We start from the raw sequence: 571,040 nt of genomic DNA on the forward strand, positions 1-571,040 counted from the left end.
GTTATCCGCGCAAGCTCTCGCCTTCGTTCTAACTGCGCCTCGGTAAGGCCAAATCAATAAGTGCCAAGCACCATAACGCGCTCGCTTGCCAGCGTGCGGCGTGACGTGTTCACTGACGCACGCAGTAGCCGCACCTTTAGTCAACCAGAGCTGTGGAGCCTGTTAATGTCGAAGTCAGCAATAAAAAAAGAAAACCTCTCTGGGGTCGGCGCAACTTAATCGTCTCGCACCCTGGATGCCCTAGTTCGATTCCCAGCAAGGTCATTTTTTTTTAACGGCATTCATTTACATTGTGCACAGTAACCTTTCTGAGAAATGTGACGTCTATCTGAGCATCTTTTGCCTTGTTTTTACCCATTGCTACGTCAGCCATTTTTCTTATCATCTTCGGGTCAGCGCGACGCATTTTTGCGTAACTGAGCATATAAAAGTTTCGGATATATAATCAAATTCTGGAGGTTTGCGTCTGAAAATTATGATTTGATTGCGAAGCACGTTGCTTTGATTATGGGACAGGCTTCACCTTAACACGCAAATGGCAATGTTGTCTCTTTTAGTCGCAATCTTGTCAACAGGACACATTCCATTGGCACGCAGACAGGCTAGTGTATATACTATCTTGAAACTGGGTAAGTATACCTTCTCTGTGGCCGATAATTGCCGATCAATTGTGCATAATTGCCTTTCCTTGAATAAAACAAATGTATTGACCTATAATAACCTGAACCTACAAAAGGCCGATTCCTTTGAGGTGCGTTACAAAAAGGGGAGTCTCAACGGTAACGCCGATGGCTTAAGTTGAGGCCCCTAACGTAGGAATCAGCCTCAAAGTTATTTGTTACTGATGTTTTTCTTCCTGAGGCAGGATTTTTGACATATTGCTTTTGTTTAGTGTTTCAAAGTCATGGCGTGCTTTCTAGCACAATTTTCCAATTTGTGGACGCGTTCTGAGTGCTGCTAGACTACTGTAAGGAACTAGGCAGTAGTATAACAGGGGAAAGAGCCTGGCAGGGCTTTGTGAGGGTTGTGTCGTGCTTGCTGACTGAGCGGTTGAGTTTTGGCGTAGTTCTAACGTCTGCTGGGAACGAGAACAAAATTGGCAACTCTCTCAAACTGACTTTGCAGTGTCCTGAGTGAACCTGAACGTCAGAACGAGGCCTTCTCGGTGCGCTGCGCTCAAGAAATGCTGAGGGACGACCAACTTCGATTATGAGCATCATCGAGCGACATCTCTCCGGACAGCGGATGCAGTCCCCTGACCATCGGGATCTCCTTCTCCCGGCGGGGCGGTCTGTTACGTTTCGCCTACGACGCGCGCTATAGCCGCGTGGACGCAACGGACGCCGGGGCTTCGCTCAAAGCGGCGGACATTTTGGCCCGTTCAGCGCAGCCGCAACGCGTCCCCGCCAAGCGCGTCCAGGCATGTTTCAATGCCGCGTGTCTTCGTGTGTGTGTGTGTGCATGTTGGTGCCCACGCTTGTGAAAGCGCGGCAGCCGGGGAGAGGAGCTCCCCAATTGTGAAGCGAGGAGGTCTGAGCGGCGCTGGCCCGTCGGATGCGCCACTACTCGTCTCAACGTGTCCGGGCGGCGCCGTCACGTGACCCCCATCTCGAGGCGTTCCTTCTTGCCCTCGACTCCGAGAGTATTAGCCCCGAGAACGAACTACAGGGGAGCTGCGAGCGCCGCTTGCGTGACGTCAGTGCAAGGACTCGCGCCTCTCGTCTGCTACAGTTCGGGCGTTGTCCGGGCGCTTTCTGCGGTGTTTTCGTTTATTCGCCCTCGTTCTCTCTGCTTGTATACTTAAGGTGGTCGTCTCAAATATATTTTTACGACGTCTTCCTTTGCGAACATTTATTCAAAGAGCTAATTTCTTAGACAGCAATGCAGTTCTCAAAGGCAATGCTACAGTGCCAGCCAAAGGAGCGCAAACCAGCCCATTGCGGATTTTTCGAGCGCGGATGGACAATTGCAAAAACATAGCATACAGAAATCCAGTTATGATACCATACCTGCCGCGGTGCAATAAGTATGTCCCAAACGCTGGGTATATATGACTTCTACAACAGCTACGTTGATTTTAATCCGCTAAAAGAGGTTTGCTCACGACGAGTATAGTTCACGGTATAATATCGAATTTTTGCATTTCTTTACAGAAACGCTCGGCAGTAACACGAGGACTTAACTAATACTGGAGTTTAGATTCTACAAGCACCACTTGCTTCTTTAACAGCTTGTCAATATTAGGCGGTTCTTCACATGTTTATTTTAAACGGCAGAAATTTGAAGTAAAGTTAATGAAGGCTCACAGCTATTTACAGAATACAAATAGGAATATGTACCAAGATATATTTCCTTTTCCGTGATACACGTTAAACTTACTTGAGAAATTTACTGGTGCTTGTTGCTTTAGGAATATACATGACGAATCTGTTTGGCGAACTGACACAGGCTGCTCGGCCCAATTTCTTTAGTGAAGTATGCCTTACTGCATGGCTGCAGCCAGAAAGAAGTCGAAGCGTCAATCATTAGTAGTATTGGACATATTGAAGATATCGAAATTCTCCGGTGGAGGGTCAGAAATAAAGTGAAAGTATATGCAAGGCTTGTGGTGCTTTCTTTATGAATGTTTGCGATTGGATTGGAGCAAACTTTATTTAGCCTGCAGTTGGGCAAGGTTCTCTTTTATGTACCGACGAAGCGAATAGTTATCCGTTTGTATAATTAAAGAACGCTGGATCGAGACATGGTGAGACAGAAGGCGCCTTAATTTTCCTTTTCTAGGTAATCTAAGCTGCGCTGTAGTAGCTCGAGAATACTTCAGCCATTCCAGTTGGCGCTGTAAAAGAATGCTTTATGCTTTCGACTTGAAGTTGTAGTGAACTGATGGGTTTCGCAAGCATAGCATGCCTCGCCATACCGACAGTCGATTGCTACCGTTACTTGATCAGGGGTGTGCAATATTGTCGATGAAGGCTACTGTGGGCATCTATGAAACATTTCATCACTTTCAATTGATTGGCTCTCGATCTTAACAACGAAACTTTTCTCTAAGGTGATTGCTACTATGGTGTTTGTGAAATAACTATGTAAATACTCTACATGACGCGCCGTCGTGTTAGCAGCCATGAGCAAGTCGTATATTGGAGGCCTGTTTCAGAGGGGGATGAAAGTAGCAGCAAAGTTTTTCATATGAAATGCGCGCCTATTTTTTCACGCATTATTGAATGGCCATATTTGTATAGAACAACACACCAGAGTAATCAGAATCATGATAACAGCTTCGCTGGGCAGTGTATTTGTAACATCGGATAACATGCTGACACCAATTACCAAGGTTTTTCTTCCATGTAAAATGCAATATCTCTCATAGCTAAATACTAAGGGAATGTTAATTGTTTAGCGAGGCATCATACACAACTTCGCGTGTTGAATTTTCAGACATTCTTTTTACGCAAAATTTACGGATAGACACGGCGCATATGTGCATTGCAAAACCAGTAGACCCCTTTAACGCTACATAGCTTGCGATATCCAAGCCGCAAAGTTTCTCGACTGACGCGGTTTTGAAGAAGAAACTGTGGTTAAGGCATGGCAGCTGAAAGAAGCCGACGTATCCTTCAATACGTATGGCTCGAGCCACCCATACCCCAAGCATACACGAAGGGAACGAGCGCGCGCGGCAACCGAGCGAGCCGGAGCGAGCGGCGTCCTGGCCGTGACGTCACTCACGAGAGGGCGCCACTCCTAATTCTCGCCGCTAATAAAAGCAGCTGACCCCCCGGACGTCAAGAGAGGCTCCGATTTCTTCGGTCGAGTAACGTGCTCTCCCGTCTCTCCACCTCGGTCGACCTGACCGGCCGCTCTTTTGCGATGCTAGAATAAACAAGTTGTTCTGTTAGCAGTCGACGCATCCTTTGCCAGCACCTACGGATGCTTCCAGTTCTGCCCCAGGCCGCCAGGCTAAGGCTACCCTTGGGGCTTGCGACCCTGATGCAACACCAGTGTTACAAGTCCGGATGAACTGACTAGAACTTCAGGCAAATTAGTCGTGCTTAAATTTTTATACTGACGCATCAGCGACGCATGACGGCGTCTCTAGTGGAGTGGTGGTGCCTTCGTTTCGAAATCCGATGTTGTGCACACGGTAACAAGTGTTTTTATAGCGTATGTCTATTCACTATAATCGTCTTTAACATACATCAGTAATATTAAGCTACAGACGAGAATTACTTATACAGATTCCTTAAGCTTCCGTAAAGCTCTAAAGTCACTACAAGAACATAAATATCTTATCGTTAACGAGTTTTAGTCGACGCTGGACGATATAGTTACGCGTCTAAACAAGATGTTGTATTATACTCGGTTACTGGGCAAACAGGCATGCAAATTGATGTTCTTGGCGAGAAGATCACCACATATATAGGAACGAAAGAGAGCAACCCTCATACAGCTACCGTTTTATAGATCTGCAACCGTTCCTGCGCAAAAATGGATAAGTTAATGAGTCCGCTATTGGGAGGCCTAAAGAGCTAGCAAGTGCAACCTGATTTAGCCGAATTTTAGAAATTGCCTACCAAGGAAAAAAATAGCGTGAACTCGATTTCTGTAGACTCAGAATAGGCCATCGCGTGACACACAGTTTTACTTCTTGAGTGGTGGTGAACCTCTCTGCACTAAGCGCAGTCAGACGCTGACCGTGACCCATCTATTGTTGCGGCGTGGGGAAATAGAAGGTCAAACGAAAAAGAAAACAATTTGCTCCGGCTTACCCGCAACCTATCCCTCTCCATCCGACGTTTCTTGGCACAGACCCACTATTTCCCTTTAAATGAATTTTAAACTGTTTACATGACCTTGATTTATTGAAAGTTATCGGCCCAAGATATGCGTATTATATCCTCTCAAGAGAAGTTTCTGCCCTAATACGATGAGCAAAATTAGAACAAGGTGAAAGCATGAGCCAACTTTTCGGCAAGTGGGCTTGTTTTTTTCAAGGCGATGTACTATCTATTAACTATATAATAACCATCTCCCGCATCTCCGTATTTACTATGGATCCCTGCTGCAACAGCAACGTTTTGTACAGCACGTGTATCCAGCTCCTTTCGCTCAAGGGTCTTGGTGAGGCAATCGTGCTTGCGTAACTTGCACGTTATAGTACATCATCCTTTCAAAGCATATTATTTATGTTAACAGCATACCTCACGAGTCATTTTCATAACATTTTACATACATGTTTGGCGTATGCACGTATGGCGTATACATGTTTGGCTACAGCGAGCGTTTTTATGCCTCCACAACATTAATTCGTCCTCGGCAATATATCGACACGCATAGGCACGACGCTCTTTGGTCACATCTGGCCCTTGTTCCACAGAAGACTAATACTTCATTACCAAAACCAAGCGGCAAGGCGTTACTGTAGCGTTGCCCTTTCTGCAGGCAAAATTGCGATGCTCGTTCGAGGGCGGGGACTGCAGAGCCTTAAGTTCACATTAAAATTACGGTGTTTTACGTGCCAAAACCACTTGCTGATTATGAGGCACGCCGTAGTGCAGGACTCCGGAAATTTCGACCACCTGGGGTTCTTTAACGTGCACCTAAATCTAAGTACACGGGTGTTTTCGCATTTCGCCCACATTGAAATGCGGCCGCCGTGTCCGGGATTCGATCCCGCGACCTCGTGCTCAGCAGCCTAACACCATAGGCACTGAGCAACCACGGCGGGTATCAAGTTCGCATTCCGGGAGGATGCTCTCTAGTCAAGCTTTTCGCTTACAAGCAAGTACCGCAACTGTTTTTGCCCGAACCTCGGCTTATACGTATTTGCCAACCTTGCTACAGCGCCCTCGAATGCACACACAACCTACAGCGTGACCGCTGGCTTTACTTTATTCAAATTCAGGCCCCCAGCAGAAAAGCTTTCGTCGGCCGTGGTCAGTTTGTTCGCCGATAGGTTGTGCACTGCCAATTTGGTGTTGGACCATTGCTGTTTAATGTGTACGCGTTCTATGACTGACTCTCCTGGAACTATGTGCGTTCGTCCATACATATATATATATATATATATATATATATATATATATATATATATATATATATATATATATATACATATATATATATATATATATCGGCTTCTGGCTCAAAGGTTTGACAGATCCCGTATCCATGCGATGGTGTATGCGAGGTGGACACAATGGTGGCCCTTCTTGCTGCGATAAGTCAAGCAGTCGGGCAAGTTTTAGCAGAATATTCGCCACTTCGTGACGCTGCTTAGTGCTGAGTGACTTGTTCACCATAGTTAGAATGAAAGAGTGCGCAGCAGCGCCCGAATTAACGAAATGACCTTCATCAGCAGAATCGGAGGCCTCTGAATGAATGGCGCGTGACAGCATTGGATCCTCATGGTAGGCAGGCAAGTTTCAGACCCTGTAGCATAGGTGCAGGTTCACTGGAACAGTTTACAGTCCATAGGTTATAGTGTCCCTGAACACCCCGACAGCGCGTAACACAGTATCAGCACCTTCCTCTTAATGCAACTCAGATAAACGGGCGCCACGGTAGTGTCAAACGTTCCGTAGGTGGTGGGGAAACAGGCGACTGAAACACATGTTGCAGATAACAAAGGCACAACTGTATCCCCGGATACACAAAGCACACTTTCATGACACGGCAGACGGACATGACATGAACGACGGGGGGCACGATCGGAAGGCGCTGCCTCAGTACGTCGAAACGTCGGAAGAGTGCACGCGCCTGACAAGGCAGAGACCCCGACAGAGTAGCCAGATTGGGCTACTAATAGCCAAATTTGGCAACTTTTTATGCGGGTTGGCGTCCAAAATTCATAGTTGGCTACATGGCATTATTTGAGCTTTTTATGTCTTATCGACTTCCTAGACCCGAGGACCACGTGAACACTGTCGAAATTCGGGAATGCTAGTTTATGAAAACCCGAAGCTCACTGCTCCTACAAAGGTATGTAGGCAATCGCGAAAGTTGTGTGCTTAGGCAATGTTGGCGCTGGGAGGATGGTGCTAAGTCATGGCTGCCATGTTTATGCGTCGTTTCAGCGCTCTCTTCTATTTGTTCTGGTTTCAGCGCTATCTGTGGCCGGTTCACACGTGTTTCAGCAAGGAAAGCGGTCGGGCTGAGAGCTCTCCGTTACGTGTTCTTTGCCGGCTGCTATAAAGCAAACTATTCTGTGAACTTACACAACAGTTCAAATATTCGCACGCATATCATGGCGCGTCAGTTTCGCCCGTGATCATTCAATGCTTATCAAGGGCTCCTCGATGCGTGTTGCTTCGTTTTCCCGCAAATCACTTCGTTATTTATTTACTCAGAAAATTTACAAAAGAATCCGGAAATCGTCTTAAACGAGAAATGCTATGGTTCGAGTCTTTATTTTAGTTCTGAGTTTTTTACGAGGGAAAACGAAGATTTTAGTATGAGGCACGCAGTAGCAGGGCACTGCTGATTAATATTTTGACCAACAGAGGATCTTTAACGCGGCCCATATTGAATGGCACACGTGCGTCCTTTCATTTCGCCCCCATTGAAATGCGGTCGCCACGGCCGGGATTTGATCCTAGGACCTCGCGCTGAACTACCCAGCGCCATAACCGCTAAGCCACCGCTGCAGGTGCCTCAAGGTGCAGGTGCCCTCGGGAAAGGAAGTGCAGTATTCTCGACTGTCGATCAAAATGATATATTTCGCTCTAGTTCTGATCTGCATGTTCGCGAGAACACTGCATGAACATAGCCTTCGAGTGAGATCATTGACAAGTTTTGATGGGTAAAGCTTCTTTCAGAAGAGAGCAGTGCGCTTTGTAAAGTAGTGTAGCGCGTTGGAAGCATGGTTTTTCCCTACGTGATGGCGCTAACAGTCAATCAATAGGGCGCTTGTCTTTTCCGAGATTTTGTTTGAAGCAAACGTAGGGCATCCTGGTGATACGTATAGCCTTATATGAGTTGGATGACGCGCAAATCTTCTAGCTGCCGCAGTCGGCTGGCTGAGAAATCTGTGCAAAACAATCTCGCCTACTCAAAACTCAGCTTCGGCAAGTGGGCGAAGTAGAGCCCTGCATAAAACAAGGAATGGGAGTAGGACCCCTCTTTTAAATGTGAATTTTTGTTGTGCCCATCTTTGGTTAAAATCGAGCGTGTTTCTTTCTTGAGATCACTATCATCTTTGGTTTTAAAAGTGTCTGGTGCTGCGTCGTTTCGCTATCGAGTAAGAAACTCGGCACTCCATTCTACGATTTTTCGAATTCATACTGTAGTCGAAGGCAACTATTGCATCGGCAAAGCATAACGCCGTTCAATATATGAAATATTGCACTTGAGAATGAGGATTGCTTAAGGTAGAATCACGGTCGTGCGTGAGGTTCCCACATAATCAGGAACTTCGGCGTAGGCAAGAGCGCGCTCTGTCGCACTTTGCACTTGAGATGGTCGCACTTCGCACTCGCTCGACGGCTGCCGTTAGCTCAAGGTCGGTAGTCTCGGCACGGTGCACGTGGGGGACCGCTGCCACTCCATCCCGTCTTGCCCTTCTAGGCATTGATAACGGACAGATATTGCCGGCCCAGCGACATTATTAAAGGAAAGACTATCTAATGCGCTAAATCATGATTGTTGTGTTTCATTTTTGCAGAAGCAAGGACGCGCGTGCGCCATGTTCTGTTAACGAGACGTAGTGACGGTTGTGGAGGGCGCGCTAGGCCGCTCTAGGCGAGTGTGTGCGCGAGTAACAGGTTATCAGAGTGCGCGGGCTCATTTACTGTTCTTTGCACCGGCTGGCTGACAACCCGTATAACAGGCGTGTTTTTGGAACGTGAGAATACTTTCAGCAGGTTTAAGAATAGTGGTTGTCTATGACAAACTAACGAGTAACTCAGCAAGCAGTATTCCTTTTTTGTTTAGAGACGACGCCTACCTTTTGAAACATATCTTTACCAAGCACAGTAAATGCGTTATAAATAAGGGATAACGACTTCTACATTATGCAAATTCGCAAGGCTTATCCATCATGTATGCAAGCATATTAATTCTGTCTTGCAAAATATGCACTACACTAAAGCTTAAGATACTAGCGTAACTTGATGTGGTGCACGTACGATATATTTATGTATTACAGCCCCCTCTTCTTTTTTGCCGTGGATTGAACATATGAGGTATAGTTGGTTACTTATGAATTATTAGTATTAAGCAGTGTCTTGAAGCCTGTTCTTCCATTCATTTTCTGCGCTCGCAGATTGGCTTTCAACCACTACATCTGGTAAAGCGGCTTAGTGGCGTTCTTTCAAGGTGGAATTACGACCCCACATACAAGACCTGAAGCTTCACTCGACAAGAGCTAAGCATAACATGGCTGTCCTGGTTCTACCCTCTATGCACCAGTGGAATCAAGAATGCTCAGGCAGGAAAGTGATGTATATTTGGTCGAGCTGCGTCTTGCCGCTCACATAGCAGCTCATGGAGGCTAAACGACAGAAAACCACCTGACGTCATTCGTCAGTGGATGCTTCAAGGACTCAGAAATCGCATCGGTGATCACTTTAGGCTGGACAAAATGCACTGCACTTGCAACGAAAGTGCTGGGACCAACATTTTGGGAGGAACTTCTGAAGGACTTGGCAGGCCTGCGGTACTCCTCGATCATTGACGAAAGTACCAACGTGTCATGCACAAAATAGCTGACAGTGGTGGTGCAATTTTTTTCGCGTAATAGTAATGACATAGCTGCAGCGTTCCTTGCTTTGGCTCCTGTGCACAATGCCTCAGCAGATGGTCTTATCGCACTGCTAAAAGCAGCGCTTAAATACTGCAATCTTAAGATTACTGACTGTGTAGGTGTTGGCACAGACGGAGCGAGTGTGATCTGTGGGCAGAACAATAGCGTGTACACTCTTAAAAAAAGTTACACCCTTTGGGGCTTATCTCGTCCCACAACGATAATCGTCATATGTCTTGCGGGTTTCCGCAGAACTACTACGTCAAACACTTGCCTTTGCTTCGTGTTGTCGACAAATTCGACTTTGCCCTGCCACCTGCTAGCCGCCTGGTTAGCTCAGATGGTAGAGCAGCTGCCCCGGAAAGGCGGTGGTCCCGGGTTCGAGTCCCGGGCCAGGACAAATTTTTCTTCAACCATGAGCCTTTCTTTCGAGGAACCCGTATGGGTTTCCTTTGTAGCAATTGCTACGAACGGGTGGATATCTGATTTTCCCTTTATTCATTACTTCTCTCCACCTTCCGGGTGTCCGCAGAACTACTACGTCAAATATTGAGGGAATTTGGCGATATCTTGTGTGGACCATCTGGCAACCCTGATCACTGAAGCGGTTGCTCCCGTGTACAGTAAGGCCATTAATGAAACTCCTATATTTATTCAGACACCCTATTCCTAAACATACAAATGGGTGGAGGTATCTCTCTCGACATCGAATCTTGTGTAGCGAGCTCACCTCCAGCGGTCGCGCTAACCAGTTTTCCGGAGGCGGCGACGGGTAGCGACGCTCCGTAGAAGGCGACTGGCCTACGGGAGGAGCGCGTGTCAAGCTGCGATTAGACGCTGGAGAACGGTTCCGCAGTAGCTACGGGTGCTGGTGAGGTATGTTTGCTGAATATGTGCGAAGGCGAATACGTTTCGCGAAGTGGAGCGTGGTACCACCGTCGATCACTAGAACCTCGGTGATTGGTGGCGATTGCAGTACCTGGCAATGTGACCCAAGTCGCCACAGCTATAACGCGCAGGTGAACAATCGATGAAGTGCTCCTCGAAGCGCTCAGGCATGGGGGGGTCGTGTAGCAGAGTGAAGTGGCTGTGCCTGCGGCGCAGGAGCAATGGTCGGTCTGTGTGCAAACTTGCCGGGGCGAGGGTGTTCTGCAAGTCTGTTTTCGGGCGTAAATGTGCCCTCACGTGGCCATGGAGCTCCACTGTGGTTAAGGCCTGTGACATACACCTACGCTTGCCATGGCGCTCCCTTAGGATTGGCATCTGTGACACATACCACCGGTTTGCACGAAGCGCAGGGTTCTGCAGGCGCCATGTGTTGCGGGTAATATACATCGGGTTATTGCATGACGCTGCGCGCAATTCCTGGTGTCACAGCAGTTCCTCACGCACGATCCCACGTATAGTAGACGAAAGATCGGTGGAAGGACTCTCATCGACGCTGGCAACGCTTGTCACATTCGCCATTCCTCCGAATATTGCCGCAATGCGACGTGTCGTCGACGTCGCAAACCCACGGCAGTGACGTACGACATCTGAGACGGAATCAACGCGTTCCTTGCTTATAAAGAAATTGTAGACATATTCTGCCATTCCTTTGAGAACATGTCCGACTGGGCCTTTCTCAGACATCTGTGAAGAGACTATTTTGCACAGCTTGAGGCATTCTTCTATGTATATAGTGCACGTTTCTGCAGGAGTTTAAGCTCTTTGACCCAGTGTTCTCTCCGCGCGTTGCTGTTTGGCGTAGGGGTCGCCAAAACACTTCTTAATTTCTTCAACAAAGCACTCCCACGTTGTTAGGCAATGTTCGTCTTTTTCATAACACATCAGTGCGGTCTCACTCAGAAAAAGTACTACATATTCAAGCTGAGCGCTACAATCCCAATCGTTTTAGCGGCTCACCCTTGCGTAGTGCGTGAGCCGCCGGTCGACGTCATCGCCTGCTTTTCCCGCGAGCGAGCGTGGTTCCATTTAGCGCTGCAAAGGTCGAAGTGGCACTGACCTTTGAGCAGGTAAAACTAGATTTGGCGTTTGTTCACCTCGTTCCTGAGCAATGGGAAGGTCGTTGGTGAGAGACCGGTAAGACGACGGCGTGCGACTGTACGCCACGACCGAGTGGCAAGAATGCTTACGCGCTATCTCACAAGTCCCACTAGGGAATTTCTTCAATAATTGTGTCCTCGTTCCGTCGACGACGAAATGACAGGCCGACATCAGGAAGGCGATAATGCAGCAGCCTTTATTCCATGCTGGAGTATATAGCCCAGGCCAGCCAGACTGGCGAGAGGAAGAAGAAAAAGGCATGCCTTGTGCCGAGTGCTAAGCGTAACGCAGCATATGCCAGCGCATGAGTTATCGCAGCGCGATAGATCTTTTTCCTTGTGGAAAAAAAAACGGAAAAAGATAAAAAAACAATTTGCTGATTCAAGTGATTTGATTAAAGTTGTTGTATTTCAGGCGCTGGGGAGGTCCGATCTGCCTGCTGGATCGTCTCGGGGAAAGAATGGTAGCTTGTGTTGTAGCAGAAAGAGAGGCACTCGGAGTGTCAGGAACTGATGTAAACGGAGTGGTCTGGTGATTAGCCTCGTCGGTGACATCGTTTCCAAATACCTCCGGGTTGAAAGACTCGTCTGTGGGTAGTATATGTTTGCGGTTGCGCCGAAGAACCTTGTTTCCTTCGGTTAGGATCTTGTATGACCTCCTGGAGTGTCCTGGCAATCACTTTCCCTTTCTGTGGCCAAGCTTTTTCTTCAGCCTGACAATTTGACTTTCTTCAAGTGGTGAAAGTGTACATCTTGAACGATCCGTCTGAATATGTTTGTATGCTTGCGGCTTTGCTCCATCGTTTAAATCTGGCAAGGTTGACCTCAGCTGTCTTCCCCTTAATAATTATCCCCGTGACTGTCCGTCTCCAAGAGGAGTCGACCTGTAACTAAGAAGACCCAGCGAAAAATCTTGACCCGCTTCCTTCGTTTTATTCATGATCGGCTTCATTATTTGCACTTCCTTCTCTGCTAAGCCGTTGGAACGAGGGAACTCCGGACTCGATGTCACATGTCCGAAGTCGTACTTGCTTGCGAAACGGCGAAAGTCTCGACTTCCCAATTGGGGTCCATTATCGGTGCACACATCTACCGGGATATATCTTGCAAATATGGCGCCCAGCTTTGCGACGACTGTTGCCCATGAAATGTCGTTCAGCTCCTCGATTTCTGGAAAATTTGAGAGAGCCTCATATGCAGACAGATACGATTTTCCCTCGTACTGGAATAAGCCGATGCCGACTCTGTACCACGGGTAGTCTGGTGCCGGTTTCATAAGTAGTGGTTCTACAGGTTGCATACCCCGCATTTTCGAGTCATAGCAGCGATTTCTGCATTCATGCCCGGCTAAAATTCAAACCTTCGTGCTCTCACTTTACATTTGCTTACACCCATGTGGTCTTTATGAATGCGTTCTAGCATCTCTGCGCATGACCGCAGGCACTATTATTTGGCGCCTTTTAGGACGACACCATGCGCTACAGAAAGTTCGCTGGCCAAAGATTTAAGCTCTCCCTGTATCCTTGTTCCGGCATTGATATCTTCCTTTACTGCACATAGATCTGGGTCTTTAGCAGCTGCGTCCGCAAGCCTTTTTAACGTTCCGTCGCTTACAAAAGCGGCCAATGTACTGACAGCATGAAGGTCGACGTCATCTTCACCTGCTGCGTCAACTTCTGGAGTGATGGTTGCGGCTCGTGAAAGCAAATCAGCCAGAAGGAGCCGTTTGTCTGGAACATAATGTATAGTGAAATCATATTTTAGCAACCGCAAAAAGATCCTTTGAAGTCTGGGTGGCATGTCCCCTATTGCTTTTTGAGCGATTGCAATCAATGGTCAGTGGTCGGTCCCCAAAGTTATCTTTCGGCCATAGATGAAGTAGTGAAATTTCTGACAGCCGAACGTCACTGCCAAGGCTTCTTTTTCAATTTGCGAATAACGTTGCTCCGCGGAAGTGAGCGTCCGTGACGCGTATGCCACGGGACGCCAGTTATCGCCATGAAACTGTAGTACGGCGGAACCCAAGCCATTTCATGACGCGTCTGACGTTACCTTTGTTTCTTTGAGAGGATCGAGAGGATCGAGTAGTGGCTCTTCGCTCTAGCGTTTGCAGATTTCTAGCCACTCTTTTGTGTGGTTGGGAGTCCGTTCAAAGACCACGTCACGCTTCTTCAAACTGCACAGTTACGATGTCTTTACTGTCAGGAAGCAATATACTTCTAAAAATAATTTGCTACGCCGAGCATACGTTGCACTCTACGCTTGTCAGATGGCACAGGAATATCCGTTATGGATTTGACGAGTGCTTGGCTAGGCGTTATACTTTTTGCCGAGATTATATCACCCAAGAATTCAATCTGTTCGACTGCAACCTTCCACTTCTCCGCATTGAGTGCTACACCGGCCCGCGGCCTTGCGGCTTCAAATATGGATTTTCGGGTCTGATCGTGCTGCTCTCTCGACGTTCCCCATACCAAAATGACGTCGACATATACATGAAAGCCAGGCAAAGACTCGGATATTTCGCCGAGTATCTTTTGAAGGACATCAGACGCAGATGAGATGCCAGACGGCAGCCTCAAGAACCGGTACCTTCTAAAGGGGGTAGCGAAATTACAAATCCGTAAAGTCTTATCGTCAAGCGGGATCTGGTGAAAAGCAGCTTTTGCATTAAGACGGCTGAATACTTTCACTCCTGGTAATTCTGCTTGTATGCCCTCCCTCCGCGGTATTTCGTAATGCTCTCTCTTTTTCCATGCATTATTACTTCTCGGATCCATGCAGATTCTTAGTTTTCCGTCTTTCTTTTTAACGATCACTAAAGGGCTCACCCAGTCCGTCGGTTTGTTGACCTTGGCTATGACGCAAGCGCCTTCCATTTGCTTAAGCTCGTCGCGCAGTGGCTTCCACAGTGCCACGGGTGCACGCCGAGTGGCTTGAACTACTGGAACCGACCCTTCGCGGAGCACCATCTTGTACGGGCGTTCAACGCAGCCGGTACATTGAAAAATGTCGCTGTATTCTTGAAGCAGTTTTCGGAAGTGTTCGTTATCACTGAATCCACCTTCCGGGAAACGAACCTGAGTAGTTCCGTCGCCTGAAGACCAAGTAGCGCCTGGCCTCCTTTCTTGAACACGAAAAACTTCAAGTTGCAACATCGACTGCCGATGGCTACTCACTGGTTGATAACGCCGAAGTACTTGATTGAGCACCCGCTGCAGAATCGTAGGGTAAAAATGCTGTTTTTGAGCGGCGGCGTAGGCTTGATGCTCTTGTATACAGAGTAGGGCAGGAGGTTCGTTTGGGATCCCGTGTCAACTTTCAACAAAACAGCCGTATTGCCAGCATTTGCCCTGACCACCCAGTCCCGTTGACTTCCTACGCTCTCCACGCAGACATCTAAGATATCGAAGTCATCATCGTCATCCCTCAGTTCACTGACTTGCACCGTTTTCCTGCAACATGCTGCGAAGTGATTCTTCTGCTGGCAGGCTCTACAAGTCTTCCCATAGGCAGGACAGTTGCGTGGTATGTGTTCTCTGCCACACCTGGAGCACTTAATTTTGCTTTGCTGTCGTATCGCTCCTTGAGTCATCTTTACAGGATCGATTTGTTTCTCCTTCCGCCCCCAAGCTTCATTCTGAAGAGCTGCTGCCTCGGATGCTTTGCACATCATTTGTTCCGCTTTGGCCAAAGGAAGCTGGTCATTCTGGAGAAGTTTCGTACTGAGGTTGTCGTCGTTGATACCAATTACTATCTGGTCGCGGACCATGGAGTCTGTTAGGCCTTCAAAATTACAATGCCTTGCCTGTTTCCTCACGTCACGTGAAAATTGCTAGAAGGTTTCTCCGGACTCCTGCACTCTCGTCCGAAACAAGTATAGTTCGTATACCTCGTTCGTCCGGGCGGTCCTGTAGCTGTAACTTCTTCACAACGGTCTTATAGTCTGCTTTGCTTTCGTCTTCATTGAAAGTTAAATTATTAAAGACATCGATAACGTCTTCACCGGCCCAGGTCAACAGCACTGCAGTCTCTGCCGCATCACTCAAAGGCTTGTCACGTGGCTTCACAGTGGTGAAATAGAGCTCTAGTTTCTGCTAAAATAGCTGCCAGTTTTTAGAAACGTCATCTCTGATGTGAAGTGGGTCTGGCGGCTTCAGAAGATCCACTGCAGCAAAACCTGGCTTCAAAGCCGTTTTTCTGTTCAGGGCGTTGTCGAAATGGGACCCCACTCCTGACACCATCTAGCATCGTTCCGTGGACGACGAAATGACAGTCCGACATCAGGAAGGCGATAATGCAGCAGCCTTTATTCCGTGCTCGATAATATAGCCCAGGCCAGCCAGACTGGCGACGGAAAGAAGAGAAAGCGCACGCCTTCTGCCGAGAGCCAAACGTAACGCGGCTTATGCCAGCGCATGTCTTATCGCATCGCGATACAGTAATGTTCCCTTTATTTTCGAGCAAGGCAGTCAGCTTTCTTTTGGATGACATCTCTTGTACAACTTTCGTTCGCTTTTCTTGATGGCAGTGAATTGAACTTCAAGCACAATATTCCGGTTAATAAATTCCACTTGACGCCTAGCAACGAAGATTGCAATTTGTAGACATTTTAGCTGGGGCTCGCATTCTTCCTTGCGAGCATGCAGGAGTTGCGGCACAGCTCATTCGAATAGTTGGCGACCGAACGAAGACTTTCCCGAGTGATTTAGGCGCCATGGATTTGGATTGAGCAACTTCAACTTGCTCCTCAGTTGAATTTCGGGTCAGGTGCGTACCGCAGGGCGCCAGTCGAGAAAGCGCACTGACATTGTTGAGCCTTCGTAATGGGCAGGTTGTATAACTATGTGAATTTCATATGCGGGTGCAATCAAAAATCCGAGGAAAAGCCATCTGGTTAGCTAAAAGACCAAGAGTACAACAGCTCGCTAAAAGATATAAATAATTCTGTGGAACTCTTCTTACGATTACTGTCGATCATAATGCCTTAGCATTGAATTAATATATCGCTGCAATACACTGGCCTTTTCGAAAGAAATTACGTATGAGGCGTGTTCTGCAGCGGGAACAAGCCTGTGCGTGTCCTTCGTAATGCATGCTGCGCCGGTGCCTGCCAACGCTGAGAAATGCGGCAACTGGGCTCCTCTCTGTGTTTCTTGCTGGACAAGCTGTGTCATCTAAGGAGAAGTCTAATGACAAGCCCCCGTGTGGCCTCCGAGACGACAAGCGCGGCGCGCCGATGCCCGAAGAAGCTGTGAATTATTCGAAAGGACGGACTGGTGGGCTAGTTGGAGCCCAGAAGCACACGGATGGCATAAGAAACGGACGGGACGCAGCGCTAGTTGCTTTGTTTTCGAGAAGGCGGACGTTCTCCACCTCGTAGATGGAACTTCGGCTGCCAGTGGACTTCGGGGCACAGTCCAAAGCAATGTGTCCTGCCTGTTTCTTTCGCAGTCCGTTTGCTTCTGCGCTAGTAAATAACTAATGTCATACCGACTAGCCCACCGGTCTATCCTTTGGACAATGAACAGTGTCCTTTTGAAGAGGGACACAAGTTGACAAAAGGTTGACTGAAGAGCGGCACAAGCCCAGTGCCTTCATGACGGAGCTCGCTAAAGCATCCGTATGGAATAAGATCATTGAATCATTTTTCAAATCAAATCAATCAGTCATTCAGTTGAAATCGAAATCAATCGAAATTTCAGTTCATTTTTGATATCAGCATATCTTTGACCTGCACCTCATCACCGTCTCCCTTGGATGGTGGTTCGGGGTACGCAAACTGCTCAACGGCGGTTGTTTCAGACGTCTGTTAGGAATGGCGGAAAATGGGCCACCTGCATCATCTTCCACCACGTCGCGAATCATGCTTCTCGATCCTGGCATGTTCGGCGATTCGGGTAAACTGGTCATTGATGACTGCGTGGCAGAGTACGAACGCGTCAGTACTAACACCCGATGTGGCCCTACTCTGGCGCTAGCCGATATATTTTGCCTCAAACGAACTGCCATAGTATCACGCGATAACGCCGACGATGAGCTCGGTAATTTGTGATATATGGAAACAATAAAGATAATTTTTGCGAAGTGCGTGCGACGGAAGGTTGCCGCAAAAAGATTGATCACGTCTTCTGCGCAGACATCGAGAAATTCTTACGTCCCACACATAGAAGGCGTGCTGGCGCTTCACCACAAGACCTATATCGAGATACAGTACAAGGTTGGGCATATCTTTTAAGGTATCGCAGACCGACACGTTGATGCTGTTATTTTGTAAGGCTTATGCTATGTTCAGACTACGCTCGTAAGGCGCCGATTTTTCGTAACATGCGTAAGCGGAAGCGCAACAAGCGTATGCGTCTAGTTCAGACTGCGAGCGTAAAGGTACCAACGTCTGCAATTCACGCGAAAATCGTGGGTGAGAGTGTTAAAGGGTCGGCAACATTTACGACTGTAATATTACGACCGTTGCGACACAGCCAATGATCGATAAGCTTTCGGTTTTCAACAACCGGTGACGACACTTCCATCCTCCCGTCTGCAGACAGCTCCGGGCGCGGGAAGTGCCATTCCGCCATTCCGTGCGCACGATTAGTTTGGCTGTGCTCGTAAAAATTTGTGCAGTGCGCCTTGCGAGACTGTTTTCAGTTCATCTGGTTTATCCGCCGAGGGAATCGATGGCCGCAGATGCGTGCTCCGAAATTCGATGAGTGGTCTTACTAGGTTTTCTAGGAAGCAGAGCTGCTGGGGCGACATGCGCATGATGTTATGAAACATCACAGCGTCGCCAACTCGGAGCTTGGCGATAAGGTTGCAAAAATCGCCGTCCACGGTCGCGTCGAGAAATACTTGCCGTTCCCGAAAACCATTTTGCGTCACCTTCGTCGTCTTTGTGCGATTGAATACATAACTATAAGTTTGCTTTGAGCGTGAATTTCTTCGATCTCGGCGAGCGCTCGCATGTTGAAAGGAGCCATATTGGACCGCTGGTGACGTCGATTCTGCAGCTACAAATTTGATTGGCCTGTTGTAGAAGCCGTAATTTAATCAGCAGTAAATGTGAACAAAGATGCCGGCTTAACTGCCGTAACGTTTTTTACAGCCGTTACGTTCGATACGCCGAAAGAGCTGTTACGCGCGTTAAGACCATAGTGTGAACATAACTTTACTCTGCAGTCGATGACATTACAAAGGAGTACCGGCGCTTTAAGCAGGCTAAATTCCGTTGCATAGTCACGGGCTTCCCCGGCTTCCAAACAAAAGAGGGAATGTCCTGTTGCGAATAATGCACTGCTACACAGCCGTCGGTTTTGTCAGATCAGCTTACTCGGATTGTACGCCATGAATTTGATGCCATGACTACTGCCACAGTTCACACGGCTGACTGGAGCTTGATTACCGCTCATATAGTCCAAGCCGTTGTGCAACAGGAACTCGCCAACCCTGAGATTTACTCTGTGCGTCCGTGGTCAGCCCAACACGAACTCTGTGGCGGCCGCTCTCACCTTATCAAGAGCAAAGATTCGCTGCATGACATCGTGACCTCGCTGCGTGCAGAACCACTGATGATCGACCGATTCTCTTTCATTGTCACCGTACGGGCCATGATGTCAGTTGTTTTGTCATCATCTGGTATTCGCCGCTTCGAACACCGTCGGCCCTTTACCGCTGTCCGGACTGCAACTGATTTCTACATTCAGTCCAGTCGGCTTTCCGCAAGGCGAATGCTCCCAAAAGGGTGAACAGTCGCTCCCGATTGTTGCGTGGCCACCGCTCGCGGCCAAGACCGTAGCCTGTCGTCTTGCAAGCCTGTGACTCGCCGTTTGTCGTCCCCCTTCAGCCTTGCACGAGCCGTTCACGAAAAGTGAACACTGCGACAGACATAAGTGGCTCTGCATTGACAACTGCCACAACAAATCCTCTTTCGACGCTGCCAGTGAGACAAAGCATGCCCGACCTTTATGTTGACGACGTCAGTATTTACGTTCCGCCATTTTGCGTTGATTGCTTCTACGACTGGTGTTATTAGGTTTAACTGCTCCACCTACGTATATTCCAGCAGGCCTAACACCATGCTTATGCTCTCTCCATCACGTCAAATTGCCCCCTATAGCTTCCTCGTTCATGACTGACGTCTTTGCGCAACTTTCCCTATGACAACTGCACTTTGTCTTCAATTGGCGAGGTTCTGTTAGTTCCAATGTCGCCTATGCCTACACTATTGTTCGCAATGGTGACAAAACAGCAGTTGGTGCCCTTTTCAGCGTCAGCCCGGTTAGTAAGGTTACTCCCGAAGGCATGTTACTGGCCACTATTTCTACGCTTGAACACTGCGTGATTTCCGCTTTGGATAATGATGTTTCGCTGCCTTCTTTGTGCCACCAACTTGACTCCTTCGCCTTTCGACGGCACTAACAAGCCTATCGCTCCCGGTCTTCCGGTGGCACAATTTGTCGATTTCTACGGCGTGCTGGCGTACGTTTCGGACTTTGGCGAACATCCGTACTAACTTACCCAATCTACACTAGTGACGTCAAACCTACATACCGACGTTCATATCGTGTGTATCAACAAGATTGTCATGTCATTCAGAACACTGTCGACAAAGGTATTACAAAATACGCCAATAAACCTTCGTCTAACGGCTCGACGCCCCTCTCGTTCTCGTGAAAAAGAAGAATGGTAGCTTGCGTTTCTAGTTTTATTATAGGAATTTCAACAAAGTACCTCCTAAAAACGTATACACGTTGCCTCGTATCGATGTCGCCCTCTACTACCTTCATGCAGCCCACTGTGTTCTGTACATCGAGCTTCGGTATGACTATTGGCAAATTTCAGTCGTCCTATAGACTACGAAGAAACTGCCTTCATTACCTGTGGTGACCTGTACCTATTTAAGGTCAGGCTATTTGGTCTGTGTAATGCCCCAGCAACTTTCGAACATATGATGGACCGTCTGCTGCGGGGATGTGAGTGGTACGTCTGTCTATGTTATTCAGACAATGTCATCATCTTCTCACCTGCGTTTCACAGCCACGTAAGCCGTGTATCGACTTGCATTTTCCCGTGGAGCCGCTGTTCATTTAAACTCTTGCAAATGCCGTTTCCGGTGAGCCCACATAACATGCCACCTTGTGTGAGCTGTCTGTGCTCAGCCAGACTACTACAAGTTCAAGCAGTGCAAAAATTTCCATTGCTTCACTCAAGCAATGACGTCCGGAGTTTTGTGGGATATTGGTCTTACTTTCGACGCTTTGTCTGGAAATTCGCAGACATCGCCTGACTTCCTGCTGAACTATTGAAATAGGATGTTATCTTCGCATGGGGCCCGGAAGAAGCAGCTGTGTCAAAGCCTATTTTTCTTTGCCCCTTTCTTGGCCTTTGCTGCTGCTTCAGGAGCAGCCCCGCCAATCTTGTCGCAAATGCTTGAAGAATATGTGGGCCATACTGAAAGTAATGTCGTTATCATGCTGTCGGCGTCATAGCATCATCATCCCCGTTGGCTCCTGGCTGCAGCTTTGACGATTGGCCGGTACAGGACATGGTGCCAACAAGCACCGTATATAGCGCGAGTTGAGGAGGGCTCTTGCCTAAAGCGTCAGCCATACTGAGAGCAATTTCCTCAGCTGTTACGTTGAGCTATACTGAAAGAAACTTCGTCATTAGGACTTTGTCATTATGCCATTGTCATTGCAGCTGGCTACTGGCTACAGTGTTCTAAGATTGGCCCGTACCGGATATATTGTGCGCACAGTATATAGTGCCAATTAGGACGGCATGATTGGCTGGTGCCAGTCATAATACAAACACCGGAGGATCGCGTGAATCATAGTTGCTGACGGTGGCAAGAAATGCGCGTAAGGGCGCCCGAGCGTTCCTTGACCAGCATGACGTCGTTGTCTGCCGTCCAAGTAATTTCACTGCGTTCATGCCATGGGGTAATTCTTTCGCTGTCGTGTCATCTCCATCTGTATGCTGTTCTATAGTTTGTCACTGCTACTGCGTTAGCATATCATGGTCGTCATGCCACCATCTTCGAGCCATCGCAGACACTCCACTTTTGTCATTACATCGCAATGATGCAATTGTCGTCATCGCGGACTGGTGGTCATGCGGTCGTCCTATATTCGTCAGTTTCTCGTAGCGATTCCGCGTTTCTTAACTGTTTGTCGCCATGCGGTTCTCGTACTTCTCGCTCTGTTATTTCCTTCGTCACACCATCGTCGTAACGCCAGCGTCATCATCCCATGGACGCCACGCCATCCTCGTCACCCCATCGTCGTCGTAAATCATCGCCACTCCCGCGTCGTTATTCCATTGTCGTTATGCAGTCGTCACACTATCGCCACACCTGAATCGTAATCTCATGGTTGGCGCGCCGTCGTTGTCATACATTGTCACTCTAATGTCATCCCATAGTCGCCCTCCAGTCGTCGTCGCACCATCATCGTCACTACAGTGGCATCATACCAAAATCACTATGCACTTTACGTTATTCTGTTGTGGTCGTTCCATCGTGGCAATTTTGTCTGAGTGATTTTAGCACTGTTATGACTTTCTCGTCATGCGTTCTTCGTCACCTCATCGTCGTTGTTGCTTAGCCATCATACCGCAATCTGCATGCTTTCGCGGTGGTTCCGTCGTTGTGATTGCGTCATTTTCATGTGAATGATCGAGCGCAACGTGGCGATGCTGAGAAAGACGGCTTCCAGTGGTTAGGAGGATACGAGGGTTGATGCAGAAATAAGGTTCCCAAGTAGGTCCAGCCACATGGGAAGGTGCGAGGCCAAATCCGGCAACACTGCTGCGCGCCGCTATTCCCCACTCTCGATTCCCCCCGGCTGCGCTTCGCTGCGCCGCTCATTCTTGGCTCAGCAGCCATCCGATATGGAGGTTGCCATTGTTGATCCCAGCAAGTGCGAGATTCGTTTCGTAATTCCCTTTTTGCACGCTAAAGGGACTCCACCAGTGGATATTCATCGTCAGCTGACCGAGGTGCGTGGTGGCAAGTGAATGTCCTTTCAACACGTCAGAAAGTGGTGCAGGGAGTTTAGGGCCGGTAGGAAGGAAGTCCACGATGAAGAACGAAGTGGAAGACAGTCAGCTTCGGAGGCGGTTATTGAGATAGTTCAACGCGAAGTGCTTCAAAACAGGACCATCACCGTCCGTGAACTTGTTGCTCAGATTCCTGGGAGTTCCTATGGTACAGTGGAAAGAGCTTTGACTGAAAAATCGGGGTATCACAAGTGTCGTCCTCGATGGGTACCGATGACATCAGGCCACAAGGATAAACACCTTGACTGTGCTCGCCAGTTTCTTCAAGAGTGTTGGGAACATAATGAAGGATTGTTGGACTACATTTTTAAGGTGAAACGAAACGTGGGTGTTTCATTTCACTCCCGAAACAAAACAAAAATCCAAGCAGTGGCGTCACCCAGAGTCACCAGTCGCAAAGAAGTTCAAACAAACTCCTTTTGCTGGCAAAGTCATGGCCAGTGTTTTTTGGAGCGTAAGGGGATACTTCTGATCAATTTCATGGGACGTGGACCAACAATCAACTCAGACAGTCATTGTGCAACAATAAGAAAACTCAGGCGAGCTATCCAGAAACGCCGGGGAGGATGACTGTCAGCCGGTGTAACGCAGCTTCACGACAACGCCCGACTCCAAGTCTCCCGTCAAACCCAGGAACTTTGGACAAAACTTTGGGTGGACTGTCATGCGCCACCCACCGTACAGTCCAGACCTCGCGCCTAGTCAATACGACTTCTTCCCCACGTTAAAGGAACATATGAGTGCCCAACACTTCCGGAGCGACGATGAAGTCAAAGAGGCGTGAAACGCTTCCTCAACGGGTTGTCGACGGAGCACTATGACATTTGGATACAGAAATCGGAGCACCCTCTACAAACATGCGTAGAAAAAGATGGTGATTATGTAGAAAAAAATAGAGCAATGTTTCATCTTTCCTGTGATAGAATTTGTATAAGATTAAACAATGTAGCCTATTTCTAAAATTCATTGGAACCTCATTTCTTGGTCAACCCTCGTAGATAAGACAAATTTTTGACCAGAAATTATGCGGTTGGCTGCCCTAAACTGGGGGAAAGAAAAACGGGAATAAGAATAAGGCTTAGAAGAGAGAGTAAGCAATATGATGAATGCGCACGTGCGTGTACAGCTTTAAACAGTCAAAGGCGCATGCTTCTCAGAACAAGCGGGTGTTTCTCCGCAAGCTCTCAGTAAGCCTTCATTGGCTTCTGGGCTGATCATCAGTGATCATCAATAGTCTAAGCAACAATACCTTTCTTCACAAACAGCAATTGAAGCTTCGCTTAAACTGATTCCCACAGCACGTGGAAATCATAGTTTTCTTCTTGCCCCCACTTGTTGGCCGCATTTCGACTGCTCATCGCCTACATAACTTCGCATGGATGCCAGTGCTCATGGGATTGGGAAGGTCATTGGTCAGAAATAACACGCCAAGCAACGAGCAATCGTCTACTCGAGCCACCTTGCTATGCCATCGAAAGTGAACTTTTCCATCACTGAGCGCGAGTGTCTTTCGTGAGGGCTGTCAGATTCGGGCCTCACTTATTTGGCGCACAAACTGGATAAGCTTATGTTCAAGGTAAAGCACATTTCTGTTGTTTCTGACAAATAAGCACTGCGTAAATTTGCCAAGCGTACCATTGATGCGCGGCGTGCAGACGTAAAACCACATAAAGGAACCGAAGCTTCTAGGCGACATTACGGAAGCGGCGGCCAGTCAAATCAACACTCGTATGATAGCTGCGGTAAATGTACGGCTATGGCATTGCTCGAAGTCACGCGTTTGATTCTGACCGCGGTTGCCGCATTTAGATAAGACCGAAATACAAAAATGCTAGGCTACTTAGATATTAGTGTACGTTTTACCCCCTGCGGTTAATGAACCGCAGAGGGTCAATATTAATCTGGTGTTCAGCACTACTGCGTGCCTCATAATCCGACAGTGGTTTTGTCACGCACAGCCCCATAATTCAAATAAAGTGCAACACTTTATGATGGTGATGAACAATGGCAGGTGATGAACAATGGCTCACTACACCACCTCATGCACACTTGTCTCGCTGCGCGTTCTGTGTAATGTGGAGAAAGAACAGCAGTGGTGCACGCAAGGTAACGTTTAACATCGACTCACCATTCTCGTGTTGGAATAAACGCTGAAGAAATGGAACATTCGCCGTCAACATCACCACTAAGTATCATTAATGTTTAGCATCGACTCACCATTCTCGTATTGGACTAAACGCTGAAGAAATGAAACAATCGCCGTCAACATCACCACTAAGTATCATCAATGAAAGCAAACATCACAGAAAAATGAGCTTACATGGATTCCTAGTCTTCTCGCGGCCAGCATAACTTTTGTAGATCGACATGCATCATTTTGTGCTCCTCTACATCACTGCTTGTAAACGCTACCAACGCCGCAAGCGCTCTTCAACGTTGCCTGACCACCAGCTTCGTCCTAATAATCACCCTGTAGAACCATTCCTTCACGTTGGCCTCGACTTACCAGGCTAGTTCTCTATTCTACCACGCGACATAAATAGATTGTGGCCCCAAAGGGCTGCGCCCCATGCTTCGCCATCCCCAGAGCATTTTATATTATAACACCTTTCGTCAACCACTAGGCGATCGTGGGAGATGCTACTTCTCAATTGAGGCAGATGACATCCCTCATGTCTCACCCACTGAAGGCAAGCTCACCACCACCTATCATCCAAAGACGAACGGATTGACTGAGTGCCAGCACCGAAGGCTGAGAAGCTGTCTATGTATGTTTTGCTTGTTCAACGTGACTGGGAAAGCGCGTTACTGTTTGTTACTGTTGCTTACGTTTATTAACGAAATGAAACCACTGCATGTAAACCTTTTATTTACTGTTTAACGGACGTCCTGTACTGCCAGCCGAGACTCGCCTTCCTAGTGATGCTCATTAGTCTACCGAATACGCCTTGTGGCGCCATTGCTCGAGGCCATGCAGCTCATTAACCTTCGCATGACAGACTGTGCGTCGCAAGTATCCCAGAGAGCCTGTTTCTACAGACGTCACAAAAGTGTGTACATCTCGCCGGGATCTTTACCTACCCCCCCCCTTCCCCCTATAGTCGCCGTGCATGTCGCGGCGGGCCTACTAGAGAAGCTTCTCTCCCATTTAATCGGGTCTTACAAGGTAGGACGTCAACTCGACGTCGGTAATTACCGTATCCCACCTCTGGGCCCTGCTTTTTCGACCTCCGCTTTGCCAGTTGATGTTGCTGCTTTCTCCCAACTCGCAAACCCCAGGACGGCGATTCGGCCACCAGAGGGTAAGGTCATCAATTTAACGCAGCACCAACTTCTCTGCCGCCCTCGTCTACGCTCCGCTTTTCTTGGCAGGAATTCTGCCACTTTCATTGAGCATCGCCCGCTTTAATAGAGCATCGGTTAGGGACCCTGCGCATAGTCTGACATGCTCTACACAATTTATTCCTCTTATACGGAACAGCATTAGCTACCTACTCATTGCTTTCAAATACGCAGCGCTATCTTCCTGTCTGCTCACGTTATGCCCGTTGTTTCTCGTTCCATTGCTTATTTCGCGGTCCTTGGCATCTGTTCAAGCTTCATTGTTAACCACCAAGTTTATAGGAAGTTAGTGTAGAATATTAAAGCAAAGCTTTCTTTGCCCCTTCGACTTTTCCACTGCTGATGCTGCTGTAGCTGTGTGGCACACCGCGTTAGTGCTGGTTGACAGAGCGTATATGCATGGCCGTAGAGCCAAAAAAGTTAAGGGGACGTCAGAAACTAGTTTGGGGTTTACTAGACATTTGCAACGCGTCGCCACAATACCCTCCGGACTGCTGTAATATGCGTGAGCCCACCACGCAAGCACTGCAAAAACACTGCGCAAAAGCCAGAAGGGAGATAAAAACAATGGAAGAGAAAAGGTATGGATAGGATGCCGAGAATGGGTGGAGCCGACGCAGTCGCAAAAGAAGTGAACAACAACTTTTGCTGTCCTTTGCTCGTAAGAGCTCACGTACGTGGGGGGGAGCATAAAAGATACGAAAGGTTAAGTTTGGAGTCCCTTCACTGAAGCAAGCGCTACCACTAGACACTCCAATAGTTGTGGACAAACTCGAGAAATGTAAATTAGAGATAGGGTAGGATGGAGTGTGCTTTGTTTCTGCTATTCTGAAAAATAAACACCATGCAAATTTGTTTAGCGGGAAGGGAGACGCTGCGCGTGCACTCGCAAAAGCGCATTAAAGCACCGCAGTGTATCGACGACACTGCGCAAGCCGGTCGCCTCAGAAATCAACACTCCTGTGGCGGTCGTGGTAGCTTAATGTCTTTGTGTTGCTCGAGGTCATGGGTTTGATCTTTTGATCTTTGATCGTTTGGGGTGAAATGCAAGTACTCTCATTTACTGATAGTTAACCGTACGTTAAACATCATCGGGCAGTCAAAATTAATTTAGAGACCCCCGCTACGGTGTTCCTCATAATCCTATTGTAGATTTGTTACATGAAGCCCCATAATTAGGGTTCAACACTTCTGCCACAGTGCAGTATGCCGTGCGAGGCAATGGCAATGCTAACCTTCTGGGAAGCTGTGAACAATAGCGCACAACAACTTCTCAAGCACACACGTACTGCTATGTGTTCTGTGTACTACGCAGGCAAAGAGCAGTGGTCCACGCAACCTAACGATTAACATCAACTCGCCCAGTGTCGTATTGCATCAAATGCTCAAGAACGTAAACATGCGCCATAAACACTAAAGTCAATTGCTAACATTCAACGCAAGCAGCGAAGAAAGCTTCACATACACCCATTCGCATAGTGTGCGGTATCCGCATAATTTATTGCTGTTAGCGAAATCTTCACTTGTGCCACGTATCATATTTTGAATACAACTAGTTCGCCCGACCGAGTTCGGATGCCGGGTGAAGTCATTTGTTTTTAATTCTAACCCAGAGTTCGCTTCAAGAGACGCGAATGTGTATGTCCAAAATAACCCTAAATCAAGCTTCTGCTTTATTCGGATAATAGATATGGAGTGAACTTTCTCCATGTGCATGAGTGGAAAAGGCACCCGTATGCGCAGAGAATGTAAGCGGATTATGGGGAACCGAGGAGATCCCGGCTGTAACTAATTAAGATTAGTGGAAAAGAATGTGAAAAACTCCGTCCCAGCGGAAGATCGTCTTAAGGAAACAGCCTGAATTTAAGGCTTCTCTTTACGTCCTCCGTATGTTGCACGAAAAAGAAGTGCTGAGTGGTTACTACAGCCGAAAAAAAAAGAATACTCATGCGAGAAATGAAAAACAAGATAAGCGAAAAAAATCAACGCGTAGAAGCTGTGTTGTTGGTGCTCTGCCAAAAGCCTGCGAACTTGAGTCTGTGTTTTCTAAGAACAAATGCAGACTCGTGAGCGGCTTTTAGATAAACTAAATTTACAGCGAAGGCCTTCTATCCCCTCTCAGGAACCTAACTAAATATCAGCGAATCTTATAACCTAGCCCCTTCTTCATTTCGGCAGTAACCGTCTCCCTGAGAACGTCTTCTTTCTTACTTCCTGTAACTGGTTGTTTTATCGATCTGTGAGACATAAATAGGTATAGTTACTTATTGATATTGTTTGACGCTGTTAAACAATACCCGGACTATCAAAACGTTCATATTGGTTGGCTAAAAATTATGTGCACAACATTGCAGTCTTCATAACCCTAAACGCAAATAGACAAGTACCCCAGGGTTTATGTATCTAATTGTCATGGAAACAGAAGCGAACTCGTGTCCAGCTACGAAACGCAACGTGCATTGCGTCCTCGAGGCGCGTTTATTATTGAGATAGCAAATATAGGGACACTCGTGGCCCGTTCGTGCTGTAGACGTCACCCTAGCTGTGCTGCCAAGCTATCAACGGCAGATTCGTTGAACCCGAACGTGAAGTGCTAGATGTCAGGTCACGGAGGAGACGCGGGATCCCACACCTCTCACGACCTACCAAGAAATCACACAACACTCCAAGCTCAGTGGAAGAACACTCTCCGCACGGCACCCAAACATGACGTAGATCCAGCAGACAACACTCTGATTATTGCAGACTAACACACATCCGCATCAAATAACAATGCACCTGCCGTCAAACGTCCATTACATATTTTGCAATCAGCCAGCCACTCTAAGAAACATATTATCATAGTGTGACAATAATCTGGACCTACCACCACCGGCCCCTTTCCCTAAGCTGTGGAAGATGCCGCTGTCTAGCTCCCTGCCTAAAGATCAACTTCTGGCTGTGCACTCCGGGTGCATGTTCACCATATATCCAGAGTTTCTGATCACCATCTCGCTCGCTTGCCTTAGAAACGACCCAAGGCAGCGTTTTGGAGATCAGTTGCGGCTAACGAGCACTGTTCGTCATTGAGATACTTGCAAGAACAGCGTCTCCTCTGGTGCCTAAAAAACCCCCATGTGTACTTTGTTGTTCCAGGAATTGCGAAGAAGGCTAGCCTGACGCCTATTGCTCTCAAGCAGATCCAATTGTATCTTTTGCATAGTTCGTACGCTGACCGAACCATGTTAATACGGACGGTTCTCTCTCAGAAAGTTCGAATGGCACCATCTCGATCGGTCCCCATCAAGTGTAATACTTCACACGTCACGACATTTGCACGTTCCGAACTCGCCGCTCTGGGGGCTGCTGTGTAATATATTGAAAATACAGCTAGCAAATTGCAATATTTTGTGACCCTAAAGCAGTGCTCCAAAGCGTGCGAAGGTTATTACGACGTGGAAATTACGACCAACAGGTTTCCCAAATCATCAAAATTTGCTATTGCGTTTTTGAACAAGGACATCATATAATCTTTCAGTGCTTGCCGAGAGATTGCGTCTTAGTTGGCAATAACCTCGCCGATGACGCTTCCCACCTGCCCAGGCAGGAGCACAGCCACCCCTTGCACCTTTATCGAGAGTAGACGCTGCATTAGAGCCTCTTAATCTCGGGCACTTCGAGTTAGTGACATACTCCGCAGAACTCTAACCATCCTTTACACAGCCTCTCGGGCTCTACCCATCACTAAAACAGTAATTATCGACGAACCATTCGCTACGTGATGCAACACTGCTGTGCCAGCTGTCGCGACTACCTCATTAGAATGGCACATTCTGTCATGTGCGCTAAGCGGAGGTGTGATGAGACTATCGATCATCTTTGTCACTGTTCTCGCTTCGATAAACAACGCCAGACTCTCCAGTGTACCTGGAATAGGGTGGAGGATAGGCTATTCACAGAAGCAAAGCCATTCTAGCGCTTCTACAGTACTTGAAGGCGACAGAGTTGTGTGCAACTTTAGATATACTCCACCTGGATTAATGCATTTGAGACTTGAGATGCTGAAGATTTTCGATCATCTAAAGTTCCACTTAGGACCGACGCCTGCTGGTGCTGCTGACGATGATAGTATCTGTTAGAAACCCTTCGAAACATAGCGTCGGCAAATAGTGACCTATACCTATAGAACCGTAGTGTAGGCTACATGAACCACTCATTACTCTATACGTACATACCAGTTGAAACATTTCCCTAAATATTTTTGATAGTTGTTCTCTGTTTGCTAATACGTATTTATCTATCTATCTATCTATCTATCTATCTATCTATCTATCTATCTATCTATCTATCTATCTATCTATCTATCTATCTATCTATCTATCTATCTATCTATCTATCTATCTATCTATCTATCTATCTATCTATCTATCTATCTATCTATCTATCTATCTATCTATCTATCTATCTATGTAACGACTCCGGCTTTTTCACTCTCTTCGCTGCATTTTTTGAAGAGAAGCTTTCTTGCCGAGTTCGAGGCACTTTTTCGTACTGAGCTGGTCTGGAGCGAAGAAGTAAGTAGATTACGATTTTACCGTTTCAAGCGCAGTATTTCGTACCATAATTGCTAGAGCGAATTGTCGCGTTAATGTCTACGGGAGCTGCGAGCAAGAGGTTGGGCCCGCATTGGATTGATAGTTAAATACATGCATTTGTCTAAAATTTGTCCCTTTGGCTTCAAAATATATTTGCGACCAATTAGTACGACGTTACAAATAACTAAATAAACAGTACTAATGTCGTTCGATGGCCGTAGTCGACCACAGCACCTGTAGCGCACAATTCTGATGTTGAAAACATTACGCCACCCTGGCATGCGTCAACAAGTGGCACAGAGCACTTTTTCTCGGGGGCAAGGCAGTGCGTTGATACGTTTGGCGCGTTTCGATGTGACCACTTCGACAGGTGTTACCGCTGTAATTAGTAGCGATTATGTGCCTTCACAGTGTCATATTGTTCTCTGCGTGGAGAAAAGTATAGATGGCTTAGAAATTTAGGCCAATTAGTGCAGAGAAAGGGTAATAAACAAAGACGCTTCTCTGCAATACTAATATTAATACCTCGAGAACACACTTCATATATATACACACACATGGTTCTTGAGCTAATCACACCAAGATTGTTTCATTTCAGGTAGATGTCAAATGGTGTTTCTTCCCACCAATTTTCTAAACGTCTCTTATTATTCTCGATTGACGAGCAGTTAACGCTTCCATCACCTTGGAATCCCAGCGCTTCGCAAGGTTGGGCGTTTCCTGCTGGTCCTTCTTGAATTAATATCTTCGCGTTTTATGATGATGTGCTGAGTCGGTTTCGGAACTTTGCTGCAGCAGACGCATGCCTCATCCCCTGGCGAATACTTGCTGCGAAGATAGCGGTGGCGCCACCCGTCACGCTAGCATTCTGATACGCCTGATGGCTCACAGGGCGCTGTTTCTGCAGCTTCGCAGATGTCGCCTTGCGCGCTTCAGTGCGAAGCTGAATGTTTCTATCGCTTTTCATGCTTTGCCCTTCAGGTGGAACCGCCCACTATGTATCTTATTTAACAACACAACCGATAAAACGCTTTTCTCATTTTATTCCCTCAACACTATTAATATTGTACTACCTTAACGCTACGTTTCCAATTATTGACGCAAACACACGCACATGTTTTGCTTTTAGTGGTGTGCACTATCGGCGCTAAAGAAACCGCATACTCAATGTTCGCAATTTAGCTAGAAGCTTTCAGTTTTCTTTTGTGAAGAGTGTGAAACGCGAAAGAATACACAAACAGGTTTTCAACATAAAAGCTTTATTTCGCGGGATCTGGAATAAAGAAACAAGCGGCTTCCGTTTCGGTGTAATCAAACAGACTCGCTGTTATGCGTGGCCCTGGGTAAGCCGATTATGGAGAAGCAGAGCCGCCCTGCGGGTGCGGCAGTACCAAATTGGGGCTACCGAAAGAAGAGTGCAACCAATTAGGCCTCAGATTTGATCCTCTTAAAAGCAGGTCCTTAAGTTTCTTAATTCCCTTGGCAGTTCGTGCGTTATGGTACACGCACTACAAGCATTCTCGCTGGAGATGGCGAAATGCGAGAAAGATAAAAAACGTCTGACAGCACGGTCGAGTGGGCCTCTCTCGGAAGTTTGTGGGCAGAACGGGGCGCCGCAAGCGAAAGCGGCGTGTTTGAGTGAGTTGCTCTAGAAAAAGCAATGGACAGGCGAGGATTTCTTTCGCCTGGAGGGGCTGACGCATCCGTGGCTCGATTGCTCTGGCCTCTGTGACGCCCTGGTCGTCCAGCCCGGGTTTATTGTTTTCGTGTCGCAACAAAGCCCGCGATCAAATGGAAGCGAAATGTTATAACCTTTTCTTCGAAACATGGGGCCAACGCGAGACGCTGGGAATATTTCCGGGGCTGCAGCATGTAAAAAAGCTCACCGTGGTACGTTGTTATATATAGCCGGAAAAACTTTATTGCGATCGCCGTTTTCAGGAGCCGTCCTTGGCAACTTCCACAGGAGAAAAAGGAAATGCGTCGTACTTTTTGTAGAAGCCAGTCGTGTCGCTTTCCATTTATGTCTCACGCTGCAAGCAGAGGCAAATTTGGTGATAGTGCTATTGCGTCTACTTCATGGCGGACATGAGCGGCAGTAACAACAGTAATAATATCGTCCTCATTAGATTATACTATCACAATAAGTTTTTAATAAATTAAAATAGAAATAATGAAAATTTAAGTAAGCTTCCGATACAATTATTGATGATGTTCATTTCTCTAAACTTGCTCTTTACGGTATGAAGCAGTTCACGTAAACCTTTCGCAAATTTAGTTACCTGATTGTGAGCAACTAACATCGCTGCTCAGCAAGGCTTAATTCAAGGTCCCTTGATATTACTACAATATATTTAGTATCTACCAAAATTACTAACCGGAACAACGGGATGCATCCTATACACAGGCGATACCACTCCTACATATTCGGGTACTTGTCTAAGCAAGGTTATAACGACCCTGTATGGTGATGTCGTAAAGGCCGTAAAGATCGGAAAGATCCACATGGTGTGCTAAAAATAAACGTATCAATGATGCTTTCGACACTAAACTCGTAATTCAAGATATATAAAATTACACATGGGTTATGTCACATGGTTATAATACGCTTGTTATTTGTCCCTCCAAGCATTCTTCTTTCGAGGTCGAGCTTGACTTACGCTAAAATTTGCCTTTCATATGCAAGCACTACAAAGAAAAACATTCAACGGAACTAGCGTGCTACTCAAGACTAGCCCTTATTTTAAAGATTGTGCCAATAGTGAATTTTAAAACCGCGTTCAATATAAATCGGACTGTGGTGACGACGAATCGAATACGAATCGACTAGTTTTCTAATAGTAAGGCAAACCTTTTTAGTGCAGCCCTAGAATTTCCAATCTTACTTGAACCAAATATTCACTAACTTTAGTAAAGAAACATTATGACTAGGTTGAAACGACACAAATACCACAATTATGCAAATTGAAGTAAGCTTATATACACCAGCAACTAGAACATTCCAGATATTTTGTAAAAAGAGAGAGAGAGAGATGCAAATGAGAGAAAGGCAGTGAAGTTAACCAGAGTTGAAGCCTCCGGTTTGCTACCCTGCACTAGGGGAAACAAAAGGGGAAGTAAAGGCGCGACGAAGAGCTTGACAAAAATAAAAGCCCGAAAGAAAATGGAAAGGGGCTGAATGGGATCATTATAGTCTTTCTAATAGGCCACCGCCACGTAAAAAGGTGAACAATGCCTTGACCGACTTTCGGCGTGACCACAGTTCATGTCAGTATTCCAAGACTGACTGTTCTGAAATTGGCCTGTCGTCAACGCCTGCAAACGCGGTCGCTAGTGACAGCCGGTGCGTGCTGTATCGAGCACAGTGACATAGTACATGTTCTATGGTCTCCTCGCCGCCGCAGTGGCTTCAAACCGCGCTCTCGTCGATACCGACTCGCAAGGCGAAAGATCTTGTTTAAGCGACACCAAGCCCCAGTCGGCAAAGTAAAATGCATGTTTTTTGCCGCAATTGAACACACACACAAAGAAGACACATAATAACAACACAGGCAGCACTTCCAACTGATTTCATTTGGGCTGTGACCACTGAATATATAGGCACATACACGCATGCGCTGGCTGTTCACAGATCTACGTTACCCAGCGGTCAAACAATCTAGTTTCCGACTTATAGAGCACGATAGATGTATCGGTAATGCAATCTGTACCACTTCTTTTTTATATAGTAAGCTTCCATTAGCTGACGTGCTGTTTGAAATCTACTTCTGCCAAGAATCTTTATCTCAGGAAAACGTCGTTTGCGCATGCAGGCCTTGCAGTGCGCAGGCTAATGTGCCCACACCATCTTTCATTAGATTTAGTTCAGGTTCCCTGGCTCGTTCATTTATGCAGCGTGCAGTCTGTTCTATATAGGACTTGCCGCACTCAAGGGGAATTTCATACACATGAGCACATGTGGCATGTGGCATGAGGCATGAGTACATGAGGTGTTGACATGTTCGGGCATTCCTGTTTGTGTGTCTTGACTAAAATCATCTGACCTCCTTGAAACATCGCTCACCAGTGTCGGTCCATGCCACGGCTGCTCTGCCTGCTGTAATATGTCAGCTGAGTCCTCTCGTCAGTATGTCTACCGTATTTTACTTGCCTTAGCAGAAGCGCCAAGAAGAAGAATTCGTTATCTTGTGGATTTCGGCCACCCGGTTTCTGACGAAAGTCGTCCATGTCGTGTGTTCTTTTCAAATGCAGCAGATCATAATTTGGGATCTGGACCAAATTTCTGCATTATTAAAGGTTATGTCGCAATTTCTTGTAATATAATGGTATTTGCATGCTGCTAGCAAAGCTGACATTAGCTCAAGCAGAGCCAGTGGTATTGTTGTGATAGGCGCAACTCTTCTCTTTGCAAAGAGCATAGTACTAACAGTGCTGCCCGTAGAATCAAACATGAATGCGTAAGCAAGTTCTCTTGATGCTAATTCACGTGCGTCGGGAAAGATGTGTCGATTCGTTTAGCAGATCGGACTTTCCATACCGGCGCTCATATTCTGCGGATATTAAAACCTTGAAGATGAGCTTCTTGTTGACTCCATTTTACCCATTCGTCCGCTAGATGGTATGGTAAAGGTACATCCCACTCGATATTCGCTCGCCAAAGGTCTTCCAAAAATATCCTTGCTCTCACAAGGAAGACATGAGACGTAACATGTCATAAAATCTTGCCACAGCCTGCAGGGCGAAACGCCTGGTCATTTCATGCTGTGAAATAAAGTGCGACATGCTCATAGGATGGTAAATGAAAGTTACGTTGCGAGCATTACAGGAGAATTCAACAAGTTTGAGCTTCCTTGACGGCGCAAAAAGTGTGTGTTGCTCCTGAGACGTGATTGAATAATAAAAATTGGCACACAGTGCAGGGTCATTGCTTTTCCACTCCACAGATTTTCTATAGAAGCACCTCTGAACATGTTCTTGCTTCATGCATCTTAATGACATCTTCCGTTCCGTCAGCTCCTTGGTCGTCCACGTACATGCATTTCTGAAGAAATAGAGCTATCGTTTTATAGTTATCCTCAGCAGACTGAAAATGATGTTGCAACGTGGCCATCAAAAGGAATGGCTTGAAGTGGCTCCAACCTTGTCGTCCTCGAGATTTCCTGTACCCGTAACGGTTAGTTCCTGCAAGGAAATGTTATAAAACAGAAGAATCGTAGTAAATATCGGTGCTCCTCATGCAGGCCAATGAAAAGAAGGCCTCTTCGACATCTGTTGTCATAGCGACCTCGTATCGCCGGAAAAACACAAGTAGTGCGGCTACGTGTTGGTTTAGATTGGGTCCGGACTCCAAATTTTCTTTCAATGTCTTCGCTTCACGTTCACGCGAAGATGCGTTCAAGGCAATGCGTTTCTTTATTGTATTCTGGTCTCCCTTGATCAGTGCTCGGTGTGGCTGGTGTTTAAGTGAAGATTTGCTCATGAAACTTAAAGGTACGCTAAAGCGAAACAATGAATGAGTTTAGACTAATAAAGCATTGTTTGAGAACCCTGTAGGCAGTCATTTCAAAATAATAGATTCACTATTTGAAGAAAAAAGGAAGGTCGGAGTATCAGTATTTGAATTTCGCGTCGAAACCCCAACTCCGGTATCTCAGTGTGACGTGAGGGACTCCAAAGTATGTTCTCGCATTTGGGCCGCGTTGGCTTGGTAAAGGTTCCCGAAACTTGCTATGTTGAATATTTGGCACTTTTAGAACACAATGTAGTCAATGTGTACTGCTGTAAAAGTAAGTAGGCCCTAGAAGATGCCATCAAAATCCATGACGTCACAGCGACCAGGTGCGGAAACTTCAAGGTGGCTTCGCCACCCGTATTTCGTTTTTACGCTTTTTCTGTCTTACCAAGCGTCTTATTGGTGTAAGACTGGTGTTTTTAGTGGCGTGGAAAGATCATTTAGTAGTGCAGAAAAAAATAATTTTTCTCTTTAGTGTTCCTTTACAACGAAACTCGCTCAGCTGATTATTCAAGATAAACAGAAATAGTTCGGCCGTATATTTGCAAGAGGTTCTGGCCCTTGTCGAGCTTGCGCATCAAAATTCCAGAGAATTTTGTGGCAACACAGAAATTGTCGGCCAGGTCCATCGTTTTTTTCCGACGAATTCTAACTTGATCACCACCGTCCTTTTTATGTATATTTTTATTGACCCCTTGTTGCGTAAATTCGCCATCTATCATGGTTTCATCAGCTCTGACGTCTAGACTTTTCAGGTCCTAAAATCGAGCGAGAGCCTCCTAGACAGCGTTCTCCTCTGCGCTTATCGGAGCACAATGGCACTGGAACACTGAACTGGATTGCTTGGGAAAGGAAGTGGGCCTTGCATATTCCATGCTAATTTATTGGGCACAAGTATTTCGTTTTTTTCTAATTCTTCCACACTGTTTTCTCGTCGCCAGTCACAAGTTGTCAGTAATAGTCTGAACCTATAAGTATCGCTGCGGAATTTCCGTGGTCTCCATGTAACGGACGGAATCGTGTATCCAATCCAGTTTCTATATTCTTCGCTATAACTTTTTCAGATGGAATAGGAGTGTGCTCGCTACAGATGTACTTCATTTCTAGAGCTTGTATTTCAATATGTTCATCCGCCTTTTCTGGGAAGACGATAACGTTTACTCTTCTCATCGTTTTCTGAGTCTTTTGTTCTCCCAAAATGCAGCAATTACCGTTTCTCATTCAAGAAACTGACAGCTGACTATAGCGTCATGCTTCTGTGGTAATCGAGCTAAGCTGACTTCCACCGTGGAAATGTGTTCAGTGATGCTTTGAAGATGCCGTTCCTGTCACTCTCGTCGTCAAGGACTACAAAAATATAACGGGGCTCGCTTGTCTAGAAAGAAAGTCAACTACTGTCGCAGAAGCCTCATTCCCTGTATTCTTGAAGTCAGGGTTACGCGCAGCAGTGACATGACGTCGAGAACATCAATCGCATCTTCGGCTTCCTCTAATGTCCCTTCCTCTGCGACCTTGCTTGATACATTGAAAACATCACCCGGCGTTGGTGAGAATCAGTTTTTTGTATGTGAGACTCACTTCTTTGTTATCGTAGACATCAGCACTATGCTTAGATGATTAGAAAAACATTCACAGGTCAGGCTTGTCCAACAAACTTTGTAAAGCCGCTACTCATGGCAGGTCGCGATACTGAACAGATCGCAATGTTTCTCGATTCTTCAGCAGGACTTCTGGCGTTTACCAAAAGCATATGCTGTCACAGCCTGTCGCAAATAAAGTTGATGATCGAAGCGCTCCACATGATTATGTAACTTTTTCTCTGATTTCGTCCTCCGGTGTTCTAAAGAAATTTCCACTTGAATAGTTGATACCGCTGTGGACGCTTTCGTCGTCTTGTAAAGTTCATGAAAGACAAGCACTAAGTCCGATGGTTAAACTCACACTAAAATCTCCCGTATCATGCAACAGTAAGTATCAAGAGCTTGGGGACCTTTTGGATGCACCTGTACTTCGTCATAGAAATCTCGAAGTTGCGTGATCATTGAAGACGACGAGACCGGTCTCAGATCTAAAAGGATTTGAATGTTTAGTTGAAGGATTGAACTTTCACCTCCAACTTTTTCTTTAAATTTTAGAAATTTTTTTAGAAGATCTGTGGCGTCCTAATACCATTCCTCAGTTGCCTGGAGTCCAGATATGGCCGAAGCGTCTGCTTCACTGAATATAGTGATCAAGGAATGATGCTTTTCAGCTGTACTGAGATCTTGCTTATTGTGCACTGCCGTCGAAAACTGTCGAAAAACGGTGCCATTGATATCGTTTACGATCGCAGTTGACTGTTTCCAACTGTGGAATTCTAGACATGACGTTGACCGAATCTTGCCTTTTCGTCTGGCGCGAAGAATAGGACGTGCGGCTCTTTTGAAACTCGAAACTAAGTTTTGATGTCATTCTGACAACCTTTTCCCCATATTTGTTCGTGTCTACGTCTCACTGTCAATTAGATCATCAGGCGACTCGTTCATAATGTTCAATGTTTTCAGTATCTGCAGGTAGAGTTTGTCAATGCAGTCATTTGAAACGCTAACCTTGCCACGGCAGCCGCATTTCGCTGGGAGCGAAATGCGAAGACACCAGTGTACTTCGATTTAGGCGCACGTAAAGAACCTCAGGTGGTCGAAATTTCTGGAGTCCTCCACTACGGTGTGCCCCATGATCAGAAAGTGCTTCCGGCACGTAAAACCCCATAATTAAATAAAAAACAGTACGCTAAACAGGCACTGTTATGCTTTTATCGCAGGCCTTCATCGCGGTAAGCCAACAGACACTAATTGCGTAGTTCACGCCCGTAAACAAATACCCACCCGAGCAAGCTTGCTGGGCACGAAGTTTTTTCTATTTACGGCGGCTATATTATAGCGCCCTTTCGGAGACATGGACGGCACAGTATGACTTGCACGAACAACTTTTGTACATCCCGCTCAGAATATGAGATAAAAACACGTACAAGGCACTCATCTCAGCAGATGGGGCAAAAGAGCAGGTGTAAAAACACAACATACGAAGAAGTGGAGCGAGTTTTCCCCGTCTACCGCAGCCCTTACCAAAAGGCCTGGTGTTGACAGTAGTGGAAAATGCAGGGAAGACAGTGATACGACCGGGTTCGTCGCAGGCATAGATAGCGGCACAATCTAGTTAGGGAAGTTTTGAGGAAGAAAAAAATATCCAGGACATTTATACAAAAGTGCAAGAATAAAGTACATGTATAGTGTATCTAAATAAATCAAGCTGGCGAGGCGACTATTTGTCACCACCCCGTCTCAAAGAATATGCCAATAAATCACCATCGTCATTATCTGTAGCAATGCGACGGAGTCGCTCTACAAGGCTATGATGAATCGGGTCTGTATAGACACTGACAGATACTCACTGATCCAAGTTGCTCCTACAGTAGGTTTAGAACTCTGTTCCCTCAGTAAAGCAGTCTGATGTGCTACCCATTCAACCTCGAACTACCCATTGACTCGAGTAGCCGCGATAACGGTTAGATACAACCATACACTAATAGAAACACGTTTAGATAGCTCAATAGATAGCACAGATATAGCGAGATAGATACTTGGCTCCCAAAAGTGCGTGAAGTACTCCAGGAATGCCACCGCATTAACAATTCATCACTCATCTGTCCCAGATTGCTGTAGTGGCGTATTTTCTGCAACCGAAGTGCAGTGCTAAACACTCGGCACGGCGCTGCGCCTTCAATGATCCTCAGAGAACCCGACAGCAGTGACTCAAGTTGTCTATTTGGGCACATACGCAGTGGCTAATGCAGCGTAACCTGTGTTTTTGTATACTAGGCAAGACAGGAGCCACCATCACACGCAAAATGGAGGCTTGAGTGGAGGGAAGGAAGCGTCATTTTACATGAGCTTCAAGAGAAAATGCGGCAGAAAAGTATACTGCATATATAAGAACAATAGTTAAGAATGGCATGAAGAAACATTGACGGTCTAACTTGCCGCAGCGAATGGGCCTTGCTCCTGCTTGCACTGTTTTTTTTCTGATTGTTTCTCTGTTTCATTATTGGGATAACTACAGTCTTTATTACCGCCACCGTACGCAGACAGCGATGATTAAGTCCTGGAGCGCTATTTCACCCATCGAAAAGGAACTTCCGCTATATGTAAGTATCGCTGCAATGCATTATCACCGTTGTCGTTCTGGCTGTATCGTGTATAGCATTATAAGCCTTCATATCAGCAGGCAGAATAAGCTCTCGCTGATAAGCGCACTACCACTTTTTATAAATATTCTTGGCAGTAACGCGAGAATTGTATCTTTTGATTTGCCTCGCTTTCCACCCCAAAGACCAGAACACGTCAACGAGAGGAACGCCAACGGCAGCTTAGACAATCTTTGCAGATTGTAACGTCACAGGCAGCAGCGATGGTATCAGGAGATTGGTTGCAGTCGGGGCCTGTCATGGGGTTGAAAAATGTACTTCACACTCTGGAAAAGGGATGGGTAGTTTCAATGAGCGAACGGTGCGGGATCGAACGAAGCATGCACGATGGAAGAGCTGGGCCATATGCACAATGCTTCTGGATCATAGTTGCCATTTATCAGTTGTCTTTGCCAATAAATCTCAAGCAACAGGATTATCTTCTATTTACCCTTACGAACAATGATAGCGTATGTACATGCCTTTTGTGAATACCGGCCATACACCTTAACGATGTTCGCGAACGCATGCAATATTGCTGCGTCCGCATTGTGTTCCTCTCCGCCGGCGATCGTTTTTCACCGGATCAAAGCTGTCATCTACGCCGAAAAAAGAGTTGCACATTTAAACAACGTTTACAAAAATTTTCTATGCTTTGAAAAAATTCTGTGAATGCTCGATGACAGAATCCTGTTAAAGAAATGAATTTCCGGTTCTTGTACTGCAGCCTATAAATCAAAGCTACAATATAATCGTTATAGATTAACGTAACTGAACCAAAGGCTATACAAACACTTCAAACTTTTCTTTTCATGCATGGCGTTTTCTTTTTTTTTGCACTCATCACGCACGACGCGCTGTCTGCAGTACTGTTTTGATGCCCTGCGCCTTATTCAAGATGGCTACCCTTCAAGTCAACGCATGTCTACACTGGCCCGCTTCTTCTTTCGATAATCTTAAGAGGTGAGTGGTTTCTTTTTAAGCACACTACAATAAATTGAACACATATGCTTTTTCCCGACACACTTCGCGTGTTCATGACAGAACAAACAAAATTCAGTTGTACAGTCTCAAAAGTTCACAAGTACGTGTTCCGACATTTCAGCGGACGTTGTGCTTTGTGATACTGCGTGTGATATGTGTGTTAAGTATAGCTTTAGTTTTTTGTTATAGCACACGTAAGCGCTAGCTAGTGTGCTTAACGAATTTATTATTGTAGATTCTCGTCTTTTTGAAATGTATTTGTTTTTTGCTGTCGCTGCGAGAAAAAAGCTCACACAACGCCTCTGTTGTTTTTCCGGTCAGTCGCAGCATGGCACCCTGAGAGTGCTCCGCTCCAATATCTGGTTCTTTGGTTTATAAAAAAACGAAATCGTTAAAATCAAATTAGATAAATCAATTTTCAGCCGAGAACAGTGTTATTTTTCCAGTCAAGGACGGCACCTAAGCTAATTTCTGACTTTTTAGGTCAAGTTTCTTGTACACCAAAATGCATTCGATTGTGTTTGCATGTTGAAAAGACACACATTTCTTAAGTGTGCACTTCACAATATCTGGGCACTGTAACCTAAAACTGCACACCTAGCATGGTACCCCATGCACGCTGCGCACCCAGCTTGATGCCATTGTTCATAGAAAATTTGCGCATGAATACCTGCGGTCACTAATTCGAAAGAAATCGCTCACAAATTGGCGAGAGCTCAGTAAAGTGTCTATGATTGCCTATTATACACAAAAGCTCTGCGTCATATTTTACTTCACTTACTTACCTGCTTTCAAATGTCACGTAGTTTTTTGTGTTCCTTATTCACGTATGCGTGCGGTCTGTGGAAATCGGACGCTTATGCACATCCCGGGAATTATTTACTTTTACCCTCTTATAACAACTGAAGGGAAACTGATTATGCTTCTTTCCTGAACCTAGTGCGTATGAGCGGTTGTAATACTTTTTCGGTGTTCACATTTACCTGTTACAGGAAATTTCGATGTAAAATAAAGCAAGAATTCATTGTCTTTGCAATGTCTAAAGGTAAATATTCTTTGTTACAGCCACTTAGAAAAAAAAAACTGGCTACCATATTTAGCAGCAGCGCAATAAAACTGAGTATACTGGAATAGAAAGCAAAAACTGCGGCATGAAGACGAGTGCTGCGTGTGAACTTTGTCCTTTTGCTCTACAGCTAAATATTTTCAGCTTTTTCGACACAGCCTAATTTTCCTTTTGAGACCAACTGCATATTTACAGCATATTTGTTTTTTCGGAATGATTCTCTAGCCATTATATAAAATTCAAGCAGGACCAAAGTTCATAGAAGATGGAGGCTAGAAGTAATGAACAGTGCTCGAACAAGCAATATCGGCTGCAGCCAAGGTTGCGACAAGAGAATTTCTCGTTTTAAAATGTTGCCTTCAGCGACATTCCTGACTCACCCACTATTCATCACTATAGAAAATTGTCTACACACATCTAATTTATGCACAGCGGAACAGAGAGAAACAGTGTGAAATAACAGTAATATAAACAGAAAACAGGATGTTTGCTGTTTCTTCGAATGAATAATTGAATCGCACGCACGTTTTCTCTCCGATAAAACGATAAACATAAGACATATTATTAAAATAAGAGGAACATGTAAAACAGAAAACGGAACATTTTCTGTAATACAAAGCAGATAACTGTCATTAAACACAATCATTCTATTAATATTAAACAGAACAAAACTTGTTATAGAACGGAAAATTCAAAGATAGAAAACAGAGCTTTACAGAATTTTTTTGCCAGTGCGGCTGTCTGGAAATTTGTAGTATTTTTAAGGAAATATTTTTTTGCAGTACAGTCATCGCTTGGTGCGAGATGCGCCTGTATTTGGACCTGCATCCAAACTTTCTTAACTATGGCCGATTATTGTACAACCGGTGAGTATCGTCTGATCGAGTTCCGCAAGCGATGCGAAGAGTGATGTATTCTTTGTGTATTGTAGACGAGCACAAGCGATTACTCTCGAGTTACTGGCAATGCATTCCTAGATTGCGGAAGGATGGTAACCGTCAAATTAGATTCGCTCACCGACAACTCGGATCGGTGTTCTTGTTGCGATGTTAGGCTTGCTTGTCTTTCTCGGCAGAAGTTCCCGCGCGCAGGAGTTCAATTTTCTTTTACTCGCACTTTCGGCAACTTGCTGTTTCGCCCTCACTAACACGTGACGTTATCTCGCCTTTTGAAATCGACGCCGAGCATGACTCATCATGCCTCACCCGCATTCGTGGGAAATTGCGCGCATTGCGCATCAATGACGCTTCATTTTGTTGCCAGTATTCCAGACGACGTGATGTTACACCACTGGACACATAAATGTTTGAGTAGAAAACAAGTGCTAATTATTGTTCGTTCAATGACCACGACGAGGCGACCGTTTCAGAGTTAGTCAGAGTAAACCGCAGATCCAGAGTCCCCTGGTGCTTGGTTCTCGCTTCTTAAACATGGAAACTATAAGATGCACGCAAATGCATGAGATGATGCAGGCCTTGAAAGAGACGACTCCGCCTGTCGAAACGTTGGCTCCTGCTTTCACCTTGTTCTCGTTTTGCTCATCGTCTTGAATTTCCATCTCCCGCCTTCCCCGTGCTTTCCCAAGATGCAGGCAAATGTGATAGCGCACTTACGCAGGAACCTACGCACCTTACGCGGTGCCCCTCAAAACATCCAATTGCTTTTACCACTGACTGTTGCGCAGTTGTACTTCTGGCCCTTTATTTGCTTCACGGAGAGAGGACCCGTCAGCAAGGTAAACAGCGTCGTCGTGTTTGCAAAACCAACCTCAAGCTTGGCAAAACACACTTTGTATAAGCACATCTGCGTGGTAATATGCGCATACTTTACATGTTCATGAACGCTCTGGTTATTAAAATACCCGAAGCTCTCTGTTTATTCACCAGCGGAACGCATGTTTTTATGCGCTGCATTCGGGGAACAGTTTCCACTTAGAGAAGCTGCCCGCGTTAACGCGCATGGAATGTGTGGTTCACACGTTGCGGTTTTTGTGTATATTTTATGCACTAATATGCGCCCTGGAACGGCGACAGCTTTGACGCAAGTATAGCAACCACTGTGGAAGTGGTTGACGCAAGCACAGTGTGACGTAGTTTGAAGTATACAAATATATATATATATATATATATATATATATATATATATATATATATATATATATATATATATATATATATCGAGCACGAAGTCCTCTGCCAGCTATCCGACTTCTCCTGCCTTGCGCCAGCTGACCCAATCTTATGCCTCTAGATTATCTAATTTCACCACACTACCAAATTTTTTTCCATTATCGACTGCGTTTTCCTGCACTTGGTACTCATTCTTTACCTCTAATAGGCCGCGGGTTATCCGCTCTCCGCATTTCCTGACCTGCGCTGCTCCATAACGCTCCTATTAGTTAGATGCGTTATGGGTTCAGAACATGAAGCTGAAGCCTTATCCCTATCGTTTCATATTTTGCATTGTATTATTGTTTTGCCTCATTATGTATTTTCTTTTTATATGAATTTCCGTACTTTTCTAATTCGCTGCCTTTTTGCTGTAAAGTGGTATTAGTGTATTGTGAACTTTATAAAAGGTCCCCCTACAGTGTTTACACTATGGGACCTTTTTCTGTACTAAATATCACTATTTTGTATCTGCATTAAGTATTCATTATTCAATAAAAACTATAATAAAATATTTGCTACGGGAACATGAGTTCTTAACGTATCGCTAATGGTTGGCGAAATCGGCCGGCTAATACTACAATGGTACACGAATACCTATTTTGTCAATCCGTACGGTTCGCAAAGGCGATTTCGAGAGAACATTTTTTTAAAGATACGCCAACAAAAAGACCAAAATGTGAGGAGTGAAGAAAAATATTATTAGATATATTATTAGGAGCATTCTGCACCAGTGTGATATCGCTTCTTATTGATGAGTTCCAGAGATGTATGCTGTTGATACGAGTTTTCGATGCGAAAGCGTCAAAGGGCTCATTGAGCGAAAAAATTTGGCGTCTGTAGTAGCCAAACGGCACCCAAATTGCCGTTTGCCGCGACGCCACGGAACGAGCGCGCCTGGACGGAGCAGACCGGGCGAGAGGGCACACTTGCTGCCGCAGTATCGTGAGAGGTGCTGAAAGTGATCTAAAGAAAGGAAGGACGCTTGATTCTGCAACCCGTGAGGGAGAGGTGTTGTGTGAGGGAAGAAGGCATCTACGCGACGCTAAATTACCTTCGCTCTCTATCTCGGAAGCCAGCGTTGTCCGCGCGTTCCTCGTCCGCGCAGGCGTATGCCGGCATCAAAATGCGCCAACCGTCTCGTCACGCTAGCTTGCCCGCGAGGAGTTCATGACTCGAAGGACCGCTCAAGGACGTTCAAGAGGACATTAATTCTTTCGCACTGACAGCTCATAAGAATTGCATAGGTGTCCTCAAATTTTTACAGCGAATGCTGCTTGCCTCTGCCGTCCAGGGCAATTGTCATTTCCTAAGCAAAAAGCTACTCATAAGTGGGCCGATCCCGCAGATAGTGCAATGCCGGCCTCACCGGCAACGGAGGTGAAGCGGCCGTTAAGCACTCCCCATGCGTGAGCCGATCCCGAAGATAGTGCAATGCCGGGCCAACCCGTGGCGGAGGTGAAGCAGGCGTGAAGCACTCCTCTACGTGGGCCGATCCCGAGGATAGTGAAATGCCGGGCCGACCCGCGGTTGGAGTTGCAGTTCGCCTTAAGGGGCCTACATAAACAGCATCGCTGTTCATCCTGCTTCACAAAGTGGCAGGACATTGATATTTTCTTTTCCTTTTTATAATTTTGTATTTTGGTGAGCATTTGAAGAAACACTGGCGGCCTGAAATAAGAACTCGCTTCATAAAATCGCTAGAGTTGTACAATTTCCTTCAGGTTCAACAAGCGTCATTATTAAAATTGGTGCCGAGGTTGCCAACAGAAGGAACTTCATCGTTATCGCGTATTTTATAGTAGCTCCAAACCTAAAGGTAGCCCTCAACAGCTTGTTACAGTCGCTGCGAATTAGTTGGATGCCGCAGAATCCGTTAAGCTCGATTATTTTGATTACAGCTACCATAATTTCCTGAACGTCTGGGCACGGGCGTAGACAGGGGGTGCGGGGCGCTTATGGGGCTTCAGTCCCCCCACCCCCGAAATTTTTACTTGCCGTCATGCACCGCCAACAAAAACAGCCCCGGTGCGAGAAATAATTCTGGATTTTATCTAGAATGTCTTTTTCACACTCCAAAAGCCATTTCGGCACCAACATCATGAACTCGGGCTGGCTTTTGTGGCGACTCCCATGCACCTGAAGTCACACAACGCAAGGATTCCCATCCGAGCACAAAACTTCTGGGGCATTTTTCTGAGACGTTATGGACGTTAAGTTCTCATAACCTTTTCACTCAAATGGTGCATTGACATTTAAAAAAGTCGGGCTTTAGGTTTCTGATTCCGGAGCTTTGTGGGTTTAACGTTCTTATAAACATTAGACGCCAAAGGTGCATTGACTTTTCTAAAGTCGTTCATCGGACCATTCAACTAGTCAAGCCAAATTAACTATCAGACAAGTTGACAAAGCGCTCAGCGAAGTCCGATGAGACGAAGCGTTGTGGTGGTTCAATTGCGCTGTCATGTCACAGAAAAGAATATCAACATTCTTTTTAACGTGCGCCAACCCACCTATGTCGAGACATTGCCAGCGAAGGTAACTACGTTTGTTTTTATTTTTCTGCATGGACATTTATTCGCAAAGACAGGTTTAGCCTCTAATTTTCTTGTTCTCACTACTGCGGGCGGCCAGAGGCAGCCAGAGCACATTTGTTTTTCTTGTGTTGCCCCGACCACCCGGCGGCGCACTTCGGTGCGCGTGATTTTTCTCTGGCCGAGTTCATTTTGACCTGGCAGAGTTATGGACGCTGTCTGGCTAGCAGAGGAGAAGAACAAACAATGGTCGCTCGCCGTCATCACTGTGGGGACTCCACGGATTGCAGCTCGTTTGCTTGAGGGCATCACCTTCACTCTGATGTTATCATAACCCCTCCGGAAAGTCTTTTGTATCGCCGGTGTAGCATACAGAGCAGTATGCGTATGATTATGTGTGGACCAAGCGTCTCACGTTTTCTTCGGTATTCTTTCGGTAGCCACACAAGGGGTCCATAGTAAGCATTGGATTGTGTCCAACAAGCTTTCCTTTGCATTCTTTTTATTTTGGTGCCCCCGCCCCACGTAGCAAAAAAAGATACAATGTTGCGGCGCAGCGAATAGTCGCTTGGTGAAAGCCTGATTCTGTTACTTCTTTTTTGCAAAGTAATCGGCCACGGGACTCTTCAGCTGCCGGATACCCTTACGATATTATTGCAATACAATATGGACACTCCAGCCGCATTCCTGCGGTCGCCGTTGCCGTCATGTTCTGTATAAAGTCCTAGGGCGATAACATCGTCACCGCGCGACATATGCGGTATGTGCGAGTGAAAGCGTGGGGGGGGGGTGGGGGCAGCTGACGATGTCGGCTTAGTCTTGTGTGCGCAGGAAGAAAAGCGAGGATGAAGAGCGCCGGCTTCACTCGGGCGCGATGCATCGGAGGGAGTTATTTCATTTCATTTATTGAACCCTCAAGGCCAAAGGCATTAAAGAGGGGAGTGGTTACAAAACAAAAAATATAAATAAATACAATGCATATTACAGAACAAGTATTATCATCTTCCTGTTATACAATGTTAGCTAGTGCAGAACGAAAATGCTGGTTATCAGTTATGTCGACGATATCTGCGGGAAGGCGGTTCCATTCGCGTGATGTGCGAGGCAAGAAAGACTGAAATACAGTTTTAGTGTTACATATTTCAATGCCAACTTTGTGACGATGGTCAATGCGATTTGACACGTATCTCGGGAATGAAATGAGGGAATCGCGTAGCATGGGGTGATGGTATAGTTTATGAAAAAGGCTCAAAGGAATTGTCTGCGGGCGGGATGCTAGAATAGGTAAAGAAAGATTAGCTTTCATGCTTGTTACACTTGCGGTACGGTTAAAGTTGGACAGGATAAAACGAGCAGCGTTATTTTGAACCAGCTCAAGTAAAGTTATCAGTTTTTCATGGTGCGGATCCCATATCGCGGCGGCATATTCCAAATTAGAGCGTATTAGTGTTTTATAAAGCAGTAATTTCAAAGAAGATGGAGTTTTGGAAAAGTTACGGCGCACGTAGCCCAACATGTGGTTAGCTTTGTTAGTAATGTATTCAATATGGCGCGTCCAGTTAAGGTCAGTAGAAATATGGATACCCAGGTATTTATATGAAGTAACCGCTTCTAACGCAACGTTATTTAGGTAGTATACCGGCGGAGAGTTGGCACTTCTTGATATTCGCATAATTTTGCACTTATTAGTATTAAGTTCCATAAGCCATTCATTACTCCAAAGAGAAATGTTAGAGAGGTCACGCTTAAGAATGTTATCGTCGGGGGATTTTATTTCGCGGAAAACAACGCAGTCATCAGCAAACAAAAGAATGTTAGATGATACAATGGAAGGGAGATCATTGATGTAAATAAGAAATAAAAGGGGTCCAAGCACTGACCCTTGTGGCACGCCCGAGTAAACTTCGCTGAAAGTGGAGTTAAAATTATTAGCGTAAACGAACTGCGATCGGTTAAGAAGAAAGTATTCAATCCATTTCACAACTTTGTAGTCGATATTCAGTTGGGTTAGCTTTAAAAATAATAAGCGGTGACATACCTTGTCGAATGCTTTCGAGTAATCTAGGAAAATGCAGTCAGCTTCTGATGCGCGATCTAAAATATGGTGAAGTTTGATAGTGAAACTGGCAAGTTGTGTTTCGCAAGGAAATGACTTACGGAAACCATGCTGTGCGGGTGTAAAAAATGAATTAGACTCGAGAAAGTTCACAAGGTTAGTGAAGATTACATGTTCTAATAGTTTGCAACAAGTACTAGTGAGCGAGATGGGTCGATAATTTATAGGGGATGTTCTACTTCCTGACTTGAATAATGGAACCACCTTCCCGACTTTCCATTGTGTTGGCAGAGTGGAACTATCGAGAGTCTGCTGAAATAACTTTGTTAGTATTAAGGAACTGTAGAGAATTGTATTTTCTTTAAATTTAGCATGTATGCAGTCAAAACCGGGCGATGAATGAAATTTAAGGGCATCAATAAGTTTAGCAACACCAGATCAACTACCTCCAAGGCTCCAAGGCAACACCAGATGAATCGATGAAAATTTGAGGCATAGTTGGGAAATTATACCGGAGTGGAACGGGATGTTTGGTGTTTGATGTGCGCGAGAAGTTGAGAACAAAAGTTTCGTTAAGTTCTGATGCGCATAAATGAGCCGGAATGGGGTCACCCGACGCGTCAGTTAAGTTAATAGATTCTTCGGTATGCGGGTTGATGACGCGCCAAAATTTTTTAATGTTGGTAGATAGCATCGATGGTAAAGTGTTAGAGAGGAACTTATCTTTTGCTTGCTTAAGCGCAGTTACATACGAATCAGCGGCAGTCTTGTATGCATCCCAGTGTGCGTTACATTGTGATAGCCTGGCTGTACGATAACGGCGCTTTTTTTCTGTTAGATAGGCGTCTTATATGGGCGGTATACCATGGGGCTTGAGGATTAGAAGTGATGGTGCGTCTTGGAACATATTTTTGAGTTAGTTCGTGAACTTTGGCCGTGAACATATCCCACTTAGTTTGCACAGAGCGGTCGTTAAAGTTTCTGAAGAAGTTCTGAGTGAAAACTGATAATTCATTGTTAATGGCATCGAAGTCTGCTCTAACATAATCTAGTATGGTCTTTTTCTTTCTTGCAGGTTTAGGACAGGCAGTGTTAATTTTGAAAATGAGCAAAGAGTGATCACTTATGTTAGGTAAATAGGTGATGGCTGAAGCAAAGTCGGCTCGATTGGTTAGGATCAAATCTAAAGTGTTGGCTGTGTTGTCAGAGATTCTGGTAGCGTTAGTGACTAATTGGGTAAGTGAAAAAACAGAGCATAAATCAAGAAAATCGCTGGCATCGGATGAAAATGGAGATAGGGTGGGAGGCTGGGTAACCCCAGAAATACTCGGAAAGTTAAAATCACCTAGTAAAAACAAGAAAGCCGATGGAAATCTGGTGTGTATTATGTTAAGTTCGTCATGAAGGTCGTTAATAAACGAGCATGGAGAAGAAGGAGGACGATAGCATACGCCGAATATTATTTTCTGATGGTCAAGAGTAAATGATGCCCAGACAGTTTCCAAGACGCTATTAGTGTAGATGCATGATGACGGCATGTCCTTCGAAATAGCAAGGAGTACGCCGCCTCCCCGTTGATTAGTTCGATCATTGCGATATACTGCGAAGTGGTGTGCGTTGTGAAAGAGCTCATTATCGTGAATTTGAGATGATAGCCAAGTTTCAGTAAGTGCGATGATATGCGCAGAACAGGTGTCGATTGCCGATGAAAGAAAAGAGAAGTTTTCTTATTCAAGATACTTCTGATGTTAGTATACAGAATCGTAACATCAGATGGCGATGATGAATGACCACTGCCCCTCTCGCACCCCTAGGACGCCCCATGTGACGAAGCGCTTGATCCTTGGGGCGCGTGTTCGGATGGCTGCTCGATTTCATCGATTGTGTCGTTAGAAGGATTGTACATGAAGCATTTGCCGCGTATGTATAGCTTATTGTAGCGAAGGCGAAATTTGGGTGATCCCGGATGGCCAATTCCAAATTCCGTAAGTTTCCGTCTCGCAGTTCGAGTGGCGGGGGAAAAATCTTCGCTTATTGAAATTTTGTGTTCCTTGAAATCATTGCGATGTGATAGGATTAGTTCTTTTATTTTGTAGCTGGTAAACTTCGCAATGATGGGTCTGCATTTATTAGCGGAAAATATCCCTAAACGATGAACACGCTGAAATGGGTCGTTTGGTAGCGAGATGAGAACCTTTGTTAGTGCATTGGTCAGTGTGCTTTCAGTTTGCTGCCAAGTTTCAGATGAATCTGTTAGTCCATGGAAAATGGAATTATCGCGGCGTGACCTGTCCTCCATATCGTCTAGACGCTTTCGTAAAAATTTATTTTGTACAGTTAGGCTTTCAATACATTCTTGCATGCCTGCAAACTTATGGCTGAAGGTATCAAGAACTTTCCCTTTCTCTTCCAGTTGATCCAGACGCTTCTGAACGTTAGTTAGTTTTGTTTCGATGCTTTTCTGCCCAGCCTTAATGGATTTAATGTCTGTGGTCAGCTCATGTTGCGCCTTCGAACTTTGTAATGAGCGGAAGTGAACATCTTTGAGCAGTTGAAAAATTACGGTCATCTGTTCTGCAGGGTCTTCAGGGAGTGATTCAATTTCTAATAAGGATTCGGATCGAGTGGTGGGGCCATGGTTCGTTTCTATCTCGCCGGAGCACAAGAGTAGGAAAGCCATAGAAAAGCAATCATGCACAGTTTCACACAGCACCCCTGGGCACGGGAACAGCAATAAGCAGATGTCATTGTTTTTTTAGCGTACAAGGAAAACGTACACACCTGCATCGGAGCAAAGCGAAAATCAGGATCCATGCTTCTTGCAATGTTCCCGTGCCCACTGAATCCGAGGACGGAGTGGCCACAGCTTAAATTCCTTGCGGGCGATGATGCAGTCGTCGATGGGGTTGAACGGCCGAAGGCGAGCGATTCCATCGGGTGCGCAGGGATGAAATATTTGTTGAAGTGGCCACAGTCGGGCAGTGGTGGTGGTAGCATCTGAGCTGATGGGCATGAGGGAGATAGCGATTCCGGTATCAGCCAGGTGAAGAAGAGCGTCAGCGTAACCTGCATCAGAGCAAAGCAAAAATCAGGAGCCATGCTTCTTGCAATGTTCCCGTGCCCACTGAATCCGAGGACGGAGTGGCCACAGCTTAAATTCCTTGCGGGCGATGATGCAGTCGTCGATAAGGTTGAACGGCCGAAGGCGAGCGATTCCATCGGGTGCGCAGGGATGAAATATTTGCTGAAGTGGCCACAGTCGGGCAGTGGCGGTGGTAGCATCTGAGCTGATGGGCATGAGGGAGATAGCGATTCCGGTATCAGCCAGGTGAAGAAGAGCGTCAGCGTAACCTGCATCGGAGCAAAGCGAAAATCAGGAGCCATGCTTCTTGCAATGTTCCCGTGCCCACTCATGGAAGGGGTTGGGGCGCTTAGGATTCTGTGAATCTTTCATTGCGCAACATCTTTCTTTGCCTTGTTTGACGCATTATATACAGTGACTTTAGCTTAGATACGTAGATTTATTGGATACTTATACGTATATTTTAATATCTTGTCGCGTTGTCTCGTGCATACATGATGTGAACTTTGTTTCCAGTGACACGTATTTGCCCTTTATGAAGCTGCATTTCGCATTTGTATATTCCACTGTATCTTCGTATTTCGAGTGTACATTCTGCAGAACTTCAGCTATTTATGTGTACTCTCTGTCGCGACCTTAATTTCGGGGCAATAACTCACAATACACGACCGGCGACAGCTGCTCTTGCACAGTGCATTGGAACGAAGGACAGCGTCGTTGAGACCTTTCCCTGGCCGTTGCATATGTACGAAAATCTAAACAAGGTTCTTGAATGACAAAGTTTCATTGAAATGTTTGTCCTCCACCAGTTCATTTCATGGACTTTAGGTTTTTCATATAAGCAGTATGCATTGCTTTGCTGGTTTGGAACTAATTTAGTTCTAAAGATCGTCAGATATTACTCTTCTTTACTTATTAAATAGACAGAGAACATGAAAGCATTGATACCAGTTATTTTTGGTGCAATTTATGGACATACGAATATATGCTTCTATAAAAAAATACATATTTCACTTGTCTTGCCAATGCGTAGTGTTCAAGAATTTGTTTGCAGCATCTTTCGCAATGGCAATGCAGTTTTTATTCGTGTATTTGATACATCGACAGATTCTGTAAGGAGAAGGGCGAGCTGCAACGTGAGCTCCCCCTCCCCCTCACCCCGAACAAAATTTCTGCCTACGCCACTGAGTGTGGGCATGATCTTTGTTTTTAATAGCTTGCATTGCTTATTTTGTATCCGCGAGTAGGGTTAGAAATCTGGAGCTTCTACTGCGGCTTCAGATTGTAGAATTTATTGTCCTAATTTAACCCTTGACGTTACCCTTATTCTTGCAGAAATCAGTACACTTCACGATAAATTTTCGACCTGGAGAAAAGCGAACCCCGAGACTGAACTTTCTAATCTCGGCTTAAATTCAATTGCAAGCCTTTTTCGACTTGGTGCCGCAGGTAAACACGGTTCTCTGTGTTACTGCGAAAGCGCCCGCGCATCGCATCACGCTCAAGTTTGGCCTCTGTACGGTATCTGTGAAGCATGCTGCCAAAGATATATCGCTTGCCTTGGGTGGCACAGAAATTGTATTCGTGTATTTTGTGACCATATATATTAAAGCAATTGTGATTGTGAAATGCCCGGCGTGGTACAGTGCAGTGGTTGTGTAGTTGCGCTGCAGCGCTGGAGCCCGTGGTTTCTATCCAGATCTCAACAGCCCGATCCAAATTGGGGCGAAATGCAAATACGCTCTCGCGTATTCAGATTAAGGCGCGCGGTGAAGAACCCCAGATGTTCAAAAGTGATTCGCAGTCCACCATTACGACGTGCTTCGTTCCGAGGTCGCGTATTCGGCCCCTAGAACCCAGAAATTTAGTTAAATACTCTCTGTGTCCGGGAAGATTGCAGAACAATGCGCTGCCTGCCTGGCTTGATTTGCTGGCAGATAATGATAAATGGGTTTAATTGTTCCGAAATATCGCACTCAAACCTTTTTTTTTTACTTTTGCCCGTCTTTTATCAGTACGTCGCGCTAAATGGAAATTTCCCGCATCACTGGTTTTAATCGGCAGGCTTCGCAATGCCGATCAAGAATATTTATATGTTAAAGGGAAGATGAAAGCTTTTCCAGAAAAAAATGAGTGAAGAGCAGTACGCCGTGGTTTTCAACCCTCTGAATTCGAATATCGCATCGAAATTAAGCGAAAGAAAGCGCAAACATATTTTATTTCGACGAAAAGTGCAGCAGCAGACACGCCCAGCTCGTGCGCCTCGTTTCCGCCTGTGATTGGTCGGGCGCCTTGTGACGTCAACAATAGTGGTCATCCGGACCGACTGCTGCCGCTAGACAAGAAGCACGGTGCAAAGTAGTTTGGTGGTGTTTTGCTGAGACGGTCATGGAAATTTTCGAGAGCTTGCGTTTCTCTGAAGAGTTCGACGTTAAGTTCAAACTCTACTAGAGCGATTTTGCGCGCGACGGTGACGGCTTCGAGCGACAAAACGGGCCGTCGCTTGAACAGATCGGTCGGTGTTGTCGCTCGATCGCTCGTTTCTAGAAATCTAGAACGCGTCGCTCGTCGCCCGGAAATGCTATGAGCGACTAGCCAATTGTGCGAAGCCGAAACTGAATGTATATACATAACTCAAATGCTGCTGTTTGTCGCACGGAACGAGCAAACTATTGAATTTTACACGTGCAAGAATAAGAACCTAGTGCAAGACCTGCAGAAATATTTTGTGCTCCTTCTTCAGTAAAATACATCAACTTAAATTGATAAAGCATGCGTCACGCTAGTTTCGGCGCGTAGATTGCTGCCCTCATAACGGGAAGTCGTCGCTCAAAGCCGTCGCTCGCGTGGAGTTCGCCTTGCAGACGACGAGTGAACGCGACAGCCATCGCCTCGCTTGTAGCGCTGTCACTGTCGCGCGCAAGATCACTTGTAAGGGGTTTATACTTGTACATACTACACTCACGTACATACTTGTACATACTACATGTACGAGCCGATTGCGATGAGCCGGCCTCTCCAAGACGCAAAAAATGCTGGTGCCAGCACTGCTTTCCACGCGAACGAAGGCGAAGTGTTAGCATCTCCTTGTGTTGGAGATGTTCTTTGGCGAGTATTTTTTTTGCTAAGCTGCATTCAACGTTCCAGTGAGCACGTTTCTGGGCAAACAACTGTAGTGTTATGTTCCTGCATGCCTCCTCGTAGAACGTAAGTGGTGATGCGATATTAAGCATTTGTGCGCTGCCCCAAAGCTGCCGGCAATCTACACAGACGGTTTAAACGTGGGAAAAGCTTACCGGCTCTTGTAGCACGTGTAGTATACAACCTTCTTCAGCGCGCCATCCGCACGCTACTCGTAACCGGCGAATTCCGTCGGCTACGTGAGATGGTTGGGTTCTTATGTGTGCGAGAGAAGGGGGGGCGCAGCGTCTTGGCGTGAGCAGGCTTTCCAACACATGCAAACTTTACGCTTGCACTGCGTTATGGTAGCTGCATGCAGGCTGTTTCACAACACACGTGCGAATAGAAAATTCGCGGCGCTTTGCAATGAAACCTGCGTCGAGGGCGGGCGATAAACATGCGCCTTCCGTTCAGTGTGCTAACAATTTTTTTTTTTGAGAACCCAAAGCACGCATTATTGATAAACTCCGGTAGTAATCGTGACGGAAGTGGTTAGAGCACAACACTTGTTCTTGAGCGTTTGAAGTTGTTTCGCTTCACAGCAGCCTCCCACTTAGCTGAAAGCTTCTTGTCTTGCAGGAACTAATGGAACATCGGAACATCGTCGCGCCCGCTGGTGTTCGTGCAAGCGTAGGCTGCACAGAACGCCGGCATGATCGGCCTACAAGTTTAATTAATGCTGCGCACGTCAACTACCACTCCTATATACACACAAACAAAGGAATGTAGGGTCGAGCGAAGCAGGTTAGGATGGCACGCACGCAGAAATAAGCCCGGCCAGGCACGGTCCCGGAGACTGCGAAGGAGCGGAACACCAGTGTTGACGTCACTAAGCCGCGGTTTCCGGTCTCCCCTCGCATCGTCAGCGCCAGCAGCAGCGCGCGGCGCTCGACGGGGGGCGGAGCTACAGCGCAAATTTAACCGGCAATTGCGTCGCTGCAAAGTGAAATATCCCCCCCAAGATTTTACCTTCATGTTTTATAAGGTTCCCGCATCCGTATATGAGCGTCTTATTGCATTCGACAGACTCTTCACCTTCCCTTTATTCCACGTACGGAGGACACCATGTCAATCTTTTTATCTCGTGTTCTGCTGTATTCAAATCGCGCGAACATTTTAGTAGCGCTTTTCCGAGTGACAGCTGTCTTTTCAGAAAGATGCTCAGATACGCGTAGCACAATAATCTAACATTACATGCTTTTTTAAATTTAAACTGTGTGTCCTTGTCACGATGCCACTAAGCTATTCCAGCGTCGCATTCTCCTGGGAACCGTGTGTAAGAGGTCAACACGATGCTCAAGCTAAGAGGGAAAAACCATTCGAAAAGGCCTGCCGGAACACTTAGTCTGGCCAGGGAAACGGCAGTAAAAGCGCAGTTATTGCTTAGAGGGCCAAGTAGGCAGAAGATGGAAGAGACATGTCGGTCGTTCATCAAGACGGCTGGTACGCGGAGGCGGAGCTTCAGCCTGGACGGCTGCCTGTCCGGTCTTCAACCCGGCCACGCTGGTGCTTCCCAGCGTTTCGCCATCGCAAGCAGACGTGGTCTTTGTAAATATTCTTCAGCAAGACACAAATAGGTCGGACGCAGACAAACTATAATGTTATAGAGATGCAGAGGGCTGTTTCCACATGGCGTACAACGAACGCCTGCATTTAATTGGATAGGCTATGAAATGCACGGGAAGAGGGGAATCGCAAATATCAATAAGAGTTAAAAAAGTTAGAAGAAGATGAGGCGCAAGGGATGGAAATACCACCGTAATCACCCGCCTATCTTATGTCCACTGCAGGACGAAGGCCTCTTCCTGCGAACTCCAATTACCCTTGTCCTGCGTAACAGATTCCAGCATGCGCCTGCGGATTTCCTAAATTCATCAATCACCCCACCTAGTTTGCTACCGGCCCCGACTGCGCTTTTCTTCCCATGGAACCAACTCTGCAACTGTAATTGTGCACCGGTTACCAATCCTACACGTTATATGGCCTACTCAGCTCTATCTTTTGGTCATTATCTCAATTAAAATATCGGCTATCCCCGTTTTCACTCTGATCCACACCGCTCTCTTCCTGTCTGCTAACGTTATGCCTAACATTATTCGTTCCGTCGCTCTTTGCGCGGTACTCGTTCTCGTGCTTCTTGTCAACCTCCAAGTTTCTGCCCCATATGAAACTATGGATGTAAATATAGTGGCGATAAAAAGTGGATGTCTGCTGCTTACTTAACTGAAATGGGGAAAGCGTGGCAATAAAAATAACAAGACAGACTTTTGCACTGCATGAGGACTATCTGACAGAAATTAAAGCGTTGTATTTATATAGCTCAGCAAATGAAAACAGCCAAAAAACGAGAATGGCACGGCTTCACAAGGTATTTTTTGCCCAAGTTTCTGTGTGATTAGCCTGCTTAACTTTGTTGGCTTCAAGGTGAAAAATGCAAGAATGCTTTAAACAGACCAATATTTTCTGCAGCCTTTGTTCATATAACACATTTAGCCATGCGAAGGTGAACTAAGAAGAACACTGTGCACTAATATGTCTACTACTTTTGTGCAGCCGGCTTTATGGCGCAAGCATACAGCGCGACACCGAACTTAAGAAGCTTCAGTTTTCAACAAAACAAGTTATATACATTTAAAATGCCCTTTCAGTATTTAATTTCTCATACATTCGCAGGTGTGCAAAGGCCTGCTGCAATCATAAAGAAGGCACAGTACTCGTCCTACTCAAACCAACAACCACTTGGAGTGATATAGTATGTTCATCAAGCAGCGAACATGGTCTTTGTGACAACAATTGCATTGACTTGCTTTAATTTCTAGATGTGAAACAACCAACCTCGCACTCAAGTTATCAGATATGCACATTGCGTAGTGTCACATACAGCGCTGTTCTTTGAACATTAAGAACGCACGCACATGCTAAATGTGTGTAATCTTTTTCGCGGAACATGCAAAGCCACAAAGTAGGTCACATAAATGCAAGTGCAGCAATAACTCGTAGTGGGCAAAAAGTATCGATACAGGTCATGATAGTACAAGTAAAGGACGGGACCTGTGAACTGTGATTGAGGGAATGAAGGTGGGCGTTTCTAACACCACCGAATTTCAGTGGTCGAACGTTTGTTCACACACATGCGTGGTGAAGTTGCTTACCGCTTCAGCTCTCGAAAGTGCGCCGTCAACCCAGTGGAAGGCGTCTTCGAAATATCCAACAACTCCGTCCGCAGGGTCGTTCGCATGGACACCGTAGTGGCTTCACAATAATTTAAATATTGCCACACTTTTCGTCAGTAGCAGCATTATGCCCTTATGCATTATGCCCTTATGCATTATTCCGGCATTATGTCAGCCATGCGCGGCCTGTGGCTCGCATGGAGTAGTTCATAAGACGAATCATGTGTAGGGAGTCTCCGCGTAATTGAAGAGCCACGTACAGAACTGCGTGTTCGGCAGCTATGGTGCACGTAGTAGCACTATCGACGTGAAGATATTGCGGAATCGAAGTGCGCATGCGCCGAACGTAGGCTGTCCCTTCGCGTCTCGCGTACGTGCGTGAAAACTGTTGACTGGCGTTGCGCGGCCCCCGTAAGTGACGAACTCTGCGAGCTGCTCGTGCGAGATGTCGAAGCAGCCGAGAGCAGTTCCAAGATGGCATGCGACCGTACCGACGTAGCGTTTCGTGCTGCGCGTTTTCGCTTTTCGAAATCGGACGACCTCGAGCAACCACGACTTCGCGAACTGCGAGACTCAAATCCGATTTACATGTCTGTAGGGAGAGGGCGCCAGTAGACATGCGGAAGGCGTGATCTATACGTCCGTGACGCCTCCAGCCATAGGCTGTCGCATACACGAAATTAATATAGGGTAAGTGAATTAGAACTTCGAACTCTCAGAGGAGTCGTAGAACTGATAGTCGCGTAGAACTCTCATAGCGCACGCAAAACCCTCACGTTTGCGTGCGCAAAGCTCGCGTACGTGAAAGTAGAGTTCGTAAGCGGAACTAAAATTATAGACAGTGTTAGTTTCACGCACGCAGAAGCTTTTCACGCGCAGACATGACAGTTTCACGCACGCTATGAGAGTTCCATGTCCACCATGGCCGTGCACAAGGCCGGGAGTATGCATTATTCACCGGAGGCGGTTGAGTGGCAAGAGCGAAGGACTCGAACGCTGGGGCCGTTGAAGCCGAGCACCACGCCGACCTGCATCAGTTAAAGGCTGCTATCAAGTCCCCGTTTGACTGACTCAGCCCATCCTTTCTGGAACGCGCCATCGCTGGGGTCCTTGACGTAGAAGTAATAGCAGAAGTTACACGTGAAGCGAAGCTTTCGAGAAACCGTTAATGAATTGCTATAAGTTTACTCGTTTCGTACTTGTGTATTTGGCCTAAAGGAAACAGGCGCGCATGTGTAATTTCGCATGCCCGTGCTACATAAAAGTACAAATATTTTATTGCGTTTTGTTTCTCAATTTCTTCTCATATTGAAGGTACCCACCTCCACTTATGCAGTGGCAGGTATCCACCACGGCGATTGGCCAAGACCGAGGGAGATACATGGAGGGAGGGGGGTCAAAAGTTTCCAGCCCACAGCTTACGCGAACACGTTCACTTCGAAGAACTTTCTGTCGGCCTAGTTGCTGCATAACTGACAAATATTTTTGAAAGCGCACACAAGGAACACGGCACAAAAGGTAGGTCTTTCACAGGGCAGGCGCCTGTCTTGTGGCAAACCTTTTTGCGTCGTGTTCCTTGTTTGCGCTTTGCAAAAATGTTTGTCGACCTTGACCTCATGCGCATGTGGCGTGTCGGGTGTCGGATCATCTGAGCCCTAGGTTTTTTGTGAAGAGGGCAAAGGGCACTGTTACTCACCACCAACAGCTTTCGAGTGCCAAAATCACTTCAGGAGGTCCACAACTTGCTTGAGGGTGAAAGTTGTCGAACCCGCTCTGGCCTCGGAATTTTTGACCACCCCTCTATATATCGTGCTAACGCCCACTAGCTCTTTGGGGTGATCACCGAGCGTTAACAACAGTTATGATTTCCATAATAATGCACATACCTATAATCGCAGATCGACCAAGAATATTGCCCACTTGTTGATTATAATAATGATGATGATGACAGCACTGCTGCAGACTTTTCAAAACGATATTGTATTAGCGCTTGAGAGCTAGGATGATGCTTATGTCTTGACCATTTCAAGTATAAGTTGTGCCTGTAGTTCAGCATTTTTTAATGCTCTTCCATTAAAAGTGTGCCCAGAAAATTTCCACTAAGATGTTGTGGCAGAGTGATAAGAGACGATAGAAAAGTATTGGCAAGTGCATTAAGAGACTACTCATGACAAAATAAAAAGAAATATGTGAAAGGTTCCTTTTGGGGTTGCAACATTTTGCTGTGATATGTACAGAATAGTTGGCAGTCACTTTAGCATACGCTGAAGAGGATGAAGGCGAAAGCCTGCGCACTCTTGAGATATTCGTTAAATTACTTGACATTTTCATTCGAATACGTTGTCACTTAATATATTCTTCTCTCCCACAAAACGTGTAGGGTTAGACTGCCTTAATTAGCTCTAGCTCAATCAACAGTGCTGTAACTAACTTCGACTTAGTTAACACCAAAGGTCGTGGGTTCGAATCTCTAAGCACGAAGTTGCGGTATCAATTGCCGGCCACGGCAGCAGCATTCAGATGCGAGCAAAATGCAAGAACACCCGCGAACTTATATTTAGGTGCACGTTAAAAAACCCCAGATGGTCCAACTTTCCGGAGTCCCCATACGGCGTGCCTCGCAATGAGATCTTGGATTTGAGACACAAAACCCCATAATATAATATACAGCGTTTCTCTGCGAACATTTTCAATTTTTCACAGACTGCCTGTGGCAGATAATACAATTCTCGTTCATGAGCTGGTCTACTCAAAGAGGCGGACATCACTTGCAGAAAAAAATCGAAATGCATAATTGTCTAATTACCGAAAATCAGTCATTATTTTTAAACAAATTATATTATGGCACGTATAACAATTAACAAATTCTAGCCATGGAGTTCGCAAGGCGGATCCACTCGGAACTAATTCTCATGATGACACCAGTTTCGATATATTAATTCCCCAACTTTGCGGAGAAATGCTTTCGCTTCCCAGATACTTTTGTGATTCAATGCATAAAACGACGTTTTGTTAAGAAATTATTTGAAATTCTTGTTAGGAATCACCCATATGACCCACAGAACAGCACACGTTTCAACAAAGAACAAGCTCAAAACAAGCATCCCCTCCATCAATAAAGTACCGCATACCCCCCTCGGAAGTGCGGTACATCCGAGGATGCTCGACAAGCGAGAAACGAAGTGCGACGTGTGAAGTGGTGGGAGCAAGGCGCTCGACCGCAAGTGCTGCTTTCGTCTGATCAGAGGACGCAGCGTAAAGTGGAAGATAAACGTCGTTGGCGCCGGTCGGAGCCCGCTATATGAACGTGCCAAGCCGCAGCTAAGGGTTGAAAACGAGTCGAAGAAGCCGAACTGCGAAAACAGCAAAGAGGAGGCCGAAGCTCTTAGACAAAGGCTTGTCACATGTGTACTTCACACTGCGGCTCGTTATGTCTTGCGAGAAGTCTGACCTCTCTGATCCTGTAACTTAATGAACTACCAAGTGCACTGCAGCAGGCTTTCGCCTTCACGTGTTACAAGGGTGTAACATGCTCTCGAACTTCCTTTTTTTGTTTTTCTTCCTTTCGCTGACTGTGTGTCTTCCCTTGTTTCAGGTGTACATGATCAACTGCTTTCGGTGCACTTGAAACGTTGCTCAGTGCGTCGTTTTCCCTGTTGAAAAAAACCCCGTATTCCCCTATAACTCCTGTGCCGAATAACATCATATGATATATAGAAAAAACAGGTTTTTGTGTGTGCTCCTATATTTTTCATAGCGAATTATTGCATATGGCAATTATGGGACATATGAATTTTTCAGCAGGCTTAAATTAGGTGTAATGTATCACAGATCTTTATTCTTTGACTTTATTTCCCACTCCCGTTGATGGCCCTGCAGGCCTAGCGGCACTTCATAAATAAATAAAGTGACGATCTTTTGTACATTCATCAATTCATCACGCATGATATGCTCCCTATTCCCTCAGAATGCAAATTTTGAGGCATGTTGTGTCATATTTATTTTCCTCAGGGTAGTGGAAAATTTCCTGCGAGGCTGGTAAAACACGGATGTAAAGCTTTTCATACACGTCACCCATACAAGGCCCCCGTTATTTGCAAAATAGAATTGCTACCACCTTTGCGTATTTCTGGGCGGCGGGTAAACTTTGCAAGTGTGTTAATAACGCCCTGAAATAGCCAAAAAAAATAGGGAAGTTTCAATAATAGCTATCTAGTCTATAATTCACCAACACACTTCAAAGCTTTTGTTTGTATTACCATCTATACTCCATATACATAAATTATTCCCTCTATAGTTATTCGGAACCGTGTTTATATAAATAAGCAAGGAGCAAAGAAGAAATGAAGCGCAGGAAAATTTAGAACCTTTTTTGGTGTCCTCAATTCTGCTGTCCATTTTTTTTTTACGTGCTGTCGTATAACTAAGTCATTAACAACCAAGTTGCTTATCAGGGCGTCTTAAACTCTAAACAAAATTCCGGGAAACATTTAGTTCTCCCAATACACCCTTAAAACAAGCATAAACGTTTTCGAGCGCTTCTAGTCGCACTAGCTCCTTCGCTGTAAAGTTTGTTGAGCAATGTTCGAGGAAATGTGAACACTTAGCAACATATTTATTTTCTAGGTAGAAGCTGTCTCTATACAGTGAGGTATCAAGGTAAGGTTGCTGAATTCATATTTAATGCACGTTTCCCTCGATTATCAGGATTCGTATGAATTAGGCGAAAATATTTCATAAAAAGTGGAGCCCACCGGCACAAACAATAACGTAACCAGCTTTTATTCGACTAAATTGAAAGTTAGGAACAAGTTACTAGAAGCTTCAGATGGGGCAATTACAAATTGGAGCTTAGTCTCTGCCCCTGCCCCCGGGAGAACTTCAGAGGGGGCTGGGGCCCCGGAAGCTGCCGTAGTTGGCGCAAGCCCAGCGCATAAGCACTCCTGGCTTCTGCCTCTCTCCTTGTACCGTTGAATAAATCCAGTTTGCAGCTGATCTAACCCTGGCTTTAGTGTCTTTCTTGCACGTTCATATAAGGTAAGTCGCAATTCAGTGTACAGTTGCTTTCTTTCCTTTGTTTTCAACGCGAACATTGTTCTAGGTCGAAGTGAGCGTACGTAGTGCACCGATGCACAAGAACTACTATACGAGGCGCCAGGCTATCGAAGCTTTAGCAGTGGTGTACTCTTATTTCAAACTTACGGATATTCTTCTTTTATTCCGAGCGGCCAAATGAAGCCATCAAACGACGAATGTCGACGTTAATGGAATCAGCGTTGAAAATGTAGCACCACAATGAATGGCCGACCCCAGAACCTGTATGCAACCGGGCTCCTCCTTCACATTTCGTGCTACACACGCTGCGTCGCGCAGTGGCGCCGCCATAAAATCCGCGCGTGGCACGGCTTCGGTCCCGCGCATTATTGAAACAATTTAAGCGATTATTAGGGCGAAAACCTTGATTGGCTCGTGGGTCGAAAAGTTGACTGTACGGCGCTACGGCACCCAAATTCCGTGGTGCCAAAGTTGGGGTCGCACCATCTACCTTCGTTTGGAGTAGAAGCCACGACCCTCCGTCTTAATTAAGGTAAAGGAAAATCAGGCACAAATAATTACCATATCGTTATTTAGGCCCCAAAACCCTTGACCTTTGGTCGGAGTTGAGCCCACAACCTATGGTGTTAATTGAGGCAAACGTAGTTACTACACAAATAACACATAGTTGAAGGGAGACTAAAGGCAAATACTAAGTGGACGTAGACTGTTTAAATACTTTTCCAGAAACCTCGCAACGCTTGTTTCGGGCCAAGAAAATACTTAGTTCACGAGAAAATTTTATCTGAAGGGTCCGAATACCTTTTTCGAAATTCAAGTCTCCGGCTACCCAGCCGGGGGAGGCGTGACGTTGCATATGCCATCACTGCCTTTTGCTGCTGTCGGTGAGTAAAACGGCACCCGACAGAAGGCGGCACTGAGCTTAGACAGACCGGCGGATTCGCTGCTGCAGCTGCTTTTTGGTCAAGTAGCGTAGACCGTTCGAGCATGCCGCGACATCACATGGAAGTTGAATTCCCTGCTTCTTTCAGTTTGAGCGAGATTCGCAAGCCAGCAAAACCAGCGCAGCACCACGCGATCATGAAAGTGCTGAAACGCGAAAGCATGGGCGGGCGCAGAGCTTAGTAAAACGTAACCTTTCGACTCCCGCGTAGTTGTCAACGGTAATTTCAATTGGTTCTTTTTGTAAACATGAAATACAGCTGGACAAGTAGTGTTTTATTTAATCTTATCATACAATACCAGGATGTTTTTGCAACGAGTAGTTGAGTACTAGTCACAGAATTTAACAGAGGAATGCTTTCGTCATCGGGCAAGTGCTCGAATGTTCCGGGCAAGTCTCTAATCTCGGCCTGCATTTAGCTCGATTTCTCGGTTATTAAGGCTCTGTTCGCGATAATATTGACGCCTTATAGATTCTGGAGCACTAATCAATCAATTTAGCTTAACTTAGTACTTGTCTTCAGCGTCGCTTTAATTAAGGCACGCGAACGCACGACATTCGGTGCGAGTCAAACCGTCAACCTTTGGTGGCAGTCGACCCCATGAGCTTTGGTGTTATTTAGGGTGAAGTCATTTAAACCACAGTTAATTAACTAGAGTCAACTAAGGCATCCAAATCGACGACTTTTGGTGGTAATAAGGGTGAAGTAAGTAAGACATCGTTAATTAAGATAGAGTTAATTAAGGCACCCGAACACACAGTTGTTGGAGGGGGAAACAAGTAATGGGAAGCAAAAACGCATTCGAAAGAGAATGTCAATTAATTTAGCGAATGTCACGTAAGCGTGCCGGCTTTGGCCTTCAATCTCTTTAGGGTATGCTAAAGTGACTGCAACCTGTTTTTGTCACTACACCGCGGCACATACCCAGTAACACATACCTAGTTACCAAAGTTAGCGCGAAATAGTTTCATTAAACAGCGTCACAATCAAAGAGGTTCATTGAAGTGCAGCACAGACCGCATTGCACCTACTCAGTGCTCCGAGGAAGCGCCAAGGAGGTTTACTGAATAGTGGTACATACCGAGTGCCACATCCGAGACGCTCATCCCCAGTGACTCATGTCGGCATCACACTCGGCTGCTTTCGTTGCCGACTTCCTCACTTCTTGCTAAGTGATAAGTATTTGCCTCTGGGCACCTACCCAGAGGCAAATACTTATTCTGGCTGGAGGAATGGTCAAGAATGACCATATACGCAATGCAACATGCCCAGTTGCGCATACCCAGTGGCACATGTTGCTGTATACTCAGCATAACAGCAGCCGCCATCCCCCGCAAAGTGAGCTTTACCAAGAAGAACTTCAATATTTCCTTTCTTAATCCGGTAATGGTAACTGTGGCAAGATGCGCGAGTAGTGGACCAGGGTACGATGGTGCATTTGTGGCGTGTCGGTCAATGCGGGGGACAGCTGACGCATATTTTGTAAGGCAAATTGAGATTCTTGTTTGCGAAAATGAAATTCGCAATATGCATTATATTAATTGGCAAGTAAGATCGATGAACAAGTCCCGTTGTTTCGTTTTTTTTTCGAAAATGTTCAACGTCAGCAGCTGACAAGACACCAAATTACGTCCATGTCGTCGACTGCAGTGCCATTCGTAGGTTTCAACGATTCTTGTAGACGCCCCTTAAGGCTCATCTCAGGTCCGTCAGGTAAAGTGCTGTGAATCGGTTTATCAGTCTACCAGAAGGACCTTGCCTCTGTCTACACATTTAGAGGAGCTGCATACCAATTCTGTATTCTCCACGGTCGCGCAGAGAAACGCAGATGCCACCTGAAAGAAAGCGCGTGATACGTGTCAGCTGCTCCTTTTTCGGTCGTCAAAAAGCGACAGCTTGTGCGCTCATTATCAGTTTTAATAATAAAATAAGCTTCAACTATTTTCTTTTCTGCCTTAGGTTCACTTTCTCAAAAAAGTCGAGTTGAAAAACTTAGGTGTACTGCATGGACACTTTTTGCAGGCGATGCAGAAAGCGAAACAGTTCGAGCATGCTACATATCGATAGCAGGAGATAACTCCGTCAGCTGTCTGTCTTTGGTGCTGCATGGAAAAAAAAATTGCGTGTTTGAACGCGCTTAAACCAAGTTTGTCGAGCAATAGCATGGTTTTGCTTGCTCTGGGAAGCGACACAGACGCTGCTCGGTGCGGCAGCAGCAGCAAGCAAATTGACGTTCATGGAGCGCTTCGCTTGAACGCGAATTAATCGTCGAAATCACAGTGCATACGAAGCTACGAGAACTTGGCGCACTTTGCACACATCGCAGATCGCTTTGAAGACGAGTCGCAAGCGCTAGCGCACATTGTTCACATCGCAGATCGCTTTCAGCATATGCCCATGCGGCGTACACAGAAGCCGCCGGTAGTGGCAGGCTAAGTTTTAATTTGAGCTTGGCTTAACTTGAAGGTCAAATTTGCGAACCAGGCGTTTTCTAGGTTTGTACGAGGAGTAATAGAGCAATCGCTCTAAAAAAAGTTCAAATTTGGTGTTTTACGTGCCAAAACCACGATCTGATTATGAGGCACGCCGTAGTGGGGCACTCCCGAAATTAGGACTACCTGGGGTTCTTTAACGTGCACCTAAAATCTAAGTTCACGGGTGTTTTCGCATTTCGCCCCCCTCGAAATGCGGTTGCCGTGGCCGGCATTCGATCTCGCGACCTCGTGCTCAATAGCCCAACACCATAGCCACTGAGCAACCACCGCGGGTCTAAATAAAAAAGAAAAAAAGTTGCGATTTCTTACGAGGCATCTGTAGGCACGTCAGGAAATTAAGTCGGGCCAAGTTTTTTGGTGAGGATTTGTGGCTTGCGTACGTGATTCTCACTTTGTATGTTCCAACAAGTTGTCAGAAATGAAATTTAAATTCTGGCGTTTTACATACCAGAACCAGCGATCTAATTAAGAGGTCACCAAACCAATTTCGACCACATTAGTTTCTTTACTGCTTATCGAATGCACGAAACGCAAGTTATTTTTTATTTTTTTTTGCATTTCGTTTAGATTAAAATGCCGCAGCCACGGCCTCGAATAGAAATCGTGACCTCGTGCTTACCTGCGCAATGCTACCGCCACTAGGCCACCTTGACGGGTATTGTTAACACAAACGCTAGGTGGAAGGTCAGTGTCCGTCCGGTCGTATCTGATCTTGGTGGTCTTCGTTATCTGCGGTTTCGTGAATGTAGTGATCAAGTTGAACGAACTCGCCCACGTCAAGGTATGGTGGAAACCACAGCCTTTCCTCTCGTTTTATTTGCCATCGTCGTATGCTCACGCTGTTAATCTCCTACTTCATTTCCCTAATCAACCCGCTTCGCATCCTGTGATGCTAACGAGCCCGTACTGCCAGCCGGTCTAAGCCGCTCGAATAGCCAGACCGACACAGAAACGGTTGGCATAGAAACCTTCGTGGACGGAGCTCAATCTGGCCGCTCCGGTATATTCGCGGTCGCGCTGGTCAGTGAGAAGGGCGAGCTCCTACCTGTGGCCTCGATAGGCGCTGTCACAGCCGACGTGGCAGAGCAGGTGGCGGTTCTAAAGAGTCTAAAAGGCCGCATACCTACACTGACTCCCGCGCGGCCGTCAGGGCTCTCGCCTCGGGAATTGTTGCGAGACAGGCGCCGGCGCTTCTGAAAAGCAAGTCCAAAATCAATTCTGGCCTCGTGCCTTGTTACGTCGTACATTACCCTCGGCCTCGTACATTACCTTGTTATCTGCTCACAATGGCGACGACATGCTGCCTGGACGCCCAAACCCCAATGAGGTTGCTCACCACTGTGTGCGAGAACTCATGCGCAGCGACGGCGATGGCCTTCATTGGATCCGGAGGAGATTGCCCACAGCGAGCCATTATTAACCTTCCATAAGATCGTCTCGCTCTATAAAGAGGAACGTATGCGCTTCCCGCCTCCACAACCATAGCTATGCAGATATCAAGTGATCACGCTTAGGATTCTTCAGACGAGATCATATGCCTCTCGAGGTTTCCTAAGCAGGATTAAAACAGACATTGATCCACAGTGACCGGATTGTGCGGAGGAGTTTCGCATTCTATCTCATATGCTCTGGCAGTGTCCTGCATTACGACATACGACACTCACCAGCCGACAGGACTTGGACGAGGCCATCAAAAGTACCGAACTTAACATCCAGTCCACGGCCGTCCAGACAACCCGTGAAAGAGCGGAGTGGCTTGGCTTCCCGATTCCGACATGGAAGCAGCCTGCGGCGATCCGGGGACCCCAACAGGTCTCTGCCGGCTAGTCGCTCAGGACCAGTGACGTAGCTAGGTCATCTGGTACCCGCGGCCCATAGGTCTTCTGTCAACCCCCCCCCCCCCCCCTGCTCCGGGTGTAGTCGAGGAAGGCGAGGATATCAACAAGTTCCGGGTGTCTTCAAACGTACATGACACCCTCCCACTGGCACCTTGCACCCTCCCTACACCCCCCCCCCCCCCCTCGTTGCTCTGCCACTGCTCAGGACCTCAATAAAGTTTTTGTCTGTCTGTCACGGGACCTCTTCAGTGTACATGGCAACAAAAACCTCCGTTGCCCTCCGTTAAAGCGACTAGACTGTACGAATGGCTATGGCGGTGAGCGAATATTCCTGTGCGAGTTTGTTCACACCGACTGGCTTTCTTTCCCCCTTCAATTCTCCTATCCTTCCCTATCCACATCTATATAGTAGACCTGGGACGGCATTTTAGCCTGCCGGCCTTCCCTTCTTCGTGTCTCCCTTTTTAACCTGCCGATGCATTCGTCAATGCCTCTACTTGAACTGATTTCGTAATAATTGACTTCAAGCAATATACATTTAATATATCGTAGTGCCTTTGGGGTTTCAAATAGCGGAGCCATTGTTGGTAGACCTAATTGTTATTCGACGGAGAGAAATTGAGTGCGTGACGCCTCTGCTATCGCAAGCATTGTAGACATTAAGTAAACGTACACATCTTCTCAATTATTTTCTTGCTATGAGAACTGTGTAAATTTCTACTTTCTTCGTTGGTAGCAAATATAACACAGATGTCGCAACTAACAATTGATCAGGTGCCTTTCTGTGACCGAAATACGTTTGGACAGTGTTTATGTTTATTTGTGATTGTATTAGAAACGGTGGCAAGAATTATGCCACCAGCGGTTTCACCGCACCGTTGAATTGTTTTGCGTGTGAAGATACTCTGTGATGCCGTAATATTGCGTGTTATGCGACGACATAGGGGGCGGCCATGATTGATCTATCTCGAAGCATGCTCATTGTTTCCGAAACTTTTATTGAGGCACTGCATGATTCATGCCTTCAATTACGGCCCAGGTGAAACCCATTTTTCCATCAATAGTAGATAACGTTTCATTTATTACAAGATATTTATAGGATGGAGGGAAAATGAAGGCTCCTGAATCTAACGTGCGCAACGCACCTGTTTTGAAAACTTTGCGCCAGCTAGACAGTGCATTGAAAGGTAAGTAAATCCGGGAAAGCCTCTTATCAGCGTATTTGATAGAAAACGTGCTCGAGATTTCTTTCTGAAGAAATGTGTTTACGACAAGGAAGACCCACGCTGCTTGGGAGAACGGCAGGTGCAACTGATCCACCTACCTCAGTGGAGATATTTGTGGCCCGCTGTTTTTTGCAACATGCTTCAGGTGTTCTGTGCATCAGAGTACGCTTTTATATTCTTACAGTGGCCTACATTTTCTTCTTGCCACAGCGTGGAGACGCTGCAGCTGGTTGCAGTTGGAAGCAATAATGTACCCGAAGCCGTTTGCAGAAGAATATAAGTACCGGGTCCATGGCTTCTTAAGAAACAACGGTAGTAGCCATCACAGGCGACGCCCTCATTTCGACTCAACTTCTAGCATGCTTAGTTTCTTTGTATACCAACGCGCACTTGCGACTACGCGGGCAACGCGCAGCTCACACGTACATGATATATATGACAGCGATTTTCTTGTGAACGCAGCTACCCAATATATTTTATAAGAAACGCATTCAATGAGCTCGTTCTGAGGTGCCATGAGATAACGCGCAATAAAAATAAGTTAGATAAATAGGAAAATTGAGGCAGTGTTCATGTCAGATGAATATACAAGTATTAGAACAGCCAACACGCTTCACGTACGATTAGCGTCGCCGTAAAGTGCGCGCGCACACATTGGCGCATATAGTGACCCAATATAGTATCAAAGAAGTTAACTGAATAGCGGCCATACCAGGTGCTACATACGCACACCAAGGGTGCCCACTTTCAAGCTGCACAACATTCTGGTTCAGCCCACATTTTTCGGTGGATTACCTGGATAGCCGGAAAGAAAACTGGTGTGACAATGCCAAGTATGCTATTCGCAATGATAATTTTAAAAGGAAGAGATTGGACTCTTTGAACATCGTATGATTTCTGGCGTACGAAGTTTCAGTCAATGAGGGAGTTAGCTTGGAAGTTATCAAAAAGCTTGAGAGCAAGGCAAGAAGAACCCTGCATTGAGCGATACCAATGAAGAACCACAAACGCAACGGGAAGAGACCGCAAGACAGAGGCAGTATTGAGCTCAGACTGCAGCCCATGTCTTTTCTGAGTAAAAAGATAAGAAAGAAAAACAATATGTGTAAAAACATTTGTACCCAGCAGATAATTGGTTTACACGAATACAACTGAAACTTCAGAAATCACTTAGACACCGTGTTGCGTAAGGCACGAAAACATTTAAAAAATAGCTTCCGAAGTGATAAGAAATACATTTAGAAAACAAGAAATCAAGTCGCTAACGAGCCTATATCATCTAATTATATCAGAGGTTTTAGATTGGGACTTTTAGCTTTAAAGGCAACCGAACAAGCTGTTTGTTTTAACGAACACTTCATTAATCTCCCTAACTCGCGCTACAGTAAAGTGGCAACCGACGTCTCTGCAGGCACTTGACCCCTGTTTCCCCGAATCTACCCACCCGTCCGTAGTTCTTGCTATACTGATGTCTTTGGGCAATACCTCCAAGGTTAACCCCTCCTCCCCCTCCCCCCCCAACCGTCTGCCCATTTGGACGGTCTCTCAATACATCCAACCGAATTTGTGCTGACGCTCTGACACCTTCACTTATGGTGGATATTTAGTTTATCAATAACCTTCTGCGTCTTTCCAGGTAGTCTAAAGCTAGCCTAACTAATTGATATCCATCAATCGGGGACGACGCAAGACTAGGACAACCACCATGCAATATATATTTCATACATTTTTCTAATGGAAGATGCTTAGCTTGGGAGGTTGGAAATTTTGTTCGCTGAAAATCACCTGTTCACAGATTCGCAATTTTGTTTTACACATGACATATCTTCGGAATATGCGTTATTCGAACATAAAAACCAATATTGTGACACAATATTACATATGGACATTCCAGGCGCATATCGGCCGTCGCCGTGAGGTAGCGTATAAAGGTTAAGGGCGATAAAATCATTGCCGCGCGCCGCATTGTGTACGTGCGACTGAGCGTGCGAAGGTCAGCCGGCGATCGCGCCGCAATCTCGTTCACGCAAGGGAGGAAAACAGGCGCGAAGCGCGCCGTCTTTCTCTGCGCGCAAGTTTTCGGGGGGGGGGGGGGGGGGGGGGCTATACTTCGGGCGGCCGCACGCGCCCGCCCGGGTCGCTCTACTTCAAAGACATCTGCGACGGGGACAGAGCCCGCCGTGCGCTGTTTCTGCGGCTTAGTTCACGTTGATGCGAGACGAAGCACGAAGTTTATAGCCTCGCTACTGCTGCCGCGCTTCCTCACTTCAGCATTTTGACAGGTAGTTTCCGCGGCCATGCGCGAGTCTCACCATGCTTGTTAATATAGTTAGTGTGCCGAAGCTTACAAGTTTATACGACCAATAAAACTACTATCTTGACTTCGTATAGCGGCCCCGAAATTTGCAATTTAATCGTTGTTTCGCCTTCGGGGCGAAACTGCATCTTTTTTTTTTTTCGCGGAACAATGACAACTAGTTTCTAACATTGGGCATTCTTGCTGATTTGAGAAAATATTTAGACTGTGTGACGAAGAGGATCGGCAGAATGAAAAGCCCCGTTGCCATCGTGTGGCTCGTACCCAGCACATCCACCAATTGTAAAGGGGATTTATTCGGGTCGTAGAGCTCGTGCGCTGCGACATATAGTGCTCTCAAACACCCTACCAAAGAATGATCGATGCAACTGCAATAATCACAATATTAGACAAACTTTACACTAACGGCATCTGACTAAATGCGCTTAAGCTCATCACGTCGTACCTTAGAAACCGCAGCAATAAATCCGTGTCGATGGTTCTAGCTCCTATTTTGAATCGCTGATATGTGCACTGCCACAGGACATCATCTTGCGTCTCTCTTTTCGACGTGTATATAAATGATCTTCTGTAAGTTATAAGAGAACATAATTATATTTAAGAGAATATCGGCTACAAAGCAACACCTGCATTATGTGCATATGACAATAGCCAATTTTTATCTTCGAACTCATCCAATTAACTCCTCCAATAATGTCATAAACGGCCGCAAATGGTCAGATGTACATAGTGTTATGATAAAACAAAGACAGTTATTTTCCTTTGCATTAATCGCGATGTCAGGCTATCGATTCTACTACCCATTGGAGCCTATGCTGGAGACTACCGAAATCGACCCCATCATCGGTGCCAGAAACCCACTGGGATGTTGTTACTGCCTCTTGAAAAGTGCGCCACTGTTCCCGTCGTTTCTTTTTCCTTTTTTTTCTCCTCGCTGTGCGCGACACCACCTAGGGACGACGCAGAGAAACTAATAATAATAAATTGTAGTAGTCACACGTACTACTATTTGAAAACGTGTTTAAGCTTGCGAAGAAAAAAATACACATTTTAGATAAAGATTTCTTTCATTGGAAGGCGAGAAACATTTCGTTCTGTAGTATACTGTCTGCAAGCAGACGACAAACGAGTGAAGTAAACTTCCGGGGAGTTCACCGCTTGCCGATTGCCTGCGCTCTCCGCGCAATTCTCAGAAATTTCGCATACTGCCATTTTGTGACGTTGCAGCATCCGAACCGAACGCGCATCGAACAAGATCTCTGATCGTGCCCCAGTTGCCAACTACACAGAAGCTGCGTTTTCTTCGTAGGAAATATGGCTCCCGAGTGTGGCGTTTTTTGGTTCTTAAAACGTCTAACGTGAACAAATGGAACGCAGAGACTGGGAACCTGAACAAAACAAAACCATTTTGCAGCTATGTTTTAGGTCAGCACATGAAGAAGTACTTTCAAAAATCTTTTCTCAGGTGCAACGCTATGCGCCTGCAACCTCTCATTGCCCGATTTAAAACATGCGAACTTTACATCTCATGCTGGCCTATTTAATATGCTGCTTAACTTGAAAACGAAGAGTTCCTGTGGTCCCGACAAAATTCCTGAGATGTTTTTCAACGATATGCTGAACTTCTTGACATATTTTTTGTGATTTTATTCTCTGTCTCACTCATGACAGCACAATTGTCAAATCACTGGAAGACTTCTTGGGTTGTCCCTGTGTTTATGAAAGGTGACGGGTTACTAATACAGAGTTATCGTCCAGTATCACTAACTTCCCAATGCTGCAAACTCGTAAAACATATTGCGAACTGGATGACCAATTTTTTTGAGAATAATGGTGAATTAACAAAGTAAGAACACATCTTTCGAAAAGAATATTCAACAGTAACCCAACAACTTGCGATAGTCCACTCGTTCACTTTATCGCTTGATCATAACGGCGAAATACACGAAATATTCTTGATTTGAGTAAATCTTGTGGCGATGTCCTGGATGACAAAATAAGTTTAAAGCCTCGAATCCTTGGCATACCTGTGGTCTTTGCCAACTGGATTTTCGCACACCTCACTAAAAGGAAGCAACACAGTGACTTTGGAGGACAACTTCCGGACCCTCTCCCAGTCCAGTCAGGGGTGCCACAGGGTAGTGTCCTGGGCCCCCTGCTTTTCATGGCTTACATTAACGATACCGTAAGTATAATAACTTCTCATGTGCAAATCTGACTGTTTGCAGATGACTGCGTTTTATTCAAATATATTTCTTGTTCCATGACCAATTTGAGCTAAATATTAACCTGAATAACATAATGGAGTGGTGCAACGAAGGAGGTTGGTTGTTAACACCGACAAAACTGTATTCCTCCCGATCAAACGTAAAAAAAAAACTCTGTCCTTTACTTACCGACTTGGTCCATAGTCTGTAAAAAATTGGACATGTAGAAATACTTAGGTGATAAATTAACAACTAACTTATCCTGCACTATGGTTGTTGATAATATTTGCTCATTTGCATTTTTAAAGCTCTGCCTTATAAAATAAAAACTACAAACTTCGCCAAGCTATAATAAATTACTATAATATTCCTTAATGTGACCCAAATTAGAATACATCAGTGCAGTATGGGACACGTATACTCCACTAAACATTAAGTGCCTTGAAAGAATACAGAGGAAAGCTATCCGGTTTATTTGCAACAAATTCTCACGAACTGGCTCTCCGTCGGAAGTAATTATAGCTAATAAAATTCTCCTTCCTAAAATGCGTCAAAAAATGTTCAGAACTGACTTTTGATCACTGCTTCTCAAAAATGAACTTGCGATAGATGTATCACTGTATATATCACCGTTACTTACCGGGACCCACAAGGCACCATCAGGCTAACGCTATCACACCTTATTTTGCTAGAACTGACATTTATAATTATTCCTATTTTCCACGCATGGTATTAGATTGGAACAGATTTATCCAAGCATCTTCTCGGTGTCTCCTACCACACCAAAGTAGCCCGGTTGCACCACTTCACATCTCTGTTATTGTAGCCCTAACCTAGAAAGAGATTACCTTCTTGTTTTGTATTCATTTCCAGTGTATCTTATACACTAAGCTTGAAACAAATTGCATTGTTGTTTTTTGTGTATTTTATTATCTATGTTATTACACGAATATCGAAAACAGTCTCTATTGTCGTATTTTGTATTTGGTTGCAAGTTTAAACCTGTCCAGCTGCTTGTAGCCAAGGGTCTCAAGATGTAATAAATAAATAAATAAATAAATAAATAAATTTTTGCTAAGATTCAACGTGAGCCAATTTTTTCCATGTGTGATATCCCTTTTTCTGTCAAGTAGGTAGATTGCACTTTGTTTTGCTCAATTTGCACACGTACACATGTTTGTCTGACAATCTGGTATTTAGCTTTGAATTCAATCGCTGCGTGTGTGCAGTGTATGATGAACGTGAAAACTATTTGTACTTCTTGACTCTCTACTGCTATTTTGTATATGAACCCCGGGCCACATGAAGCTGCTTGAAGGTATCTTTTTGTGTCGGTATTTTTTTGCCTGTGAATATAGAATCTTGAAGAGAAAAAAAATTTATCAGCCCTCCCATACTGTGATGGACCAGCAGCGAAGCTGTGGTGCGTTTTACCTCAATTGCCGCATCTATCTATGTATAGGTATTATTATGATTGTCACATTAATAATATTATTTTTATTATTGGGCACCTACAAAGGATGCATTATTTGAATGTAGAGTGATTGATTCTTACTGATTTATGCAGTAGTAACGTGTGCAAGCACCGCCGCAGGGCAGACGCGATTCCGCAAAGTTTAAAACTTCACTTTGAACTACGCAATGATGAAAAGTATATGAAACTTGGCGTACTATTAGATTCGTTTTAGTGACTAATTGTCATATCATTTCTGTTGTGACAGATTCAAGAAAACAACAGTTGCAGCCATTTCCTTTAACCATACTCCCTGTGTTGACGGCCATGTACAGACAGCAGACGGGAATTTTGTAACGTTTACAACATGACAGTGAACTAATAATTTCAAGTAAATGAAACTCGGCGTAATGATAGAGGTGTCTTAGCGACTAAGTACAGTGTGATTTTCTTCAAGATACTTACATTAGATTGAGAGCTACCGAGCATTCACGAAAAACAGGAGACAGACACACAAACAGACATCCAGACAGACAGACAAGAAACTTTATTTGGTCCTAAGGGACTACGTTGTCGTAGTCGCGGGCCGCACCCGCGCCGGGGGCGAGAGACCGTGATATAAAGCCCTGTCGTAGGCCCTTTGGACAGCCCGAAGCTGGACTTGAAGGTCGTCGCTCTTGACGGGTTCTTCTCAGTCTTCGTGCCTGTTGAAAGACTTTATTCTTACTGCAGGGCAGGGAGAATGAACAAATGAAGAAGCAACGGGTTCTGCTCTTCTATACAGGACTCGTCGAAGGTTACAATGTAATCTCTATTGACGCATTGCTTGCAGAAAATACTACACAATTCGCGTCGCGCATACAATGAAAAAACAAAGTAATCGCAAACCATGACAATTGAAGCAAGCGCGAACGAGACCCAACCAAGCAACCCAAACAAGCGCGAGCGAGAGCTCACGTGGCAGGCGATATTACGAAACGAGCTGTTTGGCTGAGAACAGATAGGAGTGTGCATCGAGCGGTCGGGCGGATCCGCATGACACCACCCGCTCGCACGTCACTGAAGCGGCAGCTCTCATTGGTTCCCCCCGCCGTTCGCGTCTCACGTCTTTCAACTCGCGCTCCGCGTTCGCTTTTTCATCCTTCGCTGTGCTCGTTCGCTCGGCTACGCCACCGATGCCGACGCTCGCTGCAGGAATAGGTCCCTAAGAGCTCCGCTCTAAAATGTTGTTGGTGCCGAGATCGCTTGACCTTTTTCCCAACTGCACATTTTTGGCCTTGCGGAACAGGTTTAATTTGCAGCATTGCTGCCCGACTAGTCACGTTTCTTTTTGTTTAGTTTTTTTTTCACGCTTCTAGGTTCCGTGATTCTTTATCCCGGTACCCATCCCGCTAGCCAAGTCGATATGCATTCCGCTTGGGAGATGAAGGTGGTGTGTTCAATCTATGCCACCGCAGCCCCTTTTCCCCGGGGAAAGAATGCTAGAACGCTCATTGACCGTGCAGTGCGCGCATGTCAAGGAGCAGTAGATTATGAAAATCAATCGGGAGTCGCCCCCTACAATGTACCTTACACCACAACATATATTCTTCAGCACAGACACCAGCAACCGCACACGAAATACACCACTAATGGCCTCGTGACAGCGGCCGTGGTACAACGTGACAAAAAAAAAAAACCTGAGCCAGCACCATAATGGCGTCAAGGGTTCCGCAATGAGTGAAAGCAGGGGCGTAGCCGAGGGATGAAAGGAGGAGCATTTCGGGACAACTTTCCGGCTACTCAAGGCATGCCGACATGGAGAACGAACCAAGGCGTTGAAGAGCAATCACTTCCTGCGTATTTATCCACGCTCTGTGCCTCGCGAAAGAGAAGAAAACGAATGAATGACAACGCAGGCGCCGGTGTGGTCGCAACAATAAAGAATATACTACCTAAATATTGACAGAATGTGCCTGGAAGATGGACACGATCCCTCCTTGGATGCTCGGTTCCCTTTTGCTCACTACTTCTCTTCCTGACACTCGTACCGGGGATCGCGAACCCCGGCAATGAAACATTCATTGAATTATCACCGTGATACGTCGTCGTTGCATCAAGAAAGGGAAACAGAACGCGTGACAGGCGCCATCCTGCACATTAATCTATGACGTCACAGGACCGTCGACCCTCGCATTCACTCACTGTCAATACACAGATACAGCGCCGCTGTGAAAAATGCTTACTGGGTTCGAAATTCGCCCTCTCAACGACGTATGCGTTTGGGACAGGTTTCTGCTGCGACCCTCCAGTCGCGATTGCGAAACCTTAGCAGCGTAAAGAAAAAAATAACTTAAGTAGGGACGGCATGAGCGCTGCCTTTCGATTGAACGTTTCCTGGAAACATGCGAAGGTTAAGCACACAGGGCTCGGTATATGAAACAGCATATTTCTCAGCATTAAAGCTGGCTTCCCGACGCGATGCTGGCGATGTGCCACGCCACTCGTAGCGCCTGCGCAAAAGGTTAAGTTTAGCCCTTTTTCTTTCTTTTCATGCTTCGTTCATGCGCCAGTTTACAGTTTGCTTACGGTACATGCGTGTATAATTTGTGTGCTCTCACAGATGATTAATCGCAGACCGGGGGAGCTGCAAAGGAAAATTTATGTCTCCACAGAAATAACTTTCGGCGTCGCGTTGGCAGCCGCGAGCAGAAGAAATTACCTGCTGAAAGGTACGGGGGTTGAACCTCCTAAGATATTAGTAAGGCATAAACTTTAGCCGACACTGTGGGCGTTCTCAATAAGCGAGCACGCTAGCGCTACCACCGCGTACGAGCGCCCCCTGCCTGTTTTCCCGAAGCTAAAGATATTGAGAAACCAAACTAAGCGAAATAAAAACGGACCGCAAACTCGCAGAACTGGGACAAAATAATTTGAAACACGGTAGGCGCAACGGCAACAGAATTTTCCCGCTTGTTCGGATCTGTGCGACGAGGAAAGTCTAATACCGGTAAACAAGGGTAGGCGTGGGAGCAAGCGGACAGCGATCTGTCATTTTTGATCTGGGAGAAGTGGCTTTGCATCGCTGTTCAAAGAGCGAAACGCGAAAGAGACAATCCCCACATTTCATTATTATTTTTTGAAAGAGCAGTTTGTTATTGAATTCGCTGATTACGTTAATAGTATGTTCGCTAACACTATTGGCTGTTACATGTTAATACTCCGGGATTTATCGTTACTGCGCAGTGTTTTCTACTACGCTGAACCTCACTTAATACCGTAGTGAAGATATCCGGAAAAACTTTAATTACCTGGGCTTCTATAGAGTGGTCGCATGCACGTGCTAAACGAGCGTCATGAAAGCATGTCGTTCTTTCTCTCTTCTACCACATATTTATATTTATAGATTCCTAAATATATTTCCTTCTGCTTTGCAGCGCTGCAACTTGCTTCTTAGTAAACGCATCTAGTAACAGCCATAACAAAATGCTGCCACGCCGCGACACTCTACAAGCTGCAAAGAAACATTTGTTCCGTTTTGAGGACCTCCGCAACTCCCTGCGACTGCCCTTCCAAGCTCTAAATATTCGTTTTATTTGCATCACGCTAGAATTTCCTAATAGAATCAGGGCAACACTTCAATCAACGAAAAGAACAGGCTGACTTCAGGATGGAATATTGTACAATGAATCATATCCATGTCATCAATTAGGCAAACAAGATATCTGCGTAGTACAATAGATATCTCTATATGACTTTCATAGATCATGGAAAGGCATATAATTCACTAGAATGAATGAATAAATCATTTTTTGAAAAAAAGTATATGTTATATTGGTAGCTATTGCTGGAGATGACCGGGCGGGTGTCTATTCCGGGACTCAGTTGGACTGGGATGCCACTCGCGCCCTCTCCACTAGGTTCCCTGGTCCTCGAGCCTCTAAGTTTGTAACCGAACCAATCAGTGTGTATCGCAGTAAACACGGACCAATCATCACTACCATTAGCAAATGATGAAAAGAAATACAAGATTATTTGTATGACCCTGTGTGACGTTCTAAAGCTTCGTTTGTCATCCACCTTCACAGAGTGTAATGGCTGCTCAATTTTTTTTCACGCTTCCAACGGTTTCATAGGGCAGTATTAGCCGCAGTAGCTGATGCCAAAAGTCGTTGTGGTTCTAAGCTCACGGTAGCGCTTTCAATCTTTGCCGTGGCGGCCGACTTTCCATAGGGACGAAATGCATGAACACCCGCCCGTGTGCCGTGCATTGAGTGAATATTAAGGAACTGCAGGTGAGCAAAATTAACACGGAGTCCCCCAGTACGCTGTGCCTCATAATCATATCGTGGCTCTGGAAAGTAAAACTCAACATTTTATTACAATAATAATTGATGGACTATTATTAAGTAACGATCAAGTGATGAAGAAATTGCAAAGCCGCAAAGGCGAAATATTAAACGTCGGACCCTCTGGACTTAGAGGCACGACCCTAGTTCCGATTAAAAGCACGAGCCGACCATGCAGGCTCGGATTATGCTCGTTCACAATGGGTGTCCTACCCTTTAAAGCAAGCACGTCGGTATGCGACACACACCAAAAATTAGGACATTGTAAGTAACAGTGCCCTAACTAAAGGAAGCTACGATGTCCTACGTGTGGCATCAAACAGCACCCAAAAGACTCACCATGCCCTAATAATAATTTGAACTGTCGGAACTGGGACTGCAAGCATCTAGCCACAGCGGGAGACTGCCCAAAAATAGTAAAACCCGAGACCCGCCTAAAGGGACACTGCTTTTCCAAACCTAGAACGGAGCTATCATCACTGCATCAGCGCCAATAACCGGTACAGAAGGCATCTAGTGCGCACTCATCGCCGCCACAGAAGCGATCATAAGCACCTAAGACAAAGGCCCGTCACTGACCTTTCTATACAGGTCCGTGGCCAACTGATATGGACACACCAAGACACGGCGCCAAATTGACGCAAGCCTACATTGTGTACAACATCAACACGCAAAGGGCACAGGAGCAACTGATGGACAATCACCTAAATAGCACTCGTGCGGCCTCACTCCAGTGCTCCTCACCACCAGCTGCACCACCGCAGTGTATGGAGCAGTCATCACTGCCTATGAGCATCAGCAGAACGTCAGTAATCAACAGATAATATGCACCGGCGTTTCGCGCAAATGGAATAAGCCATTTTCCTTAAAACCCTCTCATGCATAGATACGGGATGTGAGGACAGCTCAATAAAACATAAGTCGTGTAGGATTGCGATTTTCGCCTTCATTACCGCATGGCGTCATAAGTGAGGACAGAAGCAGCATTAAGAAGTATCTCATAGGTGGCACTAAGTGTATATCTTATGATTTTATTTGAATTACCCCGCAAAATGTCATTCCTGATAGGGAAAAATTCCTCACCGGCAAAGACTCTTTTGCCCGATATATATTACTTGTGTTCAGAGAGTTTAATGTTTCTTTGAATTAGCAAACATGTTTCAGCCGTTTTTACGGAATGCGGTGGCAGATAAACGCAGAAGTAGATCTGTCCTCATTTTAGGACACCATGCAGTAGTCGTTATGCTGTGCCATGACACCAGCTCTTTAATAATATTTGATCGATGGCGCTATGTGTGCATGCAACGTTTTCTTGCTTTTTGGTGCCCACAGTTTTGGCACGAAGTGAATTCCGACTGATTGAATGAACGTTCATGTATAAGGCTTATTGCAAGGAAATAGGCAAACATTTTCAGCACGAGCGTAGCACGAAGGAGGCTTTCAAAAGAAGAAATCGATGCGGTATTGGAGTTCTCATCTGACTCTGACGGTGGATGGACTCCTTCGTATGACTTCGATGATCTGCTCATCGAGTCGGGCGCATCAAACAGCTCGGAAGAGGAGAGCCTAGGGAACGCTTCGCTACTCGCTGATCCTTCGGGAGTTGCTAAGACGAGGCCAAGTGGCTCTACTACGCGGCCCACCCCGGTCTTTTCAAACCGAGGCGGGCCGCGTCCACGTAGGCACTGTCAGGCCGAGCCTTATACACGACACGAAATATTATTTCCGGAGAAACACGCCTCTAACTCTGTCGGCCCAAGGCGAAATAAATAAATGTGCAAGCACGCTTCAAACCTTCCAGAAGTTTAGGGAAAGTTGTGACATTTAAGGGCTACACGCACGCACCACACACACACACACAAACACACAAACACACACACACACACACGCACGCGCACACACACACACACACACACACACACACACACACACACACACACACACACACACACACGCATACACACACGCGCACGTACACACACACAAAGAAGGCTGCGAGGGCACAAGACATATCAACACGCTGTGACACGCTCTTATTGTCGTATTTGTCTTATTTGTTGTGTGTGCGTTAGCTGAGGGCTCGCTCATACAAGTGAAACCATGTTTCTGAATGTAGAAAGCTTCTACAGCCTCCCTAGTTGTCCTATCTCGGTGCCGAAAAAGGACTCACGTGCCTTGGACAAAGGGTTCACATCCGCCGGAGCTACTCGGCCCGCATTCTGGCAACATGTGGGGGCATGTTTCCACGATTCCAGCAATGAGCTTCTTCCCTGCACAAACCCCGTATCGACAGGTACTACCATGGTTACTGCGTGTGGGAAAACGAGGGCATAAGCCAGCAGGCTCCGCATAGGCTGCGTTACGATTCGCTTCGATAAGCAAGGCCGTGTGCCATAAGGTCTTAAAGGTAGAGATTCATGTCTGTGCCAGTCTGCGCGATTGAACACGAACACGTCTAGACATTTTTCGCAAATCTGGCGTTTAAATTCTCACACAAAGGAAGCATGCATAGCTAATGTAAGTAATGCTATTCAGCAAAAAAAAGAAATCGTATTAGAAAAAAAAATCTGGGTTTCCGTGTGTAGTTATCGAAGACTGCGAGAAATCGCATAATGCGAAACGCTCCGCGAAACGAAAGCGGCACCGGAATCCACCGCCTGCCATAACTTGAAACGCATTTCTCACCTCCAACCGCTCTGCTTCCAGCTGAAGCTTCGCCAAGGCAACAAGCGAAGTCCCCATTGCAAGCGCCAGTTTCTCGAATCATATTATGGGTTGGATGCGAACGTGTCATTTCGTAGCCGCAGCCGCTGTTTGGATCCAATCAAATCCACCGGACGTGCGATGTGAAGCCGGTCTCGTAGAGAGCGCGCGATCGCTCGAACGGAACACCCAAGGGAACACCTATCGTCGCGTTCTGCTCCTAGAAGACGACGTGCCCCGTTTGAAAATGATTTACAAGCGCGTGTCGTCATTTTGACGTCACCAAAAACGTGGCTGCGCCCCACGGCTGACGACGTCGGCGCGGCCTTGGCCAATCGGCGTGAGGCGAAACTAAATGCGCGTTCAGAACAACGACATCCAATCGCGCCCCAGGTAAATTTTCGGCCTCAAACCTACTGTCACATGATACTTCGCTTGTGTCAGACGTTTGTGTATTAAATTCGATAATTCGGTCGCCAACAACACAATTGGAAATTACAGCTATTATAGGTTCTCGCAGGAATACCTGTGCTCCTGGGGATGATGACCCTTCAGCATTCCCAATTAAGCTTTCTATTTGACGTTGTAAAGGGCCGCTCACTCACACATTTAATTAAATGTTGGTTATTGGCGCGTTCCCGGATAGATAAAAGGTAACTCGTGTTATTGATATCTTTAAAGGCGGAAAGAAGCCAGACCTCGGCAATTACTAGCTAATTTCAGTCTCACCAATTTTTTCCAACGTTGCTGAAAAAATAATTTACATGAGCTTCTTTGGTTTTCTTTGCTCCAAGACTTATCTGTAACCACCAATATGGTTTCCAACGAGGCAAATGGACTGAAACCGCTTTAGTTCACGTAAGAAATGATTTAATTAAGGACAATGAAATAAAACTTTTTGCCATCGATCTCTTCCTTGACTTCAGCAAGTATTTGATTCGGTTCAACATGATATTCTGCTAACAAAATTACAAATATATGGAATTCGTGGCGCCGCTGATTTAATGGAAAGCTACCTGACTGGCCGAGGACAGTGCACAATGCTACATAATAATGCTCGCTCTGACCTTGGAGAAATGAAATATGGTGTAGATCTGGGATCTACACTAGCAGCTATCCTATTTCCTGTGTGTATAAATGACATTCTAAACGTTCCTTAAGCTTATTCCTTACCCTGACGATACTAAAGTATCTTTGTCTGGTTCTAACCTAAAGAAACTTGAGCAGCCAGCGAATGTGTGGCTTGGCAATTTGCACGTTTTGTTGACAATAAATCAAGTCAAATTACATGTTAAGAAAACAAACTTATTACTTTTACATGCGAAAAAGGAAGTAATAGGGCACCACATAAAACTATATTTTTGTGACTCAGAAATCACGCGTGATATTAGTTGCAAGCTTCTGGGCGTACACTTCTGCAGCGACATTAGCTGGACCAATCGCGTCAGTCATCTTGCCATGAAAGTGACTCGATTCGTAGGCATTATTAATCGCATTGGCGACCTTCTTACATATTGTGTTGCAAAGCAGCTGTACTTTTCTCTTGTTCACACGCAGCTCACCTACTGCAACTAAGCGTGGGGCACGCATAATAATACTCATACAAAAAAATTGATAATCATGCAAGAGAAAGCATTGAAGCTATTAACGAGAACATGTAGCCACATAAACATTGTCTGTTTTTCATGTGATTCGTTTTCCTGAGCGTTACAAGTTCAAGTTAGAAATCCTTATCGATCACCTTATTAAGCTAAATTTATTCGCTAGTATGTATCTGAATCGTGACGTTCACTATGACTTACGCACGGCTTCACTGGTCTGGATTCGACCAAGGGAAAATATTGGAACGCAGTCGCTGGGACATCAAACAGTAGAAATATGGAATACATATGCTTTTTGGCAGGTATTTCACAGTTCAGCAGATTCGTTCATCATTTTAGAAAGAAAGAAAGCTTTTCGGCCCAGGCGTAAAATGTGATTTACGGTTTCTATAGATGTCCTTGTAATCGATTGCTTGAAATGTTCTCGTTTATATTCACTTGTGTGTGTTTTACTAGATGACAGTTATAAACATAGGCACAACCTTAGTTTCAGTAACATAGGGCAGCAGCGCGCTTCTGTTTTTTTTTTCATTTCTTTGACGAATTCTTTAGTACATGGTGTATTTGCATTACACTGTTTACTGACTGTCTCGTCGAGCCCACTGTTGCCTCGTATTCATGATCCGGGTTGTAGTAATCGTTAGGAAAAACGCTTTGCCTGTTTCCTTTTGCATCACCTCGTTGACGTGACACATTTTTGTATATGTATACATATCTGAATAAACCGAACTTCAAACTTCGACCCAAGAGCATTCTTCTTTACTGCCGATGTAAAATTGCGGCAGCAGCAGCGTAATCGCGAACACGTCGTCTTTGTAAATATTAATTCTTTTTACGCCTGGTTGTAGCAACATTAGCTCTGTGTTTGGATGGTTGAGTGTTCCCAACCAAGTGGCGGCGCCGTGCAGGCCGCTCACGTTTACGCCTCCGCCCATCCGTCAAAACGCCCAGCTCCCCTGCGTTTAACGGAATCACAGAACACTTGCAATGCACGTTGCCTGGATATAGCTCGCTGGGGATGGATGGCCAGCACGCTAGCGGAGTGGTTGGAGAGGCTTCACATTCTGGCTCCAAGACGCTGGACGCAGTCGACAAGACGTCACATGCTCATGCAGAACCAGTGAAGGCGGAGCTCAGCCCCGCTCGGACGGCGAACGTGTTGAGGAAGTGAAGCATGGCTAGGAAGAAGGGTAACTTGTAACCTTACGTAGCTTTTTAACATGAGACGCTTCATTTAAATTGCGGCGCGAATGTCTTAGTGCAGAAGCAGGCTATGCGTTTGCAAAATTTGTCTGAATCATTTCAGACACCCTTTAAGCAACGCAGAAAAATCAGACAGTGGTCTTGGCTTCCACTTCTGCTGAAATATATTATTATCTGTTGTATTTATCAAGCAAATCGAGCCATGCTGTAAACGCTAAATAGCGCATGGCAATTCTTGGAGCTCTGTCAGCGTTTTTTGTTGCTCATAGGCACTGCAATGTGCGACGACGTTTCGACTTTGGTGAATGGCGATTCTTGGGGGCCATCGCCTGTAGTTTCTTTTTTTTTGGGGGGGGGGGGGGTGTTCCTATTTAAAAGTTCAGTCAGCTTGCAGTATTGCCTGTTCGTTGGTAGCATGTCTGAGCAGAATAACGTCGCTTCGGGCAAGTTCATAATCACGCGGGAATTATTTTTTTGTAACTTTGGAGCTCTCCTTGCAGCCTGGAGAAGAAAGTACCTTGCCGAAAAAAAAATAATTTATATATTTCCCATTTGCTTCTACATTGTTCCTCAAGGTATTCCTCATTATCATTTACAGCGTCTACATTGAAGATCCTGCGTCTAAAGTAGTATTTTATTAGCTAATAATTTATTATTGTTAATGTATTGTTAAGTTTATTGTAAAGATAATTTAATGTTGCCAAAGTAAACACTGAACAATACCAAGTTGGTTGCTTTGTTTTCGTAGGACACTGGTGGATCTTTAAGGCTTCGCCTTGAGGATTCAACACTGAATTATGCGAGAGGAAAGTCAAAGCGACACGAATTGCCCACAGTTTAGCGGTAGCGACCACTGCTATAACCAAAGAGATGATTATGGCAGGTAATATTTTGCACCCAGGAGCTTCTTCGTGCTTCAGTGGACTATGATGTCAAACAACACGATCATGAGCTGCAGCTTTCGCATCTAGTGCACGTAACTTTATAACTCCTCTCCTTACTCGAATCCCGCTATGCTGAGTATATGAAATTAAACGTGGGCTTACAAGCCTCTGCCACCTTTCGGATATTTTGCACATCACGACATTCTTTAAAGGCAGCAGCGGTCGCTCTTTTTACGCCAATTGATGTCACGCGTGTGTGCCATCCTTTGTCGGCAACTCTGTCCCGTCAAGTGCTGTCTCCAAGGTGACTCCAACTATTATGTTTAAGTTTATGTAAATGTCACGCTTGACATCTAAGCATGACATATCTTTAGCAATGCTTACTGTTCAGGTTTAGGGTGCACGCTTGCTGAAGCGCGTGAAGCAGTTACTACAACAAAGAGAAGGGCAAGAAGTAGGGTTTCGCCCGCGCAAAAGTTGTAAGTCTTGGCGAGAACACGCTTTCATAATTACCGGGTTCACGTGTGGTAACCGCTGGAGCTGTGTGCAAAGTTAAGAGGTTAGGCGCCTACTCGGCCCCGCCGACGCTGATGACGGCGATGGTGCAGCCAGTGCGCACGTCACAGTGCTGCGGTTAGATGAAACGCCGTTTTGCTGAATGCTTTTGTGAGTGAATCCTACGCAAGCGCGTCAAATTGAATGTTGGCCAGAGAGAGCCGAACCCGAAAGTATTTACACGAATTTACGTTTTGGAAACCAACCTGTCAGCGTTGTCATACATTGATGCAAAAAAAAAAGAAGAAAACGGAGCGCGACAGCACCATGCAGGGTCCTTCGCTGTAGGTGGCGAACGGGGAACAAGCACCGGCCTTATTAGTGCACACGTTGCAAGCGATTCGACCTTAGTTAGCCGTATCTCCCGTATGGGGAGCCTGTCCCATCCGGCCACGGCTCTTGCTCACAGCAACCATCGAGCACTTAGATTTGTGCGACAGCCAAATGAGCCCTGCAACCCTATGCCCGAGCACATTTTGTAAATTTCGTAGGAATAAACGCATCGAGGGCCTGTGGGTGTGTTTGCCTAAGAATAGTGCCGACAATGCTTGTTATCGAAAGTTACTCGAGAGTCTTGTGACATCCGCTCCGCCACATACGCCTGTAAAGAGATATAATGTAAACATAAAATGACATCTCTAAAATCTAATTTCCATGCCATAAGTAGATATTTTTTTCGCGTACTCTTAGCTAGCGCGAAGATTTGCGTCGCTAGCGTTATAACGCTCTTATGGCCTCGTTTGAAAGAACCATTGGAGCGTTCCGGAGGCATCAAGGTTTGCAGTAAAAGCTGAGTGGCTGATTCGCCGAACCACTCTGCTTCCAGCGCCGTTGTCCTCTTCGTGCGAGCAAAAACCAAGAGAAGACAAAATACCCCCGCTGTTTACGTTGCAAGATGAAACGCAAACAGCCAAAATGTTACTTTTTTTTATTGACAAACCATAAAAAAGGCACAATGACAATTTTTTTTCCTGTTTATTTATTCGATGGAGCGGAACAGCGCCTTCGCTGTCACGTTTTTTTAATGCAGTAGCGACCCTTTGCGCAACGTTGCAGTATTCCTAGAAGAGTCTCCCAGCTGTTTGTGAGCGATAATACTTTGCTACAGGATACGCAGGCAGAAATAAATCCGGAAGACAAGAAGCAGACTTTGCCGACGCATGTCACGACGGCGAGTGGCAGAAGCGAACAAAAGGAAAGAGCAGGCAAGCAAAATGCCATTTCTCCCCCGGCACTCATCCCCGCGCTATGACGTCAAAGGATGGCGCATGCGCTGTCGAGGCGAAGGGAAAGGCGCGGGAAGAGAGGAAGCGGCAGTCGATGGTGTCGGGGGACCGGGCACCGGCCGAGTGGAGCCCGGGCGGTCGACCGCCGTGGTTGAACGCCGCGTCTGGGGAGAGCCGGTGACCTCCCGCTCCCTGCTAGTGCTCCACGTGGTGACCGACCTGCGCCGTGGGACAGCGACCGTCGCGCTGTGCCGGCTTGCAAGTGAGGTTTATTGCAACTCCGTACCAGTTGGTCTGCGATTGCTGTACGAGCTGGAAGGACTTTGATCTCATGACAGACGTCTTGTCTCTCGTTTTCGCATTAGTGCATCGCGATGTTCGCGAACAGTTTTCATCTTACGCGTTTGCCTAAATACTGTCCTTTGAACTGCATAAGTACGGCACGGCGCGGGAAAGATTCCCACAAGGCTCATCCTAACACTTGGCATTAGAAGGCATTTTGAGAAGATTAGCGGCCACTTGCATTTTTGATTTTGCTTCGTGAACAACAACTGGTATCGGCAAAAAAAAAGAGCAGATTGGAAGCTCGTGTCTCCGCACAAGCACCATCAAGGACGCCCTCTTTATGCATGCAGTGGAGGACTGCGATTTTGATCACGGTTCTGTGTGCAATTCATAACGAAAGGACACATAAACTGGGCGTCTCCTCATCGCTGGCGTTGGGACAGTTTGATACGCGCTCCTGAAGCAGGGAATACAAGTGCACGAGTTTTGGAATACCACCACGAGAGAGCCTAGTGGTCGCATTAAAGGTAAGCATCCTCATCTCAGCTTGAAAAAATTTTACAACACATTTCGCATAGCAGCGACCGCGATTCCCTCTTTTTTTTTTAGCAAAGCTGTGCTAACCAAATTATTGAGAAAGGTGATAATTGGCACAGTGAGAAGAGCCTGACAGACACGGTCTTATTTATATTCTGATATGATTTTATTCCCATAAAACATTTATATGTGGTCATCAGGTTGTATTAGATCGCGCGCCTGCCATCGAGGCGACATCCATAAATGGTCCACGTTAAAACATGGTGCCCAGGCTAGATTATGCTGGCAACGAGCATTTCTTTTCGGTAATATTGATCGCAGCCAAAGATCCTCAGAGGTCTTGAGGCCACAGTTCGTTTGGCAGAAGCAGCTGACAATCCGTGTTGTAGTGCCATTGTAGTTTGCGTTGCAGGGCGCAGTGTTGCCATCTTAGGGCACGCATTTTTGCCTTGCTTAGCACGGATTTCGCGTGTTTCAGCCTGATAGTTTTAGCTCCATTTCTTATAATTCGGAGAATTTCAGCGCTCTTTGAGTGTTTGAACTCTTAGCCAATAATTTGCAATGGCGAGCTTTGTAGTGGAATTCCTTGATTAATGGGGGGAGGGGGGGTGGGTATAAGGGAGTTATACGTTGCCTTCAGTATAAGCCAGCTCCTTAAATTTGTATGCTAATGTTCACTCTCTACACTGTCGCTAGGTACGGAGTTTACTCATACTTGCAAACTTTCAAAAATAGCGCGCTCCCTTAGTTCTCGTTCAGTTCCTTGCCATAGGATTTTTAGCAGGTAAACTTACAGTTTGAAAGAGTTTGATTTTGTTTTCGCAGAATATTTGAAAAGGTAAATGCCAGCGCTCCGAAATGCCTGCAGGAAAGTTCTATATTCGGGTGAAGGGAAAATGTAGTGTGCAACTAACGTGTATCGCAATGTTGGGCAAGGGCGCCCACTCGGACGAGCAGGCGGGCCGCGACAAGGTGCCGTCCACTAGCGCGAGCTTGGGCGTCAAGGCACAATGTTACACCGCTAGTTAAAAAAAAAGAAAACGAAATCGGGAATCGAGGGAAAGCACCAAAACACGTAAACGCACGAGGGGTTTTCTATCAGCCAGCACGGCTGCGCTGCGTTCGTCGTCTGCTACGTCGCTTGCACGCCTGCTCTCAAGTTGTAGCGCGCAGCTAATTGAGTGGGTGCTTCGCATAGATGTAATGCTGCTGTTGCAACGGCAACAATTCTTTCGGCTATCTAGGCCGGTAACTAAAGGCATAAAATAACTCTGAGCAGAAATTGAGCGGCACTCGCTTGAGATGGTGCGGCAACTGCTGCTACCACCGGCGCTCGAACGTACCTAGCTCGAGCAAAGTCAGGAACCGCTGAGTTGTTCCCAAGATCCAGCGCGCGATGGGCTCCGTTCCCGTGATTCCCCTTGGGAGCGGAGAGACAGAAGGACGTCGGAGGAGGTTGCCTAGCGAAGGCTGGATGCCTCCTGGTCCCACTCCCTCATAGTTCTTGCTTTCTTTCATCCACGGTGATCCAGAGCATATGGCGTGACCGAGGTTACCCCTCCTTTTTTTTTCCTTGTTGTTCCTTGCAGTAACGTCATCGTTGCTCTCGCTGTAAAACAGCAAATTAGGAACAGCAAAAAACATATTTCTGTGTGCGTGTAGCCAAATGTGCGCTTAGAGGACGCAGTAATTGGATCGGCAGACTGTCACGCGATGACCTTTCGAAACCAACATCGAGTAAGCTTTCTAAATGTGATTGTACCTTTCTGTGCATATGAAACAAAATGTTGCTTCTGAGGTACCCAATGGAGGAGCCTCCGGAATCATTTGTTTTCTCACTATTAGAAGAATTAGTGCTGCTTAAAACAGTTATTTATAATGACTGAATGGTCACAATGTCAATGCATACCATGTCGGCGTATCACCAGGCTGGCTCAATTGTTCCCTCCCTTGCCTCGACCCACCGCAAGAAAAAAAGAACAAGAAGCCGTCTAGCGCGCAAGTTTCGGTCCACAGAGTCTGAGGAAAGTATGTGAAGTAATCAATACTAATTAATATGTGCGGAAGACCAAAGCTGCTGCAATTTTTTTCAGGAGGCTGCGGAAGCAGAAAGCTAATTCCATGCGTGAGCCCCCCGCCCCATGAGGCATCACTGTACGAGAAACTCGCTTCTTTTTAGTGGGAACATATTTAAAAATTCACCTGCACAAGTGGCGTGAAAACTTTTTTGATGGCGCGTCTGCAATAAAGCGGAATTTCAGACCTCATTTAGGTCACAGTGAGGTGCAACACGATGTTGGTTACGTAGGGCAGTACAGGTAGAAAAAATTGGAGGACGCTTAAGCTTCGCCTTCAAGAGTGAAACGCGACAGCGTTCCCGTCGACCAGCCAAGGGGTGTAAGACAACGCGCTACGGCGCAGCGATCACTTACGAGGCGCCCCGCATCGGACTTTCCACCCACCAATCACGCGGTGAGCGTCGAGTAACGCAGCGTTCAGCGCGGCAACGAAACGTGCGCCTGAGCAAGCGGAATGAACCAAAGAACTCGGTGTCTCGGAGGAGGAAACGATCTACGCCAGCCAAGCGTCGTGATCGGCACGGGCAGAGAGATATATAGATAGTGATCTAAAGAAAGGAAAGACGCTTTATTCTGCAATCCGTGATAGAGCACGGCGAAGCGTCCTCAGGGGAGAGGGAGTCGGGGCCGCGACTCGCTTCGCACCGGTCCCCGCACAGCCCCAATGCGCACGTGGCACGCCACCTGTCGGGGCAGCACCGTAGATTGAGAGCAGGGGGTCTTCTGTGTTTGCCGCAAGATGGCTCTGCGTGTGTGAAAAGCGCAGAAGAAATGTAGCGGAAACGTACTTCGCTACTCGTGTAACTGCAACTTCTGTAAGTTACATGCTCATAATTACCGATATACACCGCAGTATAACGTTCTACGACACGTTTCTAAGACAACACCGCTTTCACTGGAGGCGCTTTTGTACCGCTTTGAAGCGTCGAACTCGTGGCTGAGTGGTAGCGTCTCCGCCTCACACTCCGGAGACCCTAGTTCGATTCCCACGCAGCCGATGTTGCAAGTTGTTTTCATTTATGACTTGCCTGCCGGGGTTTTTCGCTCACGGCAAACGCCGCGGACACCGACACCAGCTTTTCTGCGACACGAGCTCCTTAACGCTGTCGCGTTAAAATAAAAGCTAGTTGCAGGGCAGAAAGTATTCCCATTTTTCTTTTCTGCGATAGCGCTAAATGGCCCTTTGAGCGAGATACCGGGCGGCGTCTGCCGCAGCAGCGAAGCGGCACCCAACTTCCCATTGGTGCTGCTGCGCCCCCGTGGCGCTGGCTCGCGCTTGCTGGCTCCGGCCTCGACGGAACAGAGCAGGCGAGAGAGAACACCCGGCGCCGCGGTATTGCGTAAGGGGTCGGGGCATCGTCGCGACGCCACGTGACCCTGGCTCCGGAAGTTTGCGTTATGCGCGCGTTGCTTGATCGCGCAAGCTCTCGCCTGTATCCTAACTTGGACTCGGTAATCGCTATCAAGAAATCAGTAAATGGGGAAGGAATAGCGAGTTTCGAACCGATGACCCCGCGCTCAGAAACCGAGTATCTTACCCTCTGGGCTAGGAGGCAGTTTTCCTTATCACATGGTGTTTATTTCGTCACGTATATGCGAGAAACGTGCAAGCACAAGCCAGTACATCTGGTATTCGTGGCCTAGAAAGGACCTACAAATCAGGCCGGCACACCATTCACGACACAAAAATTACAAGTAGTGTTGAAATTTACAAAGTGGCAATGACAAGCAATGTATCAAGAGGTAGCACCAGTCAGTTTGAAGCTCTGTTAAGTCATACATGTTCTTGAAGTGACCAATTATCTGAGCACACTGAAATATAGACGAAACAATTGGGCTACTAGGCGTTAGCCAAGTGTCTCAAATATAAGGACGCTGGTGTCAACGCGCTCACTCGCCCACTCGAAAGGATGGGCGGCTCAGCGGCATTCCGTTGGATATTAATGCCTTCGCGTTCAAAACTCATAAGTGCTTAGGTGTCGTCGGATTTCTTTTTGTTATTGATCAATTTCCTTTCTTTATTTTCTATTGCGTAACCAGTGACATTGCTGGAACCGCAATTTATTTTCAGCAGTCGAATACTCTTTACGTCGTTCAATCGGTTGTGCTACAGAGCATGAGGTAGCGGGTTCTTTTCCACGCCGATGGCGATTGAATGCAGAAAGGCTCACGCACCATCTGCTTAACTGGAGAAGTACCGGACCATTGTTACTCCATGAATAGCCGTAAAGTACAATAGAAGTGCCTCTCATTACCTGACTATGAAGATCAAGTGTCATAATTAAAGCACTGGAAGAACACAAAAAGAGAATATATGTGGAGCTGCCCAACACGAAAATGGCTTCTTATGCAAGATGCATCTACATGGACGAAAATAGTGTGATAAAAGAAATGGGAATTTAAGGTATAATAATTTTAATAAATAATGCTGCACAGATGTTCGGGCGATTGGTGCTTTTTGCCATGTAGGGTGCGCAGCGGCGAGAAGCGGTTTCCGCAGCTGACGTTGTATTTCTTGTGCCTGTACTTATTCTTGAGTTCCAGGCGGATTGTAATAATAAAGCTAGCAGTTAACAAGAACCAAGAGCGGACACGAAAGTCAATTATTTCTGTAACGGGATGCGACCCCGAGCGTCCGTTCATAAATAACTGGCTGGCCAGCGGGCACGGAAACACGACGCCTGACATGGTGCGTGTGTGTGTGTGTGTGTGTGCTTGCGCGCGTGTGTGTGCGTGTGTGTGCTTTCACGCGTGTGTGTGCGTGCATGTGTGCGCATGTGTGTAAGTGCGTGCGTGCATGTGTGTGCGTGCGTGCATGTGTGTGCGTGTGTGTGTGTTCCTTAATCAGACCGATCTTTGTCGCAGCGCTAAGAATTCAGCCACTACATTAAATTCCCTGATGGTTTGATAAGACAAAATTTTTTCAGTGGAGCTACAATATACAAATATACCATCGTGAATCTCGAACAGGGGAAACCTTTCTCGAAGATACAGTGTACGCCAAGCCATACAATCTCATATTTCGTAGCCGAGAACGTTGCTAGGGGAAAGCAAATGCCTACTGAACTAGATTTTCTATATGGCACGGAAATTGGAAGGGTGATTTAACTAAAACGTTATTATTAGCGTAGCATCTCGCGGGCAGCCCACGCCGCGGCGTTGAATAATGATACATATCTATTGACGGTGGTTTATATAGTAAGGCAAACATTGCAACAAGGACACATTGCGTGCGTTTATATCGAGTGGCTAGGGTTTCAAGATTAGCTCATCTGGACGTAATATATTAAGTAAGCACGCTGTGCCAGGAAAGATGTCACGCTGCAGTGTGCATCGCTGCCTTTGCTGTTTGGTTTTGTATGTTTAGGGCAAGACGGCAGGGGGTGCCGGAAAACGGGGATGAAAGATACAATAATTTTAAGCTAACAGCAGGACCAGTTTTAAGGGACACATTCTTGACATTACCAGCACTTGTGTAGAAAATTAACACTTGTGCGGAGACAAAAAAAACGAACAGGGCAATGGGTGCGCTGCCTGTCCTGGTGCTCCTGTCCAAGTGCTTCTTTGTTTTGAACAAGCGCAAGAAAGGTCGCGAATGAAAGAGAAAAACGAAAGAGAAAAGGCAGCGATGTTAATCAGAAATGCGTTCAGTTGGCTACCCTCTGTTGCTATATAGAACAAGATGGGTATAAAACTTGAGCTAGAGAGAGAGACAGATGAAGAAAAGACGTTGTGAATGCGTCACGCAGTGTTGCCAGATTCGGCCATCTATAGTCCAAATGGGCTACTAAACGGGGCGTGCAGTACGAGTTATACATACGCTCATGGCGCCTTGGCGCCGCCGCCATAGTGCGGTCTGGGAATCGAGGGCGCATGCACAGTGTCGCTTGCGAATGGTTAGAAGGGCCTTATGAGACACGCTGTGTGTGACTGCGAAAAAGACGAAGCCCGGTGTGCGCACCGTTACACGGTTACGCTGCCCTGGCTCCGGCTTTTACGGAGCCAGGGCAGTGAAACCTTTCTGGTGGCGCTTACAAAGGCCGATGCTTTTCCATCGCTCTCATCCCGTGCGTCATTGAGGTGGGACGATGGCAAGCTCTGGTGGCGGCCCATTCCAACATCAACCATCAACATCATGGAGCCAGCGCTCTCAGCCGCCATCACCTCAAGGCTAAGCTTTGCCATCGCTTTCCATGCTTCGGCTTGGCCTGAAACTGTTTTCGCTTCCGTTTCTTTCTTCTTCTTTTGCTGTGTTTTAGGTTGATTTATCGTTGTGTCTATTTTTTCTGGCTGAAAATTTTGAACACATTGTGAATCTGAAAATAAAATAAAGAACAGACGTGTTGTAACAGTGGTTCTGCCTTCGGGTGGTGATTGGCGCTTCTTTTATATTACGATAGCTATTCTTTGGACACTTCAGGCGAATTTTCGACGTTGGTGCCGGCGTCACTTTGTTCTTTTCCTCCACTGTGAATAAATTTTATTTCTGTACGATGCGGCGGAGGAGAGAGCCATCTGAAGGCATTGCATGGAATACGCGTGCTTCGCTTTATGGCCTTTGAGATTCGCATGCGCCGGAGCGTGCAAATTTCGGAGGCCATGGCCGTTCTATGACTAGTAGAAACGCTGGAAAAAGGGTTTGCGTTTTGAGTTTCCGCGTAACAGAGCTACGCTTTCTCGTATATGCAAATTACAATGCGACGCTATCATGTCTATAGGCTTTGTGTAAGTAGTAGTTTACTGTTTTCCTGACGTATATAACATTGAGAAATTCACTAAATTCAGTAACTTACTTTCGCTGCATGGAGGGCCTGCGTGATTGGAAATGATTTTTGCCGAAACGACGATCGGCGCGGAACGCCAGATTTTCTGCGACACGCGGCCCTAAAAGCTATCGCGCTAGAACGGCTGCATCTTTGTTGCAACTGTTATGAGCCTGACAGGATAACTGACTCCATTATGGCTGTAATATTCCTGTATTTTTGTTTACGTTGCTATGGAGCCATGTGGACATACGACATGCTAACGCGCGAGCGGTGCTAGACACTCCAAGGTCTTTTCAAAAACAAATCATTTTCAAAAAATTATGCGTGGCTCTGCTATCGCAAACACCAGTGACCAGCGGAGCTAGGGAAAGGCCACTAAAGTAGTGCCAGAGTGCACACTTTACTGGCTTTAACTGCTGCGCTGGTCTTTGGTGTTTGCAATAGCAGAGCCACGCATAGTTTTCTCTCCGCGTTTCTTGTCCGCGCAAGCTCTCGCCGGCGTTCTGACTGCGCCCCGGCAAGGCGAAATCAAAACGCGCCAAGCATCTCAACTTGCTCGTTTGCCCGCGAGGAGTCCATAAATCGAAGGAACACTCTGCGGCATTCAATTAGACATTTATTTTTCTACTGCGCGAAAGATGTCCACCGAAGGGAGCGCACGCGTTTTTGATCGGAGCGCAATGACTGCCCACCGCCTGTGTTCCCGCCCCACCGCTCCTTCTCACCCGCTGGGCTTCACCCACCCTGACCGCTTCGCGATGCTGCGCGATGATCATTTTATTCTCTGCTTTCACTCTCTCGCAGCTCTCTCTCTCCCAGCTCAGCGCAACTGCGGACGTCAAGAGAAACCCAGCTAGGCTCTAACAACTCCACTGTAAAGGTACAAAAGCATCTTCAGGGCGTGTTCAGATAAGGACACTCAGAGTGGCGGAGGGCGCCAACCATTTTTCGATTTCAACAAAATTTTGCTATCACGAAAATAGATTTCCTCACATCTGAACCAAGGTTCTTTTTTGAAGCATTCGCCTTTGTTTTAAACTGAGGCCAGATGGAAAGTGAGGCTTACACAGTTGCATGATGTTCTGAATATGAGTGAACCTGAAAAAAAATATTTTTCATACTTTTGATACCTACTTCCAACAACCGTCTTAGCGAAAATAAGATAAACACAATGGGCTGCACAAGCGGACAATCCAAGCAAAAAAATAGGTATCGTGGCTTTTGAAGAATACGTTGAAAAGAGGGAACTTTGGAATATTTTCATGGGTTTTGATACTGCACGCTTCGAGATAATTATTTTTGTTTACTGCATGCTTCCCTAGTTGCCAAACACAGTAAAATAATGCTTACTCTATGTAGCGTGCTGTTATTTTTCATTTTAATAGCAATGTCTGAAAAATTGTCAAACGTAGAATGTGTGATAGTATTGGCGCCCAAATGAGAAGATAGAACATTATTCTCTTATTTCAGTCACCACAGAAATCAACAGTATACACACAATACAATATTTTTTTAGCGTTATATAAGGTATTGAAGTGACTAACACGGATTTCATATGTCTCAAGTGAGCCGTTCTTCCAGGCGTCGGGGGCATACTTTCGCGAATAGTAGTCACATCTATACGTTTAAATATTCTTCCACGTGTTTCTTTATATTCTTTAGTCCACCGCATTTCTTTCTGTCTTGCGCTGTTGTAAGTTGCTTCTCAGTGGATGCTTCAAGTAGCAACCATCACAAAACATGGCACTGCCCTGCCACGACACTGTCCACGAGATGCCACAGAGGCTTGTTGCATTTGAAGACTCCCATTTCAAGTGATAAGTTTTATGTTAGTTGCTGTACACGAAGTATACAGGATGCATCGGTATACACGCCGTCTTCAGAACACACGAACACACAAGAAGAATCGTCTGATTTCTTTAGTACTTGCGGGTAATTGTTTAGTTGATAGAAATTCTTTTTCACCGTAAAGCAGCAGCAACGCTAAGAAACGCTGCGATAGAAGGCATTAGATTACATTATACCACCTTTACTATTTTACGCTTGTCTGAATTAAATGACTGGGTTGTCTTTGCGTTCCCTTCCGTCGGAAGACGGCCACCGTGGCCGTGAGACGAACCGCGACATGTGTTCATCGGGAGAACGCCAAGCTTATTGGACGTCGTAATTAGAGCTTATCGTGCAATTGTATTTTTATGAAAAGCGCCTCTGAGTAGCAATTGAGGTGCCTTAATTATTCTCGGCAAACTGCGGAAGCCGTCACATCAAACTTGACTCATGCGAAGTGCGACACTCCACCATTCACGCTGTCGGGCACTGGACACTGCTGCTTTTGTATCGCTAATCATTGATTTCTTTTGCACTAAGAACAAAAATATTGCTACGCGTTTCAGCGCATAACAGATAAGTGAGGAAAATATATAATTGCGGGAAAATTCGATGAACTTCAGAGATAAGTGTTCTACGTTTTTTTTTTTAATTCACGTGCGGAAGCAAAATCTCGTTGTCTTGAGATTGTGGAAAAAATAGATAACTGCGGGAAAACTTGATGAACTCCAGAGATAAGTGTTATACGTTTTTTTGTTTTTTTTTTAATTCACGTGCGGAAGCAAAATCTCGTTGTCTTGAGATCGTGGAAATAACACCACCAAGGTTAATAAACGAGTACCTACGAAATACTAAATACAGATTGTTTTATGTTTCGCCTACATTGCGAATCTCGAAAGGTACTGACGGTAATAACAAAGAAAAATTGTCAAATGAGACCCATTTCTCAGCTTGATCAAAATTCACCTTTGTCATCTTGTTTGTAATGTGTACTTGCGTAGGCAGTCGAATTTATTTTATTTTCATTACAACGTTTTTTTAACAGATGTGCAAGAACTGTGAAAGCATAAAAAATTTAATTTCCTCTGCTTTGTCAGAGTCGTAACGTCGTGCAGCTGCGTAATCCGCATTTGGCGCCCTGTCTTTCTTACGGTTTCCTTAGTGCTGAAACAAAAACGCGCGCTGAAAAAAATGAGCTCGGTGCCCGTTTGTCGACTCAAAGTAATGTCAAGTCAAAGTTCCCCCCCTCCCCGTCTTACCTTTCACTGACCTTATCTGAACCCACCCTTCGTTGCCTTGTGGGCTTACCATAGACGGGGACGACGTTCGGCTAACGACTGCACGAACATCGACCGATTGTGCAGTCGTCGGGGTGTATTGGACAGCGATCTTTGTAATTGAAATCGACGACACTAGAACAATACGTGGTCAATGTTTTGTTCGCAGCGCTGCACATAGTGTGGGACACCGTCGGCTATTTTAATTAGTGTAGTATAAGCCTCGGTCAAGGCAGCTGCCAACCACAGCCGACGCCGAAGCACCGCTTCACGTCGGTGAAGTCCCTCCGGTCCGAGGTCGAAGTTGCAGCGGACAGTGTTCGTGTAGCATGGCGCGGCTCATGTTTGCGCCGTTCCGTTCTGCTGACGAGAGTGCGTCTGCACCGGTGGCGAAGTTGTGTCGCAGCCTTTGCCTGAATGGTGGGTGAATTCGTCGCTGCTGAATGGTCAATTACCGTCGGACACTTCGATCGGGTGTCGTGTGTTGCTCTATGCCCGGCGCGGACTGCTGACCCTTTCCGTGCCCGAAAACAAAACAAAAAAAAAACGCGCAGCGGCCGATCTTGCGTTCTGCCTTGCGTTCTGCGCGGTACAGCCATCTCCACAATGATCCACATTGTAGGACGCAGACGGTAACCTTTAACCAGGTGGATAGATCTAAGCCGTACCAGCATCCGTTAGTTCTTGATGTGTTTGACGATTACAAGAAACTTTGTTTACAGATGAAAAGTAGTAGGATGTAGGATACGTTGACAGTGAGATCTCGCGAAAGCGTATCTTCTGAAATTTGACTGCTTATTTTCAAATTACGTTCACAAATTTAAAACAAAGAAAGAAGAATGAGAATGACTTTCCACAAGAACCCCCGGCAAAACACTCATTGACAAGTCAATATATTTATACAATGTATTCATTGCTTTCGTTAACCAGTATGCGCGTTTGGTTTCCATATATATCTACAAATTTTCTGAACAGGTCACTTTGCTGAAACGCCTATACGGGCATTCATTCTTCTCTTCAACTGCGCAAATAAATGCTCCTTGTTTTTGATGGGGGAAAAAGCGGCCAGAAAGCGAGTCCGTATGCACAGCGTGGTGGGCGGCCCGACGAAGAATAGTCGAAATAAGGGAGCGCGCGCGTCAAAGCGACCGAATTGTTTACCGCGAGCAAAAGGTCAGCAAGACGTTCGCCCCAGGCGTCGTTTTGTGTCACCAGCATCGGCAGCATGGGAAAATGAGGAAAGTCTGGACAACTTGCAAGCGGAATGGAAAGGTGGTGACGTGGCTGTCATTGTTTGTTTGTTTGTTTCTGGCGGATACTGCAAACCAGCTGCACACGTTCTATATATACTCCACCGGTCCTTTTCCATATTTGAACGCAGACGTGTCCGAAAGGATGTAGAAAAAGGCTACGCGCTTGCTAATTTATGAGTTTGTTTTTACCGGCTCTTCCGGAAGCGACATTTAACAAAAGGAAGAGACGGCGCCCGAAGCCTTACCGCACAGCGGAAGAGCTTGCGGACGGGAAAGAAGTATGCGTTAAAAAAAATGTGAATGAAACGATAGCAACCGTTTCAAGTTTAAAAGCAAGCGAAACAAAACCACCGGAACAGGAGACAGTTCCGGTGGCCTGTCGGGTGCCTGTACTTGTATCTTTCTTTGAGGTATTTATACATCCGTTTAAAGGGTGTTTTCATCAAACTGCACAAGCTGCTTTGATGGTTTCCAAAAGAACCAAGAAAAAAAGGAAAGAAGCAACAAAAAAAAGAAGCAAATGAGTTGACCCTAATCTTCGACTTAGGTTTCTCTTAGTGGCACTCGCACTTCGGCGTTGCTGTTCTTTAGATTAACTTTAGGCGAACGCAACGCACGGACCGAATTCGGGGGCAGCTGTTTTCAAGCGAAGCTTTCTTTGCCTCTTCCTTCGACTTTCCCCACTACCGCTGTGGCTGTTTCTGTCCGGCCCACCGCGTCCAGCGGTGGTTCAGAGCGTGTGTATACATGACAGGAGCGAGGCAGAGACGAAGGGTGACGCGAGAAACTCGTTTTCACTGTCCGCGTCGAATGTGCGCAATACCCTCTGGAGCTCCCTGGGAGTCACCACATTAGCCTATTGACAGCTGTAATTATCCGTGACCCTCCCCAGAAGCATTGCAGAAATGCAGCGCTTCATTTTCTACTAACCTGCGAGTCCAGAGGGCACGAAGATAGAACTGTATTACTTACTTATTTATTTATTTATTTATTTATTTATTTATTTATTTATTTATCTAATACCCACAGCGCCACAAAGGCCTTACATCGGGTGGGGGGGTCCAAACCACTAAATGAAGATAAAGATACAGCAGGTTTCATTTTACTACAACAGAAGACAATCGCACAACTGGAATCCGAAGAAGAAAAAGATTACAGCACTTTCTATTTACAAGCCAATACTAGTGAATCGTAGATCGCATGAACGCCACATTTCCTTGCGCAGTTTCCGCAGCACACCGCAACATGAAAGCCTACTTCGACTCGCGCATGCAAAGGTCAACAAAAGAACACAAATTAATAGCACAAATTAGACTGCCGCCGCACACAAGAAAACGTGTCACATGCCACCTTGTGTGTGACGTTATTAGTGGCGTCTTTACTTTCGCATTTTACATTCGGGTTTCCAGGAATTTTGCCAAACACGTGCTAAAGGGGCGGATCTCTAAAGTTTACGATTGTGCGCTTTGGTGTACGTTAATCAGTGATTTCTAATTATTTCTAATTATTACAGACACTTCTGTAACTGAACTTGCAGCTAAACTTATCCTCTGATATTATATCTATATAGAAAGTCATGAATTTTGAACTGTACTATTCTTTCTATTTTTTCTGATTTATTTTGCATTTTGGCCACGGTCGTCTCAGTGATTTCTAATTAATTTTAATTATTCAAAACGCTTCAGTAACTGAAGCTGTACCTAAACATATCTGCTCTGATATCATATTCGTAATAAAACCCATGATTTTTCTACTGTACTATTTTTCCTGTATTTTTCTGCTTTATATTGAATTTCGTCGCCAGTCATCTCTGAATTCTACTTAATTCGAATTATTCCAAACCCTTCAGTAACTCAACTTGCAACTAAACACATGCTCTGATATCATATCCATAATGAAACTCATGTATGTTGCGCTGTACAATTTTTTTCTCTTTTTTTCTGATTCATTTTGAATTTCCTCCCTGGTCGCCTCAGGAGGTGAACTGGAAGTGCGGCGCAACAAACAAGTGTGCCACTCGATGCTGGTGCCACTAAAGATATGTGAACCCCACGCACGATGGGAATTGATGTATGCAAAGGAGTGTATACTGTTTAGTTTGAGGATAGTTAGCGGTGATGTTCATGCCGAATGTATAATTTCTTCATCGTTTAGGCCAATACGAGAGTGGTGAGTTGATGCTAAAACGTTACCTGTGATGCACCACGGCTGCTTCACTGCGTTGTACAAAGAACACACAGTGAGACATACGAGCTTTAACCATTGTTGTGCTTCATTGTTCGTAATCTATGGGAGGGTTGAGCGTTGTCATTGACTCGTAGGGCATATTACGCCGTGGCAGAAGTGTTAAGCTGGAACTATGCGGCTGTAGGACCCCAAAACAACGATCGGATTAAGAGACGCGCCATAGGGGAGGACTCCGGATGAATATTGACATCCTGGTGTTGTTAAATGTAGAACTAATCATAGGTGTGCTAGGATTTTTTTTATTTCGCTCTCGTTGAAATTCGGCCGCCATGCGTAAGGTTGAAACTGCAACATTGAGCAATGCCGCATGTTTCCAAGCTACCGGAGCGTGCACAGAAGTGTTGATTTGACGTGGGACTGCGTCCGTAGTGCTGCCTAGACCGTATAGTGTGTTAATGCGGCTTTGCGTCCCTGCGCCCGGTGTCAGTTGTCCGCTTAAGAAATTTGCACGGTATTTATTTCTAAGAAACAGCAGAAACGCGCCTTACCGTGCGTTCACTTTTCCCGCAACTGCTGTTTCCGAGCCTTCTCACGTCATTTTTTTTCCATTTCCCGCTCTCTTCCCTGTATGGAAACGGAGAAAGCGGCAAGGCTGCCATTCACTCATTTCGGGACTGCGTCAGTTCAACCCATTCTCAGCACGTCCCTCCCCCTCCTCGGTACAATTATTATTGCGTCCCCTCTGGAGTTGCGCTCTAGTAGAAAGATAAGCCCTGCAGGTTCTACAATGCTTTGGAAGGGGGTCACGGATGATTACAGCAATCAAGAGGCTAACGTGGCGACACCCACAGAGCTCCAGAGGGCACTGTGCACATGCCACGCGATGGAAAGGTCCAAGCGAGTTTCTCGTGTCCACTTCCCCTCTCGCTGCAACGTTCCTGTCATGTATATAGACGCTCTTGACTAACCCCGACGCAGCGTGCAAGACAACAGCAGCAGCAGCACGTAATAGAGTAAGAAAACGACAAAGAAAGTTTCGCTTTAAAGTGTGGCGCACAGACAGGTATCAGTGCCCTGCGGCAGAAAACTGATCACATTTGCGCATAGCATTTCGCATCATTTCGAGGCATTCTGCCCCATATTTTATGCTTTTCGCTTGTTTAAAGAATGCGTTCCAGGGTGGAAATGGCCGTGAGCTCCAGGAGCTAGAGATGAGCGACGACCGACATGCTGCAGTGAAGCCGACAGCGGGAAGGCCAAGTCGTTTGTGCGGTTACTGTAAGAGGAAAGGCAATTCTGGAAAGTAGTTTTGCGGAGGTAACTAAATAAATGATAGTGCCTGCGGCGGGTGTCGGCCGTTGCGGCTGCGTGCTACGTGCTTTCCTGAGAGCGCGTGGAGCCGTTTATTGTTCTCGCGGAGCTTCTAGGGGCACTCCTGTTTCCACTGTGGTTTTTCTGACGTATTGCTATATTCTTTACAAAATATTGAGGGGTTCATTAGGAGCTACCAGGATTAGGGAGTTCCTAACTGCCGCTCGCTGTCATTTAGTGAAGAAAATATGTGACTACGGCAGGTTGTAAATCTACGAAATTCACGCTTGAGGATGGGTACTGAGACGAATAGATTTATGGTGGAACTTACACGAAGCTCTGTGTTTGTACAAGTTCGACACCTGTTCTCATCACTTGCGACCACGCCATGCATAGTCCTGTGACTACGCCATGTGAGGTGCCGCTGCGTCCATAGATGCTACCAGAAAAGTCAGCCACTCTTAAGCTTCTATGGTTTCTAGTTCGTGCCCTGTGCGGCACCTATATGAAACATCTGCAACAACCTTCTCTATGCGATGAGCGGGGCTAGTGAGTGCACATTCTTGATGCGCATTCTCATGGCGCTGAGCTTTTACACTGAAAAAATGAATATCTAAATTCAAAACAAGCTCACTTCGTTTTAGATGCAGCAACTACGGTATGATTATGACGCACGTCATAGTGGGGGACTCCGGATTATGAGAAACTAGGAAATGGAAGGATCAGCCGTCTTTGTCGTAGTCGTTAATTTTTTTCTCGGTGTAACCACTGAGCACAACAAAATGCCGATCTTATCTTGTTTTAATATTCTAGTCGTGTGTTTAGCAGCATACACTCAGTCGTGCTCTTAATGCGAACGTCCAAACCAACACCAAAACTAAACTACCATGGCAGTGACATTGTTGCAAGGCCGCCACTGTCGTTTATTATGCAGACTGTACCTACCCCCCTCCCCCCCTCCCCCCCTTCCCCGCATGCTTTCGCGCTTCGTTTAAATTTCATATGGTTTTTTTGCGTGAAAGTGTGCATGCACATAGGTAAAAAAATAATAAAATTGGGCCAATATCTGAAGCTAGTGCAGGCGCCCGTGTTCGTGTACATTATGCAGCATCAAAAGCGAACAAAATCATTGAAGGTCATTAAAACTATAACCTGAAATGAATATCTATGCAAGCGACAAGAATTTCCAAAAGGCGTGAATCAAAGGCAATACTTTTGTCAGACGAAGCCATCATAACGCAAGTACGAGTTAAAAAGGAACACTAGGCCTAAGTACGGTACCACAAAAAGACAAAATGGTCAATAATGTCCTGCTATTGGCTTGTGCAACGCTAGCGTACTGAGTTTATGAGAAGTGAAATCTTCTCATAGTGCAAAGGAAAGTTTTTCGCCATATTTATTTCTAATGACACCAAATTCAATATTCTTGCTCGATGGTATTGCTACAAGCGTTGGTCTTTGATGCTCTGAGACATTGCGAGCCTTTTCGGTGCTCCTGCTTGGAAAAATTAACATGTTTATCGCAAACGAACGAGACCAACTCCACTAACTTTATAACTGCATGGTTTCCCTGTGTATTTACGGTTAAAAAAAGGTACGGGGTTTTACGTGCCACAAGTGTATTTACGGTTGCAGAGCACTTTTGCGTTAACGCAAACATGCCATTGCAATATTTTTTAATCAAGGCTCGGTCTAAGCTTTTCTAGTGGCGTCTGAGATTTACCTCGCGATTTCTTTATGACACAGATATATGTTTCGGGGGTTATCGCGACAAGTTCAACTTTTGAAGTTTTGGGGCTGATCGCGAAAGCCGCGATGCGGCTGCGTGATGGCGGTGTAGCGAAATATGGACGCGAATATGCAGAACTATTCAGACTGTGTCGGTTTTGTACGGATAAGGGTGATGACGTGTCCGTCAAACTCATCTCATGAACGGCTTCGTGAGAACACATGAATACCTTGCGGTACAGGTCTGACTTATTTTTGGGGTATTCGTATGAGTATCTGCAGACATGAGCGCGGAGCACTTGACTGAATGAAACTGGCAAGAATGGCGGATAGTATTTTTCGCCGTTATCATGTGCCCAGTATACGCGCTGAAATCCAGAAGGCCTAAGGTTATGCACGATGACCCTAGTCAGAACGTTCATTCAAGAATATTCCGAAACTATCGAGAAACACTAAGCCTAAATACTCATTTGCAGGTGGTTTAGAAAGACAACGGTGCTAGAAGGATGCCCATATATCCCCGTATATATGGACCTCTTAAAGAAACGCCTTTTAAACAAAACTGCTAGTAAAAGAAAGTCGTCACAATATTGTTGCGTGTCACAAGTGCCAGAAATGAGCGAATAAATAAGCGCCGAGGTCCACTTATACATCTTAAACGGCGCAAACCCTTCTGGTGCACAGTCTAAAGGAACCCTAACAACAGAAGCTACTAAATCTTCACTGCTTCTTTAATGACTGCTCGTGGGAGAAACGACCATGGTGCGGGTCCACACAAACATTAATACCTCGACGGAATTTTCATTTCTGTTGGTGTTCAGTTCACCCGAAAGAAGAGCAATATGATTGAGGTTTGGCTGAATTTTTCGCCAAAATACACAGGTGTGTCGTGCACAAAGGGCATTGTTTTTCTCCTTTAGCGAGCTCTTCATTACATATTTCAAGTCCAGATGAATATGCCTGATGGACAAACATACGGTTAACTACCCGGTCCCAACGAGCAGCGGTGGGGCAAGAATATTATAGTGACGAATTTGATATCGAGTCTCACGATCGTCACTGCTTCTGCATTGCAGAAGCAGTGCGCCTTGAACCAAACCCATTGTTAGGGCGAACTCATTACCCGCTGCGTAAGCACGATGCGGGTTTTCGAAAAAAAAATTTTAACTCTGTTCCCTTTTGTTTCCCGCCCCTTGGAGCAGATAGCCAACGTGGCGGAATCTGCTGGTGGCGGGTAGAGGTATTGCGCCTCTGACATTTAATCAACCAGCCGTGAGCACGCCAAGCGCTGTTGTTTCAACTTCGGTACCTGAAGGCACGGTGGCTTCAGCGCTGGCGTCATTGTTAGATGCGTTCCCAACTTGTGCAAACGAAATCCCTCGCTCCTCGGGCTCCCAGTTACAAAGGCGCGTGCAAGTGAACGCAAATGCCGATAGACGAAATTCGTAAACTTCCTTTTTTGCACATGGTCGAGTAGAGCTTATTTTTCGTTCCAACGAAATTTATGTAAATCAGGTGCGCGTGTATCATAGCGGAAGTAATCCGACGCTCGCACTACGCCAATAGTACCTGTTCTTCAGGTGCGTTACCTGGGTAATTATCTTATTTTTTGTTATATACCGGGTGCGTGGATGGAAGCGTGTGCTGGATTGGCGCAGCGGATGGCACTCAGTCCGAATAAAAAGGCGCTGAACATTCCGTTCCTCCCTTTTGGAGCCTCTTAGGCTTATTCGTGATGGGGCGATCTTGAATTGCACCAGCGTACACACACACACAAAAAAAAGGAAGAGAACGGGAAAAGCAGACAACGACAGCGGTTAGTACACAGGCAAATACTACTTCTATATATTGACGCAAACGGACTCCTCATCGTATAAAATAATCGTGGCTTGATGCGCGCTCCTGCTTCGCCCCCCTCCCCCCTTTTGATTGATATGGTGTTGGAGGAACAGAAGGCCCACAAAAAATTCCATTTACTAAACGGATGACTGCGTTGATGTCGCGGCTACCATCGTCAAGCCTATATGCCTGATGGCACCAGTCCAGTCTCTTCTTCCACCGCGGGGTTCTTTGAGTACTGCCCACTACATGGCTTCCCCCTATTGATGAATGCAGTGCCGTTGAGCGGTGTAAGTAGTGGAAATGGCACTGCCAGAATCTAGATGAACTGGCTTCAAGCGTTCGTTGGAAACTGTCTCTTCGCGTCCTTTGACGAGAAGTGTGAGGAACTTGGCGTCATGCTCGAGGACTTTGAAGGGACCGCACTAAAGATCTTGTAAAGGAGCGTGAGTAGCGTGGTAACAGATAAATACGTGACTGCTATGAAGTAAAGATGGGCTCATGCAACTATTTCTGGGGTCGTTACGAAACGGCGAAAGTACACAATTGGCCACTGTAATGCGAAGGTGCTCGGCGTAGGATTGTGGGTCAGTAGATGACGGTTACGAAGCTAAGAACCCACCGGGTACGCGAAGTGTCATGCCGAAAACAAATTTTCCTGAGGAACACTCTGGATCTGCTTTCAGAGCTGTGCGAAGACCTAGTAGAACCAAAGGCAGGCGCTCTGTCTATGGAATCATGAGGTCACGGGCACAAAGGGCTGCTTTTAGTTGACGATAGAAGCGTTCCAACATGCCATCGGATGTTGGGGCATAAGCTGTCGTTCGTACGTGGGTTACACCCAGAATACGGGAGAGAGCTTGAAACAGGGACGAGTCAAATTGTCTTCCTCTGTCCATCGTCATGGTGTGTGGTACGCCGTAACGAGAAATCCAGGTATTTAAAATGGCCTGGGCTACGGACTGTGTAGTAATGTGAGAGTGGCATTGCTTCAGGCCAGCGTGTGAAGCTGTCGATGCAAGTGAGTATGTATAGTTTGTTCGAGGGAGGTGGTAGCGGACCAACGATATGGATGTGAACGTGGCCTAAACGGACATCTGGTGACGGAATATGACCATGCGTGCTCATAGTGTGTCGATTGACCTTGGCGCTCATGCACTGTATGTATGCCCGAGCACAGAAACAGACGTCAGCGTTCATGCGCGGCAACAGATAGCGGGAAGTGACCAGACGTTGTGAGGAACGTACTCCAGGCCACAATAAGGAGTGTAGTGCGTAAAAACTTCCTGCCGAAATTGTTGTAGAACGTATGGTCGAGGATGGCCCGTAGACACGTCGCATGTCTACGCATATGACGTTGCAGCCAGGCAACCAGATATCTTCGAAGCGCTGGGAATCGTTGCCACTTTGGAGTGTTTGAAGTTCACGGTCTGTGCGTTGAGCGGCTGCGAGGCGGACGAAGTCAATGCCGGAACTATTTGCTTGGCTTGCGTCTATATGAATCCATGACAGATCGTCAGCGACCGCATTATCGGCGCCACTGATATGCCGGATATTAGTAGGGAATTCGGAGATATATGCAAGCTGGCGAATTTGGCGGGGAGTGTGCGAGGAACTGTTGGAGGTGATGATATAAATGAGGGGTTTGTGGTCGGTGAAAATAAAGAACTGAAGCCCTTCGAGATTGTGACGGAAGTGGCGGACTGCGAGGTAGAGGACTAGCAATTCGTGACCGAAAGTGGCGTAGCGCGTTTCTTGCAGTGTCAGCTTCCTTGAATAGAAATATATAGGTTGCCATGTCTTGGCCAACCAGTTGGTGAAACGCGGCGCCAACAACTGTCAGAGGCGTTTACCATAACGGCCATTGGAGCGTCTGGTCGCGGGTGTGTCAATAGAGTAGTGGTAGCAAGGGCGTTCTTGGCAGAGATAAAAGCAGATTCAGCAGTATTAGTCCATGATATAAGCATGCTAGCTTGTGGTGTGCCAGAGAGTAGAAATTGCAGAGGCTGTAAAACTGAATCACAACGAGGAATGAAACGTCAATAACCCAGAAATGCACGTAATTACTTGGTGGAAGGTGGACGTGGGAAATCTTTAATGGCTTGGACACGGGATGGAATGCGTTGGCTGCCATGCTCGTCTACCGATTGGCTCAAAAAATCGAGAGAAGCAACGCCAAACTCTCTCGTCGGGATGTTTGCAACCACACTATATTGGCGGAGGCGTTCAAACACCTTACGTAGGTCATATTCGTTTTCCACAGCAGAGTGACTGTATACAAGAATGACGTCTGAATATACGAAGCAACAAGTCAGGCCATGGAGTGCTTGATCAACAAACCGCTGAAATGTTTGAGCGGCATTACGGAGGCCGAATGGCAGGCGCACGTATTCAAACATGCCAAAAAGGTAATGAATGCGGTTTTAGGAATGTCAGAAGGCTCGACAGGGATCTGATGGTAGGCTTTTACTTGATCGACCTTGCTAAATATGCAGCACCCATGAAGCGATGTGGGGAAATTGTGGATGTGAGGATTAGGGTGCTTATTGGGAATCGTCACATTATTTAAGGCGCAGTAATCGCCACATGGTCGCCAATGACCCGTCTCCTCAGGCACCATGTGTAAAGCAGATGACCAAGGGCTTGCGGAAGGACGAACGAAGCCCAACTTGAGCATGTGTTCGAATTCTCGCTATGCAATTTTCAGATCGTCTGGTGCTAAGCGGTGAGGTCGGGCGTATACTGGTGGTCCATTAGTCACAATGTGGTGCATGACGTTGTGCATTGTTGGACGATCTGGCGAGGGTTGTTCGAATAGCTCTGGAAATTCCAGCGGAATGGTGGAAGCACGTTTCGGTACCTGCGTGTGTGCTTGTACGAGGCGCAAGTGCAGTGCAGACGTGTGACCTCGTACGGACAGGCTTGTTGAGGAGTCAAGAAGGCGGCTGTTGCGAAGGTCGACGAGGAGGTTAAACGTCCACAAAAAATCAGCGTCGATGATCGGCCTGCGGAAGTCAGCGACGGTGAATAGCCATCGAAAAGGGCGTCGCAGACCATGGTCACGAGTGACAGATTTCTCACCGTGCATTTTAATGTTGGAACCGTCGACGGCAGTGAGAAAAGACGTGTCATGGCGATGTCTTATGCTGTCTTGAAAAGCAGCGGGAATGACACAAAGTTCCGCGCCAGTGTCTACAACATAGCGAATTTTTGTGACGCGGTCGGTGACGTAGAAGAGGGCTGGATGTCAGTGGCACTAGCCGTCATCTGTGACTGGCCCGGCCGCTTCGCAGAAAGTTGCAAGGCGGATGGCACTGTCATGCGCGAGTGCCATATCTGGCGTGATACAAACAAAGAAAGGCAGGGCGCGACACGTTTTGGTCAAGCGAGCAATGCCGCTGCTGATGGTTCTTCGCCCGAAAGCGTAAGGCAGCCAACTGGTTGGTTAGCTCCTCTACTTGCATAGCAAGGTGCGTGCTTGAACTGTCAGATTTGTCAAAGTGCTGCTGTAACTGGGGTTGTGTCGCAACGGGTGCATTACAACGGTAAACAGTGGATATCACCGGATGGAAAAAATCCATAATCTGGTCTGCCATCGTCACTAAGGCCTCTACAGAGGTCGTAGTAGGTGAGGCACATAAAATTATGCGTACTTTGTCCAGTACACGCTGCAAGAACTCCAGAAAGATTTTCGAGTCTGCTGATGATAGAGCGGTTCCCAGAACTTGTGTCATGCGGCGAAGCCGCTCAGTTGGTTTTTTGTCACCAAGTTCCTCCGACGAGAGGAGCTGTTGAATCCGTCGCGACTCAGAGTCGGTGGTGCGTCATAGTAACTCCTGCTTACGGATATCGTACTGATCATCGGCTGGAGGAGCTAGCAAAATGTCGCGGACCAAAACTGCAGTGGTGGGGTTAAGCGCATTCATGACGTTGTCGTACTTGGCTGCCTGAGATGTGATGCGGTGACGGCGAAACTGCGCCTCGATGTCGATGAACCAGAGTTCATAGTCCAAAGGCCAGAAATCTGGAAGCTTCAGTGAGTGACGGAGGACGTTCCTTTTTCTTCGAGACGTCGTTGTTCGGCGGCCGGTTCAATGGCGTCGAGAAGAAACTTGATAGACGTATACAGTTGTGATGTCGTATCACGTCAGGGTCACTAAATTGTAGGAACAGAAGACCCACGAAGAAATGCCATTTATTAGACAGATGACTGCGTTATTGTCGCGGTTACCATAGTCGAGCCTCACGAGTTGAGTGATCTCAATATCTGAAACTGGTCTAGGTATATTTGAAAGCAAGGAAGCCACAGTATCTTCTGCAATGTTCTAAAAAATGCGATGATCATCGGGTTGCGCATTTGCGAGAACATGTGTTTTAATAATCCATTGCATCTAATAAAGAGTTTCAATTGTGAGTGAGCCGCTGTCATGTCTGATTCTTAAGCGCGACGTTTCTGCGGGTGCGGGTCCTCCTCTGCAAGATCTAATATGTAGCGTGACTGACAATCTTACTCGCCGCGTTGGCTTAGTGGCTATGGTGTTGCGCTGCTAAGAACGAGGTCACGGAATTAAATCCCGGCCGCGGCGTTCGCATTTTGATAAAAGCAAAATGAAAAAAAAAGAAAATGTGCTGCCGTGTTTCATGCATTGAGGGCACATTAAAGATCCCCTGGCTGTGAAATTAATCCGGATCCCTCCGTATGGCATGCCCCCGAAACAAATTGTGGCTTTGGCCCGTAAGACTCCCGAATTCAATTCAAATATGATCTTAATTTGTTTTCTTACACATGTGTCTGGATTTCTGCCGCATTCGCTTAGTGACCGGTTCGAACACCAGGGCTATTTAGAGGTTTGTTTAGTAATTGCACTAAGAACGTCACCCTTCCCTGTGTTTTCACTGTTCCTGGATGGGTTTCATAATTACCATTTCATCACTCAGCTTTAATATCAACTGGTTGTTCAAGATTCCAGCGTTCTCTTTCTCTCTCTCCTTCATATTATATATATATATATATATATATATATATATATATATATATATATATAGGGGTTTTCTTCAAAGTTCAGCACGCAGGACCCGACGTAGCATACGCAGGAAAGAGACGACTAACTTTTTGGAAGACTTCTTTTACTTAACGTTTTCGGCTGCTGGACCAGCCTTCGTCAGAGTACAGCAGAGTACAGAGTACAGTACGTGATCGACAGCAAATCCCGTCTGATACGCTGTCATATATATATATATATATATATATATATATATATATATATATATATATATATATATATATATATATATATTTATATGACAGCGTATCAGAAAGGATTTGCTCTTATGTTTTGTTACCCATAATAAGGTACATAGCGGCAATTACTGATATACATGCTATTCTACGTACCTTACACTATTTTTCGGCACGCCCCGCACCACTCCAAGCAATTGTCCGAATGCGACACTAATTTTGAGATACCGCTGTGGCAGAATTCGTCTGGCCGACTGTGGAACCACCGTGGGACTGCTGTTTTGGCTTCATCGTTGCACGCGAATCGCTGTCCTGCCAAGAATTTCATCAGTGGATCGAAAGTGTGGAACTCACTAGGGGCAGAGTCCGGACCCTCCCAGTGAAATGGCCGGAGATTGTCGGCGGTCCGGATTGCCACGTGTGGCCTCGCATTGTCGTGTACATAACCGCGTTGTGGACACCGAGAATGCTTCGGTGTTTTCGCCTGATGACAGCCAGCAGACGTAACGGCGTGGAGAAATAACTGTGGGCATTGGTGGTTGCAGTTTGTGGCATGGAACCAAGCAGGAGTAGTCCTCGGTGATCCCACAAGACCGTTAACATCACTTTCCCAATGGATGGCACTGAACGGAATTTTTTCGCCATAGGCGAACCCGGTTGTTTCCACACCATGCTCTGCTGCTTCGATTCCCCCGTGCACTGCAGTGTCCCCGTTTCATCGCCAGTATCAATGCGGCCCAGCAAACTTTCACCCCCCTCGGCATACCGTTGCAGATGATTCAGTGAAGCGATCATTCGATTGCCTTTCGTCATGACATCCAAGTGCTTAGGTATCCACCGACATGAAACGTCCCGGTGCGCTGGGGACCCGTGAATGATGTCGTAAACACTGCCATACGAAATGCCAAGTTCACGGGAGAAAGCCAGAGAGAGAGAGAGAGAGAGAAGAAAAAATCTTATTTTCGCTCAGCGGATTACTGAGCAGGTCGCCTGGAAATGTCCTTGAGGTGCACACGCCGATGCGCTTTCAACATTGCATCCACGCGGGAAGTGTCGCGAGTCAGCGACGCACGCGGTCTCCCCGATAGCTCATCGTCATGCAGGTCTTCACGGCCCTTTTGCGTACTCACAACACCACCACTTCACACTTTCCAAAGGGAGACAGCTTTGCCCGTACGTGGGCTGCATTTCACTGGAAATTTCGATGGGCGTTCGTCCATTCTTCCATAGAATACGATTCACACTTCGTTGGTCGTACGCCGTGGACGTGTGACGCACAACCGCCATCTTCAACAGGTGACAGCGGCGCCGTGCCGCATAGCTACCGAAAGGTCCACCACTGGGAATCGACCGTAATTTGGGTCAAAAGATAGGGGCAATCGCTTGCTTGACGCATTTCGATGGGGCAAAATGCGAAAAACACCGTGTACTTGGATTTAGGTGTACGTTAAACAACCCCAGGTGGTCGACATTTCCAGAGTCCTCCACTACGGCGTGCCTCATATTCATAAAGCGGTTATGCCACGTAAAACCTCATAATTTACTTTTATTTAACTGATGTTAACGAATTGTACAGCTGAGCTTGCAAGCGGTATCCACTTGAAATACTTTTCCCAGATGACGTCAGTGTCGAGATGATATTTCCCAGTGTGCGGGACGATATACATGGCCGTTCCAGCTAATTTTGTGCTTCAATATTCAATAGCGCGTTTTTAAAAAGAAACTAGGTGGACCGACAATACATTCTTACGGCGAGATTGATGGAGGATAACTCCAAACCGGGGTCATTCGTGAAGTTCATTCCAAGCGGATGCGCCTTGCAAACTGGCTAGAATTATATAATTGCTATATGTCCGTAAAGTAGTTAACTAGAAAAGTAATTGCTGAATCTTTGTTAATTATGTGAATGTGTGTTTCAATTTCTCGTGCAAATAATATCACTTTCCTAATATACGAGCTCAAGGACTATACGGACGTTATGTGCGCGTGCGATTGTGCGATTTTAAAAAGTCCATAAAACTTAGACGACGACTCCATTCAAACATATATATATATATATATATATATATATATATATATACATATATACAGAACGACAACAAAGGCGGTTAACCAAGGCGCCCGATTTTTATTACTCATATCTTAAGAAACCCGCAAACACCGACACCAAGGACAACATAGGGGAATTTACTTGTACTTAACAAATGAAATAAAGAAACGATAAAGTAATGGAAATTAAAGTCGATGAAAAAACAACTTGCCGCAGGTGGGAACGGAACCTACAACCTTCGCATTTCGCGTGCGATGCTCTACCAATTGAGCTACCGCTGCGCCGTTTCCCCATCCGCTTTCTCGGCTATTTATGTCTCCTAGTAGAACGCTGGGAGTGTTAGTCAGCGCCACAACTCACAGACCTTGGCGGCGGACGTGGAACGTGCTTTTTGCCGCAGGCGTCACCAGAACGTAATCTTTTTGGGTGAAGGCAACTGGTCAATAAACCCACACATGCTACCTGAAGGCACCAATGTTTCCGGATTCGAGAGCCTCGTTCTGGTATATATATATATATATATATATATATATATATATATATATATATATATATGTATATACAGAGAGAGAGAGAATACGCGCTTTCTACCCTGCTATATATATATAGTATATATATATACATATACCCTTCTATATATATATATATATATATATATATATATATATATATACAGAGAGAGAGAGAATACGCGCTTTCTACCCTGCCTGCTTGAGGAGATAGAAATATGTCACAGTAAATTTAGAAAACACTACAGCTTCGAGTCCATGTCGATGAAAGACTAAGCCTTCCTGAGCTAGTGGCAGGCTACAATTGCGTCTTTGAACCATATGCTTCTCTTTTTTTTTGTCAGAGCCATGATGCGGCGAAAGCGTCTGATCGCCATGAAAAAGACGTTAAATTACCTCCAAACTGGTTGTTCTTCGTTTTTATCTTAATAATCATTAGCTATGATAACCATCATCAGCAGAGTGATCACATAGCCAATGGTGCCGGGGTCACATACACCCAGCGGTACATACCCAGTAACCGCACTGCCTTGTACCTTGTGGCACATATCGAGTGTCCGATGCCGAGTAGAACATTTTCTTTAACTGCAGCTGCACTTCTATTTAAATTACACTCTTACCAAAACCGGCGTACGAAAGGGAAGCACGTACCCCATTACCCCATACAGAAAAGTGGGCTAACTTTTCTATATTTTTTTTTTTGGGGGGGGGGGGGCGGGCTTTGCACTTGTAACTCTGCCTAGTTGCAGAGGTGATGTGGGTTCCTTAATAAATAAATAAATAAATAATGAAGCAATTTGACTTTAAAATGTACGCCTATGCATCGCCACAAAGATGGTGTCTGTTGCGAGAACAGATCGGCAGCCTAACTAGCCAGCCGTTACCCATTATTTCTACGTAAACGATATCAAGTAGAAAGGTATAATGGTGTTTTTCTGTGTCGCCTAACAAAGGTTGCTCATTTCTTTTGTACGTTCCGGCGTCTGCGATAAACTCAATTTCCCGAAGTTAGGTACAATCGCGTCCAATGCAGTGGCGATATTGTGACCTCATGCTCAAGCTTATTGTATTTGCTGTGGAAGAGAATCGTTGTTTCTTGCCTGAGGAAAGTTGTTTATATTCAAGAAATCTAGCTTGCTAAATCTCTCCATCACAGTACTTCAATTCTTCAATTCTCAGAACTTCAATCTTCTGCTTCAATTCTTCAATACTCGCGCTTTCTTTAAGCATGGAAAGTACAGTGGAGAGCTATTACAACATTGATAATTTCGAACATTGCAAGGCGTGATGTAATAACAAACAACTCTGCCTGTTTCACTTAAATGCGCAAAGTTAAGTGCATAAGAGTGATATCATCTCATGGATTCACAAGAACACCGGTCTGACGTACTTTGATGTACAACTTCACTTTCGCATCTTGAGAAAATATGAAAGGAGGCGCTATTGCGATTTACGTCAGACACAATGTACATTTCAACTTCATGTCAGAACACTGTTTGATAAATGATCATTACGAATCCCTCATGATTCGGTGTGGCAGTCGTGATTGGTGTGCTATAACAGTCGTGTACCGGCCTCCACCCGGTTAAATTAGCGCCTTTATTGAATACCTAGAAAATGTGTTACAATACTATAGGCTACTAGACATGCCGGTTGTTCTCTGTCGTGACCTCAATATTGATGTGGTGCCTTGGGGCCTCAGCAAACAAAAGCTTCTTGACTTTTCTCTTCCATACGGCTACTAAAACGTAAAACACATACCGACAAAGATCACAGCAACATGTAAATCGTTGCTTGAACCCTGCTTTATAAGTACTGCTATTAAGAAATTAGGAGCGGGTGTCTTGGTGTCCTCTATTAGTGACCATTTGCCCATATTTATTATTTTTGAAAGAAGCAAGTTGGAACCCAGGTCATCGACATGTACTACAACTATTACATAGTAGAAAATTGATAACGCTAGCATTTAAGTATTTCAGAGTTTAATGTCTGTAATTAACTGGAACGACGTAGTCCTGACAAAAAACTCCACGACTGCATACAGCTTATTCATTAAAAAGTAAAGATAATTGTCTGGCCGTATTTTCCATCACTGCATTTATTTCTCAACTTGCATTTTTGTTTCCAAACTCAGCTTCTTTCTTATATTACCATCCTTGAGCAATTGTTTTTCTTTTTTCTTCCATTTTTCAATAACTGTTCTGCCTTAATGCGTATTCATATACATGTCTACTGTATCGCCCAACTGCCACGCTCTCAAATGAGAGTAGCAATATTGTAAATAAATAAATAAAAAAATAAAAGGGCAAAAAAGTAAGAAAGCGCGGGAACCTTGAATTGACAGCACATACTTAAGGAGAATACGACACCGGGCAAAGTTCTTCCCATATTCACCGATGCTAGGCGTACAGAATATACAGAACAAGTTAAAAAGAACAGGAACAAACTAGGATTACCAGATAAGCGGCCACGCACCACATATTATGCACAAACATTTTCTGATATAAATGACACCAAAAGAACTGTGGCAAACATTTATTGATCTGACATCAAAGAATGATATATATTCAATTCTTGAACTCACAATAAATGGTACGCCATGCGCAGGAATTGAATTTGCTAACAAGTTTAACTAGCACTTTTTAAACGCTTGGCACTCTGATGCTTTTTGTACAAATTACTGCGGCACAACTTGCAATCTGTTAAAAACATTAAATATACCATATTTCTAGTTCCCACTACGGAAATGGAAGTGTACAGCCTGCTACACAAATAAAAAAATGAAAGTACATGCGGTGACGATGAGATAAAGGCTCAACCGAATAAAGCGATCGCGCATCTCATTTGTGAACCTCTGTCTCATATTAGCAACCTAGTGCTGTCTGCAGGTGTGTTTTCTGATCAATTAAAGATTCCGAGAGTGTCAGTAATCTATTAAAAAGGTGATCTAAAACCGTAAATTATAATAGGCCCATGTCAATGCTGCCGTTATCTTCTAAAATTTTTGAAGAAATTATCAACACAGGTTAACAATCTACTGTAATTCAAAGCTGATTATTGTTGATGAACAGAACGGTTCTCAAAAGAAAAAAAATCGTCAGAGCAGGCACTGTATTCCATTAAGGATAAAATTTATAATAATTGTTATTAAGTAGAAATTACCTACACTCTCGTTATTTCTATATTTTAAAAAAGCATTTTATTCCATAAAATACGATATCTTATTGGAAATGGGGTTAACCGAGGCGCCCGACTTTTATTAGTCACATCATAAGAAGCCAACAAACACTGACACAAACGACAGCATAGGGGAAATTACTTGCGCTTAATAAATGAAATAAAGAAACGATTAATTAATGGAAATGAAAGTGCATCAAAAAACAACTTGCCGAAGGTGGGGAACGATCCCACAGCCTTCGTTTGTGAGAGGCGGCACCGGCTAACACTCCCAGGGTTCTACTAGGAAACATAAACACCCGAGAAAGTGCATGCGGAAATGGCACCGCGGTAGCTAAATTGGTAGAGCATTGCACGCGTAATGCGAAAGTCGTGGGATCGTTCCCTGGAAAGGGTCTCGCTCATATAGATGGAGAGAAACGTAAACCTTAAATCGACCAATCAAATTCGCCTGAGCACAAGCGCCGCAAATAACCTTTAGGCGCACGACTGTTTGCCGCGCTTACACTAACAACACTCATTCTCTGCGCAGTACGCACTACAAGTTAGCAGCCCAGCCATGGACGGAGCAGTTTCGGGAGACTTGGCTTCAGCGTCGTTTTTGTTTTCTCTTCTGGAAGCGACAATGGATGTAACGAGTCAGCAGCAGATGCGCTACGCAGCGCCACTGCGTTCCTAATTTACGGAGCTTTCTCGGCCTTCCGCGACATTGGAAGTAACGGCATTGCCAACAGCGGGGGAGGCACAATGCAAAGCTGCCCCCAGGGTGTTTGCAAGGACACGTGTTCACTATTACTACTGCAGAGAGTGCAGTGGCCCGCAATGGCTAAAGGTTCACGCTTTACTGCTTCTGGGATCGCTGCCCTGTGTTTGATGGCTGCAGGCGTGGGGAGGCAATTTGTCTCGGATTTCGAAAAATTGTCGTATAGCGGATTCTCGTGCACGCTATCCGAAGCTCCAAGTGGTGTTTTTTTTAATCTTATTTTTTTTCTTCAGGCATCTCCGTTCACCTCAACTAAAAATCATTACCTCTATATCTGCTCTTCGAGCCTGCGGTGACAAAGGCGTAATATTCACATGCGAATTACCGGCAACTATCTGTACTCCCTGCGGATGTTCGACGCTTTTTGATGTGGATTTTCGTGAAGTGCACACTTTCTTCACGCTCAAAAGTTAAATTGAGAGTGCGGCTAATTGTTCCCAGCGATGCAGGGCATGCGGCCGGCTTTGAACAAATGAGTGCCCGCACCGAGCTGCCCGTGCCGTTGGTACCGTAGTTTCCTTACATAGAAAGCTCCCACGTGTTATGCTGAACAGTTTTGGAATTCGCCCAGTAAACTACGAAGACGATGTTTCCCCGCCACGTTAGCTAGAGGAAAGTGGCGATGGCGTTGCGCTGAGGCCGAGATGGCGGGTTCGGCGATGTTGGTTTTAGCACTCAAATAATCCGCAGTCACCGCATCAATGACTTTTTCGAATAAAAAACAACCATTACAATTTACATATTTTAATGAAGCGCACAAGCTTGCAAGCGTCCACACGTTTAAATACCTTGGTGTTACTTTCTCCCCTGATCTAAAATGGCATGCTCACATTAACTGTATAACCAACAAGGCGTTGAGAAAACTGGGTTTTCTTAAAAGAACCTTACGAGATGCAACTAAAGAATGTAAATTAACGTCATACAGATCACTAATAAGGCCTCTACTTGAATACGCGTCGGTAGTGTGGTCGCCACATCATTCCAAAGACATAGACATGCTTGAGCCTATTCAGAAAAAGGCCATAAGGTTTATATATAATCGTTATGACCGCCATTTCTCACCGACATCACATGCGAGCGAGCTACTACTAAAGCCACTGGCCCATAGACGTACTTGTGACCGTGTTGTTCTGCTACATAAAATTGCTCATGGGAAAACTTATGTCAATGCACCTATTGTTTTCACTAACCCTTCTTCTCGGCCCACCAGAAGAAGTCATCATCTTAACATTGTTCCTTTGAATGCAACGATTGATTGTTTTAGGTTTTCCTTTTTTCCGCATACAATTGTGATTTGGAATGGCCTTGAGGCGTCCTTGCCCGAGTTACCAAGTGATGTATTTGCCAACCTATTACCTAATCATGTTCATTAATCAACTAGCTATTCCTGATATTGTTTTTTTCTATTGTTTGTTTTCTTTTTGTCACTCAAATGTATTCTTCAACTGATTGACATACGTATGCGCTCACTCCGGCAATATCTTGCTATGCAAGATGGCAGCATATGTAAATAATAATAATAAATAATAATAATAATATGTACGCCTCACAATCATAGAATGGTTGTCAAGGGTGAAAGCCAAGGATTTAGTTGTTGAACTCATTTTATATCATGTTTGAATAATGCATTGTCACATAACTCTCATGTACAATAGCCCGTTGCAACTGCGCGTCAATTTGTGCATCTGTTTGATTACAAATGAGAGAACCAATGCAACGTCCCAAGTGACGAAGAAGGAGGCTGAGAACTTGAAGCTGGGGTTTAAGTTGTATTTACGAATGATTGAAGCTCTCAGGTATGTTTTTTTTTTGTCAGAGAACGTTTTTTTTTAATGTTTCTTCTCTTTTCAAAGGTAGCCGCAACCTAGCGTTATGCAAGTTGACCGAACGAACTCCATAGCAGGAATAACAAATAATGAAGCAGAGATGAACGACATGGAGCCGACGTTCGAGAGCAACAGCGCAAAAACCCTGTGCAAGACCGGAACATGGGTGATGCTACTAGCGCGACATCAGAAGAAGAAAGAATCCATCGCAACGTCGAACACGCAGGAGTTCCCATACGAACACAGCAAGGGGCAAAACACGAATGGCGGAAAACGGCAGCAAGCTCTTTAAAAGTGATAGGGCCACAACAACGCAAACAAGCCACGTCCTCGCTGGCCAACGACTCCACCGCTACCAGAAAGCCATTACAAGATCGTTTACAGACCTAAAGTCGGTGTGAAAGTATCAAACTGGAAAGACGGAGTGATAGCAAGAAGATTAGCCCAAGCATGCGGAGTCACACCCCAGCAGCTCTACGCCAAATTGATCGTACAGACACAGTGGCAACAAAACCTAATAGTTGCAAGTACCGAAGAAGAGGACGGTGCACTTAAAATAGCAGAAATAGCAAGCATCGAACTGGGACACGCAACACACGAAGTCACACCGTACTTCAAGCGAATTCCGGGCACTGTACGTGGCGTTGATCACGGAATAGAGAAAAGCACCACCGACGAGCAGCTAGTAGATCTACAAGCAGCGACAACGACCAACAAGTGCAAATTCCTGTGCGCTAGAATGCTGGGAAGATCGACGTTGGCAGTGAACACGTTCGAGGGCACGCACGTGCCGCTCTAGGTTAAAGTTCGATGTACGCTCACCGCTGCAGACCCTACAGAAAGTCAGTCCAGTACTGCAGACCTTGCGGGAAGATAGGCCACAGACAAGATGTCTGTCCTAATGCAAACAACTAACTATGCGAAAACTGCGGGGAAGACAACGCTGATCCAAGCAACCACCAATGCGAGCCGAAATATAAACTCTGCAGAATGCCTGATGAAAAGGCGAGTAGAGACTGTTGAAGGAAGCTGAAACCGGCTCCACCACCGTTCAGAGTCAGGGAGCGGTCAAGATGAGACAGAGAAGCTTCTGGTACCAGGCCAGCGTAGTAACGACAACGACAACGAGCACATGATGACCATGACACCAACGCCATAGACACCGAATGAGACCGAGCAGACAAAAATATCGAGAGGCAAGTCGGGGTCGAGATCGAGGGAGAGAACAGAGCGTCCCTTGGATAACGGCCACGGGCGTGGAACACCACAACACCCAGCGCAAGGTAAGCTGCGCCAACGTCATCGCAGGGCACAATCATACGTCGAAGGAAAATAACGGTGTTCAAAACACAAGACACTCGAGGTACGAAGACACGATAATTATTCTCCGCAGACAGAACGATCAATTTATGCGAGAGCCAGAACAGCAAAAGAAGTAGACACGAGAGAAGGAAGCTAGCACCTCGTGCGAGAAATACTACAACTACGGAGAGAACAGAGCCAGAAATCACGAACACCACTACCGCGGCCTTCATACCGACCACCACCATCATTACCAACACGACCGGAGCCGGCAACACTTTCGAACCAATTGGTGATAACCCAGAACGACGTCAAGACACTGGGAGACCACATGAACGCCAGTCATGATGGAAACCACAATTTCCACGGTAACGCAGGTTGTGCAAACCACGGTACCACAGATGATACAGACTCGGTTCCAATCTATCAAGAGCGAAATGAAGAACCAGATTCAGGCACTACAGACAAAAATGACACAATCGGGAGAAAGTTTCAGTTAACGCATCCACATGGCAGAAGGAGATAACACTCGCAAGCAGCCTAATTACCCTGCGAGAGAAGCAAAGATCATGCAGACTCCAAGGGAACAAGATCGCGAGGCGAACTAAAAAGAAAGATAACTACAAGCAACACCCACGGCTCAAAATTTGGCAATGGAACTGTCATTCTATCCGAAATAAGAGATCCAACCTTGTACAATTTTGCACGCAGTTTGACCCATATATTATAGCCATACAACAAACCGAAGCTGAAGACTTAAAGGTCACTGGTTACCTCACTCAAGTCACCGACGGTAAGACTAGGACAGCAATCCTGACCAAGAAGGCCATCGACGCTAAACGACACGACATCCAACACCACATCGAACACACCCTCGTTCAAATCGTACCCGAGAAAAAACAGCCGCAAAGCCTCATTTGTGTTAAACGTGTACAGTCGGCCAAAGGACCACCTAACGGATCCAAACAGGCTAATGCGAGAAGTGAAGAAGCTGAGCAAGGGTAACGGGCTGATAGTTGTCGGCGATTTTAATGTTCCCCGTGTGGCCTGGGGATATGCAGCCTTAAAGAAAAAAGGAGATGTGCAAAACGAAGCCCACCAACACCTCCTCACGCTACTCAACGACCCGTAGACACCCACGAGCACCGGCAACAGTGTATGTAGAAACACCAGTCCCGACTTCACATTCGTACACGGACTCAAACAGTACGAGTGGAGCTGAATGGACGAGAATCTGGGTAGCGACCATTATACAGTGCAAACGTTCATCCCGCACAAGAAAGCGACGATAAAGATCGGAAAAGCCAAGATTATGGACTGCCAGGCCTTTTGCAAAGACGAGAGTGCCATAAATGCGGCAATAGGCGACATAGAAATATGGATAAGAAGAGTCGTGGAAAGAGCCGGGAGGCATGCGAGGACAATCCAACTGTCACAAGACACCCCCATGGTCGACCCTTTACTCCACGTGTATGAGGCGCGGAATGGACTTGCGAAATTCTCGCAGCGGAACAAGTGCAACCGGAAACTCAATTTGTGTCTCCAAGCTGATCTAGGAAACGCAAGAGTACTCTGAATAACTCGAAAGAAAGAACTGGTACGAAACACGTAACAAGCTTCAAGGGATCTGAAGCAGCAAGGGCACTTGAGCGATACTCAAGAGCCTCCTATCAAAGGAGGAGAACAAGAATGCCGCAAAACAAACTGCACAGACTCATACACAACCACCCGGGGAAAGAGGAAGACATTATCAAAGAAGTGAAGGAGAAGTTCCTCGGTACGGCGCAGAGCATAACTGTCGATTCGCACTTTGACGACTATCGGGACAACCTAAATATAGAACTGGATCGGCCCTTCACAGAAGCAGAAATAGAGAGGGCCTTGAGCAAGCTCAACCGCAGCACAGCGCCCGTGTACGACAGAATAAACAACAAGGCACTCCGGAACCCTTGACAGACCCTCTGGAGACGTACTCTTAAAATAGATCCACGAGTGCTGGGAACACGGTAAAGTACTACAAGAATGGAAAAATGCGGAGGCAACAATTGTACTCAAACCCAACAAGCCAACCAACGTGCAGAACCTTCGACCTATAACCCTCCCCTCGTGTGCTAGAAACCTCTACGAGCACATGGTGCAGAACCGCATGATCGAACATCTCGAAGACAACGGACACGTCCCAACCACCATGTTCGGATTTAGAGCGCACCTGTTCACGGGAGACGAGTTACTGCAGATCAAGGAAAGAGTCATCGACAAACTTGACATGCACAGCAAGAGAGCCATCCTCGCACTTGACGTGAAAGCGGCTTTGGACAACTTGTCACACGAAGCCATACTGCAACACCTCAACGTATATAACTGCGGGGAAAATATGTCATTACATGAATGATTTTCTGGACGAACGAACAGCCACAGTGGGGATAGGCAATTTACGCTCTGAGAAATTTGACATACCGCGAAAGAGAACGCCACAAGGCTCCGTCATTTCGCCGGTGCAATGTGGCGATGAGCTCGCTACCCAAACAACTGAAGCAAATAGAAAGAATTGGTCACGCAGTATATGCTGACGACCTCAGCATATGGACTATGGGAGGGCCGACAGGTAAACAGCATTATGCTCTGCAAAAAGCGGTTGAAAGAACGGAAAAGTACCTGGAAGCATGTGGACTGACGTGCGCACCAGAAAAGTCGGAGCTATTGGTGCTAAGAAAGCGCAGAAGAGGTCAACCACAGCAGATACCAGAACTGGTAGTAAAGGGGGGAGGCATCATGATTCCGCAGGTTATGACGATCCGCATCCTCTGACTCCTGATTCAAAAGGACGGGGCTGGGGGGCTGAGTTGGAAAACATTCAGAGAACGCTGCACCAAATAACCCTCCTTATCAAAAGAGTGACGAGCAAAATTCACGGACTCAAGGAAGAAGACTGCACGAGAATGATAGAAGCGCTGCTCACGAGCATTGTCACGTACGGGACCCCATACGTTGACATGAAGAGCAGACAACGAGACAAAGTAAACGCCGTTATCAGAAAATCCTACAAAATTGCGTTGGGCCTGTCCGCATCCACGTCCACAGCGAAACTACTCAAAATGGTCAGTCCACAACACGTGGGAAGAGGTAATGGAAGCGCACAACGTCAACCAACTGCAGAAACTAAAGCTGACAAAGACGGGAAGAGCCCTGCTCCAAGATCTGGGCTACGAAGTCGAGGATGAGAGGTACCCACCTCAGCGTATGACCTCACGAGGTCAGAGACAAGCTGCACATAAGTACCATTCCCAGAAGCATGCACCCCGAGAACGACAAGGAAAAGAGACAGGTGAGAATACAAGCGCTCCAGCACAAAATCGAACACACCAACAGCAAAGAAGAAAATGTGAGATACACGGACGCAGCTGCGTACAGAACAAGCGACCGATTTGCAATAAGCGTGGTCGACGAGAAGGGCGAACAAGTTACAGCCGCATCCATACGTGCCAAAGACGCGAGCACATCGAAAATCTGGACATAGCCCTGGCAATCGCAACGTGCAAGAAGAGCCTGGTTACCGTGGTGACAGACTCGCAAGGAGCATGCAGATGGTATGTGGCCGGAACGATTGGAAAGGTCTTCAGGTCTTCAGCAACACCGAGATAGAAGCAGCACAAATGCTCTGGACGCCGGGACACGAGTCTCTCGCGGGGAACCAGGCGGCGCACGCCGCGGCTCGAGATAATGCACGCCGAGCCATCTCCGACACGCAGAGAACACGGACAAAGGACTGTGATGAGAAGGAAGAACGGATATCCAAGAAGTACTCGTATATCCTGGCGCACTACAGGAAGCAGAGGCGTCGCTACCTGCCCGCACATACGACGATGAGTAGGGAGCAAGCGGTAACCTGGAGAAGGCTCCAGGCTGAATTTTTGAGTTAAGAGTTCCTAGCGTTTGAGCTCCTTGGCGTCATCTTTTGCGCGTTCTGCAGGTGCAAGCGATACACTCCCGTCTTATCACTCTCGGCAATTGCTCGTCGCGTTTTCGACAAGCATGAGTAAAGAAAGAAGGCTGAAATTGTTGCGGGGCCATAAAAATTGTCACACATTTGTCGCAGTAACATTCGGTACGCGCCATACTAACTTTGTGACCACGGCCGAGCTGCTTTTCGCTGCGTCATTACAGGCGCGACGAGCGTGCCTCATAAGTAAGAAAAAAAAGTACCGAAAATAATTTTCAACAATGTTGGGCGTCAGAGAAAGCGCCATGAACTTGTCGGTGCATTAAAGCGCGAACCTTAACTGCGCACCACGGCCGAGCTAATTTTCGCTAACCGCGTCACAGCACCAGGCGCGCCCTATGCGCTTGAAAAGTACTCCAAAAAGTAACGAAATTAGTTACAATAATGTGGGGGGTCAGAGAATGCGCCAAACTTGTCGCGGTAGCATTCATTGCATGCGAAAATGCGTCACAGCACCCTGTGGCCGCAACGTGTTGAAGAACTACCGAAATAAGTCAAAATATTGGTGATGATAGAAGGTGTCGCAAACATCTCCCAGTACGAGTCATTCAAATTAACTGTGCCACCACGACCACGCTGTTTTTCGTTAACTGCGTCATAGGTCTAGCCTAGGTGCCGTGCCGTAAGCCTAATTGCTCGAAATGCTTCGCAAACTGTCGAACAAAATTTCTCACCTTGCCGTAGTCAAATAGTGCAGTGGTACCATGTGAAAGCTCAGGAGAAACGTAAGCATTCGCCTTGAGCCCACCAAATCAGGGTAAATCCAAAAATAGAAAAATAGGCAGACGGGTGTCTCAACAGGCCAACGCTCAGATGCGGGGCCAGTCTCGCTCGCGCACTGTGTCAGACGAATGACGCAAGCACCCGGCTCGTCATTCGCAGATTCGCCTGTCGTTAGGCAACGGAAGTAAGCCTTAAAGTTTAATTCATGTGCAGATATTTTTGCTTTTGCCAGGAAAAAAATAAAAAGAATGAAACAACTTCTGTTAAGCTCACTTGACATTATCTTGTTTTTTTCGATGCTCGCGGCAGCAAACGGTCGGCGTTAATACTAGCGTGACGTATTTCCTGTTGCCACTATTCGCGGAGTGTCCCCTCTGTTATATTTGTTTCTCTATGGTGTATTGGTGGCTCGTAGCTTTGTGCGTGCTTTTGTGTTTTCTGCACTCAGTTTGCATTGAAGGGCTAGACAACACGAAGGTCACTTCACTCACTGCTGCAGCCGCGTTTCCTCACACGAGCGTTTTGACAGCCACTGTCCGCGCTCATCGATTGTGATGTGTTCATGTTAGCTGTGCGCGCTGACACTATGCTTCTCAATTTAGTTAGCAAGGGAATGTTTACAAGTTAATACGGTCGATAAAAGTATCATCGTTACTTCGTATAACTACCTGCTAATTCGCTATCGCAAGCGATGCTTCGCCGTTCGGATGAAACTGCGACTTTTTCTTTTTTTTTTACTGTGACAGCGATTATACGGATATTCGAGCCATGTTTGCGCCGTCATCGTTACGGTGCTGGCGCGGTACCGATGGGGCAGGTGCCACAATTGCGCAGAGGTTTACAAGGTCTCCAAAAGCGCGAGTGGCCTGCGCTACGTTTTTTGCCTGCAAATACGACACAGCGAAGCGGACCTTTTATTCCGGTCCGCTCAATTGGCTCTGCAGGACAGACAGGGCAGCGTGTTGGCTTCCGCTGCTGGTATGGGCGTTGTGGGCACTAACATCAGCGTTCCTGCTTATAAGTGGTGGGCATACCACACCATGGTGCACGCGCTGCTATGATCGGATGTAACAGCGAACATCAAGGTAAGCTAACCTTGATGAATAATGTACGCGACCGGGCTATTGGTGCTCACCCACGATGTTTTGCGCGAGCGTAGACAAAGGACGGGCCAAAGAGACACCTCTTTGTTTGTTTGTGCAGGCAATGCTGTTGAGTTCGTCCGTTGGTTGCTGACACACACCGACGGTTTTCCGTCGGCGTCGTCTTGAGCATTGCCAAACTGCTGCGTCGGCGGCGCTCCTCATCATGTCAGCATTGTGAGGTGCCGGTTAGCTGCAATGGTACGGTCTCTTCTACGCAGCAGCTAGCTGCTTCGTGCCAGCATGTGGCCCCCGCGTGTTATTAGACCGTGCCAGGAGCTCGAGCACAGTAGTAGAACTTACTATCGCTTTCTGTGCTTCGCCATTCCCAGCGAAACTGTCAATCCTTTTTTTTCGCACAAATTTTGCTCTTTGCTCACACCACGAGAGCAGCAAAAGACAAGAAAGCTGATGTATCCCAGAAGAATCGCTGGAAAAGAAGAAAGAACAAGGCAAGGCATTCGAAGCAGGCTGTGCGCTTACTTGTCGCCTTTACCTGTTTGTACTTTTTCGCCTGCATTTTCTCTCTAGCGCCGAGCTAAGATTGATTAGCAGTGTTTGAGTACTACAGTGCTGAAATGTCACCGTGTCGGCCAAATGAGGATTGATCGAAGCGGCTGTCCGGGAACAGGAAGCGGAAGTCCGTGACTAAGGTGGATGGCTATTCCCAGAGCACCAGTGGCGGTGTTCTGTCCTACCAACTCACGGGTCAGTAGACGACGTGTTTTCATGCTGATCATGCTTGGTTTTTAGCACTGGCATTGGGAAAGTGAGCTCTATCAGTCCTGGAACTATGTGCGACAGCTTAGTATACGGATACACATCGCTGACCACCAGTGCATTCCTGTGGCTGCACAGTTACAAGTTGCCTAATGCTTATCTGAAGCCACTTCCGCGGCTGAACGGTGGTCTTCGTAGCATGCATGCCACGCTGCGTAATTCGGCACTCTACAGGTCAGAGCTCCTTTAGCGCATCCGCTATAGCCATGATGCCTGTACACGTGGCTGCGCGGGGCTGCGCGTCACTGCGATGCTGCTAGTTTACACTTTTCGTTGACGATGCAGACAACTACTCTGTCAATTCCTGGGTACTACGATTGGAGTCGACTGGACGCCAAGTTGGCACATTTCGGTTTACTTGTCTGCGATGCAGTTCCTCTTGAGCGTGCTTTACCGAGGCCGAGTTCCCCATTGCCGGTACACCCATCTCTCTAAATTGTCAATAAGTTCATTCCTTCAGGCGAAGGTGGTGCTATTATTGTGGTGGGACCATTATTCATGCAAATCCCGTGCAAGTATCCCCGAAGCAATGTATCTTGCTTTCTTAACATGTCGTAGCATCCATATATAGGCAAACGAGAACGTATTTACCCTGGCTGTCTTTTTCCGCTTGTCTCTGACTTTCATTTTTGATAGTTCGTAGTAGTTTTTGTTTGTACAGTCATTTGCGCGCACATGCCAGTTTTTAGAGGCCTCGTAAAATGGTTGTCTGATAGGGTACATGTAATTTTAGGGGCATCCGGTCAGGCAGATTGGGAGTAGAAACGTGATATGGCCATCGTGCATGGACAAAATCGTTCTTTGTTGTGTTAAAATTACCTTGTAAGTCAGCTCGTCCCGTGCACTGTGTGTTCTTTGTCCCTGGAATTTCGCCCCGCGTCCTTTGCAGTCTTTTGCTTTGGCAGATCACACCCTAGATGCAAATCATTGCCTTCTTAGGACGCTTTCCAATTGCATCACCTTGAAGTCTTTCGCATCCGCTTGTGCTCTTTGCCTTTGAGGGCAGAGTTCGATGTAGAAATGCTGATCAGGAAAGTACTTGTCCCAATAAAGACGAGTCTATTCATCGAAACGCGGTTGAGGCTTCGTAATGGCAATTGATGACAAAGATAATGGGGCTTCACTGACGGAATATAAGTGAATTTGTGGAGGACGTTGATGTCGTGAAAGAAGAAAGAAAAAGAGAAGAAACGACATAGAGCTTAACCTGCCCAAATAGCGACTGGCTGCCGTCTGATGGAGCAAGCGGTAATTGGAACGGAAAGTGCTTGTAGAAGACAAGAGACAAAGAAAACTAGGCAAACGCTCAGAGGATGATTGTGAATGCAAGTAAATAAGCCTGTGCCTCTAGCTTTATGAAAATCATGATGCGCTGGATGCTGTGCGTTTGTGGCAGCGAGGATCTTTCGGTAGCGTTTGCTCTTTTGTTGTACGATTCGGCAGAGAGTAGAGCAGTTAATCAGCAGCGTTCGAATTCACAAAGCTTTTCTCTCGTGAGCGGCTTTGTCATCGACTGGCCGCCTTCAGTGGCAGTAGTTCCTGCGTCCAGGATCGCACGAATTTTTTTCTTTTTTTTACGAGAAAGCTTAACGTAAAGGGTACTTTCTTTTTTTGTGTGTGGGCCCACATCTCTCGTCGTAGTACAGGTGGGCAACAAGTGCGTCTCAAAGAGGTGTAAACATCGGCGCTCGGAGATCCGGGTTGCGTGAGAACACAAACACCTCGTGTTATCGCCTGTCTACCGGTCGTGAAAGTTGGACCGTAATGAACCACCATGAAAACGTGCAAAAAGGCCAAGGAAAGCGCTTTGCTTTAATAAGAATGCGCATTTGATAACCATAGGCACCCCATTTCTTTTTCTTTTTTTTGCAATTCAGTTTCTCCCCTGTGGAGAGCCCATCTCTGCTTATTTCCCGCTTTATTAGAAAATTTACCCCACCGTCTGCTTACATATGACAGCACTATCTCGATATAATCTTGTGCCAACTCTAATTACGAAATCTTGCAGCTGCCTCGGCAACCGTGTAAAAAAAAATAAAAAGTCAAAAAAGCTACTTGTATTTCTTTTCGCGCGCATCATTGTACAAACACTAATCGTGTTGACAAAAATAGCCTCTCTATCACGACTGAGATTGCAAGCGCCATCAGCCGCCATTCAGCGTCTAGCGAGCAGTCTGCTGGCCCTACCAACAGCTGTCACAGCACGGCGCGCCGTTATGAAGTTTTTGTCGCTCACTCGAATGCACATTTATTACGTAGAACAAAGCAGCGTCCTGTAAACACATTTATTTTGTGCTCCGAGACAAGGATTTTAAGTCTACTGAACGCGCCCGCACGAGGCTTCGGACTTACGCGGACCGCATGCATCTAACGCGTGTGTGACCGGAATCTTGGTATGCGCCAAACGGGGCGTGCACCACACAAAGACGTGCGCAGGACGGTGAGCCACATCGCAGCAAGCGTTTACAGCTTTTTTTGTTTCTTCTCAGCTGGAAGTACTGCAGGCGTTACTAAATAATTACCGGAAGCTTGCTGCTCCCGTTGAAAAGAAAAAAAGAAAAGCGCACAGTCATTGCATTCTAGCGGTACTAAAATACAGGGGTTAACAAAGAATCTTGAGAAGAAAATACGGAACGCGTAACAAACGTTGGAACGCAGCGTGTTAGGTGTAACATTAAGGGATAATAAAAGCAAAATTAGGGACACCTGGGCAAGGTGATGTATTAGAATGACACGCAGATTCACACAATGGACCGAATTTCACGGAGGAACATGATATGGGGGGATGAAATTTGGTAAGTTTGCAGCCACAACTTCGAATAAGCTGGCGCAAGGCAGGGGCAACTGGATATCGCTGGCAGAAGCCTTCGTCCTGCAGTAGACATAAAAATAGGATGATGATGATCATGGTGACGATAATGGTGATGATTCCATTCACATAGGGACCTAAATTTCCTTTAAATTGTTGCGGTAAATGGTGTGTACAGTTTTTTCTACTGTACTTGATCACAGCCTCATACTAGGAAAGGTAACTGCCCGCGTCACGGTATTTTTTTTTTCCTGTCATGTTGACTTGCGGGAATAAATGGACGCGTGGAAATAACGCTCTATGGATCTATGGCTGTCGGCAAGTCCTTCTTCATCGAACCAGTGCGCCCTCAGAGTAGCGTCCCACAAACACGCGTCAATCGATAAAAGGACGCCGGGGGTGGGAGCAGCGGCGGATAACTAATGTTCAGTGTTTTGGAACGAAAACGTAAAACCAGCAAAGAAATCATTCAAGGTTTGTTTGGAAATTTGCTTGAACCGACATATATTAGTAACCAATGGCATCGTGTCTCGTTCTAAACAAAACCGTGGGGGCAAGAAAATCACCTGAACTTCGAAAACTTGGGACTCCTTTGAAATGGAAACGTAGTCACTATTTCTATAATGGCTTGATAGGGAATCATGACTAGAGCAGGAAAACATTGCTAGAACTCATTAAACTCGGAAGTTAATTGTCGCGGAGGGAAAATTTGGCAATTCAGCAATTTTTCTCACGATAGCGTGATGGACAGTGAAATTTGTACTTGGTGTGTGTGCTATATTTAAGGACATTGTATAACTATAACATATGCATGATATCTCCCTCTAAACAAACCAATACTTTTTAGTGGATAAAAACTCATTCTTTGTCAGGTAGCGCAATTATGCCAGTTCAGCTACACTTGCGAAGAGGCAAACATTAATTGCTCGACAAATGCCTTTTTGATGCAGGCCATTTATCAGTTTCACTCAGTATTCATTTCTCATTACACTCCTTAGCGAACGTGTCCCTATTCTGGATATAAACCCAATTATTAATGAAGCCACAATCATTAGAAAAAAATTCTGCACTTAGCACTTGTTTTGAGAAATACTGTGAATTGGGCAGAAGGCCTAATGAAACAGAAATTATTGAGTCAGAAGTTTCCTGAGGACATATAAATAAATATGAAAAATTGGGCAGTGATAAAGGTGCACAAATGTTAGATTGAGGAACCATAAAATACCAGCATGCAGGAACAACTTTGTATTAATTTGCATTACAATACATACGTGTGCGCCGCTTTGTTTGGCCACATACCCGCCGTGGTTGCTCAGTGGCTATGGTGTTGGGCTGCTGACCACGAGGTCGGGGGGATTGAATTCCGGCTACGGCGGCCGCATTTCGATGGAGGCGAAATGGGAAAACACCCGTGTACTTAGATTTAGGTGCACATTAAAGAACCCCAGGTGGTCGAAATTTCCGGAGTGCTCCACTACGGCGTGCCTCATAATCAGAAAGTGGTTTTCGCACGTCAAGCCCCATGCTTTAATTTTAATTTTTGTTTGGCCACATCGCCATATTTTCTAAACACGGCAAAGCTAAGCGAGAAATAACTGTGGCGTTTCGAGGAAATAATTCGAACAAAGCACTTGGGTCACTTAGACATAGACAGCACTGCACAGCAAAATATTTCAAGTTTTGTAAAGTAGGAATTTCTTGTTAGTTCTTTCGTTTCTTCTACAGCCTGTGTACCGTATTACGTACATGTGCGTACATTCACACGTTTGGCACAACTGAAATTAGTTGCAAGCCAGCGCCTTCGCTCTTCTCTTGCGCCTTCGCCAGTGCCTCCGCTCTTTTTGTGTTTTCTAGCGCTAAATATTTTCTGATACGCAGGAGAGCGCTGGAATTATTTTCCCTTCAGGCTGCGGCTTCGGCGCATAAATGATATCAATGTGGCAACTAATCCAGATTCCATGTCGGAAGATTGCAATAATTTGGGAAGACCGATTAAAAATGTCGTTTTAATGTAGCCGGAGATTTAATCGTCGGAGCGGTTTGAAAGTAACGAATCCCTTTTAAATTCCCTGCACTTCTGCTGCGAACACCACCATGAGTTCCATAGTCGCGCTTTGACGTATTTGCTGCCGTGAGAATAAGGCCGATACTGTCAGAAAGAAAAAGAGAAAGAGAAGTAGATCCAGCACGGTGTAAAATACGGAAAGGCTGTAAAACTGTTGTGACAAGCTGGCGTGAGTCGGGTCAAGCAAGCTTTGAAAAAACTCATAAACCGTCCCTGACCGCTTATAGCACGATCACGATTCTGCAGAATTGTAAATTTAGAGCAATGCAACATAGCGGAGCAATGACTTAGCGTGGAGTAGTTAGTCATTCGTCATCGTCATTACCATAATTTGCATCATCATCATCATCATCATCATCCTATTTATGTCCGCGAAAAAACGAAGCCCTGCACCAGCGATCCGCCTTTACCCCAGTGTCGCGCCAGATGACCTCATTTTATGCGTGTGAATTTCGTAATCGCACTACACAAATTTATGCCGACCTTTACTGCGCTTCCCATACATTGGTACCAATTCTGCAACTCTAGCAGACCACTGGTCATCTACCCTACGCATTTCATGCACAGTCCAAATTGTCTATTCCAAAGTCAGTTATCCACACCGCGTCTTCCTCTCTGTTAACTTTACGCCTGTCTTTCTTTTTCTTTCTATCGCTCGTTGCGCGGTCCTCATATTATTGCCAAACTTCTTCGTTTACCTCAATGTTGTTGCCCAAGTTCAATATTCACTCTGAATCTAATGGCATATTATGGGCGCTGGAAATTTACGCTTCTTGCAGTAGGTCATATCTTTGTAACAGCCGAGGCGGCAAGAGCGAAGAACTTCTGGATAAAACTGCGCACTCTTTCCTTCTCACTTCTTTTATGATGCTTAGGCGAGAGGAACTGTTTCAGGACAGCATTCGACCGCCCTGCTCCAGGAACTAATATAACCGGAAGACATGAACTGGATATCCTGCCCGTGTGAAACGTAATGGCGCCAATAAATGCGTGCAGCAGATACAGCATGGGTTACGCTAGCGGCTGGGCAAGAACTACTCAAAACAATTCGAAATGTTCGCCCCAAAATCTTCGGCAAGGACGTTGCTATCTTGGGAAGCAGGCTCGAAGAAAACTGAGCGTGAATAATGGGGCCATATTTCATCAAGAGCAGACGTCAGCGCGTGGTAGGCGCGTGTCGCTGTTATTGCTTGCGCTGGCAGCGGTCCAGAGGCGATTGTTCGCGACGCTACGACGCACTGTCCGCGGTCTCCGCGTTTATTTGTTTGCGCCGAAAATATCCCCGGACACTATTTGGGGGAAGCTCTGCGAGACAGTTAAGTTTAGTAGATCGCGGTTGTCATTGCTGATTTTCTGGTTGATCAAATAAAGGAGCCTAGCCGTCTTGTACTTTAGAATCCACACGAAGACAAGCACTGCCGTCTGCTACCCAATAAGACGCCAGTATTATTTCTTTTTTTCATGTGCACCACCAATTGCCCCTTTCGTCCAATTGCGACTGACTCGCCCGATTTACGGTTCTGGTTAAGGCGGCTGCTCGTTTTGTCGCTCTCTCGCTGCTGTGCCGGTATGGCGTTAAACGTTCACTGTGAACCTTGTTTCTACGCCTATGCCATGCCGCCTTCTTCCGTTCACGCCTGCCGTATTTGGTGGTCGCGTTTTGTCACGGGTTTTCGAAACACCCGCGAGCTGCGCTCTTTGGTTCACGTGACAGGCTCAACAAACGAGTTATGCTTTTAGAATTGACGGGGAGCAAGGTTCGCAGGTCGCATTATAGTGTTCGTCAGCACTAGATATCACCTACAAAAGTTAGATAAGTCTAAACCGATAAAGGGTTGGCACAAATGCTTTCAACTAAACAAAAAGAACGTAAGTGATTTGGCGTGTAAGTAATAGTAATGCTCGTAATCTGCTCAGCCTCTATATGTGTGATCTTTCTGTTCACGCAAACTCTCCTAGTGCATAATATTTTGTCCTAGTATGAGTAGCGCTCTTGCTATGGCGGCCAGAGGCAGCCGGTAGTATCGGACAAATAAACTAAGAAATAAATTTAGAGTACCCGCATTATTAACTTGGCTGGCGAGAGAACAAGCGTACGTCCTTCGCTGTGTGCTTTTTAATCAGACAGCGTCTGCTTACCTAGTCGACGTTTTCACCAGGGCGGTTTTTGAAAAAGAAAGCTCACGAGAAATAAAAATTGCTTGGAGTGATCCGGGTTCTGGGCTGGGGACGGGAGAGATAATTCTCTAGGTACGTTAGCTTAGTACTACTTTTGCCAAAAAATAATATTAATAGTCGTAACGACATGAATAATATATTACCATCAACACGTCAAGCATGACGCCGTAGAGTCTGTTTGCGTTACGATTCATTGTAAATACCGCACTGCAAAAGACGAACAAGTAAACAAGACAGACGCTGCTTCCAGGTCGTGTTTTGCGCTGCAGTATTCGTAATAAATAATTGCCGACCAGCCTGGTTCTCCACTCTGTTGCATCAAGATAGACACGAAATCAGCTGTATGCGCGTTACTATTTTGTCCCACCGGCCAACTATATCTCCCCATGAACTCCGAAAATAAAGAAAACGAGGTAGCTGCAATACGGCTTATTGTCCCGTCCCCCTTCTTTCTAGACCGTTTCTTTTTTCTTTTTGAATCCATGATGGCCACGAACCACATGTGAGGAACACCACTCATATGAGTTGCGCTGATGAGCGACTGGTTGCGGGTTCGGTGCTCGGACGCGGCGGCCACATCTTCATCGAGGCAGAATGCGCGAACACGCTCCTACCGTCTTTTCTCCAGGCGTGAAAGTTAACCCGGCACTCCGCCTCTGCGGCGTCCCCTTGACACACATTGGGTTGTTTCGTGACATTTCAGCGAAATACTTAAACAGGGCCATGGTACCATATTGTGTACCGTCAGTTATGCATTGCACGTTGAACCGTGGGCGTTTCAGAGAAATGTGACAAAATTTCAGTGAATTTTAAGCCGTGATTCTTAAATCGCCGTCGAACCATAGGGCAGACTGCGAACACAGGCTGGCAACGAAATGAAGTCGCACGCCCAGCAACACTTCCCTCGGAGCAAATGAACTTGGTCTGGAAGGTTATCGTGTACTGCAAGCGCTGGAAGCGACTGAATGAGTCATGGTCATGGTGCGTTTCCTTTTATTTTTTAAGGTTTTTTTCATGCGCCCCTGGACTGCTCAGCAAGAGACAATTCTTGCAGGTTTCCTCTTGTTTAGTGGTGCTTCTATCAAGAGAGTGTAAGAATTGCGTGCAACATTCAAGGCGACGCCCTTGCTGCGCTTTGGGATGCCAGAGCGCGAGAATCAAATGTTCGATGTGGTCTCGGGCTGTTTCGGAACGGTCGTCACAGCGGTGGCCCCGCGTTTCCTGACGTCGCTCAATTGATGCAAAAATATGCGGTCGCTATCTGTAGGAGGGAGGCAGAGGCACCGATATTGAATTGGAATTTCGAGTTACAGCGTGCGGTCAGAGCACACTTATAGTTTGTTGTTTCCTTGTTTGTTCATTGTTTGCTTGTTTGTATAACCGTATATTTCCATCTACTCTGAGTTAGAGTGACAAATTGAGTTTGTTGGACTACCATGGTCATGACCTCGATTAAAGAACGCTCAAGTAGGCAATAAAGCTTGCCGATATATTTCTTTCAATGCCAATTTCTTTCAGTGGAGAAAGAGCATGTTCACTTTATGATGCCTCGAATGTGGCCAAACGATTTATCACTGTCAGCGCGGTACCACAAAGAGGACGGTACACTGCAGCGTATCGCTAGTTTTCGTAAAACGATATTGGGGTGTTGTTCCTTACGATTGCCTACTATTTTGCTGAACGCAGTATTCTGGATATCCCTTCGGTACCATTAGTAGCCAATAGGGGCGGGATACATTTTAACGTAACACTGTAAGGAAACTGAAGTAGCTACTGTGCCGAAGAACCAATAATTTTGAGAAGCTAAGACTAACTTACATACTTTGGGACTTCGAATCTGCGAAGACCTGCAGCCGCCGTAAAACTTTTGCGGACTTCAATATTTAAAGGCCCAACGACACTGAGTGGAATAAAAAAGGAGATTGCGGTTTGGACAAGTAGCGAAATAAAATATAATTTACGAGGGCGGCGCGTTCTGTGGACATTTTTGTCGTCACATGCAGTTTTGCAAAACTACAGTCGGTGCTTGCGTAATAATAAACGTGGAGTTCAATGTGAAGTATACTGTGCTCCGCAAATAGCTTGGATTGCCTTGTCTTGTAGTATAACACAATTTTGTGGGAAAATCAGTTTTGCGGGAGCCTACAATGCGGAGGAAGGTTTGCGACAGGGAGACATTGTTGCCTGCCAGAATGTAGCACGAATTTAGCAAAGGAGCCCGTACGGGTTTCTAAGACCGTACGGCTTCTTAAAAAAGAAAGAGTCGCAGTTAAGGAAAAATGGGCCCAGAGACACCGTACCCGCTTCCTTTGTAGAGATATACAGAGAAGTCACAAGGGAATCGCAAGGAGGTTAACTAGGCAATGACTCGTAGTCTACCTAGCATTGGAGATGAGGGAAAGTCGACTGAAAAATGAGAAGGTGGAAGGATGTTCGCACTTAGGGCGACTGCAACACACCAAGAAGCGTTCAATGTTCATTTCATCACAGGCGGCTATAGACACTGGTGAATCTCAAGAATAGCGGCTACGCTGTTCTGGCTTTATGCACCGCAGGCTGTCGAGTTCACGGTACCGATCTTCTCTTTTGTGGAGGCTCTGTCGTCTACGTGGCCTGAAGCTGCCCGATGGGCAATGGTCTCATTTTCGTATGTTGGGTATATTCACACAGGTGATGCTTAGCGGCTTCCTGCACACCACATACGTTGCAATTACTTTTGTCCGGCCTTCTAATTAGCAATGATTAGGCGTTCGTAACCGAAATCACTAGTCGTAGGCGACGTATTAACGTTTCTTCTGGTCGATTAAAACCAAGTAAACTTTGTAATATAATATCTGGGTCCATAGAATATAGGCACTGGTTTGTCAACTCAGGTACAATGCATTTTCTTGGTGGGATGATACGGGCAAGGCCGCTGAGTTGCCGTGCTGCATCCGTTCGCGATGATGCAATCAAGATGCTTTCCCAACCTCCATATGTCTCGCGGGTAGCATAAGTGGCACTTTCATTTTCAGCGATGTTCGAGTGCCCCGCTAGCCACTGAGATGCTGCGTCGTGGCCTCTGTCCACCGCTTAATGGCAGTGCAACTGTATTTCTTCTACCATTAATTCATACGGGCCAGGACACAGAGCTGATAGGAGAAATCGCAGAAATGCGTTTGAAACACAGAATGTCTATAGTCTAGTGATTCGCCGAGTGTTGGTGAATATAAAACAACACGCTATGGAGGGTGCCATGTTTTGATCTGGTCGATGCTGTGACGCTGCCCATCTTGAACTTTTCTTCTTCTTTTTTTTTGCTGATTGACGTCGAGGGATTTTATATGTGAGAGTAGCTTCGCGCTAAATTCTGCGTTCGAGTGGATGAAAGTTTTTTCTTTCATATCCCATTCATGTCTTAGAAAAAAGAAATACAATGAAAAACTAAACATATATACATTCGCTTCTATACAACCAGAATATACGTTCAAGCTGCTCGATGCCAAGTGATGAATGTCGGACGCTTTACCATGGCGTCCCGTCTTACGCACCTTTTATTCGCGTTTCCTTTGAATGGAGCCCCTGTCCCCATTCAGCGGTACAGCTGCTTCGTCTAGTTGTCTCCATTTCTATATGATGCAGTGTCGCAGTGGAGACGGCGCACTTGCACCATCCTTCAGTAGAGAGAGCGAAGGCTGGAAGATGCGAGGAGACGGGAAAGTGTGTTGCTCTTTTGAGTGCGTATTTGTTGTAGCACGACTGCGAACTTCGCCATCTTCAACATGATTTATGCCTCCGTCCCGCGCACATGAGCATACCGCGACCTTGACCTCGGCGACAGCGAAGAAACACAACGGCTGCGGTTGGAACTCGGGCTTGGCAAACTGCCTCGCCTACAGTTGTGGGTACTGGAGATTTCAGAAGAGTGTTATTATGGAACGTTAAAAATGTGGATCGCGCACGTATGAAAAAAAAAAAGTTGCGTGAAATGTGGTATTCGAGAAAGTTAAATTATGTATTAGCGTACAAAACGAAACCTAAACAGACAAAAGTGAGACATCAATACACTAAAAAAAAACAGAAATAATGCAGAAGCATCCCATGTCATGCAAACGATGTGAAGTGAAGCTCTGGTGAAGCTGCTGGTTAAATATTTTGCAACTAGCAACGATGCGTACAATTCACCCTGTGCGGCATATAATCTCAGGCTATCTTTATGTTTATCCACTACGACAGCTTTAACTTAATGCCATTGTTAGATTAATGAGCTACACCGTTCAAAAGCTATGGCGAAAATGGGAACTCCAAATCAGAAGGATGCACATCGTGAGACGTCCACACAGCGATGCCACGACTACGAATGCGATGTATGATGATTATTGAGGATGTAATTGTGATTACAGTTGTAGCCATAGAGATAGTACTACGAATATGCAGCCACGCCTAAGGATCCTGCACGTCTTGTGTCAACGTAGCACGTACCCATTCTAGGGGATCGGCCAAGAGTGCGGGCACAGGCAGTGGCAGATACACAAAGTCTAAATGAAAGAAAATTACCGAAATGAAAGCATATTTAAAGTATCTTATTTCTATTTTATTTTTATTTATTTACAGAATACTGCAGAGCGGATCGGTCCAAGCAGGAGAGGGTACATACATTTGTTAGTAAGCACTATGCCTTAGGATCAGCAACAATGGTGAAGTCAAAATTTACATCCAGAAAATATAATAACAAACCTAAACAAGGTTGCCAAGCAAATACACTTTGTGAGAGCACATGGCCCAAACACAGGTACATAGACAAAGAAGCACACTATGCACAGTTAATAACTAATCATCATTTCTAATCAAACATATACATAATTATATACAGGCTCTCAAAAAGCTGAACAATGTAGAGGTGAGTCATGAGGCAGGGGAATTCCAATCGGATATTGTTTGAGGAAAAACATGTTTGAAGAAATTCGTCCGAGCAAATATTGGCATGATGCTATGGCTATCTTTATGTCGCGAGGGTCTGGTTGTGTCCTTCCGAAGTCGTCTTGTGGCTGAATGCCTACAAGGAGTGAAAAAAGCGCAGCCGGGCAGCCTTTCTTCTTTTAGCCAATGGCTCAAGGGCTGCCTGATGTAACATGGCGGACAGAGAGTCCCTTCGCTTATACCGGTTATACATAAACCTTACTGCTAATCTCTGGATTTTTTTCTAAATTATGTATGTTGATTGTGGTATGCGGATCCCATACTATGCTGGCGTATTCAAGAGTAGGTCTAACAATTTATTTGTGCGATTGAAGTCTAAATACGCTTGAAGAACTGCCTAATTTGTGTTTTAAGAAACCTAACTTTCTCCTTGCAGAGGAGCAGATGTTGGAGATATGGGATGACCACTTAAGATCAGATCTTAAAGTCACGCCCAGGTATCTGTATTCTTCCACTTGACTAATTAGGTTATCCCCAAAGCCATACGTAAATCTCATTTTGTTGATCTTACTCCTAACACATGAATAAACGGTTTTGTCATAATTAATCGTCATATCCCGCTTGATGCACCAGTCTGCAATGAGCTGCAAATATTGTGCTGTTATGTTACGAGCAAAGTTCACTTAGGAGGTACCTAATAACTGGCCCTATATGTTCGAGCTATATATCTCTAGAATTATTTTATTATTCTCAAAAGACGAACGCGAAGACGAACTACTGTGTCAGTTTTAATACAGGGAAGAGGCAGAAAGAGAGGCATATATATATATATATATATATATATATATATATATATATATATATATATATATATATACTAGCATATATTACGTTTATTAACCGTTGCACCTGAAGAACCTTCCTGTGCCCTCGAGGAATCATTCACCGAAGTCATGCATTATATGTATATACACGTAAGTGCTCCCCGTATTTTCATAACACGCAACTGCTCAGACGGTTCGCCAAACACATAGACAGGGAAACATTTGGGGCATTTCGAAAATCTGCTGATGAATCTCTATGCGCTCCGTGACTGGCACTCACCGATAAAGGACCTTCAGAAGAACCTTGTGAAGGCTTTGTATTGGCTTGCTGTGGGCGCTTATCGGCTTCGTTGCGCACTTAGTTGTCTCCTACATGCCACATGCTTTTATGCGTATGTATGCGCATTTATTTGAGCACACGGAGGTTTCTTGGATGTTTTTTCTGAGTGAAGCTTGTCAGTTGAGGCCTAGCGATCTACCCTGTCCCCACTTGTCCAAGCTATGTCACAGCAACTGCATCAACACCAGCCAGTCCAACTTTCTGCAATAATTCATCTGCCTTATGCTAGCGTTTACAATAATTCGTAGTAGAGGACAGTTGAAATTCACAACCCGGGTCCCCTCGCAACACCAAGGGACTGGCGACTTTCGGATGAGCCAGGCCGCAAGCGGATTCTGTTAAACATGTTACGGAGGTATGTACATTTTGTTCGTATTAATTCGCACAAACACGCATTAATGAAGAAAGCCATCTAACACCTCGTGAAAGTTTTAATACACAAAGATACAATGAAGCCGTTTTCTGATGAATGGTCAGTTTAGAAGATAAGACGTAACGTATATAAAAATGACACAATACATAACAATTTCTGAACACTGCTTATGGCTAGCATTATTGTCATAAAGCAATATTACTCTATAAAACAATAGTTTAATTACTTGTCAAGGCAAGTCTAGTGGAGACGTGCGAAAGTACGCTGTGCGCGAGAGCTCGCTTTTGAGCGCGATCGAAATCAGCGCACCGAACGAGATTGCTTCGAAGTTTTACTTCTTTGATAATATCGGCTTTAGAGTTGGCGCTGCGGCGCTTACACGGATTTATACGGTGAAAACGTTGAGAATATTCCTTAGCGCAAATTGTCTTATACTTCGCTATAACTAATACCCCTCCGCCTTTCCGGCGCAACTACAGTCTCTTCTTTTTTTATTAACATTCTTACGCGCAAGCACAAATGCCTCGTCTGTGAAATCGGCGATATTATGTTTGTTCCCGATAACTAGAGAGAAGGGAGCGACGAAGGATGAAGGTGCCTGGAGGCGCAGAAGAGAATCGCGCACCGGGGTACCATCGCACCGTCGAGATCAATGTAACGTTCACGCCCTTACTGTTTGTGCTACGACGCCGCGGTGATTGTTGTGCATGTTCACGGCGCCTCTTTGCATGTGTAGCAATATGTACTCTGGGGTACCTCAATGCCCTCCTCGCCCACCGCTGCGAGCGGCCGGCGAGGAGGAAAGCTGTAAAACTATTTCCAAGTGCGAACGAAGCGAGTGCAAGAAGCCACTATAGCTTGCAAAGTGTTAACTGATATGTATGGAATGGAGTATAGTATTATGCTAGAGTGTGCCAACAGACGCCAGTACTTTTGATTATCAAACACTTTGAGAGCGACGTGTAGTGCGTGGCAATTCACGGAAACCACATTGTAGATAAATGCTGTAGCCTATTGCTGCTACTTGGCAGTAATTTTGCAATTTATGGGCCCTACAATGTACACGAGAAGAAAACTGGACCGCAAGCTTAGTATGTACGCCCTGCACACTAAATACAATAAAGAAGGCACGAACAGGCTTCTTATTCTGAAGTACTGATGAGCGACGTTTGCATAACCAGAAATGCTGCTTACATACACTGCTATGTTAATTAGGTAACAGAGTAAAAAGTAACTGGTTTATTGCACATGACAGTTTGTGGGCACCGCGGAAGAAAGAAGAAAGGCATTGAATGTTATTGCACCAATATTTGTGAAATCCAAGCTGGAGCATGGCAGGGGGCTTGAGCTGTGGGGATGATAATGAACACAGAGCTTAAGTGCGGGAGCGCAAAAATGTTTGTGCCGTGGCCGCTGTCACTACCCCACAATTCACTTCAATTGTAACACAAATAGATATATGCTTCAGGTAGAAAAAATATACGAAAATTTCCCAGTCAGCTTTTAAGAAGTGATGCTCTAGGTTTAACACGCTTTTGTGACCCAGTGTTTTTTCCGTCGATCTTGTGCCATTACGTGGTTTGATACCAGGGGGTTCTTTGGAAGAAGTTAAACCAAATAGAAAAAAATATTTGACATCAAAGTTCTTAAACTTGTGATATCGGCTGAAATGCGGCAAAATTTCCGCTCACGCATAGCAAGTCCGATGAAAGAGAACAGCTTACGTGAACCACACCAAGTCCTATCGGTAAAAGACAAAGCTGTTGCGGTAAAGCATACGCTGAACTCTTTTTATGTAAACGTTATCACGCTGAACACTTGGTTAAGGTACTGTGAGGGTCCCTGTTTACTCGCTATTGATTCAGTGAAGTTGGGATTTCTGATGAAACGAACAGGATTAGAAGTTCCCCTTCAGATGCATGGTTATCAAAGCATAAATTGGTGTCTAGACATAAGCGCGATATCGTTATTGAATAAACTACACCGTACATGTTCAAAGCCACGCAAATGCAATCTTGAACTTCGTTTCAGTGAGTGCGAAATACGTGACACGTTTATGCAGCTTAAGCCACAGCGTCGCGAGTGCAGGTAGCACGAATGCCGTACGCTTTTGTAAACTACTCTCGTTACCAAACTGACGAGGATATCCCACAAGTATGTCGGCCTGAAACACACAAGCTGTCCTGTTGTGACGTGAAAAGGAATGCGAGAATTCGCGGATGCACGGTGCAAGCTACCGAAAGCGACAAAGAGATAAAACGACAGTAAGCGCACGTGCTGGTGTGTTTAACACAAACTAAAAAAATACGTTATGCAAAACACTTGCACTACTCAACGCGAAGAGTCAGCAGCATAGCATGGCAGGGAAATAATGCTTCCTTTCCCGTCAAATATCTCCTCGAGGCGCGTAGCAACAGGGACCGGTTAGGCGAACACGGCTGTTGTACGATGAATGCAAAGTGCAACGCGACGCAATCCAATACAATCAATGCAATTCGGGCTGCTTGTTGGTTATTCATGACTCTAGCCACAGCGCAAAACAGACAGGACGCAGACAAGAAGACGCTAACTCTTAACAATTTGCAGTGTGAAAAAATACGCACAGAATATATATACGCGACCAGCAGAACTTCATACAAGAAGTCAGATCTGCAGATAATTTCTACGTAAGAAGCTTACCTCTTTAGATGATAACGCAATCGACGCGGTGCTCAAACAGGTGTCGCTAAGCGGTGCGATTTTCTCAGCTTTACGTACTACGCGTGTTAGGTGATACCTGTGCTTGCTCAAAACAGTCCGCACATTAAACACGGGAGACTACTTGCAAGGTGTTCCGTTGATGGCTAACTATACTTCGAGTACGCGTTTGGCATTGTTAACATGCTCGCTTATTATGTAGTTAGCCCGAAGGCCTATCTCGCCGACATCAAACTTTCCACACTTGAGAGGAATCTTATACCCAGCATATGTAGGTGCTATGTTAGAACGAATGTTTGGAAAACTAATGCAGATATACATGTGCGTTAGCAAACTCCGACTGCTCTTTCCTTGACCATAAAGAAAATTAAAAAAGGGCAGAAAAAAAGGAACTGTTCCTTCACGCTCGACTGATTTCACATTCAGCCATCCGAATTAGAATCTGCCTGCTCAAGCACCACATGGCGCACCAATTTCTCCCGCAATGACGCAAGCAGTGACGCATGTAGCCGCATGCGAGGAGCCGCTGAGTTATAACGCAGCAGAAAAAAAAAATATTACGCCATCTGCTGGAAGAGAACGAGCTTGCTGGTCCTCGAAACCACTTATCCACCGTCGGAACAAGTGTTTGCTTTTTTTTAACGCGGAAGCACCTTCAATTTGCGAATACTGCGAAGCTCAATTTTGCGAATACTGCAATATGAAAAACAGCAGTCTTGAAACGGAATTTTGTTCGTTTCGAAACGCCTTGTTTCAACAAGCTTAGAAATTGCGAAGCCGCTAGCGTGTGAAAATTCATCGACTGGTATCACCGCTGCTTGTTTCTCTTTTTTTCTTTTTGTTCAAACGCGCTTGCTAATTTGTGCAATTTACACAGGCTTGTACATCGCAATTCGTATACACTTTGGGACAAACCTTGCTTACTAGTTCACTGGCTACCTCGCGCGGTGATTTCGGGTTCGAAGCCGCAGAGCTCAAATAGCTCTTCGCTCAGACATTGCAGTCCACATTATGGTCGCACTGCCACTTGCATCCCGTATTTGTCTCCTCGCGTATATACAACACATAGTATTCATTCGAAAGTTGCAATGCGTTGGTCTATCACGTTCTTTTTGTCTCTACACCAGTTTTTTTAGTTCCCTTAAACTGCAGGCGAGAGGGAAATGCATTAGCTGAAAGATTTCCTACCTAAATTACTGCGCAATATGAATGCATCTACGACACAAAAATTTATTAAGAGAGACAACATTAACAAGAAGAAAGATGCCCTAATGCCCATAAAATGTTTTTTTTTATCGTTATGTCAAAGGGAAAATGCGAAACGGTGAAGCAATAGCCTTCGGAATAGCGTTATTGGATCTGGTCCACAAGAACAAAAAGATTAAGCAGTTCACACTAGATATCTAGTATCGCACTTTGTAATTGTGGAGGGACACAAATGCCTATGCCGCGCATTTCGTCGCTTTAAAACAACCGCCATGTTTCCTTAGGGGCTGTGGTGCTGGGCTGCTAAGCGCGAGGTGGCGGGATCGAATCCCGGCCACTGCATCCGCATTTTGATGGGGGCGAAATGCGAGAACACCCGTATACTTAGATTTAGGTGCACGTTAAAGAACTCCAGATGGTCGAAATTTCTTGAGTCCCGCACTACGGCGTGCCTCATAATCAGAAAGTGGTTTTTGCACGTAAAACCCCATAATTTCTTTCACTTTCAAATTTCGAACCTTTTTGGATATTGCAATGTAACCTCCTTAAAATGAATGTTGAGAGTTGCGCAATACAGCTGAAGCTGGTTGGCACGCGTGGCAGAAAGTAAACGCAACGAATAATTCAAAGCGAGGACATGAACTCTCGCCAGTTAATGATGTCTGGGGTGGCATTTACGTTTTTTTTTTGTTGCAGTCTACCGTAGTCAGCGTTGTCATAGCGTAATGAGTGATTCGCAGCTGCCCAGCGAGTCATCGTTGTGCGAGTTGGAAATGCCTGGTTTCGTCACACGCAAATGTTGAAGGAAAAATGCTCAGACGAAATGTCCATCCGATGGCGCATTTCTTTCGAAATACGCCCTCGACTCAATTGGGGCAAAGCGAGTGCTATAGCACATTTCAAAAGAGTGAAGCTGAGATACCGAAATGAAATCCGGAGAGGGCGCACAATTAAGACGTGCGGGCTTTCTGGTCGCGGTTCTTCTACAATCATATTCCCGATGTGCACTTAACTAAGGGCGCTTGAGGCAATTCATCAAGCCGCAGGATATTCCTCGAAGGCGATTTTTTCCATCACACTCGTCTTCTGAAACTCTAGCGATTGCTGCCATACATGTCGGCCGCACATGTCACAATAGCTGAACGAGCATTGTAGTACGCACCAACGTGATATGGCAATGCTTAGGTTATCTCATTGACTCACGGTGTACGCATTTATGGAAGTGATTGTTTTTGATAGGTATTGAAAAGGAAAACATGCACGAAGATTGAGATCTCGTTCAATTCTGCCCGCTGCATACGAAATGTCGCCCTGTTTCATTTTTTTATGCTAAGATTCACACGGCCATTTTGATCGAGCCACTACCATATTGGGTGGAATGCTGACTTGCTGCCTTCCATTTGTAGCGACGAAATAACAGTTCTTCCTTCCCCGAAGTGTATGCAGCCAATGATTAACTTATGCATGGGCCGCCAATTAATTATTTTACATGATGGTGGTGCTCCTGTAGCAGCAGGCAGTAGTGGCCTGGAATTCTTGACCGGCCATTGTAACGCCCGGTCAAGTCATGTGTTGTTAACAAGTGTGCGCGCAACAAAAATTGATGTCAGTGTCTCGAAGGAACGCAAGGGACAATAGTCGTAGAAAATTTGTTACTGGTCACGCAGCGCGTCTGGCAGCACCATACAACGATATTTATTATTCTGTAGTTATGAAAGATCAGAAAAAATTGCAAAAGGCACCGTCCTGCCGCGTTGGCCCATTACCATGTGGAGTCTGCAGCGTCTTATAGTAAAGTAACGTAACTTTGACTCATCTGTCGATATAAAGTCTAAATAAAACCCTCACCTCAAAAATATACAAGACACGCCGTATTACATCGTTATTGGTCTGCCTTACAATGAAGACAAAGGGTTAGAAAGATGGTAGAAATTCGAAGTAATTACCCAGGGCCGAACAAGAGAAGCCTCGCCCTGGTATTCTAGAACGTGTCTCTATTGCAGCCTGCTAGAGTACACTATATCTCTGCTCAACGCATCGCCTCTACTCAAAAGAGTGAAATGTCAGCGTCGCCACTCGACAGAAGTGTTCACTATGCTTCATTGGCAGTCCACGGCAGTTCTCGAGAAAAGTAACTTCGTACTCAATTGAGGGACGGTTCTGCACTCGAACACGGCGAAATGGGGGAAGAGGGTCAATTCGATGTTCCTTTGAGAATACGGAGATCAGGACGGTGCCATCATTTCCACAGTAGGGAGGGTGGACGTGACGGCACGCACTTAGATGCCTCTTCAAAATGACACCTTGAACTTGACCTTACAAGATTATTCTGAGCGGCAGTCTTCAAAAAGCGTCTAGAGTTCTTTGCTTGATACGCATGTGCTGGTTCAAGGAAGAAATAAAAGTGCGGAGAACAGCTGAGCAAGAACATTGCAAATAAATTGCGGTATATTAGATTATGAGCAGCTGCATGAGCGAAGGCGAGCGTACCGACGATAACCAATGAGCCCGGTCTTGTGACCCTTCGCTGCAGCCTACACTACATCACACCACCTGATTATCCGCTTCCTGGACCAATTATGCTGCTATAGAAAACCGAATGTTATCTACTGTGCAAATTATATTTCATACGCAACGTGTTAATCAGAACCAAAATATCAGTTAGACGCGTTTGGATCCATACTCGCAAGGGTGTTTTGCTTTCTCTTAGCAGTAAGGCTGTGTTTTTCTGGCGCCATTGTTTGTTTCACGGTCTTTAACTTCTTTGTTAATCTACGAACTTCACTCCCGTCATTAAAGGGCAACCCCAGCAATATTTCTAGGTCACTGGATCGCAATGAAATTTGATGAGTGCGTTCTTCTGCACACTTCTGTCATTTCTTGAACATATCAGACATGACAGTTACGCAGATTTCTCACACATGAATTTCATTAATTCCCTCAAATAACCAGCCTTGCCTCATCTTCTGATACTGGTCGGATTTGCGCTATGACGTAAAACGGTGCATACGCAGATCATGCTGGGGATTAATAGCAGACGACAGGGCCGAGGAGTGAGCCAGAGTTCTGGCGTGATAATTAAGTTTCTGTCACAAAAAAGTTACTTCCTGTGTTCACTGACAAGAGATGGGTCGCTAGTGGTGTTGCGTCGTTGGGTTTCCAAACTTCCACCTTCATCGTCCGCACACACAGTTTGAGCCGATGTCGACCACGTTCAGTCGAGATTAAGTCAATCAGAGTCGCCTTCCAGCGGCTGAGCTGAAGCTAATTAAGCCATCAGAAAATTCCTCTTGGCAGTTCCCTTTTCACCATACAGGTATGAAATGCTCACAATAAACAGCGGCACGTTACCGTTCTCGAAGGCTGCCACTCGCACTCGCCTGTACTTCCCTAAGTTAAATGGGACTACGTACCTGGGTGTCTATATATCTAGGTTTTGTTATGCTCACTCATTGTTTGGCTTCCAAGATACACTGCTTGCCTCCTATTCTAAATGCACAGCAAGCGGAGACCTTTCTCATACAGCAGCGTAAATAACTGCCTCGTTCAGTTGCCAACGGTGTCAATAATGGCCTCGCGTTCCCGCGAGAAAACTGTGCGTTTTGTACTAGAAGGACTATATTTAGCGTAAATTCTTAATCTATGGATGCTTCATGGAACACATTAAGTATGTGCTTGAAGAGAGTAAAGAATGATAAATAGGCAACATAACAACGCTCCCGTACTAGGGCCTCCTGCACGCTGTTTCGGAAGGTGTGCGATCGATCATATCAGCGTGGCTCAGAGTGATGCAGCTGCGCGCACATGCACAGTATCTGCATGTTTTGCTATGATCTGACATTATTTGATGTTACTGATGTACGGGGACAACCGGTCTCTGCAGAGCTGCAGATGTAGACGAATGCACAGGTGGGTGCTTTACACTGTGACTGACGTCCTTCAGGATACCAATGTGAAAGCGGCGCTCCACAACGTAGTATATTGAGTGTGCAAAACGGTTCCCTGGAAAGCGGTAAAACACTTCATATAGTAGCAGCACGTATAAAACCAATGGCAAGGGATACTTTGGTCTTCATGTTGCGTCCCGATATGTTGAGCATGGGCGCTGGCTTTCGTGGTGGTGGTCTAATGCGAACGGTGAATCGAGGCTATTGAATACTGGGGAATGCTAGCTGTCACTCTTTGACAGATACGAAGGTCTGATGCAACTGACATCGTCCCCTGAAGGTCCAGCGTGGTCACGAATCAGCTGAGCGTCAGCTCGTCAACCCTTTCATTCTCCTCGCGGGCGAGACCGGCAGGCTTTCAGCACCTTCCCAGATGGTGTCCCACTCATATAACGTCACACGAAGAGGCTCGTTCGGCTGCGCGATCAGGTTTCAGTTTGGGTAGCGTGGTTTCTCGCCCATATAAAATTATTTTGGATTTCTGGATTTCTATTGTCAAGTGCGTGACATGGCGTCTCAGGAACCTAAAAATTCCTTGTCCTTGACATGGTGAAAAATCGCGTGATGGTCCGTGAAACATGTATAGTTCACTCAACATATTTAATTGAATAATTTACCTCAATTATTTTTCAGGATATAAGGAATTAAGCTGCGGCTCCACTTAGAATTGCGTTTCAGCACATTTCATATGGTCATCGAATTTGGTTCTCATGATTCCTCCTAATGAAAGCATGACTAATTGTCACTGGTAAACGTCTTGTTGCGTACTTTCAAGTTGCCAACTACAAGTTAGCCAGCGTTGGTTTCTTGCCAAGCTGTTGTTATTATTTCGAAATGGGAAACATACATAGGCGCTTGAAAGCCTCAGCCACTTCTTAACGTCATCTTGCTGACCACGAACTCACTTAAAAGCTGCAGATTGCTCGGCTATTTCCAATGTACACTGACATTTAGTATTTGTACAACTATCTAATATTTCGAAGAATCCTCATTATTCATGAAGTAAATAAGACTGCATAGATTGTCTCCTTGCTTTACACACTTCTTAGTGCGCATGGCTCAGGTTTTCTTGACACTAGTTATGATTCCAGGGTAATGTCTCAGTTATTTCATCAGATATTCACTTATGCTTCCGATATTCCTTGACTACGCGGCGCCATCATGATAGTACTGATTTGAACCATATTTAGGAATTCACAAAGGCCATTAGAAAGGTATTTTATATTGCGAAGACTTCTCGTTTGGTTTACTGTTGACGATTATTTTATTTATTTATTTATTTATTTATTTATTCGTTTATTTATTTAGGAAGCTGCATCGCGCAATCGAGCATTATTGTAGGGGGTTGGAAAGATAATGAAGAAAAGTGACTCGCCATCACGGCCATGCGAAAGGGGACGTCCAACGATGCTGTTGCAAAGCCATCACTACGATTGCTGAGGGGGGTATGCAATGCTTTACTGATGGTTCAGATGCTTGTTTTGAGCTCGTTCTTTATTAAAACGTATGCTGTCCTGTCTGTTACGTCGGTAATTTCAATGAATGCATGCGTTGATGTGTGCTGGTAGCATCTGCATTACGAGGGGGATGAGTCATGGCCCTTTCGCTTGCTTAGGGGGTATGGGCCATTGCTGATGATGTTTGTTCACGGACGGACACGATAAATGCCGACCGTGAGTGTAACACCTTCGCTGTAATAAAGACATGGGAATGACAGGCACTTTCGCCATTTGTGCACTCGACTAAAACGTACAGCCGGCTAGATTGAGCAATACGTATTTGCGGAAACATCCGCAACACTCGCATTATACTGCCTCCACTGACGAGTCCCAAATGAAAGAAATGAGTGCAGAAATGTATCAGTACCACATCTTGTTTCTCAACCTCCTTCAGCATGATCATTTCTGTGTGATTTGTAGTATAATTTTATTAATACCAGTTTCACCAATAACAAGGAAATATAAATTTTTTTTGTCGCAGAAGTTTCATTCTTTCCTGAAGCGCTTATAACACCAGTCCACTGTAGACAGTTAGGATGCTTTCAAGCTTCTGTATTAGCGTTTGGCTATGAGGATCCAACATTGTACAAGCGTATGGAAATATTGCTCGCACATTGGTGACATTATAAGCTTACCTGAGGCCTTCTGGGGCAGATTTAGAATTACATGTAATCAACTTTAGCTCACTGCTGACTTTACCTGTTTTACGATGTGCTTCTGCGAAGACGTTGAGCAACTAAAGAAAAAAGAAAGTTCCCGTGGCACATAGCAGAATTGTATTCTTTGAGGTGATCCACTCAAAGAGGCGGATAGTAGTTGCACGAAAAATTAATATGCCTGATCAGCTAGGTACAAAGATCAACTGATCAGGTTGTGACTAAGTACTTTTCTGAACACATTCCGATTTAGAAATTGAAGCAGATGAGAGAGCAAGGCATATTAACTTCAAAGAAATTGTGTAGATTTTGGAGAAATCCGTCATTAGACTTGCTCTAAAAGTTCGCTGCCCTCCAATTTACTTCCTTAAGAAAACGCCGCTTTATCAGCTTAAGCAAAAAAATAAGTGGACCGCCAATTTCAGTAATTAATGTCTCAAAACATGTGTCATTCTGAGAATTTGTTCTAAGTGGATACGCCGTGTGATTTTCCCGCCTACATTAGTGAAATGTACTATGTGCCGTAAGATAATCAGTTGAAAAAGTCTATAGGGAATTTTTATTATTCAATCCAATATATATTTGACTTTTTGTCCAAATAATGTTCGCCTGTTTGAATAACGATTAGGATTTGCTATTTTCTTCTATATACGACTTTTAAAATTTGTCAAACTCTTCATAGAAATACCTGGCATAACTTATGGATCTATTTCGACTAAGGTCAAAAGTGAAATAGATGCAAATAAAATTTAACTGTTATACATGACCGAGCGGGGTACAAGACAAACTAGAACAAGCATGGAAGGGTTTGGATTTGCTGGCAAAACTAATAAAAGAACGAGCATTTACATTCAAACACATATTCATGTTTTCGCCCCATGAAATGAAAATGAAGTTGTGAGACATTAGTATATTCTGTGAAATGTATATATCTTTCAATGACCCAATCGTGGGCATGTAACCTGATATTTGAAGTTAACAGCTCGAGCACATCATCAATATAAACTAAGGAAAGTTCTCTTCCTGACACAGACACATCTGGCGCCCCGGCATTTACCACAATAAACAAAGAACCGTTTACTAAAACATTCTGTTTTGTACAAGAACAGTAGTAGGCTGACTTCAAATAACAATTTATCTAATAAAAGGGCATATGGAACAGTACTAAATGCCTTCTGTATATCTAAGAATACGGAGTCACCTTAAAGCCCCCCTCGCAAGATATCATAAGAAAATTCACAGAATCCTGTAGCACACAGTACTCTTGACGTAAACCATGGTGAACTGAATAAAGGAAGTGCTTGTTTTTCAATTTTTTTCTAATTCTAAATACTTCTGTAGATTAGATGCTCAAAGGTTTTCCAGCAGATGCTTCTCAAAGAAATTTGTTGGCAATTAGTGATGCTATTTTTATAACCGAATTCAAGTATTGCGCCACATTAGCAAAATTCTAATCAGGCGGGTGTTCCTGATTTCCTAGAGACTTAGAAAACAACACATCATGAAAGTGTACCAAGGCTCATGCACGTCAATCCAATGCGTGGTTGAAAATAATCTAAAACCCCGGTGCTGAATGGAAGAATGGAATGGAAGAAGAAGAAGTCGCAGAGTAGTGCGGAAGTGCCCACATCGGCTCCCTTTTTCCAAGGTTTTCGGCTGTTTTGCGAAGCCGACCCACGGAAACTATACCTTTTATGAAGCGGCAAGTTCCGAGGATTCCGCAGACAGTGGACTCTTATCGGTGGGTGGACTTTTCACCATTTTGTGACTCCTCGAATCTCTGACCACGCCGCGAGAGCGCCAAGCCTAACGGGCTACGCCTACTTAGGCGCGGCAGCGCGAGAAGGCGTAGGCCTAACCCCCCGCCGGCGCGGGCGACCGGCGTTCCAAGCGAACTACTGACCAACAGAAACCATGCCCGGGGCCATACTCGTCGAGGGGATGGAAATCGCCCCGGAGGAGCTCGATGAAGCGGGATGGACGACCGCCCTCGGCAGCAAACGAAAACAACCAACGAGTACGCCGTCATATGGCGGGCAACGTGTCACCAAGAATATGCCGGCTGGCAGCCGCACGGCCAACTCGCCGGCCAAAAGGTTCATGAAGCAGGTAACGGCAGCCTCGAGGCTACCGAAATTACCCAAGGACCAAATCAAGATCATCGTGCGCCCCAAAGGAGGCCTTGACGTTTCCAAAACGGATATCATACTCCTCGCCCAAGCCCTGGCCATGGCGGCGGCCTTGACGGAACAGCAGACTGCCGAGGACACCGTGTGCCCAAACAAGATGCAGAACATTTTGGTTATCTCTACCCCTCACGATCAAAACGCGAAGGCGTATGCTAGAATCAGCAAGATACATACCAAGCTCGGCGCCTTTGAGGTGTCAGCCTACATTTCTGCCCCTGATGACACGTGCAAAGGTGTAATAGGAAACATCGACCCTTCATTTGATGAAGGAGCCCTTAGGAGGATGATTCTGAACCCAAGAAACCCTACGGCGTTGGAAGTCAGAAGAATTAAGAACACACAAGTAGTTGTTGTACTGTTCGACGGCATGCGAGTGCCCAACACGGTCATGTGTGGAGCCGCCCTCGTTCCATGCTTTCTGTACAAACGGCAGATGGATGTATGCTACGCGTGTGGCCACGTGGGTCACCGAGCCGACGTGTGCCCCAGTAGCGAGGAGGAAAAGAAGAAGTGCCACGGCTGTGGGAAAATGAAGTCATCAGAGTCACAAGAGGAGGAACACCAATGCACACCCAAATGTGAAGCATGCGGCGGCCCCCATATCACCGGGGATAGAACATGCAAACAACGCTACCAGATCCCATACATCGTTAGGCGTCGGCGTCGAAGGCGACGACAAATGTTGCGAAAAGCACAGATGGCCAGCGGCGATGACATCAGCATCTCCTACGCAAAGAACTCGGCGACACCTGCGGCAGCATATGGTGGCTCCAACCTGCAATCCCGCTCACAATCGAGGGGGCGCTCTCGCTCCAGGAGGCGAACCGGCTCAGGGAAAGGCGGGAATTCCAGCGCATCAAGGTCGAGATCCCGGTCCCGGTCTCGCTCCCAGCCCGCGAAACGGGCCACGTGGGCCGACAAGGTCAAGGGCTCCGGCACAGCACCGTCGATGGGAAAGAAGACTACGACGGCCAAAAGAGCAAGCGGTGAGGCACAGTCAGAGCAAGTGAATGATCCGCGAATCCAATCACTTGAGGCGGAAAATCAACAGCTCAGGCGCGAACTTGCAGAGCTTAAAGAAGCCCTAAATAGCATTAGAGGGCAAATCTCGAACCACGATGAGGATAAAATTAAAGATCTAGGCCCACTTGCTGGTAAATCCAAGCGTAAAGCTCCCAACCCAGACCCGGTCAGCGAGTCAGAAGAGGAGGATGAGATGGCTGAGCCGAGCGAAGCCATAGCTACCGCCGCCGATCCTCCTGCCAAAATAGACAGCAGAGGCAAGCTAGCTGCCATAGAAAAGACCCTAGGACGCATGATGGAAATGCTCTCCGGGATGGAGACGAGATTAACTCAACTAGAGAGACCCAAGGTCCAAGCCAAAGGCAGGCTTACGGTGTCGACAGTGCAGAATCAGGCAAACCCGAATCCCGAAAGTGGGGCTAAAGGGCTAATTCATCATACTCAGTAGGCAAAATGGCGAACGCAAACAGCACGAATCTGAAAATCTGGCAGTGGAACTGCGCAAGTTTCCAGAGGCGCAAGGTCCCACTAGGACAGTTTATCAGGTCTATTGCGGACAAGCCGCAAGTTATATTGTTACAGGAAACGCTATGTACAGCTGAAATTTCCCTCTCGGGGTACCGCACGGTAGCATACAGGAGAGAAAAGGGCAGAGGTATCGCTACCCTAATCAGAAAAAACATCTCGTTCGTTGAGCACGAGGTCCGCGCGTACAAAGCGGGCCTCGAGGCCCAGTTAATAGAGATCGTACCCAACAGAACAATCAATTCTAAAATTTTCATCCTCAACGTGTACAGCGCACCATCGGATAGGAAAAGAGACTTTAAAGCATTACTAGGCACCACGTCTAGGGCGGCGAGAAACGCGCCTCTCGTTGTCGCGGGTGACTTTAACGCACCCAATACGGAATGGGGGTACAGTTACAAAAGTGTAAAAGGGACAAACTTGGCCTTCAACGCTGCAGAGCTCGGCTTAATACTCGTCACAGACCCGAGGCTCCCCACCAGATCCGGTAATTCGGTCAGTCGAGATACGACTCCCGATCTCACCTTCCTCCGAGGTATCGAGGGCACGTGGGACAACCTCCAGGAGGGGCTAGGCAGTGACCATTACATACTTGAAATTATGTTGCGTGTCAAACCCAGACCACCCGCGAGATATGAGTATGTGGACTGGGACCTGTTTCGAAAAATCCGAAATGAAACAGTCCCGCCAGACGAAACTTATGCAGATCTGCTAGATAATCTGAACAAGGCGGTTAAAGGAGCAACCAAAGAAATCATTACGGATGTTGAAGTTCCTAAAATGGACTCGAGACTTGCTCACCTTCTGGAGGCTAAACACGCCCTCTCAGCCAGGTGGAAGACCCAAAAGCTTAATCGTAGACTCAGATCGAAAATCGCGCTTCTTAACAAGGAGATTGAAACCTATTCGGCCCAGCTCGCCCGGCAGCAATGGGATGAGACGTGTACCGAAACGGACGGGCGTATGCGAAGAGGTAGCAAATGGAGCTTACTTAAAAGTCTCCTCAACGATAAACAATCTAAGGACACTCTTAGCCTTGCAACGGATAGGCTCATTAAAAAGCAAACCGCAATCGGTCTCACCGACAGGGAATTAGCCAACAACTTAGCACGTACTTATCTCCCCCTCGCCGAAGACGCGGATCGCCCAGTAGAGTGTTTGAACTACATGGGATTGTCGGCACCTGATCTAGACGAACCTTTCACCGTGTCAGAGATCAGACACGTTCTCTTCAATCTAAATGGCAGATCAGCCCCGGGACCAGATGGAATCACGAACAAACTCCTTAGGAACCTAGACGATAGGGCAATCGAGATAGTCACGGCCAAAATAAATGAGGTATGGAAAAGTGGACAGGTCCCGATAGACTGGCGTACCGCAAAAGTGGTACTCATACCCAAACCAGGAAAACCTCCACATATAAATAATCTGCGGCCTATTTCCCTTACATCATGCATCGCCAAGGTTGCGGAGCACGCGATACATAACAGGATCACTGAACATATTGAAAACAAGGAGCTATTTAGACACAATCTAATCGGCTTTAGACAGGCGTTGTCCACGCAGGACGCTATGCTTTTGCTTAAGAAAGCAATCTTTAATAACCCTACTCGCGACGTGAGAGGGATCCTCGCACTGGACCTCTCCAAGGCTTTCGACAGGGTCGCGCATAAACACATCCTGGCAGAGATTTCGTCTCTCAACCTGGGCCAGCGGTTTCATGATTACACCAGATCCTTCCTCGCTGATCGCAAGGCACACCTTCGACTAGGCATGCTCACGGGAGGACCCTACGAACTAGGCACCTGCGGCACCCCGCAGGGCTCAGTCCTCTCCCCACTCTTATTTAGTATAGCCATGCACAAACTCTCCACTCGCCTCGCTGCAATTCCGAACGTGGGTCACGCCATTTATGCGGACGATATTACGATCTGGGCGCCGGGCGGATCGCTAGCCATGCTCGAACAGTCGTTACAAAGCGCGTTGGAGGCTACCGAAGATTTTCTTTCAAACACAGGCCTTGAACTCTCCCCCGCTAAATCAGAGCTACTGTTATACCGCCAGTCCAGACAGGAGGTGAGAAATCTTGCGCCTCTGGAAACTCTGCCGGTAGATATTCGAGCTAAAAATGGGCATCCCATACCGAGGAAGGACTCGGTCAAGATACTAGGTCTCCTCATCGATGCCAAGGGCTGTAACTCGACGGCCCTCAACAGGCTCACTGGACAGGCTAGTAATGTCCTAAGACTTGTAGCCCGTGTCTCAAATCGAAGAGGCGGTCTTAAAGAGGATAATTTGCTCAGAGCTTATCAGGCATTCTTCCTGAGTCATGTCACCTACATCGCGCCATACCTTAATTGGGGTAAAGCGGAAAAGGCCAAGCTCGACTCCCTAATCAGAACCGGCCTCAAGCGCGTGCTCGGCCTTCCGCAGTCCACAAGCACTGAGAAGCTGCTGGAGCTAGGACTCCATAACACCATCGATGAGCTAATAGAAGCTCACACAGCGGCTCAGATAATGAGACTTTCATCCACTAAGCCAGGGATTAAGATTTTAGAAGAAGCAGGAATCCAACCCAGACATGAACCGGCGACCAAAGTTAGCTTGACCCGGGAAACCAGAGCTCACATCATGGTTGACCCCGTCCCGCGAAACATCCACCCAGTGCATAACCAAGGCAGAAGATTCGCGAGAGCCAAGTCCATCCTTAAAAGGATCAATCAGCAGAAGCTAGATGCCCTCTTTGTCGATGCTGCCAGATATGACAGTGGGGATAAGTTCGCTGTCACGGTGGTAGACGTGGGGGGCAACCTGGTCAATGCAGCCTCTGTTTATACTAAGTTTGCCCATGTGGCGGAGGAAGCGGCGATCGCTCTGGCTTTTCACAGCTCAAAAGTTCCCGCTATCATCTTCTTGGACTCGCGCACCGCGGTTAGATCGTTCTCGTCCGCCCTCATATCTGAACAGGCGTACAGTATTGTGATCAAAGCACTACGAAGGACTAGGGAGAGTACCGAAGGAGGATACCAAATCTCGTGGTTCCCAGCCCATCTAGACAGCTCAATTAACCCGCTTGGATGTAATCCTAACGAGCAGGCCCACCGGAGAGCGCGCGATTTCACGCACCGCGCTGTCGCGGGTAGCCAGGCTTGGAACGAGGTCAACATCCACAAAGATCCATTAAGTACATTCCACGAAATTGTTTCTCATTATCGACTAGGCAGGAGGACATTTCCACCCCCTCACCCCAAATTGCATAAACCTCAGGCTACCACACTAAGACTCCTGCAAACCCGTACATATCCCACTCCTCGGTCTCTTCACAGGATAGATCCTGAACACTCACAGTCGTGCCCCAAATGTGGTCATGACTCATGCTCCTTTGACCACATGCTCTGGCTGTGCCCAGCCCTTAACGCCTCTCCACCCATCACGAAAGAACAATGGCAGGACTCTCTCAAGAGCAGCAATCTCAACATTCAACTCCAGGCTGTCCAGAGGGCCCACTACATTGCCGCGGGACTTGATCTCCCGGTTCCATCGTGGGCGGAGCCACCGACTTGATCTTCGGGAGCCTTCGGTTTGGCTCCCCGAGGTCTCAGTCCCTCAGGACTCAAATAAAGTTCTTGTCATGTCATGTCCGGTGCTGAATTTGAATTCAGGCATTCAAATGAGTGCTTGTATACCATTCGTGGAGACAATGTCCCCCACAGGTTCAAAAATTTCGTGAATCACAGACGCCACTTTCCCCGCAGGGGCGTCTGCGTCAGCAGGCGTTTGGTGTGTTGCGCCACCACGTACCCGAGCACACGAAGGTCGGACCCTCCCGCGCGTAGCCGTGCGCGGCTTAGCCGTGTCCGGGGAAAAGGGGATCCTGGGGGTTGAGCCAATGCCGGGTGTTTGGACCTTTACGGCCCCTCGGCGGCGGCAACACACCCCTTTGGCCTCGGCTTCACGTAGACGGCACCCCCGGACTGACCCACCCGGGGGAAATCGGCAGTCGCCTTTTCCTGTCCTCCTCTCCAATCTTCGTCTTTCTCTCTCGCCTTTTTCATCTTTCCTGTCTTCTCATCACTTCCCCTCACTTCCTAGTTTCCCGGCGGCAAGGGTTAACCTTGTGTAGCTAGCCAGCCTTGGTTATGATGTATTTGGTTATAGCAGCGATGTACGGCTGGCGTTGGCAGGGTTTCTCTAGAAGGAACTCCTGTCACGTCCCCCTGTTGGGCTCCGTGGTGGGTGGTCGGCATCGCGGCCGAAAACCCAACATTACTTATGGAACATGCTTTTCCTAAACTACCTGATCGCCCTCAGAAACGAGGGCGCACCGAAGAAGTTTTTCAGTTTTTCGGACGTCAAGTCCACAATTTCCCCCGTTTTCATGTGATCCACGCAGAAAAACCAGCTAAGCAAGTGCGAACAATCTCCCCGTTCCTTGTATCTAAGTCTCTTACCGAAGTTTTTGACCCAGGATATAAGGTGTCAAGGATGGCTAGCGTTGACCTCCTCTTGGAGCTCCGCGACCTAAAACAATTTGAGAAACTTCCTAAACTAGTATCATTTGGGGAGACCCAAGTAGTAGTAACCCAGCATCGCACGATGAATACCTCCCGCGGCGTTGTCTCCGACGATGATTTGCTAGAGCTCACTGAGGCTGAGCTCTTGGAGGGCTTCAGCGAACAGAATGTCATAAACGTCAAAAGAATCAAGATGAGGCGAGACGGAAAAGAACTTGCGACCAAACACCTAATACTCACCTTCAATTCAAGTGTCCTGCCCGAGTCAATAGAGGCCGGGTACATCCAAGCTTCGTGTAAAACCATACGTGCCAAATCCCTTGAGATGTTACAAATGCCAGCGTTTCGGCCACAGCTCGCAGAGCTGCCGAGGCCGCCAAACATGTGCGAAATGTAGTGCCCTTGAACACGCCACTGAAGCATGTAATAACTCTCTCCACTGTGTAAATTGTGACGGGGATCACGCCGCGTACTCGCGGTCGTGCCCCTCCTGGAAGAAGGAAAAGTAAATAGTAACTATAAAAGTAAAAGAGAATATATCATTCAAGGAGTCACGCAGGCGGGTTGCATACCTGCCAAAGAAAAGCTTTGCCGAAGTGGCGCGTCAGGGGGCAGCGTCACAACGGTCTCCGGCGACTGTCCGGCCCTCACGCAGTGAGTCGGCAGTTACGCCATCTGCCCCCACGGTGGTTGCAGCTAGCTCTGCTCCGCCAACCGAGGAAAAGGGGCCATCGACCCCGAAGGTGGGTGCAGCCGAGGCTGCCTCAACCTCCCAGGCCCCTTCCAGTGCTGGCAATGGCCGGCGCAGCCAAATCCCCCAGGGAACCCCATCGACCTCCGGGCTGGTGGGCGCAGGGGTTTTGCCCTCCAAGGCGGGACCTTCCCTGGTAACTTCTCGCTCACAAGAGCATGTGTCCGGCGCCTCACAAGAGGCAATGGACACTACACCTACCCCCACGGCGCCCCAGGCGCCTAAGGAGCGGCGAGGTTCCCTCGAACGCTTCAAAAAGAGCAAAACCCCGGTTACAGGGCCTCGAAAGGGCTCTGTAATCTAAGACATCCCTTCCGTTTCCGTAAACACAGCACCAATTAAATTTAAAATATGGATACACAAATCATTCAATGGAATGTCAGAGGTCTACTTAGGAATCTTGATGATGTTCAAGAACTTATCCATAAACACAATCCAAAAGTGCTGTGTTTACAGGAGACACACTTAAAATCTACACACACAAACTTTCTCCGAAAGCACGTTACGTTTCGCAAAGACTGCGATGATGCTGTCGCAGCATCTGGCGGTGTAGCTATTATTGCTGACAAAAGTGTAGCGTGTCAGCATCTAAAGCTCCAAACGTCCCTTGAGGCCGTGGCCGTTCGAGCCGTACTTTTAAATAAACTCATTACAATCTGTTCTCTGTATATACCACCACATCATCACCTTCACAGACGCGACTTAGAATCATTAATAGATGAGCTCCCGGACCCCTATTTTATTCTTGGCGATTTTAATGCACACAGTACTTTGTGGGGCGATTCACGCTGTGATGCGCGAGGTCGCGTCATTGAACAGGTGCTTTTTTCCTCCGGAACATGTCTCTTGAACACGAAGGAGCCCACATATTTTAACCTGTCCAACAAGTCATACTCTGCCATAGATCTTAGCATTTTATCGCCGACGCTTTTACCCTATTTTAAATGGAATGTGCTTAACAACCCGTATGGGAGTGACCACTTGCCAATAATCCTAACTACGCCGAAACAAGATCAACTTCCCCGTTGGTCCCTCGGTGGAAGATTGACTCAGCTGATTGGGAACGGTACCGAACTCTTACTTACATGACGTGGACTGAGATGTCTGGTATAACCATACATGATGCTGTTGCATATCTTACAGCTTTTATACTGGATGCCGCCTGTAAATGCATTCCACAAACGAGCGGCATGGGTTCCAAGCGGCGTGTTCCCTGGTGGAACGATGCATGCATGCAAGCACGGAGGAACCAGAACAAAGCGTGGGCGATATTTCGCGATTCTCCTACAGCTGAAAACCTGGAAAACTTTAAACATGTCAAATCCCAGGCAAGGAGAACGCGCCGGCAAGCAAGACGAGAGAGTTGGGCGAAGTTTATATCAAGCATCAACTCGTACACAGATGAGACAAAAGTGTGGAATAGAGTGAAAAAGGTTAATGGACAACAAACGTATTCCCTGCCTTTAGTAAATAGTCACGGAGAAAGCCTGGAAGATCAAGCCAACTTTCTTGGAGCACATTTTGAACACATATCCAGCTCCTCACACTACACCGAAACATTCCTAAAGTACAGAACACGAATAGAGAACCAAAAGCTAGAAAGGAAATGTGCAAAAAGTGCGCCGTACAATGAACCATTCTGCATAGCGGAACTGCAGGCAGCACTGAACTGCTGTTATACATCCGCCCCAGGTTCAGACCGCATAATATATGAGATGTTAAAACAACTACCATCCGAAACACAGAAAACCCTCCTTTCCCTTTACAACGTTATATGGTCTTCCGGCGAGATCCCCTCTGCTTGGAAGGAGGCTATTATAATTCCAATACTGAAGCACGGAAAGGACCCTTCCTCTGTATCAAGTTATAGACCTATAGCATTAACAAGTTGCCTCTGCAAAGTATTCGAAAAAATGATTAACTGTCGCCTACTACACTTCCTAGAATCAAACAAATTGCTAGACCCATACCAGTGCGGGTTTCGGGAGGGTCGATCCACCACTGACCATCTCATACGTATCGAGGCACGTATCCGTGAAGCTTTTGTCCATAAGCAGTTTTTCTTATCAGTATTCTTAAATATGGAGAAAGCCTATGATACAACGTGGCGGTTTGGGATATTGAAAGACCTCTCACAGTTAAGTATACACGGAAATATGTTCAATGTTATAGAAAGTTATCTGTCCAATCGGACATTCCGTGTTCGAGTAGGCAGTGCTCTGTCACAGAAGTTTGTACAGGAAACTGGAGTGCCGCAGGGCGGGGTGCTCAGCTGCACACTCTTTATAGTTAAAATGAATTCTCTTCGTCTACACATACCACATACCATCTTCTATTCAACGTATGTTGACGATGTGCAGATAGGTTTTCAATCAAGTTCTCTTGCTATCTGTGAGCGACAGATCCAGCTTTGTCTTAACAGGGTCTCCAAATGGGCTGATGAGAACGGGTTCAGATTGAACCCACAAAAAAGCACCTGTGTCATTTTCTCCAGAAAAAGAGGCCTGCACCCTGATCCTGAAATTGTGTTGCATGGTGAGCGTCTGCCCGTAAACAGGGAACATAAATTCTTAGGCATAATTTTAGACGCGAAGCTAACCTTTGTGCAGCAGATAAAATATCTTAAAGACAAGTGCATGAAAACAATGAATATCTTAAAGGTGCTCTCACGCACAACCTGGGGCAGTGATAGAAAATGTCTCATGAACTTGTATAAAAGCCTCATACGCACACGACTAGACTATGGAGCCATAGTTTACCAGTCGGCTACTCCAACTGCTCTGAAGATGCTAGACCCTGTCCACCACTTAGGCATTCGCTTGTCCACAGGCGCCTTTAGAACAAGCCCAGTGGAAAGCCTTTACGTTGAATCGAATGAGTGGTCACTTAATCTGCAGAGAACGTACTCCTCTTTCATGTATTTTCTGAGAGTGAACGCAAACAGTGAGCAACCCGCGTTCTCCACCATAAACGATTTGTCCAGTTGTCAACTTTTTCGCAACCGGTCCACAGTGGCAAAGCCTTTCTCACTGTGTGTCAGAGACATGGCTGAAGAAACAAGGGTTCCACTGCTTGAATACCACCCTATGTCCCCTGCTATACGGCCCCCGCCGTGGCAGTGGCAACCAATAGACTGTGATATATCTTTCGTAACTGTTACAAAGCACGCCCCTGTCGCGCATATACGAACGCATTTCCTCGAATTACAGCACAAATACTCCTCTCCTGAATTCTTTAGAGACGCATCGAAGTGTAATTCTGGCGTATCCTACGCAGCGGTCGGTCCATCCTTTTCGGATGCTGGTGTTCTGCACCCTAACACAAGTATTTTCACAGCAGAAACCTACGCGATATTGGCTGCTGTTAAACACATTAAAGAATTTAATATCCCAAAGGCAGTTATATACACAGACTCCTTGAGCGTCGTAAATGCTTTGAAAACTGTCAAGAAATATAAAAACCCTGTAATTATTTCTCTCTAATCAGCATTGCTAAAAAACTATGCGTCTAAGCAGCATATCGTCCTATGCTGGGTGCCGGGGCACCGAGAGATAGAGGGAAACGTGTTAGCGGACCAGCTAGCCACATCCGTGAACGCGAACGCTGCAGACACTTCCACAACTATCCCTGTAATGGACCTCAAGCCCTCAATAAGAAAAAACCTAAGAGATTTCTGGCAGCGCTTGTGGGATAAAGAAACAGCAAATAAATTACATGTTATCAAGCCTTATCTTGGCAACTGGCCGCCGGTATCAAAGAACCGTCACACAGAAGTAACACTTTGCAGACTCAGGATAGGACACACATACAGCACACACGCATACCTCTTGTCCGGTGGCGATCCGCCCATGTGTGATAAATGTGGTGAGCCACTTACCGTGCTTCACATCCTGCTGCAATGCACTCAATTAGACGCTAATAGGAAAAAGCATTTTCCATTACCACATCGGCAGCTAATTCCACTCCATCCTCAAATGATTATAGGTATAGAACCTTTCTTCAAACATGAATCCCTGTTTAGATTTTTAAAAGATGTAGATAGTTTTCATATTATAGCCCCAGGAAATCCGTAGCACAGCCTCTAACAGAGGTTTCTGCTGCGGTAGGTGCAATAAAAGAAAGCGCCTGCCTCTCAGCCTTTGGGCTCAAAGGCCCCCCGGAGGCATTAGTGCTATTTACATATTCTCGCATTTTAGCTCCATGATCACTTATCACGCGTGCTATATCCACAGACCACTACATGTATCACTGTCATAATTTTATGCTATATACTATTTTACGTTTCCATGACACTGATTGATTTTAGGCCACTTTACAGCCATGTTACATCCCACTATCGCCACTCACAAATCAGCGCTTAACACAACATTATCAGTCATGACGCTCTTTGGCCATACCTGGCCCTTGCGCCACTAAACAACACACATCCATCCAGACGCCAATTTGCCTTGAAACGATTCATAAAATACACATGGAAAACACCTGTTAAAGCAGAGTGCCTTGTACGCGTCTTCCGTTAAGGTTAAGTGGCCATGGATAATGTTGGGGATACTAAGTCCATCTTATTAGATTTCCCATACATATATCTTGCGGATTAGTAATACTTTTTCTCTCTGTGAAAGCATAAAAGCTATGTTTAGCCTCTATTACTATTTCTAGTGCACTGTGCTTAGTTCAACAAGTCTATCATGAAGATCACTCTTTCTTCGTTAAGCAGAAGCGCTTGAATACGAGGTTATTTTTGCTAGATTCGTTGGGTTTCCTGTATCACAGGGTTTATCAGCCCTGTGCAAATGACAACTGACGACTCTTGCGAGTTGGGACTTAAGAACGGATTATCAGATTAATTTGGGTTTATTCCTCTTCTTTATTTTTTTTCTGAACGAAGTCACTTCGTTAGTTTATACCAACTCTCTTTCGATGTCACCACCATATCGGCCAAAATTTGGCGTTCTGCATATTATCCAACGTTGCTTTAAGCGCAAAAAAAGGCATACAACGACATCGTTAGTTGCACTCTATCTGCGCGCTATAGTCAAGAAATATAGAGGTAACTTCTATAGAATACAGGAACCTTCGTATGCCAGCGAATTAATCACATGCAAGGAACGTCCCTCGAAACTGCCTCGAAATCTTCTGGCGTACTTCCTGTAACGCCATAACGTGAGCCACAATGCGGGAGAAGATAGCGATGAATTCCAGCGAATATAAAGCTCACGGAAGTACGTAACAAGAAACGTTTTTATGCTTTTTGAGCAAACAGAGGGCCAAAGGATGCGACAGCGGTGGGATATCTGCGACAACGAGCTGGCGAGCTCCACACTTGTGGTGTGTGTGTTGAGAGTGGAGTGCAAATATCGCTTCAATTTCTTTTTCGCTTAAAGCTATGCGTTCTCTCGAAATATCGGTCGACAGAGCTCTAAAGGAGCGATCTACAATGCTTATATGATGTTTCTAATCCACTTCGCGAGTGAACAGATTTATCATAATTGACCTCCTGTGTATGCAGGAAAAACTGTTTGTTGCCAGAAAGCTTTGGACATTCAAAGGTAGAATTGCCTTTAATCCGCCGTGATTTAGAGCGTGAAACATTCTTCAAGAGTTCTGCAACGCGGTTCTGCTTGAGATGGTATTGGCATAGCGCCTTAAGAGTAGGTTTTCCTGGGAATCTCTGGACACCTATGTTAATACATAGGAAGGGATACATTATTTTCCCCGGCATCCAATGCTCCGTAGTAGCAACTCTTCCTGTTGTGTGCGTTCTTAGCTGCGTTCGTCTTCTTCGAGGTTGCTTCAAGCTTTACTCAACGCTCCGGTTTCGTCCAACTTTTTTTTAGCAATAAAGAGAAACAGTCGCAGCGTATCGAGTGATGGAATGAAGGCCTGTAATCACAAAAGACGTTCTTACGCTAAGATGTGTTCGTGCCAGCCAATTGTGATGTGGGACATATTATTAGTGCAGGCTATCAGCCAATAATAAACAGCACTTACAAATGAAAACGTTTGGTAATACGGGCCCGGATTCCTTATTCATGACGCCTACTTCTTTACAAAAATGCTTGAATATAGGAAATCGGCAAACAACAGAACCATCAAGTTTCTATATGTAACTCAGGAGCAAACAGGGGTATTATAATCCTGCAAGCCACGCAAATGCAGAAATATAAAGCGAGCAAAATTAATTTATTTCGCCTGATTCGTGTAATATACGTTGGGTTTCACTGTGCAAGCTTGTGAGTAAGCCCTGTAGAAAACGCGCGTAAACACTGTATCATCATCGGATGAGCTGTAAACTCATGTATTAAATTTGTACGTTTAGATTCGCTAACCGATGCAGTTTGCAGAAGTTCGATATCCAATTTCAGTGATCAGTGACCGACATATAAGCTTCCCACTTGAATTTTTCATCTACCATTTTTACACATTTTCTTTCATATACGAGACCATAAGCCAAAATTCAGCGGTCGGTAGTTGGATGAATTTGATTCTTACAGTTTGCGCTGCCTTGGATGTCAGTGTGGAAAACGATTGGGAATTTCAGGCGGCAGAAGCTAGAAGATGGAGACCGGTGCTGTATTAAACTGTACCAACATAGCAGAGTGTGGGTGCAGGCCAGTTGCTGATTCATGATTTTCCGAAGTTACCGAAAGCAAAACACAAGACTTCAAGAAAGGGACCACACGAAGCGGTACACACAACTGATTATTTAATGAAACGAACGCCAAGCTTACGACGATCAAACACACGTGTGTACCCGGAAAGCAACGTAAAAACATACGAAAACGCAGAGCAACCTTATACAGGGGCGCGATGCAGATATTGACATAAACGCTGACAGACAACTCAGGCACCGAGCACGTGTGTATCACATGGAAAGAAACAAAAGTGCTTTGAGAAACCGCAGCTGACAGCGAGCTAACGCAATCGCCATCCTCAAAGCGTCGCATTTCCGCTGCGTCTACAATCTCTCTACGGCAACGAGTAGCCAAGTATGACCCTCGAGCAGCCCCCAGGGAACGTTCATGCTCACGCAGCCGAATGTTAATGCGCCTGCTGGTTCGTCCAATCTAGTATCTGCCACACTTTAGTGGAATAATATATATGACACGTGTCGTGCGAGGCACATGCAAATTTGTATGCTTCATTTCACAGGAGGCCGAGCCCGTGGTTTTCCTTGCACATGATGCTGCAAAGCTTCGAATCCTTGCAAGGTGCTGAAAGGACAACATCAACCCAATCTTCACCAGAAATCTATTTAAGATTATGGGAAACGTTATGTATGGAGGAAAGTCATGCAGTTTTCTTCCTAGTAGCCTGTTCATTAGAAATTGATCGTTCTTTTTCATTTCTCCGAAGCTTCATAAGCAATGATTCGGTAGCTGAAAGCAAAAGAAAGCGCCGAAAACGAGCGTTTTTCAGACGCCGCATTTTAAGTTGAAAACTAAAAAGCTGTTTGTTGTGACGTGATTTTAAGTGCGCTGATATAAAACATGATGAGGCTAAACTCCGCTTTATATGCTTTGAATGGGATGAATGAAAAGGTAGCGACGCTTTTTTGGACCGGTCCTCGACGACCCAGCAAGCATGGTCAGCGGACGAAAAATCGAAGTTTAAAGCTAAAAATTGAATTTACCCAATATGTAGAAGCTCGTCAGTGAAGCTCAACTGCGTCGAGCAACTGGAAAACTCCGACAAATCTCAAGAGCCACTTGTTTGAGGTCGTCGTCTAGTGAAAGCTTTAGTATTATTAAAAATCTTCTACGTCTCTAAAAATCCACAAAATCGAAGGCTGAGTCAACTTGAGCTTCAGCGCACGGTCAAAAGCATCAAGGAAGATTTCACAATACTTTGGCGCGACATTGGGCCGAATGCATATGCCTTTCTTCTGGATATACACTTTATCATCAAAGCACACAAATGTCGAATTGAGGTAAAAAGTCAGCAGCTCTACAAAAGTATCTGAGAACACAGCATAGGAGTTCTGGAAATTGACAGTACCTGCAAGGTCAGTGAGTTGCCTAGCAGCACCAATAAGTTCATCGTGCGGCACCGAATACAACAGATCTTCCATATCAATGGACAAAGCGCTCTTGGCTCTTGGAATGCTAGCCTTTAGCTCTTCAGCCAGAAAATCTGAGTCACTAATCTTGTACCGATCAACTGGCATCAGTGGCCTCAGTTGTGTCCAAAGAAACTTGCTGACACATTCTTGCCATGTTCCTCTTTGCGTCGGAGTAGTTCGGAATGGACAAGGCTCCTTCTGGGTCTTGGCCATAAAAAAAGATGCGTAGTGTGTTCAACTTACTGCTCGACACCAGTTTTCCCATTTATCCAGGCTCGATTCCTTCAGCAGAGCAATGGCCCTCATTTTGACTTTGGAATCATCCTAGCTTGAAAGCTTGAAGTTCCCACGTAGAGCAGCCTTTCCTTTTTCTCTGAACGAAATTCCATAGAGCACCGTAAACCTGCTGTCTTTTTCAGCCAGGACAAGAGCTAGGTCGTGCTCTCAGAAATGCCGGGCAACTCCCTTTGATACAATACTAGAGTTGGCCTTCTTGGTGAAGTTAGGCCGGAGACTACCGACACCTTCAAGAATGCAAGGCTCTTATTCTACTGCCGTTGTCTTGTTAGCTATTCGGTGCACAGCCGCGAGCAAATCAATATCTTGCACCGAAGAGGCCATGCTGTATTTTGGACTGTGCTGCAGCACTGCTTCTACTTCAGCAGGAACTGTTGCGTTGTCTAAATAGGTGAACGGAACACCACGACTTCCCCTTTTGCCTTCTTGGGAAGTCGTCCTTGCACTCGGTTACAGAGGAAGCTGCGCTGTACGTTTGAAGGGTCGCCGACGCTTCCAGCCAAACGAACCGTCCCCCACCTGTTGAAAGGTCATGGTGCGAGGCCATTCCTTAAAGATTCCGACTTGTCTCCAGCGCTCTGCTTTCGGGGTTTTTGAAACCTTCTTCCAATGGCAATCAGATCGCTCTAGAATGGCAAACATCGAATACACATCGTGAGGGCACGCATTCATTCACAGGCAATAAGCATAAGCCCTAACTCTGCCCGCCGAGGAAGCTATGATGGCGGAACGCAGTGCGCATTGATCACCAAGCCAGAAGGAACATATAAAGGTGCCTACTTTTGAAGTAAGGTAATATAGCGGAGTGTTGGTGTAGGCCAGTTCCTGATTCATGAATTTGGGAAGTTACCGCAAGCAAAATGCGACACTTAAAGAAGGAGGCTACACGAAGAGGTACTGACAATTGATGATTTAATGAAACGGACGCCAAGCTTATCCAGATCAGACACAAGTGTGCACCCGAAAAGCAACGTAAAAGCATTAAAAGACAAAGTGACCACAAGCAGCGGTGCGATACAAATACTAAGACAAGTGCTGACATACTACCGAGGCACCGAACACGTGTGTAACACATCGAAAGAAATAAAAGTTCTTTCTGGGAAACCGCAATTGAATGCGAGCTAACGGAATCACCATGCTTAAAGCTTCGCATGGACACTGCCTCTGGACTCTCTCTTTTCACCTGGCCATTCTTCTTGCCGATAATCCCAGTCTTTGAAAACAAAGATTCGGGTGAAATTTCTAATTTGAAGAGCGCATTTACTTTGCCCCTTCAAAGGCAATATTGTCCCCGCGAACCATCCTATCTTCAGTCAGCGGCAAGAGTCACACCTTTGTTGTGAATTCGAACCGGCACATAACGATGCTGAACAGCATCGTTAGGTGCCGGTTGCTGAACGTGTGTGTGAAACATTGGAGATGACAGCCCCTCGAGTGGTTTCAGTTATGTCTCCAGCAGATACCATGTCCGCCTTTTTTTTTCTTCGCCTCATTTCTTCTACTAATGGACAGGGTCACGGAGCACTTTAAGTGAACTATGGCTGTTGTATGTATCTATCGACGATCTAATTACACGTTACTGCAACGTTACTGCAACGTTCGATGACCACCGAAGACACCTTAGAGCAGCCCTGTATTCTCTCTCAGCAGCAGTACTTCGCAGCAGTACTTCCGAAGAAGTCATCTGTCTTTTTGGGGTGGGGGCAACAACGAGGTCGCCTACTTGGGGAAGGCTGTGACCCAACACGGTTCAGCCAGGCGATGAAAAAAACTACGCTCTCAAGCGGATTACAAAGCAGCCTGCACAGCGAAGGGATTGAAAATCGTAATCAGATTTGCCTCATAATTCCGGCGCTTTATCAAAGATTTTGGTAAAGAAAGTATACCACTGACAGCCCTACTCAAGATAAATGCGGTTTGGGACTCGGGACCAAGCCAAGATGCCGCGTTTGCTGATACAGAAAGGACATTGCTGCGACCATCAACCATAGCTCATTTTGATGAAAACGCATACATTGTTCTCCACAAAGATGTCAACACCACAGAATCACTGTTTCTTTATTGCAGCAGGCTCTACTGGGCAAGAACTCGTTCTTGTGTATGCCAGTCACCAATTGTCGAATTTCGAGCGGCGCCGTCACTCCTCCGAACTGAAGTGTCTTGCTGTTTTACAGGCAGTCAAAAAAATTCGACGTTACGCCTACAGCTGTCACTTTAAACTCACGACAGCGCTTTGGTATGGCTTCAGTGGCCGAAGCCCTGGACTGCGATATTGGGGTGCTTGTCCATTAACTTACAAGAATATGACTTCGAAGACGCTTACACTAGTGCCTCGGTCCATGCTGAGTCCGATTTCGTCTCGCAATTTGCTGTTCAGGTTGTAGTCATTGAGATTTGCGAAATGCGCAAGCACGATATCCGTACCTTGCGTCTATCGTCCGTGTTCTCGTTGACAGATCTAACCAACTGCTGTCGCTGTTCAGGAAGCTAATTCTGTACTACGGAATTGAGGACGGCCTCTTGTTGCACATTCGTCGATATCGTTGTGAGAATCAGAATCAGAATATATTGTTAGAATTTAGGTCAAATTACATGTATTTAGTATGCAGGAGGGGGTCCCATAGTCAAAGACTGTGTCGGGACCTCCTGTACAAGAATAGTTATGATAATTGACATCTCAAAGCAACAGTAGCATATAATAAGGTATTATACAAGCAACAGGAAATGAACGTTAACAGAGCAAAATACCGAATTCATTACAAATAATAACAAGGTTTAGCTTATCTCACAGTAACATAAAGAATTGCATGTGAAAAATATACCAGTAGTTTATTTACAACAACAAAAACAAACAAAAAAGGCAAAAAAGCAAGAAAGAACGAAAAAAAACGGTTACAGTAAATTTTCTCATTAGTTTGTCATTAATAAATGCATTTTGAGTTCCCTTTTGAATTGGTGTGAGGATCTTGTATTTTTCATAATGAGAGGAAGGGTGTTCCATACTGATATGGAAGTGAATTCCACGGTTTGTTTACCGTAGTTAGTGCGGATTCGTGGTAAAAGAAAATCCGTCCTCGTCTTTGGTTGCCTGTCGTCCCTGAACAATGGCAATCCTGTGTACTCATGCATGTACGCGACCCGCCCACTTCTGTTCATCTTGGCCGTGCACGGTATTACGCCAGAGTCACGGACAACTTTCGCTGGCGAAACGTGCATCCTGACCTACAATCCCAAGTGACATTGTGTTAAATCTGCCACTTTCGCAAGGCCGCCATCATACTGACACCTCCTACCAAACATCCAAACCCCTTCATTTCCTCTTGGAAAACATTGGATTGCATCACCTAGGTCTATTTCCAAAACTGAAGATGGCAAGAGGTACTTCATAGTTGCAATCGAGCACTTCACAAAATGGGCCTAGGCCAAGACAGTTCCTGATACATCATGCACAGCACGTCGTCACGTTTCTAGAACGACAGCTTCTGCTGCGTTCATAACACTACACTACTCATAACACTACTCGTTGTGTGCTTACTGATCGTGCCGCCTGCTTCATGCCTCAAGTGGAGCGCGCTTTTAGCCAGAGCGGGAATAAATTATCCGGCTACTCCAGCCAACCAACCACTGCGCGACAGCCTTGTAGATCACGTGAATCGCACTATTGCTGACATCCTAGCCTCTTTCGTAAACTCGTCCCGGATGAGCTAAGGTCTCATCACTGAGGCCGTTTTTGCCATCAAAACAGCCAAGCGGACAACGTCACATGCAGCCTCGTTCTTTTTAGTCTTTGGACGAACGCCATCATTTTGGCTCGATAAGGAGTCTCATATTTTGCGACATGAGTCAGTGGACTCGCCAGAGCTGCTTGGCCAGCGCTGTCAGCAAGCTCGCGACCTTGTGCTTAGTGCCAGCGCTCGTAATCAGACAGCCGTCGAAAGCAACGCCCTGCGGGCGCCCTCCTATCAGCCCGCAGACCTCATGTGTAGAAGCATCGGCTGGAATGCAACAAAATGAAATAACAAGAATGCCTCAATACTATATGTGGAAGGTATACATTAAAAGCATTTCATGCTTTATGAGAGCAACGGCCTGTGAAGAAATATTATCGAAGAGACAGTGCAAATAGTATGACCCTAGGTTATTTTATTGTACTTGCTGAAATGCAGCCATTCCTTAACTTGTGTAAGTAAAAAAGTCGCAGCTCCACTTGACAGGCGAAGCATTCTTGCGAACCACAGTAGTAGGCAGGTACGTGAAGTAAGTATGGAAGTTTTATCGGTCATGTAAACTTGTAAACATTCGCTTACCAACTACATTACCAAGTACGACGTCACAAGCGCGCAGGTAAAAATGAACACATCTGATTCCATGACCGCGCATGCTCGCTGTCAGAACGCTGGATTGTGCAAGCGCGGCAACAGCAGTGGCCGAATTGACCTTCGGGCTGCCTCTCTCTGCAACACGGACTAAGCGTCGTAAGCACAGCACATACGAAGCCACCAGCACTCGGCGTACTTTGTCCACATTCCAGATCGCTTGTCCACATGCCAGATCGAAGTCACGGTGTTCGCGTGGCGTTGCCACGCGCAACAGCCGCTGGATGTTATTTTTATTATAATTTTTATTTGTATTATTTATCAACGTATTATGTACTGAAACTTTCGCCATTTGCATCACAAAATGTTACACGGCGGCAGTATTTTATTTATTTCATTAATTTATTTCATACTGCAGATCTAAAACAGGTCCAAGCAGGGTGGTTAAACACAGCAGTAATACAATGAGTCAATCAATTGAAACAATGCTCAACCAGAGTCCTTATGTTAATGATACTTATGCATAATTTACTAACTTTAAAATTTATTTAGCAATTGGTAGGATTTAGCTCAAGACATCACGAGGGAGGAAAAAAAAACGCGATTACGCTAGAGTGCGTCGTGGCAGAACCGCAACAAACCATTCGACAACTTCTTTTCTCACACATAGATCCTACTTTTCCGGTACATCCTACATCATTCGGACTTTTCTGAGCGTGTTTAGCTTAAATGGCTTGAGGACTGAGGAACTGCCAAAGGAAGTGCCGGGAATCTTTCGTAGCTACAGGAGCCGGCAACTCGAGACGTGTGACTATATGGTATGCATTCACTCCCAGGACAGTGCTGATGGATCGTGTCTGGGTCACCTGAGCCGAGAGACTCGGAAGAGATACTTTCCCTTCCCGAATCAGGTTACGCGGAAAGTAGCGGTCACAAAGGAGAATAAAGTAGGCTGTCTTCCGGTGGAGGTTGGTCTTTTGTGTTTAATGGATAGCAAGAGAATCGGAAGGAAAAAAGAATCTGGTGTCACTGACGAGGAAGGAGATTCAAGTGTTTGGTCTACAGAGTCCTTCGAGCCAACTTGTCCTTCTACCCACTGTACTTTGGTATTCAGCTACCCTGTACAAAGTTAACTGTTCTGTGCCATGAATGCACATCACCGGGTGACCCACAAAATTTTGTTTGCAAAATTGCGCCCTTGTCATTAGCATTAACCACGAGAGTAAGAAAATTTTCTTGTTGATTGCCAGTGCCGCGAAGAACAGCGGAGACGACACCTCAAGGACGCAGAAAAATTCGCAAACGTTTAATCGCGATCGGCACTAACAATCAAGCTCAGAAATAGATTTACCGCGTAGCGCCGCTGCATCAAGGACGTTGAAATAAATTAATTCAATTTGAGAATGGCGAAACATTCGCGCCAACAAAGAATTTCGTTCATTGCTTTTCGCTACTATACGGGCCTCGTTTGTTCAAACAAACATATCTCAGGTGTTTTGCGTGCCAGAAGAACGCTCTCGTTTTGAGACAAGACGCAACTTTGACCGCCTAGGGTACTTTCATGCGCACCTAAGTACAAGTACATGATTATAATTTTTTCGCTACTTCGCCCCCATCGGAATGCCGCCGCCACGGCCGGGACTGAACCAGCGTACTCGAGCTGAGAAGCACCACGCCATAACACCGACGCGACTGCGCCGTGTGGCTTTGCCTGCTTTCCAAGTCTACATATTCCTAAGATGATAAGAATGTGCACTACTTGTAATACACAATGCTCGGGCTATCCCAAAATCAGGTGAGAGCGTAGTTAGCCCTACCTAAGCTAACTTAACGGCGAATGAGAATTTTAATTGCCGACCCTATTCCGGTCTTGCAGCGCCCGGTACTTTGTGTTCTCAGCGCAGGTTCACTACCCGACCTAGTGTAGTGGAATAGTGTAGACTCGCCATTATGTCGAGCTTGAAGACATCGTGAAAATCCCTGCGCCCAATCAGGAGTTCAATGATATCCAGGGTGTTTTAGCGAACACTTTGACCATGTTTTAAAGGTTGCCTGTGGCGGATAGCTCAATTCTAGTTGGTGAGCCGGTCTACTGGAAGCGGCGGGCACTACTTGCACAAAAAATTCAAACGCAAAATCGACTAATCAAGAATTCAATAATTCAATTTCTGGCTAATTATCTTGTGGCCCATATTGCAATTTAGAAATTTTAGCAGTGGATATTGCAAGGGGGATCCACTTCGAACGAATTCTCAGGACGGCACCAGTATCGAGACATAAATTCCTGAACTCTGCGGAAAAATGCATTGGCGTTCATATGCATAAGCTTATAAAATGCATAAGCTAAGTTCGATATGTACGGCATCTGCGCGATACATTCGATATTCACGACATACGACAATCAGCGAAAGAGCACCCAAACCACAAGGCATATGCAAAACGAATAGCATTTTTGGACTTGCATATAGTAAATTGTTGTTTTATGCTTTCCTAATTAAGCAGTTCAGTAACTGTTGCTTGCTCTCCGCTACAATCACTCAGTGGCTATAACGTTAATCCAGTTTACGTGCTGAACACGCGCTCACGGCTCTGATTCTCGGCGGTCTAGGCTTTTACGATCGGGGCGAAATGCAAAAACGCTCGTGTGCCACCATTCACGCGTACGTTAAGCTCGCAGGGCACAAGTACGCACATTTCTGTAAAAATAATAATTTTTTATGCGGCGGTGCCCTGGATTGTGCTACTCCAAAATTTCGAGTCCTAGTTCATAGACGTGCTGTGTTTTATTTATTTTTTGTTCTCCTTGTCAGTATTCAGGAAAGCGTTATCAGAGAGGCGTCCTGGCTTTCAGTCACGTGGCGTCTTTGCGTTGCGCTACCAGAGACCAGCTCTCGCATCTCTCAAGTGGAGTCGCTGGGCGGTCGCCGTGACGCATCTGTTGTTGCATTTCGAGACGATCCCACCGCTGTCAACCAATTGTAAGATCTGGAGGACAATCCCATTTGCTATCCCCCAGATATTGGACCTTGCTGTTGGCTGCGGCAGTTGGCCGAGGTTGAGGAGGACTTTGGGATGAAAACTGGAGGTTTATTTACATTATTTACAGGGAGAGTACAAAGAAATTAACAGTCATAAAGTCATTGCAGGCCGGCAGCAACTCGGACGCTGCGGCCTGTGGCAAGAAGCTCGAAAGAGATGAATGAAGGAATGCTCTCTTGCTGCTCCCGGTCTGTGGCTTTTAAGCCCTTCGGTGTCTCGAAGTCACGTCACGTTCGGCTAATCGGCGAGCCCGCTCAGGTGACGCCATTTTCAGCCAATCAGCGAGCCCGCTCAGGTGTCGTCATTTTCGGCCAATGGTAGGCGTCCGTGCGTTTGTGTCACACCCGGCGCATAGGGTCGCTCCTTGGGCTCCAATTGTCCGAGGGCTTATTTCTCTCTGCGCTATTGCCTTGCTGGCTTGCGCCGTCACAAAACGCGGAAGGGGGCGAGGTTTCAGTGCTGAAAAGCTGCTTTGATCGGGACCTGCCTTACCTGGAACCGTGCCAGGCTTCCGTTACACTTTCGGGAAGAGTCAAGCAGTGAATAGCTCCACCTGCGGCGCACGAGGTGGGGGACGCCAACTCGTTTGCACGTGCCGCGCCTCGGGAACGGGGTAGATGTGCTCCTGCGCGCCTTAATTAGGTGTGGCGCGATTCGATGTGGTCTGGTGAACTCGAAGGAAGGTCAGGAAAAGGTCCCGTATCTAACACCGTGTACGCACGTGTCATGCATCTGCTGGCGTTCTGCTCGCTGGCGTTCTGCTTGCTAGTGTCCCTGCACAAGCACCTGGCACTGCTGTGTTCGTCGTCTGTTCTTTCTGTTATGGCCCAGCTCGCCTAATAAAAATTTGGACGACGCTTAAGCTTCGCCTTTAAGAGTGGAACTAGATAGCACCACGGCACGAACACCACGAGGGAGCGATGGGAGGCACTGCTGTCTAACTTGGCCCTCGACGACCAGCTCAAGCTGATCCAGAGAGCTGAGCAGATGGCAAGAGCCAGTGGAGCCCTGGAATAGGGGCCCCGACCATTAGCAATTACTCTGATTTACCCTTTTATTAAAGCTTATCTATTCTAGCACAGATCCTTGCAGAGTGCACTAAGCTCAAGAACACCCACCATCCCTACCCCCCACGCTCCACAGCCGCAACCCCCCCGAGCGATGGGAGACCTTGTTGTCCAGCCCCGACCTACCGACCCAGCTCGCGCTGGCGCCTAGGGGCCAGGAACTGCTGGACGCATATGGGACCTGAGAAGAAGGTTCCACCCCATCTGGTGCCAGCGCAGCACCAACCATCACTAACGGCTCAGTACAAAATTTGACGAGCCGTATGTAAAAATACTGAAAGATATCTATAGCGTCTCCACAGCCACCGTAGTCCTCCATAAAGAAATCAACAAAATCCCAATAAAGGCGTCAGACAGGGAGATACGATCTCTCCAATGCTATTTTAAGCGTGTTTACAGGAGGTATTCAGAGACCTGGATTGGGAAGAATTGGGGATAAAAGTTAATGGAGAATACCTTAGTAACTTGCGATTCGCTGATGATATTGCCTTGCTTAGTAACTCAGGGGACCAATTGCAAAGCATGCTCACTGACCTGGAGAGGCAAAGCAGAAGAGTGGGTTTAAAAATTAATCTGCAGAAAACTAAAGTAATGTTTAACAGTCTCGGAAGAGAACAGCAATTTACAATAGGCAGCGAGGCACTGGAAGTAGTAAGGGAATACATCTACTTAGGGCAGGTAGTGACGGCACATCCGGATCATGAGACAGAAATAATCAGAAGAATAAGAATGGGCTGGGGTGCGTTTGGCAGGCATTCTGAGGTCATGAACAGCAGGTTGCCATTATCCCTCAAGAGGAAAGTGTATAATAGCTGCGTCTTACCCGTACTCACCTGCGGGGCAGAAACCTGGAGGCTTACGAAAGGGTTCTACTCAAATTGAGGACGACGCAACGAGCTATGGAAAGAAGAATGCTACGTGTAACTTTAAGGGATAAGAAAAGAGCAGATTGGGTGAGGGAACAAACGCGAGTTAATGACATCTTAGTTGAAATCAAGAAAAAGAAATGGGCATGGGCAGGACATGTAATGAGGAGGGGGGGTAACCAATGGTTTTTAAGGGTTACGGACTGGATCCCAAGGGAAGGGAAGCGTAGCAGGGGGCGGCAGAAAGTTAGGTGGGCGGATGAGATTAAGACGTTTGCAGGGACGGCATGGCCACAATTAGTATATGACCGGGGTTGTTGGAGAAGCATGGGAGAGGCCTTTGCCCTGCAGTGGGCGTAACCAGGCCGAGCTCTCTCTCTCTCTCTCTCTCTCTCTTTCTATGTGTATATATATATATATATATATATATATATATATATATATATATATATATATATATATATATATATATATATATATATATATATTTATGGGCTGCCGTTCTCAAAATTCCGCAGGATAACTTTGGAAAGAATGAATTACGAGGTATGAGTAACTTTGGTGATAGAGAAGTGGTTGGGCATGCGTGGTTTGGAATTTGTCTCGAAACTATTTTGCCGAAGTTTCAACGCGAAAGCGTTAAGCGCCATGTGTCGCAAGAAGTCCGGCGTCGGCGTCGGGCATCCGAGGTCGCTTCCGCAAAACGAATTTCCAACCAAATTCCGAACCACGCATACCCAACCACTATACTACCAATAAAGTTACCCTACCCTTATATTTCATTCTTTACAAAGATATTCCACGGAATGTTGAAAACGCTGCCCACAAACAAATTTAATAATAAGAACTGGCAGCGCGTATATATTATATGAGGTCTTCTCAGCCTGAAATATTGAAAGGGCGATAGAATAATAGGAGATCGATCCACGCAAGAGGCCGTTTAAATTTCTGCCAAAAAGCTTGCCTTCGTGCATAGCGTTCGCCGCCGGCGTTACCCGGTAAACGTTACGGTTACATAAGCTGCAGTTGCCGGGATGCACGAAAAGCCGTCGGGGGTCTTTGATTGCTATGGTGTTCAGCTCTTAAACGCGGAGCTTAAGCGTCCTCCAAATTTTTTTCCGTTGCTCTGACTTTGGCATGGGCCGCCACGGGCACAATAAAAAGGGTGCAGGGTGAGACTTGTATTGAAGACCGCAGGGGTCAGCATAAACGACCGACACGCTATAACGACCCCGTTGGCCCTTCTTTTTCAAAAGAAACGAATATACTGCACGCATGCGGGGCACGGATTGCCCGAGAGCGATGCGTTCGAATATTCAGAAAGCGGGGGCTTTATCGATCGCGCTTCAAAAAATATCGTGACGCTTTGTATACTTCGAGTTTTTTTTTTCTCAAGTTGAGGCTTAAGCGGACATGTATTCGCCGCATGTGGCCCTACAATATGACACAGTTCGTTTTATTTTGCTTCGTCGCTAAGCTTTTTTCTTCTTTAAATAGCGAAAGCATACGCGTTCGTTCGCGCTTATATGCATTTTAAATGGCGTAGTGGTCTGCGAGCGCGGGCAGCTCAGCAGCGAATTTCCCTCCCATGTGTAGTTTGCAGCGCCGCGCGGGCTGGCTAAGCGCCGCTGCCGGATGCTCGGACCATTACTCATTCAAGAGGCCCAGTATAGCAACGCTGTCTGCAACGTGCGTGCGGCGCGATGAGCGATGGCTGCGCACCATTAGCGGCGAACCATCGAATATGATAATTTGTCATAGGAACCGTTTGGAGGTGGTTGTTTACCACCTCGCGCAAAGACGGCCGGCTGTAAAAGAAAGCTAGAGCGAGAGACGGTGGGCACACTGCCTCTCGGCTGTGATTCGAGCTGCAGCTGTAATTGGGCGGCTCAGAAATGTTGAACCCTGGCTCGCGCAAAGCTCCTCCTATGTGAGCAGGAATTTGGAAGCTTGAAAATCCTTCGTTATACACGTCATTTCCTTATACAATTGTCTGTTGGTATGCAGCCTCTAAGCTTCGGCACTGCTGCCTAAGGCAACGTTTGCCTTCGCCCCGCCTTTGATGTCCTCCAGGATGTTCCTGAGCGGGTAAATTTGGTTACCTACGCTCTCCGCTTACCTACTTTCTCTCCTCTTGCCCCGTCTAGCCTACGCAAGCGTAAATCCTTCCCTTACCGATACTCATACCTCGAAGATCGCGTGACGCATAAGTCACGGGCCCCGCCTTCATTTTTTTTCCCTCCTCGCTTTCTTGCAGCGCGACGCACTTCTGCTGACGGCATCGCGCGAGAAAAGTTTTGATTGTCTGGTTTCTCTGCAGCGCACGATTCTGCTCGCTGTGCACGAGGGCACCTCAGTAGCGGTATAAGTCAGTGCTACACGAATACTGAGGCAGACGCAAGTGGATCACAGAGCATGATCCGGTGCTGGAACACGGTAGAAACTGACAGTTTTGGTGTCTGCGCCCGACGGCACGACGTGGAAACCAGCAGACGAAATGGAAGTACATGTCTCTTGCTACGGTGCGATGTAAAACAAAAACACGCAGACATTCGGTTTGTGTGTTTTAATATTTTTCTAAGCTTCACTTCGGCCTTTCAAGCAACATATTACAAAAAGGAGAGATGTTGCCTTGAATAATTCGGGAAGTCGCGCGTCACTAGGAGCGACGTCACAGCACAAACACGTGTACGTAGGCACACTAGCAAGTGTGTGCGCCATCCTCCGGCTTGGAGCGCGGCTGCTGCGAGGCGAAAGGAAAACGACGTTCGGTTTGAAATTTCAGATCTTTCCGTGGCGCGCAGCGATGTAATACTTTGCAAACACGATCGTTATCGAGATTTGCATGCTCTGCGCCTGTCAGCTCAAAATTGTCAGACCTGGTGAGGGGCCCTTTAAAAGGCAAATGCCGATTTATGCAGTAAAGCTCACAATTTGAAAATTAAAATATCGAATTTGGCGCAGCCCTTAGAACTCGTTCCAAATAAAACGTTAATTAAATTACGGCGTTTCAGGTGCCACAACCAAGATCTCATTATGAACCATGGCGTAATGGGGGAGGCCGGAATTATTTTGACACCTTGGCTTCTTTAAGATGCGCCGAAGCCTGCGTACACGGGTGTTTTTGCGTTTCATCCCCATCGAAATGTGGCCGCTGTGGCCGGGATTCGCGCCCGCGACCTCGCGCTTAGCAGCGCAACACCAAAACTACTAAGCAACCAGGGCGGGTCAATTTGTTCCCATTCGCCTTGTGAACTGAGCAGCTGCAATTTATTAATAGCTACAGTTCGTAAATTGCAATGTGGTGCTGTTATGTAATTAATTAAAATGTCGTTTAGTCTGTTTACGTTCATTATTATTAAGCATTTTGATTTTTCCCGAATGCAATGACAGTTTCATCGAGTAATTTAGCTCAAGGGTTAGAAATTGACCACCGGCACTTTTTAAAAATATGGTGCAGCTAAAATTTCACCTCGTATATTCCTTCCTTCTATAGAGAAATTTGTTGTAGTGGTCTTTCCTACAGAGGTATTCACAGTGCACATAGTAGGTAGGAATTCGGCCTGAACACGCGACATACTTCCTCATACTGGTCATTTTGTGGCATAGGGGCTCGCTGTAGGAACGTTTGACCGAGTGAACTCTTGCTGCGGTGAAGTAGAATATTGTTACAGTGAAACCGCATATCGTTTTGACATAACTATACGTGATCTGTACTCCCATTCCCATTAACTCTCGATAAGCGCTAATTATTTATTATTTGTACTACTCATGAGCTTAGTTTAGAGAAGACAGAGCTGGGAAATGGGACACAAATTTAAATACAGAACATGAAAATAAACAATACATAACGCGGGAATGTATATGTATATGGCTCTAACATACAACAGTTCATAATCTTTAGAGGTAGGAAGACTTGTTACAAAGGCAACATTAAACCGAAGTTAAGGTGCTAGTTCATGTTACCGCGCGCGCATTCAAAGAGAATGGTATCGAAAGTATTTGCTGATGACATACGTAAAACGTTATTCTGCTCGTTACAAAAAATGATAGTGAGCACGTGAAGGCTTTAAAAATTTTAGTTATTGGATTTTTCGTGACAGTGCTGACCATGTTGTTTTGAGGTACGGAGTTGTGGGAAATGAAATGCCAGCTAATTTCTGACTAGTTAGGGCTCATAAAAATGCACCCAATGAATGGTACATGTTTTTCTTTTTAATTTTGGCCACATAGAAAAGCGACCCACGAAGGCTCTTTAGAGCAGGGAACGCAAAGCTTATGGTGGTGATAGCAACTTCACAAATGGACCATTTTCAGAAGATAGTGCGTAACAAACCATTCCAGTACTGTTACTAAAATTGACCGATTGCAGGATTCGAACAAAGGACCTCTAGCACAGAAGCGTGAAATCAAAATTATTGCGCCACGGAAGCATGCACAAGCGGAAACACTGCAATTGTCAGCTATTCTGCGCATCCGCATTCTCCTACTGCGTTCTGCAAAAATGAAGTATAGATTGCTGAGCAATTCAGGTCAATGAAGGCTAATAAAGTGTACTGGACAGCGCCACGAGAACTTGTGAATCCACAAGCACGAAGATCAGACAAATGGAGTTGCTAATCATCATTCCAACGGTGGCAGAACGATCGCAGTGCCAGAGTTACCCTTAGTGATTGTTCTGGGAAGCTCTGTGATTTCAACAGAACTAAGGACGACGAATTCCTTATCATGTTCTCTGGTGTGCACCCCAGTGCTGTTTCTAGCGAACGCTCCGTATTGCGCTCGCAGTGTAATCATTTTATTTTATTTATTTACGGGCTGAAGAAATGAGCTCCAGCCTTTCTTTTGCGAGAAGCATCTAACACAACACAAACGTCAAACATGCATTCTACCGCCGCTGTAGCTGTCGGGTTGCTTTGCTGAGTGCAAAATTGCAGATACGATCGTGGCAGCGGCGGCGGCAGCGTTTCGATAGGGGCAGAAGTGCAAGACTCTCGCATTTAGGTTTAGGTGAACGGCAAAGAAATTTCATCGGTCAAAATAATTTCGGTGTCACCCGCCCCCCTCCACTACGGCGTGCCTCATATAGAGATCGGGTGGAAATGAAAAAAAAAACTCCTTAATTTATTTGAAACAACTATGAAGCACTGCTTCCTCCACCGCTGAATTACTGAAGTACACCTGGAGAAGTATAGAAAAACTTTTGCAACCCTGGGAGCCCGCCGCCTAACCGTATTAATGATGTCACTCCGCTTTAACGCTTGCTGAACAAAGGTCAAATTTTAGTGCTGTGTTCCTCTCACGAACCACGGCGGGGATAATCGTTCATATTTTAGACGTACAACGCGCCTGCACATAGACGAGTAGGACACTCGGCTTTATAATGCTCATGGTCTACGAGGATCATTCACTCTTTTATTGCGTAATTCGATGTATCCGCTGCTGTCCTTCGTACCATGAATGTTCCCGTCCTAGCTTGCGAGCGCAATGTCCTCCTTCCACCCAGTGATAGTGATGTACTCCTCGCATACGCTAATGTTTGTGTGATGTGTAAAAAAATGTATTCTTTGGATTCGCGCATTGCCGCATTTTCTGTGGAATGCACATAACCTTTATTAACAGGGAAGCATAAGGAGATCCGACTGTCTTAACATTTGCAACCCCGCAGGGGCGTCTGCGGGAGCAGGCGTTTGGTGTGTTGTGACACCACGTACCCGAGCACACGAGGGTTGGACCCTCCCGCGTGTAGTCGCGCGCGGCTTAGACGTGTCCGGGGAAAAGGGGATCCTGGGAGTTGAGTCAATGCCGGGTGCTTGGACCTTTACGGCCCCCCAGCGGCGGCAACACACTCCTTTGGCCTCTGCTTCACGTAGACGGCACCTCCGGCCTGACCCAACCGGGGGAAATCGGCAGTCGCCTTTTCCTGTCCTCCCCTATATCTTTCACTTTCATATCTCCTTTCTCACAACTCTCCTGTCTCCTCATCTCTTCTTGCGTTTTCCCTTTTTTTTTCCTTGGTGGCTAGGGTTAACCTTGTGTGGCGAGCTGTCCTGAGTTTAGCCATATTTGGTTATAGTTGCGCTGTACAGCTGGCGTGGGGAGGACTTGCTTACAAGTTCCTCTCCCGTCCCCTTGTAGGGCTCCATGGTGGGTGGCTGGCACCGCGGCCGAATAATACATTTTCCCATGCCACCTCCTCTTTCCAAACCAGATCGCCCTCAGAAATAAGGGCGGACCGATGTCACTGCTGATTTTTTCCAAACAACCAAAGAAGTCTTCCCTAAGTATCACGTGATACACAGTGAAAAGCCAGAAAAACCAGCTAGAAAGGTATCTCCGTTCTCAGTAGCAAGATGTCTGAAAGAAGCCATAGGCAATAGCTATAAAGTAACAAAGCTTGCTAGCGGTGACCTACTGCTAGAAATCCAAAGCAAAGCTCAAGTGCGCAAACTTCCTAATATCTTGTCGTCTGAAGACATCCCCATCTCAATTTCAACCCACAGATCGCTGAACAGAATGCGCGGGGTGATTTCTGAAATTGACTTTTTGGATCTCTCTGAAAAAGAAATGCTAAATGGGCTTTCCGAACAAAATGTGAGCAATGTTCAGAGAATTAGGCTAAGAAAAGATAACAAAGAGCTACCTACCAAGCACATAATTTTGACTTTTACCTGCTGCACACTTCCAGAGACAATTGAAGTTTGGTATACGAAAGTTGCAGTTCGCCCATACATACCGAATTCTCGACGTTGCTTTAACTGTCAGAGATTTGGCCACGGCTCCCAGAGTTGCCGTGGTCTCAAAACCTGCGCGAAATGCGCATCCAAAGACCATACTTCTGAAATATGCGAAGCAGCACCTCGTTGTGCGAACTGTGAAGGAGAGCATGCTGCATACTCCAGATCTTGTCCCTCATGGAAGAGAGAGAAAGAAATCATTACACTGAAAACAGTTGAGAACATTTCATTCAAAGAGGCTAGAAACCGCATCCTAGCCCAACACAAGTTTTCACTTAAACCGAACACGAACTTCGCCGATGTGGTGCGACAGGGCGATCCACCACACCGGCCTCCGGCACCTGCCCAGACTACCATAGCGAGGCTCGGGCGGAGCCATCCTCGCCCCCGATGGTAGCAGCTCATGCTGCCCCACCAGCCGCAAAGCAGGCTGTGCCTTCCCTTGAGTTGGCAAGCCTCCAGGCCTCTGCCCACGAGGCGAGGTCTGAAAAAAGTGCCGACGTGCAGTCTGCAGGACCCTCCAGCGCCTCTGATGAGGTAATGGAGACGAGCCAGGGTGGTTCCGTGCCGTCAACGTCACAGGGACGGCGGAACTCCTTGGATACTTCGTATAAGGAAAACCTCCGAATCACGGGGCGAAAACCAATTAAACGTGACCCCACACACATAAATTAATATGGCATTCCTAATACACTGGAATTGCAGAGGACTCCTAAATAATTTTAGTGATATAAAAGACATCATATATTCTTTCTCTCCTGTAGCAATGTGCCTATAGGAAACAAACTTAGGTCCTCAGCATACAAGTATACTAAAGAAATATAAATTCTTTCGTCGTGACCGAGAGCAGGCAAACAGGCTCTCAGGAGGGGTAGCCATCATTGTAGAAAGTGGCATTGCAGCTCGTGAGGTTAAAATAAAAAGTAAATTTGAAGCTGTCGCAGCCACTTTGCTCTCTTACAAAACGATTACAGTGTGCTCTGTGTATTTAGAACCACGCCTAAAAATATCCCTTCATGAGTTAGAGGACCTGTTCCAACAATTACCAGAGCCCTATCTTGTAGTTGGGGATTTTAATGCGCATTTCGGTTTTTGGGGAAGAGAGAAGACAAACATAAGAGGACAAATTATAGAAGATTTTATTTTGAGCAATAGTGTTTGCTTCCTGAATTCTGGCAAATCAACGTACTGCTCCCCATGCTCAGAAAAGATGAGCTGTATTGATTTATCTTTTAGTCCACCTTCTATTTATAACGATTTTAATTGGGACGTCATAGATAAACTACATGGAAGCGATCATTTACCTGTCATAATAACTCATCCATCCTCACCTGCAATCATCCCAAACAAACCACGACGATGGAAGCAGCTCCAAGCAGCTGACTGGACACTGTTTAGAGAAAAGGACTATCAATATGAAGTCTTTTCTGAAGAGCTTGGTGTCGACGATCTTAATGAACAATTCACAACTTGTATTTTAGCCGCTGCCCGTTTCGCTATACCCCAGACTTCAGGAGTGGTGAGACAAAATCACAAGGCGTGGTGGACTTGGGAGTGCAAAGAAGCAAAGCGAAAACAAAATAAAGCCTGGGGTGTCTTTCGCCGATATCCCACTCAGGAAAACCTCCTAATCTTTAAAAAGGCACGAGCTAAAGCACGATACATCCGCCGTAATGCCGAAAAGGTGTCATGGCAAGCATACATTTCATCAATAAATAGCACAATGACATCAAAAAAATGTGGGAGCAGCTACGAAAGCTCCATGGTAGCTACTCCCCATTTACAATTCCTCTCCTGACAACGCCTGGCATCCAAACAAGTATACAGGAACAGGCCAACATATTAGGAGAACATTTCGCTGCAGTCTCTAGTTCTTCACACTACACTGAGTCATTTCTAAAATATAAGAACACGGCTGAAAAGCAAAGGCTTCCGATTAGTGGCAGCATAAGTGAGCCATATAACAGTTTAATCACTCATCAAGAAATCACTAGAGTACTGTCTGCCGGGAAACAAACTGCACCAGGGCCCGACGAAATTCATTATGAAATGCTGGCACATCTTTCCGAATCCGCTATAAATGCACTTCTGAATTTTTTTAACAAGATACTGTTGCAAGGGAAACTACCGGAGGCCTGGAAAAAAGCTATTATTGTACCCTTCTTGAAAAGTGGAAAGCCATCGACTTCTCCCGGTAGTTATAGGCCAATAGCCCTTACCAGCTGTCTGGCAAAATCTTTCGAAAGCATTCTCAATATTAGATTGATGTTTGTCCTGGACTCCTGTGAACTACTTGACATTCATCAGTGTGGTTTTAAAAAAACGTTCTCTACAACTGATCATCTCATTCGACTTGAAAACGCAATCCGAGAGGCATTCATCCATAATCCATAGGCAACACTGCCTTGCCGCTTTTTTTTTTATGTAGACAAGGCTTATGATACTACCTGGAGGTATGGCATTCTCCGCGACCTAGTAAATGTGGTCATTCGCGGCAGGATGTTAAACTGCCTGCGTGACTTTTTTGTCCAACCGTTCTTTCCATGTACGCGTCGGTTCAACTCTCTCAAAGAAGTTCAGTCAGGAAAATGGGGTACCACAAGGGTGTATCTTAAGCACTACACTCTTTATTGTAAAAATTAATTCCCTAGCACAAATAATTCCGAAATCCATTATGTATTCAGTTTACATGACTTCCAGATAGCTTGCACATAATCAAGCGTATCAACATGCGAGAGGCAAGTACAGTTAACAATAAACAAACTAACATGGGCAGATAAAAATGGGTTCCATTTTTCTCCACCGAAAACAGTGGCCGTTATGTTCTCGCTGAAACGAGGTTTACAGGCTCATCCCACCCTACAACTTAATGAAACCGAGCTCCCAGTAAAAGCTGAGCACAAATGTCTTGGCATTACTTTGACAAAAAGCTAACATTCCTGCCTCACATAAACACGGTGAAAAACAAGGCCTCTAGAGCACTCAACATACTTAAAGTCCTTTCACGGAAACACTGGGGCTCTGATAGGGCATGCCTTCTACAAATATACCGCTCCGTCATAAGCTCCTCCTTAGACTATCGGTGTATAGTGTATGGCTCTGCCAGATCATCATATTCGAAACGATTGGACCCAGTACAAAATTTAGGTTTACGCTTGTCAACTGGTGCCTACAGGACGTCGCCCATAACCAGTTTGTATGTAGAAACTAACGAACCCCACCTTGCTGACAGAAGAAGCATGCTGACATGCTCATATGTCCTAAACATCCGTTCTTTGCCAAAACATATATGTTACCCAAGAGTTAACAAACGCCCATCTAGAATATTATTCACAAACAAACCCCAGGCTATCAGACCACTCCTTCTCCGTTTTGAAGAGAAATTACAAGAGTTACATGTAACGGACACACTGCCTAATATTGCCCAGAAACCCGATCCACTGCCACCATGGTATTGCTTGCCTTCTGTTTGTGACTTCTCATTAACACGTTTTCATAAAAAACTAACGCCGCAGGAACATGTATTACAAGAATATTTAGCACTAAAAGAAAAATATGTGGAATATACAGCATTTTACACCAATGGTTCCAAAGCTGCACAATATATATATATCAAAACGTTTATTTAAAAGAAAAAAAAATGCAGAAAGTGAGTGGGTGGAGCCCCTAGTCCAGGGCCCCACTGGCTTGAGCGGTCCGGCGTGCTTGGTCGAGGAGCGCTAGTTGCATCTCCCGATCCTCGCTGGCGAGCCAAGTCTCCCACTGCTCCCTTCTGGGATGTTCGCCGGCTACTTTTGGAGTATTAATTTAGGGTGGCCTGTTCTGGCAGTCCCACGTAATGTGGGGGAGAGTTGGCCGGCCTCCGCACCAAGGACAGAAAGCGCTGTACAGCGTTGGGTGAATGGCATTTTTCAAATAAAGGTTTGGAAATGTGTGCGTCTGTATTCGACACCAGTCATAAGAGTCCTGCCTGGATAGGTCAGGGTGTGGTGGACTGTACTTTCTTCACTCGCGCCGCTGGTGCTCAAGGATGTCTCGTGGTAAAAAGGGGTTTTCGTCAGAGTGGTCGGCCGCTCAATACGTGGGATGTGCTGTGATACAGAATAGGTGGGAAGAAATAGTACAGCTGCCGCAATATGCATCAATTCTCACTGCAGAGACTCATGCAATTTCCATGGCTGTGGAAGGAATATTACCTGAAAACATTGAAAACAGCATCATTTATACAGACTAACTAAGCATACTTACAGCACTTCAGCCTAGGAATGCAGTTCTGCCAATAATCGGTGACATCCTACACAACATCACAGAAGCTGCGAGGCGGGGACAACATCAAATTTTGTTGGGCGCCGAGCCACGTAGGAATCTGTGGAAACGAGAAAGCAGACGAGAGTGCAGCGAAAGCTCAAAATAAGCAAATCAAAAACATAAGAATTCCTTACAGAGATTGCATGAAATTAGTGTGCGATAAACTGAAAGAAAAATGGCAGTCCGCATGGAACAATCAAACGAACAATAAGCTACGCCTTGTAAAACCCATCATCGAAGAGTGGAAGTCATGTTCACACCAAGGACGTTTTATTGAAGTTGTCTTATGTCGACTCCGCATTGGACACACACACCTCACCCATAATTACTTGCTGACAAAAAAAGAGACAAGCCTGGCTGTGACAAATGCGGAGACGAACTTACAGTAACCCACATTTTACTTTCCTGCAGACAACTTGAGACATTGAGAAAAAAATATTTTACGCCATTTTACAGCGAACGCATTCCTTTTCATCCTTCATTGATTTTAAGTGAAGATGCACTGGTTGGCACAATTCATGTATTTAGCTTTTTAAAAGAAACCGGTTTTCTTGAAAAATTGTAAAGCCTGACTTTGTTCTCTTTCACATCCAGTGACACACCTCATCCACCTTCTCATGTCTGAGAGGAATGCTGAGGTGTTAATTTTTTTTGTTGGAATCCTCGGGGTCCTCTATCAGAAAAGGACCTTTTGAGGTTACCCAGCTTTTTCCTGCATTATACCTTGCTATTGGCGCATGATGGCCTTTGTTGCTTATGCGCCATTAAACTCAAAAACAATAACAAGAACATTTGTAACTTAAAATCACATCAACCAAGCAAACGATGAAGGCTGGAAATACTTGTCCTGGCGTGACTACCTAGTTCCTTCTTAGAAACGTTGCTAGATTCAAGTCTTTCCAGCAGGAAGCTCAGCAAATACCAGTACGGTATTAGCGGCTGTGATCTGGTCCGTCTGCGCAAATTTTGCAGCACGAGCATGTCGTGAATTGCTGCGCAGCGCTTTGAGGTCGTCGAAGGTAAAAACGTATGCGTATTTTTGCAACAAGTGAGCGCAAAAAAACGAGCCTGCAATGCGGGAGGTGTGCGAATACCTGCAGATTACTAGAGAAATCAGTTTTGCGGAAATCATAAAGGTGGAAGACGTTTCTTGAAAAAAAAAAGAATTACATGTCATCTCTCCGACAGCGGCATAAGGCTACAAAGGAAACCAGTTTGGGCTCCACAGTAAGCTTCACAGTTAAATAAAAATAACTCGCCCTTGTCCGAGGACACATTTTTGCTTCAACTACGAATCTTTTTTAGAAAGCCGCGCGCGTTTCCTTAGAAAGGTTGTGCCGCTGTCAGATGGATGAAAGCTTTTACGTTTCATCGAACAGTTAGAAAGAAAAAAAAAACGACTACGAAGAAAAGAAAGTTGTCACCACTTCCGAACGAAGCTGTTAAGACACGTGCATTAGCAAGAACGGGAAGAAACGCCACGTTCTTCCACTTGTACAAAGCTAGAAAAAATATACTGCCTTTTTTTGTGGTAGACGCGTCACATGCCAGGCTCAGTTCGACCTCCAAAACCAGTTTGACGCTGGGATAAAGATACCCGCCGAGTTATAGCTCGAAATAGACGGCCACCTTGGCTGAAAGGTTTGCGGTGTCGCACTCGACCTCGCCGTTTCAGATCAGCCCTGCCGGAATGTTGTTTGAAAAGATTTCCAAGAACTTTCCTTTTTGTATATCTTCACAGCGAGATTGAGCAGAGTCGAGCTCCAGCCGTTATGAAGAAGAAAAAAAAAAGAAAGCTGGACTGCGCAACCGGAGGAAACGGAAAAGTGTACGTAAACCAGAAGAAATGTAAAGCGGTAAACGAAAGCGAACTGCCTTTTTCATTCTTTCGAAAGCGGTGCGTCTTGTTGCAACCGTAAAGCCGAGCTATATAAAGTTTAGCTCCATCAGTGTTTTCCTTGCGTCGACGCAAATACACTTTCTTTCGGCTGTGAAACCTTCCTTATCTCTGGGCACCCTCGCGCCTGGACGCCAGAATTTGCTGTTTCTTGCTGCTAAATCAAATTTATCGGGACGGTGTTCGCATCGATGCAAATTTCCGCGTAGTCGCTCCTATCTATGTGTGGCAGAAACAAATGGTTCAATAAAGACACAAAATTTTCTAGCCAATTCGTCCGTTCCAAGGGATTTCTAAGGGACAAGTTATCAAATGCACTCGTGAAGCGCGGCGGTAGTCTTTTCGCTGATGACCTTATGCAGTGTTTATACAATACTTTGCAAGTCTTAGTCTTCATTAAGCTTTCAATTTTGTTTTGTTTTTCACATACCTTTACAGATGTGTGTCAGGCACGTGCCTAAGGAGGAGCCCGGGGTGGTCCGGGCCCCCGCCCCTCCCTCCCCTTTGGAATTAAGTGGCACACCTCTCACCCCCCTGACCACGGCACCACTCCTCGCACATATTTATAAAGCGCTGCCAGATCAACCTTGAGACTTGGCAGCTATTCGGTGGTCAATATTTTGTTGCCTTTTTGACTCCTTTTGGAGGGTGGTAGTTATAGGAATCTCCTGGGGTATGAAAGTCAGTTTTCTCATCGATTCCGTGCCCGTGCGATTAACCTGAGGTGCGTTCAGTTGTCACCGTCTACTGCAACAGTCACGCGCATTGCTGTTGTTAGTTCAACCTTCTTTGTTTAGACTCATCTAGGCACCAGGAAAGGGATTCAGTTCGTAGCCAGCTGGTATGTATGCATCTGGAACAAGTTGCAGGTGGAGAAAACGCCAGTTGCCTCATTACTTGCTCGAGTGAAGTTTTGCCACGACGCTGGCAGAAATTCGGCACTATATGCCTGCGATGTGGGTTCATAACGTGAAAATAAAATAATACGAAACAGTATCCATCATCAAAAATTTGCAGTAACCGTTAAATTCATAAACAGTATGAATGTCACCCGTCATCTTGTGTGGTTTTTGCTTAATTGTACAGCACTTTCCGCGGAAATTGGTAACTGGGAACAAAAGTCGCAAGGAGCTCAGAAATCAAGGAATGTACTAAGAGAAAGAGCCAAGGCAACAGCCAAATAGGAAGGAAGAGCGAAACTTGACAAATATAATCGTTGGTTGTGAAAATATTTATGGATCAACATCATTTTTATTTAAAGAAAGAAGTAGAGAAAACGCCGCCTGAAGTGGGGAATGATTACATGTGTTTTGATTGACGCTTCTACAGTTATCAGTTGAGCCTGACGTAGCCACTTCAATGCTGTGCTTAGGTGGGTGTTTTTTTAACTTTCCGCGGTGGGTGCAGTACGTCTAGAACCGTAGCGCCCGGCGCTCTGTGTGGTTGTACGGGACTGGTGACCACGCATAGTTACGCATTTTTTCAAATAACAATACGAGTTGGTTTTGGCACTTGATAAAGCAGTAAATGAGGGATTCAAAATAACTGTGATTGTTCCACAAATATATATTTCTTTAGCATTCTTCCAGACCTCATTCAACAAACGCTACTAGAGATATTTATTTTCGACTTTTGATTGTTTACTTGTTCTTGGCAGTCTTCTTCCTGCGCTTCCTTCCTGCACGTGTCATCTTGTTGTGGTTGCTATAGAGTCAAGTAAACGCGAGCTTTATCTCACAGGCGTACCTGTGATATACACCTTATTTTATTTGTCCTTCGAAAGTTTACGAGTCTTTATGGCGAATGGTAGGCATTATTCACGTTTGTGCTAGTAAAGCTAGCCCCCTCCCCCCCCCCCCCCACACACACACACTCAATTTGATGGAAAAGTTGCCTTGGGCTGGGCCTCGAAAAAATATCCTTGGTACCTGCCTGATGTGCGTTGTAGCATGTCTTTCGGTATTTTGTTTTCTTTTTTCATCTTTGTTGTTATTATTCATGACAGCACATTTTTATGTTCGCTACACTTTTGATTTTTTTCCCTTGGCGCATGCGCGTATGGCATCTTGTTTCATTCGTCCTAACGTTGAATGTTTTGAGCATTCAAGGGATATTTCAATGCGGATTTCGTAAAGACCCTCTCTTGAGTATTGTCGCCAGACTAAATGTAGATAGAGTAAAGAAGTAAGCAAATAAATTGATAAGTAAATAGATAAATGTTGCAGGTCTTGTATTTGATGTAGTGCTTCCATTATCGCATGCTGAATGCTGTGTTGTAAAACAGTTGTAATCACATTGTAATGATTTCGCTGTCGTATATTGCCTAGAGCATTAAATCCTTAGCGCAGCGAACTTGTGTGTTTGTTATTGTCAACATTTTATGATGGCTCTATTTGTGGCCTACAACGCGAGCATTTGATAACTACAACACTGCAAGCAACGCGGTGGAGCTTCCACGAAAATGAAAGTGGCGTATGGCCCATCTCTGTCGGTACAGTGTAGTAACGTAAGAGGCGCATTGCACCGAAGAGGAAGATTTCGCTCGGGATCGACTGCAAGTTCCCCGTTCAAGTGGATGTAGAACACAAAAAACATGTCTTTACGAGAAAACCACTGGAACTATTAAACTACTTGCGGGAGAAAGCTCAATTACATGAATGGCTGGAAGTAGAATTCCTGTCAACCCAATTTCAGAAAAGATTTCCGCAATTCAGTTAGGTGAAAAAAACATTTCGCTCCAAGATTACACATCCGTAAACGTTCACCTCAAACTGATATCGTGCTTCGCTAAATTGCACCGATTACAATCTCTATAGTAAAGACATGTGATTTATGAGTTTGTGTATTGCGTGAAGATGCTGCAATGGTTCCATAGGGTTTGCACTACTAATACTCAAAAGTTGGTGGCATATTTTCGAACGATGTATAATACCACAATTTTGTCCGCTTCCGAAATTTTAATACGTGGAATTTTTAAAATGTATCACATGGTTACTCAAATAACAGTGAGTCAAAGGGCTAAAATATAGGTGCTTGATTATTTTTTTAATTTACCAATATTTAATCATGTTCATTAAAAAGGTGCGCAGCCTAAATGATAGATGGTAAATTTTTTTTCGATGGAAGAACCCCCACAAGATTAGTTCGCTGGATGCCGACCAAACAAGTTCTCCTGAAGCAAAGTTTTTTCTTAGGTTCAGCAAAGCGCGCTGAGTTCGGGAGTGTTAAGCTGCCATCATTTATGGCCACGTCGCTTCCTAAAAAAAACCGAGGCAATCACGCTTAAAGCGTGAAAGCATAGTTTGATTGCGTAATCATCTCGCAGCCTTTCTCTGGGGTAAACAAAGGCATTGCATGCATAAAAAGCACGGAAGCAACGTGCTCGCCGCACTGTTTCATCTGCCGGGCCTGCTTGCAATCTCAGTCGGGCAAGTAATAAGAGGCAACAAACGAACGTATGATGCCTTTCCTCAGCCGACAATCACTTCCTGGTCAGTCCGGCGAGGGAAAACTTGCAAAACAGCGTAGAAAAGATATATGTAATAAAGCAGGAAGCGGAGAAGTGTTGCGCCGAAAAGAAGACGCGTCTCGCTTCTCGCAACCAGCTACGCAGTATACGGAGAGCGGCCACTGCCGAATGCTTTGTCATCTTGCAGAGGCTGCTTCGGATGCGACGGTGCACAATCGCTATGCGGACCGGTTCCTCGCTGGGCCTGCTGACACTTGTCACCACGATAGGATTGTCGTAGCGAGCCCTTGCATTTGCATTATGGTACGAAGAACGTAAAGCAATGGCGTTCTTATCACGGCGCATGCTCTGAACGTTATTGGCTTTCTGCGGTTTACGTTCGTATGATAACGTACGTTATTTGGCGATCTTAACGTTCGAATGTTTATGTACGCTAAGAAAAAGCGTTGTCAAACATGGCGGCACCCATGGCTCCCGCTTCAGCCTGAATTCTCGTGATGGCTGCTCCTATTGAAACGAGCTTCTATTGAAACGAGCTTTCGCTGTCTCTAAACTCACCTGACACGTTAGTTATGAGTCCATAGCGCGTCCAAGTTCTGAAATCTTTCTGCGATTCCGGTGCCCGTACGCCTAACGAGACGCGTTGGCATAGCAACAACAGGATTGTTCCTAACGGATATTCTTGGATTGGATAGGCCTGGCACGAGGCACCAGACGGCGTCCTGTTTTACGACGTGTTCCTTCCGTTTGCGTTCCGGTACGGCGAACTAATAACCTTGAAATAATGTACAGCGTAACGTCCAGCAAAGGTAATTACGTTTAACGCATGTAAGGCGACAACGCTATTCTAAAACTATATATTACGATACCGGAAGGAATGAGTGGGGCGTTTGGGGCGGCGTATAACAGAAAAACCGTGCATGGGCTAAGGGTGCTCTGAAAAAGTAGACTAAGGCATATGTCCTTCTTTTTGTGCTGTTAGTACATTGGAGTCCGAGTTTTAACGTTGTCTGGCGAATCCCCGCAAAGGGAGCCGGTGGTGCAGGTAATAAGCTAATACCATATAACCTATGTTTAACTTTAATGTCCCTTTAGTGAATGCCAAACAAGAATAACGACTAAATTGGCGTGGTTATACGGGTTGCAGAGCGTGCCAGTTTCTATACGCAAGCCTCATTCACTTAGTGAACAATCCTTCCGTGTGAAAACCGTAACGTCTTCGCAACCTTGTAAACGCCCCATTTGTGGCCGTTCGGTTTCACCTTTTGGTAACCCAGCAAGGCTTCGGTGAGGACACATGTTTTTGACATTTGGGCTCTGAAAACACTGCATCAAAAGCAACAACTTTAATATGCCTCGATTGTAGCAAGGAGCGCTACTTTCAGAGAAGCCCGACTCGGTACTCCTTTAACTTCGCGCTACACTCGGGTAGACGAGACCTTTTCTTTCCCTGTCATGAACCTTCCTCCACCTTGTGGGCTTTCACCGAACTGTTTTGCCAGAGAAGCATCATAATGCTGTCACAGTGCTGGAGTTGTCGACGTGACCCTATACGCCATGTATCTTGAAGCGAAGCTTTCCTTGCCTCAAGAATTGGTCTGCGACACTGCTACAAAAGACGTGCTAATTCGGTAAATGTGTTCTACAATGTGCTTTGTATATGTCCCCGTTCATGCACGTGCCATCACCATTCTCCCCTGGGCATTGCCTCCATCGCCGTGGCATGCTGTGTCGACGTCTCACGCTGTGCATCTGCCTGATTTGGCGTTTGAATTTCGGCATGACTTGCCGGCTGTAGTGCATAAACGTGAACTTTGCACGTGATTAAAGTTGTGACATTTGCCGCGCATAATGATAAACACTGCAAAACCTCCGGCGTTGCAGAAGGAAATACACGTCATTGTAAGCCTCGCGTTTGGATGCACAGAATTTAGTTAAACAAAATTAATGCATTGGGGAGAATCCCGATGCGAGAAGAAACAAGCGCGTAGTTAGAGCAAGGAGCTACTACGACTACAACTACTACTACGACCACAGGCGCTGTCTTTTACTTTTTGAGTGAATTGCAGTCGGTGCCATTGATCCGCCGATGCTTTGGACTTCCGCTGGACACGGTCGTCGCCATATATGTGCCGACGCCTAATGTGCTCGACATACGAAAACACATTCGTACAAAATTGCTCTGTTGCGTAAAATTGCGTAAAAATTGCGTAAAGGGGGCCGAGACTCCGTAATGTACTATTCGTGTTTCGTCTCACGCTCATCTCAGGCTATGTTTGAAGAAATACCTAAAGGGAAAAAAATCTATGGGGCACCTAAGCTATTCATATCATGTGCAAATGTGAGAGCATTACTTGTCGCTGAGTTCAGTGTTGCGGTGAAATGTTGCTTAGTTTAATGCTGCTGCGTTGTGTTTGCGAGTATAATGTTGCTGCTTATGAGGTCCCAACAACGCAAGGCCACATACCGGCCATATTGCGATCTCTAGCCGAGTTTTATTCGCAGGATTTTCATTAAAGTAGTACTTCACGCACATTGCGTTGAGTAGTGTTCCTTCTCGATGACACCACTTTTCAGCACGATGCCACCACTTTGCCGAGCGGCATCATGGTGTTGATCGAGTTCATAGGCGAAGTCCACCTCATACACTGGGGGATGTCGTAGTCGTCGTCCGACGGGTACTTGAAGCGCTTTGAACCTTATTCGTTGGTCTATAGCGACAGCGTCTAGGGGGTCCAAGTTGATCGACAGCAGCGTTGCCTCTTGATTGGAGTAGTACGTGGATGCGCGCCCTACTTTTTGCACTGCGACTTGGCATGCTCTTCACCGTCAAGTTGATTCCGCTGCCTGGCTAGGTGGTGACTGCATCTATTGGAAAGTCGAGTCTTAAGTTCAGATCGGCACGCATGGCTCCGAGGAACGTTGGCCTTGAAGGTGTGGGCTGATTGAAGTTTCCTACGACAAACATGGACGTGCCACAGCGTCATTTAGTGAATTGCCCACTAGGCGGAGCCTAACCACGTGCATACCTTCTAAGATATTGTTCACTGTCACCTGTTGCAACGATCGTACACTGGTTAGCGCGCTCGGCTATGGAGCGGCAGCAGTGGCGGTGGAGCAGCGGATCTAATCCTCACCGTGGCCGCCTTTCAATTAGATAGACGAAGATGACGTAATTTGCGTGCCGTTTTTCTGCCACGGCTTTCTGATGACGCACAACGAGCCAAGCATTGAGCTCTCGCAATAAAATACACACTCATGCATACACGCAAACGCATAGCGCTCTCCACGACACCAATGTCGCTGGGCCCTCATAAGTGTTAGGATACGAAGCGAAACACAGTGTGTACTATAGATGTATAAAATCGGGAGTCATCCGCGAGAGTTAGTTGAAGGTTGTGGCGCAAGAATTCGTTGAATCAAAATATTCAAGTGCATGGCGTCGCACAGATTCATTTATATGCGGAACTCGTGGAGTGAACTCTAGAGCTTTCATCATCCTTAGTGTTGGATACAACCTCATACCGCCTAGGGAACAGTGGCAAATTTCGATAGCTCATTTGCGTAATTTGAGCACTTACAACGTTTAACAATAGCACAGTTTTATTATATTTATAAAGCAAGATTATCTAGAGAATATCGCTGATGCACTCCGCCTGTTTTGCATGCACGAACAATTTCACGCGTTTTTATTGCGATAGCAATTATGTGGACGCTCCAGGCGCATCCAGCCTGCCTCCGCATCCATCACAGCCTGCCCCCCTCCAGGGAGCAGGCTGTGACAATCTCCGGGGAAACGGAGCGTAATCGCGCAGTTTTTAAAGCGAAAGCTTTACTGGCCGCGAACATGCGATTTCGCCGTGGCGGTGTTCCGAGGAGGCACATGAAGTCACAACGCGCCTCGCTGCAGATATTTCTCTCTTTCTCGCTCCCTAGTCACTATTGCGCATGCGCCACTAGTAGCCCCAAGCCACAAGTGTTTCGCCACCTCGCAGCGCCGCGCCTTTCCCCGCCGCCGTTTGGTATGACATCTCAGCGCGTTCCTTGTCGTTGCGCTCACCTCCGCTCGCTTCGCCAGCTGCGTCGCATGCTTGATAACCTGTCGGAGGATTGAAAAAGGAGAGCTCGCGTGCGCCGCAACCCCAGTTCAGGCGGCAGTATGGACGGCGACAATTCTGATAAGTAGGAGGAGGCCTGGAATCGATATTGGAGCGAGATGAAGAGGAAACGAATCGCCCAGGAAACAGACGAACAGCACGCCGAATGACCGGCTAAACGCCGCAACATAGGTAGACAACCAAAGTAACCTGGACTTGAAATCGAGATTACCCAAGGCTAACCATGCTATGCCTTAGCTTTCGCTACGTATATCTTGGTGTAGCCGAGCTAAGCCCCAGCAAATTTTTTGTTTACGCCGACAATTGCCAGTAGTTAATTTTAAGAGGTACTTTTCATGGCGTATGTCTATCACCATGTGTCCGTCGTTGTGTGTTCTTCACCGTGCGAGCGTAACCGTGGGTTCATCGCCAGTACCATGGCACATACACAGCCGAGCACAAATTTGAAAAAAAATAAAACAAGATGCTTGCGTCAGCTGCGAAGTTATGAGGGTATAACCCATGCCCCTATGCTTGTGAAGTAGTTCTCCACTCGCCCACTTGAAGTTTCTTCTTTTTATTAGATGGAAAGAAAGCCTGGGGTCGCAGGATTCCAGGTCAAACGCTCATTAACAAGACAATGCACTAAATAGTGTTCGGACGAAGAGTCTCAAGCAAACAAACACATTGGTCAAGCAGGCATGTAGTGTCAAGCAGTGTTTCAGATGCGGCTACTGCACTGGTTAACCTGCAACATAATATGTGATCTCTCTGACAGTTGTTCGCTTGCTTAAGTCGTTCGCAAGATGATGTAAGTCCACTTGTCCAACAAGCTCTTTGTGGCATTGCAGCAAGGCGCTATGGTTGAGTCTAGCTTGTCCCATTGTGAAACGCAGACAACCCTCTTTGTAGGCACGACAATGATCTCCGTGGAGTGAAAGAAGCGACCGGAATTGCCAGCGCAATTTGGAGAAGCTTAACGACCTCGGCAAGAGCGTCCTCTGTGGCTCACCCTCTTGCCGCGACAAAAAAACAAGGTCTTTCACGTCCTGAAATGTTGCAACTCTCACGTTACGCTGCATCATAATGGCCTTCAATGTGGCTTGATGCAGTTTCAGGTGGCATGGATCAAGGTACCCCTTGTAAAACGTGTGCGAATGCGTGCTAGCGGTTTCTCCCATCAGAAACTTTCCCACGTGCGTCAGGTGATCCCACATTTCTGGCGTAAAACGCGTGCGCAAAGGTGCACGCACAGTGTCGGCAGTTAAGAAGAACCGTTGCCGCTAGAAATCTTCCGGAGAAGTGGACTAGGTTGCATACGATTCTTCAATGTATCTACGGGGTGCTTTACGTTTCTTCTTGGGAACAGGCAACAGTAAATTGCTTCGCGCACGTAGAGTGCGCTCCCATACCTGGTGGCAGTTGTGTAATTACGTAAAATAAACCTGCGTCTTGTTTTTTCGAACTCTCGACCTTATCTGGCCAACAGGCAACTCTCGGCGGCAGATACGGACAACGGCGTGGTTCCGCTTAGGTAGCTTAGTGCGACGCCCCGTTATAGCGCAGGCCAGCTACCATGTTTTAAGTGCCCCGGCGGCGTAGGCAGGCGATCCTTTGAGTGACACCAGTGTCCGAACTACGATGTCCTGGCCCGAATCACACCGCTTGTAATTAGGCCGGCGCGAGAGCTCGAAATGGCACATTCAAATCATATAAAAAAGGATTATGCACGCATTGATGCATTGATAGTCACTTAGCTCGAGTGCGTTAGATTTTCTTAGTGGAAATAAATCTTCTGACGGACATGAGTACGTTTTTTTTTGTGTGTAGGAGGCTTTTATGATTTTGCAGCAACGTCCAAATAATTCTTCATATTCTCGCAGAAATGCGAAGGCACTCTAAATAGCAACTGTTCCTGAGAGATCAATCGAACGCACTTGTCCTTTGAGAGCACGTAGTTGCGAAAGTAAAACGACGCAGTTTCATGCTTCGCAAAAGAAAGCAGGTGCCTTTTGAGCACTAATGTCCGCCAAAAAGAAAAAAGTACTTTAGTTGTACTCGTAAATTGCCTGCTTGCAAAAAATAAAGAGCTCCACTATTTATGTGAGCAGAATCTTGATAAGCGTGCAATTGCGCAAGCACGAAAGAGGGATGTCGACACCACCCTCAAGTTCACTCGCCAGGTCGGCATGACTCCATAAATTTTTACGGCGTTGCCTCGGGCCCTAAATATTCTTATTCATTTTTTTGTAAAGCGCAACTGCAACGTACTCATGAAAAGCTAAACAGTAATCTTAGCAAGAATAAAGAATTCGTTAATCAGTCAGAACAGCCAAATTACAAAAGTATGCTCCGAAATGCGTGACCTCACAACGACGAAGAGGCGCTGGTATTTCAGGTGCAAACTTAACCAAAGAAACTTTGACCTGGATTTTTTTTATTTCTAGTAATAAACGTACTAGACCGACATTAACCGAATCAGACTTTTGAAAGAATGTTTTATTCGTCTAGACTAACTCTGTTTTTTTCTGTTTACTGTCTGTTTAAGGAGGTTGCTGTTTCTTGAGCAATCAAAAGTGCTTGTAGGAGTCACGTTAACAATGAAGTGCGGATTACCTGACAGCTGCAAAAAATCTCGGGGGTTGTGCACAGTTATTGATGGCGTAATAACGTTATTAGACTGCGCTGGACAAATGAAGAGGCATTATGAGAATTCATGTCTGCACAGCATTATTGTAAAAGCAGGTTGATTAACGAATCAGAGGAAGTTCACTATGTTGTGCTCCGTAATAAACTCCGCTTGTCATTCAGCTTCATAGATATGGAAAACAGTTTGCAGTTTAAAAAGTATCCGTGAAGGAAAGTCGTTCGTTTCTTTTATCCTACTTACTTCTCTGTGCATTTTACATCTGGAAAGTTCAAATACCTTTTCCATGCTCTTTAGTCGCAACGTATTTTGAATAGTTCATAGTTTCATCAATATTTGTGCTTCAAATGATTCGTGGTTGCACTTGCTGAATATAAAAGGGTCGTGAAGTGTACCATATAGATATATCGCACACTGATCAAAAGGTTGTTAGGTACGCTAAAAAAGCTTGCACCTGTCAACGATGCAAGGTCACTTGATGCTCATAAGACCACGACCGGGAGAAGTGGGTCTTCGCCGCACTAATCATGAGACTACGACGAACACCGTCACCATGATGATGCAAACAAGTTGAAATGCGTCTACACGATATGCACAGGTTGGGGGCTATATCAGAATCCCGGGCGCTTCTGACGACAGTGGCGTTCGGACGGCCAAAAATAACACCTCCATGCAGTAGGTGAGGAATTCCTCGGAAGGTTTCCTTGTTGTTGTCCGTCGCTGGACAGTTGGGACATCTCAGGGTCCGGATATGGGTGCGAGCTATGGCCGGGGCCAGACTGACCCGAAGCCACTCCATTCTCTACAGAGTGGGCGTGTGTGGCCAAATCACGTTCACTCAAGAAGCGCGCTCATCTTGACAAAGGACAGCCATCGGGAGAGTTGGCCGACCTTGCGACGCTCAATTTTAGGCCGATCAAGACAATACGCTCTGGTTACCCTAATGGCGACTCCATGGAAAAATGCAGGCTACCTAGCGGCCGCGCCTGGAAACAGCCGATCCAGGTTCAGGTTTAAACCGATTTTAGGATATCCTGTTACGGCATGCGCTGAATGCCTCGTAGTTCTCAAACCCTGAGGATACCGTAGCGCACAAGCACGAGAATGAAGAAAAAGTACGCATTTGGAAAGACATGTCCTGTGTACTATTATGCGTTCCATCACGGAGGAAAGAGAGCAATGTGTGATTTCGTCGTTTATAGAAAAAAGCAGTCAGCGCGCATCGGAGAGCGACTTTTATAAGAAACTTCCGCATTACGAAAAGGTGATATCGAATTGTGGCGCCTTCGTTATTCCCGTAGAATAGACAAATGCTTTCTTTTTGTTTATTTGCGGAGCATATACCGTATTCGGCAGGCGCTTTGATAAATTAGGTGATGTAAGCTTAAGCTTCATTTAGATTTTGTTTGTGTATAGTTTTCGGCCCCAGCATGAGTGTTAATAATGTTTTAAGCAGCAGGAATGTTCTCAGTAATGTACTTTTGTCTGCACACACGGTAGCACGAATGATAACTGCCTCGGTAAGCCTGAAGTTGGTCATCAAACATGTTATGCCGCGAAGCGACATACCGTTTTCACAACATGGTTTAGTTTAACGGCACAACCCGGAGGCGCCATTTCCTCATTCAACGCTGTGAGTTCCTAGTTTATTTGCTTGCAAGAACTTTAGAAGCAACTGAAAATAGCGCTTGTTCTAGCTTTCCAGCGTTCGACTTGCGCACAGCGCCGCTATAGTTCGCTTTCCGGCCCTGTGCACACAGTTAACTTTCATTACAAATAGTTGAATTCGCTTCTATCTCATGCATGTGTACTGATACAATTGACACTGCCCAGAGAATACCATTGATACACTTTTGGAAACTTGTCGTAAGAAAGTTAATTTCGTACAATTTCTTGTTATTCGCTTTCCACGTTTCACCAAGTTTGAAAATTTCTGCGGGTAGAAGGTGTCTGCTAGTATTCCCAAGACCGGGCCCTACTTCGAACGCTGCGTACTGCGAGCACGAACAAGGGCGAGTCTTCGGACGCAGACGACCTCATTGCACGTATCAACTAACTATATAAAGAAGGTGCACCCTGATTCAGAAACGGAACTCGCATTTGGTTTTATACCAAGACACACAGACCAGGTAACATTGCCGTTCTTCAGCCTCGTTCTGTCAGTGCAGAATATCCGTACAAAGCTTCTGAAAGCACGACAGACGTTACTGCCTATATATTCCGGGATGCTGTATGGGAGATACTGCAACACTAGTCGTGGTCGGTGTGGAGCTGCCTATGAAGGCCGTAAACAGTCAAGTATCGTGCCTGTAGCAGTGGAGCAACCCATCGAACGAGTGCTTGCACCATTCAGTAGGCCCACTACCCGCAAACACCTGCTTTTTTATCCTCCGGCTCACTTGAAAGGCTTATTGACTTGAAAAAATTCTGACGTGGCTCTCTGGGTAGGCCGGATGTTCGCACGTACAGCGCAACTATTTTCGCGATTTAGACGCTCAAATTCTTGAGACCAACCGAAATAAGGTGATCGACAGCAAGGACTCTCCTGGCTTTCACGAAACACCTGTATTCGACGGCACGAATCAGAAACGTGGCCACAGCACCAAGCGAAAGAGCCGCCGTGAACTTGGACGTCGTAGCCATCTTTGTTTGTTTGGACAGTGTCGCAAGTTCAAGTAGCGTATTCCGTAGCTGTCAATAATGCTGAGTAACTGATTGTATGATTGATCAGTTGCTTGGTCGGCTATTTACGGACGTTCTTGAGCTTGTGTGCTTGCACAAACGCTACAATGAGTGGTGAACTTTGAACACATGGTATTTTGCGCTGAGGATAAAACACTTGGTGCACTGCGTGCTGCAGCTCCTCTCATTGAGATGTGGCTGGCAGAACTGGTCGCATTTCGTCTTGTCCTTGCGCTTTTTCTTTTCTGCCCTTGGAGCGGCTGCGTGTCTCTTTCAGGAAACTATGCATATCCCGATTCTTTTTCTCTCTGTGAGTTCTTCATACATCCTTATACTTATGTTAATAGCATCGGTGCGTAGCCGCCACCGGTGCATTAGTTACGAGCAATATATTGCACATGTTGGCTATTTGCTTTCTTTGGGTAAACATGACCCCAGTAGCAGGCATTACTTATCGTTAGGAAACTGGCGTATAAGATCTTGCTTACAATACCAGCCAAACGAAGAAATGTTAGGTGGGGCCGAATGGGCCTAATATCTTTGTTATGTGATCTGTCAGGTCATGCGTCGAAATTGTTCAGTAATAGCGGAGCACGCGTCTCCTAAAATGATTCCGAGCGATTTCTGTACAATCTGTTGAAGCCTAAATGCTAGTAGTGTTTTGAAATAAAGCGCTTGACACCTTGTTTCTTTCTCTCTGTGTTTTTTATCACTTGTTGAGCAATTTATTCGGGAAATGTACTCTGCATGACTGTCGCATTTTACTATGCAGATTTGTAGTGACCAAAAAAAAATGTTCACTTATTGATTGTAGTAGAAGACTGATTATTTTGACATTTCCTTATATGCACTTTGCAGGTCTCCGACAGCTGGCATGGAATATTAAAGACTGGCGCCTTGAAAGATTTCTGTCGCCACGAAAGCCTTCGTCACTGCAGCAGCTTAGACTCGCAAGGAGTAGGACGGAAGGCAATTCGCACGCTTGAACCACTGTTCCGTTGCAGTAAATATACGATATGCAGTCAGGACAGCTCTGACGGAATCCGATATTGGTTTGAGCCAGCAAAAATACGTCGGGTCCCTTTGGCCGTTAACTTTCCTCCTATTTTTTTTTCATGTTGTGGTTGCTGTATCGAGAACGCGTTAAAAGCCTAACTTGAACGATTTTTACGTGAGGGATACGAAACACACAAAACGAAAATAGTTTTCCTTTGGAGGAACCTTCTGGGGCCAGAGCGAGGAGCTGTGTGGTTTCAAAAACTTTATATTAAGACGCTAGACCGCTAGGAACAGTCACAGAATGACTTCTGGCTGGATTTTACTGTTCTAGAAGGAACTTACAATGGCTAAGGGTTTCATGTTATTAATTTTGCTTGCATACTCAGCTCTACCGTGACAATAGATCAATGCGGCAGTGCATTTTGAGAAGCTGTACTATAAACAGCCTAACAAAACGTTTTAATTCAGAGTTTTTTCGTGAAATTATACTGTGCATGTCGATATGAACCATTTCATTCGCCGAACAGTTCAATGGTAAATGGTTTTAACTGCAGTGAAGCAATGTATACTTGCAGAAGAACGACATCGTTCATTAATTCTTCTTTTGACGGAAGATGCAAGTCTTTCCTGCAGCGAAGTACGTTAAGTCGATTTGGCGTGTTTGGCTTTATATCTCGATTTCGTCGCGTATTGCCTCTTCGAAGTCACATACTTGAAGTACGCTCACGAGCCATTCTGTTGTCGCCTCACAATGCTGTAGTGGCAAGCGAGAAGTGAACGAAAGCGATAGCATTTTTTTTTTTAGCTGCGGTTTGTCAGGGCGGTAAGGCTCGTGGAAATGGCCTTGAATCATGGCATTGATGCAGACGTTCGCAGAGCCATCTTATAACTGGCTTATACGCGGGAATTTTCCTGCCAGCCAGGAGAAAATTGAACTTACTTCCAATAGAGCTCATCTCACTGAAGGAATGTTTCGTTGTCCCACAAGTATAAATCGCACCGCGGTATGTCCTACCATGCTCTTCCTCGCCGAAAACATGGCAAAAACTTTCGAAGGCGTAAATCATGTCAGTTCATATGGGATACATACCATATGCTACATAACGGCTAGTTCTGTAAAACTGATTTCACTGTAATCACTTGGCTGAGGGGTACCCCTCTAATTTACGAGGAGCCGTCAGAGAAGCCAGCAGGCGTTCTCTGAAAGAATAATATTTGTATCGTGTTGTGAAAAAGTGCTGTGCAGCGAGAGACTTCGCCTTGTGAGTGACTGCTAAGACGAACTGACTTCTTTTTATGAGTGAAGGAGCGTTGGAACGTCCGAGGTAACTGCAAGAGCGTAGACGAAAGTGAACAGCCAATACCCTAGACAGCGGAGCCCAGTTCAGTAAGACAAGTCTCAAAAAGGCACGAGGCGTGACGCCGGAATGGGAGCATGGCGCTACGCCTAGGAACCTTTGCTGGCCATGCGTACAGCGCTCAACGGCACAATCAACGAGATCGGCGGTGGGCCGTACACTGCCCGGACGACTACCGCTACTACCGATATGGCCGGCATGGCATGGACGTCTAGCACAAGGCCCACACCTCCTAGGCTGGGAAACGCACTGCGGCCGCCTAAGCCAACAGGTAAGGAAAATGACATGTTATTCCTACAGTGGGCAGAAGAAGATCCGCCCCGTCATTGAAAGCTGAAAAAAAAACATAAAATAAGAGCAGCGAAGCTCTATAACTTTTTCGCGCACCATTCGTAGGAAACATTAGGGCTTTGTGTGCTGGCTGTTCTTAGCAGTGCTTCATCAACAGCACCCTGGTCTAACGGCCGCTTCAGCGGTTCCAAGAAGGCTGCGTTTCTGGACCATCGCGGTGAGCTTTCACGATTGCAGCTGTAGAAACTTTTCGCTGACCGATGCCGTGAAGGCGCTACAACGCGGCGTGTGCAAGCTAATTACGGTTTACAGACTAAGAAAAAACAAACACGCGCTTATGTTTATCATTGGAGTAACTTATGCGCGAGTTAGCTTTTATTTTATGACCAGACATAAATACGTTTCAAAGCGAAGTTTCGCGACTCCGACGCAAGTCGCAGGAAACGCTCTAAGATATGCAGTGTCCAGCGCCTCAGGTGTTTCCTGTTGTAAAAATCATTTCGCGTTACATGTCTTATGGCGAAATTAAAGTTCTTTGTCTGTCTGTCTGTCTGTCTTCTGGCGAAGAAGATAATTAAAACGGCTGCAGAGCATATTGTTCTAGTTTTCTAGCAGGATTTGGAATCTTGTGCGAATGGAAATATACCGCTGCACACTTTTAGGTAACGATTATCGTCCCACACTTGGACTTAAGTGTTTGACATCGCGAGATAGCGTATGTTCATGATGCCATTGCCCCTCAAGTTTTCTGCGAAGCATTGCAGATCCCCTTTAACAGCTTCGATGCGAAATCTCCTCAAAATGGGAAGAGCTCTAGTGACGACGGACTTCATTTAAGACGCTCGAAAACACGATGTGCTGTTTGCTAAGTCATTTTCAACGACGTATTACCTAACACGACATCTGCTCACACTACCGATTAGACCATTTACCTTTCTGCCACTCATAGACAAATCCCGTGTAGGTGTGAAGTTCTGTGATGACAGCTGCAGACTCGCACCTTTCCGTCCCCTTACCTCCTCCACCGCATTCATCCCACCATTTACCTTTCTCCCTCTTGTAAATTCTGTGTCTCTCTCCAAGCAGACTTAAACCACATCATGTGGGGATGCCCTAAGCAATCCGTTCCCCCTTTTCTCAAACAATTAATATCTAGTGAGGAGCAGTAAGAGGCTGCCTTGCACAGCTCGAGGCCCGATCTTCAGGAGGTCATCCTGGAGTGGGCTGAGAGGATAAACGAGGCCTACTTCAAGAAGTTTCTCCCCCCACCCTCTATTCCACTGCCCCCTTCCCTTTAAAAAGGGATAAATAAAGTTTTTCATCATCATCATCATCAACGGCGTAACTGCTAATGTCCCCGGGGGATTATTCGGTGTTCTGATTTCACTTTACTCTCACAACAAAAAAGAGATAAAAGAAAAGAAAAACTTTATGTCGTAACGGAGGAGTGCTGCCGTGAACGAATTTTGTAATTTTGTTTCTTTGTACGACATTACATGTTGGTGTCATACCAACTTTCCATGTTGATGGGACAGAACACGCTTCGAACAGAAGAAAAACACGGCCAGAAAGCAGCGCGTTTCATGCATTTTTCTTTAGATCCCATACAGGTATACATCTGGCGGAACCAATCTCCTTGAGGTGCTTTCACTCATGCTTTGGCGATCTCATCACCTCTCGTCATCCGCAAATATTTTTTGGGCTTGACAAACGTCTTCCCGGGATATATATAAAGAGTACTTTCACCGAAGCTCTTACGCATGAGGGTAGTCTGACGGCTCGACAAATTGGTAATTTGGGCTCGACATTCTCCATAGTTGAGATAAATGCGAATGTGGTTGCTGCAATAAAAATAATACTGCTACCTTGATGTCAGAATTTCGGCGATATGGAATGTGCACTTCTATACTCACCGTAGTTGTTAAGTGGCTATGGTGTTGGGCTGCTGAGAACGATGTCGTGGGATCCAAGCCCGGCCACGGCGACGGCATTTCCATGGGGGCGAAAAGCGAAAACACTCGTGTACGGAGATTTAGGTGCACGTTAAAGAACCTGAGGTGGTCGAAATTTTTGAAGTCCTCCACTACGGCGTGCCTCATTATCAGAACGTGGTTTTGGCAAGTAAAATCCCATAATTAAAATTTAAAAGAATCTGTACTTATAAAATTCTGTTTTCAAAACTCGTGGTAAAGCAGATGTTTCAATATGTGAAATTGAATTAAGCTGAAGTTTTTCAGCAAAGAGCATTGTGCAGATCCGTCGCGCATGTTGTGATCTCTGTAAATCAAAACTGTCTGGAATCATTTATTTAATAAATGCGATGCGTGCGCCTGCGGTTATTCTTTATTTATGAAACGTATAATCTCCTGGAATGTTTACGCACCGCATTGGTACCATCATACATGTCACGCAATATTTGCGTTTATGCGCTCCGTTGTTCACAAGCTGTGCAGAAATGTAACCACCAGTTCAGGTGGACGCACACAGTGAGGCGACGTCTGATCGCTGTCGGTGGAAGCTTAGTGAACAGAGGTATAAGCATGCAGAGAGAACAACAACACACGCGATTTACCCTCTACATCACAGTAGTTATCTATATGTATACATCCTTGCATTAATTTTAATAGGATCACGCGAGCGTCGACCGCCCGGCTTATCAGCGTCTCATAACGGCGAGGAGCGGCGAGATTGGCGACGTATTGCGCAAGCGCACAATGCACACTCCCGTGCGAACATCGTTTGCTACGCTGTTCGCATCAAAAAGACACACACCTGGCCAGGCCTTTCGGCGCATTCGCGTTTGCGAAAAGTCCATGCGAGAATAGGCATAGATTACAATGTTTCATCTGCAATACGCGTTTAATTTTTTCTTCTTTTCTTCTAGCACGCGCTAGAGAATAGAGATAATAAAGAAAGGAAGTTTAACAGCACATGCAGGGTATTGTTCTACAAAAAGAAGCAGAAGCGATGATCGAAAATACCTGTAGTTGCTTTGCCTTGCGGTTTCTCCCGGTGCGCAGAAACAGCTAGGCCTTAGCGGACAACAAAGGCAGGAAGTGTGAATTCCTGAAGTGAATATATAACTTCGCAGATGGCGTTTGAACTAGAAAATTGCGAATGGTCTCGCTGATCTCGCCGTTGTAAGGTGCTGCAGTGCGGTCGACGCTTTCGCGTTACGATTACAAATTGAAAGGGTGCACATTTGAGGCTTCTATGCACAGTGAGCCACTGTCGCACACACCTATTTTGATGGATTGGTGAGGGATTGGTACGTGTATGCAGTGGCGCTATAATAACGCTTAGTGAAACATAAATTATTTCAAAGAAATCATCGAATATCGCGCGCTATTCAGGTGACAATTCGTTCTCTCATATTGCATATATATAAAGCGATATCTATCCTTGATTATCCATGTCATTCGGTGAAGCAATTACGGAAGGTATAGACGACGCAAACTTATTTATGGTTTACGCATTTTTGCATAAAGCAGCGTAATAAGCGCTATAGCAGGAGTGGGTTAACAGAGGGAAATTATCCACAGAAAAGTACGGTAAAACTATGAAGGGTATGTGATAGGACTATTCATTCTGGATGACAGATACAAAACTTCGGCGTGAGCATGAGTGAATAGACCCAGGTATGGAATTCCAGATTTTTAATGAGGCAAAAAGTTCAACTTAAACATATTAGTGCGTGCGAAGCAGTGTATCAAGTTCAAGTAGTGATGTCGTCGCTTCGATGACTCTGGCGCGAGCTCCGTATTGTTGTTTTTTGAAACTCTAACGGAAGAATTAAAGATGCTGTGCAAGAAATCTAACGACGCTATGCGGCGACATGAATACTGCGAAGAAAAATTCAGGGAACGAAGTGCAGAAGAGGGTGAAAAGCCACGATCATCACGGTGACATATAAACTCACAGATTTTCTCTGAATTGCCTGTAGCCTGCAATATCGCACTGTTTATAAGAGTTCCAAACGACAGATGCCTAGTCTATCACGCGACGGATTAGCGATTTATATAGCAGTAGCTTAGTATCTTTCAAATATGTGGATAGTGTACGACGGAGGTAAGCTAATTTGTTTAGTGCTTTGTTATAAATGTAATCAATGTGATTAGACCAGGACATGTTATGAGTAAAAAGGACGCCGAGATATTTGCACTCACGCCCTGCACACAGCGCGGTTATTGAAGAAGTAATAAAGAAGAGAAGGCTGAGCTTTTTTTACAGAAGGACATGAAGACGGATTTAACAAACTCGATTTTCCTTTGCCAGGTATTGGACCAGGTGCAAAGCCTAGCAAATGGCTTTTGGAGGCTGTGTGTCTGGGCAAACTCTGTGTCTTAGGCGCTGTTTCATTTTCTGAAATGATTCTTCAACCGCATGGATTGTAACCATCAAAGATAGCAGCAGCCTATGCGCTCTGAAGTGCGAGACGTACTTGCAAGTGGCTAGATCGACCTCTTTGGTCGACCCGTTGTCGATGGCATTGGACACCCAAATTTGCACCTAGCGCCCGCCTGAGCGCCCCGACTCCCTGACCACGCCGTGCTTTCCTAGCGAGTCCGACCCCTGGCGGCAAGCGCAGCAAAGCGAGTGACCACGTGTGAGCCCAGATCATGCGGCTTTTCGAGCAAGAGCTTAGTTAAAGCTGAGCAGTTTACCTTCTTCTTTTAGTTTAGACAATGCTACTTTCGGGATCGACCAACGTTTTTTCTGAAGCGCCATCGCTGCGTCCTTGAGCCTGATCTCGTCTCCGACTAGGCAAACAAACGCTTCGTGTTTAAAAGACTAACCCATGCCTACGTTAACTTTCCGGGCGCCCATGAAAACCTGTTAAGAGTTATGCTATTCTTTTGTAGGACGCGTTATGCTTAAGACAGGTCAATCCATTACATCAAGGCGTTGATGTACATCTGAGACAACTTCTCCCACACAAAAAAGAAGGAAAATAAGATATCATACTGGGGTCTCAGAAATAATGGGGGCGCATCCTTAAAGCCAGAGCAAACTACGTGAAGCAAGCAATAATGCTACACTCGGCAAAAATAAATAATAAAATGGAAGATTTGAAGAGGACATGAAAGAATTATTATTCATAAAATGCGTATGTTTCGTTTGAACCTTATGAGATACGTGTGGTATATTGCCAGTAAATTGTCAATCTCCCTAGTTTTGATTTAGCGTAAAAATTATTGTGTTACAAAAATATTATGTCATCATAATTTCCAGGAGAGGTAACTACCTGCAATACTGCCACTTGAACAGCGGTTTCAGCAATTGTGCATGAATGTAAAGTGCACGCATGTTCCTTAATTAAAGCTGATATTTATATAAAGTCTCTTCTAGAGCAGCCGGATAGCGTTGTGGCATCTTCTGACCACCTAATTGTTTCATGCACTGATTTGCATGTCACTAATGCCAAACAGTTAATGCGGAGCAGGAACATCAGTAGATTATCAATGCGATCAGCCCCTGCCTCGTTTCTCCTGTGAGAAAAATAAATGTACGTGAAACAGTCAATCCGACAACATGTGTGCAGCTGTAAGGCTTAAATCACTTATCATGACGATGCAGAAATTGAGATTGCGTATGGAAGAGTTGTTTTGGCCTGCGTCGTATCTGAAACTGTAGAATTTAATTCTAGAAAAACGAGGCGAGTTCAGCGTTTGGTTGTATAATGCTGCATTAAAAGAGTTCCCCAGCGCAACACACAGGGACAGACAACAACTACCACTTAAAGCCCAGAGGCCACAGCGCTGCGAGAGAGGTCAACGTGAGCTAAGTTCTCGAGCCTGCTACATATATTGCGCTCAGACAAATAGAAAATTATTGAAAGAAGACCGTGAAGGGCGGCGTCGAAGACACAGGCCGTGCATAATTATACTGTGCTGTGAGCTTGAAAATCACTGCAGGAATTCTGACAACTGGCAGACTGAACGACTGAGAGCCTGCTCGGTGCAAATAGGTGCTGTCTTCTATCAAGCGGCAGATTAAAAAGGTTTAAAGCTTCTGATTCAGCCGGTGCCGTGGTGTGGAAGCCAAGGATGAGCTCGGCCGCAAATGCCGCATTGCATCACTCATTCCGGGAACGGAGAAATAACAAGAAGCATAAATAATGAAGTACATGGGATAATAAGCAAAAATGCATATACGCGAAAGAAAAAAGGCGCGACCTGCCAAAAACAGAGAACCAGCGCGACAGCACGGAGCCACTAATCAGACCGAGAAGGCCGCTGCGGCGTGTCCCATCTGTCAACCTCACATCGGCCGCGAGTGACAGGCATAGCAGGAAACACAATGCGGAAAATGCGGATCCCGCCATCGTGGAAGCCCGCCTTTCTGACGTCTGCGTGACGCAAGGAAGAACACTGCGATCGACGGTGGGAGACGCCGATAGGCTCTGCACGTACGACGACAACCGAAAGTCTGGTTGGAAATTTGCTTGTTGGTAATCTGATCAAGCTTTTTGTTCTGCCCACTTTTCTGTGGCATGCTGTGTGCTGGACGAGGCTTCTTTTGCCGTGAGCTATTGCAGTCGGATAAAAATAAAGTTGGCTGTACAAGTCTAGGCCGGTGAGGCACAAAAGAAGTTCTGGCCCAATGGCGGTTTATAAGAAAGGCGCCCAGTCATTCGTGATACACGAGCGTATTATTACGAAGGCGGCTGCCTATTGTGAAGCAGTTCTTAACGAAATGCTTTTTTTTTCAACATCTGTCCGAAAACCGCCATTTGACGAACAAAAGCAGTATCGTCCCTGGTATTGATGACGCATAAAAGAAAAGATGGTATAAGACTATGTCAGGGGAAATATGACACTTGAAGAAGGACGGCAAGCAAACAACAGATAGCAAGAAATAATTGGGAGGTATCACAGAGGATAGTCGACGTCCGTCTCACAAGCTACAGACAAAGTTACGGCCAGTGCTCCACCGCCTGTGTTGGGCGATATATAGTCGTCGCATGCATTGATGTCTTGCACAAGTATTTTATTAGAGTCTGATTCATAGGCTAAATGCTAAAGACAATCTTAAAAATACCTGCTTTCAAGGCATCGCCCTAACACACTTGACCCGGCGTGGTTGCTCACTCAGTGGCTATGGTGCTGGGCTGCTGAGCACGAGGTCGTGGGATCAAATACCGGCCACTGAAGCTGCGTTTCTATGGCGACTAAGTGCAACAACAGCCGTTTGCTTAGATTTAGTTGCACGTTAAAAAACCCCAGGGGGTCGAAATTTCTGGAGTTCCCCACTAATGTGCCTCACAATCAGAAAGTAGTTTTGGCATGTAAAACCTGTAATTAAATCAATTAATGAAGAACACACTTGCCTCTGGTGTGGGGATCGACCCACACAGAGATACATACAGGGTGTTTCAGCGAAGACTTTAAAATTTTTTAAATGTTGCCTGTGGCAGGTAGCTCAATTCAGGTTCCTGAGGTGGTCTACTCGAAGCGGCAGACACTACTTGCACAGAAAAGTAAAATGCGAAATCGACTAACCAAATTACCTAAAATCACTAACTAATTAATTTTTGAACTAATTACCTTATGACGGACATTGCAATTTACAAATGCTAGCCGTGGAGTTCGCAAGGCGGATACTTTGAGTGAATTCTAAGGACTATAGACCAGTTTGGAGATATTATTGCCACACTTTGCGGAGAAATGCATTGGCGTTCGAGTTACTTGTTTGCTTCAATCCATAAAACGACGTTCTTTTTACCAATTAACTGGAAGAACAATGCATTTCTCCGCAATGGACAGACAAATACGCAATATCTAGAAACCGGTGTCGCCTTGAGTATTCGTTCCAAGTGGATCCGCCTTGCGAACTCCACGACTAGAATTTGTAAATTGCAATATGGGCCATGGGTACGTAGATAAAAAGTTGATTAGTGATCTTTTTGTTAATTAGTCGAGTATGCATTCAAATTTGTTGTGCAAGTAATGTCCGCGTCTTCGTGCAGCCAGCTCATGAACTAAAATTGTAATATCTGCCACACGCAACCTTTAAAAAAATTTTGAAAGTGTTCTCGGAAGCACCCTGTATATCATGTGGGAGTGTGGCAGGCACCCTCTCACATTGGCCTCCCCACTTACACTGACCTCAAACTTGTCGCTATCATGGGATACGCGACTCGCAGACTGCGATCTGGAACGGAAAACAGCTCTTCTATATAAGGCCTAGCGAGCAGCCCACGCCAGTGGAGCTGTGGACCAAGGGCCCCACTCTCCGGCAGCCTATTTCCGTTCCGTTATTTTTCTCTATTTCAATTAAGTTTTGCACACGCACAAGCAAGGTTAGATTAGACTAGTGATTAATTCCGCTAGAAGTTTGCTAAGACAAGTTCATTTTGAGGAAAAGAATCACCATGTCGACTGTGAACAGAGCGTGGCGGGAAGGAGAGGGTTGAGGCACGCTTTGATTAAGACGAACATAGTCTAGCGAGGCCACGACGGGTCGAGGTCGTTGTCCTCTGTAACTACCATCGCCAACTGGCCAGCACAACCACGCATCTCTTTTCGGCCAGGAATAAAGCAGGATCGTTGTACGGCTGCTGCTCGTGGGCTGTCTTGGCGCTGGGACCGCCTTGGCGCTGGGAGCGGTGTTTTTAACGCGACAACTGTGCAAGACAGCGCTTACTGAGAAAAACTCGTGTAGCGTTTGAATGCTGGACACAATTGACATGTTCTCTCGTCGGCAACATACGGAATCATTTTTTTTTATATAGCTCGGAAGGGTTGTTCACGACTCGCATGCTATGGAGCAATGTCGGGCGTCTGCGTCCACTCTCGAGAGTGACGTCCAAGCCCATTTCTCGCTGTCGTTTTCAGAACGAGTGGTTTTGTCAGCGCGATAATTTGCCCTGGCAACCAAGGCTGACGGCTGCCACTGCCAAAGGATGTCTATATCCACAGCTACGGGTCTACGGCGCGATTGTGTCTTAAATCTGATGCGAGGTGCTCATATGGACCGCAGCGCAATTTTGTAAAAATTGCTATGCAGCAATTACCTGAAGGGCTCTTGTGGCGGAATTGATATCATAGAAGGACTACATAAGATGTATTTTTTTCTCAGTTCGAAGTGTATATTTTATTATCGAATTTACTATATAGCCTATATTGTCGCCTTTTGGTGTAAAGTTTTTGATGACGTGGAATTTTTTGCATCATAAACTGTGAATTCCACCTACGCAGTTAAGGCATTCAGTATAATCCTATTTATTTCGAGACACCTGTCGCGATCCCAGAATTCATCTGGGACAGAAGCCATCTGTCCTTAGCATGAATACTGACTACCACTACTTTCGAGATATCTGATCTTCGAATGCTCCCCCAAAGACAACAGCCTTCCGCTAAGAGTTTTCCGAACAGCATCTGCCTAGCATTTCGCGATGACCTTAATTGGATTAACCGCGCAGACGTTGGAGTATGTTATCTAGGAAGGGCGGCTAGGCTTCCGAAATTCTGCTAAGCATGCATGATTTCACTACCTGCAGAATGCCTTCATTTCCAACTTGCAACGCTTGCACCAAGTGAATAATTAAAATGGTAAAAATTTATAAATTTAACCAGTGATAGGTTACGGGTAAACGAATGACGAAAGATGCACAGGATTTTTGCAGGACGAGTGTGTGTTCTATAGTAACGAAGAGAAAGGCAAGCGCACCTTTGCATATCTTTTATCTTTTCAAGGCATCTCTGTGCTTTCACACTAGAACTTTGTAAAATATTATGTTAACTATTGCGGTCCTGAAATTTTAAGCTTGTTTACCACAAGGACGCATGGTGAAATTATGCATAGTAAGATGGATAATAGGCAAGAAGCTACCACTACTTAAAGCACATTGACTGTCGCCTTGGTTCCAAAAAAAGTACAAAGGCAGCAATAAACAACGCTGCAAAAGTTTATTCATTACTTATTTCAGAAGATCTACCTATAGACTACTAACAAGCCAATAAATCGAAATTGTACCGAACTTCGGACTGCAGAATACAGGACATTCACTGACCAGCACGTTAAAGAAACGTTTTAGTATAGCGTTCTCGAGAAAGAACCTATGGTGTTTTCTTTCGTGATACAATAAAAATGATACGCCTATTCATTAGTTACTTCATGTGACCCTAACTAAGCATCTCTTAAATCTGATTTCACTATCATCATCAGGTTTAAGCAAACGTTTTAAAATTTCTACAAAATAATACTGCCTGGGCTCGTGTTTACAGTTGTTTCGTCCGTTATGAAAACCTTATTCTATTCAAAACTATTCCTACAGTATATCACATTTTCCATTTTGTATGAAGGATGGCAGGTTCCCTAGAACCGTGAGCAGTCCTGTCGAAACGTTACCTCGTATTGAAAAACAGAAACAACGTAAAGCTGCGTGCATACGGCGCCAAGAGTTTCATAGAAGCGTTCGTAACACTAGTCGTACTTATTTCAGAAAAGTATATGATTAATTGGTCAACTAATTTTTCATCCCTGATAAATCAGTTGTCAATGCAATAAGTGTGAAGCATATGAAAATGATAGTAGGCAGTATTTAAAGCATTGTCGGTATCGTATGGTCCAGCTTTCAGAGAAAAAAAGAAAAAAAGAAGAGCCCCGCATATTGATAAATCTCCATATATGTACAATTTATATACCACTGTGACGATGGGTTCACCCAGCAGGGAGAGCGATAGTTGCAAACGTAGACATCGTCATTTAGTACGCTGGCCACCGTGCGCACGTGCAAAAAGCTGTGGCGTTGCATCTGGTAAGGGCCGGTAAAGATGTGCCCCGAAAACTGGAGACGCATCGGGGGAGAATGCGCGGCCGCTCTTTCATGAGCGATAAGCTGCTAAGAAATCATTCCCAGTGTCTTACCTTTAAGAAGCTTGAATTATCTGTACTCGTTATGCGTGCGTATGCAATGTCACGTGGCGTATTTTTTTTTCCCTGAGGGCTGTCCGTTTCATACGTAGCCGTCAACATTGTGGAGGCTTTGTTGGAGGCTTCACTGTGGAGGCTTCAACACTGTGGAGTCTTCTTGCAGGGATTTTGTTCGCACTTGGATATAGATCTGTTTTTTACCCGCAATTATTGCGCAAATGTTTTTTTTATTGTAGGCTCAGCGGGGAGTGAAACGAGTTGTAATCCTTTGAAATAAACACACACACACACACACACACACACACACTGTGGTATACAGCTACTAATGCGTTATTTTGTATAATTTAAATTTTTGTTGCTATTTTCGTTTTTTTTTTATTTGCAACCCCTCGCGAACAGCCTCCCGTGCATGCTCGCTCGAGCGAACGCTGTTGGCGCGCCGCGAACCGTGGACGGAACGCGCGGAGTGATAGCGTTTCTTGAGCGAACTTCTTGCGTAGCTTCTACAGCGTTGACTCCTGTGTATGGAACGGAGTACAATTTCATCTGGAAAAAGGGGCGTGGGGCACCTAAAGGCTCTTTAACACTCACATGTGCGGTGCCTAGAGCAGCGCAGAATCAACTACGTGGTGGTGGCGAATTAAGCAGACAACGACCCGTCTGCGCTAATTTGTCCTTGTCCCCTTTCAACAGCTACTGCTGTGAATCACCACGCGCGCCAGCAAGCGAGTTGTTCCTCGCCGCACTTTGCAAATGGCGCCGAGGGCGTTTGAGCTTAGCTAAGGCCATGACGACTACCAAGACCGTGGAGACTTCAACAAAAGGTGTGAGATATTACCCGGTTCTGTACGAGAGGCGCCGCGCAAAGAGCATTCATTATGCAAGTATAACATCGTGAAGGAAGAACTTACGTGAAAAGCAAAAGTGCCCGAATTTAACGCGTGCGGAAAAACTAAAAGAGAAGAAGAGGAAGGATCTTGGGGACATACATCGTGGCGGGGATGTGAAAGTTAGCGCATACTCCGTAAATCGCACTAATGGTAAAATACCGCGCACTCTCCTTGCTGTCGCCGTATTTCCAGAGCTGTCAGCAGCTCCGACGGTGCGAAGTGCGATAAATGCGAATGACGCGGCATTTGGACGGCACCAAATTACGCGCCGCTCTCTAAAGGGAGAAAAAAAAAGTCGTGTCAGTGACTTAGCCCAAGCTGGTAACTGCTTGCAACCAAGTTAACTAACATTCTATTAGGGGCAGTTAGCAACGGCTTCGGTGGTTGCATTTATTACCTAAACGCGTTAGTGTCTGCGACTAGCACAAAGTAGTCAGTTTACGCACTATAGTAGTAATGGTATCAGTTTAGTGGCATTTTGTGCCTAATTAGCAGCCCCTGTTTAATTACATCGTCACTTCGACGGACATGAAATAATTAGGTCGTTTCAGCAGTGCAAGCAGTGCTAAACTATAAAGAAGTTTGCGAAAAATAGAAGAGACAAAAGTCGTAGTTTAGCCCCAAGGGCGAAACATGGATTGTTGTAGCGAATTAGTACACAGCTATAAGAAGTAAGGATAGTAACTTTATCGGCCGTATAAACTTGTAAACATTCCCTTACTAACTAAATTAGCAAGTACGATGTCACGCGTGCCTAGTTAAACAGCAACACATCGCACTCGATGACTACTGAAACTTTCTTTCAAAATGTTGGAGTGAGGAAGTGCGGCAGCAGCAGCGAGCAAGTTCGCCTTCGTGCTGCCTCTTGCTTCAACGTGAACTAAGCGTCGAAAGCACAGCGCATACGAAACTACCAGTACTGAGCTCATATTGTCCCCGTTGCAGATGGCTTTCAAGGTAAGGTTGCCCACGTGTCCGCGCCGCACCTAGCAGCCGCCGGAGTAAAATACACACTCAGACCCCTCCCTCTCTTCCCCCCGATGCCTTGCGCGCGACGGGAGACGACGCGCTTCCTCCCCGCTTTTCTTCATTGCGAACGCCAGATTGAGCCGCCATTGTCGGGTTACACTCGCAAATTTCACTCCCAGATACAGGATGCGGCTCGCGGTGACGATCTTATTCTGCTTTGGCTTTATACGGGACATCACGGCGATGGCCGAAATGCGCATGGTGTGTTCATATAATTGGCATCGAAATAAAAAAAAGGTTAGAGTCTCATTGCCACACAGTATAGGGATATTTACAGCACCATCACATAATGGCACCTAAGACTCATGAATTGAACCCTGGCGTTTTACGTGTCAAAACTATGATAATGAAACACGTCGTAGTGGGCAAATCCGGTTTAATTTTAACCACTAGGGGATCTTTAGCGTGCCCCCGATGCACGGTTGTTTTCGTATTTCGCCTCCATCGAAATACAGCCGCTGCGGCCGAGATTTGACCCTTCCTGCGACCGCTTGCTAAGCAGCGCAACACAATAGCCGCTATTTCACCGCGGCGGGTAGTTATGGATCAGGTTTGAGTGGAACATTATATGGCCTGTAGCAAACTACAATTTCCAAACTCTGCAAAATACTCTCGAGGATGGAATGGATGCAGAAAACTATCTTTCCACCCTTAGTTCTTCTCAAAATTTCGAAAATGGCTGCATTCGTAAACAGAGCACCCTTAATACCCCCTTTCATTGACTTCTCGGTTCTAAAATCGGGTTTTCTGCGAAACATGCACCTCGCCAAATTTTAGGGTGCTCCAGCACTTCAAGATTTCTAGGAATAAAAAAGCGACATGTCTGTTTTGCATCGGTCTGCGCCAAGTAATTGTTCGAGCACATCATACGTTCACAGTAAGCTGATGTCAACTTGCTACTTCACGCACGTGGTGTCGCCAGTGCTGAAGTGAAAAAACATGACTTTCTATTGCGATAGCCATTATATGAACAATTAAAGCGAATTTCCCCATCGTTGTCGTACGATGGGGAAATTCGTACTTATTGAGTTGCTGTAGTGGTCTAGACGTAACACTACCGACGGCCAATCTTGCGGTTCAAAATATGAAAGCAGGCTGGGCGCGTTTTATTGCGATATCAACTATATGGATACTTCGGCGGCGGCTACGTGTGGCGCGGCTAGGCGTGGCCGTGCGCGCCCTATCTTGAAAGAGATCTACGATGGGAACAGATTCCAGATCTACTGAGGGATGATAGCTTCGTGTGCGCTGTGTTCTCGCCACTTAGTTCGCGTAGAAGCGAAAGGCAGCACGAAGATCACTCTGCTAGCTGCCGCTGCCGCGCTTAGTGCGTTTCGACGGCGAGTGCGCGGCGTCATCCAGTGTGATATGTTCACCTTTTCCTCATAGCGCGTGACACCATGCATACTAATTTAGTAAGCAAGCGAATGTTTACAAGTTTATACGGATCACAAAACTACTATCCTTACTTCGCATGGACACGTAATAATTTGCTATCGCATTCAATGCTTTCGCCTTTCGTGCGAAAATGCTACATTTTCTCCTCTTTATTTTTTTTTCTAAGCGTCTCTCAGACACTTGATTAAGACTTCGTCAGATGCCCTCAAAAGTAGGATAGTGAAGGAATTAAACATATAAGTCTAAATGTAAGCCTCAGTGCTGGGAGAAAGAGTGTTCTTCCGAAAAATCATCCTTACAAATCAGTGTATCGGTTGGCTTAAACAGCACTTTCTATAGGTGTAAAGGGGTAAGGAGAACTCTAAAGGTAACGTAAACTCTCTTAAGGGTGAAATGTTTCGCACTGTCAGAAAGTAACAAGGAACAAATAAATAAATATATATATATATATATATATATATATATATATATATATATATATATATATATATATATATATATATATATATATAACCTTAAGGGATCAAGTTGTACCGGTACACCTCCCTGGTCCCTGGTATTTGGCGGAAAAGCTGTTAACTGTGCCTGTTAGCACTCGTTTGCTACCTTTTCCTCTAACCCTGTGTTCAGAAATGCATCCTAATTTGAAGCCCAAGATGACTTGATATAAACGATGCCTGCTGCGAAGGAGTCGAAGACGCTCATTGCGTTTCCTTCGGTGCGTGCATGACAGGAGTAATTTAAATCAAGTCAAGCGTGGGCTTTAAGTTAAGATGCATTTCTCAACTGGAGGAGGGGGGTAAGGGTTATCTAAACCTTAATATTCAAGAAGAGAGGGATTACCTCACCTCTGGGTTGTGCGGGGGTACACAAGAACGCGCGGCTGCCTCTTCAGTGCATTTGCGGGGGCTAGACGCGTAATTACGACATTCGAGAGGTTATTCTGTAAACTTCATAATTATAAAAATACAGCTAAAGTGGGCAAACTGAGAGATCATACGTCGCTCTAGAATGTGCCATTAATTTTGCATTAGAAAATTTGTAAATCCCTTGCAAAGATTCTAGCAAATACACATAAGATATAAATTCACGTATTTCTCCGCTTTAGACGCCCCGACTGTTGTGGTTTACAGAAGTGTGATATAAGTATTCTTAGTAGCGAGTTATGATTTTGTAAACCACGTGCTTCTATTTTACAGCGAAGCTGTATATGGCTAGCCGATTCGTCCATCCGTTGCCTGTAAGCCGAAAGCACCTCCGCTGCAACTCTATGCGCACGCGCGAAAAAAAAAGAAGAGAAATAGAGGCGTGCGATTGGCTAAACCAGTTGTGACGCCGTCACTCTCTGTCGCAACAGAGCGCGCGTTGAGCAGTTTCTCTCAGGCTTCGAAATGGTCAGGCAACGTGTCATACGTACTCCTTAGGAGCAGGCAGCTTTCGATCAGCAACGCTGTGAGTAGAGCCGTGAATGAGCTCGCCTACGCCGTGCCGATGCTGCAACCCGGGCACAAGAGGCTCGGCAGCCGAGCGCAAGCAGCGACTGCGTACCGACGATCCGGCAGCCTACCAAGCCATCGTATAATGAACCGTCGGGATTAATTCAGTGATAAACACTGGGGCCGCAGTTTTCAGCTTCGCCAGTTAACCACCTGTACGGAGGGCTTGGGCGGCGACTTTTTTCTTTATATTTACCTTTTTTTGGATACCTAAAAAACAAGAAAAGAAACAAAGGCCCCAAGTCAACCTTCCGTTGTCAAAGTCACTCAAAGTTGAATTTTCTCTTAAACGCCACAAAGTCTATTGAAATCTATGCAGAGGTTGTCTCGAAAAATACCTCTGTACTTTACGTGTGTTTACAGGGAAAAAAAAGGAAATCGGAGTTGGCCCTGAGCTGAAGCGTTGTGTCTAATACAGTGCCTAATATTGTGTCTGTACAAACAGCTCCAGGATACACGGGAGTGGGTGAGAGGGGGACCTCATAAACTGCTCCACAGTTCTTGGCCACGCTAGCCATTCCTCCTGCAGTGAACTCAATCGGGTTGCTCGTGAATATAATGACGAGAAACATAGGACAAGATAAAACAGAGTGGCAGCAAAATGAAGTAATGTGATGAGCACGTGTTTGGAGTACACGAAGGCTGTTTCGTGGGTGCCTCATGAGCAACAACTACACCGAACGCTAGACTGTACAAACAGCGCGGGGGCTGTCAGGTAGTTAATTTGAGTGAATATATTTTGTTCAGTCCCAGCACGTACGCCTGCGCTGAAAGGTAATGTGCCTCTACTTCCGCGTGCTGATGTACGTTCGAGCGGCAGCAAGCCTATGACCCTATTACTCCTTAGATATTTTGGTGCAGTCTTTCAAGCAGTGGTGATTACTTCCTGCTTTCTATCGTCTGAAATGCAATCAAAATGCATGTAATTTACTTTGAAACGAAGACAGGGGGTGATGGAATACACAGTAATGAAGAAAATATGATGCGGGTATTTTGAACTTGGGTCCCGCGAGCTAATGCGGCCTGAATGTTGGTGCCGCGTTATGCCAAGACCGCTAGCGCAAGGCAGTATTCCCTTGAACGCGCACTACGAGCGTACTTTATTCACACCGCTTGCCCAACTCACCGTGTACATAATTTGCGCATTCCAAGGACGTACTGCAAGCAAACCATGATATCAACCACTCGTGAAAATGTTTGCGCGCTAGTGACATAAATCTGATGGATAGGCGGGGTCGTTAGCCGACGAATTAGTTCGGCACGCTATTACAGGTTTATTAGATTACGATAGACCAAAGAACAATAGAAAAAGAAAACACGCATGCACTCTCACAAAAACTCGGGAAGGAACAGCAGTGAAAGTGATGCAATTAACAAAGTGGAAATTGGAGCATTAGGGCACCGCTAATAAAGAAAACGTTATACATGTCTCTGCTACAGCCGAAAGGACACAGTTATGTAACTGTGTCCAAAGTGATATCTATATATAGATATTACTTTGTTTATTCGAGTCGCCATAAAGCTCTGCTTCCAACCTTGCTCCGTGGTGTTTTTTTGCGGCTAAACTTCCAACTACTTTGCGAGTGGATGCGTGTGTGTGATTTCTTCTTTTTTTTCTCGTTCTTTGATCCATTTTAATATACGAAGCCTTCAGTAGCATGTCGAACGTGTTGTGCAGAGAGAGAGAGAGAGAGAGAGAAGGGAAGACGGAAAGGCAGGGAGGTTAACTAGACTGAGTCCAGTTTGCTACCCTACGCGTGGGGAGGGGAATGGGGAGTGAAAGAGAAAGAGAGAGAACTTAAGTGTAGGTTGTCTATAGTCGGGCATTCAAGTCCGTTGCCTTCAGGCAGCGAAAAAGCGCTCTAACTGCTTTTTGGGCCAATGAGCTGTGAGGCCAGGCTCCCAAGATCTTCGCTTCCGTGAGTGGCCTGTCATCCAGTCTATTTAATGCACACTGGAGAGTCTCACGTTGATTATCGAAGCGAGAACAGTGGCACAGAAGGTGACTGATGGTCTCTTCACACTTGCACTTAGCGCACATTGGTGAATCCGCCATTCCAATGCGGTAGCTGTAGGAGTTGGTGAAAGCTACTCCTACCCACAGCCGACACAGCAGTGTTGCGTCACGTCGTGGAAGGTTCGCTGGTAATGTAAGTTTTAGTGATGGGTCGAGACTGTGTAAACGACACTTAGAGTTCTGTGGTGTATGCCAGCAACCTAACGTGATTGCACGAGCAAGACTGCGAAGCTCTCTTGCAGCGTCGACTCTGGATAAAGGAATAAGGACTGTCGGTGAGCCAGCCTGGGCACGTCGGGCAGCGTCATCGGCGAGGTGATTACCAACGATGCCACAGTGTCCCGGCAGCCACTGAAATATGATGTCATGTCCTCGTTCAGATGCGCAATGGCAGGTATCGTTGATTTGTGACACCAGCTGTTCATAATTACCACGTCGTAAGCTTCGCAAGCTCTGGAGGGCTGCTTTCGAGTCACAAAATATTGCCCAAATATTGCCCAGTGTTGTGCAACTAACCGTACCGGCTACCATAAGAATTGCTCTCCTAACGCACGGTTGATGTCGCTGTTTTCTTGTGATACATTCTTTGAATATGCAAACTACCTATTATTATGAATTCTGTGAATAATTGCGTATAATGCGGTGTATATAAAGTACCATGGTAGTGCATTTCCAAGAGGCAATTACCGTATTGGCTATTAGTCTGGCATAATTCAGCGCTGGCATACTCAGCAGTTTAGCTCACTGGATACAAACGTAGAATATCATATTTTTTCTTTTCGTCGCTGCAATTGTCGTGAGATAGCAATATTGTAATAAATTGTAGCGAGCCGTCAATGTGTCGAGTCTGAGCTGGTTGGTGATACGTGGCGAAGAAACTGAGGCGCATTTGCGCAAGCAAAACAACAACAACAACAGCAACAACAACAAAAACCTGCTTCATTCCAATTCATCAAAAATGTGAGCTCAAGAACCGTTAGCACACGTTTATAATTCTAGCACACTTAGGCTAGCCGCGTGCACTCGGAAGAATCGCGCTGCCATTTGTCTAAATTTACCGTGTCCCCGTGTCTCGAACTACAAGCACATTCAGTAAGGGGTGAGAGGAAAATGGCCAAGGCGGCGGAGGTGTAGAGAGGCGCTGAGTGACGTATACAGCAGCGCACTACTGCTTTGCTATATATAACCTAGTCGACTCAGCCCAGCGCATGTGAGTTCGGAAGCGCGAGGAGCTCCCTACTTCAGGTTGAAAGCGGAAACTCTGACCTCTGGATCACTGCGCGGATAAATTCCGGGGTCTCTAACTGTCGCGTGACATGCACATTCGCTGTCAAGTGCGTGGCGGTGCACGCCACCGACATGGATCCCCCGGGGTATCAGCAGGGGATAGCCGAGCACCCACCCCCGTCCGGGACATCGGTTCGTGCGCGCGTGGACGGATCGATGGGATTCGCGGAAGCTTCCGGAAATAGCAGGAAGCGCCCGGGAACAGGAGGGAGGGAAGCAATCCTTTCTTCCGGCCAGCGTCAGAGTTCCCACCGGCGGTGCGCCCCCCAGGTCCGCTTCATCCGGTGCGTGCTCGCGTGCTTTCCGCTTTCAGGCTATACGCGAGTCCGCGATAATTCGACCTACCTTGAAGTCTCTGCGCGGATAGGAGAGATGGCTTCGCAGAAGCTTGGGCGCGTCACCGTGTAATTCGAGCGCTTCGGCTTGCGACAGATATTCGCCCGCGCTCGCGATTCATATGGAAGTTACGTTTAGCCAGGTGCGGCGGCATTCGCGCTCGTCGGCGCTTGAGTCAACGAATACTCCATTTCCTCGAAAGCCATTATGCGGAAACCGTTTCGGAGAAGAGCGTCGTCGGTGCGATTTCGACACTTCCCGGGAGAGAAATGGGACCGGCCTCTAAACGCAGGCTGGTTTTGGGAAGTTTGGTTTCCGATCGCTTACCTGTCGGGCCAATCTATTGAGAACTGATCTCAGGTGAGGCGCGGCTACGTTTAGGTACGTTTTCCAAATAATTTATGCGTTATGTGTGCAGTATATATGACTGACTGTTTTTGTACCAAGTCGAGCACTGCAGAGAAAAAGTGCATTTAGTAATTAAAAGAAAAAGAAAACACTGGTTACATTTGTTGAAATGAATAAGCACTTATAAGTTTCATAGCAACCAGTCACATTCGTCTGTGAACTCTGACGAGATTGAACCTAGGGCTAGTTGGTTGAAACAGATGTCGGAACGGCCGCGCAAACCATACGCGTCACATACAAAAGTATAAAAAGTACCACGAGACAGTCTTTTATGGCCCTTCTTCCTGCAGTGATTTGCGCTGCCGTTCGAACATGCATTCTAGGTGGAACTTGGGAACAGCCTACATGTCAAGAACGAATGCAATTTTCTTGGTGTTTAAGAAGTTAACCAAAAATATGTGTACGCGGATGTACAAAACAGTCAAGATTGAGAAGATATGCCAAGTAGGTACACAATACTTTTTTGTTAGATTATTTGAGGAAACGCCCACCGTACAGCATGATTACGCACAATGTAGCTTTATATGAATTTTGCACCGGCACTCATACCTTTATACACGGAGCAGTTGGTTTTCCTATTTCCCTTCGCGTTTTGAAGTAAATTTATGTAAATAAATTTGTAATGAAACTCCAATATATGTAAGTGAATTTCTGTTTCTGGCAGACATCTTTACAGAGAGTAACAGCACTGAAATAGCGAACCATAATGGTATAAGTATATATTCATTGTGTTATATGTGTCAATATACTTCGGCTGCATGAAATATTTGTTACTTTTTTTCTATGTCATAAAAGCCAAGGCGCTTAAAAAATGATGTTCGCAGAAACTTCACACCTGCGCGAAATATTTAGACCTCCATATCCAGCTTTCCTGGACACGTACCAACTAGCGCCCCAAGCGGCCCCGGCACGAAGCTAGCGCGTTTTCAATGGAACGAGCGGGTTTTTCGCGAATAACAAAAGCTGCAGGTCGATTATCAAAAAACGCAGGTGACAGACGTGTTCTGGAAGACAATCCACACGAGCCAAATGCAGTGATCACTCTATGGCACGTAAGAATTTTGTTCCCACAGCGGTTAAAGATTTAGCAACGGAAGCCTATGGAAACGACGAAAATTTGTACTATATTTTTGAGGCAAGAACCGTGGCTGTGATCACACTACGGCTTCTATCGTAATACGCAGTGCAGGGTATGTGGTCCGGAGACTCAGCTTTCGATTGATGCCTAGCTCGGCTCTCCACACATGGCGTGACACTGTTCCCAAAAACGTTTTTTGTAACACTGTCGTGAAAATTCACGAGGTATCTATTAAAAGCTATGTTCGTACCACTGCGCGAACCCTCGGAAGCCGTGGCCGAGCGGTAGAATTGCGCGCACCTTTAGTCACGCTTCGCGGTGGCCGCGGTTCGATTCTCGCTTCGGACTTTTTTTTTTCCGCATAGGACGTAGTTTTGTAGTCTCCCACCAGATGGAAGAAACACAAAACTCATGATTTGCCTTCGGTTCTGGTTTTCCAGTCGTTCTCTTGAAATATTATGTTTTCTATTTTTCCTTCCTAAAACACAGCAATGTCGTGTTCATTTGTTAAGTCATCGCATTTATGAAGGTTTTATTCATTGGACATCATAACTAGAAGCTTGCGCAAAGCTTTGTGCTATCCAAAAAAAAGAAAAAAACTTTCGTGCTTTGTAACGTGGAACCTGGGAGAACAAAATGGCCATTCTTATTGCGTCCTTCTGGAAGGTGCGTTTTCTTCGACTTTCCCCTGTCCTTAATGGCACATACACCGAGCGAATGAAGTCCACGTGGGCCACAATGCCACCCGGTGGCCAGTGCCATTCCTATGCAACATTCGTGCGGAACAAAGTGTCTGTCTGCTAAGCTGAGTCGCTGCCCGTACGTTAATTATTTCTAAAGATTCATCCAATTAAGAAATGCACCAAATAGCAGAAGATGTGCAGCGTGTGGATTAATAGCTACTGGTAATGTGTTCCCTACAGCCAAGTGGTATGAATCCGTAGGTGTGGTCACAAAAAAACAATTTGAATAAATGCCCCGTGCTGTGTCTGCCCCGGTCGCTCTACAGAGAAGCTAGCTTGGCTAGCCGTCAGTATTTAGGATCAACATATGGCGTCGCTCGTTCGGTGCAGTTGCCTTTAATGCGAATCATTCTTGGGTGAGTGCCCCAGTGATCTGGTAGCAAAATCGTGCGAAATCGTGTCTGTAACGCCAAAAAATTTGACGCATTTCCCATATGAATACATAGGTCTTTATAAAAAGGGGTGGGGTGGCCAATTTGAAATTGGAAGTGGCGTCAGCATAAATTTGGCCGTGATACAGGGATTGGTCAAGTTGAATGTGGTAGTGATATGGGAGTGGCCCAACCTAAATTTGGGGTGAAATGGTAGTGAGCCAAGCTGAATGTGAGGCTGATATGGGGGTGGCTCAACCTAAATTTGAGGTGATATAGGGGTGGGTAAGCCTAAGTTTGGGGGAATATAGGGGGTGGACCATCCTGGATTTGGGGAGGATACGGGGGTGGGAGAACCTAAATTTGGGAGGAATATGAGGGGTGGGCCACCCTAGCCATGGGGCTGGGCGAAGCTGAATCGGGGGTGATACGGGGGTGGGCTAACCTAAATGTGGGAGTGATTTGCGGTGGGCCATCCTAAATTTGAGGTGATAGAGGGGTGGGCTAGGCTAAATTTGGGGCTGATATGGGGGTGGGCGAACCTGGATTTGGAGATGATATGGGGGTGGGCCAACCTAAATTTGGGGCTGACATGGAGACGGGCTACCTAACCATGAGGGTGATGCGCGGCTGGGCCAAGCTGAATTGGAGGGTAAAATACGGGTGGACTAACCTTAGTTGGTGGGCGATTTGCGGTGGGGCATCCTAATTTGAGGTGATCGAGGGGTGGGCCAGCGTTAGTTTGGGGCTGATATGGGGATGGGCCAACCTAGATTTTCGGGTGATATTGGAGTGGGCCAATCTAAATTTGGTGGTGTTTTGGAGGCGGGCCAATCTGTATTTGGGGGTGATACGGGATTGGTCCTACCTAAATGTGGGAGCAATCTCAGGGTCGGCCAATCTGAATTTGGGGGCGATATGGGGGTGGGCCAACCTAAATTTTGGGGTGCGTCGGCTCGAAATTTGGAGGCCGATTTATGGAAATTCGTCTGTGGACCAACTTGAAAATTAGGGGTGGCCCAATTGAAATTCGGGGTTGAGCCAACTTGAAGTTTAAGGCTGGGCAAAAAGAAAATCGGGCGTGGCTGACTTAAAACTTGAGGGTGGGCCAATTTAAATTTGAGGGTGTGCCAACTTGAAATTTGGGGGTGGGCCTACTTAATATTTGGGGTGGGCCAATTGAAATTTGGGGGCCTGTTTACGAATAGTTAGACAACACCAGTGGTGTTTCTGCATATTTTTCATCATCGCAAAGTACGTACATCAATAATTGTTACCTATATCCCTCAAGGTGAGCTACCACTCGAGCCTTCCCAGCCCACTGAGCTAATGATGTCACGGGAGTGCTCTCATCGTGACGACTGCGACGTTCAATGTGGAGATCCACAAAAACAAATCGCAGACCGAGCTGACCATTTTCACACTAATGACATCGCTAGCACTACTCGTTCGTGCTAGACGCAACAGAAGCTTACAATGATCATAATTCAACTTTCAATCGCACGCTAGTCGACACGTTCTTAGCGCAGAATTTCGTCAATCATCGGGATAGAAACCATGCTGGATGTTTTACTGTTATGGTGGGCCGTTTTTCACGAAAGCTTTCTCCCACAAAGACAACACATTTTTAAGATTGACGAGGCAAGCTAGTACATAACTCATACGAAGCAAACGTATAAAGGGTTATAGTGATTTCTCAAAAAATATGTTAGGTAAATAAGATTTCAGATGGTATTATTTCGACCGGGCATGGCAACGATTTATTCCCGCCTGTCACAGCGCTTTCACCGAAAACCTAATCATTTTGCTCAAACGCGTTACCCCAATTCTACATGTGCTGAATGTACAAAAGTGCGGTGCGTGGTCACAGCTTCAAAGCCAGTCTATTTTGTGTACTGTTGTTGATATTGTAGTAATGTGGAGTTTTCCTCTTCATAAGAGCTAAAAAAACAATATATTACAGATAGTAGCTGAGCGCAAAGTACATTGGAAGATCTGAAACCAGCAATTATTTTTAACTTGCGGGTTGGTCTTCTCTGCTGGTAGATCGCTGTCCGATCACTTCAACTAATTTTGTGTGAGTGCAACTGCAGCAAACCATTATCACGCACAATAAGGACACCAGATAATTGACACTATCAGTTTATAAACTGATTTTGTTTTGCTAATTTCAGTGTAGCGTGGTTTCTGCGAAAGGAGTATTTTCTTAGTATCAGTCCAGTGTTAGCAGTGAGAAGCAGTTCGGTCTATCATCTCCGTGAGGCCATACTAGCCATTGTAGCGCTTTACTCTAGGCCAAGTGCCAAAAACTTGGTGTGCTTCGTCCTTTCCGCAGGTCATCCATCCATTCTGTTATGGTGGCCATCAACGTTGCGTCCGTCAGGCCTCCTCCTCATTTTAGCTTCACCATCGCGAGAGTGGGCAGAGAAAGGAAGCTTTCTTCACAATCAGCCCCAGCGGGGTTCCACCACTCGTAACTGCTGCAATTCGCATTAAATGGCTGGGCATGCTGACTACATCCTTAGTTTCACAATGGCTAGCGCGCGCAGAAAAAGTAGAGCTGTGGTCGCTATCACTACCACGAACCCATGTCAATGCAGATGCAAGTACGTGGAGGGGCTGGACATGCTAACTTCTGCGCTGCGACCTGCCGCCGCCACCTCAGATTTTCTATGCATACCTGCTTCTTGTTTCTATCGCACACGCATGCAGGACAAACGCGGATAAGTCATTGGATTAGATTGGGAAAACGTTTATTGAGCCTGCAGTAAAGCGCGAAGGCGCGCTTCGAACGTGGCCTACGTCGTCATCGTGGCAGTGTTAGGAATGGCCGTACGGGGTGGCAACGTGCCAGCTTTCAGCCCGCAGCACGTGTTCCGATCCCACCAGACGGGGCGCACTTCAGAGAACTGCGGATGACCGGCAGCCACGTGGCGCGCGGTCAACTCAGGAATGTGGTACTCGGCTGCGCCACCCGAGACAAAGCAGAGTTATACGAAGCCCTCTGACGTCGGCTGCGGACCCTTTTCCCCTGTGCGTGTGTGCGGCACGTGTTTGTGAGCCCTCCGCTAGAAGGGCTGGTCCACGGTGACGTCGAACGATGACGTCGAACTATGACGTCGAGCGGAGAGCTTATAAGCAGCGTTTACCGGTTGCTAGAGCGGGCTCGTCGTCGGGAGCTGAGTGCTCGTTGTCATGCTAGAAATGTACTAGTGAGCTGTGTGCTCGTAAGCTGTTTGCTGTATGATAGTCTTGCGGGCTCCATATGGGAGTCGCGCTAAACTGCCAATGTATCTTGCTTAAAATGTTATTATGTAAATAAATCCTGCTCGCCTAGTCCTGTTGCCGCAAGGTCCACCCTACAGGTACGACTGCCAACTCTTACAGCGGGTGCTCTGCGAGGATCCCCGCTCGCCGTTGCCGGCTCGCCAGGCTCCTGCCTAGCCATCGCCTCGATGACCTGCTGGACGGCCTGTAGTTGTTTTTCTTGGTCTTCGCTCTACGTTGCTTCCTCAAGCTGCGGCGGTATATGTCCCGAGTTAGCTTGGCTTGGATGTTTGGAGCAATCCCATAGCATGTGCTCGAATGTGGCCTTCTCCCTGCAGCACGCTCTGCACTTGTCATGGGGGTGCGATTCTGGGTACATCCTATGCAATAGCGCCGGCCTTGGAAGTGTTCTCGTTTGTAGTTACCTGAACAGCACGGCCTGCGACCTGCTGAGCCCTTTGCAGGGCGGCGGGAGAAGTCTACGGGCCAGCCGAAAGCCTTGGTCAGGTCATTATAGGTGGTCATCCGGTCTTTGGCGCTGAAACACAGCGGGTAGCCATTGCCTTGGGCGCGGTCGGTTAATCCTCGCGCTCGGGCGTGTGCCGTTTCGTTGCGATTGGCATGCATCTCCGACGCTTGTCCTGCGTGCTCCGGGAACCACTTGATTCGAGTCCTCTTGTCGCGGTATGCCTGTCGGAGCAGGACGCGTGCCGACGTTGGGGCAATTCTTCCTTTGGCGTAGCTCCTCACCGCCTGTCTGGAGTCGCTGAGGATCATGTGGCATTCTGGGGCTACGATGGCCAGGGCGATGGCTATTTCTCCTGCTTCCTCCACATGCTTGCTCGATGTGCTGGCAGTCGCCCGCACGGAGTCGACCACCGCGATCGCGAAGCAGTTGCGGCCGGCATATTCGGCTGCATCCACGTATCTGGCACCGGTGTCTTCCGCGTGCAGGTCCGTCAGTGCCTTGGCTATAGCGCGTGTTCTGCCTTCGTTGAATTCCGGGTGCATGTTCTTCGACAAGGGGTCAACCCACACGTTTCATCGTACGTGGTCGGGGACGGGGCATTTGGTCCCTGCTGTTCGTGATAACCGATGCCTAGACTGCACAGGATCTTTCTGCCGGCCTTTGTTGATGACAATCTTTCCAACTGAGCGGCTCTTTGCGCTTCGATCTCGTTGAGCGTGTTGTGTATGCCCAGCTGTAGGAGACGTTTCGTGTTGGTAGTTTCAAGTAGACCGAGGGGTGTCTTGTAAACCCTCCGGATTAGGATGTCTAGCTTGTTATTTTCGCTTTTCACCCACTTGTGGAAGGCTGCCACGTACACTGGCGGAGTTCGAAGGAGTGTATAAGCCTGATGAAGTTTTCCTCCTTCATGACTCCCTTCTTGGTGGTAACGCGCTTGAGCAGTCTGCTGGTATTGGACGCCTTACCCATGATGGGGGTGATGGTGTCTCCGTTCCTGCCGAGCGCTTCGATCGTCATGCCCAGGACTCGGATCTTGCTGACCGCCGGTATTGAGTTACCATCCCTGGTGCGGATCTAGATCTTTTCGTGTTCCCTTTGCTTCTTGATTCTGTGCGTTTTGATCGGTTGGTAAAGCAGGAGCTCCAACTTACTTGGGGAGCAACGCAGTCCCATACCTTCCAAGCTTTCTTCGGTCGTGTCGACTGCCGTCTGTGGCGTGGATTTTGTGCGGGCATCACTGCCCCCGTCCACCCACAGCGTAATGTCGTCCGTATATATCGTGTGCTTCAGTCCTTCAAGCTGCCATAGTCTTTTGGCAACTTGAATCATAACAAGATTAAATAGCATGGGTGAGATGACGGAGCCTTGGGAAGTGCCCTGGCTCCCTAATGTCTTCTCGTCCGTCTTCAGGTCGCCGGGTCTGAGCTCCGCCATCTGCCGGTGAGGAAGCCTTTGAAATATTCGTACGACCTCTCGCCTAGGTTTAGATGCGATACCTGCGCGAGGATGGCAGAGTGCGCAACTTTGTCGAAGGCGCTTTTTAGGTGGAGCCCGTGGACGGCTTTCGTGTCCCTGGTTTCGCCGTCGATGACCTGATGTTTGATAAGTAAAAAATCTCAGTGCCCTCCCACTCTGTGAAGAAAGATGACCAGCAAAGCTGTGTATGTGGGCCTAATGGCGAACTGCACCTCCACCGTATGTCGGCACCACGTTGCACTGTCTTCGGGATCGGCCCACGTATGGGGAGTGCTTAATGCCTGCTTCACCTCCGCCATTGGTCGGCCTGGCATGGCGTTACGTTCGGGATCAGCCCACGTATAAGGAGAGCTGAACGCTTGCTGCACCTCTGCTGCGGGTCAGGCCGGTATTACGCTATCTTCGGGATTTTGCTCTATACGCGGACGCGATAGTGGGGAAAGTAGCCCTTAAGAGGAACCTTTAGCTCTGGTGGTCCTATATAAATACATGTAAAAGGAGAGTTCGTTTTTCTCCACAACCACTGCATAAAATTTTGCAAGGTTTGTTGCACTTAAAAGAAATACTTAAAATCTAGTGACTGTTGGTTTAGAATTTTTTATTTAGGCCATCATTTGTTTATTCAAAATTGGCAAAAATCACAAATTTTCAGAAAACGAAACCAAATTTACAGCTCTGTCTTTCGGCAATCAAAACTGATATCACAATTCTGTACATTGCATCTAGCACATTTAAAGCGGACAAAATTGATATATTACGCATGAATCTAAAAAAGGTTAGTAATGTGGGCATACAGCTTTTCCGAAACCCTTGTTCACAACGTAACGACTTCACGTAACATATACATCGGCATATTGGATTTGTCCGCTTTGAATTGTCAAAAGGATTCTGTTTACATAACCGCGACATCAGTTCTTGATGCGGAGTTATTAATTTGTAAACTTCGTGCTTCTGTATTTTTCTCACTTTCGAATTTTTGAAAATCTTTCACCAGAATTCAAGCCCTAAATAGAAATTCCGCTTCTAATAGTCACTAAAATTTACCTTGCCTTACATTGCCACAGTTCTTCGTGCTTCTAAGGTAGGGATATCGTTTTCGGTCATTATTTTTGACGGTGAATCAGTAGACCTGAACTTGTTAAAAATGAACCGTACTGCTCGCCTCTGAACCATTTCAAGCTTATGCTTATCCTTCATGTAATACGGGTCGCATACTATTGAGGCGTATTCTAGTTTTGGCAATATATAAGTTCTGTATGCTAGAAGTTTTAAATTTGAAGGTGCTGTTTTCAGTTTATGACGCAGAAAGCCAAGCTTTCGAGAGGCAGATGCACAAACGTTCGCAATGTGTTTCGACCACGATAGAGTGTTGGTAATCGTTACGCCTAGATATTTATATTCAGAGACTTCCTTTATTTGTGTACTATTGATGCAATATAGAAATGCGATAGGTTGCTTTTTGTTCGTGACACGAAGTAAGACAGTTTTGTCAGCATTTAGGGTCATAGACCAGGTGGTGCACCCTTCATGAAGTCTGGCTAAGCTAGTGCTTAAGTGAACTTGATCATCACGGCAAGTAATCTCTTTAAAGACAAGACAATCATCTGCGAACAATCTGATGTTAACGTGTGGATGAATTGTGCTAGTTATATCATTAACATAGATTAGGAAAAGGATCGGGCCGAGTACGCTTCCTTGAGGTACTCCGGACGAGACTGGTAATACAGTAGAAGCATGGCCGTTAACGTCTACGAACTGGCTACGGTTTGAAAGGTAGGCTCTTATCCAATTGATGATAAATGCAGGAAGGCCGAGCTTAGTAAGTTTTTCAAGAATTTTACCATGAGGGACGCGATCAAACGCTTTACTGAAATCAAGGAAGATAAGATCAACTTGTCCGGAAGAATCAAGCGTTAGAGCGATTTCGTGAATAGTTGTTAAAAGTTGCGTAGATGTCGACAGTTTCTTTCGAAAGCCATGCTGAAATGGGGAGAGCAAGTTATTACTTTCAATAAAATTAGTTATATAATGAGCGATGATGTGTTCTAGTGTTTTACAGCACGTGGATGTCAACGAAATGGGACGATAGTTTTCAATGCTTAGGCGATCACCCTTCTTGTGAACTGCAATGACACGAGCCACACGCCAGTCATCAGGTAAAATCGCTGTGGTCATAGATAAAGAAAAGACAGCTGTTAAGATGTGTGCAACAGGCTCGGCGTAACGGCGAAGAAAAGAATTTGGTATGCCATCCGGTCCCCCAGAAGATTTTTCTTTAACATTAAGCAATAAGGAAAACACGCCTTCAAAAGATATGAAGTCCGACACTTGGCACATAGAAGAAGGAGCCTCCATGGCTCTATGAGCGCGGGTGAACACAGAATGGAAATATTCATTCACTATGTTAGATATTTCCTGAGGATCGGTGATCACAATGTCGCGTTGCCTTATTTCTTGCAAATGTGTGTTTGCTCTGCTAAGATATCGCCAAAATTTATCGGGACTGGTTTTTATGTAATTAGGCAAAGTAGTGGAAAAATATTTTTGACGGGCAAAAGACAATGCGTCTGAAAGCTGGATTTGTAGGTGGCTAATAACTTCAGGATTTTTGTTCCAGCGTTTTTTGGCGCGTTTTAATCTGCGTTTTATATGCAGAATTTTTCTGTCAATCCATGGGTTTCTTCGTTGTGGTTTAATAAGTTTTGTCGGCACGAAGGCATCAATACAGTAGTTAACACAGGTCACAAACGCACGCCATAGTGAAGTAACATCAGTTTTTGGTAAGTTGTCAACCAGCTTCCAAAGTTCATCAAGGATAGATTGATCATTGGCATTAATAAAGTCTTTAACAGTTTTGCAGGGCTTAACATGCTGCCTTTCGCAACTATCAAGCCTACTACTGACCAGCACAAGCCTGTGGTCCGATATGCCCTCCTCCACTCGGACATCGAGCTCTGTCATATTTTTGCTAAGAAATACAAGATCCAAAATTGAACCAGTATCAGCATTGTCACGCGTGTTTTCAAGCACAACTTGTTTCATGTCACTTGGAAACATTATGTCAAGAAGAGGGCTATCGGCCAGCTGCATCTCGGGCCTGTGCAGCCAATTAACTGCGGGTAGGTTGAAATCGCCCGCCATTATAATTTTCCGGGGTTTCAGCACAGTCATATAGTCACGCAGCGAGGACAAGAACTCGGGAGGGGATGATGGTGACCTATGAACCGCGCATACCAGAACTACATGTCCCCAACAATTAACTTTCAAAAACAGACTCTCATGGTTTTCGATCTGAGCAACTAAGATGTCATTAACTCGCGTTTGTTTCCTCACCCAATCTGCTCTTTTCTTATCCCTCAACGTTACACCTATCATTCTTCTTTCCATAGCTCGTTGCGTCGTCCTCAATTTAAGTATAACCCTTTTCGTAAGCCTCCAGGTTTCTGCACCGTACGTGAGTATTAATAAGACACAGCCGTTGTAAACTTTTCTCTTGAGGAATAATGGCAATCTGCTGTTCATGATCTGAGAATGCCTGCCAAACGTACCCCAGCCCATTCTTGTTCTTCTGATTATTTCAGTCTCATGACGCGGATCTATGGTCACTACCTGCCATTAGTAGATTTATTACCTTATCACTTCCAGTGCCTCGCTACCTAACGTAAACTGCTGTTTTCTTCCGAGACTGTTAAACATTACTTTAGTTCTGCAGATTAATTTTAAGACCCACCCTTCTGCTTGGCCTCGCCAAGTCAGTGAGCTTGCATTACAATTGGTCCCCTGAGTTACTGAGCAATGCAATATCATCAGCGAATCGCAAGTTACTAAGGTATTCTCCATTAACTTTTATCTCCATTTCTTCCCAATCCAGGTCTCTGAATACCCCCTGTAAACACGCTGTGAATAGCATTGGAGAGATCGTATCTCCCTGTCTGACGCCTTTCTTCATTGGGATTTTGTTGCTTTCTTTATGGAGGACTACGGTGGCTGTGGAGCCGCTATAGATATCGTTGAGTATTTTACGATACCACAAAGTCGTATTCCTGGAGGCGCAACGCCCAACGTGCGAGGCGACCAGAGGGATCACGCAAACCGACCAGCCAGCATAAAGAATGATGGTCGTTGATAATCTTGAATGGTCTACCGTAAAGATAACATCGAAACTTTTGTACGGCGAAAATGGCTGCCAGGCATTCCTGTTCCGTAACCGTATAATTGCGTTCAGATTTGCTCAGACAACGGCTGGCATATGCGACAACATGTTCTGCGCCACTGTGACCTTGTACAAGCACCGCTCCTATCCCGATTCCACTCGCATCAGTGTGAACTTCAGTCGGGCAAGATCGATCGAATTGACGTAAGAAGAGTGCTGACGTTAGTATAAACTTCAGTTGAGAGAATGATGCGTCACACTCTGGTGTCCAATTGAAGGATGCATTTTGTCGCAAAATACTTGTCAACGGGTAAACGATGTCGGCAAACCGGGAAAGAAAACGACGAAAATACGAACATAGGCCAATGAATGAGCGGAGTTCTCGTGCTGACTGCTGTGGCTTGAATGAGCTCACTGCTTCAATCTTACGAGGATCAGGTCTGACGCCATCCTTGTCGACTAAGTGTCCCAGGACCAGTGTTTGACGTTCGCCGAACCGACCCTTTTTTGAGTTTAGGACCAGTCCAGCTTTCTCAATGCACTCGAGAACGAGGCTGAGGCGTTCGTTATGTTCTTCAAACGTGCGGCCAAAGATTACAACATCATCGAGGTAACACATGCATATATCCCACTTTAGACCAAGTAGTACTGTGTCCATGAATCTTTAAAAGGTGGCAGGAGCATTGCAAAGGCCAAAAGGCATAACATTAAATTCGAATAGGCCATCTGTAGTCACGAGAGCAATGTTTTCCTTGTCGGCAGGGTCCATAGCTATTTGCCAGTACCCCGATCACAAATCAAGTGTTGAGAAGTAAGAAGCAGCGTGTAAGCAATCAATGACGTCATCGATTCGCGGTAGTGGATAGACATCCTTCTTCGTCACTGCGTTTAAATGTCTGTAATCCACACAGAATCTGCAGGAACCATCTTTTTTTTCGGACCAGGATTACTGGGGCTGCCCATGGACTAGATGCCTCTTGAACGACACCTTTGCTCATCATCTCCTTGACTTGCTCTGCAATAACTTTGCGCTCGAACGATGACACTCGGTAGGGCTTGTGGCGGATGGGGTGTGCTGAGCCGGTATCTATTCTGTGACGAGCGCGGGACGACGGTAAATGAAGGGGTGCATCTCCATGCGTGAAGTCGAATGCGGCCTCATGCCTGGCAAGGACTTGTACCAGTGCTTGCCGTTCCGATGTACCGAGAGCCTTGCTGATCATGCCAAGCAGTAGCTCTTCAGAATGGCGATTATCACAAGGAAAGCAAGCTGTAGAGACGTCCGTAGTTAGTGCCGCTATTGAACTACATGCGGCTTCATCGAAAAGAGCGATTTTCATACCGCGAGGAAGGACAAGCGGCGTGGCAGAACAGTTCAGCGCCCACAATGTGGCGACTCCTTTCGTCATTCACACGACAGAGCAGGGCACAAGTATATTTTTTTAGCACAGTTTCTGCGGAGAGGCCTAGCTACAAGGTCAACACAATCAGCATCAACAGTAGTTGTAGAAACACGAACGGGCGTCAGGCACCACGATGGTACAATCACTGCATCAAGAACACTGAGTGTGTCTGTGTCCCCTTCTTCACCACCCAAGCTTTGTTCGGAATGTGCTGATATAAATAACTTGTTCAATGAGATTTCGCCACAACCACAGTCCACGGAAGAGCCGCACTGTTCAAGAAAATCGATACCAAGAATAACGTCGTGCGAACAACGAGAAAGAACAAGGAATTCCGACACAAACACTTTCCCAGCCAACAAAACACTCACAGCACAAACACCAAGGGGATGAAGCCACTCGCCGCCTACTCCACGAAAGGCAATACCGTCGTTCCAAGAAAACATAACTTTGTGGCCTAGCCGGTTTTTGAAAGTGAGGCTCATCACAGACAGTCGCCCCAGTATCAACTAACGCCATGGTCGGTATTCCGTCAATCGAGACATTCACTGTGTTTTTGAACATCACAACAGGCAGACGTATTTCTTGCAAAGACCGTCCGGCGACCACACATCCACTGGCCGCAGATGCTAGTTTCCCGGGGGCGGTGAGGAAGAACGGCGCCGAGGGGACGGAGAGCGACGGGGACGGCTATTTGGTGGCGTCAAACTCCACTGGCAAATCTGAAGCTGGCGAATCGCTGCGTCTGGTCTCGTGTGAGAAGTGATCCCTTGGAAGCAAATCGGTCACCCGCAGGTCATATGAAGTACGGGTTCTGAGTGGCGAGAACGTCGATGGTGTCCTACGTGATTGACGGGCTTGGCGACAATACCGAGCTATATGACCTGTGGAACCGCAGTTGTAGCACACGGGAGGGTCGCGGTTCACAGCGTCTTCCTCGAAACGAATAGTAGACGGCTGCGGGCGGCGAGAAAGTTCATGGTCATGTGGATAACGTGTCTCTGCTGCTTGCTGAAATCCGTTATATCTTTCATAAGTGGTGTCGTGGTAGTAGGGTAGGCGCTGTTCTTGTCGTGGCCTGACAGAAGTCGCAGGGCCTCGGGGGTAAAAACGCGGCTGCTCTCGTCGTGGCCGAGCGTCATAAGTAGTGCCTCTGTCGTAGAGACGTGACTGCTGTCGGGGCGCGAGTTCATAATCCTCAGTGCCCCTTGCCGCAGGATACGGGGAGAAGGATGCCACGTTTGGCTCAAAATCTGGTGGTAGGCGGAAGCTATGAGTGCCTGGATGTGTTACTTGCGCGTGCAGGCTGAGTTCTTCCCGAACTATTTGTCGGATCGTTGATTCAAGATCAAGGGGCTGGTTGCTGTCCACACTTGCAACTGTCGTTACATTGGCTAGCCTGCCAAACTTCGGCGTTGTGCGCCTCGTCTTTAGAAGCTCGAAAGTGCGACAGTGCCGAATGATGTCAGCGACGGAAGCCAGGCTGTCTTTTGCAATGAGGAAATTGTAAACATCTTCGGCAATTCCTTTTAGGATGTGACCGACTTTGTCTTCCTCGGACATTCCAGAGTCCACCATCCTACACAGTTTTATTACTGCCTCAATGTAGGTCGTGCAGGTTTCGCCTGGTACTTGCGCACGTTGCAGTAGTGTCTGTTCTGCCCTTTTCTTTCTCGTCGCGGAGTCGCCGAATCGCTCTTTGTTTTCCGAAACAAATCTTCCCCATGTTTTGAATGTTTCCTCGTGGTTGTCGAACCTAACCAACGCAGTATCCGTTAGAAAGAACACGACGTTAGAAAGCTGAGAAGCGCTTTCCACCTGTTGGCAGCACTCACCCGGTGATAATGGATGAGCCATTCCTCGACGTCTTCGTCCGATCTTCAGGCGAAGGGACGCGAATCTCTCAGTTGCAGAAGAGTACTTGTCGGGGCAGCAGTTGGAATGGGCCGTTGTTCTTCTGCGTCGTGGGACATGTTCAGCTCCGGTGAATTCGGTGGGAGTCCAGCAAGGCGATGGCTCCGTCGAAGAACTTGTGGTTCGACAGAATCGACTTGGCATCATTTGGCAGCAGTGGTCACGGCCGGAAACTACGAACTTCAGGAAAAATATTCTGCTTGCTTTTGCAGTGCTCGTCCTCTATACCTGCAAGCCACGCATGGTCACTTCGGCCCACGTGCTGTGACTGCGTCCTCTGCATCGTATTCGTCATCAATCTTCGTTCATCACCGGGGCAAGCTGGCTGCGTGGACCACCTGAGTCGATAGCCTCCCCTGCGCACCTTCCTGATCGTGACGTCGCGCTCTTGTTGGTATAAGAAGGACGGCAGAATCGACTTGGCATCATTTGGCAGCAGTGGTCACGGCCCGAAACTACGAACTTCAGGAAAAATATTCTGCTTGCTTTTGCAGTGCTCGTCCTCTATACCTGCAAGCCACGCATGGTCACTTCGGCCCACGTGCTGTGACTGCGTCCTCTGCATCGTATTCGTCATCAATCTTCGTTCATCACCGGGGCAAGCTGGCTGCGTGGACCACCTGAGTCGATAGCCTCCCCTGCGCACCTTCCTGATCGTGACGTCGCGCTCTTGTTGGTATAAGAAGGACGGCAGAATCGACTTGGCATCATTTGGCAGCAGTGGTCACGGCCCGAAACTACGAACTTCAGGAAAAATATTCTGCTTGCTTTTGCAGTGCTCGTCCTCTATACCTGCAAGCCACGCATGGTCACTTCGGCCCACGTGCTGTGACTGCGTCCTCTGCATCGTATTCGTCATCAATCTTCGTTCATCACCGGGGCAAGCTGGCTGCGTGGACCACCTGAGTCGATAGCCTCCCCTGCGCACCTTCCTGATCGTGACGTCGCGCTCTTGTTGGTATAAGAAGGACGGCAGAATCGACTTGGCATCATTTGGCAGCAGTGGTCACGGCCCGAAACTACGAACTTCAGGAAAAATATTCTGCTTGCTTTTGCAGGTTAGTGCCGCTGCTGGTCAAGCATTCATTCAATTTACCGTTTCTTCCATGACTGCTGCTGCTCCAGGTGCTCGTATTATTTTTGTGCTTGTCACTATGCCTACTTGTGCGGAGCTCGCGGAACGCATTGATCAGTTAGAGGCCATGTTCAAGGGTCGATGTGACGAGGCAGTCGCTTATCTTGTAAAAAAGTGTTCACTGAAGCTGTCAGCAGATCCAAACGTTGCTGAAATGAAGCGTGATATGGCATCTCTGATTCAAAGTGTCGACATGCTCAACTCAATGGTTGAGGAAGCCCGAGCTTAAAATGCTACTTTGACCGCAGCTAACAAAGAACTAAAAACAGAGAATGAAGCACTCGGCAAACGCCTGTCTGAACTTGAGCAGCGGTCAAGAATAAACAATGTGGAAATCAAGGGACTGGCATGCACACAGGGCGAGAACTGTCTTGCGATCATGAAAGCCGTCGGTGAAAGAATAGGCTGTCCCATTTCTGACGACGACATTGATGTTGTACACCGCGTCCCAACGAGGTCGGGAACGGGCAATAAGAACATTATTGCTCGGTTATGCTCAAGGACAAAGAAGCAGAATTTTGTTTCTAAGGCACGAAAGGCTCGCCTAAATTCTAAAGATCTCAGCTTCGCAGGGCCGAATCATTTTCCCATTTATGTTAATGATCACCTGACCATAGAAAACAAAGTGTTGTTTGCGAAGGCTCAATCCCTGAAAAGGGAAAAGGGATGGCAATTTCTATAGACCGAGAATTGCCAAATAAAAGCAAGAAAGACAAGCGACAGTCGAGTATTTCGTATCTTGTCAGAGGGTGATTTATCGGTCTTCCGGTAGTTGTAGGAGGGTCAGAATATTAACCTATTTTGTTGCGCTTAATAATGTCATCTTATTTTTTGAATGAAGCACTTAAATCTTTTTTTAGGAAACCATGCCTATCTGCTATTCACTTTAACGCTCGAAGTCTAAAAAAACACCATGATGAAATCCACAACCTTTTAGCATCTTTAGACCACACATTTTCTCTCATCTGCATTTCTGAAACGTGGCTTTCAGATGCAGATAATGATTTATTTGGCTTTCCCTCTTATGCTTCGGTGTATTGCTACCGCCCTCATCAAAGCTACGGAGGTGTCGCTGTTTTTATATCTTCAAATGTGCGTTACAAACGAAGACATGACATATCATTTTCAATGCCAAACTGTGAAGCTGTGTGGATCGAACTGGAAGATGCGAACCAGACAATTGTCGGTTGCCTGTATCGCTCACCTTCTACTTCCATATCTGCTTTTTGCAATGACCTGAACGCTATACTTGGTAACTTGTCTTCAGAAAAGAACAATGTTGTGCTTCTTGGTGACATTGACAGCAATCTTCTGGATGACTGCAGCTCTGCTACTACTGCCTACACTAATTGCCTTCATGGATTTGGCTTCGAATCATTGGTTTCGCTTCCAACTAGATGTAATTTAGGGGCTTCGGCCACCTTAATAGATCACATATTTTCCAACCTTATGTGCCCTCCAGTTTGCGGTATACTTGAAATTAACATCACTGACCATTTTCCTGTCTTTCTTAAACTTCCCTATCAATTGCATAAACCTTGTCATGAATTCTATAAAGCCGTGATTAATAAAGACGACTTCATCGCTCACGTTGGTGAGCTAAATTGGTGTTCTGTGTTTTCAGAATCAAACGCTGAATTTGCATTTAATGACTTCTCGGACAACATAAAGAAATGTATCGCTAATTCTACAAGCTTTGTAAAATGCAGAAGACATGTCCCAGCTTTACAGAACCTTTGGTTAACCAATGGTCTACTCACTAGCCTACGTAAAAAAGATAACCTGTACCGAAAAGTTAAACACCGCCCTTTTAACATTCGAATCAAAACTCGCTATAAGATCTATTGTAACCTGTTAAACCGTCTGCTCAGGGTAGCCAAAAGAAAATATTATGAATTAAGAATAGCTGAAGCTGGCACAGATTCAAAACGGCAGTGGAATGTAATAAATTCCTTCTTGAACCGAACCCATAGGGCTAAACCAATAAGTACGCTTCATTCATCAGACGGCACGTATGAACAAGCAGATGAAATCGCAAACGCATTTAATGAGTTCTTTTGTGACCATTCCTCTGATCATACCACTGATAATCAATTATCATTTCAGCGATGCTTACAATCATTGTACCTATTTCCAACTGGCCCAGATGAAATAATTAACATCATACAAGATTTAAAGGTTACAGGAGCAGGTCTGGACGAAATCAGTTCTATTAATATTAAATTAGTAGCTCATCTTATCGCTCGCCCGTTATCACATATTATCAATTTAATCTTTAAGACTGGAGTATTTCCTAGTCAACTAAAAAAAGCAAAAATTATTCCAGTATTTAAAAAGGGTGACCGCTCCTACATTTCTAATTATCGCCCTATTGCTATTCTTCCTTTCTGTAGCAAGATTATCGAAAAAGGTCTTGAAAAACGCTTAACTAAGTACTTCTCAAAATTTAACATTCTTTCGCCAAATCAATTCGGCTTCAGGGTAGGATCCTCGACTGATTGTGCTATACTTTCTTTCACGGATAAAATAAAAGGCTCTATAGATGCCGGTTTCTACGCAGGATCAATTTTTATCGACTTATCCAAAGCATTTGAATCAATAAACCACGTCATCTTACTAACTAAACTACGAGCAGTAGGCATCGATGGCCCAGCATTAGCACTTATAAAAAGTTACCTAACAGATAGACAACAAGCTGTGTATTTTAGTTCCTCACTTTCTAATTTCAGAATAACCAATAAAGGGGTCCCGCAGGGGTCTGTACTTGGCCCGCTACTATTCCTGCTTTATATAAATGATTTACCCGGTTGTTTAACACAAACTGAGGCCTTTCTTTACGCCGATGACACTACATTACTTGCTACCGATCGTTCACTAACTTCCCTGACTACTAAGCTAAACACTGATCTGAAAAATATTTTAACGTGGTGCCAGCTTAACTCGCTAAGCATAAATCCTACCAAAACGTCTTTTATGCTTTTTCATTCGAATCATAGGACACCAGAGTTCATTCCCACTGTCAACCTAAACTCTCTTAACATCAGTGCAGTTAATGAATGCTCATTTCTTGGAATAATTCTTGACTCAAACTTAAAATTTACGAAGCATATCGCCTATTTAAAGCGCAAAATTTCTCCCGGTATTAGAATTTTACTTAAATCTAGATATTATTTTAGCAAACCAACATTGCTGACCTTGTATTATTCTTTTATTCACAGCCATCTTAATTATTGCATTACAGCATGCGGTAACACATATCCAACTCATATAGCACCACTACAGCATTTGCAGAATCAAGCCATCCGGATATTGTCATTCAGCTCATACAACTGCAGTGCTTCTGATATGCTTTTCAACCACAGAATACTTTCAGTAAAAAATATTGTTAAATATAAATTAGCCATAACGTTATTTAAGGTAATACGTAATCCTTCTCCAGTAAATATATTTTCTACGGCTACTTTAGTTAACTTGAACCGCACAAGGTTTGCAGCTAACAACAATTTCTTATTGCCACTAATACATTTTAATTATGGAAAACAATCTGGATATTTCGCAGCATTATCCATTTGGAACAGCCTCCCATTAAATGTCAAGCACTCTTCTTCTTTGAGTTCCTTCAAGCAAACATTATTCACTTTTCTACTAGATAGCCAAAATAATCCACATATCTAAGCTATTCACCTCACTCCTGCTCATTTCCTTGCCGTTTTTTATGCGAAGCATATTACGAGAGCTCAACCCAGCTCCTCAGGCGCGGCGGTGTCGCCTTCAATACCACGTGACACCGTGACGTCACGACAGAGGAGAAACGGGGCTCCAACTCGCGCCGTCGCTCGCGGCGTCGCGGCGGTATATAAGCAGCTGCGCTTGCCTCTGCTAGACACTCACGAGGTGAGATGCCTCCTGGAGACAGAGCGCTCGTTGGAATGAGAAGCGAAGGTTGCGGCGTGCTACAAAGACTGATTTTGTAGGTGGCTTCGGCTCAACTCTTGCAAGATGGGCTGGGTGGGAATCGAACCAGGGTCTCCGGAGTGTGAGACGGAGACGCTACCACTGAGCCACGAGTACGATGCTTCAAAGCGGTGCAAAAGCGCCTCTAGTGAATGCGGTGTTGCCTTAGAAACGAGCTGTTTCTAAGGCTCAGGCGTGCGTCGCTTGCTCAGGCGCACATTTCGTTGCCGCGCCGAACGCTGCGTTGCTCGACGCTCACCGCGTCCAATGCGGGGCGCGTAGTCGCTGCGCCGTAGCGCATTGTCTTACACCCCTTGGCGGGTCGACGGGAACGCTGTCGCGTTCCACTCTTGAAGGCGAAGCAGAGTAACGCATGAGTTGTTTCTTCGTCTAGCCGAACCAAATATAGCCAAGCAACAGCAGTTCATCAGGCTAAACAGTGGTTCAACAACTAAAATAAAGGCTAGTATGCTTCGCATCCTGGGCTTAACCTTAGCTAAGCCACAGCCATTTTTTTCTTTAGTTTTCTTTTTCTCTCATTTATAGCCTTTATAAGTATTTTGGTTTGTTATGTTGCGAATGCCCTAAACTACTGTTTTAATTGTACGACTAGCTATTGACTTTATATTACTTTACAGTTTGTACTTATACTTTGAATATTCTTCCTCATAGTGACTACTGTATTGCTGTTTTATGCCTCGTATTTCCTTTAATGTATATATTTTCTGTCAGGAGGTCCCCTTTCAGCCACATGCTCTGGGACTTCCTTCTGTATACTTATGTAAACATGTATGTCTCCTCCTTATTAAAGGAATAAACTGAACAGAACTAAACTGAACTGAGCCTCCGTCTTCGGGTGTCGGTTACACCGCACCTTTCGCCACAACTGTTACGAAGAGTTGCAAATAAATGGTTTTATTTGCATGAGATGGACGATGATCGTAACGTGAAAGTAGTGCAGCCCGGCCTCTCAAACTGCTCGTTCTCTTCGTCCTCTCTTTCTTCTCTTCTTGTCCGTGCCTTTCGTATCTGTTACAATATGTTGCGAGAACTGAAAAACAGTCGCTTCCTGTTTTCTTCATTGAGTAACCTGCCGCGTGCATGGGCACTGTGATGCCCTTTCGTCGATACGGGGTGCCGGCCCGTATTGACACAACGACATGACCTCGAAATGTACTATCCTTATGCCATTTCTTAAAAAGATCACTATTTGTGTAAATCGGTGTTTTGGGTTGAAACCAAGAAAACAAGAAAAATATTAAACGGTAGGTATCATTTTTATCCGGCATTTGAGTTCTAGCTGAAAAGAGTCGGTGAAAGCAAATTTACAATAAAGCTAAGGCGACCCACAATCTGCACACAGCCGCAAGCTTACATGCGCTCCAATGAGAATAACCTGCTAAAGTTAAGGTCATGTGTCAGCTGGCCGCTCAAGCAATCTTTACTTTTTTTTCGTTTCTGCATCCATTCTGCCTGCGTCTGCGGCAAAAACGTGAAGTGGGATGGTGGTGGTAGTGGTGGTGGTGGTGGTGAATTGTAGCAGCAGGCGGGTTTAGCCTGGCGAACAAGTCCGGCAATTGCTCCAGGCAGATAAATAAACAGAAATTGGTGGAGGCAGGTGGTAGCGTAATGGTTAGCGTGCCCATTTCCCAAATGCAAGATGGAGCATATGGGAGATGGGCTCGAATCTCGGTGGTTTGTTTGTGAAGACAGCTTTCTGTGCTCTCTGGTGACTGCGAAGCTCATAATGAGGGGGCATCCTGACGACAACGGTCCCCATCAACGTAACACAATAAGCGGGCGTGCAAGGTCACGCCTAAAGCCGAAAGCACATTGAGAGGAAATACACTATACTCTTGCCGACAAAAAAAACGTGATGAGTAACGAGCGGTGTTCTTGAGTGAGGCTGTAGACGGATAATGTCACCATAGACAGGACAACGCTCCAATCCCGGTGCTCAGCGGAAATATACGTCGACAGTGTGTCAACTAGCGTATAATTGATACTTCATTAAGGTCGTTGCGTGTTTGTGTTGTGTCTAGCAGGAGCGAGTAGCGTAAGAGATGACACTGGAGAGAAGGCGATGAGCGAAGTCCGCGAAAAGTAATTGAGGATAGCCATATTGAACGTCGACGCCATGTTGAATAAGGCCTGCGACTTCAGTTGCTCAGCCGCCAAAAAGGCTTGTGTCGTAGCATATACCGCTGGGCGTATTTGGTAACCACAGCGATAAACACACATTTTGCGGAAGTAAACAGAGGTAAGGGACGTAGTGAGTTGGCCGCCCTTTTCGAGCTCTGGCATAGTTTGAAAAATGAATGTGGCGAAGTATGACGCACGAAATAGTATATGTCAACCCAAACGAATCAGCGTGGTTATACTTGCGCGACACGCCATGGTGGCCTGCCACCAATACATCATGAACTTGCAGCGATGAGAGTTTTCATTGCGTACTTGAGAATAAAAACGAGCACATCAGAGACTTCCAAGGGACATTTCTAGGGTACAAGAGCATAACGCCCCCCCCCCCCCCCCCTGAAAAAAAAATCCCGAATATAAGCTTACGAATATGGGCGTCGTAAGATCAAGCACTACGACGCTTGTTGATCTTGTTTAGGATCACGTCAGCATTTCATTCAGCGTTTATTTCTGAGAAAAAGAGTTGAAGGCGCCCGTTTATTTGCATCACAATGGCAGGCGTAATCAGGCAAACATTGACAGCATTTCATTAGATAGTGCCTCTCTACTCTGTGGAGATTACGCATGACAATGACAACAAACGCAGAAAGCTTTGCTTACATCGATTCGCACATACATAGGATTCGCATAATTTTTTCACTCATTGAATACAGTGCATTCTACGGTGTCATTCTTCGACAGATGGTACCGATTTTCGCGCAATGAGGATTGGAACAAATTGTCTCACCTTCCGGCTGTCACTCTCCTCCCACTGCCAACATTCCTTCCCCTCCGTAGTTGCTTAGCTTTTATTGGGTTCGGCTGCTACTCACGAGGTCTCGAGATCGAATCCCAACCACGGCAGCGGTATTTCAATGGGTGTGAAATGCGAAAACCCGCGTACTTAGGGTTAGGCACACGTTAAAAAATCCCCAGTGGTCTAAATTATTCTCGAATCCTCCACTACGGCGTGCCTCATAATGAAATTGTGATTTTGGCAAGTAAAACCTCATAATGTGGTATGTAACATTCGTTAAGGATGTCCTGGGCAGTCGCACAACTCTTGAATACAATTAGGCGTCAGGAGTTGTGCGCGAGGTCTTTGAGTATGTGGATAGCTTTTATGGCGTTCGATAGCTGCTAGCCTACATTGCGGCTAGATAATAAAAGCGGAACGCCAACATGGTAGAGAATGTGGAGAACACACAAATCCCGCATATATTACTGCACAATAATTTTAAATATCCCTCTTGCTTCACGCACGTGGACAACCCCTATAGAAGACTACTTTGGAAACTAACTGCAAGTAGTGTATATGTCGTACCCAATGGTGTACCTGACCTGGTGGCCGGTAAATGGAGACGCAATATTGCGAGCAGCTTTGGCCTTAGCATGCTAACGGATGACGACACAGACTGAAGTGACTAGCGCAAGAGTGGACAGGGGACACTAAAGACGCTACAAGGACAAGCGCCAAGTTGGAAGTTTGTGCTTATCCTTGTCGCCTCTTTAGTGTCCCGTGTCCACTCTTGCGCTAGTCACTTTAGCATGGAATACCAACTAGCCCGGTCTCACACGCTGCGACGACACAGGGACAGTTTGCTCAACTCTTGTATCGTGACTTTTGTGTTAAGGTGAAAAACCAACTTATCCATGTATATGTCTTAATGCTTAAGCACATCTAGATTTGCAGCTGCGGCGGCAGCCCATGAGTTCGCATTGCAATGTCGCTAGTGAAATAATTGTGTGCACCTTAACGAATTCGATAGTGGAAAATCAAAATCCGTCCATGACGGCGTCTCTAGTAGACGCTGGGCGATGTTCGGACGTTAACAATGTGTGCCGACTGAAGAAAGGCTGCCCCGAAGTACTTCTGACGAATAGGCTAGCTTCTTTGCTCCGTAGAATGAAAAAGAAAAGAAAAAGAAAAGGAAAAGAAAAAAAGAAAAAAAAGAACCGCATGAAAAGCCCAGAATCAACCATTGCTCGTCGCGACTAAACGCTCTTAGGATGACGAGTAATTTCTAGGCGACGAGCGAACGCGCTTGATCAAGAACACTGATAACACCGGCGGGACAAGCATTGTGGCGAAGTTCAATGCGCAGGGATAGCTTTTATTTTTGTTTTATTTTAATTTGTTCACGTCATCATGCGTCACCGCGGGAAGTTTGAAAAGTTTAAGGTTAGTACGCAACGTGGTGGCACTCACGCGAACTAAACCCTCATGTCCAGAAAAGCTGGATACGCTTTTGGAAGCCTTGATAGTTATCCGGTTTTCTTTGTTTCTTTTTTGGCTACTTTCCTCAATAATATATCTCACTGCTGCATTCATCATGTAATTCACTTTGAGTCGGCTAAAATATTTTGGGGTTATCTGACAGAAAAACGTTCAGTATAGAGTCGATGAAAATCTCCTCTCCTTTTCGTTCTTTAAAGTGAAATCCGGAACCAGGAAGTGGAGGAGAACGAGAAACCACGTGACCAAACTGTAAAGTAGTTTTTTTGTCATGGTAATGTGCTTTGCTTGTGGAGCGCGTCCTTCTTCGCAGCTGTGCCAAAGTGGGGACCTTGGGCGATAGTTTGCGAGATAACGCTTTCATCCGGATCGTTTCATCGAATGAAAGGAACCAGTGGCCAACTGGCGATACTAAGTGACAACCCGGTGGCCAGGCCACCTTAGAAACGCTGACCCTGACCTTCTTGAGAACGCAGATGTGATATCAAAATTATACGGCACGAATGACCTTCATCTGCAGTCCGTGTAGTTATTCCACTTATCCCATCGCAGCGATCACTGCCAGAAAATGGTTGCCACAAAAGCAGCCGAAATTGCCCGGCCAGAAGGCAGGCAATGGGTGCTACAGCACCCGTTACAAGCGGGGCAAACTAAGCCACACCGCGAATACAGAAACCACCTGGTTTGGCTTGGGTGGTACAGACCAGAAAATATGGCAATGCTTCTCCAGCTGATGATTCATGTCTGCCTGCACCTCCCGAGAGTTTACCGTGGCCTTCAAGTGACAAATCTGTGTTGTTGCTCGTTGGACATGACTGGTCCTGGCGACACTGAAATGCGTACATTATCACGTGATAAGTTAGAGACTATCGCATTTGGCCGAGTGCACGGCACTGTCCTTAGTTGTACGTTTGATAACGGCATACCGAAGCGTTGCTTAACAACACGGAAGTTCGTCATTGCCAATGGCCGCCCAGGCTGCTCATTACAAATATACGCTACAAAATTTATACAAGTCACATACAGACTAGGGAACACATTCCTGGTATACGCAACTCTTAATAGTCTCGTCTTGAACAACCCACGTATTCCACATAACTGACCCAGGAATTTTTGTAACTTCCCATGAAAATCACGTGTACGGAATAAACCCTGTAAAATACGAGTCATCACAACTTTAAAGGTCGCCCAGAATCCTATACTTGGAGCACACATAACCCTTGGCAATAACGTTGCAGAAGTGCCTCTTGATAGCCGCAGCATTGTTGCTTATTTACATTGGTAATATGATTAACGGTCAGCACCGTAAATATTGACGAATCATGCAATGTTTTCTGGCAGCGTTATATAGTAATTCTATGCTCCCGTTAAGTAAAACAAGCATTATCATTATGTTGCCTAAAGGCGAGCGGGACCTACAATTTATAGTGACTGAAAAAAAGTTATACCACGTAAGCTATTTGGTTTATAGCGTGTGCAGCAAATACGCGTTTGAATCCCGCCGGTTCATCCGGGGCTGCTATTTACTAGGAATAGATCTGGTCGCGACCTTTTGAAGATACTTTCAGGTATATACAGTCAAAATTCTTTATCTGACTGCATATACCACTACATTGCAAAATCATCCATATTATGAGTCACCAGGAACTCCTGTTTATTTCCCTAAGTTTACAGATCAGAATTTGATGGCGAGGACCTCACATGGATTTAAAGTTGCTTCATCAATTGCTGATAATTTACATCTGCTAAGAGCTTTGATTTTCTACTAAGTCTCGCCCGTTCTGGCATATCTGAGTGTTCACCTCGGTGTCCTCTCTTCTACCTATGTGTATTAATGACAGACCCTCCACCTTCCACCTCCTAACGCACGACCTTTAATATTATCCTATTTGGTCGTTAGTGTAGTCTTCCATGAAATTAGCAGCAAAAAAAGTTCATCTTCTGTACGTTGACATGCGAACTATATATAACTCACCTAAACAGCAGAGTAGCCACCCGAATACCTCGAAATGCATTGTTTCAAGCATGTGTGGTTCATCTACGCCTCCTCCTCCTTCCTGATCCCCAAAATTTTACTCTTGAGTCACATACAACTACCGCTACATTAGAGTTCGCATTACTTCGATGACTTGCTCTTTGCATTTCAACAAATCATTTAACGGCTCTCGCCGGAGTGTCGAATTCTCCCTCGGTAACTTTTTAATGCTATGTTTTTCACAAGACGTATTCTATGAAAATCATTAAAACATAGGTAGCGTGAACATGCTGCATCCATTTGGGAACCCATCAAGGTTAGCCTAACTAGTGCTCTTGAGCTTTAATAGAATAAAGATTATCGTGAATATATCGTAACTAAAGCCGTACCGGCTGACCTGCATGAATAAATGACTCATTGCAACATACTTCCAGAGTAACTTTCCATGTTAGCTCCTGTGTGTTTGTTTCGCTAAATTAATTGCAACTGCAATCTACATAAGGGTGGTTCTCATCCCATTTATCATATTTTTTCCATACAGTGATCAAGCACATAAGGTAGGAAAGACGTTATGCAAGATATCTGCGTGTTCAGAATGTTTGATTATCCGGACTTCTGAAATCCGGTAACGCTTTACTGGAATAATTAGTGTGATCGTCCATCACAGCCACTTTTGCAACGCCCGACTGTTCCTTTTTGCGAATATCAGTATGTACGCACTCCCTCCAATATTGCATTTAGCTATTAGGGTAAGTCAGGTTAAGTTAATAAGCATGCATCCTGGCGGGGGATGTATCTAGGCTGGGGACGTTATCGCTAACAGAGTGGTATGACGAGCAAATCGGCACATCGAATTACGCCAGCAAAATAAAGTAAAGCACGCCTCGCTAGTCTCGAATGCGTGTTGAGATCGATCAGATGCCCTCATGTGACTCGTCAATGACACGGGAAGCTACGAGTCAGCAGAAACCCTGCTTGGCGACATGTGCTCCGTCTCTTATCAAGCCATGCGGAAAGCGCCGTCTCAGATTCATCGCTTCTGTTAGTGAAGGCCTTTATAAAGAAGAGTGCATAGACCCCGAATTGGTGATGGAGGGAGACAAGCTCCTTTCAGCCCAGAAAAAAAGCTCAGCCGTCGTACCGACTTCTGAACGATTGTGTCCACGAAAGTACAGGCAGAATAAAGTCGCTCTTTTCAACAGGAACCGGTCGGACGATGACGTAATTAGACAACGAGATTCACGGAAATCAACCTTTTCTCACGCAAACAAACAATTTGTGCAGGATCTCAGTTATACGACAATTCCACAATGCGTTTGCTTTTCTCATTGCGGCAGCATAGATCTAACCGATTCATTAGAGGCAGCAAGCTTTGATACAACGTTCGTTGTCGGATGGCGTGGGCCACTTATTCCATCTTTATTTTTCTCACGTGGAAGACTGCTGATCACAGCTAATTTCTTAGGCGCTTGACTTGGTTTCTGTGATGCGAATGATTCTGTTACACAGCACTTGAATGAACGATTGCTTTTAAGCTGGCCATTGACGAGATTAAGTGCTCTGGCGAGAATGCGCAGAACGACGCAATAGTTCACCTGAATTCCATTTAGATGCGCCGAAAACTCTGCACACAAGCGTTTTTTCGCAAACTGATTCCTGTTGCGGTAAGGAGTGAAACTCGCTACCCCGTGCGGAGAAGTAGAACGCCATAACAATTAGTCCTCGTGACCCTATGGTTATGACTCGTGTTAACCTGAAGAGCAGCAACGAGAGAGATCAACGCCTGCGACGTTTTGCGCGCGCGTATATCGTTCTATAACAGCATTGATTCATTGCTTAGAGATGTCTAGATGGCAGGATAAAGCTCCCTGCGGGCAATATTTGCATTAATCCGCGTTGCAGCCAAGTAGAGTTGAAGCATGTTTTACCAGCTGTCCGAAATTTATGAGCTACTGCTCCCATTTTATTGTCTCGATAGCTACATTTATTATAGACGGAAGGAACGGCTTTGATCACAGACGTTCTTGAAACACCTCTCTCGCCAGCTGACGAGGCATGCTCTAAAATAAACGTCACGGCGAGAAATACGTATGACACATAATACGTTGGCTTTCGACACTGCGCCCTGACAATGGATATCTTAAGACTGGTAATAGACTTATGTTACTGTCACACGCACAGACTTAATCGACGTTAAGCTAAGAACGCTTACGGCTGATCACGGTTACCGCTAGCTATACGGCAGCCGTAGCCTTAGTTAGCCGCCTAACCATGTTTATCGCAAACCGAGCTTGGCAACTTCGCTTTACTCTCGCAAACCGAGAAACAGGATAGATGGCGGACGCCATGGCAGTTGTTTGCGCACGAGCCTCGTCCGAGAGAGAGAGACAGAGAGAGCAAGGACAGGAAAGGCAGGGAGGTCAACCAGATGAGCACCTGGTTTGTTACCCTACATGGGGTGTGAAGGAAAGGGGGAATAAAAAGAGGAAAAGAGAGGAGCGTCGTCCGAAAAGCCAATGATCCAAAGGCGCAGAAACATGCCAGACGCGACAACAAGCCTACTCATACGCGTTTGGGCGGATTTTCTCAGCGTGCTGCGGTCGAACACTAGGAAGGCGAGAATGCACGCAAAAGTTCTGGAACAAGCCAGCGCCGAGCAGCCGGATGGAGTGTCACCGTGCAACATGAAGCAGCTGCGACTGAAAATGAAGAAACTCAGCTAGCGTTGTCGGTAAGTACAGTAGGTGCTGGTTAACATGTCCAGCCATGAAGTCGTGGCGCTTGTGGTAGCGGAATAAGATGATAATTGTTGCGCGGAGTTAGGCTTTGCTCGGTCGGCGGAGTGTTGCTTCCCCAGCATTCATGCTCTCGAACGGTAATGCCGCTGCAATCTTTCGAATTTTCGTGTTGGCCGCTGCTATGAAGGCGTCTTGATTACTCGCACTTCTTTACTAATGCCAGCGTTATCGTGCCACTGCATGCGCTCGGTTTCGGCACTCATGTCGAATTTGCAGTTTAAAACAACCCAAGGCGGCTGATTGGGTCGCCTTTTACTCGGGCTTTCGATGACAGAAATGTCTGGAAAATGAACGATGTGTTAAAATAATCCATGGTGCCGAAGCCAGAGGGAGCCAGGCCACCTACTTTGTTTCCATTTACAGTACTCGCTTGAATCGCTGCACTTCCGCTCGCAGAATTACCGTAACATTTTCAATAATTTTCTGAACCTTTCATTCTGAAGCACAAGCTTTGACAAGAACAGCAGCTTGTACAAGAGTTGAACTTCGTTAGCATTAACAGCATATTGCTGAGAAATTATTTGCTTAAATAACAGTAGTGTAGCATGCTCAACTAATCATAATTATTTTGTAGCCGATACTTACCGTTTGTATGTGCCACCAGAACAAAACAGAAAACTACTTGGCGTTTGGTCGCCTCTGGTATTTTTTTCTTTTTTTGGATGTCGCCGTGTACTAGGTAACTGAAAAACATTTAATGACATTTACAAATGTCGATAAATATGTAAATGTATGAGTATGCTATATTTTAGGCAGGAAAGCCTAAAATGCATAAGGTGGAACAGTATGTAACTTGTCACATGGTTCTCAAATATTTGCAGTAAAATGTATGTTTTCTTTCTTCTAGTAGGGAGAGACTGCTTTGCACCAAAACCGCGTCATGCAGCTGGAAATGGCCCTACTACTGGCAGCTCATCACCTTGTTTATCTATTTGCCGATAAATGATGAATTCTTGGTGGATGAAATGATTGAGGTAATTCGCAATACCTGTATATTTTGGGGGGCTAGATGGTTGCTGTTTAGGGAAGTCGAAGATAGAGATAAACAAAGGAAAGCACACCTAGCACACAACTGTCTTGAGCATTATTTATGTCTGAAAGTGAAATTAGCCATTCTTCAAAGAATGCTGTCTCTACTAAATTCTCCCATAAGTTTATGTACCATTCAAACAGGCAGATAACTTAAAATACTGTATTTGGCTTGTTTGCCAAAAACGTTCTTTATTATGAACATAACAGTGCCAGCAACTCTTAGTTAATTAAACACTGCGAAAACGCGGCACTTCAATCATTCGGCAAAAAAGTGCCAGCACTAATTTTTTCCCTTGCGAAAACACTACACAATATAATTCTGATAGAGGTTGAATGTGCTATAAAAGAATATAATAAATTATGAAATGGAATAACACTATGTGGAAACAAAAAAGTATATCTGCAATTTTAAACAAGCATACTATAAACAAATGATAAACAATGTACCAAAGCGGCACTGAAGACATGAAAGACGCTCTGAAGACATGACAGACACTATACTGAAGGCCTCATGAAAAATTCCAACCCGAAGTTTCTTCATTTGTACCAGTAAACGTAAGACCACAAGTGTTCTTGTATTTCACCTCAATAAAAATGAAGCTGTGACAGCTGAACATTACCAAATATCGTCATTGCTGAATGTACATGACAGGCAACAGCACGAAAACTGGTGCAAGAAATCGTCAGAAAGGCCGAACAAGCGGCAAGCATCCATTTTTTATCCCAAGTAGCAGTACGTCTTGGGAAGTAGCGTATCAGTGCTAGTTTAAGTGAGTGATTGCTTGACTGATTCACCGATTTCCCGGATCCCTTCTTTTTTTTGCTTTCTGTCATTCATTGTTCTCAACAACTGACTAGTAGGTGCACTCCAAACTAAGGCTTGCAAGCTATGTGGCAACCTAATTTATTGCATATATATTGAATCGCTACAAAGCTGCATTTTCCTCCGACGGACTAAAAATGTGGTACATAGTGCACTACATTCTGTTTTCTTTTGGTGTTTTGCCTTGCACAAGTGTCAGAGATTAGAGAGCTGCCCGAAGGCGGACGAATGATTGGATCATGGGAGGATGGCTTAGCTTTCGAAGAAAATGGCGACGTGATAGCGTCTGAACCAGCAGCTACTCCTACTTCAAGCAGACATGCAATCCCTGACTAAGCATCTTCGCCTTTCTGCAGCCTAGGTGGCGCAGAAGACTTGGAAAAGCTTTGCTAGCAATAATGGGGATGCAAGTCGCGGCACAAGCAAACTTGCAACAGGTCACAGGCGGCCAGCCACTATTGTGCAGACGCTTCTTGCCAGCTACAAAAAAGAAATGATGAATCTCAAGAAGTCGGAGAAGAAAAGGCATAAGCTAATGCGAAAGCTTGTGCAACTGCAAGTGGAGTCCAATGACATGAATGCAAACATGATTCGCATGATAGGACACTATTTTGCGTCGATACAAATAGCCAATAAAACCCTTGACACTCTGCTGTTTTACATGTTGGCATTGCAATTGCCACATACACATAGATTTCTGGTGAGCATCTTAAGGTTACAAACGCTGAAAAACATTGATTAGCGCAGTGCTCAGTCACAACCAAGTAGTGGCTCAATCAAATGGCGGTTTATCAAGTGTTCACAACCTTATGCTCTGGTTGTTGAAGTAAGACTGTCGAAGTCACAAAATTGCATAAATACGTAAGGCAAATGGCCGGACGAATTATTACTGAACAGCTTCATTCGCAGTGGGGCTGAGCAACGAAGTAATTCAACAAGGGCCATATATGTGCTAAAATTTAGAACTACATGGTCATGCGGTTTGTGCATGAATTGAATCGATGCAGTTGTGATAACTAGTATCCAGGCTAGTCGGTCAATCTTAATCAACCAGCATGAAGAACCCCAGACAGCAAATTGATAAACAGTCACGCATTTCTGAAGCGAAACAATCTGTATAACTAAGGCATTATGCTGCCCTGGTTCTATCGTTAGCAGTGCACGACCATTACAAAGAAGTGGCCTGCATAATGAATGATTTCAGAGGCTCCAAGGACTTCATTTTAAAGGTGTTCGATTGTATGTAACACGGCTGAGTCTGCAAGCGTGAAGTATGTGGCACGTGAGAAGTTAGGCAAAAAAATTGAAATATGAAATTGTAGTAAACGACATATTAGTAAATGTGCAATGAAGACCAGAACTAACGTGCAACTAAACGCACTGAAGAACCCCCGCTTTGACGCAGTCATGCATGTATACATCAAGCCCTCAGTGATAATCTCATTACGATATCAATTATTTGCACATTCCAGGCGCATTTTCGCCGCCGTCTTCGCTATCGTCGTCTGTGTCGCCACGATGTTCCGCATAAAATCGAAGGGCGATAACACTGTCGCCGCGCACCGCATGCTGTAGGTGCGAGTGAAAGCGCGTCAGACTGAGCCGACGATGGCGGCTCCATCTCGCGCGTGCCATTGAGGAAAGCGGAGAGGGCTCGCGCCGTCTGTCGTCACGCGCAAGGCACTGAAGGTGGGAAAGAGGGACTTTCTATTGCAGCGGCTGCTGCACCTGCCGCGGTCGCGCGCGGCTGCGCAAGCCCTATCTTGGATGTAATCTGTGATGGAGACACAGTGCGCCGACTACAGATACCTTCGTATGCGCTGCCTTCCCCGCTATGTTTGCGCTGAAGCAAGAGGCAGAAGGCAGGTTAATTTGCTCGCTGCTGCTGCCGGGCTTCCTCGCTCCAGCGTTTTGGCATCGAGTATCCGCCGTCATCGAAGGAGATGTTTTCATGTTTACTTGCGCGCGCCTGACACTATGGTTATTAATTTAGTTATATGGTAATGTTTACAACCTTATACGGCCGATGAAGCTACTATCTTTATTTCCTATAGCTGTCTACTAATTTGCGATCACGATCGATGCTTATGCTATCCGGCTATTTATCTATGCTATTCTTATTGTCCCATACCAGAGTTCACCAATGCAGCGATGTAATCAAATTGGTTTCAGTTACACGCTTCGACCGACGGTTTCATGATAGGAAACGCATGCAAACTTCAAGTAAACGGGGAGTGTAAAGAGAATGGCAAATAAATGCCGAAGTGTCATTATTCGTAGGCGCATTTGTCATAATGTGACATACGAGTTCCTTGTGCACTCATGACTGAAGTACCTTGTATATGCAGCATACATGCGCAAGCTCGATTAAAAGTCATTTGTAAAATTCTACAGTATGTCGAATTTCACAGTATGTGCAAATTATCTACATGCTGCAATGCAGGTGCTTGACGAGTGCATTCCTTAGTGTAACACCTGATGGATCCAGCCGCTTTGCTGTGCAAGCTGGCCGAGGGCATCTTCTTTCCCAATTTCCGAGTGCATCGGCCAATGGCGGCGTAACAATTGTCGTTAACCTGCTCGCAAAGGGTATGCAGCACACAACACGCACAAATGATGCGGTTCAGGTTGTCGATCTCGCGCTCAAGCCAAATGCAAGATGCCTGCCCAAGGTCATTTCAATTAGGTGGCTGGCACTCGACAGCCGGTAATTGCAAATCTGTGCAGGTGACCCGACCGGGCCAGGCTGTCCATATGGTTTCATTATTGACCGCTGCAAAGGGAAAGTTTGGTCAGTAAGCAACACAGGACAAACGCAAACACCCTGAAGTACTTGTGTTTTACTTGTGAGCGAGCTCACAACAAATACTTTCTGGAGCCGTGACCATCAGAGGACGCTTGCATCTTGGTCTCTTCCAGGTGACCCTACATTAGTGCGCATAAACGTATTGGTGTGGTCTACAATGGCGAAAATTATAACGCTGTACGACCTTTTACATATAATCAGTGGCATAGCCTTTTGGCGTGTACTCTTCAATGTGGCATCCGTCCAGGGCGCCCACACCTTGAGAAAATCTAGAGACAGCTGAGGAACGGCGCAAGGGCTCGGAAACTTCCCGTTCTCTGGAGAAACTTATGTAACGCGATTCCACTCTGCGTAGAATAGCTGTGCAGAACTCGTGGAACGCAAGGTTTACCGGAGAACGGCCACCAACGTGTTATTGGCAGCACTCCTTTCCTAAGCAGACGTAGCGAGGTGACACGCTCCCATCGCTGCACGTTTATTTCATGTAATGGCCTCTGGAATGGTCGTGTCTAGCCGTCTCATAGACTCCCAAACACTCACAGTGTAATCGAAAGTCGAGCAGTTCATTCGAAAGTTCTCTCTGAATCCGCTGTCAGGGAGGTGTGGGATTGTTGCTTCGTACCACGAACTTTTCAGGGGGTATGCCCAAACTGAACGATCGCTGGAAGAGAGTGCTCCGCTAATAAATGTTTTGGCTCCTGCACCGAATACGTTCATGGTCAGCGTCCATTTCAGCAACGATGTACAGCTGTCGTCTACGTCGCTGCAACGCAGACGCCTGAAAAATGGCAAATGTTGCCCAAATTTCTAGGTCTTATGAATTTTGACCAGACCCATGGGTCCTCTCTCGAATCACACACGCATGCCTACTATGTGTCGTTGAAGAACGACACGACGTCGAGCATTCTCCTTAAAGCCTACGGGACGTACGACATTTGAAATCTAAAGCAGGGTAAGTAATGCGCACAAACAACAACACCGCAGCAGCACCGCATAACGAAAAGAAAATCATGAGCCATTCCACTCTCTGTAGGTGATTGAGCAACGAAGCTGCTTAGCACATGACACGGAGGTGCCACCTAATTTTGAACAAAGGTACGGACTCATTTATTGTGTGGATGGGTGGTCATCGGGACGAAGGGTACGCACACTGATTTATTGTCTTGACGAGGCAGTCATTATTTCACTCGCAACTGCAATCACATTCTTTGATAATGTCAAATCGATGCACGTGCGCCGCTGGGTGGTAGGTTGGGCAGGGTCGATGTGGAATCTCAAGGGATATGTCTGCAACACGGACCGCGTAGGTTGCCTCCCTCTTCGGCACTGATACATCCAGATTCAAATCAATCACAATGACAACAAGGGTTGTGCCATCGTAGCTAATTCACGCTGAGTAGTCATTATTCTTACGGGACTATGAGTAATTGCATTTTTTGCTTGCTTACGGGGGTATGAGCCATTGATGACAGTTTTCGGCATGCTGTTCTGTATGTTGTATGCGTGATTAGAAAGAATTTAGGCACCGTTCACTTCCCTTTGCGGAGTGCTTGTAGCCTTGGCCTTATGGGGCTATGAGCTAATGCATGTTATGCTTCCTGAGGGGAGCATGAATGCTTACGGGGGTTGGAGCCATTGATGATGATAGTTTTTGTTCAGGGAGAACAAGACTGCATGGAACCCTAGCCATATACAGCTTCGCTGTCATAAACCAAGGAATTGTTCTGGCTGTCGTAAATGCTACGGAGAGGCACATGAGTTACGGCAACCAGTGTTGAAAGAAAATGTGTTAATCGCCAAGCAGCTCAATATTATTGAGGCAATAAAGGTTTTCAGTACTGAAGCAGTGAACGTATATTTTATTACAGCATTTATCTGCATGGTAGTAATTATTCATTTATTTATTATACACAGTGAGCCTCATGTGAAACATTCTGCATGCACTCATGATGAGCACGTGATCGAGTTGGTTTGCTTAACTATGTGAGTGTAGCAATGGAAAACCGCGTTCGCTTTAACCGCTGTGCACACTATAGACTTGTAGCGTGACTGCTATTTCGGCAAACGGCGGTGGTTTGGGCGGGTTGCCGATGGGCGGGTGCGTAAACGTGAGTGGCCGGAGAGGTTCAGCCACCTGGTGGTGTAGACCTCAACCAGAAAAAGAAAGAACTAAAATTGCAGTAACCTACCCTATTCCGCTTCACTACTAGTGCAAATTTTCGGCAGCGGCGTAATTGGAAACACGATTACGCTGCTGTCGAGAACTTACACCAGCAGCTAAGCAGAATATAGTATTTGGTTGTGTTTATATGGTAGAGCGTTGCACCATCAGCTGGCCACGCCAATCTGACCGCTCACGCTTGCGTCCTCGCTGAACCTGAAAACGGCCCGCACTTGCCGGAACACCGGACGCGCTAAAATTGTCTACTGTGAGCCACGGTTATTTTTAAGGGCGGTCAAATCTGCTCATGTGACAGGGGTATTGGAATGCCAAGTGAGTGAGGCCACCTGAGACACGTACAAGCCTCTTTTACTCACTGGATCATCTCCCTCACCGTGTGTAGCGTTGCTAACTGGACAAAGTCTAGTGAAGCCCCCTGCCTTTCCTTCCCCATTTCTCTGTATCTCTCTCTGATCGAACGCGCAGTTCTTGCACGCAGACTACATATCTTAATTGAAGTATAATTTCAAAAATTGAGTTATTAAGGGAATGAATCTCAGTCATTATTTGGCAATATATGGCTTCTGATATTAAAGCGAAGTATTCTTTGCATCTTCTTTCGAGTTTTATAGGGCTGCTGCTGCTGCTGCTGCTGCTGCTGTCTTGCACGCTGAGTCGGGAGGTGGTTTAGAGAGTGCATGCTCATGGCGAGAGTATGGCAGAGAGGAAAGGCGATGGGAGGAACTTGCAGTAAATATTTGATTTGGGCGAGTGCGTTCACGGCTATTCAGAAGGCGCAGCGCAACTGGGACGGAGACAAAGAAACACAAGCGCTTGTTTTGTGGTTTGTGTTTGTTTGGGCCCGTCACAGTCGCGCTGTGCCTTTTGAATAACGAGAAGCTTCTTTGGACATTTCCATCGCGTCGCTACAATGCCTATGGGGCTCCCTGGGCGTTGCAAAACTACCGTCTTGACGGCGGTAATTATCCGTGACCCCTCGCAAGAGCATTTCATAAACTGCAGCGCTTAACTTTGTACTAACGCGCAACTGTCTAGAGGGGAGGATGTAAGAATGGGAAAGAGGAGGCAGAGAATGGGTAAAACGGACGAAATCACAAAACAAGTGAATACCAGCCTTGCCACTCTTCGCTCAATGCGCTCATACATGGTAGGAGGGTGGGAGAGGGAAAAGGCGACGTAAGAAAGCAAGGAAATGCTACCACTATATACGACAGTGTTTGCGAACAAGCTGGATAATCTTAAATTCAAGGTACACTGTAAATTGGTTACACCCTTAAGGGTGTTTTCTTGTCGCACTGGTATCACCCTTACCATTAAAGCCTTACGAAAGCTTATAAAGGCTGATAACGCAGGTCTATATGGACGCGCGATGAAAAAAGACGTAGTTGAAAACTAGGCAATCATTCTGACAGCCTTGGGCACACAGAAATCTCCGGCAAGATAATTTCCCAGGGAGAGGCATGAAACTCAGGTGTCAGATATTTCTGTGGGCCTAAGGCTGTCAGAATGATCACATAGTTTCCAACTACCTATTTTGTCATGGCACGTCCAGTTAGAGCTCCGTTGTCGTCCTCTATAACTTTTTGTAAGGTCCTAATGGTAGGGGTGTAACCACAGTGACAAGAAAATACCTTTAAGTGTGCAAACATTGTTACAGTGTTGGATACATTGCTCTTATTGTGAAAATTAAACATCCTTCTTGTGATCCGGTTCTGAGGTCCGTGGTTTGGACTCCGGCGTCATTATAAGGGGCTCACTTGCCCACGCCGCCGGAACGGCTAAAACATCGTAGCTGCCTTGTGCTATACCGGGGCGTCGCACTAAGCTGGCTAAGCGGATCCACGCCGTCGTCCATATCTGTCGCCGAGAATTACCTGTTGGTGAGGAGATGAGCTCGGGAGAATGAAGGGAAGGGGAAAAGGGGTATTTTACATTTTTACGCAAGTGGCTCTAGAAATGGGAGCACATTCCATACAGGAACATTTCAAACGCCTCAGCTCACTTGTCTGAGCACACACATGTCAGCAGATGCACCACTGCATGAAATCTGTCCGCTTTTAAAACAGTTATTTTCCCTAGTTAACGCAACTCGGGAATCTGATGACTGTGTCTAGGCCAATCATAACGGTCAAACTGTTCACAAAAGCCCACCCATGGTCGCACCACCTTTCTGGATTCGGCCTCTGATGTCTAGCCACCGCAGTAAAAGCGAGACAATCTGGAAACGGGTTGACACTCCATCAACGAAAGTTGTCAGCATTGGTTCCTTGCTCTCCGTGACGGTCAGTTTGTCAGGGTCATGAGGCTTGCCTTTGAGGTCCTTACCGCTTCCATGGAGGGCGGCGGTTGTTGTCGACTCGAAATGAACTTCTTTGCTTGCGCGGCACAGGCGGTGTCGGGACCCGCCGCCGTTTCGGCGGTCGCTGATGAAGGGGCTGCCTCGTGGGCGCACCCAAAGAATGCTTACGGCAGCGTTTCGGGACACTCAAACACCGTGAAAATTTGACAAGCGGACAATTAACGTAGGGCGTGCAGACACAACACCGCATTAAGGCACTGTAGCACCTAGGTGACACTACGGGGGCGGCCGTACGTCAAAACAACATTTCTGTGCACACCGCAGTAGCTTTGAGGCTGCGGCGATGCGCGAGGTCGCAGGTTCGATCGCGAATACGTCAGGCACATATTGACGGGGCAAAATGCAAAAAAAAAACGATCGCGTACTAGCTAAGATTTAGGTGCATGTCAAAAGCACCAAAGGGGCGAAAATTGGTCCTGAGTCCGCCACTACAGCGTGTCTCAAAATCCGATTGTGGTTTTGGCACGTACAGCCACGTAGTTGAATTAATGTTTTGCACTTCTGCCACGATGCGATGTCCCATGTTAGGCAATGAGAATGCCAATCTTCTCGGAGGTTATGAAAAATGGCGTACATCGTCTCAAGCAAACACGTCGTTCTGAGTTTTCTGTGTTCTATGCATACAGATGAGCATGCGCACCAGAGCTGCACAAAACAGAGGTACACGCAAGGCAACGCGCTACACGACAGATGTAGGCCTTTGTCCGTAAAGTATCGTGACTACCCAGCGCATGCACTGCAGTCGCCAATAGCGCGCTGCGAATCCAGCGCTACTGCGCAGGATTTGTCGTGCGGGTTCTACGCTAAGTAACGCCCCGCGCGGCGGTGGCGTCCGAGCTCTGACGCCGTATCTGAAGTGGCGAAAAAGCTACTATCGAGATTTTTTTTGTCGTAGCAGAAAACGTAACAAAGGGAGCCTTCGCTGAAGCAGCGGTGCGCGAATAAATTCTGCTTTCACCGGGGTAAAACCACTTCCGAGACATCAACTTTGGTTAAGGAGGCTTACAAAAGCCTAGGTTTTAGCGGTGCTTCGGTGAGTGCAAGAAGGCACAGGAGACCGTTGAAGGCATGGATCGATTTGCGGCGCCCTTCAACGAGTGGTTTTGACGAAAATGTCGGCAAAACACAAAGAAATTTCCTGGACTCCGACCGTCGTCTGAGTATCATATTAATTGCCGAAGACCTCAACATGGGCAAAAAAATGGTCAACAAAACCGTTTCTGAAAATTTGAACGTGCCTAAGATTTGTTTGAAATTGATGCAGTAACTGTTGAATGACGAACAAAAGCAACGACGAGTTGATGTTTTCCGTGAGATGTTGCTGCAGTTAGAAAGGAAACGGGATTTTTTTTAGACGGCGTAATAACAGGGGTCGAATCATGGATTTTCCTGTACGACCCCGAAACCAAGCGCCAATGCTCGGAGTGACGCACCGCGAAGACTGCGTCCCGCACGCCAAGAAAGCGGCAATGTCAAAGTCTAAGGTAAAGCACTGTTTATTGTGGCAAGCGTTGGATGATCCACAAAGAAATGTACCACTGGGACGAACCGTGAACGCCGTGCTCTGCAAAGAAGTCTCTTGGCACTTTCACAGAGCAGCCAAACGGAAACGACCCGACGTAGCTGATCAGTGGAAGCGCCACCTTGACAACGCTCCAACCCACGCTGCCTTCGTTGTGACTGCCTACCTTGCTCGGATAGGGGTTGCAACTTTGCCGCAGCCATATACAGCCACTATGCGATCTCGGCAGACTTTTTACTTTTCCCAAAGCTCAAGAGAAGCCTGAAAGGTTACTGTTTCAACGAAATTTCCGCCATCCAACGGGCTGTCACAGAGTGCCTGAAAGAAACTACGGCTCCTGACTTCCAGGGAGCCTTCGCAGCGTGGGGAGCACCTTGGCAGCGTTGTATTTTCAAGAATTTTATGAACATCTGCTGACCGGATCAATAAATTCTTTTCACAAGAGCGAATCTCATTATTTTAGGACAAGCTATGTAATACGCAGCTGAGGTACACTACGCAGCCGAGGTACGTGGCAGAGGTGCACGCAAGACAATGTTTAACATGAACTCATCACTCTCGTATTGCACTGAAACCTGGAGAAATAAAGAAAAATTCGCTCTCAACACCACATGTAATATTCGTCAATCAAAGGAAGCAGCCCAGAAAACTTGGCTTACATCAATTCCCACGGTGCATGGTATCCGCATGAATTTTCTTCGCTTAAATATACAACGCCACTTCTGCAACAACCTATTGGTTCGTTACATGCATTCAAAGTGTAAACTTGTTGCATTATATGCAATAAACGCAACGTGGGACGTAGGACGTCGAGACCCGGTCTAACACAATTGCGCGTATCAGGCGCTGTACAATCGGGACACAAGTTTTCGAGCCCCCTCGTGAACGAGACCCGTGGTTCACGAGAAGTGCGAAACGCGAGCATCACATTGGTACACTGGTTTGTTTTTTGTTCTTATTTTTTGGCAGCTTATCTTCGATCGACCTGTTGGTTTACAGTTTCTCATTGTGCGATGCCTCTTAGCGGAGTGCACTCTCAGAACCAACGGGCGCAAACTGTGCATGAAACGCGATGAGTCTGGAGGAAACTTTATAATTTACGAAACGGTTACAACACAATATCGGAGGGAACGGCGAGTGTTTTCCTCTAGGTGAACTTGAGCGGCTGCTGAGACTCTGTTTGCAAGCTTTTGGTAAGCCTCCATGCAGCAGGAAAGAAGCAAGAAATTTTGTGAATATATTTTTCCAAACTACAAAATAACGAACTGGCGCAACTCCGCAGTACCACCGTTTCGGATTGGGACTCTCTACGTACCCCTTGCAGATAGCGGTTGAAGTGATGCATTGTGTGTCTATTCCTGTTGACTCTTTTCAGCGCTGCGGCTTCCTTGTGTTTGTTTGCTTCTAGAACGAGGCTTCCCATTTGGAGAGACGGAAATTGAATATATTACTTTTTTGCAAACAGGTCTACAGTTCTAAATATTGCTAGAATTTTGAAAGCGCGTCTGGTGCGTTGCAACAGAAAGACAGATAGATTTATACAAAACCTTTATTATGGACGGAAGCTTTAAGGAGAAGGAGGCAAAGGAGAGTCGTGCGGACGAACCGTGTTTGGGTGCCCGAGTCAGAACTGAGCAGCGTGGTCTCCCGCTGCTCCCTCGTTTTTATTGCTAATAAAGCCGAATATATATTGATTACTGTCGGGACAACCCCAGATTATGAGAAGGAGGTCGGCGCTGTTTCCGCACAATTTGTAGTCACTCGAGTAGAATGCTGAATAAAGGGATCTTTCTTTTTTTCTTCGGCGGGCTAACGCTGAGGCCTTGTCTTTGGTTAATACATTGTACTTCAGAACCACATGGCTCGGCGTGAGATCTAGCCAGGTGCCTTAACAAATTTGTTTTCTTTTTCTCGTTCCGAAAAGCACGTAAAATGTCTGCTATCAAGATTGGCTTTGGAAACTCGCTTACACCAAGTCGATGAATCATCGCTGCGCGGTATTCAGACATATAAAACTTGTAATCTATGGAATGACGAACACAAACGAACAGTAGCACACTGAAGAGCTGGTGACGTGACTTGTTTCGAGGCCCTTTTCACCTTGCTGTCTTTGAAGTTGTACTCAGCAGGCCTATCTTCTGCGAGTTTTGCCGTGACATAGAGTTCGCGAGAGGTAAAGAGCACGCAGCAGTAGATAAGGATCTGCGTATATGTGTTAGTGCGCACTGTCGACATCGTGATTAAAATGTTATTGGGTCTATAATCTCGATGTTAAGCAGCGCACTTCGCTCTTGCAGTACTTTTATCTGTTGAAGTTGCCTTGCTTGCGGCGACGATGTGGTAGCGAGGACGTTTGTGCTAAATTATCGCTTCATGCTATTTCTAACGAGGTGTGGAATAAGATCTGTTTTCCTCTACGGCGCAAAATATTGCGGAATATGAGCCGTAAATCGACTTCCGACCTTGAAGTTTAGGACGTTTTCACAGTGTAGCTTTTGTCAGTTTGCCAGTTTGCAGACCAGCTCTTTGGGATGTTCCAACAAACGTAACGTCCGCTATCTGCCGGAAATATCGACACACGCGTCAGAGTAGCACGCGTGTAACATGGACACAGGTATTCCTGATGGTTAGCTTGAAGTATTTATTACAAGAAAAAGAATTCTGCCCGTTTCTTCATTCTCATGTGTACGCTCGTACAGTAGCGCAAATGTAATGTTACAACGAAAGATCCTGGACACCAGAACAGTACGTTAGCACAAAAGAAATTAAAGGGGTCCTGAGCCACCCCGGATATGGTGAAAAAAAATTTGTAGCACGCTTAGGCTTCACATTTAAGTTTGCAACGCGATGGAACTTAAAGATCTCTGACTGCTTCTCACACTTCCCGGCAAGTGAAGCGTATGTAACCGTAAAGTTTGCCGGGAAATGCTGGCGGCGAACGCTATGCAAAAAGACGGGCTTTCCGCCCTTACAATTTTTTTACGGAAAGTCTATAGACAGTCTATAGACTTTCGATAAATATTGTTGTAAGGGCGGTACAAACGCGCGCCTCTTGCGTGGGCTATGATGCAGAATACGCAGCTCTAAAGGCAGCTCACGGAAACAAATTTCGCGCCTTTGAGAACAAAATGAAGTCACTTCTGTTTTTAACGGATATGGCATCACATTGTTTTTTCTTCTGGCGGAAGTGTTGCCTCCTCATACAGATGGCGCTAAGACCCATGAACCGCTGATGAACCGCCATATTTTGAACGTATGGGCTCCTATGGAAGCTCCACTACCAGGTATATTTACCTTGTAGCATACGCTACTGTGGGCACCGCATCCAAGTTCTGCAATCGCGCGTGTCGCGTGCAGCTTGCAAGCAGGTCGCGAAGTCTGTTTCTCAAACGCTCTTGATCTTTTCAACAGAAGCCTGCTGCTCACGCTTTTCTAGACGGTTTATTTAGCTGACATCAATCAGTAACGTTGTTTGGATCAGTGCGCTTCTTCCTAGGGTTACTGTGTATACTCATTGACGCAATTTAATGCACAAGCTGAAGTAAGCCAAAATCTGCTTTCAAGTTTCGGTAATAGTTGCGTGCTTACGGAAGAAGCCGTCTATCGTGTGTGCACGCTCGGCCACCCATGTGGGTGGCACGCTCGGCCACCCATAAACTTTGGCCAACTTTCCTATGGTTGTCGTATGTAGCCATCGATTTTCGCTAGTTTCGACTAGATCGGAACATTCAACTACAGCTTCGAACCAGGCGAGACGTAAAGGCAGACTTCACTCTCACTCTCTCCTGGCCGCTCCTGGTTAGACGCCCTGGCTGACTTCGCTTCGTATTGAGCTGTTGGCAGCGCTGAAAATACGCAAATTGGATGATGCCACAGTTCGTCAGTGAAACTGGCGGAGGACAAGGCCGGTCCGCACCACGTAGCGCCGCCAGACCGGAGCAGACGAGCGCGAGCACGCACTCCAGAACTGCTGTGGACACTTCACAGTGCAAACGCTGCGCCTACGCACTGCATTTACGTGTAGGTGCGGTCTTATACGTAGCGTAGACACGGCGGCCGCCGCGGTGTCTACGCGGTGTCGCCGCTGGCGAGCGCACTGCGACTCGCTCAGGACAACTGCGTCTGACGCGTCGAAGTCGCCAAAGTCGGAAGTAGTGGCGTCTACGTCAACATCCGAAATCAAACTTGAACTGCGCGCTACGGTGACGTTCAGTAGGCGGACCTATGTGTGCGCGTCCCACTCCGCCGTAGCATTCGTAATGGGAGACACTAAGCAAGTGGGATGTTTGGTTGCCAATAACTTTGCTTCTGCTGAACGCATTGCATAACTTTTTGCGGCAGACTGTTTCTGAAGTAGTGTAATTTAGCTTCAACTGAATTTCTCGACTTGGATAATAAGTTATTCATGGCCCCTTTAATAGCCTACCTACATATTAGCGTGGCGGTAAACTGCATGGCGGTAGAAAACGTAGCAACGACACAGGAGAGCGTTAGAAAGAAAATGTGCATATGACCCTACGCCGGACAATCAATAGTACACCATGTAATGCATCGCCATCTAACGGACAAAGAAAAGACTTACAGTCAAGAAAACGTAAGGACAAGAGACATACGCGCAAGGGGGCACTCAAATTTTCTAGCAGATGCTCTCTCAATCTTGAAAACGAACGAAGAAGCTCCTAGCGCAAGAATCCGCAAGCTAACGTCTCTTCAACATAATTTAATTTTGCGCGCACGAAAACGCACCGGAGTCAAATGCCCGAGTAAGTCGTACGATATTCACGCGACTCGTATGTTCTTGATGCACTGAACGGGCCTTTTGCAGTTTTTTTGTAGCAGATTATTTATTTACTTGTAATTTGTACTACTTTTTAATCCTGCACCACTATATTCAACAAGTTATGTGTCTTTTATTTTCTCTAACAGATTATGTCAGATATTGATAATACTTTTCTTGATTACTTGAAGAATTATTTGCAATATTCCAAACTTTTTCTCTCTCTCCTTCTCTCTCTCTACGTATATGTTTCATGCAAGAGAACTTGTCATTAGATTTCCACCACTTCGATTCAATGCGCTGTTTAGCTCGGTGCAGACCTAATGTTGCTGCTGTTGTTACCGCCCTGCGGTAATGCATGGTACCGCAATGAGGTATAAAATAAATAAATAAAGAAGGAATAAAGCTGCTCAGTTCATGTTGCTTCAGGTTGTCATGGCTCTCGTCTATGTATTTTACCTTCTAGTGCCCAAACCAGACATTCAATGAGCGCTCACAATGATGATAACGCTTGTCTGCTGTGTTAGGCACCCCCAAAAAGAGAAATTACCCAATCATGCGGACAGCGGAAGGATACGTAAAGCAGAAGAAAACTTATAAAATACCCAGGAACGTGGCACAACAACAGAGCGCTCCATTGTTGTCAGAGGCTTCTTTATGGTGTCTCTACCGCGCCAACGTGTTCTATTCTGAATAATACCAGCAAATCTTTTGCCATGTCGATTTGGAATACGGAAGTGACGGTACGGAAAAATAAAGAACCAAAGGCGTTATCGGGAGAAAAACAAAGCAAGTGACAGCCAGTATGGCAGGTGGCCAACTACTTCTTACCTCCAATCTCACTTAAGGGGAATTGCATCTTGGGCAATATATCTTGTTGCATCTTTTAGTTGACATTTCGTGAAGTTAGTGTGCCTGAAAGTCTTAACATTATTTACGGCGAAGTACCACGTCTCTCTAACGTGCGCCAAATGCAATGTACATGGGCGTTTCTGCATTTCGCTTTCAGGGAAATGCAGCCACCGTGGCGAGGATTTCGTACTGCGCCCTCGGGTATAACAGCGAAACGCCAAAGCCACTGCGCCACCAGGAAGGGTCGAATTGTTATTGTCAACGGAGTTGAAGAACACACTGCAAGATTTTTCTGGAAGTTCTTTTCCGTTTGTAGGAAGGTGTAAATTTCTGAGTTTATTTCTGCTGAAAAGAGAGCTAGGAAAGAAACGTACACATTTTTGATGGCGATGCAATCAAGCCCCTGTAGATTTTGCTGTAAAAAATCTCGAAATAAAACGGAGAAAATGTAGGTTAGCGTTTCTTTTTCCCATTTTCTGACATAGAGCCTTGTGCAGGTTTGCAGGTTGCTTAATATAAACTGTGGATAACATAAATTGCATAACATACTGAAAGTTACATAATGAAATGCAACATAACGAAAGTGACTGCGCCACCAGGAAGGGTCGATTTGTTAATGTCTACGGACTTGAAAGACAAACTGGAATATTTTTCTGGAAGTTGTTTTCCGTTTGTAGGAAGGTGCAAATTTCTGAGTTTATTTCTGTTCAGAAGAGAGCTAGGAAAGAAATCTACAAATTTTTCATAGCGCGACAATCAAGAACCTGTAGCTTTTCTTATAAAAATCAAGAAAATAAACGGAGAAACCTGTTAGCACCGTTTCTTTAGGCCATTTTCTAACATGGTGCCTTGTGCAAGTGTGCAGGTTGCTTAATACAAACTGTGAATAACATGAATTGCGCAGGGGGGAGATGCCAGCACTCGTTCAGCTCGATCGTGTCTTTCTGTAGCTCCGCGTTTTTCTGTAGCTTCCCTGTTGGCTTTTGTTTTTTTCCGCTACACGAACCGTATTGTTTCTGGGCCACCTTGGCGGTTCATAATCACTACTGGCGCCTATTCACGAGGTTCGTGGGCACCTATACCTTCCTGCTGTGGCGTCCAGCCCATCTTCTTATGCGGCTTCGCAAGTGCTAGTGCCATCGGGGCATACGCCACGTCAGTGCAGAGCATCCAAGCGGCCGTCCGCTGTGTCTAGGGAGCGGAACATTACCCATGCAAGCACCATTCATGCTAGGAGCATCTCCTTCTCTTGGAGGGGCGCAACGTGCGAAGACAGTACCCTGAGCATGAACACCTCGAGCATTGAGAGCTGTTTACTCATGCGTTCTTGAATATGTCCAATTATGAACTATGAAACCACCAACTATGAAATGCAGTCAATAAGAAAACAAAATATTCCACTATGTAATGAACATCCTGAAATTATAAAATATATGCAAAGGAAACCACTACTATAATGCAATTCAAGAAAAAAATTACCCGGAGGGTAAAATATTTACTATCAGCATGTGCATAGAACCGACACAACAATGCGTTCTCTCATTCCATGTAAGTGTCCAAATAAGCACGAATTCATATTGCCATGTTTGAGAATATTTCGTTGTAGTTTGCTAATTACTTCCTTTTATGTAAATTTGTCATGTTAGACACACATAGATGTATAACTAACACATGCATTGTGGATGACTGATGGTTTGTGAGCTTGATTATTTATTTTGTTGATGACGATGTACCTAATTTTCATTGTACAAAGTGTATTGTTTGTTTTGTGTTCCGCTTTGCTGTACCTGTCCGAAGTGCAGCACGAAGAGTAGGCCCAATAAGGAGACAGACTGTCTCCTTTCGCCCCTCTTCGAGGGAATTTCTCGTAATGTCCGAATAAACGAAATTTAAATCTAAGAATATCTAAAATCGGACAGAGCAGCCCTGCCGTCACGGTGAACACTTCGGCCAAGAAAACGACGGAAGCTACTGGCTTTCCTTCGGATGAACCTGTATCTCCAGTGGCGCTAAAAAAACCTCGCTCATCAAAAGGCCTTCCAGCACGACCGCCACATGAGTCTCCAGTGTCGGTAACGACATCTGGTATAAACTTGTTAGCAAGCCTCTTTCTAGATACGACATGTCCGCTCTGACCAACCGTATCATTCGAGCCCTTCTGGACGCCTGCCTCTAGACTTTGTGGGGTTCTCCTCCCGTACCCTTGGGACAAAGGAACGACAACACAGTAGTGCAAACAATCACAAGGGCATTTGCTGCAGCCTTCATAGATCAATGCCTGCTAGCCGAGTTGCTATCCGCAAAACATGCCGATGGGCGGGCGACAAATCTAGAAGTCCGACTTGCCGCGACCTGATAGCGAGCGAATATGTTCGCCCCATGCTGGATCCCAACGCCTGGTCGTTCGCGCGCACTGTCACGCGAACGGTGTCCAAGGCGGCCACGCGAGACGGTCTCGCAGAAGCATGGGTTGGCGCACGCACGGCACGGCACGTCCGTCCCGCTTGCTTCCCGAACCCAAAGAGAGCAAGCGCCTTAATTTCGGCGCCCAAGTAACCTCGCCTGTCGGCGGCTTTAGAAGCGCAACGCTTGCGCCATCTCTCGCACTGCGCCCCAACAACATCGACCGCCGCGGGCATCACGCAGGCCACGCGGCGAAGCCGCACTACAGGATACGCGCTATGCGGGAAAAACATCGGGTCGCGCGAGAGTCGCGCATCCCCACAACTTTCAGATTTCAAGTTTGCGCTCTTCACAAATCTACCAATACGGTCTGAGTATAGGTGTCTGCTATGGCATTAGTTTATAAGCTAGAAGAACTGCAACAGATACAAGTCTTAGAAGAAGGTGTCCTTTTAGTGCAGGTGTACCTCGCCAGTGGTACTGATTTGAGACGCTATGTAGAATGGCGTTGACTATGACGAAGAACATGAAAGGATCCTGCTGGAGCTATCGTGTCCCACGCACAACGTCGGGGCTGATCGTTACTTGGACAGCGGTCCAACCTGCCTACTCACACTTCAAGGTCCTAATTCCCCACCTGAGCGTATTCGGTATTGTGGCTGCATACTGCACCTGTGTCCGTCGAAGCACTTCGTACTGTACTGCAACTCTTGCTTCAAACAGGGACACACGAAGTGATCGTGTCCATACCCACCCAAAGACGACACTATGGAGCCTGAACCATCAGCATCGTTTCGATACGGCCTATGCCAAACAAACAATCATGGCATCCCTTCCACGACGTGCCCTGCCAAGCTGAAAGCCACTAAGAAAGCTCGACAACGCCGTTCTCGGCAACTGACAGGGCCCGATCATGATTGATCAATGAAACACGTTCCTGTGTACAACCGTTGCGCCATTCTGGCCTCGCTAATAGAGGACGCTGACCAGGTGATAACAGCAAGTACAACGACAAGTGATCCTGCCAAACCTACATATAGCACGGCGGTTTGGTCTTCTACTCCCACAGCGTTCATCATATTCGACAGAAGACACGACGCTTCCCATGGCGATAGAATTGTTGGCGATCGACTATCGCCTGTCCACCCTTGAAACGAAAATCCAGCGTCTCAATGAACGCCGCACTGTGCTTCAGCGTCATCGTGACGGAAAGTGGTCATCGCATTCATCGTCGACGTCTGTTCGCGGTCATATGGCTACTCTGACATCTATGCCCAAATATCTTTTAGCCCAAGAACTCTCGCGCTTCGTTGCGCAACAAATCATGACTCTCACCTCGGTTCTAGTGGATAACCTCAACTTGTCATGGCTGCTACGTCTTGAAGTGCGCCGGAAAGCATTTTACAGTGGTACTGTCACGGCATCGCGGCGAAGGTCGGGGAGTTGTGCCAGCGTCCCTGATATAGTAGGCTGCGTGCTTGGGCTGTACTGCTTCAAGACTCCAACAGCCGGCTATCCATTTCAGGATTTGTGGCATACTCATCACCTTCCATGTTGGGCCGTAGGAGTGCTACACCTGATGTACCTCCAGTACATGCTGCAGCTTAGACCACTGTTGATCGTTCAGGATGATGCACATTATGGCAAGAAGTCATGAGCGTATTTGTCCGGTCCAACGCTCGGACATTATAATCGTTTTATACTACGCTGTTCCCTACAGCGGGGTTCGTATCTCAACTGGTTGGCACATTTACACCAAAACATTCTGGCTGCTCCATTATTGCACCAGAAGATTTTAACGCCCGCCATACCACATGGGCTTACTCGATGTTCAGTAAATGTTCTACGAGTGTGCTGGTCATATTTGTGCATGCCTAATTCATGCTGCTTAATAATGTGTCCCTGCCTACCCGTTCGCGTCACCACCCTGGCGCGGCGCCACTCACCGGACTTATCTTTGTGGCCAGGAAGGATGACGGTCTTGTTATCATGTGAGCCCGACTGCTGGGGTAGCGACCACTAGCTGATTCACAGTGACTTATGTTCGGGCGGAACAGGCTGCCTTCGTCGGCTCTGTTGATTGGTGAATTTGGATTTATACAGGGCGGTGCCACAAAGCGTTGTATTCAACTCGCTCCGGGACCCGTCCCATTGTCTTAGAACGGTACTACTTGAAGGAACACGTGTGCCGTCGTTTGATGATTGGTGAACCACTCCGGAATTCCAACATCTTCGTTTCTGGGCTGCACGCCGCCAAGTAGAACTTGCATCAGAACCTCAACCCTGCATCAAATACCATTCGGTTGGAGGCCCAACGCCTTACCGCGGTAGCTCGGTGCCATGAACACCGCTTAGGACGTGGCTGCTGCATGGACTGATGCTGTTCAGTCAGCCCTTCGTCGTCCATCGCCTCTATTTTGCGCATCTTCTGATTAATGGAGCGTTGTCGCACCCTCCAGACCCCGCAGCCTTCGCCATGTTAGCATCTGGCTAGGCACTAGCAGGAGCGCTATAACGTAAAGCTATTTCAAACTTTTCTGTTCCAATATTGCAATAACTCATGTACGATTAGTGAAGAAAATTTTCGAGCCTTTCCCCTTACAGCTGTCTGTCCGAGAGCGATTTTATGCTACATCAAGAGGCACCCGTAGCCTCAGTGTCTTGCTTTGACGCGTTGTTGTAAGTTCGCACTGCACATTATCCAAATTAGATGTCCGCGTTTCGACAGTTTCTAGGCGTGTAACTATGGTGGGAATATGTTTAGTAAGTGACTGTTGCTGACTCTTAGGCACTAGCGTATCGCTTCACATCGTCAACTGTTTGGCTTCAATGAGAATGGAGCGCTCATGCATGTCCTTCCCGAATTTGTGCATTTCAGTAAGCTGATCATCATTGGGACCTGGATCCTCTCAACATCACCGAATATTAACAGCGGCAGGTCACACAAATGCACTAATAAGGCTTCTGGGCATGGAAGCACTACAATACAAAGGTTGTCAGAACAAAGGGTCACATAGGGTAGCTTGTTGAAATATCTAGCCTGAAAAACAGGGGATCTCGAATGAGTACATGCTTCCGCCGATGGTTCCATGCCCACTTCCTGGGCATGCGCGCAATATGGTTTTAAGAGGCCCGTTGCTGTCGCTGTCATCATAGTCGATGCCGATTTGTCTGTGGTGGGTTAAAATCCGTTCTTTTCGATAAGCCAGGAGTGATGAAGTAAACCGGAGGGCATTGGTGGCTGGGTTGTATCGAAGTAGGTGAGGTTCCCAGTTGCAGGCACGGCATCCACGAATCCACGCTAAGCTTCAGCAAGGTATCAGCCCTGGCTGTACTCAAGGACTCGGTGAGAAACTGCGACACGTAAGGGAGCATGAATGAGTACATACTTCAGCCGATGTTTTATTGACCCTTCCCACCGTAATGTATAAACACTGAGAGTAAAATGAATGAATGAATGAATGAATGAATAAATAAATAAATAAATAAATAAAGGACGCTAAGCCTCAGCAAAGTACCGGTCCTCGCTGCACTCAAGTACTCGGTGAGAACCTGCAAAAGATAGGGGAGCACGAATGAGTACATGCTTCAGCCGATATTTCTTTCACCCTGCCCACCGTAATATATATAGCCTGAGGGTAAAACAAACAAACAAACAAACAAACACAAACAAACAAACAAATGAATAAATAAATAACTACATAAATGAATACATAAATAAATAACTAAATAAATAAATAAATAACTAAGCCGCAGCAAAGTACCGGTCCTGGCTGCACTCAAGTACTCGGTGAGAAACTGCAAAAGATAGGGGAGCACGAATGAGTACATGCTTCAGCCGATGTTTCATTGACCCTCCCCGCCTTAATGTATAAACCCTGAAGGTAGAATAAATAAATAAATAAATAAATAAATTTAATAATAAGTAAATAAATAACGCTAAGCCTCAGCGAGGTACCGGTCCTGGCTGTAGTCAAGGAGTCGGTGAGAAACTGCAAACTAAGGGGAGCATGAGTGAGTACATGCTTCAGCCGATGTGTCATTGACGCTCCCTACCGTAATGCATAAACCCTGAGGGTAAAATAAATAAATAAATAAATAAATAAATAAATAAATAAACCCTTCCTCTCTGTAAAGGTGGTTGACCAGCGAAGCTGTTCAGCACACAACACGGAGGTGACACATAATTTTGAACAAAGGTACGAACTCATTTATTGTCTTGATCGGTGATCATTATTTTATTCGCAACTGCAATGAAACTTTTTGATAATCGATGCACGTACGCCGCTGGGTGGTCGGTTGGGCCAGGTCGGTGCGGCATCGCAAAGGATATGTCTGCAGCACGGAACGCATAAGCCCCATCCTTTTCGGTACCGAGATATCCACATTAAGATGTGGATATCTCAATGTGGATATCAGCGAAAACATGGGTAGTGCTAATTCGCGCAAAATGAGTAGCTATGAACCTTACCGGACTTAGTCATTGCATTCTTTGCTTGCTTAAGGGGGTATAAGCCATTGATGATAATTGTTATCGACATGCTGTTTTTTATGTTGTGTGCGTGATTAGAAAGAATTTAAGCACTGTTCGATTGGCTTTGCTGAGCGCTTGTAGCCTCTGCCTTGGGACTGTGGACCATAGCACTGTTTCCTTGCTCACGGGAGAAGGAATGCTAAGGGGTCTTTGAGCCATGGATGATGATAGATCTTGTTCATGGAGAACAAAAATGCATGGAACCCTAGACAAATCCAGCTTCGCTGTAACAAATCAATGTAAACAAATGCGCATATCCTTCCAACGCACGCACGCTTCCAACGCAGTAAAGGATGGTACAGCCCTTCAGGCAGGCAGAGTGCTTGCTAAAATAATAGTTTTATTATGCGCCAAGCATGTGTAACGTAACACACAATAATGGAATTCTTGTCCTCCTCCCCCCCCCCCCCCCCGACCTATGAAGAATCGTGGCTACGCGCCTGGCTCCGTGGAACATACTGCAATTAAGTGGCACTGAGACGCCTTCGTGGCGCCGGTGATGATCGAGACCATGCGACTGTCTTAGCGCACACTTATGGAACCATGATTCACACAGCTCTCGTGTACCCATGCATACCAGAGGCAGGTCAAACGTGTTCGTATGTGGCCCATGCCTCACAGCCCACCTATCTTGCCGAACTTGCTGTCTTGGCCGCGTTGCTCCTTTTGTTCAACCGCCCCATATTGTCTGCTCATCATTCGCTAGGACTTGTCACAAGACATCCACCACACACGTAGATAGTCTCGGTCCACTCCGCTCTCACATAGCGTTCACCGCCTTGCTGTCACAACGAACAGCGCGACACGTCTTCAGCGGTTGTATCGAGCAGCCTTGCGGGGTCTCCTTGAAGCAGATTTGGCAACGCACCCACATATTATAACACGCCCCCTTCCGCATTTTCCTTAATATGTCTGCAGGCTGCTCATGCGTGAAAAAGAACTCCTCCGACCTACCACACGCGCTCTTATACTTCGGTGTGGGTCAGCCCTCCCTGGTGAGTTAACCGCTAATGGGAGGTAACGGTACAGAGGCAGGGTGCGGGGTCGCGCTCACCCAGTCTGTGGCCGCCGCAATAGTACCCTACGATGCATCGTGAAATTTTGTAATACTGCGATCAAGAATATGTGCCCATGGGCGTGCCAAGGACTTCACCTAAGCCATCTCCACCACCTGCGGCCAGCAGACTTTCGGCCTGACCACCCACACGACATTGAACGTTGGATTCAAGGGCCAATTCATTGTTCACTTCTAGATTTTTTTACATGAAACAAGTCTGGCCATTCACTTTTAACATGCTTTGTATTGTGCCTAAGGCAAGCTTTCAAAAGAAAGAAAAAGAATTGCGCAACTGCCCAAGGCATTACAAGGTTGAAGTGCAATTACCGATATGGTATCTTTTTTTTATTTTTCGTTGAACGTCTGCAACATCTCGCATGGGGATAGCACATGAAAGTGCATTGGGAGGGTCGGGGGGTGAGGAGCAGTGGAAGAGTGCGCTGCAAAACAGTTGGACCTCCCTAATAGGAATCCCAGCGTACGCCTATGTGGGCTGAGGCTAAGCTTTAGTTCACATGTGTTCAGCGTCGGACGGTGACACATAGCGTGCCAAAAATTTGTGTACGAAATGGTGTACCTTTGGTTTCTTTTAGTGGTGTACGAAAATCTTTCGAAAAAGGGAAAACTGTTCAGCTAGGGGCAAAAACTACTCAAGTAGCGTACAGAGCGTGTCGCGAATCTACTTTTATCCGTGAAGAAGGTATTCTAGCGACCCTTGCTTAGCAATTTACTATCCTTGCAACACGATTGGAAAAGCAAAGCAGAAATTTTTCATTTCGCTATATATATATATATATATATATATATATATATATATATATATATATATATGTATACAAGCCCAAAAACATCTAATATCTCAAAAAAGAGGCACGAGACAGTTGCGCACTGGGATTCGAGAGAATGTAGAACCGAGCCAAATTGAAAATGTTGAAACAGCAACAGAAAACTGGCGCGCACTCTGTAACTGCTTTTAATAGATAACCGACGCACAGAACGCTCCCGAAATCACTTTGGTAAGCCCTTTCATTGAATAATGAGAATGCCCCTTCCATCGCCTGGGAGCAGAGGACGGACTTTATTCAGCGCAGAAGGCTCGTTCATCGGCACACCTTCTACTCTTAGCCACCACGCTGGCGGTTAATAGGAAACGCGACGGAAACACGATGGAAATGCGAGGCCCACCATTTTCGACGCATTTCTTTTTTGTTCGAACAATTCAGTTGATTGAATTTTCCCGCAGATTTCCTGTCACGCAGGCTTTATCATGAGCGGCACACGCTGAATGAACGGCTAAAAACAGGACCAAGTGAAAAGTTTTGCAACGAGTTCGCTGTCTATAGTATTTTCACTGGCCTAGGTTTGTTTGGCCGTGAAAGGGACTTTCGCAATCTCTTGCACACGCGATTCAGACCACACGAAATGCATAGCACGGTTTAGCCAATTTTAACCGCCAGGAAGTGTTGCAACATTTAAAATTGCAATACGACGCATTACGAATACATAAATAAAAACGTAAACCATTAGCTGTCCTTCTTCTTTGTAGTAGAAGTGCAAATAGAACTGATTAGAAATGCTAATCTTGACATGTGCTATGTGTTACTATGGTTGCTGCTGCACCCGGCGGAGCTCAGGACCTAGACAGGAAGATATCCTTTTGTCCAGCCTCGCGGGCATTACCTCTGCGTTGCCTAATAATTTTTTTTTCATTTACTCCTCTCTACAACAAAGTGGGCTTTGTAGTTTTAAGAAATAACACTTTTGGCAGGTCTCTGTAACTCCTGGTTTTCCACGATTAAACGAGAAAATTTCTCTGGCCCTCACCTAAAATACATATTGGGAAATGACTTTTTTTCTTAGTGCATGGGTCCATTAAGGCTACAGAATATGAAGAGGGAAAGAGAAATGAATGGTCGAGAGCCATGGTTGGACCTGCCAGCGTGTAATGACCACTAAAGGAAGTCCGGTGGCTCACGCCTTATCAGTACGTGTGCGTCATCTAAATAACGACGCCTTTAGAGGACTATAATCTATGAGCGCAAAGGCGTGCTTTAGTCAGAAGCTTCATCACAGTAGAACCAACGGCGAACTTTACCTAAAAGTGTGCACCAAGGCGTTCACAGCCACGTTACGCTAATACTGCATTTGTATAGTCGCAGTCATATGCCGAATTTCGGGAATCGCTCACCTGGTTAGCTTTTAAACTTTTTTCTGTTCTCTTTTCATTTGCTGTTTTCTGCACCTGCTATACTCTTACTCCTAATGTTTCTCATCATTAACTCATGATCGGCGTATTTTTAATACAGAATCGTTTATTTTGCTGTAAAATTCTCCTGCTCATCAAAGAGAGTGAACACGGACTCACATTCGATAGAACATGGTGCCTTCGAGTGATCAACTGTGGAATAATTATGAGGTGCCCTTAATACTTAAATGAAGCCCAGTTGAAAAACACAACAGGAAATTTTCAGAGTCTGTCGTATTTTGGGACGTTGTTTCTGTAGTTCTGTTGTCTGTAGTCCTGTTGCCTGTAGTTCTGTTGCCTGTAGTTCTGTTGCCTGTAGTTCTGTTGCCTGTAGTAGAAAGTTCTGTAGTTCTTGATCAATATTTAATTAAAAATTGACAGACACCTCCTTAAGGCTATGTAAATTTGTTAATACGAAAAAGAAAAATATAAAAGTAAAAAAAAATTTGAAAAAAAAAACCGTCCCCTCCGAGGATTCGAACTTGCGACCTCATGATTCCGAGCCCGGCATCTTACCACTGCACCACCGCTTTTTTTTTCTTTATTCACAAAATGACATACATAAAAACACGTTGGACTACTTGGACCAACGTGACAAGCTAAAATTTCTTGAAATTCACTAATTCATCAAGATTACCCAACCAGTCAGGCGGATCTGCCTGTACACGATATATCTCACGTATGAAAATAATGCTGACACGCTTTTCCAGAGTACATTTTGGCCATGTGAACAGTACGACGTGCTGATGCGCTGGTGTTTACATTTGCATTTTAAGAGCCAAGCTCCGCTATCACTCCACCGCGTCAAGTGCCGCATCTCTAGAAGAGCAAGAGTGTTCGTACCATCGACCGGTACATCGTGGAGTGCTTGAACATCGATACTGATGTACGATATCCATATTAAATAAGAAATTCAGAAATAGACAACGTTGACTTTTAGGGTTATTACTGCTACTTTCGACAGTTGTCTTTCGTTCTTTACACTTCTGAGCGCGCATATAATTCGTGTGTTCAATGCAAAATAGCTACATAAACATTCGTGGATGAGAGTTCTTTCTGACAGCATACTGGCTTCTCACGGCAGCACTGTACCAGATTAATAAAACCCGAGCGAGACAGCTTTTCACGCAACTTAGTGGAACATTCCAAATCTTGTTTTGCGCTTCGCATAAGCTTGTGAAATATTCCTGGGAAATTAAGTAATGTGTCAGTGTAACAGCACATGTAAGTCCACAGGCCTGTGTGCCACATCTTACCAAAAACAAGAAAACAAAACGGATACGCAGCCATTCCCGCAGATGGTATGATTTTGATCAGCGGCCGATTTTGAGGAGGCCGGTAGGGCGTTGCTGCTGCCGCGTCGTCACGGTACAATTATAACTATTCGCCACGTCGACTTTAATACCGGTGTCGGTGCCATCATCATTGCCGGCTTCAGAGAAGCGCGATTGAATACCGCGCAAGAGAAAAGTACAGTGTACACCGATGCGAAACTAACATACAATTTTAAAGGGCCGTGACGGAAAGCGCTTCTGTTGCGACTTCAGAACTCTTGTTGTCGCGACAGAACGTTTCTGTTGTGACTTCATAACTATTGGCCTTCGCGACAGAATGCTTCTGTTGCGACATCAGAATTTCTGTCGTAACGTCAGAAATGTCTCTCAATTAAGAAATGTCAAGAACTTATGTCGTACAACAGAATTTCTGTAGTTGCGACAGGAATTCCTCTTGTCTTTTTCAACTGGGCACTACAGAAGCATGTCGCATCGCACAATTTCAGTGCACTTCTGTTGTCAACATTGGGTACATGTTGCGACGATAGGTTTCTGTTGTGGAACAGTTCTCTGTAGTACAACAGAAGTTTGTCCATTACTTCAGGAACACTTCTGTTATGACAACTGGGGGCCTGTTGCAATGATAGGTTTCTGTCGTACAACAACATTTTTCTGTAGTACAACAGAAGTTGGTCGCATTACTTCAGGAACACTTCTGTTGTGACAATTGGGGGCCTGTTGCCACAATAGGTTTCTGTAGTATTTCAACAGCTCTCTGTAGCACTGCAGAAGTTTTTCGGGTTACTTCAGGAACATTTCTGTTGGGACAACAGGGTGCCTGTAGTGATCACGAATTTTTCTGTAGTACTACAAAAATCTGTTGTAGAGCTTCAGCTTTCTGTTGTAACAACAGGCATACGACAGACTGTACTTCTGTAGTCACAACAACAAATGTCTGTTGTACATCAGAAAAGTCTGTCGCTCCATCAGGAATCTGTAGTTACTACAGAAAAATCCTGTTGTACAACAGAAATTTCTGTTGTACTGAGCACAACCTCTGTTGTCATTTTCAACTGGGAGAGCGCACTTATTGTCTTTTTAACCTGCTTAATTGTCGTTTAAAAAGTATTCTTCCGCTCTTCATTTTGCTGCAACTGTCCTTGGTGCTGATAGCGCTTCACAAAGAAATCTTATAATAATGTTCCCACATTGCCCTGGAACAAAAAAAAAATGTGCGCAGGTTCTTCCCCCCCCCCCCCACTTTTTTTTTTGCCCGCGCAATAAAATTCGACTAGTGGCCTAAAAGAGTCACGCACCACTGAACCTCATCCTCACTTTCTTTAATCCCGGTGCCAAACATTCAACGCCGATATTGTAATCCGAAATCCACAAAGTTTGGCCATGCGCCAGCGTGTTTAATCCGTGTGCCAACACACTTAATGCCAGCAGCGCGAACCATATACCCTTAGCGCCAGCCCATGTAATCGGTTTGGGAAAGAGAAGAATTATAACTGCTGTGTCAATACAGACCCGGAAACACAAAAACCACTGAAGAAAAAGGCGGTTCACAACTGCCATTACGAGAAGAGTGTTGGCTGCCCGCATCGCAAAAGACAGGACGAAGAAAAGATAACACGAAAAATGACAATAAAGAAAGAAACAGGAGAGCATAAAACGAAACCAAATTCACTACACGAATCTTCCCTTCCACGCGGTGTTCTGTATTCTCACCCATTATGCGCACATTCCCGATATATTATGCTGCAGAGTTCGTATATTGTTTCCATAGATATTCTATACTGTAAAGCACCGCAGTAACGTCAATCTTTTCAAAGCGTGCGTAGAGATAAGGGACCGCGTTTTGTTCCGGTTGCTGATGAATCGTTGGGAGAGGGCTTCTTTGGAGTGGCTGACGGTGAAGGCGTTTCATTTTGTATAGCTCATTGCTAGGTCTGTGGGTAGAAAAGAAAGGTTCAAGGAGTTATCCTAACGTCCTTTTTTCTTTTCTCACATTGAGATTGGGGTTGCTTCAGTCCTCGTCGTGCTCACTTCAAAAAGGGGTTCTGTACCGATACTGGACGTATAAGACCCTCTCCTTGCTCCCGAGAAAGAAAAACAAAGTTTTAGTCTCTGTCAGCGTTGATTAGTGCGGAAGGAACCACCAGCGCTGCTGTGACAGCTCTGATAACTGCGTGACACAGGAAACCCGTATGCCTGGAAGGAGAACGTTCCGCATTGATAAGTGCGCGGTGGTGTTCTTTTGCGGCGTTCTCAGAAGCGGTTTCATTTCAACCGTAAGGTGTCATCAACAACTTTCCATCTCCACTAACATCAGCAGCTTTCCATCTCCACTAACGTGGAGATGGAAAGCTGTGTAGGAACTTGCGGTAATAATTCCGGAGTATTAATACGGTAAACACAAAAATTTTTTTGAGTGTGAAATGAAGACTTGAGTGGGCGTAAGACATTTTCAGACACCGGTCCGCTGCTTCAAGCATTCCAAAAGTAACTGCGTGGTCTCATACATTGTAGCGCAGTGGCAGCCCAAAACGAGGACCACTATAGAACAGCGGAATATTTGGAATTGAACGTTCGAGATCAGCATAAGCGGTTTGGTAAGATTATTCGTTTTCAGTTTTTCGGTAAAAACCGAGATAACATTGACAGTAACTTTATTTTAAAGAGGATGAAGGCGAAAGCCTACACTCTCAAGAGACATCTTTTATATTACTTGACATTTCCATTCGAATGAGTTGCTACTTTGGTTTTCTCCCACCAAAGGTTGTTGGTTCGAGTGCCTCAATTAACTTCAGCCTTCTTAACCCCAAAATTGATAGGTTTTACTCCTAACAAAGATCGAGGGTATGCCTCCCACCAAAGGTCGTGTGCTTGAGTGCCTTAATTATCTATATCCTAAATAGCGGTGCCTTAATTCGCCCGAATTAACATTAAATATAGTGGGTTCAAGTCTCAGCCTTCACGATGTTAATTGGAATCCAACTTGGAGATATGGCCAGTTCGTCCATATTTCGAAATTGGTTTGACTCCCATCAAAGGTCGTGGGTTCGGGTGCCAAATAACTCTATCTAATTTAACTGTGCCTTCATTAAGTTTTCCGTATTAAAACCACAGTTTGTGCTGAAGCTTCTTCTTCGCCTCGGCTTCACGCTTTCTATTTAAAGAAATTCATCTTCTAATTCACTGTAATTTGCAACAACGGTCGTGGGTTCGGCTTTCACTAAACATCGGGGGTTCGACTCCCATCAATGGTCGTCGGCCTTAGTTAACTTCGATTTCAAATCGTCAAAGGTCGTATGTTCGACTCTTGGTGAATTTTGGCGCCATAACGCTGGACATCGGATTCTTCGACCACGGGCCATATGAGGCTTTTGCCTCAATAATTGTCATTACAAGGATGTGAAAAAGAATCTGTTACGTGGTGTCTACATGGATGGCCGCTATAGGGGCACAATATCCTCCAGTGAAGCATAAGCACGCCTTCTAACTGGCTATGAAATCTTTAGTTGGAGCGGCAGTATTCAAAACCACTAAGTGTTGCTCTAACACTAGTGGAAACACAGGAGGGACTTGGCGACAGCTGCGGCATGCGTACAGTCGATCGCTCATCATTTATTACATATTCGAAACACAGCTATGCCCTGAGTCAACAAGGCAGTCCGCATTCGCGAAAAGGAGGATAGTAGTATCCGGCGCTGGTAACAAGATTGTCAGCACACTCGCCTTAGAAGGTGTCGGCAGATGAGCTCGTGAATATTGTAGATACCATTTCCGAGCTCGTTGAGCAACGACAGCAACCAAGAAAACTTAAAAGGTGCCACATACCGACAGCCGTGGCACTCCATTCCTATTTCTATGGAGTTTGTGCCATTGAGATTGTGCGTATGAGATTGTGCCTTTGTGCCTATGAGATTGTGCAATTGTGCGAACTTGCACAATCTGCCACCATGGAAGTATACATCACTAACCAATACAAGTCGACAAAGATCCGCCGGCTGCTTCAACCGCTTGCGACAACTGAAACGACCGTACGTGGGTAACGCTGCGTAATAGGCACAGAGTCGGCGGTTATTTGAAAAAGAGGTAAATGGCCCACCCAAGTACTACACGCCCGGAGATCCAAGCCTTTCGCGGCTATGCAACGATATTTTCAGGCCTCTTATTATTTGAGCTGCAGGCTCTACGCGAAGTTATAGATACACTTCTCGACTTGCCTAATAGCAATGAAGTCCACTTCTGTAGTGAATGCCTGGCTGAAGTTTAGCATCTCAAGAAAGTAACGGAAACGTTGCCCTAATGTGAGCAGATACCCAAAATTCACAATTCTGCACGTGTGAACATTCCTGTGCACCGGGTGCAATCACATGATCATGACGACAACAATAAGCTTGTGGACCGCATTGCTCACTCTTTCTCCACACCCGTAACTCTTCCTCTTTCCCTTCCCTCTGACCTCCCGCTCTGTTTTCATTGGCTGAAAATCCATCCTCCAGCGTGGTACGCATGCCCTCATCCCCCCGCCTGTCTGCTCCTTTCCCCACAAGCTTTCTCGCATAGAAGTATCTCTCCGGAGACGTCGTGCCAAGGTGGTCCTTACACCAGCCATCACTTATGCTTGGGGTCAACCATGCCAAGAGGTTGTCCAGTGTGCGTAGGGCTGAGCTCCTGCGTATGCAGCGGGTGCTCACTGTCTGCATTGGACATGCCCTGGGACAATGACAATACGCGAAAGTGTACTTAAAGGTGTGAAATAGAACAGTGAAAAAGCTGAATACCATGAAAGATAGGTCAGGGACAACACATTGAATAAGTCACTATTGCGGTAGCGTTATGAAACCGGTATGCAGCTTTTATTTAGTTCCTGACTGACGTTATGCCGCGCGTCAACACAACTGCAAAAGAAGAAAAGAAAGTTCTAGGGCTCTTCGTACAGAGCCTGTTTTAATCCCATGGACAAGCTTTAATAAATCGGCGTGTTCACATGCCTTTATCGCCCGCCCCAAATGTATGTTGTTGCGTTAACTTGCGCTTCAATTATCTATAGCATATCAGCGCAACCGTTTCATTGAATTTCCCTGGAGCGCTAAATATAATTGTTTATCCCAATGTCTGCATATATATATATAGAAAGAGAGAGAGAGAGACATACTCATAAATTTTGCAGTAATCGAAATACAGTCTTCACGTGAAGTGAAAAGTCTGGTACACGATCCGCGAGAATACAAGTCTGCAAGGACTATTAAAAATGTAGGTAATGCTATTGTATAATGAGACCAAAAATGGAATTTTTTCTATGTAGCTTCTGGTAATAAAAGAGGCAGAATATTTTCCTGCATTCTGCTAAAATAAATGAGGTTACTGTAGGCAAAAGCAGCAATTTTTTATTAAACGCAGTGATGCATGCAGCACGTCTTGAATGCTGCCCGTAAAAATGGCAAGTGGAATACGTCACACACGTGGAATAACATGCACACAGTCTCCGCATTCCATGTGGTAGTCACTTGCCTGTTATAAAATATCACACGAGTAATTTTTTTCTGCAAGTAGCATAATCACCGTGGGACCTCTATACATGCGAAGCGCTCGAATAACTGCTGAGATTGATTTTTGAAACTGTCGCAGATTAGCTGGGCTTTTTTCTGGCATAACTTCAGTCATGTTGAATTTTTTACGTGTGGCGCGTTTCTTCTTTTTTTCGTGATTCCTACTGAATGCCCCAGCAAGTTTTTCAACTTGGTGAATTTCTCAGCAGGGTCGACATGGATCATTTTGCTACTGAAAACTGGAACTGTTTGGCGCTCTGACCGAATGTCTCTCGTTAAAATTAATTGCTTTGGGACCGGCACTTGTAGACTGTAGCGCTCAGATCACGTAGACGCCAGGTACATATTTCAGCTATGGCTCAGATTAAATGGTGCGGGAAGAAGTCTCGGCGTACCGACTCTTCTCGGAAATAAGAAACTCTCTTTTAATCTTTCGATGTCGATCGCGAAAAAAAAGAAAGCCAAAAGCACCCAAAGGCGCACGTGCCTAATACTTTGTTTTTCGCGTATTCTACAACGGAAAATCCTCGAACTAAACGAGAATGATTATCTTTTCTTGTGTATATATGATCTCACTTGCTCGCTGTACTTCAGTTTTCACGAATCGCGACCGCCGGAGGCTTTCGCCCAATCATTCTGTCATCTGTTTGCGCTTTTTTGGAGCTGCTGCGACTGAACGGCTCATTCGTCCAGGTGGCCAAAGCGAGATAGTAGGATTCTTCCCTACTAAGAAAAGTGCTTTGAACAGCACCGTAAAGTATAAGTGCTGGCGCTTTGACATTTTCGCATACAGCGAGCTAGCTGATTCGAGACGAAAGCAATATTCGCTTCTTTTCTGCGCCGTTACTGATATCCGACGCCGTTTCTACGAAAGTTAACGCGTCATCGAAAAAAAAAAGATTATAGTTCGTGCTGCCTCTGAAACTGTCGTACCTCTTTGGCTTAGCTTTCACGTGGCGGGCGTTTGGAAAAATCCAAGCGCTTCCAGCTTCCCTTCCAACCGTATCGACTGAATACTGCTGTTATAATTGTTTTTTTTTAATTATGCAGAGTAGAATGGCAGATGTTACGGCTTGCTTGGAAAGCGGAAGAACGAATTTCTGCAACCGCCGCGCCAAAATGCACAGACATTGTGCCACTTCGACGTCAATATTGTAGGAATGTAGCATGCATAGTGGTAGACTGAGGGCAGTATATGTTGTGCTTTTATCTCTAACAAAGAAAAACAAGAAGCAAATAGAGCAGACTCCGTTTGCGCACGCTAGGAAGCACCACTGCATGGTATATGTCCACTCACAAGGGGAACATTCACTTCGTATTTCGACATGGACTAGTTGTGAACTATGGCGAGTAGTTAGAGAGAATATTCGTTTAACGCGTAGATGATTGGCTGACGTGTCGGGCCTACTTCTTCAAATAAATCTGGTGGATTTACGCAATTACGTGTAACTACTTTAGAGTGATCTCTCTAAAGGTGAACCACATTGTACCTGCTGTGAGCAAATTATGCGAGTGCAATCGTGTAAAATTGAAATTATAAACGCTTACAACCGTTTTAACTTGTTTCACTTTCTGATGCGCTGAATACGGACTTTTATTTACAGCAGACACCAACACATTTAGTAATCGGTTTATTTTGGCCAAGTGCTTCTGTTGCAAAGCCCTTATTAAACATGGTTCTACGGCGCACCTAAGCTTGCAGCCAAGGACGTGTATTTACTAGTGACGTTGTTTTAACGACATCCACTAAACAAGTAGTAGTGCGCAATCCCTAATTTTGATATTGATATTTTGTTTGACTAATGCAATATTTCTAAAAAAACTGCCGTTCTTGTCGCCACTTCGCGCATATAGTTAATACCTCTCCCACTGTTCTGTAAAGCACGGTAATATGTCTGTAGTACAACTTGTGGCACGTATTGCAAAAGGTAATATAATCTCTTGCATGATGAATGATGTACATTACTGTCCATCCGCTGTATGTTGTGGTTTTAATTGCGCGGCTGCTAACTTTCTGAAGCATTCGCTGAACCCCAGAAAAGATGCGTTGAGCTTCACTTCAAGATAAATTTGTCTTTACATACAGCGCCCCAATCTGTGACCAATATTTGAAGCACATGATATCTAGTGATCATGTTTGAACACTTCTCCACTTGCTTACTATGTTAGGCCCCAGTCATTGCCGCTAGACAGATGTTTCTAGAATATCCTTGTACAACATGATTTCGTTGAACTTACAAAGCATTTTTTTGCTGTTAACCCCTTCCGTGCCAAGGGCGAGGTCACTTCTCCACGGGCTTCTGGTAGAAGTGGCCAACGACTAGCGCCGCTCTCAACGACGCCTTTGATTTTTCAGCATTCCCATGCACCAGCCTTGTTTAGCCTCAGGGTACAGTCGTACATTTGGTAGATGACAGCACACAATTGAAGCGACACCGCAAGCAGAAGCAAATGTTTTATTTCTGTGGAGGCAAGTGGTTTTTGCAACTGTGGCCTTGAACGGTAACTTAGCGATTTCTGGTGGCAGTTCGGAATAATAGCTTCTTACGAAAGACGTTAAGAAATCGCTTCCACATAACGTTTGCATTTCTCATTATTTAGGTGACTTGTCTTTACTATTTCAGACCTACAATAAATACAGAATATACCAACAAGACTAAATTAAGGGAAATTTAGTTAGCATGAACTAAATGCCAATGTATAATTAGCAAAAATACAGACACGTAAGTATAGCATATGTGCCATTCAAGCTTTCCAGAGGAGCGCAGTAGCAGGGCATCAAAACTTTCGTTTGTCCCCTAGGTGCTCTTAAAATGCTTTCGCATTCTTTGGATACTTTATGCACTTTTCGGGCGCTATGTATGTAGGTATGCATGCATGCATGCATGCATGCATGTATGTATGTATGTATGTATGTATGTATGTATGTATGTATGTATGTATGTATGTATGTATGTATGCATGCATGCATGCATGTATGTATGTATGTATGTATGTATGTATGTATGTATGTATGTATGTATGTATGTATGTATGTATGTATGTATGTATGCATGTATGTATGTATGTATGTATGTATGTATGTATGTATGCATGCATGTGTGTGTGTATGTATGTATGTATGTATGTATGTATGTATGTATGTATGTATGTATGTATGTATGTATGTATGTATGTATGTATGTATGTATGTATGTATGTATGTATGTATCGATACGTTCCCCCGCCTACCTGCGCTCACTGGGTAGTCCGTGGTCAAAGGGTTAGCACATCGGACTCTTGTGCTCAGGTAACAGAGTTCGAAACCAACCTCCCGTCACTGAGTATATGCCAATATGTGCAGACGTGCCGCTCTTCAACGAACGTCGTTAGCATCGACATGGGTCACCGTAGATGCGGGACCGGGTAGGTACCGCTGTTGGACTAAACTATTTGGCGGTGATTTGGAACACTGGGTATGTACCACTCGGTCCGTGCTGGTTTTCAATGAACGTCTTTGCTGCGAACTTGGGTCCCTCAGTATGTTCCAGCACGTCTGTGCCGCTCGCCAACGAACATATTTGACGCCGGTTTGGGTAAGTGGGTACCTGCAACTGGGAATGTGCCACACTAGTGTGGCGAAAAGGATCCCTTGCATTTCTGTGAGGCTGAGCACACTTCACCCACTAAACCACTTCACAACTGGGCTAGACAGCAACGCAACCATTAGAAGGCTGTGCCACAAACACTCTGTGTATGTGCCACTTTTCAATGAATGTCTTTCACGCCAATACTTTCGCGGGCTGCGCCGTGAATGCACTAGGTATACCGCTTCTCAAAGGACGTCTCGCTAACTTGGGTCACTGAGTATATGCCGCTGGGTGTGGGGCTAGAGAGGGAACAAGTCTCGGCGTTTGCACGTAGCGGCGCGCCACACTTCTCGTCGCCGAGAACACGCGTGGACTTTTCGGCAGTAACACTAGATGGCACTGAGTGTGCAGAAATACACGCGACAGAGGAGCACGGTTGCCGTATGACGCATTTCTCAGCGTTCGCACGCACCGGCGTGCCATGCATTTCGGAAGCAGCGCGCATGGCTTCGACGCGGCGGCGCTAGATGGCGCGGAGAGTTCTTAGCAAAATACAGTTGAAATCACAGTATAGCTAATCAATAACCTCGGTCCAAAGAGCAAGGCACTGCTCACTAATGCCATAGAACAAGTGATTCGAACGAAGCAAATTCTGTTTCAATGGGGTGAAAGCAATACAAAGGCAAAGGCTGCACGGGATCGTATAAGTCAGTCACAGTAACGCCGGTAACACATAGAATGATAATGCAAGTCATAAAATCAGCACTATCAAATGGGTGGAGAAAAATGATGCACTGGGGGAGCTACAATATGCGTGCAGACCAGGCAGGCGCTAAGCAGAGAGATCTCAGTTGCTCAATATAGACCGTCATGGATAGCATTTCTAGATATTAAAGGAGCCTACGACAACGTACGCAGGAAATTTTTATGGATTTTTCTCCAGCACGAAGGCATGTACTATGATTTCATGGAACTGCTGAGGGAGATAAATAGAGACGACCGAGTACAAATTTTAAAGGCCGAAAATGTAATGAAGTGGGGAAAACTCACCAAAGATTAAGGCAAGGATGTCTTCTGTCTTCATTGCTGTTTACTCTTTAGGTTCACAGAAATACGACTGCAAAACAGTGAGTTAGACTTTGATTTATTCTACATGAGTAATTCTACGACATAGAAGGTCCCCGGACTGACGTATGCGAACAAGATATTGCTGTTAGCGGACAATGCAAAAGATTTACAGGCACTTGCGGATATCTGGGTCGAGGCAGTGACATATGTCGGCCTTAAACGTTGCATAGAGATCTCGGGAATTATAATCTTCATTGAAGAGACGAGTAATTACGGGAGTTCAATTGAACACAAGTCATACCCATAGCCAAGCACTATGAATACATCGGCGTATACATAAGCGTAGGATAGACCTAGTCAAGCACCCACGAAAATCACATGAAAACAAAGGGGAAGCGCAATGCAGCAATAATGAAACATAGACGACTATTGGGCCACTATAAATATGCGATGGTGCGTGAAATCTGGAAAGGCCTAATGGTGCCAGTGCTACGGTTCGCAAAAGCAATTCTGTCTTTCAAATTGAGTGTCTTGTGGGGGTGGAAAGTGAACCAAAGAACGGTAGGCAGGATATCATTGGGAGCCCAAAATGAGGTAGTGCAGGGTGACGCGGGTTGGGCCTCGTTTGAAGTGAGATAATCAGAAAAAATTAGTTCGCAAGAAAGCCTCAGGAAGGTGGATCAAAGTAATAGCCGACTTAAATGCGCAAATATCTCCACCTGAAAACTGCGGACGCAGAATGGGGGAATAGGTCAAGAAAGTTGCCAGCCAAGCGCAGGGTAATTAAAAGTAGAAATCGACAACAAGTAGCCATCAGAAAGAAAGTGAGAGAAACGGAGGCAGCGAATTGGATGTACGGAATTAAAACGAGAAACACTATGGAGATTTACAAGAACGAAAAGAAAAAATACAGAAGGGAAAAACTGCGCGATAAAAGAAATAGTTTTGTCTCGAAACTTGAGGTTCGAGCTCGTTGCCTAAAGTGAAAAACATGCTGCAGCAATATTCGCAACAAGATGAGGCATGTACATGCTGCAACGAAAATCCGCAGAGCACTCAGCACATCCTAATGGAATGCCGAGAATTGCCACATCCGCTCCCCATTCTCTCTCCCCTCCCCCCCCCCCTCCTCCCGTGAGAGCCGTAGGTAACGTAGGCCTTCTAGGAGCGCTTGCATTTGACATGGGGTGAAGCACAGACCGGTCAGCGTCGAGATAAGCAAGATATGCTTAGAGTATTGGCGGGAAAAAACCGGGACAAGTTTGATACGAGCGGATCCGTTACAGGCAGAGGTAGCGGTACAAGGTAAATAGAAAAGTTTCGAGGAAGCAAGAAAAAAGAAAAGGCTAAGGAAATGTATACAAATGTTCTAGCACAAAAGGCATGTGCAGCATACCTGAATAAATAAAGCAGGTTAGGTGACTATTTGTCACCGGCCCGCTTCAAAGGGGTTGTCAATAAGTCATCATCATCGAAGCGCGAAAGAGGCGTCCCGCTGCACTACACGCTTGGTCCATATAACGCGCTTCGTTGGTGGAAGTATGTTGTGTCGCTGTGTGGATTCAATGCAAGAGCATTAGCGTAGACAATCATCGTGAGATGGGCTCTGCCACGGTTTCGATGCGAAAGCATCAAATGGCCAACTGAGCCGGAAAGCCGGCGTCTGTCGCATGGACAAGCGAAAAACGGCCCATAAATTCCTATTTGTTGCCACGACGCGTGACGAACGCGCCTCGATAGAGCACGGCGGGCGAAAGGGCACAGCTGCTTCACGATGGGCATCATTCGTTCAGTGAGGGTAGCGGCCATCGCCGCAACGCCACGTCAACCTTGCATGAATCCCGCATGATGAAAGAGGTGACGTCAAAATCACCCAGGCTAACTCAGGAGCGTCCCCATTACATTTTATGGCAGTGGCGCAAAGTAGCATGACCTCACGAATCGAAGCCTACAACCCGTCGTGGTTGCTGAGTGGCTATGGTGTTGGGTTGCTGAGCACGAGGTCGCGGGATCGAATCCCGGCCACGGTGGCCGCATTTCGATGGGGGCGAAATGCGAAAGCACCCGTGTGCTTAGATTTAGGTGAATAAAGGGAAAATGAGACATCCACCTGATCGTAGCAATTGCTACAAAGGAGAATTGCTACAAAGGAGGTGCACGTTAAAGAACCCCAGGTGGTCGAAATTTCCGGAGTCCTTCACTACGGCGTGCCTAATAATCAGGAAGTGGTTTTGGCACGTAAAACCCCATAATTAAATTAATGAAAATCGAAGCCCACCGGCCTCCTGCTATCTATGAGGCGTTGTCTAAGGGTCTCAGCAAGATAGTTAACAATTTGGAGGACCGATCAGCGGTGTTCACTTGGACATTATTGTTTTCGTCATCACAACTCATAAGGGCTTAAGTGCCCTAAGAATTTTTGATTGTTCATCTGCTTTTCTGACAAAAAAAAGGTGCCGTCACCAAAGGCCGTTATCAAGTGCGTTGCTTCACCGAGTGGCTGCCCCTGCTAGGTGTCAGCAACGGACAGTAGGCAGCACAAAAATCGGGCAATAGGTGAAAAAGAAGTTTCTAGGAGACACAAGCTGGCAACAAACCCTGGGAAGCATTTAGAGCTAAGGGTGAAAGATTCTCCACACAAATTTAGCGGAACGACAACGTAATATAACGCATAAAAAAGTGAACAAATGGCGCAACCAAGCTTTATACAAATGTACATAAGATACAGCGTTCTTCGAACTCGCGTTATGGTGCAAATTGGGGTTACGAAGGCATGCTAAAAGTAAAACTCGACTGAAGCGCAAGTAATCGATGACCGCGAAGTACTGTGTTTCGAAGGGTCAACCGTAGATAGTTCTAGGCCTGGTTGCTTACATGGCGACGAGTTCGAACTATTACCAGTAATGCCTGCGGTCGTTCAGAATTTGTTTGCTTTTTCGTATTTGACCATCTTTATGAAAGCGGTGCAAGCTAAATTTTACTTTCGCCTGATCCTCTTCCTTCCACGAACTTGTCGAAAAGCTCAGCCCAATACCAACCGCCATCACTGCGTCAAATGTCATAGTGTATAAATTATCAGAACGGTCCCCTTTTTACCGTTTCTTTTTTCTATGTATTCGTGTGATGTAAGAGGCTTTGGCCACAACGCATGGCCAACACTGCTAAAACGAATTTGGCTACATCAAAGGAGGCGAATATATAAATAGCTCGTCCTTTCAGGAATACTATACAGCTGCTTAGGGCCATCTTTCGATATAGCGCGCCGCTAACTTTGCCTATTTTTCGGGTGTGATGTATACTCGTCTTATTCAGTGAATGTGATCGCTCTGTTCGCTTGCCGTGTCTTTGCAGTGTCCATGGACGCCCGACCCGTGCTCATCCCAATCTTGTCCTCGGTGGTTTGCTTCCCTATCGTAGCGCTTGCTGTAATCTGCGCCTTGCGATACCGGGCCCAGAGGCTGCGCCGAAAGGAGCGCCTGCGCAGACTGCGCGGGGCAGGGTATGTATATATGACTATGTGCATGTTTTATGAAACATAGCTTGTAGGAAGTGGCACCGAGAAAGTATGCCAGTATCTTGCACGCACCAGTTTTGATAACAAGATATTGTGGCTTTTCATGCTAAATATTATTCGATATACGCGACATCGGTCTAATTGTGGCGCAAGAGCTTATGTAACGAAGCGTCCTTTTTTTTTTGTCTTGGATGAAAAGTACGGTTCCGTATAATCCTGCCGCCTGCATGACGGTCTACTTTTGTGTTTCTGTGTAGAAATACTTGCTTCAACACTTACTCTGCTCTTCCCCCCCCCCCCCACATCCCGCCGTTCTTGTTCCACCTCTTCACCTCTAATAGTGCGCCAAAAAATTTGTTCTTTAAACCATATTTCCGTCAGTTTTTTACTCTGAACTCTCTGCAACGGCAGCAGCCTCTCAGAGAAGACACTGGCATCTTCTTTGTTGGAGACAGAGACTGACGTCCATCGGATGCGGTTTACTGATCGAAGGGCTGTGACTAAGCTGGCACGGACACGAGCTCTCGCATTGCGCGTTCGCAACCTCTTCTTTTACCATTGTTTTCAGCGCGTTCCCGCGGCTGCTTTACACGTGCGCGCTTCCGGAAGGTAGAGATGCTGTACAGGACGCCGGACCTGCTGGCCTTTCTACAATAGTACGTGTCAGAAATAATCGCACCAGAGTGTCCGTGCCTGGAAACGTGTGAAGGTGGAATCAACTTGCTGTATTCAGCAGAGTGTAGGAACCGGCATTATGCGTTTTTATACTACTTCCAAAGCCACCGATTGAGCTTTTCCTGATACCGGAGTCGTTTGCGGAGCGGTTTGGCCAGCAGGGGCTGCTGCAGGTATCGGAGCTTCTCAAAGGTAAACTTGGCATCCTCGCTAAAAGCTGTCGAGATTTTGACTGCTGGACTGCGGTTCCGAGCCCTGCTTCACTGGTAATGTTCGGTGTCCTCACTGCGGGGGCAGTAGAAGCAGTTGTGATTATTGTACAGCCACGAGATCTGTGTCTCCCGCATTGTGTTCACTATGTTAGTGGAAGGAATATGCGCCTCATCATAGAGTCCGGCGTCTTCCTGGTGAAGGACTTTTGATGTCAGAACTACGCTCATTCGATTATTTCGTCTCGCAGTAGGTTGTGATGTTCATGGGTGGTTCACCAACTGACTTCTCGCGCTTGTTAGTCGGCGACAACCTCTACATCAGCCTGGATTCAGGTGACTTCGCCCCTTTCAGAGGCTGTTACGCTTTTCTGCCACAACCTCTCGTACCTCACTGGCTTTCGTCGAACTCACTCCCATTCTCTATAAAAACGCAGTTTCCATAGATTGTCGATTTCACCACGGGCTTGTGGCTGCTATCTACATCCCTGTACTACCCACCGCGGTGGCGTAGCGGCTTTGGTGGTGCGCAGTTAAGGACGAGGTCGCGGGATGCAAAACCCCCATGTACCGTTTACGTTTACTTTTCCACTGCCCAGTTTCTTTATTACGACAGGGAGTCTTGCGTCGTGAGGGTCTGTATTGTTCACCTACTGCGGCGGCGCAATGGCTCGGGCTTTCTGCATCAAAGCACAATGATGCCGTTTCGATTACCAGCTACAGCATTTGCACTTCGATAAGGGCAAAAAAAAACATTACTCGGGCTATTATATTAAAGTGGGCGTTGAAGAAAACCAGAGGGTCGCAATACATGCCCGTGGGGCAGTCCATCACAGCGTTCCTCGTAACCCACGGTGTAGTCTCGGAACGGTAAACACCACAATTTAAGAAGGCGCCTGTAATTGATAATTTTTTTAAAGAATCATTACCACATGCGCATGAGGGAAACCTGTACTTGGGACACTCGAGTGCTATTTATTCAATTTGACGAAATTTGGAAGCAAAAATGCGGTAGAGTAACGATACTCTTCTAGCCAATTGTCTTCTTACGTTGCACGGACGTCGCAGTGGAGGTCTAGAGTGAATTTTCTCCATCTGGGGATCTTTAACGTGCGCTACGATGTAGTACATGGGCGACTTCGCAGTTTGCCTCCATTTAAAATGCAATCTCGAGAGCCGGGTATTATCACACAATTTCGAGCTGAGTATACGAGCGCCGTAGGTGCTCACCTATCCTGAAGGATGGCAGGGTAAGGTTATACAGCCATATGAATGTGATGACTCCAGATATGAGTGCAACGAGTCTCCACTACTGCAACTACTGCCACTCCACTACCGCGCAAAAGGTGAGACCACTTTACAGAGGTAACTTTTGAAAGCCCTTTCCCTCTCTGCACGTCCGCTCGTACTTACCTGCGAAAGAGAGATTATAAATATTTACCACAAAATGTCCTTATAGCTTCTCCACGCACTTTGAACTTGCCTCCCCCTTTCAGAGGTCGAAGGACAAAGACAAGCGTCATCGCCTAAGTATTTCCCGTAACCGTGGCTCCCTTCAGAATTAGGGCGCCTCGGTCTTCCTTACCTGAAACCTGCTCTTTTGGGGCGAGATTTCCAAGAAATCGCGCGTAAACAGACCTAAGCCGTGCGCGTGCGCGTGAGCTATTCAAGGAAAAACCCACTTTCCAAGCATTCCTCGTGTTTACCGGTCGGATGTGCGGTGTGCGCAGGAAGGACCGGCACAGTCAAACTTCGTTTGCAAATGCCAGTCGCTTTCAAAGCCGTAGGACAAACACACAGCAGTACAGTGACGGAGAAGTTCCCGTGAATCTCAAATTCCAGGAGGTTTTTCCCGAATAGTGCTTCCGTTTTTCTCCGCTTCGGTGCCCCTCCACCGCAGTGCTCCTACGCAAGTATGGGAACAATGCTGCAGGCGTATCGTAGTCACACCACGTATGCGGTTGTCTCGCCGAAATAACCTGAAGTGCCGTCGCAGCTATCGGATGCCTTGCATGGAATAAAGTGTCTGTTAAAATGTTGACGTAGGTACAAGCAGTTCAGTTATTTGTAAAAACGGCGAATGTTTCCTTTTTTTTGTTCGTTGACTTTTGTTCTGACGTCTCTCATGCGACTAGTTAAATTCCGACTGATGTGTTTGCAGCGCTTGTAGAATATTTCTGCGCTTCATTATTGTGCATTGCTTAAGTGTACCATTGCCCTGAAGCGCCACCTCAGTTCCTTAGGTAAATATTTAGACTCTAACCCTCCCTGCGTGCCCTTTGTGGGGATGCGCGGCTCTCTAGCGTCCCCTGATATGCTGTTTTTCCGCATAGCTTCCGTTTCCTGCAATGTAGCTTCGCCGCGTGGCCTGGAGCCCACGCCGGTCAGTGTGATTGAAGCGCAGTACGAGAGATAGCGCGAGTGTTGCGCTGCTAACGCCGCCTACCGGCGGTGTTATTTGGGAGCGAAAAGGGGAAAGCTCTTTCTCTTTAGTTCGGGAACTGCTAGCAGCGCGGACGTGCCACGCGTGCGCCGTCCCAGGCTTCTGCGAGACCGCCTCGTGAGGCCTCATGCGAACGCGCCACCGTTCTCGTGACCGTGCGCGCGAACGCCCAGGCGTTGGGATCCAGAATGGGGCGAACCTATTCGCTCGCTATCCGGTCGCGGGGAGGCGGACTTCCGCGACTTGTCGCGCGCCAATTGGCACGTTTTGTGGATAGCAACTCGGCTAGCAGGCATTGATCTATGAAAGGTGCAATAAATGCCCTCGTGATTATTTGCACTACTGAGTTGTCGTTCCTTTCTCCCAAGAGCACGGTTGAGAACTCCACACCTTGCACAACCGAGTAATTCGCTGTTTGATTTTTCTTGTGCTAGTGAGTCAAAACTAGTGCTGCACGCATTGAACAATCCGAATTTTTCTACCGATGACGCATGCAGCAGAAATGCAGCCTTGCGGCAATGTTACTTAAGATGTTGCCGCGTCATAGACGTATTGGCACTTGATTTATATGAAGAGAAAATTCCCTTCTTTATTTTGCAAGCATGCTGGACAATCCGTCAAAAATAAAGCTGCGCTTGTAGATGCCAAAGATTGCATCTGTCGCGAGTATAGAGGTGTCGAAACAGATGTGTGGAGAGTGCTAAGCAACTGTGAGTTGGGAGTGTTGGTAAAAGTACTACTTGGAAAGCTGTTTAGCACCGGCAGACAGGTACAAGAAATACACAGTCGAACCGTGGGGCACGAGAAATTCGACATTTTTTATTTCCTCCGAGAATTTACGCCCCTTCGTTCTCTTTATATGGTAAAATATGGTATGGTAAAGGGCGTTCTCTTTATATGGTAAATCAAGAGCCGCTGTGCTTGCACCATGTTTTGTCACTCTTTCTGATAGCTTATGCTTCTATATTTCTCCGACAGATTTGTGAGCATCCTGAAACATAGGGTAATGATGACCGCCTCCATAATTTCTAACTTTTACCTTCTCTCTCTCATGTCGATCATTTATTCACCTTTCCGTCTGTCCAATATACTTGCTTTCACATAGAAATGCCAGTTCATAGACAACCATATCTGCGCATTCGATGAACTGGTTCCGATGCCTCCTTGACCAAACAGGCACAGACTTGCGGCGGGGATCAATAAGCCGACGCTCCTTGCTCAGTTTATTCGGCGCAGAAAAAAAAAAATAAGCTGCATGTCGCATTCACTCGACTAGCATTATTCTTGAAGTGGCGCACAGTTTCATGCAGGAACAGCATAACTGAAAACTTGTAGCGGTTTTTCGAAAAGCATTAACTAGATGGCTTATTTCTCTACGAGACATACTGAGGATTCCCTCCGCAACAGAGACCTGTGAGGCCTTCGGACATCCAGCTTAGGGCGAACGTTCCGACTGCTTCTTTAGGAATGCGTACAATTTGTGGTAGAATGACCTCTTCGGGGTATTACTGACACAAAAATTAGCATTTAGTCGTTGAGCCAGGTTGGAATAAGCAGACCTAAATAGTAAGAGGGGCTTGTTAACTCAAAGTGATGCACCCGACCATGGCGTCGGTCGTACAACTGAAGCTGAACGTAAACTGCATGCCTTCGGCGGGTACGCAGCTTTCGATGAAGGAGGGGTCGTGAATGTTTGGCACTTTCCATCCTTTTGTGTTTAAAATGTTCCATTTTCAGAAGCTATCAAGTTTTACGTTGTGCGTCTTTGCAATAAACAATATTTGAAAGCACAGCGTCTAGGATAAAACTACAGCTTGAGACATACTTTATGTCTCTAGGATGCAATGAACTGTGAAAGTGGTCAATAAACGTACTGAAATACTTCATGCCTTCGCACGGGGAGAATTTGTGAGATTTTTTTTTTTCTGTTCAGTTTTATCATTGCGAAAAACTGAAAAGAATGTACAAGCGTTTTGTAAGTTTCCTGAAAAGAAGACACAGAAGATTTAATAGTTCTGAATTACTTATATATCGTACGGTTCACAATGGGTCTTTGTGCGATGTACGATCACGGCGGAAAAACTATTGAAGTCGGATTTAAAATGACCACTGCCATAAAGATGTATCGCCATCCCCTCGAGTGACCCTTTCCGTTTACACGTATACGACAGCTGCACTTTTATGGCTTTTGGAGACGTCGCTACGGTCTGTAGTGTTCGAGAAACAAACCCTTCGAAGCCCAGGCTTCACTAGGTTTTCCTCTACATTATGCACAGAATCGCACCGTTGCTTAAAAAGATAAATGCGAACTTTGCAGCATCAGGTTGCGCTGCGTTAGGGTTTGGAGTGGATTAGATGGCAAGTGCTACTGGGCTTTCATCTATTATTTCTGATGGCGCGGATGAGGTAAATGCGTTTTCTGGGTAACTTCAAAGTATGTGACGCAGGCACCAAGAGCTTTGCCGAAGAAGGCTGCAATAGCGCGGTACTACTCAACATTTCAGTGTTCCGCCTTGCCTTAAGCATCCATAGAAGCTGCCGCTCCCCTCCATCGGCAGTGACAGGAATTTTTGCGCACAGTGATTCTTGAGATATTCATATTATGTTTTAGGCAGTTCCTGTAACCGCTATTTATTTATTTAATCAACAAATGTTGTCTGGTATGAGGTACCATTAAGGGCTTCTATAATGCCTCACAGCTAGCTATAATATTTGCAGCTTTTGACAAGCACTCATATATACATACAGGACCACGACGTTTGTACGTCTAAAATCTAAAGATACGATCCAAGTACCTACTAACGCGCACATATGCTTTGTGGTATTTGTTTGTAATAATAATTCATGTGTAACTTGTGACCTAATAAAACACAAATATATTTGCTTAAGTCCATCCTTTATGCAATTTTAGAGCTGAATCGTTTTCGCGATCAGTTAACTCTTATAACCACAATTGTGCTAACTACATAAGCATTGTTGTTTTGTCTTTTTATTTTAGGACGTACTAGTAGCAGCACACACCTTGATAAATAAAATTGGTTTTTTAAAAGGTACTAATTTTTTGAAGCATTTCTCAGAAATTGTATGTGTAGATTCGAAATAGCATAACAAAAAGGGCAAATAAAAGGATAATTCAAAATTTTTATGAAAGCGCTGAAATACAAAAAAAATCTGATATATTCAATGGATGCGCATTACACTTACTTTTCTTTACTTAGACCATGAAAAGAATATGCAAATGAGGTGGCATGCGCATAAGCCATAGTTATGGGAATGCTATGCGGGAAAGCCATGGTTTCGGAAGCTCGAAAACGGGCATGCGTCCCTTGTGCAGGTAGGGTTTCATTGGGTCTTTGCAGCAAATGATTGGTTATTTCTTTTCTACCTTTATTTAGGCTCTTCCCGCAATGGCCGTGAAGCTCGGGAGCCTCCACAACCTTCGTCATAATCGATTATGGTGCTGCACTGGCTTCTGTCTCTAAGCAAACTTGCCTAGTCGTGCACCTTTATCTGACACTGTAGCTGTCACGGACCTTGTACGCTGTTTATGTAGCAAATACTGTGCAGTAACCTGTGGTGCTGCATACCATTGTACAGTAGTGAATAAGCTAATTTGCACAGGTGGCGTTGATCAACTAGGAGACCAGGCAACTAGTCAGGCTTCAGTGGAAACGTGGTCTGAAATTTACTGCCTGCTCTTGTGTCCTACATGCACTGTGAGAACGCTAAAGAATAAATACAAGCCACTGCTGTAAAAAAATTTAATGGCGCGTTTTATACCAGTCAAAAAAATTATTTAGGACATCAATCGCTCCTGTGCATGAAACGATGTTGGAGACACCGTTAATGCAAGCTACACGTCAGAGCGAGAGGTTAGATAACCCGACAAAAGCTTCCGTGTCTTGACTACTGCATTCGTAGAAAATTACGCAGCAGAGTGTGCAAAAGCAGATATTTTTGCGTTGTTATCTTGGGGAAGAGATAAGAGTAATGACTCATTTTGTGGACGTTTTAGTTTTCGAAGCTGCCCATTGTGCCAAAAGTTGCAAAAGGTGACCAACGGTAAAGGTGGCTGTCTTTATCTCATAAGGTGCATGGTGTTGCTTGTAAAAAAGTTGCAGCGACAGTGTTTCCCGTACTTATCGACTTCCTCGGGCCAGGTAAGATACGAGTTAATTACATGCGTATAAGTAGCGGACACACGCGCCGATAGGTTGCCGCTGCAAGCCTATAATAGCGCGGGTCGCCCGGTTTATTAGATGCAGGTAATCTCTACTGCATGCATATGTGAGTATTTTTTTATAACTGACGTACAATTCAAGCGTTTCTTTACTGTAATATCTTTAAATAGGTAATCATGCCAAGAAGCTGTGTGTTTCGTTCATGATGTTGCTTTCACGAGTTATGTCGATCGCCAAACTTCTTTGTCTTCTTTTTTCCCTTTTCTATCACACTAAGTAAAGAATGACAACTAGCGGCAAGTGTTTTCAATGAAGCTAATCTGCCGACTCGGAAATAAGAGCGGCCTCGCGTCTCGCCGAAGTGCATTTCTGAAGGTCTTCGCGAATAGGAACCCCGCTGGAATGCCAGTCTTATTGTGACGAAGTATTGGTCCAATGGGATCGACGTGTGGCTCAGATGCCGGTTAGGGTAACGCCTCCCTGCCCTCCACATTGTGCATCGCCTGTTGCTAATTTGCCTGCGCACGTTTCACCTAACGGCGTCGCGTGGGTAGCGGATGGGATTTCCGTTCTACCGTTCCTCGTCAGTGGGCTAAATATTTTGAGAACGGCGTGAAAGGCAGCAGCCTTTTTGTACGTTTCTTTTTTTTTCCGGCAGTGTTCTCAAAAATTTGCAGAGGGAAATGATCTTGCGCTTGTCAGATATGAGTGACGTCTTGTGAGGTGCAATAACGTGTCTAACTTGTGCTTGCTGGTACATGTCTGAAGGTGGTTTGTGAGGAGCAAACGAAGTTTCAAACCAAGCTCCCGACCGCTCAGCAGAGTTCAGGACGTAAGAGCACTGCACTGCAGCTGCCATGTTTACTTATAAATAGGTGTCTATAAAAACTCTGTGTAGCAAGTCTTGCTATCTTCGAAATTCAAAGCGCCTATGGCGTCCCGTTTTCGATGACGAGAAGTAGCGAAGGCGTCAGCAGTAGGCGCAAGTTTTGCCTCACGGGTAGCTGACTATCTCGGCTTGGAGAAGCAAGTGGGACAGCAAGAAATATTATGATTTAAAAGTTATTTCATTCATCTTGTGTTCCCTTTCAGTGATGCTATACACATTTGTGTAGGCAACCTGTCTTGAAAGTTCTATCCCGTGTTTGCCAGGAAGAAATATAAGAAATATTTATTGAATGCGTAGTGCTTTACTTAAAATGTTTTTTGTTGTTGGTGGTGTTGAGGTTATATTTATTGCGGATGAAGTCTGTAACTTCATTTCATCTACATAATGCTTCAAAATCCACAAAATGTACAGCGTCAACTCGACACTGCATTACATGGCTACCTACAGGTACCTGTAATGACGTGTGGTCGAAATGTGTGCTGTTTATTTAATAAAAAAAGAAAAAAAAGAAAAGGAAATTATTAAAGAGAGACGAAAGAAAAACATGGACATCGAGCTTATGGTAAATTGATCCCTCTGCATGGCCGAAATCGGCTCATAATTGCTATGCACGACCATTTTGCGGATTGCACCATCACAATATTCCCCTGGCGCTACTGTTATCCACCCGAATTTCAATGCGCTCGTAATGATTATGCATGTATGAAGATCTATTCATGCCCAGGGAAGTGAATATACATCACGTTTTGTATTAATGAAGCTACTTACGAAAGCTTATTGTTTGTGCTGCGGCTGCGTGCGATGCTGATGTTGCCTCGTGGTGGCCCCCTGGCGTCGTCAAGCTGTATGTGTACAGCTTTCTTGCCATCGTGGTCTTCAACACTGCACTTTGTACATGTTGTAAATAAACTTGACTTGACATTTCAATTAATGCTCGCATGCCGCGTTGCGTTAGCAATGGTGAAATAATACATTTTATATTCCTTTCTTGCAAAGCTTGCAGTCAATATTTAACGCGTGTTTGCGTTCCGAAACGGTGACTCAATTCTTTTGATGAAGAAAAAGAGCGAAAACAAAACGTGACATGAGCGAGTGAATAAGTCGAAATTTAGTATCGCTGCAGTTAACGAGGGCTCATCGGAACATGGACAGAACGTCATGCCACCATTCTTTCTTTTAGTGGAGTCTGCAGCGCATTGAAATAAAATTTAGCAAATTTCCCAATATATGGACACTCCAATATTATTTGTGAATGTACGGGTTCAAGACATTCTTGAATTTCTATTGAAACCGACACGTTTCTTGTATACATATTCTGCCATATGAAGCCTAGTTAATTAAACGAAATTTATGTTTCAGTGTGTCCTAAGCAAATGGGCCCTAATTTGCGGCACGCAAAAGCTTTATTCTTCTTAAGATTGAACCACATTGTCAGACTTCAACTGTTCTAGACGTTTCCTAAGAAGCGACCGTTGTTAATAGTTTCCTTCCGATTTCTTTATTTAGGTAAACTCCAGTCCCCTATGAAAATGGGCATATCCTTTATGTTTCCTTTATGTTTCCTTCTTGTGCCCTATGTGACCTTTATGATTCCTTGTCCTTTGTGTGACCTCCGGGACGCCAACTTTGTGTGTACCACATGTTTACTCATCCTAACGTATACCTCGAGGATGTGACCTTTATTATGCCTCTAGGATGTGTCCTTTATGTTTACCGCAGGATGTTAACTGGATGTGCACTATGTGTTACCTGAGTGTACACTTGAGTGCACATGTAGGTGACATAGAGTGCACATAACAACTGTCTGTACATATAATACAGGCAGATATACCTGAACTTTGTGACAGCCGTTAATACACTCTGCAGAGTCATTGTAAGTACTAAATCTTGACTTATCCTTTCCTTTGCCCCAAGAAAACAACCCTTATTATAATTATTGTAGTATGTGCCCTTTGTGTTTACGGCGGGATGTTACCTAGGTGTGCACTTAAGTGCACACGTAGGTAACATAGAGCATATAGTGGGCGAGTTGGTTACGATTCATCGTACCTTTAGCAACAGCGCAAAAACAACGCGGAAACAAGGAACACTCCGAAGAAACAGCGCCGTCTTGTTGTGTTTCTTCCTTTTGTCCGTGTCGCTTTCGCGCTGACCACAAGTACGAGTAACTGCTGTGTCGATATTAGCACGCGTAGAAGCAAGGCAGCGCGGATCCCGTAAATGCTTGCTTGGGCGTACAACTGAACAATTTATAATTGTGAGTTGGCTAAGTATGAAAGTTGTCTGCGGAGTATGGCCGTATTTGATTACGCGAGCATGCAAGCAGTACGCCTGTTTCACTTTGGCCGAAGTTCCGCTGCCGCTGCAAGCCAGCCATCGCCACATTTTGTCGCCTTCATTCCTTACGCTACGAGCAAATATGGTTCCACCTATGCAAGATAAGGCCTGACATTCTCAAAAACACGCCACTGGGCACCATAAGAAGCGTGTATATGTGTGGCAATTCCGAATTTCTGATCGGTAGGCGTCACAGCTCTCGCGGCTGCCCGCACACCGTGCGCCATCCCAAGCGACGGAACAGCACATGATGCGCGCTGATTGGCTCGTGTCCGCCGACAAACCACAGGACAAGCGTTCGCGCATAGTTCGTCTAAAATCTCTGCATATACTTTAAAAAAACAAGGCAGCGCACCAAGACACTTTAAAATCAATAATTTGTGTTTAAATACCAGCCTTCCTTCCAGCAACAACGTTTTTAAATCTCGAAGGCCGTGCTTTTCCAAAATGCACGCCCTAAAGGAAAATGTAGATCTCGGAGGCTAAATTCACATTTTAACCGCAGTGCGGCGCTGCCGCAGTGTAATGGTTGACGGTGAGCTGGGCCACGTTGTGTTGCTATGAGCGGTGAGAGTGTTCGTTACACAGTAATTTAATCATATTTTCGAAGTGCCTAAACAAACGGTGATCCGTACCGTGTGCATTAACCATCAGGAAACCTCTGGACTCGTGTAACGCCATTAGTTCGCCTTATGTTTCGTGTGATACGCCAGTGTCTTGTGTACTACAGCGCCCGTCCGAGCTGCCTTTGTTCTCGCCTGTCCGCGTTCGCTCGTGGAATACCTGATACTGTGGCTTCGAATTATGGTGCGTGAAAGAATTTGTTGACAGTTGTGCTTTCGTGCGGTGGTGTTCATCGGCAATTCAACAGTGTTCGCGCCGGAAAGAGCGTCGTCGCGTGGTGCCTGCGAGACGAAGAAGCCGTTTGCTGACCACATTGAAGGTAAGCAGGTCTGACGCTTGCGCGTATTCTCGCAGCTTTTGGTTCATGTAGTAAGCTTTGTGGAACGACAACAGAACACTTTCTGAGCGTACGTTGGCCATGTTGCTGTGCACATTTAGCAAAGCGTTTCACGAGGGGAGTTTCCGTGAAATGTATCATTTCTTACCGCTTACTTGCTTTATGGAGTGATGTGCTACCACCGCTGATTGTTGGGACTTAATGGGCAAATCTTTACGTAAACGCTGAAAGTTACTGTTTTCTCGGTAGTTTCCCGGCAAGAAATTCTTCCGTAGATATGAATTTCCGCAAGTTACGTTTGTAATCCATGTCGATGTGTCACGGGCATCGCGAGTTGGCACGCGACTGCGATGTTTGACACTTGAACAGGTATTAGCTTGTGTGAAGATTACTTTATTGATAGTGTTCAGATTGAAGTGCAGCTTCGCGAGAACTTGTCTGCATTGTTTGTGTTGGTCGACGTGCTCGTGTATTTGTCTTCTATATTGTAGGGCAAATGTAGACCGACATTACAACAGCGAAATTTCTTTTTAATCGAGGCATCTCAATCAGACGCTCGTTTTCATTAATATTTTCATCCGAAGAACGGGATGTGAGTTCCTGCGATTCTTAAAGACAGTGGCTTGTAGCACTGCCTAATAAGGGATGCGATTTTCTTGCGATGCTTTGCGCTCGATGTTTGCCACTCTTATAACCCACCTTTCACGGCTGGCTGTTATAGTTAATAACGATAGCGGAATGTCGGTCAGATCAATGAGCAAAAGGAGTAGCATCGGAAAAGGGATCGCTACAAAATCGCGGTCTAGGTTTTAGACCCTTCGTAATCGATTGTTCATTTGATTTACTAGATCTTTAAGTTTTGGTAATAATTTCCCATGTAGTCTGATGTTTGCGGCTGGTTTTATTCCCGCCTGAATTTTACCATATAACAGTGTAACCACTTGAGATATAACTAAGAGACATCTGTACAAGCAGGCACACAAAGATTTGTTGGCCACTTGCCTACTCCTATAGGTCATGTACTACTTAGCAGCTGCTGAAGAAATGTTTAAAAAAATTTGTGAGCAATTTAATACCTGAGTGGACTGGCAGCTCAGTCTCTTTCAAACAACAATTAGTTAAAAGCTTCTGTGTTGCCCTGATGTTTTTATGATCTGTTTTTGACTTCTCCACGTTTCTTAGCTGTGTGCATACAGGCGAGGCTGTTCTTGCTTATATGAATATTTTTGAATAAGTGGAAAAGATTGGCTTTTGTTTTGTTTTTCAGGTGCCTTGTGAGCTCTCACCCAAGCAACACATTCCAGAGGTCTGCTGTGAGCAGACGTGGCAAACTGAAGTAACATTCAGATAGTCCAATAAACTCTTCGTAGTTTCAGACAAACTTTTGCAAAGAATAGTCAAAACTTTCTTTTAAAAGTGCAAGCACTGATCCAACCTGATCTTTCCATCCAAACATTACGTATTATATTAGTCACAAAGACATAACTAGAACAGCAGCACTGAAGTGAGGAACGTACAGTGGTTCTCCAAGTGTTATACTGAAATAATCTATGAAGGCTAATTAGTTTGTAATTTTAGAACAAATTGGCATGAATTTCTGTGCCATAGCAGAGTTTCAATCCGTGCGCTGCATCATGTAGGGAACAGTAACCTTACAATGAAAACCAATGCAAAACTTTTTAACTCAGGAAAAATTTATAAATATAAAATGTGTACACGGAACTCTTCATCTATGCATGTCTACGTAAAATACAGGATTTAGTCACTGCGGCCACATAAAGGATGCATAAAGGTAGGACACACTAAGGAAACATAAAAGCAGTGGCCAAATTTCAACATGGAGGAAACATAAAGTACGGTAACATAAGGGATACATAAAGGGAGGACACACGAAGGAAACATAAAAGCAGTGGCCAAATTTCAACATGGAGGAAACAAAGTACGGTAACATAAGGGATACATAAAGGGAGGACACACGAAGGAAACATAAAAGCAGTGGCCAAATTTCAACATGGAGGAAACATAAAGGATATTTCCTCATGTGAACTGCGGGAAACATACAGTAAACATAAAGGACATAACCATTTTCATAAGGGGTAAAGTGTGCGGCAGTAGAAGATTTCTAACATTTAGTAAAGCAATGAATGTGGCGAGTTGGTGCACGTTTTTTATTTAGAACAATAACTAATGCGACAAGAAACAATAACTAATGCTTACGACACGGCTAGCCAGAGCTCCAGTTCGCAAGGCTCCAATTAAGCCCCCGCGCGGCACAAAAAGGGGGAGGGGGGAGGGGCTCTCGTTAAATGAACCGAGCTATAAGCCGCAAGTCTCCGGGGATGCTGCTGGCGAGCTGCAGATATGATTGCACGAAGATACGGTTCGGAGTTGCAGGGACTCGCGTTCGGAGCAAGCAGCGCGTTCGCAACAAGACACTGGTCACCAGTCAAATGAGCGCCGAGAAACTTCCGGCATAAATCAGCGGCCGAGATCCGCTATGCTTAAAGGGCACACCGTCCACTGGCGCGAGACCACAGTTCTTTGTTGCGACAGCCCCATCTGGCCGTGCGAAGGTTCCCCCGCGAACGACGGCGAGCGTGGTGCGTGCACCGGCAGGGTCCTTGGTTGACGCCAATTTGGGCAGGGCATAAATTAGAGGTTTCCCTCCTCCTCCTCCTAGGAGCCGTGCTCTCCTTGTGAATTTTCGCCGTACTGCGTGCTCTGTGAGCGCCAGCGCTTTATTGTGAGGTGAAAGTTGTCGCACTTATCAGCGCTGGCGCGGCGTCGCTGGCGGGAAATCCGTAGCACGAGGGTCGCGGCTACTCGGGCCGCCGAACAAAAGCAGTAAAATGCCCGGTGCTTCTCCTCGCGCGGCCCTTTACTCGAGCGCGCGACTACTGCGTTTGTAGGTGCGATGAACGGCAGGAGTGTCGCAGGCATTTCATTGTAGCGTTTAATAAACTGTGCTTTAAACTTCCACCTTTCCAGCGTAGAAGCGCTAATTACATGCAGTAGACTCCCAACAAAAAACACGCGCGCGAACGAAAGTTTCTGGTGTAAGCTACTGTAGCTCCGAAGTTTTGGATTTGGCTGTCAGGAATGATTATCGGAATAAAGTTATTTTAAGGACCTACGGGTGAACTATAGCAGACTTGCTGTCGTGACTTCCCTTAACATATGCTCTGAAGCGCAGCATTGTAGACGAGAGCAAATACTCTTCGTAGGTGGGCGTATATTGGATTAGAACCCCGGCTAGGCGAAGAAAAACGAATTTGCGAGAGTTGAGTAGAAAAGCCGAGGCGTGCTAATCCTAAATCTCACCAAATTCCCAAAAGCCCTCTTAGGCAGCTCAGCGTTTGTGGAACGGGAAAGCGCTCGCAATAAACTGAACTTGTGGAGCCATTTTTTTTTCGTTTGCTCTATCTTTCCACGTAGGCACTGAGGCTTTTTATACGTTCAGCTGTCCTTTTTTTTTTATTAAATGTCGCCGTTATAAGCCGGCGAGTAGCTTAAGCAAGAAACTGGAGACGCGGAAACTCGCTCGACTGCTCTTAGCGACAACGCATTTCTGCCACAAGAAAATACAAACGCAAGGTTTTTCGTTCTATTCGTGTTTTAATAATGTAACTTGCTGGGCGCTATTCTTTAGAGACAATATAAGTATCCGAGTAAATATTATTGCGGTGAATTATTGAATCGGAGGTCTCGGTGGTGCAAGAATGCCTAAAGGCAGCCTCCTCGATCTGTCGTGTGTCCTCTCACCGCTTATGAATTAGACCACGCTTGATAGCCAAAGGAGTACGTTTACGTTGGTCAATTAATGACGGGGAACCCTGACCAAGAGAAAGAAATTCATAGAAAAATGGGTTGGAGCGCATACGGCAGACATTGTCAGCTCCTGTCTGGAAGCCTACCATTATCATTGAAAAGGAAGGTGTAAAATCAGTGCATTTTACTGGTGCCGACATATGGGGCAGAAACTTGTCGACTGACGAAGAATGAGAACAAGGACCGCGCAAAAAGCGATGGAACGACGAATGTTAGGCATAACGTTAAGAGACAGGTAGATAGCGGTTTGGAACAGTGAGCACACGGGTATAGCCGATATTCTAATTGACATTAGGAGCAAAAATGGAGCTGGGTAGGTCATTCATGTAATGCGCAGGTTAGATAACCGGTGGACGATTAGGCTTACATAGTGGGTGCCAAGAGAAGGGAAGCGCAGTCAAAGACAGCAGAATAGTAGGTGGAGGGATGAAATCAAGGAATTCGCGGGCGCTAGTTGGAATCGCTTAGCGCAGGGCAGGGGTAATGGAGATCACAGGTCCCTTCGTCCTACAGTGGACATAAGAGAGGTTGATGATGATTATAGCCGAAAAGAAAATTTGCTAGAATTGTATTGCTACCGCTCTTAAATAGAAGGAACTAATTACTGTTGATCCTTTGTTTTCGTAGCTCTGCTAAAGAAAGAAATAAGAAAGAATGAAAAACCATAAGTACGTTTCGAAAGTTATGAGCATCGAGAGATTTAGCTTTCTGTGACACGAGATACATTACCGTGGTAAGCAGGAAATTTTGCCGTCCGTACATCTGCGTCTACTACCGCTAATTACCGCGGCAGTTTTCCGTGATTGCATAGCAACATGGCAGCGCCGTCACCACACGCTTCAATAGAAATCGCTACTTGTTCTCCGTAATGACGGCAAGAAAAAGGTGATAAAATCAGCCACCTCTTAGTTGCATCTCGTGCTAAGGACAAAGTGTTAGTGAAGTTTTTTCAACTATTTTTTGACGATTCTGGGCCTCGAGAGACGACACCAAGCTGGGAACGTGTTTTGACCCCCACGATCCCATTAAGTAAATGACTTCCCAGCATTAGCGTTGGTAGTTAGTTTACAACACGGAAAGCTCTGAATACCCCGCTCTTAGATGTTGCTCTATAATTTCATTGTACGCTCTAGCAAAGGACCCGGTGGCGGCATACTAAAACATTGATCTCTTGCAATGTCTGCCACAGGTCCACGTAAAAGTGGCGCTTGTGCAGAGAGTTTAATGTATCTCGTATCACGCAGAGCTAAATGTGTTTATGTGGCCGTACCAGACGCAAAACGAAGATAACGGTGAAACGAATTTACACGTATCATTTAGGCGTTAGGTAAAAATTAAACATGTTGGCTACGGGTACAAACCTTACAGAACTGTCGCTTTGTTCACGTCCAAGGACATGCGACTCTGCGCACAACTGAGCACGACATAACGCCTTCAGGTTTCCAGGTACCACACCTTCGACCGCGCTACATAACACATCTACGACACGGGGTTTCGAGTTGCCAATGCAACTTTCAGCTGTCAGAAATTAATTCCATGTTGTTGTGTTGAATCATGCGAATGACACTTCATGGTTGTTTGCTTTAGTGGTCGCATATTTTGACGCACATTGTTTTACGGTGAAGCTGTAATAGGACTACTGAAGGCATTTTTCTTCGTAGATTTTTTTTGTGTTCTTGTTATTCTTTTTTTTGGGGGGGGGGAGGGGATGCCGAAGGCGGGACGACGACGAAGGCCGATGTCGGCATGCCGCGGCGAGCTACGTATCAAATGTCAATCAAAACGAGAATTGCTACGTGCATTGGAGCGCCGTGGAGATAATTGCGTGAAAACGCAATAATCAAAATGATGAAGAAAAGGTTACCTTGCGTATGCCTCACTCAAATAAAGACCTTCTTTGATGCGGTATTTCTTAGCCAAACATTCGTAACCTTTTTGTTTTTCTCTCTCGTAACCGGCTCGCCATTAGAGATCAGTGAGGAGTTTGCAAGGCCGCAGCAGGCAAATCCGATGGTGTGGTCCAGCAGCGCCGCCTACGTGGTAGGCCCACAGCGGCCTTAAGGCCAGGGGTCAGTGACGGATCGCCACGAACGCATTTGACTTGTTCAGGGCCTCCACGTGCATCCGCGAGCTCACCGCGGCTTTCCTACCCCTCCCTCTCTCTATATCATCTTTCTATTACCTCTTTGCCATCCCCCCAGAGTAGGGTGGCCAAGGAGACGCATTTCTGGTAAGCGCCCCTGTCTTATCTCTCTGTTTCCTCCTGCTGTACCCAGAGCAACCAGTAAACCCTACTAGTGGCTGCAGAGTGCGCGACAACTTGTACACACTATTTCGCTGCCTTTGACACGTCAATTCCTCAGATACGAAAACACTTGCGAAGGTTTTCAAAGTGTGCATTTCGTTGTCTGTGGAGGACTTGGGTAACATGCGAAGATAGAACACGGCTACGTTGTAGGCAAGATATCGCAACATCATTGTCTATAGTTGTGTGTGTAAACGAATGGTCGAGTCTTCCATGTGCTGTCGCACGAGCTCTTTAATGTCATCATCATCATCATCAGCCTGGTTACGCCCACTGCAGGGCAAAGGCCTCTCCCATACTTCTCCAACCACCCCGGTCTTGTACTAATTGTGGCCATGTTGTCCCTGCAAACTTCCTAATCTCATCCACCCACCTAACTTCTGCCGCCCTCTGCTATGCTTCCCTTCCCTTGGAATCCATTCCGTAACTCTTAATGACCACCGGTTATCTTCCCTCCTCATTACGTGTCTTGCCCATGGCCATTTCTTTTTCTTGATTTCAACTAAGATATCATTAACTCGCGTTTGTTCCCTCACCCAATCGTCTCTTTTCTTATCCCTTAACGTTATACCTATCATTCTTCTTTCCATAGCTCATTGCGTCGTCCTCAATTTAAGTAGAACCCTTTTCGTAAGCCTCCAGGTTTCTGCCCCGTACGTGAGTACTGGTAAGACACAGCTGTTATAAACTTTTCTCTTGAGGGATAATGGCAACCTGCTGTTCATGATCTGAGAATGCCTACCAAACGCAGCCCAGCCCATTCTTATTCTTCTGATTATTTCAGTCTCAAGATCCGGATCCGCAGTCACTACCTGTTCTAAGTAGATATATTCCTTTACCACTTCCAGTGCCTCACTACCTATTGTAAACTGCTGTTCTCTTCCGAGACTGTTAAACATTAATTTAGTTTTCAGCAGATTAATCTTTAGACCCACCCTTCGGCTTTGCCTCTCCAGGTCAGTTAGCATGCATTGCAGTTGGTCCCCTGAGTTACTAAGCAAGGCAATATCTTCAGCGAATCGCAAGTTACTAAGGTATTCTCCATTAACTCTTATCCCCATTTCTTCCCAATCCAGTTCTCTGAATACATCCTGTAAACACGCTGTGAATAGCATTGGAGAGATCGTATCTCCCTGCCTGCCGCCTTTCTTTATTGGGATTTTGTTGCTTTCGTTATGGAGGACTACGGTGGCTGTAGAGCCGCAATAGTTATATTTGAGTATTTTTACATACGGCTGGTCTGCACCCTGATTCCGCAACGCCTCCATGACTGCTGAGCATTCGACTGAATCAAACGCTTTCTCGTAATGAATGAAAGCTATATATAAAGGTTAGTTATATTCCGCACATTTTTCACATTATTCCGCACATTTGGTGGTGTTGCGCTTGGGAATGATATACTTCCTATTTTCTAGCCGCAGCTACGTCCTGTGGCGTCTACAGGAGGGGGCTCTGACGCTTTTACATTTGGTGATGTACTGGTTAACGGTTTTGCTGTCCATCCAAATCCGCAATCAAAGAATCCGAAACACTGCCTGACTGTCCTCGATGTAAGAATATGCACTTTGGAGCGCGTCATTCCTTTATTAAAGCGAATAGCCTTGTGAAGGCGTCCGGCTATTTATTTTCATTTCGAATTAGCGTTGATGGTATCTGCACATTCTATTCCTCCTATTTTACTTGACCTTGAGGATGGGTATATTATACGGCCACGTTATTTTTCTTTTCATCCGCTTTTCGCATAGCACCAGATTTCCTACCATAGCATAGCAAGCACCATCGTATTTTCGCTCTTTTTGCTTCTGTTATGCTTACCCGCTCTGCAATATCACAATGCTCAGCATATTTTCCTTTAAGATGCGGCACGCAAACACCCAATCCTGCAAAATTGGGTCATTTGAACTTGGCTTCCGCTGCGCGGATGTATTTCATTTCCTAAGAGAGACTATAATAGTAGTCTACTAGCAGCCTCAAGAGAAACGTTTGTAAAATGCATTTTTTGTTGCTGAAAGCACTGCCGCAGTCAGCAGTCACCGTTTGTCTGACGTTGGTCGCATGAAAAGTTGCAACACAGGGCGAATGGAACGTTATTGGCCCTGTGTTGCAAGTGATCTTGGTGCTTGTGTTGCTAAACAACCTCGCAAATGAACCACTACGGGCCAACTGAAATCGGGACAAATGAGCGCCTGATGTACGAGCCGTCCGTACACCGGCGCGGATTCCCCAAGAGCGACGTTAAAGGGGCTCTATCGTTTTGGGCCGGGCCGGCTCGCCGGTGTCGTCTTGAACGGCCAAAGCAGGTCTCCACTTTAGTTCGCAGTAAAGTCCCTTGATGATTTGAAAGTAGCGACACTCTTTGAACTCTGCCGCCGCCGCGCGACCTCCTCGCCTCCTCCTCGCCCCTTGTGCGTTCCCCCCGCGGTAACCAATTTTGCCCCCGTTTTTCTGCACGACGATTGGTCTCCCTGCCGTTGCCCTTGGAAACGCGCGCAACTTGAGTTTTGCTTGTGTTTTTCTTTTTCGTTCGCGCCATTTTCCTCCTCAGCACGGCTGGCTCGGCGCTTTAGCTCGGCGTAGCGAACGTTGTACGCCGTGTTTCCTGCTATATGTGCTAGCGCTATGCCGGGCTGTTGCGTATATAACTGCAGCAAGAAGCCTGAAGATGGTTATGCCGTTTTTATGATACCACAAGGAAAGCGTGACGGCTTGCGCAGGAAGCAGTGGCTGCATGACAATGGCCGAAAGAACTGTTCTGACAAAGAACAGCGTTGTTTGCGAGCTGAGGCGTCTTTCTTATAGCTCGTAGCAAAGCATCCTGTAATGCTGCATTTTTTTTCATTCTTCCGCTCACCACGCCCACCACGCTCATAAACGCTCACCAGCGTTTTTGTTGCGGTTGTCCTCAGTATGCTTAATATTCCCCTCACACGTCGCGAACTGTTGTTATTCAGTCGGAAGTGCAGCCTTATAGATTGTGCTTTGCGCCCTGAAAAAATTAGTGGCAAGTATACCCGTGTTATTGCAGGTGATGAGCGTTAGCTAGTCAACATTGAGTTTTTTTTTAAGTTTTAAGGCGAAAGCCTTCAGATCTCTGTTTCAAGGTCGCCTTGTAAACTGGAAGTATCACGTGACCCAAGGAAGGCCAGAGGTGACCCGAATCATGTCCGCGCCTGCATAAGAGAATGATTACCCAAGTTAATTAATGAATCATTAGTGATTGACATAAAATGGATTAGGGAGGATTAATGATTAGCGTGTATTAAAGAAGATTAAGGTGTATTAGAGTGCCTTAAGAAGGGTTAAGATGCATGAATAAGGATTAAGGTGGGTGGAGGAGGATTAAGGCCGATTAATGTGGATTAAGGTGAATTATGGTTGCTAAAGGAGAATTAAGACCGATTAAGGTGGATTAGGGACCATAGAGCTGGATTAGGTTTGATAGAGGTGGATTAGGGTGTATTAAGGTAGATTGGGACTATTAAGCAGGATTAAGGTGGATGATGGAGGATTAAGACGGATTATAATGGATCGCGGTTGATAAAGGAGGATTAAGAACGTATATGGTAGGTAAGGTGCATTAGGGGCGATGTAGATTGATTAGGTTGTATTAAGGTGGATTGGGAGTATTAAGCTGGATTAAGGTGGATGAAGGAGCATTAAGGTGGATTAGGGTGGACTAAGGTGAATAAGGGTTCATTGAGTATTAAGCCCGATTAGTCTACCATAATCCCCCTAATGCACATTAATCGACCGAATCCACATTAATCGACCTTAATCCTCCTTCATTCACTTTAATCCACCATAATACACGAGAGTCCGCCTTATTGAACCCTAATCCAACGTCATCGACCTTAATCTGCTCTAACTCTCCTTAATGCACTTTAATCCTCCTTAACCAACGCTACTGCTTCCTCATCCACTTTAATCCACCCTAATCCGCTATAATCGTCCTTAATTCACCTTAATCCACATTCATCTACTTTAGTCCTCCCTTATCCTCCTTCATTCACTTTAATTCACTTTAGCCCACCATAATCCTCCTTAATGCACCTTAATCCTTCCTAATCCATCCTCATCCTTCTTCATGCACTTTAATCCACCCTAATCCACTATAATCGTCCTTAATGCACCTCAACACATCTTCATCCACCCTAACCCACCTTCATCGAACTTAATCCAACCTTGTCCTCCTTTATGCACCTTAATCCACTTTCATCAACTTTAATCCAACTTTACCCTCCTTAATACACCCGAATTCATCTTAATCCAATCCTAATCAATCATTACTTTGCTAATCATTAATTATCTCCTATGCGCGGCTGCACATGCTTTGGTTCGCTTCCCGCCTTCCTTCGGTCACGTGATATTTTCTGTAGCCCACAACGGGACCTTGATACAGAGGTCTAAGGCTTTCGCTTAATAAGCCACACACAAAGGGATGTGTCACAAGCAATACTATATCAGACGCACGAAATAAAGCATCTCATCATGCGGCAGAAAAATTGTCTGGAGTATAGAACTCGCCTCAAAAGCTCCTTTTACATCGCTATACCCCGTTCATACGGCTTTCGGAAAAAACCAACCTTGTCATAAATGTTGCCTCTAGCATTATCGATGCTGCTGTTAGCATTTCTCAAAATTTTCAACCCCACTGGGGCGCGCAACTGGCCCAAAATAACACGCCTCCATAGAATCCTGCGGCCCGTCCGCGGTAGCCAAGGAGGAATAGCGTGCCGTGCGCAGCCGGCCGGCGAGGAGAATCGAGGAGGAAAGCGCCGTGAGGAGGAGAGTGTCGCTACTTTCAAACATCAAGGGGTTTTAGTTCGCAGCATTCGCTGCTGCCCTCTGTCGGCCAGCTGGAGAAACCTGCGTTTCTCCGCTCGACCAGAACGCAGCGATAGTGGTGCTGCAGCTGATCACTCCACGGTGTGCGCGCGAGGAAACGTTTCCTTCGGGCAAGCTTGCGAATGGTTGATTTTTTTAAGGCGCACAACCTTCTCTGCCTTGTTCGCCCGTTTTCATGGTTGTTGGTCGGTTGTCGGTAGTTGGACATGTCACTGCCGATGCAAAGGGCGCGTGCTTCTGCGCAACCGAGGGCGGGGTGAGCGTTCGCCAACTTCTTTGCGGCGCCGTTTCGACGGTGTGGGGGCCGCTGGAAAACACACACATACAACCATGCGTTTATGCGTTGTAGCCAGCTGTGCTACCGCTGCAGAAGTGCCGGTCAATGACTGTGATCTCTACGGCATTACGCAGTGAAACAACAAGCGTTACCTAGATACCTCTACGGCAGCCAATATACGCGTTCCAGTGTCATCCTTCCTTTATTAAAGCGAACAACTTTCTAGAAACGTTCGCCTCTTTTTTTCAGTACTTCGGCTTGTCACCGTTGACGGTTTCTGCACATTTAATTTCGTAGCCCCTGTTCACGAAATCTTATGATATACTAAAAGGATTTACTATTCTCTGTGGGAGTGCCCGCACGTACACGAACAACGGTAAGTAACACGGAATATGAAAGTGGTAGGCGAAGTTGCTCGCTTGGTGCGTTCCTTTTCGTTTGTTTTTTCTCTTTGCGTTTCGCATAACTAACTGTTTATTGCTTATTGCAACCGGTATATTGCTTTGCTTTAACTCCGGTGTGTGATCTACACTCATAGAGGACTGTTCATTTCGATATAAACATGGCTGCTAGTCCGGGCGCAAGCGCATTTGTTGCGCCGAAGAATCCCTATGTTTTCCTTGTAACAATTATTATTCAATCTGCTTGCGACCATTCGCGTACAAAAACTGGCGGGGCCACGAGCATTACGCACTGTGTTCAGCGCCGCGCTCCATCTATAAGGCTTCGAAATAATGTGCGTTGATTTCTATTCACGAGCAAAGTGCCGTCAGGTTAGATTCGTCTTCTAACTTGGTCGTATGCGTCTGCAAATGTAAAAAATAGTAATGACCACCCGTGCATACATTTGGCCAGCGACAATCTTTCACAGAACGTTGCGCGATCATTTTATATGCAGTTACGTTTCACCGATTTTGAGCGCATGAGCGTAAGTGCCCTGATTATTGCTTCTCCTCGTGTCTCTGCATAGAAGTGAAGAAGTGTTGGGTGGGCCAGAGAAAGAGCAGCGCAACGTTCACGTAGCCATGGATCTGCAATGTGACAGAACAAAGAGCATATATGTATTCGGTAAACAAGGGGTCTGCTAGAAGAAAATTTACTCTGCGCTAAAACTTTGACATCATAGTTGTCTGTTGAAGGCTTTCGAATGGATACGCCCATGCCTAAAGCATCATGATGGCTATCATGGATTCTAAACTACGCTGTACGAATTGTTAAGAGGGTACGCAGGCACTAGAAGCGGGCACATCAGTGCTTCCCGCGGGTTAGTATTTGTGCAGCTTTTTCCGTAATTCAAGAAGTAGCCTTCTTAACTGGGGAGCTGAAAGCTTATGTGATGTCACTTCTGTGGGGCGTTCCGGCGTTAAGAAAAAAAAATCAGTTCGCCGTTTGTAGATTGCCCGCCAGGGGGCCGTGGAGCACCGACGTCTCTCACATGGGCTCCCGCTTCTCGTGCTTCTCACCCCGGAACAAGGCCAGTGACGAACCAAAGTTTTGCACCGCTGCGACCGGCAAGACGAAAGAAACCGGCGGACACTAGCCGCTTTCGGGTGAGCGCCCCGTATCACAAGATATTAAGCGTTATTCTCAAAGACCGCCCCCACGCCCGGTTAAGCCTAACGCCAGAACCAGCTCCGCGCGCCGCGCGCCGCGTGAGCACGAGCACACGAGCGCTCGCCCACGCCGCGGCGAAGAGCCCCTACGATGAGCCGAGCTGCTGCAAGCAAAATGTCAAACCAGAAAGAAGATGAAGCAAATGCTATGCAAACAGACCGGACGGAAGAAAACACCGGGGAAGGTACCTGGAACTATGACGCAGAAAGCGGCCGAACAATCGAAGCCGAAAGCGCCTGGATCACAAGAAACAAGAAAGCCAAGAAGGACACCTTGAACTCAAAGACGCCGGCAAAAAAACCAACCGATGAGCAAACGCCAAATGCAGCACCTTCACACCAACAACGCAGACCCAGGATGCCGCCCCTGCCGCTTGACGACTTTAAGATCGTCTACCGCCCGTAAGCAGGTCTCGACCTCGCCAAATGGAATACCGTCGCAGTCGTGCACGCCATCGGTAGAGCGAGTGGACTATCACAGCAGGACTTCAATGACAAAGTACGCGTGCAAGTACAGAGAATCGAAAATTTAATCATCGCAAGCACGGCCGACAAGGAAGACGCAAAGCTGCTGGTCAGCATCAGCAGAATACAGCTCGGAGGCACTTACCACAACGTCAAAGGTAACATACGAAGTCCTGACGACGTCTCCCGAGGCGTCATCAATGGCCTCATACCAGGAACAAGCACCGCAGAACTTATGGCAGGAATCCGAGCACCGGCGCGTTACACCGTTCTTCATGCCCGAATGATGGGTCAGTCGACCGCGGCAGTCGTATTCTTCGAGGGACCGCACGTTCCCTACTACACCATCTTCCAGAGCGTAGACTTCCGCTGCAGACCATATCGCAAGTCAGTGCAGTACTGCCGCACCTGTGGCAACATGGGACACCGCCAAGACGTCTGTCCGAAACCGATCCCAGATTTTTGCTACAAATGCGGCAAGACTGGACTACCAAAAGACCATGACTGCACACCGACCTGCAAGCTATGCGGAGAAGCGCACGAAACCGCAAGTACAGAGTGCGAGAAGAGACTGAAGCCAAGTCCTCCACCCTACAATATACGCCAACAGCGCTTTAACAGACTACAAGAAAGAGACAACCACTGGAACTCCAGCAGTGAAGAGTTCCCGGAGCTGGGCACCTCGGCCACCAGCTCGAGCAGTGTCAGTGCGAGCAGCTCCCCTAGACGCAGCAGCTCCAAGCCAATACTGCGAAGTGTTTCGCGCTCACGTTCCCGCTCTCGCTCCCGCTCAGTCAAGCGCGCGAGCTACGCCGACGCGGTAAGCGGCTCGAGCGACTCGGGTGGTACGAGCAGCATGGATGCATCGGCCCAAGCCGCAGTCATACGGGTCCTAGAAAACAAAAAGCAGAACCAGCAGAGCAAACTGGAGAATCAGCACTGCCAATTGCAAAGCCAGCAAAACCTCATAGACAAGCTACTCCGCAGTCAACAGAAACAGCAAGAGCTCACCGATAAACTGCTTCAAAAATGCAAAGAACAACAAGAACTCACAGACAAGCTGCATCAAAAATGCCAGGAGCTCGAAAACATAAACAGAGCGTCGGGAACGACGTTGACCAAGGCCGACGTTGAAGCCATATTAGATGCAAGGTGCCTGATATTTCAAGAAGCCTTTATGAAGAACATTCACGCCACAATGGAAAAAGTTGTACAATCAGCAGTCGAAAAAACAGCCGCTACCTTCGAGAACAAGATCGCCACGTTAAACGCCAAAATAGATGGTATCGCACCACAGCTCAACAATTTTATCGCGCATGTGAAGAACAACTACATCACCAAGGCACAGCTCGAAAATTCGCGCCCCACGAGTCGGAAGAAGGCACGGGCGAACAGCCACAGCGATTCTTGCTCGGTCTCGCCCACTCGCGATCGCCGACGCGAATTCGAATCCATCGACGATGGCGATTCCTAACCACAAGGCAAAGAAACAGCATTCTAGTATACGCATATGGCAATGGAACTGTCGATCATACCGCCCTCGACACGCCAATCTACAAGAATTCGTCAAGCTGAATCAACCCGACGTCATAGCACTACAAGAAACGAATACGCAGAATGTCCGACTGCAAGGATACGCCACATATGCACAAACCCGACGAACTGCCATACTGGTGAAGAAAACTCTGACAGCCCAAAAACATGACATAGAGAACACCCAGATCGAACACACCTTAATCGAGGTTTTACCGGAACGAAAGACGCAGAAAAGCCTATTCGTGGCCAGCGTGTACAGCCCGCCTCGCGACCAGCTACCGGATTTCGATCACTTTGTACGAGAAATCAGGAAATCCACGAAAGGACACCAACTCGCCATAGTGGGTGACTTTAACGCCTCGCACACGGCATGGGGCTATCCTACCACCACAAAGAAAGGTGCTAGAGTGCACGATGCCGCACAGCAACACAGACTCACCCTCTGGAATGATCCCTTCCAGACCACGAGAATTGGAAACAGCGTCTCCAGGGACACAAACCCCGATCTTACCTTTACTGCGGACGTCCCCTGGGCAGAGTGGAGTCGACTCCAGGAAACCTTAGGTAGCGATCACCATATTCTCCAATTAGATGTAGCACACACCCGTAAACAGACCAAGACCGGAATTGCACGGCTAACCGATTGGAAATCCTTCAGGGACAAGCTAGATTCCGGAGCAAGCATAAGTGACATTGACGAGTGGCTCAAAAATGTATTAGACACAGCAGAACGTCACACCAAGATCATACGACTTGATGCCGATACACCCGCGGTCGACGCGCACGTCCTACATGTCTGGGAGGCAAGAAGTGGCCTCCTGAAGAGATGGAAGCGACAAAAGCTTAACAGAAAGCTAAAAACACGCATCGCTCTCCTTACCAAGCAGGCTCAAGACTATGCGGAACACCTCGTCAGGCAGAACTGGCACGCTTTCTGTGACAAGCTACAGGGGACTTTGAGCACGAAGAGGACCTGGCACCTCCTACGCGCACTCCTCGCCACTGAACCCACCAAAACGAAGCAGAAGCAACATCTTCACAGTCTTATCCACAACCACGCCGGATCAGAAGAACACCTCCTGCGAGAACTACAAAAGAAACTATGCGGAGATGCACCCTCTACCGCGTCAACTCGCTGCAAAGAATACTCTGGAAAACCGAACCCAGAACTCGACCGACCCTTCACGGAGGCCGAAATCCACGTAGCCCTATCCAAGCTGACTAGAAATACTAGCCCAGGTAAAGACAGGATCGTTAACAAACACCTACGCACCCTACCGCAGCAGGCCACCGAGGCTCTCCTCCGTTACTGCAATGAGTGCTGGGAGAAAGGAGAACTGCTTGCTGTGTGGAAACACTCGGACATCACCATGATCCCCAAGGCCAACAAACCTCTCAGCTTGGAGAACCTACGCCCGATCTCCCTCACCTCGTGCGCGGGAAAGCTTTTCGAACATATGGTGCACGACCGCATTACCCAGTACCTAGAAGACAACGACCACCTACCAGACACCATGTTCGGTTTCAGGAAGCACCTCTCAACGCAGGATGTACTCTTACAACTAAAGGAAGGCCTTCTAGATCACCTAAACAATCGAAGCAAATACTCCATAGTGGCAATAGACGTCAAGGGAGCCTTTGATAACGTTAGCCACGACGCGATCCTCAACAATCTCGAAAGCACCGGCTGCGGCACTAGGACCTACGCATACGTCAGAAACTTTCTGATGGACCGCACGGCAACAGTCGGAATCTGCAACATCCGCAGTGAAAGCTTCCTACTTCCAAACAGAGGCACCCCGCAAGGGTCGGTCATTTCACCGCTACTCTTTAACGTAGCTATGATCAAGCTACCCCCACTACTCGAGACCATACCAGATCTGCGTCACGCGATGTATGCTGATGACATCACGCTCTGGACCAGAGCTACGAACGTTGGAAGGCAAGAAAGTAGCTTACAAGAAGCTGTCGACACCATCGAAAGCTATCTCCGAAACTGCGGCCTCCGCTGCGCCCCGGAGAAGTCTGAACACCTCGTCCTGAAAGCAAGAACGAGAGGCCGACCACCCAACTATGAAGAGCCCGACCCCAGCATCACACTCAACGGGACAACAATCCCGAAAGTCGACAGCGTGCGAATACTTGGACTCCACATCCACAAAGACGGATCGGGAGCTGCCAGCCTACCGAGACTAGAACGCACCCTTTCGCAACTAACGCACCTCATCAAACGGATCTCAAGCCAAAGAAGCGGGCTCGAGGAGCAAGACACTCTAAGAATAGTACAAGCGCTCCTCACCAGCCGCATCACATACGGCACGCCGTACCTGGCTTTAAAGAACGCTGAAATAGAAAAACTGAACATCATGATAAGGAAGGCAATCAAAGCCGCCCTGGGACTCCCCGCCATGGCCTCTACATCACGTCTCCTTAAGATGGGCGTCCACAACACGTGGCAAGAGCTCGCCGAAGCGCACAAGAACAGCCAGCTGGAACGACTCAAGCTCACGCCCACAGGGAGATCAGTACTCCGAAACCTAAACTACAGCGAGACGTATGTCGCAGACACGGACAAGAAAGAGCGAATACCACCGGACGTTCGAGAGTGCATTTCCATCGCACGTGTCCCGCGTAACATGCATCCCATATATCACAAGAGTAGAAGACAGGCTAGAGCCAACGCCATCAAAAGAAGTTTCAAGCATGACCCGAATGCCCGCTACACCGATGCGGCCAAGTATCCGCATCGAAACGCGTACGCTCTGAGCGTCGTCGACTCCCAAGGCTCCGAGCTTGCATCGGCAACCATCAAGGCACGCAACCCGGAAACGGCTGAAGAAGCGGCAATCGCTCTCGCCACCACCACATGCACAGACGCAGCAATTATATTCACCGACTCTCAGGCCGCCTGCAGAAACTTCTTGAGGGGCCGCATCTCGGCCGATGCACTCAAGATACTAAAAAGACGAAGCACTCCGCTCCCGTACACCTGCGTAACGTGGGTACCCGGACACGAGGGACTAGAGGGGAACGAAGCGGCCCACGCCGCTGCCCGCGAGCACGTCAGCCGGGCTCCCCACTCCCCACGCGCTCTCGGACCCGTGACAGAAGGGGCGGAGGCCGTACCCACCAACTATTCGGCCATATTGCAGCATTACAGGCTCGAGCGTCGAGTGTACCCTCCACCGCACCCTAAACTCGACAGAGAAGAAAGCCTAATCATTAGACGCCTGCAAAGTAACACATACACGCACGGAACGATGATGCATCGCCTCTACCCGACACTCCACGGCTACCTCTGCCCACTGTGCAACGTACCCGACACTCTGGCACACTTGCTCCTGGAATGCCCGTGGCAGGAAGGCAGCGAAATGCAACCAGAAACGCAGGCAAACGACCTGTTCGAAACGTGGGAGGCCAAGCTAACCCTCGGCGACCTGGAAGACCAACGACAACTCGTTGCCAGGGCTAAGAGGGCAGTCGAAGCCAGAGGGTTCCTGGACTAAGGAGCCCTCCCACCTTAGGGTGATACCCGGCCTCGCTCGGGACACTGTTTCGTCTAATAAACGTTTCTCTCTCTCGCTGTTTGTAACACGCCCAAACAGCATCGCTTGGGTGTTTTCTGTCGTTCATTTCTGATTGCATTACAGCGACGCTGTATATGGCTAGGAACCCGGGATTTTATGGCGTTCGTCACGTCGACGAAAAACCCAGTGGGCCGATCCCAGTGGCCGTGCAGGGGCAGAAACAATGGCTCATACCCCCGTAAGGCAGAGGCGTGAAGCGAACATACATCACAGCTTTCGTTTCAATAAGATACGCACACATGAAAAAAAAGAGCCGTCAAACCACGTGATTGATGATGAGGCGCGCGCACTTCGGTGTTGATCAAGCTACTTTACCGCCAATGTTTCGCCGGTTTTCTTTGTCGGATACATTAACGTAGACACATCAAAACCGGGAACAAAGTAGTGGTTCGCCCAATTCGTGGATAATTTTGCTTCGGTAGCGTCAACGATCCGATTCAACCCACTACTGTACATGGGTCATGCATCAGTTTAACATTAGCGGAAAACAGTCTTGTCAAAAAAGATCGGAAAACATCTCTGTGAATCACAGCGGCCACGAATTAGTTACATCAGTAATTTAAAGGCAGTTAATAAAATGAAGGTTTTGTAAGCTACATGGAAACGTGTGTTTCTGTCATATATAACTTTAAAGAGCAATGCGCTTAATGGGTGCACATCAAGGAATGACTGCTTGACAAGTCGCGCTACGTTAACATGAATGAAGTGGTTGTTAACTTTTTTAAATAAGTGGTTCAGTAGGTGATAACTAATATTGTTACATTTATAATAGTTAAGCACAGTTTGGCACATGTCCTCAAGGGAATCACAACACGTGTCTCACTTTTCTAAATGTGCAATTTGAAAGCTGTAAGACTCGCTAACTACTTACACAAGGCTCAGGTAAAATATATTATTCATAATGGCGTACAATAGTACGTATGACATACAGTGGCTTGTATAGCTCTGAAATCATTCTTACCACTGAGGTTCTTTTGCATCTACTCACATCTTAGTACCCGAGTGTGTTTGCATTTCGGCACTATTAGAATGTGATCGCTTCGTCGGGGGATGGAACGCATGACTTTGTGCCGTTCAGCCTAATTCAGTGGATTACATATTTTGGTGAATTAAAAAAAATTAATTGGCTTTTAGCATGTTCATCAAATAACGATGTGGTGTTCACTACTGTGCACTTTGTCGCCCGGCGAATAGCCGATCTGCGATTCGATTCTGAAACGCTTGGACCCAACCTCGGGTTTAGAAAACAGATATGCATTTCATATGGCCTTCAATATTGCTAAAAGGAGAGAAAATGAAGCCGTGTTGTGCGGTTGCATTTTGGTGAGTCTAGTCGCTCGGCTTTCTGAAGCAGGCAGCCCTCTTTTCTACAGGCACTGGTGTATTTAGGTTCATGCAGGAAGGCAGTTCTCAAGGCGGAAAAGTTATGGACATGCGCAGCTTCCCATATATTTTTATTATCAGGAGAAATACAGTGCGCAAGTAAGTTTCACGAACTAATTCTTAAAGTATGCTTAAGCACGTTTTAAAAAATTGTGGGAACAATGTTCGTGAACGCTGTCGACGCTTTGCACTAAAGCGGTCTATCCTGATATCGGTTCCTGGCACGGGCTTGGTGTCGTCAGCCTTTATTTTTCTGTGAACGCCAAGTTACATGTAGGGTAGTTGTACTTGTAGCAACTTGTACATCTACTTGTGGCAAAAAGTTCAATGATTTAGCTTTCATGATATAGTGCATCAATTAGACCATGTTATTTTCCATAACCAAACAATGTTCTAATTACGAACACTCACCACAAGTGGCATATGTTCGTGCTCAAGAGGTTTCCAGCGAATGGACACTTAAGCGCACTCAATCATGACTTGTGACCGAAGGGTGATAAAGCCTCATGCTGTAGGACGTTTCCGAATCGCGTGTGGTCTCTTTCCGTGCAGCCCTCGCACGGAACGCCTGGACGGACTGGGCCGGAGAGGCGAGAGGCCGTCCTTCTTCTCGCACGACTCCTCGTCGGGAGACGCGTCCTGCTGGCGGCCGCCCGACAACGTCGACGAGTTGCGCCGCTGCTCGAGACCCGGGGCCTCGTCTTCCTCTTCCTCCGGGGCCTACCACTTCGTGGACGAAATCACCGGAGAGCGAGCGCCCGGCAGAAAGAAGTCCCTGTCGGCGAGTGCCGGCACTGCGGGCTCGCGCCGAGGCAGTCGCGTGACTTTCGGCGCGGCCGCTGCCGCCGCCACGGTGCTACAAGTTCCCGTGGTGTGCGAACGGCGGCCCAGTTCACCCCGCTCGGCGCCGTCTTCTTCATCCCCGCTGTCCACCTCGTCTCAGTCTACTCCGCACGCGCGGTCGGGTTCGGTGAGCTTCGCTGAAGAGCCGAGCTCGGTGCGGGACGCGGTGAACGGGTACGACGCCGACGCGGACGACGAGGACGACGCGGACTCCCCCAAGTACGAAGCCAAGGAGGCGGCGAGGTAGCCGCGGTGAGGCGGCGGCGAAGGCAGGCCCCCGCCCTCGTGATTCCATTGACTGCCACTTGTTACCGTGTTCAGTGCGATAATACATCCCGATCACCAGACTCGATAGTGGAGGGTACGCTTATTAAGGCCAGTGATATTGCTGGTACGCCTTCTACGGAGGTTTTCTTCATGCCTGCTGTTTAATTCCGTGTGGAAATCATAAATTCCTAATTGTCAGTCACCTGTGGTTACTTTTTGTTGCACTAGTGTGTAAGAAACAGAACGTTTTGGGTCGAGGAGCCTATCATCTTATGTGGAGCTTTCCTGTAAATGAGCAATGAAGGTGAAAAAAGGCAGTTATGACATTATTGCGTATTTGATTTCGACTTACTTCACTTCTGTATTTTCTTTCTTATTGAACTTTCTTGAGAAGATGGCGACGTACAGGTGCTACACGAGGAAAAACAATTTCGCAACCAGGGAGCTATAGGTTTGTCAGCTCTTTGCCAATCAGGTACGATCTTGACCAATCAGTGCACAGTATTCGGGTGCATTTCTCACAGCTCTCACTGAAGACGTCTTGCACTTGCATTTCACAAACGGTAGTATTCTTGCAGCTGTTTGTTTGTCAGAGTTCGTTAACTCATTCGGCATATATGGCTTAAACTGAAAACAGATAAAATCCAGCCCGGCGGGGTGGCCGCACAAGCACGTTCAAATCATGTCACCTCAGAGCGCCAACTTTAGCATCGAGACAACCTGCACCCGTCCGCATCATAGCCCTTCCGCGCCCGACCAGAGCAATTGGTGAGAAGTTACCATCGCTGCCAACACCGGTAAAATCTGAGTTATTCTGAGGCAGTCTTCCCTGTATTTGTCGTGTTAGTGGTGATGGCATGAATACTTTCAGGCGGTGGAAGCCTGGCGTTGTCGAGGCGGCGCCGTTTTCGAAAATGCCGTTGTTACTGAAGGAAAAGTGACTGGGCGAGTATTTTTCATACAAGATGGCACACATTTCTTGAACTCGCGCATTTTTCTAGAACTCGTGCATTTGCTTGATGCATGCGCACTATTGCTCGTTTTATTCTTTCGCATAAACCTCCCACTCCGGGTATAGGACACCGCATCATAAATGCTTTCGCATTAAAACTGCTATAGCGGATTTTACAGGAATTGCGGAAATTTTGTCAAGCAACAGTTAACTGATGCGCGAAAGTGCGGTTACCACGTGTCCTTATACAACGGTAACGACAAATGGGTCTCAACTGGAAAAAAAGGACACGTAGCATATGGTATAGAAGTACTGCAGAGCTCCGCTCGTTAGGCTAGGAATACGCAAACAGAACATACTTGGCGCCTGCTAGCTTTCCAAGAACGCACTTTTTACCCATACTAAAGCTACATTGTGTGGCAACCTTTACAGTAGGTGCTCATTATCTTCATAGGGCTTAATGCCCGGTCTGATGGGTGCCAATGAAAACTGAGGCTGGTGTCTTGACTTCATCTTACCTTCATAACCGATGGTGAACATAATACTTAGTGTACATAAAACATTCGAAAGGGGCCGCAACGAAAAACTCGTAATAATGTGTATTAGTGACCTGTCTTGCTCAAGGTGTCATTTATCAACAGTGGTCGAATCAATGCTTTAGCACAAGCTCTTGGCTTCGCCATTTACTTCTTTCTTATGAAGATAACTCATCTTTAGAAACGCTGGCAGCAGAGACATCCATTTTTCGACCCCTCTTGATTACTTCCTCTCCATCTTCGTGAAAATCTCTGTCGTGTGAATTTCAAAGTGCCATTTATTCCTAGTTCTTTGAGACCGGTTTGCCACCACTATCAAATGGAGTGCATTTAGAAAATCTAACAAGTTTGCATAAAAATTTCAGATCGCGCGTCTTCCTAGGATAATAGTTGAAGTAAGACCTTGTACATCAAGTATTACTGCTTTTTGCTCCGCTAGTTGGTTCATACTTCGTGCAGTGGAAATGACGAAAAAGAAGCGAACGACCAAGCAGAACAGCGGTTCCTTCGTACCTTTCTGTTTCTTTACATGTTTTCGCATTTTGTGCACTACAAGGAGTATCACAAGATTCATTTCCTCTTCATTTGTTCAATTCGGCTTCCGATGAGAACAATAGAACACGCACAAGCCAAATGCCCCATAGACAGTCTGAAGGTTCTTTTTGGAGCGTACATGACACAGAAGTCCTCGTTAGCAAACGTGAACATGGATTCTTACATTTAGCGATGTCATATATATGCTGGGCACCTACGGTAGCTGCCCATCAGTCATGCGTCATCATTTTACAGGGGTGCTTTAACTACACTGTACCTGTCATAATGCATACTTGTGTCATCTCAGTGACATATATTCTGGACCTTCGTGGTCTTCACCCGAGACCATTGTAGACCTTTGCAGGCAAACCTGATTTACGCCTGACTAAAGCGAAATGGAGCAAACTTTTGCTTGAGAGGGGAAAACTCTCGAAGTTCTTTTTTTCATTGCCTAGAAGTATTTAGCCTTCGTGACAGCTGCTATATAATTAGGATTGCACTGTCTTGCAAACTGTTCTGAAAGAACAGCTAACTTTTGCTATGCTTAGTACAAGGAAAAAACATTTGCAATATGTGTATGAATGCTTTGACTGAGCTTGAGGGTAGCATATTTAAGTTGCCTTCCATACTGTTGAAAGCATCAGAAATGGAGTGTTTAGTGCACCGAGTTTGAAACGCTAACGCCCCACGTGATGTTTAATGTCAGTAACGTGAGAGGGATGGTGCCTGTGTGATCTCACTGAGAAAAGCTCCACGAGAGTTAACTCTAGTACACTCATGCAGTCGGAGGTGGAAAGGACTTTAAAGGGTGAACTCCCAGGACAATATAAAGCTTATGCGCAAGAATTTGAAGAGTGTGCAGTTCCGCTCTGCGGAAAGAACAAACTGTTTCTGAATAACACAGTGATGAATATATTTCTAATAACTATCCTTAGATTGTGATGAGGTGAAACCTTTGTCCAGCAATTGTGTTGCGTGAAATAAATTAAGCCAATATTTTGCTACAGCAATTGTCTCTTACCGCACGCGCAATAATCAGTCTCACATGTCCCACTTCTGATTAACCAGTGACGATGTCAGAATTCCTTGTGCATGTTTAATAGGTGTATGGTTGTATAGCCCTCGAAGGATCTCACCTGTGCTCACAAATCTGTGATGTAATGTTTCGTGCAAGTGAAGATTATGGGCGTGCTAATTATACCAGTGAAATCTGAATAAATAAGGCTTTGTTGTCATGGTCTGTTAGATGACTCTGTGAACGTCTAGTTCCATTTGGGAAAACCATGAAGTATCTGCAACTCCCTCTGCACACAACCAAAAAATCAAGCCTTGGTGAATGACGCTTCTTCGAGCAAAAGGTAAGGAGAAAAAATAAACACGCGTGCATGTGTAATTGCCAATTGGCTCACAGTAATTCAGAATGTTTTGAGTTATGAGTTTGTTTCCACAGTCCTGATTTTCTTGTGCACTGACGTTCAGCAGGCATCATTTGTTCCAATTACGGTTTCGCAACATCGGTTTTGATAGCTCTGCCAAGATGTCAAAGAAGTCGCAGGCCTGCGTGGCACACGCAACACAGTCACAGCGTAAGCTAGGTGAGCGGCTCCATTGTAGCTCCATTTTCGGCACCACGCACTAAAGGGTCTTCGCGGCGAAGTTCGCGTCGTTTTCATGAGAACAATCTAAACTACCCGCCCTGCGTTGACGGTGAGATGCTGCTTTGGCTGCGTTCTGCACAGCAGTTTGCTGAGCCCGACATTGACTGGTTGCCGCCGTGCGAGTAGCTGTACGATTCGCTTCCTCAGCAGCGGTTTACACCTTGCGAAGAGGTGCCACAACTTGTACCGAAGAGTAAATTCAAGTATCCAGACTACGCGGCACACGTTTCACATTTCTTGACCCGTGTCATGATACGATACTGTTGTTGTGGATGATGATGGTTGATTGCCATTCCCTTCGAAACGAAGTGTTGGCATATAGTCTCCTAGACTGATTGGGTTAACCATGTCCTGCTATATGCAGCATGAAACTGCTACATGTGCGGACATCTCGTGGAAGATAAACCAACTGCAATGCAAATCCGGCTCGTATGGACGCTGCGCGGCACGCACGTCTCATCGCATAACAAACTGTACAATGCGATGCTAATGATTATGATTTAATGGCATTTCCTTTGAAACGGGATGGTGACAAGAAATCACCGAGTCTGAATGATTCAATCTGGCATTCTATACATGGTTCTCACTCTAGAATGTTGGTATGCATCTCCTTCATCTTGTTTTTCTTCAGCAAGACATATCTAGGTTGTAGAGCAACCTATGCAACTGCTACACGACGACCGACCCGGTGCAATAATACGCAACTGCAATCCAAAAGTCGCACGTATAGACGCTACGCGGCGCTCTTCTCACAACGCAGGTGACACGATATGATGCCAGTGAGGATGATGATGAATATTTATTGGCATCTCCTTTGAAACGCAGCGGGGACACAGTCAGCTATCCAGCTTGATTTATTCAAGTACACAATGAACACTTTTTCTGGTATTTTTATATACTTCTCCTTAAATTTCTTTTATTCCTCGGACCTTCTCTAGCAACTTGTATCGCTACTTGCAAATCTGCTACACGGCGTGCTACCTGTTATAATATGCACCTGCAGTGCAAAACGTATCACCGCTACGCAGCGCGCATGTCACAACGCGAGTCTCCTCACGCACGAATACGCGTTTACGAAGCATACGTGGGACGATCCCGAAGAAAGTGCACTGCAGGGCCGCCCCGCGGCGGAGGTGAAGCAGGCGTTAAGCACTCCCCATGCGTGGGTTGATCTCGCAGATGGTGCAATACCGGCCCGACCCTCGGCAGAGGTCAAGCAGGCGTTAAGCACACCCTTTACGTCGGCGGATCCCGAAGATAGTGCAACGCCGGGCCGACCCCCTGCGGAGGTGAAGGAGGCGTTATGCGCTCCCCATACGTCGGTCGATATGGAAGATAGTGCAATACCGGCCCGACCCTCGGCGAAGGTAAAGCAGGCGTTAAGCACTCGCCATAGGTGGGCTGATCCGGTAGATAGTGCAATGCCGGGCCGACCTACCGCAGAGGTGAAGCAGGCGTTAAGCACTCCTCATACGTGGGCCGATCCCGAAGATAGTGCAATACCGGTGTGACCCGCGGTGGTGGTCACGCAGGCATTAGGCACTCCCCATACGTGAGCCGATTCCAAAGATAGTGCAATGCCGGGCCGACCCGTGGCGGAGGTGCAGTTCGCAATTGAGGGGCCCACGCACACAGCTTCGTTGGTCATCCTTTGTCACAGAGTGGAAGGGAACTGAGGCTTTTTTTTTTCACTGTGAAGTTGCAACATAGCTGACTCCCGCCCAACGGGCCGCGGTGTGAACACTGCAGAAACTGAGTATGTTCATTATTTCAACTCCAATTATATCGACACTCCAGGGGGATTTCTGCCGCCGATGTCGACATCACCGTGAGGTTAAGTATCATGTCTAAGGGTGATAGAAGCGGCCCCGTATGCTCCATGTGCGAGTGCGGCCGCGCGCACCCACCTAGGCGGGTGTAACTTGAAAGCCATATGTGAGGGGGACAGAGTCCGCCGTGCGCTGTGCTTCGCGGCTTACTTTGCTTTGATTCGAAAGGCAGAACGAAGGGCTATTCGCTCGATGCTGCTTAGACATTATATCATGCAATAAAACTAACAAGCCCGCCAACGTGTTCTAACTAAATTAACAAGCACAGTCTCACACGCGCAGAGGTAAACATGGACACATCTCGTTTGATGAGCGCGGGAACTCGTGCTCGAAATTCTGGAGCGAGGAATCGCAGCAACAGCAAGCGAATAGACCTTCAAGCATCTCTCGCTTCAGCGTGAACGAAACGTCGAAAGCATACCGCATACGAAGCGAGATGCACTACGCGCATTCTGCAGAGATGGCAGATTGCTTTGACGACGTGGGCCCTTGCTTTGGCCACGTCGCAGATCGCTTTCAAGACACACGACTATAGGCAATGCATCCCCACGGCGTGCGCCATAGGCGTGAACTACGGCGTCCGCTATTCGCGTGTCCAACTCCGCAGTAGACGCCGCAGATGTCTCCATTCTGTAACGAGGGGCGAGCGAGGAGGACATTGAGGCTAAAGCCCCCTAAACTTCGTAATGTAGCGACACTCCTTCTCCGCCTTCACTCCTCCTCGTTTCTAATCTCTTTCACGCTCCCTCCTCTGCCGTAGCGCCACCTACACCGCTGGAGCGTAGCAACGACGCCAACATGCGCTCCTCGCTACTCCGTAGACACTTCTCTAGCGAAAATGGCGCTGAAGCACGGCGCGAGGGCCCACGTGATGATGTTAGGCCAATAGCGAGGCGGCGTCGGCCTCGGCCAGAGCGCGCGAGGAGGAGGCGACATTCTTCAAAGCGTGGCGCTACTTTACGAAGTTTAAGAGGCTTTCATCGAGACGCCCTAGCAGCCACCGGAGAAGCCTGCCCCCTTCCCTCTCCTAAACGTCGTGCCTCGCGCGAGACAGGAGAGAGCACGTTTCAGGCTAGCGTTCCTCGCTCGCGCACGCGATATTGAATCGAGTTCGCCGGCTCATCCTCGCAACTTTCATCGCACATACAGCATACTGCTCGCGGCGACGGTCTTATTGCCCTTTTATTGCCGAGAACGTCAAGGTGACGCCGACGTCAGAAATGCGCCTGGAGTGTCTATATTATTGTTATCGTAATAACAAATCCTTGCGGTGTAAACGCTGCAATTGAGTCTGGCACGGAAGCGCACAACATGGTCACAATCGCTGACGTCTCCTGAGGTAGATCAGAATAAACGAAGACTTTGCCAACACAGAGATCGGCGCCGACCGATGTTGAGTCACATAGCGACGAAAGGGTCACTTGCGTGCGGGTACAATCGATGGCACTATGACGAGACAGGATGTCCCACCCGAAGTTGACGTCATGAGAGCAGGATGGAAACAGAAAAGCTGGATGTTGTACAAAACAACTTGCACGACTCCACGGTCGGTGCATATAGCTGTAGGATTAATGCGTTGCGCCCCAGCAGTGTAAAGTACCATGCCACATAGCGAGGTCGTGAGTTTTTCGAGCTTGCGACAGATTTTCATTATTGACGGAAACAGCGGCCCCGGTATCCACAAGCGCTTGTGCGGATGCCCCCTCAACATGGACGTCAAAGACATTCTACAGTAAAATTGATGTCCTAGAAACTCCGATGAGCTTCCGCTGCTTGCCTCCAGAACTGCGCTATCCAGTTTCCCTCCGTAGTACGTGGCTGACTGCGCATAGCTGACAGCGACCGTCGACGTGCAGGAGGAGAAAGGCGACTGTGTGAACGGCGGTCGAGATCGAAGAGTCTCGGCGGCGAGTCAGCGGCACCTCGGCGACGAAACTCGGCAGCACGTTGTGACGCGTAGCTAGACTGGTCGAATGTGCCATGGTTAGCGGATATGTTGCGAAGACAGAAGCGCACAACGTCACCAGCAATTCTAGAGGCTAAGGAAATAGGCCTGTTCTGTGGCGAGCGCCACGTATCGCCTTGACGAAGACGCTTGGGTGACTGCCCCGGAACGAGAGCAAGAGGGACCCAGTGGGTTCGTGGTGGGGCGGAATATGACAGTGTAGGTGGCCTTGCGATCGCGGCAGCGTGCTTGAGTTGCAGAGATGTGACCCGGGACGGGCATGCGGCGTTAGAGAGGGCTACCGTCCACCTCATTCTGACCGAGGAACGCCTACGGGTTCCGAAACGTCTTTTTTTTTTCGTTGGACTTCGTCAGTGACTGCAAACCTTTTTTCACCGTCGGAAATCTGAAAAGCGACGGGTAGTCAGCATAGGAGAGCGGTGCTGTAACAGAAGCTAGAGGGCGAACGAAGGGAAGTGCTTCAGATATCTGGGCAAGGATGGCTTGTTGTACGGTCGGAGTCAGTGTTGGCGCAGGCTCCTGGCCATGAGGGAGCATCGATGGCTCGCGGGCCACTCCCTCTCCAATCAAATCTTTCAGCTGAAGCAGGAGAGCTCAACGATCGGTATGAAGTGCAATAGTCGAGACGGAGTCAGCATGTGGGGCGTTCTTGTTGGTGATATTACGTTGGTGGCGCAATTCGTCGAAGCTCTGACACAAGTTCAATAGAACGGTCATACTTGTTGGACACTTGCCAAGCTGCATTTGAACCACGTTGTCCTCAGTACCCTTGAGAATATGTCTGATCTTCTCATTCTCCGTCATCGTTGGGTAAACAGTGGCAGAGATTGAATACATCATCCATATAGCTTGGAAAAGTCTCCGCCGGTGCTGTGCTCGCTGGCGTAGACGCTGTTCGCAGTGCATCTTGAGGACAGCGTGGCGGCCAAACACTTCAGTCAAATGTGTCTTGTATGCGGACCAAGTCCAGATGTGAGCTTCGTAATTTTTTAACCATAGGTTTGCGACGCCAGCAAGGTGAAATATGGCGTTAATCAGCTTTGTCTAGTCGCGCCACATATCGTGAGTTCTTCCACATTCATAGGAGGATTGCCAGGCTTTGTCCTCATGTGCTCCGGTCCCGGTGAATAGGGCTACTGGCGATCAACTACAGCGAGAGTGTAGCCACCATGACAAGCGGGAGCGACAGGTGTCGTTATGTCTGAAAATGCTATTTATTAGCGCATGTGGCGATAACGTACGTTAAACGCGGCAGACAACTTACTTTAGTGCATATGTATATCGCAGGTACCCAATAACGTACTGATCACGGGCAGTGAGGGCGTTATTTATATACGTATGTGATGCCTTTACGTTTTATTGTAACTGCTATTCGAAAACTACCGTTTATGACGGTAGTTATAACCTCTACAAAGAGGATAACGGCGAAGCAATGACGGAAACGCCGATACACGTAGACAAACGTGGGATCCAATCCTGGTTGTGAAGGAGTGGAGTATTGCTAAGACAGACATTGTGGAAACATGGCGATTTTAATTCCGAGACAACATAACACTAAAATAAGAACTACAACATCTCAGCAATCGTGTAACAAATTTCAATTACCGAGGCAGTTAACACATCTGAATGTCCTTCGACCTATATCTCTCGATGTAAAAGTACTTAGTGGTGTTTCGTCACTAGAATGCCTGCTTTAATAACTTACGCTGAAGAAAATGCTCCAGATCCAAAGCGCCTGCTCACTTAGGCAGTGCTTTTTGTTCTTCAACAGGGCCTTGGAGTCAGAAAACAAGTCGCACTTCGGGCACAACGCAAACGAACAACAAACGAATGAAGAACCATATGCACAGAGCCTGCACACAAAACGCCAAGTTTAGTGGCTGAATAATAGCTGACGCTTGCGGTTGTGGTCTAAGGCACCCATGCGATGCCACAAATTTTCTAGTGCCACTTGAAAATATTGTCGCTTGCGAGACCGTCCAACAAAATTTTGCGACCGAACTGCATAATTCAAGCTGCTTCTCTGCAACGAGCTCCTCCGTTCGAGCTTTGCTAGCGTGGTTCAGAATGGAATAATAATTTTTCCATACTGCACAGCATCGAAATGCTTTTCTTTGGTGCACACGGCACAACATTTGTCAGCTACAGCTTTTCGCGAAATTTCCCACTTTGGGATAAACCTGCGTTTATCACATCCATCGCTGCTCGGCTGAACACATCGCACATTGATTAGAGAAGACAATTCGGCTATTTTGTCTGTACTACACAACAATGATATTGTTATATAGCCCTAAAATGACATAATATGAAAACGAGGAGCACAGAGGACACAAATTCGGTGTCGTGCCCGATGTAATTCTAGCTATGCTGCTGGGTCTTTGTAACACTACTGAAATAAGTACTGGCGCCTTATGTTCCACCATTCGTTGAGGAGGCTGCGAAAATTCGTATTTCAGAGAAAAACCAAAAGCTGTTTCATAAATTTGGGAGACGCAGACACCGTTACTGCAATACACATATGGCGAATCTTCTCTGAGGCATGATGCAGTTGCGAAATATGCGGCTTTGGAACTGAACTTTCCAGAATGCTGCGCTTTCGAACGCGTCTGCCCGAATCTCACTGTTGTCTTTGTTTTTACATTGCATCATACGACTTCTCGAAGGCGACATTGCTGACCGTTATATTTCGCTGCCACACGCGAATCAAGATATGGAACTTCTTCAGTCACGCGCGAAAATTGGATGACAAAACTAAGGGATTTCCAATATTCAATAACTGTACCTATATTTGGAAACCGACTCATGAAGTGCGATGTACGGACACCCTCAGTACAAGAAACTGAAGATCACGAATGCGAATGTATATCACTGAACCTGTTATGATATACCAACGGAAACGTGCGCAGATTAGTGACAATAGTGACGTAGGCAGTCACTTGCCGCCACCACAATTGACAAGGGGAGGGTGATAATTAATAGAATCATGGGAGTAACCATGTCACGCCGTAGCGTTCAGACTGCGCCTCGTTTGCTGCATACCCGCGCACTGCTTTGTTTCGTAAGCGCCGTCTGCTGCATTGTCTTCGCAGTTCCGTGCTAAATATTTGGGAGGCGAAGCGCTAAAATCTGCGTACGAAGACAGACTACGAAAAATTGCGCATCTGTACGCAAAGAGCCCCCCAGGCGAATTCACAGGAAATCAACAATGCTTCAGAGCTGAATAATGCCAAGGCTCGAAACAAACCTGGGAAGCTTTTGTCAAGCTCTCTGTTGTAATTGAGGTTATGAATAAAAGGGCAGGCGCTGACTTTTGACTTTTTGGAAATACGGTGATCGTGCTAGTAAAATCAGAAAGCTAACGCCGCGCTTTCTTTATCGAAGATACATTGGAAGGCACGGAAGTGACAGGTTGCGGCAATAGCGTTTCCGACACTGTTGCGACATCGGTGAAAGAACACGGCTGTCGCTCTCTACCAAGGTCGGTAAAATATCAAAATGGTCAAAAGCTGTCTGTCGCAAGTATGAGCCGTTGAGCTGCGTAACTGGCGAAAGAAATTTAGGGTCACGGGAATAGCGTATACCTTTCTTTCGTACATGACGCACAGCAGTAGTATTCAAGGGCAGCTTGAGTCAGTAAGGCTGCCGATAACCAGATGAGAATAGCTTGCTAAATACATATTGATATCTGCATTAACATAGACCTTCACAGGAAGATAAGTGGTTGAACAAAGGAATGTTGCTGAAACCAGTGCTTCGACAAGGTTTTCGACAAGGCAACATTGTTCACCGAATGCAGGCTTGAGAGCAGCACAACACCACTGCGCAATCGCTCCGTCACGTGGTTTTTATTTATATTTCGCGGGCTTTCTTTGCAATCCGTAAAAAAGGATTACGTGAGACGTATCATCAAGGAAACAACTCGATCGGTGGTTTCTGAAGGTGCATTAGAAATCTACTTATGATACTTGGGGTCCTCAGCCAATAATTAAAAAGTTGGGTAATTAAACATAATTAATTAGTGAGTTATGGGAAAACCAAAAGATTGTCGGTATTATTACATGCTATTGCAAATAGGGTGAGTCCGGTTCAATTTGCTGCTGAGTTGCCTATCATGTTTAAATTCGCACCTCCACTTGTGTGCGACAGGCCTGTATATTCATATATATATATATATATATATATATATATATATATATATATATATATATATATATATATATATATATATATATATATGTATATATATATATATATGAATAATTGGTACGTTTGATTCCGAGTGAATCTCGCTGATTACAGTACTGATGAGTCTGAGTCTCAATGACCTTGGCTGAGCAGAATTTCGGTGAATCTGAGTCTGGGTGAACTCTAGGTAGAACATATATTATATACCGCAATCGTCCTTGTGCACTCATCTATGGAGAGCAAGAAAGCTTGCGTTCGCTTGACTCCTTCCCCCTTCTTTTTGAGCTCCGCGAAGTCCAAATGAATTACTTCGAACGCGATGCTTGAATATTCAGAGTTTGTCATAACGTCTGTCGATTGCTTTAATTTAACTTTGTTCACCTGAGCAATCTCATGAGCAATTTCTTATAAGTGCGCCAGAAGCCATCATGTGCACCCGATTCAGGGGTGTCGTGGTATAGATGAAGAATCCTTGGAATCATAGTTGGTGGTACGTGATACCTTCCATTGATAAACTGGAGCTCTTCTGTACCTTCCCATAGCTTAATATGATTGATTGTCTCTGGATTATTGCTTGATTCCTGTACAAGTAATCTCGATAGTGCGTCAGCGTCAGTGAGGAGTGGGCCAGGACGGTGCGAAATTACGAAATCAAATTGTTGCAGATAGTTCACCCATCTAGCAATGCGGCCTCTTGGCTGGGCCATGCTCAGAAGTTGAGCCAGTGCTTGATGGTCCGTGAAAAGTATGAATTTGGCACCTTCCAGGTAAGTACGAAATTACTGCACAGCTTTTAAGACGGCCAGAGCTTCCTTTTCTGTGGTACAGTAATTGATTTCGGCGGGTTTCAGGGTATAGCTGCAGTACCCCACGACGTAGTGTTTGGATTGATCAGCTTGTTTGGATGGCTTCTGGTATGGAACTGCACCGGTAGCATAATGCGATGCGTCCGTGTTCAGCACGAAAGGCAAAGAAAAATCCGGTATTCTCAAGATGGGGTCCGACGATATTAGTTTTACAAGCTCACGATAGACAGCTTCACACTTCTAGTCCCAATGAAAAGGCACGTCTTTCTGAGTTAAACGTGTGAGGCACCTTGTTCTCAGTGCGTAGTCTTTGATAAACGCCCGGAAGTGTCCTGCAAAGCCAAGAAAAACGCGCAGGGAGTGCACATCATAATGCTTTACCAGCTTGGAGATTCTTTCTACCGATTCTTGCTTGGTGCTTTTAGTCTCTCCATCAATCACCCTGGCAAGAAATACTACGGTATCTTGAAAGAACGCACTTTTCTTGAAGTTGACTTTGAGTTGGGCAAGACTGAGGGCATGAAGAACTTTTGAAAGATGACTACGGTGTTCGTCCTTTGTCTTTGAGTAGATGATGACGTCGTCTATGTACACATTGCAAAACATGCCCAGGTAAGGTTTCAGAATGTCCATCATAATCTTATGAAACCACGCAGGGGAGTTTTTCCAACCAAATGGTAGGCGGTTGTACTCAAACAAGTCAAATGGGGTTATGAACGCGGTGTACTTCTTCGTTTCTTCACTTAGTGGAATCTGCCAAAAGCCCTTGCAGAGATCTATTCGTGAAAAACAATGGCAACCACCGGTTTCGTCAATGATTTCGTCGATTCTCGGCATTGGATAAGGTATCAATTGAGTTTGACGATTGAGAGCCCGGTAGTCTGTGCAGAGGCAGAATGTCCCGTCTTCTTTAGGTGCAATAGTTATAGGAGAAGCAAATGGTGATACAGAAGGCCGGATGATACCTGCGTCTAACATTTCTTGCAACTCCTTTTTCAGCCACACCTTTTTATCTCTGGACATATTATAGGGGGTTCTACGAACCACTGTTTTATCTGCGAGCTCGAAAGGAACGACATGAGATTTCATTCCTGGAGGGTAGCTTCCCATGCATATAAGCTCTGGGTACTTATTCTTGATGTCTTCCTGGTAAAAAATTAGCCTTGATACACTAGGTTCTTCATCAGGATCTTCTGTTCTTATCGTGTCTTCGGCCATTACCTTGTCATCCCAATAGAGGTTCATCTTAAGTTTTTTCATGTCTGGACGGGACAAAAGAAAATCGTAGGTGACATTGGGAATTGCCAATACGTCACTGGTAATAGCATTTCCTTGAAATTCAATAGCCAGGGTTACCCATTCGCTATGCATGGTCACTGACCCATCGTAGTCTTGGACACGCAATGTTCTACCAGCGTGCAGACGACTTGCATCCACTCGAGTCTTGTTGATAATAGATACCGAAGCTCCACTGTCAACGAGAGCCTTCATTTCAATGCCATCGACCTTAATGGGGGCATACAATAAGCTTGACGACACCAAATACACTGTGTCACTGAAGCTCTTTTTCTGGGGCATGTGATGCACGGTAGACAGATTATGTGTAAGTAGGTTGCCGTGAACTGCGGTAATTGGTTCTTCACCATCCTCATAGTCATGATTTACGCTTCCCAGAGATTTGTTTATGAAGCTGTGTTCACATTTAGTTGACGGCAACGACTCTAGATGCTCACTCAGCTCACGAGAATCAAGTTGCGCTGTTCTACCATCTGGCTGTCTTCTCGATGTAATTCTTGGCACTGAGGTCTGTAGAAAGTTCAGAAGGTCATCAAACATTCTTGGACCTTTGAGCTGGGCGTGACTACGGATCTCGATACACAACCCTTGCGTTATCAAAGCTACAAGAGCAGAAGACGACAGCTTCGGTTCTGCAGAAAACAATAGGCGACGCTTCTCAAGACAGTACTCAAGCAGAGAGCTACCTGTATAACTAAACCGTAGTGCCGCATCCCATCTTTCTACTACGTTGCCTTCGAAAGCCCCTAAAAAGTTGTTTTTCCACAGTTCCCAACATGTTGTTCCATGATCCATGAGTTGCACGTCATACCATTTTCTGGCTATACCGCCCAAATAGCGGCGCATATGCAGAATCTTTGTGTCGTCGGAGTGCCACATATTCTTGTCACAGGCGTACTCGAAAAACCACAGCCAGTAGTGTGCATTTTGCGAGCTTCCTTCAAAAACATCTGGTTCAACAATGCTTACTGCTGACTGGCCTCGACTAAGCGCTTGGACGAAAGTTCTCATTATTTCGATCTGTTGTATAATGTTCCTTTGCAGTTCCATAACAGTCAAGTCTAGGCTCGCCTTCCCGGCAGGCGTTTCCTCTTTGAGGGTGCCACGTCGTATGGGTTCCAGAACGAGTTCGCTCAGTGTCTGCAGTTGTAGATTCACTGTCACCGATCCTGTTTGCACGAGGGCTTGGCGGCTGATTGCAGCTTGTTGCAGCACCACGTTGATCAGCGCGGTAGAACTAACTTCAAAAGGGAGGTCCGTCGCTGGCTCACCGTGCACTTGGTATCGGGTGAACACAACAGACTCCGATGACGCCTGGTCGACGAAAAACGTCACCCGCATAGCTGGTCTTCGAAAACTGTCGGCTGCGCCAAAATGTAGCGTTCCTAACTAGAACGGCAACAGAAATGACATAATCTAAGGGAGACGGGTGTCGTCCGCCATTTTATTCCTACTTCTTCCTTCTCACTTCTCCCCTAGCCCATTCCTTCGTCTTCTTTCATGCATCCAGCGCAGACCGCTTCAATATATATATGAATAACTGGTACGTTTGATTCCGAGTGAACCTCGCTGATTACAGTACTGATGAGTCTGAGTCTCAATGACCTTGGCTGAGCAAAATTTCGGTGAATCTGAGTCTGGGTGAACTCTAGGCAGAACATATAATTTGTGAGTGAGTCTGAGCTCACTCAGACTCAGTAAGGTTAAGGCAAAGCAGTGAGGCATTAGTCTATAACGCCTAACTCAAAACAAAGCATCGTGGCTCGCATTGGTAGTAGGAATGGCATTAGACAGTGTTGTAAACTAAGCTCGTTGGTCGGGCGAATAATTTACTGGAACTTGTAGAAAACGGAAGAGAAGGTTGGTAGCCTTTTCAGCGTGAATGTAGGGAAGCGCGGCTAAAACTTCATGTACTGAATGAAGGTGAGGATGAGGTAGGGCCAACAATTTTTGTCTCGGTGATCATGATGGTGAAGGAGGGCGTTCAAATACTTTAACGTAGAGATGAGGCACGTAACGTGCTGGCAGCGTTTGGCGAGGGAATAAAACAGAAATTGAGAATATTTGCCCACCTATGCTACTGGCCCATGACCTAAGACATAAATTGGTATCTAAGAGGTTCATTTAAAGTGACACGCACCTAGTGGCACTTTGCAGTCACTCAAGTTGGCATCAAGGAGGTTCTTTTAAGATCAACACAGACCGTGTGGCACATACCCAGGGATCGAAACTGGGGTCAAAGAGGATAATTAATGAGCAGTACGTACCCAGTGCCACACATATCCAGTGCCACATCCCCAGTCCACGTCAAGGAAAATGTTCGTCGAAGAGTAAACATACACATACTATGATCACTGCACCACATACTCAGTGACCTGAATTGGTGCGATGATTGGTTTGGAACACGGTTTCCTTAGCGCAGCAGCACGATGCGCTATCTATTCGTCCATAAACTATCCGTGAGCCATGTTGGCGGGAAAACGGTTAAAGATGTAGGTAGACATATAGTCAGCGTTGTAAAAGAGCGTTAAGTTCCCCAAGAATGCTAATGGCATTGAAATGTCGTTAGGCTCCGCAATAGGCAAAACCAGAGCCACGGAACCAGGCCATTTGGACGTACTTGCTAAAAGTACTCAGCGCTCTTGTTTCGTGACTGGCATTACGCCTGTCACAAAACACAAGACTGGATGCGAGAGTATTGGTGGTGTAGCATCAATGTAGGGCCTCGGAAAAAAAAAGGGAGGTTACAAGGAGAAAAAAAAATACCGGGGACATCGCTTGGAAGCTTCATTTCTGCCAGCTCTAATGAAATCCCTCTGTTGTCTTCGTGAAAGATATTTAAATTACTTTAAACCACCAAAAGTAAGAGTGCAAGGAAATGTAGGCTTGTAAGAGCACCATTGGTATTTTACCGGTTTCCTCATTTTCTCAAATGGTCTGGTTATCATCGGCTAGTTAGCAAGCACTGCGCTTCAACAAAGTGGCGCCATGGCTCAGTTGAAATGACACTCTCCTGCTGAGCGCTAGGTTGGAGGTTCTATTGCCAGCCGCGGGGGTTGCCCTTAGATCGAGAAAAAGTTCCGAAATGCTCGTGTACGTAGATTTAGATGCACGTTCAATAGCCTCGGGTCGGCTGAAATTAATCCCGAGCCCCTCCTACGGCGTCCCTCATAACACAACGTGCCATTTTGAACGTGGCGGTAGTTACTAGCCACCGATGCAACCACCTCACGAGCGTCACCGTGAACACGGCAGATGTCGAAGCGGCATAGGAAGCGGCCATAGCACTGGCCCTCACACAAACCAAAGCGACATACGTGATCTGCAATTCGCAAACGGCAATTCGCAATATTGCAAATGGGCCCATCTCGCAAGATGCGTATGCCATACCCTAGCGACATCCAATACACCAGGGAGAGGCCAACTTCGATAACCGAAGGCATTTGCTATGGATCCCGCACGCACTCAATTGAGCACCCCCAACGAAGCGGCTCACCACGTGGCTCGAGGCCTCACTCACCCAGCATCATCGGAGGAAGAGCCCCCACGGGGTACTGCAAACGTCTGGGCGTGGAACGAACGTATGACCAGGTTCCACAACATCACGACACACTACCAGTTACAAAGACGCGTATACCCATTCCCTCACACTAGGTTAGACAGGAGGCAAGCAGTACACTTCAGACAATTACAAACAGCTTCTTACATTACAAACAAACCCCAGACCCAAGCACGCCATGTATCCAGACATGTACACTAGAAACAGATGCACATCGTGTGGGGAGGTTGCCACACTTAATCACATGTTATGGGGTTGTGAGGACTTAACAAACAAGTCGGCCAGTGTCGACCCCTCCGTCTCTTCCACCGTCAGCCTCCGCTCGCGCTGGAAGAGCCTACTGCTCAGCTAGAACCTGGCAGCACAACTCTGGGCCGTCGAGCGAGCCGAGGAAGCCGCTTCAAGACAAGGTATCGAAACCGCACCCGTGGCGAGTGCCGAGACCCACTAAAAAGATGGCGTACTGGAATCTCGTTGATTTAAAAATAAAGTTTACGTTCCTCTTCTTCAATAATAAACTGAGGACCCGAATTCTGAAAGAAAATAATAAATGCATTTTAGAACACCAAATCCAGCTGTTTTCATTGGGCGGAGTGACCAACTTGATTGGGGAGCCTTCGGTTCCCCCAATCAAGTCCCTCAGGACACTCTGTAATAAAGCTCTTGTCACTGTCCTTGTTATGTCTCGCATTGTTATTTTCCGCGTGCCAAAGAAGACGCGCCAAATATGAAAACGGCCGCATGATTGCGCGTTCGCGCGCAGTGACACCAGCAGTCCCAGGCGTTACTAGGAAGAATTTTTTTTTTGCGCAATAGTGGCCTTCGCGATTAGCTCCGGCAGCGCTGCCGGAGCAAATCGCGGAGGCCACGGCTTAATGCCGTTGCGCACTTAACTCTCTTCGCACTTCACGCGGGAAAGCAACTTCGCGAGGACCAACGCCAATACAGACGCGTCGTCACTTTCACGTGGCCGCGCGAACCAGGTATTGGGCGGAGTTAATTCCTCCACGGAAGTCCTGGCACCTGTGGTGTCGCGGCCGAAAAAAGTAATTACGCGAGACAGAGCACACTGAACACAACTGAATTGAGTGTTCTAAAAAAAACTATTATCGCTTTTTTTATTAAGCTTCATGCCCTGATTGAGTGATTAACATAATTGTAATTAAGTCCAATTATCTGTACTTCAATTACAAAACAAAAATTCACATCGTGCGGTACGTCACTGCTGACAGAATACGGTTAGTTGTGTCGTCGCATATATTCTCTAGTTTTAAGAGCTTGGCTAGAGTTACCTGGGACACCCTGTATGAAAACATATAAATGTACAAGTTGCAAAGATAACTTGCTAAATATGAACCCACGCTCATCGGAAGTGGCATATACAACAATCACAGGCGACGTCGCATTGTTAATCGGTATTATTCATGGCGCCACAATGTGCTTGACTAACAAAACTCAACAGTGATTCAGCGATTAACAACAATAATAATTCATAATAAAAATCTTCCCTGGTTCGCCTAAGAGCATAATTTGTCGTCTCCGATGCTCTAGCTTCGACAACACAACCTGTGAACGTTGCTGTTTTATTTTTATTGTAGCTAACATGATATGGCGAACCACTTCATTTGGGGAACCCGTGATAGAGCGTGTAAGCGCGACTGAACGGGGACGTAGGAAGAAACAGATAGACAGACAGCGCTGTCTGTGTGTGGCTCTTTCTTTCTACGTCTTACGAAAGAGTAACAACAGCCTGTTTGGGCTGATGTTTCCAGATGGCTAAAGATAGTTAGCAGATAAAATTAAAACAACATAAAGCTTCTTGGATTTTTGGGACGTTTATACACACGCATGACAGCATATTGTGTAGTCGTGTATAGTGTTTTAACAGAATGCTCTGTCGTCTTTAATGTATTACAGTCTACGGCAATCTCAAACACAAACAACTGCGTGGTGCTCGGGCAGCACCACACAGTTCAAAGCATTACCACAAGCGAGTTGTTTTAAGAAAGCGTATAAGTGCTTTAACTGATTTTGGGTGGATGATCGGCGGGGATGGCGTTCCTGTTGCATCTGTGCGGACAGTAAACGATTGCCTAGTTGTCGTAACATCGTTGCGTGGGTTGTATCCGGGGTGCGCCAAGCACAACGGCAGCCTGTGTAGGATCTTTCAGGACTGTATTGCACGGTATCGAAATTGTCGTTGTCATTTTTACTCTTCGCAGTGGTTGTCTTAGCGGTCCTTGCAGAAATTTCGTCGGGGTGTTCTGGCGGAAACCATTTCCCCTGCGTTGTGGCACTGGTGCATGCGATTATGCACATGTATTTTATTGCGACAACTTAGAGCTCGAAACAGTGTTTGATATATCCGTCCGTCCGTACATCAATACATACCGGAACGTGGAGAACGAGCACTCTTGCATTTGGTGTTATTGTATCGCTGTTAGCCTGCCTCGTCCGGCGCAGCTGCACCATAGAAGCAGTGCGAAGAAAAATAAAAGTTTAACACATCCACTATGCTGTTCGCTCTCCGTACAATGAAACCGCCAGCAAACCGGCCTACGAAGAGCGGTATTTTGACTCACTCAGCTGCTATTGTCAGTCACCGCATGTCTGTAGCGCACAGGCAAACAATACGTTGCTGCGTATCACGTAGCCGCCTCTCTTTAACGCGCACAGACTGCGTAATATAACACCGCATGATAAATAGGAGTTTTATACTAGGGATGTAACCAAGAAGCTTTCACTGTATTAAATGCGAACGTGGACAAAAAGCGCGGAGGGCACCCACGAAAGTAAGCAGAACTGCCGTTAACCTTTTGCGCATTATGCGTGCAATGCTTCGTCATGAAGCCACGTCTGCGACCAAACGGTCAACGTTGTTTGGTATTTATGTTTCTTCGGAATATTAACAGTGGGAGCCATAGCCAGTGCCCTTCACGGTCACTGCAGCGGATTTGAATCAATCTTTCGGCCGAAGGCGTCATGCAGAACATGGTTATAACAGCGGATCACCAAAAAGACGCTTAGACTGGTGGAGTCTGTGCACGTCTTTCGGAGCCCACAACTGCCAAGACTAGTGGACGAGAATGATGTTGTCTGCATCGCATATGAGTTGCTCTTGAGAAGATAGCCGTCTGTTGATGTTGAATTCGTCGTCGTCATGATCGATAAAACAGTATCGACGGTAGATGTTGCGCGTGTGCCAATGATGATGATGATGAATTTCAAACCTAGATCACACATATAATAGAGGAGGCACTAAGAGTCAAGCGACTGGCGAACGACGCCGAAAATATGAGAGCTTCACTGCCAACAATGAGGTCGCAAGGACAGCGCTGCAATATATTTGACATAGTAGCTCACGCGATTCTCAGCGAGCAAGTGCCCAAAATATTAGCACTGAGAATGCAGCGAAATAATATTGTCCTATTGCGCAAATCTAGATCGTGTTACAGCATCATTTTGCTCCGCACATCCGTCAGAGAAGTTATGGCCTTCAAGGTATATATTCCACGAACAATTGAGGCCTTCGAAATAACCTACCTACGCTTAAAAACGAGAAGCGTGTAAAAAATGAACTCGTCAAAGGAAATGCAACATCCGTGCGCGCCAAAAATAGTTTCAAATCCTGTTGATAGCCTCTACAAGGAACGTTTGTGCAACGAAATGAGCTGTCTAACAGATAGTTGCGTACGTCGCGCTCAAAATCCTCAGTTCCTAAGTTCCATCTGTATCCGTTAGAAAAAAAAAAAACTGGTGAGATTCCGGCGGCGCCGGTATTTAAACTCAGTACCCCCCGCATACGAGGCGAATGCTCTACCACTTACCCTACACTGTTTTTTCCAGAGCAATTCACCCCTGAAGAGGGCCAAGTGACTGGCTGGGGGGCGTCTGTGCTCAATTGGAGAACTAGTGGGTAACCGGCATTGGCGTGGTTTTGAAGCCACGACCTCCGGGAACCGACGCGGACACTCAGCGGCCGCAGGCTAGGAGTCCTTGGCTACGCCACTGCTTCGTAACTAGGGTGTAGAAATAAAAAAAAATGTAAGGATACTTGGGTAATTTTAATTGCGGATGAATGAATATAAACAAGCTTGTACAGATCACTAATGAATCATCCTGCGTAGTCCGAAGCACTAATTACTTATTGAGACACGAGTGGCGACAGTTGCCAAGTCTATCGACGCTTCTTCGAACTGCTTCCAAATAAATGAGAATAAGACGCCTCCGGTCAGTTGATAGTCACATTTTGTTGACCCCGCCGACATTATAAAGATCCGAAAGGCTTCAAACAAAGAATTCACAACAACAAAAAATATCGCAGCAGCAGTACGCTCATCAAATGTTTCATCCAGACTTGTTCTCCTTTCCGTGCCGTGGTGTGTGGTGGGCGCCGTAGATGGTGTGTCGGCTAGATAAATATATTATGAGGTTTTACGCGCCAAAACCACGATATGATTATGAAGCACGCTGTATTGGGGCTCCGGAATAATTTGGACCACCTGCGGTTCTTTAATGTGCAGTTAAGTCTATGTACACGGGTGTTTTCGCATTTCGCCCCCATCTATATTGCAGCCGTTGTGGCCGGGATTTGATCCCACGACCTCGTGCTTTGCTCGTCCTAATGCGGTTGAAATACAAAAAAGAACAACTTTTGCTTGTTTGGACTCAGGAGCACAGGCGGACAAAATTATCTGCAGTACTACTCTGTAACCTTGAACTCCGTCAGGCAATCAATCAAACTAGGAATCATCTGCTGATACTGTCGTTATTAGATGCATAGGAAGCTGGCGGTCACGCAATGAATAACTAAAAAGAGCACTTAAAAATAATTGCGATCTTGCCTCGTACTTGTCACTCGAATCTAGAGTCTCACCGAAGTGGACCTTCTCTGCGCATTGAGAAAATACCGTACTCCACACGCAGCTGCTTTCGGTTCATGTCCCTCTTTTTGGAGACATGCCGAAGGTGGCCCGCGGCCCGTAGCAATGACTGGAATAAATTTCACCAGCAACTCGTTAAGGACTGACATTTATCCTTACGTCATTGATTCGGTGGGTAAAAAAAAACGGATTTTGTGAATGCGATTGTTGCATATTTATGAGTTTGAATGACCACAAGAGCCACGCTATAGTGTGTCGAGAATCTAGGCTTTATTTTTTGTGTTGCAAGTAAATACACGACGTATTAAACCGTCTTCAGTGCCGTATTAATGACACGTGGTCGATTCAGAAGCTAATATTTAGCAGAATTACCTTGACAGAACACGTCGTTGACGTTATGACGCCGTAACGCCAGGAGTCTCCGCAAATTGTCTTGTGGGACTCGTTATATTAAGGTATTAAGTTTGGAACATCAGGCGTGGGACTGTAATCTTCATGGTGGAGGCGAACATCTAAGAAATATTAAACCATGGACCTGCCAACAACAATAAGTCTGATGCATGAAATCTTGCAAATGAGATTATAAAATTATAATGAAAATTCCACTCCATTATACAAAAAGCTTCTGCAAACCGCGCTATCTTCTCGGGTGATGTGTGCTAATACGCGCTAGTAAGTGGACGGAGACCGGTGGCCCTCCCGTCACAAAAAAAAAAACCTTTTCAGAACTAGCGTCAAATGCACAGTACTTTGCGAGCGCTCTTTGCCAAAGGCCGGCCGCCTTCACTCGGCTGATATTAGGTGTTGCGAACAGTTCTTGCGTAAAGATATATTTTTATAAATGCAGGCAATGAACAAAACTCTTGACCAAATAATTATCTGGCCCGACACAGTTTCGACGTGAAAAAGAACAGAATATAGCAATACTTTAAGGTCGAGGAGTACCCCGTAGGACGCAGGCAAAGCATAAAAGTGAGAAATCGTACTTTTTAATAATAAAACCTCCTTCCGTGGGCGCTATCATGTAAAACTGTCGCACTAGAACCTCTCCACCCAGTCGTGTGATAGGAGTGCTATATGTAGGAGTACAAGCAACATCTTGTGGTTATCAAGGCCTTTATCAAGACCAAGTAGCGGGAAATATAAACGGACCCAGACGCTCTAATGACCAGAGCTAGCAGGTATTGCAAACTTATGCGAATATACAGGACATTTGATCGAGCCATATGCTGATAAACTTCACCTACCTTACCTGTCTGCTTTCCACTGCATAGAGGGTGCTTTCTTTAACTGCACCTAATTGTTAAAGAATGCCTGTGCCAATACTCGATGAGGCGGTCATTACTTCTATGAGAAATCGAAAATCAATTTACAAGTAACATTAATTACAATAATTAGATTCCTAAATAATTACATTATTGCGCATATTTCAATCTACGCATTGCAGCTGGTGTTTATGCAAGGCATATGGATTCAGAACGAATTCTGAGGACGGCACCTGTTTCGAGGTGTGCGTCGTAAAACTTGCCGTAAAAATACAGTAATGTTCTACCTACTTATTCAACAAAGCGTTCTTTTATGAGTTAAAGCACAAAGTAAGTGGAACGCCGATGCATTTGCCAGATAGATTGAACATTATTATCCCAAAACTTGTTTAATCCAGACAATTCCTTTTATAATCTGTATATATGCGTACTCACTAGCCATAGTTCGTAGATCGAAGCGTGTGCCGTAGCGTAAACAACAAAAAACCTATTATCGTAATTATGTTGAATATTCAATGATCCATTTGTTATAGATGGCCGCCTCATCGTCTGATATGGGTCAAGGCTCAGAATTTTGCTATATGCGGCATACAATCTAGAAAAATTTAGACTAGATAAAAAGACTGCCCTTTATATTGATTTTTTGGCGAGGCCATCAAATGAAATGTGGATCACTCAATTCTGATAGTATCATAACCGACCACCGCTCTGAAAGGTGAAAATGGCCACTTGGCACGCAGCGTTTCTGAACTGGAACAGTACTTCCGAGTAAATAACGTAGAAATATAAGGTGTCCCTGCAACCAAAGGTGAAAGCTGTCTTGCGGTTGTTCAATCTATGGGTGATGCCATAGGATGCAAAATCGCTCCTGAGGATGTCAATACTGCACATCGTGTACCAGCTAAAAAAGAAACAAATATTATTGCACGCTTTTCTCCCGAGAAAAAAAAAACTGAGTTCGTGAAAAAGGCACGCAAGGCTTGCTTGACCACTGCGACCGTTTTGTTTCCACAAAAGGATCAGAAGCCCTTATATGTAAGCGAACATCTTACGCAAGATAGAAAGCGGCTGTTCGCACAAGCTCTTCAACTGAAAAAAGTAAGAGGCTGGAAACACCTCTGAACAGACCACTGCGTAATCAAGGCGCGAAAGACAGATGACAGCCGTGTCTACCGGATCTCTAGTGCGGGTGATCTTACTGTTTTCACCTAGCTTACTAGCGTTTGCGGCTGCGTATCTTAAACCTGCGCAAGAATGTTTTCTGCTCAGGATCTAGAAAAAAAATATTTCAGTGATGAAACTCCCAAGTTATCGCTGGAAAATTTTAATATTCGTAGTCTACGAAAAAACTATGACAGCCTCATAGATTTCTTTCTATAATTAATCACAACTTCTCTTTTATCTATCTGTCTGAGACATGGTTGTCGCTGGACGATAAAAATTCATATGCTCTACCAGAGTACAATGCAGAGTACTGCTATAGTGCTACGCCACGTGGCGGCGGATCTGCCATATTTATTAAACCGTGATTGCCATACAAACGCCCAATGATCATGCCTTTTCTAAATTGCTCTGCGAGTCTATATGGTTAGAATTTGATCGGAGCGTTTTTTTCAGTTGATGGCCGGAACACAGTGTTAGAGTGCTGTTATCGTTCACCATCATCGTCATACTCTGAGTTTTGTCTGCAGTTTGAAAAGTTGTTGCTCACTGTCGCGAACAAAGACAAAAATGTCATTATCTGCGGAGACATCAACATAAACATTATCGACCCTAATATTCCATCATGTTCTGATTATCTCGCGTGTTTTCTTAGCTATGGCCTGGCTTCTTTAATTACTGCTCCAACTAGATGTGACATGACAGGATCTAATACGTTAATTGATCACATAGTAACGAACTTTACTGCAGATCAAACGGCAGGAGTCATCGAGCACAGCATAACCGACCACTACCCTATATTTTTGACTTTAGGTACAGAAAATTCTAAATCGAATGAAAAGAAACAAAAAGTACATATTGACTCTCAAAAATTTATGATACAGTCAAATGACTGGACCGCAGTACTCTGAATCTTCCGCTGAAGAGGCTTATCACTTGTTCATGGCAGATGTTACACGCTGCATTCATGAATGCACTACTACATCTATCACAACTCGAAAACCTTGGGTCACGAAAGCGCTATTCCGATGTATATTGAAGAAAAATCGGCTCCAAAAAAGGTTACTTTGTGAGCCATTTAACTGTGAACCTAAATCTCGTCTCAAAAGATATTCTAACACACTTGCAGCCGCAACTAAACGTGCTAAACAAGATTACTTTCAGAACAAGATTTTGAATAATGGCTATAATACGAGGCGCAACTGGCAGGTCATCAACTAATTCTTAAATAATAAATGCCGTGAGCATTTAACAAAAATAAAAACTGAGACACAAACACACTGCCATACAGCTGATATTGCGAATGCGTTCAGATAGCATTTCAGTAGTACCTGCGATTCTCAAACAGATCCCCCATTACCGACATTGCCCCGTCATCTTCATTTTTTCTACTTGTGACCTACGAATGCAAAAGAAGTTCTTCATCTTATGTCTTCGCTTAGGTCTACTGGATCTGGCCTAGACTCTGTTCACCCATCTCGTATCAAGTTAATTTCTCATGAACTGTCTCCTCTCATAGCAGATATTGTTAACTAAATGTTTAGAGCAGGCATATTTCCCAGTTCATTGAAACTTCTGTATAACTGCAGGCCTGTTTGTATTCTTTCATTTTTCAGTATAATCATTGAACGACTAGTTCATACACGTTTATCATCCTACCTAGCAAAATTTAATCTACTAGCACATAAAGAGTATGGCTTTCGGCAGGGTTGCTCAACTGAGCGTGCGCTTCTAACCTTCACCGATAAAGTCAAGAAGGCAATCGACCAAGGTTTGCTGGTTGGAAGTGTATTTATAGATTTAACAAAAGCTTTTGACACCATTAATCACAAAATTCCAATACACAAACTTGAATTCTACGGCATAACTGGCCCGCCACTTCGGCTTATTTCCAGCTACCTAACCAACCGTACTCAAATTGTTCAGATTGACGGCAAACTCTCACCTGCTAAGAACATATATCAAGGCGTTCCTCAGGGCTCGAGCCTTCGCCCGCTGCTGTTTCTGCTATTTATTAACGAACTCCCTAATGTTCTGACCACTGCCAACTGTATATTATATACAGACGACACGACTATTTTTGCTTGCGCTAACAATGTGGACGAGCTACAGCGAAATGTTAACGTTGATCTGCATACCATAACTTCCTGGTGTCGAAAGAATATCTTGTGCATCAATCCGCTAAAATCTGTTGTTACGGTTTTTCATTCCTTCCCGACACTAATTTAGAAATCTATATATGTGTATCTTGAAAGCAGCCTAATACCAATATCTGATAGCACAAAGTTTCTTGTCGTAGTTTTAGACAGCCATATGAAATTCAATCTTCATGCGCAGTCAATTGTCCGTAAGATATCGTTTGGAATACGCGCCATAAGGAAAAGCGGCTCATATTTTGAGCCACACGTCATCCATTCCCTTTATCATGCACACATTCTCAGCCATTCATCGTACTGCATACCAGCCTGGGGAAACACATACCTCACTTACCTAAGCCAACTTCAACGTCTGCAGAATCAGGTGATTCCCTTCATTACTTTCCGCCATTTCCTATTGAATGCAAGGCCACTTTATGGGAGTTTAAACATTCATCCTCTTCATCGGCTGTTTCAGTTGAACTTAACATATATCGTGATCTATAAATTATTTCGTAATATTGCACACATAGATGGCTTTGTTATTGAAACTTTTGTAAATACTAACACCACTAGGTTCTAACTCGATAATCGTCTTTTACCTAAAGAGCGCAGAAACTATGGTAACTTCACTACCACATTTGCGGGAATAAAACTATCGAATTCTATTCCATATACCATTAAATCATCCCTCACAGATCATATATTCAAGAATCAAGTTAGGAATGCTTTATGCAGCAACTCTCTTCATCCTAAAAATGACTTTTGTGATTGTAATCATAATTGACTTAACTATTATACTACATGTGATATTGCTTCTATTTTTTCTGTATTGTAAATTTGCGTTCCTTGTTCACTACACAAGTTTTCTTCGCAATTTTAATCTTACTAAACAGCTTTATATTTTCTTGTTTTTTCACGCTGTTCCTTATTTATCAAATTGTCTCTAAAGCCACCGAAACCAATGCTTGATCTGTATCTCGTTTTTTTTTTCATTTTGTTCTTGTATGGGAGTTCCCCTGACAGTTTCTAACTTTGGGACTCCCTGTGTAGTGCTAATTTTGCATAAAACTCTTTGTAAAACTGACATCGTTGATGAATAAACTTGAACTTGAAATGGAACTTGAACAAAGAGATGCGCTCCTCGTTCTAGCTTGATAGTGTTTTACCGGGAAAGGAACGTTGAAATTTCCTGTGGAACTCATTGCCCGCCCTCTTTTGATTATCCTCGCCATCTCCTCACTTCGCGTCTAGACAGGACCGTTGCACCTGCGCTGATAAAACTGGAGAAAACCAGTGACAAACATAATTGAGACGCAAACACGACAGCAACAAGAGGCATCACAACGGTGGACTAGTAAGCAACATATATTTGACTCAATTATTTTCCCTGGTTTCCTCAAGTTTCAGTGTGAACCAACTGGCCCAACTAGCAGCACTTCTAAAGCGCTGATGAAGTAGAGCGAGGTGCAAATTAGAAATAACTCGCTAAAATGAAAATTCCTGACTTCTCGAAAATGATTCGAGCGCTTGATCCAAACGGCAAGCTGTCACCGGTATATCTTTGTTTCAAAGAGCAATATTGAAGCGTTTCTTTACAGCTTCACTAGTGATATTTATTTCACCACTCGACACAGTTTTTCAGAGGCACGAACAGAAGTTCGACAGTTTTCTACAGCGTATCTAGCAAAGGCAAACTTCGAATTTTCTTGGTTGTGTTAGTCCTCAATAGACGTTTTCATGCGAGAAAATTTCGCCCCTATGTGCTTATTTCTCAGCGAATTGCCAACATTGTTGCCCCGAAACAGTCATCAAGAGGATGCTTTGTGAGCATAAATTTGGTAGTTTCCTACGGCACCCTCAGAGAACGTACAGCTTTTTGGATCTTCGCATATATTGGTGGCAGGGCGCAGTTTAGTCCTTGAAGAATCCACCTTCCAAAGACTGTCAACGAATTAAGGACACACGGCCAAATATTGCATGGAGCTAGCAAGCACAAACAGATGTAAGGAATTTTTTGAATGGGCCAATTTACTCCGTCCAGTTATAACTTCATGCAATGCTTACTCTTGGCCTGCCCAACATCATGTATTGCGATTGCTTTGCAGTCACTAAATAAAAGTCTGCCAATATGCTGCATCTAGTTCCATTTAATGTTTCGCAGAGAAAGCTTAGGATTGATGGAATCATTAGGCTTCCGTGATGAAATCATTAGGCTGCCATCCCCATCGTAGAAGGTAAACTAAGGTGATTTCGTGCAAGTTAAAGGCGACACTATTTAGCTGACTAATTTGGATTAAATTTCAAATGTTGGCAACTATACTGCCCCCCCCCCCCCACCGGCTTGCCCGAAAAAAACAAGTTCTCCAGTAATTAAAGTATCACAACAGGAACTGATATCAGTCAGTCCAGTGAACAGGGTAGGTGTTGATAGAGAAATTAAGCAACAAGTCCCACAATAATCACTAATCAGGCAACTTATAGGGGCGCAAAATATTAACATTGCCATTTTTGACCATTACAGACTGCACACAAGAGTTCTCAGCAGAGATATCAGCAATGTTAGATGAGTACACAAAGTATGGTCTTGTGGAAAGCACCTGTACACACTAAGATCCAACGACGACGTTTTTTATCTTTTTTACCGGCTTTAGCATTCTTTGCCTACTTTAGACTTTTGAGTCTCTGTCTGTCTGTCTGTCTGTCTGTCTGTCTGTCTGTCTGTCTGTCTGTCTGTCTGTGCTTTTACGCCATGCCGTAGCCCAAGTTGCATAGCAGCTTGGGCCATTAGGTATGTGCTTGTGGTCGTGATTCCGCCGTGGTCATTTCATCGTCGTCATACCACCTTCGACATCTGGCTATGGCCATTTCATCGTTGTCACGCCATCGCTATCAAACAGCCGTCATAATACCACCGCCGAAATGCCGTCGTCGTCAGGTTATCGTCGTCATACACTTCTGGTGATACCGCCTTTGTCACGCTAATATCGTCATAAATTTTTTCGTCATTACTTTCGCTACATTCTACCGGTATCATGCTGACGTCTTTATATTATTGGCATCATTTCAAAATCGTAACATCATTGTCCTCATACCGTACCAGCATACGTCCTTTGGCGTTCCATTTACGTCATTCCTTATTCTAACACCGTGACTGTGCCACCGTTATATACTCGTCGTCAGGTCGCAATGCTCGTGACCAACCTCCTCAATCGAATGTCGTCCCAGCTGATACCAGAGAACCGTGTATGTGCATATAGGCGAAGCGACGAAAGTCTCTAAATGGCCACTATGAATTTTATATTTGCGCTTATTCAGCATTATGGTGTGTCGCTACATGGTTTCGATGCTAATACCGTTAGCGTACACAGATTTCCTAAGGCGGTAATGCCGGAATTATGTTTTTCTCTTGCGCACATGTTTTCTACGCTGAAGACCATAAGACCCTACCAGCTCTCAAAGCAGTGGGAAGTTCAAAGTTTCTACGAAATATTGAATAATAATTTCTTTTTATGCATGTCGCATTTCGGTTGCAGACAGCATGTGCAACCGTACCCACGTGAGGCAGATAATTTCAGCATTTAAAGTGCGCAGTCTTGAATCAAGTGTCTGCCTAACCAATGATTTAAAGGTTGGGATTTTGCGTTTTGTTCATAGCATGAGCATGTTGTTGCTGCGTTCGGGTTGCGCCAACGAGGCATCGGGCCAAAAGGGCGACAGCAGGTGTGTGTGAAAACGTGCGTATATATATATATACGAACGTTTTCTGGAATTCCGCTGCCCACATTCACCGGGTTGCGATAGGGGTGAATGACAGCCCTGCCAGATGTTTGCGGCGCTACACAACGAGCAAATTTCCTCTCGGTAATTGCGGAATGTTTGTTGCAAGAATGGGGCTCAACTAAGAGTGGTTGACCTTTCCATCGGAAGTGCCCGCCTAATGGACTGATGTTTCACTTGCAGCCTGTCCCCGACAACCTGTCGTCAGCGCTTTTCCAAACATTCTCGTGATATCGTAGAGGGTTGGAGTATCATTTTGTGGGCACGCCAATAACCCAACACGCGTCAATAACGAAACGTATTGGTTGACTGGTTTCACCTCAAGCCAGCCGTTTTCCGTTCAAATTCAATCAAAATGCGTCACAGGCAGGGCTGAAGTAATGACGGACGAGAACAGATTTTGAGCAGTTTTTTTTTTCACTAATTAAATCTTTATTACTGTCTATGCGCGCGTATTGCACGGTGAGTTCTTGTTATGGGTCCGCCTTTTTGTTTGCTCAATATGTAAGTTCTTGGTGTGCCATTCGTGCTTTAATTATATGTTCCCGTTGCCTGCTATGTTGGTTCACTTCACAAAATACGCGAAGGAAAATATACAATCAAGCAAGCTGCTCCTAACATCTTGGTCAGGACTCCGAATCTTTTTAATATTGCAATTAAGTGCTGCTTGAATTTCAGCGCAGGAAGCGTTGAAAGAAGACGGCAGAAGCAGCAAGTGATTGCTTGTTCGAGTTGCAATGCGACGGCTTCAATCCGTTGTTTTGCCGGCACATGTGTTGACGTCATGCAGTGAACGACTAGTCGCGCAGGTTGCTAGGGTCGTTTGCTGAAATTTTGTCATGCTTGTTAGATTTTTCCGGTACCTGTGATGTCGGGATGTAGTAAATTACTTGATGCCGCGATGGTAGGGTCGTATGCTAGGAACTTTTCAAGGATGACTGATTTTCCCTGCACCTGTGATGACGCCTGTATCGAAAGACGATGCTCATAATAGTACAGTTCTGTCAAAAATTCTTACCAATATAACTTATGCGCAAATATTTCTATGCTTATCGGACACGTTGATGTTAAGGCATGTAATTGTGCATGATACATGTGACCTTTAATTCGCGGCATTGTTACGGTAGTGAGTTAGCTGCTAATACATAGTGCAACACTCGCCGGCTTTGCTTGTTTACCGGTTTATTTAGGGTTACTCCATGCCATTCGCCCGGGACATATTGCTACATCGTCTCAGATGTTCGCAAAAAGATATGGTTGCTTAGCGACTTCCTCGCAGTCATTTCCTAGTATATATATTCGGTAAAACATATTTGCCTGTCACGCGACGTACTTTCAATGTTTTCTCAAGTACGTGAAACACGGTTGTGCGCGAAAATTATGGCAAACTTATTCGGTGTGCAATGCTGGACTCCTTCGTCTGCTAAACATCCAAATCTTCATATTCATTATTTTGTGGCTTTTATTGGGAACTTTAGCAGGAACACGTGCTTAAAGAGTGACAAATTTTGGCGAAATTTGGTTATAAAATGAGTAGTGATTTGTTCATCATAGTTATCTTACAGGAGTAATTCATAGGTGCATTTTTAAATAACAATTCTCTCGCATCAATAGATTGGATGGAATTTTTGAGAGAAAAGTACCAAAATGTCGGTTTTGGTACACATTCAGCCCTGATTTTTGTAATGAGAAGTTCCATGTCCCCCCCAATAAAAACAGAGAGATGCCAAGCGCATTTGAGAGTTGGCGTTCAATTGACGCATGTTGGCGCTTGATTACCGTCGTTATGTAATTCTCATTTACCTAATAGTGAACATACAACTTTCTCAATTTGGTCCCCGAAGCATGCCCGACGTAGTTGCGTACCACGAGGACTTTACCGCCGCACGCGCCGTGGTGGTGCAGTGGATTCGGCGTTGCGCTGTTAGGCCCGTGGTAGCGGGATCGAATCCCGGCCGCGGCGTCCACATTGCGATGGGGGCGAAATACAAAAAGGCCCCTGAACTCTGCATTGTACGCGCGTCAAAACCACTGCAGGTACCAAAATCAATCCGCAAACCCCGACCCCCTACATCTCGGTTTCGGCACGCATGTTCTTGATTTTAATTTTTGATAGCTGTTGTGCCTCAGGCAATCGGCACTTGGAGCGTGGGACTGCAACGCGGCTTTACTCAGCCCCTGAGTATTTGACACTGTCGCTCAAGTCATCATCATGATCATCATTATCATCATTTATTATTCCCTTAAGGGTCCCTACAGGGACATGACATAAGGGGGGGGGGGGGTGGATACAGCGATGGGAAATGCCATACATCAGCTAAAAAAAGCAAACAAAGGTAACAGAAAAATAAATAATAAACTGTGTAGAAAACATCAGGTATAAACAGAACAATGGAAATATCTCAAATGGAGTAGCACAAATTAAAAGAAAACTGTACACGTAAATGTGAAAAACGCTAAACAAAAGTGGCAAAAAAAGAAAAGAAAAAATAGGCGATGACACAAACAAGTCGGATTGCTCGAGAGGAAACGTGAGGAAAAGTGGCTATTTTGGGTTCAAATGGTTTGATAGTAATTGCCTACATTTGCAGGGATTTGAAACCGCGGCTTCGGGAAGATTGTTCTATTCTTCTATGGCGATGGGGAGGAAGAATTTGTTGAAGGAGTTGGAAGAGCCATGCAAATGCTGTATGCTGAGTTAAACAAATGGTGAGGTGAGCGTAACGGAGCATGTAATAAGTTCTCGCGTAGTGCAGGAAGGTTAAAGTATAATTTATGAAAAAGACAGAGCATTGCAAGTTTCCGGCGGAGTGCTAGGTGTTCGAGTCCGAGAGATAATTTCATGTCAGTAACGCTGTGCAAAGGTGAGCACTGGGAAGTTATGAAGCGGGCGGCCCGGTTACGAATAGCTTCGAGCGACTGAATGAAGTAAACCTGGTGTAGGTTCCATATGGCTTAGGCATACTACATTTTAGAGCGGACGTAGGTTTCGTATGCTAGTTGCCTGATGGATGGAGGGGACATAGCCAGCGATCTTCGAATGAAACCAAATGTTCTGGAAGTGTTAGCACAAAGTTTCGTGATATGGTCCACCCAAGTTAACTTGTTAGTTATTTTGATTCCCAGGTACCTGTATGAGTTTGTTACTAATAGCGCCGTGGAGTTCAGGGAGTACGGCAAAAGGGTAGTGGAACGTTCACGTGAGATGTGCATGCATTTACATTTCGAAATATTAAGCTGCATGAGCCAGTCAGAACACCATTTCTTGATTTTGTTTAGGTCGTCTTGCAATGATTCCTCGTCGGTATTATCGGAGATGCTGCGATAAATGACGCAAGCGTGCGCAAAAAGACGGAGGGATGAGGAAATCCCAGATGGCAGGTCGTTGACGAAAATTAAGAAGAGAAGCGGAGCAAGAACGGAACCCTGGGGAACTCCAGAGATAACCTCAGTAGTTTCAGACGCATGACTGGCGATGACGGTGAACTGTGAGCGGTTAGATAAATGACAGCGAATCCAGGATAAGCGAAGACGGTCGAGTGATAAGCATGCAAGTTTACACAATAGACAATGGTGAGGAACGCGGTCAAAGGCTTTCGAAAAACCTAAGTAGATGACGTCTGTTTGAAATGAAGAATCTAAATTAAGGTGAAGATCGGTTGTAAATTAAAAAATTGGGCTCCGCACAAGAAGCCTGCCCTGAAACCATGATGTTTGGGAAAGAAAGAAGAATTGTGATCGAGGGGATTCGCAATATGGGAGTAGAGTATATGTTCGAAGAGCTTGCATGAGATGCATGTTAATGGAATGTGTCGATAATTGGAGGGATCAGCACGATCCCCGCTCTTAAAAATTGGCACAACCTTGCTTGATTTCCAGTCGGCCAGAATTGGACTGGTATTGAGGGACTGGGTGAAGATGAGTTGCAGGATTTGGCTTGGGAAATGTTTCGTGCCTTTAAGTATTTTAGCAGGAATGTTATCAGGTCCGGGTGAAGTGGACTGCTTGAGGTTATCAATGAGCGTTGAAATTCCCTCGGATGCGATGGTTACGGCTGGCATTGCAATAAAATCGAGGCTCGGTAAAGTAATGCTCTCATCCGCTGGCTCGTGGGTGAAAACTGAGCTGAAGTAGGAATTCATCGTGTCTGATCGCTCGTAAAGCAGAACGTCTGTGCCATCGTGTCTTTATAAGGATATGTTTTAAGAACTCTTCTTGTTGGGCATTAGCAAATTCCAAAATTTCTTGGGGTTAATACGCAATATTCTTAGGAGATCGTGACTGTGGAATTTTCCTTTGGATGACCGCAATAATCTAATGTATTCGCGAAGGATGCCCAAGTATTTTTCCCGTTTTACAGGTGATCCGGAGTTCTTGCATTGCGGAAGAGGCGCTTCTTTTTTCGTGACAGCTTACGCAGTGAGTGGCTTTGTGGCAGCCCCACAGATGCAGATGAGAGGGATGTGGGCGGATGTATGAGTAATAAGATGTTGTGCTTAAACAGACATCAATTTATATTTTATATATAATATCTATATAGTAATACTTTGTTGTATACAAACTATCACAAAAGAATGACAGAGGCTTTGTGTGCGCCAACCGCGGAATATCGTGCGAGGCACATTTTTCTTGGACCAAATTATGCATTTTCTTCCACCATGTTTGACATTGGCTGGCCGTTGTTTGACCGGCTAATAATTGAATGCGTTGCAGTCGCGATGTCATTGTTAAATAGTTTTTTTTACACACATACGCGCTTGGGCGTCGCTGTGGAAAAGGCGAAGCGTAAGGGAGGAGCGACTAAGCTGTTTGATAGAGATCTCGACCAATATCTTACGAGATCATGCGCGGCGGCACGCAGAGGAGATTGGAGGCGGAGCGGGGCGTTCCGCAGCACAGCCTCCTGACACGTTTCGCGCAAACGCGCGGCTGTTCATGAACAGCCGTCAAACAAACAGAGGCAAAATCCAGGCTTGTAGCGTAGCAGTGCTTACGTCGTAAAATATTGCACTTGCCTTGTCTTCCTTTTTACCTCCTAGGCATGCCAGAGCCGGGAGGCTGGGTCAGTGCCCTCAAAGTCCACATCTGTGATCGCGGCTAATAATTGTTTTCCTACATTCCGATTGACCCGTCTGTCTGGAAAGCTTCAAAACGCAGCCTGACTGCGTATTCTGGATATGTCTGGGACACAGGGACTGTTGAACCTACATAATAATGTAGGATGCGTTGAAGGACTGCCGGCTAGCCCTGGACAGCGGGTGCCGACTAGGGTTGAGGTCAAAAGTTGGTGAAAAGACGTGCATTGGCCTTTTATCAACGTATATATCACATGGGTAGCAACTGAACACGACAGCAACTGAGCAGTGAGATTAAGTGGCGGTGCAGAACTACGCAGTGTGGTTTGCTAAATTACATATATGTGTATACATATAAATAGATTATGGGGTTTTACGTGCCAAAACCACATTCTGATTATGAGGCACGCCGTAGTGGTATGAGGACCGTATCAGCCGACACTGCAAGAGCGTCTACTTAAAGAATTGCCGGTTTTCGGTGTGTGCCAATGCAGTCACAAGTGACTGTCTCTGAGAGCTGTAGCGAGGAGAACAGAGGACGTGTTCAATAGTTTTCTTACTGACGCAACTGCCACAGGCACCACTGTCAGCCATTGCAATACGGCAAGCAAGTGCCTTCGTAACATATGCAATCAGCCATAGCCCGCACAGAACGGTAGTATCGATGTGGGGTAGTCAGGCTGGAATGAGGAGTCGAAGAACTGGCTTAAGGTGGCGCAGACGAACATGCCGGAGAGGTGGCATGTTCCATGTTGTCGCGCAGTAATGACGCGGAAGAAAGAAGCAAAACTGGGAATGACCAAACTTGAGTTTTATTGGGCGAATCTGTGCCCACTAAACCAAGTTACATTCAAAGCACAACGACAGGGGTGCACTCTAAACAAAATTACTGCCTTTGGATCGTATCTTGCCGCACAACAATAAACGTCATCTGTGTTGTCCGCATTTGCATTCTGTAACAATGCGAGCCCGGTACTTCCCAGTAACGAACGGCATGTGCGTTGTCAGTAAGACATAACATTCCCCACAAGAAAGTAGCGGACGTGGCGGTTTCAAGAAAGGAAACGCAAGCAAGGCAGATGACGATTATTGTTGTGTGGCAGATATACACCCCAAAGGGGGGTGGGGGAGCGGGGGGGGGTACGTTTGTCTAAGAGTGTAAACATAGTCGGCGATAGTCAAAAATCTGTTCTATGGGACAAGCGTATCCGCTTTTACACATGAGTTATGGAAGTTTCTAGAATAACCGCTGTTCCCTGCGTATCTTCCAGAAAGTACTTCACAATTCGCTTCGCATATATAATTATATTACAGAAGATTCGGTGACAACAGACAGCGGATAGCGCCATGGATAACATTCCAGAAACTTCGGATAGATGCGAGCAGGTCCCGCGATGAGCTATAACATTTGTGGGATGGTGAAAAGTGGTCAGTAGAGAAAGATAAACAAGTAGACTTGTAAATATAAATCGTCTGACATAATAAGAGAGTATTCGAAGCTTTGTTGGTGGCATCAGTTCTTTATAGTGGGATGAATCCCTTCACGGCCATCTTCGTGAGCCCTCCTGGCAACTCCTTTGGCATGTTCGTTACACATGATGCCTGGAAGCCACTGACCAGTGATGTTAGGCATTTTCTCTGCTGGTTGGTGACATAACTCTCTTAATAAGGCGAAAGCATTATAAGCTCCATTATGCGAAAAATCCGGCGTCCGCCCGGCGTTATCATTAGATGGTACCAAAACCACGTGACCAAGTGATGACGTCAAGTTCCCGATGCAAATCCCAAGGTGAAGTAGCATGAATGACGGTGAATTAACTAAGGTGGAATAAATTGAATAAGAGATAATTGGATTGGTAAAAATTAGGGCAAGGTGGATTAAGGTAGATTGAAGCGGATTAAGATGGATTAAGGTTTGCACAATTTAGAGCAAAGTAGGTTAAGGTTGAGTTTTCATTTAAGGGAATAACTTAGGCAAGTATTCATGCTTCACCTTCAAATTGCGGAAGGATACATACATGACTGTAAAGATTTTTCCAGCACTAGTTGCGTTTGTAGACCATGATGTAATGCGGATAGCAGACATTGCAGATATGTCGTGTAAGAGGTAAACAAGTTTCATGTTCGTGGTAGTTATTCATAAATCATGCGATGTGCGCTGCGAATTGTAGAAAGCTCCGCAAGTAGCTTTGGTGACAGGTTTCGATATGAATGGTCATGGCTTTGAGGGGAAACTCACAGCTCATGTACATCTGCCCATACTTGAAGAGCTATAATTAAAGATAAGAAAATTGTCTTAGTATGTCACACACAGCATACGTAGAGGTAGATTCCGAAGAGTATGGTGACGCGAACCATGGTTTCGTTCAGATACCTGGTACCAAAGTCGAACTTGTGGTTGAGCCAAAAGCCAAGGAAGTGCCCGCAGCTTCTCGGTAAGCCAATAATCTCAAGGGAGGTAGTCACGGTACGCCAATATCTTCTGACAAGAAGAGGCACTAGACCGGGCTCCTGCCAGCACAATGAAGGGGCGGCAAGGGATGTGGCCAATGTCCCTGCATATGGTCTGAGCACTTCCACTGTCATATCAGTTAGGACTGGGTTATATAGGGTTATTGAAATGGTTTCTGCTGTTTATGTGCAATATGGCAATTGAAGATATATGCTGGGTGCCTACGCCTGAGCACTCTGGATTGGGCGGATTTTACTTCTGCAAGTATTGGTCTGTACAGGTGAGTTGTATGTCGTATGTCTGAGAAACAGAGTCCTGTACTCATGTAAATCGCGTGTACTGGCATACCCAATATTTTCCTCCAAGAAATTTGAAATGGTGCGAAATGGACGTTAGACGTTTGTTCGAGTGTGAGGCATAGGCACTGCAGCCGAGGTTGCTACCAATGTTGACCCCTAAGAATACGTGCGTCCTCGCGTAGCAGTGATTTGGCTCAATTTGGCTCAAAGCACAGTTCTCTAGTGAAATCTGGTGGTCTTGTTCGCTAAAATACACTCATAGTAAAGTGGCGGCTTTTTGAAGCCTCATGCGCCCCTGATCACGTGTCAATCTTGAGATCCACACGCAGATGTCATCGCCGTACGTTGATCTTTGGAGAGCACTTCCGCAAGACCACGAGGAACGAGGTCGAATATTGTGGCACTCAGCACGCTGCCTTGGGCAGCACCATGGCGTCTGTAGTGCTGACAGGCAGAACTTTGCACAAAAAGTGTCTCGTGTGTAGCAAGTAGCTGCAGGGCCGGCGGAACGCTAGACCATGTAATCCAACCGATTCAACAGCTGCAATTAGAAGGCCGTCAGCAGCATTGACATACGCTACTTTTACGTTCTAGGTTATGTTTACGTTTATTTACGTTTTAGGTCACCCCGCCAGGATGCGCGTACGCTAACACGTGCCTTTGACGATGCCACCCCGGTCTCTTTCATGTATTTTCGCCACTGACAATACAACGTCTCCTGCTTATCTCGACCTCTCACTAGTTATCGTTCTCGTCAGATTCAGCCAAAGCACGCCGGTAGATGAAGACGCCTTACTATTTCCATTGAGCGAATATCTTAGCATTTCATTACAGTGTGCGAAGCACCTTACCTAACCTAACGTTGGTTAGCGCAGACACCTAAGGAACTCCATTGCCAATGGAATGCAAGTAGTAGTGCTAAAACTCTTCTAAGTTCGTGGCACGCACGGTCTTTTCCTGTCTACTTACCGACTGTCGCATGTATGTCACTCAGCTCGGCAAGTGGCAGCTGCGAATTCCTGAACACGTGTTCAGCATAAACGTCGTGTGCGTCAAAGCATTCAATGACAATTTCATTGTTCGGTTTCGCAAGTGCTATAATTTGAACGTGAGCGTGTTTACAACGCCGGGAAATTAGCTATGACGCAGGCAGCTGCGATAACATTCCAGCCTGTGTTTTATGGCTGGATCCGCTAGACGGTGCGTCGCACGGTGGACGTCACTTAAACGACTCCTGTGTGGACGCCGACCCGCGCACCTCTTCAAAGACAGCGCACATTCATCTCGCGTTTTGTTTGTGTCCAGTAAACCTGCAACAGGCAATGGACAAAGGCGAAACCATGCGTTGTAAACATCGCCAAAACAGTCGTGTTTAAACCTTTGTACGGGTACGGTGACGTGTCGCAAGTGTTAGTACGGCTTTCCTCCTTGCCACAGAAAAAGCCGTGGCATTTCGTGCGACAGAAGTAGTTCCCCGTGTTGTTACCATTGAAAAGGCAACGCAGCTGCAGGTAAGCATCCCTTCAACAGGAAGCAACTCTTGCTACATTAAGACAGCAACGGCGATGTCTCATATGTTTGTCTCTCAATCGAGCAGCTTTCCTCCCTCAGGCGTGGGAGTAAGAGTTCCTCCTCTACAAAACCAACATGGCCGACTCCAGGCAAGCGAATCGATGCAGGCGACTTCCCTTCGCAAAATTTATAATTCGTAGCTGCAAAACAACATGCGTATCGTAAGCAAACTGAACCTTACGGATAATTGCAAAAGGTAGGGCCACTTAGGTCTCCTTGCGAGCATTGAACGCGAAAGCAGTATGGCTGTGCCGCGCCATACTTTTTGCTTGATCATGTAGTGAAACTGGACAAAGTCGAATTTTAGGGTAGACCACCCAACCTTTGGGGTTGGGCCAAGTTAATTTTGGTAGCAGGCCAGGTCGGTGTTTAACATGGGTGAACTCAATTACCGAAATGTGCGAAGTGGATTTTGGAAGTGGGCCAGGTCGGTCTTAAACGAGGGTCAACTCATTTTTCTAATTGGGCAAAGTAAATTTTAGGGTTGGGTTGAATCAATTGGAGGGGTGAGCCAGGTCGATTTTGAACGGGGGTCATATTATTTGAATTGGGCAAAGTGAATACTTTGTGTGTGGTTCACTCGAATTTTCGTGGTGGGCGAAGTTAATTTTGGGACTGGGCCAGGTAGGTTTTAACCCTCGGTTATGTCAGTGAGGGTGGCGATATAGGCTTGTTGATTGGACATTACGGCAAGGTGTCTCAATAGCTCAGCAAAACAAGGACACACGTAGAAACGAAGCCAAGAGGTAACGATGAACTACCAAAGTTTATTTCGGGGATAGGTCGTACCGAAACAACCACGTGCAGAGAAATATCAACAATGAAGATACACGTAAATGACGGCATGAAAAGAACATAAAACGGGTACATCAGGAAAGCACACGAAAACCTATATGACTGTCTGAAACTTAAATGACTAAATAAAATGGTGGTCAGGTTTCATACAATGCGCAAATGAACTCCTTCGCTGACAATGATAGTGACGATTTTTTGATGCATTGGTCAGCGGCCAAGTGGACTTGCTGCGTTCCTATTATTAAGCTTACACACACGCACCCATCCCTATCTTAGCAGTCGTATCTCCTAGACGTGGGCGACATGGCTGACATTGACACGTTTTTCAATAACAAGCGAGAAAACCGTCGCCTGATACCCTCTGGCACTTCTTTCTGTAAAAGGACAAACAGTTGGGCGAGTTAGTACGGGAACATATTCTTGATTTATAGTGTGAAGTGAGACAGACGCAGAATAGAAGACTATGCTCGTTCTGTGTTCCTTTAGTCTGCGAATGTGTCACATCGCGCTGTAAACAAGAAACTTATTTCTGCGCTCTCCTAACCGCGCATTGATGCATCTTCGAGCTTGGCCTATGTAGCATTTACCACATGACAGCAGAATGCAATAGACCACACCTAGCGTGCATCCAACAAACGGGTGTTTGTGATTGTTATCACACACCAGCCTTTTCGTCCTCATTGTGTTAGTGGTTTTTCGCTATGTACTTAGCTGATTTGGAGCTGAAGGGACAACGCGTACGTTAGCGCGACTTCAAGTCTTTTTAGCACCATGTAATACCTGGTGTATGTAATCGAGAATTTGATGGAAACCCGTGTGGTCGGGGTGAGGCATCAGAAAACATCGCCACTGGAACGCGCGTCTTGCACATCACGACGACTTTATAATGATTTAAGCCTCACTCGCATTTATGGCAACACTAACGCATTTAACTTCTCGGCTTTACCACGAGCGATTCGGTTATGGAATTCGCTTCCTAATAGCACTGTCGCTCAAATGAGCAATGATAAATTCAGACAACTACTAAACCTACAGTCTTCATCATAACAAATATATTCATCTGTACATATGTCATGTCATATAATAAGTGACTTTCTTGTTATTGTGGTTTCAATTTTGTTTGCTTTATGTACTCGCGCAATGTACGTTATTTCGCGCAAGTGTTACATTGCCTTTTATGTTAGAGTGAATTGCCCTTTTCATTCCTTTCCCGATAACGCTTTGTATTGATTTAGCGTTTTCTTTTAACACTGTTTGGAAGCATGTGATCATTACAAACATTTTTAGCTCACATTTTTTAGCGCTCATATATATGTTTTCTCTTGTCATTTGTTCAATGACGCCCCCCTTACTCAATGCTCCCCTTGGGGCCTGTAAGGTACTTTGAAATAAATAAATAAATAAATAAAAAAAGAAACCTAAAGAAACAGCACAACACACATGAGAGGAAACGGGACAGAGCGCCACTGAAAACTACTTTATTTTTACAGAAGACACGTACATATTGCCCCAAGTCAGCGCCTGCACAATGTGCACACTAAAGCATCAAGCGCGATAAGACAAGCACCTCTCATCAAACTGTTCCTCTGACTTATACAACAACAAAGACGCTTCACTAACACACTCGCTACCTTTCTTACTGATATAAAATGCTTCCATTGTTTCCCTAAATTCCATATTTTTACTTCTGGCCAGAATCCTCGCGTCAGAAAAGTATGGTTTACAAGAAGGCGACGGACAGTTTCTAATATGTGTTTGCATTTTAGGGCCCTCTTTATTTTGGTAAACGCTTCGTTCGTGTTCCCTGATCTGCTTATTTAAACAGCGCCAAGTCTCTTCTATATAGGGACCACCACAGAAGAGGGGAATCTCATAGACTACCTCTATGGCACGTTTCATGAACTGTCGGCCACGCTTGATTCCGCAGCCTCTTTTCTTTTTTCTTTCCATTTTATATCCGAGAACAAATGCTTACGAGCTTCCTAGCAGCTGTAAAATGAGCGGAACATCATGCCTACTCGCTACCTATTTAAATTGTGGGCCAACTTCTGCCACTGGTCTCACCTCTCCTTGAGGGACCTCTGCACCAGTTATCAAAGCCATTCCCTTAATGTTTTTGCAAGAGGCTTTCCGCAACCTAAATTACAGTTGAACAGGAAACCCAGCTGTACCCAGTACAAGATTTACTGAGCGTAGATCCAAGACAGAGTAAGGTAATTCCTGTTTACACAAGTTTCGAATAGGAGGAGTGCAATGGCAGAAGCTCTTTCATTGCCGCGGAGCATAACAGCTACAAAGACGATATGAATATAACTCAAGTTTCAGGTCTAAAACTGTAAAACAATTACCCTCAGGCAGTTAACTAGTTTAGTTTCACTCCTCCTTGATGCTTGAATGTGCTTATTGAGCAGGCACTGACTCAGGGTATATATTGTTACGCGAACGAAGAATTAACAACTGGAGACTATTTACGAAATATATTTAAAAGGATAATGCAGCGCCGGCCAGTTTATCTGACAGCTCGAGAGCCAGGGAGCGTTCGTCGTCTTCGTCGGAGCGCCCGTGTGCGTCGTCCACAAGAAACACACACTTTGCATGTATCATTACCCCCGGCGGCAGAAGCATCTTTTCAGAACTCTGAAGCTTTTTATATTCGTTACCTTTTAGTTAATTTAATATCTTTTATTCAACTCCGGTATTTTTAACTCTTAACCAGTGGTTCATTTTGCAGAAAGCTGGCATATGCATTGTATCCTGCGTCGCACCGGTGCTATGTAATATATTTTTTCCACAAGTGTGCCAAGTTCTGCACCAGGTTTTACCCACACAAAAGGTTTTTGAAGTCTTGATATATGTGGGCGATTTTTGCTAATTTTACCTAAGGACGGAAGTTTGAACTTCACAGAAGAGGTGGGTGATATTTTATCCCTATTCACACAACAGAAAAAACTTGTATTTTACGAGAGAAGTCGTGAATAACCCTGAGGGTTATTTTTACAGTTTTTAGACCTGAAAATTTAATTCTGTTGATTCGGGCTTTGTTGGAGTTAAGCTCCGCCTGTAAAGAATGAATTTCTGCCATTTGACTCCTCTCAATCAAAGCTAGTAAAAAAAAAGGAATACTTCACTCTGTCTTGAATCTGCGCTTGGGAAACCTTGCATTCACAAAATGCAGTCGTGTTTCGAGAACAAATTGGTCAGACTGGCTCCAGTTGGGTTCCCTTGTAACTGGGCTTGCGAAACCCTTTTGCAAAACATCAAGACAGGTGCTACGAGAGCTGGTGCAGGGGTCCCTCAAGAAGAGGTGAGAATGGTGGCCGTGCCGTGTGCGCGCAAGTTCGCATAAAGGAAAATATACAATCAAGCAAGGTGCTCGTAAGAACTTGGTCCCGATTTAGGATGTATTGAAGATTCCGATAATGTGGTCCTTGAATTTTAGTGCAGAAAATATTGAAAGAAAGCGACAGAAGCAGCAAGTCATTGCTTGTTCGACTTGCAATGGAACGTATTCAATACCGTTGTTTTGCCAGTACATGTGTTGACGTCATATGTGGTGAACGACTTGTCGCGCAGGTTACTAGGGTCGTTTTTTGAAATTTTGTCATGCTTATTAGATTTTACCGATATCTGCGATGACGGGTTGTAGAAAAGTAGTTGATGCCGCGATCGTAGGGTCGTGTGCTAGGAATTCTCAAAGGATGACGAATTTTTCCTGCACCTGTGATGACGCCTGTAGGAAAAGACGATGCGCATGTACAGTTGTACATGAATTTTTACAGTTCTTTTTGTAAATATTTCGCTATGCTTATCGGACAAGTTTATGTTACGTCATGTCATTGCGCATGATAAACATGACTTTAATTTGCTGGATTATCACTGTAGTAAGGTGCCTGCTAATATATAGTGCGACGCTTTCACCGTCTTAGCTCGTTTCGCGGTTTATTTAGAGTCCATGGCAGTTGCCCGAGACATATCGCTAGACCATCTCGGATGTTTGTAAAAATATGGACGTTTAGTGGCTTGCTTACAGTCATTTTCCGGCATATGCTAAAGCATAATTTCATATTGCGCGACGTTCTTCCAAAGCTTTCTTAAGTACCTGAAACGTGGTTCTGCGCGAAAATTATGACAAACTTATTTAGTGTGCAACGCTGGACTGCTCCGTCTGCTGAGCTTACAAATCATTGACTTCAATATTTAGTGGCCTTTATTGCGAATTGCGGCCGGAACAATTGCTCAAAGGGTGCCACAGTTTGACAAAATATGGGTAAAATGACTATTGATTTATTTATTATAGTTATTTTTCTTGAGTAATATACAGGGGCACTTTCCAATAAAAATTGCTTGCGTCAATAGATTGCGCGGAATTTCTGAAATAAAAGGTCAAGAGGAAAATACCAAAATGTCGGTTTTAGTTCACATTATGCCCTGATTTTCGTAATGAAATGCTCGACGTCAAAAAAAGAAAAGAAATGATGCCAAGCGCATTTGAGAGTTCGCGTTCAATTGGCGCACGTTGGTGCTCAATTTCCTTCGTTAGGTGATCCTGATTTCCGTTTTAGTGAAGATACCAATTACTGAATTTTGTTCTCGAAACATGCTCGGCACAGTTACGTACAGCACAGCACAGCGTTGTGCTGTTAATCCCGTGGTGGCGAGATGGAATCCCGGCCGCGGCGGCCACATATCGATGGGCGCAAAATGCAAAATGGCCCACGGCAGGTACCATAATGAATTCGCATTACCTAACCCACTACGGCGTGGTTTCTAATCGCATCTCAGTTTCGCAACGCATTTTCGTAATTGAAATTTTTAATCTCTGTCGTGCGTCAGGCAGTCGGCACTCGCTGCGTGGGACTGTAGCGCGAATTTACTCAGCCCCTAAGGATTTCAGTGTCGCCCAATACAGGAACCAATAAAAAATGACAGACAGTTTGGGTGCGCCTACCATGGAATATCGTGCCAAAGGACATTTTTCTCGGGCCAAATTATCCATTCTTTTGCACCAAGTTCGACATTGCTAGGCCGCTGTTCGACCGGTTGCTAAGTAAATGCTTTGCAGTCGCGATGTCGTTGTTAAATTGCTTTTTCACCCATGCGCCCGCGGGCGTCGTTGTGAAAATTGCGAGGCCTAATCGAGGAGTAACTAAGCGGCGAGGCACGCGAACACGTTTGATAGAAAGCACGGAAAATTTCCATGACGTCATTCGTGAACGTCGCGGGTGAGTGTCTTCCGAGAAAATCGGAGGTGGAGCCGGCCGTTTCGCGGGCACCGCTTCTTCGCAAGTTTTGCGCGAACGCGTGGGGTCTTATGAAGAGGCTTCAAACACACAGAGGCAAAATCCAGGTATGTAGGCTAGTAGTGCTTTCTCACTAAAATATTGCATTTACCTTGTCTCCTTTCGTACCTTCTACCAAGAGCCGCGAGGTCGGGTGAGTGCGCTCAAAATTCACTTTGATCGCAGTGAATATTTGTTTTCTTACATTAGCATTGACTAGCCTGTATGGAGAGCTTCAGAACACACACCTGACTGGGTATTGTGGAATGTCTGATACAAAGAGACTGTTTAACCGCGATAAATAATGTAGGAAGTGGTGAAGGAGTGCTAGCTAGCTCTTGCTAGTGGTCGCCGACCAGCGGTTGAGGTAAAACGCTGGTGAGAAGACGTGCATTGGCCTTCTATAAACTTATATATCACGTTGGCCTATCAGCATATCCTATCCCGTGGATATGCTGATAGCTAGACGCCTATCATATGGTTAATCACCTGTATATTGAAAATCAAGACAGCTGCAGAATTATTGTTTTCAACATCATGATCGAGCGTTCACCTATATCAAGCGTACTGCAGAAAACACTTGATATATTGTGCCTTAAATGATCATCCCTGGTGACTGAATGCAACATAAGGGCGCGTATTTGCTTGTTCGATTGGCGCCAGGCATCACAAGGCAAGTTTACTTGTCGCATACTGCATTCGAAGCCAGTTTTCGTCTAGTGACATTTTTATTTGGAAACGTTATATTCTCGCTTCAATTTAGGCCTCTCAAAGACAGTGCCTTTCATGATAGGTCCAATATTTCGAAGTTTTCCAGCTCCGTTAATTATAGGGGTGCATTACACATGTGTGCAAGCAATATGGCTGCTTTCTTCTTGCACTGCAATACTTGGCACCCGCACGATGCGGATGCGTGGATGAGTTACGAAAGGAAGACAAGGTTCGAACAATGCTTCGTATTAGTACTTTGGTATTAGGCAACACAGTCGCACCTTCCGGCAATGACGAATTTTGCATTAATGTCGCATGCTACGTTTGCTTAGTGGTGGTACAGAACTACGCCGTGGGTTTCGGGACCATATATATATATATAGAAGCAGCCCTATATATATTGTGTCATGACTTCACGCAGGGCACCTGGTGGCACATATGTGGGGTGATACGGCCCCAACTACGTCGTTTTTGTACATTTGTCATGTATATTTAGGAAATTAGTAGAATATAGTGCTGCAAAACAATTTTTACTCTAAATTACACTTCTAGCAAGGTGATGTGAAATAGTTTTAATGAACAAAGCTAAAGTCGATTTTTTCCACTAAACGGTGGTCAACATGGAAAACTTGTTTGAATATCTGCGACTCTTAAAGTTGTTTTTCCCAGCGAAGTTGCCAATACACACCACCAAATGTTCAAGAAATACCTTTGTAGGTTTAGTTCATGAAGTTGTGCAGCATGATTTTCTAGAATTACTTCAATTTCGAAGCACAAGACACTTATTTTTGGCCTAAATATTGCGTTAAATCAGTTTGCGCACCGTAGTAAGTAATTATGATTTGCGAGAAAAATATGATGCGATGGAGCTAAACATCTTGGACTACTTATGTGAAATAATCTTTCACAATTTGAAAGCACACGAAAAACTTAAAGCTTCTCTTTTAGTGACACTACCACCCTTCCTCCCCCACTTTCAAAAAAACAATTACCCAGATGCATGTTGTTTCATCAATTAGCTTAAAGTGCAGACACAAAAGCAGTGGGAGAGAGTGCACTTACCGTTCGTCTCCTCGTGTATTGATTATTGAAGTGAACCTATTTTATGCAATAAAATTGGCGGGGCATCCATCCTGTGGCGACTTTATTGCGATTAGCAGTCTATATATGATAGGTGTTGAATTGACGCTGATGCTTTACGCGTTGTGACGAATATTGCTATATATATATATATATGTATATATATATGAATGCGAAAGGCAGGGAGAAAGCGAAAGACGGTCGTCGAGGCGTGCTAACCCCGTCATGCGAGAATGTCACAGAGGGCATGTTCAGTGGTTTCCTTGCTGCCACAACTGCAGCAAGCACCACTTTCAGCCATTCCAATGCGGCAAGCAAATGCATTTGTAACAGATACAACCAGCCACAGCCAGCGTTGAGCTGTATTCTCGATGCGGTATAGTTCAGATGAAATGAGGATTTGGAGAGCCGGTCCCAGGCGGTGCAGACGACCGTGTCGGAGAGCTGGCACGTTCCATGTTGTCACGTAGTAGTGACGGTGAAGAAATCAGCAGAACTGTGAGTGACCTGTGCCCACAAAACCAAGTTACATTCAAAGCACAACGAGAGGAGCAAACACACTCAGCCATCTTCGAAAATCTGATCAGCGGGGCAAGCGTGTCGGCTTTTATACATGACTCATTAGGATTGCAGAATAATATGTGATGCCCGCGTGCGTTCCAGAAAGTACTACACAATACGCGTCGCATATACGATCAGAGAACACAAAGTTTGGTGAGAACAGATAGCGGATAGAACCACCGATAACATTCGAGAAACTTCCTATACCTGCGGGCGCGTTCTTCGCTGAGCGATAACATTTGTTTGACGGTGAAAAGCGGTCAGCCGAGAAAGATAAACCAGTACACTTGTCAATATAAATCGTCTGGCATCAGAAGCGAGCATGCGAAGCATTGTTTCTGCATCACTGCACAGTAGGATGACTTCCTTCACGGTCATCTTAGTGAGCCATCATGGCAACTCCATTGGCATGTTCGTTACACATGATGCCTAAGTGGCCCGGAAGCCACAGACCAGTGATGTCAAGTATTTTCGCTGCTAGTTGGTGACATTATTAAATGTGTCTTATTAAAGGTGTCTTATTAAATTGGAAGCGTTATAAGCCCCAGGACTCCAGAAATCCAGTCTCCGCCCAGCGTTATCATCCGCTGTTTTCGAAACCACATGAGCTAGTGATGGCGTCACGTTCCCGGCGGAAGACCTGCTGCAGCTCGCACTGCGAATTCACAAGGTGAAGTGACCTGAATGAAGGTGAATCATCTAAGGTGGAATAAATTGAATAAGATGGAATAAGGTTGGCAAATATTAGTGCACGCTGGACGAAGGTGGATTAAAGCGGAATAATATGGATTAAGGTTTGTATATTTTAGAGCAAGGTGCATTAGGGTGCAGTTCTAATTTGAGGTGACAACTTAGGCAAGTCTCCACGCTTCGCTTTCAAATTACGGAAGAAAGCTTCAGTGACTGTAAATATTTTTTCCGGCACTACTTGCTTTTGTGGACCATGATGACATGCAGATAGCAGACATTGCAGAGCTGCCTTGTAAGAGGTAAATAAGCTTCATGTTCGTGGTAGTCCTTCATAAATCATGCTATGTGCGCTGCGAAGTGTAGCAGGCCCCGCAGCACTTGACGTTGTTTGGTGACAGGTTTCAGATTGAATTGTCATGGATTTGAGGGGAAAATCACAGCTCCTGCAGATCTATCATACTTCCAGAGCCATAAGTTAAGATCTGAAAATGGTGTTCGTATGTCACGTACAGCGTAAGTAGAGATAGCACCTTAAGAGCTGGTGACGCGAATCCTGTTCAGATTTATGGTACCGAGAGTCGAACTTGTCGAACCCAATGCCGAGGAAGTGCCCGCTAGCTTCTCGGTAAGCCAATAATCTCAAGGGAGGCAGTCACGGTACGCCAATATCTTCTGGCAAGAGGAGGCGCTGCACCGGACTTCAGCCAGCACAACGAAGGGGTGGGAAGGGATGTGGCCAATCACCCTACATGTGGTCTGAGCACTTCCACTATCATATCAGTTTGCACTGGGTAATCTTGGGTTATAGCAATGGTTTCCGCTGTTAATGTGCCGCATGGCAATTGAAGATACATGCTGGGTGCCTACGCCTGAGCACTCTGGATTGTGCGGATTTTACGTCTGCAAGTGCTGGTCTGTACAGGTGCGTTGTATCTCATATATCCGAGAAACAGAGTGCTGTATACATGTAAATCGCGTGTACTGTCGTATCCAATATTTTCCTCCAAGAAATTTCACATGGTGGGAAATGGACGTTAGACATTTCTTCAGGTAGGACGCGTAGGTACTGCTGCCTAGGTCGCTACCAATGATGTCCGTTAAGAATATGTGCGTTCTCGTGTAGCAGCGGTTTTGCTCACTAATTGATACAGCGTATTACTCCTGGATATCCTCGCTAACGAGACCAACGCAGAATTCCCCGGTGAAATCTGGTGGTCTTGTTCACTGAAATACACTCATAATAAGTGGCAGCTTTTTGAAGCCTCGTGCGCCCCTAAAAATGTGTTGCAGCTGACGTCCACACGCAGACATAATCGCCGTACGTTGATGTTTGGACAACACTTCCATGAGACCGGTAGGAACAAGGTCGATAATTGTGGTGCTCAAGACACCACCTTTGGGGAACACCACGGCACGTGTGGTGTTGAGAGGTTGAACTGTCATGAGTTTGCCCAATAAATGTCTCATGTGTAGCAAGTAGCTGCATGCCAGGTGGTACGATGGACCACCGAGGCCAACCGATTCAAGAGCATCAAGAAGGGAGCTGCGAGCAACATTCACATACACTACTTCTACGTGCAGAAACAAGGCGTAAGATAACTGTTTACATCACTTCTGACGTTGAATTTAAGTGACCAGATCGATCACATTGTCAATGAAGCAGCGGAGACGTCGATAACCGGCTATAGCGAATGGATCAACTGTGTAACATTGCAGGTTCCACTTCAATCTGGCAAGCATCATTCGTTCCATCACCTTCCCTACGCAACTAATCAGCACAATTGGGGAGCGTTGCGTGACTTCGGCTGATGACGTGCCAGGCTTGATGAGTGTTGCCAGAATGCTTGCTTTCTAGTATTCAAGAGCGTTTCCATGCCTCCCAGATTCATTAAATATGCCCACCAGTGTTTCTCGTGCTCGCTCAGCTAGGTGGTACAAATAGCGGTACAATGTACCCTGTAGTCATCTGGTACGGGCGATGATGTCCAGTTACACAAAGGAAGAGGCGCATCGAGCTTCTCGGTGGTGATAGGCAGGTCCATGCATGAATCCTCTGAACACGGCGTGATGCTATCTGTGCCAATGGGGACTGCGTAAGGATTGCGTTTGGATTGAACTGCAATCTTCCTGCAGAAATATTCCGCCAGCTGGTTGTCCTCTAGATCTTGGAAAAGCTTCAGCGCTTTGTATGACGCACATGGTTTGACATATGCACGTCGGTTTCACAAGGTTCACATGTATGAGAATGGAGTCTTTGGCTTTTAGGATTTCATGACATGTTGCGCACCGTTGTGAAGACTTCGGCTTATTTATTCGGCGTTGTCTCTCTTTTGCGTCCGTTAGGCCATCCAGAGCGGCGCATACGCAGTCGCATACTAGTGACCGCAACTGGTATCAAACAAGTTTATTGTAAATCGTCACATAACCAGTGTCACATACCTAGTGGTACCTAGATCTGATGCTCTGGAGTGTTATTATTATTATTATTATTATTGTTATTATTATTATTATTTGTAGTAGTAGTAGTAGCAGTAGTAGTAGTAGTAGTAGTAGTAGTAGTAGTAGTAGTAGTAGTAGTAGTAGTAGTAGTAGTACCATCCCCTTTCAAACGAGGGGGTAACAAACAGTGATCTAGCCTGCTTGAGTTATTCGAGTTTGGTATATATGCTTTTCATTCGAGCATTTTTGTATACATCGCTTCAGTCTTATTCTTTCTTTCAAATTATCGAAAGTATCTAATTCTCAAAACTTTCTAATTCTCAATTATCTTCATAACTAATGTCGCGCTGGATGTGCAACACAGTTCTATAACTCAAATTCCTTGCTAAACGGGCCCGTTCTTGGTTGGGGACCGAAACAAAGCGATACGGATCGATCAGCCATGAATAGAGAGACTACCTTGGAACGACAGTGTTTCGCAGAATATCGCACTCACGATACAGCTGCTCTCTACCTTTATTTAGGAAACTACGTCATTGAAGGGTTAGATATATTCAGGACGGTATCCGTGGCACCGTATGCGCTGCACTCCAGCTCGTTTGTAGGATGCAGCTCGCCATGTGACGATGTAGCGTTGTGGTAAACGCGAGTGCCTGTATTATCGTGATGATGATGATCATCATAAGCCTATTTTTATGTGAACTCCAGGAAGAAAACCACTCTCAGCGAGTGCCTGCCCGCCGAAAGCAAATTCTAAGCCACCAAAAAGCAGGGCCACTCGCTTCTCGTGGTTTTTTACGTGGAATCTTGTAAAAATCAGAGCCTCATCCGAGCATTTCATCTAATGGTACATCTGAAGCGGACAAAGTTGATATGTAACACTTGAATATCAAACAATTTGGTAATATGGAAATAGAGCTTTTGGAGAACACTTGTGCACAACGTAAAAATTGACGTCACATATAAACTGACCTATAAAATTTGTGCGCTTTGAATAGTTTCATGGATGCCGTTTACAGAACCGCGATACCTATTTTTAATCAAGAGCTATTAATTTGTAAACTTTAAAAAAAAATTTGCGAGCTTGCGGATAATGGAAATTCTTTTAACAGAGCTGAGGCCCGAAAAAAAAATTCCGCTTCAGGCTGGCACTAGAATTTTACTTTCTCTCTCAAATGCAACAAATTTTATTATAATCGATCTAGGGGTCATCTCAGAAAAACGTTCTTGCGTTTTGTACTTGTATTTGAATGGGCCGCGTCGGAGTCAGGCCCGAGCTAATGTTTCCTCTTAACGCTGTCTCGTGAAACTGCGGAATTTGGATGTGGTTACTATCCATCGGTCAAGCTGGCGCAGGACAAAGCCCATCCACGCCACAAAGCAAGGCCCAACTGGAGCATATGAGTGCAAGCGCGGACTCAAAAACTGTGCTGCACAAAGTCTACTAATACGCACCACAGTTGCATGCAGCTGCGGTCTTCTACGTAGCGTGGAAAGCGCGTCGAGTCCACTGGCTGAGAAGACTGTGGCTGGCTGAGGAGAACCGCATTTTGCGCATCGTAGGCACCAAAATCGCAAGTAATAGTGTTCACGTGAACATTCGAATCAAATTTCAATATCGCGCCACGGTGTCGTTCAGTAGGCGCAGCGTTTTGGACGCGCCCCCTCCGCCGTAGGCTTCGGAGAGTGAAATTGAAGTAGGTGGAGAAGCACTGCGAAGGGGCTGCTTGATTGATAATAACTTCGCTTCTGCTGAACGCATTCAACTAACTTTTGCGGCAAAGTACTTCTGAAATAGCCTATTTTAACTCCGAATGGATTTCTCGACATCGATAAAGAAGTGACTCAGGACGCGTTTAAATCAGGGTGAGGAGAAATATCATCTCGGAAACGAACAATATAACTAGCTGGTAAGGTTACCGCGCAAGCATACGCGTACCGTTACACGTACCGGCCTATAACGACCCTACGGGTAATCGTACGCGTAACCTTACGAGGTAATCTTACGCCTACGGTTACCCATGCCTGCCTATGACGATGCCATCCCGGTCTCTTTCCGGTATTTTGTCCACTGACAACGCCAACGTGTCTTGATTATCTCGACCGCTGACTACTTATGGTTCCCGTTAGTTTGAACCACCCCCGCAGGGGCGTCTGCGCAAGCAGGCGTTTGGTGTGTTGCGACACCACGGACCCGAGCACACGAGGGTTGGACCCTCCCGCGTGTAGCCGTGCGCGGCTTAGCCGTGTCCGGGGAAAAGGGGATCCTGGGGGTTGAGCCAATGCCGGGTGTTTGGACCTTTACGGCCCCTCGGCGGCGGCAACACACCCCTTTGGCCTCGGCTTCACGTAGACGGCACCCCCGGACTGACCCACCCGGGGGAAATCGGCAGTCGCCTTTTCCTGTCCTCCTCTCCAATCTTCGTCTTTCTCTCCCGTCTTTTTCATCTTTCCTGTCTTCTCATCACTTCTCCTCACTTCCTAGTTTCCCGGCGGCAAGGGTTAACCTTGTGTAGCTAGCCAGCCTTGGTTATGCTGTATTTGGTTATAGCAGCGATGTACGGCTGGCGTTGGCAGGGTTTCTATAGCAGAAGCTCCTGTCACGTCCCCCTGTTGGGCTCCATGGTGGGTGGTCGGCATCGCGGCCGAAAACCCAACATTACTTATGGAAGATGCTTTTCCTAAACTACCTGATCGCCCTCATAAACGAGGGCGCACCGAAGAAGTTTTTCAGTTTTTCGGACGTCAAGTCCACAATTTTCCCCGTTTTCATGTAATCCACGCAGAAAAACCGGCTAAACAAGTACGAACAATCTCCCCGTTCCTAGTATCTAAGTCCCTTACCGAAGTTTTTGGCCCAGGATATAAGGTGTCAAGGATGGCTAGCGGTGACCTCCTCTTGGAGCTCCGCGACCAGAAGCAATTTGAGAAGCTGCCACAGCTGGTATCATTTGGGGAGACCCAAGTAGTAGTAACCCCGCACCGCACGATGAATACCTCCCGCGGCGTTGTCTCGGACGATGATTTGCTGGAGCTCACTGAGGCTGAGCTCTTGGAGGGCTTCAGCGAACAGAATGTTACAAGTGTCAAAAGAATTAAGATAAGGCGAGATGGAAAAGAACTTGCGACCAAACACCTAATACTCACCTTCAATTCAAGTGTCCTGCCCGAGTCAATCGAGGCCGGGTACATCAAGCTCCGTGTAAGACCATACGTGCCAAATCCCCTCCGATGTTTCAAGTGCCAGCGTTTTGGCCACAGTTCGCAGAGCTGCCGAGGCCGCCAAACTTGTGCGAAATGCAGTGCGCACGAACACTCCTCTGAAGCTTGTGAGAATGCTTTCCACTGTGTCAATTGTGATGGCGAGCATGCCGCATACTCGCGGTCATGCCCGTCTTGGAAAAAAGAAAAAGAAATAGTAACAATTAAAGTCAAGGAAAATATCACTTTCAAAGAGGCACGCAGGCGGGTTGCACACCTTCCTAAGGCCAGCTTTGCCGAAGTGGCGCGTCAGGGGGCAGCGTCACAACGGCCTCCGGCGACTGTCCGACCCACACGCAGTGAGTCGGCAGTTACGCCATCTGCCCCCACGGTGGTTGCAGCTAGCGCTGCTCCGCCAACCGAGGAAAAGGGGCCATCGACCCCGAAGGTGGGCGCAGCCGAGGCTGCCTCAACCTCCCAGGTCCCTTCCAGTGCTGGCAATGGCCGGCGCAGCCAAATCCCCCAGGGAACCCCACCGACCTCCGGGCTGGTCGGCGCAGGGGTCCTGCCCTCCAAGGCGGGCCCTTCCCTGGTAACTTCTCGCTCGCAAGAGCACGTGTCCGGCGCCTCACAAGAGGCAATGGACACCACAACTATCCCCAAGGCGCCCCAGGCGCCTAAGGAGCGGCGAGGTTCCCTCGAACGCTTCAAAAAGAGCAAAACCCCGGTTACAGGGCCTCGAAAGGGCTCTGTAATCTAAGACATCCCTTCCGGTTCCGTAAACACAGCACCAATTAAATTTAAAATATGGATACACAAATCATTCAGTGGAATGTCAGAGGTCTACTTAGGAATCTAGATGATGTTCAAGAACTTATCCATAAACACAATCCAAAAGTGCTGTGTTTACAGGAAACACACTTAAAATCCAAAAACACAAACTTTCTCCGTACCTATGTTACGTTTCGCAAAGATCGCGATGATGCCGTCGCATCATCGGGTGGTGTGGCGATTCTCACTCATAAAAGTATAGCATGTCAATCTTTACAGCTACGTACGCCCCTTGAGGCAGTGGCGGTGCGAGCTGTTCTGCTAAACAAACTCATCACTATTTGCTCGCTTTATATACCCCCACATTACAAATTAACTAAACATGAATTTCAGTCCTTTATAGATGAATTGCCAGAACCTTATCTGGTTCTAGGCGACTTCAATGCACACAACTACCTTTGGGGCGACCCTCGTATAGATGCGCGAGGACGTCTTGTTGAACAGTTCCTTTTCTCTTCTGGTGCTTGTCTACTGAATAAGAAGGAAGCGACATACTATTCTCTTGCAAACAGAACATTTTCTTCAATAGATCTTAGCCTAGTCTCCCCGTCACTACTGTCTGAACTCGAATGGCAAGTTAACAACAATCCTTACGGAAGTGACCACTTCCCAATACTGCTTAGAACACCCGAAGAAAAGGAATATCCACCACAGGCTCCTAGGTGGAAAGTTGACACTGCCGACTGGGAAAAATTTCGAACTCTATCTTGTATTTCGTGGGATGACATGTCCTCGCTAGAAATTGACGCTGCTGTCGAATATTTTACAGCCTTCATAATAGATGCCGCATCTAAATGTATATCACAAGTAAATGGTCTGTCCTGCAAACGGCGTGTCCCGTGGTGGAACGACGATTGTAGGATCGCACGTAAAAACCAGAACAAAGCGTGGGGGTTGCTACGCGCCTCCCCCACTGCAGAGAATCTTATTAACTTTAAAAAAGTAAAATCACAAGGCAGGCGAACCCGCCGGCAGGCCAGAAGAGAAAGCTGGCAAAAGTTTTTATCAAGTATTAACTCGTTTAGGGATGAGGCCAAAGCCTGGAACAGAGTAAATAGGATTAGAGGGCGGCAAACACATTCACTCCCCCTGGTAAACCCACAAGGCGATACCCTGCTTGAACAAGCAGACTCACTTGGGGAGCACTTCGAGAGTGTATCAAGCTCCAACCATTATTCGCAAACATTCCTGAAATATAAAGAAATAGAAGAATGCAAGCCACTCACCAATAAATGCCGACAGAATGAACCCTATAATTGCCCATTTAGTGCTGCCGAGTTGAAAGCGGCCTTGAGCGCATGTAAGAGTTCCGCACCAGGATCTGATAGAATCTTATATGAAATGCTCAAAAACGTACACAATGACACGCAACTTACACTACTTACACTTTTCAACACCATCTGGGATGCAGGGTACCTTCCAACCGCGTGGAAAGAAGCCATTGTAGTCCCTGTTTTGAAACAAGGCAAAGACCCTTCCTCGGTGGCAAGTTACCGCCCGATAGCCCTCACAAGCTGCATTTGTAAGGTGTTCGAAAAAATGATAAATCGGCGACTTATTCATTTCCTTGAAGAGAGCAAAATGCTTGATCCTTATCAGTGCGGCTTCCGAGAAGGGCGCTCCACAACCGATCATCTCGTGCGTGTTGAAGGGAATATCCGGGACGCATTTATACATAAACAGTTCTTCCTATCGATATTTCTCGATATGGAAAAGGCGTATGACACAACGTGGCGTTACGGAATCTTAAGAGACCTGTCAGAAATGGGCATCCACGGTAATATGTTTAATATAATAAAAAGCTATCTTTCAAATCGTATTTTCCGGGTAAAAGTCGGCAATGCACTCTCACGTCCTTTTACGCAAGAAACGGGTGTACCCCAAGGAGGCGTGCTCAGCTGCACGCTCTTTATCGTGAAGATGAACACGCTTCGTGCTTCACTACCACCCGCCGTCTTTTACTCTGTCTATGTGGACGACATTCAAATAGGTTTCAAATCTTGTAACCTCGCAGTCTGCGAGAGACAGGTACAGCATGGCCTGAACAAAGTGTCAATGTGGGCAGACAAGAATGGGTTTAAGATCAATCCTAACAAAAGCTCTTGTGTTCTTTTTACAAGAAAGAGAGGACTTATCCCAGATCCTTGCATAGAACTGCGTGGACAGCAGATACCTGTAAACAAAGAACACAAATTTCTGGGTGTCATACTTGACTACAAACTCACTTTCGTCCCCCACATTAAATATCTTAAACAAAAATGTCTGAAAACAATGAATCTAATGAAACTTCTATCCCAGACTACGTGGGGTAGTGACAGGAAGTGTCTAATGAATATCTATAAGAGCCTCATTCGATCACGACTAGACTATGGTGCCGTGATCTATCATTCTGCAGCCCCGAGCGCGCTAAAGATGCTAGATCCGGTCCACCATCTAGGAATCCGACTGGCCACAGGCGCTTTCAGAACGAGTCCCATACAAAGTTTATATGTAGAATCAAATGAGTGGTCACTTCATCTGCAGAGAACATACATTAGCCAAACATATTTTCTGAAAGTCCACTCAAATCCACAACATCCCTGTTTTAATACCATTAATGACATGACATATGCTACACTCTTTCGCAATCGTCCCTCCGTAAGACAGCCTTTCTCGCTGCGTGTGAGGGAGCTTAGTGATCAAATGCATGTCCCACTCCTCGAGCTCCCCCTAATGCATCCAGCCAAGCTGCTACCTCCATGGGAGTGGCAGCTGATACAATGCGACACATCTTTCGTTCAAGCTACAAAGCACGCTTCAGATATCGAAATCCAAATGCATTTCCGGGAACTCCAGCACAAACACTCCTGCACGGAGTTCTACACAGACGCATCGAAGTCACATGACGGGGTGTCCTATGCAGCCGTCGGGCCATCCTTCTCGGAATCCGACGCACTGCATCCGGAAACTAGTATCTTCACGGCTGAGGCCTACGCAATATTGTCGACCGTGAAGCATATAAGGAAATCAAAACTCAAAAAATCAGTTATATATACGGACTCCCTAAGTGTTGTGAAGGCTTTGATATCGTTCTGCAAGCACAAAAATCCTGTAATAATTGAACTCTATTCCGTCTTATGTGAAGCATATGCATCTAACCAGTATGTGATTATATGCTGGGTGCCAGGTCATAGGGCCATCGAAGGTAATGTTCTGGCGGACCAGATGGCCACGTCAGTTGCATGGCATTCTGCTAATCCCACCGCTGCAGTTCCTGTCACGGATCTGAAGCCCTTCTTACGGAGGAAACTACGCAACCACTGGCAACGCCTATGGGACGCGGAAACAAATAATAAGCTCCACGTGATCAAGCCACAGTTAGGATTCTGGCCCTCTGTAACAAAATCACGCCGAACAGATGTCCTATTCTGTCGTCTGAGAATAGGACACACATTTGGCACGCATAACTATTTACTCACTGAAAATGATCCTCCAACCTGCGGTAGATGCGGGGAGAGGCTAACCGTCCTCCACGTCCTCCTGGAGTGTCGGGAAGCCGAATATGAAAGAAAGAAACATTTTCCCTTAGCCTACCGGCAGCGCATCCCCCTTCATCCTGTTATGTTACTCGGCCAAGAACCATTATTTGACACCAACGCAGTCCTGAGTTTTCTGAAAGATGTTGTCTTGCATGTTTTTAGCCCTACATGTTCATAGCGGGTCCTCTCTTCAGAGGACGCCGCTGTGATAGCTCCTTGGTATAGCACATGCCTCTAGACCCTTGTTTTCAAGGGCTCTGGCGAGGCAGCAGTGCTCCAAGTAATGTTACCATCTTATACATTTTATATTTTGCATCATTCTTGTATGATGGATTTTAATGTTCATAGTATTCATTAGTCATCGCCATAATTTTATAGTACGTAGATTTTACGCACTTTACAGCGAATACTTTTAGGCCACTCTACAGCCATGTCGCATCTTCATAATACACCGTCAACATTAACACTTGTCATGGCGCTCTTTGGCCAAACCTGGCCCTTGCGCCACAAAAAACCACACATCATCATCAGTTTGAACCACAACGCGTCCGGAAGATGAACACGCCTATCTATTTTGATTGAGTGAATATCTTAGCATTCCATTACCACGTGCGGATCGTCTAACGTAACCTAACGTTGCGTAGCGCACACACGTACGCAACTCTATTGCGAACGGAATGCACCTAGTAGTGCTGAAACTCGGCTAAGTTCGTGACACGCGCGGTTATTCCCTCTCTATTTAGTGGCTGTTACAATTGTCACCTTCAGCTCGGCACGTAACAGCTGCAAAATCCGGCACATATGTTCGCCATAAACATCGTACGCGTCAAAGCATTCAATGACAATTTCAGCGGTTCAGCTTCGCAAATGCTATCGCTAGGGCGGGAGCTTGTTTATAACGCTGGGGGTTAGTCACGACGCAGGCAGCAGTGATAACGTTCAAGCGTGTGTTGTATGGCTGAATCCGCTAGACGGTGCGTCGTACGGCGGACGTCGAGTAAAAGACCCCTCTGCGGATGCCGACCCGTGCACCTCGCGAAACACAGCATAATTTAATCTCCCAGTTCTCGTGTTTCGTTGGTGTCCAGTTAACGTCTTGCCTTAGTCGAGCAGGCAACGGACTCGCAGAAGAGGAAACTATGCGGCGTAAGCACCGCGAAAACAATCTTGTTAAAACCTATGTACCAGTACGGTGAAGCGTCGCAAGTGTGAATTCCGCTTTCCTCCTTGCCAGAGGAAAAGCTGCTGCATTTCTTGCGACAGAACGGGTTCTCCGTGTGGTTACTGTTGAAGAGACAACGCTGCTGCAAGTGAGTCCCGTTCCTTTTTTACATTACACTTTAGCAAAAAAAGAGCAACCCTTGCCCCATTAAGAGAGAAACGGCGATGTCTCCTATGTTTGCCTTTCAATCGGGCAGCTTTCCTCCCTCTGCATGGAAGCAACGGTTTCTCCCTCCACAAGACCAACATGGCCGACTCCAGGCAAGCGAATAGATGCAGGCGACTGCGCTAAGAAAGTGTGCTAATTCACAGCTGGAAAACAATATGCGTGACGTAAGCAAAGTGTACGTCATTGATGTTTGCAAAAGTTAGCGCCACTAAAGTCTCATTGCGTGCATTGAGTGCGAAAGCAGTGGGGCTCTGCCGAGCAATGGTTTTTATTTGATCATGTGGTCAAACTGGGTGAATTTTGAGTTTGGAACACGCAACATTTCAGGGTGGGCCAAGTCAATTTTGCCAGCAGGCCAGGTCGGTTTTTCACATGGGGCTACTGAGTTACCAAATTGGGCGAAGTGGATTTTGGGTGTGGGCCAGGTCGGTTTTGAACGTGGGTTAACCCGTTTTCGAAATTGGGCAAAGTTAATTTTACAATTGGGTCAACTGAATTGAGGGAGTGGGCCAGGTCGGTTTGAGACTCCGATTGTGAGGGTGGCGTTATGGTCGGCCCTCCGGTCGTTGGCCGGTCATCCTGGAAAGGTATCTGGATGGCGCAACGAAACAAGGACACAAGAAGAAACGAAGACAAACGCTAACGATCAACAACGAAAATTTACTTCCGGGATTGGTCGTACTTATAGACCCAAACAACAACATGCACAGCAATATGAACCACGAAGATTTGCGTACATGATGGCATGAAGACATTCTAAAACCGGTACATCAGGAAAACACACGAAAACCTAAATGACATATTGCAAATGCGGTCAGATTTCACGCCATGCGCAAATGAACTAACTTCTTCGCGAACAATGATAGTGACGATTTGCTGATACATTGGTTAGCGGCCAAGAGGATTTACTCGGTTCCTAATATTAAGCTCCCACACATGCGCCTACGCCTATATTAAATGTGGTATGTCCTAGAACTGGTCGACATGGCTGCCATTGAGACGTTTTGCAATGAAAAGCAAAAAAACACCGCCTGATACCTTCGGACACTCATTACTGTAAAAGGACGGACATTGGGCGAGTTGGTATGGCAACAAATTCTTGGTTTATAACGCGAAGTGGCACAGACGCAGAATAGAAGACTAGTGCTCGTCCTGTATTCTTCTAGTCTGCATCTGTGTCACAAGGCGCTACAAACCAAGAACTTACTTCTGTGCTCTCCTAAGCGCTCGTTGATGCATCTTCCAGCTTGGCTTATGTAGCTTTCACCACATGACAGGGGAATACGATAGACCACCCCTAGCGCGAATACCACAAACGGGTGTTTGTTATTCTTATCACACACCAGCCTTTTTTCTTTATTTCGTTAGTGGTTTTGCACAAGGTACTTAGCTTACTTGGAGCTGAAAGAACAGCCCGTACGTTAGCGCGACTTCCTATGTTTTTCAGGCTATGCGATGCCTTGTGTATATAATCGAGTCTTTGACGGAAACCCATCTGGTCGGGATAAGACATCACAAAGAAACATATTTTTAAGAATCCAGAAAAGTCACAGTACACATGAGAGAACGACAGGACCGAGGGCCACGCACAACTACTTCATTTTTACTGAAGTCACGTACAATGAAAGGGTAACAGCGCAATGCGTGGCGGACAGTACAATCAGCGCAACCTGCTGGCCATGCTCAATTCAGGCGGTGAGTGCGAGAGTACGTGTGCCACTGTTCGATCGCAGTTTGCTCTGTGCTAGATTTATCATACCGCTGGTGGCGCTTCAGTTGCGCATGGGGCTTCAGCTGCGCATGGGGCTTCAGCTGGCGCTTCAGATGCGCATGCCACGATTTGAAGGTCCTGGTCCTCTATCATAGCTCGATGTCTGTGTCCACGAGATGGATTTTTAAGCCATCCCTCCTCACGTTACGCCTGGAGAATTCAATTAACACTCAAGTGGTGGCCTGTAATGCTGGTAATGTCACATTGCGGCACATTGTACCGGTAAAGGCACTCATCTGAAGTCTGTCTTCTGTTGATACACCAGGCATGGCTGAGTTCCAAGGGCCTTAGGAACACCGCGTCCTGCAGTTATACACAATAGCACCGATACGGCAGCACCACCCTGTAAAGGTGCGGCTCTTGTGCAAGCGAGAATAAAATGGGTTATAACCGAGGATATGACACGACAAGAACTTTGAGTCCAAAGGGACTGATATCTTTGGGAGCCAAACCAGAAGACTCCCGAAGATCAAGTCGGTGGCTCCACCCTCGATGGGACCGGGAGATGCAGTCCCGCCGCAGTGTCGTGGGCCCTCTAGACAGCTTGACGTTGAATGTGGAGATTGCTGCTCTTAAGAGATTCCTGCCATTGTTCATTCGTGATAGGTGGAGAGGCGTTACGGGCTGGGGACAGCCAGAGCATGTGCTGAAAAAAGCATGAGTCATGACCACATTTGAGGCACGACTTTGAGTGGTCACGATCTATTCTGTTCAGGGACCGAGGAGTGGGATACGACCGCGTTTGTAGAAGTCTGAGTGTGCTATCCCAAGGCTTGTTCAATTTGGAGATGAGGTGGTGGAAATGCTCTCCTTACCAGACGATAATGGGAAATAATTTCGTGGAAAGTGCATAATGTATCTTTGTGTATGCTGAACTCATACCAAGCCTGGCTACCCGCGACAGCGCGGTACGTGAAATCGCGCGCTCTTTGGTGGGCCTGCTCATTAGGATTACATCCTAGCGGGTTAATTGAGCTATCTAGATGGGCTGGGGACCACGAGATGGGGTATTCTCTTTCACTGCTCTCCCTGGTCCTTTGATGTGCTTTAAAAACAATACTGTTCGCCTGTTCAGACACGAGGGCGTACGAGAAGGCCCTAACCACCGTCCGAGAAGACGATAGCGGGAACTTTTAAGCTGTGAAAGGCCAGAGCGATAACCGCTTCTTCCGCCACATGGGCAAAGTTCGTATAAACAGAGGCTGCATTGACCACGTTGCCTCCCGCGTCTACCACCGAGACAGCGAACTTATCGCCACTGCCATATCTGGCAGCATCGGCAAAGAGGGCACCTAGTTTCTGCTGATTGATCTTTTTAAGGATAGATTTGGCTCTCCCGAATTTTCTACCATCGTTATGCACTGGGCGGATGTTTCGATGTTTCGCGGGACGAGGTCAACCATGGTGCGAGCTCTGGTAGCTAACTTTGGTCGCCGGTTCATCTCTGGCTTGGATTCCAGCTTCTTTTAAAATCCTGATCCCTGGCTTAGTGGATGAAAGTCTCAGTATTTGAGCCGCTGTGTGTGTTATGGAGTCCTTGCTCCAGCAGCTTCTCAGTGCTCGTGGACTGCGGAGGACCGAGCACGCGCTTGAGGCCGGTTCTTATTGGGAGTCTAGCTTGACCTTTTCCGCTGCACCCCAATGAAGGCACGGCGCGATGTAGGTACCATGACTCAGGAAGAATGCCTGATAAGCTCTGAGCTAATTGTGCTCTTTGAGAGAGCCTCTTCGATTTGAGACGCAGGCTACAATTCTTAGGACATTATTAGCCTGTCCAGTGAACCTGTTGAGGGCCGTCGAGTTTCAGCCATTGGCACCAATGAGGAGACCTAGAATCTTGACCGAGTCCATCCTCGGTATGGGATGCCCATTTAGTTTCGAAAATCTATTGGCAGAGTTTCCAGATGAGCAAGGTTTCTGACCCCTTGTCTGGTCTGGCCGTATAACAGTAGCTCTGATTTAGCGCGGGAGAGTTCAAGGCCCATGTTTGAAAAAAAGTCTTCGCTAGCCTCCAACGCACTTTGTAACGAGTGTTCGAGCTTACCTAGCGATCCGCCCGGCGACCAGGTCGTGATATGTTTCGCATAAATGGCGTGACCCATGTTCAGAATTGCAGCGAGGCGAGTTGAGAGTTTGTGCATGCCTATATTGAATAGGAGTGGGGAGAGGACCGAGCCCTGCGGGATGCCGCCGGCGCCTAGTTCGTAGGATCCTCCCATGACCGTGCCTAGTCAGAGGTGTCCCTTGCGATTCGCGAGAAAAGATCTGGTGTTATCATGAAACCGCTGAACCAAGTTAAGAGAGGATATCTCCGTCAGGATGTGTTTATGCCCGACCCTGTCAAAGGCCTTGGAGAGGTCCAATGCGAGGATCCCTCTCCCGTCGCGACTAGGGTTATCAAATATTGCTCTCTTAAGTAAAAGCATAGCGCCCTGCCTGGACAACACCTGTCTAAAGCCGATTAGGTTGTGTATAAAGAGCTCCTTGTTTTCATTATGTTAAGTGATCGTGTATGTAACGCATGCTCCGCAAATTTGGCGATGCACGATGTCAGGTAAATAGGCGGCAGATTATTTATATGGGGGTGGGGGGGGGGGGCAGCTTCCTCGTTGGATATGAGTACCAGTTGTGCGGTACGTCAGTCTATCCGGACCTGTCCAGTTTTCCATACCGCATTGATTTTGGCTGTGACAATCTCGATTGCCCTATAGTCTAGGTTCCTGAGGAGTTTGTTCGTGATTCCATCAGGTCTCGGGGTTGATCTACCATTTAGATTGAAGAGAACGCGTCTGATCTCTGACACGATGAAAGGTTCCTCTATATCAGGTGCTGAGATCCTCGTGTAGTTTGCACGCTCCACCGGGCGATCTGCCTCTTTGGCGAGAGCGAGATAAGCATGTGCTACATTTTCGTTTAATTCCCTGTCGGTGAAACCGATTGCGGTTTGCTTCTTTATTTATTTTATTTAAAATACCTTACAGGCCCATTTAAGGGCATTGGGTAAGGGGGGACACAAAGTAAGTGTTTCAACAGGAGTAAATAATATAAACATCAATACAGGCTTTCACAAGATAAGTAAAGCAGTACAGGAGTAGAGAATATAAATATCTATACATGCATTCACAAGATAAGTAAAGCGAAGTTTAATAAATGTTAGTCTAGGCTAAGGTTTAGAGAGCGTAAACACAGTAATATACTCATGCTCACAAAAATATAAAAATACAAGTGTGAAAAACAGCGAAGGAAAGCAGGTCAATAACATCCTTATACAATGTTTCTACAGGAAATTCAGCAATTCTTCGCGAAAAGCGTCACGATCTCTTATGCTCGCAATGTTATCAGGAAGGCTGTTCCATACGGTTATGACACGTGGCAGTGCTGATGCGTTAAATGACAGTGTATTACCGGATATGCGCATGAAACTATGGCTATTGTTAAGGCGACGTGACGTGCGCGCTGGTACTTCAAGCGGCAACACATGAGCTCGATTACCATGGACGTATCTATGGAAAAGGCAAAGAAGACTTATCGTGCGACGAGTTTCAAGTGGCTGGAGCGAAATATCTGCTTTGATCTTGGTCACGCTGCAAGTTCTGTCGTAGTTACTTGTTATGAAGCGCGATGCCCTGTTCTGAATTTTTTCTAGCATATCAACTAAATAATTTTGATGTGGTGACCATACTGATGACGCAAATTCTAACTGTGGGCGAACAAAAGTCTGATATGCTAATTTACGAACTGTAGCAGGGGATTTACGCAAGTTCCGTCGAAGATAACCCAGAGTTTTCGAAGCTTTTGCACAGATAGCCGTTATATGTGTACTCCATGAAAGATGAGTTGTGAGTTCAATGCCAAGGTACTTGTAGGACAATGTCGGAGGTACGGCGGTGTTATTTAGGACGTAGGAAAAGTGAGAGTTTGAATGTTTACGCGAGAAGGACATAACTTTACATTTGTCTGAGTTCAGGGTCATCTGCCACGTACTGCACCAGAAACTGACAAGGTTAAGGTCGTTCTGCAATACTAAATGGTCATCAGATTTTTTTATTGTATGGTATAAAATGCAATCGTCGGCGAAAAGCCTTATCTGCGATGATATGTTTTGTGGAAGGTCATTAATGAAAATTAAGAAAAGAAGAGGACCAAGGACACTGCCTTGTGGTACGCCAGATGTAACGTCAGAAGTAAGCGATGAGTGGTTATTAACAACAGTGAACTGTTGCCGCAAGGAGAGAAAGTTTCGGAGCCAAGATAAAGTTAATGAATCCAGCCGGAGCGCGGATATTTTTGAGATGAGGCGACAATGAGCGACACGATCAAATGCTTTGGAAAAATCTAAGAATACACAGTCAGTCTGCTGTTTGTTATTCATGCTGGAATGTAATTCTGTTGTAAATTCAAGCAACTGAGTTTCACAAGATAAGCTTTTTCTGAATCCATGCTGGTTAAAATAAAAAAAGTTATTTGATTCTAAATGGCGGTAGATATGCGATGCTATGATATGTTCCAGTAGTTTACAGCAGATGCATGTTAATGAGATGGGACGGTAATTTCGCGGAGAGTACTTGTTATCTCCCTTGAATACAGGGATAACCTTTGCGATTTTCCAGTCCAGGGGTAGTTCGCCACATGCTAAGGATTTCCTAAAAATATGACACAAAATTTGGCTTGAAATTGTAACGGTATTTTTTAGTATTTTGGAGTTGATATTGTCTATACCGGAAGATGTGGATAATTTCAGATTATTTATTAAAGACGAAATGCCATCAGCTGTAATATCTATTGGTTCCATAAAAGGATATTCAAAGTCGGGAACTATGGGAACAGTGGAACAGTCTTCCTGTGTAAAAACAGATGTGAAAAAATTGTTAAACGCTACCGGACAATCAGCGTCAGACAGAGGGCTTTCAGCATCATCATGTAGCACAATATTGCGGACAGTGTTAGCTGGTGATATGACTTGCCAGAATTTTCTGGGATTATTGATTAAAAGAGATGGCAGGTCACGTGAGAAATATTTGTCTTTGGCTGCGCATAGCTCTTTGCAGTAAAATGTTAGAAAATCACTGTATGTTGCCCAAGATGAGGCTTGATTGTCCCTTCTGGCCGCCCGATACAGACGCTTCTTTTTGTTTCTTAGTGTTCGAAGGTGCTTTGTAAACCAAGGATTAGATCTGTCATTCGCTATAACGATTTTTGGCACGTAAGTTTCTACAAGAGCTGTTAATTTTTTCTTAAAAAGTTCCCAGCTGTCGTTTACCGATCTTGAATTAAAGAATGGCAGAAACACTTCACTAAGAAAGATAGCCAATTCAGCATTAATATTTTTATAGTCGGCCCTATTGTAATCTCTAATACTTTTAGACTGGACCTGATAGAAAGTTTGTGGAATATTAATGTCAAATTGAAGAATTTTGTGATCGCTCAAGCCATCAATGTAAGCAATAGGCCCGGTGGTATCAGGTGCGGAAGTTAATACTAAATCTAGGATGTTGGGACCACGGGTGTGTTGATCGACTGTCTGGGTTAGGTTGTAATCTAGTGTTAAGTTAATAAATTCAGCAGAGGAGCGGCATGATGATGACAGATTTGGCCAATCAATAAGTGGAAAATTAAAGTCTCCCAGGAGATAAACAAGAGCCGTGGAACATTGTTGAGTAGCACGTGTAATGCTTTCACGCAGTACATCGAGAAACGAGTGGTCAGCGTCGGGCGGCCGATAACATGTGCCCACTAGGACGCGGGCAGAGGCTGTTGTGCACGCGACCCAAACCATTTCAGCTGGGGAATTGGTGTCTACGAGAAAGGACGAAATGCAGGTTTTTATAGCAATCAGGACACCACCACCCCTCTTCCCACTACGGTCATGCCTGTAAATGTTGTATTTGTTACTGTTGGAAAGAAGTTCTTCGTTAGTGATGTCTGTGTGCAACCAAGTCTCAGTTAATGCTACGATATCGGGATCGCCATCTTCCATATAAGCACTCAATGCATCGCGCTTGTTTAGTAGGCTGCGAATGTTCGTGTAAGATAACGACAGCGTTGACGTTACGGAAGATTGCGATTTCTTAGCTATACCAGCAAATGCTGCTTTCTTTAGCTACAGGATTGGATGACCCTATCTGTTGCAAGGCTAAGGGTGTTCTTAGTCTGTTTATCGTTGAGAAGACTTTTGAATAAGCTCCATGTGATACTTCTTCGCGTACGCCCGTCCATTTCGGTACAAGTCTCATACTACTGCTCCCGCACGAGCTGAGCCGAATATGTTTTAATCTCCTTGTGAAGAAGCATGATTTTCGACCTGAGTCGACGATTATGCTTTTGGATCTTCGATCTAGCTGAGAGGGCGTGTTTGACCTCCAGAAGGTGAGCGAGTTTCGAGTCTATTTTAGGAACTTTAAGGTCTGTAATGGTTTCTTTGGCTGCTCCTTTAACTGCCATTATTCAGATTCCCTAGCAGATCCGCATACGTCTCGCCTGGCGGGACTGTTTCATTTCTAATTTTTTTAAAAAGGTACCAGTGCACATGCTCACATCTCGCGGGTGGTGTGTCTTTGACACAAAACAGAACTTCAAGCATGTAATGGTCACTGCCTAGCCCCTCCTGAAGGTTGTCCCACGTGCCTCCGCTATCTCGGAGGAATGTGAGATCGGGTATCGGGGATTGTATCTCGACTGACCGAATTAGCGGATCTCGCGCGGAGCCTTGGGTCTGTGACGAGTATTAAGCCGAGCTCAGCAGCGCTGAAGGCCAACTTTATCACTTTTGCATTTTTGTAACCCTACCGGCATTCCGTATTGGGTGCGTTGAAGTCACTCGAAACTGAGATCCAGAATTTTATTAGTCATATCATAAGGAGCCAATAAACACTGACACAAAGGAAAACATAGGGGAAATTACTTGAGCTTAAAAATGAAATACAGAAACGATAAATTAATGAAAATGAAAGTAGATGAAAAAACAATTTGCTGCAGGTGGGGAGAGGACCCCACAACCTTCGCATTACCACATCTTCTGGAAGCAGCGTTTTTAACGGTACAATTGAGTGGTACGAGCAGTGCTGCCTTCCAGTAGTTAAATCACTGGAGGTAGCGAGGAGACCATGGTGGCAAAAAATACCTAAATAAAAACTAACGCTTGACAGTGAGCAAAGCGAACGCTCGTCTCGCACGTTGGGGCTGCCCTTAGGCAACTCTGCGTGGCACGAACAGCTGCTTTGACGGCAATGTCAGCGCCGCGCCGGTGTGGCGGTAAGATAAAACTAGCACAAAGGAAACTGCTTTCGAACATATCGCAGTGAGACAAGTACTCTCGCACTCACCGCCTGAAGTGAGCATGGCCAGCAGGTTGCGCTGATTGTACTATCGGCCACGCGCACCGGTATTCGCGTTTTATTTGTCCATGATAGCACATATATACCCTCAGCACCTGCACAACAGGCACACTCGAATACCAAGTACGGTAAGATAAGGTCTTTTCACCAAACTTTTTTCTGAATTAAACAATGATAAGGACGTTTCACTAACGTGCAAGCTATTTTTCATACTGAAATAAAATGCCTCCATTACTTCCCTAGCTTTCGTATTTTTGCTTCTGGCCGAAATCCGCGCGTCAAAAAAAGGATGCCTCTCATGAAGGTGAGAGGCAGCTTCTGATATGCTTAGGTATATTAGGGCCCTCCTCATTTTTCTGAACGTTTCGTTCATGTTCCCTGATCCGCTCATTCACACTGCGCCCAGCCTGTCCTAATACGAAAAAAAAACACAGCAGGGGGGAATTTCATAGACTACCTCTACGACCCGTTTCAATAACTGTCGCTCATGCTCCGTTCCGCAGCTTCTTTCCTTTTCCTTTCTTTTTTCCGTGCGAAAGCAAAGGCCACTGAGCATCCTAGGGGGCTACAAAAAAGGAGCAGAGCTGAGTGTCCGCTCGCTACCTTCTTCAAAGTGTGGGCCAACTTGCGCCACCGTTCTCACCTCTTCTTCAAGGCCCTCTGCCCCAATTCTCACAGCACTTCTATTCATTTTTTTGCAAGAGGCTCTCCGCAACCGCAGTTACAAGCGAAGCAGGCAACCCTGCTGAAGCCAGCCTGGCCCATTGGTTTTCGAAAACTAGACTGAATCTTGTGAATACGAGATTTCCTGAGCGCGGATTCAAGGCAGAGTGAAGCAATTACTTTTTTTACTAGTTTCTAATCAGACGAGTCAAGTGGCAGTAGCACCTTTTTTGGACGGGGTGCATAACTTCAACAAAGTCGATCTGAACAAAACTCAATTTTCAGGTCTAAGAACTGTAAAAAACTTACTCTCGGGGAGTTCACTCCTAGCACCCAAGCCTTTCCATGTTGTCTGAATAGGGACAAATCATCGCCTACAGCTTCTGTGAAGCTCATACTTCCGTCGTTGTTAAAATTCTCCAAAAAATCGTCGACATGTCTAAAGACAATAAAAAACATTTTTAGTTCGTAAAAACCTGGTGCAGAACTTGGTCCATTTGTGAAAGAAATCTGTAACATAGCAGTGGTGGCACGCCACATCATATGCATATGCCACCTTTCTTAAGAAAGAACCACTAGTGAGAAGTTGTAAAAGTGGACTGTAAGCAAAATTGTAACAAGACTAGAAATTATTCAACACAAATGCCAGCACAGTTTTGAAAAGAAACAAGATCAGTTACTTCAATGTTCTCCCTCACTGCAGCAAATAACGCCTCATGGGAAACGGAACTAACCAAATCAACAACATCCACAAAAAGGCACGACCAAAGTCGCCATTAGTTCTCAAAAGTTGACACATCTCATAGGATCTTTTTGTTAAACATGGCTCTTGTATATCAAGCATACTCAAGTGTTTCAACAAGTGAAGGCTAAGCTGCTGATGCCAGGATCTCTTCTCAGTAACTATCGTTCCGAAAAGGCAGTCCTTCCTTGTGCGCTTTCACCAAAAAAAGAAGACATTCAGCGCACTGCTTTTGTTAGCCCCTTTAGCAAGGTTAGTCAAAACCCAGCTGTTCACACAGCACTACTTCAGTTCATTTCAGTTTATTTTCCTTAAAGACCCCCGATTTCAGGGGTATTACATACGCTCTAGTTTTTACTTTTGTAGACTTTACTGGGACGGTTGGAAAATTCTTTTCCTATCCGACATATCAACAAACCCAGCCCCTTCTCCTCTTGATGAAATGTTAGCCTATTACTGTTTAAGAATAAGACAATGCCTCCGGCTGACATTGCCATACGCCGTTAGGCTTCGGGTAACTGTTACGATTCGCCCGGGTTCGTGAATGAGGGTGGGCTCGAGGCAACATCCGTTAGACAGATGACTGACCGCCGAGCAGCTGTACTCGTCGGTGTTTATTGGGCGTGGTTGCCCAATGTTGCCTACCGAGCATGGCAGGCCACCGAGCCTTGCCGGCCAACGAAGATTATGCCTGAAGGGGCGTCCATGGTCTTTACACCCCCTCACCCCCAGTTTGTTTGTCGGCAACAATGTCCAAGTTCAAAGTACGAGGCTCTACATCAGTGCTAGCCGGGTCGACGGTGGCTGCTACCCAGTCGAGTAACGGTTCGGTGGCCTCCGCCATCGAGTTTTCCGCCTGATCACAGGTGTTGACGGGCCGGGCGTGGTAACGCCGCGTTCTGCCTGAGCCAGCCTCGCTCCATCCGGAGGGTCCGCAGTGGTCGGTCTTGTGAATGGTGACGGGCTCTACACCGGCCAAACGGGCGCCGGACCACTGGCAACGCTTGCCGCCTCCGAGGTGGGCGGTGCTCCGCTAGAAGCGACTGGTGCTGCCGCTAGCCTTCCAGCGGGCTGGAACTCGGAAGTGGCAGTCGAGGGTGCTGTCCAGGTCCCGAGGCGAGGCCTAACATGGTCGGCGTGTCTGTGCTACGTGGCCCCTTCTAGCATACGGACGAGCAGCGATGAAGCGCTGGCAGGAGACACCATCTGTCCGGCGGACCAAGGTGGGCAAGGACGGAAGGTCCTGGAGAAAACTGGATCTCCCGACTCCGTCAAAGGGCCCGGACGGCACACTTGGTCAGCAGACAACTTCTGCTTCAGCTGCATCCGGATGCAAGACGTCTAAGGGTTTCTTGAGCATCCGATCGAGCAGGCGCTCACAGGGGGCGCGGCCAGTGACATCGTGGGGCGTGGTGCGGTACTCAAAGAGTATCCCGGTAATCCGCGTCCGGAAATCCCCAGTCTGGCTTTTCTTGAGTTTGTCCTTGATAGTTTGCATCACCTGCTTGGCTGCACCGTTTGAAGCAGGATGTCATGGCGAAACCATCATTCGGCGCGTTGTGTCCTTCGTCAACCAGGCCAGGTGCTCTGTGCTGGCGAAAGCAGGACCATTGTCGGACACGATGCCGACTGGTAACCCCTGGGCTGCGAAGACCTGTCGAAGCGCTGCAATGGTCGCACCTGTTGATGGAGTAGTGACATGTAAAACATCCACCCACTTCCTAAAGGCGTCCACCACCACGAGGAAGTAACGGCCCTTGAAGGGCCCCCCAATTCCACATGCAGGGAGGACCAGGGCCTTAGTGGGAACGGCTTGGCGTGATTTCTACATGACGTTAGGCCCGCTGATGCTCCTGGCAGATATGGCAGCTCTGCACCACGTGAGGGATGTCCTGGTTCAGGCCAGGCCACCAAACATGGGACCGGGCCACAATCTTGGTCTTTTCCACGCCAGGACGACCCGCGTGCAGCAACTGCATGACCCTGGAGCGGAGGCTTCGTGGAATCGCTACCCTGGAACCCCACAGCAGTCAGCCCTGATGCAAGCTGATCTAGGCGGCCTTGTGGTTATGGCCTGCTGGACAAATTCCTTCCCACGGTATACCGCCTTGACCACCCGAGACTGGGTCCCGGCTCGTTGCTCGCGATACCGCAGATCTGGGGAGTACCTCCGTGTACGCGAGCTCCAGCATGAACACTTCAGCAGGTTCTGGAACAGCATCAGACACCTCTGGCAGGGGCAGGCGGCTCAGGGCAGCAGCAGATCGCAGGTCCTTTCCCGGACGGTAAACCAGCTTGTAACTGTAAAGTGCCAGCCTGAAGGCCAAGCGTACCACTCGATGTGATGCTTCGAGCAGTCCCAGCAGCTGCTTGTGGTCGGTGACCACCTCGAACTTTCGGCCCTACAGATACTGGTGGAAGTATTCGACACCGAACATGAGGGACAAGCCTTCCTTGTCCAGCTGGCTGTAGCATTATTCTGCAGCATCAAGCCGACGAGGAGCAAACGATATAGGGCGTTCCTGGCCATCCTTGTCCCTGTGTGCCAGGACAGCTCTCACGCCGTAAGGCAACGCATCTACGGTCAGGACGACAGGCTTGGCCGGATGGAAGTGTACCAGCACTGGAGCCTGTGGGATTAGCTCCTTGCTGCGCTAAAATGCCAGGTCCTGCTCCTTCCAGACACATTGATGACCATCTCGAAACAGAAGGTGGAGCGGCTTTAGATGCTCCGACGTGTTCGGCAGGAACCTCGTGTAGAATTTGATGAGGCCCAGGTAGCTCTGAAGCTCCTTCTTCTGGGGCTTAGGCACCTTGAGCACAGCATCAAGTTTGCGGGAAGCCGGTCTAGCTCAGCCTGGGAAATGACAGGTCCCAAGTACTCACCAGTGGGGGCCAGGAAGATGCACTTTTTCAGCTTGCGCTTAAGGCCGGCCTACTGCAGCCGTGCCAGGACGTTGTGCAGATTCTGCAGGTGGTCCCCGTCGTCGCTTCCAGTAACCAGGATGTCATCCAAGTACACCGCCACGTACCTCGTGCCCCTGAAGAGGTTGTCTCTCTCCCTCTGAAATATGGCTTGGGCTCAGGCCATGACAAATGGTAAGCGCCTGTACTGAATGAGCCCGCAAAGTTGTCGATATTGTATCCTGGAGCACCAGCTGTTAGTAAGCATCTCTGAGTTCGAGCTTGGTAAACCCTGTTCACTGGACAATGCTGACCAGACCTCTTCAATCCGGGGCAGCGGGTACTTGTCAACGGTAGCGACGGGATTGATGGTAACCTTGAAATCCCCACAGATCCTGACACCGCCGTATCGCTTGAGGACTGGTACGATGGTAGCGGCCTATTCAGACGTCTTGACGGGCACCACGATGCCCTCTCGCTGTAACCGTTGCAGCTCCCGGGTGACCCCGTCCATCAGCGCGAACGGCAGTGGACGAAGCTTGAAAAAACGTGACCGGGCTTCCTCAGGTACGTAGATGCCAGCCGTCGTGTCGGCGAATGTGCGCACCTCTGGCTGGAACAGGGACTTCAACTCGGTTAGGAGGCTGGGGACGTGTTTCACCGCATGCAGGCTGGTTTCCTGGTACTCTGGCAGACGAACGCCCAGTGCATGAATCCAGTTGCAGCCCAGCAGCACCGGCGATGGCCCCTTATTTAAGTAAAAGGGAAGGGTTGCCTCCCTGTCACCAAAGCGAACGCTGACCTCTGCCTGACCCTGGACCTGGGAGAGCTGCCCCGAGTAGCTGCACAGCATCACGCCCGAAGTTTCGCTTCCACGGACACGCCGCGGAAAGTACGCTTGAACCGTTTCCCGGACATGACAGGCACGCTGGTCCCTGTGTCCAGCTCCATGCAAAAGGGGTGCCCGTAGATTTCGACGGTCAGCATGTACGGCGGCACAGACGATGGTACAAGGCCTTTGTGCGACATGTCGAAAATCGGCGGGTCCTCGGCCACGACGAGGAGCCTTGCCGCGGAAGAACTTGAGCCTGCTGCCGCACGCCCCCGGCGCGTACCCTTGCGACGGCTACCCTGGACGCGGGCTTGCGTCGTACCTGGGCTTGAACCAGGCTGCTGCTGCTTGCTGTTCGTCCTCCCCCTTCAGCATACCCGCACCAGGTGCCCAGTTTTCCCGCACGTGAAGCGTTGTAATTGAGAGAACTGGCACTCTAAGGGGGAATGGGTACGACCACAGTGATCACAGGTGCTGCCCTTTGTTGCCAACTTGTTGACCGCCGCTTCTGCCGACGGTGAGCCAGTCGCACGGGCAATCTCGCCGACGTCCTTGGCGGCAGCTTCCATTGCCAACGCTGCCTTCACGGCGTCGTCCAGCGAGAGGTCGGGAAGCTCCAGGAGTCGCGTCTGCATGGCTGCGTTCTTGATGCCGCAGACGAAACGATCTCGGAGCAGCGAGTCCAGCTGGTGCCTGAAAATGCAGGCACTAGCTAACCCTACTAGCGCAGCAGCGAACTGCCCGAAGGTCTCTCCTTCCTGGCGGCTCCGGTTGTTGAAGCGGCAACGCTCCATTAGTGTGGACGGTGCTGGGTTGAGATGCGAGCGCAGTATGGCGAGCAGCTCACCCAGCGTCTTCACATGCGGCGTAGCTGGCGAGAAGGTCGAGCAGGAGACTGAAGACGCGGTTCCCGCAGCTGGCCAGGAAAATGTCCAGCTGTTTGGCCTCGGGTGTGTCGTTTGCCCCGACTAACACGCGGACTTGTTACTCGTAAATTGGCCTGGCGAACCCATCTTCATGGAACGGCTGGAACTTTCCGTACAGCGGCATGGCGGCAGCAACGGGGGGCGGTGTTTCACCGCTTCCGGTGGCATGGGACGATCCGTGGGTACTCGTCGCCAGTGTCACGACCCGCACAGGTTCGTGAACGAGGGAGGGCTCGAGGCACCCTCCGTTAGACAGATGCTCCGCGGCGTGATGGTGACGAACGATGACTGACCGCCGAGCAGCTATGCACGTCAGTGTTTATTGCGCGTGGTGCCCAATGTTGCCTACCGAGCATTGCATGCAACCAAGCCTAGCGGGCCAACGAAGATTACGCCTGAGGGGGCGTCACATGCTTGTTACAGTAACGTGATTTCAGGACGCAGTCAACTCGCTCAAAAAGACAGATTTGTTGCTCTTCAAAATCCGCCTTACAGGCATTTCGATGATTGGCTGTGATCATTTCATGCAGGGTCAGCATTGTTTCTAAAGCAAACTTGGGTCCTTTCTGAAGAATAATTGTTCCCTTCTATGGCAAATGAATGTCCCCCACAATCACAAAATCAACCCCAACTTTCGTCGTGTTTTGCTTGTTTCACGGAGCAGGGAGTTCAATATACACGTCCAGAGTTGTTCTGTCATCTGGGAGAATAATCTCTTGATAGAACGAATGTTCCTTCCAGCCGATCAAGCAGGATACTGTGCCAGGCAAGTGGTGAGAAGATCGATAAAGAGACGAATTTGGCGCCACAGCTCCGACCTGAGAATTCTGCAATTGGTCTCACAAGATGGTAGCACAGGGTGAAAGAGGGCACTCAATTCGCCAGGAACAAATCAATTCTTGATGCAGAATGCGATGATCCTCGACGAAAGCTGCTGACGACGTCACGTGAAATCCATTCGTCAATGAAACATGGAGATGACACACACATAGAAGGACCCACTGTGCTAGAAACATGGTTTAAGGGAACTTCTTGCTGCGGAAGTTGGTGTTGCTCCATTATACGTATTTTTGTAGCACCAAAAAACAACACACAACACACATGAGAGCACAACGGGACGGAGCGCCCTTCACAGTTACCTTATTTTTGCAGAAGACACGTACTTATATACCCTCAGCCAGCGCCTGCGCAACAAACACACTTGAAACACTTGAGTAAGCTTGATATGCAACATCCCTTTTAAACAAAAAGGCCCGATCAGGTGTGAATTTTTGAAAACAAATGGTGGCTTTGGTCGTGCTTTTTCTGTGGATGTTGCTGATTTATGTTATTACGTTCACCATAAGACCTTATTTTCTGCAGCCAGTGTGTATTCAAGAAACTGATGGTGTTTTTTTTTCAGAACTGTGCCGGTATGTTCATTGATGAATTTTTAGCCCTTTTAAAATTTTGCTTAGAGTCCACTGTTACACCTTTTGACCAGCGGCTCATTCTGCAGGAAGCTGGCTTATACATTTGATCCTTCGTCGCACCAGTGCTAATATATTTCTTTCACAAATGGACAAAGCTCTGCACCACATTACCAATTAACAAGGCTTTTAGAGACTTGAGATATGTGGGTGATTTCTAGATAATTTTAAGCAAGCACAGAATCTTCAAATTCACATGAGCTGTGAGCGATGTTTTATCTTTCTTCAGAAATGAAAATAGCTTGGATTTTACAAGTGAACTGCCTGAAGCCTATTTTTTAGATTTTTGGACCTGAAAATTGAGTTCTGTTACGAACTGTTCTGTTTCTTCGCGTGGGAAGAAAGGGCTTCTGCCATTTGACTCCTCCGATTGTAACCTAGTAAAAAAAGAAATTGCTTCACTCTGTCTTGAATCCGCGCTCAGGAAATCTTGTACTCACAGGATGCAGTTGAGATTCGAAAATGAAATGGCCAGGCTGGTTTCAGATGGGTCCCCTTGTTCGCTTGTAACTGGGGTTGCCGAAAGCCTCTTCGAAAAAATGAATTGAAGGGCTGTTACAGCTCAGGCAGAGGGGCCTGAAGAAGAGGAGGGACCACTGGCCGTGCCGTATGTGCAGAAGTTGGCCCACAAATTGAAGAAGGTAACGGGCGGGCAGGGTGTTCCGTACATTCGTAGAGCACCTGGGAAGCACGGAGGCCTTTGCTCTCGGATATAAAAGGGAAAGGAAAAAGAAAAAGAAAGAGGCTGTGGAACCAAGCATGGGCGACAGTTAATGAAATGTGCCTTAGGGGTAATCTATGAAATTCCCCTCTTCTGTGGTTGTGCCTGTATAAGACAGAATGACCACTGTGTAAATGAGCGAATATGAGAAAATGGACGCAACACTGAGCAATATATATATATATATATATATATATATATATATATATATATATATATATAGGGTGTCCCTGCCATACTACCGAGTTCCACCCACCTTCGGAGGCAAAGCGGGGGCGAGTGGCTCGTCCACTACAAACGAGTGAGCAAATCCAACGGGTGGGATCCAACCGCTCAGCTCACCAATGTGGTGTTCTCCCTGACCGATACCGCCCTCGTGTGGTATGAGAACCACGAGGACGCGCTTACGACGTGGGAACATTTTGTTGACGAGTTAAAGGCGTGTTTTGGGGACTCAGTCGCCAAAAAGAAGCGTGCGGAGCAGACACTGTCGCAACGGGCGCAGCTACCAGGTGAGACATGCACAACATACATCGAAGAAGTGTTAAAGCTGTGCAAGGTGGTCAATGCTCGCATGTCGGAAGAAGATAAAGTTGGACATTTGCTGAAAGGAGTGGCTGAGGATGTCTACAATTTTCTAATTGGAAAGGAGAGCCTCAGTTCTGTGTCCGACGTCATTCGGCACTGCAGAACTGAGGCTCTCCTTTCCAATTAGAAAATTGTAGACATCCTCAGCCACTCCTTTCAGCAAATGTCCAACTTTATCTTCTTCCGACATGCGAGCATTGACCACCTTGCACAGCTTTAACACTTCTTCGATGTATGTTGTGCATGTCTCACCTGGTAGCTGCGCCCGTTGCGACAGTGTCTGCTCCGCACGCTTCTTTTTGGCGACTGAGTCCCCAAAACACGCCTTTAACTCGTCAACAAAATGTTCCCACGTCGTAAGCGCGTCCTCGTGGTTCTCATACCACACGAGGGCGGTATCGGTCAGGGAGAACACCACATTGGTGAGCTGAGCGGTTGGATCCCACCCGTTGGATTTGCTCACTCGTTTGTAGTGGACGAGCCACTCGTCGGCATCTTCCCCCGCTTTGCCTCCGAAGGTGGGTGGAACTCGGTAGTATGGCAGGGGACTGCTAGGCGCTGCCCTCGGAGTGGCTCCTTCTTCTGGCATGTCGAAGATGGTCACGGCTGATGGCGGGAGGCCGGCAAGTCGACGGCTTCGACGAAGCTGCGGCAGTGATGGTTCCGTTGTTGTGAGTGGTACTCCGCACCTCCACCACTTTGTTGCGCGCGAAGGAGACCGTTTGTAACCCTTACGGATGAAGGGGACCGTTTACTTTAGGTCGCGAAGGTGAGCGCAAGAGCGGTCAGCTGGTTTATCCACTGAGCGTCGTCCTCTTCTTCCTTCCTCCACTCGGGGCCGCAAGCACGTTCACTGGTCGTCGTTTTCTTCATGCGTAACAATATATAGGGTGTCCCAGCTAACATTACCTAGGATTTAAGAAGTGCGATGCCACGTAGCTGCACAGAACCAAGGTAATGTTGTTTGCCATCGCTTGGAGATACTCCAATTATTTTTTCAGTCCGCCCAACTATACAATTATTCTTCATTTATTATACAGCTTCTCAAATATAGTAATTAGTTGAAAAGCGTCAATGAGAAAATTGTAGAGCGAGATGAAAAATTCCTGATACAGCTTTCTGTTCCTCAATATGGGCTGCATAAGAGTACCTCTCTGAGCGTGGAAGTAGCGCGAAAAAGTACGCAACATTGCCGATCGAGTGGGCCCTCGAGGCACTTTACGTTTATTCGGGCGCTTCTTTCACGCTCGGAAAAACACTTTTATGTAGCACGTATTGAGGAACAGAAAGCTGTATCGGGAGTGGTTGATGTCGCTCTGGAATTTCCTAATTGGCAAGTTTCATCTAATATTTCAGAAGTTAATTAAATCATTAAGACTATTTATGTCATTAGGCGGAATAAAAAATAGTTTGAGTATCTCCAAGCGACGGCAAGCAACATTACCTTGGATCTCTCCAGCTACGTGGCATTCCCATATATTTGAGCTCTGGCTAAAGGTAGCTGGGACAGCCTGTATATACAGGGCGGCTAAAGTTAAGCTTTATGGTTTTCTTAAAATTACGACCTGGGAGGCACGCGGAGACCACCTGTTATAGTTATACGTTATATGGTTAGGGGTACACAAAGTGAGACAATAATTATCGCTGTCAGCAGCCCAATTCACTGAAATTGAATAATGACCTTTTTGTTTACTGCAGAAGTGGGTATGTTTCTACTCAAAAGTTAGAGGCAGTCGTCTTTCTGCACAGTGTCAGTTCGAAGAATTCTTCTAGCGTGTCTGCACTCCGAGACTCCAAATGCTAATTGTCGTTCGCATGTTTACGCACGCAAGAGCCCCATAAACCACAAATATTGCCTAGAGGTACATTAGATGTATCAGTTAAAGATACAAGACCTTCAATAGATGTTGAGATTACTCTAATTTACATGAAAATAACGCTGATGGTACTTTCAAAAATCCTCTTCTTTTACGTTGAAAAGATGTTATATAGATGTCTCTGCTGGATATTCGTTACATTTCTTTAATAATAATCTGAGGCTGAAATGCGCTATAACTGCGTTAGCAAGATGAAATTTCGTAGATTCACATTACTGTGTAGGAACAATTCTGCATATTTTTCTTGACAGACCGTTACTAGAACATAAAGTTTCAATAACATTGAGAAATAACTCGCTAGAGAGCCTGGCGTTTCAGGGATTTTGAATATTGCTTGCTATGTTGAATATTATGTACTCAGTAGGCACTATGTGACAAGTGCAAAGGGGAGAACGTCACAAAACAAGATCAAATGATTCGCGTGAATGTGTACGCGTTGACGCGTGACCGGGCAGGCGGGCGTGCCGAGTCCCTGTTGTTGCGAACCTCAGACCCGGTACAAGTATATCTTAACATTAGCTCACATTGTAAAAGTGAACTGAATGCGTAAATAGGAGAGTAAGTGCAAACATATGAGATGAAAAGTGATGATCCTGAGCTATAATTTGAACAAGTGAAAAAAACATGTTTGTCGTAGGGAAACTGAAGAAAGAAACGGATCTGGGAGGACAGCTATCCACGTATAGTCGCAAGTTTGACAGGTCCTTACAAACCACATTGTATGACACACACACACACACACACACACACACACACACACACACACACACAAACACATATATATATATATATATATATATATATATATGTATGTGTGTGTGTGTGTGTGTGTGTGTGTCAATACAGATATGCAATACGAATAAGTACAATCATTGATCACTATTAATTGCATTATGGCTTGAAATACATTATGAGCTGAAAAAAACACCCATTGTTCAACTATGTGTATATGTATATATATACATGGACGAACTTTAGGTGATACTGTTCAAACGGTGTGCACCAATCAATGTACATCTTTATACATCCGCAATACTTTGTCGGGTCGCCTAACAATGATGTAGATAGTGCGTCCTATAAAATGCCACGCGTTTTTTAAAAACGGCATGTACGCGAGACGTAACATGTCGCTGATTTCAAGGCTTTGACGTTTGTATCAATTATAAACATTGCAGAGATGTTCCTTGTACACAGGGAAGCGCGTTACCCAGATGACATTTTGTACATTCACAATACTGTGTGTGAACAGTTTATTTGTTTATTTATTTATTTATTCATTTTATTCATATTGCAGGCCAACGTACTGGCCCATGCAGGAGGGGCAATACAGTTGACAAGGTAATGACCATGCAACAAAGATAATGAAAAAAAATATGTAAACAGTGCATGGAAAGGATGCAGCTCATAGCCGCGTTACAAAAACCGAAATGCTTGCCTTAGCACAGTAACTGCAACCAAAAGAACCGCACATTTTAGTTTATATGCGGATGAAAAACGCTGTGCCAAACAACAACCGGGCACTAAACATAACGAAATAATGGAAACTTCACATGAAAAACTCGAAAAATAGAAATACTGCTTATGGTTGTGTTGATTTATGTGACAAATAGTTTTGCAACTCATTTGTGCAGTTCCCTGATTGTAGCACGTCAACAGGGAGGGAACTCTATTCGTTTATAGTACGCGGATAAAAACTATTCATGTGAGATTTTGTTTTAGCAAATAATGGCGTAAGGGAAAAGTTCAGTCCTTGTCCTGTTTTTCGGGCATTAAGAGGCGCTGCATAATCAGGCATTTGAAGCCCGAGTTTTTCATTTATGATGCTATGTAAAAACTGGAGACGAGTAACTTTACGCCTATGTTCTAACGAATTGATTTTATTTCCTAGCATTAGCAACGACGCGGAATCCTCTTTTTTATATTTTCCAAAGAGAAATCTAACGACCTTCCTTTGACCACGTTCCAAATTCATGATGTCCTTTTTGGTATGAGGATCCCATACAACCACCGCGCATTCAAGTTTCGATCCCTTGAATGTGTTATATGCTAAAATTCTGGTGTTTATCGGTGCCTTTTTAGGCTTCCTTTTCAAGAACCATAGTTGGCGCAAAGCTGCTGAACATGTAACGGAAATATGGTCTGACCAGGAGAATCTGTTAGTGAATGTGGCACTAAGTATTTGTATTTTTCAACATCAGTTCTTTTTGTGTTGTTTAGAACATAAGAAAATATACTAGGTTCCTTTTTTCGTGTTACTCACAACAAAATTGTTTTATGTACATTTAATTCCATGCCCCAAAGTTTATAACAATCGGAAATTGAAATAACTGACTTTACAAGCATGCGTGATCTTTTCGTGAAGCTATCTTTTTAAGTATCACACAGTAATCCGCAAATATATTAACATGCGGATCATCGGGGATTTCGTCTATTATATCGTAAATATAGATCAAAAATAAAAGGGGTCCTAATACGCGGCCTTGCGTGTGTTACGCCCGAAGATACCTGACGGACATTTGAGGAAAATTTATTAATTTCTACGAACTGCTCCCTATGTCGGAGATAAGCTTGGATTCATGATATAATATTTGAAGGCAAACAAATCCAATCGAGCTTGAAGATGAATTTCCGGGGGGTATCTTATCAAACGCTTTACTAAAATCTAAAAACAGCTTGTCAACTTGTCCGGACGAGCCAAGTACTTCAGAGATTTCATGAATAACTGGCACAAGCTGAGCTGAAGTCGATAATCCCTTTCTGAACCCGTGTTCTAGTGGAGAAGGACATTGTGATGTGTCAAATATTGACGAATAAAGCCTGCGACAATGTGCACTAATGCATGTGCTTGTAATAGGAACAGGACGATAATTTGACACTGAAAGGTAATCACCCTCTTCATGAATTGGGACAACTCTTGCCTTACGCCAGCCTGATGGTATCTCTGCTGAATGCTTTACGATATTTTTCTTGACCAACCATAAATAGAGCATAAAACTTTAATAACATTGCTGAGAAATAAAAACTAGCGAGACTGCTTATCGTATCAGGGCTTTTGCATATTGCTTGCCATGTTCAATGTTACGTCTTCAGTACCTTGGTAACATAAAGATTATGCATATAGTACGTCCTATAAACAGCCACGCTTTTTCTTACAAAAACATTACGCGAGACGTAACAGGTACGTGACTTTCATATATTTCGGTTAGGATGAATTATAGACGTTGAAGGGACGTTCGTGGTTCACAGGGAGAGTGAAAATCAGCACAAAGCTCCTACCTGATGTGAAGCGGCTGTTCATTGCGGCATTCAGTCTGACAACGGGGCGGATGCACTGGCAAAAATGATATCTCTTCGCCTTACGCTCTCGGCTAGCGGAATGAAATATAAAAGAACCCGGAATCGCGCAGCCTGTAACGATAGCGATAGCTGCCATGCCGGGATAATGGCGCGAGCGGAGAAGCCGGAGGGCAGTGCGCATGCGTAATGGTGACTAGACGAACGGACACGGCCGGTCCTTCCCTGGGCTAAGCAAATAAATTGACGGCTGGTTTCCAAGTATTGTACGTTTTACTGAAAGCAAGAGCAACTGCACAGCACACCGCGCTGTCATATCTTGATTTCGTCAGCTTAGAGGGGAAGGGGAACAGTTATCATCTTTGTCTATGCCTGCGCTCTGTTGTCAAGCTAAACGCTGCACGCAACAGCCGCGTCCCACCAGGGGGTTGCTTTGCGTCGATCCTCTCTCTCTTGGATGCGAAATCATGCGAACGACAATTAAAATTTGGAGTCGGATGTTTCGGAGCACGGACACGCTAGAAGAATTCTTCCAACTGATACTGTGTTCACTATAACTGAGTCACACAACTACCTCTAATATTTTATTACAAATATACCCCCTTACTTTCATAAAAAAATAATGATTTAATTTTAGTTAATTGAGCTGGTGACAGTGATAATTATCATCTCCCTTTGTGTCCCCCTGGCCACATAACTTATTGGGACATGTGGTCATTGCGCACCTCCCTGTGACTAATTTTAAGAAAGCTATAAAGCTTAATTTTGAACACCCGTTAAGGTAGAGTAGGAATCACGCTGACTCCATAGGAACAAATTCAAAAAGTAGAAAATGGCGTACGTTGGTTATGCTCACTAATTTTGTGACGATTCGACTTGCGGGCCAGCCTTTGCAGGCATACACAATGACAAAAGCTGGTGCACCAGTCGCAACGTGCGTAATATATTGTGCCATTCCAAAGTCACAGCGCAATAGCGTTAAGATCCGTAGGTAAAGCGCATTCGTAAAGAGAGCTTTTGTAACCGGACCACACAATCTATATTCACCTGCATATATCCTTACCGTGGCGTGGATGCCACTCAGCAGCCAGACGCCCGAAGCATGGACTTTATGTGGGAGGCAACGGCTGCATGCTCATTGGCGATCATCCTGGCATCAGCGCTATTCACGTGGCTCCGTAGCTCCACTGTGAAAGCGAACAGTGCCCAAGGACCACGCCTTCCGCCAGGTCCGGGAGGTTTGCCGCTGATCGGGGACGTCACTACCCTCTTGGGCAACTTGACTCCACAGAAAGCGCTCGCATGGTCGCAGGCGCACGGACCTGTGATAAGGTAAGCTCATTTTTCGTGAGACTGTTTATAAAGACTGGCTGCCGTTGGAGCACGAACCTACGTCTTCGCACTACGCGTGCGATTCTCTTACCAAGTGAAATACCGCTGCGCCGTTTTCCCATCCCCTTGCTGGGATAGTTATGTTCATCTACTAAATCTAAACTTGGGAGTAATTAATAAAAGACAGATTCCCTTCATTAATTACTTCTCTCCACCTGGAGGGTTTCCACAGAACTATTACGTTAAACCTGGGAGTGATAGCCTGCGCCATGCGTCACGGCCTTGACGGCACATGGGCACCATCATTTTTTGTCGCAAGCGTCACGCGTAGGTGAACTTTTTTGGGTGAAGGCCACTAGTTAATAAACAAGCCTGGGCTAGCAGGCTAACGTGGGTTAACAATAAACCTGGGCTAACACTTCCAGGTTTTGTTCTAGTAGGTAAAGGTAAACAGCCCGGAAAGTGCGGAAAACGGCGCCGCGGTAGCTCAATTGGTAAGAGCATCGCACGCGTAATGTGAAGGCGTGGAGTCCTGCTTCACCTGCGGCCAGTTGTTTTTTCATCCCCTTTCATTTCCATTATTTATAACTTCTTCATTTCAATTATTTACACCTGAAATTTCCCCTACGCTGTCCTTGTTTGGTGATTTCTTATGATATGACTAATAAAAATGAGGCTCTAGGTTTCCCTTCTTCTCATTCATTACATAGCGGGATCTCGAATCCGGCAGCATTCAAGCCTTCAGCTGCCATGAGTGGGTTTATGAACCAGTTGCCTTCTCCCAAAAACATCAACTACGCGTGAAGCCTGCGACAAAAGAGGACGGTGCACATCCGTATTCAAGGCCGTGAGGTGTGGCGCTGGCTAACACTCCCTGGTTATGTTCTGGTAGATGAACATAAATACCCCATAAAGTGGATGGAAAAAGTGCGCCGCGTTAGTTCAATTGGTAAGAGCATCGCACGCGTAATGCGAAGACTTGGGTTTGTGCCGCAACTGCGGCCAGTTGCTTTTAATTGCGAAAGCATTATATTCCCATTACGCGAAAATCCAGCGTTGTAGACGGTGGTGTGAACGAATGATGGTACCAAAAATCGCCCGCGGCAAAAACTAAAAACACGTCAAGAAATAACAGGATTGACGTCAAATTTCTCAGGGAAGTTCCTGCAAACAAAATAAACAAACGCCTGCGAGAAGGATAATAGGTAAATTGCCCTATGGGTGGCAATCGAACCCGGGCCTCCGGAGTGCGGGACGAGAAAGCTTCGCCGACGCCACGGTGGTTCTTTTTTTTTTCTTGATTACACGGAAAAGAAAACGGAATGTAAGAAGAGGCTCGTTTGAACGGCCATGGCTGCGGTGAGCTCCTCTTGAAACAACGCGTCGGCCATCGGCCGAGGATCACACCCACCGTCAACTACTTATTCCGGTAATTACAAAGTCGTTCTCCCTCGTCTACCGACTGGCAACCCCTTTCTCAATTCAGTTTTCCTGCATGCTGACCTGGCAGGGCGGCCATATCGGGCCCCGGACTTTCGCGATGCACTCCTTTCAGTGCTGAATGCAACAGATATTCTCGGCGCTGGACAATACCAGATGAGCCATTTGAGGTTAGTGACGTGTGTTAACAGCATCGTGACACAGACTTGTCGACAAAGGCGAGTTGGTGAAGGGGCTCAAGTGCCTTGTCATAGACCCGAAATGTAAAAATATAAAGATGAAGCTTCTTTGGCTCCCCCCACACTTCGAACAGAGACGGAATGTTCAAGCGCTAGAGCCATATTTCACAGTGCAGTCCATCACGTGAGAAATGTGGCGGTGTGACGGGATGGAGGGCTGGCCAATGACTAATCGAGACGTGGCGTCTACATTGAAAGATGGAGTTTCTGCCAGTAATCTGCCACATCTATTGAGCATATACGGCCACCAGTGCCTTATCTTGCTTCCTGGCCGACCAACACTTTGCCTCCGGAGCAATAGAGGTGTGAATATCCGGCGACATAGTAGAATTACGCGCTGCCGTAACTGTCACCGCTACGGCCACCCTGAACTGCATGCATCGGAACCTACGCTGACAAACTTCGCGGAAATAGACCAGCTGTGGATGATACCATCACCGGGCATCTAATGGACGTGAGCGCAGTTGTGGATGCAACTGATCAAACACTCCCTGACACTCATCGACAAGAACAGATTAAGCCGTCATCGGCTGACAATAGCCTTAGCCAAAAGCCTGCGAGCGAAGATGACTCTAAGGCGTCCCACGATGAACCTACTGTGTCATGGGCATAATCACCACCAGTTCAAGATCGCCAATCGTCAGTGGAATCTGGATCGATCTGCGAGGTCGCTAAGAAGCGTGCACCGCCCTCTGACAATCCATCGCCTTCGGTACAGGAGGCTCGCGTTCCCAAAATGTCAAAGTGGACAAAACCGCCCTGGGGAACGCCTACTCCTGCTGATGTCCCTCGTGTTAACGTGCACCAAAAGGTCCATAGTGCATCCCCTTATCAAGAAGAGAATGGTGCACCTCTGGAGCAGCGGTTAAACGTTGCACCTACATAGGTAATCATGGCGGACGCTCTTCCCTTCCATTTTGGTACTTTAAATGTCCCTGGCATACGAAGTAAGCGACGGCAATTACAGCTTCTTCATTTGTTACGCAATAGAAATTTAGATATTGTTGCTATCCAAGAAACAAAGATTGAATCCGACGAAAAAACAGAAGTAGCTTTATCTCCATTGCTATCTGACTGTAATGTTTCCCTCAGTCATGCAATAGGCGCTTCCGCAGGTTGTATGTTATCTGTCAGAAAACATTTACCACGAGATTTGCTACATTTGTTTACAGATAGGGAAGGGTGCCTAATCTGCTGCGATATTCATATCAGTGGTATGAGCTTTAGATTTGTGTGTGTTATGCACCGTACAAGTTACGTGAACGCGAGTCTTTCTTCTTATCTCTAGAGCATCATTTGTGTACTGATCGTGCATTGGTCCTCTTTGGAGACTTTAATTGTGTATGTAACGCGCAAGGTCGTACGTCACTGAAGCTGAGACATGATACAAGTAGTGATGGGTTGCAACTTCTGATATGTGATTGTCAGCTTGTGGACGTTGGGGAAAATGAAAAGCTCGGATGTCGATATGCGCACTTCCAGGGTACCTAGCATGCAAGGCCTAATTGAATTTACGTTTCACTTAGCGCGCTATTTCTTATTTATGGTTCCACTGTGCACCCTACCATTGCCTAGTCTCAGCCTCGTTTGACAGCGGTCGGTACCAAATTTGGCGTATGTGCTGTTACGTGTGTGTGCGTTTGCATAAAAAAAGAATCATTACAAAGCATTGTATAGACTTCTGAGTGATTTGCATGAGCTTCAATGTCTACAACCGGGTCAATATATTGATGATATTCATAAGGTAAAGTTACAAACTTTGAACACAGAAAAATACAGAGGTACACTAGTGCGTGCGCGAGAGCAGCGTTTCGTGGAAGAAGAGCCCTGCAGTAGGGCCCTAGGTGATGAACGACGACACGCGCTGTCTAAACAAATACTACTAGTATGGTGGGATCACTGTCAGTAAGCCTGTCTAATAAATAAAACGTTTTTCGAACATTATCAAGAATTTTGATACCATGAGGCATTGGATACAGATGCTGCCAAAAAAATTGTATCGTAGCTGCCCCAGTTAAATCAGTATGATTATGATTATACAAATGAAAACATTGATATTACTGAGGTAACTGCGTGCATCGATTCGTTAGCGAAGGTTAAGGCGCCTGGCCCGGATGGCCTTACTACCGAATTTTATCAGTGTTTTTGTTCCCTCTTATTGCCATTATTACGTCGGGTGTACCGCGAGGCTTGGAAGTAGGGTACCTAACCGCCACAATGTACGAAGATCACACCGTCCTTGCAGCCAAGAGCGATGATGAGACTAAATTGCAAAAAGTGGACTGATATGTGGATTATAACAGTTTTGCAAAGGTATTAGTTAACCGTTTGCAAGTTGTAATAAGATCTGTGGTCAGTGAGCATCAAACATGTGGCATCAGGCGCCAGTCCATTCACACGAACATTCATGTTGCGAGATCGGTGCTGGAGTGTAGCTGAGGGGATTGGACAGGTGGTAATGGGACAGCTAGATGTGGCTAAGGCGTTCGACAGGGTGAATCACTCATTCCTGTTTACTGCACTAAAGATTATAAATATCGGATCCCTACTCCTTAGAGGTGTCATGGTATGTTATGCTAATCGCTCAACGAGGCTGATAGTGAATGGCTCTCTCTCCGATCCGATTAGGCTTGTATCATCAGTATGACAAGGATGCCTTTGTCACCGCTTCAGTTCTGCTTGTATTTAGAGCCACTTTGTATGAGCATTGTATGCGCCTCTCTCAAAGTATATAAATAGCAACGCTCATTGGTCTGGAGATGTTGGCAAAATTCAACGTAAAGTGAATTCATGGCGAGGGCGGAATTTGTGAATGTTCATTCGTGCTGAAGTGTGCAACGTTGTCTTAGCTTCCCGTCTTATGTATTTGCTGCAAGTACTGCACTGCTCACGACTTCGCCTTCAAGCACTGCATCGCGTATTTTCAACATTTATTTGGAGTTCGAGTTGTGAATCGATGCGGCGCGACACTCTGTTTCTCCCCCTTGAACGTGGTGGTCTAGGATTGGTCAACCTCTTCGTCAGGCAAATCGTTTCTCGCCTGTTTTTCTTTCGAGAAAGTGACCATCCGTTTTTTCGTGAGATGTTGCAACTCCGTTTAGCTCATTATGTTCCTAATATTGTCGTGTCATCAAGTGCCAAAGATGTCCTGCAGGCTCCTTTGGGCTTCCTCAAAGAGATTGTTGACACATTTGTTGAAAGTTAGATTCAGCCTGGATTACGTGTTCACTGCGAGTCGAAAAGTAATTTCTCTAGCACTGGTGGACTCTATTATCCCAGGTCCTTTGTATCGTGCACCTTACTTAAGCCGACTTTATCAGGATGTACTTAAGCGTGTCCGAAAAATCTGTGTACCTCCTGAAGTAAAAACATTTTTCTTTAAATTACATTCGGAAACACTCCCTGTTAAAACTTGGTTGAATTCGAGCGGTTGCTTTGTGCCGTGGTCAACTAACTGTCGGGTCGGTCCACGTTCCGAAACCATAGATCACTGTTTCATAGACTGTAGGGATGCTGTATTTTTTGGGGACATTCTCCAACGAACGCTTAGAAAGTGCATTGCCATCACTCCATATTCAATTAGGTTTCTACTGTTTAAGGCCACGGGTGGTTCTCCATATGACATGTTCATAGTACTCGGTTTATACAGCCTATGGAGATGAAGATGATGTGATCGCCATGCTTAAAGCCCTCGATCAACAAAATCCTTCTTTCACGAAAGTGCTGCGGATGTAAGAAGTGTGTACGCTGCGAGGGAACCTCCACCAGACTAGATGCACTAGTTGGATGCACGTGTGTGTTTGCCTGAGTTTTAAGTGCGTAGTTGTGACGCCACGGCGGCTCCACAGTTCTGGGACGCTATCGGAGATCATTGTTTTAACGAATGTTCAGTTTGCGTTCAGTTTCACCTCACGCAATCGGACTAAACTGTGCCACTCGGCGCGGGGGATTGAACAATGGTTGAATTGACTTAAGGAAGAAAAAAGTCACAGCTTGGCGCCATACAAGCATGAAATACAGGTATAGCATAGCCACTCAAGTCAACTAGGATAGGTCAGTCTTTGGCCCTGCCCCGTTTCAAAGAGGACGCCAAAAAATTCGAGGACGCTTAAGCTTCGCCTTCAAGAGTGGAACGCGACAGCGTTCCCGTCGGCCCGCCAAGGGGTTTAAGACAATGCGCTATCGCCCAGCGATCACTTACGAGGCGCCCCGCATCGGACTTTGCACCCACCAATCACGCGGTGAGCGTCCAGCAACGCAGCGTTCGGCCAAAGCCACCTAGACGCGCCAACGAAACGTGCGCCTGAGCAAGCGGAACGAACCTAAGAACTCGGTGTCTCGGAGGGGGAACGCCAGCCAAACGTCGTGATCGGCATGGGCAGAGAGATATATAGATAGTGATCTAAAGAAAGGAAGGACGCTTGATTCTGCAACCAGTGAGAGAGCACGGCGAAGCGTCGTCAGGGGAGAGGGAGTGGGGGCCACGGCGCGCCTCGCACCGGTCCCCGCAGAGCCCCAATGCGCGCGTGGCGCGCCACCTGTCGAGGCAGCGCCGCACATTGAGAGGAGGGGGTTTTCTGTGTTTGCCGCAAGATGACTCTGCGTGTGCGGAAAGCGCAGAAGAAATGCAGCGGAAACGTACTTCGCTACTCGTGTAACTGGAACTTCTGTAAGTTACATGTTCATAATTACTGATATACACCGCAGTATAACATTCTACGGCACGTTTCCAAGACAACACCGCATTCACTAGAGGCGCCTTTGTACCGCTTTGAAGCATCGTACTCGTGGCTGAGTGGTAGCGTCTCCGCCTCACACTCTGGGGACCCTGGTTCGATTCCCACACGGCCCATCTTGCAAGTTGTTTTTATTTATGAATTGGCTCCCGGGGTTTCTCGCTCACGGCCAACGCCGCCGACACCGACGATACCGGCTTTTCTGCGACACGAGCTCCTTAACGCTGTCACGTGAAAATCACAATCATCATCGACAGCATCGCCGTATCGTGCCGCTTCTACGCAATGTGAAGTGCGCGCCAGTTAGCGCCGATAGGTGCACAATTTGCATTGCATTTGTATGTTATTAGACCAGTTTGCACGGCATATAGTGCTTTCATTGGTAGCGGTACAAGGTTGTTTGGGTTCCCTATCATATCTGTAGCTCCTACCCACTTAGGGTTATTGGACAGTAAATTATCGGATTGTCTCGCGGAAACAAAAGATGAAGAAGACGTTTGTAAATCTCACAATGAAAAACATGTATAGCATACCTGATTAGATCAAGCAGGCTAGGTGACTGTCAGTGCGACTTTTCATATGAGATGACAATACATCGTTAGCATCATTAGCACTAGAGCGTACTAAACTATGGTCGAGTGGGCCAAACGGCGCTCTCTCACTGAGGCGCCACCTGCACTCTAAGAAATGTTTACACTCTTTGGAGTGCCCCTTCTGCCACACAAGTATAATCGTCATCTGCCTTGATGCGTTTCCTTTCATGCAAACGCCGCGCCCGCTACTTTCCTGTCGGGAATGCAATCATGCTGATAACGCGCATGCCGTTCGTACTGGAAAGTACCATGCTCGCAGCGTTAAAGAAAGGAAACGCATCAAGGTAGATGACGGATATTTATTGTTGTGTGGCAGAAGGGGCACTCCAAAGGGTGTAAACTTTTCTTAGAGTGTGTGGGAAAATTCTGCGAGGGCGCTGCGAGCGAACTGGATTGAGGTGGAGACGCGCTTCGCGGCATATTCAACGTTATGTTGCTGCGGGCACTGAGACCAATTGCGCGTGTACGCTCCAATAATAGTGATTTATTTACACTCCGAATTTTCATTAGCACCTTTTTGCTATGTATAGATATTTCAGGCATGTGTTATACAGCACAACGTCTTCAGTTTTGCTGTCGTTGTCACGTACGTCCTGTGCAAGCGAGCACGCATTCGTTGCGCAGACGCTGACGGACACCCAATTTTTCTTGCAGAAAGTATGTGCAGTACATTTTTTTCTGTGGTTTTAGTTGCATTGGTGCGGCCGCGACTCTTCTCGGTCGGTGCCAGTTTGTTTTAGCAAGGTGAACTGCTGTTTCTAACCTTGTTTTTTAAACATAAACATTTTTGACCAGAGGCCGCCTACCTACAACATGAAGATACGTAAGAAAATGTTATTGATACTCTGTCATTTCACGCGCACTCCTTGTTGGTGGTTTATTGATCAGGCACAATGATCAACGTGTGTGCCACTGCAAGAAAGAAAAAATAAAATTAAACCATGCAAACTATTACTGGCGCTTGTATTTATGTATAAAAGAAGTTGATATTGAAGCATTGTTGCGAAGGAACATATTTTTCACTCCCACCCTTGCTGTTCTGTTTGCAGAATTAAGGCAGGCTTTGCCGAATACATCATACTGAACAATTTATACTCCATAAGAAGTTTCCTAAACCATAAGGACATACTCTATCGGTCCCTAAGCTTTATCTTTAGTGACTCCGTGGACATTGGTAAGTGGCATCAAGAAAATTTGCTCTTGCATTACCTGTTAGACGTTTCGTCTTTGCTGTTTTTTTTTCGCGCTAACAACCCTACTGTCGGACGAAATAGCCTGCTCACCAGTGTACCGTTGCCCGGTGCAAAGACTACCTTTAGTCGTTACCTCTATTTGTGTTGCCCGCGAAGAATACAATAATACTGCACCGTCTCGGCGCCACCCACGCCGAGACGGTGCAGTGCAAAAGAAAAAAAATGGGTTGGACGGCATGCGGCAGGCATTATCAGATCCTGACTGGACACTTACCATTATCACTAATAAGAAAGGTATACAATCAGTGAATTCTACCACTGCTAACATATGGGACAGAAATTTGGAGACTGACAGAGAAGCTCGAAATCGAGCTAAAGACGAACGGCGACGAAATTTCACTTTGGGTAAGTTGACTATATATGTCTGGCGTATACTCTCCAAGTAATTTTGGCAAAGCCTCAGGCCTAGCAGTCGTCTAATTTTGTTATTAGCAGCTATTATATAGCGTCTATGCAGATGACGCGTGCATGTGACTGCAAAGCGGGAGCAATGCAGATGTGGCGCATATTGAAGAACCGTGCGGAACTGTTGATCGAACACGAGCAATGGCTGTGCAGTACACAACCCTGAGTAGAGCAAGGCCTAAAATATCTTTACTGCCCCAGCTTTCCGAGAGCAAGGATGCAGCGCGGCGCAGCAGGCAAGTGCGACGCGGATCAGCCATCGCGTCCAAAGCACGCAAACTGCCGTTGACGAAGCTGCACTTCAACAGCGCAGTGACTTACACATCAAGATCTGCTCGGCAAACGCTTTCTCGGAATGAAATAAGTACTACATGTCGTGAACAAAGAAAGCGGTGACTATTTGCACCAATATTTTGTTCTGTGCGCAGCATGCGTCCTGAGCAAAATAAACAAAAATAATAATGGTGAAGTAGAATTTATAACCTCCATGCAAGCTTACCATGTGCAGGTTTCGCAAGGTACGGAGGTAAGCATTGGGATGAAAATCGACGTTTCTCAGTGAAGGCACTCCGCAATCTTGGATTTGGGAAAGCTACGATGAAAGAAGCTGTCGCAGTAAGTTTCTTTCGTTTTTGTTTGTTTTCTTTTAGCTGGTACAAAGACGCGTGGCTATATCTTATCACCGTCATGTAGGTATTTTCCTCCTTTGCAACATAGGTGTTGCTTCAGTGCACTGCGTGTAGTTTATCTAATAAACGGCACACACCAGAAAATAATCTTCTAAGGTGCTCATCAGGTACTGAGTGTATTCAACGCCCCCCCCTCCCCCCTAAACTATGTGAATATATTGTTGCGGGGACGAAGTTCATGTGAGTACACTAAAGTGATAATGACAGAGTGGGCAACCCCGTCTCTTTACCGGCTGATTCTAATGAACTCTTTGCTTACGTCCAGCAAGCGGACCTGCGAAGGAACGCAAAAAAATACGAATAGAATTGAAAATCCTGTTCTAAGAAGAAAACGGATAAAATTAAAGTTTTAAACTAGTTAATTTCTTGATTACCAGAATTGAAGCGGTAAACATGTTGTTACAGGAAGGATGCGACCGCCTTGTCAACCGGATTGCCAAGGCAGAAGGGAACCCTGTTGACCTCTCCGAGCTGATCCTCGCAAGCGCCTCGGATAACGTAGGCCTGTTTATCTTTGGTCGGCGCTACAAGTTCGGCAATCACGAGCACAGGAACCTGAGGACAGCACTGCGGAGCGAGTTTATGGCAAGCCGAGACCCGAGCGCTTTGGATTCGCTGCCTGCTTTTGTGACAACGCTGGCGAGGCTGGTGCCATTCACACGAGCGGCCAGCTTGGTCGTGGCTGTGAAGTCTATTCAGAAATTTGTGAGGTGGGGCTGGTTCTGTTTCTCCAATAAATCAACTAGAGGAGAGCGAGTGAAGTCACTCTCTTTCTTCTATTAGCGAGTGTTTTCTCACCGCTGTGGACACGATGGCGTGGGAATTTGCAAGGATAGGAGCGTAGTATGCGGCTCTAGCAGTCTGTCGGTGCAACGTTATGGTGTCTATGATGTCTGCTTACGCTTCAGCGTACCTCGAACCCTTTTCACGGGTAATGGCTGTCACGCAGCCTACTAGTACCAGACTTTTGTACGCAAGGAGAAACGAAATAAAAAAGACGAAAGAAAGGCGCCCTGAAACATGGCTTCTTAAGAGTTCGAAAAAGAGATTCTTTTCTCGAGGCGACTATGGAGCATCTTTTGTACTTGGGCAGTGTGAATGCGTGTAATCTCCGTATTGTTAGTCAATATACTTCGTGTAATCTTCGCCAACTGCAAGAAGATAACAGCTCCGTACTCGAGCATTCAATACTATTCACTGGTCAGGAGTGTGAGCGCGACTATGTATAGAAATGCTGAATTATTACTCAAGTATAATTTTGTAAGCCGGTACAGTCTGCTTGGAGAAAACGTTCTGAATGGTTCTTGCGCGTTGATGCGCCGATCGGAGTATTCTGCGAACAGCGTTTCTTTCCTTCTTTCTTTTTGCATTCGGTGGTGCATTCGCTAGACAGCCGATCTTCTTTCTAAGTCGGCAGAGTCCAGGATGAGCTTCGGGTTGAGGCCCATTTGTTTTAGGAACGCCTCTTCAATAAAGATTGGCAAAATTAGAAACCTATATTCTCTCATCTTCGGACGTCTTCCGCTGGTATTAAGTTACCATTGGCGCAAAGGATATTTATAAATATTCATTTCCGGCAACCGCTTCAAATACTGTATCGAAATTGAAATATACGAACAAGCTTTTGTGGCGATCAGCGTTAAGCAATGTGAGCGGAGGTATCTGGTACTATTATGCTAACTTTCTGCAGTTATGGCGTTCGAGAATTAGCTCCCACCAGCTTCGGGAGTAAACAAATAAGCAGCTACTTTACCATGAAGTTTCAAAAGTTTTTTTCTAATATTTGTACAGCTCTGTTCAAGACTATCCATTACATTTGGAAGACGAAGTATGGAAATGTCATGCATTCGGTCGTTAGAAATGGACAGAATCTGTAATGCACTGGGGCGGCCTTTTTTAGGACCGCAGTGCTTAAGGAAGCGCCTGAAGACTTGAACCTGTTGGTATAGAACATTTATGAAATACATTCACTGATCGCCTTATTTCATGTTTTGTTTTGTACATAGAAGCTCCAGTGTTACAGCTTGGTCAAAAGAACGTGGATCACCGCAAGAATAGGTTGGCTACAACGATGCGTATTTGAGATTGCTATTTAGAAATATTAGAAACTGTATCAAAGCGTTAAATATAATGCCTAACTAAACCCACAAGCCAAATTTTAGGCTGGCGGCACTCTACACTGCTCTTCTCTTGTTCCATGTCCTTACCATAAAAAAAACGCTTAAGGGGGCGTAACTAAAGGGATTGTATTGCATCAGAATCCCGCATTATCAATGTGCTGTCACTTGCTGAGCACAGTTGCCGGCACGCTTCTTTTCTCGCTCCCTCCTACTGTCCTATAATATTGGCTGAAAAAAATATATGCACGTGGATACAGAATCTTTGTCGGGATGCTTGCTCGCAGACGGCAAGATACATATTATTGCGATTAGCGTTGTTCGGAAACTAGACGCACTTTTTTCACATAGCCATCCATATCTTTTCCACGCCAAGCTGGGCCACGGGGCATATACTAATTCGCTTGTCCCCGAACAGGCAACTTGTATCATTGAGTATGTACACTAGGCATGTGAGTATAGGTATGTGAACATTCTAGGCCAGTCCACCAGAATGTCACTTGGTAGGGACGCGGATAGGCAAGCAGTACAAGAAGCATCAAATAACATTGCTATGGACAAAGAAGTGAATTGAAGTGTGTATCCATATAAATTCAATGCTAATTGCAGTGACGTCGGCATTCACTGTGAAATGGGTGCTCTCGGAATTTTTATAACAAACACTCTACATTCCTTTGCCGACATGTCTAAGCGCGATCTCAAACCTTTATTTTTGGTTTTCAACTCCTGTCATCTTGCAGTCGTCACCTTCCGGATCATGTGGACACATACAGGGACGGAGATGATCGCGATTTTATGGACGCTTACCTGAAAAAGTGCGGGGAAGCAGACAACTGCAAGTCTACATATCCCAGTACGTGGTATATTTCGATGGTTACTTAGATAGTTATCATGGATGGGTTATTGTAGAATTTGTTTGCTGCCCAGTCTTTATTGTAAACCTGTGGCCTAGTGCAAGTTTTGAGTGATAAGGAAAATAAAGAAAGGATGTATAGGAAGGCAAGGAGGTTAACCAGAAGTGGTTCTGGTTGCGTACCTTACACAGAGGTAACAGCCGAGGGGATCAAAAGAGATAGACAGCGTAAGAGGAGAGGAAGCGAAAGAAGCACCAATCGAAGCAAACAGCCTATAATATGTATTGGTATTAAGGTGTGTGAAGCGAGGTACAGCCAGTACAAGGCACAAGAGAGGCTGCTATTTTCTCGTATAAAGGTTTATAACGCAAGGCTTTTTTGCGAATACGGACGGTGTTGCGTTAGAGAAGTTTTTTTTTTTGAGCTAGAGCATCGTTCACTGGAGCTTCTTGAGGTGAGAGGCCGCAACGGTTAGGCCATTTCTGTAAAAGCTTCGCTATTCCGCAAACTTGTTCTACATTGTAAACTAACTATATCGATTTGAGCAAAAGCTGTTCTACAATTTTAAGTGCACGGTGTGTGCGCCCCTTACCTGCAGGAATAGAAATCTTCTTCCATGTTGGCAATGGAACAAATATTCCGAAAAGAAAAGATATTACGCCGCTAAAGATACGTGAAAGCAGCTTCCGGATAATCTACAAGGAAACAGTAGCACACTCATGTTGCTATGCAGCCATGCTGACAGGGAGCGTTGCTCTGCGCTAGTGCGCACTCTCACTATTGCTTACTATGAACCAATGGAACGTTCACGAGACCGTTCATCGGGGCGTACTGGTATTTGTTTTCATTTAACACACGACGTGGTATGTTACTCAAAGTCAGTGCCACATGAGGTGAAACGCCGGGAAGTGCGCAGAACTGGACTTACTGCATAACACATCTTAACACCTCAACTAAAAGGCGCATTAACATAATGTAAAACAATCTTCCTCACGCCCATAGTGCAGAGTTTCGCGTTCACAGCATCCCGCTGACAGTTTTTGAGAACTGCACTGCACAGAATTCGCCTAATGAGTGTGCTTCCTTGCTTTAGGGAACTGCCGTAGCTAATTTGATAATTACATCTCTGGTTTCTAGTGATGACTGAAAATAAATCACGTACGTATGAAAAACATCATGAGGAACATTAAATAGAAGGCATCCCCCCCCCCATTACGGGAATACTGCAACAATACACGACACTTATAAGACATGTAATTAGCACACAAACGCTCTTCATAAAATGCATCGTTATTGACTGATATATACGTTGTCTGGAATATGAGGTTCAAGTGAAATCGTGGAAGAAGGGTTGATGAAGTACATAGAGCTCATTGCAGCGTTTACTCTCTCAACAAGTTCTTGCAGCATACTTTACCTTATGTCGTCTTCCTTGTTGTGCCCTCGCTTCTTTTACACTTTAATTCCATTACGATTTAAATTAGGTGCTGGAGCATGTGCTGAATGACATCGAAATTTTTCTCCTTACATTTTCAAAAAGGACCATTTCACGCTGCTTTAACAGTATCATCGGCCGGCTCGTGGTGCAGTGTCATCCCTAATTGGAAACGCTGGAAGCTTGGTGTTGGCTGGAGCCAACACAGTGTCCGCGGTGCTCATGAGGCTGCTGCTTCTGCTCGCCACCCACGCCGAGACGGTGCAATATCGCATCCATCGGGAGATTGACGAGTTCATGGGCAGCGAACGTCAGCCAACCTGGGAGGACAGGCGCTCGACGCCCTACACGGTTGCCACAATCTGGGAGACGCACAGATGGCACCCGCTTCTTCCTTTTGGAGTGGCCAGGCGGTAATTTTCTCCTCACTTCATATCCCTAACGGCCCCCGTTACACTAGCCGAGACGCATAAAATAAGAGACAGTCTGAGTAGAACAAATAAAACTGGCAATCGGTTCTGGGATGACTTGCTAAGATCCGAGTGTTGTGACTGGGTGATAAAGACCATTTCCGCTTTTGTTTATTATAAAATCGGTCGGAACAAACTATTGTGACGAGAGTACTACACTGTATGGCTAGTGCGCTGAGATACTCATAGCGCGGGGACAATGTAAAGCCTGTGGAGAAGGGAGCTGTAAAACATGTTTTGAAACAAGTGATGGATTCGATAAATCGGTAAATCGATAAAACAATGCAGCCTCGAAGGTAGCACGCTAAATTTTTTGAAGAGCGTTGTAAGCGGTAGCTGGGAGTGGAGATAATGAGGCGATCGTGTGATGAATCAATGAGTGTTGCACTATTTCCGAGTATTCACAGCAAGTTTATTCTTGGTCCTTTCTGGCTGCAGTTACCGCAAAGTCAGCTTGCATAGAATGAAGCTGCTTACCTATACGTGTTGCTACTGCTCGTTATTATTTTCCTCTAAATATAATGCACAACTTGAGATAATTGTTGGCGATCGCAACTAAAGCTCAACTGCTTCGAAGCAGTAGTAGCTGTAATTGCAAGACCCTGTCGCAGATGCCGGAAGCTCGAGTATTCAACGAGCTCGTGATGTTTGAACTGCAATCTTAGGGTCTGTAACGCCGACATGATTCCTCACGCAGTGCATACCAGGACGTCGTCATGGGCGAATACTTTGTGCCCAAAGACACAACCACCATAGCCAACATCTGGGCAGTGCACAATGATCCCATGTTCTGGATTGAGCCCGAAAAGTTTGATCCGGGTCGCTTTCTCAACAACGATGGTTCGCTGGCATGGGAGAAGACAGAGAGAGTGATCCCTTTCTCTGTTGGTGAGCGATACGAATGTTTTGGTCTCATTAATCATGTTTCGCACATGAAGTACTCATGACAAAAAAGCGCAGACCACGGGATGGTTGAAACGGACTTGACAGTGCGCTGTCTTTTCTTTTTCACCGGCGCCGTCGTTTGCGCTGTTTCGCCATAATGAACGCAATACCACCTATTCCAGCCGAGAACCCTCGTGCCGTACTCATATCTTTGATATCAAAACTGAAGTCTGAAACCTAGGGACTATTTTTTTTTTATTGCACGGGATGTTTTGTTTCAGCAGGCTGCTTGTTACCATGTATCACAGGTTGTCGCAACAATTTTATGCCCCTCATTTAAACACGTGGCTTGCAAAAGCCGTGGTAATTCTAAACCTGCTTTCTAAAGGTGCTTTTAGAAGAAAACTATGTAATGTGAATGCAGTGTAGCTGTGTCAGGCGTTGTATCACAAATCACGCGTTTCACTCGTAAACCGAGCGTTTGTAATTGACCCTCCCCCCTAAAAAAAACAAGAGCAGCAAGATGTCTTAGCATTAAGCGAAAAAGATTTGTTGCACAAAGCCTACAGAAATACGCAATCATCGTCTGAAGAAAATTTATATGGTTGTTCCCATGTATGGAGGATTGCAATTGCTGCAAGCACAACAGCATCCTTTCACACGACCCAAAGCTCTCGCAGGACTGTACGTGCTTCCCTAACAGCGACAATAGCTGTTGTTTGGCGACAAACATGCCCTGAAACTCGGCAGTGCAAAAGCACCTGCCCTCTTCATCGGCGCCTTTGTATCGGCGGTAGAAGTCCGACGACCGTCGATAATGGTGAAAAGGGGCGAGAGAGCCAAAGCAAGGCATTTCAATAAAAAATATGTATATTCAAGTGGTAATGACGTTACAATGTTCGTAGGGGATAAAGAAAATTTCAGCAGCAAGTTTCGGTCACCAAACTTTCCTGCACAGTAATTTTAGTTAGCGCAGGAAAGTATCCAGGAGAAGGTCATAGCTGCCTTATCAATGCTTTGTTTCGTTTATGTACCTTTCTCGCAGGAAAAAGAATGTGCCCTGCCGAGATTTTTGCTTCAGTTGAAATCTACGTCTACCTGACGCGGCTGATGCAGAAGTTCTTCATTCTTCCGGAAGAAGGTGTCGTGTGTGACGTGAACATTCCTGACACCCTTATGATGCAGCCAGGACGCCTCAGGTTCCGTTGCATACCAAGAGCAACTTCCCTGTCTTGATTCTATCGCCGGTTTGAGACTGAGAACTGAGCACCGAAGGCTCTCATTCACGAGAATGGTGATCTGCGACGCGGAATTCTTGTTCATCGTATTCACGTTTAACTTATCTTCTATTCGTGAGACTGTTCCATCTACTAACTCTGGCCTGTATTCATACAAAGGTTGTTACGACTGAACTGTTCGTAAGGAGGGTGGCAGCCAAATGTGTTGTCGGACATGTTAATGCTAATAGTATTCTTTGGGAACTTCGCCAGATTTGCGCTTTGCACCTAACCTCGCTGACATAATGAGTGACCCAAGTTCTCTACTAGCTTGGGTCGCTAGGTATGGTATAGGCGCTGTTTTGCTGAGGAGACATGAACCACTGGATATGTGCCCGAATAGACAAACAGCCGCTGGCCGCTGTTTGGCTAGGACAGCATGGGACAGTGAGCACGTGCCCGCACACGCAACTTCGGCACTGGGCATGAGACATGAGCGTGTGACCAAGCTTGACCAATTTCCAGAATGAATGTGCCATGGTGAGGAAGAGGTATGTAGCCTCAAATCCATTCAAGTGACAGCGTCCCATCTACAACCTGCACCTCCAAGTAGAGCGCGGCCATTTGATGCATTTCTATTGCAACACAGTTGGAGCCGAGATACCAGGAATTTGTGGATACTGAAAGTTGCTGTGGAGATTGTGCTGGTGTGCATTGATTGCAGCAGAGTGTACTGTCTCGTGGTATCGTTGGACATTGTGGTTAGCACCAAGACTGCCAGTTATTTAGCCTGTGAGGGGCCTGTAAAATTTCGCGACTTACGGATGGCATGGGGATATGACTTAGGGTGCGATTGTTATCAAGATTCATTGTGACGTATATAACACATCATCACCGATTACCAACCCATTAGAAGACACGTTGCTAATTTTAATAACGTTGCATTTAATATCCGAAGAATATTTTTTTATTATTAGCTAAGCCAGTCCTACAATTCTCAGCAGCATCCAAGGGTAAAACCTCGGCCCAAGCTGTGTTAAATAAAGCGTTACCAACGCGAAAGATATAGGTGATGGTAAAAATTCTCAACTCATGCCAACTCACGTCCTAAGGAGCAGAAGCAAGCGATTATGCAGCTCTTAACAATGATACGATGTCTTTGCTCTGTGATCAGCGAAATGAGTGCCTAAAAGCGTGTGCGACAGCGGGGGCCATGAGTATTAGTTGCCGCACGAAGCTTCACATAATGCATTAAGCAATCGCCCGCGCTGTCTTTCGCGGTTGTTTTAGTGTTCTCACCTTTGTTTGGCCGTACGTATGTCACATAGGAGGAAAAAATTTACGTAATCCTACATCTCAATTGCCGTCACATTTAACCAAAGTCACATTTTGGTACTCAGGCACTGTCTTTCGCTTAACAGTAAATATAGCTACACATTGTATTGCATAGCAGTTGGGTAATAAGGGCAACTACAACTAATTTCACGTGGGTTTAATTTGTCATAAATTAGCAGCATATACTATTCAAGCAATTTGGCACAGCGGCAGGGACGAGAACTGTGCATTTTTTATTAAGGGAAATTAGGACTTTTTTTGTTAGAAGCTTTTAAATAGATCCTAAAGGTGTCCTGACACATTTCTTGAAATATATTAAGAAAATATTACCCATCTGTCGTAGACTACTGCGAACATGTTAGACAAATAAATTTCTGCACTGCACTGCATCCTGTGAGCCCGTGAGCAAGCCCGTGAGGCGGCGAAGAGACAGGATCTCCGGGCCTCCTTGGGGGCGGCCTAGGCCCAGGCCACGAAATTGCCGGATTGTCAATAAAGTTGTTACCGCCACCACCACCACCACTACATCCAGCAAGAAATTTACTGCCTCGTCTAAAACCAGCAAAAAATGGCTCGCTCTCGATTCCGCAATGTCGCCATGCAGCATCTGCGCCGCAAGGCGCTGGACCCATCAACGACACTGGCTGAGTTCTAGATCGCGAGAACAGTCTAATTAATATATAATTGCTTATATTGAGTTAAATAATTTGAACATACTTGTCTACGCGATCTACGCAAGACAAAAAAATAAGTTCATTTTTTGCGCTACCGATCTACACGTGACAGTTGTGCGTGGCCGCGTCTGCTGGGCGTGGCCTGCGAAATAACAGCGGCCTGCAACTAACGGTAGGCTACCGGGGGTGCCATGCAGTGCCGCGACGAGCCCTTTCGCTGCCAAGACGCCCATGGCTTCAATTCTATGCAGCTTCTATGCAGCGGTGACCAAAAGAGAGTGAAATACGCGTATCGGTGTGATAATTCCACTAAAGCTCGAGGTATTCCAGCATTTTTTTTTTGCAGCATGTGGTTCGTGAGACCATGTCGTTTAATAGTGAGCCGATTGTATGATTAGTTAGAAAAGCTTATCAGACCACTTTTAAGCAGATGACCCATGCACCTGGTGGTGAGTGCATATGATGTGTCTTAGTACGCTGCCTCCGAGATGTTTCAACGTGCCGATGTAAGCCGCGCGCGCAACCTAATCTCAGATTTCATGGGTCTGATGCGTTAGATTTTTGAACGCACTGCGCTGTGACCTGGTGGCAAGCGACGATAGTGACTGCGTAATAGAATCTGCGATGTCGTTGTGCTGTGAAGGTGGCCTCGGCTGCTTTGTTGGTATGTTCAGGGGACACTTCACTTTATTTCGGTGTTTGCTAGCAGAAAAGCTAAATCGTTCTCTGAGATTACCATTTGTCTCATTTCGTCGAGAGTTCGCCCAGTGCTTCGCTTAAAGATTCAAAACGCTTGGAAAAAATGTAGTCGTGTGTTCGAGGTTATAAAAGCCTAGGTGTATTTTTTAACTGTCACGCACAGGTACTTGCAAGTTTAAAGACAAATGTTGATGGGGTAGCGGCACAGGTAACTAAGGGAGAGCTCACAAAGTGATAGAACGTGCTGCAGTACAGAATGCTGAGAGGACAATTGAAGCAAAATCGACTGACGTGGTAAAGCCGGTTACGCTGCGAACTGAAGGTAATGCAGATAAAAGTGCCGTTTAAAGATTTGTTACATCGTACGTTAGCATTTAACAATTAATAACAAATACACGAAACAGTTGCGCCCGGAACGTCTTCTCTCTCTAAGAACAAAATTCCTGCGCGTGAGCAGAGAACCTAGGCAGACGCGTAGATAACCGATGGGCGCTGCCAGCAAATATGCACCTGCTCCATCAGCGTGTTTGTGTCTGGCAGTCCAATTGCAGCCAGCGCAAATACGCCTCAGAAACTGTCAGGATACCACAATGATAACTCAATGGTAGTTTAATTTTTCAGTTTTATAACTTGATTAAATCATTGTTCTGGTATGTACAACTGTTCTGAATCGACGCGCATTAAGCGAATATACACAGATTACAAATCTACCGTTGCAGCTTAGATATTTGTGGCTCCAGCGGTACATAGTCGAAAGCGGCAGCACCAGTAAACATCGTCTGGGACTTGTAGTGGGCTGTGTATTCATTTGGCACAGCACTTTGCTTCCTTCTCGATGGAAGGCATGCTGCAATGCCTCCCATGCACGAAATTTCTCCATGTACGTTGTAGCGCGATATGCACGATTTCTCCGTGTACGTGGTAGCGCGATATACCACGGCGCCTTGCATTCACCAGATGGCCTCGAGCTTCGTATTACCTGAACACGGAAAACACGGCATTGATGGCGCCATTGACCAGCGTTTCCACAGCGCCACATTGGAATCATTTCACGCCCATGCCGTGGACCGAGGAGCGCGTTTCAGATTAAGTGTCACTTTCCTGCGAGCGGTAATGGCGGCATCTCTCTTTTTTCACAACCGAGCTGTTATACGCTAGGTTTTTGCGGTTCGTTGCGTTGCCTGTGTAGAACGAGCGTGTAGAAGAGCAACTGCTGCATCATCTATATAGATGTGCATTCACAAAGGGTATCGCCGTATGTATTGTGAAAAAAGAAACAGTATCCTAATAAAAAGTATACGAATAGACACGGTTTAGTACGGATTGCAGTTTGACGTAAAGGTCTCTATAGGCAAACCACGTAATATTACCTCAGTTCCCCTCCACCCGTGGAACGGGTAGGTCGCGTGCGGTGAAGACTGCGGAACAGCTCTCCTACAAGGAACACCGTTTTGCATAGAAGCAGGCATGTGCGCGCCGACGGCGGGCGGCACGAAATGCGGACGAAGATCGTGCCGCAAACGCCAAGCGCATGCGCCTTTGTTTCAATTAACTCCACCGACTCCTACCGTAATTGGGGGTGAATTCAACATAGACGTGCCTCCGCCAGACGGAAAGTCGTTCATGGCGTTTCTCTTGGAAACGTTCAGCATTGAATGTTACACAAACATCAGTGTGTCCACGACGCGTCATCGGTCGTGTATAGACTTTGGCAAAGAACCTATCCAGTGTCGCCACATAGCCGTTGGTCGTATATAATAGCGATCATCAAGCGATAGTCATGTTAGTGAACAAATAATGAATAAAAAAGCGAACAAGAATGGTTAAGAATCAAAATGTGTTGAGCATGCAATTTAATAAAACAGAAAAAATCCTGAAAAAAGGAATTCATTGTGGTGTGTGTCGTTTATTTTTATTCAACATATTTATTATCACATGTTTATTACCACATATGCAGCTCCGCTGGTCATCCACCTTCACAGAGTGGAATGCTTCTGAAATATTTTTTTTTCTAGTTTCGGTGTCGAAAATAGCTCTTCTTTCGAGGTTTTTGAGACTGAAGTACTTTTATACGTAATATTTTGCGCGAAACCTCCTTCTATTTGCGCTCTCTGAAATTAGGCTGCTTACGAGGTCCAAAGAATTGTCGCAGTTGCTAAGTAGACTTACAGACTTAATTTACATAATCAAATGCTTCAAACCATATGCACCACTTTTATTTTTCCTTGACTTAGCCGCGTGAAAGTGAATATGAGGCGGTGCACTTTGTCTCAGTTAAAGTAGTCTCTCCGTTTTCGATAACTTTCCTGAGAAATTCTGCGGCATTGATGAGTTTTATTACTAAATAAAAGCGCCTATGCCGCACTGCTGTGGTGTAGAAGCTGAAAGCACGTGGTCACAAATGTACTACTCAAGATATGCGTAATATTCTTCCGGCAATGCAGTGGCCGTCCTGGTAAGTAAAGACGCGGCGCTACTCTCCATGTATATTCTAAAAAACCCTTTTGTACATAATTAAGCTATCCCGATAATAAAAACGTCGTCATGAACAGCGTATTTGGTTTAGGCATTGCACGGATGCGGGGAGGCTGCGTGGTAGCCAAGTTCTAAGCCAAAAGTAAAACTGGCATTTTTTTAATGTGTTTTATGCCCATTACCTACCTGACACCCACCGTGGTTGCTTAGTGGCTAGGGTGTTGGGCTGTTAAGCACGCGGCCGCGAGATCAAATCCGGGCCACGGCGGCCGCATTTCGATGGTAACGAAATGCGAAATCACCCGAGTACTTAGATTTAGGTGAACGTTGCAGAACCCCCGGCAGTCTAAATTTCCGGAGTCCTCCACTAGGCGTGCCTCATAATCAGAAAATGGCTTTGGCACGTAAAGCCCCATAATTTAATGAATTACGTATGTTTTAGCTGAAATATGTGACGGCACCCGATACATAGCGCGAACGCGCTGAGAAACCGGGGTGGGGTGGGGAGTGCGGGGCTATATTCTTTAGGAGTCCACCTAGTGGACTGTCCACTTTGGCCGTCGCTCATTGGCTAGTGCCGCTCGTGTCCTCCTCTCTCGTACAGCTGCATCTAGTAGGCTAGGCCGGGGCCAAGATGGACAGTCCACTAGGTGGACTCTTACAGAATACTCTCCCCCCCCCGTACCACTTTTCGGGCTTCTTCATCGCCTCTTAGTGATGATTAGTGATGTCATCACTAATCATCACTTAATAATTAATTAGTGATGTCATCATGGACTCGAATAAACAAACAAAGCAAGGAGAGGCCAGCAAGGCGTTTGCCAAGGTTGACTAATATGGACTCTTGCAATATGGATGAGCAGCCGTGTCATTATCACGTGAAAATTTTCCCGAAAATCTGCAGATCTGTTGCATTGAAATTCAGCGTGCCGCGTTGCGCGCTGCTCACGCTTTCTGTGACATACAGAATCTGGCAACGTGACACTATTATATTGACTCGGATTGGCAAGTACCGCGCTTCAACGCATTGGACGTCGATCATGAACTCGGCACCATGAGATCTGGACTGCAGTGAGGCAGCGTTCACCTGTTGGTCATTACCAGAGAGGTGACTCAACAATAATAATTGGTGCAGGGAGAAACAGGCGACGGAATTTCAGAGCGCGTTGCTCTAAACCATGAGTGCTATGGACGAAGAGGGAAATCACGTACAAATAGCGCATGCAACAATAGAAGTCGCGGCATGTATAACTTTTATGTGAACAAGTCATGACATGCATGAGTTTATTCGAATATTTGTTGCTTCGAAAGGTAACCTGCTGAAAATGTTTCTTCCCTGCCATTATTCTTGACATGCAAGGGCAGCTGATCGCAGAGAGAGCACATCTCGCGGCAGCCCAGTGTCGCTGAGAGGTTGTAATTCCCACTTGGGTTTCTGCAATCGGCAAAAAAAGAACCATCTCACAGGATCAGAGTGAACATTAGAAATTTTGAATACGGAGTTGGTACTTATTTACTAAATGGAAGTGTTGTATTCGGCCATCACAGGTTCAGTTTCGAATACTTGATGAAAACTACCTGTGCACACTCGTATTTCATGCTCTGGCTGTGTTAAACAATATTTATTATGTATTTTGCTTGTTGCTGCTTCTCTCTGTGATTTTTCCAATCTCTTCTAAGATTTTGGAAGTGTCGTATATTTTTCACACAGCAATGTTAATGTTGCATTCGCCAGACCGGATGATGCTACAGTAATTGTCCAGGACAGCACTGTACGCTCTTTACAGCTTTTTGGGCAGATCAAGCCACTGGGCACCTTAATGTAGAATGTGCTGATGGAATACAATGCTTGACAAAACAAGTGTAATAAGATTTTATTAATAGAGGAAAATACATCAACAGCCTATATCTTGTACTTTAGAAAGGAACGTGCCAACGGGGTGAGGGGCCCTTGCTTCTCTAAACTAGAGAGTTTGTCAACCCTCATCAGACGCTGCGTAGAACGCAGAAGCGCTGAGTATATATGGATTTTCTGATTCTTACTTCCAGCGCTGCTGTGGGCCTGTACAGCCTGTTTTCGGTTTAGTTAGACAATTCATGGCTCAGCACTCATACTATCTCTTTGATGTGGCGCATCCGTTGCTGCTTTCAATATAAGTTGCTGAAATCAACGAATAAACTAACCCAGCATTGTGCCTTAACTATGACGAGTTTTGACTTTCGTGATGGAGATTATTTTCTCCGGAATCATGCGAAGTCATCGCGTACCTTCGTAGTCGGAAAAACAGTAATCCGAGATCTTTGATAGTGTAGTCTCTCGTCGCCAATTTTCTTGATGTAACATTTATCTTCGCCGCCAGCAAGCCATATCATTTCAAAGGCACGGCTCTCTGTTGAGGCAACGATGCACGCGGTCTTCATGTACATCCGATAAATGCGTGCCTAAAAATGCCAAGCCTGAAAATGCGTGCCTAAAAATGCCAAGTAAAATCATACTGCCTTTATCCTTTGATATGCTGATTGCGTATCTCGACTTTGGGCACCGAGTGTCAGCACAGAAGTGATCCTATATGCTACACCTTTTGGTTGCACTGGAAGCCACTTTGTCATTCACCTCGAGTCCGATTTCGTGACATAAATACGCCCGCTAGACAGCCTTGAAAACCATCACTAGATTTATAGTATCGTATTTAAAATCAAAGCCGAATGCAGCAAAGTGCATGACAAGGATGTTGCTGGCAAACGATTCCTTGTCTGCGCTGAAATTAGATTAACGCAATACCATCTCAAGTGCAGTGTCCGGGTACTTCCCATTGCTTGACATTGCTGGACTCCGTGCTTTTGAGAGTGCAAAATTGCCCTGGAATGAACAAGCCATTACAATATCCAAACGTGCTTCTGATTAATGATTCACTGTCAGCACATCAAGGTCTCGAAGCAGCATGGCCTCGTAACCTATGTGATGAACAGTGCTTGCGGTTACTTGTGAGCTATAGCAGGCGTGTCGTCTTAATAGTTCAGTGAATACCCTCGCATGAAAGCGTTAGGGGTAACTTTAACTTTAACTTCAATTTTCCTTTCCCTCCTCACCGTGTTGTTCCGCCGAATTATTTACCAAACTGTGCACTTGTTGCTCGGTTAAAGGGTAGGGAGCAAGGCAAAAGCCAGGGTGCTACTCATGCTGCTTTATTCCTGCGTTCATCGTCACAATTTGTTCAATATCTGTACATTTTTGTGTGAAAATGAACACCAATGCCAATACCTATCTCAATGAGACTGCTCAGAAGCGTCTTTTTTTTTACTCCATTGAGTTACCCTAATATAACTGCACTGTAAATCTGCACTTGAACACTGATATTTTCCGACCTTTGTCTTTACCTTGCACAATATTTATACAGCTGCGTCGACGCACTTTATTATGCTTGCACTGAAATATGGTAGGCGCGGCAAGAAATCGAAGTGGCTGCATTGTGTGCAAAATACTGATGTACTTCTGTGAGTCTTTATAAGTGAAAATTATACCTACTTCACTGTTAAATATGGGTGCGCAGCTACTCATTACTCTACTGTCGAATATTTAGGGTGTCTAACTAGTAGAATATCACAAAACTGCCAGGAAAGGGGACGACAAATGTGTGACGACACGAAATGTTAATCCTCGCTTTCCGGGAACATTGTAGTTTATCTCTACTTTGTTATCTTTCACCAGCGGGAAAGCTCTGTGCGTTTGGGCAAGGAGGCATAATGTGGTAGTAGAGTTGCGTTGGTGCAGTATACAATGACATGGACAATATCAGCACACAGAAAAAGCAGGCACGCATAAGCACTGACGGAAGTGGGTCAAGTAGACCGAGGAATAGAATTTACTACGATTACAACGCTCCTTAACGCCAATTTTGAGTGCAGATGTTTAGGTGTTTTGAATTCGGGGTATACTGTGGCAAATAATTTGATGCTGAACGACAGGGATCGTTTGGCGGTGGCGCTGAGAGTTTCATTAGTCAAGTTGTTTTGATCACAGAAGCAGCTTCATATTCTTCAACCACTTGTCTTGCCCTCTTTTCTGGTGAAAGTTCTTGTTGAGCGCACATGCCTTGCAAGGATAACCTTGTAGCTGCTAGGAGAAACGAATAGTATTGGTCAATTTGGATCCTAAAGAAAGCGACAAAATGATAATAACCGAACACAACAAAGCCGTAACTTATTCGTTAGAGAAACATCAACGTGTATCGACATAGTTGAAACAAAGAATGTGGGCGTAGCCGACATTCTAACAAAGGTACTTATCATCAGCGCTGTCACTGTTTTCGTTGGCAGCGTTTCTGTGGTGCATAGCTTACTCGTCCATAACCTCATTGGGGGACGAGAACCAGGTGCATATAGTCGTTCAACAGAAGCCGACGTGTTAAGTTCTGCAGCATATTACACTCGTGCAACACGTGAAGGCGAAAGCCAGCTGCACACTTGGTAATGCGCCGTCTCACAAAATCGCGTTGCTGCTTTCGCAGTTCGGCTTCTTCGGTTCGTTTTCTACGCTTAGTTTAGGCTTTGCGCGCTGGTATATGGAGTCAGACTCGCACCAACGACGCTTTTCTTCCACTTTACGTTGCATCCGTTCAGCATGGGATTGAAATGTATGCTAGTCGGTGTGTTGTTTGTATGATTTCATTCAATGCATGCGCAGTTCGCTTCACTTTGCTGCGCGCATGTAGCCTCATCCTTACGGCGGTATGATCCATAGCATTTTGTACTTGCTTACGCGGGTATTAACCGTTAAGAAGTTCCCCTGTTTTCTTTTTTTTTTGTACCACTCGACTACACGCCGCGTTTCTACACGTTGTATGAGTTATGCCAATGAATGTACGCACTGTCGTAGAACAGTGGAAAATTACCTATCTAGAAACCGCTTAGGTAAGGAGACAAAATCTATACAATGCTATTCACTGTATGCTTATAAGTATTCAAGGTACTATAGTAGGAAGGCATAGGAGTGAGGATCAGCGCTGAATATCTCAGAAACCTTCGGTTTAGATGGTATTGTCTGGTTCAGTAGCACTGGGTAGGATTATAAGAAATGATTGATGACGAGCTTAACTTATAAAGTGTAAGCGCGTGGTTAAAGATTAATATGCAGAAGACAAAGGTTAGGTTCAATAGCTGGAAAGCGAACAAGAATACAGGATCGCCAGTCAGCCTCTGGAGTCTGTAGAAGAGTACGTTTCTCTCAATTACTCAAAGGAGACACTGATCACGGGAAGGAAATTTACAGAGTAATAAAAATCGGTTGGAGGGCATACGGCAGGCATTACCAAATCCTGAATGACAGCTCACCACAGTCGTGGAAAAAAAACTGCAGAATCATTGCATTCTACTCGTGCTAACGTATGGGGCAGAAACTTGGAGGTTAACAAATAAGCTCGAGAACAAGTTAAGGCCGCGCAAAAGGGAACGGAACGAATGATGTTGGGCGTAACGTTAAGAGACTGGAAGTGAGGGCTGTGCACCAGAGAATCAGTAGGTATAGACGATATTCTAGCTGACATTAAAAGAAAAAGAATAGAGCTAGGCAGGCAATGTAATGCCTATGGTAGATTAGCGTGGACTATTGAGTTACACAGCGAGTGCAAAGCGAAAGGAAGCAGTAAATGAGGTGAGGTGATGAAATCAGGAAATTTGCAGGCGCAAGTTGCAATTCACAATTTTCAAAGAAGGTGGTGACGCTCTGCGGCAGAAATCGTAGTCCTCGATAAGGAGATGCACGCACAGCCCACGTTCAGTCGACATCGGTAGTCTGGTGCGCTTTAGCGTTGTTTTTGCCGTGGTCGCTTTTTACGACGGTTTTGGTCAACTCCGTAGTGAACTACTAAGCTCAAGCAGGTACTGCGAGTCATAGTGGCATTCTTTTAACGTATTGTTTCCTTGATATTAGCAAGAATTACAATAGTAACAAAATGTGCCTTTCGATGCAGAAAAATTGGCGGAGAACAAACAGATAATTGCTCTGCGGTGTAAAGGTGTGTCCAGCAATGCCCAGAAATGAAAGAAAAATAGTTTCTTTGGTTGGTTTGCAAGCATTTTCTTGCTAGACAGATGTGAGCGCGTTTCCCAGTTAACTTATATTTATTCTTACAGCTTTCTGTTGCCTTCACTAAGTGTACGTTGGGCTTGGCACACACAAGATAGTGATAGCAATTGCAGCTGTCGTTATCAAATCTTGTTATTTTTAACTATTCAGTTTATACTACACATTACGATGACAATTAAAAAAAAATATTGATTCGAAGGTAATGCAATCTGCCAAAGCTGCCTAAGTACAATAGGTCTTGCATATTCATGGATCAATTCCCCGATTTTTGTCCCTTTGTTCGGCAGTGAAATTCAGCATGCACCAAAACTGCGTGCACGTGAGTATCTCAAGACCTATTCCACATAACAGGTTATGTAGAGTGCATTAGACTGTGGCACAATACAGACTGTGGTAACGTCGTCCACACACGAATAATTATTAAGATAAGTGGTTAAATTTTGGGTATGTCGCTACATAGCCCTGATCATTATCTAGTGTTTGCTGAGCCTAAAATGCACTCAGTGGCAGCATTCATGTGACACTTGTCATCATTCTTTTCTAAAGCCATGAAGGCTAAAAAGTCACTGTGCATATGCTTATCAGAAATCTATAAGAGTAGCAACATTCTAGTGGATGTCCTTAATGGGCACTAATAAAGTATAACTGATACGCACATTCCAACTCAGCATAGATGTATGGCACGTTTGCAGTTGAACAAATTCTTTTAAATTTCTTTTCGTGCTTTCCCTTTATTAGCACTTATATTTTGTCCTTGATTTCAGTGTCAGCGATTCGTAGTTATCTGCCTCTTTTGATTGAATAAAAAATGTGCGCCTCCAAATGAGAGCATGGGAAATATGACTGCGATCTCATATGGTCAAGCACCACAGGTTTGGAGACCAGTCCGGAGACAACTGAATGGGACTGCAGCACCATTACGGTGTCGACCTTTGCGGACCCTTCATATCAAAGATCCAGCAAAAGCCTAGGCATCAGCTGAAGGGATCTTGCGAGCATTGGCAATGAGACCAACAATTGAGCCACTTTTTACAAAACGTGCAATTGACACACTTTCATGAACCGGCTATGAAGGAAGATTGGTAACTGCTGTTTTAACGCCTATGTAATATGGTGCTTGTTGCACACTAATTGGATGCAAACAGCCCTCTCAATTTTGTGACAATATGTTTGTTGACAATTTCTACATTATCATTTTCTGGAAAGCGGGCAACATTTTTTTTCTACGCCACTAATTGTGCACCAGATGTTTACCGGACAAACATTGAAGGAATTGTCATTATTTGCAAGCAAAGAAATTACACTTGAGGGTGACATTTTCTCGGTATGTGTCTTTCAGGACTCTAGACTGTTGATGCACAGGTTGATCCAGAAAGTGCGAGCCCAGCATTTGTGTGGTTTTGATGCAAGGGTTAATGCCTCAGCGCATACAGAGGAATGGGATACGGACGAATAAGGATGATTTAAGGAATGAAAAAAGGTTAGCGGATCTAATGAAGTCTATGGGGGAACGCTAATGTGGCCCCTGCGTTCAAGCAGTGTAGCGGCTAGGATTATGCAGCGAAAGTACCGCTGCTGCAAGGTGCCCGAGCCTCGTCAATTTTAACACATGCCAAGCCCACAGCAGGCGTTAGATGTCGGCTTCAGCACTGCGTAGCTTGCATACTGGACATATAGGGCGTGCATATAACTGGCGAAAGTGCGGCCACTTCCGAGTCATGGTAGGAGTGAGGGCAACCCAGATCCGAATCCTGCGAAGCGCAACCTGTTCAGCACGCGTAAGACCGCGGTGGAGGGTTACCGCACACGGAGGTATAAGAGCAAGTGTGCGGCGCCAGAAGTGTCCCTTTCTTGTTAAAAGGACGGTGGCAACATCTAGGTGAAGGACCTGAGGCAATGATGATGTATAGTTTGCTAGATTGGTCACAGAATCCGCACGGCTTCGGAAGCTCAGAAGGTCGCGTGGGATCCACTCGATAGATATTTGCTGCGGGATGCGTGCCATGAGAAGATGGATCTGCTGAGATATTTCAGGGCTGCGATTGACGCGTCGCAGGAGCCGCGTCGCCTGGATGGCATCAGTATTTCTAAGTTTAGACTCAATTTCATTTGGTAAAGCTTCTAAATATCTATGTCACCTACATCACAGCTGGTCCACAGCAAGTGTAGCGCGTTTCATACCGTCATACCTAACCTCACTGTAACTCCCCGTTACATTAGGAAAACCACTTCAAAACCTAAGTGAGTTGAAGAGTGACTAAAAAAACTTACATTCTTAAGATGTGTAATTGACTTCTGCATGCGCCCTTATGGGAAATTTACATGTAATAAAGTACATTGTTATTGAGAAACATCTGCAGTGTTTAATTTGGTATTCAGTATTTGTATTGGCGTAGGCCGCGTATATTCAGTAGTTGTATTCGTAGAGGCACGCAAGACGCCGCGATGCGGTGGAGGTGAGCGCCATCTGGAGGTATTGGCAAGGAATGGGACACGCCGCTCCGTGGGCCCCGAGATACTCGCTCGCGCAAATAGTGGACGCCGTTGCCAGTCTATAAATGGTAGAAACGCTGGAAAAGGCGTCTCCTTTACTTTTCGCGTAACAGAATTATGTTTTCTCGTATAGTCAAATTGCTATCCGACGTTACCATGTCTGTAGGTTGTAAGATGTACTTCACAATTTTTCTTCGTATTTTTGCTTGAGAAATTTAGTTAATTGAGTGAATGCCTTGCGCCACATGGAGGGCCTGGGTATGGGTGGTTAAAAAATCGTTTTCCCGGAACCATGTCCGATGCCGGATTTTTTGTGACATGGGGTCGTTAACGCTTCGCGTTAATACATCTTAGGCTGATATTTTATTTCATGCCTAGATGTAATGATGTTCCCAATTGTACATCCGCTCAACTAAGCAGCTTTTGTATTATAAAGGGCTCTCCGCTTTCCGGTGCACTATTATAAGGACAACAATGAAGCAATGAAAGGAACGGCATGTCTCACAGGCACTTAGAGATTCTTGTAGCTATGCTGTGTTCGTTGAAGAAAAGTTTGGTACCACATTGGGCACCCAGTTTTAATGGGTTTCAGACACGCTGAGAATGTCAAAAGAAAAGAAAGAAAACGTTTTCCTTGCCTGAATCAAGCTAGCGGATTTACAGGCTGCCCCCAAACGGGGCGTTCACGTTGAATGACAGCTAGGAACTTGTTCAGGAGAAACGAATACCCCCCGTGCGTTAATTCTCTCAGGAAGTGGTGCTCCTTTGCGCAACAGCCACGACTCTCTAGCAGCCCATTCATTCGGAATAAGAGCCCTCACTTGTATCGGCCCCTCACCTTCGAGACTTTATAGTGATGTTATACGTTACATTGGAACGGAAACGGCTATTCGATATTTTTTATTAGTGAATTCAGTTGTCGAATACGATCTGAACAGCAAATCCGATTCGGGTATACTATATGTTTCTACTTCATTTCGCCTGCTGGCATGTTGAATTAGATCGCCAGACAAACCACGAAGATTACATTGGTAAAGACTTCCCGGCAATTGCCTTGATTCCTTTTCTCGGAAAGTCCACTGGTTCACCTTGGGCTGATCCAGCATTTAGAAGAAACACGCTTGTTCCGGTAGGGTGTTTTCATTTTTTAATCAGTACATTTAGAATATTTGTTCACTTTTCTGTAACATGTATCTAATGGATAATTATGTCTATGTCCCCTTAAATTTACCTAGAAGTGCATTGATCATCTGCATCTCTTCGTGCCACGAAGATAATTAACCTGATTCAATACAGTACAATATTGTTTTGTATGATCATTGTCCCTGATCAACATTCCACCAGCAAGAAGCGCTCGTAAAATGACGCATCAATAAAATTTGCTTACGTTGCTTCACGTTACAGATAGGCGGCTTCTGTCGCAAAAATTAGGTGTCACTTTTCGAAAAAAATGTTAAATATTGCAGTTCACATGGCTAAAACTACAACTGATACCGGCCGAGAAGAGTCGTGGGTGCACCAGAGAAAGTAAAATCATAAAAAAAAATTTGTGCACGCACTTTATGTGAGAGAAACTAGCCGTTTGCCAGCATCCGCGCAACGAACGCACACTCGTTAGCAGAGGACGCTCTTGACAACGACAGAAAAATTCAAGACTCCCTGTTGCATAACCCTTGCCCCAATTTGTATACGTAGCAAAAAGCTGTCAATTTTGCAGTTGAAAAAAACAACACCATTATAGGAGCCTACGCAGGTAATGGGTCTCAGAAGCCACTGCGAAATCACGCTGAATATGCCGCGAAGCGCTTCTCCGCCCCCATCCAGTTCGCTCACAGCGCCCCCGCACAATTTTTTACACTCGGCGCCTCAGCAGGAGAGTGCCATTCGGCCCACTCGACCATAGTCTAGTACACTCTATTACTGACAGAGGAGCGGCCTTTACAGCTGAGCTCACCGAAGTCATCCTGCAATACAGCCATACAAGCCACAGGAGGAAAACTGCCTACCACCCACACACGAATGATCTAACGGGACATCTGAAGAAGACCCTCGCCGACATGTTACCAGTGCACGTCGACGTAGAGTGCAAGGCGTTAGATGCGGTCCTTCCGTACGCAACCATCGCTTATAACACGGCAGTGCAAGAAGCAACTCAAATGACGCCGTTTAAGCAGGGTTTACGGAAGGAACGTGACGACAACTTTTGACGCCATGCTGCCGCATGTCACGGGCCGAGAAAATGTCGACGTCGCCACCTATCTCTAGCGCGCCGAAAAACCCCAGAGCTCGCCTGCCTACGCATCAAGAACCAGCAGAGGACGGACAGCCCACACTACAACATTCAACGAGGCTACGCGGAGTAACAGACCGGCAACCGTGTTTCGGTTTGAACCCCGATACACCGACGATGATTAAGTGAGAAGCTTTTACGCAGCTATTTCGGACCTAGAAGATCACCCGACGCATTGGCGCACTAATCTATGAGGTCGTGCCGAACGGTATTTCGCAATCACAGCGGCGCCGCTCGCGACCTGAGATAGTCCATGTTGTGCTCCTTAAGCCGTTGTACCAGCGCTAACGAACTTTGGGGCTTTGCATAGCTGAACTTTGGACTTTCTTTTTTAGACTTTGTTTATATGTTGTTTTGCCACTTTTCTATAATAAGTGTCCTTTTGTTTCGCGCTGTCCCTTTATGTTTGTAGCATCTGGACGATGCTTTTTTCAGAGAGGGGCATTGACACATATACTTGTTTATCTTTTTTCGCGTGACCGCTTTTCGCCGTCTAATCAATGTTATTGCTCAGAGCGGGACGCGCCCCCATGTATCGGAAGTTTGTCGAACATTATCTATGGATATATCTTCTGCCTGTTGTCACCGAAGCTTGTGTAATCTGATTGCATGTGTGACATGAATTGTGTAGACCATTCTGGAAGGCACGCGGGCACCAGCGATTACTCTGGAACTTTCTATGACTCATGTCTCGTTCTATGACTCATGTCTATGACTACCTCGTACCTCGTATTTTGAAAAGAACTGTTTAACATGCCAAAATGATGGCCGTAAAATATGGCAGAAGTTAAACACATTAACAAACAGAGAGCCGTGTCATAAACCTGAGACGCATATTGTCAATAACGGTGAGGAAATAGGTAGTGATGGGCTTCCTGGTTGTTTTAATGATCATTTCTCCAGTACATGTTACGAAACTGCCAGCCTGAGTGCCTGTCAATTTATAGATACTCACTGCACGGAATCAATATTTTTGAACCCTACAAATGAAAATGAAATAACAGTGCTTTTCAGTAACCTGAGTAACAGTATTGCCTGCGATTTTGATGGCCTGCAAATCAGGCCTGTCAGCTATGTGCTTGGTATTATTTCACCTGTTCTTGCTCATATCTACGATATTTGTCTCTCCGAAGGCCAATTCCGAAAAAGAATGCAGGTGCAGCTGCATTCAAAAGAATGCAAGAATGCAGCTCTCTCGCTAATCTCGCAAGACGAGAAACCCCTCACACAACTCGAGCTCCTCAGACTTGGTGTGCCCCTCAACTTCGGACTAATTATGACCAGCAAATGTTATGCCACTGGCTGCCCAGTTTACTCAATGATCTCACCAGATGCAATATCGATGTGCTAACTTGTTCCGCAAAAAAATCTGCGTGAATTGTTTCTGCGATCTTGACTGTGTGCGGTTGTACTTTGTGATTTTTGCCCTTGGTGTTCCTGCTCTTATTTCTTTTTTTCTCCTCTTTTTTCCCTTAACACGTTTTCCACCTGCCCTGCTGCTGCCATTGTACACGGAAGCTGGGGCCAGTCAAGCTGCTTTTTCCGCAGCTTTTTTCCCCCTTGTTTTTCCGCCACAACCATGTACCTCCTCGCTTGTGGAAACAAATAAATAAAATAACATAAAATGTGTAAAAGCCGACGCACTTCACTGGCGGGTCAGATTTTCGACGATCGTCGACTGTGTTTGCCGCTATCACTGTTGTTTAAGTTTAGCCTGTGTAGAGGGCACAGGTTCGCCCAGTAAAACGCTAATTTCGTCACTCACAGTTTTACTGCTTTCTTCACCGTCACTACTAGGTGAAAACGTTGAGAGTAGATAAGCAATCAAGAACATTGGTGTTGTGCAGTCTTCATTTTTGAGGAAGCAAGCACAGTTTTCGCAGGAGGATGCAGTGCAAACCTTGCAAGTTGTTCGTGCAACTGTACATGCAGGAAGGACGATTCAAAGCTTGAATCTGTTTAAAATACTGAAGGGCCCATTAGCCTGGGAAATGTTGGCCTTTGTTCATGAGGCCATGATTATCATAGCCGGCATCGATGATGTGTCTGCATCTGCGATCGCAGACAAAATATTTCAGAGGTTTTTAATTCATGTGGGCATAGAGACAGTGGCGTGTATGAATGGTAACGGCTCAAAAATTTTAGCTAGTTGCCCACCTTAAACAATAAACAAACACAATTCCTTATTAAGTATAAGTACATGTAAGTGACTGGAAGTACAATGCCTATTATGTTGCTGCACTTTGATATGCACTGGCATGGGAAAAAGATAGGAGATGCCATGCAAATACCACAGAAAACTTTCTAACATCATCTACCCACCTAACTTCCTCGCAGCCCTTGCTACGCTTGCTTTCTCCTGAATTCCAGCCGTTGCACCTAACGACTCTCTGTTACCTTGCCTTTTCGGTTCATGCCCATATCTTCATGAAAGGTGTCCCTATGGTATCTCTATCTTTTTCTGTCTGCGTGTATGCTATTGTGTAAACTGGTGAACCAGTTTATGAACGTGTACGAAGACACATTCCACCCTGACTATGAAAGAAAAAAACTAATTGCTTTCTTGACTTGAATAAACCGTCGCAGTTAAACAAGCGATAAACACTGGGGCTGCACATTTCAGCTTCGCTAGTTTACCATCTGTAGAGGGTGCACGGGCAGTAATTCTTCCTGTTATTGCTTGTTAAGTATTGTATAATGTTGTGCCTGTAAAACATGTTGGGCTAGTTGGTGAATTGTATTGGTGCCGCTTTTTTTTAATGTTGTACCCTTCATCCTTTCGTAACTACTTTTTTATTGCCCCTCACCTAATAGTCCAACCTTGCAGCCTGAGAGGTATATAAATAAGTAAGTACATAAGCACATGTCATTCATTCGTCTGCATACACCTAGCACCATTCCTTGTTCAACCAATGTCACTGTGTTGATGTCTAGCAGTCTGCATCAACATTAACTGCCGTTTGCATGACATGTGGGACTGTTGAAAATAAGACAAATTGTATATATCGCAGTTACTTTAACAGCATTTAATTGATCCCTTGACAGAAACGTCACTTCGCTTAGATTCTAACATGTGCACTGAATCTGCAGCTTTTCTTTTGCTTAATAATGTGGTCGGTACTGCATGGCCACATTGTAGATTTGAAAAGAAAGTTCAATAAATTCGTTTGTTGCAATAATGACTAATATGCGTAGATCACTCCGATTGAAACACCAGAACTAGATACAAACACACACAGTATAGGATGCAGACAAATGCTCAAGACAAACTCCAAAACGTTTGCAACCTGATACTTATGAAAGTGAACAGTTTCATGCCATGGCTGTCATTGTAAGGGAGAAAGAAAACTTAATTGTGTTCGTGGAACAAAAACGCATTTATAAGCTTAGAGATATAGTCATTGCTCAACACTTTCGAAATGAATAATTATAGCTTGCTATCGACATTGAAGCAGCCTTGCGACAGCAAGAAAAGAAATCAGTTTCTCCAGCTCTAAAAATTGAATTGCCGAAAATGCAAGCACGCATACAATTCTGCCAATATAACCTGTTTAGGAATACCAAATTGGAATAAACATTGACACTTTAATTTGTACTTTCTCTGGCTGAACAATCTAGTTTGAAGTGACTCCCATAAGCATGTCGTAACAATGTTGATCTAATACAGGTTAAATGCATGACTAGCTTAAGAAATCTGGTTGATTTACATAAATTACAGTGAAGAAACTACAATATCTAATAGCATTAATAACATAATAATATTTATTTCCACAAAACAGGCTAACCATGAGCGGCGTGCGAGGCTGAGCAGAAAGCTGGAAAACTACGGCAAGTGCACCTGCCGTGAGCCTATGATCCTGCATTATGCATAGCGCGTATTGATATGCTCTTCTTGTTAGAAGTTCCGAGTGGACTGCCAGCGCGAGACACAGGACCACAAAGTGGACGAGAAGCGCATCTTTTGGAATGCTATGTTTCAACGTACAGGTTTCACCCAAAGTGACGGTAAATGCGCATAACGTTTGATGCGTCGGCTTTTGCGCCTTTAAAAATATGTAGACAGGGCTCCCATACATTACATATATATATATATATATATATATATACATATACTCACAGCGCGCGCCCGGCGATGCACGATTGAGGCTAGCGCTAAGGCTGAATTTCACAACACAATTTGCATTCCACGTCCACTAATCACACAGATCATTTGCGGCTTCGTTCAGGGGCACACACGGGTTTTCGGGTTGGTCCTTGGTGTTGCGTTTGACGAAAGAATATGGCTAGGAGCAGGCACCGCATATGCGCAATCACGAGTAATGTACACACATCATTTCTCCAGAAGCTGACGCCGAGCACGGGTAGCGCTAGGATATTGTTGGGCTGGCACGACGACTTCGTGGCATCCGAATTCTGAATACTGCATATGCGGTGAGGGTAGTTATATGAGCTTGTTGACAGGTCATCTTGCAAATTGTTGTAGCGCAGGCAGAACGAAAGGGTCATAGAAGCCAGATGAGACCACACATGGCGCTGAGCCATCTGCGAACAGCTGTTTACGTGCGGCATGCTGCACTGAACTGCAGAAACCACTGTTGCGGACTCCATAGCCAATCTTAACTAACACGTTTTTAAATCACTAGACGCGCATATTATTTGCTCCTGATCAAGAAAAGTCAATAATATTATGTTGTAAACGTTTTATTCATTACAATAAAAGAATTATGCAGCGTGTGCCACGAAACCTGGCAGTAACCAACCCTGGGCGTCGCACCAGTCGCATTGTTGTACTCGCAATCATGTGAAATTGGCCCTCTAAAAATCGCATTGCGACGCGTGCGACTGCACCGATTTTCGTCGTTGCAGTCGCAGCATGTGAAACAGCCTGTAGACGACAAGAAGCAGAGAGAGAGAGAGAAGAATACAGGAAGGCAGGGATGTTAACCAGTCAATAGTCTGGTTAACTGGGGGAAGGGAGAAGGGGAAGAGTTAACAGTTCCCCCAGTGTTAATAATACACTGGGGGAAGGGAGAAGGGGAAGAGAAAGAAGGGAGAGAGAAGGTGTAGGTACGTGTACGGACAGCACTTCAGTTAAAGTCGCTCGAGCAAACCAGAAGTTCTGAGAAAACACAAAAGTGCCTTCACTGTCTTCTGAGCCGATGATCGGTCGGGACGGTGCTCTAATATTGTCTGTTCACTCAGAGGACGATCGTCTACACTGTAAAAAATTTCCGTAATTTTACGGAGGATTTCTGTCATTATACGGAGAACTGCAGATAAAAATACGGAAAGTATGTCATATTTCAAAAATACGGCAAAATCTGCCGTTAATATACGGAAAGTGCTCTCCGTATTCAGCTTTACGGACATTTTCACTGTAATCATATAACGGCTATACACTGTTTTGGACGAAACAGAGAGAATTCCGTATTTTTCTTATGTGAACATCCGTATATTGTGAGAAAATTTAGGCTGTCTGAATGAGCGCTCGTACTCATAAAGTTTCAGCTAACAATACTTTATTGAACACGCAAACTGTACGCATTATGAAGATGCGTACAAAATGTGAGAGCTAGCCTTCTACCAAAAGCTGCAATAACAGATCGTATAAATATATATACGCATCTTCTATTCCGGTCGCAGTTTGCCGCGCATATGGGCTTAGTAACGCTGATCATATTCGCAAATATATGCGTGTTCTCGCAATGTTCTCAAATTAGGCGCTTCGTAGTTAATAACACGGCATATATGTTTAAGTGAATGAAGAGCCGGGGACATACGTGCATACGTAAACAAGCTTGCGGCACTCAGGTGCTGGTGCACTGGAAATGACATTGGTGCTCTATACGCCAAAAATTGTGCGCACTCTAAATCAGTACCGAAACGCAGGGAGTGGTATAATGACCCTAACTGCGTTTACATTTTGCAACAAATGGTCTCGAAGGGGACTGGCGGCCAATAGATCCAAGTACAACGGTCGGAGGAAATTTTCGAATGCGGCAAGCAATTAACCCAAGTGTCAAAGGGCACTGCTGAACTGCAATGTAGTTGGTTGAACTCATTCCCATGATATTTACAAAATATCTCGTCTCTGACAATAGCTGCCCATTCATTGAGACAAATCGATTACGCATAATCTTCACTTTTCTTGTGTTAATTCTTGCGATAAGATGTAAGCGCAAACATTTCGCGCTTCATCTTGAAACAAGACCGGTAAGCGCGCTCGTTCTTGTACGGTAGAATAAAGAACGCGAACATGCACCGACATGTGTGTAAACTACTGGAAGGTGACTGAAGATGAAGGACCTATTACCGTGCTAGTACTGTGTATACTGTCAAAAAGAAGAAAAAAATAATACGGAAAGAAAGAATGCCCAGTGCCGAGATGTAACGTTTCAAGCTTTATTTCTTTTTGACCTAGGATGCAACACCAATAGTTCCATGTGCTTTATGCATGGGTAATGTTATGACACAACTCATTATTTACCCGTTTATGACATGGACCAACCAGCCCAAATTATCCCTGTACTAGAGCTTATGGACGCATCGCAGTGCACTGCTTTGCATTTCATTGTAGCAGAGGGGTTTGCTATCGCCAGTAGCGAATGCTTTGGTTGACCTCTCTGCCTTTCTGCTTTTTGAATTCTCTCTCCCTTTGTATAAAACGCACTAACTTGTGGGAGAGAAAGCGTTCTCCTCTTTTAGAATTCAATTAATTGTCAAGCAATTATATTGCAGTTCCAGTAACTAGAGCACAAATGCGAAAACGAAACCGATACTGTTCGGTTCTCCGCGCTCAGAGTGCGGCACCAGGGGGCAGCGCGCGCTGCGCGTCCGTTAGGAGTGGTGGACGGAGCCCTCATGTGTAGTCAGCCGGCATTTTTCGAGTTGTGTTGTAAATGTTGTTAATTCGCCGTAAATATATCTTGATTTGTGCTCAAGAGTGGAGCAAGACTCCAAGGAAGAGAGATTGACGCATCGGGAGCGAAGAACAGAAACGATAGATGGTTACGCTGCTTGGGTCTCGGCACGTTCGAATTGGCAAAGTTCCGAATTTGTCGCTGTGTTGTGTACGCTTGTGCGCTCGTCATTTGCCGTCATCGCGCGGAGATATTTGCGCTGGATGTCTTTCACTTCGTGTACAAAACTCTGCACGATGCGGCATCGAAGAAGTTGTCCTGTGTTTGGGTGCACGTATGCGCTTGGACACGGATAGCCTGCTTGCTCTCAACGGGTGTTCAACAGTCTACGCGCGCTCGTAACTTGCTCTTGAGGTAAGCCCATTTTAATCTTATTTGGTTTGCATAACATAGGTGTTAAAATGATGTGTGGTAAGCCGGTGTCGCGAACAGAAATATTGTTTCAAAAGACCACTATGCAACGTCTTAGGGCAAAAATGACGCATGAATGGGGAAAGGGATCACCCTATCTTTTCAGATCGATTCCAGTCGTAGCGAGATTGGCTCGATCGCAATTTCCGTGAGGTACTTCTAACCTTTTGTTCACTCGCGTTAAAAGCGTAGAATAAAACTGCGTTCAGTTGAGCTCTTGTATTGACGCTTGTATTGGCTTGAGAGCATACTGTATCCGATACACGAACTTCTGTTAAAATACGGAAATAAACGATCGAGGCAATAGCAGTCGCTCACTACCTGTGATCGTTACTTTCTTGCTTGGGTGCACGTTTTAATTGTGACCAGAAAAAGAAGTTCTTTGCTCTGGCTGCCCTGCTGTGTTTCCTCGGTGCAACTTTTTGCGGTGCAGCAAGACGTGTTGCTTCGAATGATGTCTGGGCAGTCAAGGCATTCGTGTCAGTAAGCAAGCAGTAAACGGGGTATCAGTGCGAAAAAGTTTGGACATACAAGAGAAGCGAATGGTATCATCATAGACTCTTTTATTTGACGAATAATTCAGTTGTATTACTAAAGCGGAGAGTGGATATGCATGAAAGCGAGACTGTATTGATACTCAGCAAAAACAACGTAACTTATCATTACTAACAATCCTTTTCTTTTACTGAAAGGCAAGTTGCTGTTGTGCTGGAGCTGAGAAGAGGTCTGCCGCCTGCAATGGGTCCATCTCTCTCAAGTTATTGCAGTATTTAAGCTCACAAGGTGAGTGAATTTTTTTTCTCTTAGCTGTTTGCCACCTGAATCATGACCATTTACTTAGCTGTGTAGGTGATCACTGTTAGTGACATTGGAGTGCTGGTGTACCAGCACTTCTTTATGATTGCAACGCATATGACAGAGTGCAGCTGTGGCAGTATGCAAAGGTGTTAATCTATAAGCCAAATTAGGTTCTTTGAGGTAATATGTTAATATATTGATGACATTGGATTGTGGTCTAGCAGGCAAAAATGCTAAACAAGAATAAATTTTAATTTGCACTTGGTAAGATGCGCAAGCAATTCAGGCTGTTATGCATGAAATGGGACATATGTAGATGTCTTCTACAGTGGTGCAGTCCTGAATTGCTTCAGAGTTGAGTGATGCCACTATAATTTCTCTGTAGAGCATGCAGCACAGTTTAGCATTGGGGGAGGCTGGCATCAACAGGCATCTACTTACTGTGAAGTTCAAGTGAGGTGTTACTGTTAGGGTGACTATATATAATTTATGGTTTAATTCGAATCTTGTGTCAGGCAGACATAGTTTACCCACTTGGTTAAACAATAAAGATGTAATATCTATGTATACAAGTATTACCCATTCATTTATGCCATTTAGACAATGGCAGAAATGCGTGGGTAATACTTGTGTACATAGACAATACATCACTATTGTTTAACCAAGCGGTGCCCCTGCATGCTAAATTTTACAGGGCTATTATTAAGTAATGTCAGCTTTTGTTGTAACATTAAGGCACCTTTTATATTATTACAGATTACCACCATTGTGCACCATCATAGTGTGATATTTACACTAAATGTATTTGACTTTGCTATAAAACTCTGCACAGCCGTGCATCATGAAATTTTTTTTATAGTTTCTGGCCTCAGAATGCACTTCACGTTATATTCTTGTTTGCAACAAGACTATAATGCAGGTTTCTCTCCTTATGTTTTGTGGCACTTCAAACTGCGGCGAGCTAAACCACTGGGCAGCAATACTGGAATCGCTACTGCGTGTGGAGCTGTCTTCAAACACACACAAGGAATACATCATTGCTTTTTTAGCACAAAACAACGGACACAAGAAGGAGGACAGAACAAGGCGCTACTCTCAACTGACATCACTTTATTGCGTCCCTCCTTTGTAGACAGCAGAATCTAGAATTACATGCGCTGTGAACACCATGTGCAGGAACCACCAACATCTGATCAAAAAAGCACACTCATGCAACAGAATAAAAAAAAACATATTGAGCACTGTACAAGGTTAAAGAAAGCACACTAATGCACTGTGACCCCAATGACTGTATGAAGAAAACTTCCGATAACTCTCTGGCGGTGGTATCACGGCTCTTTTTCAAAATCGTAGTATCAGGAAACATTGCGAACCTAAGCGATCCATACCAACAGGCACAGGTTCCCATTTGGCTCAACATTGTAAAATATGGAAGTGCAAAGCCATGTTTTGCGATACTACGATTTTGAAAAAGTGCTGTGATACCACCGCCCGAGAGTTATCGGAAGCTTTCTTCATACAGTCATTGGGGTCACAGTGCATTAGTGTGCCTTCTTTAACCTTGCGCAGTGCTCAATATGGTTTTTTGGATCCCGTCGCATGAGTGCGCTCTTGTGATTGGTTGTTGGTGGTCTCTGCACATGGGGCTCACTGCGCAGGTTCTTCTAGATTCTACTATTTATAAAGGAGCGACGAAATAAAGTGATGTCAGTTGAGTGTAGCGCCTTGTGCCGGTCGTCTTTCTTGTGTCCATTGTTTTGCGCTTAACAAAGTATTTATGGATTCACACCAACTAGCCCGCCAACACATTGTGTTGCGGGCACTTCTGAAGTACTGCCTGTCCAATAACCTTGGTGGCATGGAAGCGCCGTCCACTTCTATGCGTTGCTTTCTGTTTCATTGTGGCATCACATCACATTATAATCATAATGTGTATGTACTTTTTCCAAGAGACCCATATTCCTATCCTTTTGTTATATTTGCTGTCGCATTATTTATGTGCAAATGACCAGTGCTCCAAGCTCCATTTTATCGCAAAGTAAACTACTGGTACCTAAACAGTTCTGTATATCAGAAAACCAAAGCTGAACTGCCGCACAGTACCAAGCGGCAGCCTTAGTGCAGTGTCAAGTAGTCAGATGTTATTGGTCATGCAGAGGTGCACAGGATAGCTCTTTATTACTTGCTGAATAATTAAGTTGTGTGAAAACTGAGTATTTGTGTAGCTTCAACCACATGCTATTGGCCATTGCTCCTGCCCTCATCAAATGTGGAAGATTATCATGGCATTTCCTATTCTCTTTTTTCCTTATTACAGTGGGATTACTGCATGCGTAAGTAGGAAACGGATCACATAGGCAACCAAAAGCCAACAATGTGTAAACTTGGAACATTGTACAGTTTGATGACCCAGAATAAGCAGAAATACACCATAAATGATAGACAATTAGCTTTTACTTGACACAGGGCTAGAGCATACAGTAAGCATACTGTATGCTCATACGGTGTCACATCAATTTAAATTTTAGGGTAGCTTTACAGTGTACTCTTCTATTGTTGCATTCTGTCAGAGGAATGGTAATGTTTCGCATGTATAGCAACTAGACTGTCTATATACAGTAGTAAAAATGTGTTAACTGTATTTTTTAGTCTTTTGATAGAATGTTTAGAACAATAAAGCCATACAATCAACGCACAGTGATGTGACTTTCTCTGCACATGTTGCAGGTTCAAAAAAAGTATGGTGGAAGCTGTTGCCAAGGTTCCGGCCAGAAAAGACAGCCAGTATAAAAGGGTCCACGCCACTGATCTCTACTACAGGGGATGAACAGCACATCGAGCGCCCTCGACTAAAGCCGGCCTTGTCCCGGAAGTTGGTGCTTCACAACTTTGCGGCACCACTTTGTTGCACGGGTGTGTGGCATTTCTTCCCCTAACATGCCTCCCTGATGTGCCATAAACTACCCAAGCAGTGTTTCGAGGTGTCCAGAATTTTTCCATTGTAGTGTCTACAGTGTCGCTAACATAAGTGGCGTGCAATGGAAACACTGGTAAATCAGAAAAAACTTGATGTAAGAGAACACTATCGTATACGGGTCCAGATTGTCATAAAAGCGCTTGCCAGACATGTAGAGACCTCCTAAAATGTGAAAAACCACGAAGTTTTTCGGCAGCAATATTATCTGATCGCACGCACTAGTTAGTCCACCATATGCCCTGCTTCCAGGACAAGCGACTGCATGACATCGCATTTCCACTGGCTACACCTGCATCCGGTGCGGTGTGCTGCATCCAGCGAAACATGTTAGAAATCAGTGGTGCACAGTGTTTTCTGTCCCCTTTCTCGACGCCTACTGAACACATGTTGAACTGTTTCCAAAGCAGAAAAAGAGAGGGAAAGGGCTCTGAACACATTGCATTTTAAAGTGGCTGGTACTGGGTAACGCACGTACTGTGGCATAATAGATTTGCACCAGGCAACTTGGGTGCCCAAAAAGGCTGCTGTTTACTTGCAAATGGCCAACGTATTGCGAGCATGTTGAAATTCTTTTTATATTCTCATCGCTTATTTAGCTAGTGGAGACAGCTTTCACAAGTGAAGAAGTGTTGGAGCATGAAACATTTCACAAAACCAGCTTCAATATATCGTGTCTGCATCACAATTTCATGGCTGCATGAGTGAACCCTCTGGTTAACATGTAAGAGAGTTCATGATGTTTGCCATGCATTATCCACTTTATTTACAGGTCAACCCTATCTTGAGATTTAAGCTGATGTTGCATTTAGAGAAATTATGGCCGAGAGCCAGCTTTTGAGAATACAGATTGAGCTTGACAGATTAAACGCCAGAACAAGTCGTTAAGGATTTCAGATCAAGAATCTTCAAAGGCCAGTTCATTTAGTGGTGTTAATATTCTGCTCGAAGTTGTTGATTGTTACGTTCATATGGTGCCCAAGCATTGCGGTAACAACTTCACTTGGAGTACATAGCAAGGGTGTATTCAATGTAAGCTGCTGGCTTTTTTTCTGTGTTTTCAAAAACTGGTTTCTTGTTCAATTTAAATTTTCAAATTTTGCATTGTTTATTAGGTGTTGTGTTCTTAGTTAGCTTCTTAGTTAAACATCTGAATAGTGAACACAACTTGACCTTTTGCTTGATTGTCTAGATTGCATGCCCTCGATGCAAAACAATTCCACTTCAAAACTGCTTGTACCATACTGAAAGAATAACTTGAAGCAGCCATAGCCACCAATAACACGCAAGAGATGATTATGAAAATTTTAATATTGTTTTTTGATCTACAGAGTGGCCTAACTATCATGCACCAAGATTTAGAAATATGTAAATGCGATGTAACTAGACAAAATGAAGGTAATGTTTGCCATCGCTTGAAGATACTCTGATTATTTTGTGCATCCTGCCTAATTACATAATTCTTAATTAGTTATTAAATATCTCAAATAATTAAATGAAATGTGTCAATCAAGAGTTGTAGAGCAATATGAAAGCCTCCTGATGCACTTTTTTGTTACTGTTACTCATTGTGTGCTACATAAAAGTGTTTTTCCAAGGAATAAGCCTGCGATTACACATAAAGTGTCTTGAGTGGCCAGTCATGTGTCAGTTTTTTGGTGCAAAGCCACGAATACAACTTAAATGGGTTCTTTTAAGAAAAAGACTTAGCTCAGCAAATTATCTTTGTTTGTGCAGCCTGTGGAGACAAGGTTTCTTAGACATGGCCATGGCCCTCAAGGAAGATGCCGAGGCCACAGGCAGTTCCTCCTGTGACCGTGAAAAGGTCCCCTGGGGCACAAGTCTGGTTTGGCACCCCCACCTTTCTCCTGCAGCTTTTCTGTCTACTTAGCTAACCAGGTGGGTCAATGATGGCAAAGGGAAAAAAGAATCAACAGCATCAAACACAGAACTTGCTCAAGCTCAATACATTTTTGGTGTGAAGTTTTTCCCTTATCATTTATCAAAAAACGGGTAATGGTCTTCATACGGACACCTCTTTCCCAGAGAGAATTAGCAGTAAAAAAAGCAGCTTATGAAGGCTTGAATATTAGCTAGGATGATGTGGCATAGATATGATAATGATTATGAATGTTTCTAATGAAGGTAGTGGTAGTAGAGTGAATAATCAGAGTTTATATATACATTAAAAGACATTTCGTTCCAATGCCAGAATTTTATATCATCCCAAATAATTCTTGTGTTTGATAGTCTATGCACATTGAGTGACAGTGCTTCTTGATGCTTGCTTCTTGCTGACATCATTCTTATGCTGCATAATTCACCTGTTATAAGTTCCCTATTTCTCCCGTTCAAGCAACTTTACATTCATCACAAGAAACCTCGAAGATGAGTTCCAGAAACTTGCTGATGAGATTAGGCGGCGGCGTGTACTCCAGGCTTAGATATGCATTCAAGAGCCTCATATCTTGCAAATGTTAGAAATACTCCTGCTAAGCAAGTTCTTGGTGTCATACAAGGTTATTTGCAAATACGAATTTTCCTAAATTTAGAAAACAGTCAATCTAAAACATGTCAAGCGATATCGCTGACGATACACACACATTCCAACTGAACTAAATACAAATAAATATAGCACCAAATGCAGAATCATTGGCATGATGCCATTCTTTCAGTGGAATAAAATCTGTCCTGCATTGTAAATCTGGAATCCTTTATAATCCAGACTACTAAATACTTAGAACTTAGAAATAAAAGAACTGAGATCACAGTACCTAATACTCTATATTGCTGCAGAAATCCGTTTCTCTGCCGATCGCAGCATTCGACACTAACAAGAAGGCACATAACACTTAGGTTGGTGCTATTCACTTTGATTGTTTGGGAACGAAACCCATAATGTACATGTTATGGCCCTACGTGTCATTACGTTTGAACAACAAAAAGTTAGGGGATTTGCATTTTGCAAAACTGCATGGAGGTTTTTACTGTGTGCAATTAAAATTAGGAACCTTCCCAGCTCATACTAAATGCATTCTCCAAAGCTTTAGGTTATACAGGTGCACTACTTTGCACAGAACACACTCGTTTCCCTCGTCACGGCCCACACTCTTAGGCAGAGTTACACCCTTTCAAGTGCCCCTTCTTCCGCACAACGATAATTGTCATCTGCCTTTATGCATTTCCTTTCTTTAACGCTGCGAGCCCTGTGCTTTCCAGTAACGAACGGCATGCGCGTTATCAGCATGATAGCATTCCCGACAGCAAAGTAGCGGGCGTGGCGTTTTCAAGAAAGGAAACGCATCAAGGCAGATAACGATTATTGTTGTGTGGCAGAAGGGACACTCCAAAGGGTGTAACTTTGCCTAAGAGTGCAGGTGGTGATTCAGATTCTTCAAAGGTGTTTCATTGTATGGGATGGCACATCGCGCTTCACTTATTAGCAGAATATTGCATTCCAATTGTGTCATATGAGATAAATCCATTATAGAGCTTTAGCTTGCCCTAAATTTATTACAGCTGTGTACTGGTAAACTGGCCGCAGCTTGTAGTGCTTGTGGAAAAACAATTGTAACTGCCATATTATATGTAACTGCTAGTGCACAGGCATCAGCAGCAGCAATGGTTAGGGTACACTTGTTTCTTCTATTCTAGGGTGGGTATGCATCCACCACCAGAAAGTAGTTTTTTTCGTCTTCCTCTTCTACCATATTGGAATGTGAAATGTGGTGCAATTTGTAGGATATACTCTTGCACAAACTTCACGAGCATTTATTCTTGTCTGTGCCACAGATCATTGTTGCTACCACTGTAAAAGCAGGGTGCCTGTTTACAGCACCCGTAGGGAACAATCTGTGAATCTTTAACGAACAGTAAGGATAATGAATAATCGAATAATTCTTAGTAATTTTCAACAAATTTAGCACTCTTTGCTTTCCACTGCGGTGTTTTTCAACCTCTAATGTTGGCACAAGGTTTGACTGCAGGATGTCATTTTGTGTGAAAGAGTGCACTTGTGCGCATAACACCTCATCGTAAAGATTCTGCTGCACAGAATGCCATTAGCTTTCGTATGCATTGGTCACTATCTCACAAACCAGTTGCTCCTTTGTTAGTTGGAATGTAGCATTTATGTAAAGCACATTTGATGTTCTAACAAAAAGCATTGTGCCCTCTTAGCCCCTAATTCTCCTCACTTGATGCCTAGTCTTGTAATAGCATGGTTGACACCATGAGAGTCAGTGTGGTGAATAATTTTGTCTGGTGGGGTAGGCGGTGTACGTTAACTTAAGCAACTTTTCCATACGACTTGAATCAGTATTGTGGAATGCTGTTTTTTTTCTCAATCACTGTTACCAAGTTTCACTTTGGTTGTGGCAACAAGTATAATGTAGTTCGCTAGCATTCCTGCCAACACATATAATGTGCAGGCATCTGTGTTGAAGAAAAGACCAGCTAATGGTTTGCCAAGAGCTAAGATCCATTTAGACCATTAAATTTTGAACTTACACCGGTGGAAATAACTGGTGAATGAAAGCACACCCAGAACTGGCCATAATATTTTCTTCTATATAACACTGCTGAAACTTTGAACTGCATTTGAAGTGGCTTGTTTAAAAAATGACCCATTTCCTTGTTCAAGTAAGACAAAGGTTCCACAGGAAGACAGAAACTTGAAGCTGTCAACAGCAGCATGAATATAAACAGCGCTCGACATTTTGCAATCTTGCACCTGGTTATATTATCCATCCCATTTTTTTTCCACAGGCTGTTCTTTACTGTTTTATGGTCATACCCAGTTAAATTTTAATGTCCCTATTTTTTCATATTTGGTTAATATATCTTTTCTTCATAGGCTTTCAACCAAATATATATTCATAATGCGCCTTCATTTACCACTTGCAGTGATCTTAACTAGATGCATCTTGATACAAAATTTATTTTCCTTAATTCTTCGTTTTCCTTTTCCAAAAGTGCAAACTGTTTATCTTGATACCTATTTTGTCTTCTGGGAAGATTAGGTCTACTGGATTAATGACTGCTTACATGGGTACATCGTTTTCTGTTTTGGTCACCCCTACTCTTGGCAAGTACTGACAGCATCGCTCATACCCGCTCCATCACAATCACCACTGCTAAGCACACCCTTCCTTCCTTTATTTTAACACTTTGGCTTCTCTTGACCTATTATATGCACCAGTTACTTCTCCCCCAATGAGGCTAGGGGCCAGTGAGATATGCAAAATCCAAAACAACACAGCCAAGGAAAACATTTGCTACCCTAATGACAAGCACCTATGTCGAAATGTTGGCTACAGCAACATCCTTTGTTCCAACAATGTTGATTTACTGACATGTTTTTCTAACACCAAAGATACTGCTTTGTTGTGTTCTGTGATTATACTTTTTTGCCGCTTTCTTTAGGATGGATATTCACGAATACTATTTGTTTCTCCTAACAGCAGCAAGGTTATCCTTGCAAGCGTTTGGAGTCAAGAACAACTTTCACCAGGAAGAAGTGCGAGACGAGTGATTCAAGAAAATAAAGTTGCTTCTGTGATCTAAGAACTTGAGGACTGAAATGTTGCACCTTTTTGTATATATGCTATGCAGTGCATTCATATCACAAAGTGCAAAGTGTTTTATCTCTGCAGCCATGTCAGTGTGTTGGCAAGACAATTTTCTCAATGGTGACCTGCTGCTTTGACTATGAGCTGCCTTCATGACATTTGCATTAAAGGAGATGAACTATCGTGGACAAAAGTACCCTGGAAGTGCGAGTGATGACCAAATTGCATTTCTGCTCAAGACCGCTGAAAACAGTGGGTCACGAATGCACATTCTGAACGCAGATGGTGGCACGGCTGATCCCAGCAAATAGCACTCCAATAAAATTCGGTCGACTCTCGCACGTCCTGGGCAATTTTGTCCCCGATGGCACATTCTTCGAATAATGGATATGCTCTGCAAGGTGAAATACGGGAAGCACCTGTACTTTAAGGATATAGTACAGATTTAGCATACGGAGTCTTTCGTTTTCTGAATACGGCAAGCACCTGCATTTTAACGGTTATAGTACAGATTCAGCATACAGTGTGTTCCGTTTTCTGAATACGAGAAGCACCGTACTTTAACGGTCATAGTACAGATTCAGAATACAGAGTCTTCCGTTTTCTAGATACAGAAGCGCTGGTATCTTGTATTACGGTCTCTCTTTTACAGTTGTCCGTTCTACGGAAATGACCGTTCTTAATGTACGTTCCGTTTCTGAATACGAGAAGCACCGTACTTTAACGGTCATAGTACAGATTCAGAATACAGAGTCTTCCGTTTTCTAGATACAGAAGCACTCGTATCTTGTATTACGGTCTCTCTTTTACAGTTGTCCGTTCTACGGAAATGACCGTTCTTAATTTACGGAAGAGTGTTCGGTCACAAATTACCAGCAAATTTTCTGTAAAGTAAGGAAAATTTTTTTTGCAGTGTAGTTTCCTCATTGTGTCGGACAAATACTGTCTTTGTGCTTGAAATTGAGGACAATGGCACAATATGTGGTCAATGTTCTCCTCGCATGCGCAAATATCACATGCAGGACTATGAGCCATTCCAATTAGTGCTGAGTAGGCATTCGTGAAGGCCACTCCAAGCCATAACCGACACAGAAGAGACGCTTCACGGTGGTGCACACCGGCTGGAGGTCTGAGTTGAAGTGATGGGTTTAGTCGGTGCAGTCTTGTGCACAAGAAGCAGGAACTTGCTTCCATGCGCGGCCTGTCGCCGTACGCACTGGCGCTCACATGCTCTAAGAGTGAATGACCGTATACATGTACTCCATGCGGCACGCACCAGCAGCAAGCGCTTGCTTCGCCCGCAGCGTTCAGACTTTGCGGTAAACAAACGAACTGTACATTTCCTGTAGAATACCTCATCGAACAATGGGAACCCTCACCATGAGATAACTAAATGCGCCACTAAACAGCACACGAACACACCTTTATGGTTACGTCGCTCCTGAATTCAAACCATAGCTCGTGTGAGTTTGGCGCACTTGGGAAATTTCCCTTAGGAGAAGAAGTTTGCAAGTTTCCTAAACACTATGAAGTCAGATTCAGAGCTGGGGGGAAGCTCGCGTGAAGGCGTGCACTAAAGTGCAAATGACCGCTAGTCTCCGCTCATCAGCATATAAAACTATGCCTGTTGGTCATTAACATTCCGACAGCAAACGGCTTGCAAATCCAGCAGAGAGGCAGTTAAAATGAACGGCGACAACACGCTATTTAGTCAGAGTCCACGCCATTAACTCGTTGGTCCTCGAATGCGGAACTGCGCGCCACCGGTGAAATCTCGGGCGCCAGATGATCGCGGATGCTACGAAACGTACTTCGTGGTTACGCCAATAGATGGCGCAGCGTGTCCGCAGAAAAGTGACCTTCTTCCCTAGCCTTTTCCGTGTCGCCGAACAGGTGGCGGACGGACGTTTTTCTTCGGTGGCTCCGTGGCAGCGATGAAAACCAGTTTTTCTGCACACTTTCAGCTTGATTCTTTTCTTAGAATTGCGTGGCTTCGTTTTTGTCCTTTAAAACGTAGGTTGGAAGCGGCAAGGCTATCGGCTATTAATTTTTTTTCGTGTGTGCGTGTGTTTTTTGGGTATATTTCGTTTTGTAAAACAGTGTCGTCGTCCTTTCGTGCCAAGTGTTTCAACACGCGCGACCACGTGGGACGGGAAGTCTTTTTAGGCTTTATGTAATAGGTTGGCAGAGGCGACGCGATTTCCATCTGGAATATTGCTTTTGTTGGACACTCAGACGGTGGCCACGTGTTTGAACTATGAGTATTTCGACCGTGTCACGACTTGAGTCTTTTCGACATTGATTGCTTTTCAAAACATTGCAAATAAATTATTTGTGGCATTTTAGGGATTTAGGTTGTATGCGTATCGGCCTTTGCTTGTAAGTGCGTTCTTTGAATGGTTCGGTGTCAGCATTAGAGAAAGCTAAGGGCAACATATGGTGAGAAAGGCAGTAAAGCGTGCAGCGTGCGGGGGGGCTCCCTAAATTATCAGAATTAGAGGAAATGTATTTCATTGGCAGACACTTTGATGTCGATGTTGGACTAATAAAATGGAAGGTACCCAGGATGAGCTTGTGAAACTGCAATTATGGCATCCGATCCCAGGTAGCACACAAAGTCTTGAAAACGTCGTATTAAGGGATTCAACGTCTGAAACGGATTTTTGACCAAAATCGACGCATCAAAGACGTTCCAAACAAGATAGCTTAAAAACGAGGGGTGAATACGTTTGGATAACGTTGGAAGCCAGGCAGCTTAAAAACGAGGGGTGAATACGTTTTGAAAACGACTTCATATGACTCGCTCTATCTCTTTAGTTATCATGTGACCAAGGTGGCCACGTGATTCGTGATGCCGGGCAGCCGGGCGAGCCGGGCATAGTCGCGTCGTCATGGCGTCGTCGCGTCCCCGCACTCGCATTGCGCTGTGGTGTGTTTGCGGCTGTTCTGAATGTGCTGCCGCTGCCCTTTGCTATGTAAGTGTTGCAGTGTTTTGCTGTCACGAAAACGATATTCTGTGATTAGTTTGGGTTGTGCGAAATTGTTTGTGTGGTTTTAATTCGGAAATCAGTAGTGTTTTCAATTGTTATCGGACCATGGCGGCCACGTTATTCGTGAAGCCTGGCATAGTTGCGTTATCGCACTTGCATTGCGCTGTGGTATGTTTGCGGCTGTTCTGAATGTGCTGCCGCTGCCCTTTGTCATGTAAGTGTTGCAGTGTTTTGCCGTCAAGAAAACGACATTCTGTGATTAGTTTGGGTTGTGCGATCTGTTTGTGTAGTTTTAATTTCGAATTCAGTAGTGTTTTCAATTGCAGGGCGCTGAGTGGAGGGCACTAATCAGCTCTTCAAGTTCGTTGTCATATTATTTGAGGCGCCTTTTCACTGACGCGTAATTCAGGCGTTAAGGGCAGTATAAGGACGAAAGTTAGAGGGAAGAAATCGTGCCTGTGTGTCCCTAGCGTCGGGATCGGCCGCTATGCGTGATCCTAACAAGAAAGCATTTTGCAGAATGCGAAGAAAGATGGCAAAATTGCTGCGCACCTTGCCAATCTCCGCAATAGAGCCGTCATCGTGGTATTTTAGTCTCCCGTTTAGCAAGAGTGTTGCAGACAAGATAGCTGGTTCAAACAGGCTTTTTTTATGATTCAGTACTAGTACGGTATCCCGAAAGGTGAGGTCAAGTGCTCGCCCTATTTTCTTCCCTCGCGCTACAGCGCACTTACATAATTTTGCGTGCACCATATATACCGTGCTTTTATCGTTTACGCTTTAGGTTCTCGATTGTGTTTTCGCCCCCTTTACCCACGTGAGCGGTATTTCATGGTCTTACGGGGTACCACTTGTGTCCATATATTGTGTCCAATATATGAAACGGCCCAACTCTATTTTATTTGACGCCTCAAATGGTATTAATGTATTGAGTCCCTTGTAGCTTTGTGCTTGTTATCAATTTTACTACTTGGCGAATGGATGCAGCATGTACGCTGCATAACTCGCTTGTGGATACTGCGTACGTGAGTCGAGTATGCTTCAGGTAGTACGATTGTTTGCGTTTGGGACATGTGTCGGAATGCACGCTGTGCGCCCTTCGCGCTTTACTTAGTCGGCGGCCTGCCGAGTTCGTGCGGGTGCAATGTGTGCGCGTGGAGTTTGCGAAGCGCTCGCGCGGTTTTTTTTATATGTGTTCTGTTCGCGCGCTTCGCACACCACGGCATGCCGCAGTTCTTTGTCCTTGTGCAACACATTTTCCTAGGGTACGCCTGTGCATTATTTGATACCGGTTTCACACGGGGCTCTTTTAACCGCTATCCAATCCGTTACAAATCAAATTTCTCGGTCGTGATTGGCTCCTTTGCGCAAGCTACGACAGTGAGCCAGTCGCATTGATAATTTCGATCCGGATTGGGCGTGATGGCGATCGAGAGTGGTCGCGTGACGCCGGTTTTACACATGGCTCCCACATAGGGAACACTTTAAGTTCAATGCTACTGAGTGAAGAGCAAGTGCATATATATGCCAGTGGTGGTATGTGGGCAAGTCTTTCTGGTGAAGCATTTCACCAAAACATTTCAACTACCAGAGTAGTGCATCAATGTGTCTACTTCACAAAACGGAGCACCAGTGCAGATATCTGAGCATACCTGTCCAGGGCAGCAAGTGTGTCTACATTTAAACCACTACCAGCTTGTGCGGCAGTTCTATTTCCGGCGGGACTGCAGAATAATCAGTAGGGTGCGCTCAAGCTGTTTATCTATGAAGCTCTGCCTCGACTGTGTGCCAAATATTTTTGGACGTGAAAGTGGGGGTGAATTGGTAAACATCAGTGGAACTGTGCCTGGACTTTGTGGCAAATGTTTTTGGATGTGAAATTGTGGGTGAACTGGCAAAGAATTTCCTCTGGGCTACATGTGTTAAACGTTTTTCTCATTCAGAGTGCTTTTTTTTTTTACTTTGGGAGACTGAAGATGTGCGCAAAGTGTGACATGTCAGTGTGCTAATTAATGTATTTGCTGGTTTGCAAATTATTCGTTGCAACTTTGTCTTTGCCAGAGAGGTACAACTTTGCCTCTTGTACAGGGTTTTTTAGATAAAACACTTACTATTTATTACGACCATTGCTTCCTTTGTTACACAAATGCAGCTTCCAGTGCATTCCAGTTTATTTCCATGTTTATGTAAGTTACTAATATGAGGCTTGCATATTCATTTCTCACGTTCTGGAGTGGCAAGATGCAGCATTACTGTCTCATCGTTCGCTGTACTACAGTAGTGTTCACTTGTTACACTGAATCCCCCGTTTAAGTATTCTGTACTAATTTCACTTTATTGCTTTTCTTGTATGGTTATTTTTCTCGCCATTACCTTCTTTGATATATCCTAAAGGCGATATTTCCAATTTTGCATTGTTCCCATTTTTTTATTTCTGTCACAGGATTATTTTATGATGGTATGCGGTGGTATTTCTTTTTGTGCTCTTTTCAAGCTTCTAGCTGATTGGTAACATTGCTTGGAGGCAGTTACCATCCGACTCATACTCTTGCATTTTTCAGTCTACTTCCATTCGCTCCGAATGTCACTTCTGCATAACTCTAGTCCATCTAATAGCACGTGCTCTTTACTATGATAAATGAGAAACTTTAGTACACTCCAGGTTCTTCTGTTCATTTTTGTATGTGTACTTGGAATTTTGTTTATGTGCTAGTGAATGTTCACTTTCGAGTTCATTACGAATCCTTTCTGCGACTTTTGTCATTGTTGATGTACTTTTACTTCTATTTGCATTTCTCACACAGTTTGTTCGAAGCTTGCATAAGCATTACATTTTAATAAAGTGTTTTTGCTTGGTCACAATGTTCTCATTTCATTCACTTTTGGCATGAAGGGCTCGGTCTTGCCGCCTGCCAAGTCGTGACCATTTGTTCTTTGCAGGATGTCATTCCCATTTTGGTTGTAAGCATCGTAGCTTACTAAAGGTCGTATTAAGGATTCATTATTCCTAACAGGCTTATTTTCGTGGGACTTGGTAGAGGATACGCCGGCCATGCGGGGAACAGTGCTTGGCACTGCGCCATGGCTCTTACAGTCAACACGACGCTTCTACTCATCTGGGGCGCGATTGGAGATCGTTGTTCGAAACGCCCGATCAGTTTCACCTCACGCGATTGGCCTAGACCGTGCCGACGGGTGCGGCTGACGACGTCTGCGCGGCATAGGCCAGTCGCGTGAGGCGAAACTAAACGCGTGTTTTGAACAACGATGTCTGATCGCACCCGTCACCCGCGAAAATTAGCTTCAGATGATCGTAAACCTTTCAAGACCACTTCTAGACCAGCTTTTTGATAACCTCCTAAAAACGTTTAGAAATTGGTTACGAATAGTTTTGGCAAAGGGATTACTTGTGTCTTTCCCAATCCTATTTCTAGACCAGCTTTTCGAATACGTCTTGCAGACCTGTTCTAGATCGTCTAAAGAAAGTAATTAAGCCGGACATTAGCAGAGATATACGACGTTTTCCCGCCGAAGTTCTCTCATTCGTGTCTTCTTTAACCCGTTTTTATCGTCTTGGATAAACGCTACGAAAACGTTACGTATCTCTTTTGTGCTACGTGGGATAGGTTACTTTTCATTTCTATTTTAAGCTACTTCAACACTTCGCAAATTTCTTATTCAGGGTATACCAACTATCATGCACAAAAATGTAAAGAAATATAAATGTAGCAGTTAACGCGTATGCACGAAAATATTTGCTTGGAAATTTGTGAACTCCGACTAACCTTGTTTCATTATAGTAATACCATATCTGTTGGTTTTTCAGTATCTGTATCTTTGTTACTCAAAGTATAATATTTTCGTTTCGAAACAATTTATTGCGGTTGCTCCAGCTGCTTAACATTAAAGCTCTATATACGCGGCGTGTCAGCTGTTCTGGCTTGTTGCTTTTGTAATTGATGGGAGTGTCTGCTAGACTTGCCAACCAGCTGGTGTATCGCCTTAGGAGAACATCAGTAAAGGCCTCTGCACGATAATGCAAATTCCGCTGTGGAATTCTGGCTTGTCGGCGAACGTATTACTGTTTATTATTACAAATTTTAGCAGTACAGACAGGTGTAAAGCTGCAACAGCGCTAGTAGCTACCTTTGTTGTGACGCGTCGTGTATACAGAGAGCATATAAAGCTACAATGACCTTTCAAATTATAGTTATCAGCTAACGTACAGGGTTCCTTAGCGAATCATCCATTTATTCAGGTGGCTTAGTGACAGTCGTATCAGTTTCAGATGCCGAGTTCAGCCAATGTTTAAAGTTGTGCACCGTTAACTTGCGATAGCAGTATCTTGAGATACAGGATACATTCTTTCATGTATCGGAAATACAGTGTTCTGATTCCGTGGCACGCGTTGGGGCTGCGGCCACTCCTCAGATAGTTAACGAGTCACAAACACCAGGAAAATTAAAACTTTATCCTGTGCATTTACAAACTCGTAAAAACGCGGTGCTGCCACAGTCGTGCAGCGCGAAAGAACAAAAGAGGCGAAGGTTCCGTAAACAAGGCACTCCGAGAGGGAGAAAACGAGAGTGAGGGCGCACGGGGAGAAGGAAGAACAAGGGACGGGAGAGGAGTCCAATGTTCGCAGACGAGGGCGGCGCCCGGGCGGGAAACTTGAAATGGACGCGAGTCAGCACACTCCCCGTCTGGTTATACATATAACCACTATATCATGTTTTCAGTCCTCACAAGGAATAAGCAGGACTGTCTCAGTCACAGGACGGAGAAACGTCTTAATCACTCCCCGTGTTGCCGTCTTGATTTCCACCTTTCGCACCTTGCCATCCTCACTCGCAATAGCGTTCACAATGAGTCCCATGGGCCACTCGTTGCGGTGAACCTGGCTGTCTCTCAGGAGGACGAGGTCACCTGGCTTGAGACTCCGCGTTGGGCCCTGCCACTTGCGACGACTCTGCAGGGTGGTATGGAACTCGCGTCGCCAGCGGCACCAAAAGGCGTCGGCCAGCCACTGAACCTGCCGCCACTGTCGCCGATATATATCTTTGTCGTTAAAGACTGGTGGCACTGTGTTGCCGCCAACCTTCTGGGTCAGAAGCACTGCCGGAGTCAGCACTTCCCAGCACTCGGGGTCCGTTGAAACAGGAACGAGGGGTCGCGAATTTATAATCCCTGAGACTTCTGCCAAGAGGGTTACCAAGACTTCGTGAGTAAGGCGACGAGAGGTATTCTCAAGAAGCATGGAGTCCAAAATTCGCCGTGTGACTCCTATCATCCTTTCCCACGCTCCCCCCATGTGAGAAGCATGAGGGGGATTGAACACCCAAGTGCATCCATGGTCTGACAGGAAAGTTCCTAGCTTCTCGTGGTCTGGGCCACTTGTGCTCACCTTTAGTTCGGTGCATACTCCAACAAAATTTGTCCCGCAATCAGACCTCAGTTGCTTTGCCGGGCCTCTTATGGCAAAGAATCTGCGGAGCGCATTAATGAAACTTGAGGTATCCATGCTCTCGATTACTTCGATATGAACAGCACGGATACTCATGCAAGTGAAGAGCACGGCCCACCGTTTACTGTTGGCCTCACCGCCTCTGGCGCGACGAGACGTGACTTGCCACGGGCCGAATACATCTAGTCCGACATAAGTGAAAGGTGGCTCGGTGCTTAGTCTTTCTGCGGGCAGGTCTGCCATCATCTGCTGTAGCTGCCTTCCTCTGAGCTTGCGACATGTAACACAACTGTGTATATATGAGGCGATGCTACGCTTAGCTCCGACGATCCAGAACCCAGCTGCCCTGACTGCTCCCTCAGTGAAGTGGCGCCCTTGATGTTTGACCTCTTCGTGATAGTGCCGCACAACCAGGGTGGTGACATGGTGTCGCCCTGGCATGATGATGGGCTTCTGCTCCTGCTGGTCGAAATGGCTGGCCCTGCCTAGTCGGCCACCGATTCTCAAAAGACCGTCGGAATCAACCCATGGAACCAGTCTCCACAGAGGGCTTGACTTCGGTAGTCGCTTTCCTCGTTGCAAGCTTTTCAACTCCTCTGAAAAGGCTTCCTTCTGGACAGATAGAATGACGACTGCCTTTGCTCGGGCTAGGTGTTCTGCAGAAGGTCGGAGTTGGTGAGATGAGCTGTTATGCGGGCAGTCTGACACGTTTTCAGAAGTGCCCCGAATTTTGTCCACTAGCCGTACAAGCGTTGCAACTGCGCGAGTCAGCGTAATCCAACTTGAGAAGCGCTCGAACCGCTTGCTGCCGAGTTGTTTCACGCCCACACTGGTTGCGAGAACATTTGCCTGGGGCCGCACCTCCGTGTCGGAATCCGCATCGACCAAGTCGAACTTGCCCTTCAATACCTGCGAGCAGCGTTCTTGACGATGCAAAAAGTCCGGGCCTGTCAGCCAGGTCGATCCTGCCATTTGGGCTGCTGGCACAGACCTGGTTCCGAGATCCGCAGGGTTGATGTCAGAAGGAACATAGTGCCATTGGTCTGGCCGTGTAGAGCTCCTTATGCGTCGTGTGTTCGAGGTTCTCAAGGCGTACGTGTTTATTTTTAACTATCACGCACAGATGTTTGCAAGTTTCAAGCCAAATGTTGATGCGGAAGGGTTGAAATCTGGGCCAGTTGGTACATACGTGAACGAAAAAACCAGTCAAAAACACAAAGGACAAGAGGACAAGTTCACATCACAACGACTGGTGAACGAAAAAACCAGTCAAAAACAACCAGTCGTTGTGATGTGAACTTCTCCTCTTGTCCTTTGTGTTTTTGACTGGTTTTTTCGTTGATGGGGAAGCGGCACAGGTAACTAAGGAAGAGCTCACAGAGTGATAGAGCGTGCTGTAGTACACAATGTTGAGAGGACAAGTGAAGCAAAATCGTCTGACGTGGTACAGCCGGTTATGCTGCGAACATAGGGTAAAGCAGGTAAAAGTGCTTTTTAAAAATTTGTTACATCATACGTTAGCGTTGAACAAATTAATAACAAACAAATGAAACAGTTGCGACCGGAACGTTTTCTCTTTCTAAGAACAAAATTCCTGCTCGTGAGCAGAGAACCTAGGGACACGCGCGGTTACCGCTGGGCGCTGCCAGCAAATGTGCATATGCTTCATCAGCGTGTTTGTGTCTGGCAGTCCAATGGCAGCCAGCGCAAATACGCCTCAGAAACTGTCAGGTTGCCACAATGATTTCTCAATGGTAGTTTTTTTTTCAGTTTTATAAGTTGATTAAATCATTGTTCTGGTGCAACTGTTCTGAACTGATGCGCATTAAGCGAATGTACACCCATTGCAAATCTGCCGTTGCAGCTTAGTTATTTGTGACTCGAGCGGTACATAGTCGAAAGCGGCAGCGCCTCGAAGCAGCGTCTGCGACTTGTAGTGTGCTGTGTATTCATTTGGTGGAACACCTAGCTTTCTTCTCGGTGGAAGGCATGCTACAATGCCTCACATGCACAAAATTTCTCCGAACTTCACGTGGTAGCGCGATATACCACGGCACCTTGCATTCACCAGATGGCCTCGAACTTTGTATTAGCTTGCATTGATCTAAACACGGCATTGATGGCGCCATTGACCAGCGTTTCCGCAGCGCCGCATTGGCAGCACTTCACGCACATGCCGAGGATCGAGGAGCGCGTTTTAGATTATGCATCACTTTCCCGCGAGCGGTAATAGCGGCATCTTTTTTTTTTCTCAACCGAGCTGTTATATGCTAGGTTTTGGCGGTTCGATTCCTGTGTAGAACGAGCATGCAGAAGAAAAACTGCTGCAGCATCTATATAGATATACATACACAAAGGGTATCGCCGTATGTATTGTGAAAAAAGATAGAATACCCTAATTAAAAAAAGTATAGGAATAGATACGGTTTAGTACAGATTGCACTTTGATATCACGGGCTCTATGGGCCAACCACGTAACCTTATCTCAGTTACCCACCCCACGTGGAACGGGTAGGTCGCGTGCGCTGAAGTCTGCGGAAAAGCGCGCCTATAAGGACCACCGTTTTGCATAGAAGCGAGCATGTGCGGAGTGACGGCGGGCGGCACGTAATGCGGACGAAGATCGTGCCGCAAGCGCCAAGCGCATGCGCCTTTGGTTCGATCAACCCCACCGACTCCTACCGTAATTTTGGGTGAATTCAACATAGACGTGCGTCGGCCAGGGGGAAAGTCGTTCGTGGCGTTTCTCTTGGACACGTTCAGCATTGAATGTTACACAAACATCAGTGTGTCCACAACGCGTCATCGGTCGTTTATAGACTTCACATTGACCAAGAACCTTTGCATTGTCGCCACAGAGCCGTTGGCCGTATATAATAGCGATCATCAAGTGATAGTCATCTTGGTGAATAAATAATAAATGCAAAAATGCGAACAAGAAAAAGGTTAAGAATCAAAAAAGTGTTGAGTATGCAATTTAATAAAACAAAAGAAATCCTAAAAAAAGAATTCAGTGTGGTGTGTGTCTTTTATTTTAAGTCAACATATTTAATATCAACATGTTTATGACCATATATGCAGCTCCGCTGGTTATCCACCTTCACAGAGTGGAATGGCTCTGAATTATTTTTATTATTTTTTAGGTTTGGTGTCGAAAATAGTTCTTCTTGCGAGCTTTTTGAGACTGAGCTAATTTTATACGTAAGATTCTGCGCGGAAGCTCCTTCTATTGGCGCTCTATGAAATTAGGCTGCTTACGAGGTTCAAAGAATTGTTGCAGTTGTGATTTAGACACACAGAGTTAGCGTACGTAATCAAATGCCTCAAACCATATGCACCACTTCTGTTTTTCCTTGACTTAGCCGCGTGAGAGTGAATATGAGGCGGCGCATTTCGCTTCAGTTAAAGTAGTATCGGCGTTTCGATAACTTTCCTGAGAAATTCTGCGACATAGATGAATTTTACTACTAAATGAAAGCGCCTATGCCGCAGTGCTTTTGGGTAAAAGCTGAAAGCACGTGGTCCCAAAGTTGCGACTCAAGATATGCGTAATATCTTTACGGAAATGCAGTGACCGTCCTGGTGAGAGTCCACCAATGGGCTGTTCACTTTGGCCGCTGCTTATTGGCTAGTGCCGCTCGTCGCCTCCTCTCTCGTACAGCTGCATCTTATCGGCAGGGGCCAAGATGGACAGTCCACTAGGTGGACTCTTACAGAATACCCCCCCCCCTACTTTGTACCACTTTTCTTGCTTCTTCATCGCCTCTCACCATCACAATTAGTGACGTCATCATGGGCTCGAATAAACAAACAAAGCAAGGAAAGGCCAGCAAGGCAGTGGCCAAGGTTGACCAATAAGGACTCTTGCAGTATGGATGAGCAGCCGCGTCATTATCACGTGAAAATTTTCTCGAAAATCTGCAGATCCGTTGCATTGAAATTCAGGGCGCCGCGTTGCGCGCTGCTCACGCTTTCTGTGACATACAGAATCTGGCAACGTGGCACTAGTATATTGACTCAGATTGCCAAGTACCGCGGTTCAACGCATTGGACGTCAATCATGAACTCGACACCATGAGATCTGGACTGCAGTAAGGCAACGTTCACCTGTTGGTCGTTACCAGAGAGGTGACTCAACACTACTAATTGGTGCAGGGAGAAACAGGCGACGGAATTTCAGAGCGCGTTGCTCTAAACCTAGAGTGCTATCCACGAAGAGGGAAATCACGTACAAATAGCGCATGTAACAATGGAAGTCGCGGCATGTATAACTTTTATGTGAACAGGTCACGACATGTATGATTCCATTCGAATATTTGTTGCTTCGAAAGGTAACCTGCTGAAAATGTTTCTTCCCTGCATTATTCTTGACATGCAAGGGCAGCTGATCGCAGAGAGAGCATATCTCGCGGCATCCCAGTGTCGCGGAGAGGTTGTAATTCCCACTTGGGTTTTCGTAATCGACAAAAAAGATCCGTCTCACTGCATCAGAGTGAATATTAGAAATTTTCAATACGGAGTTGGTACTTCTTTACTGAATGGAAGTGTTGTATTCGGCCATCACAGGTTCGGTTTCGAATAATCGATGGAAACTACCTGTGCGCACTCGTATTTCATGCTCTGGCTGTGTTAAACAATATTTCATATGTATTTTGCTTGTTGCTATTTCCGGCTGTGATTTTTCCAATCTCCTCTAAGATTTTTGGGAATGTTGTATATTTTTCATACAGCAATGTTAACGTTGCATTCGCCAGACCAGCTGATGCTACTGTAATTGTCCAGGAGAGCACTGTACGCTCTTTACAGCTCTCTGGGCAGATCAAGCCACTGGGTACCTTATAGTAGAATGTGCGGATGGAATACAGTGCTTGACAAAACAAGTGTAGTAAGATTTTATTAAATAGAGAAAAAGACATCAGCAGCCTATGTCTTGTACTTTAGAAAGGAACGTGCCAACAGGGTGAGGGGCCCTTGCTTTCTAAATGATAGAGTTTGTCAACCTTCATCAGACGCTACGTAGAACGCAGAAGCGCTGAGTATATACGGATTTTCTGATTCTTACTTCCAGCGCTGCTGTGGGCCTGTACAGCCTGTTTTCACTTTAGTTAGACAATTAGCGGCTCAGTGGTCCCACTATCTCTCTGTTGTGGCGGATCCGTTTCCGCTGTCAGTATAGGTTACTGGAATCAACAAAGAAACGAACCGCGCAATGTTTAACTATGACGAATTTTGACTTTCGTGATGGAGATTATTTTCTCCGGAATCATGCGATGTGATCGCGTACATTCATAGTCGGAAAGACAGTGATCCGAGATCTTTGATAGCGTAGTCTCTCGTCGCCAATTTTCTTGATATTATATTTATCTTCGCCGCCAGCAAGCCATATCATTTCAAAGGCACGGCTGTCTGTCGAGGCAACGATGCACGCGGTCTTCACGTACATTCGATAAACGCGTGCCCAAAAATACCTAGCTTATGATCGCAGTAGAATCATACTGCCTTTATCCTTTGATATGCTGATTGCGTACTTCGACTTTGGGCACCGAGTGTCAGCACAGAAGTGATTCTATATGCTACACCTCTTGGTTTCACTGGAAGCCACTTTGTCATTCACCTCGAGTCCGATTTCGTGTCATAAATACGAACGTTAGACAGCCTTGCAAACCATCAATAGACTCATAGTATCGTATTTAAAATCAAAGCCGAATGCAGCAAAGTGCACGACAAGGATGTTGTTGGCAAATGATTCCTCGTCTGTGCTGAAATTAGATTAACGCAATACCATCTCAAGCGCCGTGTCCGGGTACTTTCCATTGCTTGACATCTCGTCTCCGTGCTTTTGCCAGTGCAAAATTTTCCTGGAACGAACCAGCCATTACAATATCCAAACGTGCTTCTGATTAATGATTCGCTGTCAGCACATCAAGGTCTCGGAGCAGCATGGCCTCATAACCTATTTGATGAAGAGTGCTTGCGGTTACTTATGAGATATAGCAGGCGTGTCGTCTTAATATTTCAGTGAATACCCTCGCATGAAAGCGTTAGGGGTAATGATGTTCCTGGTCACCAGGAGTGCAGTTCTTCTATATAACTAGTACAGCATGATCCAACCATGTGATCGTTCTTTACCTTCAGACCAGCTCGGCTTGCTTCAGCATCAGCGAGGCTACACAAACCGATCCGAACTTCCTCTCTCCTGACAGAGACCAACGCACACCCACCTTTGCTATTACTTATAGGCATACCAAACACACTGAGTAAGCCATTTTGACGTATAGGCGCCTACATTACGCAACGAGAAGAATCTACTGGGCTAGTTGGTTTTGCATTGCTGACGAAGAAATGACGACGACACAAAAAAGGCAACTCACTCTTTAAGAAAAAAGGAAGACAGACAAGCGGCGCTCTAGATCTCCTAGCAGGCACGTACCCAGGATTTTTTTTTTCGGAGGGGGCCCACCACCTCCATCATCATCATCATCATCATCATCATCATCATCGTGTTTTATGTCCACTGCAGGACGAAGGCCTCTCCCTGAGATCTCCAATTACCCCTGTCCTGCGCCAACCGATTCCAACTAGCGCCCGCGAATTTCCTAATTTCATTGCTCCACCCAGTGTTTTGTCGTCCTCGATTGCGTTTTCCTTCTCTTGGTACCCATTCTGTAATCCTAGTGGTCCAACGGTTATCTAACCGCCGCATTACATGACCTGCCCAGCTACATTTTTCCCTCTTCATGTCAATTAGAATATCATCTATACCAGTTCGCTCTCTGATCCAAACGTCTCTCTTTCCCTCTCTTAACGTTATGCCTAGCAATCTTAGTTCGATCGCTCTTTGCGCGGTCCTTAACTTGCTCTCATGTCTCTGCCCCATGTGTCAGCTCTGGCAAAATGCACTCATTGCATGCACACCTTATTTTTCAATAATAATGGTAAGCTTCCAGTCAGGAGCTGGCAATGCCTGCCGTATGCGATCCAACTCATTTTTATTCTTCTGTGAACTTCCTTCTCATCATCAGCGTTCCCTGTGATTAATTCACCTAGGCAAACGTACTCCTTCACAGTCTCTAGTGGCCGACTGGCGATCCTGATCTCTTGTTCCTTTGCCCGGCTATTTATCATTATCTTCATCTTCTGCATATTAATATTCAACCCCACTCTTACACTCTCTCCGTTAAGGTCTCCAATCATTTGTTGTAACTCGTCTGCATTGTTCTTGAATAGAACAATGTCGTCAACAAACCGAAGGTTGCTGAGAGTTTTGCCGTCGATCTTTACTCCTAAGCCTTCCCAGTTTATTGGCTTGAATTCTTCTAAGCATGTAGTGAATAGCTTTGGAGAAATTGTGTCTCCCTGTATGACCACTTTCTCTATAGGTATCTCCCTGCTTTTCTTGTGTAGAATTAAGGTAGCTGTAGAACCTCTGTATAGATTCTTACGCGAAGGATGAGTCAGTAAGACGAGAAACTATTTACATATTATATTTACAACAACGGTTGCAGCGAAGACCGGTCAGATTCACAGCGCGAGCCCAGTTCATTCTACCTCCTCTTTTCTGGAGTGATGGCGCCCACGCGCCTCGTTCGAACAAACAAATACCACACGCATGTAGCAATATTTTCCGAACTTTTTACGTAAGCGTTCTGTACTCCTTGATTACGTAGTTCCTCTATGACTGCTGATGTCTCTACTGAATCAAATGCATTTTGGTAATCTATATAAGCCACATAGAGAGGCTTATTGTACTCTGCAAATTTCGCGATAATCTGATTGATGACATGGATGTGATCATTGTAAAGTATCTCTTCCGGAAGTCAGCCTGTTCCCTTGGTTGACAAAATCGAGTGTTGCCCTTATTCTATTGGAGATTATTTTGGTAAATGTTTTATATAATACTGCGAGCAAGCTAAGGGTCCTATAATTTTTCAATTCTTTAATGTTTCCTTTTTTGTGGATTAGTATAATGTCTGCATTCTTCCAGTTTTCTGGGACCCTTGCTGTCGATAGACACTTCGTATAAAGAGCCGCCAGTTTTCCAAACATTATGTCGCCTCCATCTTTGAATAAATCGATAGTTATTCCACCTTCTCCTCCCACTCTTCATCGTTTCATGTCTTGCAGGGCCCTTCTGACCTCATCGCTAGTTATAGGAAAATTTCTGTATCCTTTTCATTACTGTTTCTAAGTGAGGCATCGTGACTCCTCTGGGTACTATATACAGGTCAGCTTAGAATTTTTCCGCTGCTTTTACTATATCTTCGGGATTGCTGATGATATTATCCTTCTTATCTTTTAGTGCATACATCATGGTTTGTCCTATGCCAGGTTTCTTTATTACTGATTTCAGGCTGCGTTCATTTTTTTACGGCTTCTTCAGTCTTTCTCATGTTATAGTTTCGAATACCAGTTATTTTCGCCTTGTTGATCACTGTTGACAGTTCCGCGAATTGCGTAACGCTGTGCGGCCGCCAGTCCCATACAACCGCGTAGAGCGCAGGACTCTGCGATTCTAGACGTACTGCGCTCACCGCGAAAGGTTAAAAAACACCCACATAAGCACAGCAGAGAAGTGGCTACGTGAGGCGGTTCGACCGATAACTGTAGAAGCGTCATTCAAAACAAGTAATTGTTCTCCACTTCCGGCGCCGTTTTCTCTACTTCCTTTCCAAATAAAAAGATGTTGATCCATAAATATTCTCATAAACAATGGTTAGCTTTTTATTATTCGCTTTTGCTTGCAGTTTGGTTGTTGCCTTCGCTCTCTCTCTTAGTAGACCGCTTAATTTCTCAACTCCTTGCGATTTTTGTTTCCAGTTTCCAATTTGGCACGAAAAGTGCTATAGTATTAGGGAAAAACAGACGAGGTAACGGGCGACAGTCATCTTGCTTATGGGCTTAAGGGTTATTGCAGGGTTTCATGACGGACGTTCTTTCACATTATTTTATTTTCCACCTTATCTAACCCATATCACGTGTATATGGTTCCGGGCACCTGCCAGCGTCGTGGCGAGCCGTAACTCAAGGAAATAATGAACCAAAGGGAAAGCTAAACGCAATTGGCGTTTTTTTCCACGGCCGCAACTCGTTCCATGGGAGTACAGACCAGCTGAGTAGCAGCCCCATCCCTCTCCTGGTCCCAGGATCAGCCTAAACAAAGAAGGTTGAACTAACAAAAGCAACAGCTATGCGCGTGACGGTTGAATAGATGGTGACATCTGAACTCATGTCGAGTTAATCGCGCGGGTGCGGAATCTATGAGAAAACTGTCCTTCACATTACAAGAGATGCCGATAACTACCGCCATCTAAAAGGAGTGAAAAAGGCAGCATAATGCTGACCGATGAACAGCTGCCAAGTCTCAACATTGATCTTGCGGCGCTTCAGGAATGTGTGAGGAGTGGTGGCGTGGGGGGGGAGGGGGGGGGAGGGGGGGTATGCCACTTATTTCCGGGGGGGCCCGGGCCCCCCCGGCCCCCCCCCCCCCCCTGGGTACGTGCCTGTCTCCTAGCGCTGTGTCTTTCTCTTTTCTTCCCGTGTGAATTGTGTCGTTGCTTTCGCTCATGTTTCTCATCAGCGCCAACAATACGCCGAGAATAACTCTGTGTATGCGGAGCGGGCGCGCTCACCAGCGCTTAAGCTTCGCAAAGAACTCGTGTTCGCCCTCCTAGCGGCCTGGTTTGTTCGTCTGCCAGTGTGCGAAGTTTTATTCCAGTTTCGGGTCAAAGATTTCTTAGAATGCCAGTTTCATTTTGAAGTACCTGTCTATGCATTTTTTCCCTACTTCAGTCTTCGTTAGGGTGTATGTATAGCCTTTATTTCCGGAGGACAATTACTAAGTACTACTCCTTTTAATATGCATTGCCGCTTCACAAGTGTAACATACGTAGCAAGCGTACGGAAAAACGATCATTTCCAGCAGGGATATATATTTTTGTAACGTTTACGCACTCGGGATCGTTTTACGATATCAAGAATGTTGCGTCACTGTTTAGTAATTCTGCTGTTCGTGAAAACGTTTCGCTGCAAGAGGGATGTTACCTTTAAGCGAGTTGCTGCGGAGAAGTTTCTCAAGCCGGGCAAAATCTGCAACAGACAATTCGCTGAAAGATTTGCTGTGATATTTAAACAAAATGTGTTGCTTGGTACACTATAAAAACAGTTGCACCCTTTGCGGCGTATATCTGCCACACAACTATAATCGTCATCTGTTTTGCTTGCGGTTCCTCTCTTGAAACGCTGTGCTCGTTACTTTCCTGTCGAAAATGCTCTGTGATGCTGATAACGTGCACGCCGTTCGTTACTTGGGAGTGCCGGGCTCGCAGCGTTAAAGAAAGGAAACGCGGGCAAGACAAATGACCGCTATAGTCGTGTGGCAAATATACACCCCCAAGGGAGCAACTGTTTTTAGAGTTTAATCTCAGCTGTTCCAAGATTGCTGTCGCGGCCTGTGTGCTGTGTCTATACTCTTATACAAATGTACACCCTTTGGGTCGTATCTTGCCAGACAACAATAATCGCCATCTGCCTTGCTTTCCTTTGTAGAAAACTCAGCGCTCGCTACTTTCCTGTAGAAAATGCTGTGAGGTGCTGATAACGCGCATGTCGTTCGAGACTTGGAAGTACCGGGCTCCCAGCGTAAAAGAAAGGAAACGTGGAGAAGACAGGTGACGATTATTGTTGTATGGCAAGATACGACCCAATGGGTGTAATTTTGTTGAAGAGTGTTAGGCTAATTAGCAATCCCGAAACGACGTACGTATTACAGAAAACACGCATGCTCCAATGAAGCGTTAAATGACTACGTTTAATTGGAATTGCTTCTCTTTGTTTATATTCAGCGCTGCTATTTCTTTGTCTAGGCAAGGTTGCATTTGCTTTGCAAAGTATTATCAACCTGTCGTTGTTTTCAACAAGCGACCGTTTGCATCGCGCAAAAGAAATGTGCTTGTTGTTTGTCTTGCTGAGAAGATTTTCGACGTCGCGACTGAGAAATTCCGGCCAGGATGTCCAATTTCTGGCTAGGGTATTCCTCGTCCTCCTCCTCGTTCACATCATCGGCACCGTGTCTGTTGCGCCGCTCGCCACTGACATAAGGCCTAAAAATTTTAGACGCGCTTCAGGCACCTTTCGCCCCAAGTTTCTGCATGACGTACTACCTCTGCCGCATTTACGTGCAATACTTGTACAAGTCACACGTATTTAAACGCTTCATTATTTCGGTTCAATACACCCGTTTCTTGGGAACTCGGCTAAAATTCCGGAAAACCGGGAGGGCGATTGCTCTGCGTTCCAGTAAAATTTCTCCTTTTGATTTATCGTCTCTGTCGTTTTGCAACCTGGCTCGCAATTGGAAAAGCCAGTTATATTTTCTTGAAATAACATTTTGGCTTTGCATTTGTACCCGCCGCGGTTGCTCAGTGGCTATGGTGTTGGGCTGCTGAGCACGAGGTTGCGGAATCGAATCCCGGCCACGGCGACCGCATTTCGATGGGGGCGAAATGCAAAAACACCCATGTACTTAGATTTAGATGCACGTTAAAGAATCCCGAGTCGTCAAAATTTCCGGAGTCCTCTACTACGGCGTGCCTCATAATCAGAAAGTGGTTTTGGCACGGAAACCCCCATAATTTAATTTTAATTTGCACGTGTGAAAAGCACTATTTCATTTTGAAGCACAATGTAGTGGTGAATTCCTGGTTACGCTTGCTTACCTGGGGGGCACACGTCGCATCCAGGAATCGAAATTGCCGCCCCTTGCTTAGGCGCGCAACACTGTCTCCACTAAGCCACCACGGCGGGTAGCTGTACGTTCTGCCTACTCAACTCTTGACCGGCTTTCGTAGAGAAGCTTGTCATCGCAGAAGTCAGAGGGTGCTTCTCCGGTACAAACTCGTGGCCCGACCTTAGGTCAGATGCAAGATTTTCTGTTGATGAACCGCGTCGAGCGGCGTCCAATTGATTCATGAAAAATGTAGACTCGGAACAGCCGTAACACCTTTATCAGGCCCATGGAGTAGCCGATTTCATGGCAAAATCAATGCGCGACCTAGCGTGCTTTTAGCGACTGGAAGGTTTGTTCCGTTGGTTGAAATTGGTCCTCCGGCTGGAAATTTACTCCTTCTGGTTGAACTCGAAGTTCTGGTAGCGAGTTTAGGGTATCGCGAGGCTTGCACACAATCGATGTCTTGGAATGCAGTAACACTCGTTCCACCGGCAACGGCCCTCCATGTCTAGCAACTCGCAGTATTGCCAGAAGCCGAAGCTCAATACGCAGCCGGCATCGCACCCCATAGGCCGCTCTGAAAAGATTAAAAGCAAACCGCTTTGTTGAAAGGTACAAGTGCAACAACCTGCTTTGCCTGAAACCATGTGCAACTGCTTGGGAAGTGGGAATGCTGAGGGTTGCCGTAAGGGCGTCGTTACTGACTCCTATCCGGCGCACGTTTTTTCACCTTTAAAGAAATATAGTTAAGCTGTGGCCACATCCTCCGCCTTACGCTCGTACTTTTGCGTTGGGGAACTAGTACCTATATGGGCCATATGTAGTTATTTTTAAAAGGAAATAAAGCAATGATTACCTGGCACTTCATATCTTATTGGCATACCAAGCATCAAATAGCGCCTAACACTATTGTGAGTCATCTCGAAGAGCAAACTTGTAAGCCTACGAAAGACATTGCGAATCCAACGAAAGTCCAAAAAAGGTCAGTAGAATTCAGTTAAGGAAGTTTGTTCACCGGTCGGCAAACAATAGAATCATTGTTCGCCAAAACCACAGGGGATCGAAACCACGCCATTACGGCCGCGAGTGGCTGATGCCGAATGCGCGGCAACAAACTAGCGTCCAATTATATTTTTAGCGGGTTGAAGTAGCCACCCGTTTACGAAACACTGAGATTACCATAAAGAGAAGTACCTATTGGCACATAGAGGAGAAATCCAGACAAGCGCGTGGAAACACTGAAAGGCTTGCCCACGCCAGTGCCTCTAGCTGCGTATTTCAAGTCTATACGGGTTGTAAATCTCGCTCCAAACAAAATCACCGAGCGGCGTCAAGCGCCACATATTTGAAGGACACAACAACAAGCAGTCATAAGTAGTTTTAACTGGTAGACTAATAGACATAGCCGCCAAGGCGTGTGTAATCTTCGTGGTTTTCCACGTAATATTTTGTCGACAACATCATGACGCGGTGGTTCGCTGCCGCGAAGCCATTTAAGTCGAAACAAACAAAATCCATTGCGTATGATTACTGCTTGCAATCTTCTACGTCGTTGGAAGGTCACTATAACTACAGTGTTTTCGGCTTGATGTGATAACGTACAGGTAAGTCTGTTGAAGGTAGTGTGCAAGCAGTTGATACCCATTTCTCGGCGGCCGCAGTTGTCAGTGCTTGCGGAAGGGTGGTCGCGGCTTTATGCAGATATAGACGTTAATCTCGCGCGGAAGAGGTTTTTAACGCGATAGCGTTAAGGAGCTCGTGTCGCAGAAAAGCCGGTGTCGTCGGCGTCGGTGTCGGCGTCGGCGTCTGCGGCGTTGACCGTGAGCGATAAATCACGGCAGGCGCTTCATAAATAAAAAGCAACTTCCAAGATTGGCCCGGTGGGAATCGAACCAGGGTCTCCGGAGTGTTTAAATAAGGTTTTGGCCAACACTGTATACACACCACCACACATACTTGAGGACGGTGCCAACCCAGACAAGCTACGATTGCGAATACTTATACCCGATGCACACGTTGCCAGGAGTCATGCGGAGCAGACTTGCTACACCTCATTTGGAGCTTTGCAGCTTTTTCACAAGAGAGATCCAACATTCAACATTTACTACACGGAGTCATTAGAACACTAGGAATTGGAATACAAACTAACCCTGAAACACGGAAAGCCATTGCGACATATGGCACACAAAGTGGCTTGTTTGAGTAGTGCAGAAGGGGTCGATCAGCCCATTCGAGAGCGGCGGAACTGAACATGCACCTGAGTCTACATAAAGCGGAAGATCAAAGACTGAGATGAAGATGTCCTTCAGCCAACAATCCGGGAACCCACATTCCTTTCCCTCCTAATCCCCAACAGCGGCCTAGAGCCGTATTCATTCATTCATTCATTCATTCATTCATTCATTCATTCATTCATTCATTCATTCATTCATTCATTCATTCATTCAATCTCGCTCTACTTTCCGAATGTCATCTGTCGCAACGGTGGAGATAGGCATAGTTGTCACAGAAGGAAATTCCTTTATACTCGGGCACTATGTGTGCCCTTTAACAATGCATTAGCCTGTAAATTTGCGAGATATTAGCGCGACATCACATGCACGACGATGCATGCTCCTGCTGTATTAAACTTTTCTCTAATGTCGCACAGATGCCTTGATCTTATCATAACAAGCGAACAAACAAATACATCGAGGATATCTTGAGGCACACAGGTCAGCAGCACAAATGTGATTACGCTAAACCAGAGATCATGCTGTATTCAACGCGTCAGCGTTTATTCTATGATTAAGTTAGGTATATGAAGCTTAGAATTTCACGGAATAGTGACAGCGAGCTCACGCATTGCAAAACATATATAGTGGGTTTATGGTATCAGAAATCGTGAAAGGCGTTAAACTTTGCACTATCCACTCACCCGATTTGCCTCAGTCTGGTCAACCTTCGATATCATTCAAGTATTGGAGCCGACAAAGGAGATACCAGTTTCATTAACCACTGGAAGCTTTTCTTTGCAGTTCGAACGGTCTTTTTATAATAGCGTGCGTGAGTGAGCTGTCCTTCCTCTTTAAGTGGTTTTCTGTAAGGCGCAGTAATGATCTATTTCATGAATGCCATTGTGTACGTAGATAAGTAAGAAAATTCCCTAGTTGAATCTCTTAATACACAGTTTGTTTAGCACTTATAATGAAATTGAGGCGAGACCGTAGTGAAATGTCGGCTAGAGAAAATTGTAAGACGTGCACATTTTCCCCCCGAAACGGATGATACAGCAAAACTGGAACTTCATGAGCGAGTAGCAATGGCGACAAGAATTCGTCAGGGTAAACATTCATGACAAATGGTACCGCAACAAGTGGTAATATAGAGTTTTAGAATAGCGTTTGTTGCCTTACGTACGCTAAACGCAAGCACCTTTGCCCTACGTTACGGCGCGCACCCCTTCGGCAATTTTAGTTTTACGCCCGTGACGACAAACGTGAGGAGGTTGGAAGACAGGTAGCCGTATAGTGCAGCGTGCCAAACGTATCCAAGTCAAGGCAATCCATTAGCAACCAACCTGTTGCTATGTAGACGCCTCTCGTTGGACCCGCCCAACGAAACGTTCTAATTGGACGTTCTATGGGCTCATAACTAACGCTTCAGGTGAGCTTACAGGAAACGAAAGCTCATTTTAATAGCTAGAGTCGACCAAGAAGTGTGGGAGCACCGCCATCACAACAATTCACGCAGTAGCGGTAGCCATGCGTGCCGCCATGTTCCACAACGCTATTTCTTAACATGCGTGAATTTACGAACGTTAAAACTCGGTAAGTAAGTTACGATATCATACCCACGTAAACCGCAGAAACCCAATTACGTCGGAGCATGCGCAGTGAGGACAACACTATTTCTTTACGTACGTAATAAGTTTACGTTTGGTTGCAAACGCTATTCTAAAGCTGTCTGTATTGAAAGAGGGGCGGTCCTAGGATTACGGTTCTACCTGCCATCAACAACGCCGAACTAATGAAGCTTATTGCTGGTTTGCGCCAGATAAATTCATGTTCAACGCAAACGAGCTTGCAGGAGGAGGAGAAAATAAGGAAGCAGATGGTTGAATGGTTGGCTGCAAATTGGACGCACGTCTGGTTTGCTGCTAAACGTGACTAAAGAATGGAACGAGATAAAGAATAGGGAGCGGTAAAAGTACTAGCAGGGTCCTTTATGAACATTGCAAAGATGCGCGATTGTCCATCACGCCTGCAGTCTGTGATTCTACAGGCCGTCAACCTACCCAACAAAACAACTGTTTTGGAGGCACGTATATAAACTGGTTATACACTTCATAATACGAGGTAGAGTGCGCATGGTCCCTTAGCAAGTCAGCCTATTGCACTGCCAATCCTTGCTCTCCTATTTTGGCCTTTGCTCCATTCGGCGCTTTTACACAATGCCTCGTGTCGAAAAAAAGATTTCCACCCAAACGTAGCTGAGTGCTACGAAGGAAACCGTAGAACACAGCTTGCGCTGCAATGCATTGATTTGCTGAGAGAAGCTTTTCGTTCGAGGAACCCGTTTGGGTTTGCTTTGTAGCACTTAGCTGTGTTTCCATCGATGTCTCATTTTGACTTTATTAATTACTTCTCTCCACCTTCCGGATTCCGCAGAACTATTACGTTAAACTCTTGCACTTGCTTCTGAGTTCTTGATAAGTTCGATTTCGCCTTCCATCTGCTAGCCGCCTGGTTAGTTTAGATGATAGAACGGCTGCCCTAGAAATGCTGTGGTCTCGTGTTCGAGTCCTGGACCAAGAGAAATTTTTTTTCAACTGCGAAGCTTTTATTTAGAGGAAGAGGTTTGGGTTTCCTTTGTAGTACTTAGCTACGTTTGGGTGGATGTTTCATTTTCCCTTTATTAATGTATTCAGCTATGGCTGTACATTAGTATACGCTGGTTTTGCATAAAATCAATGACTCTCAAACAGATGTGTGTGTCTTGAACGACTAATATTTGTTGACCCTTTGTGTGTATTAAAATGCGCAGAAGAAATATTTGTTCTAAGTAGCTACGACCGCACAACATGTAAAAGGGATGATAAATATTGTTTCAGGCTTCATGAACCCCTATTGCATTTTCAACGCTCTTTAAATAAATACGTTTATCAGGTACAGAATACTGCGACGGTCATCTTTGCCGAGTATGGCAGCGCTAAGCGGGCGCACAGCCACGAGTGAAATGAACAATCCCGTGTTCCTCTCCGCGGTCTTTCGGTGCGCTTCTGGCACGTCTTGAAGGCAGCAGGGTCGTACGCTGCCGTCAGGGTGAAAACTGTCGAGCGCTCAGTCGACGAGGGACGAGAATGCCAACATAAGGAGAGCCGGCTGTGTGATTTGAGAAGGCGGAACTGCTCGCTCATTGTGTGCCACTGATTCTTCTCCTGAAGCTTCAATTCAGCCGGCGTTTGAGCAGAAGGCAATCGGAGGCAGAGGAAGGAGAAGCCTTTCTTTTGGTGCGTTCAAGCAACACATAGCTTGCGCTGCAATGCATTGAGTTGCTGAGATAACACGGCGAGCACCAAGGAGCACTTGTAGGGAGGGTAGCGATGGCGAGCCAGAAAACGCAGCCACCGCGATGCCGGTCATGAGACTTTTGCTACTTTGCTATTAGGACATCGTCTAAACAAATGTAGTGGCTGTATGATCATTGTGGAGAGTTAAACAACTGCCACTACACAAAAATAATTTCGTGGTGTAGAGATGTTTGCAGACCTTTAAGGAATGAACATTACCTCTGGATACTTCAAATGGCCCGTGTTGTTCCGTTTTCAGTATGGCAGAGTAGCAGCGTGCTGACTCATTCTCATTTTTATTCTAGCTTCAGTTTTCCCGTTGGTTGTTCTCTAATATGCGGTACATTGTATATCTAAGACGCTGCAAGGTGCCTTTCTTTATGCGTGGCCCCTATGAATAAATAAAATGCATTTATTACACGCAAATAAAGAATACACAATCTCAGGTAGTTTCGTTATCTAAGAGCGAACAAGATGTGACCGAGATACCGCAGGGAGAACGACGATTCCTGTGGCATGTTCGTTTACACAATGACTTTAGAACCGCGTTGTCATCTACAATATCATGAACCCATATTACGAAGCATAGGTAATGCTCATTTAAAGACAATTCCTTTGACAAATTTTGCATATTTACTACACGAAGAATCTGCTCCACAGAAAAATCTACATTGTTGTCCCAGTGTTGCAATGGTTATTCATCGCCAGGTTATCATCGCCAGTTTTGGCCCTGACGATGAGTAGATGGCTAGGGTAGCCAAGTGTGCAATCATTCCTGAGTGCACACACAAGATAATGAGTCAAATTACCTCCTGACACGTGCGTTGAGCTGCATAACATGTTGCGACTATCGCGTGACTTCCGGCAGTCTGACATCGATTCTACAGCCGTAGGACAGCATTGCATTCGCCGCTGCGCTGTGGACGAAACAGGGTGTAAAGATTGGCAGGGAGGAATCATTCCGATGTTTTATTTTTCATCAGGACTGATGGCACTGATACTTAAAGCAATTATTACTACACCTCTGGACTGACGTAACCTTGCGTCGAGTGTCACCTGATTAAACTTCGAAAACAAAGCAGCAAGCGAACCTTCGGAAATATCCATCCAATATATCTCAGGACACCCATGCACATAAAGGTAGCCATAAATTAAAGGTAATACGGCCAAGCTTGCCTACTCTGATTTCCTTTCTGTTCGTCACTGCAGCGTTCATCACATAAGCTTCTGGTAGTATAACTGGGAAGATCAAGTTTTTGCATGTGATGTCCCACAGTGCTGAAACAAAGAAACAGCATATGCAGTGATGCAAAAGATGGTTTATTTTCCTCTTTGAAATCCCCTTCAAAAGGTGTACATAAATAATAGGTGTATGCTGCGAAGCAGAACTCAAAGCAGAGAAAATACATTTAGAAGGAGAGAACACTTTCAACAGTCTTACGAAATAGTATGCTTGGTGGTATAAAAATGTTTCCATCTATCTCCGCTATCTCTGTTTTGAAATAAAAAGTAATTTCTTTATGAAAAATCAAACACTATAATCTTCAAGATAATCCCTTTTCACAATTACACGGCGCGTCCAGCATTCCTGCCACTTTCAGACATCTCCCGGAAGCCCCTTTCGCGAGACCATCCAAGCTCCCTTCTGCGCTTGGAATTTAGTTGAAGCAATCGTGTAAAAATGTCAAGCTTTTGAGGAAGCTATCGCATTTTTGAAAAAGATGGAGATAAGCTGGAGGGAAACCTGAAAATTGACCCGCATTTGACGTAGAAGATAATCACTTCGGACAAACTTAAGTGTGTTTAACACACAAGTTTGACAACTTGACAACCCTGAGCCGAAGCGAAGATCGTTTCAATAGATATACCTAACGTCTCCGCGACCTAAAAAAGTATTGGCATGTCGGCAGTTCGGCAAAGTGCACGCTGATGCTTTTTCAGCATTCACGATATTTTACATCCGCAATTCATCCCAAAATCCAGACTAGGAATAGCAAGTTTTGCTGCTGAATGTTTGAGGGAGGCCGTTTGGAGAGGACGGCCCGATGTGAACCGTGCGAGGAGCGGGATGCTGCACGAGGACAATGCACTGTTGTCACAGATTAGTGCGCACAGGCGAGTTTCTCGCCGCAGGCAAGATGGTTTCTTTTCCACATTCACCCTACTCGTCAGATATGTCCCCTCCTTACTCCGCTTTCTTCACAAAATTCGAAACGCAGTTCAGATAGTCGTTTTTACAGAATTACCTCAACCAAGCTTGAATCATTCTAAATGATAAGCAAGAAATGCTCCTAGTAATTTACTTGATGATGGACCCAAGGATCCAGTACCAGCAGTAGCATTTATCCCTGGCGAAACATTAAGGGAAATGAGAAGTGGGAGTTGTACTGATCTCCCTATGGCAGTCTAATATCTACAGGTTGTCGCACTCATTTTAATCTGAGCACCAGGCAATTTACTTCATGCACCAGTGGCATTAAATTCAGCCCGAGATATTTAATCCTAGAGCCAAAAAATTGATCTATGCGCCACATTTTTAAAGTGTCGCTGGATCGAATTGAATTATAAATATCAAAAGACAATTTATTCAGGACGATGAAAGGACTCACAATACCGACTGGCACGCCATGAGTGTTTAGTGGCTATGGCATTGGTCTGATGAGCACGAAGTCGCGGGATCGAATCCCAGACAAGGCGGCCGCATTTCGATGGGGGCGAAATGCAAAAACGTCCGTGCACTAAGATTTAGGTGCACGTTAATGAACTCCAGTTGGTCCAAATTTCCAGAGTCCCTGACTACGGCGTGCCTCATAATCAGATCGTGCTTTTGACACGCAAAACCCCATAATTTATTTACAATACCCAATGAATGTCACGAAAACACAACCTTACGAAGACTACAGAAAAGACAAAACAGCGCTTCAGCAGCTCTACTGCGTGATATGGCGTAAATATTCATAGTGTAGGAAAGTGAAGTTTATTCAATATGTGAAAATACAGGTATATCTTTAGGAGCAGGGCAAAAGGCAAAGTACATGACAGGACGCCGTCACCTTATAAAGGCTATAAAACATCTGGTAGTCAGCAGCAATGTCACTTTATAACAAAGGTAACATAACCTCTGCATGGCGTATGCTTTTCGCGTCGTTAAAAAGAATGTACAGTAAGCCGCACACACTCTGCCAGCAACAATCCTCTTTAATTGAAACCAAATGTTCTCTTGAAAGAAGACTCATAGAACTAAACGTTTCTTTGGCAATATCATCCGTGTTGTCAATTCAGCGAAAGATAAATTATTGCTCGCTACGTGGAAAATAAGCGACCACACACTGGAAAATACAGCATTATGGTATTGTTCATGGGACGGACAAGTGTCGTACCGAAATTTCAAAGACAGCGGGTGTGAAAGGCTTCAAGGGGCAGCTACTTCGACCCGAGTTCAAAATGGATACTAAAGAAACTTAGGTCCAATCTTAGGAAGTTCTTAATTTTGCAATTATTTGCTAGAAAAATGGCGATTTCATTACGAAACAAACTGGAAGGCAATCGTTTTCTATGCCTAATTACAGCTGTGGTATGTCAATGTGCCTTCATGATTACTAGTCAGGTTTCACAGGCTCAGACCGCGTTTGTCCTAAAAAAGTTACGGGAAGTCTTGATGTGCAGTTCATAATTCATTTAGAAGAAAATTTACACCATATTTTCCATAAACTATTATTTAATCTCGAGCAGACACTGGTAGAAAGTAGCTAACCAAATTTGTCAGTTGCATCGTTCTGTATAGCTTACCAAGATTCTCATGATCAGAGCGATGTCTCTCCGGCACGAGGAATATAGTTTGGCAAGCAAGACTAACTTATCATTCCAACGTAATGATGTTACAGATAAGTCATGATATATTTTGCTCTAGGGCAATCATTTTTTGTGTCACCTGCAGTAAAGTACTACTTGAGGGTAGCCAACAGCAGTAATGGCAGTCAGAGGAATCTTGGTTGCTAGGCTATTTTAGGCTTTGTTACAGCAAGCACATATAAACTGCAAAAACACTGCTGCAAGTACAAACGCAAATCCGCAGTTTAAAAAGAAGCATTACGACTTATCATTTACAGAATAGCAATAAGCTTCATATTCAAAAGCAGGCCTTTATCAAATCCTCTTTATGAGTGATAAGTTACTTGATATAGTCAAACTCTAACGAGTGCTTCTAGGGAGCATTTCCAAAAGATTGTTACAGTTTACTTTTCAATGAGCAACTATTGTCTTTGTTACAGACTCTTAACGTGGGCGTCATTTTCTTCTTAAATTTTTGTTTAACGCCTCGTGACGCAACCATGACCCACCTTTTATGAGTGCCACAAGAAAGATCGCTGCCTGTCGAGGCATAGCGCTGGAGTGGGAACTTAGTCTGCGCGCGCCGTAATTGCCAGGAAGCACCGGCCATGCGATTCTCTGAAGCCCGCCCCACAGAAAGTTTAAACAATAAAATAAAATAAAGCTGCCCAGCACGTTGCTGCTTACTTTTGCTCGATGTCCCACTCTAGTCCCTATCGTCGAGGAACAAGCCTTCTCGCAGGTTTCTAAACCATTCATTTCTGAGAACACACGGCTGTGCCCGCAGAATTACAGGCGTTTCGATCAGAGCGGTCGTATAGTGGCGCATTTGAATACGGCTTTACATCACTTTCGGTGCACCCTTTTATGGAGCTTTCCCTGTGCTCTATGTAGGAGTCTTTGTCGATGAATGGCACGTTTTTTGTTGCTCGTCTTGAGAGAAAGCGTAAGCACCGCGCTTACATATAGCTGTGCTGTCAAGCTGCCGCTTGGTTAACTAGTACTCGTATGATTTAAGCTACTAGTCTGGATGTGGTAGCCTCGGCACGCGGCATTCAAGAGAGGGTTTAAAAGCTACAGAAATTTAGGGATATACTTTAACATAGAGCAACATCATATGCGAAATGTCGTTGTAGCATCGTGTCCTCACCTTGAACGAACTCTCCACGTAACATAGGTAGCGTGTAAGTAAAGCATGCTCATAAACGTTACGGAAACATTAGCTATGTCTACGGTAGGTAATTTGTTCGTGATGTAGAAGGAAGGGAAAGCACACAGGAGATAGAATCAGTGTAAGCGCTCTATTACTGAAATAAAGGAAGTACTATTGTCATCATCATCATCAGCCTGGTTGCGCCCACTGCAGGGCAAAGGCCTCTCCCATGCTTCTCCAACAACCCCGGTCGTGTACTAATTCTGGCCATGCTGTGCCTGCAAACTTCTTAATCTCATCCGCCCACCTAACTTTCTGCCGTCCCCTGCTACGCTTCCCTTCCCTTGGGATCCAGTCCGTAACCCTTAAAAACCATCGGTTACCCTCCCTCCTCATTGCATGTCCTGCCCATGCCCATTTCTTTTTCTTGATTTCAACTAAGATGTCATTAACTCGCATTTGTTCCTTCACCTAATCTGCCCTTTTCTTATCCCTTAACGTTACACCTATCATTCTTCTTTCCATAGCTCGTTGTGTCGTCCTCAATTTGAGTAGAACCCTTTTCGTAAGCCTCCAGGTTTCTGCCCCGTAGGTGAGTACTGGTAAGACACAGCTATTATATACTTTTCTCTTGAGGGATAATGGCAACCTGCTGTTCATGATTTGGGAATGCCTGCCAAACGCTCCCCAGCCCATTCTTCTTCTTCTGATTATTTCCGTCTTATGATCCGGATCCGCCGTCACTACCTGCCCTAAGTAGATGTATTCCCTTACGATTTCCAGTGCCTCGCTGCCTATTGTAAATTGCTGTTCTCTTCCGAGACTGTTAAGCATTACTTTAGTTTTCTGCAGATTAATTTTTAGACCCACTCTTCTGCTTTGCCTCTCCAGGTCAGTGAGCATGCATTGCAATTGGTCCCCTGAGTTACTAAGCAAGGCAATATCATCAGCGAATCGCAAGTTACTAAGGTATTCTCCATTACCTTTTAATCCCAATTCTTCCCAATCCAGGTCTCTGAATACCTCCTGTAAACACGCTGTGAATAGCATTGGAGATATCGTACCTCCCTGCCTGACGCCTTTCTTTATTGGGATTTTGTTGCTTGCTTTATGGAGGACTACGGTGGCTGTGGAGCCGCTATAGATATCTTCCAGTATTTTTACATATGGCTCATCTACACCCTGATTCCGTAATGCCTCCATGACTGCTGAGGTTTCGACTGAATCAAACGCTTTCTCGTAATCAATGAAAGCTATATATAAGGGTTGGTTATATTCTGCACATTTCTCTATCACTTGATTGATAGTGTGAATATGGTCCATTGTTGAGTAGCCTTTACGGAATCCTGCCTGGTCCTTTGGTTGACAGAAGTCTAAGGTGTTCCTGATTCTATTTGCAATTACCTTAGTAAATACTTTGTAGGCAACGGACAGTAAGCTGATCGGTGTATAATTTTTCAAGTCTTTGGCGTCCCCTTTCTTATGAATTAGGCTTATGTTAGCATTCTTCCAAGATTCCGGTACGCTCGAGGTCATGAGGCATTGCGTATACAGGGTGGCCAGTTTCTCTAGAACAATCTGTCCACCATCCTTCAACAAATCTGCTGTTACCTGATCCTGCCCAGCTGCCTTCCCCCTTTGCATATCTCCTAAGGCTTTCTTTACTTCTTCCGGTGTTACCTTCGGGATTTCGAATTCCTCTAGACTATTTTCTCTTCCATTATCGTCGTGGGTGCCACTGGTACTGTATAAATCTCTATAGAACTCTTCAGCCACTTGAACTATCTCATCCATATTAGTAATGATATTGCCGGCTTTGTGTCTTAACGCATGCATCTGATTCTTGCCAATTCCTAGTTTCTTCTTCACTGTTTTTAGGCTTCCTCCGTTCCTGAGAGCATGTTCAATTCTATCCATATTATACTTCCTTATGTCAGCTGTCTTACGCTTGTTGATTAACTTCGAAAGTTCTGCCAGTTCTGTTCTAGCGGTATGGTTAGATGCTTTCATACATTGGCGTTTCTTGATCAGATCTTTCGTCTCCTGCGATAGTTTGCTGGTATCCTGCCTAACGGAGTTACCACCGACTTCCATTGCACACTCCTTAATGATGCCCACAAGATTGTCGTTCATTGCTTCAACACTAAGGTGCTCTTCCTGAGTTAAAGCTGAATACCTGTTATGTAGCTTGATCTGGAATTCCTCTATTTTCCCTCTTACCGCTAACTCATTAATAGGCTTCTTGTGTACCAGTTTCTTCCGTTCCGTCCTCAGGTCTAGGCTAATTCGAGTTCTTACCATCCTGTGGTCACTGCAGCGCACCTTGCCGAGCACGTCCACATCTGGTATGATGCCAGGGTTAGCGCAGAGTATGAAGTCTATTTCATTTCTATTCTCGCCGTTCGGGCTCCTCCACGTCCACTTTCGGCTATCCCGCTTGCGGAAGAAGGTATTAATTCATATTATTCTGTTCCGCAAACTCTACTAATAACTCTCCCCTGCTATTCCTAGTGCCTATGCCATATTCGCCCACTGCCTTGTCTCCAGCCTGCTTCTTGCCTACCTTGGCATTAAAGTCGCCCATTAGTATAGTGGATTTAGTTTTCACTCTACCCATCGCCGATTCCACGTCTTTATAGAAGCTTTCGACTTCCTGGTCATCATGATTGGATGTAGGGGCGTAGACCTGTACAATCTTCATTTTGTACCTCTTATTAAGTTTCACAACAAGACCTGCCACCCTCTCGTTAATGCTATAGAATTCCTGTATGTTACCAGCTATATTCTTATTAACCAGGAATCCGACTCCCAGTTCTCTTCTCTCCGCTAAGCCCCGGTAGCACAGGACGTGCCGCTATTTAGCACTGTATATGCTTCTTTTGGCCTCCTAACTTCAGTAAGCCCTATTATATCCCATTTACTGCCCTCTAATTCCTCCAATAGCACTGCTAGACTTGCCTCACTAGATAACGTTCTAGCGTTAAACGTTGCCAGGTTCATATTCCAATGGCGGCTAAGTGATTCTTAGCACCCTCTGCAGCGTCGCAGGTCTGACCGCCGCCGTGGTCAGTTGCTTTGCAGCTGCTTGGGACTGAGGGTCGGGGTTTGATTGTTGTGTTCATAGGAGGTTGTGGCCAAGTACTGCACCAGGGTGGCCAATCCTGCTCTGGTGAGGGAGTGCGTTACCGGTTCTGGTCACCGGGATCAGGCCACACTCCAGGCCTGTTTGTGCAATTTTATCAACACGCAGATTTTCTTTTTTTTAAATCCGGTGGAAAATTGCCGGCACCGGGATTCGAACCACGGACCTCTTGCACGCGAGGCGGGTGTTCTACCTCTACGCCACCACTGCACCTACACATATACACAAGTACACACAAGTACACCTACACAAGACAAGTACTATTGTACTTTGTCTCTATGTCCACTTGTGTGTTCGTTACGTCACATGCGCTCAATAATTTTCTACCATAATCATAAATGCACTGACCGCTCAAGGGATTGCTCTCTGTAGCTCAACATAACATAACGGCATAATAACCTGCACAACATTTCTAGTCTGAGGAACAATATATGCATTGGCAATGCACGACATAGCAAATATTCGAATATATCACGTGCACGCATAAACTATGGTTTCCAAAAGTTGGCTGACTCGAACGCCTAATTCGAGCCAAGTGACGCCTCGTCACACTTCCTTCCTTAAACCAACTTGCACACTTTGTGTACTAATCCATTATGGTAGATCTAGTATAGTGATAATGACTTAGTCAGTTGTACTTAGTCTTTAACTTCGATTTCCCGTTCCCTCCTCACCTTGTTTCGCCGAATTATTTACCAAACTGTGCAGTTGCTGCTGGGTGAAAGGGCAGGGAGGAGGGCTACAGCCAGGATGCTACTCATGCAGCTTTATTCCCGCCTTCGTCGTCACAATTTATTCGATATCTGTACATTTGTGTGTGAAAATAAACACCAATCTCAATGTCAATCTTAATGAGACTGCTTAGAAACGTCTTTTTTTACTCCATTGAGTTACCGTAAAATAAATGCTCTCTAACTATGCACTTTAACACTGACCTTTTCCGACCTTTCACCTTGCGTTGCACAAAATATTATGTAGCTGCGGCGACGCACTTTATTAAGCTTGCACTGAAATACGGTAGGCGCGGCAAGAAATCGAAGTGGCTGCATTGTGTGCAAAATTTTGCTGTACTTCTGTGATCCTTTATAAGTGAAAATTACACCTACTTCACTGTTAAATATGGGTGCGCAGCTACTCATTACTCTACCGTCGAATGTTTAGGGTGTCTGACTAGTAGAATATCACAAAACTGCAAGGAAAGAGGACGACAAATGTGTGACGACACGAAATTTTAATCCTTACTTTCCGGGAACATTATAGTTTATCTCTACTTTGTTATCTTTCAGCAGCGGGAAAGCTCTGTGCGTTTGTGCAAGGAGGCATAATGTGGTAGTAGAGTTGCGTTGGTGCAGTATACAATGACATGGGCAATATCAGCACATAGAAAAAGCAGGCACGCATGAGCACTGACGGAAGTGGGTCAAGTAGACCGAGGAATAATATTCACCACGATTACAACGCTCCTTAACGCCAATGTTGAGTGCAGCTGTTTAGGTTTTTTGAATTCGCGGTATACTGTGGCAAAGAATTTGATGCTGGACGACAGGGATCCCTTGGCGGCGGCGTTGAGAGTTTCATTAGTCAAGTTGTTTTGATCACAGAAGTAGCTTCATATTCTTAAACCGCTTGTCTTGCCCTCTTTTCTGGTGAAAGTTGTTGTTGAGCGCACATGCCTTGCAGCTTGCCTTGTAGCTTCTAGGAGAAACAAATAGTATTGGTCAATTTGCATCCTAAAGTAAGCGACAAAATGATAATCATCGAACACAACAAAGCCGTAACTTATGTGCTAGAAAAACATCAACGTGTATCGACATAGTTGAAACAAAGGATGTGGGCGTAGCCGACATTCTAACAAAGCTACTTCTCATTAGCGCTGTCACTGTTTTCCTTGGCAGCGTTTCTGTGGTGCACAGCTCACTCGTCCATAACCTCATTGGGGGACGAGAACCAGGTGCATATAGTCGTTCAACAGAAGCCGACGTGTTAAGTTCTGCAGCATATTACACTCGTGCAACACGTGAAGGCGAAAGCCAGCTGCACACTTGGTAATGCACCGTCTCACAAAATCGCGTTGCTGCTTTCGCAGTTCGGCTTCTTCGGTTCGTTTTCTACGCTTAGTTTAGGCTTTGCGCGCTGGTATACGGAGTCAGACTCGCACCAACGACGCTTTTCTTCCACTTTACGTTGCATCCGTTCAGCACGGGATTGAAATGTATGCAAGTCGGTGTGTTGCGTGGATGATTTCATTCAATGTATGCACAGTTCACTTCACTTTGCTGCGTGCGTATAGCCTCATCCTTACGGCGGTACGATCCATTGCATTTTTTGCTTGCTTACGCGGGTATTACCCGTTAAGAAGTTCCCCTGTTTTTTTTTGTACCACTCGACTACACGCCGCGTTTCTACACGTTGTATGAGTTATGCCAATGAATGTACGCCCTGTCGTAGAACAGTGGAAAATTACCTATCTAGAAACCGGTAAGGTAAGGAGACAAAATCTATACAATGCTATTCACTGTATGCCTATAAGTATTCAAGGTACTATAGTAGGAAAGCATGGGAGTGAGGATCAGCGCTGAATATCTCAGAAACCTTCGGTTTAGATGGTATTGTCTGGTTCAGTAGCACTGGGTAGGATTATAAGGAATGATTGATGACGAGCTTAACTTATAAAGTGTAAGCGCGTGGTTGAAGATTAATATGCAGAAGACAAAGGTTATGTTCAATAGCTGGCTAGCGAACAAGAATACAGGATCCCAGTCAGCCTCTGGAGTCTGTGCAAGAGTACGTTTCTCTCAATTACTCAAAGGGGACACTGATCACGGGAAGGAAATTTACAGAGGAATAAAAATCGGTTGGAGGGCATACGGCAGGCATTACCAAATCCTGAATGAGAGCTTACCAGAGTCGTTGAAAACAAAACTGCACAATCATTGCATTCTTCTCGTGCTAAAAACGGGGCAGAAACTTGGAGGTTAACAAATAAGCTCGAGAACAAGTTAACGCCGCGCAAAAGGCAACGGAACGAATGATGTTGGGCGTAACATTAAGAGACTGGAAGTGAGGGCTGTGCACCAGAGAATCAATAGGTATAGACGATATTCTAGCTGACATTAAAAGAAAAAGAATAGAGCTCGGCAGGCAATGTAATGCCTATGGTAGATTAGCGTGGACTATTGAGTTACACAGCGAATGCAAAGCGAAAGGAAGCAGTAAATGAGGTGAGGTGATGAAATCAGGAAATTTGCAGGCGCAAGTTGCAATTCACAATGTTCAAAGAAGGTGGTGACGCTCTACGGCAGAAATCGTAGTCCTCGATAAGGGGATGCACGCACAGCCCACGTTCAGTCGACGTCGGTAGTCTGGTGCGCTTTAGCGTTGTTTTTAGTTGTGGTTGCTTTTTACGACGGTTTTGGTCAACTCCGTAGTGAACTACTAAGCTCAAGCATGTACTGCGAGTCATAGTGGCATTCTTTTGACGTATTGTTTGCTTGATATTAGCAAGAATTACAATAGTAACAAAATGTGCCTTTCGATGCAGAAAAATGGGCGGAGAACAAACAGATAATTGCTCTGCGGTGTAAAGGTGTGTCCAGCAATGCCCAGAAATGAAATAAAAATAGTTCCTTTGGTTGGTTTGCAGGTATTTTCTTGCTAGACAGATGTGGGCGCGTTTCGCAGTTAACTTATATTTATTCTTACAGCTTTCTGTTGCCTTCACTAAGTGTACGTTGGGCTTGGCACACACAAGAGAATGATAGCAATTGCAGCTGTCGTTATCAAATCTTGTTATTTTTAACTATTCAGTTTATACTACACATTACGATGACAATTAAGAAAATATTGATTCGAAGCTAATACAATCTGCCAAAGCTGCCTAAGTACAATAGGTCTTGTATATTCATGGATCAATTCCCCGATTTTTGTCTCTTTGTTCGGCAGTGAAATTCAGCATGCACCAAAACTGCGTGCACGTGAGTATCTCAAGACCTATTCCACATAACAGGTTATGTAGAGTGCATTAGACTGTGGCACAATACAGACTGTGGTAACGTCGTCCACACACGAATAATTATTAAGATAAGTGGTTAAATTTTGGGTATTTCGCTACATAGCCCTGATCATTATCCAGTGTTTGCTGAGCCTAAAATGCACTCAGTGGCAGCATTCATGTGACCCTTGTCATCATTCTTTTCTAAAGCCATGAAGGCTAAAAAGTCACTGTGCATATGCTTATCAGAAATCTATAAGAGTAGCAACATTTTAGTGGATGTTCTTAAAGGGCACTAATTAAGTATAACTGATACGCACATTCCAACTCAGCATAGATGTATGGCACGTTTGCAGTTGAACAAATTCTTTTGAATTGCTTTTCGTCTTTCCCTTTATTAGCACTTATATTTTGTCCTTAATTTCAGTGTCAATGATTCGTAGTTATCTGCCTCTTTTGATTGAATAAAAAATGTGCGCCTCCAAATGAAAGCATGGGAAATATGACTGCGATCTCATATGGTCAAGCACCACAGGTTTGGAGACCAGTCCGGAGACAACTGAATGGGACTGCAGCACCATTACGGTGTCGACCTTTGCGGAGCCTTCATATCAAAGATCCAGCAAAAACCCAGGCATCAGCTGAAGGAATCTTGCGAGCATTGGCAATGAGACCAACAACTGAGCCACTTTTTACAAAACCTGCAATTGACACACTTTCATGAACCGGCTATGAAAGAAGATTGGTAACTGCTGTTTTAACGCCTATGTAATATGGTGCTTGTTGTACACTAATTGGATGCAAACTGCCCTCTGAATTTTGTGACAATATGTTTGTTGACAATTTCTACATTATCATTTTCTGGAAAGCGGGCAACATTTTTTTGCTACGCCACTAATTGTGCACCAGATGTGTATCGTACAAACATTGAAGGAATTGTCATTATTTGCAAGCAAAGAAATTACACTTGATGGTGACATTTTCTCGGTATGTGTCTTTCAGGACTCTAGACTGTTGATGCACAGGTTGATCCAGAAAGTGCGGGCCCAGCATTTGTGTGTTTTTTGATGCGAGGGTTAATGCCTCAGCGCATACAGAGGAATGGGATACGGACGAATAAGGATGATTTAAGGAATGAAAAAAGGTTAGCGGATCTAATGAAGTCCATGCGGGAACGCTAATGTGGCCCCTGCGTTCAAGCAGTGTAGCGGCTAGGATTATGCAGCGAAAGTACCGCTGCTGCAAGGTGCCCGAGCCTCGTCAATTTTAACACAGGCCAAGCCCACAGCAGGCGTTAGATGTCGGCTTCAGCACTGCGTAACTTGCAGACTGGACATATATGGCGTGCATATAACTGGCGAAAGTGCCGCCACTTCCGAGTCATGGTAGGAGTGAGGGCAACCCAGATCCGAATCCTGCGAAGCGCAACCTGTTCAGCGCGCGTAAGACCGCGGGGGAGGGTTACCGCACACGGAGGTATAAGAGCAAGTGTGCGGCGCCAGAAGTGTCCCTTTCTTGTTAAAAGGACGGCGGCAACATCTAGGTGAAGGACCTGAGGCAGTGATGATGTATAGTTTGCTAGATTGGTCACAGAATCCGCACGGCTTCGGAAGCTCAGAAGGTCGCGTGGGATCCACTCGATAGATATTTGCTGCGGGATGCGTGCCGTGAGAAGATGGATCTGCTGAGATATTTCAGGGCTGCGATTGACGCGTCGCAGGAGCCGCGTCGCCTGGAGGGCATCAGTATTTCTAAGTTTAGACTCAGTTTCATTTGGTAAAGCTTCTAAATATCTGTCACCTACATCACAGCTGGTCCACAGCAAGTATAGCGCGTTTCATACCGCCCTACCTAACCTCACTGTAACTCCTCGTTACATTAGGAAAACCACTTCAATACCTAAGTGAGTTGAAGAGTGGCTAAAAAAACTTACATTCTTAAGATGTGTAATTGACTTCTGCATGCGCCCTTATGGGAAATTTACATGTAATAAACTACATTCTTATTGAGAAACATCTGCAGTGTTTAATTTGGTATTCAGTATTTGTATTGGCGTAGGCCGCGTATATTCAGTAGTTGTATTCGTAGAGGCACGCAAGAGGCCGCGATGCGGCGGAGGTGAGCGCCATCTGGAGGTATTGCAAGGAATGGGACACGCCGCTCCGTGGGCCCCGAGATACTCGCTCGCGCAAATAGTGGACGCCGTTGCCAGTCTATATATGGTAGAAACGCTGGAAAACGTGTCTCCTTTACTTTTCGCGTAACAGAATTATGTTTTATCGTATAGTCAAATTGCTATCCGACGTTACCATGTCTGTAGGTTGTAAGATGTACTTCACAATTTTTCTTCGTATTTTTGCTTGAGAAATTTAGTTAATTGAGTGAATTCCTTGCGCCACATGGAGGGCCTGGGTATGGGTGGTTAAAAAATCGTTTTCCCGGAACCATGTCCGAAGCCGGATTTTTTGTGACATGGGGCCGTTAACGCTTCGCGTTAAAACATCTTAGGCTGATATTTTATTTCATGCCTAGATGTAATGATGTTCCCAATTGTGCATCCGCTCAACTAAGCAGCTTTTGTATTATAAAGGGCTCTCCGCTTTCCGGTGCACTATTATCAGGACAGCAATGAAGCAATGAATGGAACGGCATGTCTCACAGACAATCTATGTAGTCTTGGTTTTCAATAGATAGACTCGATCACCTTAAAGAAACGCTATCAAACAGGAACCACCCAAACAGTGACCTTCAAACAGCTTACATCGCTGCAACCAAACTTGATCGAGCCGAGGTCCTCAAGCCCCGCCCGAAGATCACAAGAACAACAACGCCTCTTCTTACTACTAAATTCTCAAACGCACTCCCAAACGTGAATAACATCCTAAGTAAATACTACCCGATTCTCACCAGTAACCAGAAACTTAAGAAGATTTTTCGCGACCCTCCCAGAGTAGCCTACAGACGCAACACTAATTTTAAAGATGTTCTTGTGCACGCCAAACTACAGAAAAAGAAGAAGTTGGGAACCAATCCCTGTGGTCGCCCCAGGTGCTCTACATGCAAACACATTCAATCCACTACTACAGTAAAAAGTACAGCGTCGAATTACACACACAAGGTAACTTCGGCTTTTACCTGCACATCAAGCAATGTAGTCTACTGTCTAGAATGCGCCGCTTGTAGCAAACAATACATAGGTGAGACCGGACAACAAATCAATACAAGACTCAATGGTCACCGCGCGGACACAAAACACAATTTACCCAAAGCAGTAGCCAGCCACTTTAATGAACATGGACATGTGTTTGACAAAGCAAGGCTCTATATACTACAAACAAATTTCCGTTCCCCTCGCGAAAGGAAGTACACGGAACCATACCTCATATACAAGTTTAATTGCCTACACCCGACAGGAATTAATTTGGCACGCGGCAACTTAGAATCTTTAAAAGCTGTAACTTAAATCTGAAACTCTCATATCATCAACCAATACACAAAACACATTAGGCCACCAGCCAACTTTAATTCTTAACCCCACCTACTCTTTCATTTCGGAGGAAAAAGGGAAGGGAGGGGGAGAGGGGGAGAAGGGGAGAAAAAAAAAAGTTCCTGCCTACTACTCAATTTAATGTACTCTTTCAGGATTTTACGTCTACACCAAGTTTACGATCCCCTTCTTCCATGTACACTTGCCCGCGCCCGCTTCTGCACGCGTCACCCTCCTGTTTGCTATACCGATTTCGCCCCCCCCTTCCCCCTGCCCCCTTTTTTAGTCTTTTTTTTTGAAACCCCCTCGACAACACATTCCGAAGTCAATATGCCTTTTTCGGCGCCTCAACCCGGAGTATCGCCTTCTGGAGGCCGCCGTAACGACACCTACGTTAAGCGCGTGGGGCAGTGCCCCTTGAAAGACCATGCCGCTGCCTTTCAGTCACCCCACACATTGCACCGCAGACTCCTCGCCGCCACCTTAACTATTTCAAAATTACTCGACCTATTGCTTGACCGGCCGTTCTAATGCCTCAAAAACATGCCGCCAACGACTCCCCTGAATACCTCCTAACCTTTCACATCCCCAACACGCTCCCAAGCCCCCGTATTTCTTAAAAGATTTCATTTTTCTCTTTCTTTTTCTTTCACCCCCCCCCCCCCTTTGTTGTGTCTTGGTACGGCCATGGCTCCCGCCTGCTTTTTTTTTGCTTTTTTTCCCGCTTTTTTCTGCTTCTATTTCTTTTCTTTCCTCCCCGCGTGCCCACTCTCACGCTCTTGTCCCTTCGTCTTGAGAATGAGGCTCACAGACGTCGGACGACAACGCCTGTTCCCTCTTGTAATCTCTCTCTTTAAAACCAGCCGCCAGCGACAACACCCGCACGTGACGTCACTGCACTAACCCTTTAAAACTAACACGCCGAGGATGACGAGGCCGCCTTTGACGAAGATAGGTCCACCTATCGAAACGTTGGCCAGCCTGTCTGAGGCACTTCAACCCTGTTTTATAAAAGTTTATACCACTTTCAAATTATAGTTATCTGCTAACGTACAGGGTTCCTTAGCGAATCATCCATTTATTCAGGTGGCTTAGTGACAGTCGTATCAGTTTCAGATGCCGAGTTCAGCCAATGTTTAAAGTTGCGCACCGTTAACTTGCGATAGCAGTATCTTGAGATAAGGGATACATTCTTTCATGTATCGGAAATACAGTGTTCTGATTCCGTGGCACGCGTTGGGGCTGCGGCCACTCCTCAGATAGTTAACGAGTCACAAACACCAGGAAAATTAAAACTTTATCCTGTGCATTTACAAACTCGTAAAAACGCGGTGCTGCCACAGTCGTGCAGCGCGAAAGAACAAAAGAGGCGAAGGTTCCGTAAACAAGGCACTCCGAGAGGGAGAAAACGAGAGTGAGGGCGCACGGGGAGAAGGAAGAACAAGGGAGGGGAGAGGAGTCCAATGTTCGCAGACGAGGGCGGCGCCCGGGCGGGAAACTTGAAATGGACGCGAGTCAGCACACTCCCCGTCTGGTTATACATATAACCACTATATGATGTTTTCAGTCCTCACAAGGAATAAGCAGGACTGTCTCAGTCACAGGACGGAGAAACGTCTTAATCACTCCCCGTGTTGCCGTCTTGATTTCCACCTTTCGCACCTTGCCATCCTCACTCGCAATAGCGTTCACAATGAGTCCCATGGGCCACTCGTTGCGGTGAACCTGGCTGTCTCAGGAGCACGAGGTCACCTGCCTTGAGACTCCGCGTTGGGCCCTGCCACTTGCGACGACTCTGCAGGGTAGTAAGGAACTCGCGTCGCCAGCGGCACCAAAAGGCGTCGGCCAGCCACTGAACCTGCCGCCACTGTCGCCGATATATATCTTTGTCGTTAAAGACTGGTGGCACTGTGTTGCCGCCGACCTTCTGGGTCAGAAGCATTGCCGGAGTCAGCACTTCCCAGCACTCGGGGTCCGTTGAAACAGGAACGAGGGGTCGCGAATTTATAATCCCTGAGACTTCTGCCAAGAGGGTTACCAAGACTTCGTGAGTAAGGCGACGAGAGGTATTCTCAAGAAGCATGGAGTCCAAAATTCGCCGTGTGACTCCTATCATCCTTTCCCACGCTCCTCCCATGTGAGAAGCATGAGGGGGATTGAACACCCAAGTGCATCCATGGTCTGACAGGAAAGTTCCTAGCTTCTCGTGGTCTGGGCCACTTGTGCTCACCTTTAGTTCGGTGCATACTCCAACAAAATTTGTCCCGCAATCAGACCTCAGTTGCTTTGCCGGGCCTCTTATGGCAAAGAATCTGCGGAGCGCATTAATGAAACTTGAGGTATCCATGCTCTCGATTACTTCGAAATGAACAGCACGGATACTCATGCAAGTGAAGAGCACGGCCCACCGTTTACTGTTGGCCTCACCGCCTCTGGTGCGACGAGACGTGACTTGCCACGGGCCGAATACATCTAGTCCGACATAAGTGAAAGGTGGCTCGTTGCTTAGTCTTTCTGCGGGCAGGTCTGCCATCATCTGCTGTAGCTGCCTTCCTCTGAGCTTGCGACATGTAACACAACTGTGTATATATGAGGCGATGCTACGCTTAGCTCCGACGATCCAGAACCCAGCTGCCCTGACTGCTCCCTCAGTGAAGTGGCGCCCTTGATGTTTGACCTCTTCGTGATAGTGCCGCACAACCAGGGTGGTGACATGGTGTCGCCCTGGCATGATGATGGGCTTCTGCTCTTGCTGGTCGAAATGGCTGGCCCTGCCTAGTCGGCCACCGATTCTCAAAAGACCGTCGGAATCAACCCATGGAAGCAGTCTCCACAGAGGGCTTGACTTCGGTAGTCGCTTTCCTCGTTGCAAGCTTTTCAACTCCTCTGAAAAGGCTTCCTTCTGGACAGATAGAATGACGACTGCCTTTGCTCGGGCTAGGTGTTCTGCAGAAGGTCGGAGTTGGTGAGATGAGCTGTTATGCGGGCAGTCTGACACGTTTTCAGAAGTGCCCCGAATTTTGTCCACTAGCCGTACAAGCGTTGCAACTGCGCGAGTCAGCGTAATCCAACTTGAGAAGCGCTCGAACCGCTTGCTGCCGAGTTGTTTCACGCCCACACTGGTTGCGAGAACATTTGCCTGGGGCCGCACCTCCGTGTCGGAATCCGCATCGACCAAGTCGAACTTGCCCTTCAATACCTGCGAGCAGCGTTCTTGACGATGCAAAAAGTCCGGGCCTGTCAGCCAGGTCGATCCTGCCATTTGGGCTGCTGGCACAGACCTGGTTCCGAGATCCGCAGGGTTGATGTCAGAAGGAACATAGTGCCATTGGTCTGGCCGTGTAGAGCTCCTTATGCGTTCCACCCTGTTACTGACATACACAAAAAACCTTCGCGTCTCATTATGTATGTAGCCTAGGACGACCTTGCTGTCAGTAAAAAAGTTTACAGCATCAAGTTCCATATCTATATCACGACTGATATGCTCTGCTAGCTCCACTGCCAACACCGCGCCGCAAAGTTCAAGCCTTGGGATGGTGTGTTCCGGATGCGGTGCTAGCTTAGCCTTTCCTATGACGAACCCGACATGACACGCGCCATCTGGATATGTCACTCTGAGGTACGCCACTGCAGCCACAGCTTTGGTTGATGCGTCGGAGAATATGTGCAGTTCCTTCATCTCTGCGGTAGTAAGTGAGGTAGGGGCATAGGTGCGAGTTATGTCCAGCTGCTCGAGTACTTGCAAGGAGCCCTTCCACGCCTCCCAGGCGGCTCTCTTTTCGTCAGGAAGTGGGCAGTCCCAGTCGCATGTCTCAGCGACTAGCTCTCGGAGGAGGGACTTTCCTTGAACGATGACTGGAGCAACAAACCCAAGTGGGTCATACAGGCTATTCACCACTGACAAGACACCGCGCCGAGTGAATGGCTTTTCTTGGTCTGGAATCGTAAATGTGAACACATCCTTCTTCAGATTCCAAGAAACTCCCAGACTGCGTTGGATCGGCTGTGAACCATTGCTCAAGTCAAGATCCTTCAAACCCTTGGCACGGTCTTCTTCTGGAAAGGCTTCCAACACTGTAGGGCAGTTAGAGGCTATCTTGTGGAGCTTGAGGTTTGATGCGGCCAACATCTGTTGCGTGCGACGTATTAGGCTGATGGCGTCCTTGACGTTGCGGAGAGACCTCAACCCATCGTCGACATAGAAATCCCTCTCGATGAAGTGCCTGACGTCGCTGCCAAATTCTTCCTCTCCTTCTCGTGCTGTTCTCCGCAGCCCGTACGTTGCAACTGCTGGTGAAGGGCTGTTTCCAAATACGTGTACCTTCATTCGGTACTCCACCACGTCACTATAGATGTTGTTGTTGCGGAACCACAGAAATCTCAGATAATTTCGGTGGTCGTCTCGTACCAAGAAGCAGTAGAACATGTGCTTAATGTCCACAGTAATGGCTACGGGCTCTTTCCGGAATCGGATGAGCACTCCAAGCAGGCCGTTGATCATGTCTGGACCGGTAAGCAGCACACTGTTTACAGACACGCCCTTAAACTGTGCACTGGAGTCGAACACGACTCGCGTTTCCCCGGGATTTCGTGGATGGCAAACACCAAAGATGGGGAGGTACCAACATTCTTCTGCTTCTCGAACCGGTGGAGCTTCCTCGGCGTGGCCGTTCTTGAACATCTTGTCCATAAAGCTCGCGAACTGTTCCCTCAGTTCTGGCTTTCTCTTCAAGGTCCGTTGGACAGCAGTGAGGCGTGACTCAGCCAAGCACTTGTTATTCGGAAGCCAAGGTCTTGGAGAACGAAAGGGAAGAGGTGCTACCCAACTGTTGGATTCGTGCCTTGAGAACTCCTCGTCCATCAGCTTCAAGAACTTCCTGTCCTCGACGGAAAGGGAAGGTCTGTTGTCATCCTTCGTTGTGTGGAACAGCGTTTCAGCGACCCCATCGTCACAGTGGTCATTCCTAGCAGCGTTCTGAGCTGGTTGGAAGCATTGTGTCGACCCTTGCGTGTCAGCGAGCTTCTCCTTGACCAGAAAATGATTCTGGCATGGCTCGAAAAGGGAGGGACGTCCATTTTCAAGGACGTTTGTTTTGAGGTTGCTCACATAGTCCGGTGTGCGACTTCGACTTATGCAGACATTCCCCACGATGACCCATCCCAGATCCAGTCTCTGAGCAAATGGAGCATCAGCCGGTCCGTTGCGCTGTTGTCGAACCTTGTGTACTCTGAGGATGTCTCTCCCAAGGAGAAGTAGAATCTTGGCCTGTGGGTCCAAACGAGGAATGAATTTAGCTACAGCTCTGAGATGAGGGTGATGCGATGCCACTTCCGGTGTTGGAATCTCGTTCCTGTTGTTAGGCATCTCGTTGCACTCGATGAGTGTTGGCAAGGGTAGCTTCACGGAGCCATGAATGTCCTCAATGAGAAAGCCGGATGCTCTTCTTCCTATCGCCTCTGTAGTCCCAGCACATGTCCTTAGTGTGTAGGGGGAACTGTCACCATTGAGCCCGAAAATGTCGAAGAACTCTGTTCTTGCAAGGGACCTGTTGCTCTGGTCGTCTAAGATGGCATACATTTTTTCAGTGTTGTGGGGCTGAGTCGGGTGACTAACTTTCACCAAGCAGATCTTAGAGCAGGATTTGCCACCGCCGCTTTGACCGCAGACCGCTGTACACTTAGATGACACCTCAAGTGCGGAATCTTGGTCTAGACTTGCATCTTCAGAGTCGTGATGAGCCACAGTAGACCTATGGTTGACATTGCCAGCATGAAGTGCTGTGGCATGCCTCTCGCTACCACAATCGTCGCATTTGAGAACTGTTTTGCAGTCTCTTGCAAAGTGGTCTGTTGAAGCGCAGCACCTGAAGCATATCCCATAATTTTTCAGCAGAGATTTTCGTTCATCCAGCGGTTTTTCTCTGAAAGCACGACACTTCTGGAGGGGGTGAGGCTTCCTGTGCAGAGGACAATACTTGGTTATATATTGCCACTTTGGTGCGTTTGAGGGTGGATGGTCGGTGCTTGCCTCCACGTCCGTCAGTTGCACTGAGATGGGCGTTCTTCTCGTGCCTTCATTCGCTGCCCATCTGTCTGCTCTTGGGAGCCTTGAAGGGGTGCCACTTGCGGTGCTGAGTTTGAAGCTAGGATCGTTTCTCGTTTTCGGTTGGTCCCTAATAAAGCTGGCAAAGAACGAAAAAGGGGGAAAGGCGACCCGATGATCTTGTTTGTACTTCGAGCCTTTCGCTATCCACGTGTCTTGCAAGCGCTGCGGCAGTTTTTCTACAATGGGGTTTACCCCTCTTGCCGTGTCCAGATAGGAAAGCCCAGTCAGGTGAGGGTCACATTTTGCAGCCTCAACTTCAAGAAGCAGGTCTCCCAGCTCTCTCAGTTTCTCGGTGTCCTTGTCGGACAGTGTGGGGAAATTTGCGATTCTCCTGAAGATGGCCTCTTCTATAATTTCCGGACGACCATAGCATTCCTCAAGTCTTTCCCAAACTACCTCTAACCCGGCTTCGGGGCTGTCGACGTGCACGGAACGCAGCCGCTTTGCGTAGCTCGACGACTCGGTACCAAGCCATTTCACGAGAAGGTCAAGTTCTTCGCTTGCCGTGACCTCGAGAGTCCGTGTCATTCCCTTGAATGTAGATTTCCACGCCCGGTAGTTCTCAGGGCAGTCGTCAAACTTCGTAAGTGAGGTACTCACAAGGTCGCGTCGAATCAGATACTTTGCCATGGCGGTCAGTTCTGGGGCGTTAGCTTCATCTCCCTGCTGACGAGCAATATTCTGGGTGATTCTTTGGTTGTGAGCGCTAGGAGGTCGTGGAGCGTGATCTTCAGGTGCTTCATCAACGTTCAGAAAGACGTAATGCTCTCCGCGGTCAAGCCGCTGCGATTGCTGACGCGGGCCAATGCGCACGTGAGCCTGGTCAACCACGTAGTCAAAGGTACGTTGAGCGCGGTCTTCGGATGCCTCCACGACAGTCCGACAGATGTGATGCTCCCCGCCGTGCTGATCTACGGCAGCCTCCAGGATCTCTGCTTGCGCTTCCGCGGCGGCCGCTTCTCTATCCAACTGCAACATATGTAACTCGGTGTCTAGCTCGACTTTCTTGCGTTCGATCTCCGCGGCCGCATTTTTCTCTTGTTCTTCGAGTTTGGCCTTTTCCAATTTCACCGCGGCTTCTTTCTTCATAAGAGAAGCCTGCACTCGCGCCGCGACGGCCTCCGCTCTTGCTCTGGCGGCGAGCATGCTTGGCGTTGTCGAGGCGGTCGAACGCTCCGAACGGGCTGAGCGCGACGAATGCCGTGACTGCACAGAGCTTGCCATTTTCTCAGAGCATGCGAGACGAGATTGGTCCGGACTCACTTGAGCAGCGGGCGACTTGCGGTCTTGCGACGCCATGCCGTGTGTGGCTACGAGGCGAAAACGGAGCTTCGAAGCGCGGAGCCAGCGAGTCGAGCCGCCTAGGCCTAGGCGCTTTGGAGACGCGCGTGAGACGCCGACTCGGCGTTCATCGCGTTTTTACTGTTCTGATTCCGTCGCACGCGTTGGGGCTGCGGCCACTCCTCAGATAGTTAACGAGTCACAAACACCAGGAAAATTAAAACTTTATCCTGTGCATTTACAAACTCGTAAAAACGCGGTGCTGCCACAGTCGTGCAGCGCGAAAGAACAAAAGAGGCGAAGGTTCCGTAAACAAGGCACTCCGAGAGGGAGAAAACGAGAGTGAGGGCGCACGGGGAGAAGGAAGAACAAGGGACGGGAGAGGAGTCCAATGTTCGCAGACGAGGGCGGCGCCCGGGCGGGAAACTTGAAATGGACGCGAGTCAGCACATACAGAGACTGATACATGTCTTGTAAGACGTATCAGTCTGTGTAAGACGTATCTTGTAAGACGTATCATGATACAGGTGCAAGGTACCCAAGAAGTATCTGAGATACTACAGAAGATAAATCTTCGATACCGCCAAGAATTCTCTGGAAGGAGGTTCACCTACCTTGACGCTACTACAAAGGGAAAGCAGGAACGAGCAGGTCAATACCCCGTGTCAAATCCGAATGACGCGGAAAAAGATGACAAAGGGAAGTAGGAAGAGGCCTCGTTAGTAGGAGAGAGGGAAATGCTGATAATCGTCGGTGACACATCTGACTAGGTGCTCAGAGGCGATTGTCGAGAGGGTGAAAGGCGGCGAAAGAGTGGTGCCAGGGCAGACATTGGGCTTTGTCATGGAGCGAGCCAAAGAAACTCTCATGGATAGAGCACAGGGACGCAACGTCGTAGTAGTAGCGGGCAGCCTAAATAACGTGCTAAACATCAAAGGGGGAGGACTTGCCCAGCGTTTGGCGAAGGATGTAGACAACTGTCCCCTCGGGTGCAAATTGTGGTGTGCACGGTGCCGGAGGTCGCTTTACGTTACAGCAGCGTATAAACAGCTTTTGCGGCTGCTAGTGAGGCGATATGGAGAGGGAGCCGAGAGAAACATTTTGAGGTTGTGGAGTTAAAGAGGGAAGTCAGAAGGTAAGGTCGTTTCTAATGAGATGAAATCCACTTTATTCACAGACATGGACGAGAAGTCGGCTACCGACATGCTTGTCGCGAAATCGCATTCTTGAAGTGGTCGCGGGCGCTCAGGAAGGCCGACTATGTATTAATGAAGAAAGAGGTCTCCTTCGAGGAACCTCAGACTAGCACCACGGTCAATGAAGGAAAGAGGAAAACAAGCGAGCTCGCTGTGCAGAAGGCTATATAAACGTGTAAACCGGTGGAAGAAAGGGCAAGTTCTTACAAATTGAGGAGCAGTTAAATAGAGAACAAATAGGTATGTATACAGTTACAGAAACACAATTATCTATGGCAATGGCGCAACGGCACTAAATAGGAAAGAAAGGGAGGGCGAGTCGGAATGCTCATACTTCAGCGAGTCAACTGGGAAGGAGTAAATTTACTGTGTCAAATGTATGTTTGGTTCTCAGGCACAGTGAGTGGAAAGAAAATCTGAGTGGCCATAAGTGCCATAAATGGTATTTATGGACGGGAAAAATCGGAAAGAGAAAAAACAAGAGTTAGTGGAATGCCTAAGTGCTGATATTAAGATTTGAGGATATGATGCCGAAATTACGATGTTACTTGAATGCCCGCATACAAGATCTAGACGGTTATACCAAAAAACAACCGAAAGGTAATTCTCGATCTCTGAGAGCAACGTGACCTCGTTATCGTGAACACGGGACCTAAATTGTGATGTCCAGATGGGAAGTCGGAAATAGTCAATCGACCATTGATTACTTTTTGATGACACATGGAATTTATGATAAGTTGAGAGAAGTGGTCATTGACGAGGAAGGGTATAGCAATATAGGGAGCGAACATAAACTCCTCATTTTTAAAATGGGATAAATATTCGGGGAGGAGAGCATGCAAGGTGCGAGGAACGCTCAGTCAAAATTTGAATCCTGAACAAATAACGTATAGTTACAAGTGTGGAAATATAGCCAGTTTCTAAGCGCGATGACGAGTGAAATGAGGAAACCGAAGCAACACCTTTGTTGGAAAGGAAAAAAGAAACGAAGAAGCCGGTTGAACATGCAGATAAGGGAAGCGATCGATGAACGACGGAAAATATCACGCCAGCTTAGCTTGCCAATAAAAGCGCAGGCGTCGCAGAATGAAGTATATAGACAGAAAAAGAACTTTATGTACAAGGGCCTGAGAAGCTTTGCCCTAGAGCAGAGCTGAGGGCCGCTCCCACGTGGGGACTGGTTGGCCGAGCCTGACCGCCGCATCCTGAACTCTCTGGACAGCCCAAGTTTGAGGTGAAAGTTCGGAGCTCGGGATGGCAGAGCTCCATTCTTCTTCCGTGATGCGATTGGGCCCCTGTAACAAGGGGCATCGCCAGAGCATGTGTGCGAGATTGCTAACAACCACACAGTCGGGGAAAGTAGAGCGAAAAGCCTCTGGAGTGATCGTATGGTAAAGGGCCAGGTATGGATAGCACTTAGGCTGAAGCATGCGTAAAGTGGACGCTAGAGGTCTAGCCAGTTTGGTATGAGGGGGAAGATGTCCTCCTACAAAGCTGATAGTGCGTAGTGATTTCGCTCAAAATAGTGAGAGTGTCCCGAAACTCGAGGACTCCGGAGTCTGAGCTCACCCCTGCTCCCGCGCGGTGGATTATTGCGCGTGCTTCGGAGTGCGCGATGTCATTGAGATTGGGAAAGGAGTCAAGCAGTGGGTCGAAGTGCGCCGGAAAGCACTTGATGGTGTGCAGAGCGATTACCTTGTTCTTGAGAATCTTGTGAGCCTCCTCAGCGATGGATCCTTAGCGAAAGCTTTGAACGCCGATCTCGAATCAGTGAAGATTTGTGATCTGCTGTTATCTAGGAGTTCTATAGCAACTACGACCTGCTCCGCTCTGGTTGGTGTTGAGCACTTCAGGGAAGCCGTACTCACTATCTGTCTGTTGTGATCAACGAGGGAAATGAAGAAGTTAGACGGCTGTGCATAGTGAGCTGCGTCGACAAAACATGCCGAGTAGGGATCGTTTTTGGTGCACTTGAGGAGGGCAAGGGCTCTCGCCCTGCGTCTGCCTACGTTGTGTTGAGGATTACCATTACGGAGAAACGGTGCGACTTGTATGTTGTTTCTTTGATCTTCTGAGATTTCATATTTCCGCTATTTCATGAGGATAGGGTTGATAAGAAGAAACGCCAGGATTTTCTTTCCAGCCGGGGTACAGGATAGACGGGCCAGTTGGGCTGACTCCTGGGCCTCGATTGTCTCATCCAATATGTTGTGCACTCAGTTGAATAAGGGGGTCCGTGCTCGCTCGTAACGCAATGCCTAGTACTTTTTGATACTTTTTCTTATGAGTGTGTTTAATCATTTCTTCTCGGAGTTATACCAATTGTGCATGACTACCACATGAACTATATGACTCATGAGGAAGGCGTGCAACAACCTGAGGATGTTGTCTTGCTTTAGGCCTCCACGCCTATTCGAGACTCTGTTGGTGAGTCGGATAATGTTCTCATTTTTGATTTCGAGCTTTTTGAGCATCATATTGTTACTGCCATTGGATTCGATGGACATGCCAATGACCCGAATAGTGTCTACTGTGGGGATGGTACGGCCGCTTTTAGTGTGGAGTTTGATGCTTATTTCAGACGACGGTTTCCAGTCTCTAGGTTTGAGACCTCTCCTGACAGGCCTGTAGAGGAGGAGCTCATACTTTCTCGGGGAGCATCGAAGCTCCGTATTTTTCAGGTACATCTCTCTTTGATATACAGCCTCCTGTAAGCTTAATTAAACAGCTCCTTCGCTTCCTCCGGTTTACTAGATTGCGATGTGATCAGCGTAGAGCGTATGATTGATCTCTTCTATGTTGGAGAGCCTTAGCGATAGTTTCTTCATGGCGTTGTTAAAAAGCAGTAGTGAGAATACCGCTCCTTGTGGCGTGCCTCTGGGGCTAAATTCAATTTGTCGGACTTGAGGTCACCGATTTTGAGCGTGGCCTTGCGAGCTCTGAGGAACGAGCTTATGTATCTGTGGAAGGCGTCTCCCAAATTGCGCTCCGAAATGGAGTTGTGAATGTGAGCATGGGATACGTTGTCAAAGGCCTTCTCCAGGTCTAAGACTAAGATGCCTATTATACCTCTTGTGTTGTTGTCAATGATTTGGCACTTGATGAGCTTCACCGCGTCTTGAGTTGACAGGGCCGGGCGAAAGCCAATCACGTTGTGCGCAAACGATCCTTGTTTCTCGATGTGCTTGAAAATTCGATTGTGTATAACATGTTCCGTCACTTTCCCCACGCAGGACGTGAGGAAAACAGGTCTGAGGTTTGAAAGACCCGGGGGCCTTTTAGGCTCAAGAATGAGGGTGACCGAGGCCATATTCCAGGACTCCGAGACAACCCCTCGTTCCCATATTCCATTGATCTTCTCTGTCTCTGAGGGCCAGGTTGGGAATGCCATCAGGACCAGTGGCCGACCTGCCATTTAGATTCTGGAGAGCTTCCCTTACTTCGCATGCCTTGAAAGTGTTATCTAGCTCGGGGCCAGGTGAGCCTTTGTAAGGCGGATAAGGCTTCGTCACTCGAGTTGCCCAGTTGTAGATACTTTCGAGCGAGTCTTTCGAGTACGGCCTTTAGTGAATCTGATTATGATGCCTCGTCTCGAACCTTCGCTATCACTCGTCTTTGGTTTGACTTGGCATTGGTATCATCGAGCAGATGCTTGAACAGGTTCCATTTATCTCCAACTCTCATCTGGTCATCCACAGAATTGCAGACCTCATCCCACTGTTGTCTGCTCAAGGTTTGGCAGTAATCTTCTATAGTTTTGTTGAGCTCCGCGATCTTTTTTCGGAGCCTTCAGTTGAGTTTCTGCACTTTCTACCTGTTCAACAGTGACGTTTTAGCTTGTAGAAGTTATAATCAGTGTCTCATAATCAGTGTCTCGTTTTCGCAGGTAGAACTCAAGGATCTAATTATATTTACCGATGTCACCACCGGTCGCTACTACAGCGAAGGACAGTGAAAGCGACGTGTCGCTTAATGAAAGCAAGGGAGGAGAGTTTACCCGCGGCTGTTTTAGAGCGCAGGTCAAAGGCTCTCGTTCCTGCTGCGAGTGTCGGCGTTGTCGCTCGTAGTCAAGTGAACGAGCACTGTCAAGGATGAAAGCGAACGTGGAGTTCAGCGGAAGATGAAAGACGGCGATAGCGAAGGCAGACAGAGGAGGGAAGAGGAGAGGAGTGTGCAGCGGAACCATGAGGCGGAAAGAGGGGGAGAAGGATATGCGGAAAGCGTGAGAAGATGGTAGTAGCGCGCAAGGCGGCTTTGCGGCGACGATGGCTACGAGATGACGCGTCGTGTGTATGAAAACGGAAGCACTGCATGAGCGGAGGTCTGTCTGCGGCGGCTGCTGTGAATCGGGCCACGTGTCACTCACATGGTGCCTCTTGCGACCTCCAGTTTAGCAAAGCAGTAGTGCCAAACTTTGCTCCGTTCCCAACGTGCCGCATGATACAGATTTTACGCGCCAGAGAATATATCGCTAAATTAAAACACCTGTTGAACAGCGCTGGAATTTCGCGTTAGTGAGTGAGTGTCTAACCAGCGGTGAATTTTTTCTCCGAAATTAAGACGCACTCAAGGGAGGAGCAAAGCTTGAAGAGAGGAAAGAGCTGAAAGAGGAATTGTGGAGGCGGATTCGGCTTATGAACGATTGTCTGAAGGTGCTTTGCCATCAAATCGTCACTGGGTGGATTGATGAACGGAAATTCAAGGCCGTCAAGCAAGCGGCTGCCCGAGCTGCCGAGTTCTGGTGGCGTTCGTTGTACGCTGAATCACCTGCCCAGGGAATCCTAGGGAGTAGTCTGTAAGCGAGCCCAGCTTCTTGTCCTGGCAGCCGTCGCGGTACGTGAAGACATTTAGAACACACTTAAGAAAGGACCCCAATACTCTATTTGGTGTATAGGCGCATGTCTTGCTGGCACTGAACAGGCGTGTAGTCAACAAGGCGGATAGCCACGACCGCAAACGGTGTCTTTTGGATGGTGTGGACTGCCTTCTGAGGGCCGTTAGACATACACTGGTAAATCCCCATGACCTAAGCAGTGATGTCGTTACTTCAAACAAACAACATTCGCCTTGTACTAGCATAAGAGGAAGATGGCTTTCTGCGTTACCGTGCAAGGTCTTTTTTGGAGAAGCTGCACGAGGTTTCCCCAAAATTGTCATCCCAGCAAAGGACCACATAAATAAGGCAAAGGCGAAGACCACAGTGCCGTAGAATGAGCATCATCTCGAGAAATTATCTAATGCTGTTAATGTTTCTCAGCGTAACTCCTTGTCAGTGTCTTTTAGTGTAAAACCCACAAGTCAGATATGCCTTTTAGGGGCATCGATAGAGAGCGTGAGTGCTGATTGCAAAATGTTATGCGTTATTTTCTAAAGCACCTTAGTACAGTGGAAGTAGATGACCCGTTTAATGTCAAGGATTCAAGAGATCTCACACAATATCTGCAATACTTGAACTCCGGTGGGACTCAGTCCCACATGCTGAACTGTCAATTATAGTGCGGAACTGCATCGAACCAAATGGTATTCTCTCTTTTGGGAGTGGTGCAGGCATACCTGGTAATAATAAATTTGTGACTTTGCGAGAACTTTATCTTTGTTCGACACATGTTTCGCATGATGACGCTGTTTAAAATTAGCCTAAGGGTATTTGCAATGGTTCCTTTGTCGCGCCAGTTTTGTGTAACGTATTTTTATCTGCTATTGATTTGGGCTTGGCTTTTGCTTTTGAAGATGCAAAAGTGGAACAAGTTTTAGGCACGTGAATTACCTTTTGGTGATTTTAAAAGCTTACCTTTCCTGAATGACCACTAATACAGCGGAAGGAATTTCAGCACTAGTTCGACAGCATGGCGAAGGGCTTTCCTTTACGCATGAGCTTCCTTTACATGACAAGCTACACCTTCTAGATTTAAGTGTATTTTTTTCTGAAAGACAAATTTTTTGGCCGTATTGCCCAAACTTACGGAAAGAGCTTCTACCGTTTGACTCAGCGCAAACTAAACGTGTTAAAGGGAATAGGGTCATGTGCCTTCCGGCGGCGTTGGTGAGGTCTTGGTCTCACACAATGCAGGAGAGCTTTATCTGTCAGGTTGCATGGCTACGAGCAACCGTATACCCACGTTCCATTACAATTGCAGTAGCGGAATCACTCCCTTAAATATTGAAGGGTAAGTGGAAAGCCAAGCCGCTAGGGTGAAAAAGGCCGCAGACTGTTCCGTAGATGTACAAAGTGGCCGACAACTTATAGAAAGTGGCCAGCAGGTACAAAATACATATTGTTTTATCGGCTCCACGGAAGCTTGCCGGCTTGTGCATACGAATGTCAGAGCAGCAGAAGCTGACCATTTCTGGTAAAAAGCATACAAGGCCGCATGTGACTTGCGCCGTCGGTGCGGTGTGCAAAAATCCACTTGATTGCGACACAGTGTATATCGGCCAGACATACCGTTGCATCAACGATAGGGCAAGGGAACACGAGCTGTCTGTCAAGAATAAGATTAATACATATTTGTCTATGCCCTGCGATTCCTGCATGTGTGAGTCGCATCTTTTCCATATCTGCGTTTTTGGTAAAAGCAAAGATTCCCTAGCAGGGAGGATTAATGGATGCCTATTTCATATACATGAAACGTGCCGTCTGTGTCAGCGATACATATGAGGATTTACGTAGCATTGAGCGACACTTTCTGCACTGTATGATCGGATAATGAAGCAAACTTGTGAAGCAAGCTTGTGAATGAAGCAAAAAAAAACGGCGCTCTTTCCTTTCTTAAAGCTTTTTTTCCTTTGGTTGCGTCTCAACTACGGGGATTAATATTAACCAACTGGTGCAACAACAATTATTGTTAAGTGGTGAATTTTTTTTAACTGCAAAACAAATATTGTTCGCTGCCACATTAATACATTGCCTCTGCAGCATAACACGGAGAACAGGTGACAAGGATGTACGGACGAAATCATTTTACTGAGAACGAAAATTACGTGCTAATTGCAGTTGCCTATAAAGTGCCAAAATACGTTCTGCCGCTGCTTTAATATTGCGATGGATTGCCAGAGAAGCTGATTGGGCTGTGTACATTAGGAAATCATTTCTTTTTTCATACGGCACAACTGTACCCCACAACCGCTGCTCCAGTCGCACCAGGGCCTCCGACGCGCTTGACGTTATAAACACAGAAGTGCAGGGCACTTGCACAGGCTTCATCACAGCATTGTTTTCCTCTATCCGTATGCATTGCTGCAGTGTCGCCGCCCGCATCCTTTTTCCCTCTTCCTTACCCGTCTCTATTCCTCACCACGCCCTGTGTCCGTTATATGGGCGTAAGCCACCCAAGGAACCCCTCCTGGAAACGCATGCGGGGGAAGCATACGGGGCCGGAGGTACACTGCTTCGCTGTAAAAAGAGCGATTTCTGCCAGCTAAGTTGATCTATTACGCAAAGAACACATCAAAAATACAGCAATGCAGAAGACACCTTCCACAGCTAATCTAGCGGCACCCCGCGCGAGCTGTGTTTCTCAGTTGCCGTGACAGATCTTGCTAGCTTTCCGTGCTGCAGAATCGACATGTTCCGAATAGAGTCGTTTCAGACGACACGTCCATCAAATTTCATTCCGGAATAGCTTCTGAAAATGTGCTAATATGCTAATGTAAGCAACGAACACTGCGCCTTCACTACAAGACCCTGTTTTTCCAAGAAATCGAGGTGCCTGGAGGACATTGAGGAGACAGTCCCACAAGCGGCGGGCTGCATGCCTGCAGCCTCGCCGCCACCCCTGGTTCGAACCCCCTTCGCTGACCGCAGGCATCTCCCTCCGCCTCGAGTCCCGCGTTTTACGACTCTGGCGGTGTACAGTAGCCTGTGTCGTTGAGAGAGTAAGGTGGCATTTCAAAGAGAAAGGTTGTGTGTCTGCTTGCTCCCCCAAGTTCGCGAGGCGCCCTGGTTGCGTGGGAGCCGCTTGGGGCGAGTGTACGCGTAAGCTTTACTTTGCGTCGCGTTTTCTGGCCCACAGTGGCACATTCGCGGGCCGCTCTCGGCCAGAGCTAGTTTTGTAACCAAGTGCGCGGTTAGCTAGCTGAGTCCGCGGTAGAGAACCCCTTTTTTGTTTACACTCAGAAGTGGGATAATCCCAACAAGCCCGTCAAGATGATCCAGGAAGGCGAACATCCGTACAACACACGTCTTGCTGCCCAGTCGCGCGCTGCTGAGGAGGTGACAAGCGCCACCGAGCTCCCACGAGACAGCAGGCAACGCAATGATCACGGCGCACCAGACCAGCTCCAAGGAAAAGTCGCCCAGCTTTCGCGACTGCAGGAGGAGATTCGGGAGCTCGGCGGCTCTCCTCCTGCTTCCTCAACACCGTCGTTCCAGCCGGATTCAGGCACGAGCAACGCCATCTTGGGACAGCTCACCGAGGCCTTCACTGCAATGGCCCGCATGATGGAGAGGATGAATGCGCCCTCGACAGCGACAACTGTTCATGTGAGTCCGGACCCCTCTACTGCAATCCCAAGCTTTAACGGAGACAGCGCCCAAATCAGTGCTGAAGATTGGCTGGAAACATTTACGCGCGTTGCGGACTTAGCCAACTGGTCTGAACAACAACGCCTAACTGCAATTCACCTCAAGCTGCAGGGCCCCGCTAAGAATTGGCTAATCTCGTCAGCAACAAGGCATCAGTTATGGCAAGAGTTCGAAACTGCTTTTAAATCAGCCTTCGTGACTGAAGAAAGCTTGCCGGACTTATGGAGGAGAATGGCCGAACGAGTTCAGAGTCATGACGAGGAGGTGGCGAAGTACGTCAGAGAAAAGGAACGAATGTGCACCAGGGTCAAGCTAAGTCTGCCGGACACAATTACCGAGATTGTCAGATGCCTCTGGTCGACTGAAATGAGTTTCGCGCTGCGGGACAGAAGCTACAGAAGTGTGGACGAGTTGCTTCAAGCTATCAAAGCGTATGAAAATTTTACAGAAAGCCGCGAAAAGCAATTCCCATCGGCACAAAGATTCGGCAGCCGAAGCCGACCGAGCAGTGGCCACCAGCCATTTCCTTCGTCAACAGAAGTAGACGATGCTGTACGCAGCAGTACCGTGCGAGAAGGAGTGCGACACGCGGAGGGAATACGTTGTTACAACTGCCAAAAAACGGGCCACCTGTCGCGTCAGTGTTCTGAGCCACGGCGCCCACTTCACTGCACGAAGTGCAATTACGATGGGCACAGCGCGAAATTTTGTCCGAATCAGGGCCGCTCAGAGAACGTGACCAATATTGTACGCACCACGCCTTCAAGGAGGGTGTACAAGAGCGTTTGCATTGACGGCGAATGGATGCCCGCTCTTCTCGATACCGGTGCCGATGTGAGCTTGATCAAGCTGACGCCTGCCGTGCAGCTGAACAGGGAGCTTAAGGCACTTCCCGGAGCGGCCATACGCGGTGTGGGTGGACAGCGGTCATCCCTCGGCGAACTAGACTTAAGGGTGCGCGTCGATGATGTTGATCTTCCCGCCGTCGACTTTTACGTAGTCAGCGACGACGCCTTTGTTGGACCGGACGTCATCATTGGTACGGATGTGATTGACATGCCCGATTTGCTTCTGGTCCGTAGTGGTGGGTGTGCCCATTTGCTAAACCAAAGGGAAGCACAAGGGCTGGCAGGTCTTGTTGCAGAATTGGAAAGACCGAGAGAGGTCGTGAAGTGTCGCAAAAGCGTTGAGGCTGCCCCTCGGACGGTTCTGTCTGTGTCGGGAACGCCTTCCCTTGATGAACCTGATGTTTTCAGTGACCCGGTTGCGAACTACAGCGACGTCAAGTTGCCCATGAAGCAAGGTCAAATACTCAAGTGTACACCCGCTCCTTGCAACATGCCAGAGCAAGTTTTACTGACCGCCAACGAGGAGGCCCATGCGCTGCAATTAATAAGCCGAAGTGATAGGAATGTTGGCCCGATCGTCCTCGCAGAGGTGGAAACACAGCCCTTCGTGTTGCTTAACAAGCATAATAATTGTTGTGCAGTGCAAATCGAAGAACTGGGTTGCACCGGCATCGCTGAAATGAAAATCGTGGAGCTCCCTGGAAGCAAGCCGGTTTTCCAGCCACCATACCGCAGTTCTTACTATGAAAGGCGGGTACTGAAGGACATTACTGATGAGCTGAAATCATGTGGATTAATCCGTGACTGTAGTTTCCAGTACAGCAGCCCTGTTCTTCTCGCACAGAAGAAAGGATTGCGCATACAAGAGGGTGATCGACTACTACCGCCTACGTGGCCACAAACAGTTAAGGACACAGGACAGCCTACCAACACGCAACCTAAACACAGAGGCCCGTACATTGTTACAGAGGTGCTGACTGCAGACACATATCGCATCTCGAACCTACCAATATCGAAGGTGTCGACGCGGCCAGACCACGTCACGAGCGCCCATGTAAGCCAGATGAAACAGTTTAAATTGGCGTCGGACAGCGAGTGCGGAAGCGAGTGAGAATGATGATAGTCTCTCGGGACGAGATCGTGCAGGATGGTCGAGTGTAAGCAACGAACACTGCGCCTTCACTACAAGACCCTGTTTTTCCAAGAAATCCAGGTGCCTGGAGGACATTGAGGAGACAGTCCCACAAGCGGCGGGCTGCATGCCTGCAGCCTCGCCGCCACCCCTGGTTCGAACCCCCTTCGCTGACCGCAGGCATCTCCCTCCGCCTCGAGTCCCGCGTTTTACGACCCTGGCGGTGTACAGTAGCCTGTGTCGTTGAGAGAGTAAAGTGGCATTTCAAAGAGAAAGGTTGTGTGTCTGCTTCCTCCCCCAAGTTCGCGAGGCGCCCTGGTTGCGTGGGAGCCGCTTGGGGCGAGTGTACGCGTGAGCTTTACTTTGCGTCGCGTTTTCTGGCCCACAGTGGCACATTCGCGGGCCGCTCTCGGCCAGAGCTAGTTTTGTAACCAAGTGCGCGGTTAGCTAGCTGAGTCCGCGGTAGAGAACCCCTTTTTTGTTTACACTAACCTAATACAGAATGACAACTAGGCGTTGTAATTCATCGGAGGCCAGCAAGCCGAGATCAGTCGACCTGGCGCAGTTATTGATGCAACACTCAGTATTTCCATCGACGAACAGTGTTTACAGAATACAGTAATGTCCAACATTAAAACACCCATTAAACACGCGCAGTAAGGTTAATAGTATTTTTTCAGAATTCCCGTCGTGCATTAATGAGCATAAACAAGTCATGCTACGTCGGCGAATGCGGTCGTCTGCGGCAGGTAACCAACATCACAGTGCCGTGGCGTTGCTATGACGCCGAATGTGACATCCATGCCGAGCGATGACATAGCACCAGTACGCTTATGCTCTCAGACTTTATTTTCAATTAGGCGCTTTAAGACGGGTGTAATGTCTTGATGTTCCTTTGTAATCGCTTCTGTAAGCCATTCGCATTTTTACGTGTCAAGTGGAACTCAAGAATCTAATTGAATTTGACGACGCCAATATCGGTCGCCGCTCCGACGAAACACAGTGGAAGCGACGACTCTGGATCAATAAACTATTACATCACCTGCTGCAATTTAGTGAAAGCTTCAAACTGAATTGTGAGTAGAACAATAGAAGTAAAATATTAGGTTAACTTATTTAGTACCATTTCTCAACAATACCTCAAGCTTCAGTAGAAATTGATTTGGCAGAGCAGAAAGAATGGTACAGCGCTACTTATATATGGCATACAAATTGCTATAGCCGAACGCATTCATGTGTTCTGAAAAGCCTAGGTTCGGAGATTGTTATCCCCGTTTTGTGTTTGCTACGATTCCCGGGATATTACTTGACTATGGACAAGACTGAGTTCAAGAAAGTTCTTGCAACATTCCCGCGATGTATCAATATAGATCGTCTGGCCAGTGCAGTCATATTTCTACAACTGTAGTAAGGTTACGTTATCACACATGAGCTGTTTGTCGTTTTTACTAAGTTGTCTGTCGTTTTTTGGCATGTTTTTACTAAATTATGTAGACGCGCACTTACAGACACCATTGCCCCATGGCTTAGGTCTCGGCCCAATGTTATTCGCTATAAATTTCTTGCAGGACGTTTTTTTTCCTTTTTTTACGTAAAGGATGACTAGAATGCGGTCTTCTGAAGTCATGATGCAAAAGACGGCTGAAATTTATTTCTTGAGGCGGCTGTGCCTACCATTCCGAAATCTGAGTGGTACGTTTTGTTTTGTTTTTCTTGTTATCTTTGGGTTTCTTTGTTGCGTCGGAAGAAGGTTTGGGCTTCTTAGTCTTCTGCTTTTTTGTCTTTCTCGTTTTTCTTTCCGAAGGCGTTGTAGTCTCCTCTCCCGCATGAGTAGATTCCTTGCCTCCGTGGCTCGAGTTATGGACGCTTCCATTTTCGTCGAGGTAGCAGGCGGTAGAGGTGCCTTCATGTGTCAAGCAGGTACCCATGCGTTCTGGCTCATACTGCGGGAAAGCAAGAATAAATCACTTATAGCAAAGTAACATCAACCAGGATGTTTATAGTGTGCAACGAGGAAAAAATGCACTAAATGGAAGGATTTGCCATTAAAAGCATGTTTCTTAAGCCACACAAGTTGTTTTTATGTAAAACACATTTTCAAAGGAAACTTGACTATTACTGGGAAAGTGCATACAAAATAATATATATCCCGGAGAGTTTTGATCACGAGCAATACGTTGTCAAAATCCGAAATCAGCGGTAAGAGCTTTTCATTTAGGAGCATTATATTGCAATTTTACACCATAATGTATTGGCCTAGACATGGTTTGCATTTTGAAATTTTCATATTGAGAAAGTGCTTTGAATTATTTGCGAATAGACTCTGTGTCGGTGTGCCTGATTCCATCAATCGAAGAGAAAACCAGACTGTTTGGGCCTTCGTTGCTTTAGCTCAGGTGAATGATTTATCATGCCAAAACACAGAATCAACGTCTTCGTGGACTAAAGTCGAATTACAGTTAATGAATTCAAGTTTGTTTTACAAGCTCGCTTTGGTGAGCTACAGCGTGTATGTTTTGATCTAAATATATGTTAAAGCTTGGCCTTACAGAGTTAATTATCAAATTTATTATAACTCGTCCTAATCATACAAGCAATTTTTTTGTGATCCGAAGTTCCACCCAAATAGATAGTTCACGAGCAAAATACAATATATCCCTGGCTAAGAAGCACATTTAAATGCATTACTCAAAACCACACTCGCACTCAATGTTTGGAAGACTGCCATCGTCGTTGTGTGCGCTGTAAAAGGCTAGACTTCGAACAGTTGACCCTGGCTGAGCCGTAAGTTCAAGGCAGAGCAAAAAGAGCGACTAACATTTGTTCTTTGCTCAGCGCTCTGAATGAAGCCGCCATCGCACGTGAACACCAACTATGAAAAACAATGACATTTAGCATTGGCATGTATCCACAATATAACTAGAATTAACTACAATAGCAGACAGCGACAGGCAAGTGCACAAAGGCAAAGCGCGTACATCGCCATTGCTTCATTAGTCACATATATGTCATATATCACACTCTGGCGGAGGCAGGGAAGGCATGGGCGCATTCTGCATGAATGTGCTATCTGAATATTTCCACGTGTGTCTAATAAAATTTTTCCTAATGTTACTGCTTGTCTGTGTCCACGGGCACGCCCCCATCGGTCACTGCAGTAAAACAATCCTAAGTATCTCTTATCAACAAGGCAAGCTTCAACGCTTGGCATGATATAAACGTTTTTCTTGCCGCTCTTTTTACAACGACGACTTTAATGTCCTGTGCATATAATGTAAGAGTCGGTGCTTTGGATTAGGTATTTGTTAAGTTAGCACCGTCGTGCCTTCGAGCTACGAACGCACTGGCAATAAACGTTCGCTTCACAGAGACAACTGCCGTCAATGCACGGGCAAGTCATGCCCTGTGCAGTGTCTGTGGTTTGCGCCAGGCTAGGTTTGCTGACACATTGGCTGATCGATGACGTCAGCCACATTCCATAGGAGACTGAGAGCACGGGTGTATGTAACAAGGTGGCGCTGAATCCGAATCCTCAGTGAAAGTGCAAAATAAGAACAGGTGCGCCAAAATAACACGTCTTGTGCAGTGAAGCAGGCATTAAAATGCATCGAACAAACATAGCATATATATCCTGTCGACACGTTTATTATTAAGAGATATAGAACAGGCGTTATGATTGAGTACAACACAAAAGTACCGGGACCAAAGGCTCATAAAAGCACTATATAATTGCTTATATATGGCTGCATGCTCGCGATTTGTTAAAACGTGCTTTATTTAGCGAGGGCAGCCTATTTTTCCAATTCGTGGTAGCAACATATCACACACAAGCGAGAGCACGTGCTGACAAATTTCTGAACATTTTTTGTAATTCCGTACAAATGGCTAATTTCGTAGTAATCTGCAGCCATTTGTTTCGCACGGAACGTGAGCGGCCTAATTTCATTAGAGAGCAAGTTTTGGTTCTATAATGCTTGTTTACCTCGCACTTGGTTCCCTCTGGGAAGTATGTGTTGACCCATACGTTGCCTCGCCAGCAGTAGTAATCACAGCTTGCAACAGTTTTTCCCTGAAAACAGAATATTTTACAGAGTGTTTAGAATCACCGCAGATACAAGTTTTTACTATACACTATCACAAGCTCCAGGCAATTCATCTATTGCTGTTGCCCGTTCAACCTTGAGTTCTAGGAGCTCCTTAAATGGTAGAATTGACGTCTTCGTTTAACACTCGGCAAATTAGGAAGACATTAGTGCCCGCCGTGAAAATGCCGGACACAGAGAGGAGACAATAAAATGTTTCTCGTGCAGACTATATATTCAGTAATGTGCGAGTGCCCCGAAATATTCGCTTAGTGGCACATCCAAAGCGCACTATATCACGAATGAATCCACCGTTGTCATACGCTTGGCGCTTCGGAGATGAAGCAGACAATATATAGTTTTCATAAAGATGTGCTTTTATTTCTAAGGGACTGTGCTACTCTTAACAATGAAGCAGTTTTGTGGCAACATAAATGATAATCCTGTGATTGCCGCTTTCAAGCTCTATTTGAAACAAAACAGTGCGTATTTTGACAGGGACAAGGAGGGAGACACGACACGGACGAGCCCTCGTCCGTGTCGTCTCCCTCCTTGTTCCTGTCAAAGTACGCGCTGTTCTGTTTGAAATATGGCTTACCAACTCGCCCAAACGTCCGTTTTCCAAGCGCAGTTATTCAGGATAAGAATAAAAGGTACAAACAAATGCTCAGCAGTTGTCAGTAGTACACAAGCTACCCTCAAATATTTTGGCCGCAAAGGCGCGAGAGTAGCGAATGTAAGCCACTCTTTCGCGTCTTTTTTTGTTCAAACATATTTTTCTAAATGTCCTTGATAATACAGCGCAATTCGTCTATTTCAGGTTGATTGCCTGAATATATTATTTGAACGGCAGCTTGAAATATTAAGTTAGCTGATTAACAAACGATCACATATTGCTTATTTAAATGTTAACTTTAGGACACATGTTAAAATTTTGAAACTTAAGGCGACCTGTAGCCATGTAACATCTGCTTAGAAAATAATCGTGAGAGTAGCAGTGCTCTTAAGACCAGTGCTATTGCTCTGGTGCGAAGAACACAAACGACCAGCTTACGTTTACCATGTTTTAGAGAACGCGCAATACGAGTGGGCACCAGTAATGAAAATTAACTTGTAGAACAAGACAAATCGGTGCCAGAGCAGGAGCTTTACATGACCACAGTGTCGGCGTTTATCAATAAAAATTCGATTGCGTTTCGACGCCTCAGGAATTGACCGCAGCAGCCAAGTAATTCGAGTGCTTCCTGGATACAAATGAAGGTTTTTGTAGAGCCTATAGGCACTCAGCAAGGTATAAAAGGAAGCACACGATGAAACCCTTGAACATTCTTGCATGCGTTTGCTTCGCAATGCCAATGACGACACGATACCGGCAACGCAACAATAAGGACTATGACTGCGGTGCAATAACGAAAATGACTGCAACCATGGATGAACGATGTCGATAGTCTGACAATGTGTAAGGCGGAAATACAACACGGAAGGTAATTTAACGACACACAAGATGGGGCGGAGTGCAGACAAGACACACAGCGCTAAGAACTTGTATTCCGTCCATGCCAACTGCAATATACAGGAGAAAAAATCTGCACGACAAACATGAAAACACCTGTGGCGATGTTGCTGCGTCGACGAGAACAAACACGGCGCGAGAGAACACTTCGATGATGCGTACGCTGCATTCAATACTCAGTTATTGCCCATCGCGCCACGAGCTGCATCGCTTTCACCACACTTGTGACCCGGACATACCGTTCCGTGCCGTCTTCAGAATGACGCTCGTCGTGTGCTCCCAGAAAGACAGAACGCCCGTCGCCCTCCTTCACCCCCGCGACATTGCCACCAGCGGAAAAGCGGGCAGTCAACTTCCTATTATTGGTTGCTCCATTATTTTGGGGACTCGAGGGAGTGCTATACCAGACCCTGTCGTTCATCGGCAAATGAAAAAATGAGTAACTAGTTGCGGCGATCGGTTACAGAGGCAAGGATTGTTACCTTTTCTAAATAACAAACTGTTCCTGAGGCCTCCGATACCTTGTTAACCCAGGGGTCCAGGCAAGCGTTCTCCGGGTCAATTCCACCGACCATACCCGCACAACCATAAGACACTTGCAGGGTGTTATGTGCTCCAACATTTCTGCCCACCGGAAAATAATGCTGATCAACCTGGAAAGCGGGTGCTTGTTTCGGTGGATTTTATTCGTAGAGAGGGCCAGTCAAGCCATACGGGGAGGCAATTTCCTCTCCAACCTAATCTATCCTCGGGAGTGTGTCCAGAAAGCGTCTTTGATTGCACAACAAGCCTTTTCGTCTCAGCAAGCCCTCGGCTGAATTTTCGTTCTCCTTCACCGTTTGGACCCGCTAGAACACAGTTCAACACGATGTTACCCATCGCATCATCACTCGTGTCGAATTCCGTATGACCATGCAAGAGTTTAAGAACAAAGTGGAGATTGGCATCACCAGGCAGTCATGGAGGAGTTGGTCGTCACCTCTGCACATATCTTCTCAGAAGAGTGGTGACTTGTGGCATTGTGGAGATTACAAAGTGCTCAATACGGCAGTCATTGCCAACGGTTACGTACTCTGCCGCATGCAAGGCTTCACTATTAACGTTTGGAGGTGTACCGACAATTAGGGAGGTGCACCATACCATCAAAACTACTTGACTTCACTCGTATGCCGTCTGGTCTCCGTAAAAGTGGACAAATGTTTCAGCGCTTCATTCATGTTATCCTCCGTGTCTCCCATTAGTTGAATTGCAATAGCAAATGTATGCACACTGTAGCCAAATTCTGACCATCGGCGTGATGCTCTGCATGATGTGCGCTCACATCGCGGCCGCGCCCCGTATGCTGTAGGTGCGAGTAAACGCTTGTCAAGGCTATCTGAGAAGGATGGTGGCAGGATGCGGAGATGTCTTTTCGCGTTTGTAATGGAGATATTCGAGGAGAGCGCTTGCCGTCTTCTCCGTAGCGCAAGTGGGGGAGCAGGGATATGTGCGCGCGCTAAGAAGAGTGACGTGCGCTAGTGCGCACCTCCCCTTCTTCTATGGTGTCTGAGTGCAGCCGCGCGTACTATCTTGGAGGTGTTCTGCGCTTCGTTCGAAAGCTGGCCTCGCGTGCGCTGTGCTCTCGCACGGCTACATGAAGTTGAAGCGAGAGGCGGTACGAAGGGGAATTCGCTCATCGCTGCTTGCGCTATTCATCAGACCAGCGTACTGACAGCGACTATCTGGGGTCATCGATTGAGTAGCATCCGCGTTTGCCTGTGCGTGCCCGACAACCTATCTTGTTAATTCAACTATTAAGCCAATTTTACAGCAGTTTATGTACCGGACAAAATGACTAGCCTTACTTCGCATTGTTCTCTAATAATTTGTTTCTGGCATCACTGATTTTCCCTTCGGGCACAGCTGCGATTTCGTTGCTTAGGTGGTCGATGTTCGCGTCGCTAGCTCATGTCACACTGAGCATTTCCTCAATCTATGCCTCCTTTTCCAACATTATGCCATACTTGGGCTCATGACAAAGGATGAGAAGTGTCCATTTGACCTCTTTTCTCGGGAGTGCTTGGGCCATATTGCAAACAGCACAGGCATCTATATTTTTCCTGAAAAAGGAATAAGCAAAAACACTTCTCGCCATAAATCGCTGAGTCACCTGTGCCGTTTCCTTGCTTCGACCAACCATTGCTATAGGTTCCGACCCACGTTCCAAAGTCTTGCCTGGACTGACGAAGCCCATGCTGCTTCCATGACAATTAAGGAACGTCTCTCAGTAGCTGCTATCAGGGTCCATTCAAAGCACCATGCCCCTACAAGTGTCATGCATGTTGCATTAAGTTCTGGAGTTCGCAGGGCACTACAACTGCATATTGCCCGCCAATGGAAATCTCTGGGTTTCTTTATAAAAAAACTCACGGGAGGGGGGGGGGGGGTGTAACAGAGGATCAGTGCAGTGATTGGGGCATAGAGGTTTATGCGGCGTGCCTTACGGTTAAGTACTTCTATTACTTCCTTGAAGGATGCCGATTGATTATTCTCACAGACCACAAGCCCTTGCAGAACACCTTCTCATCGTCAAAAGCCATGTACTCTACGAGAGAAACGACGTCATTTGACTTTCCTCGAAGAATTTTCTACCAATGTGGTCAATGTGATCGGCGCAGATAAAACTGCAGCAGAGGCGCTGAGTGGAATTTCAGACCTGGCTAGCCCACAGTTCGCGCTTCAGCGTGTCGAAGAGTCGCGAGAGCTGGATCACTTACTTCGCACTTTTCCTTGATCTCCTTCTTTATCTCTGCGCCTACAAGACGCCCTCTTTAGCGATCTGAACGTCTCCACAGTCTGCGACATAGCTGAGGCTTCTGGAAGCCAGGTTCTTGATGCCCCATTCCCACTGCGCAGTCTCGTACCTGACAAGATTCATCATCCGTCACAATCAAGGATTCGCGCAGAACTGCAGCTCGCTGCGGAAACATGCGTCTGGACTGGCGTGGATGTGGGTGTACGGGTCGTTTGTGCCTCGCTTTGCAAGAGCGCAAAGATTATAGGCAATATACTACGCCGATGGCCACACTGACTTCTACCGGACTGCTGTTTCGCCGTCATTAACGATGACTTTGTCGGAGCCGTCCTCCTTCCGCGGGATTCTGATATATAGGATGTCTTTTTTAGACGAGATGAATTTTTATTGAAAAATTAATGAGAGCAGCCAACGTGGCATTTTTGCTGCCCAGTTCCTAGGCGAGAAGGATAGACTTTGCCGTACACAACGTAAACTTCAGAAAAGCATGTAGGAAAAAATCATTCATTGACTTTTTATTAGTGCCCTGGGAACAGATGGCTAAATTGTAAATTTGGAGGCAGTGGCATTTTCATGCACAACCATCTTCTAAAAATCTTAATAATCATACCCAATTTGAGATATTTATCAGGAAATTCGAAAGCTCAGTCGATGCAATATCGAGAGTGAGCGCATCCCGCTGCGCTTCAGACGCCAACACCCCGTAAAGAATTGCGGTGCGAACCTTGAATGATCGCATGCCCCGACAGATCCTTACCCGACACAGCCGCTCATGCTTGCCAGGCAAAGCGTTTAGGCTCACTCACACAAGGCCAACACAACATGGATTTGGTACGCCGTCCGTCAGCAAACCGCGGCAGCCTTTGCGTATCAGTGGCTGCCGCACTCTAAACATTTTTACACCCTTAAGGGTGTTTTCTTGTCGCTCTTTAACACCCTTATCTTTAGGGCCTTACAAACATTTATAGAGGACGACAGCGGAGCTCTAACGAGACGTGGGATAACAAAAGACGTAGTTGAAAACTATGTAATCATTCTGACAGCCTTGAGCGCATATAAATATCCGACAGGAGAGTTTCCTATCTCTCCCTGTGAAATTCTCTTGTCGGATATTTCTATGCGCCCAAGGCTGTCAGAAGGATTACATCGTTTTCAACTACGTCTTTTGTCATCGCACATCTTGTGAGAGATCCGCTGTTGTCCTGTATAAATTTTTTAGGGCTCCGACGGTAAGGGTGCTACCGCGCGACAAAAACACCCTTAAAACACCCTTAAGGGTGTAAAAATGTTTAGAGTGCGCGATTGCACGACGTTGGGTTTCCAACGTCCTCGCGCTTGCCTTCACGCGGTGTTGCGGTGTGATATCATACCGGAACACCTTTTGTAAACTCCTGTGGTGCAGGGTTTCGAAAGCGCCTGGGTTTACCGTAGAAATTCGATCATAAATATGTCGAAGCCGGTGCGACTTCCATCTGTTTAAAAAAGGAGGGTGCATTAAACGTGACTGCCTTCAAATTATCCATTCAAACAATGGCTCTTAAGGCACTAATAAACATGTTAATAAACGTTTGCATTAGTCTTTTACGGCTAACGTTGTTATCGCCAAAGTATGTGCACCCCACCTAAAGGCCCGTCTGAAAGAACGCAATATTCGCTGCGCTTAGATGCCCTATCGAAAAATCTGTTCTCTTTAAAAAACCCTGTATAATTTCAATCGTGGGTCGTTTCAGGAGTCTGTCGGAACTTGCGCTAGCACTGGCTGCAGTACTACTGGCTCCGGAGTCACGTACTAGTACGGAACTGCGGCTGAGATTGTTCAGCAACTGTGACCGGCAGTTCGAGTTGGTCCTATTTCAGTAGATGACAAGACTCCTCGACACTACACAGTACAGCTACCACGCGAAATGAGTGATTCTAGTAACGTTTCAATGGATGAAAAGTAGTTGACCAACACACAGTCGCAATCACCATCTATACCATACAATTTTTGAGCATCACTCAAATACGCCCTATTGTCTAGGACATCAATTAATCACATCAAAAATTATCAGACGAGAAAGAATTAGCCTGTCTAATCATTAAAAAAAGCTTTATTGTACCAGGGCTGCTCTCAGTAGCATGCTCACAGCTTGTACTAGGAGGAGTGAACGAACACATCACGTCCTTTAGCGTAGCGCTTCACTCTCATTGCTAGGGGGGGGACACATCACATCGGATGCGGTAGCGCTGGGCAAGCAGTAGCGTGTGGCACGCATATCATGTGGCGAGCAAAATGCTGGGCCCTCAGCACCACGAGACAATATAGACCATTTACAGCAAGCGGTCTGTGTACGACGGTCCAGACCCTGTCAATGCAAAATATTCAGCTCGACTAATGTAAGGGTGTCAGTTACATACCCATAGTAAATTAATAATTTGATGTATAGTTTATGATTTTACACTTGCTTGCTATTCCGTGCTCTACATATCTATGCAATAGGTTCGCACGCACACTCTCAATACTGCATTTCCAATGGTATTTCCAATCGATAGAGTCGTAAATAATTTCCACTTTTGTTCTTTATTGCCTCGCTATACCCGTATGACTGCCGTGTCTAGTTTCTTCAATTGAACCACGCTATGGGAAAATTTTATGCGTCCTTGCCAACTTCTACACAACTGCATTCATCAAGGCCACTAAAGACTGCCTCTGCCATAATATTTTCCGCTCCTTTTTATGGACAAACTGGGTGAACGGTTTTCGTTTACTTCATTGGCAAAGTGCAATAGGTCGAATTGTATGAGTTTACGCATCGTTAATAGTTGTTTTGCTTACTGGATCTGTGGGAGTCCCATTGCAGTTTCCCTTTTTTACTACTTCGTCACCGAGCACTGTAAAAGAAGGCCGAATAAAAGGTTATTTCATTTAGAGACGTTCCTATCCGTGTCTTATGTTATTGCGCACAGAAATATTTTAAAATATCTAGTCAACGATGATTTGCTACAAAAGTTGATTGAAACGCCAGCAAGGATTTACCACTAAAAAAGCAAGCGCATGTTCAAAGCTAAAATGCTTACTTTATCTGTACCAAGAATTTACCAAGTTTTTTTTGTTTGACACGTGAAACATTCCTGCGAAAATTATAGGGAAGCATTATTTACTGACAGGAACATTGCAGCATAACTGCAAGAGGAGACTAAATATTGGTCGATACAGAAGGACTCGCGTTCCAATTGTCCCTGTGCTCAAATTATCGTAAAGATGGCGTAGCGACAAGGACAAGTGCACATGACTGAATAATCCAAATAGCGCCATGCTTAATGCAAAAGCTTTATAGTACATAGCTACAAAATAATTTGAGGCTTTCTCCTTATCGGTCAAAGCTGTATGCCATTACCCGTATAAGCGCCCCCTCAAAACGACCGCATAGCTAACTGCGACACTTGCGCCAATGCACAGTGTAGACCTTGCGGGACATTAGAAACTTCGGAGTCACATTGTCACCTCGCGTTTTAGTAATAGCCTGCTTCATTCGAGATTAACATTGCAGGGTCAACTTTCTAGTCCTTGCACTGCGACAAACAAATTATTGTCGTAAAATATAAAATCTTCTAATGCTGAAATTTTTGAACGCAATCAAGCAATATTCCAGAAAAACTAGGAACAAAATCACAAATATATTCCGCGCATTTTTTTTCGTTCAAAACAGTGAACGAATAGAATGCGTAAAAGTCATCTCACAAACATCGGATGCGTTAGTTTATTTGATACAGTCATGTGATTTCCCGCACGACTGGATGCTCGGTCAACAGAGCAGCTTGTAAATTGAGCCACTAGGTTCAATTACAAGCTAGGTAACTTGAGCCACTAGGTTCTCCATCGTCCAGTGGGTAGAGCATTCAGCTATGGTGCTGAGCACCATAGCTGAATCCTCTCACGCTGACTCCTCTCACGCACTTCTTTCTGGGCACGCTGCACCACGCGAACGATGGGATTTGTTCCATCGCTTTCCTCACACTCAGTGGCACATACTCATTGAGCCAAGTTAGTGACGGCCATTGAACAGCGGCAGATAACTAATGCACTCACGGCGTAGCTCGCTAAAGCGTTCGCGTGAAAGGCGTTCATTTAAAAGCGGCACATATTAAGTGTACGTGTAGCCAAGCTGATGGGCTGCTGCCCTTAAGGAACCCTTGTAATGTGGGTTCGATTCCATTCACCATCGGATAAACTGAAGGGATCCTTTTCATCATTGTACAGTTGGATATTCCAGTGGCGCATATTTGGTCGCCCACGTTGGCGTCAAAGACGTTCTTTCAGGAGCAACAGACACCTACTGGCACATAGCCAACAAACCAGTTCGGCATCAAAGACGTTCATTGATCACCAGCACAGATGTAATGGTACATACATAGCGCCGCAGGTCAGCATCAAAGACTTCTTTGGAACAGCGGTGCCTACCAGTTCCAAAGCGACATGAGGCGCAACTAGAGCCGCTCATGTCGGGTTCGAAGAGATTTGCTGAAAAACGGCCCGTACGTACACATCTTCACATACTCAGGGACTAAAGTTGGTCCGATGCTTGGTTTCGAACCCTGTCACCTCAGCACAGCAACCCAATACAATACCGTTCAACCACGAGTAGTTCTACCACAGGTAGTCCGGAAAACAACTAGATACAAACGTACACACGAACAAATATATATAGATGTTGGTTTGTGTGTAAACAATACAGATAAATAGATAGATAGATGCCTTTTAATTAGGGATTTTTGATTTACTCTGATACTTGACGAAATCGAATGTGCGTCAAATTATATTCAGAAAAATCTTGTCGGACTCTATATTCTGACACACGCCGCAAGGGAAATTCATGGGGGCTCCATTAGATGGCACAGCGGGTCAGGTTGAATGCGCGAGAGGGAAGACCGCCTGCATATGCGCCTCGTAAATGACGCCTATTAACTGTCGCGATACGGTGTGTGGCTACGTTATTTCAGTGCTAATCGCACTAACGTCTACATTCATCGACAGATTGGTTCCGCCGGATCTTTTTCAGAGATGCATGCCTTGAAATACACCCAGAAAGTATGACCACCCCATTACGACTTCGCAGTTTTCTGGGAACCAGCATAGTAATACCGCGGAAGGATACTGAAAAAGACGATTGAACGTCCTTAGTTATTGGCCACATCAATAAGACAACTTACACTGCAGTATTTGTTTGATCAGTCGAATATGAAAAATGTAGATATATATTATGCAGGTATCGCAGTGCGCATTAGGCCCTGGCTTGTAGCTTACAATTTACCTAATATACCTACATTTGACGTCTATTTCGAAGAAACAGCCTCAAAAGAGCCTTAATTATTTAGTGAAGGAATATTACCGCGGCACACTCACCTTGAGGCAACAAAACCGCAAGAAGTGCTAGTAAAAGCATGGTTGCTGCTTTAGCGTTCCGCTTCCACATTTTCGGTATGAGGGCTATATTTATATATATACATCGAAACATGCGCGTCATCGAATGACCGATGAATAAATGTCAGTACAGGGCTAGCAGGAAAGATCAACGCTGTCGTATCCACTGGTATTTAATTACCCGAGGACTACTTGAATACCAAACCATAGTTAGTTGTTCTTTTTCCTTTCAAGAGCATTCACCTAGCTGGAGCACCAGTGTATTAGTAGAGCCTCTGCATTAGCAGAATGTGCAAATATTAAATGTATGGTAGGTTTGGTATAAACAACGATATTATCAATTCCGCATGTGACATACTGATCCAACTGCATCTGTTTCTGTCAATTTATTCCTCTCCTGACCGAACTTCTTCTTTTCGTGCCCCTTACATCCACACGAAGAAATTTTCAAGCTAATTGTTCTGTCCCATTTTTCCAGCACCACATCGCAGATGTGCCTTCACAACTACTCTGCATAGCACTGTAATCCCAACGTTCTAAAAATTTGGTGGCGTCTCCTTCTTTTGAAGATTATTCAGGGCAATATACTACGATGCGAAATGTTTACTAGAATAGATGTGCAATGGGTAATTATATGTTTTGTATGGTATGGCAAATATTATTTTGAATAATCTAGGTCCCCGCAATCTCCGCCATGCCATTGATGAATCGTGAAACCTAACGAGTACATCAGCACACACACAAAGTGTTAATGCCGCAGCTTGTAGAAATGCCGAATGCTACCTTGACATAGTGTACCTTCATGATTATGTTGCAGTGGCAAAGAGATCACGACGAATCATTGAAGGACGCGGACGAGCGAAGCGCAATATAGTCTACATAGTTGTAATATCTGTGCCCCTCTTGAAATTCTGCGGCAGCTCCACAATATTCCAGCTTCAACTTCATTGCAGCCGCTATATATCAAGTGGCTGTACTCAGTGCTGAATTATGTGTTGTGGCCGGGCCGTTATCGCTTTAATATAGTTAAGCTCCTTGTGCCACCTTGGCACACTTATTCTTGGGGATTGGACAAAAGCGAGCACCTACCGAATGTGCTTTGCTAAAGGCCCGCCAGCACATAAGTTGTGGCCTCAAACCAGTTGACAACTTGGTTCACGGTGTGCAAGAGCTATGGAAGTCAAGTTTCCATACAGTGCTGAGTTACCTGTAAGCTGCGGGCCGAATCACGCGTGATTCGTTTTACGTTTCTTAACGCGGCGATCCTCCCATGTCGCTCTTCGTTAGCCCTATATAAATACTTGGCGCAATTTGTGGGCGCTGTCTGTGCTTTGCACGTTTGCAGCTATGTAAGTTTGAATGGCTCTGTCGATTGGGTTGCTTCCAGCTGAGTCACTGGGTAGCCAATGGTCGAATGGATAGCACATGGGGCTGCTGGGGTGAGCTAACAGGATTCTAACCAAACATTGGACCAACTTGGATCACTGGGTGTGTGCTACAACGTGTGTGTCGCTCTTCAATGAACGTCGTTGATGCCAAGTTGGTCATGTACGTATGTGCTATTGCAGGTGTGCCGCTCCACACTCACAAAAAGATCCCTTAAATTTCTCCCATGCTGAACGGAAACGAGTCCACGTGTCACAAGGGATCGTCAAGGACATCAACACCACGTATTAACCGGCTGCGCCACAAATGCGCACGGTATGTGCCGAGGCATTGAAAAGCCGGCGAGGTGGAACCTGTACTTTCTAGGGAAGCGCACATGAAGACGCAACACAAGCAAGAATGCAGGTCCAGCACTGGTCTATGATTTGAAAATTTTTTTTCAAGAAAAAGATTATGTACACAGCGATTCTGAAAGTCATGTGGACGACGTGTAAAAATCATCCTATTTTCTCGAGCAATCAATGAACGCGATCTCTACGTTAGATAAGCAAAGTGACAGCTGACCTATACTAACGTTCTTGTTCGTGACTATGTCATAAACCTCAGCAATTTCACGTGTGCGCTGATATTGGTTTTCCATGATGATTGCAGTATGGTCAAAAGAAGGTGAGCAGCCGCACTCATGATAGTGGCTTGGAAGATGCAACGTCACCCCTGATTTTAAGGAATTGGCATGTTCGCGTAGCCTGATATTTACACACCGGACAGTCTGTCCGATGTAGACGCCACCACAAGTGCAAGGAATCCTGTACATCACTGCCGAGGAAAAATCACTGGGCACATATTTATTAGCATGCTTAACCGAACAAGCGTGCTCACATGCTCATGTGCCAATCCTTGCACACCTGTCAATAGCAGGCGGAGATATGTATACCAACTAATTCCTTGCTACCAGAAATAAACATGAACTCCATAATAGCCGACAGCTTTCATACATAACATACGACGTAATGTAATGCCGGCAAGGGAAACCACCTCGTTCATAGATTGCTCGTGAAAATGGGATGGTTATTTACTCGTCATGTACATCACTATCATGATCGTTGTCTCCATTTTTCTTCTTCCCATGAAAACTTGCAGTTGTTAGACCGCTCTTTCCCGCGTTCGGCATTTATGTGAGCTGACCAAGAACGTCATGTGCCAGTTTACAATGACTCCCTTTCACGCCAACACGTTAGCGAAGTGCACCATGAATACACTTGGCATGTGCTGCTCTTCAATAAACCCCTCAACACCTTGGGTCACTTCAGCATGTTCCACTGACTATGCGGAAAGCGAGGGAACAATACTCAGCGTCCGATGGTTCCGGCGCGCCACACTGCTTGCTTCGCAGCACACGCGCGTACTTCTGGGCAGTGCCAGTAGATGCAATGTACCACTAGATACCACTAGTGCGCAATGGAATTCGAACTAGCTCGTACACACCCCTGAGAGGAAGCAGCCCAGTTGCCGCATTACGCAATTGTCAGCGTTCCCATGAACCGCCGCGCCATGCACTTCGGTAGCCATGCGCAGCCTTCGTGGTGACGGTTCTAGATGACGCCGAGAGCTCTTAGGGAGGCGCGTAAGATCAGTCCTGCAGCAGTACACGCCTCACACATAGCTCGATTCGACCATGTCAATACCATGTGTCGCTATAGTGATTCAATGTTAGCACATACGATTGACCGTCACCGTTAGGTGGGCTCCGCCAATTTTTTTCTCCCAGCTAGTCGTAAGGTCGTAGGCCTTACAAACTTATCGCGCTGTGGACCAACGTTGCGACATCCTACAGAAAAAGAAAGCAGGAGATCGAATGTGCTTTGTTGAAATGCATATACAGCGAAGTTTACGAGTATGTGCTCATGCGCACCGTGTCATGTGGCTCAAGGATCTCACAGACAAGCTCTTCCATGCGATGCACCTTTGAATGCAGCCAGTGTTATAGGGATTGAAAGAGGCAAGATGGGTTTCTGCGCAACTTTTTTAGGGTACCCGGTCTCCCCTTGGAGGCGCAGATGCGACCGTCTACGCGTTTACCATGTAGCGTAACGCATGCGCAACGTGAGGCCATCTCCTCCGTAGCCCATTCTGCGGTCCCATCGGGGCTCTCCGATTCGCGGCCCCTCGCCCTCACCACCAGCAGCCAAGACCCGCATGAGAAGGCCGGCTTCCCCCCTGTACCTTCTACTCCTGCAGGCGAATTGTTGTGAGACATCGGTCCCTAATGGCGCGTCCATAACGCAGCCGAGATTGGTTTGTTAGGTAATTTTTTTGGCGGACTGTCGTGTTTTTCTAGGGCTCCGTGGTGGTGACGAAAACAGATGTTTTGGTAGCATGCTTTGAGCATGCTTCTGTTTCTTAGATTTGCTGGTTTTTTAGCCTTTAATAGTAGGTGGGATGTTTCAAGGCTACCAGCCATTCATGGTTTTAGTGTGTGTATTCGTATCAGGAATAATGCTTTTGTGGTACAGTCAGAGCGAGCCCACGTGTTTGAATAGGTGCGAACGCGCGCCGTACCTTAATTCTGTTAACCATTTATTGCTTTTTAAACAGCAGGTAAATTATCTGCGGTGTACCTTCTATGCGTATCGTCCTTTGCTCGTAGGCACGTGCTTTGAAAGGTTTGTCGTTAGCATTATCGAAACCGAGGTGCAACATATGGCAAGAAAGACAGCAGCGTGCAGCACGTGGGAGGTCCCTCAAGGCAAACGAAGGAAAAGACGAGAACAAATAGAGCAAGTCGAGTCAATCGGCGCACTCGGTGATGTCGATGCTAGACTAAAAGAAAATGGAGGATGTCCAGGATCAGATAGTGAAACGCATTCAAGAGCTCAAAAATGAGCTGAACATGGAGCGAGATGCACGGAAGGCAGTAGCAGAAACATTTCAAGCAGTCGAGGAAAACCGAACAGGTACGATACCATATGGCGCTCTTTGGCCATACCTGGCCCTTGCACCAATAACAACCACACATTCAGTCATTCATTCCGAGCAGGGCCGATATCATGAACAGAAATTTTAGTGATAATAAAATGCCGGCTGCCGGCATGACACGACCGGGAGGGCCAACAAAGCACGCGGAATGTGTGGAAGGTGCGGTGCGCGCGGTTTCGGGCCTTGGAAAGATGATCACCTGCCTTCGGGCCAACGCAAAGGGAAAGGAGGAACGAAGGGGTCAGTGCCAGTTGTCAAATCCGAGTCACGCAGAAAAGGATTACAAAGGGAGGTAGGAAGAGCTCTGGGCACTAGGAGAGAGCAAAGAGGTGATAATCGCCGGTGCCTGAAATCTGACTTGTGTCATGGAGTTCATTGTGAAGGTGACGAAAGTGTCGTAGTATGCTCGTTTCCAATGCAGACATTGTGCTGTGTCATGGAGCAAGCCAGATTGAAGCTCGCAGATAGTATACACGGATGAAACATTGTCGTCGTAGCGGGTGGGTTAAATGACGTGCTAAACAAGGAAGGGGCAGGACTAACTCATCGTTTGGCGATGGGGCTAGGTGACTTGAGGGAAATGTACCCTCGAGTGCAGATTGTCGTGTGCACGGTGCCGGAGGTACTTGTAGGTTACAGTAATGTGCAAAGAGCTGTTGCTGTCCCTCATTATTAAATATGAAGACTGAGCCGAGAGAAAGATTTGGAGCTTGTTGAACAGGGACTGAGAAGGTAAGGTGATTTTCAAGTAGGCAGGATCCACTGCTATCAGAGGCTTGGATGAGAAGTGGCCTGGCGACTTGCTGGTCGCGCAGTTGGGCTTTTGTGGGGCCCACGGGCACGTAGGAGGCCAGGGTAGGCAGTAATGAAAAAGATGGTCCCCTAGGGGAACCTCAGACTAGCAATATCGTCAAGAACCAGGGCATGCACAGCACACACCAGTACTGCACAAGCGTCTAAGCAGTGAGAGTAGCGTTTAGTACAGTGTGCTGCAGCTCTTATCCAGGGGTCTCATCGGTGTCCCAGTGACTCTCAGCGAGCGCCAACATCCCCATTGCGATCAACTTAAAAAAACGGGCTGGTTGCACATAGGAACGCACTAGAAGACGTTGGTTTTTTTCAGTAGGGGTTGCAAGAAAACGTCAAACACAGTCAGAAAGGATGAGGCAATGTCATGAGTGGTGGCAAAGGATAAGAAACCTGCTGCGAGTAACTACCGAAGCGAAAAAACGAAATCGAAAAACGAAAGCTAAAAACGAGCTCAGGATGCCTAAAGTGACTAAAGTGACTGAAGGCAGGTCGAGTAAATGCTCTGTGTATAAATAATGTTAACTGTCAGCATCGCGGGGAAAAATGTGACACCACTGATGGTGATGCATTTTCTAGGGTTGAGGATTGGGCGAGTTGGTATTGCATTCTAGAACCGGTACAGCGCAATATACAAAGGAAGAAACAAGCCGAGCCGGCCACATAAAGGAACAGAGCACTAATCCTCCACGCTCTGTTCTTTTATCTGGCCGGCTCGGCTTGTTTTCTTCCTTTGTATATTGCGCTGTACCAGTTCTAGGATGCATTTTCTATCGTATGTCCCCACTTTCCTGGCTCTCACAAAGGGACGTCGAAGGGGTGCGCGCAGACGTAGCAGGAAGTTCCTATTCTTCGAAAAGCGACAATTAACAAAACTTCCCATAGAGAGGCTGCCAAACCCGTTCGGTGAGGTAAACAATTGTTGCGAAAAGAAGCGCCACCCAGCCGCATTACAACTGCGCAGTGGGGCGTAGGCTCGACGACTAGCTATGCTTGCGTCGCATCGAGTACCGTGACCACACCTACTGCAAACTCATGGTTCGTGAGAGAACAGGATGAATACACACCGCCGGGAGAGATTTTACTGCCCTTTATAGCCACGGACAATACACCATGCCAGGGTCGTTCTCTGCGTCAAGAAAGTAATGGTAGGGCCAATAAAGCCGGTTACACTATGGGCAAGGAAGAATACAAAAAAATATATCAAATGCGCAGCGAAAATTCTTAAGCACCTGCTAGAATCAATTGTCGTGATTCTTTCGGGTCCCTCGACAACTTTGCTAAACGTGCCCTGCGGGTCCTCAGCGTAATAGAGCGGCTTATCACAGCTATTCAAATACTGTAGTGCCTTTCTGTGGCACATGTGCCGCCGAAACGTAAGCCTACACGCCAGCCACCTCTTCGCGCGTTTTCGTGAAATTTAAATGCGTTTAGTGACCTCCGTCAAGACGCTGTTCCTGGATCACATCTGCGAAAGACATTTTCGGAGTCTCTTAATAATCATCAGAATGCAGAATTCGCCTACATCGTTCGGCGCCTCTCTTCTATATCATTGAGGGAGATAACAGTTAAAATGGGAAGCAATGCTGAATTTACTTTTATAAGAAACTGCGCACAGAATGCCATTTCATCCTTGGACACGGAACCTACGTCTTTCGCTTCCACTGAGCATTTTTGAGGCTGACATTTTTCTTGGGACAAAACGAAATGTAGTGAACGCGTTTCGCGACGTTCACCATCGCCTGAAATGTCAAGAACGACATGCAGTTGTACAAATGAAATTGTCCCTTCGAACAATATCTACATGCGCCAATAAAACGTATATCGGTCGCGTTACCCTCGAAATAAATTTTTTTCGTCATCGCTTCCTGATGAGCTCTAACAAGTCATTGTATTCGAACGCTTCCCTCTAAGAAAGCTTAGATTTGTCTCTTTTATTGCGGTAACAACTTTTTGCACAATCCTCGCGCATTTCTGCCGTCGCCGTGCTGTTCCGTATAAAGGGCGATAACACATTCGCCGCGCGCCATATGCAGTATGTGCGAGTGAAAGCGCGCGAGGGTGAGCCCCCGATGGTGACTCAATCTTTCTGGCGTAAGGTAGGAAAGCAAAGAGGAAGCGCAACGTCTTCTGTCGCGTGCAAGGCACCGCGGGGGAGGGGAGGCGCTCTACTGCAGCGGCTCCTGCGTGCAGCTCGACCACGCGGGCCCTTTCTTGAAAGCAATCTGCCATGAAGACAGAGTCTAGGGACGCGAGCTGCTGATAGCGAATGTTACTAAATAGCTTTGTATGCACAGTGTTCTCGCCGCTTAATTCGCCTCGAAGCGAGACGCAGCACTAAGTTCCATTCGCTCGCTGCTGCTGCCGCGCTTCCTCAATCCAGCGTTTCTACATTGAGTGTACGCGGCCATCGAGAGAGATATGTTCATGTTTGCGTGTGCGTACATGACACCGTGCTTGTTAAGTCAGTTAGTAAGCGAATCTTTACCAATTCATACGACCGATAAAACTACTAACCTTACTTCGTATAGCTCTCTGCTAACTTTCTATCACAATGTTTGCTTCGCCTTTCATGCGAACCTGCGACATTTTTAAGTTGTTTGACGCACTATCTTTTCAAGCGACATTAGAGAAACTTCAGGCTAAACTTAGGTGCTCACACCGGTCAGCATGACATTCGTGAAAGTTTACTTAAGGAGCCCGACTTGTTCTTTCGCCAGTTATCACTGTTTAATGTTCTCCCCTTTGTCCTAGCTTCAGCTAGCAAACCAAACTTAATGTATAAAGAAATACAAATTTCTGCATTCGAAGCGATCCACCCGGATTCATGTAGAAGGACATTCAATCTAGAGAAGCAGCTTGTAAATGCTGGCGTCTTGGTTCACGAACAAAGGTGCGTGATGGCTACTGGCGCAGTTGTTGCGGTGCAACAGAATATCGCGCGCTATACGAAGCCGAAAAGCTCTGCAATCTCTCATTTTTAAATTATAACCGTTTCTTTTATGGAGGGATTACCGAAATTTATCACCGAATTATGGCTTATATCCTTCTTTACGCTTTGTTCCTTCTCCACTCATATATAAAATAAATAAAACGAGTTCCGCAGTTCTTAATTTTTGTAAGGAAACAAACGGCACAAGCACTTCTATTGATGATAAGCGCCAAAACTGTGCTAAAACGACCTTCATCAAAAGAAATTGTAGCCTAAACAAGGTGAAGTTAATGGGATAAAATCACTTTCACAATTCGAGGCACTGTTATGTCCGTGCAATCTGCACAGTCTTAACAATCGGAGCCTGAGGTAAGCGCTACACGTTCAACGGAAAGCAAAAGTTTACCGCGTTTTGGCACTACCCACCACCACCCTCAGCACAACAAAAAATGAGCTAATGAGGTAGCGCGCTGTGAAATGTCATCCATCACGACCGTCATTTGGCGTCCTAATATTTTCTACATAATGCATATGAACTGATCTGTGGCTTCTTTTTAAGCGACAGTTCTTCTCGTTCCCTACGCTTGCCTTTCCTATTGTATTTGAGGCTGAAAGCTACTAAACTTTGTTTGGATATGTTGGTGCGAAAAAACGTCCACTCGCCAAGAATAAAAGAAAAATAAAGAACAAACATTTCGGGCCCCGTACGGGTCCCTTGATCACAATGAAGATGTAAGCATGGGTGGCGTGGGCGCGCTGCTATTTACGGGTGATGTGGCGCAGCGTAGGGTGTATATCTTGGGAAGATTAACCCGCGTCCTGCTTATCGTGCGTCTAGTTGATTGGATGTAAAACTATTCTGAAAGTAAACGGGCAGATAAGTGTTGCTCTTTTGTGATGATGGCTGCCGAGTCCCAGTCAATGAGGTGTCCGGTTTGTTCGTGATGTTGTGCTAGCACAATCACGGCTGTGTGGCCCTTGGCGATCTAATTCCTGCGTTATTTCAAGCACCAATTAAAATTTCCGCTCTCGCCGATGTAGGACAAGTCACACTCTTAGCATGGTTTCTTGTATGTCACTTGAACTCCTCTCTACGAGGACATCCAGGAAGGGAATTCGCACATTGCTTTCCTCTTCAGCCGTGAACTCTATACCCGGCTTGAAGGAATTTAGGTGCTCGAGGAAATGTGTTGCGTGCCGGTGACGGATAATGCATAAGCAGTCGTCCATGTATCTCGAAAAGAGCTTTGGTCGCGTCCCCAGTCCATGTTTTTTGGCACCAATATGTTTCCTCGCCGGACAAGTTTTCGTCGAACGCTTGACTACTTCGATATGTTCTATCATTTCCATGCATTATATCCAGCAGTGGCAAATGTTGTCCTTATTGTCAGACTTTTTTCTGTTGCATGAACAATCAAGTGCTGAGACCTATACTCGAGAAAGTGTTATTTTGGCGTTGTTCAAGAAAGTTTTTACTTCGCATGCCTTGCGCAGCTGCCCTGTAAATCTAAGACAGTCTTTTATTCCATATACGAAAAATTGAAGACCGAGGCTATTGAATGTACCCGTTTGCCTAAAATTGAAAAGAATTCTGGGGTAGCTTGGCCTCTCATAAAATCTATTTCGCTTACTTACGTGCCAGTACCAACATCTCAAATTAAATAATGGACTTTTACGTGCCAGAACCACGATATGATTATGTAGCACATCGTAGTGAAGGACTCCAGAAATTTGTACTATGCGGGATTCCTTAACATGCACTTAAATCTAAGTACGCGGGTGTTGTCGCATTTCTCCCCCATCAACATGCAGCCGCCGTGGCCGGGATGCATTCCCATCTATTAAAATATCTCAAATTGTGTTACGATGCAGTTGTTGAGGACGTAAGAGGACACTACTTAGTTACGAGGATGACTAAAGGAGATGTGTTAGTAATTACTGGCGTTGAAGGAAAGGAACCATTTGCCGCACCATACATGGATTTCGAGGAGGTCATGGTGAACATCACAACAGACTAATACATTCGCTACTGGTCGGCATAAAGCGACAAATCCGGAAAAAGTCGTACGTTCGTTAAGTAGAACAGGGCGTGTGTTTAAATTATTATTCACACCAAAATAATTTGGTAAGGCAGCGAAAGCATAGTGCGGAAGTTGGGCGTTCGTTTCTAACTTCGGCCCAGTTGTCTCTTTAACCGTTTCCTTATAATTTGTTTCCTTGCGTTTCCTCGTAACCCCGTCGCTTCTCTTCGCCGCCTATCACCTCCCAAATGTAGCTTGAAAACTAGGCACTGCAGCTTCTGGAGGTGAAGCTGCGTTGTCGACGCTGCCCTCAAATCATCTGCTCACGTTACCTACACACCAAAACCTTCTTAACCTTCCTGTCACGGCTTGTCACGGCACTCATCAATACAGGAGCACATCTTTTTATTATGAGTGCTGCCTTCCGACGACGACTGAACAAGCTCCTCACACCAGCGTCGGCAACGCGTCGTCCGCGTTGCGGATGGTGGTACTGTGTCTATCATTGGAATGTGCACGGCACGTGTCAGCATCGCCGGCCGCCACACTCCTGTGCTCTTTACCGTGACTGCTCATTGATCTTACGACTTAATTCTTGTCCTCGATTTTATCTCTGCGCATTCTCCTCTTATTGACTGCCCTGCCAGTACCCTTAGCGTGGAGTTACCGATTCTCGCAGAACCTTCTGACGCACCCGAGTGTCGCTTATGCCCCACCGGCTTTCTTCGCCTGCCACCAACGTCAATAGCCTATACTGAACTGCTGTCTTCCCCATGAGTTCCTCCTCACCAGAAATCATCGATGGTTGTCAGCGCCTACTGAAAATATCAGATAGCTTTAGCTCGACGTTTAGTGTCCGCTCCACACAGGACAGTGTGTGCACCAGGGCTTGGTATGCTCAGAGCTCCTCAACAGATGCGCTGATGTGTGTGAACACAATACCCAGGTCAGCAGCGGAAACCAGAATGCTGTGACGGCGTCGGCACAGCAGATTTAGCAGAACCTGATGGTCCTGTCTTCCTCTTTTCACTGCGACAGCAGCTAAGCGCCCGAAATTTGGTTTGCCAATTGCCCGTCAGTCCGTCAATTCTATTACGCTAACGACTGTTGTCATCATGCACGACACGTACCGGTGATTTTTCTTGTCGTCATACGGCCTAGTTGTTCGCAGCATTACGATGGCTGCAGAAAAATTACCTCATTTTCTGCAGGCCGCAGAAAATTACTTCAAGAGGGCCTCCACTGGCATGCGAAGCGATGTAACTGCGGCGTGTGAATTTCAGGGGTGGGCGCGCTACCCACTATCGAAGCGACAACGCCGGGCAAAGATGTAAAGCATTGCACCGGAGAAATTTCGCGCGGCTTTGCGAAACTGCAAAGCAGTAAAGCTACAACGCTGCAACGCACACGGACAATAGTAGCGGTGGCTTCTGTACATATATTTAGGAGGCCAGACCAAGCAACACAGTAGCAGATGAGAATGACATGAAGTTTATTGCGCAAACGTTGCGCTTGACAGGATACGAGTGCGTTGGTGTGAAATTTGTTCTTGTCATGCTCGCGCAAACAATGACGGCGGTACAAAGGAGGCACATGTGGCACTGCTGATGATCTATCAGTCTCGAACATAGCTCATAAGCACAGAAGATGGTAGACCGAAAATTATTCGCGCTGGTTGAGTTGAAAACTACACCGAAAGCATCGACGATGGCCTTAATTTCAACAACAGCTTCGCAAAGATAGCGCTACGTGGTTCTTTTACATAGTAGGCAACATGAATGACCACTGCTGAGCACAGGCCAGACTTGCGCCAGCAAGTTTTAACCTCAGTTTGTTGATCCCCCCATGACCTTCAAAACGATTTGTGAAACGCGTGTAGCAGTAACCTTAAAAAACACCGCGGCTACTTCACGACCAACGTATCAGTCTATAATTTGCGTCAAGTATGAACTTCACATACGGTGTGAGGGCACTTTGTTTAAAGGTAATTTCAAATGCTGTGGCAGGTTGGACAGTGAGGTGGTTGCTCGTTGTCCTACCGAACGACGAAAATATAAATTGTGTCTTGTTCCACGCAGGATATCAAAATTTATATCCCTGACCAGAAGGCAGCCTAAGCGTAATAATATAGAACAGAAACAAACGTGAGCATGATGCACCAATATTATCTTAATGAAATATACCCAGATAATTAAATGTTAAACACAGCCCACAAGAAATTAGCATATGCTTTTGGCGAAAGTGCTGCGAACACACCATTCCATAAATGTATACACTTGAACTAAGTATACCCTAATTAGGCATTGCGGTTTTGAGAGGACCAGAGTTTGTGTATATAATACTTATTTAATATTACAAGGAATATTTACTTATATATCGAACCTGATATATACTGCTTATTAATTTTGTAGACAAAGCTTATGCTTTCCTAATATAGAAAAATTTGCTATTATCTTTAAAAGACTCTAATAAAACTCGTATTTTAATTTTTTATTTATTGTATTACGACGGGACGTCATCAACCGCAAAGAAAACTCCGACCACTGTTAGGTTTGCAGCACTTTCCCGACAGGGGGTGAGGGCAATTATTTCAGAAAAAAAAAGCAACCAAGCGAAAATAATGTTACTCCGCGATAGGCGTTTAATTTCAAGCCGGGTAGAGTTAGACGCTATGGCCTTTATCAGCTTAGCGCCTGTCTAGATTCGGCTAGCCATCAGCACGTCGTCTTGCTCATTCACCTCTCTTCGATGCCCCCCCATACTGTTTGTTGAGGCATAAACCCACTACGTACGTAAGAGTGTCACAATAGGATGATGGTCTTCCCTGCAGCGGAATGCTGTTATCACAGGAAATGAGTTAAGAACCAAAGGAATTGCTGAAGTATGTTGAATTTTCGTGTGTGTATGAAAGCAAACGCACTACGCCTGTCTGGAGGTGTTCTGAACCTACACACGCATGCTGCGCGCACACAGTCGACAAGAGGACACAACTACGGGAGCGTGAATGCGTGTTCTTTTCCCTATATCTATTATTTCATTAAAAACGGGGCCTTCCGATAACCTTATCCTATTCGGTAGTGGAAACATCGTGTCTCGACTTCGGAACAGAGTCTTCGGATACCACAATCTGTACGCGGGACCTGTGCTGGTCGCTTAGAGCTTCAATGGCAAGCGCGGCTTAGTCCAACTGAACACTGGTTCAGGAGGAGTTCAATTGTTACTGGCGGTGTTATTGAGGCATTGATTCTTTTAAGTTGGCACGAGCACCGAGCGACACTTCTTTCTTGCACGGCACTTCCGGTTCACCTACCTGAGATGACTGGGGAGGAAATTAAATATACATCTGAAAAAAGAAAACTAATAGTACCGTACAAAATTGGTGTGTTGCGTTATAGATACGATATCACAGCATAAGCTTTGTCACAAGCTGAGTTCCTGAAATACCTGGAATAATTAGAACTAATTAGAAATCACTGTTTACCGGGGACGAAATCTACATATATCAAAAAAATAAAAAAAATTGCGCAGTCTAAAATTCACGGGTTTCATTATAAATACGATATCAGAGCTTAAGCTTAATTTAAAGCTTAGTGGCTGAAGTGTATGGAATAATGAGAATTAATCAGAAATCACTACCTCGAGAGACGACCGGGGACTAACTTTAAAATAGGTCAGGAAACTAGAAAAAAATGTAGTGTTAAATTCGTGGTATTCATTATAGATAAGACATGAAAACATAAGTTTACTTGGAAGTTGAGTTACTGAAGTGCATAGAATAATAAGAATTCATTAGGTTTCACTGACTACAGCGGACAAAATTCATAATAAATCAAGAGGCTTAAAAAATATTACACAGCAAAATTAATTTGTTTCATTATAGATACTACACCAGAGCACAAGTTTAGTAACAAGATCAGTTACTGAAGTGTCCGCAATAATTAGCATTAATTAAATATCAGTTTTTCCTGTGTTGACCGGGGACGACATTAAAGATAAATCTGAAAAAATAGCACAGTACAAAATTCATGGGTTTCATTATACATGTTGTCACGACACAACGAAGATAGGAGACGAGGACACGGATAACAAAAGTAGCTTGTTTTAGTAGTCAAGCCAAGAGAGCACTTTTTCGTCTTCCAATTTCCGCTAGGCCGATGCACAAGACGAAGCCTACTAAAGCTCCCATCTGTGTTTGTCGTCGACACAGGCCTGCTTCGAAAAGGAAACATCGCCGCGATGCTAGAGGAGGTCTATGGTGTAAAGTTCCTCGCAGAGTCACTCGTTGACGTGTGGTTTCATGCGTACTGCATGCAAGTTGCATCTACAACTTCAGATCGCTGCTGCGGTGCCTCATGCAATAGAGACTATCGGAGCCACCTCGTAGGTGACGACACTTAGGCGTGGCAGTACTGGGTACGGTCCGAAGTATCGCATAATGCGGGAGACACATGGTGCGATTTTGGGTGCGAACGGTCGTACGACCATTCGCACCGGCAGCCGCACTCAACAGGTTCTCAACCAAATCCGCCGCACGCGGCGCCGAATCGCACGCCGCGCATGCGGCCAACTTGCTGAATATTCTCGTGCGACCGCCGCATCGGTCGGGCGACCGCAGCCAATGACAGCGCAGGTAGCGCGAACGTCACGGCCACGTCATAGACCCGACGGGGCGGAGCCGGCGAGCGAGCGCCTCGCCGCTCCGATCATGTCTGTTTTTTTTTTCTCCCTGGTCGAAACGAGGGTCTCTTTCGCCGCTGACGGCGGCGCATAAGTAAGCAGCAATTTGTTTCTGACACGAAGTAACTTATCGAATTAAGTGGCCTCGAAAGAGTGCATGTTATAAAACGTTGTGCGATATAGTAAATCGTTGGCGTGATTTCTAATCGGACGCGGTCAGCGCAGACGCGCCAGCAATCGTCTATACGAAGCGGCTCGCCTGACTGGCGTGTTTACTCATCGCTACTAACGGCACCGACAAAACTAACCGTATTTTCACTTAAGAGAAACATAAATGTTCAGGCATTGATTGTGCTGATCAATTTAGGCGCTTTATTACGAGCTGCGGACGCATCGGCATGGGCCCTCGGCCTCGGATAGACGGCCGGCTAGCTAGGCCTACACGGTCTCCGAGCGATCGCAAGCTCGCCTGGCAGCTCGTTCGCTTCCGTCGGCGCCAATGAAATCAAATGTGCTGCAATTTAAGCGTGAGATAACTTTGTACATGTTGTGGCGCTTCGTTATACGAGCTGCAAGCGATCGTGTCACAAGCGCCACCGGTGTCGGTTTCGATGGCCGAGCGAGCTATGCCTGCCGGCTCCTATAGCCATCGGCGGCTGTCAACGAAGCCGTTACTGCTAACGCGGCCTTGCGGAAACACGTCTACAGTGCTTCCATAGGCGTGTTTATATTGTCATCGTTTGTTTCAAACAAGAGAGCTGTGCAAATACGATTGCTTTCACTGTCTGTTCGAAGTTATGCAGCATTCCGAACTTCTACGCAGGGGCGCCGGTTCTGGGCGGAGCTAACCGCCGCTCGCTCATTCGTACCATGTGTCCCGAATCGCCGCATGCGGCAAGTCGCACACGACGCGCCGTACGACAGATCGCACGGAAAATCGCACCATGTGTCTCCCGCATAATTAGCTTCTCGGATAGTCCCCGTCTTCGAATTGGCCTCCGAACCCCCCCTTTGTCGCCGGTTTAATTGTTTACTGGTCTATGGCGGGCATTTTAGCGTCCTGCGTCGTAGTCCGGGGGCGCTATAACGTAAAACTATTCCAAACTTTTCAATTCCAATTCTACAATAAGCAACCGTGATTGCTCAAAACCTTTCTTGGACCACCCCAACTTCACCTGTCTCTCACGTGACGTCACGAAAACCGCGATAGCTCCCAATCTGACATGACGTCTACACACTGCTTATGCATGACTCGATCGAACAAAAGAAAAATAATTTTTTCTGATTTGACGCCTTTTTGCCATTAGCCCTCGGCCATTGGTCGAAAGTTTTCGGGCTGCGCCCATTTCGCCTGCCTGTCAGGCGACGCTACAAAACAGCAAAAACTTGACGCGTCAAACTGACGCGTACGCGTTAAAGATGCATTAATATGCCGAACAAAACTGAATTTTCTCCTGAATAGCCTCTGGCAGCACCGTTCTCAAAGGAATAAAACATGGCTGCCGCCGATCGCTCAGGCACTGGCTATTGGCACCTGCCGGAAAGCATGGGTTTATTTGCGTGTAAGAAGACTTTTTGCGTGGCCGTGTAACGTTTTCGTGAACTTTCGGCACGTTTACGATTTCGTTCTGCCAACACTTCTTTGCTGGGGATCCGTTTTAGCGCCATTCTTAAGCTTCCGTTGCATGCCGCTGCGGTTGTCGACGAGCCACCGCAAGTTAAGTAAGAGAAAGCGGACCAATCGGAAACGCTGGCACCACCCTCTTCATCCGGTTATGAATATTCAGTGCAGTGGCTCGGCCCCATCGAATCTCTCCCCACTTGAACATGCTTGTCGCCTCCTGTGAGCCAATTAGATAAGACGAGCCGCTCAGTGAAAACAATGTTATTCGTTTTTCAAGCAAACAAAATTGACCTCCTATGAACGAGGGGAGCGTTTGATTGTTTTCTTCAGACATCCCTGCTGGTGACCGCCAATTGCTTTCGTCGGCGGGTACGCAAATTGGACGTCAAGAGATTGGAATGAAAACATGTGGGAATAGTTTTCCGTTATACGGCCCTTGCTGTTGGCAGATCCGCGCTCGTACGAGCTGTCTAGCTACTTCGGCGCGTTGTGTAAACGCATCTGCATCCGTGTCAGCGCCATCTCATTCTTGTGGAAGCATTGCATTCATTATCGTCCGTACTTGTCATCCGCGGACAATGGTAAACGGAATCATCCGTGTTGTTTCTTGCTTAGTTGTATTGTACGCAAAAAGGCAAGATCTCGTCCCAATTTCTGCGTTCGGCTTCCACATACATTGAAAGCCTGTCTTCAACAGTTTTGTTAGGACTCATTGGAGACGACCGACGCCACGATTACGTCTCCCGTCATCGTCGCAGAGCTTCAGCCTTCCAGCTTCTGGCCCAAGAATCCTCGAGTTTGGTTTATGCAACTAAACATCCGTTATCATTTTGCCAATGCCTCCGCCCCATTGTCAGACTTAGCGCCGCACGCAACAGTCGCGTCAAAACATGGAGCAGCTTTGCGCCGATCCCAACTCTCTTTCATGCGTAATCATGCGAACGACAATTACAATTTGGAGTCGGATAACTCGGAGCACAGAAACACTGGAATTCTTCCAACTGATACTGTGTTGAAAAACAACTGCCGCTAACTTTTCAATAAGAACATAGCCATTTACTGCGGTCAACAAAAAGTTAAGTGTTCAATTTTATTGAACTGCGCTACTGACAGCGATAATTATCATCTCCCTTTTTGTCCCCCTGTCCAGATAACTCATTTGCCCTGGTGGCCTTTGCGTGCCTCCCAGCATGGCGTAGCCAGAAATTTCGTTCGGGGGGCGGGGAGGCGGGGGGGGGGGGGAGATTGCAGCTCGGCGTCCTTCTTATACAAATTGTCCAGCGATCAAATACAGTAAACATTAATAATAAGTGCGTTGCCATTGTCAAAGATGCTGCAAACAAATTCTTGAACGCTACGCACTGCCAAGACAAGTGAAATATGTGTTTGCTCATAAGATAATATGCACGTATGTCTCAAAACTTGTTGCCGAAATAAGGGATATTAATGCTTTAATGATTTCTGTATATTTAGTAGTATAATCAAATATCATATGAACTTTAGAACTATATCAGTTTTAAACCAGCAAAGCAGTGCATGCCGCTGACATGAAAAATGTACAGGCCATGAAATGAACAAGCTTAGGACAAATATTTTTATAAAACTTTGTTAGGCTCCCTGCTTTCTCTCAGTTGCATCTCTCTCTTTCTTTCTTTCTCTCTGTCATTGAAGAACCTTGTTTACATTTTTGTACAACTGCAACAACCAGGGAAAAATCTCCATGACGCTGTCCTTTGTAAGAAAGTATTGCGCAGGAGCAGCTGTCAACGGTCGTGCATTGTAATTGCTCCGAAATTATAGTCCCAACAGGGACTACGAAAAGCAGGTGTACTGCAAAATAAACTAGAGCGAGTCAAATGAAAGTGGGCTAAGCTCACCTTCATGTTTAGAAAACCTTTGTTGAAATTTATCAACATTTATATCATTTTGTTGAGTTTTTCTTGAATTGTCTTCAAATTGGTAAAAAGTGCTGTCTGCCCAGATTGGATTTCATCAATCGCAGTCATGATGTCATACGCATCTTCCGCACATGAAGAGCGGATTCTGGATCTCTGGATGAAGCTCAGTATCACTGGACAAGGCTGGCAATCCTAGGAGAACATGTGAGCAGTCAGTAAGGATAGCCAGAAAACACTTTGGGCTTGGCAGCACAATTAAACCATGAAAGCTTATTCGCCATGCGTAAAGAGAGTATTTATAACAGCGGAGCTGTTTATGCTTTAGTTCGCTGTGCAGCGTTACCAGAAAACTCAGCCCAGCTGTGCACCGCCTCGCGTTGCCTAGCCACCACCTGCGAGAGCACCAAACCACGTGACCTCAGCGCACCCCGCGCGCGCAGGGGAAGTCGTGACGTCACAGGCGAGTAAAATCTCGGAACAGCCGGCACGGCGACACGGCTCTCACCTCCTCTACTCCGTGCTTGTGTGCTGCTGCCATTAGAAGACCAAAGAAAGTCCGGATGCCCGAAGAAGAAGCGGATTGCTAGGAGGAGCGCTGTACTGCCAAGCGAGATCCGATGCGTCGCCGGCAAGCTGATTCGGAACACCGTGCTGAAGCGGCAGTTAGGAAGAGGCGACGCCGAGTCGAGGATCCCGTGTTTCAGTCCAGGGAATGCGGGAGTGGGCGCCACAACGCTCGACATCGTCGAGAAAGTGATCGTGGCCTGCGACTGCTCGAATACGTCCAGCGTCAAGCCCGCCGGGACAACCTATTGTAACCTCGCAAAACCTAGAAAAAACTTGGGCAAGCCTACCATAATCTCGCAAAATCTAGAAACTGCTTAGCCAAGCCTACCAACAACTTATTAAAACCTAGCATAGCCTCGGAAGCCTACAAATAACTTAGGCGAGCTACGTAAAAGCTAGGTGGTCACAAACTCCGCTCTTGACTTCGGCTTTGCACCACTACTGCAAGCTGTGAATTTTTTTGTTTAGGAAAAAAAGAGACAGCAAGGTGAACGAACGACATTGTAGGCGCGCGGCCAAGCCCACTGAGCATTGCGTAGGCTTCGGATGGTGTTTCATCAGGGTGACGCGGCGATTGCGACGGCGCTGTTCTGTGCTGTCTGGTGTCTCGAGCAGCCAATGGCGGCGGTAGTTCCGGAAAAGGCGCGGTAGAGCAGAGCTGTGCATTTGGTTTTGTGGGGCAAAAGAAGGCCAGTAATCCATGCCCGCCGTCTAATCATTCGTCCGACAGGATGGCCAGGGTTCCAACAGGTATATAAAGGCGCAGAGCTGTCTCGACGGGTGGTGCATGCGTGCCGGCAGGCGAAGTAGACTGCTACAAGCAGGCCATCCGAATAACAGACGAAGCTGCCAGCCCTCGGCGCGCCATAGACTTCCTAGAGTTTGCGCTTATCGCAGATCACTTTCAAGAAAAGTTCGGCAGGTGTCCCAATTTTGTAACACCAGAAGCCGAAAGCCCACTGCACATTTGGTAATACATGAATTTATACACTCGGGGTTAGGAGGAGTAGATTTTAATGAGTAGAAAGGAGGAGAGGTTGGCCTGGAGAGCGTGTCTCTAGCCTGCTACTCCTCACTGGGGAAAGGGGAAGTGGAAAATACAGGGAAAGGTAGGTGGCGGGTGATTATGTTATGGTACAATGAGATACTATATGCACGTTGTCCAATATGCGGGCGCGCACTGAAGACGCAATAAATGTAAGAGTAATCTTGTCCACACAGAAAGTAATCTTGTCACAAAAAGTTATTGCGCAAACGAATTTCGCACTGACTGCACGTCTCACAGCTTCTAGAGGCGATCGTTTAAACCAGTCTCACTTAAAAAGTTCAAAAGTGATTTTATAGCACATTGGGCACAGTCAACACTCCTCCATGCGCCCAAAAGCTTTTCACTCGGGGTTAGACTTCTGCAAGACGTAACGAGCCGCAATGGGAAGCACACGTATGACACTAAAACTACGTCGTCACTACTGCGCAGCGGCACGCGCTTCTTCCGCAGTGGCGTAATTGGGCGGCAGTCCTCGCGAGCCGCATGAGCGTGCACGCTCCTCCATCGTTTGCAGCCGCTGCCACTCCGACTGTGACGTCAATGCGCAAAGCGTGCTTGCTCGCCTTTCTGAGCAGAAACACTTGGCGCGGCAGCAATTACTCTACTTAAAATTCGGCAGACACCTAAGAGTGCTCACGTCTGAGAATAAGAAAGTATTATACCGTTTGGACACCTCGAAATGTCATGACGCGGTCGTTTTATGCACTCATGACGTGACGCCACCTCCTCCGCACCATCTCGTGCGCTGCCCATCAACGCGCACACTAGTTAGCGAGATGGCTGCGTTGTGATGCGTACTTGCCGTGTGAATCAGGCTTGTATTACGCACACCATTACTAAGCTACAGCTGTGGAGCAGCCGTGGCTTCAAGGAAGCGTGCTCGTTTGGCATCACAGAGACGCGGGTTCCAATGGCACCCACGCTGAAATCCACGAAAGTTTCCTTTCAAAGCCACTAATTTCGGAGCGCAGAAAGTTGAGCTAGTGGGTCAAAATGCAGGCTGCTAAAGTTCGCGCGTAAACACGAGGACAAGCCAAGAATAAACGACGACGAGTGCTAACCCCCAAATACATCCATGCATCTATAATTTATCTGTAAATATTCATCTGTTACCATTCCATTTTTTTTGCAAAATAAGCAAACATTTGTTTTATGTGAACTCTGTTTTTCAAGTTTCTCCTTTATTACGGGAATAAAGGTTTTGAGACCTCAATTACGTGTGTTTAGCAGCAGTCCACTGGCGTAGACTGCCTTCCGTGCCGTTTGTCGATTTCATTTGTACAGCGGTAATTTTTTCGAACGGGGTACTCGATTGCTTAGAACAGCATTCCGCAGGTTCATTTTAATTCTCAGCCAGTTTATGTGTCCCACATTCGATAACCGCCACGAAGTGAAGGCGTTGGAAGACGGTGAATTTTATCTGCTACGGCGATCCACTGGCATCACGGCTACATGCACGGCCTCTACCGTTAATATTCTGCCGCGAGTTTCCTCGTAATGACGGGTTACTTGAAAAGAAATGTGCTAGCTAGCACGAAAATTCGTCGCTGGCACCGAGCACAGTCTGTTTGGAGACTACCCTTGTGAGCAGATTATCCTTGCAGCCTGTGCGCGTGTGGACCAGTGAATAAAAAGCACGGCTTCGGATTCTCAGCATTGAATTTATTTGCGTGCACGGTAGATAAACCAAATTCCTGTAGTCATTTCATAAAAGTAGAAAACAATACCACTTATAAGGTTACTGCTTCTTTAAAACAATGCAAGCAAGGCTCTTGTTTTATTATCTGGCTAAAATTCATAACACTGAACACAACGTAATAAATAGTTTTGGCTGTTTGTGCATAAATGATGCACTGCGATAATTTCACTGCATATTAGTTCAAATATACTTCCGTTGATACACTTGCATTAATTACAATGGTCAAATAATGAAATTGCTGTGCTTACGACCAAGTATCTGGCAAAAGTAACCTAATTCAGGCTTCACTAAACACAATACACACAAGGAGACCTTTGAAATAAATCCACACTCAAAAGAGCGTTGTGTGTGTTTGTGCTTTTCTCTCATGGAGCGTTTTGTGCACTGTTATTATTGATACTTTGATAACAATCTCACCTACACTTCCACCATAGTAATTGACACTCCATGTTTTTTCTACTCCAGCCTTCAAGACGCTCCTCATATTTGTTCACCCCTTTGGGCTCTGTTGTGTCTAGACGTGCTAGTCAACAGTGAACCTGTCAGCACTGGGCCAGAATCCTCGCAAGGTATGTTTCTGAACCCTTCAACTGGAACCTTAATTTCCTCATTTATTGGACTATCTAGTGCTTCACCATTTTTTGTTTGCGTGTTTGTGATCGCTTCGTCACTTCTCTTTTCAGGAAGATGGACAAAAGAAACATTACTGGTCAGCGAGCTGCCCACGACAAGCCCGAAGAAGCTCAGAGGTCATCATAATGAAAAAGGTCGTCTTGATCTACGCGTCCCACCATCAAATGTTTGTGAGTTTACCAGATACAGGTGTGTGAGTTCTATCATAAAAGCATCACTCTGCAGTTTCTTATCGTACCGAACGGGAATGCTAAAATCCGACATACAAGCTTACTTGCTTTTACGGGCGTTTTGTGACAATCAGAGAAGTAAGATGTTCAGTCCCAACTTGTCACTAGGGGGAAAGAGATAAGAAGAAGGTAGGGAGTTTAACCAGAATCACGTCCGGTTGGCTACCCTACACCGGGGGAACGGGAAAGGGGGAAAACAAAGGTAACAGGGAGAGAGCGGAGGGAAGGAAAGAAGGAAATTGCAGTGAGTTCGCTGACGTGTGTGGCCTTACAGAAATTGCAATTAGAGTCACAAATGGTCGCACAAGCCCGTCGTCCTTAAGAAGCACAAAAGTGCCTTCACCGCTTTTTGGGCCGACGGGCGATGGGGGCGGTGTTCCAGCAGCACCTGCACAGAAAGCGGCCGATTGTCCAGTTTTTGAAAAGCTTTGGCAAGTTCTTGTGTCTCAGGGGTGTATCGTGGACAGTGGCACAGCAGGTGGTCCATGTTTTCTTCCGTGCCACAGACATCGCATGCTCCACTCTCAGTCACTCCAATCAATGTAGAGTATGCCTTTGTGAACGCAACTCCTAACCAAAGGCGACAGAGAAGCGTAGGTTCACGTCGAGGAAGTCCGAGTGGAGGCCGGAGTTGCAGGGAGGGGTTTATTCGATGCAGTCGTGTAAGTCGTAAGTTTGGCGAGTTCCACTTGGTCAGTGTGAGACTGCGTGCCAAGTGTCGAAGCTGCCTAGCGGCGTCTGTCCTCGAAGGCGGAATCGGAACGCTCTGCTCTTCATGATGTGCTGTACGAGCAGCGTTATCGGCGGAATCATTGCCACTGATTCCACAATGGCCAGGTACCCATTGAAAAATGACCTCGTGACCTTTTTGTTGGACATCATGTAAAGTTTCGCGATTTCCTATGTCAGTTGGTCATGGCATCCGTGTCGAAGAACTGACTGCGTGCACTGTAATGCCGGTTTGGAATCACAGAACACAGCCCATTTTATAGCTCTTTCAGATTCAATGATTCAATGAATTCCAGTGCTCGACGCAGGGCCGTTAGTTCTGCTGCCGTTGAGGTCGTGGCATGCGATGTCTTGAAGCGCAGTGTCATTCCTCGCGTTGGTACCACCGCGGCACCACCGGAACTGCACGACGTAGTTGATCCATCGGTATAGATGTGGACGTGGTTTCTGTACTCTTCATGCAGAAGAAGTAAGCTCAGCTGTTTTAGAGCAGGGGCCGGTAGATCTGTCTTCTTCTGTAGTCCTGGAATCATTAGATGCACTTGTGGATGGCTCAAACACCACGGAGGAAACGCTGGCTTGGCCGCAGGTGCGTACCCTGAAGTAAACGACGCACGATGTGCACTGACAATGCCGCTAAATGTTGAGCAGGGCCTTGCAGCAGTGAGGCTCGCCAAGTGGTGGGAAGGGGTCCTAGCATAATGCCTGAGATGCATACGCATTGTCTCAACGGTAATGTGCGTCTTGATTGGGTAATCCTGCGCAAGGGCAATGGTTTTAGGCGTTGATGCGCTGCGTGGTAAGCCAGGACATATCCTAAGGGCTTGGGCTTGAATGATCTGTATCGTACGCAGGTTAGACTTGCAGGTGTTGGATATTGCAGGCAGGCTGTATCGCAGGAATCCAACGAACAACGCCATGTACAGCTGTAACATAGCGTGTACAGATACTCCCCAACTTTTTCCAGCAAGGAACCTGAACAGGTGGCATATAGCAGTCAGCCGCTTTTTCACGTAATTGACGTGCGGAGTCCAAGACAGGTCTCTGTCAATTACGACTCCCAAGAATCTGTGACTTCTGCTGTATGGTATAAGTTGTCCGTTAATAGATACGCCGTAACCAGACATTGGCTTCCTCGTGAATGCCACCATTGCTCACTTTCCGCATGAAATTTCAAGTCCCTGTTCACGAAGGTAGCAAGATGTCATTGTGGCAGCCTTCTGAAGCCGAGCGCGAAGCTGGGGTCGTGTCACGCTTGATGTCCAAATGCAGATGTCGTCCGCATAGATGGAAAGTCGTACGGTGCTTGGCAAGTTGTCAACTAATCAACAGAGGGTGAGATTGAAAAGAGTCGGGCTAAGCACTCCGCCTTGAGGGACTCCTCGGCTACCGTAATTCTCGGATGTTGGGTCATTTTCTGTGTGTACATAGAATGATCTCCTCTGTAAGTAGTTGCACACCCACATATACATCTTACCACCAAGTCCGACGGCTTCTAACGTGCTAAGGATGGCTTCATGGGTGACATTATCATAAGCCCCTTTAACGTCTAGAAACAGAGCAGCAGATAGTCGCTTACAGGCCTTCTGGTGTTGCACAAATGTTATCAAGTCAACAACGTTGTCTGTTGACGAACGGCCACGTCTGAATCCGGCCATAGCATCTGGGTAGATTTCATAGTACCATAAGTACCATTCTAGACGTGTTAAAATCATTCTTTCCATTGTTTTTCCGACACAGCTGGCAAGTGCTATCGGACGGTATGAGGAAATGTCCAATGGCGACTTGCCAGCTTTCAGAAGTGGAATGAGGCGAGTTGACTTCCATTCTTGCGCAACCGTACCCGTCTGCCAGGAGTCGTTGTACAGGAGCAAGAGTGCCTTCCGAGCTTGGTCTCCTAGGTTACACAGGGCACGGTATGTAATGCCGTCAGGTCCTGGCGCTGAAGAACGCCTGCACAAAGCCAGAGCAGCTTCTAGTTCTTCCATAGAAAGAGGGCATTCCATGCGGGGATCACGTGAGAACGGTGGGTGGTTGAGCGTTCCCGTACCCGTTCCATCGGAATTTGCTTCGCCAGCAATCTTTCTGCAGAAAGATTCAGCGACATCAATATCTCTACATTGTAGATGGAGTGCCACAGATTTAAACGGGTGGCGCTGATCAAAGGTTGTGCGAAGGCCACGAACAGTCCTCCATATAAGCGACAAAGGTTTTCGCGGATCCAGGGACTCGCAAAAGGATACCCATTAACGCGAAGCCAGCTTGTTCATGTGACGCTGTATTTTCTTTTGTGTTCGTCTAGCCAATCTCAAATCATAATTTTACTTCGTGCGCCTATATCTTCGTTCCGCACGACGGCGAATTGCTCGAAGTTTCGCTAGTTCGATGTCGAAATCGGTGCGGGAAGAACTCTTGGAAAGGAAATGCGTGGTTGTTTGTATGGCATCCTTTATCGCCCCCTGTAGGTTATAGGAGGTGCCGTCGCGACAACAGTCTTCCATTATTATTTTGTGTTTAGGCGAATCGGTGCACTGGACGGTTCTGGGGGACTTGGAGCTAGTCAAACCTTCGATCTTCAAATAGGTTGGGATGTGGTCGCTACCCCGTGTTTCTAAATCCGAAAACCAGTGCACTCTTCTCGAAAGCGAACGTGAAACGAAGGTAAGGTCCAAGCAACTACTATACGCTGATCCACGCAGATAAGTAGGGCTACCATCGTTTGACAGGCAAAATTCCAGTTCATAGGCAAAGGACACCAACGTTCTGCCTCTAGAGTTCACTTTGGAGCTTCCCCATAGGTAATGGTGGGCGTTAAAGTCCCCGGTGAGCACCCACGGCTGTGGAGTCGATGTCAAAATTCCCCGTAAGCGCTCACAGTCTCGACGACTTGTTGGAGATAAATAGGCTCCAAGAATTGTGAACGTCAGCTTTTTCTTCTTCACTGTTAAGCAAACGTATTGATTTGCTTCGTCAGGAGGCACTGTGTGATGTACATAAGTCAAGTCACGGCGTATAAACACAACGACCTTGCTGCACTCTCCGTGGGCAGAGGACATAAAACACTCATACCCGGACAGTCTGATGGGAGCTGACAGGTTGGGCTCGCAAATCACGATAATGGGGAATTGGTGCGTAAATACAAACTGTCTGAAATCGGACATGCGTGACATAAGCCCTCTGGCGTTCCACTGAAAGACAGATGCATTCTTGCCCTCCTCTTGAACCGACGGCAATTTTCGGGCCGTGGTTTTACCCTAGAGTCGCAAGCACCGGACTCAAGGTGTCCAGCACCTGCATTGCGCTTTGTGCCGACGGGGTTTTCATGCTGCTCAGTAGAATGCGCATGGCGTCCATAAGTGACTTCAGCATCACTATGACTTGGCGATCCCCAGTCGTCGTCGCATCCTCGGTTCGTGAGGTCATTGAGGGCGGCGCAATTTGATGTGACTCCGGTGCAGGTTGTGCTCGTGGAAGTGTTGGCCACTCTTCAGGAGGTGGGAGTCTTTCCCCTTTCTTCGTTTTCGCAGTGTCTGTCTTTGTGGAAGACGGCGTTGATACGGTAGCCGCTTTGGCGGAAGACGATGGTGTATATCTTTCACTAGATGTTACTCTTCGTGATGCTCGTCGATGGCGATGTCGTCATCGCCTGAGAGTAGCGGCAGCCTCTCTGTGTGTTGAATTGTCCCGAACCATACGTTTGAGCACTGCTCGCTCGTTCCTCACCCGCGGGCAATCATTGGATGAGACCTCATGTGTACCATGGCAGTTAGGGCACTTCAACACAGTTGCGCGGCAGGTATCTGCTGAATGAGATTCAGCGCAAAGCGGGCACACCAGGTTATTCCTACACACACCTTTTATGTGTCCCATCTTGCAGCATTTGTAGCACTGCAGGGGCTTCGGTACGTATGGGCGGACTGGATGGCGGACGTGGCCAACTTTGACGTGTGAGGGAAGGCTGTCTCCCTCGAACCACAGCTTCAGGCAACGTGTGTTGCCAAGTCTTGTGATGTGCTTAATAAGAGTGCCTTCTGTAGTTGGCTTTATTAATATAGGTAAGTCGTCGGTTGGTATAGAAATGTTGACGTCATAAATGACGCCGACAGTGCCATTACAGCCTGTAGGTATCATGGATCGAACTTGTACTTTGTCGATCTCCGTTACGTGCCATAGGTTTTGCAGTGCACTACGGTGTAGAACATCTACTGCTAGGACATTCTTCCGTGAGTTTATTCTCACGTCCTTTATCTCGTTTGGCGCGATTCCCTCAAGAAACGCGGAAAGGTCTTGCCTATTTAGGAGTCGCAGATTGGACACTGGGTCCACAGGCATGAAGAGCATGGTGTACGGCCAGCGCTGTGGTGTTGTCTTCACGGTGGAGACACTTGGCGACGATGACCTCCGTAGCAGTCTTCTTTTTGTGGTTCGGCTCATGAAAAGTGTGAAATCGTCGTCCGACGAGTCGACGCTGTCCGAGTACAGCTCGGTTGACTCGCTGTCCGTGTCTCTTGACGCATTTCCGCGTTTCCTGGACGCGACACCACGTGATGGCTTGACTCCAGGAAGGTCTTCGAGGGCTTCTTCATCCATTGCCGCAACAAGGGAGCGGCAGCTCCAAGAGTTTGGAAATAAACAAAGCGAGACAAAGGTACAAGCGTTCTATGACAGAAACACTTCCAACTTGTCACTAAATACCCCAGAAAGCGGGTGGGAAAATGGCGCCGCAGTAGCTCAACTTGCTAAACAGGTAAGAGCATCGCACACGCAATGCGAATATGTAGGTTCGTATCACGCCTGTGTACAATTGTTCTTTCATCCACATTCATTCCCATTACTTTGTAGTTTCTGTAGTCCTGTAAGAAAGTACAACGAATTTCACTTAAGCTGTCCTTGGCCTCTTTGTTGGTTGGTATCTTATTCTCTGAATCATTAAAATCGAGCTCTTTGGTTCCCTTTCTTCTAGTTCTTGTATATATATATATATATATATATATATATATATATATATATATATATTAAGATGTGTGTGTGTATGTCCGGGACGCTGGAGCAGTAGCGTCGTCTGGTAGCATAGATGCAGTGGCGCTTTCAAGCACTTGTTCTTGTATTTCGCACGCTTTCCCTAAGGGCAACTACTACAAGAAGCTCCATCAATGGCACTTAATTGCAAACACTTCTGTTGGCTATTTTTAATGTGATCTGCAACTATCGTATTGGCGCTTTCTTAATGAAGGCAATAGCGAAGAAGTTACGCATTTAGATGATATAAATTAATTTACTTTGTAGAACAAAAGAAATAGGGCACTATAGGGCGCGCGATTCTGAACACCACTGTGATCGTGTCAGCCCCCTTGCCACCTCGCACCATTTTTGAAATATTGGTTGCCTTTAGCAGGGACAGCGTGCGTATGCTTTTCATTGTATGATCTTTGTATACATGAGTCCAGGCCCGTGGTACCTAAGAAACGTGATACCAGTTGTGTAATGTGTCATTCACCTCGTTCCTCCCATTATCATCCCCCATTGTGACACTTTTTCTTCCCCTCTTCCCCTTCCCTTACGTAGACTAGCAGGCCATATGATCCATTATCCGGCCGACCTCTCTACATTTTCCAATCATTAAAATACTTCTTCTTTTGTATACATCTGGTTATTATTTTTTTCTCTTACAAGAAGTCTTCTCTATCTACGCAGTACCGGTAACTATGCCTGTAACGGATACGGTTGTACGAGAGAGTGAGAGAGATAAAATGGCTGTGGCTTAGCTAAGGTTAAGCCCAGGATGCGAAGCATACTAGCCTTTATTTTAGTTGTTGAACCACTGTTTAGCCTGGTGAACTGCTGTTGCTTGGCTATATTTGGTTCGGCTAGACGAAGAAACAACTCATGCGTTACTCTGCTTCGCCTTCAAGAGTGGAACGCGACAGCGTTCCCGTCGACCCACCAGCGACTACGCGCCCCGCATTGGACGCGGTGAGCGTCGAGCAATGCAGCGTTCGGCGCGGCAACGAAATGTGCGCCTGAGCAAGCGACGCACGCCTGAGCCTTAGAAACAGCTCGTTTCTAAGGCAACACCGCATTCACTAGAGACGCTTTTGTACCGCTTTGAAGCATCGTACTCGTGGCTCAGTGGTAGCGTCTCCGTCTCACACTCCGGAGACCCTGGTTCGATTCCCACCCAGCCCATCTTGCGAGAGTTGAGCGACGCCGCGAGCGACGGCGCGAGTTGGAGCCCCGTTTCTCCTCTGTCGTGACATCCCGGTGTCACGTGGTATGGCATCGGGTCAAAGGTCATTGAAGGCGACACCGCCGCGCCTGAGGAGCTGGGTTGAGCTCTCGTAATATGCTTCGCATAAAAGCGTGATTGATCAGTTAATCGGAGTCATGGCAGGTCCGGGTGGGGCCCGGTGGGCCCAGGGCTCCACTGGCTCTTGCGGCTCGCTGAGCTTGGTCCAGGAGGGCCAATTGGTTCTCCTGATCCTCCCTTGCGAGTAGTGCCTCCCACTGCCGTACGAAGTCCGTGACGCTTAGAAAAGGTGATTTTACTTTGCTTGGCCGAGCCGTACATTCCCACTTTATGTGGGCAAGCGTGGGTTTGCGCCGCACCACGGGCAGGTGTCCGTGTAATATGTCGAGTGCTTCTGCGGTAAGAGGTTTAGTTGTGCTTATGAATTAGTTTGTATGCGACGCCAGTCTTGGACTTGCCTCCTATTTAGTTTGGAATGCGGAGGGCCGTAAGTCCGTCTCTCCCTCCTCTGATTCTCTAATATGTCGCGCACTGCGGACAGTGGTTACTCTAGGGTTCTGGCCGCTACTCAGTCGTTGCTTTCTCGAGCTATGCGATCCGCCCTTTCATTCCTGTCGAGTCTGTTGTGCGTGGGGCACCACGTAATGCCGTGGTCCTGGTCCAGTCGTGAGCCGAGTATTCTTTGGGCGCTGCGCGGTAGCATCCCCCGCTTGAAGAGTCGACACGCCGCCTGCGAGTATGTAAGCACAAGAGCCGACTGACCTTTGAAGTCGGCGTCCCGTATCGCCAAGTGCTATTGCCGCGGCCTCTGCCGTGCATACCGAGGTAGTCTTAACCGTAGCGGTTATCGTGCTGCAGTTATCGTGAGGCGATCGCGTAGAAGTTCCTGCGAGTGGTTGCACTCGCGTCCGTCAAGTAAGCGACCGGATCCTTGCCGAATCACTTCTGCAGAGTCCTCGTCCTGGCCACTCTGTGGCCTGCGTGCATCCTGGTACTCATATTTCTTGGTATAGGTGAGACATGGACGTGCTCCCTCAAATCTCGTGACAAGTCTGTTTCGTCTCCGCAGAGCAGGGGTCGAGCGTTGTATCCCAGTCTTTGGAGAATAGAGTGGCCCTGGGGCGTAGAGCTCAGCCTTTTTCTTTCCGGTATCAGAACTGCAGTGGCATGTTCTTCATATTTGTTGTAAATACCCAACCGCTCCAGGCGCTCCGTGCTGACTGTTCGGGAGCCCCAGAGCAGATTTGGATGCCGTTCTGATAAGGGTGTTTACCTTCTTAATTTCAGTTTGGTTTAGTTTTTGGAACGGCAGGCCGTAAGAAGTGCGGCTAATCGCAAATGCTCGCGCCAGCCTAATAGTGTCTTCTTCCGCGAATCCGTTGCGGCTGCGTCCAACTCGCAATATCATACGTGCCACACTATTAATGGTTGGTTCTAATCTCCGAATTATGGCATCGACGTTGCCGTCCTCTGGGATAAGCAGGCCAAGCCCTCTCATTTGGGCGACTTCACGAATGGCCCGGCCATCGAGATGTAAGTCTACGCTAGGTGTGGCAGCTTTTTTTATGACGCTTGCTGCGTACGAGCATGAACTCTGATTTTTCGGGTGCGCACGTGATACCCGCGTGCTTGGGGAAGTTTACTACCTTGTCTATGACCTCCTGTAAGAGGTTTTGTTTTTGTCCATAGGAACCCCGTTGTGCTCACAACGTTATGTCATCGGTGTAGATTGTACATCCGAGGTCCCGTGCTTGCTCGAGTTCTAGGGCCAATCGCCTCATCTCAACGTTTAAAAGAAGCGGTGACAAGATTGAGCCCTGTAGAGTTCCTCAGTTGGGCATCGCAAAGATGTCAGAGCGCGTGCTGCGCAACCCAATCGTTGCCTTCCTGTCGCGAAGGAAGGTAAGGACGTACCGAAACACGCTTCTTTCGCAGCCTGTGTATTCCAGACCTTCGAGGATTGCTTCGCGAGAGATCGTGTCGAACGCTTTTTTGACATCGAGCACCGCAATTATCCTTGCTTCCTTGCTTCGTGGCTGGTCCAAAACGTCGTCGCGAAGCATAACAAAGGCGTCCTGTGCCGAGACATGTGGCCGGAAGCCGAGCATAGAGTCGGAAGAAAGTTCATTCCGCTCGATGTAGTCGCTCAGTCGAGTTTGGATCAACTTCTCAAAGAACTTCCCTGCACGCGACGCGAGCGATATTGGTTTCAAGTTTTGCAGATCTCTGGGTTTAGCCGGTTTCGGTAGGAGTATGATAGTAGCCTCTTTCTATTCTTCTGGTAGTGCCCCGTCGTTGGA

The 571,040-nt window shown here is 46.0% G+C and overlaps 2 protein-coding genes and 2 long non-coding RNA genes across 8 annotated transcripts; 2 read left to right on the plus strand and 2 right to left on the minus strand.

Moving 5' to 3' along the window:
* Window positions 1–88,855: 88,855 nt before the first annotated feature.
* LOC135902817 (uncharacterized) lies at window positions 88,856–127,555 on the minus strand. Of its 2 annotated transcripts, XR_010564616.1 has the most exons (4): window positions 127,399–127,555; window positions 103,529–103,604; window positions 90,936–91,201; window positions 88,856–88,989 (listed from the first exon to the last, which is right to left on the minus strand). It is a non-coding gene; the product is annotated as an uncharacterized lncRNA (long non-coding RNA). The 2 variants fall into 2 exon arrangements; XR_010564615.1 differs by lacking the exon at window positions 103,529–103,604.
* LOC135902815 (uncharacterized) lies at window positions 88,984–334,354 on the plus strand. 4 transcript variants are annotated; one of them, XM_070532419.1, is made up of 5 exons: window positions 128,295–128,532; window positions 128,651–129,297; window positions 206,207–207,976; window positions 298,301–298,448; window positions 330,550–334,354. In XM_070532419.1, the coding sequence occupies exons 3-5, from the start codon at window positions 207,814–207,816 to the stop codon at window positions 331,085–331,087; spliced, it is 849 nt and encodes a 282-aa protein (XP_070388520.1). In that variant the 5' UTR covers window positions 128,295–128,532; window positions 128,651–129,297; window positions 206,207–207,813; the 3' UTR covers window positions 331,088–334,354. The 4 variants fall into 4 exon arrangements, 3 of the variants coding, with proteins under 3 accessions (XP_065289156.1, XP_070388520.1, XP_070388521.1); XM_065433084.2 differs by lacking the exons at window positions 128,295–128,532; window positions 128,651–129,297 and adding an exon at window positions 88,984–89,582; XR_010564612.2 differs by lacking the exons at window positions 128,295–128,532; window positions 128,651–129,297; window positions 206,207–207,976; window positions 298,301–298,448; window positions 330,550–334,354 and adding exons at window positions 242,740–243,667; window positions 257,733–257,859; window positions 259,097–259,354.
* On the plus strand, window positions 154,483–160,062 carry LOC135902814 (uncharacterized). The gene is made up of 2 exons (XM_065433083.2): window positions 154,483–156,037; window positions 159,926–160,062. Exons 1-2 carry the CDS (start codon window positions 154,777–154,779, stop codon window positions 159,928–159,930), a joined length of 1,266 nt encoding a protein of 421 aa, XP_065289155.2. The 5' UTR covers window positions 154,483–154,776; the 3' UTR covers window positions 159,931–160,062.
* Window positions 334,355–527,091: 192,737 nt separating the features above from the next.
* LOC135902855 (uncharacterized) lies at window positions 527,092–550,585 on the minus strand. Its single transcript, XR_010564628.2, has 3 exons — window positions 550,519–550,585; window positions 529,459–529,545; window positions 527,092–527,419 (listed from the first exon to the last, which is right to left on the minus strand). It is a non-coding gene; the product is annotated as an uncharacterized lncRNA (long non-coding RNA).
* Window positions 550,586–571,040: the final 20,455 nt, after the last annotated feature.

Source organism: Dermacentor albipictus, chromosome 1, assembly GCF_038994185.2.
Source record: "Dermacentor albipictus isolate Rhodes 1998 colony chromosome 1, USDA_Dalb.pri_finalv2, whole genome shotgun sequence".
NCBI classification, from domain to species: domain Eukaryota; kingdom Metazoa; phylum Arthropoda; class Arachnida; order Ixodida; family Ixodidae; genus Dermacentor; species Dermacentor albipictus.

Coding starts and splice junctions, on each gene's coding strand:
- LOC135902814 (XM_065433083.2), top strand. CDS start 154,777: ATGCCCGGGGCCATACTCGTCGAGGGGATGGAAATCGCCCCGGAGGAG.
- LOC135902815 (XM_065433084.2), top strand. CDS start 207,814: ATGCGTACAGCGCTCAACGGCACAATCAACGAGATCGGCGGTGGGCCG. Junction 207,977..298,300: donor GCGGCCGCCTAAGCCAACAG/GTAAGGAAAATG, acceptor GTGTCTTTGCAG/TGTCCATGGACGCCCGACCC. Junction 298,449..330,549: donor CGCAGACTGCGCGGGGCAGG/GTATGTATATAT, acceptor CTTTCCGTGCAG/CCCTCGCACGGAACGCCTGG.